The sequence below is a fragment of the Odocoileus virginianus genome, chromosome 32 (assembly GCF_023699985.2).
Source record: "Odocoileus virginianus isolate 20LAN1187 ecotype Illinois chromosome 32, Ovbor_1.2, whole genome shotgun sequence".
NCBI lineage: Eukaryota > Metazoa > Chordata > Mammalia > Artiodactyla > Cervidae > Odocoileus > Odocoileus virginianus.
The window spans coordinates 33,222,595-33,799,310 of NC_069705.1; the positions used below are offsets into that span (position 1 = coordinate 33,222,595).

General features: G+C 36.2%; 2 long non-coding RNA genes, 1 other non-coding gene and 2 pseudogenes across 3 annotated transcripts; 3 read left to right on the top strand and 2 right to left on the bottom strand.

Moving 5' to 3' along the window:
- Positions 1–80,507: 80,507 nt before the first annotated feature.
- LOC139032544 (uncharacterized) lies at positions 80,508–456,696 on the top strand. Its single transcript, XR_011485072.1, has 3 exons — positions 80,508–80,912; positions 195,388–195,419; positions 456,366–456,696. It is a non-coding gene; the product is annotated as an uncharacterized lncRNA (long non-coding RNA).
- Positions 99,671–105,709, bottom strand: LOC110139719 (Y-box-binding protein 2 pseudogene; annotated as a pseudogene).
- On the top strand, positions 401,006–401,112 carry LOC139032672 (U6 spliceosomal RNA). The gene has a single exon (XR_011485251.1). It is a non-coding gene; the product is annotated as a U6 spliceosomal RNA (small nuclear RNA).
- LOC139032661 (U4 spliceosomal RNA) lies at positions 442,763–442,841 on the bottom strand (annotated as a pseudogene).
- Positions 456,697–488,581: 31,885 nt separating the features above from the next.
- Positions 488,582–507,980, top strand: LOC139032545 (uncharacterized). Its single transcript, XR_011485073.1, has 2 exons — positions 488,582–488,725; positions 507,801–507,980. It is a non-coding gene; the product is annotated as an uncharacterized lncRNA (long non-coding RNA).
- Positions 507,981–576,716: the final 68,736 nt, after the last annotated feature.

Below are 576,716 nucleotides of genomic sequence, written 5' to 3' on the forward strand. Positions count from 1 at the left end.
TCTCAGCCACCTTATATATGTGGCAAATGCTGGTAGTGGATAGAGTCAAAAGAACACAACCTTTGCAATGACCTTCTAAAAGAAAGTAGAAAATCATAATAATATCTGCCTGGTTTCTTAAGAAAAATATGCAAATAGGAGCAGTTTCTATTAAATAATAGCAGAGAGCTAACAGAAAAGGGTGACATAGAGGCAATTATTAAATTAGATATGAAAGGAAATATAAACTAAACTAGAAAAATTGCATTTATTTAGAGGTCATACAGAACTAATATTGGATGGAGAAAAATAAATTTTTCTGTATCTTTTTTAATAAAGAACCAGTATTGGTTATTCAGAATACGAAGGAAACACATAGATAAATCAGAGGTAAATAGAGATAATGGGGATGTAATAAAGGACAGAAAAGAGAGATAGAAGAAATAGAAAATAAAAATGCAGTTAACCAAAATTGTTCACCAAACTTTATACAGAATTAGTGAAAAATATCATAATTATTTATACCAGAATGTATGTAATTCCAAGGTTCAAAAAAACAGAAGACTATAGCCTACAATCATTCTGTCATTACTACTAAAATAATTTGCATTCCTATTATGCTTTGGGGGTGGAAAATAATTGAAAGTATAGCTACTTCTTTGGTCTTTTTCTGTGGGGGGTTTTGCAAATGAGACAGGTTTTATCAACAGAACAAACATTAGTCTTTAAAAAATTAATCAAAAGACTTTCCCATTGGTCCAATGGTTAAGACCCTGCCTTCCAATGTAGGCGATGTGGGTTTGATCTCTGGTGGGGGGAACTAAGATACCACATGCCAGGTGGTATGGCCAAAAGAAAAAAAATAAATACCCGGAACTCAAGAAGGAATTTCATAGTAATAAAGGTGTAAAGTATAATACTTCATATAATTATGACTTAAAATAAAATATGGAAGGAAAACTATCATTTTGTTAAACTTAGTAATATTAAACTTTCTTAATATTAAATTAATTCCATAAAACTGGATGATATTTATAAGAATATGATGGGGAAAGCAAAGATTATTGATGAACAACTTTTCTTGCTTCAAATAAAGAATAAAAATAATTAAAACTTGCTTAGTCCTTGGCACTGTTAGACTTTTAAGAATATTATTGAACTAAAACTAGAATGAATAGCATACTAGAACAAAAAACATCTATGATAGAGAAAAATACATATAGCATTAAAGAAACAGACAATAAAAAATGATAACCATGAAGTAAAAAATTGGTTATAAAAGTTGACTTTAAATGGGCTAACTTCTAGCATTAGAAGAGATGGATTCTAAAACTGCATAGTTGTCAGTGAGAAACAGAACAACAAACAGTAAATAAAATTAGATTTGAAGCAGTAAAATAGCCAATAAATAAAATAATAAAAGAGGAAAGCAGATACAGATATGTTTTTAAATTAAATAGAATTCAGCCTGAAAGCATTTAATAGAGGAAAAGATTATATTCATAGAGGCAAACATTTGACAAAAATAATAAATTTTCTTTATATAAGTACATGTTCTCAGTTGCTCAGTCATGTCCGACTCTTTGCCACCCCATGGACTATGGCCCTCCAGAGTCCTTTGTCCACGGAATTTTCCAGGCAATAATACTGGTGTGAGCTGTCATTTCCTCCTCTAGGGGATCTTCCTGATGCAGAGATCAAAACTATATCTCCTGAGTCTCCTGAATTGGCAGGCAGATTCTTTACCACTGCCCTGTGAAGTGACCTGGGAAGCCCTATAAACACATAGGCATGTATAATTTACAATATCTCTTAGATATTCAAAGAAAGTTTTAAGAAATAAATTCCACTAAGAAACTTTTGTATGTAATGTTATATTTTATAGCCTATAATTATCCATGTATATATATATATTATAAAAAGCTTAAAGTTGATGAATCAAAATCAAACTGCTGTGAAAATTTGTAAGATATTAAAATCCTCAGTCATCTTCCAAAATTCACAGGACAGTAAAGAATAATACAAAATAAAAGCTTTATTTCCTTTCAGTTCAGTTCAGTTCAGTCGCTCACGCATGTCTGACTCTTTGAGACTCCATGAACTGCAGCACACCAGGCCTCCCTGTCCATCACAAACTCCCAGAGTTTACTCAAACTCATGTCCATTGAGTCAGTGATGTCATCCAACCATCTCATCCTCTGTCATCCCCTTCTCTTCCTGCCTTCAATCTTTCCCAACATCCCAGTTTTTTCAAAGGAGTCGGTTCTTCCCAACAGGTAGCCAAAGTATTGGAGTTTCAGTTTTAGCCTCATCCTTCCAATGAATATTCAGGACTGATTTCCTTTAGGATGGACGGCTTGGATCTCCTTGCAGTCCGAGGGACTCTCAAGAGTCTTCTCCAACACCACAGTTCAAAAGCATCAATTTGTTGGTGCTCAGCCCTCTTCATAGTCCAATCTCACATCCATATATGACTACTGGAAAAACCATAGTTTTGACTAGATGAACTTTTGTTGGCAAAGTAATGTCTCTGCTTTTTAATATACTATCTAGGTTAGTCATACTTTCCTTCCAAGTAGCAAACGTCTTTTAATTTCATGACTGCAGTCACCATCTGCAGTGATTTTGGAGCCCAAGAAAATAAAGTCTGTCACTGTTTCCATTGTTTCCCCATCTATTTGCCATGAAGTGATGGGACCAATTTCCATGATCTTAGTTTTCTGAATATTGAGTTTTAAGCCAACTTTTTCACTCTCCTCTCTCACTTTCTTCAAGAGACTCTTCACTTTTTATTTCCTTTACCATCCCTTAAACCAAATATAAACACTACATATAAGTATATGCAACTCATTATATTGATACTAACATTTTATCATTATTTATATATGTGTGAATTTCTTTACTTTAAACTTTTAAAAGATAGATTTCATACAACAGAGTATTGCCTTAAACTGTTGTTCTTCCAGTCTATTAATTTTTTATGATTCTTTTAAATAGAATCAATTTAGATGATTAAGTATCAACTGATATCAATGTTTATTAATTACCAATAAAAATCAACTAGATGATGATTTTTAAAATTTGGTTAGATGCTCCAAATCATCCATACTTCCCAGAAGAATCATTCTCAATCCTCTCTCTTTAGTTATATTTATTCTCATTAAGTAGCATAACTTCCTTCCACCAGTTCATGAAGGGGCTTATAAATCTCCTCTTGGATACAAGGTTCATACTCTGCAGTAACGATCGCTGTGTATCCTTGATTTCAGAGGAGACCTGGCTGTTTTGTATTCATTTGTTTTACACTAATTATGTTTTTTTTCTTCCAATCTCATCATTTCCAGAGGGAAGGAAAAGTTCAGTTCGGGAAATCTTATGGCATGTGTCATTATGTCTGTCTAAAGATTATTCTGCAAACAAGCAAACGAACTAACAAGAAGACTTAGCACTCAACAGGGCATTGAAATTCTCCTTTACAGCATAGCAGCCAGTGATACAAATTGAGTTTCACCCCATGGAACAAAAAAGTAGCTACTCTAAAAAAGCTGAATTTCAGCTTAAAAGATAGAGGTTGTCATGATAGTTACCATAGGGGACCCTCTTAGCACTTTGCTCTTCTATCAGGAGGCTTTAAGTGTCTTCATTCATCTGGATTCTGTTTCAAACACTTTAAGAAGTCACATAATTATATGCAGCTAAAGATACATCTGAGATTTATTGAGAGTACAAGAGGAGATGATAGTTCTCGAGGAAACATTAGGTTCTCCAAAGAAATCTTTGTAATTAGAGATGGATCCAATAATATGATGATTTTTTAATTTCACTGACAGGGTATATTACTCTAGCTTCTATGCTCTGTCACAGACTTGGTTGGTTTATTTCTCTAGTGCTGAATATGAAAACCTATCCTGGCTATTCTCTCTGAAAGAATAGCCCTTAATTCAAATCAACATCTGGATAAATGTATGATAGGAAAAATACAAGATAAAGAAGGAAAAAATGTTAAAGGGGAAGATTATCCTAAGAATAGTGGGAGCTATTGGGGGAGGGATTTTAATGAGTACCTTGCAGAGGTAAAATGTTGAGATAGATTTCTGATCTCTTAGCCTTTTATGACAGAAAATAATATAGAGAACAAATTAATTTCTTTTTACTTTTTCCCTAATAACACAGGCCTGCTTGGGAAATAGAACATGATGATTCGGAAAGCAAGTTAAAATTCTTGTTACCTTTAAATAAGTTCTCAGAATATACATGCCAGATGCTGGATTAGTAATCTAAAAGCAAATAAGCCTGATAGTTTCCATTATAGGTAAATTCCAATAAAACAAAAACAGGACATGTCTGAAACAGAGGTACTCATATTTTCTGGGTCGATGGTACCCTATTAATGTTTTAGTAATTTTTTCAAAACATCTCTAAGCCTAAATAAATGCTTACTAATTCTCATCACTAAGTAGTTTAGTACAATCATTTAGTAGTAGTAGTTTGTGGGTATCCAAAGATGTCATTGTTTCCCCCACAAATTAAAAATTTCCCATAGGTTTTCCTTAAATATTGTGCAGCACACCGGGGTGCTGGTATGGCAATCATTAAAGTAATTTTGTTGATGAATATTTAAAATTTTGCTTGAAATTAAATTGGGTTTTAAATTTTGTGATATTAACTTTATAATGATATAAAGTTATGATATTAATGTTATAATTATATTAGTAAAGTAATTCTTAAAAGTTAGTTTTTCTTCTTCACTCTCAGCAGCAGGACAAAAAGATGGAGGTAATTTTTACTTCACTTCTTTCAGGTATTCAGTGCAGTTCAGTTCAGTTCAGTCGCTCAGTTGTGTCCGACTCTTTGCTACCCCATGAATCGTAGCATGCCAGGCCTCCCTGTCTGCCACCAACTCCCAGAGTTTACTCAATTACCATTCATTTAATGTATGTTACCTAGTAATTCATACATCTCCAAATAATCATATCCCTATCCCATAGAGCATGACTTACATAAACATTTTTCCTGAATGCATAGAGTTCAAATGGACTTTCCTCAATTTGAATTTCATCAAAGAAAGGCCTCATTGAAAGATCTGTAGAATTAAACAAAAGTTTTACTTTTAGTGCAGAGGACCACTTAAGTGTTTATGACACAGGCAATGGGAAATTAACTGCATATAGCAGCTGGAATTGCTAAGCACTGTAAGTGCCAAGTGTAAGTACAACAAACACCTTACCTTTAACACAATCTCACCACCAATATTTTATTCATTCTAAAAATTTAGAATTGGCTGAGATCTATGCCAATATCAATGTCATAAACTGCAGCCTGTGGAGATTGATTATACAATATCTAAAGTCATCAGTGCCAAAATAGTACTAATGTTTGTGTCTTTACCTGTAAATACCTGCCTGTATTTACCACTGTATTGAAATGTGAAAATGCTAGAGAGGATTTTGGATAAATACATATATGTTCACATACTGCCAAGAATATTATTGACAGTTTTTGAGCTTTCATGGTTTAAAAAAAGAAATGAGTAAATGTTGGTAGAGATATGGAGATAAATTAGGCAACTAGACAAATATATGCATAGATAAATAGATTGTGGTAAACCATATTATATATTTTCATAGCAAAATATATGAAGAAATGTATAGGTAATGATATATTAGAATGATTTGTCAAATCCTAATCCTGCCTGTTACTAGCTGTGTGATTTTGAACAACTTATTCAACCTACCTGCCTCAATATATTTCTGTGTAAAGTGAGGCCACAATATACTTAATTCTTAAGATTATTTTGGAGATTAAATAAGTAAATACACATAAGTAATGTAAATTAGTACCTGAAAACAAGTAATACAAAAACATTAGTAGTTAACATGATTATTTTCATCATTTGTTAAAATGATTATAAAATATAAATTATCATATACAAATACCAAAAATGTATAAGACAATAAGTGTACTTAACCCTAATTCTAGAAAATAAAATAAATAATAGATTTATTCATTTATATTTAGTGTTTATAAAATTTTAAAGATGTCTTTTATTTTGTATTTTGATAGGTGAGTAAGATTTGGGTACCACTGAATGATGCTTGACCACAAGTGACGTTTTTGCCCTAGTGATACACATGTTCAGTGGCAGATCTTAGCACTTAATTCATTCAAATTTGACTGTAAATCTAATTCATTTGAAATCTATTATAAATTAGTTTTAAATTTCATTCCCCAAAACATGTACCTACTTTTCAAAATAATAAGTATAAAAATATGGATAATTGTTTTTACTAATTTTGCTAATTAGCACATTTTCATAAGCCAAATAATCAAAAATAAAATTAACAAATAAAATTTGTCAATATTACTTTGTGCTAGAAACTCTTTTAAGTTATGTTTATCGACTTAAATACATAAGTACAGTTACTAGGCCAATTACGGATAAGGAAGCAAATATTTTGATTTAGTGGTATGTCTCAGATTTGTAACAAGACTGTTTAGAGGTTTTCTCTTTATTATAATACTATAATATAATATTGATAATATATTATTATAATGTTACAATTATTATTATAATACTATAATACTACCTTAATTATAATGCTACAATATAAACAGCAAGAAGTCACTCTCTTTCCTGCAGCATGTATGATATATTGAACCTGAATCTGTCTTAGTAGTGGCTGAAGATTTTGCAATGAAAAGTTTGGTTTCTTTTACATTTTTAAAAATGAATGTAGAAAAATCATAGTTATCCTTTTCTGTGTTCTAACAAACTATAATTGAATGTGTGGATTTTAAAATATTCTTCAATTTGTTCTGTTTTTGACAGGTATTACAATAAATTTGGAGGTGTACAGAAAGTTTTAAAAACAGCTTATTTAGAAACAACTGGATTACAATAAGTTGTATATATTTAAGACCACAAATTTGATGCTTTGGCAAACATATAGGCCCACGAATTGCTCACAGTGATCAAGATAGTGAACATATCCGTCACTTTCACCCCAGCTCTTCTGTTCTTAGGCAATTATCAATATGCTTTCTTAACTAACAATTAGATGCCATTTTCTAGACTTTAATGGCTGAGATTTTGGTCTACCTTAGCGTATGTTCCACGTGAGTTTGAGAAGAATGTGTATTCTGGTTCTGTTGGATGACATTTGTAGACATTGACTGTATCCAGTTGATTGATGATGTTTTGAGTTCAGTTATGTCCTTACTAATTTTCTGCCTGCTGGATCTATTGATTTCTGATAGGGGGTTGTTGGAGTGTCCAACATTGATAGTGAATTTGTCTATTTCACCTTGCAGTTGTTTTAATTTTGATGCTCTTTTGTTAAGCACATACATGTTAAGGATTGCTCTCTCTTCTTAGACAACTGAATCCTTTATCATAATGCAATTTCTTTCTTTATCCTTGATAACTTTCCTTGCTTTGAAGTCTGTGCTGCCTAAAATTAACACGGATGCTCTTACTTTCTTTTGATTGGTCTTCAGATATATTCTTCTCCTTCCATTTACTGTTAATCTATATGGGTCTTTATATATAAGAAAAAAAAATGTTTCTTGTAGATGTCATACAACTGGGTCACATTTTTTTAGTCCATTCTGACAATCTTTATCTTTTAATTGGAGCACTTAGACCATTGATGTTCAAAGAGTTTATTGATGTAGTTGGTCTAATATCTACCACATACACTACTGTTCCTATATACTGCCCTGTTCTTTTTTCTGAGTTTTGTCTTCTCTTTCTGCCATTCACGCTTTCAGCTGAGCATTTTATGGATTCAATTTTCTGTCATTTCTTAGCATATTAGTTACACTTCTTTTTTTAGACTTACTTTAGGGTTTCACTAGAGTTTGCAGTATCCAGTTGGTCCTTGAACAACACAGATTTGAACTGAATGGATTTGGTTCAGTGGATTATTTTTTTCACTTGTATGTGGATTATTTTGTTCAGTCAGTACTCACTGCATTACTGCGTAATCCATGGTTGCTTGATATGCAAGTGAGAAAGCCTGCATACAGTGGGCCAGTCATAGAGATTTTATGTGGGGATGTTTGAGTGCATAAAGGGTTGGTGCCCCAACTCCAAGTTGTTAAAAGAGCAACTATATATTTGAAACTAATCCAAGTCCATTTTCAGATAACACTATACCACTTCTCAGTTTGTTATCTTTTAATAATACAATAATCCTAACTCCTCCCTCCTAATCAATAAATACATACACATACATTGTTAGCATTATTACTTTGCACAAATTTCCATCTGTTAGATCATTTAAAAATAAGAAAAATAAAAGTTCTTACTATGTTTTTGCTTATCCCATCTTTGGTATTCTTCATTTCTTTATGTACACCTGAATGCTGACTTGTATCATTTTCCTTATGTCTTAAGAACTCTTTGAAACTTCTTGCAAAGAAGTTTAACTGGCAAAAGATTCCCTCAATTTTTGTATGTATGATGATCTAGAAGAGTATAGAGTTCTAGGAAGCTTTTTTTTTTTTTTCTGTCTCAATACTTTAATTATTTCACTCCACTCTATTCTTGCTTATGTGATTTGTGAGGAAAAGTAAGGCTTAACTGTTATCCTGGTTCCGCTATAGATATTATACGTTCTATTATAGGTGGTTAGTACCATAACTTTTTTTAGTACTGCTTTTGCTGCATCCCACAGATTTTGACATTTTGCTTTACATTTTCATTAAATTCTGTCTTTCAAATTTCCCTTTTTACTTCTTTTCCCATTTGTATCTATTTAGTTCCCATGTATTTGAAAGTTTTCTTGACGTTCTCTTATTTATTTTCAATTTAATTCCAAGTTATATATATATATATAAATTTACATTGTCACCCACAGTACGGTTTCTCTTGGTAATAGCTTTATGTGCACTTGTAGAGAACCTGTAATCTACTATTGTTAATTTAAGTGTCCTACAAGTGTTGATAAGATCAAATTCAATAGATACTTTGATGACCTTCTATTTGCTCTATCAGTTCTTTAGAAAGTTATCTTAAAATCTCCAACTATAATTGTGAATTTGTCTTTTCCCTCTTGCAATTTTAGCAGATTTTGCTTCCTGTATTTTGATGCTTTGTTATTAGCTGCATACACATTTGGCATAGCCATGTCCTCTCGATGAATTCACTAGTTTATTTTCCTTGTCTTAAAATCCATGTGTCTGTATAGGGCATAATGCTTTTACTAATAGTCTTAAAGCAAAATAGCCTCATTGTTTGTTTGGGGAGACTCTTATTTTTGTGTTTTAAAAATGGCATAGCATTATATTACTTTATTAATCATTTTTATATTACAATTCAGTAATGTTAAATATATTCACATGGCTGTCAACAAACAGATTTATTGAACTTCAATATGACTCTTTAATAAATAAATAATTATACTCTTCTTATTTTAAAGCAAAAATTTCCTGGCAGATAACACATATAGTCCCCATAGAACACATAAATATCTTTCAAAATCAAGTTGTAGAACTTAGCTCATGTGTCTAATTTTTCTCTTTGGCTAGGTGTGGGGTTTCATTCTAACTATTTCAGGCAGATAGAGAAAATGTAGTCAGGGCAGTCACTAAACCTACATGTGCTGAAGTTGTGAAAGTCAAAGCCAAGGACACAGAAGAGCAGGTCTGCTTTAACAACATTATAGGTAAAAGGATTGGCTAGGAACTCTAGAAATGTAGCAAATAGAAACTGGTAGTCAAGTTAACTCAGTTATTTCTATCTATGAAGGAGGCATTCTTAGGGCGTACCATCTGTCTCCTAGTTGGTGCTGCAAAGGCAAAAGTAATTTAGAGTCACGTGACCTGCTAATGAATAACTTTACCACTATCCCTGTGATCCTCAATAATTTACTAAACCATAATTTCCTACAGTTTCTTTAACAGGAAAGAAAAACACATTTAGTTCCTCTTAAGATATTTGTGGCAGAAAGTGAAGAGGAACTAAAAAGCCTCTTGATGAAAGTGAAAGAGGAGAGTGAAAAAGTTGTCTGAAAGCTTAACATTCAGAAAACTAAGATCATGGCATCTGGTCCCATCACTTCATGGGAAATAAACGGGGAAACAGTGGAAACAGTGTCAGACTTTATTTTTTTGAGCTCCAAAATCACTGCAGATGGTGATTGCAGCCATGAAATTAAAAGACACTTACTCCTTGGAAGGAAAGTTATGACCAACCTAGATAGCATATTAACAAGCAGAGACATTACTTTGCCAACAAAGGTCCATCTGTTCAAGGCTATTGTTTTTCCAGTGGTCATGTATGGATGTGAGAGTTGGACTGTGAAGAAAGCTGAGCACCGAAAAACTGATGCTTTTGAAGTGTGGTGTTGGAGAAGACTCTTGAGAGTCCCTTGGACTGCAAGGAGATCCAACTAGTCCATCCTAAAGGAGACCAGTCCTGGGTGTTCATTGGAAGGACTGATGCTGAAGCTGAAACTCCAATACTGTGGCCACCTCATGTGAAGAGCTGACTCATTGGAAAAGATCCTGATGCTGGGAGGGATTGGGGGCAGGAGGAGAAGGGGACGACAGAGGATGAGATGGCTGGATGGCATCACTGACTCGATGGACATGAGTTTGAGTAAACTCCGGGAGTTTGTGATGGACAGGGAGGCCTGGCGTGCTGCGATTCATGGGGTCACAAAGAGTCAGACACGACTGAACGGCTGAACTGAACTGAACTGAAGAGATTTGTAGCTATAACACATAAGCACACTATGCTATTATACACCTTGTTTCCTCTTTATTTCTGTCTTCTTACCTGAGTCTGGCTATTACATATGACTATACACTTAGATTCAGTTGAATCTTACTGGGAATATGTGCTTACTCTGGATATAGTGTGGTGAAGTCAAGAGGAAGAAGAAAACCCCAAATCTCATGGGAGATGATGCATCCCTCCTTAGCATTTGTGTCATCCTCTATGACACCGTCCATCTTTGTGTTGGGCTAAAAATTCACAACACTGGGATACTGACATTTTTATATTATTTAAAATGCCTAGAGACATTCAGAAAGTTTCAATTCTGAAAATTTATTCCTGTACAGGTCCTTTCATAAAACACTAAATCTTTTGCCAAGTTCATGACATTTCAACCAAGAAAAAATTCTCTGCATAAGTCTTTTCTTTTGAAATTGATTTTGAAATTCATAACAAGTGAACTTAGTTCAGTTTTGAAATAATATTTTATAGTTATAAATGACACAACTCTTTCCCCCTAGGACTTCAAAATCTGTTTTTAAGAGTAGCCTATGGATCTTTGAAAAATTTTCGTCTGATAAGAAGCAAATATCATTATCTTTATTTTCTCCCTGTGTAGAAGCAAAGGTTAAAGAGGATTGTCTGAGAGTATTTCATAGATGATATAAATTGGGAATAAAATTCCTGACTTCTGGTGTATTGTTGTAATGCACTATGCTTGCTATCTTTTCAAATGACCCATAAGCTTAATACTACTGAAAAATATTTCAAGATTTTATGAAGCTTTAGTTTCATTATGTTGTTAATTGTCCTTTATGCCAATTTCCCTGCTGCTTATAGAAATCATTTTTTAAATATTTCAGAAATATAAATAAACAGTATATCTTCTTTTATAGATTCTTGAATAATGAATTTGCACTAAGGACACCAACTTGATTTCTTTATGTTAGCTTAATGACTTTCTATTTTTGTTGCAGTTTTCAACTTCATATATATATATTTTTGCACTCATTTGAAACAGATGAAAAAAGATTAACTATATTAATTATTTATATAATTAACATATAATTTATATTAATTAATTTATATAATTTATATTAATTAATATGACTATATTAATTAACAGATTAACTATACTTTTCACCTCTTAGCAATGAAATATAATCATGTTTATAATGTGCTAAATTTTAAAAATATATATGGAATATTTTCTCAACAATCTACAGAACTTTGTTGTTTATTACTGCTTTATTTTGAATTAACCTTTTAAAATTAATTGTATTTTAAAAATTTCTTTAAAATTTATTTATTTTAATTAGAGGATAGTTACTTTATAACATTGTGATAGTTTTTGTCATACATCAACATGAATCAGCCATAGGTGTATACATGTGTCCCTGCCTATCCTGAACTGCCCCCCACCTCCAGCACCACCCTATCCCTCTGTGTTGTCCAGAGCACTGAATTTTGGGGTCCTGCTTCACGCATCGAACTTGCACTAGTTATGTTTTACATACGGTAATGTATATGTTTCAATGCTATTGTCTCAAATCATCTCACCCTCGCCTTCTCCCAATGAGTCCAAAGTTTTAAAGAAATGATTATTAGATTCCTATAGATAAAATTGTTTTATATTCATTTTCAGTTATATATCTACAATATATTTGTATGTTTGTTTCATTGCCTACTACCATATAAATCATCTCTTTCAAATAACTTGTTATGCTACTAGTGTATTTTGTTCAATGAACAAATGATTTAGCTTGAAATAAATTGTAGCCGGATATCATAGATTTGCAGTGAGACAGTCAGTAATATATTAGATCTCAATGACCATTTAAAATATTTTATTTAATGGTTATAAAAGTTAAATGTATTAAAACATTTAGTCATTTTCATTTTAAGCACATCATATTTATATTATTCACTTCTGGGCTACTTCTGTGCACCAAGTAAGAAGATACTACAGATCTTTTCATTTCAGAGTTCAAAGGGCATCAAAATGCAGTTGGTTGCAGCTTTGAATTAATTATTGCTATTTTTGTAATGCATAAAAAAACCTGTATCAAATTCTGTAACCTTGATCTTACAACAGTGCCATATCGTCTTGCATTAAAGTACCAGATGTTGTCAATTTGCAGTTTGCACATTTAAATAATATACTAATCTAAAATATACCATCATTAGAATTATGAAGAAAATGTGATTTCTTAGCTTACCATTATTGAATGATAAAAAGGGACAGACAAGTTATCACAAATGTTATTAGAACATTTTAAATTGTTTATTAACATATTCCTAGATATCACGGCTAAAATATTTGAGGGTGGACATTTACATTTTTACTAATTTTCCTATAAGACAGCTCCCCAAATAGGAAATGACAAAAAAAGAAATATGTTTAAGAAAAATAAAATACTTCCCAAGTGGTCAAACTAAAAGCAGAGGGACAACACCTTGCCTACTTGGTAACATCATATCAGCATTTTGATGTCTAGCCAAATGCTTTCCTTTCTATGATGGATCTTTTTGTGGTCACTAAGGCCAAAATGAAGAGCAAACTGGTAAGCAAGCTACAATTACAATCAAGAAGTAGAAGGAAGTAAGGTAACTTGAAGAAAGAATGGGTTTATTGAACTAACAAAATGTCATTCTAAGGTTGTGTCTCTTTCAAATTCCAATGTGGATTTGAACTATTAATATTGGTTTCTTTATTTTCATGTTAATTTCAGACTGAGCAATTTTTGAAAATAAAATATAGGAAGGGCACCAGTGTTTCCATGCCAGTTTTCCCCAACTGTGCATGCATAATTATGGTTCTCTGTAACCCCAATATACAGACAGAGTCGTGTGTATATAACTCTTGCTTTACTTATATTCTTGGCTGTATCTGTATCATCTATATCTGTATGTATATCTAAATTTCTATGCCAACATGCAGATTATTATTTGACTATTCAAATCTCAAAAGTAGTGGAGCCTACTTGACACATTTTCTTGGCATCCTGTCTTTTCCCATATCGAGGCAACTCGAGGCTCAACGGTGTGAAGCCAAGTGGTTTGCAGCAGAAAGTTGGTATTTTTTAATTCACAGGAATTATATTGTACAGAATTCTGTCATTGAACTGGATTTATGAGGACTGGGGCCAATATGGTTTTCATAAATTCTTGGGCTGTATCATCTGACCAGAAGGAGACCTCCTTTGAGAACAGCTTCTCTCTTAGTTGACTGCCCAGCAGAACTGTGCCAATATGCCCACCATTCGTCTGCAGATTGCCCAAGCATCTTAGAGTGTCCTGAATGGTATTTATTGTCCATCCTTTGAAAGCATAATGAGTGAGAAATCTTGAGTAGCTTCATGTCAATGCTAACAAAGAGTCAAGTTTCCATTGATAGAAGAATTTCAGTGACCTTCTTAGCATCGTTTTCGAATTTTTGTCAAGACACTCTACAGTGTGTGGACTAAAAAATATGGTCACAATATGAACGTATAGAGTGTTATATTGAATGGGAATGTTAGGACTTCAAGCCTGGGAGGGAGCATCTCAGGTAGCCCCGAGAAGTGCTCCGAGGGGGTGAGGGAAGATGTCAGGATATATAGAAGTTTGTAACAAAGGAGGGCAGGCAGTCTGAACATCAAAGATTACTGTTAATTAAGGAAAACTAGATATCTCAAGGAATTTTGCACTCTTCTAGAGATTAAATTGCAAACACTCGTTGGGTCACAGAGAAAGCAAGGGAATTCCAGAAAAATATCTACTTCTGCTTCATTGACTATACTAAAGTTGTTGACTGTGTGGATCACAACAAACTGAGGGAAATTCTTAAAGAGGTAGGAATAACAGACCACCTTACCTGTCTCCTGATAAACCTGTATATGGGTCAAGAAATGACAGTTAGAACTGGACATGGAACAACACACTGGTCAAAATTGTGAAGGGAGTACAAAGCTGTATATTGTCACCCTGCTTTTTTAGCTTCTATGCAGAGTACTCATGTGAAATGCTCGGCTAGATAATCACAAACTGGAATCAAGATTGCCAGGAGAAATATCAACAACCTCAGATATGCAGATAATACCACTCTAATAGCAGAAACTGAAGAGGAACTAAAGAGCTTCTTGATGAATCTTAAAGAGGTGAGTGAAGAAAGCTGGTTTAAAATTCAACATTCAGAAACTAAGTCAAGGCATCTGTTCCCATCACTTCATGGCAAATAGAAGGGGAAGAAAGTGGGAGCAGTGACAGATTATACTTTCTTGGGATCTAAAATCACTGCAGGTGGTGAATGCAGCCATGAAATTAAAAGATGCTTGCTCCTTGGAAGGAAAGCTATGATAAATCTAGACGGTGTGTTAAAAATCAAAGACATTGCAAACAAAGGTTCATATAGTCAAAGCTATGGTCTTTCCAGTAGTCATGTATGGATGTGAGAACTGGACCATAAAGAAGGCTGAGTGCCAAAGAAATGATGTCTTTGAATTGTGGTGCTGGAGAAGACTGTTGAGAGTCCCTTGGACTGCAAGGAGATCAAACTAGTCAATCCTAAAGGAAATCAACCCTGAATATTCATTAGAACTGATGCTGAAACTAAAGCTCCAATCCTTTGGCCACCTGATGTGAAGAACAGCATCGAAACATGTATATTATCAAGGGTGAAACGGAGCTGACTCATTGGAAAAGACCCTGATGCTGGGAAAGATTGAAGGCAAAAGAGTAAGAGAGCAACAGAGGAGGAGATGGTATCACCAACTCAAAGGGCATGAATGTGAGCAAACTCCTGGAGATGGTTAAGGATAGGGAAGCCTAGTGTGCTGCAGTCCATGGGGTTGCAAAGAGTCAGATAGGACTTGTAGATTGAACCATAATAGCAAAGTATGGGGAAATGCAAGGTTGGGATTATTTGTCGTTCTTTTCATATTCATCTCAGCTATCTGGGGCCAGCATCCTGGGTTTTTGTTTGTTTGTTTGTTTTTGACTTCTCACATCCCCCTCTCTCCCAGCTTTTCAGCCATCACTATGAGGGGGGAGTGGCATCTGCTGGATCACAGGCTTTGCTTTCCCTTTTAAGAGTCCTCATTCACATTTGGAGGCCTGAAATTGCTGATGGCTGGTGTATGGCTGTTAGATACACCACATATGGTGGCGGGGGGGGGGGGGGGGAGAGATTCCATTTCACAAGGATGGAAAGGTCTGATTGCTCCATTTCCCCAAGAATTTAGGACCATGACATTCAAGTAAGTGACAGACCTATTCAGTTTTAGCAAATAGCAATTTCACAAAATGTACTCCCTGCTTTTCTTTTTAGTAGACCCAGGATTCAAGCCTTACTCTTTTTTATATTCATTCTAAAATGGTCCTAGGTGTGAGATTCTAAAATGCCATCCCCATTTTAGAGACTAGATAGGCTAATTTGTTGAAGGAAGTACCTAATGTGCTGCTAAGTTGTCTTCAGGTTTTCTTACTAAATATTTGGAACACTAAATGATTGCTTTGGGGAGATTCAGAAATGTCAGGGTTATTACCATCTAGAGAAGGAAAGAAACACTGACTGGCTGTTATACTGAAGAACTGGATTGTTGCAAAGCTGGCATAACTTTACCTGTAACAACTGGAAAAAAAGTCTATTTGTCTGAGAAAAACAGTTGTGCAGTTTAGGAAATAACAGATATCTTTTCAAACTTTATGAAATTTGGAATTCAAATTAAGAATTATTTTTAATGTATCACAATTTCAAACCTTTTCTTCCGTAGCACATTAAAAATAGTCTGACTTTACTATCGTATTTCTCTTTGTTTTTGGCTATTTATATAGAAATATGGCTTGCTTATTTGTAAAAAAAAAAATCTATTGCTCTGACTTAGATGGAAATCTGTTCATTCAGATAATATAGAATAATATGAACACAGCTATTGAAAAATACATTTAAGAGTGTTGCTGTACATAAAGAATCATTTTTCCTGAAGTAAGAAAAATGAGACTAAATCCAGAGTAAAAACAATCAAGATCTGTTGAGGGTTTTCTGTTAATATGATCCTAAAATAACACCCTTTATATGAGTGCAGAAAAATATACACAAATCTGTTTCAAGTCTCAAACTAAGCTTACTAACTAAATCTGATGTGACCTCATAAAAATATTATCAAAAGTTTGCATCAAGACTAAAGAAAATGGGAAGGATAAAGTAAAAATGAAAAACTACAGAGCTGGCCAAAAGGTGAAGCTAAAATTCACAGTAATTTTCTCTCTTTATTTGGTTATTACTGTTCTATCTCTATTCAAGCTGCCCTCCCTCTCATTTTTAGGATGAAGATTCATTTCTAATGAATCTACATTTAGATTCAAATCCAACTGGTAAGGCTTAGTGCTTCTGAGACTTCATTTTTTTATGAGTGACTAATTAATTCACATATCAGTGCTAACAGCTTTACAATACAGTCATTTTATTGCTTGTTTGAATGACAGAAAGAAAGAGAGATGTTTCAGAACATATAGGCCTTTGTATCCTTCCCCTGTAGACTACTACTAAAATATGTTCATATCCTGTTGACCTGGTATTTAAAATTCTATTCTCTTCCTTTTTAATTAACTATCAAAGTTTATCAAGTATATAATATGTGTGAGTACTTTTTCCACAACACAGATTAGCACATTTTGCGGGAAATAAATTTCTTCTTCCATTAGCAGAGCTAGAACTGACAATGCTATTTTTGGAGAGAAGGCAGAAAAATTATGCTTGAGCAAACACTTATTTTTCATATATTAATGCTGGTGTCCTGTATGACTGACACATACCATGATTTTTTATAATCATGTAAAAATAAAAAGTGATCAATTGTATTGGTCAAAAAGATATGAATTTTTTACCCAAAGAACATTGCATACTTGACTTGAGGCTTAAGTAACATCTCTTCATGCACCAAAACACACACAAGACAGAGACTTGTGACAAAAAATGGTGAGTAATGGTTACCTTTGCCTTGAACTCATCTATAAATCATGATTTACAGACTTCATTAAACTCTTTTAGCACTTTAGGAAAGTACATATACTTCCATCATGTGCATTATGGTGATAGAAGAAATTTTCATAGGTAAAACAAGCAAGCAAGAAAACAAACAAATCTAAAGTATTTTTACAACCCAAGTGCAATTCCCTCCCTTCACTGCTTTATTTTGCTTCAATGACTCTATGACCAGCTGACATACTATATAGTTTATTTTTGTTTGTTTGTTTATTGTCTCTCTTTTCAAAGTAGAGTGTGAGCTCCAAGAAGGCAGGCAATTCTGTCTTGTTCACTACTGTATTTCTGGTGCCAGTAATGGTTTCTAGCACAGAATAGAGGTTTAATACAAATTTATTGAGTGTATGATTAAGCAACTGCTTCTTATGCAGTATATTTAGATGCTGTAGATAATGCCATGAGTTTCTGTTAATTAATAATATATGGTATTTAATGCCATCAGAATTTGTGTAAAACCATCAGCTGTTGTTTGTGATATAAAGATATGCAAATATGCAAACAGTCCCTTTCACAAGCAACTATAACAGTTTGTCAAGATATAACAGAATTATGTGACAGGAAATTGCTTTGGTAAAGAGTAGGTTGTAAAGAACAAATAACAAAATAGAGTTCAGAAGGAATGCGCGGATTTGTAAGACTCAGAAAACCAATTCTAATTCCTACTTTTTTTTTTCTTTTTTGAGATTTTATTTTTATTATTTTTTTGTCTTCAAATGAATATTGCTTGTTTGTTTTATAGGACTTCACATTACCTATGGGGGATATTCAACATAGAAGCAAATCCCATGAGTTTCCTCTATTGACTCATTCTTGAAAGAAATGATCTTGAAAGAACATCTTGAAAGAACGTCATTTCTAGGTTAGTCAACACCCTTTCATGCTCGTCCTTGTTTTGTGAACCATAGCTTCATGTCCCAATCCCCTGCTACTTTCTCACCAAGTAACAGTGGATTTGTATATACTTCCTATATTGTTTCTTTGAAGTAGTCTGCTTGTACACATTGCTAAAAAATCTCCATTTCCTTTTGGGGAATTTGCTTTTCAGTTAGAATCCTTTCATTATACTTAGCTTCTGAGGATGAAGCAATACAACTAAGAGGAGATCACGGCATTATTAGGATATAATTTGAAAAAGGGACACATAGGACTCCAGTTTGGGGGTCTGATGGTGAGTCATCATAGTGTGTTGGGAGCACTAAAAATGGGATAACCTAATAGAATTGGAGTTACACTGGGCACCAGATCGCAGTAAGCTGATACACAATTCCATGTTGTCAGCATTGTTCTTTGTTTCTGCTTCCATTTTTAATGTCTTCCAAGGCTTAGGAATATGGGTTCTATTATGCATTTTCTTTGTTCTTAGAAATGTTTAAGATGTACATAATGTGGAAATATTCTGAGTTTCAAGTTTCAGTTTAAATACAACCCATTTTTTCCCCCTCTTTGCTAAGTCAACTCATTGGAAAAATTTCAAGCAACTACAGCAGGCTGGGACCTTATTAGGTACTGAATTCTATCCAGATGGGAGGAGATAGAGAAGATAAAATGTAGTTTATGTGCTCATATGAACATGAAACAAAGTGATGCTAGCTGGAATCGCTGAGCTACTACTCTAAATGTAGGGACCCTGTAGGAAAAAACCCTTTGTTCTTTCTGGGTGTGACTTAGTTTCTGTAACATTTTAATTCTGTCTTTAAAACTTTGCTTCTCATTTTATACATTGTCCTGAATGAACGTTTTTCACTGTGCTCCTAATATGTCAGTTGGTTTCTGAAAATTCTCCTACAATTTTCTATGTTCTGTTAGCAATCTAAGTTTCTGTTTACTATTTTGAAAACAAACAAACATGTTAAATAAATCTGAAAACTTTCAGGAAACTTCAGATCAATAAGGTGAAAGAACAGTTGTCTAGTCGCTAAGTTGTGTCCAACTCTTTTCGACTCCATGGACTGCAGTCCACCATTCTCCTCCGTCCATAGAATTTTCCAGGCAAGAATACTGGAGTAAGTTGCCATTTCCTCCTCCAGAGGAGCTTACTGACCCAGAGAACAAGCTACATCTCCTGTGTTTCCTGCATTGGGAGGAGGGCTCTTTACCACTAAGCCACCAGGGAAGCCCCAAGAAAACAATAGGAGTAGATAAAAAAGATGGGGGAAATTGCAGTAATGAGATCGACTGGATAATATTTGAAGTCTGCCATATTGATCCAGATAGCTCACTTGAACTCAACACTGAATTTTAGATGGAAATAAAATGAAATGATCCCTATAGAAATTACTAGCATGACAACTGGCATAGAGTAATGTATAAAAACCTTGATATTTATTGGGGTTTCAGTGTTCAGACATCACACCTTGAGTGTGATGTGTATACATATTGTAATGTGAATTTCAATTAATAAATTATATATAAGAATATAACAAAGCATTTATGCTTAACCATTTCCACATTGTTTACTTTAATCTAGAACATGTTGTTATAAGAACCACAATTCCTATTTAAAGTATTTTGGGTTTTTTTTTTGAGATATGGATATCATTCTGTATAAATTTATATTTGAACTACATATTAAGCCTTTCTGTTTTTGTTTATATGTTACTCTAGGTGTAAATTTACATATAAATTGAAACAAAAGCAAAACTTCTCTGAAAGAGAAATCCCCAGCTATAATTCAATGTTTATCTTCCTGTATAGTATTTAAGACTGGATAAATTAAAACAGACAATTCTTTCTTAATAGTTTCTTATAAAATATCTCAAAAGTATTCATGCCAATGACTTAGCTAGTCTAAATTCATTTGTATTTGACCAAATGAAACACACTTGGAGTATATGTCTGCTCTGTTCTTTTTAAATTATGAGATTTAACCTTGTAGAACAGCATGTGTATTTTGGGATATAAATTTTATTTTGTGATATACATGTGGTGATTTTAGTTATCCTTTAAACACAGAACCTAGAAAAAATGGATAATTTCAAATAGGTATCTTTAATTTGTATAATTACTCTCTATAAGGGAACACATTTTCACTATAAGATCTATATATATTTCAAACTAAAAGTCAAACAATCTCAGACCTCTCTTTTGCTCTTGAAAAATGCATTTGTGTGACTCTTTTGATATAGCAATTTAACAGAAGCTGGGAAAAGAAAGGAAAATTGGTAGAGAGGTGAAAATAAGGATCCTTGAGAGATTCCAGCTTGATTTTATACTGACTTTCCTTCTGCATGGATAAATAATAACCAAAATTCCACTTTCGTTAAGTCATATCAATCTGCTTATGTTAGATGTGTTCCAGCCCCAGTTAACCATGCTTCAATTTCTACCTGCAGGTATAGTTGAAAGAAAAATATTTGGTTGCCAGAAATGAACTGAGTTTGGTTCCTGTCTTTTGAAATTTGACTTGTGTGATTTGGCCTAAATCATGAATTCCTTTTCACCTAAATTTACTTATCAATAAATTTATAGATGATAAGATTGACACATAGATGAGAAACTGTAGGATTGTCTGGCATTTACCCATCTTTCACTGTCTGGCAATAGAAGTTACTTTCTTCTTCTTTCTCTTAGTTACTCCCAAGAATATTTTCTACCCTTGGACCCCAACACTGGGATAATAGTGCACTTGCAAATGAATGCTTTCCTTCTCGTGACTGATCATATTCTCATATTCCCAATTTTGAAATGTAACCCCACCGCCCAGCCAACCTAACTAAAGATTAAGAGTCTATCTTAATGCCATTTGACCCCATCCTCAACTATCCCATTTTTCATGAGGTCACTACATCCTATAAAGTCTACATTTTGAACATCTTTTTAATCTCTCTCACCATCTAGACTACCCCCAGAAAAGTTTAGAATCTCAATATGTATTTTGTCTTTTTTCAACATATTAGCCTTCATGCATGCTATTTGACCATCACATTTTGAACTGCTCCATCAGCAAAGTTATTTTATATAGTGTTGACTATCAAATTAAAATGATCAGTTTCCCTCATCATATTTGTAAAAATCAAAGCTATTTATCATGATATGAAAAGTCCTCTTTTTGAGTTAAACATGACTTTTCAAAACCATATTATCTCATACTTTTTATTCATTTAAACTAGTTAGAAGGAATTTCCCAATGTTGTGATAATCTCTCCCATTTCTGTACCTTTAGGGACATGATGCTCTTTTTTATCTGAGATGCAACTGCTTGGCATCCTACAACACTGCCAACTGCTCCTTCTGACTTAATTTCTTTTGTCTCACAAAATTCAGTTCAGGTAACGGTCATCCTAGGACTTGACTGTATCCCAGTCCTTCCCTTCACCCACCTACCTCAGGATGAGATGCCATTTGTATGGGTATATTATTGCAGTCATAGACTTTGCTGTACTTGTTTGTAAACCAGCTGATTTTCAAATCAACATACTTTTTGATAATATATATGTTGGATTCATCTTCATACAATATTATTAGAGACTGTAAGATTGTCAAACTGGTACTTCTCAATAGGTCTCAAATTCTTAGTTTGGGATGCATTGTGACATGTTGTTATTGATGTTGGCAGTTTCATACACATGGGACCATTTACACTAAAACTCTGAATAGTGTTTGGTTGCATACAGGAAATTAAAGGTGCATGTTCTTATAGACATAACACTGCTGTTGTTACCCTACTTTGTGCAATAATAGAATTGGCCATTCTCATCTAATTTGCAAATAGTTTTTGTGCTATATCACTCCTGAGACTGTTCTCAAAAATGGTTGGGACATCATTTATAAGATATGATAGTTAAGCTAGGCATGAAAAAAACCTCCTGTTAGTATGATATATCAAACATAGGAGTTGACTGTAAGGTGAAATCACATTTTGTGAGTTAAAGGAGATCTTAATACATAGGTAGAAATTGCAAAAGTAACATTTGTGCCATAAGAATAATAATCTGGTCTTTCTGTTGAAAAAGACTAGCAGAAGATGAAAGAAAGAAAAAGACGGGGAGAGAGAGGGATCAGAAAAATAAATTAAGGTGAAAGGCCTTTACTTTTAGGCAATTTGTGTTGCAAATTATTGGAATTACTAAAATAGTAGTAAAGAGGTGATTGAACGTTGGTACATGGAGATAGAACCACTAGTTGGGTGTTGGAAATGTAGAGTTAAGAGCCACATAGCCATAGGTAGGAGAGAAATAGAGAAATTATGAGGAGGAAAATAATCACAGCAGTTTAATATCTAGAGGGAGAAAACAGGAATAAAATGGTAACATTGTAGTAGAAAGAATGGATTAAGAAGTGCCACCAGACACAAGAGCAGAGCGACTGAGGACTGGAAGGGTCCCTACAGCAGCAGTGTGAGAGTCCCAAGAGTAAGACTTCATCAGTCTTCACATCTTGTTAAAGGCTGCACCTATTCAAAAAGTTTCCAACTTGTTTTCTACAGCAAAATGTACCTAAATATGTTGTTTTGGTCTTGGTAAATTATTTACAATTTCAAAAGCTTTAAGACAATTATAAGCAAATGTGAGATCACTAGGACGGTTTTCAAGCATTATAAAGTTGCCAATACTAGGAATAAAATCAAACTGGTTTATATTGTATATCCTAAAACCCAAATCAACTTATTAGATCATATCACACTTAAATCAAAGGGTGAATATGCCCTCAGGTCAATAAGCTTTCTGTATGTTCACAAAACTTCCTTGCAATAATTCTGGCAGAAAATCCTCACTTTTAACATTCATATATGAAACCTACTGTAACAGCTACCATAAACATTATAGCTCAAAATACGACATTTATTGTTTCTTGTAATTTTGTAGCTCATACATTTTGGCAAGGATTCCCTGGGAAAACCTATTTCAACTGATTAACAGAGGTTATTTGGTAGTAGACTGAACACCTAATCTGGATAAACCATGATGACTTCTGCTTTCTTTATGAGGATGGGTAGAAAGCTTGGCTCAGGTGGAATACTCTCAGCTGGGGTGGTTACAAGTGGACAATCTCTGTATTTTTGGATTTCCTTAGAGAATGGTGACCTCTGAATAGTTAAATTTATCGTATTTTCACTTACAGCTCCTGGAGGGAATTAAATAAGCTGTTAGTCATCTTAAAACCTAGACCTGAAGCTGGCCAAGTGTCACCTCTGACATTTTTTATTGGCCATGCAAGGGATTAAGGGTAGACTTGAATAGAACAAAAATTGAATACTATGTGTCACTGTGGGAGTAGCAAAGTGTTTGAAACTTTTTTACTCTACTTAGAAAAAGTCCTCATTGATTCTGTCCCTGCTTCTGTTATAGATTCACATACAAAGAAACAAGAAGTTTACCAACAGATCTAAAACAAGGGGAAAGGAAAAAAGTGCCAGGAAGAAAAAAATAATAGTTAACAAGCATCCTCCATAAATAGACAGCCTCAGATACTTATCTAACAATCAATCCTTTCCCTAAAGAATCTGAAGAATCTAGTAACTATATTGTAAGTTATTTGTTTATGGTCTTTCTGAAAATATTAAATAGTAACTGCTTTTGCTTTTCTACTTCTACATACAATTATAATAATTTAAAGTTGAACAAAAAGGTGAAATAAAGTTTTCCCCATCTATTTTAACTGAAAAGGTCAATGTGATTAATTTTAGGTATGCATTTCTCTGTTTTTTCAGAAAGAAAATTTTCACTGACTTTTTGCAATAATGCTTTTAAATTAAAGGTAACAGTGACATATTTGATTAGAAGTTCATGGATTTACATGAGTGACCAACCAATGAAAACTATTTCATAAGGACTAAGAATTAATGAGAAAGAAATGGAAATACAATAGTTATGAAGAAAGTGGCACTGTAGATTTGACATTTATAATGGATTAGCTGTTAATTTTTCCTCTTCTATATGTTGCTCTAATAAGATTTGTCAGACTACTGTACAATTTATCTTTCTGCACATTTCTCTTACAAATGATGGATCACTGCATATTATAAGCCAAATTTTCAAGTAAAATGAAGAAGAGACTGCTCCCAGCAATAGATGAATATGAAATAATGGCATTTGTATGATCATAACCATGACACCTGAGCCCTAATTTTCCTTTTTTCAGAAATATTTATATAATCATGGATAGACTACCAGTTAAATTATGTTAGATTTTTTTTCTGGTAGTTCATGTGTAAAGCAGATACTTTTTCTATTTCTTTCTCTAATTTTCTGAACTTTCCTCTCTCTCTGTTTTTGTTTTCTTTTTTTTGCATCATTATCACTCACTAACATTCCTCTCTCTATGTATCTCTCTTCTCCCTCCGTCCCTTTGTTCTTTCTTACTGTCTCACCTATGTCTTTGTGTCCTTTTCCTTTTTTATTCCTGTATCATCCTCTCTGTCTCTATTTCTGTGTGTTTCTCCCACTTACATTGATAAAAGAGATCATAACACATCTTATAAATAGAAGATACTCAATAGATTCAGTAGATTTTTATTGTCAATGTCCATGAAGGATGCAGTCCAAGAAAGACAAGCTTCATTGAGTCTGCAGTTTATGAAAGTAAAGTCAAGTGGACCAGAGGTACTGTGGGCTTTGAGTTCCAATACTTAAAGGCCAAAATATCTTTGGGAATAGGTATTAATCCTCTATTCTCTCATTCTTTCTCTACCTCCCCAAATAAACATGCAACCTGACTGTGTATTAGGAAACATCACAATTTTTCTACTCATGAAATAACCCTTCTCTACTATTTTGTAACAAACATATATGGGCAAAAAGGTCAATTTTTTCAACTAATGTAAACATAGGAACTCTAAATATCTATAAAAAATGACTTGGACTTTAAATATTAACTCAAACTTGAATTTTAGACCTGGACTTGGAACCCCCAAAGAGCTATTTGTGCTTTGCTGTGGAAATTCACTAGGAAAACTCCTAAATTATAAAAACAAATATAAAAAATTTAATGTTATCAGTTATATATCTAAGATGTTAGCATAGTACACTTTAAATAATACATATGTACATAAAATATTTCACACTTTCTTATAACATATATAATGTTTAAGGACATATACATGAATAATATAAGATGCATTTGCATGGGTTCATATAAATTGAAATGAAAGATAAATTTTATGTCAACTTACAAATTTAGTCCTACTATAACCTGAAAATAAAAGACAGAGGAACAAGAGATCAAACTGCCAACATGTGTTGCATCACAGAGAAAGCAAGGGAATTCCAGAAAAATATTTATTTCTACTTATTGACCACACTAAAGCCTTTGACTGTGTGGGTCACAAGAAACTGTGGAAAATTCTTGGAGATGGGAATACCAGAACATCTTACCTATCTCCTGAGAAACCTGTACATGTGTTAAGAAGCAACAGTTAGAACCTTACATGGAACAATGGACTGGTTCAAAATTGGGAAAGGAGTATGACAGGCTGTATATTGTCACCCTGTATTTTTAACTTGTATGTAGAGTACATCTAAGGCAGGGTCCATAGGCATTAAATGTACTCTACATATAGTTAGATATACAGGGTGGCTATATACAGCCTTTTGTATTCCTTTCCCAATTTTGAACCAGTCCATTGTTCCTTGTAAACTTGTAACTGTGCTTCTTGACCCACATACAGGTTTCTCAGGAGACAGGTAAGATGTTCTGGTATTCCCATCACTTCAAGAATTTTCCACAGTTTCTTGTGATCCTCACAGTCAAATTGTAGTGTGTAGTCAATAAAGCAGAAATAGCTGGAATTCCCTTGCTTTCTCTGTGATGCAACAAATGTTGGCAGCTTGATCTCTGGTTCCTCCGTCATTTCAGCTTATAGTAGAACTAAATTTATAAGTTGACATTATCTTTCATTGTAGTTTATATGAACCCAATCAAATGCATCTTATATTATTCATGTGTCATACTAAATGCTGGGCTGGATGAGTTACAAGCTGGAATCAAGATTTGTGGGAGAAATATCAATAATCTCAGCTATGCAGATGATACCATTCTAACGTCAGAAAGCAAAGAGGAACTAAAGAGTTTCTTGATGAAGATAAAGAGGAGAGTGAAAAGCTAGCTTAAAACTTAACATTCAAAACACTAAGATCATGACATCTGGTCCCATCACTTCATGGCAAATAGAAGGGGGGAAAAGTGGAAGCAGTGACAGATCTTCTCTTCTGGGCTCCAAAACCCACTGCAGATGGTGACTGTAGCCATGAAATAAGAAGAAACTTGCTTCTTGGAAGGAAAGCTATGACAAACCTATATAGCATATTAAAAAGCAAAGACATTGCTTTACCGGCAAAAATGCATGTAGTCACAGCTATGGTCTTTCTGGTAGTTATGTGCGAATGGATGTGAGAGTTGGATCACTAAGAAGGCTGAGTGCCAAAGAATTGATGCTTTCAGATTGTAGTGCTGAAGAAGGTTCTTGAAAGTCCCTTGGACAGCAAGAATATCAAGCCAGTCAATCCTAAAGGAAGTCAACACTGAATATCCATTGGAAGGACTGATTTTGAAGCTGAAGGTCCAATACTTGGGCCACCTGAGGTGAATAGCTGACTCATTGGAAAAGACTCTGAAGCTGGGAAAGATTGAAGGCAAAATGAGAAGAAGGCAGCAGAGGATGAAGAGGTTGGATAGCATCACCAGCTCAATAGATATGAAATCGGGCAAAATTTGGGAGATAGTGCGAGACGGGCAGGCTTGGCATGCTGTAATCCATGGGGTTGCCTAGTCGGACATGACTTACGACAACAATAAGATGAAACTATGGTTTTGTTTCACAAAACCAAAATCAATTACTTTATAAGACGTACTTATCACTGATAAATATTGTTACCCATTAAATGACTCAGGAGAATTATTTCTTTAAAAACAAAAAATTTCACCAGATATACAACATTTAAAGATTTAAAGATGTGATGTTAAAAATCATATAAGGAATAGAAAAGTTTTGAAGTCCATTACCATGAGATAAAAGAGCTTCCCAAATGGCACTAGTGGTAAAGAACTCACCTGCCAATGCAGGAGACATGAAGACATGGGTTTGATCCCTGGGTCAGAAAGATCCCCTGGAGAAGGTTATGGCAACCCACTTCAGTATTTTTGCCTGGAAAATCCTATGGACAGAGGAGCCTGGTGGGCTACAATCCATGGGGTCCCACAGAGTCAGACATGACTGAGGTGAGTTGGCACAATTGTACCATGAGATAAAATAAAATGGACAATGCATAGATGATGATGTCAAGAAGGGCAAATGAGTATAGGACTAAGCATGGCCTTTCCAATGTATCTATTGCTATTTGTGTATTTTGACAAAGGAAAAAATATTCTTCGTAAAAGTTCATGTGGAAAACAAACCTAACATTTAAAAGAAAATTATCTATTCGTGGTGGTAAAGCCAAAAATTGCACTGAGGAATTTTCAAAAGTCACTATTAATTTTTAAAAGAGATGAAGTTCACACTGCTACTTGTTGTTCAGTCACTAAGTCATGTTTGACTCTTTTCAAACCCATGGACTGCAGCACCCCAGGATCCTCTGTCCTCCCCTACATCCTGGAGTTTGCTCAAATTCATGTCCTTTTAGTAGGTGATGCAATCTAAATATCTCATCCTCTGTTGCCCACTTCTCTTTTTGCCTTCAATCTTTCCCAGCATCAGGGTCTTTTCCAATGAATTGGCTGTTTACATCAGGTGGCAAAAGTATTGGAGCTTCAGCTTCAAAATCAGTCCTTCCAATAAATATTTGGGGTTGATTTCCTTTAGGATGGACTGGTTTGATTTGCTTGCAGTCCAAGGGACTCTCAAGAGTCTTCTCTAGCAGTACAATTCCAAAGCATCAATTCATCAGCACTCAGCCTTTTTTATAGTCCAGCGCCAACATCCATACGTGATTACTGGAAAAGACATAGCGTTGACTATAGGGACTTTGTCGACAAAGTGATGTCTCTGCTTTTGAATACACTGTCTAGGTTTCTCACAGCTTTCCTTCCAAGGAGCAGACATCTTTTAATTTCATGGCTGCAGTCACCATCCACAGGGATTTTGGAGCCCAAGAAAAGAAAATCTGTCACTGCTTTGACTTTTTCCTCTTCTATTTTCTACGAAGTGATGGGACTAAATGCCATGATCTTAATTTTTTGAATGTTGAGTTTTAAGCTACCTTTTTCACTCTCCTCTTTCACCCTCATCAAGAGGCCTTTTAGTTCCTCTTAACTTTCTGACATTAAAATAGTATCATTTGCATACATGAGGTTGTTAGTATTTCTCCCAACCAGGTTGCTTCCAGCTTGTGATTCATTCAGTCCAGCATTTTGCATGATGTACTCTGCATATAAGTTAAATAAGCAGGGTAACAATATATATCCTTGATGTACTTCTTTCCCAATTTTGAACCAGTGCGTTGTTCTATGTTCATTTCTAACTGTTGCTTTTGACCTGCTTATAGGTTTCTCAGTAGGCAAGTAAGGTAATCTGGTATGCCTATCTCTTTAAGAATTTTCCGCAGTTTGCTGTGATCCACACAATCAAAGGCTTTAGTATAATCAATGAAGCAGAAGTTTTTTCCTGGAATTCCCTTATCTCTGTGATACAACAGATGTTGGTCAGTTGATCTCTGGTTCCTCTTGTCTTTTCTCAATCTAGCTTTTACATCTGGAAGTTCTCGGTTCACCTATTGTTGAAGCCTAGATTGGAGGATTTTGAGCATTACCTTGCTAGCATGTGAAATGAGCACAGTTGTGTGGTAGTTTGAACATTCTTTGGCATTTCATTGCTATGGGATTGGAATGAAAGCGAACTTTTTCCAGTCCTGTGGCCACTGCTGAGTTTTCCAAATTTGCTGACATATTGAGTGCAGCATTTTAACAGCATCATCTCTTAGGATTTGAAATAACTCATCTGGAATTCCTTCACCTCCACTAGTTTTGTTTGTAGTAGTGCTTCCTAAAGCCCACTATATTACATTGATATCTGATATAGTCATCAATAAAATCACCATTTAGAAGACAAAATTACAAAGCACATCGAGTTCTTATGTTTACAATGTGTTCCCTTTGTCTAGTTCTAGGTGTAGAGATAATGAATTTAGGATATTTTCTGTATATTTTGAGAGAAAAACATGTTATCTTTCTCTTAGGATAGTACACAAAATGTCCATCTCAAGAGATTTTGCAAACATATTTAGGATGTTACAGTTCTCCTGAAGCACAGGTTGAACACTCATGGCTAAGAGCAGTGGGTACCTTATGAATTTATAAAAATCAACTGGGAGCATTTTTTTTAATACAAATTCATCATCTGTCATCCAAGAAATAAAAATTCAGAATTCAGGAAACTAGTGGTAAAGAGGCAGACTGATAATTTCCGTTTTTAGAAAGTGCCCAGTGAGAATGGTCAGTGAGAATCTGGAATTAATAGAGAAGAAAAGTATGACATTCTCTAGGTCACCTTCCATCTATAAAATAAACTAGATCTAGACCAAGGGATTAACAACTACAAAACAAAACATTAACAACTAGAAAATAAAAGGTAACAACTAGAAAATAAAATGAAACATTAATAAAGAAAACTGTGGGTCACTTGTTATTTATTTCTCAATATGTGTTACATAATATGTTATTTTTTAATATAGATTATATCATTAATTTCTCACCTAAGCATATCCAATAAGTACTGTAATTGCCATCACTCCAACCTTTACATATGAAAAGACATAAGTTTATAGGGGTTAACACACTTACTTAAGATCTCAGGGAAAGTCAGACACAGAGTGTGATTCAACCTTAGGGACCCTGACTGTGATGCCTCCACACTTAATCACTGAGACAGACAATGATATTCATAAAGGATTTCAGTAAGAAATGGAATGAAATGGAGATGGAAGTGAATTACATTTTTGTGGTAGACTACACTGGTTTGCAAGAAATAAAACCAGTTAATTCTAAAGGAAATCAACCCTGAATATTCATTGGAAGGGTGATACTAAAGCTGAAGCTCCAATATTTTGGCCACCTGATGCAAAGAGCCAACCCATTGGAAAAGACCCTGATTGAAGGTCAAAGAGGCTGGGAGAGGATGAGATGGTTGTATAGCATCACCAACTCAAAAGACATGAATTTCAGCAAACTCTGGGAGATAGTGAAGGACAGGGAAGCCTAGCATGCTGCAGTCCATGAAGTCGAAAATATCTGGACGTGACTAGTGACTGAACACCAACAAAAATACTTCTTTGGAATGAAGAGCCTTATTGGATTAAGTGTACCCTTGCTATACTAAGATGTACCTGCATCTAGGTGGTGGCAAGATTACTGATAAAGCCAGTTACCTCTAAAGGTAAGTCTGAACGTATTTAGGGGGGAGGCAGATAGGCATCTGTGTGTTTTTAGAGCTACATATGCATTTATTAGTTTGACTTCTGGAATCTTTCCAAGCAAAGCCTATGATATGCCCAGTTCTTTGCAAAAACTCAAGTAGCGTGTATGACTTCTTTTAGTAGAAAATGAGATCTGTGGTTATATTTCATCAACAGTCAACTATGCTGTCAGGTTTTCTTTTACTATCTTAATTCTCTATTGAATAAAGAAATTTACATCTACATTCATAGTGCTCAGAAGGTCACTAGACAGACAAAGAGCAACAGAAAATGAAGTGACAAAGATATTTTTATGAGTTTTTCAAAGGTCACTTGAAACAGAAATTTGTCAATTAATTTTCTTCAGGTACTCCATTTCTATTTCTTCCTGAAAAAATAATTAATACTGCATTTACATCCCCAATCATAGTAGGTATTATTGTCACATAGCAGCTTTTTGGAACCAGCGAACTACTCTGATTGTCAGGGTAATGGAGAAGGTCTATACATGAATTATTCAAAGGCTTGTATAATCAGTACAGCATTCAAATTAAACCCCAGAATGTGGAAATTAGGCAATTATTCATAAAAAATTATTAACATTTTAATTTTTCAGAGCTCAATGTGACATTTTGCATAGCTTTGCTTAAATATAGCACAGAACACTGTAATTAGAGGCATAGTTCCAGTTCTATACTTAAATGTTGTATGTTTGGATGAGTCCTTTTAAGTCTGTAAGTAATATTATGGAAATAAAACATAGTAATAGTATTATTGGTGATTCTGCAAATGTGAACATGCATCTCATTAGTTGAACTTATCATTTATAATCAAAGAGATATCCTGTACCTGATCTTAATCAGTTGTGAGGTTGTCCACTACTGATTCAATTCTTTTTTCCTCTTGAAGAATAGAGTCCAAAACAGGATGTTATCCCACCTGCTATACACACTATAGATATGTATCTTTACAATATATACAGTCAATTATGAAATTTTTTTTTCAGTTTAAAGCATCAGTATAAACTATTTTTCAATGATTTAGCAGAGAAATAATGAGGATCTGAATTAGGTCAGTAATGGTGAAAATGGCGAAGTGAAATTGTATTTGGGTGCTAGAAAAGATTGATTGATACTGATTTTTCTGGGAGAAGGATATATTAAACATAGTAGGAGATTGAACTTAGGGAATTCAAGAAATGAGTGATTTGAGTTGTAAAAGTGTGATACTTGTATGAGATCAATGAACTTGATTTTGGACAAAGTAAGTTCAAGGTTATCTATGGGAGCCTCCTTTAGACATGGTTCCCTGCAGGCTGTTGGCATTGCTTTGGGGATGCTATTTCATTATTAGGCACAGGCAGTAATTTTAGCAGAGTAACTTGTGTGGCAGTGGATGGAATGGTGCCTATAGAAAATAGCACAGTAAGAAAACAATAATTATAGAAATCCTCACAGAGACCCAGTAAATAAAGATAAACACTGAAGTGCCTGGTACAGAAGTGGTACAGAAGAGAGACGATTTTTGAAGCAGAGTGAGAACCAGGAGCACCTTATTATAAGGGACGAATGATTGTATTAGCTTTCTATTTTTTTCCATAACAAATTACCATAAACTTGGTGGTGTTAGGAAACACAAATCTATTACCTTACAATTCTGTAGGTTAGAATTCCAAAATAGGTCTCAAGGGCTAAAATCAAAGTGTCAGCAGAGCTGTGTTCCTTCCCAAAAGCTCTGGGCAAGATCTGTGCCTTTGCCTTTTCCAGATTCTAGAGGACACCTGCGTTCCTAGGCTTGCGGCTCCCCTCCTCCACCCTCCAATCCAGCAATGATACATCTCTCTAAGCATTCTCCTGTAGTGCCCCCTCCCTCTGCCCACAATTGGGAAAGAGTCCTGACTTTTTAGGACCAATGTGATTAGACTGGGTCAACCCAGATAATCCAGAATGATCTTAATGTTTCTAACTTGATTGCTTCTACAAAGAACATTTTTGCCACACAAGCATGTTTGCAGGTTCTGGGTAGTAGGATATCTTTGGGAGAATATCATGCTGCCTACTACAAGCTTCAAGAAATGGATTCAAATGTTCAAGTTTAAGAGAGGGGGATATTGTTGGAAATACTAACAAATGTTGCAGAGAAAGCAAATACTTGAATGTTTCTGCTATTTCCCCATGTTTCACAGATGCCGTGTTAATCCATTCTCCATCTCTTCCAAGTTTGAAGGTGATTGATTTAGTGAAGCACACAGTCCAAAATATGTGAGTCAAGACAAGGGGTCATAAGCATAGAAAGAAATTAAAAACTAGAAGATTCTCCAAAAACAGACCCTGCCAAGGTGTTTAAGGATAACTTTAAATAACAATCATAACAAACAAAACAAATGATGTTTACAATGTACGATAATTGAACAATGTTTTAGATGCTCTCTGAAGCTCTAGAATCTGACCAACTATTGCCACGGTGCCCTTGTGTGTCTGTGGGGATTTAGCCCAGTTGCTGTGTCAGTAATAGAGCTCTGGGTAGGGAAAGAGACAACCTTCATTGATAAAATGGACCTGATATTCTGGAGGATTGGTGCCACAAAACCCCAAAAGAATCACTATGGACAGGGACTGCAACCATGAAATTAAAAGACACTTGTTCCTTAGCAGAAAAGCAATGACAAAGCTAGAAAGTATATTAAAAAGCAGAGATGTTACTTTGCCTACAAAAGTCCATATGGTCAAAGCTATGTTTTTTTTCCAGTAGTCATGTACAGAGGTTAGAGCTGGAGCATAAAGAAAGCTGAGTGCCGAAGAATTGATGCCTTCAAACTGTGGTGCTGGAGAAGACTCTCTAGAGTCTCTTGGACAGCAAGGAGATCAAACCAGTCAATTCTCAAGGTACTCGACCCTGAATATTCATTGGAAAGACTGATGCTGATGCTGAAGCTCCAATACTTAGGCCATCTGATGTGAACAGCCAATTCACTGGAAAAGACCCTGATCCTGGGAAAGATTGAAAGCAGGAGGAGAAGAGGATGACAGAGGATGAGATGGTTGGGTGGAATCACCGACTAGATGGACATGAGTTTGAGCAAGCTCCAGGAGATGGTGAAGGACAGGGAAGCCTGGCGTGCTGTATGTAGTCCATGGGGCCACAAAGAGTCAGACATGACTGAATAACAACACACTTATAATGCAGGCTCTAAGACTGAACACCGTTTGATGGAAAGAGAATAATTATTCTTTCAAGAATTGACATGATGAACAGGTAAAATTAAATGCTGAGTAACCAAACCCTCAAGGTAATCTTGTTCAATTATGCTTTGAAAATTGTACATTATATTAATCATTCATTGTTTCACAGTTTATTCTTCTTTCTTTTAGTAAACATATGAGGAGAAAAAAGCACACAAGATTTTTTAAGCTTAATGTAAGTACATTTCTTTCTTAAATCCAACTCTGACTAAAGAGACCATGAAAATACAGTAAAAAGTAGAAAAATGCCACAATTGGGGAAATAAATGTCAACTTTGACAATTTCCTAATTTTTCCTGGAGTCATAATATAGAAGAAAGTGGTTAACTTTTGAGACAAACAAGCCCATAAATGAATCTCAGATCAGACATTATTGAGCTGTTTGATCTTAGCCAAGATATTTTACTGGTTCATGGGTGGTTCAGTGGTAGAATTCTCGCCTGCCACAAGGGAGGCCTGGGTTCATTTTCCAGCCCATGCACCCACAGTGTCCCCTTGGGGCTTTCCTTGTAGTTCAGTTGGTAAAAGATCTGCCTGCAATGCAGGAGACCTGGGTTCAATTTCTGGGTCGGGAAGATTTCCCGGAGAAGGAAATGGCTACCCATTCCAGTTTTCTTGCCTGGAGAATCCCATGGATAGAGGAGCCTACAGGCCACAGTCCATGGGATCACAGGAGTTGGACGTGACTTAGTGACTAAACAAGGTATTTTACTACATTTTTGTCTCTACTGTTGCTATTACTGTTTTGCCACTAAGTTGTCCCGTTCTCTTCCTGCCCTCAATCTTCCCAGCATCAGGGCCTTTTCCATTGAGTTAGCTCTTTGTATTAGGTGGACAAAGTACCAAAGCTTCAGCTTCAGCGTCAGTCCTTCAGTGATTCTTTCAGGGTTTATTTACTTTAAGATTGACTGGTTTGATCTCCTTGCAATCCAAAGGACTCTCAAGAGTCTTCTCCAGCACCACAATTCCAATAGTTTCTATTGCTTATAAATAAATGGATATGATAATACTGCTTTTGAAATAATGATAAGAAATTAGAGAAAAATGCATGAAACTACACATGACAGTAAGTAGTAGTAGCAAGCCTTTAATACCTCCCCAAGTCTCCAATGTACCCTTTGAGTTGCTCAGTGGCTAAGTCGTGTCCCACTCTTTGTGACTCCATGGACTATAGCCTGCCAGACTTCTCTGTCCATGGGATTTCCCAGGCAAGAATACTGGAGTGGGTTGCCGTTTCCTTCTCCAGGGGATCTTCCCAATCCAGGGATCAAACCTGAGTCTCCTACTTGGCAGGCAGATTCTTTACCACTGAGCCACCAGGGAAGCTGTACCCTTTGGCTTATGCTTAATTATTGGCTGACAAAATATGTCCATTATCACTTACTCACCTAAACATTGAAACTTAATGAAAAGACAAGTTATGAAATGGAAGAAAACTATTGGATTGGCCAAAAAGTTCATTCATAAGCTGTTTTCCATAACATCTTATAAAAGAACTCAAATGAACTTTTTGGTCAACCCAATATTTGCAAAGCACATCTCTGATAAAAAGTTAATACCTTAAATATACAAGGAACTCGCACAATTCAATAGCAAAAACAAACAAAACTGAAACAAACAGAAAACCAAATGATCCAATTTTAAAATGGACAAAAGTCATGAATAGACATTTTTCTATCAAAGACACGCAAATGGGCAACAAGTAAATGAAAAGGTGCTTAACATCATTCATCATTAGGGGCTCTTAGGCATTCAGTATCAAATCAAACTGGTAATAATATATAATCTCACACCTGTAGAATGACTATTATAGAAAAGATGCAATAAGTTTGGTGAGCGTGGGAGAAAAAAGGTGGGATTCTCAACTGGTACTGCTATTATGGAAAATAGTATGGATATTACTCAAAAAGTTAAAAATAGAACTACCATATGATTCATCAATTCTACTACTGGATATGTAACTGAAGGAAATGAACTACTGTCTCAAAAAGATAACTGCACTTCTATGTTAATTGCTGCATTATTTACAATAGCCAAGATACAGAAACAAAAGTGTCTACCATTGTATGAGTGGATAAAGAAAATGAGGTATAAATATACAATGGAATAATAGTCTTTTTTGTAAAGGAAGGAAATTCTGTCATTTGTGACAACATGGATAGATCTTGAGGGCATTATGCTAAGTGAGCTAAGTTAGACAGAGAAAGACAAATACTGCATTTTCTCACTTATATGTGAAAAGGAAAAAGCTGAATTAATAGAAACAGAGACTAGAATGGTGACTGCCAGGGATGAGGCAGTGAGGATGGGGAAAATGGGTGAAGGTGGTCAATGAAGCTCATGAAGCAAGTTTGATGAAATAACTGAATATTTCATATTAAGCACATTACCTTGTGCCAGAAAATGATGCATACTTCCAGCAGTAAGATGAATAAGTTGTGGGGATTTAATGTATAGCATGATGAATTTGTTAAAAAAAATGCATTTTATATTCAGAAGTTGCCAAAAGAGGATATATGAAAAACTCTCACCATACACCAAGGAAACCAGATCTGAAAGAGCCACATGCACCCCAATGTTCATCGCAGCACTGTTTATAATAGCCAGGACATGGAAGCAACCCAGATGCCCATCAGCAGACGAATGGATGAGGAAGCTGTGGTACATATACACCATGGAATATTACTCAGCCATTAAAAAGAATTCATTTGAATCACTTCTAATGAGATGGATGAAACTGGAACCCATTATACAGAGCGAAGTAAGCCAGAAAGATAAAGACCATTACAGTATACTAACACATATATATGGAATTTAGAAAGATGGTAACGATAACCCTATATGCAAAACAGAAAAAGAGACTCAGATGTATGGAACAGACTTGTGGACTCTGGGAGAAGGCGAGGGTGGGATGTTTCAGGAGAACAGCATTGAAACATGTGTATTATCTAGGGTGAAACGGATAACCAGCTCAGGTTGGGTACATGAGACAAGTGCTCGGGCCTGGTGCACTGGGAAGACCCAGAGGGATCGGGTGGAAAAACACACACACAAAAAAAAAGAAATTGAATTTACTCTAAATGAGGTGGGAAACTTGAATCAAAGTAGGGGTGAAATAAAACCTGTTTAATTTAAGAATCTCATATATTAATTTACATTTTTTCCTGAGATGTCATATGCAAGCATACAGCATATGTTTTAGTTGTAATTGTATACTCCCAAGCAAATGTTTAAAACAAACTTTTATCTCAAATTAAGACAATGAATAGGTTAACTTATTAAAAGGATTCACAGCTTAAGTGTTGATGATATCATTAATTTTCACATAACATAAAAAGATAATTATATTTCATTTACTTCTGAAGATCGATCTTGGTGGTGGCAAAGATCTGCATGCTGAAATAAGAGATTAAAATAATTAAAGCAGCCCATAAAACTTAAGGATTTCTAAAAGGTCTACTTTTTAAAGTATATGATTTAATCTATAATTTTCTTTTAGAAGTCATTGCTATCAATCAAATGTGAATTGTCTGTCAACATCTAACAGTGGACAGGCTATGTTTCAGAAAAGTCAGAAATGGAGATAACACAAAAGTACATTCCAAATGCAACTAAAATGTGCAGTATCCATAAATGACTACACATTTTTAAGTTTGTTGATGTATAAATAAATATGTCCTCTACTGCAATTCTCTCCTACCCAAAAGGTTCCTATTGCAATCTGGAAACAGTTTAGCACTTATAAGATGTAATGCCAAAGAAATATTGAATGTTTTATAATTGAAAAGACAGATTTAAATATAACCTTTGAGCAGTGTTGTGTAGAAGTGGCTGGGCTTGAAATGAAAATCAATGAAGGCAGTCATCAGCAGATCCTCATCTGTGAGATCTAGACAGAGGTAGTTTGTCTAAATTTCCTCATTAGTAAAATTGACACCACAAAAACACCTGACATTTTTGTGAACTAATTTTGTGAAAGTATTTTTTAGATATTGTCATTGTATAAATGCAAGATACTATATTAAATTAAAAAACACTTGTTCCTTGGGGAAAAAGCTATGACCAACGTAGGCACCATATTAAAAAGCAGAGAATTACTTTGCCAACAAAGGTTCATGTAGCCAAGCTATGGTTTTTCCAGTAGTCATGTATGTATGTGAGAGTTGACTCCAATGAAAGCTGAGTGCAGAAGTGATGTTTTTTATCTGTGGTGTTGGAGAAGACTCTTGAGAGTCTTTTGGACTGCAAGGAGATCCAGCCAGCCAATCCTAAAGGAAATCAGTCATGAATATTCATTGGAAGGACTGATGCTGAGGCTGAAACTCCAATACTTTGGCCACCTGATGTGAAGAACTGACTCATTTAAAAAGACCCTGATGTCGGGAAAGATTGAAGGCAGGAGGAGAAGGAGATGACAGAAGATGAGATGGTTGTATGGCATCACTGACTCAATGGATATGGGTTTGAGTAAACTCTAGGAGTTGGTTATAGACAGTGAAGCCCGGTGTGCTGCAGTCCATGGGATCACAAAGAGTCAGACATGACTGAGTGAATGAACTGAAGATACCATTTAATTTCTGATTCTTCCTTTATTGTGTTTAAGGGAGAAGAAAAGAAACTTGCATGAAATTGTTTTAGTGCAATGCAACCAGACAGTCCTGATGCTAATCTACGAAGTGCCACATACTACATAAGAGACCTTGATTAAGTCTTGAAAATGCTTAGAATGTTACTTATCTGTTATAGGATGAGTGAAATCCTATGTGTTTCAAAAGGTGTTGTGAGCAGTTAATGAAACACTTTTACCTGAGTCAGGATATATAACTCATAACGGATGTGCAATGCTGGGACAATGGCTGCATGGTGCTGGAGTGAATTTGAGGAGATACCCCACATCCAAGGGCAAACGGGAAGCCCCAGAAAGATGACAGGAGGGACAAAATCACATTTAGAAGCAAACCCCATGCCCACCAGATATGCTCAGGGGGCTCAAACATACCTTGTGTGCACCAGGTCCCAGAGACCCCCACAGAGACTGAGAAAGAACTGTGTTTGAGTGTCTCCTGCAGACACTGGACTGCTGGAGGGGCAGGGCTTTGGGTGCTATAGACCTGGGTATGGCATAAGCTTTCTTGGAGGAGGTCACCATTAACCCCACCATAGAGCTGCCAGAATATACACAGGACTGGGGAAACAGACTCTTGGAGGGCACAAACAAAACTTTGTGCATACCAGGACCCAGGAGAAAGGAGCAGTGACCCCACAAGAGACTGACCCAGACTTGCCTGTGAGTGTCCAGGAGTCTTTGGCAGAGGTGTGGGTCAGCAGTGGCCTGCTGCAGTGTTGGGGGCACTGAATGTAGTGGTACATGCATGGGAGTTTTGAAAGAGGTTGCCATTATCTTCATTACCTCCACCAGAGTTTGGCCTCAGGTCAAATAATAAGGAGGGAACATTACCACCCATCAACAGAAAATTGGATTAAAGATTTACTGAGCATGGCCCTGCTCATCAGAACAAGACCCAGTTTCCCCCTCAGTCATTGTATCCCATCAAGGAACTTCCATAAGCCTCTTATTCTTCTCCATCAGAGGGCAGATAGACTGAAAACCACAGTCATAGAAAGCTAACCAATATGATCACATGGACCACAACCTTGTCTAACTCAGTAAAACTGAGCCATGCTATGTAGTGCCACCCAAGATGGATGGGTCATGGTGGAGAGTTCTGATGAAACATGATCCACTGGAGTAGGGAATGGCAAGCCACTTCAGTATTCTTGCCTTGAGAACCCCCTGAACAGTATGAAAAGGCCAAAAGATAGGACAATGAAAGATGAACTTCCCAGGTCAGAAGGTGCCCAATATGCTACTTGAGATTAGTGGAAAAATAACTCCAGAAAGAATGAAGAGATGAAGCCAAAGCAATAACAACAACAGGTTGTGGATGTGGCTGGTGATGGAAGTAAAGTCTGATGCTATAAAGAGCAATATTGCATAGGATCTTGGAATGTTAGGTCCATGAATCAAAGCAAATTGGAAGTGGTCAAACTGGAGATGGCAAGATTGAACATTGACATTTTAGGAATCAGCAAAGTAAAATGGACTTAGTACTCCAAGGCCAAATTTGCCTGTTACTCCAGGTATTTCTTGACCTCCTACTTTTGTATTCCAGTCCCCAGCAATCTTTTTGGGGTGTTAGTTCTAGAAGGTCTTGTAAGTCTTCATAGAACCATTCAACTTCAGCTTCTTCAGCATTGCTGGTCAGGGCATAGACTTGGATTAATGTGATATTGAATAGTTTGCCTTGGAAATGAACAGAGATCATTCTGTCATTTTTGAGATTGCATCCAAGTACTGCATTTTGGACTCTTTTATTTCAAATCCTAAAAGATGATGCTGTGAAAGTGCTGCACTCAATATGCCAGCAAATTTGTAAAACTCAGCAGTGGCCACAGGACTGGAAAAGGTCAGTTTTCATTCCAATCCCAAAGAAAAGCAATGCCAAACAGTGCTCAAACTACTGTACAATTGCATTCATCTCACAGGCTAGCAAATAATGCACAAAATTCTCCAAGCCAGCTTCAAGAGTACCTGAACCGTGAACTACCAGATGTTCAAGCTGCATTTACAAAAGGTAGAGGAACAAGAGATCAAATTGTCAACATCTGCTGGATCATCGAAAAAGTGAGAGTGTTCGAGAAAAACATCTACTTCTGCTTCATTGACTATGCCAAAGCCTTCGACTGTGTGGATCACAATAAACTGTGGAAAATTCTTAAAGAGGTGGGAATACCAGACCACCTGACCTGCCTCCTGAGAAATCTGTATGCAGTTAAAGAAGAAACAGTTAGAAATGGACATGGAACATACTGGTTCCAAATTGGGAAAGGAGTATGTCAAGGCTGTATATTGTCACCCTGCTAATTTAACTTATATGCAGAGTACACCATGCAAAACGCTGGACTGGATGAAGCACAAGCTAGAATAAAGATTGCCTGGAGAAATATCAATAACCTCAGATATGCAGATGACACCACCCTCATGGCAGAAAGGGAAGAAGAACTAAAGAGCCTCTTGATAAAAGTGAAAGAGGAGAGTGAAAAAGTTGGCTTAAAGTTCAACATTCAGAAAATCAAGATCATGGCATCTGGTCTCATCACTTCATGGCAAATAGATGGGAAAACAGTGTCAGATTTTATATTTTTGGGCTCCAACATCACTACAGTTGGTGACTGCAATCATGAAATTAAAAGATGCTTGCTCCTTGGAAGAAAAGTTATGACCAACCTAGATAGCATATTAAAAAGCAGAGACATTACTTTGCCAACAAAGGTCCATCTAGTGAAGGCTATGGTCTTTCCAGTAGTCATGTATGGATGTAAAAGTTGGACTATAAAGAAAGCTGAGCACCAGAGAATTGATGCTTTTGAACTCTGGTGTTGGAGAAGACTCTTGAGAGTCCCTTGGACTGCAAGGAGATACAACCAGTCCATCCTAAAGGAAATCAGTCCTGAATATTCATTGGAAGGACTGATGCTGAAATTGAAACTCCAATACTTTGGCAACCTGATGCGAAGAACTGGTTCATTATAAAAGACCCTGATGCTGGGAAAGATTGAAGGCAGGAGGAGAAGGGGACAACAGAGGATGAAATGGTTGGATGGCATCACGAACTCAATGGACATGAGCTTGAGCAAGCTCTGGGAATTGGAAATGGACAGGGAGGCCTGGCGTGCTGCAGTCCATGGGTTTGCAAAGAGTCGAACATGACTGAGTGACTGAGCTGACTGAGGAAATACAAAGCCTTACACAGTATGGGCACCTCATAAATTTTATTTTTCAGTCTCTTGCCATATCCAGTTTATGGGAAGCAATGTATTCTCTTTTCTGCATATTAACACTTTTTGTTATCAAAATTCAAACAAATTTAAAACCAATAAGGGGATACATTGTGAGGGAGAGACAGAGCAAAGTAAATGAATGTTTTCTCTTTAGTTGTACTTTTCAAATTGCTTCCAGTTTTTTTTTTAATTCCTTGATTTCTTCTTTCATAAGAGAAAATGACTAGAATCTGGCAATAAAAATTGGCCATTTTATTTGAGGACTTCAGAATCAGAAGATGGGGATGGTGCCAGGGAAATCATTATTTTCTTCTGTATTTTTTCTCAGAAGTAAACTAATGTGAAGTACAGGGAGAAAAGAGAAGTTATGTTGCTAATGAAGTTATACTAGTAATTGCAGTTTAAAGTATGTTAATTATTTGAGTTATGAGCTGTTCACATACAGAAAACCCCTTACAGTGCCAGATCCAAGTCAAACACAGATTTACACACTGCTTATATATGTGTGATATATATGTATATATATACATATATAGATATGCACTATATATCTATGTGCAACAATAAATATAAACCTCATAATAACCACAGTAACATAATGTCTTCTAAATAATTAACTTTGCTAAATTCTCTCTGACCAGCATAAGAATCTCTTTGTTAAAAAGGAGTCTACCAAATTCTCCTTATTTTAATACAATGTGCGTCGCTAATGGCAGTGTACCTCTGAGCACCCAGCCAGATCAAGAAACGCTCTCCTGTCAATAAACATGTTAAAAGGCTGAATATAGGATGGTAAATAAAACTCTTAAAGCTTACTTTAAAAAATCTGTATTCATAGTGAAACATGTCCCAGATATCAGTGTATAAAAAAAGAACTCCTAACAGACCATTTATGATATCTCATGAAGCAAGTTTGATGAAATAACTCAATATTTCATATTAATCACAAGTTAACTTGTGACAGAAAAGCCTCTGCAAAGCCTGCTCAATCAGTGCACCTGGGTGCCCTAAGAATAGCTTGCCTTCTCTGAAGGTGTGATAAAGTAGGTCAGCAGGGAGGGGTACTGCCAGCGACACTCGAGGACACCACTGAGCTAGGCTCGCTGTCAGGCAGTGACATCTGTGGCTCTTTCTGAAAGCATCAAGAGAGGCAGTACAATTTTCTTCCAAAACAGTAAGATGAGAAGTCAGTGCAACTCCAGGACCCTGTCTTATTTCATAAAGATGAAAGTTCCAACTTCCCTAATGTTTTAATTACATCTGAAGTTTAAGTCATTCATATTTGCCTAGAGTAAGTGATCAAAACGTTGTACACTTGAAGCTAATATAACATTGTAAACTATATAGAAATTTTTCGACTAGTTGGGTACAATTATTTACTTATTCTTATTTTTTTTTTTAATATCAGAGCATAGTTGATGAGTGGGCTTCCCTGATGGTCCAGAATCTAGGAAGGACTCTGCCTGTAATGCAGGAGACACTGGAGACCTGGGTTTGATCGCTGGGTTGAGAAGATCCCTGGAGGAGGGCATGGCAACCACTCCAGTGTTCTTGCCTGGAGAATCCCATGGACAGAGGAGCCTGGTGGGCTGCAGTCCATGAGGTCGCAAAGAGTCAGGCACGACTGAGCCACTGAGCATGCAGCATGCACACAATTGATTAGCAATGTGTTAGTTCCAGGTGTACAACAAAGCGATTCAGTTATACATACACATGTATCTGTTCTTTGCTCAAGTTCTTTTCCCATTTAGGTTATTACTGAATATTGAGCAGTGTTTCCTGTTGGTTTCCTATTTTTAAGTAGACCAATAAAGGTCCTTGTTTAGATGAGCAGAGGTCCTTGTCGGTTATCTATTTTAAATATATTAGTGTATACATGTCAACCCCCAAATAAATAAAATAATGCTCAAATTTAAAACTAAAATAAAAAGGAAAGAAATAATTCTGGATACTTTTCAACGATCTAGATAGGCCTAAAATTTCTTGGATATTAATAATGAAAGAGCCATGGATGATTTTCTTGGGGGAAGTCTTTACTAGGGTGGTAAATGTTGAAAAGACTTTGCAGAGAGTTACAGAGTGAGTCTAAACTGCATAAGTATAGACGATAAAAACAAACATCTTAAATAATGTGACTGTGAGGTGTGTGACAGAAATGAGGCTCCCCAGGAAGTCCGCATTGAAGAGGAGCCTGTGAGGAATTAGGCATTTTATTAAGGTGTGTCCTTGGTATTAGCACCAGTGGTAAGAGTGAAAGAAGCAGAGTTAGAAGTGGAGCTAGAGTGAGGTATTGGGTACATGCCTGCACACAGGCTAAGTCACTTCATTCGTGTCTGACTCTTTGCAACCCTATGGACTGTGGCCCAGCAGGCTCCTCTGTCCATGGGGTTCTCCAGGCAAGAATACTGGAGTGGGTTTCCATGCCCGCCTTCAGGGAATCTTCCTGACCCAAGGAATAAACCTGAGTCTATTAGGTCTCATGCATTGGCAGGTGGGTTCTTTAACACTAACACCACCTGGGAAGCTAGATCCAGGATGTTCTGGAGCTAAAATGGCCCATCATTGGGCTAAATTTAGGCTGGATTTTTATACCTTTCATTTGATGAGTCATTCGTTGTAGGCTGTTTCAGGAAGAGGGTACATTTTTGAGCAGGTTGTCTAGGGAACACATGACCATAGGCCCCTGACCTACGCTTAGAGATTTACTGAAAAGTCCTTATTTAAAATTTTGAATCTTTTCTCTGCCCTGTCTCTACCAGAACCCAATACAATTCCAGGAGATGTTTTCAAAAGGTGTATAATCGCCCCTTTCAGATGACATAAACTTGTTTCAGATCACTAGGGGTCTGTATTCTCTCTTGGAGTTTGCCATAAATTCCACACTAGACCTCTGCTGTTTTTTTTTTTTTTTTAGACATCTGCTGTTTTTAATTGCAAAGTGTTTTCTGGGTAAAGGACTTCCAAGGTGGCTCAGTGGTAAAGAATCCTCTTGCCAGTGTGGGAGACACAGATTCAGTCCCTGGGTTGGGAAGATCCCCTGGAGATGGTAATGGCACCCCGCTCCAGTATTCTTGCCTGGTAAGTCCCATGGACAGAGGAGCCTAGTGGAATACAGTCCATAGGGTCGCAGAGTTGGACACAATTTAGCGACTGAAAAACACCACCACACTGCTGGGTCAAAAGGGACAAGCATTAGTTCATCGTGCACTTCAGCCTGGATCCACAGAATCTTGTGCTGGACCCCATGATAATAGTTGGTAGCCTTTTGTTTCTGGTACAGGGGTCAAAAGAGTGTTGCTAGGCATGGGATATAGGGATACCATAACCTGATGAAACATACCAGGCACTACACTTCTTTCTTTACGTTAAGAAATGCAAGGTGCAGTGCAGCCTTTGACCTCTACTTTGAATGGCATATTCATTCTCCTGACCACTGGAATCCTGAAATACTGATATGTAGGTCTTTGAAATTTCTTGAGGCCCATCTTCCACTCTGTAGAGTGCATGTTCCTAGCAATTCATCAAATGTGATAGATACTTCTTGATCATCTGATCCAATTAACATGATGTCTTTGCTACACTACATTATTGTGATTTTATGCAGAATGTCCAGATAGTCTATAGCTCTTTTCAACTGTATTAGGACAGAGAACAGGAGAATTAACATAGCCCCAGGCAATGTATATGATTATTCATGTATATGATTATTCTTGGTGAATGTGAATCGTTTCTGATTCTTTTTCCTTGTCAGAATATAAAAGAACACATTTGCGAAAGCTATAGTCATTTACCATGTACCTGAGTCAGACGTAATCAGTTCTAGCAGACAGTCACATCTGGCAGGACAACTGCAGTGGTCTATTGTCATTCTCAGGGATCTATGTCATTTGTACTGCTGACATTCAACGAATTAAATATAGATATGATGGGACACAGTCTGAGCAACCTTCTAGAGCTTAACTGTTCCCTATCCAAGAATGGAATATTTTTATTGATTTAGCATCTTGTCTGGTGGAGGAATATAGCTTCAGAGGCGTCCACTTGGTCATCCTCGTGATGATACACTTCACTCTGAAGGCTGACAACCCCATTTGGGGGTTGAACCAAATATCCATTATGGTTATTCCAATTATCATCCAAGGCCCAGCAGGCTTTAGAAATAAATGGAAAGACTTGAGAAACTAAAGAGAGAAGATAGTTTAGACAAAGAAGACAGTTGAAACGAAGGATAAGAAGAATATTGAGAGGAGAAGGTGATACGAAAGCAGTAGAAGATCCTTGTGTAGTAACCATACTTTTGTAAATCTAGAGAGCTCTAAAGGAGATCTGGGTTCAATCCCTGGGTCGGAAAAATCCTCTGGAGAAGGAAATGGCAACCCACTCCAGTACTCTTGCCTGGGAAATTCCATGGATGGAGGAATCTCGTAGGCTACAGTCCATGATGTTGTAAAGAGTCGGACACAACTGAGTGATTTCGCTTTCACTTTTCACTTTTCAAATTGATGGCTAATTTGCTCTAAGAAGAGGAGACAGGATTGCTAATAAAGAAGGAGGATTCAGAGTTTAGAAGAGAATGGAGGATATTTTGGAACAGATTCTGGAAAACTTGGAAAATAAAAGTAGAAGAAACAGCATCAAGGCCTCAGTTGATACTGGTAAACATTAACACGGAGGTACCAATTACCTGGCTATGCCATTATTCCCAACAGTGCTTACATTTGAGAATAAGCATTGGGAATTCTGGTGAAATTGAGAGTACCTGGAGTAAGACAGCTGTAGAAGAGAATAATTAATTATTTAAGAGTGAATAGGTATACATAATAGTTATTTGAATTATTGGAATTTAAAATGGCTAGATTTGCTTTATACTTTTAAAGAAAAGTCTCAGATGTTCTGATGTATGAAAACATGCATTATTTTAGAACTAATTTTGGTTTATGTGTGTGCATATATGTGTGCTAAGTCACTTCAGTCATGTCTGATTCTTTACAACCCTATGGACTGTAGCCTGACAAGTTCCTCTGTCCTTGGGATTCTCCAGGCAAGAATACTGGAGTGGGTTGCCATTTCCTCCTCCAGGGAAATTGTCCCAACCTAAGCTTATGTAGTTCAAGGTAAATAGGCATAGTAATGGTACTGAAGTGAGGCAGATGTCCTGTCACCGTCCACATATACTGCCAATAACCTGATCACTGTCTGTCTGGGAGTGCAACAATGCAAATGTTGAAAGGAAAATCAATGAACACTTACTGAGTGTCTTTAACATGTGGGGTGTGTATTATTTTTATATATTGGACAAAGTTAAATTCTTCTCATCTTTATCTTTTATGTATATTGATTATATAAATAAAAACTACCTAGTCCATCCCATTTGAGAGCTAAATAGCAAATCACTAGATCATTTGTTGTCTTTCTAACTACTTTCAGATTTACTCACAGGGATAAAACAAATCAATTCTAAACTTCTTCATTAGTTCTTAAAACTTGAAAAGTCTGCCTATTCAAAGTAAATTTCACTCACTTTTAGATAACAAAAATCACATATACATTGGCAAAAGAAACACATTTTAGGATAGATTTTTGCCTTAGTGGAGAAAAAACAAAATTTATATTGAAAAAGTGAATATAGTAAGTGGCTGACATCACTAAGTAGAGACAAATCTGTTGATATTTTTCTGTATTTATAAATCATAACATAATCACTAGAAGTAAGTTTGGAATTTAAAGTATGTGTCTTACATATAATTGAAATTAAAATAAAAACATTGTTACAAATATATTTATTAATTTCAAATAATTCTGTGCAATAAAAATTAAATTTGAAATGACAGTAAGCCAGAAAATATAAATCCTTTGGCCATGTGCTTATGCAATGGGTTGCAAAAAGGGCATTAGAAGGTATATAATTGTTGGAAGAGTTGAATTATTACAAGTATTTTAAATGCATGTTAAAATGTAGACCCGATTTTTCATTCTTCAGTTTTGATTTATATTGTTTTTTGCTTGTTTGTTTTCTACTTCTTTTATTTTCTACATGTATGAGATGTTGGATTGATGGATGCTCCTGTCTGCTCATTTTTAACTTTGTGTTTTCATATTTTGAATACCTATCCTGTAACTTCTAGTTCCATTGCCTCTAACAGAAGAAATATATTAGTCATCAACTAAAAATGATACAACACAAACACCTCCCCTATTTTGCAAAGCAATCATTACCTGGTTGAAAAATATGCAGTTGGCATCAGCTGATGCCATCTTTTGAGTAGTAAAATAATTCTACATGGAAAAAATAGGTTTAAACAATATCAATTATACTGTTGAATAAAGGAAAGAAGCTGTTTTGAAATTACTAAATTGTGTTCCAAGAGCTACTTCTGTGTTTTGGATGACACTCGCATTTATTGAAACTTTAACCTCTTTCCCTGACTGGATTATAAATTCTATGAAAGCAGGATGAATATCTGGTTATGGTCCTTAATGTATCATCCATGTCTGATATTACACATGACACATAGTTGGTGCCTAATAGTTTTCGAATGAAATAATGAATGGACAGAAAGTTACACTATTGGGAGTAATAAAAATGAAGCAAGACTAGCAGGAGAAAGGTTTGCTTGGAAGTAAGATGCTTGAGATGTATATTGAGATGATAAAAGACTATCTTGACAAGAAGCTAATGGATTCTATTAAAGGAAAAATGGACGATTAACTTCATTCATTCATTTAGCCTTGGAAGACATTGAGGTTTAAAGAAATTAAACATTTTGCCCAAGGTCGAGCAATGACTAAGTGGCAAAATAAGGACTGTCAGAGCTGTCAGACAAAAAATTCTGGGCTCTTAACTAAATGGGCCTGTAGAGATCACCAATATGTTAATCAGGAAATGCGGCTGCTTTGCCTAATAACACTAATTATCTATGGCCTCAGGCAAGGTGGTCATGACCTCTTGCTTCTACTTCCTCATCTCTCACAGGAAGTTAAAAGAGTACTACCTATAGCTTTCTCAGGAGTAAATGATACTCAAGAATCACAAAAAGCTTAGAAGGACTATCTTACACATGTTGTTATCATGATTAGCACTACTGGTCTTAGTAAGGAAACTACTCCGTAAGTATATAGATAACTGGATCTTAAGTGAAAGTGTTAGTCACTCAGTCATGTCTAACTCTTTGTGACCCCATGGACTGAAAGCCCGCCAATCTTCTCTGTCCTTGGAATTCTCCAGGCAAGAATACTAGAATGGATAGACATTCCCTTCTCCAGAGCATCTTCCTGACCCAGGGATCCTACATATTTCTCCCACACTGAGGCAGATTCTTTACTATCTGAACCACCAGGGAAGCCCTGACTTCCTGACAAATATGACTCCTGAAGACATACTTAATTCCTCCTGGAGAACAAATAAATGCACATACATTTTAATATTTAAATTAAATATGATAAAAAATTAACTCACCAGAGTTGTAGGCCACCTGCCCTACTCCCTAGTCAAGGTCCTACCCTTTAATTTGACCACAGATGGGCAGATTGTGAGCCTGGATCTTCAGTCATGTCTTCCTCCATCTTTACTTTAAATTCTATTTTGGAGCAAATAGCATATCTTCTTATAAGTTGGGCTATTTTAATCCATCTAGAAGACTATAATGCAGTTAAATTTTCAAATGAAAGGGTCAGAGTGTAGCATCTTTTCTTCCCAAAAGACCCCTTGTCCCATATGTATGTTTATCCATTCATTCCCTGGGAAAAAACTGTCATTCCAAGCAATGAACCACATTCACTCTTAAGGGATAACCTCTCCTGGGTACCATTTAACATCAATGATTGTCTACTAGTTAATTAAGGTAAATTGTTGTTAGTTACCTATAACACATAGAAGGGAATTCAAAAACAATTTTGTTTTGCCTACTCAAAAAAAAAAAAAGCTGACTTGTTTAAATTTATATATGAGTTTTAAATACATATTTGAATGTGAGATTTTCTCACTTATGAGCCATCCCAACACATTTAGGGATTATAATAATGGAAATATTTCATTTCTGGTTAGAATCACTTCCTTTCCCAGTATCCAATGCTCTTTTATTCCTGGTTCTGACACCCTAATTTTCCTATGAGGAGACATATTTTTGTATCATTTAGGGTTCCATGCAAGAACATGAACCCATTAATGAGAAGCATGGTTTATACAGGAAAATAAGTGCTTAAAAAATTGCTAGAAGAGCTAGAACTGAAGTCAAGAGAACTCTACTGTGTCCAAGCTACATAGTATTGTTGTGATCCAGGGATCAGGATGTCATGTCAATCCCAATTCCTGTCAACTTAAAACAAGCTGCTAAACAATGAGTGTCTAATGAAACCACCAGAGTTGACTTTTTGCCTTTGAGGTTAAGGATTTCATGTCTTCTCTTTCAGAAAACAAAACAAAGCAGAAAGATGTCAGTCACCTCAAGTTCATCCTCCAAAACTCACTCTAATGCTTTGCATGTAAGAGGCAGAATCCTATTTGCCCCTTGAAATCTAGCTACAAGGGAGTCTAATAATGTAGTTTTTCATTTTTCTGACACTTTGGAATACAAAAGTTCAATTAAGAGCATGGAGTGAATGCAAACTCCCTATTAAATGTATCTAGTCTATTCTCTAGTGGCTCTCCTTTTGGTAAGTCAACAACAACACACATTCCCATTTACCTACATTTTCCAAAATTTTAATTTTTAATTAAAGGATAATTACTTCACAATATTGTGATAGTTTCTGCCATACATCCACATGAATCAACCATTGGTATACCTATGTCCCCTGCCTCCTGAATCCCCCTCCCACACCCCTCTCCATCCACCCCTTTAGGTTGTCCCAGAGCACCAGCTTTGGGTTCCCCGCATCATAGAGCAAATTCCCCTTGGCTATCTATTTCACATGTGGTAGTGCATATATCCCTACACTATTCACTCAAATCGCCCACCTTCTCCTTCCCCCACTGTGTCCGAGCATCTGTCCTTTAGGTCTGCATCTCCTTTGCTGCCCTGCATATAGGAGCCTCAGTACTATCTTTCTCAGTTCCATATATATGCATTAATATATGATATTTGCCTTTCTCTTTCTGAGCTTCACTCTGTATAATATTGCCTTTTACATAATAAAAAATAAAATGAGAATAACAACAGAATATACTTCTACCTACACAATTTTGTGCCTGAAAAAGGAACCTCAAAACTATCCATTATGGCATATGTCTTTGTGTAGTATTTCTCCGTTTTCTGTAATAGTCTAAATCTCAGGTCAATGTGTTGAAAACAAAAGAATAAATTACAAGGACAACCATCATTAACATTCCTTATATAGAATATAAGGAAGAAAGACAATTAAAATATACATATATACAGGCTTCACAATGCTAGAAAGAAAATCTGGATACCAGCCCTTTTTTGGTTTGCATGTTTGAACTAGACACTAGACCAATGTTAGTGAATATAGATTTATTTTTCCACTTCCTATTCCATTTTTCCTTTTGATATTAGCCAGTACCTGAATTGTTTGGGAATCTGTAACTGATGGGGTAACCCAAACGTTCATTCCTGCTGACTCTAAACTCTTATTAAGCTTTCCCAAACAGGACTTCATGTTGGTCTGTTTTACTCTTCTACAGGATTTTAACATGTATCCATGTTGTAGAAGTAACCCAGTTTCCCTTGATGATCGATGTCCATGACTACAAAAGTACCTATAGTTTGGAGTGTTACTTCAGGTGCATGAGAAATACAAAGTAATCAAGTGGTATTTTTAGCTTCCAGTTCAACTGAACAATTATTAGACATTTTATTTCACATGGAGAACTCCCCATGAGGTTACTGGTTTGGCTTTAAGGAGTTTCAAGAAGCAAGTGAGTGTATTATGAAAGTGCATTGGCAGTGTAAGCCATGTGCCTGTGGGCTGCTCACTGATGCCTTTAGGGGCATCTCAAACTCAGTCTCATATATCCCACATCTGCTTCGTCATGCAGTGCTTCAGTGCACGGCGATTTTATGGTTTTCTGTGTCCACTGTCACCTGTTCACTAATGGGCACAATTGTATGGTTTCCCACTTGGCTAACATTCAGTTTCTGATAGAAAGGGGAAAAAAACTGTTTCTCATGAAGGAAGTAGTTATTTGTCAGAGATAGCATGACTTTGCACTAAATCTCAGGGGATCCGTGTTCTGATCATCTTATAAGACCTTAATGCATTTGCAGCATGATTTCTATCTCTACTGCATCTGCCAACAAATAAGTAACATAGGTGTGAACTGAAAATGCCAAGTAACCTCTTCTTGCTTTGAGCTCCACTAAAATTCTGGAAGACAGGCCTGTTGCACTTAGTAATGGGACTGAGGAGAATAATCACATGCAGAATATTTTACCTCTAAAATCAGAAGAGTTTTCAGTTCTGGAGTTAGGCTTTGTACTTGTCTTACTGAAGTGTGCTGGAATCTTATCCCTTTCCTAGTAGTTGAATATAGATAGTGCATCACTTAGATTTTCATTTTGTGAGGAAATCACACACACAACTTGGCCCCTAAAATTTCAGCAATATTGCATGACCTTATAATATTGATATATCTCCTACCTTCTAGAACATACTTCTTGCCCACATCTTAGATCCATTTTGTCTTCTTGCTTGTAACAACTAATTCTTTCAAAATATATCAGCATGCTGAAATCTATGAAATAGCCCACTAACAGGTCTGGATAGCAGCAGAAATTAGTTCAAGAGCTAGAGAGTTCACACAGTCCAGAAATAAAAGACTCTGAATGTGTCCTGCTTTCCCTTCCAAGAAAAGGGCAAGAATCTATGTCAAGTTGCTCCAGCATTATTGCATTTCAAGTCATAGCTTTTAAAAATATTTATCAAGTTTGGCATGATTCACCATCTTCTACTAAATGATCTTTGCATAGACCAATCTGTTCTGAACAAAGGAATGAGATAAAAGAAGCATCCCTGCATCTTTTTATTGTTTAGCATTTTCTGTATAATTCTTTCAGGGATCTAGTGTTGCTTTATGTCTATTGTTTTGGTAAAAGTTTCAATTCACAGAGGTTTTATACTTGGATTTTTGATACTATAATAAATAAGAAAAATCAATAAATGTATGTACTACATAAGTCACCAAGAACACTTAATGTGTGTATATATAAATATATACATATTTTTTTTTCCTCAAGAACTGAGGAAATGACCACAAAGCATATTCTTATCACAACTTCCAGGAGTCAAAATTAGTTCATAACACAGTTTATCACCTATGATTTAATTTTATTGACATTGAACCATAGTCATGTTTTGGACCCCATGGTTAATATTAATTTATAGATTAATTATGTGTCTGTTAATCCCTGAATTTTCTGCTTATCTGGAATAAACTTTCTGTGACAAACTGCTACAGATTCATTTATTGAAAATCAAGAGGAAAAGTTATAGTAATTTCATTTGTGGGAACATCTAAGAGCATTCCCCATGTGTTTACAGACTCTTCCTTTATTGAAATGTCCTAGGTGTGTAAATTTGCAGAGTTGAGACCTGAGTGAAAAAGTAATTCTCCATCTCTATATCACAGTGACTAAAGTCATATTTCTTTTCTTCATTTCTGAACCCTTTTAAAAAAAGTTCTTTATTTCCATTTTGCACATCAAATAATCACTGCCTAAGACCTCTCTAATTCCAAGGTCTTCATGGTATGAACTCTAATCCAAATAATCTTGTGTAGGTAGGTAGGTACCAATGTTTGACTGTTACAACTTTGAGATCACATAATGATGAAAATATATGTAATGTGAAATATATATACATAGTATAAAATTTATTATGGATATATATTATTAATATTTCTATTTTTAATTCATTTAAAATATCTGTTTAACATAATAATGTTTACAATTTATTTGATGTTTATAGCATATGGATAAATGAAATAATTGACTGCTACATCAAAAGGGATTAGAGTAGAAACTGGGATTGCTCTGTTAAAAGTCACATGCACTGTCCATCCTATACTGCAAATTATAAGATAACCATTTAAAAATTTAAAGATGATAATTAATGTGCTGACAGGAGTTAGAATGAAATCGTGTAAAATGTTCAGTTAGAAGTCAGTGGAAAGGAAAAAAATCAAACAAATCCAATTAATTAAAACATGGTTAGAAACACTGTAAATTAATAATCCCATTCTATAAATAATTATTTTAAATGTGAATGCCACAAGTTTAACACCTCAATTTTTATTAAAAACTTAATTTTGTTGGAACTTGTGGTCACATGCAGACACATGCTACATGCATTAGCATAGCAATGCCTGGTACATGTAGCAGCTAAGTCACAGGACAGGCAGACTTTCTTCCTTCTACAATCTTAAAAGACTAGTGTAGACCCAGTGGTACTAATCCTGATTGTGGAGTACATTTCCTTTGACAGACAATTATTCTCATGTGTGATAATAATATATAAAATAGAAATATTTGGGATATTTGGAAACCACTATATAACTTCAGTATCTAATTATTTCCTATTGATTAACCATAATTTTCAGGATCATTCAATATGCAATCAATTGAGGAATTGGAATATTATGTTTTATTCTTTCATTATAAAAATTTGACCACATTATTAGGGCTTCAACAGATTGTGTGAAACAATAAGCTGAAGTGTTTGTATTTAACAATAATGAAAGAGACTGAAATATAGAGAAATATAATCTAACTTTATTTTGGACTACAATTAAGTTCTAGAATCAAGTAGAATACAGAGACAATTTACAAATGAAAACAATGTCATATTTCAAATGTGAGCTAATACTTTATGCTCAGAAATAAGTAAGTATGAAAATACATTGGGAAAAATGTGGAAGGATAGGATTTTTTCCAGGTATTTGATGACCATCCAGATGTTCCAAATGTTCAAGCTGGATTTAGAAAAGGCAGAGGAACCAGAGATCAAATTGTCAACATCAGTTGGATTATGGAAAAAGCAAGAGAGTTCCAGAAAAACATCAACTTCTGTTTTATTGACTATACCAAAGCCTTTGACTGTGTGGATCACAACAAACTGTGGAAAATTCTTAAAGCGATGTGAATATCAGATCACCTTGCCTGTCTCCTGAGAAATCTGTATGCAGGTCAAGAATAAACAGTTAGAACTGGACGTGGAACAATAGACTGGTTCCAAATCGGGAAAGGAGTACATCAAGGCTGTATATTGTCACTCTGCTTATTTAACTTATATGCATAATACTTCATGCAAAATGATGGTCTGGATGAAGCACAAGTTGGACTCAAGATTGCTGGGAGAAATATCACTAATCTCAGGTACGCAGATGACACCACTCTTATGGCAGAAAGTGAAGAAAAACTAAAGAGCCTCCTGCTGAAAGTAAAAGAGTAGGGTGAAAAAGTTGGCTTAAAACTCAGCATTCAGAAAACTAAAATCATGGCATCTGGTCCCATCACTTCATGGCAAATAGATGGGGAAACACTGGAAAAAGTGAGAGATTTTATTTTGGAGGGCTCCAAAATCACTGCAGATGGTGCCTGCAGCCATGAAATTAAAATACACTTACTCCTTGGAAGAAAAGCTAGGACCAATCTAGATAGCATATTAAAAAGCAGAGACGTTACTTTGCCAACAAAGGTTCATCTAGTCAAAGCTATGATTTTTCCGGTAGTCATCTATGAATGTGAAAGTTGGACTATAAAGATAGCTGAGCACCGAACAACTGATGCTTTTGAACTGTGGTGTTGGAAAAGACTCTTGAGAGTCCCTTGGACTGCTAGGAAATCCAACCAGTCCATAAAGGAAATCAATCCTGAGTATTCATTGGAAGGACTGATATTTGAAGCTGAAACTCTAATATTTTGGCCATTTGATGCCAAAAACTGACTCATTTGAAAAAACCCTGATGCTGGGAAAGACTGAAGTGGGAGGAGAAGCGGACTTCAGAGGATGAGATGATTGGATGGCATCACCAACTCTATGGACGTGAGTTTGAGTATGCCCCAGGAATTGGTGATGGGCAGGGAGGCCTGGTGTGCTGCAGTCCATGGGGTCAAAAAGAGTCAGACACGACTAAGTGACTGAACTGAACCGATTTGATGACTGCTGAAAGAATTAGCCATGGATCAATGATAAAAGTAAATATTATTATTTAATGATCTAGTTGGGATAAAAAAATCAAATTTTAACTCATTTTGATGGAATGTAGCTATTATAAAATAATTGGTAGAGAAAAGTAGAAAAAATGTACAAATGACACTTTAATCAAAACAATTCTTAAAATTATCAGATTTCTCACTCTATTTAAACATCTGTAGATTCATAATAAAACTATTCCACTAAGTGTTATTAAACACTTATTCCAAAAGATATAGATATCAAGTTATATATACATATATATGAGAAAATGTAAATAGTGTTCAATTAATAATATATCATGTTTTCTTTTTGTTCACAAAATCATTACATTCAGTTCTTAAATTTCAGGCTACCCTCCTTTGTAACTTTTGCTCCAAAGCCAAATCCATCATTTAGGAACAAGCCAATAATAATTCTACCTCCTGTTATACAGAGAGAAGGGGATTTCTGTCACTGCAGTGTAACGCCTGAAGTGCTGAGCATGAAGCGAGAGTCCACAGATGAAGAAATAGATGAACTCCCTGAAGTTACCTCTGCAATTAGGAAATCTGCTGAGATCAATTAAGGCCTGACTATAAATGGAAAAAGATACTCTCTTCTACCTGCTCAGAATTGACCTTTGGAAAGATTACTTTAGGTAGGAAACAATGACCTGTAAAAATGTATTTGAGGCTAAAGCTACCTTGACTGGTCATGAGAGCCTTTTGAGCAGTAAGCTGTCTTTGATTTGGCACCTCCATCCCACCACTGAGAATCATATTGGCTTGCATATCTGAGACGCTGATTGCTAGGAAAATGGTACAATAAAAGTTAAACTAATAACTTCACTTAGAAAAGAAGGAACGGGAAGAGGGAGGAACGGGAAAAGAACAGGGAGAAAGGAAGGAAGAAATAAAGAACCTAAGGCACATATGGGAAAAGGTTTGACATAATAGTGTTTTAACTTTACTAAGGTACAAGAAATGAGTTGGATAATTCTTTATGGATGAAATGATTTCTCATAGCTCCAGAATAACATTTCTCCCTATCCCCTTTTTTCATTTTATTTAACAAAGGAAGATGTATTAAGAATAATCTACCTGCTAACATTTTAAAATCACTGTTTACTGTATATTCAGATAAGAACATAGCTCTGTAATTGCTGAAGAATGAATGCTGTAACATGTGAATTACTTATATATGGGAAATATCTGAAGTCCTGGGAGAATTTAATTCATGATTTTGGAAACTTTTCCTTAACAAAACCTGTTACATCATTCTATTTTCCTTTCCAGTTTACTCAAAATTTCTTTTCCCTTTCAGGTTATTCCAGTTTTACATCATTTCAGTATATTTTTTCTTGCCTGACAAGTTCAACAGGATCTTGTATATCTTCCCTAAAAAAAGGTATGTTCTGGTACTTGTATTTTTCAGAATTATAACATTCCTTCAGAGAGAGATATATATATATATATGAAGATATATATATATACTATATGTATATTCTAGAATAGTATATTCTAGAATTATATATGTATTCTAGAATAGTATAAAATATTATCTAGAATTATCTAGAATAGTGTATTCTATAATATATATAATATATTCTATAATATAGATATATATCTATACCTATATATCCATATATAATATAATGTACTATATTTTGTATATAATAAATATATATTAATATAAATAAATATAAATATATTTAATATAGTATATTATTTGTATCATTTAATATTTAATATAATATAAATAAAATATTATATATAATATTATATAGAATAGTATAAAATATGATTAGTTTATAATTTTACTGTGCAAGATATATGTGTGATTTTTTTCTATTCATAACAACTGACAGATATTTATATGATTTCAGAAATAGTTGGGTAGTAAATGTCTTGCTCCACAACTAAAAATGAAGACACTTTTCATGAATTGTGCTTTGTAAACTCACTTTGTTCTAAGTATATATATATAGAAAGAGGCAGATTCCTCTATCTCTGAAGCACAGTGGTGAAAATTCAGTGAGTAGATTATTTTAACGTAGAACATCCGAATATGCAATTTTCTGTTGGATCATCCATGCAATATTTGAATCATCCATTCACTTTAAAACTTTGCCTTTTTTGACTGACATTCTATTCTGCTATATAGATAAGTAACTTTCACTGTTACACATAATACTTTATTTGTATTATGTGTAACAGTGAAAGTTATAATACTTAAAAAAAAGCCATAATTTTTTCTATAGCAACTATGTATCCTTAGGGTTTCAGCTTGCCATTTAAAGAAAATGATCTGACTAGCAAGAGAGGTAAATAGATACAGTGCCGCACACTACATCAACTAAATGTGAGCAACTGACCCTCTGGGTACAAACTAAAATAGACTCTGGTCAATTCTTGGATTTAATAAACCTCTTTTCAGTCGTGATGGCTCACATAGTTGATAAATACACTGGAATATTTTAAAATACGTGTGACCATATCTTAAATACCATCATGTATCTATTCAGTCTGGTCTCTCCTTCCTCCATTAACAGTATTTACTTACAGTGCAAATACCATTAGATGCTGCAAATACCATCATTTTTTGACACAATAAATTTAAAAATAAATCTCAGTTTATAACTCTATGCATTCTTAGCTCTGATATTTATATATAATCACTATACACATATTTGAAGGAAGAAAACAGAACAAAATTATTAGATATATTTATTTTATGCTTATTTATTTTCTCAAAAGCTTTCTTAAATGAACTGTATTTGTTTTCCTTGATTTTGCAGTAATTTTCCTTGGCCTATGCAGACAGATAAAACTCTTTAATATATAATATTTTCCATGATCTATTGCTTTAATCATGATGAATATTTTAAAAGAAATGTTGTGCTAAAGCACAATTCATATATTAAATAATTTTGCTAATTAAGTTCCTTGCTTTGAGTCTTAGGTTTTGTCTGTAGCGTGTCTAACAATCTATGCTACACACACACAGAGTCTTAAATCCTCTGAACTTCTCTAAAATTCTAATTGATTTGATCTGGCTTTTAAATACATGATGTGAGAATAAATAAAGGTATGATATTAAAGTGATTTAGCATATACACACAGACATAATATTAATTCCATACTAAGAATAAAATGAAACTAGTCTTTATAATTTATGTTGGTTAGATAAAAGATATACTGATTTTAAAGCAAAGTTTAAACCAAATTAAAGATAAATTGAATATTCATTACCTCAAACTAGAGTTCAAACTATTGTCCTGTCATCAAATTAGTTATTTTGACCCAAATCAACAGTGATAGTTTTACTTGGTATTTAGTTTGGATTTATGATTGAAGTGAAGAATTATGCTCTACAAATATTGAATGAGACTAAAATGAAGTTTTCTTGTTTGTCTTATTGAACATCATTTTTCATGATAATTTTAAGCATCACAGTATAACTTTGTAAAATTTGGGACATAATACATTAAAATTTTTCTCCTATGTGTTACCCACCTGTTTTTTTTTTTAAACAATTATGGAGAATATGAGCCAAAGACAATAGAAAAACGTCTCCTCTATATCATGACAGTAGCACATTATCATAAATCACAGATTATGGTTTTGTTCATGTTGAATCTACAATATAAGAAAGAAATATTTTATATCTTTTTCACTATTGATCTATTTTGTTAATTGAAATATCTGCATAAGAAAGTGACATGGCATGTATGCACTCAAGTGCTTAGAATGACAAAGCTTGAGGGACCAGTACTTTAAAACAGATTTTTTTAAGAGAATATCATTCAACACAGTAAGCTTTAAAAAAATAATGAAAAATGTGCCAGTTAGAGTGTTTCTATTAAGAACTCGTGGATAATTCAGATCAATGATATTTAAGATCAAATGATATTTAAATTAATTCTTAAGAAAACAAAATTCTCCACTTAGTACGCTTTATAGGGCCAATGATCATCAGACACATTCGAACGAGTGAAAAAGCTGTCAGATTCACAAGTGTTTGGTGAAGTGTTAATTAACAAAGTATGAAAATGGATGACAATACGTAACAGAATGAATGATATTCATTTAGGAAGTTTGCAGAGGTAGCATGGTTCTTAGGTAGAATGGTTTCAGCAAAGTTAAAAATTTGAAATGTGTGTTATGCAAGGGTATTGATAGCACATGGTAATGTGTTTTCAAAGAATAACTGATTCTTTTTAATATTTTTGATGTGGCTCATTTTTAAAGGCTTTATGGAATTTGTTAAGGTATTATTCCTTTTCTATTTTGTTTCTTTTGGTTTTTTGGCCATGAGTTATGTGGGATCTTATCTCCCCATCCAGGGGTTGAACCTGCTCCTCCTGCACTGGAAGGCAAAGTTTTAACCACTGGATCACCAGGCAAGTCCTAAGGATATCTGGTTCTTAAAGGCTTAAATGTGAAGAGTGGTAACTTGACAATGAAAAATAAATTAAGAATTTAACCTAAATGACTTCCTGCTGTGTTACCTTAGCTAGTTAAAATGTAAAAATTATCTTCAATGATGACCTTCTCAACATGTGCTTTATATAATGTAACTGAAATCACATTTAGAATATTATCCAGCATAGCTAGCAAGCACTAATATCTATGTTATACATAATTTCTTCACTTTTTTCAGAAAACGAATTTATATTTGTTTACATATAATTTTTGGAGCTAGTTCTGTTCTCCAGTATTCATCAACACTCCCTGATAGAGCTCATCAATAGCATTTGCAGGTTCCCTTATTATGTTGTGATGTTCTAATTTAAAGAGGAAATTTGAACTCATTAGGAGCATCTGGTGTTCTTCCATAACCTCTGCTTTTCTTAGGCTTCAGTTATCTCCTGTACAGGTTTATTCTAGTCTTTCTCTTTCACCAATCAATCTTGTTAAATATGGAAAGCAAAGTATATATTGGTTGCTCATTTCTCTGTATATTATGTATTATATCTCAAGCTCATTTCTAATGTATTTTTTCTAAATGCTTTTGTTGAAATTTTGAAAATCTCTGACCTCTTTGGGTCTCTCACAGTATTATTATGTATGTTCTAATATGTTCATCCTTTATTACACTTTGATACTTTTACCTCCTCTATAGTTTTCTAGAGCCTTAAAATTTGGGGTTTGTTAAGATTTCTTTTTTTTTTTAAATTAAGGTTTCTTATACTACATTTCCTCCTAATTTTTTATAGCTTATTTTCTCATCAGGATAATTTATAAACACAGCATAGGAACAAGCTATTGAAAAAGATTCAAACAATAGAATTATGCCTCTTTGTATCTCTCTTTCCTAAAATTTGAAATCCCTCTTCCTAAAAGATCATTTGATAATGTTGTTTTATACTTGTAAGTATTTTATGTGGTATTTAAGAGAGTGCAGGTGTTGAAGTCAGACAGGTCTGAAATTTAACTCTGGAGTTTTGTTTTACTGTATGTGAACTTAGTAATTCTTACTAAGTTCCAGAAACTTTTCTTACTATAGATAACAGTATATGTCACATTGAGTTGCTAGGACAGATGTAGGAGAATGATACAGAACAGTTGTGTGCCTGGCACCTTGCAAGTGTTTAATGAACATTGTTATTGCCATTATTAAATATGTTTTTCTCATTTAAAATATTCTTGTACAGTATTTTCTTACTCTAATTACAATTTATTTGAGTTTAGGAATTTGTATTTTTAAAATATATTATAGCAACACATATGGAATTTTGGAAAATTGTTTACTTTTTAAAACCAACATATTAGAATTTGTTTGGACTTGTTTTTTCTCTTCTCCTGTTCCTTAGTTTATTCTCTGTTGTTTTTATTTATTATTTACTTTATCTCTCCAATGATGCTTAATGTTTTTAGTTTTCTTATCATTTTGCCTTTTCTTCATTAACTCTAGGGTTGGCTTTTTTTTTCACTTTCTCACATAGTTCCACATAAAATTTCATATATTTTTAAATTTTATTATCATTATTATTTGTTTTTTTAATTTTCATGACCATTTTATTGGTTTTGAGGTTTCATGGCATGTAGGAAAAAAAAATCTCCTACATTATGCCTGGAGGGCAAATTTCAATTGTATCACATTAATAATGTTTAAATTGAATTATACATAGCAAAGGTCAGGAACACACAGGCTATTCAGAGGACTTTCCAGAGGCCCTCAGAGATCACTTTGTAACAAATGAATTTATAGGTACTATAGAGAAATGTAATTTGCAGACCAAACTATATTTGTGCTATTTTTTCCAAGCATTTAAAAAAGTTATGCTATTTTACTTCATTTATGTTAATAATTAGTACTAATAATTAGTATTCTACAAAAATAAGTAACATTTTAATTTAAATAAGCAAAATGTAACCCTTGTTAAAACTTCTGAGTGAGAAATATGTAGTGGGTAGCCATTTTTTCCTCCAGGGGACCTTCTAACCCAGGGATCTAACCTGGATATCCTGCAGATTCATTAGCATTTGAGCCACCAGAAAAATTCACAAATCATCCTAGCCTGTGCTATTCTACAACAAACATTTCCAGAAATCTAGCAGACTGATTACAGAAGTTCACTGGAGGTCTCCAAAATCTTTCTCTAATTTGGTATCAAGATCTCTATTTTACAGACAAGGAAACTTAGGTTCAGAGAACCAAAGTCATTTGATCATATTCTAGCCAATGGCAGAATGTAAAACTAGGATATCATCTGAATGATTAAGTAAAAGACTCTAGAGTTAAGGTATGAAAGAAAGTATGTAACCAATATCATAAAAATAATAAATTTCAATCAAAATTTATAAAATTATCATTTTACTAGAAATGTTTGCTTTTTCTACATAGTCAGAAAATTAACATAGTGCCATACATGTATTTACTTAATCTCATACATATCTAGGTACATAGGTCTACATTCTTCTTCATTATTATAAAACTTCATTCATATTTGTACCTGTTTGTTTTCTCTCCTTTTTGGTGATTTAAGATTAATGGTTGGTGATTTTACTTAGAAATATTTTAAAGAAAGATATTTAACAATTGATTTACTTAGTATACTTTTTGTTTTATACATTACTGGTTTTCAGTTTTCCCTACCATAGACAGATAGACAGTTCAGTCCCTCAGTCCTGTCCAACTCTTTGCAACCCCAGGACTACAGCACACCAGGCCTCCCTGTCTATCACCAACTCCCGGGATTTACTCAAGCACAGGTCCACTGAGTCTGTGATGCCAAACAAACATCTCATCTTCTGGAGTCTCCTTCTCCCGACTTTAATCTTTCCCAGCATCAAGGTCTTTACTAATGAGTCAGTTCTTCATATCAGGTGGCCAAAGTATTGGAGTTTCAGCTTCAGCACCAGTCCTTCCAATGAAGACCCAGGACTGATCATTTTTAGGATGGACTGATTGGATGTCCTTGCAGTCCAAGGGACTCTCAAGAGTCTTCCCCAATAACACAATTCAAAAGCATCAGTTCTTTGGTGCTCAGCTTTCTTTATAGTCTAACTCACATCCATACATGACCACTGGAAAAACCATAGCCTTGACTAGACGGATCTTTGTTGGCAAAGACTCTGCTTTTTAATATGCTGTCTAGGTTAGTCATAACTTTTCTTTCAAGGAGTAAGCGTCTTTTAATTTCAAGGCTGCAGTCACCATCTGCAGTGATTTTGGAGCCCAAAAAAATAAAGTCTGTCACTGTTTCCACTGTTTCCCCATGTATTTGTCATGAAGCAATGGGACCAGATGGCATGATCTTAGTTTTCTGAATGTTGAGCTTTAAGCCAACTTTTTCATTTTCCTCTTTCACTTTCATCAAGAGGATCTTTAGTTCTTCTTGTTTTCTGCCATAAGTGTGGTGTCATCTGCATATCTGAGGTTATTAATGTTTCTCCAGGCAATCTTGATTCCAGCTTGTGCTTCCTCCAGTCCAGCATTTATCATGATGTTCTATGCATATAAGTTAAATTAGCAGGGTGACAATATACAGCCTTGATGTACTCCTTTCCCTATTTGGCACCAGTCTGTTGTTCCAAGTCCAGTTTTAACTGTTTCTTCTTGACCTGCATATAGATTTCTCAGGTGGCAGGTCAGGTGGTCTGGTACTCCCATCTCTTTCAGAATTCTCCACAGTTTATTGTGATCCACACAGTCAATGGCTTTGGCATAATCAACAAAGCATAAAATATCTCAAATAGATTTTTTCCCTACACTTCAGAGAAAGATTACACAACTCATTTTCTTTCTTTCTGGTTAAATGCCCTTTAGAAAAATTTATAAGTCAATGAATGTATAGTATTCTTTTTGTCATTATTTTTCATTTAGAGGCAAAGTCACTTTCTACCTGACACATGTTAGCAAACATATTTATTAGTTTTTCAGTCATGTCTGAATTTTTGTGACCCCATAGTCTGTCCATGGAATTCTCTAGGCAAGAATATTGGAGTGGGTTGCCATTCCTTTCACCAAGGGATCTTCCTGACACAGGGATTTAACCCAGGTCTCCTGAATTGCAGGCAGATTCTTTGCTGTTTGAGCTACAAGGGAAGCCCACCAACAAACATGGTTGGTAATTATGCTTGGTTACAGTGGAGGTGATGGAATTCCAGATGAGCTATTTCAAATCCTAAAAGATGTTGCTGTGAAAGTGCTGCACTCAATATGTCAGCACATTTGGAAAACTCAGCAGTGGCCACAAGACTGGAAAAGGTCAGTTTTCATTCCATTCCCAAAGAAAGGCAATGCCAAAGAATGCTCAAGCTACCCCACAATTGCACTCATCTCACATGCTAGTAAAGTAATACTCAAAATTCTCCAAGCCAGCCTTCAGCAATAAATGAATCATGAACCAGATGTTCAAGCTGGTTTTTTTAATTAATTAATTAATTAATTTATTTATTTTCAAGCTGGTTTTAGAAAAGGCAGAGGAACCAGAGATCAAATTGCCAACATCTACTGTATCATTGAAAGAGCAAGAGAGTTCCAGAAAAACATCTATTTCTGCTTTATTGACTATGCCAAAGCCTTTGACTGTGTGGATCACAATAAACAGTGGAAAATTCTGAAAGAGATGAGCATACCAGACCACCTGACCTGCCTCTTGAGAAACCTGTATGAAGGTCAGGAAGCAACAGTTAGAACTGGACATGGAACAACAGACTGGTTCCAAATAGGAAAAGGAGTACGTCAAGGCTGCATATTGTCACCCTGCTAATTTAACTTATATGCAGAGTACATCATGAGAAATGCTGGGCTGGATGAAGCACAGGCTGGAATCAAGATTCCTGGGAGAAATATCCATAACCTTGGATATGCAGATGATGCCACTCTTATGGCAGAAAGTGAAGAAGAGCTAAAGAGCCTCTCGATGAAAGTGAAAGAGGAGAATGAAAACGTTGGGTTAAAGCTCAACATTCAGAAAACTAAGATCATGGCATCTGGTCTCATCACTTCATGGCAAATAGATGGGGAATCAGGGGGAAAAATGGCTGACTTTATTTTTGGAGGTTCCAAAATCACTGCAGATGGTGATTGCAGCCATGAAATTAGAAGACACTTACTCCTTGGAAGGAAAGTTATGACCAACCTAGACAGCATATTAAAAAGCAGACATTACTTTGCCAACAAAGGTCCATCTAGTCAAGGCTATGGTTGTTCCAGTGGTCATGTATGGATGAGAGAGTTGGACTTTAAAGAAAGCTGAGCACCGAATAATTGATGCTTTTGAACTGTGGTGTTGGAGAAGACTCATGCGAGTCCCTTGGACTGCAAGGAGATTCAACCAGTCCAACCTAAAAAAGATCAGTCCTGGTTCTTCATTGGAAGGACTGATGTTGAAGATGAAACTCCAATACTTTGACCACTTGATGCAAAGAGCTGACTCATTTGAAAAGATGCTGATGCTGGGAAAGATTGAGGGAAGGAGGAGAAGGGGAAGCCCCAGGGTAAGATGATTGGATGGCATCACTGACTCAATGGACATGAGTTTGGGTAAACTCCGGGAGTTGGTGATAGACAAGGAGGCCTGGCGTGTTGCGGTTCATGGGGTCGCAAACAGTCAGACATGACTGAGCAATTGAATTGAACTGATATGCTTTGTCAGATTGTTTAGCTCAGGACTTTTCCGACCTGTGCTAAACAAGGCAATTTGTTTCAGCTTCCATTTGCTATTAAGATTATACAAATTATATTTCTTCTGCAGAAAGATTGCATTTTTTTCTCTTCAAATGCTAAATTCTCTATTTTTCCTATGAGTAAAATCCATACCTTCTTATATGGAATAATACTAAAGATCATCTGTCTCCATTTACATTGAAAGCATTTCACGTATCCCACAATGTCGAATAAAGTTGAGTCCCATTTCCTCATTACTTATTTCCAAAAACTTATATTACCACATTAAAAAAAAAACTACAGAGAAAGATATACTTATGCAGTGCTGGAGACTGTTGTTGCAGTGTCTTCAAAGATATTTGGCAGAATGCAATGAGAACTATATGAAAAATTAAAGGCCAGTTGAATTAATAAACTTAAATTTAGAAATATATTTCAAAGAAATCATTAAAGATATTCAGAAAGCTATAAAACTACTCATGTACATGTAGTATTATTTATACAGTAAGATATTAGTTTGAAATCATGCATTTAAAACAGAGACATTGTAAAATAATTATGGGATAAGACAAAAAAATTTTGAGTTTATAATTAGTTTCTGAAAATCTTGTTATAAATAAGGTTCTTTTACATCAAAAATACTCAAAAGTTAATGTTAAATGAAATAGGTTCAAAGATTAAAGCACATTATAGAAAAATAGGTAAAAAACAAATAGCACTTTGAGATGGTGATATTTTTGTCTTTCTATTTTCAAGGTTTCCCATGATTTCTAATGCAGACAAAGAGACAGTTTATAACATGTCATAGTGATGGTTTTTCATGTGTCCTTTTATTATAAAATAAAACAGCTAAAGAGGAATATTCATTTTAAAAAATATTCATCATTTGCTGTAAAGTTATATTATATATGTCATATTCATTTCTAGTTTCTATATTCTTACAGTACAAAATAGCACATCTGCTATTTAAATCTTTTCAATGAAGTGATGCAGAACTTGAAATTATTTTTACTCCTGGACACTAAAATATCACCCGCTTCTGGTTAGTTAATTGAACTAGTGATTATCCTTTTAACATGTGGGTTGGTTGTTTTCTGCCTGAAATAATTACCCAATGAAGCTTACACTAGGGCTATCAGCAGGAAGCAAACAATCGGGGTGTTGGTGAGAAGAATGTATATAACACGTCTGTGTCTGCTGCCAGATGGAGAAGCAGATGGGTGTGTAAGACATGCAAAACTAGCTACATGACCTAAAATCTTCTCAGTATCCATTATCAACAAGGTCAAGTTTTTTGAAAATTAAGTTTTCCAGCCAATGGATTTCTAAAAATGAGAGGATAACAGGTTTCTGTTTGTAAGACTATATTGTTACTGGCAAATAATTTTTGAATCAAGCAGTACATTTGTTGCTCGCTGCTAAAATGTGTGGTAATACTGATTTTCATTAATTTACAATACTAAATAATCAAGTAGTTACTGGAAAAGACACTGCTTCTTAGTGTTCCACCTTTTTATTTTTCTCAGGCTAAAGATTCAGATCATTAATTTTAGTATAATTATTCCCCTAAACTGAGGTGAAAAGGGGTTTTTAACCTGAAGACCATATGTTCCATGTGTGTGTCAATTTAACCTATCTATTTAAATATATGACCTATTACAAGTATTGTCCTGTGCTTACATAGACTTTGCTGAGTGCACAATTGCACTCAGCTCACAGGCTAGTAAAGTAATGCTTAAAATTCTCTAAGTCAGGCTTCAACAGTATGTGAACCATGAACTTCCAAATGTTCAAGATGGTTTTAGAAATGGCAGAAGAACCAGAGATCAGATTGCCAACATCCACTGGATTATCGAAAAAAGAATTCCAGAAAAACCTCTATTTCTGCTTTATTGACTATGCCAAAGCCTTTGACTGTGTGGATCACAATAAACTGTGGAAAATTCTGAAAGAGATGGGAATACCAGACCACCTGACCTGCCTCTTGAGAAATCTGTATGAAGGTCAGGAAGCAACAGTTAGAACTGGAAGAATAGTTAGACTGGTTCCAAACAGGAAAAGGAGTATGTCAAGGCTGTATATTGTCACCCTGCTTATTTAACTTATATGCAGAATACATCATGAGAAACACTGGGCTGGATGGAGCACAGGCTGGAATCAAGATTGCCAGGAGAAATATCAATAACCTCAGATATACAGATGACACCACCCTCATGGCAGAATGCGAAGAAGAACTAAAGATCCTCTTGATGAAAGTGAAAGAGGAGAGTGAAAAAGTTGGCTTAATGCTCAACATTCAGAAAACTAAGATCATGGCATCTGGTCTCATCACTTCATGGCAAATAGGTGGGGAAACAGGAAACAGTGGCTGACTTTATTTTTGGGGGCTGCAAAATCACTGTAGATGGTGACTGCAGCCATGAAATTAAAAGACACTTACTCATTGGAAGGAAAGTTAGGACCAATCTAGACAGCATATTAAGAAGCAGAGACATTACTTTGCCAACAAAGGTCCATATATTCAAGGCTATGGTTTTTTCGGGAGTCATGTATGGATGTGAGCGTTGGAGTATAAAGAAAGCTGAGTGCTGAAGAATTGATGCTTTTGAATTGTGGTGTTGGAGAAGACTCTTGGAAGTCCCTTGGACTGCAAGGAGATCCAACCAGTCCATCCTAAAGGAAATCAGCCCTGAATATTCATTGGAAGAACTGATGTTGAAGCTGAAACTCCAATACTTTGGCCACCTGATGCAAAGAATTGACTCATTTGAAAAGACCCTGATGCTGGGAAAGATTGAAGGCGAAAGGAGAAGGGGGTGCCAGAGGATGAGATTGTTGGATGGCATCACCGCCTCAATGGACATGAGTTTGAGTAAGCTCCGGGAGTTGGTGATGGACAGGGAGGCCTGGTGTGCTGCAGTCCATGTGGTCACAGAGTCGGACATGACTGAGCAACTGAACTGAACATCAAATTCTTGAGATTAGTGCCATAAATTCATATAATGAACATATATAAATTGTAGTTGTATTTATATTTGCTAGAAACTTAATAGGTAAAATCCATTTTATGCAATTGCACATAAATATTTCAAATGGGCCAATACAATATTCAAAAATTGAGGTTTTTTTTCATCCTAGTCCCTAAGAGAAATCAATGCTATGAAGAGGTTTTATAAACACCCACGGTTATTGACAGTGAAGTCGCTCAGTCATGACCAACTCTTTGTGACCCCATGGACTATACAGTCCATGGAATTCTCTAGGCCAGAACACTGGAGTGGGTGGTCTTTCCTTTCTCCAGGGGGATCTTCCCAACCCAGGGATCGAACCCTGGTCTCCAGGTCTCCAGCATTGCAGGCAGATTCTTTACCAGCTGAGCCACAAGGGGAGCCCAATGGTTAATGACCTGCACAGTCTAAAAATGGAAAGTCTGCTGTCAGAATGTGTCAGTCAAATCACACTACTGCATAATTACACTAGATCTAAAACAATGTTATTCCCTGACTACAGAAAAATATATTTTCTTTTGCACGTGCTCAAAAACTGACAGAAAATAATCAGCTTCTGATGCATATTGTGTATAGACAAATGATAAAAAGAGTAAAAACAGCTTTTTACTCTCTTTACCACCAAAAATCCAAATCTCAGGATGCACGTGTTCAGTCGCTTCAGTCATGTCCGACTCTTTGTGATTCCATGGACTGTAGCCCACCAGGTTCCTCTGCCCGTGGGATTCTCTAGGCAAGAATACTGGAGTGGGTTGCCATTTCCTCCTTCAGGGAATCTTCCTGAATCAGGGATCGAACCCGAGTCTCTTATGTCTCCTGCATTGACAGGCAGGTTCTTTGCCACTAGTGCCACCTGGGAAGCCCATCAACATTTGGTTTCAATTCTGATGTGTGAAGATCTTGGAAGTCATCACATCCATCTTTGCAATAAGAAAAATCAGGACAACCTGAAAAGTCAATGACTTTTCTTATACCCCTTGGTGAACTGAACTTACAGGGAAAAGCATAACCTTGAGATCTGAAAAGAGTCAGGAAAAATCCAGAGAATTACAACCAAGATCTGCTTACTTGTAATAGTAGTTGCTAGAGCTATAGGCTGCTGAGAACACTCAAATAGTAATTTGGTCAAGCGCTGAAGGCTGAGTGTGGTCTAACAAGACTGAGTCTTCTCTGGGAAATGCAGTCCTGAAGGTCCCCACACTTACAAGGGTTTTACCTCCAGGAGTCCCACCAGTTTCTCACAGTGAAGATCTGAGATAGCCTCATGCCTCTGGAAAATTAAAGGAGAAGGGAATCATTGCAGCTATTCCCAGAGCCTCTCCATTAGCAAAGACCTGCTTCTGGGGGAAAGGACACTGCTCGAGTTTTGTACGAACTGGGTGAAGGGTTATTTCTCCATCAGCCCCTTTAGTCTTTTTGTGTCCTCTTAGGCAGAGATGATTTTTTTTTAATAAGAAATGTGTATTCAATAATTTCCCCATTTTAATTGAGTTATGGTTATTCATCTTTTTATTGAGTAGTATATGTTCTTTGTATGTTTCCAGATAATAAGCACTTAGATAAACAAACATGTTCTCCTATTTTGTGAGCTTTCTTCTCACATTTACTTTTTCTTGTATTAATTACTTAAAATACATTTGATGTATTTGCATGTCAATTTATGTTTTCCTCATTCTTTATAGCAAAGGCATGTATTCAGTATTTTACATTGTTTTGCCAAATTCATAGATAAAAATACTCCTCATTGTATAACGTTGCATTGTTTGAGAAGCAATTTCTAAATTGTTTTTGGTGTTGCATTTCTTTCCATCTTATTAACCTATTTATCCTTCCACATGGAATTTATCATCCCCTGGCATATTATATTTTTATTGTTAATTGATTTTGTATTTCTTTTTTTTTTTTTTTTTTTTGCAATTTACTACAGTGTAAGCTCTTGAGGATAGGCTGTTTTGCTCACTTGTTCTAGCAGTGATTTTCTTGAGTGACTTCATAATATTTTCCCACTTGTTTATTTATCTTAGAATATTTGATTGTAGCATTGAAGATTCTTGATATAGATGATTGTAACATTCCTTTGTTTTTCAAGCATGTCCTGAGGAAGGTCCAAGTTTTACTGTTTTAATTTTCTAGAAGGAAAAAAAAAAGAAGTTAAAATTGGAAATTTTTACTAATAGCCTTTTCCATAGTCTAGATCTTCTATGTCACTGTTAGATAGTATGTATTCAGAGCAACCATCAGAGGTAATTCCATGAACAGAGGAGCCTAGCAGTCTACAGCTCATAGGGTCGCAGAGTCAGACAGGCCTGAAGTGACCTAGCTACACAAACACATCAGAGGTAACAGAACAATTCTTATGGCAAATGAGACAGGAATGATTTAACATAAACTGTGACTCCTTCCTCTAAATGTCCTTAAAATTTTCACTATAAATGGAAGAAGAAAAAGAAGTGTTAAGAGGTGAGACCAGACATGTCTTTCTGAATTAGAGAAGCCGAGGAGATATTTAGCAGTTCTTCTTTCTATATTCAGGCCAAATGTTATTGATGCCTTAACAGAGCATGGTTGATATAAACTTAATTACTGTTTAACTTAATTTATGATAGTGACTTTCTGTAACATTCTCTAGTTTGCAACATTTACTAAAGAATGGGAGCTTAATAATTTATAAAATATCATATCTAACTTTTGAGTAGCATTATTTCTGAATAACATACAATTAATAATTTAATGACTTAATAGGCTATATGTGTGTTTATTTCCCAAGGTTTTAAGCTAGATTTTATATTCTTGAAAAAAGCTAACTTTTTCATTGTGAAAACTCATGAAAATGATCTGGGAAATATCTCCAATTAATAGATGTTAAAAAATACAATATTCTATCAATCTATCAACTGCACACTTTCACATAACTAACATTTGTGAATTAAGTTGTCTTAAAAAGGTTAGTATGTCAAAATCTAATCGGAAAGATTTTTCCTTTTTGATGTAAAATGATACATACAAAACTTTGCTTATTAGATTTTGTTTTATATTTGTATATTAAAATCTAACCATTTTCCCAAATCAGTTAAAGGGAAATATAAAAGCAAATAGTATTCAAATATAGAAATTAGTACAGTATAAGATATTCTATTTTGACATCCTTAAAGAGATCTCTCTTTTTATGATATTTATATTTTTCTTTAAAAACATGATATTCCCAGGGAAGAAACCTAGAAATGATGCGTGGAAGGGGATGGTAGTTGTATCAAAGCATACATACTGAATAACCTAAAAATATATTTAAAATAGTTATGGAAATATTTGAATATATTATATTATTGAAACTGCTGGCATAAGGCACGTAACACATCATTATTGCTGCTTCTACTCCCAAATGAATGCATAACCATAAAATCCAATATTACCTAGATTCTGCTGTCATCAGTCATACAAGTGAGTCAGATCTAAGAGAGAGGCATATGCAACCAAGAATGCACAGAAAAGCTAAGTAACACTTTTTTAGATTGTGATTCCAGCAGAGATTTTAAGAAGCAGTCAAATGGCATGGGCTACATTTCTTAACTAGTAAGAATTGAAAAGTTTTAAATGAATACAGTCTCCAGGCTTCTGTTCTCTGTGAAATCCCTAGGATTTTGAAATGTGAGTCTAATGTATCATACTGCAAGAGGAGCCCTACCCAATACATTCATGCCACCACCAGGAAATCGTGACAGCAAGACACATTTGGTCCAAATATAAGGAAGAAGGTAGATACATATGTGATATATTTCCAGAATATGCAAAGTAAGTGTATTAATTAGTAATTAATTTATAAAATATGTTTATATTAGATGTTCATCTTTTTCTATATTCTTCCCTTGAATATATTGCCCAAACAAATAAACATTAGACCTTTGTTCTCAGTGGAGGGGTAGTGGGCAAAGAGATGATTTTGCCCTTCACTATTTCCTACATATATCTACATAAGGAAAACAGTTATGCTTCTATTTTCCTTAAAAACAACTGCTTATAAAATGTAGGACATTTTGGACTTCTCTGTTGGTCCAGTGGCTAACACTCTATGTTCCCAGTGGAGGGGATTCAGGTTTGATTCCTGGTCAGGGAACTAAATCCCACATTCCACAACTAAGAGCTCACATGTCACAACTTAAAAAATAAAATTAGGAAATTTAGAACATAGATAAAATTCAAAATAAAAGATTATATTGATAAGGCAGAGGATGAGAAAAATAACCAGGATGTCATATGATTTAAATATTGAAGTTTTCACTGAAGCAGAGACACAGCAGGTAAAAAAGTCCAGACCGAGATGCAAATTTTCAAGACATTTCTGAAAATCAATTTAACATCTTTAAAAAATTTCTCATTTACACTGAGAATGAAAAAGGCCCTCATTATGGCCCATGCAATCAAATGTTCCCAGCGCAGAGAACACAAAGGCAGTGTAATAATTGCTCTGTTTAACGCTTCTCTTTTCATTTTTTTCAAGAGAAAAAAAAGATGAAAAAACATGCTACTAAGAATGGGGAGGTAAAAGAGGAGCACCCCAAAACAGCAGAGACACACATTACCTACCTTCCATCACTGAAAGTTCTTGCCTGAAGTAAACTCCATCGGCAGAAAGAAAGTCACAGTTTTTAAGGAACTTGGATATTGGAAGTTTAAATTTTAAACAATATCGTATCTATTGACTTTCAAAGCACTGAATTAAAGTTGTTTTGCAACTTACAGAAACATTAAAATTTGTTTTATCTATATAATATTAACAGTTAGCATTATTGTCAGGATGTTCCTTATTTTCCATTGCTTTAAATATCACATAATTATAAAAGTAAACTCTGCTCGATTTGGCTTCCCAGGTGGCACTAGTGATAAAGAACCCACCTGTTAATGCAGGAGACTTTAGAATGTGGGTTTGATCCCTGGATTGGGAAGACCCTGAAGGAGGGCATGGCAACCCACTCCAGTGTTCTTGCCTGGAGAATCCCATGCTCAATATATTTAAATATATGTTCTAAGTTATTAAATAGTTTCTTAAAATTTTTTGTTTTTGTTTTTAGCAAATATGCCCTAGATATTGTATTTATTCTGAGATTAATGCAGAAATAAATAGCATCACTCTGCTTTCTCCCCAGGGATCAGAAGTGTTCTTTCTAATGTTGAGTTTAGTTTCAAACATAAGGATAGCCCTATTTTTCTAGAGAGTCCCTAAGTGGATTTATATAATATGTTGACAGGTTTTTCTCAGATTATTTGTGTAAATACTGTGTTTTTCTCAATGCTTCAGCAGCCTGTTCCTGCGGAAAGCGGTACTCTTGGTTCCTTGTCCTGTATGACCATTTATTTCTGGACTGCATGTGCTCTATGAAGGAGCCAGCATGATCACATGCTTTCTAGACACTAGGCACTGCTTTGAGCACTTTAAAATATTGTTTATTTAACCCTCTTGACAACTGTAAATGGGAAGTATTGCAATTACACCCCTTTTGAATCTGAGTAGACCCAGAGAGGTTAAGGAACTTGTCCGAGGCCACGCAGTCACCAAGAAGCAGAACTGGCCTGGCCTTTGGCTACCCTGTTTTCTACTGAAATAATGGAAGACGAGTCCTTTCCAAAAACCAGAAGCAAGGAGTGGGCTTTGATCATCTTAAAAAGCTCAGCAGGCAGCTGGTGGAGCTGTAAGTAGGAGGGTTTGTTGCCAAAGAAAAGAGCTGATGTCTGGGCAGGTGTCCAGGCGGGAAGAAATGGAGAGTTGAGTAAAGACAGTGGTAATGCCAGTGAGAGTGATGGGGACGGAAGGAAGAGCGGCAGAACTTAGACAGGCCTGAGCAGGAGGGTGGGTCTAGACTGCCTTCAGTTTTCTGACTTTGGAAAAGAAATGTGCCCTTGTCTCTGTTTTACATCTAGTTGATTCTTTCCACTCTATAGAGAGAATATTTTTAGGAATTTTATAAATTCTCTGAACTATGTTACTGTATCAGTTTGGAATGAATGAAAGTGAGAGTTAGTCACTTAGTCATGTCTGACTCTTTGTGACCCCATGGACTATAGCCCACCAAGTTCCTCTGTCCATGGAATTCTCCAGGCTAGGATATTGGAGTGGGTTGCCATTTCCCCCCTCCAGGGGATCTTCCTAACCCAGGGATCGAACCCAAGTCTCCAGCATTGCAGGCAGATTCTTTACCATCTGAGCCACTGGGGAAGCCCAAACTATGGTATATGAAAAAATAAGTATAGTACTTATACTAAGGGTCTAAGAATGTAGGTTATAGGATTTATCTGGTCACAAATCCCTCCAAGTCTCAAATGCAAGTTGTGGTTCTGCCCAGAGAAGTGCACATATGCAAAGGCAAGCCTAGTTTGCCTGCAACTTCAAGAAGTCCTATTCATTCCAATAGGTAAATAAAACTCCAAATCTGAAATTCAGAAAAAATATGCGAGGAAACTTTTATGTGTAATAAAGCCTGTACCAAAACAGGTACTTTGCTCCTAAGGACACCCAGGTATAAGCTTCAATCAGTGAACCTGGTCTGTGGATGGGCTCCAACGGAGTGAGCCTCTTGAAGTCGCAGGCAAACTAGGCTTGTCTTTGCATCTGTGCATTTCTCTGGGCAGAAGAACCACAGCTTACATTTGAGACTTGGAGAGTTTTGTGACCAGATAAACCCTAGAAACTTCATTCCTAGATCTTCAGTATAAGTACTATACCCACTTTTTCTTATATCATACTGTGGGATCCCCTGGTGGCTCAGATGGAAAAGAATATGCCTGCAATGCTGAAGACCTGGATTTGATCCCTGGGTAGGGAAGATCCCCTGGAGAAGGGAATGGCAGTGCACTCCAATATTCTTGCCTGGAGAATTCTATGGACAGAGGAGCCTGGCAGGGTACAGTCCATGTGGTTGCCACGAGCTGGACACGACTGAATGACTAGCACTCACTTTATACCACAGTGTGGTACTTAGGGTTACAGTATAGAGAATGAGTACCTCCATTTAAAGCATATCTCTGACACTTGCTTTTTTAACAACCTTGAGCAAGTTTCTTACTATTCCAGTGCCTCAGTTTCCTCATTTGAGAAATAGGGAGTTGATCACAGTAGTTTTGAAGGTGAATTTAGTTAATACAGATAAACTCATTAGGCAGTGCCTGACATCCAAAATAAGATTTGATAGCTGTTAGTATTGCTTTTTCTTGAACCAAGTGAACAAGCAATATTTTTTCTCCATAGAATTTTATTGCAAGATTAAATTATGGTCATATTATGTAAAGTCATTGATGTAGTAATTACCATTCAAATCTAAGAAGCACCCTCTGGATAAGGAAGGACCAAAGCTCGTCATCAAATCTCAAAGAAGAATAGAATGCACAAGAATCAAGGAGTGAACATTTGATGGATCCTAACCTAGAAAATTACTCATTCTGTAGCTCTGTGTTGAGGACAAGATTTTGCATCTTTAATAAAGGGTCTTAGGTAGGAATGGGCTTCCCAGATGGCACTAGAGGTAAAGAACCTGCCTGCCAGTGCAGGAGGCATAGAAGATGTGGGTTCGATATCTGGGTCAGGAAGATCCCCTGGAGGAAAACTGGAAACCCACTCTACTATTCTTGCCTGGAGAATCCCACAGACAGAGGAGCCTGGCAAGCTACAGTCTATAGGGTTGCAAAGAGTCGGGCATGACTGAAGTGACTTAACAGGCAAGCATGGATAGGAATGATTCAGGTGATCCTCAGACCACCATGAAGAACATTGCATTCAATTACTCTAATTCTTTCCTTTTTTGTACCAGCACCCTCCTAGTTAACTTGTCAGGTTTGTTGGGATCTTTAAAACCAATGGACCATACACAAATTACCTACATGCAGACAGAGGCAGAATGAATCAACTAATGTCCTTTCATACAAGAAAATTAGCTTCTTTTCTGTCCCCTGAAAAAAGTTAGATATCATTTTCTACTTCCAAGCTAGTCCAGGTTATTTAATTTTTTTGTTATTAAAACCACTTTTGTTATAATTAAGAGATTCTCAACTTTTCACCTAGTTATGACTTCATCCCCTGTCTCAGCAATGTCTTCACCACAAAACATCCAGGAGACAACCAAGTCGATAAGAATCATGCATAACAGCATTTTTTGTTTGCATGTCTGAGAAGCAACAATGAAAAAACAAACAAACAAACAAACAAACAACACACACTCACACAGCCCTTATAGTATATAATCTGATTTTACTACAATTATAATAAAAACTTGCAAGCATCCTGTACCACATTGATATTCTGATTTCTCAATATAATGTAGATTCGTTAAAAATTAATTTCTCATCTTCTGTGTAGCTAAATATTTTGAAACTATGCAATTTTTCCATCACAAAAAATGGAATTTAGAAACATATTTCTTGACATATCATTTCAATGGGAATTTCATGCAAAAGTAATATTTTAACAGCAGGCTGGAAGGAAGACTCATTGCCTTGTCAAGTGCCAGTTACAAAATTATACACAGTCTTAAAGGGAATAAATGGGGGATTAAAATGTTTTTGAAGCTACTCATTTATCTAAACTTTATTAAAATTTCCATGAAAGGGTAATGATATTGATCAATATATTGTCATATATACAGAACAAAAACAACTTGAACAGAAGAATGATAAACTATTTCCTCTTAAAAATTAACATTACTGATGGCAAATGCTATCTGAGCAGTATTTAGATGAATTGAGCAGATGTTACACTTCTATTTCTAAAGAAAGAAATTTAATTCAAACTAAAACACAGGAAGGCAAATCTCAGAAAAATAGATGTTTAAGATAATCATGGCTCCCCTGATAGCTCAGTTGGTAAAGAATCCATCTGCAATGCAGGAGACCCTGGTTTGATTCCGGGGTTGGGAAGATCCACTGGAGAAGTGATAGGCTACCTACTCCAGTACTTTTGGGCTTTCCTTGCGACTCAGCTGGTAAAGAATCTGCCTACAATGTGGGAGACCTGTGTTCAATCCCTGGGTTGGGAAGATTCCCTGGAGAAAGGAAAGGATGCCCACTCCAGGATTCTGGCCTGGAGAATTCCACGGACTGTATAGTCCATGGGGTCACAAAGGGTCAGGCACGACTGAGAGACTTTCACTTTCAAAATAATCATAGGTCTCCCAGTTTGAGATATTAGCAAACTACTATTTTACCTAAAATATAATTTATATTATTGTCATGTATCCTTACATGTTCAGTCATGTCCGAGTCTGTGACCCCATAGATTGGGCTCCTCTGTCCATGAAATTCTTCAAAGAAGAATACTGGAGTGGGTTGCCAGTTTCTTTTCCAGGGAATCTTCCTGACTCAGCAATTTAACCTTTGTCACTTGTGTCGCCTGCATTGGCAGGGATATTCTTTGCTACCACCTCATCTGGGCAGTTCCATTACTGCCCACTTGCTATCAATATAGAATGTTTACATGAATTTACATCAGTGACTAATTTAGGTTATAAATCATGAATTATTATATCATTTTGCTTCTTTTAATGTCTGTGCCCTTTCTGGTTTCAAAGTGATCCGTTCTGGGTTCTCCTATAATCCTGAGCTATATTCAGTATCTATAGATAGCCAGGCTGATGGAGTACCCTTCATGTGGGCTAGGTCTTGTCTGACTCTTTGCGACCCCTGTAGCCTGCCCAGCTCCTCTGTCCATGGTATTTTCCAGGCAAGAATCCAGAGTGGATGGCCATTTCCTTCTCCAAGGGATCTTCCTGACCAAAGGATTGAACCCAGATCTTTTGCATGGCAGGCAGATCCTTTACCATCTGTACCACCAGGGAAGCCCCATAGACAGACAGGCTGATGGAGCTATGTTTAATGTGGGCTAGGACTTGGACCCTTCATTGTCATACCTGCACTTGGACAAAGGTCTCCTCAAGCAGCAGAATACAAAGAAACTACGGGGCTAAAAATAACTGCACGCATGTGCAGCTGGGAAAAATTATGAACAATTAAGTACAAAAGGCCAAAACCCAACTGCAGCTTCTAGGTGCCAAGAGCAAAAGCAGGGTAATGGGCATGAACCCCACATACAGCACCCTGGAAGGGGTGGGCAGACCACAGTAAGCCACTCACCCCTCCTGACCCACCAGTCCACCCCTACCCTCACCCTATTTAAGGTACCAGCCTGCTTTCCTCACAGAGTGAGCATGAGCACCTGTTTCTTGTTCTGCCTCTCTTCTGCTAAAGTGTGAGTCTCAATAAAGTCCCGCTTGAATTCGTTGTCTGTCCTACTAATTTCTACTGATTAAGGAATCTAAGGACCCAGGTCTGAAAGATCTTTACTCTTGATGGATTCCATTTTGCAAACAAATTGACACCTACTTTTCATTTCTCTTTACAAATCACGTTTTCTCCTCTGATTTTTTTTTTCCACCTGTGTGTAAATATATCATTATTCCCAAGAGTAGACGCCTGGATGATGCCAACAACCAGGCCAGCTGGAGCAGCATTTAGTTGCAAACCTCATGGATAAAAGAATAGTGGGTGGATGTGCAGATTCCTAGGTGGCCTTGCATTTGGGGAATATTTCGTTTTCTTTTTAAAGCTTTATAGTTTAAAAACCAGTTGAGGTTAAGAGACAAGAACATGAAACCTCCTAACAGAGAGTCAGACAGACAGGATGGAAGACTGGGCAGAGGCTTAAACGTCAGCGCTTCTCCAAGTTGGAAAAGATGTCATTACGGATTCTGCTCAGTCCCTGTTTCCTTCAGTCCCCTGCAGAGGATCACTGGAGGGCCAGAGGCATCCACACCGGCCTTCTATTTCTCAGACCACCTGCAGAGGTCAGAGAAAGAGTTTTCCCTTGAGTCCAGTCCTGCAGTAGTGGGTCTTTCTCTTTCTGAACTTTCAGATATTGACTTTTGTCAAGCTCCTTCTCTTTTTGAGCCTCCTCTATCGCCTGGTTGACTATCCGCTCAAAGCCGCCTGTGACTTTCCTCACGTCCGGGTGCTCCACGTGGAGCTCATCACACCTGCTCTTCATGCAGAACATGGACGGCCGTCTCCCATCGGCCCCTGCTCACCTGCATACCCCGACCTCTCGCGAGGCGGCGCCTGCGCACTGCGCGCCGGGCAGGTCTCCGGGCCGCGCGCACCTGTTTCCGAGGGTCGCTCTTCCACAGTGAGTCCAACCTGAGGTACCCGGACCATTCCCTCAGGGCGATGGCTCCTTAAACGGGAAGCCCCACAGGGCCCCGGATCCCCTTGGGACAGTTCTAGAAACTCAACTGAACCGGCGAAGCTTTCCTCATCCGCCTCCTCATTCTGAGGCAGGCGAGGCCGGCTCACTGCGGGGGCGGGGGGCACCGTGCCCCCGAGACTTTGTGTGCAGGAGCGTCACCTCCACCCAGGACTGTCATCTCCACAAAGGAGCGTCTCCTCCGCCCAGGACTGTCATCTCCAAACAGGAGTGTGACCTCCGTCCAGGAGTGTCACCTCTAAACAAGAGTGTCGCCTCCTCCACCCGGAAGCGTCGCCTCTCAGGTGAGTCCTGCGCGGTCCGACCCCCTGGCTGTCCTGGGGTGGGTTAAGGGGCGTCCCTGAGGGCCAGCCTCGTCACCTCTGAACAGGTGGACGTTTGGTTCACAGCTCGGCCAGTCCAGGTGGCAGGACCCCGGGCACGGGGAGTGAGCCCCTGGCCTTGGGTCTCTCGGCTCCTCAGGGAGCCTTGAAGCCGGGTGTCCTGCGCCTTGGTCCTGGCGGTGTAGCCCAGCCCTCGAAAGTGATTCCCAGGCTTCAGGGCAGAGTCGCCCAACCAGCCGCTGACGCTCAGCCTCCCCCCGCTGAGCACCTGGGCTGTGGGCGGCTGGGCGGTGGTGTCAGGACCCCGACGTCCTCTGGCGGATTCCTGGGAGTCCCGGAGGCGGGAGTGGGCAGGACGGGGAGTGGACTTGAGCTGTGCTTCTGTGTTCTGTCTTGGGACATGAGAGCAGGAGGGTCTTCTAGTCCTTTCCCTGGTTGTACCATGCGTGGGGCCATCGCCACGTGGCCAGCAGAGCCAGCCCGGGCCTCGGGGATGACATGACTCTGAGCTCGGGCCTGGTTTCCAGCATAGCAGTTGTACCTGTGCGGCTCGGGCAGGGAACTGGTTGCATGGTTTGGAACCTCACCTTTCCTCGTTGGGGTCGCAACACCTCGCCCCTGATGTGACCAGTACTTGGTTGGGATTAAATTGTTTTTTATTAATCTTGGCCTTGGTCATCTTTCAAGGAGCTTTGTGAGAGACCAAGCTCTTTTTTGAGGGACCAACCTACAAGGATCAGTCTTTGACTATAATAAACCCTTCCCTGATTAAAAAAATATATATATTTTCATTAGAATATGAGCAATAGGTTTACTGTAAAGCAAAGACTGTACTACCATTTCTAAGTTTGTAATGTTTTCAAAATTGTAACTTGATTATAATTTAATATGAACAATTATAAAATTAAATGAAAATTTGTCACATATAAATATTTGTTATGCATATGAAAGGTAGAACAGGAAGCTCAGAAATTGTTAAAAATATGACTGGTAATACAGTATAATTATAAAAATCAGTGTGTCAAGAAATAAACTTTCACAGCTTCCACAATACAAAAATATAGCAGTTTAACTCCTATTTTGTTTTGAAAGAAGTAATATGTTCACGTGATAAAAGAGAAAACTTTAGCTGTACAAAAATAAATTATGTAGCTTGTGACATACTTCCTTCATAACTGCCAAGTGGCAGCCTATTTTCTAGAACTCACCACTCCTTAAAATATCTGGTTTTATTTAATTTGATTATTACTAGCCTAATTCTAATGAATGCAATTAAAATGCAGTACAGCAATTTGAGATTTCATATCCTGCCGTCTGTTCTTACAGGCAGTAAACAGGGATACAGCCTCTGCAGACAGTCTAGGGTCTTCAGAAAAATTCATGAATTTCTTTGCCTACATTCTGTAATTTTAAAATAGAACAATAATGGTATATCTCTTATAAGTATGAGAATTCATTAAATTAATATGCATAAGTTCAAAATTGTGCACAATAGTCACATCATGTTATTATTAGTCATAAGAGGAAACTGAAAGATATGAATCACATACCCAATTAACTGACTTCTTTTATCTTCAGCTTCCTTTCCCAAATTTTTATTCATTTATGCAATTCATGGTTATTCTCTGTTAACTGTTATTATTTAAAATAGGATGTAACTGGTTTTTTTGATCCATTCAATTTAGATATATTTATTGACCATATACCGTTCAGTCACTCAGTCATGTCCAACTCTTTTCGACCCCATGAACCACAGCATGCCAGGCCTCCCTGTCCATCACCAACTCCCAGAGTCCACCGAAACCCATGTCCATTGAGTCAGTGATGACATCCAACCATCTTATCCTCTGTCGTCCCCTTCTCCTCCTGCCATCAATCTTTCCCAGCATCAGGGTTTTTTTCAAATGAGTCAGCTCTTCGCATCAGGTGGCCAAAGTATTGGAATTTCAGCTTCAACATCAGTCCTTCCATTGAACACCCAGGACTGATCTCCTTTAGGATGGACTTGGATCTCCTTGCAGTCCAAGGGACTCTCAAGAGTTTTCTCCAACACCACAGTTCAAAAGCATTAGTTCTTCAGCGCTCAGCTTTCTTTATAGTCCAACTCTCACATCCATACATGACCACTGGAAAAATCATAGCCTTGACTAGATGGACCTTTGTTGGCAAAGTAATGTCTCTGCTTTTTTAATATGCTGTCTAGGTTGGTCATAACTTTCCTTCTAAGGAGTATGTGTCTTTTAATTTCATGGCTGCAGTCACCATCTGCAGTGATTTTGGAGCCCAGAAAAATAAAGTCAGCCACTGTTTCACCATCTATTTGCCATGAAGTGATGGGACCAGATGCCATGATCTTAGTTTTCTGAGTGTTGAGCTTTAAGCCAACTTTTTCACTCTCCTCTTTCACTTTCATCAAGAGGCTCTTTAGATCTTCTTCACTTTCTGCCATAAGGTTGGTGTCATCTGCATATTGACCATGTTCATCCGTTCCTTATTCTCAAATGTAAGGAAAGTAGCATTGCTGTACTTCTTTTACTTTCTGATTTATTTTTGCTCTAACATCATTAAAGCCTCTAACATTGGTACTATAACAGTCTATTAATACATTGCTTTATCTAAAGATCAATTCTATATATTGAATAGTATTGAACACTACTTAGAGCTGACAATTATGGCTTATTTTGTGTTAGGCACTGTGCTAAGTACTAAGTATAGGAGATAAATGATCTCAATTTGTGATCAAACCAACCCTGGGAGAACAGTCCTAATTTTAGAACCCTACTTTATAAATGGGGTTCTATTCTTAAAACTCCATTTTATAAATGAGAAACCTGATGTATAGAAGAGATTTTAAAAAACTCCCTAAAACTCAACACCTTATAAATGAAGGAAATTCATATGTAGCATTCATATATAGCTACCAGCATGCTTAAAAGATTGGTTATGATACCACTCAAATATATTTACAAATCAGTATCATGGTTATTGTAAATATTATAAATGACATAATTATGAGTGCATGCTCATACTTCAATCATGTCTGACTCTTTGTGACTCTCTGGATTGTAGCCTCAGACTCCTTTGTTCATGGGATTCTTCACGCAAGAATACTGGAGTGGGTTGCCATACCCTCGTCCAGGGGACTTCCTGATTCAGGGACAGAACCTGGGTCTCCTACACTGCGAGTGGATTCTTTACTGCTGAGCTGCTAGGGAAGCCCAGTTAAGCATGGTGATAGACTTTCAATTAAGTAAATACAGGTCTTTTTCTTTAAACTACTTGATGGAGAATGTTCAGACCATCAAGTTCAATGCTTTCTCTTTCTTTCACTCTACTAATTTCTCAAAGCTATGTCATATGTTAAGTTGCTTTATAATCGTACCATAACTGTTTCTACAGTGTTATGGTTTTCCTGGACTCTCTAGTTAATATTTCTTTGTATATAGACAAGTCATTGCATTTCCTATAATGTACATTTCATTAACTGGGAAATACCATTTTGTTGACCAAAAGACATCTTTATCTTCTAACTTTTAATAATTTAAAGGTAACAGTTATTTTGCTGATAAGTCATTCTTCATGGAGCCTCCTTTGACGTCCTTATTTTCTTTGATTCTTATTTTTATTTTCCTGGAGTCCATTCTTTTGTTAGTTTGAATATTGAAGTTGACTGAATCAGAATGACTCCAAATAGTAGTGACTTAAAGATAGTTTACTTCTGAGAGAGTGCACAGAAAAGGGAACTCTCTTACATTGTTGGTGGGAATGCGAACTAGTTCAGCCACTATGGAGAACTGTGTAAAGATTCCTTAAAAAAATGGAAATAGAACTGCCATATGACCCAGCAATCCCACTGCTGGGCATACACACTGAAGTAACCAGAATTGAAAGAGACACCTGTACCCCAATGTTCATCGCAGCACTGTTTACAATAGCTCAGACATGGAAGCAACCTAGATGTCCATCAAAGGGATAAGAAAGCTGTGGTACAGATACACAATGGAATATTACTCAGCTACTAAAAAGAATGTATTTGAATCAATTCTAATGATGTGGATGAAACTGGAGCCTATTATACAGAGTGAAATAAGTCAGAAAGAAAAACACCAATACAGTATATTAACACATATATATGGAATTTAGAAATATGGTAACAATGACCCTATATGTGAGACAGCAAAAGAGACACAGATGTAAAGAACAGACTTTTGGACTCTATGGGAGAAGGTGAGGGTGAGATGATTTGAGAGAATAGCATTGAAACATGTATATTACCATATGTGAAATAGACCACCAGTCCAGGTTCAATGCATAAGGCAGGGTGCTCAGGGCTGGTGCACTGGGATGACCCTGAGGGATGGGGAGGGAGGTGGGAGGGAGGGTCAGGATGGGAAACACATGTACACCCATGGCCGATTCATGTCAATGTATGGCAAAAACCACCACAATATTGTAAAGTAATTAGCCTCCAATTAAAATAAATAAATTAATTAATAAAATGAAAAAAAAAGTTTACTTCTTGCATAAGTGGTGATCTTTGACTTGTTAAAAAAACTCCGTAATTTTCAGATTGTTGTGTGATTTCTCTGTCATCTTCAACAGTTGACTTCATTCTCATGGTCCAATGTTTCCATCTCAATTTTCTCTATTACATCACTATGTGCAAGGAAGGAAGAAATGGGAAAGGCAGTGAGGTAGGGGAAGATTCTCTTTCTGTTAAGGGAAAATCCCAGAGGACTCCTTTTTAAAATTTTATTTATTTAATTGGATTATAATTACTTTACAATATTGTGATGGTTTTTGCCATACATAAACATGAAATGACCATAGGCATACTTGTGTCCACTTCCTCCTAAACCACACACTGCCCCCCTACCCCAAGTCCCTCCCTACCCTATCCTTTGAAGTCATCACTTTGGGTTCCCTGTGTCATACATCAAACTCCCACTGGATATCTATTTTACATATATTAATGTGTATGTTTCAGTGCCATTCTCTCAAATCATCCCACTCTCTCCTTTTCCCTCTGAGTCCAAAAGTCTGTTGTTTACGTCTGTGTTTCCTTTGCTACTCTGCACATAGGGTAATCAGTATCATCTTTCTAGAGTCAATATATATGCATTAGTATACAATATTTGTGTTTCTCTTCCTGACTTGCTTCACTCTCTATAATAGGCTTTAGGTTCATCCATCATTAGAACTGGTTCAAATGTGTTTGTTTTTATGTATGAGTAATATTCCATTGTGTATAGGTAGCACAACTTCCCTATCTATTTATCTGCTGATGGTCATCTAGGTTGCTTCCATGTCCTAGCTATTGTAATAGTACTTCAGTGAACACTGTGTACATGTGTCTTTTTCAGCTCTATTTTCCTCAGAGTATATGCCCAGTAGTGGGGTTTCTGGGTCATATAGTAGTTTTATTCCTAGTTTTTTAAGAAATCGCCATAATGATTGTATCAGTTTGCATTCCCATCAACAGTGTAAGAGGGTTCCCTTTTCTCCACATACTCTCCAGCATTTATTGTTTGTAGACTTTTTGATGATGGCTGTTCTGACCAGTATGAGATGATATCTCATTGTGATTTTAATTTGCTTTTCTCTAAGTATGAGTGATGTTGAGCATCTTTTCATGTACTTATTAATCATCTGTATGTCTTCTTTGGAGAAATGTCTGTTTAGGTCTTCTGCCCACTTTTTGTCAATTGTTTTGTTTGCTATCGTTTTCTCCCATCCTGAGGGTTGTCTTTCACCTTGCTTGTAGTTTCCTTCATTGTGCAACAACTTTTAAGTTTAACTAGGTCCTATTTATTTATTTTTGTTTTTATTTCCATTAATCTAGGAGGTGGGTCATATAAGATCTTGCTGTGATTTATGTCAGAGAGTGTTCTGCCTATGTTTTCCTCTAAGAGTTTAATAGTTTCTGGTCTTACATTTAGGTCTTTAACCCATTTTGACTTTATTTTTGTGTATGGTGTTAGAAAGTGTTCTAATTTCATTCTTTTACATACAATTGACCAGTTTTTCCAACACCACTTGTTGGAGAGACTGTCTTTTCCCCCATTGTATCTTTAACATTTACATTGCAATAGTCAGAACCTAGGCACAGTGCCACTCCTTTCTGCAGAAAAGTTGGAAAAACTCTTTAGTTGTGTGATCATTGCCCACCTAAACACACTTACATTGTAAAAAGAGATTAGAGGGCTGCTACAGTCTCTGCCATGGTTCAAAAAATACCTGCACATTTTTTTTTTTTAATTCACACAGAGAATCCACAAAGTTCTTTTTCCTTGTGTCATCTACTCCAGGATTTCTGGCTGATGCGTGGTCTTCTCTTTCAGGGTCCATTGTAGTTCCATGGAGTCTGATCACAGATAATTTTAAATGTAAACTAAAAAAAAAAAAAAAAAAAAGAACCAAGGCAGGTTACTGCACACTCTGCCCCCATACACACTAAATATAAAATGGTTTGTCAGAAATAGGTAGTTACAATACAGAATATAATTTGAAGAAAGGGAAAAGATACTGAAACAACTCTCTTATAGGTATAATCGTATTTTGCTTGGCCAGAATTATGAAGACTTTTGGCTGAGGTGAGGAGACAGTTTCCCCCGGTTAGCCCATTTGTCATCCCTGTACTGTTTTCTAGGAGAAGTTACTTAATTCTCTACTGTCTATTGACCTTGGTTGTACTGAGTGGTCTTTCCTTTCCTGTGAGATCTACAGAATATTTGCAACTCAATTTTTGTTGGTGCATTTTGGGATAGAGATGTCACAGGCTTCTGCAGGCTAAGGCATAGTCTCTTTAACAATACATTTTCAGAAATGAAAAAGAAATGTAGGCTTTCAGTCTTGTTGCTTTTTGTCAATTTCCTGCACAAATTACCCCAAACAGAGCATCCATCTGGACATAAAGATTAACCTGAGCACTTTCACCTTCTTTGTACTGGTTTTTTTGGTTTGTCCTTCAAGATCTCTCTCAGACCACAGGAAGCTAAAATTGGGCCAGTTGTTGAATATTTATTTACCAGTCAACACTGATTTTAGCAAGCTATATTGTCAATGACAAGTTTGATATTTTTTAGATTTTTATTACTCAGTAGATAACCTGTATTTTTATCATATAGATTATTTTTCAAATTATGTATTTTTCATTGAAATTTTCAACACGTCTCTGTGTCTAGGTCAGGGAACTCAATGTGCCTTTCAATTAAAAGACTGAATGGTATATATGATAGTCATTTTATTAATTACCATAGACATTTTCTGTCTTCCTAATCTCTGTTCAATACCTGTATTCCAATAACCAGTGCTATTAGAAGTGTGCTATTTTTTACATAATAATTGTAATTTTGATGGGATTTGGGGGAGAAATTAAATTTAAAATGTGTTCTCAATCCACCCCCATTAAAAACCTCAAAAAATGTACACAGATGTTAATAAAGACTAGAGCTTTAAAAATGAGAATACTTACCAGGATGATTCCCAACTCACAAGCTATTTAGGAAGACACAGATATTTTAATAAGTTATACTTTCTTTTCATCTCTAATAAGATTAAAAATAATAAAGTTATTGATTCATTATTTTTTCTTTTATTTTTGCCATTTTTCAAATGTTTAATATTAAAATAGTCAGTGTATTTTCTGTTCCAAAGTTAGAAAATGTTAGATTCTCTGAATAATTTGAGAAAAAGAGCAAAGTTAAAATGACTGATTATATCACACTCTTTCCCATGATTATAACAATGTGAAAAGCACAGTGTTCTTTATATGTAAATAAATGTGATTTGGACCTATGTTTTTCATTCTCAAATAATACTAGGACCTGATTGATGGCTTTACGTTAATAAATCTCTAGACACTGAAAGACTGCTTAGGTCATTGGAAACCGCAAAGCAACTGAGCAGTGTAGCAGCTGAGAGGAGTATGTGTACACTGTAGATATGGTTTTGTGTTTATATATAAAATATTATTTGTTGCATATTTTAAATACATTGACCTCATGTGATAATTTATTGATCACTATTTAGAACTATTTTTTATGTCTCTGTATGCACACATACATATGCACCTGCCTACTTGGGTATAATTTAATTAATTGAGGAATTCATGTTACTACTTAGCTTGTTTTCATAATGTGCCCACAATATTTTCTCCAAAGGGCCTAAGAAACAATGTACAATAAATAAGTAAATACCCAAATGTCATTATTCTTTGTTTCAATGTATGACATAAATCAAGTAATTTGCTTCCCAATCGTCCTAACCTTATATGATGAATGAGACAGATTATTTCGATGTCAAAACTTCTTCCTCATGTGTACTCCTCCTTCAGACTTTCAACCTACTTATTAGGTAATTACCAGCTCATAAATTTTTTTCAAAGAAGATGTTGTGAAATGCTCCTTGACTAACTTTGTATTTATATTTTAGTGGATCTGTGAGAATGAGCCAATATTTGAGTGAATTTAATAGAAATGAGAAAACATTTTGCAGGGGAGAGAAAATAACATGTGTGGTGGCTGTTTGGGAGAAATGGTGTTAAGCAAGTTTGTGGTGTTTTTCATTTCATATTGTTTTGTTTCTTTGTACGTGAAAAGCAATATATTTTTATGCTCCTGAGAAGAAAGCAACACAAAATGTAAAATCACTGAGAACAGAAAACTGTTAGAGCCGTATACATAAGTGGCAAGATGATTGTGCCTAGAAAATAAAGGGAGGGTTGACTTGGCATGATAACATTGGCAGTTTATGAAGATAACAGTTGGAGAGGCAGGACAGGGGATGCAGATCCTGAAAGGTGGGTGCATGTAATTGTGGGAGTCTGTAGAACATCTTTCCTAATGTTGCAGTTACACCAGCAAAGGGTAAATCAGGACATTCCCTGACATTAGGGAGAAGAGAAGAGAGCTAGAAATTTAAGGAGAGAAAAGATATAAAGACGCATCTAGAAGAATATAAGATGGAAGACCTGGAGAAGTATGACTGTTGAGTAGCCTAAGGGTGTGTGCCTTCATCACAGGGAGGCTGGTCAGATGCATCCATGTAGAAACAGAGGTTGACAGTTGGGTTTAGAGTTTCCCAGGTGGCTCAGTGGTAAAGAACCTGCCAGTGTAGGAAACAAAGATTCCATTCCTGGGTCAGGAAGATCCCCTGAAGAAGGAAATGGCAACTCACTCCAGTGTTCTTGCCTGGGAAATCCCAGGAATAAAGGAGTCTGGTGGACTACAGTCCATGGAGTCACAAGAGTTGGGTACAACTTAGTGACTAAACATCAACAGCTGGGTTTAAGCCAAAAATTATGGTTTTGCAAAGTGAGTTTAAACAGTGAGAAAAAGGAGAGTCAGGAAATTTTGTGAAAGAAACATTATTTTGACTGACCATAGTATTTTAAGCTGACTAAAGGACGAGAGAACTCTAAATGGGTGAGAGACAGTGAAATGCAACACAATTTGCAGTTCCTATGGGTCGAGGGGTTGTTGGAGTCTGAATTTTGCAGGATGTGATTTCCAATACCAGTCAGCAGTGGTTATAATGGGATACATAAAATTGAAATCATGAAAGGTATGCAGATATTTGAAATGACAAAATCTGGTTAATTTCTTATGTAAAGAATAAGAGCAGTGGGGGAGAACACTCAAGGATGTGAGTAGTTAGGGTGTTGGAACCATTATCTGCAAACACAGTGACATTGTAAGTTAAGACAGGTGGCTTATAAGGACAATGACAGTGAATTAGAAACTGAAACAGTCAATAAATAAGGGTGAATTGGGGCTTCCCAGGTGGCTCAGTGGTAAAGAATCGGCCTGCCAATGCAGGAGATGCAAGAGACATTGGTTTGATCTCTGGGTTGGGAAGATCCCCTGGAGGAGGAAATGGGAACCCACTCCAGTATTTGGAAATCCCATGGACAGAGTAGCCTGGTAAGCTCCAGTCTACTGGGTTGCAAAGAGTTGGACATGACTGAGCACACATGCATGTGCAAGGGTGAAGTAGCCAGGTACTGGGAAGTGACATCAATGAGTTTCATAATTGGTAATGCAAAGTAACGATTAAAGTTTTAAAGTTTTAGGGAAGTCTGGAAGGAAATGGCTTCTGTGAGCTGATGAAGAGCAGGAAAGATACCTATCCTATATCTACAGTCAGTGGTTCAAGATCTTTTCAGATGTATGGAGAAGAGTCATCACTTGAGAAGACTGTACAGAAACGTTGACCTCTCCTGCAGAGTCTAGTTTAGTCAACATTGTAAGTTTTCTCTGTATAGTTAAAAAAAATATGAGTTAACACTTTCCTCCTTTTCAATGTTCTTGTCTCTGTCTTCTGTTTTATATCTACTATACCTTTATATTCCTTTTCTTCTATACCTAATAGCTCCTCTTTCAAAGTTTCTCTCTCTATAAACATTGCCTTTTCCTGTGGGAAAATTATCCCGTTTCTGCTCAGTGAATGCCTCTTATTATTCTTGCCCCTGCAGTTCAGCTCATTACTGAGATTTTTATTTTTCCTCACAACAAAAGTTTTCATTTTGAAAATCTAGTCTGTTATCTTATGGAGGCCTGACTCTCTCATTTCCTGTTGGCCTGTTTCATGAGCACTATGTAAGCTTTCTGTACCTGCCTAAATGATGATGTGTCATTGGTGACATACTTTGCCAGAGGCTGACTGTGATCATGGACATGGAAACTTTTCCTTCATCTCAGGATTTATTCCTGCTTTCTGTCCAAAAGGCCCACATTCTCTGCTCTTCCACTAGCCAGATGTTTCTCTTGCCTTTTGTTCAGTAAAAGTAAGTGAGGGGTCAAGAGTCTAATTAACCTGCTTGCCCCTCCAAACAAGCATCTCAGAGCTTTTCTCTTTTCCCAAAATTTGCCGCATTTTAGTTCAGAGCAATTCTCAAAGCAAACAATGGTGCTACAAAAATAAGAGCATCTCCAGAGTTTAGGCCAGGCATTCTGCTAAGCACCTTGTATGTGCTATGTCACTTCGGATGTGTCTGATTCTTTGCAACACTACAGACTGTAGCCTGCCAGGTTCCTCTGTCTGTGAGATTTCCAGGCAGATTCTTCATTACTAGTGCCACCTGGGAAACTGAAGCACCTTGTACAGAATTAACCATTTCAACCTTGTATCAGTTCTTTGAAATAAATCCTATTATTATTCCCAATTTGTAGAAGAGGATAATGTGTGCACGCTCAGTCATTCAGTCTTGTCTAGTTCTTTGTGACCACATGAACTGTAGCCTGCCAGGCTTCTCTGCCCATGGGATTTCCCAACAGGACACTAGAGTGAGTTGCCATTCCCTACTCCAGGGAAATCTTCCCAACCCAGGGATTGAACCTGCATTTCCTGCATTGTCAGGCAGATTCTTTACCACCAAGCCACCTGTGAAGTCCAAAGATGATAGTCAGTTCAGTTTCAGTTCAGTCGCTCAGTCATGTCCAACTATTTGCAACCCCATGAACCACAGCACGCCAGGCCTCCCTGTCCATCACCAACTTCCAGAGTCCACTCAAACCCATGTCGATCGAGTCAGTGATGCCATCCAACCATCTCATCCTCTATCATCCCCTTCTCCTCCTGCCCTCAATCTTTCTCAGCATTAGGGTCTTTTCAAATAAGTCATCTCTTCCCATCAGGTGGCCAAAGTATTGGAATTTCAGTTTCAACATCAGTCCTTCCAATGAACACCCAGGGCTGATCTCCTTTAGGATGGACTGGTTGGATCTCCTTGAAGTCCAAGGGACTCTCAAGAGTCTTCTCCAACACCATAGTTCAAAAGCATCAATTCTTGGGCGCTCAGCTTTCTTTATAGTCCATCTCTCACATCCATACATGACCACTGGAAAAACTATACCCTTGACTAGATGAACCTTTGTTGGCAAAGTAGTGTCTCTGCTTTTTAATATGCTGTCTAGGTTGGTCATACCTTTCCTTCCAAGGAGTAAGTGTCTTTTAATTTCATGACTGCAGTCACCATCTGCAGTGATTTTGGAACCTCCAAAAATAAAGTCAGCCACTGTTTCACCATCTATTTGCCATGAAGTGATGGGACTGGATGCCATGATCTTAGTTTTCTGAATGTTGAGCCTTAAGCCAACTTTTTCACTCCCCTCTTTCACTTTCTTCAAGAGGCTCTTTAATTCTTCTTCACTTTCTGACATAAGGGTGCTGTCATCTGCGTATCTGAGGTTATTGACGTTTCTCCTAGTAATCTTGATTCCAGCTTGTCCTTCCTCCGGCCCAGCGTTTCTCATGATGTACTCTGCATATAAGTTAAATAAGCAGGGTGACAATATACAGCCTTAACATACTCCTTTTCTTATTTGGAACCAGTCTCTTGTTCCATGTCCAGTTCTAACTGTTGCTTCCTGACCTTCATACAGGTTTCTCAAGAGACAGGTCAGGTGGTCTGGTATGCTCATCTCTTTCAGAATTTTCCACAGTTTAGTGTGATCCTTGCAGTCACAGGATTTGGCATAGTCAATAAAGCAGAAATAGGTGTTTTTCTGGAACTCTCTTGCTTTTTCGATGATCCAGTGGATGTTGGCAATTTGATCTCTGGTTCCTCTGCCTTTTCTAAATCCTGCTTGAATATCTGGAAGTTCACAGTTCATGTATTGCTGAAGCCTGGCTTGGAAAATTTTAAGCATTACTTTACAAGCGTGTGAGATGATGAGTTCAATTGTGCATTAGTTTAAACATTCTTTGGCATTGCCTTTCTTTGGTACTGGAATGAAAACTGACCTTTTCCAGTCCTGTGGCCACTACTGAGTTTTCCAAATTTGCTGACATATTGAGTGCAACACTTTCACAGCATCATCTTTCAGGATTTTATCTCCACTAGCTTTGTTCATAGTGATGCTTCCTAAGGCCCACTTGACTTCAAATTCCAGGATGTCTGGCTCTAGGGTGGCGATCACACCATCGTGATTATCCAGGTTGTGAAGATCTTTTTCGTACAGTTCTTCTGTGTATTCTTGCCACCTCTTCTTAATATCTTCTGCTTCTGTTAGGTCCATTACCATTTCTGTCCTTTATTGAGCCCATCTTTGCATGATATATTCCCTTGGTATCTCTAATTTTCTTGAAGAGATCTCTAGTCTTTCCCATTCTATTGTTTTCCTCTATTTCTTTGCACTGATCACTGAGGAAGGCTTTCTTATCTCTCCTTGCTATTCTTGGAACTCTGCATTCAAATGGGTGTATCTTTCCTTTTCTCCAAAGATGAAAGTATCAGAATCCAAATAATTTTACCAAGTTCACAAGGCAAAATAATTGACTCAGCCCCAGACAGTTTGACTATATGGTCCATACCTGATACTCCATGATTTACTATCAAGAGTGAATGAGAGACAATTATATATTTCTCCTTTTCTATAATCTGAATTAGATCTTTGTCTACTTTGGGGCTGTCACTTCAGAAAGAATTTCTCTTTTCTCCACCTGTATTTCCTGGGTGATTTTCTAGTGTCTCTGGCCTTTTCTGTGGGATGATCTTCTTCTGTATTTTTAGAAAGGGGATAAGGAGTGAAGTATTTATTTTAGCAATTATCTACGTTCATCAGTGCTACAACATTGATGTTAACATTTTCAGTAGTGCTAATTGTAAGTGCACTACCGTAAACAGTAGTGCAGTTTTCATTGTTTTAATTTTTGCCCTTGGTGGGTGAATGTGAAAGGAATTCAGGGTAAATCTGAATTCTCTTAAATTTTGAATAACTTTGTGTTTATGTATACATTGTTTTTTTTTTCCTGTAGTAAAGTTCTGAAGATTTCATTATATCTTAAACTTGTAAACCGCAAAAGACATAATATAGGAAAAACATGTCCTTACATACACATATAATACCACACTTCATTTTGTAAACAAAATGGGAAACTAAAAATTGTATATAGAACTAGCTATGTGAAATTAAATATATTTTCCTTTTGATTTACCATTGAGAATGAGAGTAAAGAGAGATCAGTAAAAGCACTAAAATGCTAAATCCTAAATTCTACAAATATATAGGAGCACAACAAATGAACATTTCTCATGTCTTCATAAATATAATGTTATTTACAAACCACATAAAGCGCATAAAATAGTTCTAATGGTAGTAAATATGTATTATCATTCTAAATCAAGCCATAACTAATGACACTCAGTGAAAGGTTTAGTTTATACTGAGGCTGGGTGTCTTTCAAATGAAAAGCTATTTAAGTGCTAAAATCAATTGACTATATAATACCATGTTTTCTGATGGGAATAGTGCACAAAAGATGCCTGGAAGTAGTTTGTTACAATGGCTAAATGAGATTCTACCTCTGGTTATTATCAACCCATGCATTCATCATTATAAACCACTTCATTTTTATTTTATTATATTGATTTACCTTAGCACCCAAGACAGTTTGTACTTCTACAAAATTCAGAAAACATTGATTTACTTAAATTATTCAATACTTTACTGTATGGCTTTTATGTCATTTAACATTTTAGACAAAACAATTTTTTTTAATTGCCTGTCACATACCTAAGATATCACAAATGTGTTTTGCTGGAATCATTAATTTGCACTATGTTGATGACAGTTTTATAAATCAACTACTTTAAAACAATAAAGTAGCATCTGTGGGGGGGAAAGTATTAGGGTATGAAATGACTAAACTAGTTGGAATATATAACACTGAAGAATCCTTTGTTAAGGTTATAATAATTACATTTCTTGAATATCTAAAAGGTATACATACTGCTATCTTCTGTGGACATTGCATATGAATTTTTTCTTTAAATACTACATAAGTATAATGGATGAGATGGTAGATAAACTCAATGCACTGTTTTCTATTTTAAGAAATGTGCTGTAGTGAATTTAACCTTCATGGTAGAGGAATAATTGTAATTGTGAAGAAAGATATACTTCAAATGACAGTTTGCTATTTTTGTATATTATAAGAGACCAAAGAAGCTGATATTTTAAATGGTGAACATATGCAGCAAGATGATTATCTAAATGTGTTATGTGAACTTGTTGTTCTTTATCTGATAATTTTGGAAAGAATTACTCTGAGTGTTGGGCTCTTTCTTCTACCTAGAAAATAAGGCATTTATGGGCAAAGATTTATACCTGTTTTACTTATTTGCTACATATGTAATACTTTTGACATTCCTGACATATAATAGGTAATCAGTAAATATTTGTTGAATAAGCAATGAATTAAAAAGCATAATTTTTTTGTTTTATTTAATTGGGGTTCTTACACAAACCACTTGAGGAACCTACACTTGTATCTTACTAATATCTTAAATAATTATTAAATAAAATATATGCAACATAAAGATAAATGTCAAGTTTAAGTGGACACTGTGACTATATTGCATTGAACTTAGAGTACGTGCATACTAAGCTGCTCTATTGTGTCTGACTCTTTGCAACTGTATGGGCTGTAGCCCGCCAGGCTCCTCTATACATGGGATTCTCCAGGCAAGAACACTGGAGTGGGTTGCCATGACCTCCTCCAGGGATCTTCCCAACTCTGGGATTGAAACCACATCTCTTACGTTTCAGAAGAATATTGGCAGAGGGGTCTTTAACCACTTGTGCCACCTGGGAAGCCCTGAGCTTAGAGTAATTATTGCTAAATTATCACCTGTATATTATAGAATAACAGGAAATATATATGTATACAGCAGAGCACTAGGAACAAAATAAGTCACTGAAAGTCATAGTAGCCGGAAGTTAACATGATAAACACCATTGGTGTTTTGGAGAATCATTTTATGTATATATATGAGTTACTGTGATCCAGTGACTTTCCTGTCAGTTCTAATATTATCAAGTAGTAGAATATGTTTATTATGACTTAGTTTAAGAACAAGAATATTGTGTTGTCAAAGGGTTATACTATATGAGTGATCGTGCTGTTATAAATACCACAGTTATTTACTTACTGATTTTTATGCTATGTATAAGGCTTCTACTATGATCCAGAAACAGTTGTATATAATTTCCTGAAGAACTTTACATCTGGAAAGGAAAATACAAATGAACTTTAAAACAAAAGTGTTTTGAAAGTCATAAACTACAGGAAGAAAGTAGAGTAGGAATATAAATTATCTCAATGCTCCTAAAACCATATACAGTAAAGGACTATTTCCCCCAATGTGTCATAAGCAAATACTTTTGAAAAATCCAAAAAAAAAAAAAAAGAAATTCTAAACAATGAACATAAAATATATAAAACATGTCATGTTACAATTATTAGATTTAGCAGAGATAAAAGTATATTTCAATAGATACAAATAAGTGTGGCATAAAAAATAGTTACCAAAAAAAGTACCTGTTGATCACTGAAAGTGAGCACATTGAAGGTATGTTAAAATCAACTTATGAATGGCCTTGTCAATCATTTCAATTACATTCAGTAAGAAAATCTTCAGAGGAAAGTGACCTAATTTGGACAGAACAACCATCATCACACTGCTTAAATGCATTATGATCAGTAGATATACCCTGAAGCTTCTCCATTCTCTGATATATTTCTAGATTACATATAAAATGGTGGCATTCTGCTAATCATGTTTTGCAAGAAATACTAGTTTAATAATAAATTTTAATAAAATATATTTTAAAATTTTATCATTTAACATTATTAAAGAGGAAATTGAAATGTGTATTTTAGCCCCAGTTTGGAGATGGTGACACAAGCTTCTCTAAAATTTTTTTCCTGAAAAGATATAATTATTCTGTGCAATATTATTAAACTAAATAGTAATATTGTTAAACCAAAATGGTAATATTGGAAAGAACTCTGAAAATATCTGTTCTGGCTTCATTAGTATAGAGGTCAGTTTTCTTGCTAAAACTTGCTAGAGCATTAAAATCTAATGTGTTATTTGCAGAGATTTACTGGCTAGTGACCTGGGTTCAATCTCTGGGTCGGGAAGATCTCCTGGAGAAGGAAATGGCAACCCACTCCAGTATTCTTGCCTGGGAAATCCCATGGACAGAGGAACCTGGTAGGCTACATTCCATGGGGTTGCAAAGAGTTGGACAGGACTGAGCAACTTCACTTTCTTTCTTTCTTTCTTCCGGCTGGTGAAGCAATGAAAGCATCCAAACTTAATCAGCATTTACACCTAAAATATTAAACAAAATAAATTAACAATAAGAGGATTATTGAAAGACTTGAATAAAAAAGTTGACAGAAGCAGTTGTATAATACTTTAAATACAAACGTTAGAGTTTTGCAGTGCTTTGTTCTTGTAAAGTAGCACTTTGATTTTCGCAGACCAACATATTAACATGTAAACGTATATATACCTTTGCCCTGACATTTGTGAAAAACAATACTGAGCATGATGATTAGAAGTGTCAGGTGAATCTGCTGTAAGAAGGAAGTTCATGAGATACTTTGCAATGACACTATACCTGGGCATAGTCAGGAGATGGACAAAAATATGAAAGAACAATTTTGAGCAAGTAAAACCAGTAAAATGTCTGTTAAATTGTAACTTAAATGTCCGCATGTTGTGAGTATAGGTATTTGTCTTCATTACTTTGGGCTTCCCTGGTGATTCAGCAGTAAATAATCCACCTGCAATGCAGGAGACTCAGGTTTGATCTCTGGGTGGGGAAGATCCCCTGGAGTAGTAAATGGCTACCTACTCCAGTGTTCTTGCCTGGAAAACCCCATGAAGAGAGGAGCCTGGTAGGCTATAGTCCACGAGGTCAAAAAAGGGTTAGACAGGCCGTAGCCACTGAACAACAACAAAAAATTCATTATTTTACCATAATGGTGATATGAAGTAAGAAGTCTTTTTTAATTTTTTAAAAAATCCATTGCCAGCAAACACAGCTATCAGTGAGCTGTATAACTAAGAGGGGTGAGATGTGAACTGACTTTCAGCCATGTGTAAGGACATGTTTTAATGGCAGTAGCTTGTACCAAATTAAGACTGTCAATACCAACATGTAAATCAAACACTACTTTCTTATTAATAAGAAAGATGTGGCATGAAAAAAATGAGTCACATAAACTAAATATGTTGTCACAGTATTAAAATCAATTTTTCTCCTATTAGGTAACAATATAAAACTGATTTTAAACAAATGTTAATTCAAATTAAAGTATGATGTTTTTCAAGGGAAAAAGTCCAGTTGTGAGTTTTCAAGTACAGAACAAACTTGGGTATTTCTGAAAAATCCAGTTTGATCCCAACTCTTTAAAGATGTAAATTTGACATTCAGACTTGCTAATCTGCCTCATATCTTTGGTATTTTTTAATGATTTTAATCCTTCCATACACAGAAAGAAGGTACAGCCTTTTTTCCATGGCAGATGAGATCCAAGGGTACAAACGAAAATTAGAAGTTTGGAAGAAAAACATTCCTAGGAATTGTTAGGACATATTTCATAATTTAATGACACTTAGCAGTGAAATAGGTTATAATCTTAGTTGAAAGGCATCATTAATTAGATTCACCAATAAGACAAGTTATGTGGAAACATGTCAGAGAATGGAGAAATTTCAGGATATATCCGCTCATCATAATGCATTCGAATTTTGTGCTAGAAGTGTCATTCTATAGAGAAAGCAAAGCTGTATTTGGTAATGATAGCTACTCAAAATATTGTCTTCCTGATTTCTAAATCATTCTGGCTATACAGATATCCTATAGGCATAGTCTTTAATATTTTATACATTGTTTAATTTAATTTATTGGGTATATACTAGAAATGTTGTTGTTTTTATCATATTATGTCTTTACAGTTTTTGCCTTACTATAATACAGTTCTTTCCCATTGCATGTCATGTATTGTTACACTTGTTCCCACTGCACACCATTTGTTCATTCCTCTACCCAGAGTTCTCCACAACTCTTTGCTGTTGTGGAAAAGAAAAAAAAGCAAAAGGCTGTTGCTTTGGCCCTCCTGAGTCTCAAGGAATGGGGGGAAAAGCCGGTGTTTTGATGTCATGAATTATGGGAAAGAGGGGAGGGAGGTGCTGGGTAGGATACAGCTCAGTTGGAAAAACTGGCAGATACCAGATGGTGGCTCTGGGTGTCCTTTGAGTTGTAATCACTCCAGTATGGTGGTTGGGGGGTCCCCACTGCTGATGGGGGCTGAGGTCTCTGGAGCTGTGGACTGCCTGGGTCCTGGGTGCTGCTGCTGTCTCCACTGGAAGTAGGGACGGGTTCGTGGGTGCCGGGGCTCAGGTTGGGAGCCGTCAGTGGGGCCTTAGCTGGGCTTGGTCTTGCCATCCCCACCTTCTGTGGTGGGCTGCTGGGGTAGCCTGGGGTGGAAAGGCCTTCGGTACCTGGGCTGGAATCTGGATGGGGGTATCCGCTCATCCCCCTGCTGCTGGTCTCCCTCCAATGGGGCTGTCTTTTTGGGTTCTACCCCGTCTGTGCCCTCTTATGGGCTGCTGCTGGTTGGGGGGCCGAGGGCCTCGCATGAAGCGCCGTCGGTAGAAGAAGGGTGGTGGGCGCCGTCGTCTGGGCCGCTGCCTGGAATCTTTGGCACACTCCCCTTCGCTGCCTGGCTCTGTTCTGCCCGATGGAGCCTCTGCCACCATGGGTGGCGGGGCAGCTGGGCGGGGCCGGGGGATGAATTGGCAGAACCTGCGTCGGTTGGGGGCATAGCGGCTGCCCTTCACTGGCGCCCCCCCCAGGCCCAGTTACGTTAGCAGCTTCTGCGCCCTTCTCTCCTTCCACGACGGTCTCCCCATCCCCAACGCTGTGCAGAAACTTCCTGGGGTTGTTTCTCTTAATAGTGGTCTGGTGAACAAAAACATCCTCCTTGGTGTCATTCCTGTTGATGAATCCGTAACCATTGCGCACGTTGAACCATTTGACAGTGCCCAGGACTTGGATTGCTTTTCCACCGGAGATCAGTTTCAAGATCACTGTTTATATTTTACATATTAGGTCAAGTGTTTCCTTATTGAGGCATAATTAAAATTAAGTGAATTCTCTTTTCATCCCCCAAACATCCTAACGTGTATCTCTTTGTAGCACTTATTCCAATTTCAAATTATATATCTATAATGTATTATTTATAGTCATCAATAAATTTAGGGATCATGTCTTATTCATCATTATTTATCCAGTTTTTGACATGCTGGTGAAACACAGGCAGTCTTTAATGATTACATGTTTAATGAGTATTTGAATATTATTACCAGTAATTACATATATCAAATATATAACTAAATGCTTTTTAGACTTTCCATGGAGCACACCTTTCTCAGTCTCTCAACTAGATGATTTAAATAGTTTTGTTACTGTGTTTCTGTTTGCATTTGATCCTCTGGAATCAATTTTGCTTGCAACAAAGTTCTCTTTTAAAAAAGAAAGCCAAATTAATTTACTTTCCTCTGAAAAATTTCATATTAGAGGTAATTGAAAGGATTGATAAGGCCATTGAGAAGTTGATCACAGTCTAATTCTCAGAAATAATTTATTGAAACCTTTCTTCAGGCTCACTATTTCATGAATACTTGTTTTCTAGCATTTTCTTATACACACCAAAGTTTATTCCTTTGTAGAAGAAGTAACGGATAGTTCAGGCCAAACTGATGGAAAAAATAACATTCCATGATTCACATCAAACAGAAATTAATTTCTCTCTCATGTAACAGATTCAGTTCAGCTCAGATCAGTCTCTCTGTCCTGCCCGACTCTTTGTGACCCCATGGTCTGCAGCACGCTAGGCCTCCCTGTCCATGGCCAACTCCCGGAGTTTACTCTGAGTCCATTGAGTCGGTGATGCCATCCAACCATCTCATCTTCTGTCATCACTTCTCCTCCTGCCTTAAATCTTTCCCAGCATCAGGGTCTTTTCAAATGTGTCAGCTCTTCCCTTCAGGTGCCCAAAGTACTGGAGTTTCAGCTTCGGCATCAGTCCTTCCAGTGAACACCCAGGACTGATCTCCTTATGTTGGACTGCTTTGATCTCCTTGAAGTCCAAGGGATTCTCAAAAGTCTTCTCCAATACCACAGTTCAAAAGCATCAGTTCTTCAGCACTCAACTTTCTTTATAGTCCAAATCTCACATCCATACATGACTACTGGAAAAACCATAGCTTTGATTAGACGGACCTTTGTTGGCAAAGTAATGCCTCTGCTTTTTATTATGCTAAGTTGGTTATACTGTTCTTCCAAGGAGCAAGTGTCTTTTAATTTCATGGCTGCAGTCACCATCTGCAGTGATTTTGGAGCCCCCCAAAATAAAGTCTATCACTGTTTCTACTGTTTCCCCATCTATTTCCAATGAAATGATGGGACCAGATGCCATGATCTTAGTTTTCTGAATGTTGAGTTTTAAGCCAACTTTTTCACTCTCCTCTTTCACTTTAATTAAGAGGCTCTTTAGTTCTTCTTCGCTTTCTGCCATAAGGGTGATGTCATCCACATATCTGAGGTTATTGATATTTCTCCTAACCTTGATTCCAGCTTGTTCTTCATCAAGCCCAGTGTTTCTCATGATGTACTGTGCATATAAGTTAAATAAGCAAGGTGACAGTATAAAGCTTTGAAATACTCCTTTCCCTGTTTGGAACCAGTCTGTTGTTCCATGTAACACATTAGGGTAGGCAAAGGATCCCTCCAGCTTGCTAATCTCATAGCTTCTTAGAGATTTGTCTTTGTTTGCATTGATTAAACTAGCTATCAGCATCACTTACAAGTTTCAACCCACAGGAATAAGAAATCAGAGACCATATCCTTACAGATCGTGACCTATGAATTAAGCCTATATCCATTCATAGTCCATAGATGCTCATTTCACAGGGTCTCCTGTAATGGTGTGGGAAATGTGGATATGTGTCCTGCTTAAACTTAGAGGAAGAAGGTTTTGTTTTTTTTTTTTTTTTTTTTTAATTAAATGAAGGAGAAAAAGAATTCTAGGGAAAAGTATCTGGCTTGGTTACAAGGTCATAGCATTTGTTATTTCCTTTGACTGAAATGGTTTGACTCCAGATTTTAAAATACTTAGTTCAAAGTTACCCATTCAGGTTTCAACTAATATGAATCTCTTTGGATAAATTTAGCAACAAAGTGTACATGATCTCCATCGTTACTCATAGTTTTTTCATAGCACTCATCACTACCTGAAAATACCTTGTCCAATTCTTAGTTTGCTTTTCTATTTCTGTGTTTAAGTGTCCTGTTCTATTTGTTTTTCCATCACAGTAAATATAAGTGAGTTCCTTGAGAACAGGAATTTTGGCTGTGTAATGCTCTATGTCTATGTTTGCTGCATTTAGAAGAAACTTGTTGCATAATTCTCAAAAAATGATGGAATGAGTTAGTAAAATAACAATTTTATGACATATGAACAAATATTCATTTTTCTCTTTCATGTTTGCATTAGACAGAGATGTATATAATAGTAGTTAAATAAGTAATATGGTATGCTGATGTAACACATAGAATCAGAAGCAATTCAGTCTGTGTTTTTTTTTTTTTTTTTTTTTGGCTTGATATGAAAACTTTATTTTTTAAAGCAACTCTAAGCATGGCCACATTGTAGTAAAATGGTATAATGGAACAGGACAGGTTCAAGATACTATTCAGTCTACATCTTCTTGTTGTTCAGTCGCTCATTCATATCCATGGACCTCAGCACGCCAGGCTTCCTTGTCCTTCACCATCTCCTGGAGCTTGCTCAAACTCAGGTCCATTGAGTCGGTGATGCCATCCAACCATCCTGTGCATTTGACTCTCTCCATTTTCTCACTTTTAATTCAATTTCTCTGTTCTTCTTAGTTTACTGCTAATACTCTTGTCAGTATTCTGTATTCTACATTGTTGAGGAGACCCCTCCAGGAGCGAAGGAGCGCGTCCGGGGCGCGCACGGAGCGGCGGTGGCTCTCCCGCCCCTGGAGAGCTGTCCTCGGGCGACCGAACCCGAGGGCCGGCGGCCGCCGGGTCTCAGTCTGTGTTTTAAATATATTTTCATTTTCATGTACACATTAATCATAAGCAGTTCTTTAATAAAGAAACATAATTCATAGCAATATATTCTCTTAACATTATACCTCAACTTATTTCTATGTGGTATGAAAAATTATCTAAGAACTTCTAGCTAAATATTTCTCCCACACAGTCACATGATTACTGTATAACATGCATTTCCATTATCAATAGCACAGCTATTGTATAAACAAACATATCAACATCTATTAAAGTGCATTTAAATAAAGGTAGTGATGGCTATCATAGAACAACTGAAATTTAGGCTAAGGATGCTGCATATATGGTGTGACTTTTTAGTAGTTTTTGAAGGAGAAACACATTGTATATAGAAGAAAAGCACTTTAGAAAATAGAATAGTACTTGTAATTTCTGGAAGTACAAATGAACTGCCTAATGTGGCTTTGGATGATCAAGAAGAATCAGTTGTTGATGGGCTTGAAAACATTTTTCTTTGAAATATCTTTTTCAAAAGCACAGCTACTTTTGTTCTATCAACTTCGCAATTTACAAAGTCTAGACTTTGATCCTAAAATATGATATTTCATCACTAGTATCACCCTGTGTTTCTGGTTAACTCTTTTAATTTTTTTGTTTGTCAAGGGCAAACTGAACATTAATTAATTTGATTTGTGTTAACATTATCTCTAAATAATTGGATTTGTTATGATCCCATTACCAGATTCCCTTACATAAGACAATCTCATTAACAGAGGCCTGAGATGTCACTTTAGATCCATTTGGTAACAGAGATACAGACATAAACTCATTATATGATGCACTCTCCATTCTTAAACTGATGAGGTTTGCTCTTGTTGTTTGAAAGCAATATGCCTGTAATCCAGTATTTCTGGAGAGGATAAAGAAAATTATTCTCTAAGAGAAATGGTCTAAAAAGAGAAGGAAAGAGAAGAGGAAGGAAGCAAGCAAGCAAAGAGAAAAAAGCAAAGGTATACATTATTCCTAATCACATTGCACAAAAAGACAACAGTTATTAAAGTTGTAGAAACATTTCTGCATGCTTTTATTAACCTCAGAGAGATTTTTATTATCATTCAATGTGATTAAATTTGTTAAAGATATAAAAATATACTTTTAAATTTATTATAATTTCTGTTGAGACTAGTCTTATCCCTCCAAAAATTAATATGAAATATACATTTCTTATTTGGATTTCAGATAAGAAATTACCAGCACACTTAGTCTGCTGAATACATTTCGTTAGTAAATCTAAGATTCTGCCTCACTTCAGTACCCTCTTCTTACTGAAATAGGTGATTGGGGGGAAATGGAGGTGGCAAGAACTCAGGCAATCAGAAAACAATACTTGTTTCTTTGCTCTATATTACACTAGCAATGATCCAAACTGAAGTGCTGTAGGCAAATTACAACTGATATTACATTCAGTTTTCCTGGCTTACTCTTTCTTCTATTTCCAAGCAAGTAAAGAATCTGCATTTCTTTGCCTTGGAAACTTTTACAGGGCAGAAGGCAAGAAGTATATAAAGATTATGGTTTTTTTTTTAATCCATTTTTAAATACATAAGTTTTGTTTATAAAAATAGTACTGTAATTGAGAACAGCAGTTTCTGCCTCACCCCTTCATATCTATGATTTTTACTCCCTAGAGACACACCTATGCAACTCATTCATCTGTTTGTTCTTGCATGTTTCATTGTATTTCTGATTACTGTTATAGCCTATTGCCATTTCTGGGTATTTCTATTCATAAAACAGTTGACTGCGTACCATGAAAGATGAGAATGTAACCTTCTTATTCAATGTCCTCTTACCCATTCCGCTCACCTTATACTCTTCCCAATCCTCTTGTGTCTCAATTTCTGGTGCAGTATTTACTGATTACATTTTTATGGGTATAAGTGTTAATTAAAGTGATTCCCATCATTTACTATGATTACATTTCCCTTTTAGGACAACATTTTGGTTTTCTTGGTGCTAATAATGACCTCATCTGGGTGTGGGTGCATTGTCTTTCTACCTGTTGCTGATTGATTAACCCAGACTTTCTAAGATAACTATGAAACTCCTCAAAATGTTCAAATACGTAGTTAGGTAAACTACCAGTTCCATTCTTTTTTCCTTGAACTCACTGTTCTGAAACACTCTTGTCTTCTACTTGCAGTTTAAATGGGTTGTTTTTAGACCCGCAAAACAGCTGTTCTCATGGAATATATTTTTACCATGTTCATGGGAAGTCTTCATGCCTTCTTCTTGCCATGGCTTCTTCATATCTTGAATACTTGTTTCCTGGTTTCCACATGATTTTCATTTCATGTTTAGCTTTCATAAGTTTTGTGAAACATATCTTCAGTAGCTTCTTGAGAAAAAAAAATAAAATGAATAAAGGTAAACATTTTGAGACCTTGCTCTCCTTAAATGGTATTTATATCCTTTGATATTTTGGTTAATGCTGATTATAGATATTTTGGTTAAAATATTGAATCAACTGATATTTTTGTCAAAAATGCAGGTATTTGCTATTAGCTTTATGACAGTCACTTGGATTTGCTCCCAATATTCATTTTAATAGTTTGCCACCTCCTGTTTTTTTCTTTGTGTTATCAGTGTGCTTACCGAAAAAATCAACTATGTACTAATTATGAGATTTGGTTGCTATAGAAAGACTCTGAATAATAGCGCCTTAAATCAAACAGAAATATTTCTCTCTTTAGATACCTGTCTAAACATTGTCATTTGAGGGTTGGCATTATTGGTCTAGAGATTTAGTGTTAGCCACTCTAATTTCCCTATCATTTTCCTCACATGGCTTCTGTTTTATTGTTTATCATGGTTGGGCCAGCCCCTTGAGCACATGCCAACTAGCAAGAAGAGGTGAAGAGGAAGTGGAAGATTCCTTTCTTTTAACAGCAGTGATAAGAAGTCACATGTTACAATAACTTCATACCTCATGGGCCAGATGATATGCCCCTTTTGCATAGCATTGTGATATTTTTTCAAGAATGCATTTTCCTTTTTAATATCTTAAGATCTACTTGAAATTTCCACCTAAAAGTTCTGCCTGTTTCTTCTGAGTTATTTTTGCTCTTGGTATGGGCACATATATGGTGATCCTTGGATGTGTGTTGTGTGCTCAGTCATGTCCGACTCTTTACAACCAAGTGGCCCACCAGGCTCTTCTGTCCTTGGGATTTTCCGGGCAAGAATACTGGAGCGAGTAGCCATTTCCTTCTCCTGGATAACCATAATTAAAAATGAGACACTCAAGAGGAAATTGGAGGCATTTTCTGGATAGGTCACATAGAATAAAGAATTTTATAGGATAATTAGTAAGAGAAGCTGTTACTCCATTGGGAAGTCCTGAAGTGTCATTCTTTTCACATTTGGTCTGTCTACTATCAAGAACTAGTCCTGATAAATATGTGGAGGAAGAGAGCAGAGGGGAGTCACCTTGCACTGTGTAGACATGCATTTATCTTTAGTTTCACCCCTCTGCTGTGTCATGCTTTGATTCCAGAGTTTTACTGATCCAACCTTCTATACTCAGTCAGGAAGAAACAGAGAATCTGAACATAGCAGTAATCACTATGGGGATTGAATTAGTAATGAAAAAGTTCCCAACAATTAAAAGCCCAGGACTGGATATTTTACTGGTGAGTTCTATCAAACATTAAAAGAAGAATAAATACCAATTCATCTTAAACTCTTCCAAAAATTTAGAGAAGAGAGAACTCTCCCAAACTCATTTTATAGGGCCAGCATTACTCTGCTACAGGATAAGAACCCTATAAGAAAAGAGAAATATGTAAAGGCAATATAGATGAATATAGATACAGAAATTCTCACAAAAATTAAACTGAAATCAACAGGAAATTTAAAGTTCATAGACTGTGATCAAGTGAGATTTATCCCTGTCATAAAAGGATAGTTCATCACACTTAAGTCAATTAATATACCACATTGATAGAATGAAAGGTAAACATCATATGATCATTTCAGTAGATGCAGAAAAAGCATTTAATAAAATTCAACATCCATTTATACTAAAAACTCTCAACAAATTGAGTATAGAAAGGACATGCTTCAATATAATGAAGACCACAGATGACAAGCCCACAGCTAACACTGTGCTCAATGGTGGCAGGATGAAAGCTCAGATCAAAAACAAGACAAGAATGCCCACTGTCATCACTCTTAGTCATCATAGTACCAGACAACCTGGACTGAGCAAGTAAGCAAGAAAAAGAAATAAAAGACACATAAGTCAAGAAGAAGTAAAATTTCTTCACTTTTTAGATGATATTGTCTTATCATTGCTGTTCGAGTCATTCATGTCCGACTCTGCGATCCCATGGACTGCAGCACTCCAGGTTCCCCTGTCCTTTACCATATCCCAGACCTTGCTCATGCTCATGTCCATTGAGTCACTAAGCCATCCAACCATCTCATTCTCTGTCGTCCCCTTCTCCTTCTGCTTCAGTCTTTTCCAGCAGCAAGGTCTCTTTCATCCTCATCAAGAGGCTGTTTAGTTCCTCTTTACTTTCTGCCATTAGAATGGTATCATCTGCATATCTGAGTTTATTGATATTTCTCCCAGCAGTTTATGATTCCAGCTTGTGAGTCATCCAGCCCAGCATTTCACTGCTGGGCTGATGTACACTGCAAAGAAGTTAAATAAGCAGGGTGACACTATATAGCCTTGATATACCCTTGCCCCAATTTGGAACCAGTCTGTTGTTCCATGTTGAGTTCTAACTGTTGCTTCTTGGCCTGCATACAGGTTTCTCAGGAGGCAGGTCAGGTGGTCTTGTATTCCCATCTCTTTAAGAATTTTCCACAGTTTGTTGTGATTCACACAGTCAAAGGCTCGGACATAGTCAATAAAGCAGACATAGATGTTTTTCTGGAGCTTCCTGACTTTTTCTGTGTTCCAGTGGATGTTGGCAATTTGACCTCTGGTTCCTCTGCCTTTTCTAAATCCAGTGTGTACACCTGAAAGTTCTTGGTTCACATACTGCTGAAGCCTAGCTTGGAAGATTTGAGTATTACCTTACTAGCTTGTGAAATGAGTGCAATTGTGTGTTAGTTTGAATATTCTTTGGCATTGCTCTTCTTTGAGATTTGAATGAAAACTGACCTTTTCCAGTCCTGTGGCCGCTGCTGAGTATCTAGCCAAGAAAAGCCACAACAGGATGATAGGAGGGGTGCAGTCATGTTTAAAATCAGACCTCATACCTGTCAGAAGGTCACTCAGAGGGTGCAAACAAAGCCTTGTGCACACCAAAACTCAGAGAAAGGAGCAGTGACCTCCACAATTAATTGAGCTGGACCTGCCTTTGAGTGTCTTTTGTGGAGGCATAGGTCAGCAGTACCCTGCCGTGGGGCAGGTGCTCAGGCCACAGTGGTCCTGGGAGAGGCAGCGTGTGGCATAAGTCCTCTTGGAGGAGGTCGCTATTAGTCCCACTGTAGAGCCACCAAGCAGGTGACCCAAAAATTGGAGAACAGAGAAGTTTTTACACTGTTAACAGCACACCTTCTAGGGCCCACAACAGATTTCCCAACCTGGGGATCTGGCAGAGGGACTGAGAACCCCCAGGGAATTTGACTTTGAAAGCCAGCAGGATTTGATATCATCTTATATATTTGGAAAATCCTAAAGATTCCATTAAAAATATGTTCAAACTAATCAACATTCATGAAAGTTGTTGTCGTTTAGTCGCTCAGTCATTTCCAACACTTTTGTGACCCCCATGGACTGTAGGCTGGCAGATTCCTCTCACCATGGGATTTTCCAGGCAAGAATATTGAAATGGGTTGCTATTTCCTTCTCTAGGGCATCTTCCTGACCAAGGGATTGAACTTCCATCTCTTGTATTAGCAGGTGGATTCTTTACCATGGACCCCATAGAGAAGCCTTTATTAAAGTTATAAGATATAAAATCAACAAACAAAAATCAATTCACTAGCAACAAAATATTTGAAAAAGAAGCAGAGGAAATCTCATTTACCATAGCACCAAAAATGATGAAATACTTAGGAACAAATTTAATCAAGGAAGTGAAATATCTGTACACTGAAAACTATAAGACTGTTAAAAGAAGTGAAGACACAAATAAATGTGAAGATATCTCATATTCATGCATCAGAGGAATTAATGTTACAATGTCCATACTACCTAAAGTAATCTATAGATTAAATTGCCATATCTTTTAAAATTCCAATAACATCTTTCATAGAAAAAATTTCTAAAATTCATATAGAACAACCAAAGATCATGAATAGCCAAAGCAATTCTTAGAAAGAAGAACAAAGCTGAAAGCATCATATATTCTTTATTATTTTAATGCATTTTAAATAAAGATACAGTGGTCAAGTAGCCATAGTACTGGCATAAAAGCAGACACTTGGCCAGATGGAAAAGAATTGAGAGCCTAGTAATAAGACTTGACAATGGTGCTGGGGATACTCAGTGGGGAAAGGCAATTCTCTTCAATAAATGGCGCTGGGAGAATTAGATAATCATGTAAAGAAGAATTAAACTACTATCTTATACCACCCACAAAAATTAACTAGAAATGGATATAAAAATAAATTTAAATATAAAACTCCTCATAAAGAACATAGGGGAAATCTTGACATTGGTCTTGGCAGTGATTTTTTTCATGACATCAAAAACATAAATAAGAAAAGCAAAGATCAATAAATAGGGGTGTATCAAACTAAGAAACTTTTGCACAACAAAAGCAAAAATCAATAAAATGAAAAGATAGCCTATGAGTGGGAGAAAAATATTTGTAAATCATCTTATTGAATAAGGGTTAATATTCAAAATATAAATTATCTCACATACAACTTAATAGCAAAAAAAATATTATTTTAAAAATGGACAGAATGTCTGAATAGATTTTTTTTCCAAAGGTGACATTAAGTGGTCATCAGATACATGAAAAGATGGTCAGTATTACTAATATTACTATTCATCAGGGAAATTCAAATCAAAGCCACAATGAGATATCACCTTACATCTATTACAATGGCTACCATCAATGAATAGAGTCAGTCTCCATATACTCTTTGTAAGAGTCAAGCACTTTGCTAAGCTGCTTGATTTATTCCTTGGGAACATTTACATGCTGTCAAAAAAAAAAAAAGTCTTTACTGGGAAATTACAATATATGTATTGCTTTAGAAGCTTATTAAATTATCCTACCTATACATAATATTAACAGTCATCTATTCTCTCATGCATGTATTGAATGCATGTGTATTTATTGATATATTTTCTTTAATTTATATGAATTAAGTAATAATTCATCATGATTTAAATAAAAGATCTGGGGGAGGGGAGGAGAGGGTGAGATGTATGGAAAGAGTAACATGGAAACTTACATTATCTATGTAATACAGATAGCCAACCAGAATTTGCTGTATGGCTCAGGAAACTCAGACAGGGGCTCTGTATCAATCTAGAGGGGTGGGATGGGGAGGAAGATGGGAGGGAGGTTGAAAAGGGAGGGGATATATGTATACCTGTGGCTGATTCATGTTGAGGTTTGACAGAAAACAGCAAAATTCTATAAAGCTCTTGTCCTTCAATAAAAAATAAATTAACTAAAAAAAAGATCTGGTAAAATTGGATCAATTTAGGAAAATAGTTTATCATTTATCATAGACAGAATATCTTAGTACCACGCAATAGCTGAATCAGTTATATTTAAAGTTAAGTATTTTTCTAATTATTTAGAAGAGCATATTAGCTTCATCTTACATTTAAAACTATGTGAAATGCAGTCAATTACTTATGAAATTTTTGTTGTTCATTTGCTAAGTTGTGTCTGACCCTTTCGACATCATGGACTGCAGCAAGCCAGTTTTCCTTGTCCTTTGCTCTCTCCTGAAATTTGACATTTTGAATATCACTGAGGTCAAAAGTGATATAAAGACTCAAGTATGCCCATCACCTATATGGTTAACAGCAAACACACTTTTAAAATTACAAAACTACATTGTAAAAAATTAAAGATAAATTTTGACACTGGCAGAAATGTGATTCACTTAAAGTAAATACAGAAACACTCAAGTATATGTTTAAATTACCTCAGTTCTCTTCACTTGCTGAGGTATTTAGGGATTAAAAAAAAAAGTAGTGGTCTCATAGGCACATACTGTTTATAAGCTCAGGATTTTGTGTACTCAGACTTTTTTTTCTAAATGGCATAATCTTACTCAAAACATCACCCAGAAACCCATTTTCTCTCACAAGAGACTTTTTAATTAACAGTCACATCTGTGCTATTACACTGTATTTTTGCAAAGCTAGCAACAACTTAAGCCACATTATTAAATTATGAAAAAAAATGCATAAATCTCAATGGACTTGTTTGAAGTTTTGAGAACCAGAAGTGGTGATCCCTATGCTTGTAGAATCTGGCCTTGAATTACTTAAATTTTTGTAATGATATTACTAAATATTTAATAATATAGTATTTTGAGTAGCTTCAAATATACATGACATTAAAAATTAGCCTGTTTAAGCTATTTGAGTACCTGAATAAATTTGATTAAAAATCTGTTTTAAATCTATTTAAAGTAGCAAGGATATTAGAAGATGCAATTTTCTAAGAAACCAATAAATCAATAAATCAGCAATTTAATATGTAAATGAAATATGTAGTAGATTAAATAATTAAAGTATAAAATCACTTTGTAGGGTTGGGGGTGCTTAAAAAACATTGAGATAAATTATTATTTCTACATAATCCTCATTTAACTTGTATACAAAATCTTTGGGGCTTCCCTGATGGATCAGCAGGTCAAGAATTTGCCTGCAGTACAGGAGACGCAAATTCTGTCCCTGGGTCGGGAAGACCCCCTGGAGGAAAAAATGGCAACCCACTCCAGTATTCTTGCCTGAAAAATCCCATGGAGAGAGGAACCCAGCAGGCGACTGTCAGAAGGGTCGCAAAGAATCAGAGAGGACTGAGAAACTAAACACAAACACACACATATACAAAATCTTTACTTAAAAATAATCACTAGCTAATTGTAGCTTCCCTGGTGGCTCAGATGGTAAAAAATCTGCCTACAATGCAGGAGAGCCAGGTTCAATCCCTGGGTCTGGAAGATCCCCTGGAGAAGGGAATGGCAACCCACTCCAGTATTCTTGCCTGGAGAATTCCATGGACAGGGGTGCCTGGCAAGATACAGCCCATGGGATTGCAAAGAGTCTAACAGGACTGAGCGACTAACACTTTCACTTTCACTTTAATTAGTACTGAAAGATGATATCTCTGCTTTATCTTTCCTTATTCCTCAGTTTTCCTATTCATTCTTTGCATCTTATTATATTACTTTCTAATCATTTACTGGGAATTTTGACAGGAAATTTTTCAAGGGATTTTTTTTTTGTCTTTAAATTAGAATTAAAATTCCAGCTCATGAATTCATGTCTAGTGTTTGATAATAAAATATTATTGAAATAAGAGAAACAAAAATCTGTACTCAGTATTGTCTTTTAAAACCTTTGCTAAGTTAATAGCTATGTTCTGCCCTTAAAAAGCATAGTTTTTATATTGTAATGAACTACACACTGAACATATTAATATTAACTCTCATTAAGAAAAATATAATTGTACACAGTGGAAAAGCATTTAATATTATGTCAAATATTTCAAATCATTTTATGGAAAGTTGTTGACATTTTACTTAACTTGTGATTTAAATCACATGTGAATCTAAGAATTAATTACAATTGATTTTATGGAACATTAAAGCAGGACTTTTATAATTCTGTTGTTTTTCAAAAAGTTTTGAGGAATACAATTTATTTTCCTTGTTATCACTGGAGGCCAGAGAAAGCTGATGTAATTTGATAATGGTAAGACTTGCCTTCTTTTAAAAGGAATATTTAAAACATGCCACCTAATTCTAATGATTTACGGGAAAACTACAGTGCAGCATATTATATTAATACTATTGTTCCTTTCCAAATAAAGGAAAAAGGATCTTGGACTGTGGTTCTATTGTTAGAAAAGATGAATATATGAACGTTTGAAGCTTTTAATGAAAGGCAAGATATTTATCATTGATAATTATTTAATGCAATATGTATATAGAAATTTGCATTTATAACAAAAATATAAGCAGATGAATTTAGATTGTGATCATTTTTTTAAATACTTATATTACCCTTTCTATGTGTGCATTTATTAAATAAACCTACACAATGTTTTATTATGTCTAGACACATAAACTTTCATTGAGATGAATTATGCAAAATCATGTCTGTCTTCCAGCAGAATTGCAAATGTTTATATACACCATATAATTGAGATTGAGGGTATTAAATACATCTCATCTTTAAAATGAAACTGATATCAGAATGACCCAAGCCAGAGGGAAAAAAAAAAAGATGGAATTAGCCTTAGATTTGAAACCAACAAACAAAGCAAAACAAAAAAGAAACCAAAACCAAAATCTTGCCCTGAGGTAGCAGAGAAATAAGGCATTTTGTTTCAGATGCAGTTAATGTTACAGGTACACAGCCCCACCCATCAGCAGAATATTGGATTAAAGATTTACTGAGCATGGCCTTGTCCACCAGAGCAAGATCCAGTTTTACCCACAGCCAGTCCCTCCCACCAGGAAGCTTCCACAAGCCTTTTATCCTCATCCATCAGAGGACAGACAGAATGAAAACCAAAATCACAGAACATAAACCAAATTGATCACATGGATCACAACCATGTCTAACCCAGTGAAACTGTTAGCCCTGCAGTGTAGTGCCACCTAAGATGGACAGATCATGGTGGAGAATTCTGACAAAATGTGTTCCACTGGAGAAAGGAATGGAAACACACTTCAGCATTCTTGCCTTGACAACCTCATGAACAGTAAGAAAAACCAAAAAGATATGACACTGGAAGATGAACTCCCCAGGTCAGTAGGTGCCCAGTGTGCTACTGGAGAGGAACAGAGAAATAACTCCAGGAGTGGAGAGTGAGCCAGAGCAGAAACAACACCCAGCTGTGGATGTGTCTGGTGGTGAAAGTAAAGTACGATGCTGAAAAAAACATAGGAACCTGGAATGTTAGGTCCATGAATCTATGTAAATTGGAAGTGGTCAAACAGATGGCAAGAGTGAACATTGACCTTTTAGGAATCAGTGAACTAAAATGGACAGGAATGGCTGAATTTAATTCAGATGACCATTACATCTACTACTGTGGGCAATAATCCCTTACAAGAAAAAGAGTAGCCCTCATAGTCTAACTAAAGAGTCCAAAATGCAGTACTTAGACACAATCTCAAAAACAACAGAATGATCTCTCTTCATTTCCAAGGAAAACCATTCAATATCAGAGTAATCCAACTCTATGCCCCAACCACTAATGCTGAAGAAACTGAAGCTGAACGGTTCTGTGAAGACCTACAAAACTTTCTAGAACTAACACCAAAAAAAAAAAAAAAAAAAGATGTCCATTTCATTAGAGGGGGCTGGAATGCAAAAGTAGGAAGTCAAGAGATACTTGAAATAATAGGCAAGTTTGGTCTTGGAGTACAAAATAAAGCAGGTCAAAGGCTAACAGAGTTTTGTCAAGAGAACACACTGGTCATAGAGAACACCTGCTTCTTGCAACATAAGAGAAGACTGTACACAAGGACATCACCAGATGGTCAATACCAAAATCAGATTGATTATATTCTTTGCAGCCAAAGGTGAAGAAGCTCCATACAGTCAGCAAGAACAAGACCAGGAGCTGACTGTGACTCAGTTCATGAACATCTTATTGCCAAATTCAGATGGAAATTGAAGAAAGTAGGGAAAATCGCTAGGCCACTCAGGTTTGACCTAAATCAAATCCCTTATGATTATACAGTAGAAGTGACAGATTTAAGGGTTTAGATCTGATAGACAGAGTGCCTGAAGAAACTGTGGACAAAAGATTGTGTCATTGTACAGGAAGCGGTGATCAAAACCATTGTCAAGAAAAAGAATTGCAAAAGGGCAAAATGGTTTTCTGAGGAGGGCTTACAAAGAGCTGAGAAAAGAAGAGAGGCTAAAGGCAAAAGAGAAAAGGAAATATAGCCATATGAATGCAGAATGCCAAAGAATAGCAAGGAGAGATAAGAAAAAGCCTTCCTCAGTGATCAATGCAAAGAAATAGAGGAAAACAACAGAATGGGAAAGACTAGAGATCTCTTCAAGAAAACTAGAGATACCAAGGGAATATTTTATGCAAAGATGGGCACAATAAAGGGCAGAAATGGTAGGGACCTAACAGAAGCAGACAATATTAAGAAGAGGTGGCAAGAATACAAAAAAGAACTAAACAAATAGATCTTCATGACCCAGATAAACCCCGATAGTGGGATCATTCGTCTAGCCCAGACATCCTGGAGAACCTCTTGATGAAAGGTGAAAGAGGAGAGAAACTGGTTAAAACCCAACATTCAAAATGAAGATCATGTCATCCAGTCCCATCACTTCATGGCAAATAGATGGGGAAACAATGGAAACAGGGAGAAACTTTATTTTCTTGGGCTCCAAAATCACTGCAGATATTCTAGAAACTATTCTGCCCTCCTCCTGAAATATCTATCACAAAAGAGTAACCTTAAAGAGTTTCTCCATTTGCATCAGTAATTTCACATCTAGCAGTGGAGTTTTTTTTTTTTTTTTTTTCTTGTAGCTTGCTCAAGGATTCCTTTTTTTTCCTATTATATTTTTCATTATAATGATTTTTGGTTCTCAGCATGGAGTCAGACTAGAAATAATTATTGACAGATTTCTTCACCATTAAGTTTAAAAGTCTTTTGCTTGTTACTCACTCATGTGGTTGTAGATTATATTAATCAGAGGATCTATTTCACTCACTTTTTCTGGTATTTGTTTTAACGTCTCTGTTTTCCTGAAAAACTTAGGACTTATTTATGGAAAAATGTTCAACCAGATAGGTAGCATCCCTTCTGTAAAATTAAATAGGATGGGAAATTCATGATTAAATTATAGCAGTCCTTTGCTCTGTTCTTCTCTTTATCACTCTTATATAGAAGTTTTAGTGTTAAACTGCATTCTTAGTTTTGATCTGAAATGGAGATTTTCAGGGCAGCATGAGGTTCTCTTAACTAGTTCAGCTCACTGAGATTCCATTCAAGTTAGTGGTTTAGTGTGTGAGAACTAAAGAATAAGAAATAGTGCACATTTTTGATGGCACTTTGATAGTCATCACATTTATCATCCTGGGTATACTCAGTGTTGTAATCAAGTGACTCTTAAGTGTACTGAACAGTACCCTGTGAGTGTGAAAATTGTATCTTCTGAAGGTGCCAGGTTGGTGACCAGATAGTGAGTAAGACCCTGTGAAAATAAGATCTTTATATTGCCTCCTGCTTTGCCAATTTTTCTCTTATTGATCTTCTATTGTGTAACTACATTCAGTATTAAATAGAGTATATAACTACATACTGACTTTTTAATGCTGTTAGCTGAGTACTAATAGATATTCCTGTGGTAATTTCTTTGGCTCAGTTCAGTTCAGTTTAGTCCCTCAGTCATGTCCGACTGTTTGTGACCCCATGGACTACAACACACCAGGCCTCTCTGTCCATCACCAACTCCCAGAGTTTACCCAAACTCATGTCCATTGAGTCGGTGATGCCATCCAACCAGCTCATCCTCTGTCGTCCCCTTCTCCTCCCACTTTCAATCTTTCCCATCATCAGGGACTTTTCAAATGAGCCAGCTCTTCGCATCAGGTGGCCGAAGTATTGGAGTTTCAGCTTCAACATCAGTCCTTCCAATGAACACTGAGGACTGATCTTTAGGATGGACTGGTTGGATCTCCTTGCAGTCCAAGGGACTCTCAAGAGTCTTCTCCAACACAGTTGAGAGCATCAGTTCTTTGGCACTCAGCTTTATTTATAGTCCAACTCTCACATTCGTGCGTGACTACTGGAAAAACCATAGCCTTGACTAGACAGACCTTTGTTGGCAAAGGTCTCTGCTTTTTAATATGCTGTCTAGGTTGGTCCTAACTTTCCTTCCAAGAACTAAGTGTCTTTGGCTCAACAAGAAGCCAATTAGCACTGTAGGACTTAGAAACATAGCATTGCAACCAAGCACTTTGTGTATTTAAGTATTAGTTTTCTTTTAATTCGATGAAAGTACTGCAAATGATTAGATCTAATGAGTGAACATGCATTCTCAAGCATTTTCTTTTATCTCTAATTCATTTTATTTTTTATCACATAGCATTGAAAGGGACTCATTAGGGAAAACATGAAGATATTAATGTAAATATTTGAATGATGTAAGGAGAGCATTGTCCAAGGCACAGGTGCATGTCAAATAATTTTAATTACAAAATGGAACTAGGGAGGCATTTTAGAAGATGGTAATCTCTAAACCTGATGAACTAGAAGAACCATCTATATGTAGCCAAGTATTATCTGTTCTCAGCATACCTACAATGAAGAAAATGAAATATATTTGAGTTACTATTATATTAAGAAATATTTTATGTTTAGCCAATTTTTTTTAACATTGAGGCTATTCATGATTTTTAATAGTTCTTTCTAATGACACAAAACATTCATTTTAGTGTTATTCACTAAGGCATTGCATTCACTAAGGAATATGTACTAATTCTGATTTATAGAAAAAATGATTTTCCATATTCAGATAGATGAGCCAACAGTTATGAAAGCAGTTTTATAATTTAAGTTCAGTTATTCGTGGGGCCATTTGGTGTGGTTGTTTTGTTGGACTATCTAGATACCTAAGCTAAATGAAGCATTGCTACAGATTCCCTGGAAAAGGTACTTTTACAGGAATTGCTGAAGCACTGACACCTTGCTCAGTAAAATAGTGTAGTGAAATCTGTGAGCTAAATTATGTGAATGCAAGATGAAGGAACATTTGACACAATAAAAAGAACTAAGAAATAAATGTAAAAATATGACTCAAAAGTTTATATGAGGAATTTAAAATGGTGCTGCCAGCACTTTATCAACAGCTTAGTAACCATATAATACAGTTCTTATAAGTCAATTTGATTTTCAAGCATTATATCTTACAGTGAAACCCTTTGATCTGGTCATGAAGAGTTTAGTGGCTCTGAACCAGGCCTGGCATATCTGAGGGATGCATTCTGGCTCTTGTCTGCCACTCTTCTTTTGGACCAAGGGACAAGTGTCCAACCTAATGAACACTGCTTCCCCATTGTAGACACCCTGGAGGTACTCTCTGCCCAGAATGAGCCTCAATCTGGATCCCGGGACTATGCCAGTATCTTTGCCAGTGTTGTAATTTTTGTTAAATTAGCATTTGTTAGGTAGATCCCTGGGTATTGAATGGTGAACCATGATTCAACAAAGACCATTTTCTGTTGTCATGATTTGGTTGCTAAGTCATGTCCAGACTGTTTTGTGACCCCATGAACTGTGCCTGCCAGGCTTCTCAGTCCATGTGATTCTCCAGGCAAGAATATTGGAGTGGGTTTCCATTTCCTAGAGGAAGTACCTGGCATGCCTCCTGTGGCTGCATAGGGAGGTAAGCAGGGTTTAGACAGAGAACAAGCCCAGTTCCTGACACATTCCTTTGTTGGTCTCAAGAGCTGTGGTCAGATTGGTCAATTGAAAAACACAGTAGCATTGCCAATTCTCCCCAAATTGAAGAGGATTAACATGATTTCTATCCAAATTCCAATGAGGCATTTGTGTAGATACAGACAAGATAAATTTAAAACGTATGTGGAAAGCCAAAGGAAATAGAATAGCTAGAACTCTTTTGAAAGGGAAAAAGAAAGGAGGATGATTCTATCCATTTTCAGGGCTTATTGTAACCAAGACTGTATAATATTGGCATAGGGAAAGGCACATAGATCAGTGGAACAGAATAGAGAATTCAGAAATAGACCCATACAACTATGTCCCAATCGCTTTAATGCACAGGGTAAAGTGCAATTTAGCGGAAAAAAGGTAGCCTTTGCAATAAATGGTGCTGGATCAATTGGATATCCATAAGCAAAAGTGTTTATTCAGGATCTAGGACTAGACAAAGAATTTTTTATTTGATATGAAAGCATAACCCATAAAAAGACAAGTTGATCAAATGATCTCATCAAGATTAAAAATCTGCTGTGTAAGGCCATGTAAAGAGGATAAAAATTCAAAGTACAAGCTAGGAGAAATTAATTGCAATTCACATATACAAGAGAAAACTGGAATTTAAAGTATACTAAGGACTCATAAAACTCAACATTGAAAAAGCAATCCAGTTTTTAAAAAAATAGGCAAAAGAAGTGAACCGATATTTTATTGAAGATAAAATATAAAATAAAATTTTATAGAGATAGTAAATAATTATGTTAAAGATGTTCAATATAGTTAGATATTAGAGAACTCATTATTAAAATTATGAGATATTACATATTTATTAAGACTACTAAAATGATAATTTAAAAAGTAATTGATACCAGGAAATACTGTCAAGGATGTGGAGTAACTGTATAACTTGGTCATAGGAATGCAAAATGATACAGTCATTCTGTAATATGTTTTGACAGTTTCTTAAAAAAAATTAAACAGGTGACTATTTCGGGAATCAGTGTTTGGACTCTTGATTAGTTATATTACAGAAATGTATATATGTTGGCCCCAGAACCTAAACATGACTGTTTTTCCATATCATGGAGCGCAACTCAGCAATAGAAGAATGAGAAGGGAAAAAAAAAAAAGCCAATTCCCAAGGGTAGCATAGCATATGATTTCACTTATATAATATACTGGAAAAGATAAAATAATAGAAGTTGAAGACAAATTAGTACTTACCAGAGATTAATGAAGGTGTGTGTTTGGGAGAAAGTGGGTGTATTGATTTAACAGCAAAATGAAGGGTCCTTATATCAATGGAAATGTTAGGTATCTTGATGATATCAATGTCATATTGATTGTAGTAGTGTGCAAAGCATTGTCATTGGGAGTACCTTGATAATGGATCTTGAGATTTCTCTGTATTATTTTTGCAACTGCATGTTACTCTTTGGTTATCACAAAACAAAATGTTCAACTGAAGAAAAACATATTACTTCATGTGCCTGTCACAAGTGTGATTGTAATATCCTTAATATCTGGAAAACTAGAAATGCTATTAACAATTTATATGCATAGCCAAAAATCAAGCTAGGATGACAGAGTTTAAATCTTGGTAGATGCCTTGATGTTTTAGACTAATTGGGATTTATTTATAAATTAAAAACTAGGGTGAGGAGTAACTTGAAACTGTATGACATGCTAAGTTGAAAATTATCTTCAATCTGTATAGATATATTCTCTTTTGTCATTAAGGAGAACTAGAAGTAATGCTAGAAGTATCAGAGAAACAGCCTTCATTTTTGAATGAGGGGATGCTATTTATAATATCTAGCACTTATTAATTGACTTTTACCTGGTGATATTGTAAGCACTTAACATATATAATTCATTTATTCTTGAACACAGTATAATGTGGTCACTGCTAATACAATCGAGAATTTACAGGTAAGAAATATAAAGGTTAAATATCACCTGGCTAAAAATTCCCATGTGAGAGGGACAGTCTTTAAAGCCTAACAGTTTGACTCCAAAGCTTTTGCTGATAACCATTATGTAGGAGTAAAGGAAAGATATACCCATTTGAATGCAAAGTTCCAAAGAATAGCAAAGAAATAGAGGAAAACAACAGAATGGGAAAGACTAGAGATCTCTTCAAGAAAATTAGAGATACCAAGGGAACATTTCATGCAAAGATGGACAAAAAAGGGACGGAAATGGTATGGACCTAACAGAAGCAGAAGATATTAAGAAGAGGTGGCAAGAATACACAGAACTGTACAAAAAACATCTTCACGAACCAGATAATAACAATGGTGTGATCACCAACCTAGAGCCAGACATCCTGGAATGTGAATTCAAGTGGGTCTTAGGAAGCATTACTACAAACAAAGCTAGTGGAAGTGATGGAATTCCAGGTGAGCTATTTCAAATCCTAAATGCTGATGCTGTGAAAGTGCTGCACTCAATTTGCCAGCAAATTTGGAAAACTCAGCGGTGCCCCCAGGACTGGAAAAGGTCAGTTTTCATTCCAGTCCCAAAGAAAGGCAATGCAAAACAATGCTCAAACTACTGCAGAAATGCACTCATCTCACACGCTAGTAAAATAATGCTCAAAATTCCCCAAGCCAGGCTTCAGCAGTATGTGAACTGTGAACTTCCAGATGTTCAAGCTGGATTTAGAAAAGGCAGAGGAACCAGAGATCAAATTTCCAACATCCGTTGGATCATCAAAAAAGCAAGAGAGTTCCAGAAAAACATCTACTTCTGCTTTATTGACTATGCCAAAGCCTTTGACTGTGTGAACTGCAGCAAACTGGAGAATTCTTTTTTTTTTTTAAGAATTCTTAAAAAGATGAGAATACCAGACCACCTGACCTGCCTTTTGAAAAATCTGTATGCAGAAGCAACAGTTAGAAGTGGACATGGAAAAACAGACTGTTTCCAAGTCAGAAAAGGAGTATGTCAAGACTGTATATTGTCACCCTGCTTATTTAACTTATATGCAGAGTACATCATGAGAAATGCTGGGCTGTATGAAGCATAAGCTGGACTCAAGATTGCTGGGAGAAATATCAATAACCTCAGATATGCAGGTGATACCACCTTTATGGAAGAAAACAAAGATGAACTAAAGGGCCTCTTGATGAAATTGAAAGAGGAGAATGAAAAAGTTAGCTTATAACTCAACATTCAGAATGTTGATGGCATCTGATCCCATCTGGTCCCATTACTTCATGGCATATAGATGGGGAAACAGTGGAAACAGTGACAGACTTTATTTTTCTGGGCTCCAAAATCACTGCAGATGGTGACTGCAGCCATGAAATTAAAAGATGCTTGCTCCTTGGAAGGAAAGTTATGACCAACCTAGACAGCACATTAAAAAGCAGAGGCATTACTTTGCCAACAAAGGTCCATCTAGTCAAGGCTATAGTTTTTCCAGTAGTCATGTATGGATGTGAGAGTTGGACTATGAAGAAAGCTGAGTGCTGAAGAATTGATACTTTTGAGCTGTGGTGTTGGAGAAGATTCTTGAGAGTCCCTTGGACTGCAAGAAGATCCAACCAGTCCATCCTAAAGCAAATCAGTCCTTAATATTCACTGGAAGGACTGATGCTGAAGCTGAAACTCTAATACTTTGGCCACTGATGTGAAGAACTGACCTTTTTGAAAAGACCCTGATGCTGAGAAAGATTGATGGTAGGAGGAGAAGGGGACAACAGAGGATGAGATGGTTGGATGGCATCACTGACTCAAAAGGACATGATTATGAGTAAACTCTGGGAGTTGGTGATGACAGGTAGGCCTTGTGTGCTGCAGTCCGTGTAGTTGCAGAGTCAGATACAACTGATTGACTGGACTGAACTGATTGTGCTGGAGTATGTTCTAGTATACAGGTTAGTATATTTCAGCCACAGTGTGGTGAAACTAGAATATATAACTGAAAGGAGTTTGGGTATTCATAAATCCCTGAGAATTAGGCAATAGCCCTTAGTTTCCTGTGGCCCAAGGAAGAAATCAGAAGTTAAACTGGAAAATTATAAATGAAAATATAAAAGAAATATACCAAAAATTCTGGAGAGGATGCTAGTGTACACAGAGGGAAATTTGTAGCTGTATATGCCTATATTACAAAGAAGGAATATGACATTTCAATAACCTAACTTTCCATAGTAAGAACATAAAATAAAGATGAAACTAAAATCAAGCAGGTGGAAGGAAATTTTAAAGTTTATAGTAAAGAAAAATGAAATGGAGGGTAGATAGCTAGTGAAAACATTCAGTGAACTGAAGAGCTGTCTCTTTGAAAAGATCAACAGTTTGATAAACTTCTTACTAGACCAAAAGTTAGATTTAGGAAAGCCATTTCCAACTTTTCCAAAATGACATTCTAAGGAAATAAAATGAACAGTTGTGTGTCAAAAATCAGACAATCTAAAATAAATGGATTCCTGGAAAGACAAAATAATCCAAACTTTCTTAAGAGATAGAAAATCTGAAAAGTGAAAGTCGGTCAGGTGACTCTTTGTGACCCCGTGAACTATACAGCCCATGGAATTCTTCAGGCCAGAACACTGGAGTGGGTAGTTGTTCCCTTCTCCAGGGGATCTTCCCAATCCAGAGATCAAACCCAGGTCTCCCACATTGCAGACAGATTCTTTACCAGCTGAGCTACCAGGGAAGTCCAAAAAATCTGAATAGCTCTCCAATTATAAAGGATTGTTGTCATTGTTTAGTAGCCCAGGCATGTCCAACTCTTTCATGACCCCATGGATTGGAGTTTTCCAGGCAAGAGTACTTAAGTAGGTTGCCGTTTCATTTCTATAGGGCATCTTCCCTACCCAGGTATTGAACCCAAGTCTCTTGCCCACATTTCCCGCATTGCAAACAGATGAACTGCTGAGTGAGTGGGTGGTTATTGATTTAAGAATCAAACATACTCCTATAATGCAGAGCCAAACCCAGGCTTCACTGCTAAATTTAACCAAACATTTAAAGAGGAAATAACATGAATCCTTCACAAGCTACAAAACACAATGAAGAGGAGGAATCATTTTCCAACCTATTATGTGAGGTCAAAATCATCCTGATAACAACAACGAAAAAAGAAAGACAGTGCGATGAGCACAGACTATTGACCAATATGTCATATGAATGTGAATGCAAAAGTCCTTTAAAATAGCAAGCAGAATCTAGCAACATGTAAAAATAAAGATATGCTATGACCAATTATTCCTTAATGAAAAGGTGGTTCTATGTACAAATATCAATCAATGTACTGCAAAAGAGTAATAGAATAAATAAGAAAACTACAGGGTCATCTCAGTAGATATATGGAATCCACTTGACAAAATCCAAAACCATTTTATCATTAGAAGAAATGGCAATAAAGTATGAACAGAAGAGACATTCCTTAATAAATGTTATTTATGGTCAAAACAAAAAACAAAAACACAGCTGACATCATACTTAATGGTGAAGTGACTAAAGCTTTACCCAGGGACAAAACAAGTATCTCTCCTCCTGGTACTTCTCTTCAGCATTGAACTGAAACTTGTAGCCAGGGCAAGTAAGCAAGAAAAATTTAAAAATCATTCATATTGGCAGCTAAGAATCAAAATAATTTCTGTTTACCAATGAGATGATATTATATAAAAGTCATAGATAATCCTCAAAATAAATTTTAGACCTAATAAGTTTAGCAAGCTGTATAGTAAAAATTGATATAAAAATCAGTTGTGTTTCCAAAGACTATCTATTATATTTCTATAAACTAACAGTGATCAAGAAAAAATTAAATTAGGAAAATTTCATTTACATTTGCATCAAAAAACAAAATGAATACATTGAACACAAATGTGCAACACTTTCATGAAAAGCAAACTGCAAACCATTGTTGAAAAAAAGTAGACCTAATAGAGAGATATTTCATGTTGATTAATTGGAAGACTTAATAGGCAATATTGTCTAAATGATGTACTACTCTATAGTAGGTCACTAGTAATTCAATGAAATCTTTATCAAAATCCCAACTATTTTTTGGGCAGAAATTGACAAGTGTTCCCAAAATTTATATGATAATGAAAGGGACTCTGAGAAGGTAACAAACTTGAAAAATGACAGCCATTTTGGAAGACTCATGCTTCCTGATTTTGAAACATACAACAAAGCTATAATAATCAAGATAGTATTATATTTGCATTAGATGGATGAAAAATCAACAAAATAGAATTGAGAGTCAGTAAATTCATTTATTTATGATCAGTTGGTTTTTTACCATTTTGACAGGAAAATTCAATGGGTAAAAAATATCCTTTCAGCAAATAGTTATAGGACCAATGGATACCCACATTCAAAAAAAAGAAAAAATGAAGTTGGAACCCTACTACACACCACATACAAAGGTTAGCTCAGAGTAGAGCAGGGACATAAAGTTAAAAGCATAACTATAAACACTTAGAAGAGAACATAGTCATGCATCTTTGTGACCTTCAGTTATGCAATGATTTATTGAATGTGGCACCAGAAGCACACTCAACAAAAGAAAAAAAAATATGAATTGATCCTCATCAAACTTCAAATAAAGCCACATTGTGTTTCAAAGGCATTATGAAGGAAGTGAAAAGACAACTTGCAGTTTCAAATTAAAAAAAAAAAAGTCTCACCTTACAAAACTGCAGTTTACCCAGGATAAAGAGAATCATTTTTATATTTCTAGAGGAAAAAGATAAACTACCTACCCAGGATTATCAATAAGCTAGACAATAGATGTTTCATTAGCAAAACTGTGTGCCAGCTGGAAATAAATTGATGTATCCAAAGTGCAGGAGGAAAACAACTCTCAACCTAAAATCCTATAGCCAACTAAAGTTTCTTTTTTCCCAAAGTGTGAGGATTAAATAAATATATTTGCAAAGAAGAAGAAATTTCACCACCTCCAGACCTCACTAGAATAGAATGGCATCAAACTGAAAAAATGAGAAAATGTGAGCAGATAGGGAATAGTGAGCTGGAGTGAAAGGAGTGAGCCAAGAATGCTGGTAAAATGTGTTACAGACAGATATTCCCACTGATATGAGAAAATGATAAAAATGATAAAATGCTAAAAACAAACATTATTTAAGAAGATGTAACAATCATAATTGTATGAATATAAAAATATATACAAAACATGGGCAGAGGAATGGAGAAATGGGTAATCCATGGTCATAATGGAATGTATTAATCAGCTCTTATAAGTATTCATAGATCCAGCAGACAAATACTTTGGAGAACAAAGTCAAATTTGATATAATAGTGCATGCTAAGTTGCTTCAGTTCTGTCTGACTCTTTGCGACCCTATAGACTGTAGTCCACCAGGTTTCTCTGTACATGTGATTTCCCAGTCAAGAATAGTGGAGTGGGTTGCCATGCCCTACTCCAGGAAATTTTCCCCCACCCAGGGATTGAACCCATGTCATTTACACCTACCAGCATTGGCAGGCAGATTCTTTACTACTAGCACCACCTGGGAAGTCTGCTATAGTAAATCCCTAAATTCAAAAAATAGATGATCCACATTTGTATAGAGCACATCTGGAACCTTTATAAAAATGGCCCAAGTACTAGTCAATGATGATTTTCCTTCAAATTCCAGAACTTTTCATCATACAGGTCATAATATTTTTGAAATCAACAATATATTAATAGTTGTAAGGGAGTTTATGATATGGCACCCTGTACACATCTCTTTCCCCACTGCTTACTTTAGTTCTTCAGTTGCTTTGAATAATAAAAAAAATTGGATTGCATGAGAGTTGAGTGCAAGTGAGGCCTCATACTCAGGTGAAAGCTTCCAGAGCACTGGTGTCAGCTGTCATGGCCCTTGTTAGGGGAATAGGAGACTACCCCAGGCTACTATTTCTGTGTTCAGTCACTAAGTCATGTCCAATTCTTTGCAACCCCATATACTGCAGCACACCAGGCTTCCCTGTCCTTCACTGTCTCCCAGAATTTCCTCAAATTCATTTCCTTTGAGTCAGTGATGCTACCTAGTCATTTCATCCTGTCACCTGCTTCTCCTGACCTCAATCTTTCCCAGCATCTGGGTCTTTTCCAGTGAGTTGGCTCTTCACACCAGGTGACCAAAGTATTGGAGCTTCAGCTTCAGCATCAGTCCTTTCAATGAATATTCAGGATTGATTTCCTTTAGGATTGACTGGTTGGATCTCCGTGCAGTCCAAGGGACTCTCAAGAGTCTTCTCCAACACCACAGTTCAAAAGCATCAGTTCTTTGGTGCTCAACTTTGTTTATGGTCCAACTCTCACATCCATACATGACTACTGGAAAAAGCGTAGCAGTCCAAGGGATTCCCAGGAGTCTTCTCCAGAACCACAGTTCAAAAGCATCAGTTCTTTATAGTCCAAATCTCACTCAGCTTTCTTTATAGTCCAAATCTCACATCCATACATGACTACAGGAAAAACAATACCTTTAACCATACAGGTCTTTGTTGGCAAAGTGATGTCTTTGTTTTTTAATATGCTGTCTAGATTTGGCATAGCTTTCCTTACAAGGAGCAAGCATTTTTAAATTTCATGGCTGCAGTCACCATCTGTAAGTTGTTTTGGAGCCCAAGAAAAGAAAATCTGTCACTGTCTCCACGTGTTCCACATCTATTTGCCATGAAGTGATGGGACTGGATGCCATATCTTAGTTTTTTGAATGTTGAGTTTTAAGCTAGCTTTTTCACTTTCCTCTTTCACCCTTGTCAAGGAGTTCTTTAATTCTTCTCTCTGTGTTATTAGATTGGTATCATCTGCATATCTGAGGTTGTTGATATTTCTCCCAGCAATGATTCCAGCTTGTGATTCATCCAGCCTGGCATTTTGCATAATGTCCTCTCGTAAAGTTGAATAAAAAAGGGTGACAATATAAAGCCTTGTACCCCTTTCCCAATTTTGAACCAGTCTGTTGTTCCATTTCCAGTTCTGACTTGCTTCTTGACCTGCATTTTCTCAGGTTTCTCAGAAGACAGGTAAGGTAATCTGATGCTCCCATGTCTAGTATTTTTCAGTTTGTTGTAATCCACAGTCAAAGGCTTTAGTGTAGTCAATTAAGCAGAAATACTTGTTTTTCTGGAATTCTCTTGATTTCTCCATGATCCAGTGGATGTTGACAATTTATCTGGTTCCCAAGCCTCTTTGAAAAACCAGGTTGTACATCTGGAATTTCTCAGTTTATGTACTGCTAAAGCCTAGCTTAAAGGATTTTGAGCATAACCTTGCTAGCATGTGAAATGAGTGCAATTGTACAGTATTTTGAACATTCTTTGTCATTGCCTTTCAACAAGTTAAAGTTTGAGATGCAAATGAAGGTGTGAATTACAGAGATTACAGAGTAGACAAGAGAAATAAAAGTAATTAGATCATAGATGTTCTACTTAAACGTTCTATGGAAAGAAAACCTATGGCTTAATTTGTAATTTTCATTGATTACTCTCCCAGTAATTGATGTGAAAGAGGTAAGATATACATTGACCAGAGAGATTGCTTAGAAAGCATTTGCATTAGTCTCTGGAGATTCAAGAAAAGGACCTGTGTAAAGTAAGAAATGAACTCTAGGGGTGGCTATTTGAAGTAAAATTTGAGATATATTCAAGATCCAACTTGATAGGATTCAGTTAAATTGTTGCCAAAGCTTATTAATAACAAAAGTGGAGACCTGGACCATTCCTTATATCTGAGTTTTCACGATTAGGAGGAAATTGTTGCCCTTTGGTAAAGTTAGCAAAAACATGGGTGAAGGTGTGAGCTAGGGAGTTAGGTTAGGTTAAGGATCAAAGAAGGGGAAATTAATCCACTTTTTTTCATGTTAAATTTTTCTTTTTATTAGCACATCCAAAAGATGTGTCACAAATATTTTGTTCAAAAGCTTAAAACTAAAGGATCTGAATGTGCTGGTTAGCTACATATCTGTCATCTCCACATGTTTCTAAGCTTGCTGAGGAAAATTAATATATCTTATTAATCTTTGAAACCCTAAATGGCTGAAATATCACATTATAAATAATAGGTTCTCATGACTTCTTTCTTAATCAAATAAAGTTACAGTGAACTCAGGTCTTCAGTATTCTTACATTTTTCACATTGTAGAATTGGGGAAAAATTAAGTTTTTAAGTTTGCATAGAATGTTTTTTATATATATATATATATATTAATATCTTTGACTGAAGTATTCACAATTCTCCAGTTATAATCATAAAGTAAACTCAAGAAAGAAAGATTAAAACACTCTTATTTTTAGTCCTTGGCAGCTGATTGACATGCTGCTATTCAGTTGGACATAATTTCCTTGTTTTTTCATAATTAAAACTAATATAATAACTTATATGGTAGAAACTAAACTTTCAAGATTTTGATTCTCACTGAACTGGAACAAGACATCAAGTCAATGTGTTAAAATTATTATAAGATACATCTTTTCTGAATGGGATACATTGTTTTAGAAAAGGTTAGTTTCTTTCTTCATTCATTTTAATTAGCTAACAATATTACCAGAAATGGAATGCCATGGCTAATGCATCACTATACTCAACTCAAACAGTCAATGTAATTCTTAATACAAACAGGTTATTCAGTTCAGTTCAGCCGCTCAGTCGTGTCCGACTCTTTGCAACCCCATGAATTGCAGCACGCCAGGCCTCCCTGTCCATCACCAACTCCCGGAGTTTACTCAAACTCATGCCCATCAAGTCAGTGATGCCATCCAACCATCTCATACCCTGTTGTCCCCTTCTCCTCCTGCCCTCAATCATTCCCAGCATCAGGGTCTTTTCAAATGAGTCAACTCTTCGCATGAGGTGGCCAAAGTACTGTAGTTTCAGCTTCAGCATCAGTCCTTCCAATGAACACCCAGGACTGATCTCCTTTAGGATGGACTGGTTGGATCTCCTTGCAGTCCAAGGGACTCTCAAGAGTTTTCTCCAACACCACAGTTCAAAAGCATCAATTCTTCAGTTCTCAGCTTTCTTTATAGTCCAACTCTCACATCCATACATGACCACAGGAAAAACCATAGCCTTGACTAGATGGACCTTTGTTGGCAAAGTAATGTCTCTGCTTTTTAATATGCTGTCTAAGTTGGTCATAACTTTCCTTCCAAGGAGTGTCTTTTAATTTCATGGCTGCAATCATTAATAGGTTATAATATCTAATAAAATCACATTTTTTGACATGAATTAAAATATCTACTGAAGGGGTCACAAAAACAGTAAAATAAAAGCCAACATTACATTGAGTTAGAAGGAGATTCATTTAACTGGTTAGGATTCTGACTGAAATAACTACATTCAATTTGTTAATAGGTCTGGTTTTTTTTTTAATAGGCTGCAGTTTTTCTAGCTGTCCCACTGACAGTTCAAAATTTGCAAATCTAGCTCTAGAACTACCATCAACTCACTGCATGAATTCCAAATTTATATTTGGCAAACAACAGGAAATTACTTTACCTACAGTGCTTATTCTGAAATAGAAGTTAGGATATGATATTTATTCTTCTGTTTCTTAATAGAATCTCCTGAGAAATAAATCACATTTGTTGGAAATCTAAACAGCTGAAATTTATTTCAAGCTCTATAATTTTATGAGAACCAAGAGATAATAAACAGTCTGATACCATGACTATTTCCAAAGAAGCAACTTAGACACTATGGTTAGCTCAAATCTTATATTAGAAATTCTACAATCTGCAGCAAGATATTGGATATGTATGGAACAAAGCTATATATATTAAAGATGATGATTATTGGTTGAACTTTCCAAAGAAGAAGATAGCTTATTTTTTGAGGATTCAGACTCTGGAATCCAACTGCCTGGATTGCATCATTATTATTCAGTATAATTGTAGCAGTAGATGCAGGTTGTGTTACTCAAGGTATGAAACATTGGGACCTATGCATATATATGTTTTTTTCCCAGTTTATTAGAAATATTTTTTCATTTTTATAATAAAACTTATAAAAAGGTGATAATAATGTCTATCTTACAGGTGAGGAAACTGGCAAAAACATGGCTGAGAAACATGCCCAGGTTTACCAGCCAGTATGTGTAGAAGGGATGTTAGCAGACTAGCCAAGCCACCATAGATGCCTAGGATATTTATTCTATTATGAATGCTATTCTAAATCTATTGCTATAGAGTAGAAAGAGAGTCATCTAGAGATCTTACAGGACTCACTAAAAGAAGTGTACAAGATACTTTCAAGATAATATGATTCCAGTTGAAAATTATAAATATCATTGCTTTATTCAAAATATAACAGCAAAATAAAAATGAGGTTTTTAGTTGATTATAAATTGGATGCAGACTTATTTTAAATGTTATGTACTAGGAAACATCATATAATCCTAGATTATTATTGTCATTATTTTTTTGGGGGGTATCCCTAACTCTGCTGTTTCAAAACAAAAAAGGTAATTTTACATTTTTAACATTTTTATTAGAGTTAATAAGTCCAGTTAATAAATAATAAAAATAAATAATGAATAAATAAAATAATAAAAAGTAATTATTCAATAACTTAAATAAAGTTATAGAGTCACTGCATTTATGTAGTCCCCTCCCGTTAGCATTTGTCAAAACTCTTATGTACATTTTATTATTTCCACACATAAATGTAGATTTCAGTGGCCAGAAAGCCCTTGAATACACTTTCTTGACACTTGTTCAGAAAGTCTTAATATCATTTGTTTGTTGTACAGATGTTTTGAATAGTGTAGTTGATCAGGATTCATTCTCATATTGGGAATGGAACTTTATAGTAAAATATATTGTTTCATTCTCATAGCAGTACTTGTTGTTCAGTCGCTAAGTCATGTCTGACTCTGAGACTCCATGGACTGCAGCATACCAGTCTTCACTGCCCTTCACTGTCTACTGGAGTTTGCTCAAACTCATGTCCATTGAGTTAGTGATGCCATCCAACCATCTCATCCTCTGTTGCCCCCTTCTTTTCTGCCCTCAATCTTTTCCAGGATCAGCCTTCTTTATGGTCCAACTCTCACATCTGTACATGACTACTGGAAAAACCATAGCTTTGACTAAACAGACATTTGTAAGCAAAGTGGTATCTCTGCTTTTTTTATATGCTGTCTAGGTTTGTCATAGTATCTTCCAAAGAGCAAGTGTCTTTAATTCTTTTAATTTCCTGACTGCAGTCATGATCCACAGTGATTTTGGAGCCCAAGAAAAGAAAATCTGTCACTGCTTCCACTTTTTTGCCCTTTTATTTGTCATGAAGTGATGGGACTCGATGCCATGATCTTAGTTTTTTGAATGTTGAGTTTTAAGCCGGTGTTTTCTGTCTCCTCTTTCACACTCATCAAGGGGCTCTTTAGTTCCTCTTCACTTTCTGCTATTAGATTGGTATCATCTGCATATCTGAGGTTGTTGGTATTTCTCCCAGCAATCTTGATTCCAGTTTGTAAGTTATCCAGCCCGGCATTTTGCATGAGGTGCTCTGCATGTAAGTTAAATAAGCAAGGTAACAATATACAGTCTTGCCATACTCCTTTTCCAATTTTGAGCCAATCTATTGTTCCATCTCTGGTTCTAACTGTTGCATCGAGACTTTCAAAAATTCATTTTGTGAACTTTTATTTTTGCTAAAGCTCTTTTCTGTATTCTTTCTTTGATACCTATTATCTATCATGGCAATAGGTGAATTCTTTACATAAAAAACTGGTATTTATATATATGCATATAGAAAATAAGGAGACAGAGGAAAGCACAGGATACTTCTCAGTATGTTTAAAATCTTGAAGTTTCAGATTTAGGGCCAAGCAAAGTTTAACTAAAAACAGATGCGATAAAATATGCTCTGCTGGAGGGGATCTTAAAATGGAGCAAGTACATTAGGTGAAAACTAAGGAATTCTGAAAGAAGCATGTATTTTAATTAACATGATATATCATATTGGGTCATTAGTTTTAGCAAATAGATTACACTAATACATGACGCCAACATCTCTGTGCATAGTAAATGGAAATTCTTTGTGTGCTAAGTCGCTTCAGTTTTATCTGACTCTTTGGGACCACACCAGACTCCCCTGTCTATGCTATGCTCCAGGCAAGAATACTGGAGTAGATTGCCACTCCCTCCTTCAGGTGATCTTCCTGTTCCGGGGATCTAACCCAAGTCTCTTATGTCTACCTGCTTTGGCAGGTGGGTTCTATACTACTAGACTTCCCTTGTGGCTCAGATAGTAAGGAATCTTCCTGCAATGCAGGAGACTTGGGTTCTTTCCCTGAAGATTCCCTGCAGAAGGAAATGGCAACCCACTCTGGTATCCTTGCCTGGAGAATTCAATGGACAGAAAAGCCTGGTGTACTACAGTCCATAGGGTCACAAAAGAGTTAGACTCTACTGAGAAGACTGACTTTCTTTACCATTAGCACTGCCTGGGTAGCCCATTCTCTGTAGTTTCTTCACAATTTTTTCTCCATCTTCAATTGTTCTAAAGCAAAAAATGTTTATTCAATCACATAGATGTAGAATGTATATTATTTTGCTTTATTTCTATTCTGTCTCCCAATCTGAAACTTTTAAAAATATTAAAAATTTATTCTAATAAATATATTGATCTGTATCAGGTAAAGTAAAAAGTGAAGTTTTTGTATATAACCATGCTTAAAAGAATACAATAAAATTTTCCAAAACTTCTGTGTGAAAGATCACTAAGTACTCAAAGGGCTTCCCTGAGAGCTCAGCAGGTAAGAATCCACGTGCAGTGCAGGAGGAGACCCTGGTTTGATTTATGGGTCGGGAAGATCCACTGGAGAAGGAATAGACTACCTACTCCAATATTCTTGGGCTTCCCTTCTAGCTCAGCTGATAAGCATTTGCCTGCATGCGGAAGACCTAGGTTCGATCCCTGAGTTGAGAAGAGCCCCTGGAGGAGGGAAAGGTTACCCACTCCAGTATTCTGGCCTGGAGAATTCCATGATAGTCCATGGGGTTACAAAGAGTCGGACTTGACTGAGCGATTTTCACTTCAAGTACTCATTTATAGACTATTTATAGACCCTTGAGAAAGAGATGATAAGGAACATAGATTGGTAAACTGCCTCACTGCACTGATACTTCATGATTGACTTATTGTGACTAATAGCAAAAAAAAAAAGTTTAAGAGTTTTTAAGACTACAATAACTAGTTTTTGTTCCCTAAACATTGGTAGGGAACAAAAACCAAAAAATTTTTTTTTTTTTTTGGAGAAAGATCCATCACTCTACCTTGATCAACATAAGAGATTAATTTTCAGTACAGAGGATCTCTACAAATATATTTCTCTTCAAATGTTGCCACAGTCAATGGGATGTTGACTTGTCTGGTGCATTTGTACTAGAAACAAAGCTTAAGCCTTCCTAAAGCAAGCATAACTTACAATCTATCAAGTTTGCTCTTTGAAGTTCAAGTTGAGTATTTCTATTTCTTTTTTAGCCTTTCCATACTGTACTGCTTTTTTTTTCTCCTTGCCATATTTTTTGGCTTATTTTAATGTACATAAAACTTCAGATTATATTAAGATTTTTTAGTGAACAATAAAAAGCAAAATTGATTGGATTAAGACAGTGGCTATATGTGCACACCAAGAGTCTAAGCATAAGTTCAGGTTCATGTTTACTTTAATTAGAGTTACACTATAATGAAGAAATTAGTTTTCTGTGTGTATGTGTGGAAAATGGGTAATTTGGAGGCCTTTGTAGAACATGTGATTTATGTGATTTATGTTTGTATTTTTAAATGGATAGCTCCAAGCAATGTAAAAAGTAGAAAATGAAATATGATAATGTGCACAGCTGAAAGATAAAAATATTGAACTTATATATTTTATATTATTTGGCTTCAAACTAAATTTGTAAGCACTAGACATTTGTCTTCACATATTCAATCCATTTGAAGTTATCTTTAAGTGATTTATGATTTGTCTCAATGAAGGGCTCCCGAGAAGCTGTTGCTTACACCAAATTTCCTGAGTTTTATACACCCAGTTAAGTAAAAACAGAACTGCCATTTAACTTGTAAGAGTCTCATTGTAGATTTTAAGAGTAAAATAAGATTGAGGCCATCTGTGCTGCTATATGAATAAACATATATCATATATTCTGGTATATGAATAAACATATTTATTTTCACTATTACTTTTATTTTAAAAATTCTCCTCTTCAGTACCAATCTTCAAGACTTCTTTTCTTTCTTAATGTAAAAATCAAATATTTCACAATGTTCTTCCTGAGATGATGTTTTTAGGAATCAGAGAACTAAAATGGACTGTAATGGGTGAATTTATCTCTGATAACCATTATATCTACTACTGTGGGAAAGAATTAGAAGAAATGGAGGTACCATCATGGTCTACAAAAGAGTCCAAAATGCAGTACTTGGATGCAGTCTCAAAAATGACAGAATGACCTCTGTTCATTTCCCAGGCAAACCGTTCAATATCACTGTAATCCAAGTCTATGCCCCAACCAGTGATGCTAAAGACACTGAAGTTGAATGGTTCTGTGAAGACCTACAAGACTTCCTAGAAATAACTCCCAAAGAAGATGTCCTTTTCATTATAGGGAACTGGAATACAAGAGTGGGAGGTCAAGAAATACCTGGAGTAACTGGCAAATTTGGCCTGGGAGTTCAGAATTAAGAAGGGGAAAGGCCAATAGAGTTTTGCCAAGAGAACACACTGGTCAGAGCAAACCTCCTCTTCCAACAACACAAGAGAAGACTCTACACATGGACATCACCAGATGGTCGATACCAAAGTCAGATTGATGATACTGTTTGCAGCCAAAGATGGAGAAGCTCTATGCAGTCATCAAAAACAAGACTGGGAGCTGACTGTGGCTCAGATCATGAATTCCTTATTGCCAAATTCAGACTGAAATTGAAGAAAGTAGGGAAAACCTGTGATTAGCCTTCATAACATTTTAAAGACCCATAAATCAAACCAGAGTCTCCTCCTGCACTGCATGCAGATTCTTACCTACTGAGCTCTCAGGGAAGCCCTTTGAGTACTTAGTGATCTTTCACACTGCAGTTTTGGAAAATTTTATTGTATTCTTTTAAGCATGGTTATATAAAAAAACTTCACTTTTACTTTACCTGAGATAGATCAATATATTTATTAGAAGAAATTTTTAATATTTTTAAAAGTTTCAGATTGGGAGACTTAGAATAGAAATAAAGCAAAATAATATACATTCTACATCTATGTGATTGAATAAACATTTTTTGCTTTAGAACAATTGAAGATGGAGAAAAATGTTGATGTTCACTCTTACCATCTCCTGTTTGACCACTTCCAATTTGCCTTTATTCATGGACTTAACATTCCAGGTTCCTATGCAATATTGCTCTTTACAGCATCGGACTTTACTTCTATCATAGTCACATCCACAACTGGGTGGTGATGTTGCTTTGGTTCTGTCTTTTCATTCTTTCTGGAGTCATTTCTCCATTGATTTCCAATAGCATATTGGGCATCTACTGATCTGAGGAGTTCATCTTTCAGTGTCCTATCTGTTTGCCTTTTCATATTGTTCCAAGGTCCATCTAGTCAAGGCTAGCTATGGTTTTTCCAGTAGTCATGTATGAATGTAAGAGTTGGACTATAAAAAAAGCTGAGCACTGAAGAATTGATGCTTTTGAACTGTGGTGCTGGAGAAGACTCTTGAGAGCCTCTTGGACTGCAAGGAGATCCAACCGGTCCATCTTAAAGGAAATCAGTCCTGAATATTCATTGGAAGAACTGATCCTGAAGCTGAAATTCCAATACTTTGGTCATCTGATGTGAAGAACTGACTCATTTAAAAAGACCCTGATGCTGGGAAGGATTTTAGGTGGGAGGAGAAGAGGTCAACAGAAGATGAGATGGTTGGATGGCATCACCAACTCAATGGACATGAGTTTGAGTAAACTCTGGGAGTTAGTGATGGACAGGAAGGTCTGGTGTGCTGCAGTCCATGGGATCACAAAGAATCAGATACTACTGAGTGACTGAACTGAATTGATGGGGTTCTCAAGGCAAAAATACTGAAGTGGTTTGCCATTCCCTTCTCCACTCTTTTACCTTGATAGAAGAATCCTTCAGTTATTTTGTGAAGCCCTCCTTCCTTACATGATGTGGTCTACAAGTCAGGCCAAGAAAACCAGCAGTAGAATTCTAAGGCTGGTCAGTGTATACCATTCCTTTGTGCATGCTTTTTAGTTGATAAAAGGGTATTTATTTTACCAACACTGAAGTGTGTGTGTGTTCCTCACTCAGTTGTGTCTGATCCTTTGCTACCCCATGGACTGTAGCCTGCCAGGCTCCTCTGTCCATGGAATTCTCCAGGCAAGAATACTGGAGTGGGTAGCCATTCCCTTCTCTAGGGGATTTTCCTGACCCAGGGATTGAGTCATTGTCTCAATTGACATTGAGTCAATGTCTTCTACATTGCAGGCGGATTCTTTTACTGTCTGAGCCACCATGGAAAACACTTACTAAAACTGAGACAGATTTATTTCAATGAATTGAAAGGGATTCAGAAAAAGGTGACATCATCTGTTAAAGATTATTGGCAGTAGATATCTTTCAGCCTGGATCTTCTATGTTTATTGTGCCATTATAGAGACAGCTCTCAAGAGAATGGTCATATAGCCAAAAGACAGACAAAAATATTCTTTAAGGACACTTATTTATTCAGGAAAATTTTTAATGTCTCTATCAAGCCTTGCTTAAAGCTATTTGTAGTATGCTCTTCCCAGTTAGACTTTTGTGTAACTTTGAGTTGGATTCCTGTCCTGGGTGTGTGCATGCTCTGTCACTCAGTTGTGTCCGACTCTTTTGTGACCTTATGTACTGTAGTCTGCCAGGCTCCTCTGTCCATGGGATTTTCCAGGAATTAGAGAGGATTGCCATTTTCTTTTCCAGGGGATCTTCCCAACTCAGGGACTGAACCCACGTCTTCTCTGTCTCCGGCTTGGCAGGCAGATTCTTTACCACTGAGCCACCAAGGAATCAGACTCTTGTCACTTTCTTTGAACTAACTGACTCATACCTGAAAGCATGCATACATGCATTTCTTTGACATGTAGTCATTTTAGTTTTTGAGCAACATGCATATAATAGCTAATGACAATAAGCCTACATAAATTAAGAAAAAGGGCCTACAATGTTTTTGAGTAAAATTACAATATATAAAACATCTCACTGAATAGGCAACCACCTTAGTTTTTAGAAAGTCACAACTATTTGAGTAGTCACTTATAGGATATGGGCTTCCCTGTTTAGTAAGATGATGTCACTTTGTGTTAATAACAATGAAACTTTGAAAATGCAGAATAGTTTCAAAAAAAAATTGACCCTCAAAAGTACATAAATGGTCTCCTTTGAATGCTTTTGTATTAACAAACATAAAGAACCCACTAATTGGCCTTTGTGAGACTACAGTTAAGAAAATTAAAGTATAAATATGGCAATCAGTCAAATTTAAATAGGTTGAAGAAATTTACCTTTATTATGCATTTAGTCCTCTTTGTCATTCAGTTGAATTATGAACCAGTTGCTTTGATGTCAAGTTTTAAGGTTGTATTTTTTATGACAGGGACTGTATTTCCTCTCACCTGGTATTTCACTTCTGAATTTCACTATTAAACAAGAGTATTTAGTAAGTTATTATCACATTTACTTAATATGTATGAATGTCTTCCCTCTTATTAATGGAAGAAAATATTGCAATTACTTTTAGCACATAGTGTGGCAATCTAAAACAGAAATCAGACTCATAGTTTTTAAATTTTGGCAGATTTTCTTTTGTGGAATATTCCAGTGACTCAAATAATTTCTTATGGTATATAGGCTTAATGGTGTTGGAAACTGTAATGCCCTGTCTTGTTTTAAATCAGAATTAAAGATGTGCCAACCTGTTGCAACTCCTGTGTACCAAGTACAGTATAGTTCTTCACACTCCTTTGAATTCATATCAATCATTTGAAAATAACATTTTTCCCTCAGAATGAGATGTCACTATCAATTTAAATAGTGGCTGTTGAACTGGATTTCATCCAAATTTTCAGCAAGCCATGTGGTTCATTATGCCACTAACCAAATGACTTGCAAAACCATATTTTCTCACACTGTGTTAAAAATGCAATATTATCTCTTCAAAGATTGCAATAATGATTTGATACTTTTATTCAAATATCTGTTTAGATTTCTATTTTTTCCTGCTCTATTGCCATTACTGATTCACGTCTCAATAATCAGCCAATGATCTTTTTATTTTTAATATCAATTGTGTTTTGATTTAGCAATGTTATAGCTTTGGTTGCGTGTAATCATCAGAGGACAAACAGATCTTTATGATGTCCATGTCTGTTCCTGTTATGAAAGTGTAAATCTCTAGATGCTATAGATATATAGCATATATAGATGCTAAATCTCTAGATGCTAGATGATAAAGATGGTGTTCAAAGTAAAATAATATTTGTGAGCACATTGGAATAAAAAAGTTTTTTTTTTTTTTCTCATTTTAGCCCATCTACCATACCTGACATATAAACTTCCTATGACTTAGGATTGTTTTTGTAGTATTATCTGTCACCAAGTGACACAATCTGTTGCACTGGTTTGAAAATATAAAATCATCTGTGGTTTTCCTAGAGGAAAACATCTGTTGCCCCCTTCTTCTTGGGTTTTTGTTTCCATTTTATTTCAGAATTAATACAAACTTTTTTTTTCAGTAGGAGAATAGTTTATTTTACCAACTGCAGAGATTTCAGTTTGTATAACCTATCAATTTCAATTGAGTTTTTATAATAAAATTTAATTCAAATAAACTCTGGTAACTCCTGTGTAAGGCATATTTGTAGAAGATTATCCAAAATGAAGTCAGAGAAACATGACAGAAAATACATTTCACAGTTTGTGGCAAAGATTAATAGTGAACACAAGGAAGGCATTGTTGACTTGAAATATAGTCCTGATTGGGATATTCAGTTCTAAGTCCTGGATCTCAATCTGACCACAGGTTGTTATCTCTTTAGACATCAACTACTTTACCCAGAAAATGGAACTAAAACGCTGAATTGCCCTTACTACTGGGATGTCCTGAAGGTGAAACAGTAGTAGATGCACAATAATTTGAGGTATTGGAAATGTCACAATTCAGAAAGAACAGATGAATCACTTGTTATAGTCATACTGGAAAATCAAACTTAATTTTACCTACATTTTCTGATTTCTGAAATCATCTCAAGGTACACATCTGTCCTTCTATAATTTGATATATATATCAGATTATCTGAAATTTAAGTAATTTATGTTTTCCTGTTCTTGCCTGGAGAACCCCAGGGATGGGGGTGCCTGGTGGGCTTCCGTCTATGGGGTCGCACAAAGTCGGACATGACTGAAGCAACTTAGCAGCAGCAGCAGCCAATCAAATCATTTTTTGTAGTGTCTCTTCTACGTCTGTTTTGGCCCGAGGAAATCTGAATTGTTACTGAATTGTTAAATAAACAAAACTTTCAATCTTGACTATTTAGTTACTTAATACTTTCCCTGTTCTTACCTGGTGATAAATTCCCTTTCAATACAGGATTGTATACATCTCACTCCCTTAACTAATTATAGCAATGGTATTATGGGTCATCATATTATTTCTACCTCACTTTTATTTGAAAATTATTGATCTACCACCACTATTAAAATTGCTAATTCAGAAGTTCTTGCCACCTACTGTAGCATGACTCTCTATTCTTATTGTCATTTTTTATTTATGCCCAGGAGGTCTTCAGCAGTGTGGGAGCTTGCTCAGTTTCTTTGTATGTAAATATGTTTTGCCATGGGCTTCCCAGGTGATGCAGTGGTAAAGAACCAACCTGTCAGTGCAGGAGACCTGGAAGACTGGGATTCATCCCTTGGGTCAGGAAGATCCCCTGGAGAAAGAAATGGCAACCTCCCTGGCTGGCTGTGGGGTCCATGGGGTGGCAAAGAGCATGCACATATGCATGCATGTTTTGCCATATATCTTAACAGCTTCTGATTTCTTATTGATGACTTTTTCTCTTCTAAATTTTGCTAAATATATGTTTTAAATCTTCAAACTTGAGTAAATTTCATCTTAGTTAGGTTTCAGTCACCTGCAGGAACAATTAAGACTTTGATCACATCACCCTGATATATGCTTTGATTATAAGCCTTTAAACTCTAACATTCACTGTCATATCACATAGCCTGGTTATTGCAAGCTGTATATCCATAATTTGTTTAAAATGATTCCTCTTCTCCACTCTTAGCTTAAGTATGTAGACTGCCATCCTATTTTATCAAGTCTTAGGTAGCATAATAGTTGCTTTATCCCTCTTTGATTCTCTGGTAGACTATTTTAAAGTACATTGTCTTCTAGCTTTCAAATGTTTTATTCATTATTTTTAGTTTTATCTTTTTACTTTAGCTTCGTTAAGGTACAATTGATGCATACAATTATAAGATATTTAACATATACATCGTGATGATTTGATATACATATACATTGTGAAAGAATTTTCCCATATGATTAGCACATCTGTCACCTCACATATTATGAGCTTTTTGTATTTCTTTGATTAATTAATTCTATCTACTTTACATTAATTCTATCTACTCTTATAAATTTAAACTACACAATATAGTGTTATAAACTATAGTCATTGGGTTTTACATTAGATACTAAAACACTTACCTGATAGCTGAAAGTTTGAACCCTGTTACCAACCTGTCTTTATTTCTTCCACATTTCAGCCCTGGGCAACCACTTTTCCATTTTCATTTCTATAACTTTGAGCTCTGTTTTCCTTTTGTTTTTAGATTTCCCATATAAGTGAGATAACACAATATTTGTCTTTTTCTCTCTTACTTATTTCACTTAGCATAATGTTGTCAGGTATCATCTGTGTTGTTGCAAATGTCAGGATTTCCTTATTTTTATCACTGAATAATATTCCACTATATATTATAATATGGATATCATATATAATAATTATTTTTGCTTTTGTCATCTTAGCTTTTGGTGTGAAATCCCAAAAAAATCATGGTGAAGAGTGATGCCAAGGAGCTTATGTAACCCTGTGTTTTCTTCTATGAGTTTTATGACTTTGGATCTTAAATTTTAGTTTTTGATCCATTTGGAGCTGAACAATACCATGAAACTTTTAAAAGCAAACATGTTTGACACAAATAGTAGCAACATTTTATTGAATCATTTTCCCAAGGCAAAATAATTAAAAGCAAAAATAAACAAATGGAACAAAAGCTTTTACACAGCAAAGAAATCCATCAACAAAACAACATGACAACCTACAGAATGGGAGAAGATATTTGCAAATGATGGTGTAACAAGAAATTAATATCCAAAACTTAAAAACAGCTCATACAACTCAGTATCAAAAACCCCCAAACAACTCAATCGAAACAGGCAGAAGTTTGAGTAGACGTTTTTCCAAAGAAGATCAGAAGTAGGTGCTGTGCCTCCTCACTGCACCTGTGCATGTCTGAATGGATATCATCAGAAAGTCTATAAATAACAACTGTTGGAGATGATGCGGGTAAAAGGGAATCTTTGTACATGGTTGGTGGGAATGTAAATTGATGCAGTGACTGTGAAGTTTCCTTAAAAAACTAAAACTAGAGCTACCATGTGATCTAGTAATTACACTCCTGGGTATATATCTGGAAAAAAAAAAACACCACGAATTTGGAAAGATACATGCACCCCAGTGCTCATAACAGCACTATTTACAACAGCTAAGACATGGAAGAATCCCAAGTGTTCATAAGCAAATGCTTGGTTTAAGTAGATGTGGCATACACATACACATACACACACACACATACCCAGTATCTTATAATAACCCATAATGAAACATAATCTGCAAAAATATTGAAGCACTATGCTATATACTTGAAAGTATCACAATATTGTGAATCAGTTATACTGCAATTAAAAAAAACAAACTCAAAAGCTCTGCTTTATACATTGCCACATAATAGGTGCACAGTAAATATTTGTTAAATGGCTATCACTGTGTAGACCTCCATTAAGCAGAAACCATAAGGCCCAGTAGATGAAATACATGCTCTGATGCAAACTATACTTACTTTTTTTCAAAATATGAGTTTAAACTGGAATGAACAGATTCCACTCAAATAATTTGGAAATCTACAGTAATAACTATCAATTAAATGAGGGAAGCCAAAGGTATTCATTAATGTGTTCAATCCACAAATATTTGCTGTTGCCAAACATTGTGCTTTTCCTGCTGCTTTATGATTTCCTAAAAAAAAAACAAACAAAAAAACAAAAAAGCCCCATTTAATGAGAGATTTAGTGGGATTTAAAACCCTTATATAACAAGAAATAGGCATTCTGCAATTTGAGTTTCTTGAAAGAACGTTGTATTAATCCATAAAACTAATCCATTATTTCAAGAGTATTTTATTTGGAATGTTAATAAGACATCCAAGCTTCCCTGATGGCTCAGGGGTAAAGAATCTCCCTGCCAATGTAGAAGATGCAAATTCAGTCCTTGGGGTGGGAAGATCCCTTGCAGGAGGAAATGGCAACCCATTCTAGTATTCTTTCCCAGGAAATCCCATGGACAAAGGAGCCTGGTGCACTACAGTCCATGGGGTCACAAAGAATCAGAGACGGCTTAGTGACAAAACAACAACAAGACACATCCTAGGTGAAGAATATCAGTTATTGGCTGGTAAACTGTGAGGAATTAAAGTGATCATACAAATGTAACCAAAGGTCATGGCAAATGTTATTTTAGCACTTAACTTAGAATTTAGGTGACTCAACTCAAATTATCCTGGTCAGAATTGTTCAGAATCCATAGATGATCTCTAGCCAATTCTTAGAGAATGCAGAATGTCAGACCTAAGATAAAATAAACATTTCCTGAAGATGAGCTTACAAGTAAATCAGCAGAGGCCATTTAACTTACTGTTACTAGGTACTGTCTATGCCCCGACCAATAATGCTGAAGAAGCTGAAGTTGAGTGGTTTGATGAACACCTATAAGACCTTCTAGAACTAACACCCAAAGAAGAGGTCCTTTTTATCATGGGGGACTGGAATGCAAAAGTAAGAAGTCAAGAAATACCTGGAGTAATGGGCAAATTTGACCTTGGAGTACAGAATGAAGCAGAGCAAAGGCTAACAGAATTATGCCAAGAGAACAAACTGATCATAGCAAACACCCTCTTCCAACAACACAAGAGAAGACTCTACACATAGACATTACCAGATGGTCAATACAGAAACCAAATTGATTATATTGTTTGCAAAATCAGATTGATTATATTGTTTGTAGCCAAAGATGGAGAAGCTCTATACAGTTAGCAAAAACAAAACCGAGAGCTGAGTCTCAGATCATGAACTCCTGATTGAAAAATTCAGACTTATATTGCATAAAATATGGAAAACCACTGGGCCATTCAGGTATGACATAAATCAAATCCCTTATGATTATACAGTGAAATTGACAAAATAAATTCAAGGGATTAGATCTGATAGAGTGCCTAAAGAACTATGGATAGAGGATCTTGATATTGTACAGGAAGCTGTGATCAAAAGGAAGCTGTGATCAAGACCATTCCCAAAAAAAGAAATGCGAAAAGGCAAAATGGTTATTTGAGGAGGGCTTACAAAGAGCTATGAAAAAAAGAGAAACGAAAGGCAAAGGCGAAAAGGAAAGATATACCCATTTGAATGCTGAGTTCCAAAGAAGAGCAAGAAGAGATAAGAAAGCCTTCCTCAGTGATAAATGCAAAGAAATAGAGGAAAACAAAAGAATGGGAAAGACTAGAGATCTCTTCAAGAAAATTAGAGATACTGAGGGAACATTTCATGCAAAAATGGCCATGTTAAAGGATAGAAATATTATGGACCTAACAGAAGCAGAAGATATTAAGAAGGTGTGACAAGAATGCACAGAGAACTATACAAAAAAGATGTTCATGACGCAGATAACCACAATGGTGTGATCACTCACCTAGAGCCAGACATCCTGGAATGTGAAGTCAAGTGGTCCTTAGGAAGCATCACTGCGAACAAAGTTAGTGGAGGTGATAGAATTCCAGTAGAGCTATTTCAAATCCTCAAAAATGATTCTGTGAAAGTGCTGCACTCAATATGCCAGCAAATTTGGAAAACTCAGCAGTGGCCACAAGACTAAAAAAGGCCAGTTTTCATTCTAATCCCAAAGAATTTTCCAAACTACTGCATGATTGCACTCATCTCACACACTAGCAAAGCAATGCTCACAATTCTCCAATCCAGGCTTCAATAGTATGTAGATTTTCAAGCTAAACTTAGAAGAGGCAGAGGAACCAGAGGTAAAATTTCCAACATCCATTGCATCATCGAAAAAGCAAGAGAATTCCAGAAAAATATCTACTCCTGCTTTATTGATTATGCCAAAGCCTTTGACTAGATCACAACAAACTGTGGTAAATTCTTCAGGGGATGGGAATTCCAGACCACTTGCCTCCTGAGAAATCTGTATGTAGGTCAAGAAGCAACAAAACCAGACAAGGAACAGTATAATGGTTTCAAATTGGGAAAGAAGTCTGTCAAGGCTGTATATTGTCATCCTGCTTATATAGCTTATATGCAGAATACATTATGTGAAATGCTGAGCTGCATTCAAGATTTCTGGGAGAAATATCAATAACCTCAGATATGCAGAAGACACCACCCTATGATAGAAAGTGAAGAGGAACTGAAGAGCCTCTTGATGAAAGCAAAAGAGGAGAATGAAAAATCTGGCTTAAAACTAAACATTCAAAAAACTAAGATCAATGGCATCTGGTCCCATCACTTCATGGCAAATAGATGGGGAAACATGGAAACAGTGACAGACTTTATTTTCTTGGGCTCCAAAATCACTGCAGATGGCTCCAAAATCATTGCAGCCATGGAATTAAAACATAGTTGCTCCTTGGAAGAAAAATTATGACCAACCTAGACAGCATATTAAAAATCAGAGACATTACTTTGCTGACAAAGTTCTGTCTAGTCAAAGCTATGGTTTTTCCAGTAGTTATGTGTGTATGTGAGAGTTTGACTATAAAGAAAGCTGAGTGCCAAAGAATTGATGCTTTTGAACTGTGGTGTTGGAGAAGACTCTTGAGAGTCCCTTGGACTGCAAGGAGATCCAACCAGTCAATCCTAAATGATATCAGTCCTGAATATTCACTGTAAGGACTGATGCTGAAGCTGAAACTCCAATACTTTGGTCACCTGCTGTGAAAAACTGATTCATTGGAAAAGACCCTCTTGATGGGTAAGATTGAAGGTGGGAGGAGAAAAGAATGACAGAGGATGAGATGGTTGGATGGCATTACCGATGCAATGGACATGAGTTTGAGTAGGCTCTGGGAGTTCCTGATGGACAGGGAAGCCTGGTGTGCTGCAGTCCATGAGGTCACAAAAATTCAGACATGATTGAGCGACTGAACTGAACTGAACTGATACACTAAACTGAGAAATAGCTACATGACCACAACCCTGTCATTTAATAGTCTTTTATTTTCCCCACCTCACATCCAAACAAAATATGAACATTACTTGGAGAAATAAGACCCAATTAAAAATTCACATTTTATTAAATGTTTGTTATCATGCTATGGGCTAGTATTATCATGAGGTTTACTGTATTTTTAAATTGTTTTCTAACACTCATAAACAAAATTCTGATTTACTATCACTGGGAAAATTTTTTTCTTTAACTTTTATTTATTTCTTTACCATCAAGCATTTGGTTTTAACCTTTGATGACTTTTGAATTATAGTAATGAATTTGTATATTGTCTATTTAATTTTATTAGAAAATTTAAAATTATATCAGTAATCATAGGCCCTGTATAGATTTCAAATCTCCGCTTTGTATTTCATCCTGATAATTTATTTGTTATCGTATCCCAAAGAGGATAGGATAAAGGCAATGTGTTCAGTGGTTCTCACAGGTTTTATTTTCTGAGGGGAAGAGTTACATAAACCTCAAAAGGTCATTCTTGAACAGTGGAATCCTATGAATTTTGCAGAAGTTTCAAGGATAGGACCTGAAAAATATTTTCCAATGTATTGTGCATTTTCATTTAATATTTTAAATTATCTACTCCATATAAAATATATACTTCTTTATGTTTCTGTTCTCCATAAACTGCATTTATTTATTGTTTTCAGAATGACTCTTTTGGCTTCTCACTTATAGCAATACTGCCAAGTATGTATTACTTAATAGGGGAAGAAAATGAAAATAAGAATTTAAACTGCCCTATGTTTTCAAAAGACTACATTTTTATGGCCATTTAGAGCTCTTTAACTACTTGTTTTTTGCTGCCTTTGCCAAATTTTTTCCCCAGCCACAGATGTCAGTTGCTACTCATCTGCTGCTATGTTTCTTACTGATACCCTGCAGATTACATGGGTTGTATTCCAGCTCAAATTAAATCATTTGAGTAAGAAAGGAATTTTAAAATCTGTTGCCTATTTCTTTAACTTCGCTTTACATCCTTTCCACACATTTTTATTCTTTAGTAAATAGTCATTTTTTATTTAAACTTTTAATGTTAGACAATTTAAATATGTGTAAGTGTTGGTTTGGTTTTTGAAAATCCTTGAAATATAAGCAAGTTTCTTTCCAATGATAATTTGAAATAGGAACTTGTATACATCAAATACCTTAAAATGCCAGTCAATTATGTAGATATTTAAAGACATAGACATGATTTTATAAAAACAGCAAAATTAATTTATTAAAGTGTATTTGAACAGTATTTGGCTTATATTCCTTGAATTAATATAAATTTTTAATTATTTTAATATAGTTCAAGATAAACACTGTGTTTTTTGGTAAGGAAAACCTGAAAAATATATTATCAACATTTTAGAGTACTTTAAACAGTGAAATGGCTGGATGGCATCACTAACTCGATGGGCATGAGTTTGAGTAAACTCCAGGAGTTGGTGATGGACAGGGAGGCCTGGCGTGCTGTGATTCACGGGGTCGCATATAGTCAGACAGGACTGAGCAACTGAACTGAACTGAAATAGTGATGAGCTTTTAAATATTTTATGAATATTTAATTTTGACTATAAATTAATGATTTCGAAATCATCCTTATTCATTAGGTGACATCTCTTGGTGCCATTTTAAAGTATGCAAGAATCTATTACCATTTTCCCGTGTCTTCTGAATATGCAGTCTTCCATCTTCAGTAACATCATAGCTCAATAAGTTGAGGAATTCAATATCTTCATGCTCACCCCGAATCTTAGTTTTAGAATGATGCATACAATTAATTACCATTAGAGCCAAATTTTGAAATTATATACCACCTAAGAGCTTATTAAATATCCACTTTCAGTCTCCAACAGCACAAACAAGATAGGTGTCCACTGTGTTCAGTTACTAAGTCTTGTCTGACTCTTTGTGACTCCATGGACTGTAGCCTACCAGGCTCCTCTGTCCATGGGATGTCCCAGACAAGAATACTGGAGTGGGTTACTATTTCCTTCTCCTGGGGATCTTCCTTACCTAAGGATCAAACCTGTGTCTCCTGCATTGGCAGGAGGATTCTTTACCACTGAAGCCCAAGATATATGTCTAGAAATATTTAAATAATTAGCATGCATGAAGATTCTTATTCTAAGAATCCTTTGACCACATTTTAGGAAATTTATATGGAAGATGTGATTTATTACAGCATAAAGCATTTCCCCACATAAATGTTTTCATTTTTCTATAAGTAAAGAGAATTGGTCATTTATTAATTGATTGAGAATAAAAATGAGGAGGAAAGGGACTATTTTTTTCTGAGAAATCATTAATATAATTACATTACATTAATACTTTTAGATTGTTGGTGTATACTATGCCAGTATTCTCTGAAAAAAAAAATTAAGATAAAAATTGTAACTTGGCTTATTGGTCTAGGAAAAAATATTATTCAGAAGCAAGTTTGCAAAATAATGTAATCCTTTTAGGCATAGGTTTGGAGTCAGACAACCTAGGGCCAGGTCTCAGCTCTTCAGTACCCTCAGTGACTTAAACTGTCCGTGCTTTGCTTAACAAACATTTAAATTTTTTGTAATGAATAGTGCTTCATAATGTTATTATGAGTATGAAATGGTTTAAACATCTAAAACTTTCAGGAGAGTGCATCATATATCGTGTTTCCTTATTAGATGATTTATTACCTTTAGTTTGATGATTAAGTCAGTTATTATTTAGTTTATTTTCTTCATTTTCACCAAGATGGCAGTGAAATATGTTGATATTGTGTGCTATTTAACACAATAAAGGTTTATAGAAAGATTTCCTTCCTTTTATACATTTTAACAGAGGTGTTCTTTTATGTTTGTAAGAAAACCCATCTGTATTGCTTTTGCAAATCCCGGGGTATATATATATAGAAATAGAACATCAGTATATTATTGGAATATAAAAGTCTGAAAGTTCCCAACCCACACTAAGACTCACACAAAACTTCTAAGAAATTAATCATGTAATAGATGTACACAGAATTAGATATCCCATTAAATTCCTGCTATGCTTTAATGGCTTCAAAAGTTTAAAGATGTTGTATGTAATTAGGGATTTATAATGCATTATGGCTTAATTCCATGCAATTATTTATTTTATATTTAAAGTTTTTCAAATTGTATTATTTTCATTGTATATTTAACTAAAATGATGACTTCTTAACTTGATTCATATAAAGTTTATAAATATGTACATGTATGTGTATATATATTTACACACACACACCACCCATATGTGTATGTATAGTTTTAGCATCTGTCTTTAGCAATATAATGTAAATCTTGATATTTTATATTCTATGGTTACAAACGACTGAAAAGCTGAATTTTCCACATGGACCATTTCAGTTTCTTGATCATTCCTCTTTCATATACCATCCCTGGGGCACCAATGCCTCCTTTACTTTGTTTCTGGCAGCCTTGTGTAAATTGGAGTGTTCCTATTCTCATCTGCTCGTTCCTTTACTGTCATAACAATTCCATTTTGTATTGGAAATTGGTCTTCTCTGAAGCTTAAATATTGTTTTATGTTCTTTATGGTTTCTATATTCTAAATGAAAACTAAGATTTATGATGCCCTGGAGAGACCACTTGATTTCAGTCCTTTAAAGAAAAATGCTACATTAAAGTTGGTGTTGGTAACCCTGCAGTGCATCAGAACACTTTATGAAATATTAACTATGCCAGAAAGAGAGATAACAGCATGCTTAGTTATAGAGCTGAAAAGTATTACATGTACTAATGTGATATTATGCATATTCACAACATTTCTTAAATTACTTGCTTTTTTCTAAGGCCCTGTTATAGGACCTTCCCTAGAACTCCCTCCCTCCCTCCCTCACATACGTTCTTGAAGTATTCTTTGTGTATCACTACATGGAAATGCTGAATAACCTCGAGGGAATTCATCTGTTGTCTTGTAGAAGAAAGATCTGTCTTTTAGGATAAATGTGAAACATTAGCAAATTCCACAGGATGCTGTATAAATTGCACTTCCATTTAAAGCGAAAACAGCCATTATTTCTAAGGTTTCTTGTTAATGGACTGTTTTTATGTTATTTGCCTGACCTTCAACTAGAATAGTTCATGAAAAGTCCATAGTAAGTCAACCTATTTAAGGTCAAAATGTGAATGTTGTCGTTCTAATCACTATATGTAATTCATGCTCCATTTCCTTTTTTTTTTCTTCTTCTTCTTTTAAGACTTGAAACAAATGATATTAGGGTCAGAGGATCAGCCTTGGACAGTATCATTTTATATCACTTTTGGCATTTATAAACTTTCTTTCCAAGCCTGCGTGATCTCACTACTCAGCATGTATCATTTTTGCAAAACCTGTTAATGACCTTCATGTTGATAATGCAGTGTTTTCATTTCTCACTTTATATCAGAAACATTGTATGTAGTTAATTCAATTCTCCTTCTTAACTTCTGTAACACCACTTCCCTACTGTTGGTTGCCTATCAAAAGCAGTATCTTTTTGGCTAACAAAGCTTCAGATTTATAGAGATGATTACCCTTCCCATTATGTTTACTTAGGGAAAGTATTTACCACCCAAGGTGAACATAAAGAATGTTGGATCCTCTAACACACCGGTGTGGTATCATTCTCCTTGCTAATGGGATGTACATGTGTGCCAGGTATACCCTCTGGAACCTGAGTGAAGTTGTGCTTGTTGGCTTCTGAGAAGGGTTTTCCTTACCAATACAAAAACTTGCTTAGAGTCAGGTACTCCTTTTCTTTGCAGGATCCCATCCTGTAATGCTGAGAATTACTGAAGCCATCCCATGAACATGAGGGAAGGTAATAGCAGTAACTGGAGATGTCAGAATAGAAAACTCTCTGTTCCGTTGTGAATTTGCTGAGTAACTTGATCAAAGACTTTGAAATGTTCCTATTTGCTTTTTATCTCATTATTTGACCCACATATAATTCTGGTATTTTTAGTGGAAAGCATTCTAAATTATACATCTGCGTTTGGGTTTCATCTTTTTATATAGGCAAGCAGAAAATGAGTTCCTTGGGGACATTAGATGTCTGGGCAGTACTGAAGCCCCATTTGAGGTGTGACACTCTCCACTGCCTGTCAACCACTTGATAGCAGTCACAGAGAACACCAACAGTTGGGTTCATCTAAATTTTTATATATTTTTCCCGATATATGTTCTAGACTATTTTAGAAATGATTTGCAGTGTAATTTCAAAGCAGTGGGGATTCAAAACATAGTCAACAGATTGCAAGTAACACTGCTGTCAAGTGTGAGGCAGTAGAAATAAGGAAAAAAGATGATTGTATTCAGAGTATTTAATGGCATTTAGTGGTATTTAATGACATTTTTGTGGTATTAATGTCCAAAGCATGATGATGATGTTGTATGACTGAAGAGAATGGGAAAGAAAATTACTGAATAGTAGTTTGAGAAGCAGAGAGACAAAGTTGCTATATTGGTATTCTATAGTAATTTTTAAACTATTGAAGTGTATTGCATGACATGTTGTATAAGAAAGTTAGAAAGCCAAGTGCCAAAAAAAAAGTTAGAAAGCCAAATGCCAATTTCTAAAGAAAGTGCTGTTCTCGGTACCTACACTAAACAAACAAACAAATAAACAAAAACCCATTCATGTTTTTGATATTCTAATAAGAGGACACGGAGATGAATTGAAAAATTATACAGTACAGAGGTAAAGAAACAGATTTTGGTGAAAGTTTGAAATAAAAGAATATAAGATGATTGTTATGACCAACCTAGACCGCATATTAAAAAGCAGAGACATTACTTTGCCAACAGAGGTCTGTCTAGTCAAGGCTGTGGTTTTTCCAGTGGTCATGTATGGATGTGAGAGTTGGACTATAAAGAAAGCTGAGCACCAAAGAATTGATGCTTTTGAGCTGTGATGTTGGAGAAGACTCTTGAGAGTCCCTTGGACTGCAAGGAGATCCAGCCAGTCCATCCTAAAGGAGATCAGTCCTGGGTGTTCATTGGAAGGACTGATGTTGAAGTTGAAATTTCAATACTTTGGCCACCTGATGTGAAGAGCTGACCCATTGGAAAAGACCCTGATGCTGGGAAAGATTGAGGGCAGGAGGAGAAGGGGATGACAGAGGATGAGATGATTGGATGGCATCACTGACTCGATGGACATGGGTCTGGGACTCCAGAAGTTGGTGATGGACAGGGAGACCTGGAGTGCTGCGGTTCATTGGGTTGCAAAGAGTCGGACATGACTGAGCAACTGAACTGAATTGAATTGAAAGGGTCAGGGAGATGTCTCTAAGTAAGAAATATTTGAACTGAGAACCAAAGGATGAAGAATTAAATAAAAGATTAAAAAAAGGCAAGAGCTGGAGTTTAGTAGGAGAGTCCTCAGAAGAAACAAAATCATTAGGAAAAATTACGTGCAAGACTGTATGTAACATGACAGAATTCACGAGGAAAGATAATGCTGTTATATTTGAAACGTGTAGAAGTGAAGGGAGAGTGCAGAAGAATCTACTAAACCTACAGAGTTGAAAAGCCAGGTGGTGGTTGCTTGTAAAGATGACGAAAATCATATAAAGGATTTGATATCAATAATATTGTTGTCTAAAGATGCAAGTCATTGATATGCTTAAAAAATGAAGTAGCATAATAATGTTTAAAACATTAAATAATTATTACAATAATAAGCATTGTTGAAGTTTTGTATAAATAATATGAATTTCATTGTGGAAAAGGGATTTACGATATAATTAACATTGGGAAGTATATTAATTATTAGCATGTTCAGCTGGCAGTCATATGAAGAACAAAATAAATATAGCTTGGAATGATAGAAGGTTATTTCTCTCTTATATAAACAGCAAGTTCAGGACCCCAATTTCCAGGATTTAAGTGAATTTTACACTACTGTCTAGACTTTTCATTAAATGAATTATTCTCCAAATGGCTGCAGCAATGCAAGTTCCAGCCAGCAGTGTAACCAGTTGGAAAGAGAGAAGGCAAGTAGAGGAATATGCCATTCTCTTTAACACTTTCCTAAAAGGTACACGTACCACTTTATTTTGTGTCTCATTGGCCATAATTTAGTCACACAGCTAATATTAGACTCAAGGGAGCCTTAATAAATATGTGTATGTTCACAGCCAGTCATGTTGGGCTCTTTGTGACCCCATGTACTGTAGCCCTCCAGTCTCCTCTCCGTGGGATTTTCCAGGCAAGAATACTGGAGTGGGTTGCCATTTCCTATCCAGGGATTGAACCTGCATCTCTTGAGTCTCCTTCATTGGCAGGCAGATTCTTTACTACTAGTACCACCTGGGAAGACTTTATCTTTTCCCCAATAAACCCTGAAAAATGGGAAGAATGAATGTTGTGTTCAACTACCTGCTTTGACTTAGGATATGAGATTAATGGACTGTGGGAGAATAAGTAGTCTTAACATATTTACAGTCTAATATGAAAGCTTTCCTGATGTTCAATATATACTATACTAACCAAAATAATAGTTGCATCATACCATTTTATAAGTGTAAATTGGTTTTGATATAAAGAAGAAAATGAATATTATTTTTATGTATCTGAAAAGATAATGTCTTGTCCTTAGTTTAGAGATTGATTTAGTCAAAGATCTGCAGGAATAATGCAACTTTATATAAACAGTTATCTCTGTAAGATTTCCTTTGAAAAATAAGGGATATTTTCAAGAATAATCCATTGGTTCAGGAAATAGTGAACTAGCCTTTGTGAATTAGACACTCATTTTTTGAGGTTATTGAATTATAGTTGTCTATATTAGCAAGCTTGATTTAGAAATGTGGTTTGGAACTCTCAAATTTTTATTTTAAAAACTACAAAGATATACATTCAAGCACAGTATAATTAAATACATAGGGAAGCAACAAATGCTCAAATAACCCACAGGAAGACAAGTAAAAAGAAACGGGAGCAACAATCAGAGGAGACCAAAAAATATAAAGTGAAGAATTCTGGCATCTCAATAATTAATATATGGTCTAAATATACCAGTCAAAAAATAAAGACTGGTAGAGTATATTAAAAACCATAACCCAACTATATGCTGTTTATAAGAAACTTACATCAAATTCAAATTAAATGACATAGGTATGTTGAAAGTAAGAAAAAAACCCTGCTAGACAGAAAATCAGCAAATATTTGGAAGATTTGGACAAAACAATCACCCAACAGAATCTAAGTGACTTATATATAGATCATTTCTCCAAATAAAAGGTAAACATTTTTAAAGCACCATAGAATATCTGTCAGTTTAGACTATTGCCTGGGCCATAAACTAAACTACAAATTTCAAAGAATTTAAATCATATAGAGGATATTCTTTGAGCTTAATGGAATCAAACTTGAAATGAGTAACAGAAAGACTACAGGAATATTTCTAAATATGAGGAAATTAAAGCAATATACTTCTGAACTATCAGTGGATGTAAGAGGAGGCCTAAAGGTCTACATGCCATATATGTATGTATATACATATATATATATGTATGTGTGTGTATATATATATATATATGTATATATATGTGTATTTATATATACAGACTTGCATGTATGTATTTTGAAAGCATATATTGTATATATGCATGCAATTTGAATGTCTATATTGTGTTTGTGTAATGTGTATATATATATATACATATTTCAGCATATCCAGAAGTAATTAAAGCAGTATTTAGAGGAAAATTTATAGTAGTAAATGCTTACATAAGAAATGAAAGAGCTCAAATCAATAATTTAAACTTTCAATTGTTTTGGGAAAGAAGAGGACAATAAGCCCAAACCAAACACAAAGAAGAAATAATGACAATCACAGCAGGAGTCAATTAATCAAAGTAGAAAATGAAAGAGAAAATGAAGCAAAAACCTAGTTCTTCAAAAAAGTTGATAAAATTGATGCACCTCTAAGAAGACAGGCAGAAATTAGAGAAGACACTAATTACTAATATCAGAAATTAAAAAGGCAATGTCTTATATCCTACAGCTATAAAACAACGATAAAGAAGTGTTATTGCTATTTGAGTTATTGCACTTTGAATAAGTTTTGCTTGAAGGCACAATTTTAATACACCCACCAAAAGGAAATAGAATCACACATTTTATTACTTGCAGATCCCAGAACTGGGGGCGAGGATGCATAAACCAGAGGAAGTGCAGTCCTCTGTCCCTGGTCATGAATGAGCAGGAGATGGAAGGCAGGGTATCAAGCAGCTATTAGTTATAAATTGATTGGGACAGAGGTCACTAACTTGGGCTTAGGTCTAAGTGATTATTTTAAATGGAGCCCTCTGCCCTCAGGGCTTCCCTGGTGGCTCAGAGGTTAAAGCATCTGCCTGCAGTGCGGGAGACTTGGGTTTGATCCCTGGGTCGGGAAGATCCCCTGGAGAAAAAAATGGCAACCCACTCCAGTATTCTTGCCTGGAGAATCCCATGGACGGAGGAGCCTGGTAGGTCCACGGGGCCGCAAAGAGTCAGACACGACTCAGCGACTTTACTCACTCATTCACTCACTGCCCTTGGGAATTTATGGTGGGATCAAGTCCTTGTTAAATGTCCAAACCCTGGGTGTAAACCAGGATTATCATACTGTAAGATACCTCTAGATAGAAATTAAGAAAAATGAAATTATTGGATTAATCCCAAAGGGAAAAAAAATCATAAAATTTTGGATATGGAGAACACATTAGTGATTTCTATGGGTATGTGGTTATAAAAGGTCAAAATGAGGAAACCCTGTGGTGATGTAACAGAAAACCTGTGGTGATGTAACAGTTCTGTATCTTGACCAGTGAAATTCAGTGATTGGGAACTCTATCTGAAGCTTAGAAATTTAGTGGCATCATTAAAAAATCAACATTCTTCCTAGAGCCTATTATACAGAGTGAAGTAAGTAAGAAAGAGAAAAACAAACATCATATGTATGGAATCTTGATGAACCTATTTGCAAGGCAGCAAAAGAGAAGCAGATATAGTGAACAGACCCGTGGACACAGCAGGGGAAGGCGAGGGTGGCATGAATGGATAGAGGAGCATGGAAACATATGATTCCATATGTATAATAGAGAGCTAATGGGGATTTGCAGTATGACTCAGGAGACTCAAACTGGGGCTCTGTGATAACCTATAGAGGGGGGATGGGGTGGGAGGTGGGGGGGAGGTCCAAGAGGGATGGGACAAGTGTATACTTATGGTTGATGCATGTTGATGTATGGTAGAAACCAGTATTGTAAAGCAATTATCCTTCAATTAAAAATAAATAAAAATCTAACTTCTTTTCTCTCCATTTACCACATTTTCTATATGGGAATTTATGTCAGCCTAATATCCCTCATGATAACAAGAGGTATGTGGCCTTACAGTACACATTTAGAAGCAAAAATGTCCAGAGGAAACAGATCATTCTTTGAGCATGTTTTTTCCTAGCAACGTACCTATGCCTACCTCTCACCCACCACATATGAGCTGACTTCCTTTACTTCATTATCATTTTCTTAAGTGTTCAAGTCTCAGACAATTACTGGTAGTGGAAATTAATTCATTGGAATTGCAGAGATAAATTTAGACTAATCCCAAAGTCCTTTCTCTCCACAGGCTGCGTCCTGTATTTCAAGGCTAATGGGTACAACGTGTCATCACTGTAATGGATATGTATGCTATCCATGGGCGAGATACACTTTTATATAAAATTCCATGTGTGGATATATTTACTTGGACTATTTTATATATGCATGTACAAAGACTTGATCCATCACCAGAGTTACAAATAGTATGTTTTCTTTTGTTTTTTTCCTAAAGTATGGTATCTTGGTTGGGTGGCTCTGGACACTTTGTAGGTGTTTTCTCTTACTGAGGATGTGAGAAAGAGACCTTTCCACTCTCCCTGGAGGTAAATGAACCATTTAAGCAATATTTAGACCACAGCAAAACCCTGTCATCAAGTAACTTGCTGAAACTTGAAAATGTAAGTGACCAAATAAGCAAGTAAGTTAAGTTTGCTGTGGTCCAGTGGTTAGGACTCCATGCTACCACTGCAGGAGTCATGGGTTCCATCCCTGGTCTGGGAACTAAGATCTCACATGCTGCATAATGTGGCCAAAAAGTAAAAATAAATATTAGAAGAGGTTTTCTGTTTTAAAAAGCTGATGAACATTAAATATTTTGTTATTTTGACCCCTGCAGTGGTAACATGGAGTCCTAACCACTGGTGCACCAGAGAAGTCTCATTTTGAAATTTCAAAAGCAAAAATCTCTATTTTTTTTCTTTATCCAGACAATCCAAATTAGGGTTTTCACTTTCATTTTAGGAAAACAAACAAACAAAAAAAACTTCTAAAAGTTGGAATCCTTTTGTCCAGATATTTAAAAGATCATGGACTGATGATTTCTAGTCTACATGACATTCTTGTTATTCTCCTGCATTCTACTCCTGTGAGGGAGAGTCTAAGGATTGCTTCATTCCTTTGCCTTCTTCTGTTAATAGAGACTGAAGATTCTATTGTCATCTCTCAACCTCTTCTCCAGTCAGGGCTGGTCATGTGACCAGGCTCTGTTGCTAAGATGTAGGCAGAAGGCCCTGGTGAAGTTTTCAGTCAAGCTGATGACAGGTACAGATTTGGTTGGTTCATGAGATTTTTGTTTTTCTATCTCTGTACCTTTTTGCTTTTCTCTCTGTGGTCTAGATTTGATACTAGGAGGAATTATAATTGTATTGCTATCTTGAGAAAAAGGCTTTAGACAAAGAATAGTAGAACAAGAAGATAGTCACCTGGAGTATTGACACTGCCTTGGATTTCTTAGAAATTATTTTAAATGATTTAAATAAATCTTTACAATTGTTAAACCATTATGCTTGAATTTTCTGTTGCTTATAGCTACATACATAGCTCACTGAAATAACCTGTAAATTAGAGAGTTTGGGTAGAGTTTTTCATTATGTCAACTGTATAGTTTTGATAATTGGTAGTTTGGTAATTTAATTTTTCCTCATTGTCTTATTAAAAGCTATATGCCAGATATTTGAGACTTTCCTTAGAGTGATGAAGATGATTATGACTATGATAATCATAACAACAAAGAAGGTGGTGGTAGCCACAGTATATAGAAAGTTAAGTACTTGATTTATATCATGCTTTTGTTCAAAGCACTTAATAGATATTGACTTTAATTTTTCAAACAATTACTTGATTTAAAACAATTCTATCTGGATTTAACAGAAGATAAAACTGACTTTTAATTAAATTATTTTCTCAAATATGGCCAGCAAAGGAGTGGTAGAATCTGACTTTAGGGTCTGTCTGATTCTAGTGAAAAGCAAAAGTCACTCAGTCGTTTCTGACCCTTTGTGACCCCATAGACTGTAACCCACCAGGTTCCTCTGTCCATGGAATTTTTCAGGCCAGAATACTGGAGTGGGTAGCTGTTCCCTTCTCCAGGGGATCTTCCCAATCCAGGGATCAAACCCAGGTCTCCATCGTTGCAGGCGAATTCTTTACCATCTAAACCACCAGGGAAGCCCATCGGACTCCAGAGCTGTATGCTATTCTCACTAATTCTTATTACTCTATGACTACTTGAAAGTGCTGAAAGATCTGGCATTTATTTGTCAGTATTGCTCAATATTACTACTTTGAACATTTTTGTTTCATTTTTGCAGTTTTCTATGTACATAGACATTTTCCTTTAAGCATCACACTGTGCCTGAACCATTTAGGACTTCTCTGAATTGGCAAGAGTTATAGAACTGTCCTCACATGGGTTCAATTCTGTAGGAAATATGGAAACATCATTCAATTTATTAATATTAATATATGTATATATACATGTATATGATATTAATATATGTATATGTAAACATACATATATATACACACACACACATATATATGTAAGTTACCTTTACACAGATACATATGTTTAACAGAGCTTCCCTGGTAGCTCAGTTGGTAAAGAATCTGCCTGCAAAGCAGGAGACCCATCTTTGATCCCTGGGTAGGGAAGATCCCCTGGAGAAGGAAATGGGAACACAATCCAGTATTCTTGCCTGGAAAATCCCATGGACAGAGGAGCCTGGCAGGCTATAGTCCATGGGGTCAGAAAGAGTTGGGCACAACTTAGTGACTAAATCACACCATATGTGTATATATTTGTATGTATGTATATATATATATATATATATATATATACATACACACACACACACACACACACACATATATATATATGAAAGAGAGAAAGAATATAGACATATTTGAAAGTATAAATGTTATTTCATTTGCAATAGCTGTAATAATCACTAGACCATTTTTTAATTGTTTTTCTTTTTTTCTTGAATAAATCATTTTGCTGGTGAAATAACCACAAAACTATGGAACTTCAAGTGGCTAAATTTTAGGATGTTTTCGGGTTTTTTATTTTAATTAAAGTTATTTATTTATTTTTCACTGTACTGCATCTTTGCTACTGTGTGGAGTTTTCTCTAGTTTTGGCGAGCAAGGGCTGCTCTTGGTTGCGGTGCATGGGCTTTCCACTTGTGATGGCCTCTCCTGCTGCAGAGCACAGGTTCCAGAGCATGTGTGGGCTTCGGTAGTTGCAGCACAGGGACTCAGTAGCTGTAGTTCCTAGGACCTAGAGCGCAGGTGAGTAGTTGGGGTTCAGGGGCCTAGTTGTTCTGTGCTACGTGGGATCTGCCCAGACCAGGAATCAAACCTGTGTCTTCTGCATTGGCAGGCAGCTTGTTTACCACTGAGCCACCAAGGAAGCCTGGATGGTTTCCTTTTAAAGGTTCTATTTAAGTGGGAGACTTTAATACCCCACTCACACCTATAGATAGATCAACTAAACAGAAAATTAACAAGGAAACACAAACACTGAATGACACAATGGACCAGCTAGAACTAATTGATATCTATAGGACATTTCACCCCAAACAATCAATTTCACCTTTTTCTCAAGTGCACACGGAACCTTCTCCAGAATAGATCACATCCTGGGCCATAAATCTAGTCTTGGTAAATTCAAAAAAATTGAAATCATTCCAGTCATCTTTTCTGACTACAATGAAGTAAGATATCAAAGATTGCTTTGGCTATTTGAGGTTTTTTTGTATTTTCATACAAATTGTGAAATTATTTGTTCTAGTTCTGTGAAGAATACCGTTGGTGGCTTGATAGGGATTGCATTGAATCTATAGATTGCTTTGGGTAGTATAGCCATTTTGACAATATTGATTCTTCCAATCAATGTTTCTCCATCTGTTTGTGTGCTGTTTGATTGCTTTCATCAGTGTTTTATAGTTTTCTATGTATAGCTCTTTTGTTTCTTTAGGTAGATATACTCCTAAGTATTTTATTATTTTCGTTGCAATGGTGAATGGTATTGTTTCCTTAATTTCTCTTTCTGTTTTCGCATTGTTAGTGTATAGGAATGCAAAGGATTTCTGTGTGTTAATTGTATATCCTGCAACTTTACTATATTCATTGATTAGCTCTAATAATTTTCTGGTGGAGTCTTTAGGGTTTTCTATATAGAGGATCATGTCATCTGCATACAGTGAGAGTTTCACTTCTTTTCCTATCTGGATTCCTTTTATTTCTTTTTCTGCCCTGATTGCTGTGGCCAAAACTTCCAAAACTATGTTGAATAGCAGTGGTGAGAGTGGGCACCCTTGTCTTGTTCTTGATTTTAGGGGAAATGCTTTCAATTTTTCACCATTGAGGGTAATGTTTTCTGTGAGTTTGTCATGTATAGCTTTTATTATGTTGAGGTATGTTCCTTCTATGTCTGCTTTCTGGAGAGTTTTTTTTATCATAAACGGGTGTTGAATTTTGTCAAAGGCTTTTTCTGCATCTATTGAAATAATCATATGGTTTTTATCTTTCAATTTGTTAATGTGGTGTATTACATTGATTGATTTGTGGATATTAAAGAATCCTTGCATTCCTGGGATAAAGCCCACTTGGCCATGAGGTATTATCTTTTTAATATGTTGTTGGATTCTCTTTGCCAGAATTTTGTTAAGGATTTTTGCATCTATGTTCATCAGTGATATTGGCCTGTAGTTTTCTTTTTTTGTGGCATCTTTGTCTGGTTTTGGAATTAGGGTGATGGTGGCCTCATAGAATGAGTTTGGAAGTTTACCTTCTTCTGCAATTTTCTGGAAGAGTTTGAGTAAGATAGGTGCTAGCTCTTCTCTAAATTTTTGGTAGAATTCAGCTGTGAAGCCATCTGGTCCTGGGCTTTTGTTTGCTGGAAGATTTCTGATTACAGTTTCGATTTCCTTGCTTGTGATGGGTCTGTTAAGATCTTCTATTTCTTCCTGGTTCAGTTTTGGAAAGTTATACTTCTCTAAGAACTTGTCCGTTTCTTCCAAGTTGTCCATTTTATTGGCATAGAGCTGATGGTAGTAATCTCTTATGATCCTTTGTATTTCAGTGTTGTCTGTTGTGATCTCTCCATTTTCATTTCTAATTTTGTTGATTTGGTTCTTCTCCCTTTGTTTCTTGATGAGTCTTGCTAACAGTTGTCAATTTTATTTATCTTTACAAAAAACCAGCTTTTAGGTTTGTTGATTTTTGCTATGGTCTCTTTAGTTCCTTTTGCATTTACTTCTGCCCTAATTTTTAAGATTTCTTTCCTTCTACTAACCCTGGGGTTCTTCATTTCTTCCTTCTCTAGCTGCTTTAGGTGTAGAGCTAGGTTATTTATTTGACTTTTTTCTTGTTTCTTGAGGTAAGCCTGTAATGCTATGAACCTTCTCCTTAGCACTGCTTTTACAGTGTCCCATAGGTTTTGGATTGTTGTGTTTTCATTTTCATTTGTTTCTATGCATATTTTGATTTCTTTTTTGATTTCTTCTATGATTTGTTGGTTATTAAGAAGTGTGTTATTGGGCCTACATATGTTTGAATTTTTAATAGTTTTTGATAATAATAAAACAAAAACTATAATAATAAAAGACAACAATATAATAAGTGTAATATGTCATTTGATATAATTATATTAAACTTAAATTGAAAATTTACTCCAAATTTAACTTTTTATAGACTTGTTTATATTTATTATATTTTGCCTATGTCTCATGTCACTCTGTTGATGCTTCTTTTAGTGTATGAAAAACATGACCAGAACAAAATTAAGAGAAATTAGAAAAGAAGTGGAAATATTAAAGCTTTCATATTATTTCACAAATATTTGTTCTTTAATTCTGAATCATCAAATTAAAGTGTTGTCTGGATTTCTGGTTTTGTGAAAGTTCACAAATCTAAGGTCATGATCTTTTACATATTAATTTATCTTAGTTCCCAGACTAGCAGAAGATGAGAGCAAAGCAGGCATAAGTTAAATTTAGACCATTAACATGTGTTTACCAAATGTAAGTTAGACATTTAGTTGCTAAGAATGACTATATTTTAGGGGTTCTATATGATAGAAGGGTAAGATACAATAGAATAACACATATGTGAAGATTAATGTTAGGGATGAGATAAACAGGAAAACATAAGCAAGAGAGAAAATGTTTTGTAAAAGATAAAGTTTAAGTAGTGATAGAACCTGATATAGTCTTTCTTAGTAAAAGTCTGAATTTAATGCTGAGTGATTCTGAACTGTTGAATTAAACTGAGATGGACTCTCTTAAGCCCATATCACCCATCTTTATATAGTGAAGTGAATTAGTACCACCTTGTATATTACACTTTGCTTATCTCAGCAAGCAGTAAAATTCTTCACCAAAAATGCTTCTATATACCTCTTACAATATCACCTCTACTCTTATTTTCCTTTCCTCTTCTTTTATCTTTGACAGTGACACTTCTGATATACTTAATTTTTGTCCTGTACATCTTAGAATAACAATAGAGCTTCTTTTAATGTCAGTTTTTAAAAAGTATGTACAGAGTGTATATTTTTCTTGTATTCACCACACATTTTAAGTCTTTAAAAAAATCATGCTTATTCTAAGAGTGAGAAAATTGAATAGAAAAATGAGTAGTATTTTCCTTTCTGTTTATTTTAATTCTAAATAATTAATTGATTATTCCAGAAATAATTTATTTCTTTTTTTTTTTTACCATCTAATATACTTTTCCCTCCATCCATGTAGTCAGGACAAAGTTAGCACAGTCACTGTCCAAACTTTCCCAAGCAGAGTCAAGAGTAAACCTACTGTATCTTCTTGCCTCCCTTGTCCAACATAACATATCCATGAGTGCATGGGTTTATCACTGGACTTTTTATCCTGTACCATTAATCTGCATTTCTGTCTTGGGGCCGGTACCACACTTTCTTGGTTCCTGTTGTAGTATATATAGTTTAGTCTGAGGTCAGAAAAGTTGATTGCTCCAGCTCTGTTTTTCTTTCTCAAGATTGTTTTGGCTGTTCATGGTCTTTTTTGTTTCTATACAAACTGTTCTACTTCTGTGAAAAATGTCACTGCTAATTTGGCTCAGTGGTCTCTGCTGACCTAGAGGAATGGGATGAGGGGGATGTGTGGGAGGCTCAAGAGAGAAGGGATATATATATATATATATATGTATGTATGTATATGTGTATGTATAGGATATATATACACACACACATGCACACACTTATAGCTTATTCATGCTATTTTACAGCAGAAAACAATACAACATTGTAAAGCAATTGTCCTCTATTAATATTTTAAAAATTAAAAAAAAAAAAAGTAAACCCATTCTCAAAGTGAGACCACAACTCCTAGGATGTCTACTCACATCAAAGAAGGTCAGGAAACAACTCACAAAAGAGAGTTAGGCAATATTTTCCTTGATCTTTTTCTTTCCCTTCATGAAAGGGAGAAAAGTCTCAATATTAGAATAACATTGTGATTTCCTGGAGGTGCTTACTCTCATCAGCAGGCGTGAAGAAGGAACTTAAGAACTTGGTGCAAGTAAGCCTCTCTCTAACAGAATAGCAGAGTCAGTGCTCATCCTGGGTGGAAATACTTGCCTCTACTAGGCCATTTACCATCTTCATCATGGATCAAGGAATAATCAATGTCACTGAAATGAAAACCTACATCCACAGGCCTACTTGTTTCTACATATAGGGATTAGGAGAGATCCTGGTGCATAATGCTTACCAGTTACTGTTATTGTCAGAAAATTTTAAGATGGGTTGAACTCAAAATTTTAAGATGGGTTGCTTGTATCTGTATCCTGGTAGATATGTGGCAATATCAGGTGAAAAGGTAAAGGAATAATATTTGAGTTGCTATTGTGGTTAACAGAGACAGTATTGTTTGAAAAATTACTTATATAATTTTATTAGGCTTTATTTTTGAAAGTTAAAATTCTAAACTAACTAAATGCTATACAAATAAGAGCAGCAAATTCCACTTAGAAATTCCTTCATTAATATGCTATATATAGTGATTTATGGAACCTGCATTGGGGAAGGGTAGCTTCACTACCAAAAATGAAAACCAACAGATAAGGAAGAATATTTAAGTGCAAATGAATCTGTAACCACAGATAATTATGGAAAAATATTTATTGGCCAGCCAGGTGGAAATGGCTAGAACAAAGGGAAGTCTTTTATTTGCAATGCACTTATTTCTAAAAATAAATGCCTGCTAAAGGTTATCTGTCCTTTAATATATTTAGCCAGTATTATTAGCCAGAATAGACTAATCTTAAGCAAATATAAATAAATCTTGACAGCTTATCCTTATGACAAGAAAAACCGTATGTATATTTCTTAGTTTGATGTTTGCAAAAAATTGTATGTATATATATAGTTAGGTTACATATAGATAGATGGATGAGGGTGAAGGACTCACCTGTGTAACATGATGCTCCCTTAATTCAGACTGCTTGAATGTTCTAACTCGGCCACCTCTTAGATGTTTAAATAAGAGAATTTTGAAAATGACAATATTTATCTGTCAGTTCAGTTCAGTTCAGTCGTTCAGTTGTGTCCTACTCTTTGCTACCCCATGAAACGCAGCACACCAGGCTTCCCTGTCCATCACCAAGTCCCAGAGCCTACTCAAACTCATGTCCATTGAGTTGGTAATGCCATTCAACCATCTCATCCTCAGTTGTCCCCTTCTCCTCCCACCTTCAATCTTTCCCAGCATCAGGGTCTTTTCAAATGAGTCAGTTCATCAAATCAGGTGGCCAAAGTACTGGAGTTCCAGCTTCAGGATCAGTCCTTTCAATGAATATTCAGAATTGATTTCATTTAGGATGAACTGGTTGGATCTCCTTGCAGTCCACGAGACTCTCAAGAATCTTCTCCAACACCACAGCTCAAAAGCATCAATTCTTCGGTGCTCAGCTTTCTTTATAGTCCAACTCTCAAGTGCATGCATGACTACTGGAAAAACCATAGCTTTGAGTAGAAGGACCTTTGTTGGCAAAGTAATGTCTCTGCTTTTTAATATGCTATCTAGGTTGGTCATAACTTCTCTTCCAAGGAGCAAGCATCTTTTAATTTCATGGCTGCATTCACCATCTGTAGTGATTTTGGAGCCCCCAAAAATAAAGTCTGCCACTGTTTCCATTGTTTCCCCATCTATTTGCCATGAAGTGATGTGACCAGATGCAGTGATCCTAGTTTTCTGAATGCTGAGTTTTAAGTGAAGTCTTTCACTTTCATCAGGAGGCTTTTTAGTTCTTCACTTTCTGCCATAAGGGTGATATCGTCTGCATATCTGAGGTTATTGATATTTCTCCTGGCAATCTTGATTCTAGTTTGTGCTTCATCCAGTCCAGCGTTTCTCATGATATACTCTGCATATAAGTTAAATAAGCAGGATGACAATATACAGCCTTGACGTACTCCTTTCCCTATTTGGAACCAGTCTGTTGTTTCATGTCCAGTTCTTACTGTTACTTCCTGACCGGCATACAGATTTCTCAAGAAATAAGAATGTATCTGTCAAAAAAAAAAAAATTTTATCTTTCAGGGAAGCCCTTATTTATGTCAGTAAACGATATATTTGGGCTTCCCAAGTGGGCTAGCAGTGAAGAAGCTGAATCTGCCTGCCAGTGCTGGAGACACGTGAGATGTGGATCCCATCCCTCAGTTGGGAAGATCCCCTGGAGAAGGGCAAGGCAACCCACTTCAGTGTTCTGGCCTGAAAAATTCTATGGACAGAGGAGCCTGCTGTCTATAGTCTAGGCGGCCACAAACTGTTAGACACGACTGAAGCAACTTAGCATGCACACCCCCAAGCCATATATTTACTTTGATTCAAAAGTCGCAGACATGTTGGTAGATGTCCACTGGTAAGCATTAGTTATATGATCGTGCCTAAAGTGAGAATAGAGAAATGCATATAGGTTTTTAGTAAGACTAACACTCTTCTGTCAGAATTATTTTTTCTATAAGTCTTGTAATAGTACTGAGGAAAGAATCTAGTTTGATTACATGGTGATTATGAAATCAGTAAATCATTTCATCACTAGTTTGAACACTGAAAAATACTTCCTCTTACCATATTGTAGTAATACATTTTATTGATCAGACTTTCACACTTATAAAAATTTCACTACAAGGTATATGAGAAATTATAAAGGTGAGAGTTGTTAAGTGGATAAAGCTGATACCTGACATGCAAAAATGGAAAACGTGGCATATTGAAATTCTATAATTACAAATTAGAAAAATTTCATTATTTCCTAGAGTATCCTTCAGGTTTCAAATACACACAGTATAGTTTCATACTGCATAATACAACATAAAGAAAGTTTCAAACTTGTTTGAGGTTGATTGTGACTACATTCTATTTATTTACATTATTGAATTTAAACATGTGAGCATTTTTTGAGCACCTACTGTATTCAAAGCACTGTACTAATCACTCAGAATTAAAAACATCAATCTGATATATTCTCCAAAAATACAAATTTATGTTCTTCTAGGGAAAACAGAGACATATGTCCAGTGCAAAACAAAGCAAATGAACGACTGTTATAGTAAATGGCATTTTTCAAGTGAGAAAATAGGAGATAAAAACTATTTCTGATTCAAGGAATTGAGAGTGTTTTCCTAGAAAGAGGTTCTCATTGAATAATATCAGAATATGATTAAGCAGACAAGTAAAAGATGATATTATCTAGTAACAATATCCAGGGTAAAATATACCAGGAGATGATTTTTCACGAGCTATTCTGGGGAAAACTATATGCTTTATTTGGCTTCAGAAGATAGTAGGATAGAATAATAATGATAATGACAATATTACTGACAGTAGATGTTCTATGTAAAGCTTGCTGTATGCCAAACATTATGAACATTTCATATATATTAATGCTTAAACAATGGTATAAAATAGGTTTTCTCATTCTTCTCATTTTATGGAAGAAATAATTGAGAGGTCTAATAACTTTAACAAGTTTATACTTCTAGTGAGTTATAGATCTGAGACTCAAACCACATGGAAAGGAGAGCAACAATGGAGCAAGATAAACAGCACCATAAAGCCCTGAGTGTATTCACTCATTTGGGTCAAAAAAAAAAAATCTCAATTTGATGTCTTTGGTTTGAGAGGTACAGAAATCAAAGTCGAGGCTAAGGCCACTCAGGTTGAAAAGCCTATTAGAACACATTCCTGAAGGCTGCACCCTAAGGGTGAAGATTGTGATCCATGATCCCACAGTCTGAGAAGGTTCTGGAAGACTTTAGGAGTTATAATTTCAGTCATGGACTGAAATACCAGACTGTGCAGTAGGTTATGCACAGTCCAATAAGGGAACTGAGATGGGTGAGTCTAGGGTAAACATGCAAAATAGAAAGCAAGTTAAAATATAAAGTGTGCAGACCTAAAAGAAGTAAAATACATTACTTTTATACAATGGTTAAATGCTCTTTAAAGTGTATTTATTAGAGGTTAGTTTCATTTTTGTCCTTCTTAGTTAAGTGAAACCTAAAGGTGCAACTTATGGATGTGGTTTTGCATTATCTGTTAAAGTGAAATATTTAACTTACCTTAACCCTTTAAAAGACAACAGGTTTGAAAGCAAAATGACTTTAAATAAGATTTGGATTTGGGAACAAGATGTTTCAAAGGATGAGATCTGTGACACAGATTTGTGGCATGTTAGGCAGAGCTTTAAAAATCCTGCCTTTACCTATTTTAAAATAAGAAATTTCACCCTTATTAGTTTTTTCACTATTTCCACCCTATGATTAGATATATAACAATCCATTTGGTGTGAATAATATCCATAATTAAAGCATTTTCCACAAATTTAAGAAACTATTGTAACAAGTGATTTGGTGACAAAAAAATAATTGTTGAAGGCAAGTATGTTGTTAATATTATCTTAGCTACATAAATTTAAATGTGCTCATATTACAGAGGAAAGAAAAAGAATAGATTTATTACCATATTTTTATACTTTCCTTAACCTTTTTTTCGAAACATAAACAATTTCATCACTCTTACATATAAAAATAATATTACCTTTGTGATAACATCTTAAATATGAAGGACAATTATGCCTTTTACATAAGAAGCTTGTCTTGTTTGTAACATTTTAAAATGCAGAATGGAAACCATTATGCAAAGATGAAATACTTTCCCAAATAGCCCGATAAATGGAATCCAAAAGTTACTAAGAATGACATTGGTAAATAGTGTTTTGTGGATTTTACTTTGCAATTTTAATTTTAAAAGAGTGGTCAAATTTTGTCTGGTTTCATATATAAGAAAGTTCAGCCATGAAAATAAGTGCTGACATTGTATGCAGAAACTAATTAGGGTGTGGGTAAAGGAAATAAGTCAGCAGTCTTGAATTATTAAGATAAAAATTTCAGTGTGCTTTGCTTTATTCTTTCTTCTATTTTCGGATTAGGTTTCATGAAAACAACTGTAAGTCAGAAAAGCAGAACATATTTCACATGGGCATGTGTTACTATTAGTCCTTCACAACTGCTACTCGTGTCACATTAAGATACTATATCGTGAATTGTAATTGTTTCAGACTGAATAACTTTCCTCATTACACTTCTGCTCTGACCTTCAATCTAGTTCAAACCTAGTTCAATACAGTATTCTGTATCTGTCTTTTCTCTTTCTTCTATTTACTGTTTCCTTACTTGTATTTTTCACTTTTCTTTGCCTGAATCCATGCCTTTACTCAAAAGCCAGTTGTAATGTTTTATTTGCATGCTTATTTTCTGTAGCATACACAGAGGCAGCCTGGTTTACTGACCAGTTCCTTCTGTGTAGCTGACTGCCTAGCCTGGGCATAACATAACAAGGGGAAAACAAGAGAAGAGAGATATATGTCGGAAAAAAAATAAAGGAACTGTACTTTGAATATTTAGAGGGGAAGATGAACTGTGGGCATCTGGACACAGAAAATAGGAGCAATTTAAAGTGAAAAAGAAGGGTCTTCAAGAAAAAAAGGTGGAACAAAAGAGATATTTCAAAGGGGCCAAGAAAAAAAGAGAGGGAAGTGAGAAAACTAAAGAGTAGGAGGATATGTGTGAAAAACCTTAATGAAAATCAGCAAGATCACTCCTCCATCTGTGAAATAAGCAATAAAGACTAAACCAAGCTCAGAGCTAGCTCTCTGGCTATGGCTGATTGCCAAATGGTAGAGTCAGGGTTCAGTGCTGAAGAAGGGAGACAATTACAGAGGGATTAGCATCTCAAAAAGAAGCCCAGAGGAAAAGTAAAAGCAAAGTCTGAAAAAGCAAAAAAGCTTAGAGAAGGATAATGCAAGGGGAAAAAAACAGTGAGAATGGAGGAAAATATAATATAAATGGTACTCAGTTAGTTGGACATTGATTGGGAATAAAAATGTGTAATAAATAAAAATGACATTTTATGATTAATGAATATGAAACAAATTTAGGTAAGAAATGTTGGGCAAAAATCAGCCTCTATTAATATAAATGAGATTAAAAAGCAGTTATTGGATTATATTATTAGGTTTAGAGACACAGCCTATGTGAAAGTAGAGAATTCTGAGAGCTACAGAAGTTTCTGTAGACATCAGTTCTCTGGGGCAAGGAGAAGGGACCAAGTAGGTTACTGGTTGAGGTCATTTTCTGTTTGCTAGTAAGAGAAGTAACTATTATTTGAATGATACCATATATATACATAACAGGAAAAGGTTAATTAAGACAGCTGACATTATAGTGTTCAGCCAAAAATTTTTGGGAAGGACACTTGTTTGTTCATGTCTTAAAACTAATGCCAATTCATAGTAAAAGGTGAAGGAAAGGAAGTGAAGAGACCCTGAGTCCTTTATATTAAGAAACCAAATAAAAAACATTTTAGAAACTTTCTTTTATTGAAGTTCATTCAAAAGATAGAGAAATGTGATAGGCAAGGATATTAATTGAAGCTATATGTGCAAAGCATGTGTTCATGTGTATGTGTGTGTATATTTTAATCAAAATGTGCTCACTCAGTTGTGTCCAACTCTTTTGTGACCCCATGTACTGTAGCCTGCCAGGCTCCTCTGTCCTTGGAATTTTTCAGGCAAGAATACTGGAGTGGGTTGTCATTTCCTTCTCCAGGGGGGTCTTCTGACCCAAGGATCAAACCCACATCTCTTGTGTCTCCTGCATTGATAGGTGGATTCTTTACTACTGTGCCATCTGATAAAATCAGACAAAAATAATCTATCAGAATACAGAAAGTGTAACAGCACTTAAAATGCTCCAGAAACCTGTGTGTTCATTAATTAAATGATGAGTGCATGCGTGCTCAGTTGCTTTAAGTGTGTGGGATTCTCCAGGCAAAAATACTGCAGTGGGTTGCCATACCCCCTCTTCCAGAGGATCTTCGCAACCCAGAGATAGAACCCACGTCTCCTGTGTGTCCTGCATTGCAGCCAGATTCTTTACCTTCTGAGCTTTCCAGGAAGTAGATAACTACAGTGAAAGAGCTGTATACATGAGCATACGTACTGTCATAATACACAGAGAAAGGAGAAATGACAAAGCTCTTGATATATGAGAACACTAGTTTTTACTTAACATAAGAAGGGGCAAATCAGAAATATGCCAATTTCTAAAGATATTGACTTTATGCTATTTAAATGATTGTTTTATTGCAAAACTTAATTTAAAAAAAAAAACTTGTTTGGTGCATATAACTATGTCAGCCATCCATCCAAACCTCTTAGTTCATTGTCAGTCTGGCAAAGAAAACATTTTGTTAAGGTTGTTAATGTAATTCTGGTCCCTCTAGGAAGAGAGTTTTTGATGTAAAGACTCAGTCTTTACATTAATATTATGTCTTTACGTTATTTAATCTTTATGTATAGACTCAGTCCAAAATCAATCTGTAGTAATTAACCTTAAGATGCCATAGCAAAATATATTTATTCTGTAAGTATACAATAAGAATCTGCTATGTGTTAGAGTCTACCATTGAAAATAGAGAACAAATTGAGGAAGTGAAGAAAAAGAAAATCCATGTTCACATATCCACACTAGATAAAATGTGATATGAGTTACCTTGAGCATAGTTTTTATACAAAGCACTATAAATGATTTTCAGTAAAGTTCTGAAGTTAATTTTGTCCACATTATGATTCTAGGGAGCCTCTTAGTCCATTGCTCAAATAATTCTATTATGTGCATCTAGTTGTCCTTTGGTGGTTAAACTTGAGTTAACTTCAAATGTTTTTGATTTACCTACAGCAAAACTCATTCTGTGTGGTATATAGTTCAGTGGGTTGTGACAAATAAATAGAGTCCTATATCTGCCATCACAATGTTGACATAAACTGGTCTCAACAATCAAAATATTTCTACTATGTAGCCCACACTCAGTGCTTGGAATCCACTGGTCTGTTTTTTTGTTTTTGTCTTTCTGTCTTTATATTAATGTCCTTTTTATAATGTTATATAAATGAACTCAGACCTTATGTAGCCTTTCAGATTTGCTGTCTCTCACTCAAAAAATTGATTTTGATATATGTGTCTGTGTTGCTGAGAGTATCAGTAGTTGTTATTTTTTATTGCTGAGTAGTATTCCCTAGTATGGAGATAAAAGAGCTTGTTGATCTGTTAACTAGCTGAAGGAGAGTTGATAGTTTCCAACCTGGGTCTACTATGGATTGTTGTTGCTGTTTTGTTACTAAGTCACGTCAAGACTCTTTTGAGACCCTATGGGCTGTAGCCTGCCAGGCACCTCTGTCCATGCTACTTTCCAGACAAGTGGCCATTTTCTTCTCGAGGGGATCTTCCCAATCGAAGGATGGAACCTGCATCTCCTGATTACAGGCAAACTCTTTACAGCTGAGCCATCAGAGAAGCCCCCTATTGTGGATAAAGGACTACAATTTTTCATGTGCAAGTTTTACAATGAACATAATTACTTGATTCCTAATGAGAAACATATTTTAAATATAAACATATACTTGCATTAAAAATAAAAGAATTAAACAGTTTGTACCATGAAAACATGAAAGAAAAATCTGGGATATCCATAATGATTTTATTTACTTATTTATTTATTTGTTTTTAGTTTTTTAAATGTTGAGGTTTTTTTTTTCATTTATTTTTATTAGTTGGAGGCTAATTACTTTACAATATTGTAGTGGGTTTTGTCATACAGTGACATGAATCAGCCATGGAGTTACATGTATTCCCCATCCCGTTCCCCCCTCCCACCTCCCTCTCTACCTGATCCCTCTGGGTCTTCCCAATGCACCAGGTTCGAGCACTTGTCTCATGCATCCAACCTGGGCTGGTGATCTGTTTCACCATAGATAATATACATGTTTCGATGCTGTTCTCTCAGTACATCCCACCCTCGCCTTCTCCCACAGAGTCCAAAAGTCTGTTCTGTACATCTGTGTCTCTTTTTCTGTTTTGCATATAGGGTTATAATTACCATCTTTCTAAATTCCATATATATGTGTTAGTATGCTGTATTGGTCTTTATCTTTCTGGTTTACTTCACTCTGTATAATGGTCTCCAGTTGCATCCATCTCATTAAAACTGATTCAAATGAATTCTTTTTAATGGCTGAGTAATATTCCATGGTGTATATGTACAACAGCTTCCTTATCCATTCGTCTGCTCATGGGCATCTAGGCTGCTTCCATGTCCTGTCTATTATAAACAGTGCTGCGATGAACATTGGGGTACATGTGGCTCTCAGATCTGGTTTCCTTGGTGTGTATGCCCAGGAGTGGGAATGTTGGGTCATATTGCCGTTCTATTTCCAGTTTTTTAAGAAATCTCCACACTGTTCTCCATGGCGGCTATACTAGTTTGCATTCCCACCAACACTGTAAGAGGGTTCCCTTTTCTCCACACCCTCTCCAGCATTTATTGCTTGTAGACTTTTGGATAGCAACCATTCTGACTGGCGTGTAATGGTACCTCATTGAGGTTTTGATTTGCATTTCTCTGATAATGAGTGATGTTGAGCATCTTTTCATGTGTTTGCTAGCCATCTAGATATCTTCTTTGGAGAAATGTCTGTTTAGATCTTTGGCCCATTTTGTGATTGGGTCATTTATTTTTTTGGAATTGAGCTGCAGGAGTTGCTTGTATATTTTTGAGATTAATCCTTTGTCTGTTTCTTCATTTGCTATTATTTTCTCCCATTCGGAAGGCTGTCTTTTCACCTTGCTTATAGTTTCCTTTGTTGTGCAAAAGCGCTTAAGCTTCATTAGGTCCCATTTGTTTATTTTTGCTTTTATTTCCAATATTCTGGGAGGTGGGTCATAGAGGATCCTGCTGTGATTTATGTTGGAGAGTGTTTTGCCTATGTTCTCCTCTAGGAGTTTAATAGTTTCTGGTCTTACATTTAGATCTTTAATCCATTTTGAATTTATTTTTGTGTATGGTGTTAGAAAGTGTTCTAGTTTCATTCTTTTACAAGTGGTTGACCAGTTTTCCCAGCACCACTTGTTAAAGAGGTTGTCTTTTTCCATTGTATATTCTTGCCTAGTTGTCAAAGATAAGGTGTCCATAGGTTCATGGATTTATCTCTGGGCTTTCTATTTTGCTCCATTGATCTATATTTCTGTCTTTGTGCCAGTACCAAACTGTCTTGATGACTGTGGCTTTGTAGTATAGTCTGAAGTCAGGCAGGTTGATTCTTCCAGTTCCATTCTTCTTTCTCAAGATTGCGTTGGCTATTTGAGGTTTTTTGTATTTCCATACAAATTGTGAAATTATTTGTTCTAGTTCTGTGAAGAATACCGTTGGTGGCTTGATAGGGATTGCATTGAATCTATAGATTGCTTTGGGTAGTATAGCCATTTTGACAATATTGATTCTTCCAATCCATGAACACGGTATGTTTCTCCATCTGTTTGTGTGCTCTTTGATTGCTTTCATCAGTGTTTTATAGTTTTCTATGTATAGGTCTTTTGTTTCTTTAGGTAGATATACTCCTAAGTATTTTATTCTTTTTGTTGCAATGGTGAATGGTATTGTTCCCTTAATTTCTCTTTCTGTTTTCTCATTGTTAGTGTATAGGAATGCAAGGGATTTCTGTGTGTTAATTGTATATCCTGCAACTTTACTATATTCATTGATTAGCTCTAATAATTTTCTGGTGGAGTCTTTAGGGTTTTCTATGTAGAGGATCATGTCATCTGCATACAGCGAGAGTTTCACTTCTTCTTTTCCTATCTGGATTCCTTTTACTTCTTCTTCTGCTCTGATTGCTGTGGCCAAAACTTCCAAAACTATGTTGAATAGTAGTGGTGAGAGTGGGCACCCTTGTCTTGTTCCTGATTTTAGGGGAAATGCTTTCAATTTTTCACCATTGAGGATAATGCTTGCGGTGAGTTTGTCATGTATAGCTTTTATTATGTTGAGGTATGTTCCTTCTATGCCTGCTTTCAGGAGAGTTTTAATCATAAATGGGTGTTGAATTTTGTCAAAGGCTTTCTCTGCATCTATTGAGATAATCATATGGTTTTTATCTTTCAATTTGTTAGTGTGGTATATTACATTGATTGATTTGTGGATATTAAAGAATCCTTGCATTCCTGGGATAAAGCCCACTTCATCATGTTGTATGATTTTTTTAATATGTTGTTGGATTCTGTTTGCTAGAATTTTGTTAAGAATTTTTGCACCTATGTTCATCAGTGATATTGGCCTGTAGTTTTCTTTTGTTGTGGCATCTTTGTCTGGTTTTGGAATTAGGGTGATGGTGGCCTCATAGAATGAGTTTGGAAGTTTAACTTCCTCTGCAATTTTCTGGAAGAGTTTGAGTAAGATAGGTGTTAGCTCTTCTCTAAATTTTTGGTAGAATTCAGCTGTGAAGCCATCTGGTCCTGGCCTTTTGTTTGCTGGAAGATTTCTGATTACAGTTTCGATTTCCTTGCTTGTGATGGGTCTGTTAAGATCTATTTCTTCCTGGTTCAGTTTTGGAAAGTTATACTTTTCTAAGAATTTGTCCATTTCTTCCAAGTTGTCCATTTTATTGGCATAGAGCTGCTGGTAGTAATCTCTTATGATCCATTGTATTTCAGTGTTGTCTGTTGTGATCTCTCCATTTTCATTTCTAATTTTGTTAATTTGGTTCTTCTCCCTTTGTTTCTTAATGAGTCTAGCTAATGGTTTGTCAATTTTGTTTATTTTTTCAAAAAACCAGCTTTTAGCTTTGTTGATTTTTGGTATGGTCTCTTTTGTTTCCTTTGCATTTATTTCTGCCCTAATTTTTAAGATTTCTTTCCTTCTTTCTGAGGTTCTTCATTTCTTCCTTCTCTAGTTGCTTTAGGTGTAGAGCTAGGTTATTTATTTGACTTTTTTCTTGTTTCTTGAGGTAAGCCTGTAATGCTATGAACCTTCCCCTTAACACTGCTTTTACAGTGTCCCATAGGTTTTGGGTTGTTGGGTTTTCATTTTCATTCATTTCTATGCATATTTTGATTTCTTTTTAAATTTCTTCTATGGTTTGTTGGTTATTCAGAAGTGTGTTATTTAGCCTCCACATATTTGAATTTTTAATAATTTTTTCCTGTAATTGAGATCTAATCTTACTGCACTATGGTCAGAAAAGATGACTGGAATGATTTCAGTTCTTTCGAATTTACCAAGACTAGATTTATGGCCCAGGATGTGATCTATTCTGGAGAAGGTTCCATGTGCACTTGAGAAAAAGGTGAAGTTGACTGTTTTGGGGTGAAATGTCCTATAGATATCAATTAGGTCTAGCTGTTCCATTGTGTCAATTAGTGTTTGTGTTTCCTTGTTAATTTTCTGTTTAGTTGATCTATCCATAGTTGTGAGTTGGGTATTAAAGTCTCCCACTATTACTGTGTTACTATTAATTTCCTTTCATACTCATTAGCGTTTGCCTTACATATTGCGGTGTTCCTATGTTAAGTGCATATATATTTACAATTGTTATATCTTCTTCTTGGATTGATCCTTTGATCATTGTATAGTGACCTTCTTTGTCTCTTTTCACAGCCTTTATTTTAAAGTCTATTTTATCTTATATGAGTATTGCGACTCCTGCTTTCTTTTGTTCTGTTTGTGTGAAATATTTTTTTCCAGACCTTCACTTATAGTCTGTATGTGTCTCTTATTTTGAGGTGGGTGTCTTGTAGACAGCATATATAGGGGTCTTGCTTTTGTATCCATTCAGCCAGTCTTTGTCTTTTGGTTGGGGCATTCAACCCATTTACATTTAAGGTAATTATTGATAGGTATGGTCCCATTGCCATTTACTTTGTTGTTTTGGGTTCACGTTTATACAACCTTTCTGTGTTTCCTGTCTAGAGAAGATCCTTTAGCATTTGTTGAAGAGCTGGTTTGGTGGTGCTGAATTCTCTCAGCTTTTGCTTTTCTGTAAAGTTTTTGAATTCTCCTTCATATCTGAATATGATCCTTGCTGGGTACAGTAATCTGGGTTGTAGGTTATTCTCTTTCATTACTTGAAGTATGTCCTGCCATTCCCTTCTGGCCTGAAGAGTTTCTATTGATAGATCAGCTGTTATCCTTATGGGAGTTCCTTTGTGTGTTATTTGTTGTTTCTCCCTTGCTGCTTTTAATATTTGTTCTTTGTGTTTGATCTTTGTTAATTTGATTAATATGTGTCTTAAAGGTTTTGCCTTGGCTTTATCCTGTTTGGGACTCTCTGGATTTCTTGGACTTGGCTGGCTATTTCCTTCCCCATTTTAGGGAAGTTTTCAGCTATTATCTCCTGGAGTATTTTCTCATGGCCTTTCTTTTTGTCTTCTTCTTCTGGACTCCTATGATTCGAATGTTGGGACGTTTCACATGGTCCCAGAGGTCCCTGAGGTTGTCCTCATTTCTTTTGATTCTTTTTTCTTTTTTCCTCTCTGCTTCATTTATTTACACCATTTTATCTTCTACCTCACTTATCCTATCTTCTCTCTCCATTATTTTACTCTTGGTTCCCTTCAGAGTGTTTTTGATCTCATTTATTGCATTATTCACTTTTAATTGACTCTTTTTTATTTCTTCTAGGTCCTTATTAAACCTTTCTTGCATCTTCTCAATCTTTGTCTCCAGGCTATTTATCTGTAACTCCATTTTGTTTTCAAGATTTTGGATCATTTTTATTATCATTATTCTAAATTGTTTTTCAGGTAGATTCCCTATCTCCTCCTCTTTTGTTTGATTTGGTGGGCATTTTTCATGTTCCTTTACCTGTTGGGTATTTCTCTGCCTTTTCATCTTGTTTAGATTGTTGTGTCTGGAGTGGGCTTTCTGTATTCTGGAGGTCTGTGGTTCCTTTTTATTGTGGAGGTTTCACCCAGTGGGTGGGGTTGGACGATTGGCTTGTCAATGTTTCCTGGTTAGGGAAGCTTGCGTCAATGTTTTGGTGTGTGGAACTGGATTTCTTCTCTCTGGAGTGCAATGGAGTGCCCAGTAATGAGTTTTGAGATGGGTCTATGTGTTAGGTGTGACTTTGGACAGCCTGTATGTTGATCTCAGTGCTATGTTCCCGTGTTGCTAGAAAATTTGCATGTTATGTCTTGCTCTGAAACTTTCTGGCTCTTGGGTGGTGGTTTGTTTCAGTGTAGTTATGGAGGCTTTTGGATGGTCTCTTATTACTTAATGTTCTGTGTAGTCAGGAGTTTTCTGGTGTTCTCACGTTTTGGGCTTAAGTCTCCTGCCTCTGGATTTCAGTTTTATTCTTCCAGAAGCCTCAAGACTTCTCCAACTATACAGCACTAATAATAAAACTTCTAGGTTAATGGTGAAAAGATTCTCCCCCGTGAGGGACACCCAGAGAGGTTCACAGAGTTACATGAAAAAGAGGAGAGGGAGGAGGGAGATAGAGATGAGCAGGAGGAGAGAAAGGGGGACTCCTCAAGAGGAGAGAGACCGATCTATGCAGTACTCTGTTCCCTAAGTGTTCTCTGTAGCCCATAACACCCACAGAGATTCACAGAATTGGATTGGGAAGAGAAGGGGGAGGAAGGAAATAGAGGTGTTCTGAGGTAGAAAACGGAGAGTCAAAAGCGGGAGAGAGTAATCAACACACTCCTGAATAAAAATGGGAACTGAATATTGGATTCTTAAATGTCCAAAATTTAAATCACATACTGAAAAACAAAGATTAAAAATGTAGAGGTTAGACTCTTAAAAATACAATATTAAAAACAAAAACACAAAAAATTTTAGAAATATATATGAAGTTCAGTTTAAAAATAGGGCTTCTCTTATTTTTTTTGCAAGGTTATAGTGAAATGAAAGTGAAAATTAAGGAGTAGTAGAGGAGTAATAGAGGACTTTAAAAGAAAATAATAGAAAAAGAAGACAAGAAAAGAAAAGAAAAAAAAATTTTTTTCATAATTGAAAAAATCGTAAAAATCTATGAAAATGAAAGTTAAGGTGTAATGGGGGAGTAATAGGGAATTTTAAAAGAAAATAAGAAAAGAAAAGAAAAGAAAATTTTAATTAAAAAAAGTAAAAATATATCTAGGAATTTCTCTGAAGCTTTGTGGTCAATGTGGGTTCGGTTCAGTTTCAGATACCTCCTCATTCCAGCTTACACTTCTCAATATCTATAGGCCCCTTCTGGTGTAGTCGGTGTTATCTATAGGGATTTTAATCTGGTGCACCCGTCCCTTCTGATGCGGTTACCTTTGTTTATTTGGCTTCTGTTTGCCGGTCTCTTCAGTGCCTAATTTCCGCCCTGACACAGTTGGGTGGAGGTGGTCTCTTGTTCAGGTTCGCTAGTTCCGTTGCGCTGCAGGGAGGAAGGGGTGCTGCTTTCCCCGCCTATGCTGCTCAGGCTCCCTGCTACTCTATATGGAGCGTGCCCTGCGTTGCCTGCGGTTCTAGTTTTCGCGTATTCCACAAAGGCGCGGACTCCGTTGCGCCTGCGTTTTGCGCCTTCCCTGGCCTGAGCAGCTCAGGCAGCCAGGAGCTTGATGGGCGCACTCTCCTCGGGTGTGGTGTGCCTTCTCCCCTCCGCAGCCCAGCCTCAGTTACTGCCTGCGCAGGTTGGGTGCGTGCGCCTCGTGTTTAGCCGCGACCCTCCCAGCGGATGTCGACCATCCAGAATCTCAAGTGGTCTCTGGTTAGAAACTGGAGGCCTGTTTGCAGTGTGGTAGGGGATGCCGTCTTTGGGGCTGAGTTTGCCCCTTTCCCCTCCCCCCTGCCTCCTGCCTCTGGCGGGGCTGGTCCAATCCGCAGCCAGCTAGCTCTTCTCTGGACTTGCTCAGACCCTTTGTTCTGTGAACGGCAGGCAGTGTGTTCGGGCCAGTTAATTTTCTCTTTCTCTTTTGCTATCCCACAGTTAAAGTTGCTATCTCACAAAAGCTCCCTCCGATTGCCCTCAGGGCACTCAGGCCCAGTCCTTACCCTAAGCAATGCTGCCCACTACTCTCCGTTCCACCCCCACTTGCTGGTGGAGGATGCGGGCGTCTGGGGTGCTTTTCTGCTGGGAGTTGCTTTTAGGCACATAATCGGTGGGTTTTATTTATTTTTCCTCCCAGTTAGGTTGCCCTCCGAGATTCGAAAACTTCCCCCAGACCCACCAGTGTGAGGGTTTCCTGGTGTTTGGAAACTTCCTCTATTAAGACTCCCTTCACGGGACGGATCTCCGTCCCTAGCTCTTTTGTCTCTCTTTTTATCTTTTATATTTTGTCCTACCTCCTTTCGAAGACAATGGGCTGCTTTTCTGGGTGCCTGATGTCCTCAGCTAGTGATCAGAAGTTGTTTTGTGAAGTTTGCTCTGCGTTCAATTGTTCTTTTTATGAATTTGTAGGGGAGAAAGTGGTCTCCCCGTCCTATTCCTCCGCCATCTTGGCTCCTCCCCCCATAATGATTTTAGACAAAACGAATTCCAGAGCAAGGGTTATTTTCAGGGATAAGGGACATAAACAATAAAAAAAGAGGTCAACTCTCCAAGCATGCATATCAAATATAAATGTGTATGAATCTAAAAATAGGACTTTAGAAGTGCTTGGCGGCCTTCTCTCCTTTGGAGCTGTAAGCAGCAAAAGATTCTTCCTTCAGTCTACCAGAGGGTCATTGTGTCTTGTTTTGTCATCAAAAGAATCTTTATATCTTATAAAACACTTAATTCTAGTGAACAGAATTTGGAAAGGAACTTTAAATTGTATAAAACTGAGAGATGCTCAGGGATTGAGTTTCACATCTTGGTGATGTTAATAAACCATGTCATTATCATGTCCTTCCTGATATAATGCAATGAGATGGATTCTTCCTCTTATGATTATTTCCCCCAAATTCTAACTCTAGTCCAGTAATGAGGAAATATCAGCTAAGTTCAAAGTAAGGGGCCTTCTAAAAAATACTTGACCAAAGCTATTCAAAGCTCTTAAATTCCTGAAAACTAAGGAAAGGCTAGAAATCTGTCATAGATTGGAAGAGACAGCAGAGTCATAACTAAATGCAACATGGTGTCTTGGCTTAGATCTTGCAACATGAAAAGAAAGTGGAAAAGCTGGTGAATTTAAAAATATTCTATCAATATATTTTTTTGTTTTTATTAAGTTATCTCATAAGATGTTAATTTTAGGTGAACCTGGAGGATGGGTATATAAGGACTTTTCTGTCCTATCTTTGCAACACTTCTATAAATATAAAATTATTTCAAAATAAAATATGAAATAAATATATAAAACACCAACTGACACATCTTTACAGGTCTATTTCATGACTGTTTTGTTCCATTGATTTTATATATATATATATATATATATATATTTATAATTTTTATGGTTGTGATGACTGTAGCTTTATAATAAATAAATATTGAAAGCAGGTTGTTTGGATTTTCTACCTTTGGTTCTTCTTTCCAGAATAGCTTTGCTATTTTAGTCCTTTATTCCATATTTCTCTCTGCCTTCTTTTGGGTTAATTGAGAGCTTTTTATAGTTCTGTTTTATTTCCTCTATTGATTTATTGATTATATTTCTTCTTACTTTTTAAAGTGGTTTTCCTCGATCTTGTGTCATTCACCATTAGTTAGAGTCTACTCTTAAGGACTATTACATTACTTTCACATGTAGTTTAAGGGCCTTACAGCATGATAGTTCCAAATACACTCTAATTTTTTTATCTTATTCTTATACATTTCACTTTTACAAATGCTACTAAAACAATTTAACATATGGAAATTATTTTTAGACAGATAATTATCTTTTATGGCATATACAATAAAATATTAATTTTATTTTGTCTTCCTTTATTTCTTTCCTGGGTTTCTTTATTTCTTTTTATAGATTCGTGTTCCTGCTTGGGCAATATTTCTTTGGTTAGTGAAGTTTTAGCATTACTTGAAGCACAGGGCCTGATGGTAATTAATTATATCATTAATTTTGTCTGAAAAAGCCTTATATCTTCTTCATGTTTTAAAATTAATAAACCTTTTTTTAGAGCAGATTTAGATTCATAGCAAAACTAAGCAGAAAGTACAGAGAGTATTCCCGTATTCCCTGCTTCTGTCCCCACAACACTCAGCCTCCTCTGCTATCAACCCTCACTGGAGTGGTACCTTTGTTATGATTTATGAGCCTATATTGGCACATCATTGTCAGCCCAAATCCAAAGTCTACATTAGGGTTCACTCTTTGTATTCACTCTTTGGCCACCTGATGCAGAGAGTTATGTGCATTCTAAGTAGCTTTAGTTGTGTCTGTCTGACTCTTTGTGATCCTGTGGACTGTAGCCCACCAGGCTCCTCTCTCCAAGGCATTCTCCAGGCAAGAATAAGTGGAGTGGGTTGCCATGCCCTCCCCCAGGGGATTTTGCCAGCCCAGAGGTTGAACCTGTGCCTCTTACTTCTCCTGCATTGGAGGCAGATTCTTCCCACTATTGTCACCTGGTGAGGAGCTGACTCATTGGAAAAGACCCTGATGCTGGGAACGATTGAAGGCAAAAGGAGAAGAGGAGACAGAGGATGAGATGGTTATATAGCATCACCGACTTAATGGACATGAATTTGAGCAAGCTCTAGGAGGTAGTGGAGGACAGAGGAGACTTGCGTGCTTCCATCAATGAAGTCACAAAGAGTTGGACACGACTTAGTGACTAAAAAACAACTCTGTATTTTACATTCCTCTGGTTTTGACAAATGTATAATGACAGGTTTCATACAGTGACATAATAGTGTCATACAGAATAATATCTCTGCCCTAAAAATTCTCTTTGTTTCATTCCTCCTTCCCCTAACCCCTAGCCATGACTAATACATACATATATATATATATACACATATATATATATATATTTTTTTCTGTTTCCATAGTTTCCCTTTTCCAGAATGTTGTGTAGTTGGAACCATATAGTATGTAACCTTTTCAGATTCACTTCTTTCACTTAATAATATGCATGTAAGTTTCCCCCATGTTTCTATTGAAAGAAAATGCCTTCTAGGACTCTAATAGCTAGAAAAGAAAAGTCAGGGCTTGACTTCAAAGCTTCAAAGGATAGGCTGACTCTTTTGTTAGGGGCTGATGTTGCTGTTGACTTTTAGTTGGAGCCATTGCTTATTTGCATGTCTGAAAATACTAAGACCCTTAAGAATTATGCTAAATCGACTCTGCTTGTGCTGTCTAAATGAAACAACGGAATCTGGATGATAGCACTTCTGTTTGTTACATGGATAATGAATATTTTTGGTCCACTGTTGAGATCTGCTGCTTAGAAAAGAAAAAGGTTCTTTTCAAAATACACTCTGTGCTCAGTCTCACAATTTGTATGGAAATACAAGAAACCTCGAATAGCCAAAGTAACCTTGAGAAAGAAGAATGGAACTGGAGGAATCAATCTGCCTGACTTCAGACTATACTACAAAGCCACAGTCATCAAGACAGTATGGTACTGGCACAAAGACAGAAGTATAGATCAATGGAACAGAATAGAAAGCCCAGAGATAAATCCATGAACCTATGGTCACCTTATCTTCGACAAAGGAGGCAAGGATATACAATGGAAAAAAGACAACCTCTTTAACAAGTGGTGCTGGGAAAACTGGTCAACCACCTGTAAAAGAATGAAACTAGAACACTTTCTAACACCATGCACAAAAATAAATTCAAAATGGATTAAAGATCTAAATGTAAGACCAGAAACTATAAAACTCCTAGAGGAGAACATAGGCAAAACACTCTCCGACATAAATCACAGCAGGATCCTCTATGACCCACATCCCAGAATTTTAGAAACAAAAGCAAAAATAAACAAATGGGACCTAATGAAACTTAAAAGCTTTTGTACAACAAAGGAAACTATAAGCAAGGTGAAAAGACAGCCCTCAGATTGGGAGAAAATAATAGCAAATGAAGCAACAGACAAAGGATTAATTTCAAAAATATACAAGCAACTCCTCCGGCTCAACTCCAGAAAAATAAATGACCCAATCAAAAAATGGGCCAAAGAACTAAACAGACATTTCTCCAAGGAAGACATACGGATGGCTAAAAAACACATGAAAAGATGCTCAACATCACTCATTATCAGAGAAATGCAAATCAAAACCACAATGAGGTACCATTACACGCCAGTCAGGATGGCTGCTATCCAAAAGTCTACAAGCAATAAATGCTGGAGAGGGTGTGGAGAAAAGGGAACCCTCTTACACTGTTGGTGGGAATGCAAACTAGTATAGCCGCTATGGAAAAGAGTGTGGAGATTTCTTAAAAAACTGGAAATAGAACTGCCATATGACCCAGCAATACCACTTCTAGGCATATACACCAAGGAAACCAGATCTGAAAGAGACACGTGCACCCCAGTGTTCATCGCAGCACTGTTTATAATTGCCAGGACATGGAAGCAACCTAGATGCCCATCAGCAGATGAATGGATGAGGAAGCTGTGGTACATATACACCATGGAATATTACTCAGCTGTTAAAAAGAATTCATTTGAATCAGTTCTAATGAGATGGGTGAAACTGGAGCCCATTATACAGAGCGAAGTAAGCCAGAAAGATAAAGACCATTACAGTATACTAACACATATATATGGAATTTAGAAAGATGGTAACGATAACCCTATATGCAAAAAAAGAAAAAGAGACTCATGTATAGAACAGACTTGTGGACTCTATGGGAGAACCCGGGGGTGGGATGTTTCAAGAGAACAGCATCGAAACATGTATATCTAGGGTGAAACAGATCACCAGCCCAGGTTGGATGCATGAGACAAGTGCTCAGGCCTGGTGCACTGGGAGGACTCAGAGGGTTGGGGTGGAGAGGGAGGTGGGAGGGGGGACCGGGATGGTGAATACATGTAAATCCATGGCTAATTCAATGTATGACAAAAACCACTGCAATGCTGTAAAGTAATTAGCCTCCAACTAATAAAAATAAATGGGAAAAAAAAATTTTTTTAAATAAATAAATAAATAAATAAAACCTTTGTCTCTGAAAAAAAAATAAATAAATAAAATGTTTATACTATTTGAAAAAAAAAAAAAAGAAAAACAAGAAGACAGCAGCACACTGTTTAAGGCTATATTAATAAATATTTAGGCAAAGAGAGAAGAGGTTGAAAAAATTTTTTTAAAAAGAAACTAAACAGAAAGACGTAGTATGAAAACATTTTTTTTTTATTGCAAACAGTTCTGAGATCAGATGTGTTTATATATAAAATATTGATTAAAAATTGTTAAGTCCTATAATGTGGAAAAATTGATTTTTAAAGGTAACAAAATTCGTTGCTTCAAAACTAATTTAGAAAGGATATACAAACCTTTTCTATAAGAATGTTGTGAGAATAAATGAAGTGTCACTCTAGCAACTTTCTAATAAAAAATCTGTGAGAATAAATGAGATAATATACTAAAAATACTATGAGCATCTTACACAAAAATGACTATATAAATTCATGTATTCTTGTTATTGTAGTGTTTCCCTTAGCCAGATCTAGCTATTGACTCTTAAGTGTGAACAATACTGAAAGAGAAGAAACTATTATAGATAATGAATGCAATTTTTTGTAGAATCATTTTTAAAGTTATATGTATATATTTAATATGAATTGCTTTATTTACAGATTTTATTTACATAACATTACATTTTAACATTCTAATTGTATGTCAGAAGTAAAACATGCCTTATTGGCTTACTGCTGAGGAATTTTACAAAACGCATGCTACAAATTCACAATGGCAGACCTACACACTATTGTTAGGAGTTTCCCAGGTGATGATAGTCGTAAAGAACCTGCCTGCCAATTCAGGAGGCACAGGAGATGTGGGTTTGATCCCTAGGTCTGGAAGATTTCCTGGAGGAAGATAATGGCACACCACTCCAGTATTCTTGCCTGGAGTATCCCATGGACAGCGAGCTACTGTCCATAGGGTATCAAAGAGCTGGGCGCAACTGAAGCAACTCAGCATACAAAGCACAAGCTATTATTAAATATTCATATATATCCAATGTGGAAGTGTATTACCACAGAGATAAATAAAGATCAAGATAGAATAGGTGGAGATAACATTTGATTAGATCATTTTCTGCTTTTATGAATATAGATATGAAATTTCTTTGTCAATTGCTATTTAGAGACAAAAATATTATCCCCGTTTAACAACAACACAAATAAGAAAGCACTAAGAAGCAAGTCTGTTCAAGTTGCTATTATTTACTATATTTAATCAAAGTCACTTAATTTGACTTATCTCATTTTTAAAATGTAGAATTATAGATACCATGACATTTTTCATCAGTAATGAAGGTTATCTTCATTCTTGTAACTGTGACACATTTCTGGCAGTAAAGTCCCTAAACTGCAATTTAGTTGCTGATTTGTGAACAGTCTTTGCCATTACTAATGAAATGATTTACGAAAGAATAGAAAAAGCATTACCAGGTTTTCAAATATAGTTTCAGCTTCCTCTTTTTTGGAAGTAAATTAGATCCTCTTTGAACTGGAGCACTATTATAATTGACAAATAGCACCTTTTTGACCTAACAGTCTTAAGTAAAGCTTTTAGCATTGCATTAAACCTAAATTCAGGTAGTATTTTATTCTGAAGTCCAGTGGCCACTAACAACTATCTTGTGGTAAATGCTAGGGTGTAGCAGTGGCTTCTGTAAGAAAAAATCTCAGCATTCATTTTTCCTCTTTTCCCAAGGAAATGTCTAATATTCCAGATATGTTTACTTGTCTGAGATGTGACAATAAAGATCCTCTTATGACCTGTGTTCTTGAGAAGCAGTGCATCAAAACAGGGTTGAGTATGGGCTTCAGAACATGAACCCAAGTCATATGGCCCTGGTGGCTAAGTGGTAAGAATCCACCTGCAATTCAGGAGACACAGAAAGAAATGCCAACCCACCCCAGTACTCTTGCCTGGAGAATCCCATAAGAGAGGAGCCTGGTGGGGTACAGTCCTTGAAGTTGCAAAGAGTCAGACATGACTGAGCACCTGAATAAGCCTGCACATGGCCCTAGGCAAGTTGTGTAAGGTCTCCCTGCTTTAATTTCCTGATTCTGTAGGTGGATGATTCTAGGGTTGTTGTGAGCAGCTGTAGGTAGGTTCTGGACTCCAAGATCTTCTGTCTTACAAGATCGAAGTTTATTTTGCTCTCTGGGAGTGAATGTGTGCTCAGTTACTTGAGTTGTGTCCGACTCTTTGCAACCCTGTGGACTGTAACCTGCCACTGACTTCTCTGTCCATGGGAGTCGCCAATCAAGAATATACTGGAGTGGGTTGCCATTCCCTTCTCCAGGGGATCTTCCTGACTCAGGGATTGAACCCCCATCTCTTACATCTCCTGAATTGACAGGTGCTTTACCACTGGCATGACTTGGGAAGCCATACTAGCAGCCACTGAGCAGTGCCCCCTCACTGGAAGTCTGATTATTCTAACCTGCCAGAGGTCCTGCTTACCAAGGACCCAGAGACAAAAGACCGATGTGACTGGGACCTGCTGGGTAGTGGCGAGGTCAGAGAAGTTGGCCCCTTCAACTCAACTCAGAACAGCTTTCAAGGTCTTCCTTGTTCCTATCTGTCCCTCTCATATTGTCATTGCTTTGTGAATGACTATTTTCCTTATCCCCCACAAATCCATGTTCATAATTAGGTTAGAGATTTGCCTCCTTAAGAAATCTATTTAGATGAGTTTATTACTTGTATATATAATTATAATGTGGTTTCCTATTATATGCTAGCTGGTTCTCATTTAAATAAAGAAGGTGGCTTCTGTAATAAGATTGTAAATTCTCTTAAGACAGATCTGTGCTTTTTCTCTCCCTTTGTTTCCAAGACCAGGGTGTGTATTGTAAAGAATGTGAAGAAAAAGTCAAGGGTTTATTAAATGAGGCTGTGTAAATTTTGCTATTTACCACTAAAAAGGCAATATTCTATTTTTATTCAATTTCCCTCATTCCTTGCTTGTTTTCTTCCCAGGACCTTGCATTAACGTATAGTTGACTTAAGGGAGTTTTTATCTATGCATTCTGAAGACAGTGAATATCTGATTCCCTTCAGCTTGCTTCTATTTCCTCAGGAAAATATAATTTATACTGATACTGTATTAGCTTGTTTCTACCATGGGAAAGAACTATTCTGAAGAGCTGAACTTCAGTCTACAGTATTTTACTGACATCGACATGTGTTTATGAAAGAAACACTTTTAAAAATTAAGTATTATTCATCACATTATATATCCAGGGGATTTTATAGAAGCATTTTCATAGTAAGATCTGGCAATAGATGGACTTCACTGATGCTTAATATAGATTATTTGAAATCTTTTCTCCATATACTCAGTTGTCAATGCATGCAGCTTTGTTTAAATGAAAATTTGTGCTTCAAGGAAGGTTTAATGCCATCCAGAATTTTGTCCTACAGCTGTTACAAGCCCTCAGCTGTTTGTACTTTCCAGTTACTTTCTATCCAGAGAAAGAGAATGAGACATTCTGGGGTCTGAAAGAGCATCTCTATTTTACATTTCATTATGCGGGCTATTTTTTAGCAGAGGAATTGAATGCTGGCTGCCTGACTTTGCTGCACTGGACTGACCAAGATAATTATTGGCATTCTGCAGCTGTTCGAAGAACATTTTTGTAGCCAGAGTATTAAGAGCTGTAGATTTTTGTTATTTTGTCAACAATCCATGATCAAATAAGATCATGTGCATAAGAATTTAAAACGCATGAAATGGAACCACAGAATTTTGTTTCCCAGTGGTATTGAAATATCAAGAATAAGAGGCTAGAAACAAAGTTACTTATTCATTGAGCATACTATAAAATTTTGGGCTGTTTTCCTGTAAATCTGAGATTATAAAGGAGACATATCCTTATCTTTCCTTTATCTGGTAAATTGATTTTTCCAATTTCTTTAAAATATGACACAAAATTCTGAAGATCACATGTTCTCTTTAAAATAAGTATATTTTTAAAAACACAAACTACTGAAACAAAGACTATTCTTTAAAAAATAAGAATGATTTTTTAAATTTTAAAAGGTTACTTAACTTTTATTGTTGTTCAGTTGCTAAGTCATGTCTTACTGTTTGTGACCTGTGGATTGCAGCATGCCAGGATCCTTTGTCCTCCACTGTCTCCTAGAATTTGCTCAAATTCATGTTTGTTGAGTCAATGATGCCATTCAACCATCTCATCCTCTGTTGCCCCCTTCTCCTTTTGTCTTTTCTTTCCCAGAATTAAGATCCTTTCCAGTCAGTCAGCTCTTCACATCAGGTGGCCCAAGTATTGGAGCTTCAGCTTCAGCCTCAGTCCTTCCAATGAATATTCAGGGTTGATTTCCTTTAAAACTGACTGGTTTGATCTCCTTGCAGTCCAAGGGACTCTCAAGAGCCTCCTGCAACACCACAATTTGAAAGCATCGATTTTTCGCTCAGCCTTCTTTATGGTCCAACTCTCACATCCATACAAGACTACTGCAAAAACCATAGCTTTGACTGTAAGGATATTTATAAGCAAAGAGATGTCTCTCCTTTTTAATATGCTCTCTAGGTTTGTCACAGCTTTTCTTCTAAGGGGCAACTGTTTTTTCATTTCATGGCTGCGGTTATCACCTTCGGTGATTTTAAAGCCCAAGAAGATAAAATGTATAAAAACACAATCTATTTCAGTAGGAAGATATAGGTTTAAAGTAGTTCATTTCAGTTCAGTTCAGTGGCTCAGTCATGTCCAACTCTTTGTGACCCCATGGACCACAGAAGGCCAGGCTTCCCTGTCCATCAAACTCCCAGAGTCTACTCAATCTCATGTCCATTGAGTCAGTGATGCCATCCAACCATCTCATTCTCTGTCATTCCCTTCTCCTCCCACCTTCAATCTTTCCCAGCATCAGGGTCTTTTCAAATGAGTCAGTTCTTTGCATTAGGTGGCCAAAGTATTAGAGTTTCAGCTTCAGCATCAGTCCTTCCAATGAATATTCAGGATTGATTTCCTTTAGGATGGACTGGTTGGATCTCCTTGCAGGCCAAGGGATTCTCAAGTCTTCTCCAAAACCACAGTTCAAAAGCATCAATTTTTCAGTGCTCAGCTTTCTTTATAGTCCAACTCTCAAGTGCATACATGACTACTGGAAAAACCATAGCTTTGACTAGATGGACCTTTCTTGGCAAGTAACGTCTCTACTTTTTAATTGTCTAGATTGATCATAACTTTTCTTCCAAGGAGCTAGCGTCTTTTAATTTCATGGCTGCAGTCACCATCTGCAGTGATTTTGGAGCCCAAGAAAATAAAGTCTGTCACTCTTTCCATTGTTCCCCATCTATTTGCCATGAACTGATGGGACCAGATGCCATGATTTTAGTTTTCTGAATGTTGAGTTTTAAACCAACTTTTTTCATTCTCCTCTTTCACTTTCATCAAGAGGCTCTTTAGTTCTTTGCTTTCTGCCATAAGGGTGGTGTCATCTGCATATCTGAGGTAATTGGTATTTCTCCCAGCAATTTTGATTCCAGGTTATGCTTCATCCAGCTCGGCACTTCGCATAGAGTTTCAGTTCAGTTCAGTAGATCAGTTGTGTCTGACACTTTGTGACCCCGTGGACTGCAACATTCCAGACTTCCATGCCCATCATCAGCTCCCAGAGCTTGCTCAAACCCATGTCCATCGAGTCAGTGATGCCATCCAACCATCTCATCCTCTGTCATTCCCTTGTCCTCCCACCTTCAATCCTTCCCAGCATCAGGGTCTTTTCAAATGAGTCAGTTCTTCACATCAGGTGGCCAAAGTATTGGAGTTTCAGCTTCAACATCACTCCTTCCAGTGAACACTCAGAACTGATCTCCTTTAGGATGGACTGGTTGGATCTCCTTGCTATCCAAGGGACTCTCAAGAGTCTTCTCCATCAATACAGTTCAAAAGCATCAATTCTTCGGTGCTCACCTTTCTTTATAGTCCAACTCTTACATCCATACATGACTACTGGAAAAATCAATAGTCTTGACAAGACGGATCTTTGTTGGCAAAGTAATGTCTCTGATTTTTAATATGTGGTCTAGTTTGGTCATAACTTCCTTTCACGGAGTATGCATCTTTTAATTTCATGACTGCAGTGTACTCTTCATATAAGTTAAATAAGCAGGGTGACAATATACAGCCTTGACATACTCCTTTCCCCATTTGGAACCATTCTGTTGTTCCATATCCAGTTCTAGCTGTTGATTCTTGACCACATACAGATTTCTCAGGAGGCAGGTCAGGTGGTCTGGTATTCCAATCTCTCTAAGAATTTACCACAGTTTGTTGTGATCCACACAGTCATAGTCTTTGGCATAGTCTGTAAAGCAGAAGTAGATATTTTTCTGGGACTCTCTTGCTTTTTCAATGATCCAGCAGATGTTGGCAATTTGATCTGTTTCCTCTGCCTTTTCTAAATTCAGCTTGAACATCTGGAATTTCACAGTTCACATACTGTTGAAGCCTGGCTTGGAGAATTTTGAGCAATATTTTTCTAATGTGTGAGGCGAATGCAATTGTGCAGTAGTTTGAGCATTCTTTTCCATTGCCTTTCTTTGGGATTGGAATTAAAGGTGACTTTTTCCAGTCCTATGGCCATTGCTGAATTTTCCAAATGTGCTGGCATACTAAGTGCAACACTTTCACAGCATCATCTTTTAGGATTTGAAATAGCTCAACTGGAATTCCGTCATTCCACTATCTTTGTTCATAGTGATACTTCCTAAGGCCCAGTTGACTTCACATTTCAGGATGTCTGGCTCTAGGTGAGTGATCACAGTATTGTGGTTATCTCAGTCATGAAAATCTTTTTTGCATTGTTCTTCTATATATTCTTGCCACCCCTTCTTAATATCTTCTGCTTCTGTTAGGTCCATAGCATTTCTGTCTTTTATTGTGTCCATATTTGCATGAAATATTACCTTAACATCTCTAATTTTCTTGAAGAGATCTCTAGTCTTTCCTATTCTACTGTTTCCCTCTATTTCTTTGCATTGATCACTGAGGAAGTCTTTCTTATCTCTCCTTGCTATCCTTTGGAACTCTGCATTCAAATGGGTATAATTTCCCCTTTCTCCTTTTTCTTTTCTTTCTCTTCTTTTCTCAGCTATTTGTAAGACCTCCTCAGACAATGATTTTTCCTTTTTGCATTTCTTTCTCTTGGGGATGGTCTTGATCAGTGACTCCTGTACAATATCACGAACCTCTGTTCATAGTTCTTCAGGTACTCTATCAGATCTAATTCCTTGAATCTATTTGTCACTTCCACTGTATAATTGTAAGGAATTTGATTTAAGTCTTACCTGAATGGTCTGGTGGTTTTCCCTGCTTTCTTCAATTTAAGTCTGAATTTGCCAATAACTGAGTCACTTTTACTTCACTTCCTTTTATTCTTTCAATGAAAGTCCAGTGTATTGTCTTTAAATTTCCTAGGTTAAAAATAATGTGAGGCCAAATTTTGAGAGTCCCCAAATGCAAGCTACTATATTTCAATTTTATAGTCTGTGATCTCCAGGGGTGCTTGGAAGAGTCTATTACAGAATAATAGCCTGGGGGATGAAAGGCAAAATATGAGGAAAAATTTAATCCTGAAAATGTGCAAGAGAATTAGAACTGAAGAATGCTCAAGACTAATACATATTAGGAAATAAATGCAACAATCTTTAAGTCAAAATATTTCCTTTTGGGAATAACTCTCCTGTCTTGGCTTTTATGACAGATTTTCTGATTCCAAATCTGCACTGTCTATGTTTCTGCCCTAAGTGACTTATTTCTCCTCTCCTTATGGAGGTTCTGCACTGGTTATTTGCTCTTCTCCCCTCTTCTTCCCTCCTTCCCTGCATGTCTTCTCCCCTGTCTCTTCTCTCTTCACCTCCATTCCTCTCTCCTCCCCTTAACCTTCTCTTGCTTTTCCTTCCATGGAAGTTATTGCTTTCTTGCTCCTTTCCTTTTATCTATTCCCTCCTTTCATCCCTCCCTCTCCCTCCCTTTTAGTATGTGCTATGCTGTGCAAGTCACTTCAGTCATGTCCTACTCTTTGCGACCCTGTGGACTATAATCCTCCAGGCTCTTCTGTCCATACGATTCTCCAGGCAAAAATACTAGAGCGGGTTGCCATCCCCTCTTCCAGGGGATCTTCCTGGCCCGGGGATGTAGCCCCTAAAAAATGCAACTTTTTAATCTCTCAAATTATTTATTGCAGTTCCCCCAGGCAAAGCATAGAACAGCAATGATAAATGAGTTCATGTGAAAAGGCAGAAACTCCCAATGATACTTGTCTAACTTTCTGTATAATCTTAAAGTTTATAGACCTCTATGAATCTTGGATCTCTCACCTATAAAATGAATAGAATAATAAAGCCCATTTCTGAGTGTCTGTTATAGTAATTGAATTAGATTACTAATATAAAGTACATAATCTTGTCTTGCATAAAGTAAATTTTCAGTAAAACATTTATTCTTTCATAATTTATGGTTTTCAGGTAAAATAGAGAACAATTTATAGTTTCTTTGTTATCTATTCTCTGTCTCAAGGTTTATGGCTGGTACTCAGTGATGGATTTAAACACAAATTGTGGTGACACTGCTTCTTTCTAATTATAAATACTGTAGAATAAGAATGCAAAATAATACTGGGTAAGGCATTTAGGTGATGTGAGGCTGTTATTTTTCCTCTAAAATGAGGAAGATAATTACTAACTTCACTAAGCCTTCTTTTCAGTGTCAAGGAAATGGTATACTTGAAAACATATACACTTAATTTCAAAAAATTACAATGTATTACTTAAACTAATTGATAGATGCTGGAATTGATATAGACTACATTGTGGCTTAAATAAATTTTCCCTGATCAAAATATTCTGGTCTTTAAAGTTTATTCCAATATACCAACTTCGAAAGGGACATAGAACAACCTTTTTTTTTTTTTCTGTTTTTCAGAGTTGAGGGACTAGTATTTTAAATGCTCTTATTCATTTATTGACTAATTGTTAACTAAATAATAAAACTGTCTATTAACTAAAGTGTCAATTTATTTATACTCTGACATTTAAATAATAATATGAAAATTATTTAATGGTATCATCTCATTATGTAGTGCAAATATTAAAACACTTTCATAGTCACTCATTTAATACAATAATTTTGTTATCCAGAAAGTACTATAAAGTATCCTGCCTTAAAGTTCTTACTATTTTAAATAGTAGGTAGCTTAAATGTAAATCAATTTGTATATTATATTTACATATATAGCAGTAAAATATGGGAACTCTGAAATATGGGATGTTGACATTTTAAGAGATAATTAATAAAACTATCTTAAGAATTTAATTGTATTGCTTAGATAAAAGCTTTTATTTCCCTCAACATACAAAATATTTCATTTGAATGAATGCTAAAATGAAGTATTTAAGAAAATCTCATCAAAATATTACATAATTTTTTTGTTTTTTTCTTTTTTAGGTGCTAAGTGAAATAACAGACATTAATGAGAGGTATGCCTACTACCTTACTCTTTTAAAGTAATCACTGTGATAGTTTTATTTGTTATATTTTTCATCAAAATACACCTCCTTTGTTTGAAATTATCAAGGAGTAAGGTGTTATGCAGTGAAATGTAGTTCCTTCACATTTAAACATTAAATTATATTTGCTTGTGAAATTTAGGCTTGAATTAGTTTCGTCATTTTTATCACAATGTTCAAAACATTTTATACACATGTGTATAATCTTAGAATTATCATTCAGAGCATCAAACATTATAGTACTATATTTGGGTGTTCATATAGTGATATTACAGTGCAGAGTGTTGTTCATCCCAAGGTTGTGTTATTTATTTTTATTTTAATCTAGGTTTGTAAGTTTGACCCAGTGTTACTTTAGACAACCAAAAGTTTGCCTTAATCTCATCTCTTCTTCATATTGCTGCTCCTAATGTTAAAAATTTTGAGAAATAAGCAATTTATGAGGTTGAAAGTAAATGAAGAATTAATAAGTTATAAACTCTCAGTAATGGCTTTAGACACTGAACACTTTCCAAAGATTTAATGTATTAATTTGATTTTATGAATTTCTGGTTTCTTCTTAATTCTAAAAAGTGCTTTGTTTAGAGTTAAGATGGGTACTGTCAGTTTTCTAATTAAAAGCAATACACCTCCTCCCTTTGTATGTGCAATAGCTCTGGCCTTGTTTGGTTATTTGCCATCTGCAGATCCATGTATTCAGGAAAACCTCAACCCAACAGTTTGATCATTGATAGTTAGGATCACACGCACATGTGACCCAAACGTATTCAATGGGAATCAGAAAAACTCTGCAGGAAGGCATGTGGGAAAGTATTTGTCATTGATGAATAGGTATTCATAGAAGAAAATGTAGTAGTCTTTGCTGGACATTATAGTGTCTGTTTGTGACATCTAGAATTGCATTAGCCATCTGACAACTGGGGAAAAAAAAAAAAAAAAAAAAAAACCGACCTGACCAACATGCTGAGAATGGCAGGGCAGAGAACTGCAAATAAGATCAATTTATACTATGGTGTCTGGATTTGAGCTGAAGTTTATTTATAGTTACTTGTAATAGTAAACAGTCACTTCAATACAAAGGCAAGGTTGTAGCTGAGACAGATGAAATTACTACACAAGTGGATTCTTGGCAAACTATGTCCTGCTGGGTTTGGTATTAGTATTCAAGGATATAGAGAAGATTCGTCCTCTTTTTCTCTTCAATCTCCTGGCTACATTTCTAAGAATTGAGTAATGAGAAACAATATATACAACATGCAACAGACTCATGGACTGCAGTGCTGGTGTGGAATGTTCTTATCCTTTAATTTTGTGACTCCTTTAGGAATGCTGTGTCATTAGTATTTAAATCACTTCATAAATATTTCACTTTGAATACCATTGTAATGTCTTGTGTATGCCTTAATTTGTGTCTAACATGATGGTTTTGTATAGTGAGACAATTTCATCAGGGCACTTACACGATTAAAAAGAGATTTAATGGAACACTTTATCTTTGAGTTGACCGTGGAATAGAAAGCAAAAAACTATTTAATTCTCACAGAAAGAGCTTCTTTTATTTCAATGCTTTGTTTTTTTTAAAGAAAAATCAACATATGCATGCCTAATAATACAAATTCAGGAAAACTGTAGACACTACACTTTTGGTGGAAGAGGAAAGCAGAGAAAAGCAAGAAATAAAAGTCCTGATATAACCTTGTATAGTGGGTACAAGTGAAGGTTAAAATGTGGAAAATTTCTTAAGCTTATGAAAGCTGTATTCTCCTTAACCTCCTTTCCATTGTTCTTCCACTAGAGCCTCATCCTAGTGTAGTCAAGAATTTGAGGGCCATATGGACACATTCTACAGGGAAAAAATTCTCAAAGATATTATCTGCAGCATTTCCTTATGCACATGATGGAAAAATTGAGTTTTATTTTCCTCCTGTGCTGAAGGTGTATCTGGTGAAGACTAATAATGCACATTTCTTTTCCTGAGCATTCCATTCTTCATATAGTTAGTTCTTATTTCAGTTGGAAGGTCCCTTGAACTTACTAAAGAGAGGACTATATCTTGTGCTTATAATACCCAACAGCTAAGCAATAATTGTCCATTCATCAAAAATGTACTTTTGAAGATTTGTCTCATAATCATAACAGTGTAATGTCATCTGTTCTTGTTTGCCCTCAATCATTACATTCTTAATTGTGAAATAATGATTTTGAGATATTTTAAAATTCCACTCAAATTTGGGAAAAGAAAATTTAGAGGGAATGTGATACCAAATTACACACAAGAGCAAAACTGAAATTTGACTTGCAAAAATGCTTCAATAAAATTAAGCCATTAGTGCTGTTTGCTAGTATCTATATAGTGACTCTTTTAACTGTGTAGTATATGATTTTGACTCTGAAAACAAACAAAGGGACATTATAACAGAGAGGCTGAGTCATTGTTTTCAGGGTAAATCATGCTCATATCTTGTGAGGAAAGTTATAAAGTACAGCAACATTGAGAATCATGGCTCACTCTAAATTTTAAGGGAAATTGGTGCCAGTAATTATATATTTAAATACAACTGACTTCTTCAGAGAGCAGACATAGATCCTCCTTGAATGTTATCTGTTTTTTCTACAAGTTAACTTACCTAGGTTAGAGCCTATGGGAGATAATAACATCAAACTTGTCTTTTTATAAACTTTGATTAATAGGAAAATTCAAAGGATATGAAATATAAAAGAAAACTTTGGAGACAGGAAGACTAACTTAGAATGTCCAAAGACCGATTAGAAAGAGACCCAGAAAGATAGACTTAAGAGAATTATGGAAGACAATATTCAAAGAAAATAATGACTGAAATTTTTCCAGGGTTGATGAAACAGGTAATCCTCATACTGTTGAAGCTTAAGGAGTCCTGAGGAGTATTTTTATTTTTAATCCATACTCCAGCAAAATGCAGAGAAGAAAGCAAAAGAGAAACCTAAAAAAAATTGGGAGTGATCTGAAAATGATCAGGTTTAGTAGATTGTCAGTAGATTGAAAAAGTAGATTTTTCAAACACAACAGTTGATGTCAGAAAATAAGAGAACACAATTGGGTTATATCTCACTTGTGTAAAGTTCAGCAAATTCAAAACAACTTTGTTCACCTGCAGGTATAGACAGGTCACGGCTTATTAAGAGCATACTCTAGTCTTCAAATGCTTTGCATTGTGAATGGAGTTGAATCTCCATGGTACTTTCAATGCCAGAATAAAATCATCAAATTGGTCACTTCTTTTAGTGAGTAGCCATTTGCACTTTGAATGAACAGTATGTGAATTTTGACTACATTGTAGTCCAGGATATATGCCTTCTCTGCCTCTGTGCTGTTGTCACTAAACTCTTTCTCAGTTGATTTGTGATCAGTTAGAGCAAGCATCCTTCTCCAAGAGCAAGCAGATAGAGGACCAACTTTATACTGTTCTCTGATGTTAAGGAAGGCATGGCAAATAGCAGAATAGTAACTGTGTCACTATTTGAGACAACTGAATACGATCAAATTGGAAATATCAGATAGCTGTGAAGTAAGCTTCGTTCAAATTGGGACATGCTCAAAAACACACGAAGAGTGAAATGGAAGGATGCAACACACAGTATTGAGTATGCTTGTATTAAATTTAACATCTTCACATTTCTGAGAGTAGGAAAATAGTATGATTATGTGCAGTGAGTGATAAATTTAAAAGAAAGGATGATATTAAAAGTCACTCTGGAAAAAGATAGGGGAGTTTGCTTCTAATGGAACAAACTAGAAACTGGTAATAAAGGATTTGAAAAGGAAAGGCCTATTCCTAAAAGAAGAGTTTGAGAAGAAATGTTGATGACCAAGTAAGTTAATACTGTGTGGCAGAAATAACAGTAATGACTAATTGGACAAATGAGGTGGAATTTAATGCTGAAAAATGCAGCGTGTGCCACAGGGGCTGGTTATCAGAATTACAGGAGTATCATGGTAAAGTTAACTTTGTAAAGTTTAAAATTAAGTATTCAAAGGTAGTCAGTGAGGAACAGAAATATAACATCAAATACCTAAATCAAGAGTAGAAAGGTACAGAGGGGACTGAAAATTAATCAGTTCTGGGGAAGGTCAGAAAGAGGGCAAATTAATGAGAGGATAAGCAGGGTTAAAGGAAAGAATGAAATTGGATAATAACAACAAATCCAAAATATCAGTAATGATGGCAAATCACTAGTTAAAAAGGAGATTGTAGGCTTTCCCCCCCTTAAATCCTGATATATACCACTTATAAGAACACGGATTGAGATTTAAAAATTAGAGGTTGAAGTTAGTGTTGGTGTACTGACACAAAAGGAAATCAATCAAATATCATGAATAGGACTTATGACTAATGACAGTCACTGCAAAACGATAATGAAAAATTCTCCAGGAAGCTTCTACATTTGCAAATTGGAGTACACTTTACAATAAACATAATTTGGCAGAATTACAAGTAGAATTTGTAAAATTCATATCAGAAAACATTACAGATGTACTATTTTCTTCATAATATAGGAAAGTGTAATGGGGTAAAATTTTTACATTGAACTTGAAGCAATGTAGGGCTAGATAAAAGCTTTATCCTCAAGTTTGGAACGATCCACTTGACATTTCTCAGCTTCAGGTGTCTCAACTGTAAAACCATTTACTTTCATTATATTTTTTATGAGTTCAAACATTCTCATACAAATAATGCTATTTATGATAGTACCTTTAAAACCATGTGCATAACTTCTGCTTCCAGGAAGATAGACTACACATAAAGTTTCCCTGTTCCTTCAGTTGAGTATAACTAACCCCCTGAGCATTATATATAACCTGTTATACTTAAGAAGACTCTAAAAGGTACAGAGCAGGGGCAGATTCACCAGGGACTTCAGGAGACAAGGGGTCAATATGATGGTGAATGTTCTGGTTTTTGTCAGAGAAATGTGAACCCAGAAATGCCAATGGGTGCAGACAGTATACTAAGTCACTTCAGTCATGTCCGACTCTGTGCAACCCCATAGATGGCAGCCCATCAGGCTCCCCCGTCCCTGGGATTCTCCAGGCCAGAACACTGGAGTGGGTTGCCATTTCCTTCTCCAATGCGTGAAAGTGAGAAGTGAAAGTGAAGTTGCTCAGTTGTGTCCGACTCGTAGCGACCCCATGGACTGCAGCCTACCAGGCTCCTCCATCCATGGGATTTTCTAGGCGAGAGTAGACCCCAACAAAAGGCTGCTATTTCTAACTAGATGACCTGGAAAGAGGATCCCAACAAAAGGCTGCTCTTTCCAGCTAGGTGACTGGGAAGGAGGATGATAACCATACAGAAAACGTTTATCCAATACTGCGTTATTCCAGTCACAGACCCCAGGAAAAAATGTAGCCCCATCTGTACCCACAATTGCAGATGTCCAGAAGGGAACCTGGACTTCCATACTTTCCGGATTGTAATGAGGTAACAGAAATATTCCCATGCCCCACTAGGATGGTATCAGAGAAGGCTTTGTAGGGAATTGGGATTTTCATCTGTGCAATAACTAATTAGGAACCTCTTTCAACACTGTAAGTGGAGAACACCTAGAAGGTGTGATGAGAAATAAGCCATTCTGAGTTGGGCTTCCCAGGTCACACTTGGGGAAAGAACCCTCCTGCCAGTGCAGGAGTGTAGGAGACACGAGTTCAGTCCCTGGGTCAGGGTGATCCCCTGGAGGAGGGCATGGCAACCCACACCGGTATTCTTGCTGGGATAATCCCATGGACAGAGGAGCCTGATGGGTTTCTGTCCATGGGGTCACAAACAGACAAGACTGGAGCAACTTAGCACACATGCCTAGGCATTTTACACTGTAACAACCCTGTTCACACATGGAATCTGGACTCTTAGTTAAGGAATTAAAGATTTCCTCCTGCCCTTCCCAAGATAAAATTTCCACTCTGGAATATTTTACTTCCCTATCAGTATTGATACTAAAAACAAAGGATTCAGTGATATTATGGAGTGTCAGAAGTGAGATGAGATTTAGATAGAAGTGATGTATGGAACTCTAGGAGCCTTTGAAATGTTAGACCAAGTTGTTTTCATTTTGTATTAGGTTATTGTGTGATCCTGGGCTTCCCTGGTGGCTCAGATGGTAATGAATCTACCTGCAGTGCAGGAGACCCAGGTTTGATTCCTGGGCCAGAAAAATTCCCTGGAGAAGGGAATGGCAACCCACTCCATATTCTTGCCTGGAGAATTCCATGGACATAGGAGCCTTGTGGGCTACAGTCCATGGGGTCACAAAGAGAAGGAGTGAGTACTCAGTCATGTCCCACTCTTTGCGACCCCACCAAGCTCCTCTGTCCATGGAATTTTCCAGTAAGAATACTGGAGTGAGTTTCCATTTCCTTTTCCAGGGTTTCTTTTAAATTCAGGGATTGAACCCATGTCTTCTGTGTCTCCTGCATTAGCAGGCAGATTCTTTTACCACTATACCACCTAGATGATGGTTAATAAATCAAAATTATTTTAGAGTCTTTAATAAACAATTACATTATAAAAATAATTTCTCCAAGACATGTTAAATAATATAGTAATACACTTTTCTCAAAGCATATAAAGATCTACTTAACAACATACAGAAAAGTAGAGCATCTCCCACATGGTATTTAAGGGTAAATACACTGACTTGATTTACATTTGTCCTGGTTAATCTCTCAGAAGGAAGTATATCAAGTATAAAACATCCTTTTTGGAGTTCATGACAGATGCTGAAAGTCCATTAAATTTAACAATAGTACTTTTCAGGAACTTCAAAGAGGAAGTAGTCAGTAGGTACAAGGCCTGTCATTGTAATTGTCTCTTATTTTCTTCAGAAACATTTTGGCATTCTTATCATGTGTCCCAAATGTCAAAAGAAAACCTATAATTATTCGAAAATCATTTGCCCTTATAGGCTTAGTATTAGAGCTTTGCCCACACAGGACATGCACTGAAGTAATAACAGTGTTAAACATTAATTATTTTATAGTATATCAAAAGAGTTCAGGCTTATTGTAATTACTGTTTAAAGCCATATGTAGAAAAAAAGGAAGGACAAAAAAAAAAAAAAGGAAAGACTTTATATTTCATTCTAAAGATTCTTGTCCTGTTCTATTAGTGTTGGTTTTTACCACCATTTTATGTACATAGCAGCATGGGGTTTGTTAGCTTGACTTACATTTTTAAAGTAGAAATCTTTTGTGTTTAAGCTCAATGCCAGTTGTGTGCTGACTGCCTGCTGCTTCCCAAGTACGTATCTAGAATTTTGTAGTTTAATTGCCACTTGCACAGTGGTATTGTACATAAACACAGCAGCTGCTACTGTATGTTGGAAGAGGCTCAGAAAAATCTATGGACACCGTTCAGCTTTGACTAAAAAGCCAAAAATTTTAGACCCAGCTGCATTACTCCAACAGCTTGGCAATATAACACCTTAACAAAAAGAATTCAACTCATTGGAAGTCTATTTACAATATGTTTGAGGCCACAGTAGAGAAAATTGCATGGAACCATGTGGTCTTAGTGGTAAAACTTTCCAAAAACGAAGATCATCTTTCCCTTTTTTTCTAGGCACAGAGGTCCTTATCTTTTGTTCGTTAGTATTCTGTATTGCAAGAGATAGCCACTAGAGATAAGAAAGCTAATATGAAACTTGGATATCTTCCTATTACCACTGTTACCAGGTAGAGATCATGTTCTTTTTGGTCGAACCAATTAAAAATGTGAAACCAAAGGGGAAATGCACAGAAACCTTGACAGAAGATCTCTGTTGCAGCAACTTGCTGACTTTAATGAACACTCTTTTATGTGTAAGAGGTTGACTGATGTCACATTTAAATGTAGTCCTGAAAAAACACTTCTCAGTTTGTACTTAAGTGTCTCAACACACACACACACACACACACACACACACACGTATATTCAAGGTATAAAAATTAGAAAGCCCTTTTTTTCCACAAAGAAAATGCAAGGCAGTGACATTAAAAAAAAAATCAGAACAACTTCATTTGTTTCCCTGCCTTGATGTTTATCATACATACCCCCATGCAGAGTTTTCCATATTTCAATATTTAGGTATTCAAGTAGCATTCTTCCATTCTTCACAGAACAAAGGCACCCTGTGAAATTGGATGCTAACACATTATAGGTTCACTATGGTACATTACTGTTACCTTGATGTTATTTTTTGTCTTTATGATGAATTTTAGAATGTCCAAGTTTATCTAGAAAAATCTTAAACTCAATTCAGTATAAAATATTATTGCTTTTAAATCATTATGTGAATCGACGTTATCCAAGTGCAGCTTCATATGCCAATTATTGGTTCTGTTGATTTTGGTGTTTCAAACATGTAAAAGAGAAAATATTAGGATGTGTGGATTAAGGGATTCTTTTAGAGTACAGTATATCTAAACCCAGTATCTGGAGCCTAGTACTTGAAAAAGAGAACTATTTATTTTCTTTCTCAATATTATAAATATTAAGAGACAGCTATGTCTACTTTGAGCTAGGTCCACTTTAGTTCATAGTCTGAAGTGGGTTAGGGTTAGGTTTAAAAAATTTTAGAACCCAGCTGCATTACTCCAACAGCTTGGCAATATAACACCTTAACAAAAAGAAATTTTTTTGAAGTGAATATTCTTTAATGACAACCTAGATATAAAGAGTTTTCAAAGCTTTTATTAAATCATCAGAAATATCTCTTAAGTTTTAAACTAGTTAAACCAAAATACTCCAGTTCAAAATTATAAGAAATGGCTAAATAAGTTGTCAACTTAGAAATTTGAATACAGTAGAACTATATTTAATTTCATTAGGAAATCATTACATATTTTTAACTGTATCATGTTGAATATTATCCCAGGTTTTTGGAGGCAGAATTTATCTCAATATTTCAATAGTGGTTAACAGCAGATCATGGAATTATAAGCACTTTTAATTTTTTGTGTTTGCTTTATCTTTTTTCTCATTTTCTACAGTTATTCAGTCAATAAAATTTAAATTTTATAAATTATTTTCCATAAAAACTTTGACTATCCCAAGATAGCAGTATAGTACCCTATAAACTCGAGTTTTTAATGATTTAATTTATGTAGTAAGAAAATTCAGACCTTAATGTCTAAGGTAAGGGATAAATGGAAAAAAATGAACACAGTATAGAAAGTAAATCTGAAAATTTATCACAGTGTAGATAATTGCTGCAACAACAAAGTACATTAGTTAAACTAGTGCAAAAGCAAGGATACAGAACTATAAGTCTGTAAAATCTGTAGGCAAATGACTGACTGTAGGAGAGAGGCATGTTGAATAATAAAATCCAATGATACTTGCTTCTAGAACTAGCCCTTATTATCATCTTTGTGATCTTGTATTTAAAAAGCACTTTACATTATTATAAACTGTAACTTATGTGGTCTTTTGATAAACCGATAGTCAATCTGCTTTTATGCTAGTATAAAAAAAAAACAGTGCATACCACAATAAGCATTTATTTCTTGTTCATATTACATAAAGAGTACAGTTCAGTCATGCCTTTGCTTTTTCCAGCTGGTTTCTCTGATTCAGCTAAATATGGCATTCTACAATGAAGGATGAAGGAATGGCTACTTCATGTACATTTTTTTCTCATGATGGAGAGAAACGAAAAGGGCCCCAAAGCAACCACATGAGTTTATTTAAAGCTTCTGCTTAGACATTACATGTCAAGGCTATGCAAAACCCACTGAACAAAACAAGTCACATGGCAAAGGAGAGGTCAGTGGGGTGGATAAGTATATCTTGTATGTCAAGAAGCTCTGATAAAAAAAATAATGATTAACATATAATAAGATGTACCACAGTTCTCAGCCAACTTGATTTGTGTGGCAGGAGTATTTAACCCACTGTTTAATAGTAACCTGTGTTTGTAACTTAATGTAACCTAGGTTTATATTCAGTTTGTTAGACTTTTTTCTCCTATTTTCAATCTAAGAAGCTATATAGTTGTATGAGTGAAATAGGGGACTTAATGACATCATGATGCTTAGAGAAAGATTGCTCTGAATTTACAAAGATTCTTATGCAGTTGGCAAGTTTGCTTTCAAAATTGGATTCTGTATGTTGTTATTCACTGACTTATAGCTGGTGAACTTGTGAGTTGTCTTTTTTGTTCAGATAAAAATGGACCTCCTTCAGGGACTTAACCTTTTGTTTTTTTCAGTGATATTGTGGTTCTCTTTGATTTCCTGCTGCATTTTGTAGTTGGGCTCTGACTAGACTGTGCTTCCTTCAGTGACAAGAGTGGTATCACTTCTTCCTTCATGGGAGGGTTCCATACATATTTTCTGATTCTTCTTACAATTAAATTAAGCCATCATCATTGAGCATGTGATACTTCTAGGAATTTTTCACTCTACAGAGGAGCTGGGCAGATGCAGGTCTGTGAACCCTCTAATCCTAACAAGTGACTGTTTCAATCTGTTGAACTATTTTCTTGAAACCCCTAATATGTTATGAAATTCTTTTTTTTTTCCTCCCTTGAATCAGTAGAAAATTGTTTTTCACTTGATGCTATTACATTCTTCACTATTTCAACAAAGGTGAATTTTTCTTCTTGCACTAATCCAGGAATTTAGAACAAACAAGTAGAATATCCTTTGATCACTGTTGTTATTAGTGGTTGTTGGTGTCCAGTCTTTAATGGTATCCTCCATGTTGGGGAAAATTGATATCTATTTCCTCTATATTCTGCCCTTCCTTTTGTTTTTGTTTTTTTTTTAATTTAAGGATTACTGCTTTACAGAATTTTGTTGTTTTCTGTCAAACCTCAATATGAATCAGCTGTAGGTATTCATAGATCCCCTCCCTTTTGAACCTCCCTCCCACCTCCCTCCCCATCTCACCCCTCTAGGTTGATACAGAGCCCCTGTTTGTTTCCTGAGCTACACGGCAATTTCCCGTTGGCTCTCTATTTTACACATGGCAATGTAAGTTTCCATGTTGCTCTTTCCATACATCTCGCCCCCTCCTCCCCTCTCCCCATGTCCATGAGTCTGTTCTCTATGTGTGTTTCTCCACTTCTGCTCTGTAAATATATTCTTTAGTACCATTTTTCTAGATTCCGTATGTATGTGTTGCTGCTGCTGCTGCTAAGTCGCTTCAAGTCATGTCCAACTCTGTGAGACACCATAGACGGCAGCCCACCAGGCTCCTCTGTTCCTGGGATTCTCCAGGCAAGAATACTGGAGTGGGTTGCCATTTCCTTCTCTAATGCATGCATGCATGCATGCTAAGTCGCTTCAATCGTGTCTGACTCTGTGCAACCCTATGGACAGCAGCCCTCCAGGCTCCTCTGTCCACAGGATTCTCCAGTCAAGAATACTGGAGTGGGTTGTCATTTCCTTCTCCCATATATGTGTTAGAATATGATATTTATCTTTCTCTTTCTGACTTACTTCACTCTGTATAATAGGTTCTAGGTTTGCCCACTTTATTAGAACTGACTCAAATGTGTTCCTTTTTATGAAGAGTGATATTCCATTGTGTATATTTAACATAACTTCTTTATCCATTCATCTGTCTATGGACATCTAGGTTGCTTTCATGTTCTAGCTATTGTAAATAGTGCAGCAGTGAAGAATGGGATACATGTATCTTTTTCAATTTTGGTTTCCTCAGGGTATATGCCTAGGAGTGGGACTCCTAGGTCATATGGTGTTTTCATTCCTAGTTTTTTCAGAAATCTCCATACCATCTTCCATAGCTACTTCCATCATAGTGGCATCTTCCATCAATTTACATTCCTACCAACAGTGCAAGAGTGTTCCCTTTTCTCCACACCCTCTCCAGCATTTATTGTTTGTAGACTTGTTGAAGATGGCCATTCTGAAAGGTGTGAGGTGATATCTCATTGTAATTTTGATTTGCATTTCTCTAATAATGAGCAATGTTGCGATTTTTTCATGTGTTTGTTAGCCATCTATATGTCTTCTTTGGAGAAATGTCTGTTTAGGTCTTTTTCCCACTTTTTGATTTTTTTTTTTCTTTTCTTGTATTGAGTTATATAAGCTGCTTGAATTTTTTGAAAATTAATCCTTTGTGTTGCTTCATTTGCTATTATTTTCTCCCAGTCTGAGGACTGTCTTTTCACCATGCTTATAGTTTCCTTTGCTGTGCAAAAGCTTTTAAGTTTAATCAGGTCCCACTTGTTTACTTTTTGTTTTTATTTCCATTACTCTGGGAGGTGGGTCATAGAGGATCTTGCTTTGATTTATATCATTGAGTGTACCTATCTTTTCTTCTAAGGGTTTTATAGTTTCTGGTCTTAAATTTAGGTCTTTAATCCATCTTGAGTTTATCTTTGTGTATGGTGTTATGAAGTGTTCTAATTTCATTCGTTTGCATGTAGCTGTCTAGTGTTCCCAGGACATTGAAGAGGCTGTCTTTACCACATTGTATATTCTTGTCAAAAATAAGATACGCATAGGTACATCGGTTTATTTCTGGGCTTTCTATCTTGTTCCTCTTGGTCTATATTTCTGTTTTTGTGCCAGTCCCATACTGTCTTGATGACCATAGCTTTGTAGTATAATCTGAAGTCAGGAAGGTTGATTCCTCCAGCTCCATTCTTCTTTCTTAAGACTGCTTTGGCTATTCAGGGTCTTTTGTGTTTCCATATGAATTGTGAAGCTTTTTGTTCTAGTTCTATTTAAAAAATGCCATTGGTAATTTGATAGGGATTGCATTGAATCTGTAGATTGCATTTGGTAGTATAGTTATTTTCACAGTATTGATTCTTCCTACCCAGAAACATGGAATATCTCTCCATCTGTTTATGTTGTCTTTGATTTTCTTCATTAGTGTCTTATAATTTTCTGTGTACAGTTCTTTTGTCTCCTTAGGTAAGTTTATTTCTAGACATTTAATTCTTTTTTGTTGCAAAGGTGAATGGGATTGATTCCTTAATTTCTCTTTCTGATTTTTCATTGTTAGTATATAGAAATGCAGGTGATTTCTGTGTATTGATTTTGTATCCTGCACCTTTGCTAAATTCACTGATTAGCTCTAATAATTTTCTGATACTATCTTTAGGGTTTTCTGTGTACAGTATCATGTCATCTGCAAACAGTGAGAGCTTTACTTCTTCTTTTCCAACCTGGATTCCTTTTATTTCTTTTTCTTCTCTGATTGTTTAGCTAGGACTTACAGAACTATGTTGAATAATAGTGGTGAAAGTGGAGGCCCTTGCCCTGTACCTGATCTTAGGGGTAATGCTTTCAGTTATTCACCACTGAGAATAATGTTTGCTGTGGGCTTATCATATGTGGCCTTTACTATTTTGAGGTAGGTTCCTTCTCTGCCCATTTTGAAAGTGTTTTAATCATAAATGGATGCTGAATTTTGTCAAAGACTTTTTTTGCATCTATTGAGATTATCATATGGTTTTTATATTTCAATTTGTTAATATGGTATATCACACTGATTGATTTGCATATATTGAAGAATCCTTGCATCCCTGGGATAAACCCAACTTGATAATGGTGTATGAGCTTTTTGATGTGTTGCTGAATTCTGTTTGCTAAAATTTTGTTGAGGAGTTTTTCATCTATGTTCATCAGTGTTATTGGCCTTTAGTTTTCTTTTCATGTGTGCTATCTTTGATTTTGGTATCAGGGTGATGGTGGCCTTATAGAATGAGTTTGAAGTATTCCTTCCTCTGTAGTTTTTTGAAAGAATTTTAGAAGGATAGACATTAGCTCTTCTGTAAATGTTTTGTAGAATTCTTCTTTGAAGCCTTCTGGTTCTGGGCTTTTCTTTTTTTGCGGGGGGTAGAGTTTGATCACAGCTTCAATTTCAATGCTGTTATTGGGTTATTCATAATTTCTATTTGTTCCTGCTTCAGTATTGGGAGATTGAAATTTTCTAAGAATCTGTCCATTTCATCCAGGTTATCCATTTTATTACCATATAGTTGTTCATAATAGTCTCTTATAATCCTTTGTATTTCTGCACTGTCTGTTGTAACCTCTCCTTTTTCATTTCCAATTTTGTTGATTTTATTCTCTTTTTTCCTTGCTGAGTCTGGCTAAAGATCTGTCAATTTTGTTTATCTTCTCAAAAGACAAGCTTTTAGTTTTATTAATCTTTATTATTGTTTCTTTCTTTTCTTTTTCATTTATTTTCACTCTGATCTTTATGATTTCTTTCCTTCTGCTAATTTTTTTTTGTTGTTGTTCTTCTTTTGGCAGCTGTTTTAGGTGTAGTTAGGTTGTATATTTGGTGTTTTTCTTGTTTCTTGAGTTAGGATTGTATTGCAATAAACTTCCCTCTTAGAACTGCTTTTGCTGCATCCCATAGGTTTTGAGTTGTATTTTCATTGTCATTTGTTTGTGGAAATTTTTTTATTTCCTTTTAATTTCTTTAGTAACCTGTTGATTATTTAGGAACATATTGTGTAATCTCCATGTGTTTGTGTTTTTGCAGTTTTTTTTTCTTGTAATTGATATCTAGTCTCATAGCATTGTGGTTGGAGAAGATGCTTGGTACAATTTCAATTTACTTAAATGTACTGAAGTTTGATTTGTGACCCAAGATGTGGTCTATCCTGGAGAATGTTCCATGTACACTTGAGAAGAAGGTGTATTCTTATGCATTTGGATGGGATGTCCTGAAGATATCAATGAGATCCATCTCATCTAATGTATCATCTAAGACTTGTGCTTCCTTATTAATTTTCTGTTTTGATGATCTGACCATTGGTATGACTGGGATGATAAAGTCTCCTACTTTTATTGTGTTACTGTCAATTTCTCCTTTTATGTCTGTTACTGTTTGTCTTATGTATTGAGCTGCTCTTATGTTGGGTGCATAGATATTTACAATTGTTATGTCTTCCTCTTGGATTGATCCCTTGACCATTATGTAGTGTCCTTCCTTATCTATTGTAATCTTCTATATTTAAAGTCTGTGTTATCTGTTATGAGGATTGCTACTCCAGCTTTCTTTTGCTTCCCATTTGCATGGAATATATTTTTCCATCCTCTTACTTTCAGTCTATATGTGTCTTGAGGTCTGAAGTGGAGTTCTTGTAGATAGCATATATATGGGTCTTGTCTTTGTATCCATTCAGCCAGTCTGTGTCTTTTGGCTGGAGTATTTAATCCATTTACATTTAAAGTAATATAGATATATATGTTCCTATTGCCATTTCCTTAATTGTTTGGGGTTGGTTTTGTAGATCTTTTCTTCTCTTGTATTTCTTCACTAGATAAGTCCCTTTAACAATTGTTGTAAAGCTGGTTTGGTGGTATTGAATTCCCTTAACTTTTGCTTGTCTGAAAAGTTTTTATTTTTCCATCAATTTTGAATGAGATCCTTGCCAGGTACAGTAATCTTGGTTGTATATATTTCCCTTTCAGTACATTAAATATATCCTGCCATTTCCTTCTGGCCTGCAGAAAGATCAGCTCTTGAATGTATGGATCTTCCTTTGTATGTTACTTGTTGCTTTTCCTTTGCTGCTTTTAACAGCCTTTCTTTGTGTTTAGTCTTTGTTAGTTTGTTTAGTATGGGTCTTGGTGTGTTTCTCCTTGGGTTTATCCTATATGGGACTCTTTGCCTCTCTTGAACTTGATTGACTGATTCCTTTTCCTTGCTGAGAAAATTTTCAACTATAATCTCCTCAAAATGTTCTCATGCTCTTTCTTTTTCTTTTCTTCTTCTGGGACCCCTATAATTCAAATGTTGATATTGTCCCAGAGGTCTCTGAGACTATCCTTAATTCTTTTCATTCTTTTTACTTTATTCTGCTCTTCAGCAGTTATTTCCACCATTTTATCATCCAGCTCACTGATGCGTTCTTCTGCTATAGATATTCTGCTATTGATTCCTTGTAGAGTATTTTTAATTTCAGTAATTTGTGTTTTTGGCTCTGTATGTTTATTGTTTAATTCTTCTAGATCCTTGTTAATTGATTCTTGCATTTTCTCCATTCTCTTTTCAAGGTTTTTGATCTTTACTCTCATTATTCTGAATTCATTTTCAGGTAGTTTGCCTATTTCCTTTTCATTTATTTGGACTTCTGATTTTCTAGTTTATTCCTTCATTTGTGTATGGAATGTGAAGTCAAGTGGGCCTTAGAAAGCATCACTATGAACAAAGCTAGTGGAGGTGATGGAATTCTAGTTGAGCTATTTCAAATCCTGAAAGATGATGCTGTGAAAGTGCTGCACCCAATATGCCAGCAAATTTGGAAAACTCAGCAGTGGCCACAGGACTGGAAAAGGTCTGTTTTCGTTCTAATCCCTAAGAAAGCCAATCCCAAAAATGCTCAAACTACCATACATTGCGCTCATCTCACACGCTAGTAAAGTAATGCTCAAAATTCTCCAAGCCAGACTTCAGCAATGCGTGAACCGAGAACTTCCAGATGTTCAAGCTGGTTTTAGAAAAGGCAGAGGAACCAGAGATCAAATTGCCAATATCCACTGGATCATCGAAAAAGCAAGAGAGTTCCAGAAAAACAGCTATTTCTGCTTTATTGACTATGCCAAAGCCTTCGACTGTGTGGATCACAATAAACTGTGGAAATTTCTGAAAGAGATGGGAATACCAGACCACCTGACCTGCCTCTTGGGAAACCTGTATGCAGGTCAGGAAGCAACAGTTAGAACTGGACATGGAACAACAGACTGGTTCCAAATAGGAAAAGGAGTACGTCAAGGCTGTATATTGTCACCCTGCTTATTGAACTTATAAGCAGAGTACATCATGAGAAATGCTGGGTGGGAAGAAGCACAAGCTGGAATCAAGATTGCTGGGAGAAATATCAATAACCTCAGATATGCAGATGACACCACCCTTATGGCAGAAAGTGAAGAGGAACTAAAAAGCCTCTTGATGAAAGTGAAAGAGGAGAGTGAAAAAGTTGGCTTAAAGCTTAACATTCAGAAAACTAAGATCATGGCATCTGGTCCCATAACTTTATGGGAAATAGATGGGGAGACAGTGGAAACAGTGTCAGGCTTTATTTTTTGGTGCTCAAAAATCACTGCAGATGGTGATTGCAGTCATGAAATTAAAAGACGCTTACTCCTTGGAAAGAAAGTTATGACCAACCTAGATAGCATATTAAAAAGCAGAGACATTACTTTGCCAACAAAGATCTGTGTGGTGAAGGCTGTGGTTTTTCCAGTGGTCATGCATGGATGTGAGAGTTGGACTGTGAAGAAAGCTGAGTGCCGAAAAATTGATGCTTTTGAACTGTGCTGTTGGAAAAGACTCTTGAGAGTCCCTTGGACTGCAAGGAGATCCAACCAGTCCATCCTAAAGGAGCTCAGTCCTGGGTGTTCATTGGAAGGACTGATGCTGAAGCTGAAACTCCAATTCTTTGGCCACCTGATGCAAAGAGTTGACTCATTGGAAAAGACCCTGATGCTGGCAGGGATTGGGGGCAGGAGGAGAAGGGGACGGCAGAGGATGAGATGGCTGGATGGCATTACCGACTCAATGGACATGAGTTTGAGTAAACTCCGGAAGTTGTGATGGACAGGGAGCCTTGGTGTGCTGCGATTCATGGGGTCACAAAGAGTCGGACATGACTGAGTGACTGAACTGAACTGATCTACATTTTCATTACTTTTTTTTTTTTTAAACTTATTGTGTTTGATGTCTCATTTTCCCTGGCTTCAAGCTTGAAATCTTTTTTCCTTTTGGTTTTTGCCCTCCTAAGTTCAGACCACTGATTTGTGTAAACGTCTTTGTATAGGGTGAGATTGTGCTGAGTGTTTTGCTTGTTTCTCTGTTTTTCCTCTGATGGGCAAGGCTGAGTGAGGTAGCAATCCTGCCTGCTAATGATTGGGTTTTTGTTTCTGTTTTGTTTGTTGTTTAGGTGAGGCATCCTGCACAGGGTTCTGCTGGTGGCTGGGTGATGCTGGGTCTTGTACTCAAGTGGTTCCCTCTGTGTGAGTTCTCACTGTCTGATTCTCCCAGGGTTAGTTCTCTGGCAGTCTAGGGTCTTGGAGTCGGTGCTCCCACTCCAAAGGCTCAGGGCTTGATCTCTGGCCAGAAACGAAGATTCCACAAGTGCTTTGTTATGGCATTGAGAGAGATTCAACAAATACCCCAAAACAGGAAACCAAAGATGAACCCCAGACAAATGGCAGTTATAAAATCAGGCAAATAATAATTAAAATAATAGAATATACACATACACATATACACCCACAAGCAAAATCAAAACAGTCCAACAAAAATAAAGTACAGTAGGTTGACCTGGCGAAGAAAGGAAATAAAAAATCGTATCTACCTGGTAAGAGCAAAACTAAAGCACAAACTGGAGAACATAACTAAAGCAGGGTGCCAAGTGGGGAATAAAGCACTGAAAGCAAAACTGACAAATATGTTGACAGGAAAGAAAAGAAAGAAAGAATAAGTATGCAAAATTAAATAAAGATATATAAAGAAGATTTATATATGTCAAAGATTAACTGAAGGGGGAAGAGAACAGTCGGAAAAGCAAACAAAGGAGTACATGTAGCAAAAGTATTATAGGTTTAAAAATTAAAATTATAAAAAGAGAAAAAAAAAGAAGAAATTTAAAAAAAAAAAGGAAAATTACACAGAATTGCAAAGAGGCAATAGCCACATAGAGGCAGAGGTTTATACCAACAATAAAAAATGAGACTGAATATATGCATATACATATACATCCATCAGCAAAATCAAAACAGCCCAACAAAAATGAAGTATAGTAGATTGACCCAGCAAACACAGGAGAACAAAAATTATATTTACCAGTTAAGAACAAAACTGCCTAAAGCACAACTGGAAAGCAAAACTAAACAAGATACCAAGTGGGGAATAAAGCAATGAAAACAAAACTAACAAATATGTTGAAAGGAAAGGAAAGAAAGAAAGAAAGAATAGATATGCAAAGTTAAATAGAAGTTGGTAAAGAAGATTTATATACATTACAGATTAACTGCAAAGGGAAAAGAACAATTGGAAAGGCAAACAAAGGAATAAATGTAGAAAAAGTAACAATAGTTTTTAAAAATTAAAACAATAGAGGAAGAAAAGGAAGAAAAAAGAAAAAAAGAAAATGGAAAATCCAGAGAACTGCAAAAGCCCAACGTAGAGGCAGAGGTTTATGCCAACAATTAAAAAAAAGTGACTAAAAAAATAAAAAGCTCAAAGGCTCAATTAGATTTCCTAGTGCCAATTAAATTGACAACTACAACAGTGGGGGAAAAGAAAGGAAAAAAATATCCAAAAGAATCTACAGAACCAGTCAAAACATAAGAATAATAAATGTTGTTCTCGAGTCATTTCTGTCATTGCAGTCATTGCAATCAATCCTTTCCCTCACTGGGAGTCACTGTCCACCTCACCTCCCTCGGATGCCCTCCAACACTGTGTTGGTCTCTGGACCTGCTGTGGGGGCAGCACAGATTCTAATCGGGTCCTAATTTTGTCTGTTCTTGCCTCCAATGTCCACAGCTACCAAAACTAGTGTGTATTCTTTTGTGGGAGCTCTCAATGCCCTTTTTTATATTCCATAGATACAGTCTGCTTAGTTGACCATGTGGATTTAATCTACACTTTGTACAGCTGGTAGGAAGGTTTGGGGTCTTCTTCCTTAGCCACACTGCCCCTGTATTTCAATTGTGGTTTTATTTTCACCTCTGCATGTGGGTTGTCCCCTGGGGTTTGCTCGTGAGGCTGCCCTGAAGGACTTGGGTTGGCCCCAGTGAGGGCCAGGTGTGGAGGTGGTGCAGTTGCTTGGATTGCAGGGGTTCTGGCAGCACCAGACACTCAGGGGAGTTTTCGGCTAGGGCAGCAGTGACTATAGAACTCTAGTAGGGTATGGCAACCAGTATTGGCCAATACACCTGTAGAACCCTCTGACAGAGAATCCTGGCAGGCCACAGAATTGCAAAGAGTTGGACACTACTGAAGCAACCCTGCATGCATAGAAGCAAGACTTTCTTTGCCTCTGGCAGCTCTGCCCAATGAGGGTTGAGCGTGAAGGTGGCACAGTTGCTTGGCTTGTGGGAACCCTGGCCGTGCCAACTGTGCAGGCACACGGACTGCCTCCCCTGTAGGAGTTATGGCCCTCTCAGAATCTTTCTTCAAGCCTCTTGTAGCTGGAGATCAGAAGGCCTCTTTGGCCAGTCTTTCTCTGTAGCTCTGTCCATCCAGGCACTTAGAGGGCTCCCTGACATGAGGGTCCTTCTCTGTTGTTCAGGGCATCAGGCACATAGAGGGGCCCCCAGCTGGGTTCCTACTCTATAGATCGGCACATCAGGCACTTAAAGGATCGCCCTGGGTGGAGTCCTACTCTGTAGCCCATTGCATCAGGCATTTGATGGGCCAGCCTCTCTATTGTTCTATTGTTCAGCTGCCGATACTGGCGTGTGGGGAGTGAGAGGCTATAGTGATGGCTCCACCCCCTACACATAACTCAGCAGTATCACCTTGCTTCCATGGCTGCCTGGCTTTCCTCCACAGGCATTTCCTACCACAGTCTCCTCCCTCACATCCCCTTGATCCATCTTTCCTCAGTCAACAGCAGCCCTTGCACTGGGATTGCTCCACAATCCCTAAACTCCAGCTACAGCCCCTGTGCTTTCTAGGGAACCTGCGTCCCTGTCCAGGGTATGTATGGCTGTGGCAAGGGCTATCTGATTCTCATTCCATTTAGGCTGCCACAGATCAGCTGTTTCACTCTCAGCCTTAAATGTTTCCCCTCTGACTCAGACAGTTGCCCAAATGTAGGGATCAGACCCCTGCTTCAGTTCCCTTACCTGCTGAGGGAAGGTCCAGTCCTTCTAACACTCCTGTTTTTACCCCTAGTTCCTTCATTCTACCGAGTTTTGCGTGGTTCTATATATTGTTTTCCACTGGTCAGGTCCTCCTGTCTGCTATCTGCTGGTGTTCTGCCTGCACTTCTGTGTCTGAAGGTATATTACTGATGTATCTGTGGAGATAGATGTACTCCACACCCACCTACTCCTCTGCCATCTTGTTCTCTCTGCCCTTCCTGTTTTCAAAGATTGTTTAATTCATCAAGTTTATCTGTTCCATTTCCATCCCAGTTTTGTTATTTAGAAATTCAACCCCATTTTGCAGTTCTCTACTAAGAGTAAAAACACTTGAAATTCAACATTAAAGAAAATTAAGAACATGGCATGTGATCCATCACTTCATGGCAAATAGAAGGAGAAAAAGTGGAAGATTTGGCTTCCCTGGTAGCTCAGCTGGTAAAGAACCTGCCTGGAATGCAGGAGACCCCAGTTTGATTCCTGGGTTTGGAAGATCCACTGGAGAAGGGATAGGCTACTCACTCCAGTATTCTTGGGTTTCCCTAATGGCAAAGCTGGTAAAGAATCCACCTACAATGTGGAAGACCTGGATTTGATCCCTGGGTTGGGAAGATCCCCTGGAGAAGGGAATAGCTACCAACTCCAGTATTCTGGCCTGGAATTCTCCATGGATTGTATAGTCCATGGGGCTACAAAGAGTTGGACACAACTGTATGACTTTCATTTTCACTTCTTCAGTGACAGATTTTCTTTTCTTGGGCTCCAAAATCACTGTGGACTGTCTGCAGCCATGATATTAAAATATGCTTTCTCCTTGGATGGAAAAATATGGCAAACCTAGACAGCATATTAAAAAGCAGAGACATCAGTTTGTCTGCAAAAGTCCATAAACCCAAAGCTATGTAGTCATGTATGGATATGAGAGTTGGACCATAAAGAAGGCTGAACACTGAAGAAATGATATCTTTGAATTGTGGTGCTGGAGAAGACTCTTGAGAGACCCTTGAACTGAAAGGAGATCAAACTAGTTAATCGTATAGAAAATCAACCTTTAATGTCCATTGGGTGGAATGATGCTGAAGTTGAAGATGCAAACTTTGGGCACCTAATGCAAAGAACTGACTCTTTGGAAAAGACCCAGATACTGAGAAAGAATGAAGACAGAATGAGAAGGGGATGACAGAGGATGAGATGGTTGGATGGTGTCACCGACTTGATGGACACCAGTTTGAGAAAGCTCTGGGAGTTGGTGGTGGGCAGAGAACCCTAGCGTGCTGCAGTTCATGGGGTCACAAAGAATCGGACATCTCTGAGCGACTGAACTGAATTGAGGATGAGATGGTTGGATAGCATAGCATCATCAATTCAATGGACATGTATTTGAGCAAACTCCTGGAGATAGTGGAGGAGAGAGGTACTTGGCATGCTGCAGTCCATGGGGTTGCAAAGAGTTGAATGTAACTTACTGACTGAACAACAACTGTTTAATATTGCTCCACATTAAATATTTCAAAATTAGCAATTCTGTCTCTGACAACTATTTTTCAGTTTCTCTTATTTTCTCTATTTTTTTCTGCTCATTTTCATTATGAATTCGAGTTCTATTAAACACGTTAAATGTCTCACACATTACTATTGTTAAATTTTGCTTGATTTCCTCATACATTTTAATCTCCTGATCAGAAACTACAATAGTATATTCATACTATGATTCCTTTAGTTCCCTGTTACTGTTCTCTTGCCAGCTTCAGTCAAACTCCACATTTCTTTGATTAGTTTTTTTTTTTCTCTCTTCCAGGTTAAGTACTTTATATAAAGTCATGAAAAATGCTGAGTGATTCTGTTTTAAATCTCTGCTACTGATAGCTATCTAATTTTTTTTTTAATTTTTGCTGATTTGGTTTCCATTTTTTTCTCTTGTCTCTATTATATTTTTCTAAAGTAGCTCTCTTAAAACGTTTTCCATGGTCTTCAAAAATATCCACACCTCCACAAGCCTCATTGTCTGTAGACCATATGAATTCTGACTATTCTCAGAAAATGGATTTAAGATATGTATGTAAATTTAAGTTTTTACCTCCTTGAACATAGCCTGTCTCCCCACTACCAGTCAACCCTACTAACTTCTGCAATATGGCTGATATTACCTAAGGGATTATGTTCTTGAGTGTCTAGAATATAAGAGAAAGAGTTTTTCTAAACTAACTATATGATCTGGCAAGATGAGGTGTACTCAAATGGAAATAGATGAATATATTATAATTCAAAGTTGTCCCAGAAAAGCCAGTACTAATCCTATCCCTGAACCATTGGTCATTCATAGTCTTCTCCAGGAAACATAATCCAGTCTCTTTAATGCTGTGCATGTGCACAATCTTGGTAACTGTGTCTAGACAGCTTCTCCTGCCTGCTGAGCACAGCTGGAATATCACTTTGCACAATAACATCATCATTTTCCAGTGCAGAAAATCTTGCCACATAGAAGGTTATCTTGAAAAATATTTTTATAATGCATTTCAAAAAGTTATACAGACTCATAAAGAAATTATGTAAAAGGTAAAGGGAAATTTTTAATTTTTAAAAATTATTTTTACAAGAAAAGTTTAGCCATAAAAATGTTCAAGGCATTCAATAAAAGTATTTCTATGAAACCTTGAGGGAAGTATCTGAGGGAGTACCATGCCAACTGCATAGAAGATGGGACATAAGCACCATTTATGCTTCACTAGCAATAAATTGAGTTATTTCAGAAACCTTAAATTCCAAATTTTCAAGTTCGAGACCTTATACCTGGCATCTTGGATACCTCTGTTGCTGAATGTATAATTTTCTCAGTTCTGATTAGATACATTTGCAAATAACAGATTTTTAAGGATGAGACAAAAATAATGTATGCTTTTAAATTTAATAAATATAATGCAAACAGAGTAGTGAAGAGAAGAGAAAACTGATTATTATTTCCTTTAAATCTGTTGCAAGAAATCACCCTGAGTGATAAAATATGTTGCACTGTAAATGCTAATAATTCCTCTAAATTTTATGTATTATAATGTTGAATCCATGTAAGGGAATAATTGCCTATAACATAATAACTATTATAACAATCTAATCTCTATATATTCAAAAAATTCTATCTTCATTTAAAAATAATGGATACTCATTTTAAAATTGATCATGGCAACAAACCGATTATGTTTACTGGTCTAATTTGAAAATGTGCATTAAAAAGTGGAGATTAAAGAGTCAGAAAGATCAAAAAAAAAGAGGGAAGAATGTGGGATAAATGGGAAAACAATGGAAAATAGTGTTTGAAAACACGAGATTATCTAAGATCTCATCAGAAATGGGTAGGCTAGTCTCTGTCTTAGATAAAAAACAAGGTTAGAGCAGAAATAATAAGAGAGTGTCCCGGGTCCTGTGTAGAAGTCTAACTCGAGACATGAACAGAGGCAGTAGATGGTTCAGGATGTCTGGGGAAAGAGACGCACAGGACATTGCAACAGAATTCTGGGCACCTAACGTTTCAGAGGTGTGTAGCTAGGTTGTGCCTCAACATTTCAACTTCTTAATCCTAACTAGAAAATTCCCCAGTCATCTTCCTAGAGAAGAAAATTGGCTAGGCCTATCAGATTTCTGCTAGTTGCTAGTCACTTTCACGGAGAAGGCAATGGCACCCTACTCCAGTGCTCTTGACTGGAAAATCCCATGGACGGAGGAGCCTGGTAGGCTACAGTCCATAGGGTCGCTAAGAGTCAGACACGACTGAGCGACTTCACTTTCACTTTTCACTTTCATGCATTGGAGAAGGAAATGGCAACCCACGCCAGTGTTTTTGCCTGGAGATTCCCAGGGACAGGGGAGCCTGGTGGGCTGCTGTCTATGGGGTTGCACAGAGTTGGACATGACTGATGCGACTTAGCAGCAGCAGCAGTCACTTTCACTTTTCACTTTCATACATTGGAGAAGGAAATGGCAACCCACTCTAGTATTCTTGCCTGGAGAATCCCAGGGACGGGGGAGCCTGGTGGGCTGCCATCTATGTGGTCGCATAGAGTCAGACACGACTGATGTGACTTAGCAGCAGCAGCAACTTTTCCTGAAAGCCCTGATATAACTAAAAGATGCATCTTGCCTTTTAGGCACTGAAAGTTACTAGGTGTTTGCTTTGATTGTGGCCAGACCTAGTAAGTTAGTTATTGCTCAGCTCAGTTCAGTCAAGTCGCTCAGTTGTGTCCAACTCTTTGCAACTCCATGGACTGCAGCATGCCAGGCTTCCCTGTCCATCACCAACTCCCAGAGTTTACCCAAACCCATGTTCATTGAGTCTGTGATGCCATGCAACCATCTCATCCTCTGTTGTCCCCTTCTTCTCCTGCCTTCAATCTTTCCCAGCATCAGGGTCTTTTCAAATGAGTCAGTTCTTCACATCAGATGGCCCAAGTATTGGGAGTTTCAGCTTCAACATCAGTCCTTCCAATGAATATTCAGTACTCATTTCCTTTTGGATGGACTGGTTTGACCTCCTTGTGGTCCAAGGGACTCTCAAGAGTCTTCTCCAATACCACAGTTCAAAAGCATCAATTCTTCGGTGCTCAGCTTTCTTTATAGTCCAACTCTCTCATCCATACGTGACTACTGGAAAAACCATAGCCTTGACTAGATGGACCTTTGTTGGCAAAGTAATGTCTCTAGTTTTTAATATGTTGTCTAGGTTGATCATAGCTTTCCTTCCAAGGAGTAAACATCTTTTAATTTCATGGCTGCAGTCACCATCTGCAGTGATTTTGGAACCCACAAAAATAAAGTCTGCCACTATTTCCATTGTTTCCCCATCTATCTGCCATGAAGTGATGGGACCAGATGCTATGATCTTAGTTTTCTGAATGTTGAGTTTTAAGCCAACTTTGTCACTCTCCTCTTTCACTTTCATCAAGATCCTCTTTACTTCTTCTTCACCTTCTGCCATAAGGGTGGTGTCATTTGCATATCTGAGGTTATTGATACTTCTCCTGGCATTCTCGATTCCAGCTTGTGCTTCATCCAGTCCAGCATTTCTCATGATGTTCTCTGCATATAAGTTCAATAAACAGGGTGACAATATACAGCCTTGACATACTCCTTTTCCTATTTGGAACCAGTCTGTTGTTCCATGTCTAGTTCTAACTGTTGCTTCCTGACCTGCATACAGATTTCTCAGGAGGCTGGTCAGGTGGTCTGGTATTCCCATCTCTTTCAGAATTTACCACAGTTTGTTGTGATTCACACAGTGGAAGGCTTTGGCATAGTCAATAAAGCAGAAATAGACGTTTTTCTGGAACTCTCTTGCTTTGTCAATGATCCAGTGGATGTTGGCAATTTGATCTCTGGTTCCTCTGCCTTTTCTAAAACCAGCTTGAACATCGGAAGTTCACAGTTCATGTATTGCTGAAGCCTGGCTTGGAGAATTTTGAACATTACTTTACTCATTACTTTACTAGTTACCGATACCAATTGTTAAAATATTTTTCCTGTATTTTTTTTCTTTTCTACTTATGTCTTCTACTATAACCTTACTCAATACCCATTATCTCAGTTAAGATCCTCATCAATTTTTAAGAAATAAATTCATAATTCAAAAATGATTTAATAATAAATGAAAAAATAATTTATGTACAAAATTTAAAATGAAATATAAAGCAGATAGAAGCAGTACTCAACATGAAACACATACAATTCTCATCCCCTTCTGTTTCTCTCTTCCTCCCAGTGTTATATTTAGAAATTGGTGTTCAGTATTTTCTGGATTTTCACTGTAGTTTTACTATATCTATTGTATCTTCATAAGTTAAGATATATATTATATTTTCAATATCTAAATATGGTTATTTTGCTATTGGATTTTAATTTAATTTCATTGGGTCAGAGACAATTCCTCTATGATACAAGTTTTTGAAAGAATTTCTGTTACTTCTACTACAGTGATATATGGGTTTCCCAGGTGGCACTAGTGGTGAAGAATCCACCTACCAATGCAGGAGACACAAGAGGCGTGGATTCCATCCCTGGGTGGAGATGATCCCCTGGAGGAGGGCATGGTGACCCACTCCAGTATTCTTGCCTGGAGATCCCATTCTGTGGGTCAGAGAAGGACAGAGGAGCCTGGAGGGCTATGGTCTGTTGGGTTCAAAGAGTCTGCACACACACATCCCCACATAGTGACATATAGTTGAGTTCATTGTATTCCTCAATTTATGCAGCATTATAATTGTTGGTTTGTGCAGTTCTTTTCTTAAGTACTTTTTTTTAAATAAAATATTCTTTGGTGATACAAGCGTTTTAATAAATTTTAATACAATGTATACTTGCCATTGCTTTCTCATCAAGTACTCTTTGTTTTAAAATCCATTCAGATGATTATTTACACATTAATTCATTGCTTTTAATTGCTCTTCTAATAATTCCTATAAAAATTCACTGCCAATTGTGTGTCCTCTAGGAACGAACATGCAATTTGTACCCAGACCACTGACACCATGAAGAATGCTACATAATCACTGTAGTATGTGTCATTTTACTGTTTGCTTGAAAACTTGGGGGTGTACCCAGGAATAAATGATTAGATCATAGTGTATATATGACAACTTATATTATTGTTCTTAATGATTCACTCCCCGTATCTCACCACCCACTGTAATAGGACTCACAGTGCCTTCTAACGGGAGGCATATCCATCTGAACTGCACTGATTAATAAAAAGATGAGGGAAAATGACATTTCTATTCAAAGTGGAAGCTCTGAGAGCCTCTGTGTGCTCCTATCCAGTCCCTTCCTTTATTGCCTTCTGTCAGGAAAATACCTATCCCAAATCTGGCCCCCACTTCACCCAGAGCCCAGAATGAAGACATGTATAAGACATATGAAGACAAGTGAAACTGAGCTGAGCAGAGTCAAAACCAATCAGCAACTGACATGTAACATGAGCAAGAAATAAACTTTATTATTGTGAGTCACTGAAATTTGGGAGCCTTTGGTTACCATAGCAAAACGTAGTGAAAATTATTGTGATTTATGTATGATTAATGTTTATAACTGAAAATATGAGATAATGCTTTCCAGAATAACAAATGCACACACTAAAAGCATTGCTGAAATTTTCCTTTCCCTACAGTGGGGCCAATACTTGACATTAGCCAATTTTCTAAATTTTGCTAATCTAATAGAAGATGGGTGATACTTAATTATGGTTGAACTTTTAATGTTTATGATTATTAATAATGTTGATAATGTTTCTTCGTGTGCTGAATTTTAAAATTTCATCTCTGTAAATCATTTTAAGTGGGAAAGCAGTATTATTATTATTATCTTTTAATATGGTTTGCCAGCTTTTCTATCTTCTCCTAAACAAGTCATCCTGTTCCCCCTAATTCTTGATAACTAATTAAATAAATATTGACTCTATCTCTGAACTTTCTATTCTACCACATGGGTCACTTTGTTCTTGTGAAAATGCCATATTATCTTTGTTAACATAACATGTTGTTAGCTATTAGAGACAGACTTTCTTCTTTCTTCTTTTTTCAAAAAAAAGGTGATTCATATTAAGATCTTTAGTAATATGTATAAATGTTATGGAGCTGGAAATGGCAACCCACTCCAGTATTCTTGCCTGGAGAATCCCATGGACAGAGGAGCCTGGCAGGGTGCAGTCCATGGGGTCGCAAGAGTTGGACACAACTTAGCGACTAAGAGAGAGAGATAAATGTTATATTTAGCAAATCTCCAAGAAATTTTCTGGGTTTTTATTGATATTACATATATTTCATAGATTAATTAGTGGAATATTGACTTTTCATAATATTATATTGATATCATAAAGCATAAATGAGAAAAATAATCTGCTCGTGTTTTCTCCAGTCTTTCCAGTTATTCAGTTCCTTTTTAATTTGTTGTTATTGCTGATAATATCTTAATATTACCATTGATCATTTATTTTAAAACTTTGGAAATTTCTACTCTTTTAATTTATTGTTTTATTATCCCCCCCAAGGCTGATCAGAGTACCAACATCAGATATTTATGCTTCCAATATATGATAATGTTATAATTCCTCCCTTCAGATCTAGTCACTTCTACTGAAAGGAAGGTTGGGGAATAAAATTCTTCCACACATGGCTAAGTTTCATGCTAAATCCCAGGTTTTCTTTCCTTTAAAAAGGGAGAATAGGCATTTGATGAGGACAATAATCTTTGCTGCAGCAGCTTTCTCCATTTAATATAATGCTGTTTTTTATTTTTGAAACTTATTTTATCACTTAGCAAAAGATAATACACAAATTTCATAAATTTGTTTTGAAATGTTGAAATATTAAATAAAGAATGAATTCCACAGTTTCACACTACACTGAAGGAAGAATCTGGGCTTAATTTGTTTTTTAAGAGTGTAAGTTTTGGTGTTTTGTTGGGTAATGATAGAATTGCTGAAAATTAGTACTTTCTTTTTATGCTGATTGTATATTGCCCAATCTCTTCTATTTATTTATTTTTAAATTTGATTTTTTAGTTAAAGTTTAGCTAATTTGCAGTATTGTGTTAGTGATACATATAACTGAATCACTCTGCTGTCCATGCTGTATATGTGCTCTTCAGATTCTTTTCCTTTGTAGGTTATTATAAAATATCAAGTATAGTTTCTGTGCAATAATGTAGGTCCTTACTGGTTATCTGTTTTATATATAGTACTGTGTATATGCTAATTCTAAAGTGCTAATTTATCTCTCCCCTAATTTTCCCCTTTGGTAACTGTAAGTTACCAAAGTTATATAAGTTCCTTTGTATAATCTTTTTTTTTTCCTTTGAGATTCCATATATAAGTGATATCGTCAGTATGATAATCTCTAGGTTCATTTATATTGCTGAAAATGGTGTTATTTCATTCTTTTTTACTGCTGAGTGTTATTACATTTTGTGTGTGTGTGCTTATATATATTCACATCTTCTTTATCCATTCATCTGTTGATGAATGCTTAGGTTGCTTCTTGTGTCTTGGCTATTATTAACAGATTTGCAGTGAACTTTGGGATGTCTGTATCATTTCAAATAATGGTTTTCTTCAGATGCATGCCCAGGAATGGAATTGCAGGATCATATGGTAGCTCTATTTTTAGTTTTCTTAAGCAACCTCCATACTCTTCTCCACAGTGACTATACCAATTTACATTCCCACTAACAGTGTAGGAGGGATCATTTTCCTCCACACACTTTTCAATATTTATTATTTGTGGAGTTTTGATGATGGCATTCTGACTGGTGAGGTGATGTCTCATTGTGGTTTTGTTTGCCCTTCTCTGACAATCTGTGATGTTGAACATCTTTTCATGTGATTCTTAACCATCTGTATGTCTTCTTTGGAGATATGTCTATTTAGATCTTCTGCCGGTTTTACAGTTGGATTGTTTGTTGTTTAGATATTGAATTATATGAATTATTGGTATATTTTGGAGAATGATCACTTGTGAGTCACATATTGCAAATATTTTCTCCCATTCTGTAAACTGTCTTTTTCAAATCTTAATTTATACCAGGTGGTCTTTTAAGCACATAATGCTATTTAACATGGAAAATAATAATACTCTACTAAAACAAATTCTCCAGAGGGTTTCCATGAATCCTCATTTATGGATTTGGCATTGGAGACTAAGACAATAATTTTGAAATGCATTTCACTGTGATAATAAAGAAATAAAATGAAGCAAATATGTAACTGCAAAGCAACTTTGGCCACCATGTGTTTTTTAGTAATGATAGCTAATAATAATGGTATGTTTTATATAGTATTTATGTATGCTTGCAGGCAATATTAAGACAGTTCTTCGATTAGCTTAACAGATGTATTCTAGGAAAAACAATGTGTTTCTATTTTATTTTTTTTTAATTAAGCAGGTAGAAAAGTCACAGCAGAATGGAGAAAAAAATGATGGCTGGCTATAGATGTTATTTCAAGGACAGTATTGGAGGGGTTATTTCAAAGAGTATCATACTGTTAAGAGCTGAACTCTTGAGTTCTTCTACTTTTCTAAGATCACTTTGAAATGGAAATGATAAGAAACTTTAATGTCTTGCCCAAACAGAAAGGCGCTTAGAAATCAGAGCTGTGCTTGGCAAGAGATAAGAGGCATTGCAAATAAAGTTGGGATGAACAAGCATAGCATACATAGTCCCAGTAGAATAATGAGAAGACAGAATGGCCAGGGATTTCAAATGGAGATATCAAGGTGGTTAGAGATACTTTTCTTTATGTGTTATCTTCTAGTATTGGCTATGTAAATGTTTATTCTACCTGGATCAAAATTGATATGTATATTCCTGTTTTGCTCTAGAAATGTCCCCCCAAATTTTCTACTTGATATTGTTTCCTCTGTTAATTGTTGTTGTTCATTCACTCAGTTGTGTCTGACTGTTTGCAACCCCATAGACTGCAGCCCACTAGGTTTTCCTGTCCTTCACCATCTCCTGGAGCTTGAACAAACTCTTGTACATTCAGTCAGTGATGCCATCTGACCATCTCATTCTCTGTCTTCCCCTTGTCCTCCTGCCTTCAGTCTTTCCCAGCATCAGAGTATTTTCCAATGAGTCATCTCTTTGCATCAGGTGGCTGAAGTATTGGACCTTCAGCTTTAGCAGAAGGATATTCCAATGGATATTCATGGTTGATTTCCTTTAGGATTGACTGGTTTGATTTCCTTGCAGTTAAAGGTACTCTCAAGACTCTTCTCCAGCACCACAGTTTGAAAGCATCAATTCTTCAGTGCTCAGCCATTTTTGTTGTCCAGATCTCACATCTCCATATGACTGCTGGAAAAAACAACATAGCTTTGCTTATATGGACCATTGTAGGCAAAGTAATGTCTCTGCTTTTTAATATGCTATCTAAGTTTGTTATAGCTTTTCTTCCAAGGAGCAAATGTCCTTTAATTTTATGGCTGCAGTCACAATCTGCAGTGATTTTGGAGCCCAGGAAAATAGTCTGTCACAGTTTCTATTGTTTCCCCATCTATTTGCTATGAAGTAATGGGACTGGATGCCATGATCTTAGTTTTTTGAACGTTTAGTTTTAAACCAGCTTTTTCACTCTCCTTTTATACTTTCATCAAGAGGATCTTTAGTTCCCCTTTGCTTTCTGCCATAAGGGTGGTGTCATTTACATATCTGAGGTTATTGTTATTTCTCTCAGCAATCTTGAGTCCAGCTTGTGCTACTTCCAGCATTTTGCATGATGTACTCTACATATAAGTTGAATAAGCAGATTGACAATATACATCCTTGTCATACTGCTTTCCCAGTTTTGAACCAGTCCATTGTTCCATGTCTGGTTCTAACTGTTGCTTCTTGACTTGCATACAGGTTTTGCAGGATGCAGGTAAGGTGGTCTGGTATTCCCATATCTTTAAGAATTTTCCAGTTTGTTGTGATCCATACAGTCAAAGCCTCTAGCATAGTCAATGAAGCAGACGTAGATGTTTTTCTGGAATTCTCTTCCTTATGATCCAGCAGATGTTGGAGATCTGCTCTCTGGTTCCTCTGGCTTTTCTAAACCCAGCTTGTACAGCTGGAATTTCTTAGTTCACATACTTTTGAAACCTAACTTGAAGGATTTTGAGTATTACTTTGCTAGCATGTGAAATGAGTTCAATTGTGTGGTAGTTTGAGCATTCTTTGGCATTGCCCTTCTTTGGGATTGGAATGAAAACTGACCTTTTCCAGTCCTGTGGCCACTGCTGAGTTTTCAAACTTTGCTGACATATTGAGTGCAGCACTTTAATGACATCATCTTTTAAGATTTGAAATAGTTTAGCTGTTAATTCCATCACATCAACTAGTTTTGTTTGTTGTGATGCATACTAAGACACCCTTGGCTTCACACTCCAGGATCTGACTCTAGGTGAGTGATCACACCATCTGCTTATCTCGGTTATTAAGATCATTTTATATAGTTCTTCTGTGTATTATTTTTTTTTCTTCTGTGTATTCTTGCCACTTAATTATTTTAATATTAGCAACACTGGTTATATATTACCACAATTCTTGTATGATAAAAATAAAATGAGACTTTTAAAGGCTACACTCATCCTTTATGTTAACTGTAATGTGCTAGAAAAAGTTTAAAAAAAAGGAATAAAACATTTTGTTTAATGGTGTGCTCAGGAAAATTGAACAGATAGAGCAAATCGACGTATGGTATTGAATGTATCATCCTGAACAACACTGTACAAACATTGAACTCCTGAAAAGTTTGATCATTTTTTAAAAATTTTAATTTCTGTTTACCAAAGAGCTTGTACAGGGGACTTCCTGAAGTATTGATACTTGTTGTCTTTCTTTCATTGTCATCCAGAGAGAGCAATTTTTAAAAGAGTAAATGAAATAGCTACTGTGTATCAACCAGGAAACTGGTAGTTCAGTATCTGACAGCTGAGATTGGCCAAAGACTTTTGGTGAATACAGAGTCGTCGATTTTCCCTCTTTTTCAGATGTACTCTACTCCATTTATTTTGTCAAAATTCTGTTTCCAAGCCATGGAGACACATGGTGTGTAGAGAAAAATCACACAGCTGGTATACGCATGTCTGTGATTGTTCCTGATTTAAGATTAGAGTTTCAGAAGACAGATAATCTAGTCTTCACTTGTGTGTGTTAGTTACTCAGTTATGTCTGACTCTGTGCAACCCAATGGACGGTAACCCGCCAGGCTCCTCCATCCATAGAATTTCCCAGGCAAGAATACTGGAATGGGTTGCCATTTCCTTCTCCAGGGGATGTTCCCAACCCAGGAATTGAATCCAGGTCTCTTATGTTGTGGGCAGGCTCTACTGTCCACCCTGAGCCACCAGGGAAGCCAAAAATAAGTAAACAAACCAAAAAGCATATGGAAAAATTAGTTCCCATAAATTTATGAAAATAAGTTATTTAATTTATATCACCTTTTCTCTACGTGTAAGCTTTTCCTCTCCAGCATATCACGTATTTATTAACTGGCATTTTCTTGCAAAATGTATTATCTGTTTAAAAAATTCCATATGAGAGAAAGCAGATTTTTTAATAACTGCCATTTAACTGTTTTCAAATAATTAATTTGTAACTCTGTTTTAACTTATTGAAAGCAGTTCATTGAAAGTAAGTTGAGTTCTCAAGCTTAAGTTTATTTGGTCATTTTTCAGGATTCTATTAGACTTTAAAAAACCCTGCAATATCCAGTTTCAACAGAATAAACTTGAACATGAATAAGTAAATGCTCAAAAGAAACTTATTTGACTTCAGTTTTTTAAAAATTATGTCTATTACATGACTCTAATTCTATATTTTATTGTTTTAAATTATGTGGCAATTCGAATTGGATTTTAAGGCACACGATAAAAGTACATATTTTATTTATTTATTTTTTCAAAGTACATATTTTAAAACTTCAGCTATAGGTATTTATTTTATGTGTAAAATATCCTCATAATTTTAAAATAATAAAATTATTAAATTTTATTAAATAATAAAATTCTACAATATTTTGATAAGATATTTTGACAAAATTATTTTGATAAAATATTTTTATAATTAAATTTTAAAATATTTTTAATTTTACAATTAAAATTTCAGAAAATATGTAAATTTTCTGAATCTTACCAATGATCAGATAGAAGTCTTAAGACTATAAAATTAAGAATGTTGGATTGATTGATAATGTAGGTACTTATTTACTGTAGATGGAATTTAATGTGAGGAAACGTGAAGCAAACTGTTGTAAAACAGATGAAGATACCAGGTAATTCATTGTTAATGCTGCTAGTTTTTTTCTTTTTAATAATGCAGTCAACAGTTTTCCCTAACGGTACCAATTATTGTGACAAATTTAATATTTTTTGCCATGATCTTGCCAAATTCAACCTTGATTTATAAATAAAACTATTTCTATCTTTACATGGCAAAGCTTAGTTAGTCTGAAATTTCATTATATGTGACAACTTCTGGGTACATTTATTTTAAAAGGAAGCAGTGATCTAGAGTTAAGAAATCGTAAAAATTTTTAGGAAGGCAAGATAAAATTATCAATTGGTTATCATATTGGCATATCAGGAACTCTCACAGGGTTACAATTATAAATAAGGTAGATATTATACAAATGGGTAGATGTAGACATTTGAAATCATGTAAACCTGAAGAATCCTCATGGACAAAGGAGCCTGGCCGGCTACAGTCCATGGGTCAGAAGAGTAAGACAGGACCGAGCAACTGAGCACACAAGCGTATGATAACCATGTTTATATTTACGTGCTATCTATTTCGTGTGGTTAGCATTTAAAAACCAAAACTCACTATTCTTCAGATCAGCAAAACGTGTAATTCAGTAGTCTACCCAGTAGGTAGCAATATATATTAAAGAATTATTTGCAATTTTGTAGTAGCATAGTTTGTTAATTATTTTTGGTATATGCCTAGTACATCATGAGAAATGCTGGACTGGATGAACACAAACTGGAATCAAAATTGCTGAGAGAAATCACAATAACCTCAGATATGCAGATGACACCACACTTATGACAGAAAGTGAAGAACTAAAGAGCTTCTTGATGAAAGTGAAAAAGGAGAGTGGAAAAAGTTGGTTTAAAACTCAACATTTAGAAAACTAAGATCATGGCATCTGATTCCATCACTTCATGGCAGATAGATGGGGAAACAGTGGAAACATTGGGACTTTATGTTTTGGACTCCAAAATCACTGTAGATGGTGACTGCAGCCATGAAATTAAAAGACACTTGCTCCTTGGAAGAAAAGTTATGACCAACCTAGACAGCATATTAAAAAGCAGTGACATTACTTTGCCAACAAAGGTCAGTCTAGTCAAGGCTATGGTTTTCCCAGTGGTCTTGTATGGATGTGAGAGTTGGACTATAAAGAAAGCTGAGTGCTGAAGAATTGATGCTTTTGTACTGTGGTGTTGGAGAAGACTCTTGCAAGTCCCTTGGACTGCAAGGAGATCCAACCAGTCCATCCTAAATGAAATCAGACCTGAATATCCATTGGAAGGACTGATGCTGAAGCTGAAACTTCAATACTTTGGCTACCTGATGCAAAGAACTAACTCATTTGAAAAGACCCTGATGCTGGGAAAGATTGAAGGCAGGAGGAGAAGGGGACGACAGAGGATGAGATGGTTGGATGGCATCACCGACTCAATGGACATGAGTTTGAGTAAACTCCAGGAGTTGGTGACAGTTGACAGTGAGGCCTGGCGTGCTGCGGTCCCTGGGGTCACAAATAGCTGGACATGACTGAGGGACTGGACTGAACTGAACTGTGAGGAAATCAGGTTTTCCTGACTATCATTTTTCTCTTCTTAAGAGGAAGGGGATTTGGTTAACATGCATGTGGCTGGACGGCTACAGGAACAACTGGAGCCGCACCCGCCTGAGAGAGTTTTGCAAATTATTCTGTACTATGAGGTCAACAGGATCGTAGTTTCTGGGGATATAATCATGACTGAATTAAAGCAGCTGCTCATTTTTATTAAAAATTTGAGAAACTGTGGCTATGCTTGGAATATATCACTCAAATACTTCATTCACTTTCCTTCAGTGTAACTCAGGTGTTCTTCTGCATCTTCTGTGACAGTTCCTCTCAAACTTTAATGTGTAAACAGATCACCTAGGGATCTTATTAAAATGCAAATTTAATATCCTGGGGTTGGTTTGGAACCCAAGACTGCATTTTAGCAAACCCCCAGGATAACTTTCACTCACTGATCTTCACACACACATACGTGCACACACACATACACAAGTATGCACATAGAGTGCATATATATTCCATAAATATATGGAATAATACCAGAAAGTATGGTGAGTTTGTGTGTGTGCCCATGTGTAAAATGTGGGTAAGAACAAGAAAGTACAGAGATAAAGAGACAAATGGAGAGAAGAAGGCAAAAAGAAGATAATCTTTAGAATAATTCTGAGTTATTCACTTAAGTAGCTAATGTCAGGAATTAGTATTTGCCTATCTTGTCCTCCAAGACCACGAGCCATTGAGCCTGTGCCGCTTACATTTTCTAATTGGATAGAGTCACCTAATTTGCACTTCCTCTGCCCTAAATGACATGAAGCATCTATGTAATAGTGGACTTTAATTTTTTCCCTGAAAGTCAGGGAGGACCAAGGGGATAGTCTTGGTGTTGTCCTCATTAGTTTTGTTAGATTTCATTCAAGTCAAATTTTTAGTGTTCTTAATAGTTTTTTTGCGTGTGTGTTTCTATTTTAAGAGTTTCATCTGCATTCCTATTCAGGTAAAATAAAATCTTTTACAATGATTATATATATTATTGCTATGATTCTCTTAATATTTTCATATCAAATCCCCACAAAGCAAGAAATACTATGATGTGTTTTATTAATCTTGAGAAAATATGCATTATATGATTTGTGCCCGAAGGTTATTATTTCATCTGTTAAAAAATCAACAGTAGAAAATAATCCTTTAGACTAGCTTGATTTACAGTGACATGGGGTGATTTGTTGAAAGATGTTTGGACTGGTTGCACCTACAAGATGATCTAAACCTGAGGCAATATTTTTTGGGTTGGTTCCCAGACCATCTCTATGTGGCAAACAAAATTTTATCTAGGTGCTGTCAATATATTTTCCAATCATGCCACTTATGTAAAGTCTTTGTAATTTTGCGATCTTTCCCTATGACTGATCCTTTTATCTAATTGTATTACTCTTAAGATTCTGTTTTGTATTAAAAACTCTCTTGTTCTAGACCAGTAAGAATGAAGATGGAAAGCCTTAGCACTAGTCCTCATAACACCATGCTCTCCTGGTTTTCCTGCTGCTCTCATTAGCAAACACATTCACAGTGTTCTCCTTGCCCCAGGAAAGTTCCCTCTTTCTTATCAGTGCTTTCTAATGCTAAAAAAAAAAAAATAGCGAAATACTTTCAAGAGACCATGACTAATCTCACCATGCCTTTTGGCATATTTATATCAATAACCACAAAAAAGCCCCAAACACTAAACTTTTTCTCAAATCCCAGGTTTTCATGTCCTTAGAGATGCCTTCCTCATATAACACTAACAAAACCCACATTCCCAGTATGGAAACCTTAGGACTTCCCTTGATGGCTCAGACTGTAAAGAAACTGCCTGCAATGCAGGAGACCCAGGTTCAATCCCTGAGTTGGGATGATCCCCTAGAGACAGGAATGGCAATTGGCTCCAGGATTCTTGCCTGGACAGTTTCATGACAGAGGATTCTGGCAGGCTATGGTTCATGGAGTCACAAACAGTTGGACATGACCAAGTGACTAATGCTTTCACTTTCATGAATACCTTTCCAGTTTCTGGAATGCACCATTAGTAAATCTCTTTTATTATTATTATTCCTTCCTGTTCTTGCCCTAACTGAAACCTGACTCTTCTCTAAGATTGTTGCTGCTGAACCTGTAGTTATCCCAAGTTGTGGTACTCTGTTTTCAGTTCTCTCAGTATTCCTCATTATAAATTACACACCACTTTCTCTCTCTCTCACTTAAGAGTTTTCATACTTCAAGCTCACGCTACCAACAGGTAATAACCACTTGAACTCTTCAGGTCAAGAGTCCATAGGTTCTGGTGCCATGTCTTAATATTCCTTGATTATATTTGCTTTGGGTTATGGTCACTTTCTTTTAGCTACTCCTGTCTTGAAAGTTCTGGTTTTCTGATGGTTCAAAAATTATCACTGAAGAAAGAAAGAAAATGGCTTCTTTGTAAGTAGGAAACTGAAATATCTCCTTCATGTCGATATGAAAAAGACTAATTGAAATGGAAAAAATCTAAGTGCTCGGGGGGGGGGGGGAATATATATATATATATTAATATATACACACACACACACACACACACACACACACATACACTGGTTCTCACTTCAGGTAATCAAAGGATTGCAAAAAGTCATAAAGACTACATACCCAAGATGGACACACATTTTTGTCAAAAAGATGAACAAATCTAGTATGTGGTAGTACCAAGTGATGGCAAGAATGTAGAGCAAAGGGACCTTTAATATCCTGCTGATAGCACTGTATTTCAAAAACACTGGTATTTTGTATTTTCTAACAAATGTGGACATCATGTAGCCCATTACTCATGGATTTTATTTCTTAGTACTTAACCTGCAGAAATGAAAACAATTTAGCTGATAATTGCAATAACCAGAAAGTAAATGAAAGCTCATCACCTTGTAATTGTGGCATATTTAGGGAGTGGAATCTCATTTCAATGAAAATTTATTGTTTTCTATGGGCAGGAACATAAGTATATTATAACAATTTTAAGTGCAGTAAGTCGGATACCAAATATGTATTCTGATGCCTTCATTCATATAGCTCAAACAGAGCAATCTAAACTATATTTTAAAGTATATATTTTTAGATCAAACAGCTGTAAAGGTAGATATTGAAGGAAGCATTGTAAATGCCAAAGTAGTGGTTGCATCTAAGAGAGACTAAAGGCATTTTCATTGGCAGAGAATATACAGGAAGCTTTAAGGGAATTTTCCATGTCTTTGCAACATGTGCTTTCAAATTACACAGACAGTTGCTTTAAAATATTTTCTGTTGAAGTGGCATGTATGTTACTATATATGCAGTTTATTTCAAAATATAATAATTTTATATAAAAGTTCTTTGAACTGCCTTGGTTTTCCATTTCAGTTAAAATAAATTGCCACAAATATAGTGTTTTAATACAAAATAAATTTATTATCTACCCATTATTTGTAGTTCTGAACCTCAGAGGCCTGAAATCAATTTCACTGAGCTCTGTTTGTGGTGTCAGTGGGCTGTATTGCTTCTGGAAGTTCTAGCAGAACCCATTTTCTTGACTTTTCCAGCTTACAGACTTCCTGCATTCATTTTTGTATTTTTCTGTTTTGACTATCCCATGAGACAGGATGCAGGATCTTAGTTCCCTGACCAGGGACTGAACCTGTTCCCCCTGCATTTAGAAATGGAGAGTTCCAGAGAATAGCAAGGAGTCATAAGGATTTCTTAAATAAACAGTGAAAAAAACAGAGGAAAACAATAAAATGGAAAAGAATAGACATCTCTTCAAGAAAATTGAAGATATCAGGGGAACATTTCAGGATGAGCATGATAAAGGGCAGAAGTGGTAAGGATCTAACAGAAGCAGAAGAAATTAAGAAGAGGTGGCAAGAATACACAGAAGAACTATATATAAAAAAAAGATCTTAATGATTTAGGTAACCACAGTGGTGTGGTCACTTACCTAGAGCCACCATCCTGGAGTGTGAGGTCAGCTGGGCCTTAGGAAGCAATACTATGAACAAAGCTAGTGGAGGTGATGGAATTCCACCTGAGCTATTTAAAACCCTAAAAGATGATGCTGTTAAAGTGCTGCACTCAGTATGTCAGCAAAGTTGGAAAACTCAGCAGTGGCCACATGACTGGAAAAGGTCAGTTTTCTTTCCAGTCCCAAAGGAAGGCAATGCCAAAAAATGTTCAAAAAGTTCTGTTCATTTCACACGCTAGTAAGGTCATACTCAAAATCCTTCAAACTAGACTTCAGTAGTACATGAATCAAGAACTTCCTGATATATAAGCTGAGTTCCAAAGAGCCAGAGGAACTGGAGATCAAATTGCCAACCTTCATTTGATCATGGAGAAAGGAAGGGAATTCCAGAAAAACTTCTGCTTTATTGACTCCTGTAAAGTCTTTGACTGTTTGGATCACAAAAAACTGTGGAAAATTCTTGAAAAGATGGGAATACCAGACCAGCTTACCTGTCTCCTGAGGAACCTGTATGGCAGGTCAAGAACCAACTGTTAGAACCTTACATGAAACAGTGAATTGGTTCCACATTGAGACTGGAGTACGTCAAGCCTATATACTGTCAACCTGACTGTGTAGCTTTTATGCAGAGTACATCATACAACACACTGGGCTGGATGAACCACAAGCTGCAGTCAAGATTACCAGGAGAAACACCAGCAACCTCAGACATGCAGATGATACAATTCTAATGGCAGAAAGTGAAGAAGAACTAATGAGCCTCTTGATGAAGGTGAAAGAGAAGAGTGAAAAAACTGACTTAAAATTGAACATTAAAAAAACCAACATCATGGTATCCAGTTCCATCACTTCATGGCAAATCAAAGGGGAAAAAGTGGAGAGAGTGACAGATTTTATTTTCTTGGGCTCCAAAATTACTGTGGACAGTGACTACAGCCATAAAATTAAAAGATGCTTGCTCTTTGGAAGAAAAGCTATGACAATCCTAAGTAGTATATTAAAAACCAGAGACATTGCTTTGCAGACAGAGGTCCCTATAGTCAAAGCTATGTTTTTTCCAGTTGTCAAGTATATGGATATGAGACTTGGACCATAAAGAAGGCTGAACACCAAAGAAATGATGGTTTTGAATTGTGGTGCTGGAGAGGACTCTTGAGAGTCCCCTAGACAACAAGGGGATCAAACCAGTCAATCCTAAAGGAAATCAACCCTGAATGTTCATTGGAAAGGTTGATTTTTAAGCTGAAGGTCCAATGCTTTGGCTACCTGATGAAAAGAGTGGATTCATTAGAAATGACCCTGATGCTGGGAAAAATTGAAGGCAAAAGGAGGAGGAGGCGGCAGAGGATGAGGGTTAGATAGCATTACTGAGTCAGTAGACATAAATTTGAGCAAACTCCAGGAGATAGTGGAGGACAGAGGAGGCTGGTGTGCTGTAGTCAATGGAACACAAAAAGTTCGACACCACTTAGGGACTGTTGAAGGCAGGAGGAGAAGGGGACGACAGAGGATGAAATGGTGGGATGGCATCACTGACTCAATGGACATGAGTCTGAGAAAGCTCCGGGAGCTGGTGATGGACAAGGAAGCTTGGCATGCTGTTGTCCATGGGGTTGCAAAGAGTCGACATGACTGAGCAACTGAACTGAACTTGGGACTGAACAACAACAACCCCTGTATTGACGGGATGTGGAGTTTTAACCATTGGACTGCTACTGCCAGGGAAGCCCCTGCATTCCTTTTCCTCCTCTGGCCTTGTGTGAGAACCCTGTGATTGCAGTAGGTTCCTCCTGGATAATCCAGTGTAATCTCTCCATCTCAGTTTCATTATTTTAGTCATATCTCAGAGTCCCTTTTTCTATAAAATGACATAATCCTAAATTTGGGGGATTAACATGTGCCTATCTTTTAGGGGCTTTTTTTTTTTGGTCCTTCAAAATCTCAAAATTTCCTTTTAGCTACTGACCCATTTCTATTCTCACTTGTACTTCAAAACCTGTCAAAATATATTACAGTCAAGATCTCCAAATCCCCTTTCCCATTTATTGCACTTCATTTGTGCTTTCCTTTCTAATATTCCACAAATATGCCCCACTAAAACCCTCTTGTTAATCATTTTGATACCCAGTCCTTTAGTTAGTTCTCTTCTTTATTATCAAGAGCTGGACATGTTCAGCCTCTATATTTCTTGAGATACTGCTTTTGTTTGCTTATTTCTAGTACAGGACGGTCCTGGTTATCTTCTGACAAATGGCTGCTGCTTTTCAGTCTCTTCTGGTTATTCCTTTTCTCTGTGTTACAGTGGTCTAGAGTCAAGTCATCAGATGACTTCTCTTTTCCATTTATATTTTATTTCTTCCAGTGTCATTCCTAGGCTGATGATTCCAAAATGGTTACTTCCTTCCCAAATTTCTCCTCTAAACCTAGCTGATTCATATTCAACTGCTGACTGGGTCTCTTTATGGAAAACAATGAGGTATTTGAAATGAAGCTAATATATCAAAATTTAATTCTCATTTTCCCCATCCTCCTCACACTTGTTCTGAGTCAGTTCTTAAAGACAACTCTACAATATTTCAACCCAGAAACCTTGTAATTACCTCTGACTCCTCCCCCTCACTTAAAAAAAAAAAAACAAATATTATTTTTCCTTGCATCACACAAACTCTAGAAGTAAATGTAGCTTGCATCAGTTCACTGGTCAAAGATGCCAGTCTTTGTCTCTCCCTGTATTTTCCCCCATACAAAGCGTGGCTTTTTTCCCCATGCTTGTTACTCTTTGTTCAAAGGATGACTGCTTCTACTCACAAAACAATCAAACAAACCCTTCCCTCTTTATGGGATGAAAAAAGGAAAGAAAGAAGCACCTCATTAATAGCCTCCTTTAAGAAGTACATATGTCTCAAGGGTCAGAGTGTCTCACATGGCCCCTGGACTCCTAAACACTGAAGCAGGAAGTGCCCAGTCATCTCAGTAGAGATCAGTGTTCAGCAAAAGTGTTGATTTCACTAACTTTTCTTTAATTTCTATTTCAGTGAAAAATACAATGAAGCATAAAACAAACAAAAAAGATCTCTAGTTCAAAGAAATTACTTTTTGACATATCAAGCAATTTTCACTAATATGCAGATGTCACTGGTGGTTGACCTTGAGTGACAGAAAGAAAGATACATTTTTAGTCCTAATATTTGCTCAACATTTTCTTGTAAGGAATATATAGGTAATATGATATTGCTGGAAAAATGGTGGATGTTAGTCCACAGGGACAATTTTTTTTACTTTTTATTTTGTATTGAGGTATAGCTGATTAACAGTGTTATAATTATTTCATGGCAAATAGATTGAAAAACAGTGGAAACAGTGACAGACTTTATTTTTGGGGCTCCAAAATCACTGCAGATGGTGACTGCAGCCATGAAATTAAAAGACACTTGCTCCTTGGAAGAAAAGTTATGACCAACCTAGATAGCATATTAAGAAGCAGAGACATTACTTTGCCAACAAAGGTCCATCTAGTCAAGGCTATGGTTTTTTCAGTAGTCATGTATGGATGTGAGAGTTGGACTATAAAGAAAGCTGAGCACCAAAGAATTGATGCTTTTGAATTGTGGTCTTGGAGAAGACTCTTAAGAGTCCCTTGAACAACAAGGAGATCCAACCAGTCCATCCTAAAGGAAATCAGTCCTGAATATTCATTGGAAGGACTGATGCTGAAGCTGAAACTCCAATACTTTGGCCACCTGATGTGAAGAACTGACTCATTTGAAAAGGCCCTGATGATGGGAAAGATTGAAGGAGGAGGAGAAGGGGATGACAGAGGTTGAGATTGTTGGATGGCACCACTGAGTCAGTGGACATGAGTTTGAGTAAACTCCAGGAGTTGCTGATGGACAGGGAGGCCTGGAGTTGGCTGCAGTCCATGGGGTTGCAAAGAATTGGACACGATTGAGCAATTGAAGTGTTGCTCAATTCAGCAAACTGAATTGTTTCAGGTGAACAGTGAAGGGACTCAGCCATACATATACATGCATCTATTTTCCCCCAAACTCCCCTCCCAACCAGGCTGCCACACAATATTGAGTAGAGTTCCCTGTGCCCTACAGTAGGTCCTTGTTGGATATCCATTTTCAGTATAGCAATGTGTACATGTCCATTCCAAACTTCCTAATTATCCCTTCTCCCAACAACTATAAATTTTTTCTCTATGTGTCTCTATTTTCTAAGTTCACTTGTATCATTTCTTTTCAGATATGAGGCATATCATAAAATATTTCTCCTTCTATCTGACTATATCACTCAGCATGATGGTCTCTAGGTTCATCCATGTTGCTACAAATGGTGTTATTTCATTCTTTATAATGGTTGAGTACTATTACATTGTATATATGTATCACACCTTCTTTATCCAGTCCCATGAGGACAATCTTAATGAAAGACAAGAGGTGTTCAAATAAAACTGTGACCTCTTTAGCAAAGGGAAAAAAATGAGCATCTATTTTGGCATATTATTAGGTTCGAGTTGGAAATGGCGTCATGGAACACCAAGTCCCCATAAGACAGAGAACCTATCAGTATATTAAGTTTAGGATGTGACTAAGTTCAACAAAACTGAGTGACCAATAATGCTTTAGCCTATCTTTTTAGAGAGAGAGTAAGCATGTTTTCTTTTATAATAGCAAAAATTTAAATTACACTATGCAGTATGGTATTGTTGCTGTATTTTTTGAAGATTGAATTACAAGATACCTTGAATGTTGTACATTTAAATTGGCTGTTGTGAATTTGATGGGTATGTACTCATCTCCTTTCCAGCTTGTTTCTAGTGAACTTCTTGTCACATAGAAGATGAAAATCTAAAAACTACATATATTCGATTTTTTGCAACTGGACTCCTTGATACAGATTGGGTTTTATCACTAAGATGCAGCAATTAAACTCTGGGGAGACAGAAACATCAATTTCCTATTGGTTTTTTTCCCATACTGCTGGATAGTGGCTGTATTCACTATTTCGCATTCTTGTTGAGTACCTGCACTGGTGTTGGTGACAGTGTCATACAACGGCTTAGTAATCTTTGGAGACCAACTGCACAAAGGCATGAACTACTTTCACAAGAGTCCCAGTGACAGACTGGAGAATATTCCTTCAGTGTTTTCTGTAGTTTTATAAGCACTTGTATTAAATGTCTTTTGCTCCTTAATATGCTTTGCGTGGTTTTGGTTTCAGGCACTGAACCCTGACTGATCTAGTTAAATATGCATGTTAACATTACAAACCTAATGACTGCAGAATATAAACAGAATGTATATGTTTCAAGGCAAGTGATGTAAAAATGAAACAAGTAAAACAGCTCAGATGAAAAGAAAACAAGAAAACAGGAAGATGTGGGAAACATAAGACGAACAGGAAGTTCAAAATTTAGATGTAGAAAAAAATCCTAAATATAATACTATTGAAGATAATGGTAAATGTATAGAATTTAAATTTACTAAATTTACATTGACAGAATGGATTAAGGACAACCCAGCTACATGCTGTTTATAAAAATATAGCTAAACATAAATGAAAACTATGTGCCTTAAAAGTATGAACAAAATATATCACATAAGTACTAACCAAATGAAAATTTGTATAACTGATCATTTATGCACCTAATAACACATATTCAGTATATACAGAGACTTCACAGGTGGTGAGTGGTTAAGAATCCACCTCTCAAGGCAGGGGATGTGGGTTTGATTCCTGGTTGGGGAACTAAGATCTCAGAGGGCAACTAGAGAGCCCACGTGCCACAACTACTAAGCCTGCACACTCTAGAGGACATACTCTGCAAAAAGAGAAAGCCCGTGCACTGCAATGGCCAATAATACATGTATTTGTATTCAGTTCGGTTCAGTCACTCAGTCGAGTCCAACTCTTTGTGACACTATGGGATGCAGCATACCAGGCCGCCCCATCCATCACCAGCTCCCGGAGCCCACCCAGAATCGCGTCCACTGAGTCGGTGATGCCATCCAGCCATCTCATCCTATGTCATCCCCTTCTCCTCCTGCCTTCAATCTTTCCCAACATCAGGGTCTTTTCCAATGAGTCAGTTCTTCCCATCAGGTGGCCAAAATATTGGAGTTTCAGCTTCAGCATCAGTTCTTCCAATGAATATTCAGGACTGATTTCCTTTAGGATTGACTGGTTTGATCTCTTTGCAGTCCAAGGGACTCAAGCATCTTCTCTAATACCATAGTTTAAAAGCATCAATTCTTCAGCACTCGGCTTTCTTTATAGTTCAACTCTCATATCCATACATGACCACTGGAAAAACTGTAGCCTTGACTAGATGGACCTTTGTTGACATAGTAATGTCTCTGCTTTTTAATATGCTGTCTAGGTTGGTCATAGCTTTCCTTCCAAGGAGTAAGTGTCTTTTAATTTCATGGCTGCAGTCACCATCTGCAGTGATTTTGGAGCCCCAAAAAATAAAGTCTGTCATTCTCTCCACTTTTTCCCCTTTGATTTGCCATGAAGTGATGGGACTGGATGCCATGATCTTTGTTTTCTGAATGTTGAGCTTTAATTCAACTTTTTCACTCTCCTCTTTCACTTTCATCACTTTCTTCTTCGCCTTCTGCGATAATGGTGGTGTCATCCACATGTCTGAGGTTATTCATATTTCTCCCAGCACTCTTGATACCAGCTTTTGCTTCATCCAGCCCAGTGTTCCTCATGAGGTACTCTACATGTAAGTTAAATAAGCAGGGTGACAAAGCCTTGATATACTCCTTTTCCTATTTGGGACCAGTCTGTTGTTCCCTGTCCAGTTCTAACTGTTGCTTTCTGACCTTCATACAGATTTCTCAAGAGGCAGGTCAGGTGGTCTGGTATTCCCATCTCTTTCAGAATTTTCCAGAGTTTCTTGTGATCCAAAGAGTCAAAGGCTTTGGCACAGTCAATAAAGCAGAAATAGATGTTTTTCTGGAACTCTCTTGCTTTTTTGATGATCTAGCAGATGTCGACAATTTGATCTCTGGTTCCTCTGCCTTTTCTAATTTTGCCTTTTCCAGTTTGAACATCTGGAAGTTCACAGTTCACGTACTGCTGAAGCCTGGCATGGAGAATTTTGAGCATTAGTTTACTAGCGTGTGAAATGAGTGTAATTGTGTGGTAGTTTGAGCAATCTTTTGCTTTGCCTTTCGTTGAGATTGGAATGAAAACTGATCTTTTTCAGTCCTATTGCTACTACTGAATATTCCAAATTTGTTGGCATATTGAGTGCAGCACTTTCACAGCATCATCTTTTAGGATTTGAAATAGCTCAACTGAAATTCTATCACCTTCACTATCTTTATTTCTATTGATGCTTCCTAAGGCCCACTTGATTTCACATTCCAGGATGTCTGGCTCTAGGTGAGTGATTACACCATTGTGATTATCTGGCTCATGAAGATCTTTTTTGTACAGTTCTTCTGTGTATTCTTGCCACCTCTTCTTAATATCTCCTGTTTGTGTTAGGTCCACACCATTACTGTTCTTTATTGAGGCAATCTTTGCATGTATTTTTATTATAGAGTTTATATTTTATTTTATTATTTATTAATAAATAATAAATAATTTATTATGTGGATTAATATTTATATTAAATATTTTATATTTATATTATATATATGTATCTATGTGTATATTGGAAATTATATTGGAAATTGATGGTCATATATTAAGATATTAAGAAACACATAAATATAGCTTGAGGGATTTGAAAATAATTTTCACACATAATTAACCTTTTGGGTAAACCTCTTAGCATGTGCACAAAAATAGCCACAAACGCCATATACAATCAGCATAAGGGAGATGATGATTTAATGAGAAGATATGGAATCCTAAGCTCAGCAATAGCAGAAAATACATTTTTAAAACACTTTTGATAAATTTTAAAAAGTTTGAGTAAGTCATAAAAATAGTCATAAAATTCCCACCACCACCACCACCTCAAATACCCAAATCCATAAATATAAGGCAGAGTTCAGTGTGTTTAAGTTGCAGGTGTGAATTTGACGTTATTCTTTAACTTTGGGTAGCCAGTTATCCCACCATTATTTGTTAAAGAGTCTGTTCTTTCACCTTGGGATGATCTTACCACAACTGTCAAATGTCAGTTGCCAGTAGATGTTTAAGTTTATTTCTGTATTACTAATTCTACTCCATTGATCTGTATGCCTGTCCTTGTGCCAGTACCAAGCTGTCTTTGACCATTGTTTCATAGTTAAGTTTGAAATCAGGAAGTATGTGTCCTTCTGCTTTATTTTTCTTTTTCAAGATTGTCTTGGCTATTCTGGCTTCATAAGAATTTTAAAATCAGCTTGCTAATTTCTGTAAAAATGTTACCTGGAATTTGGACCTGGGCTGTGTTGCATCTGTAGATCAGGTTAAGGAATGTTAACAATTTAATTAAGTCTTCTGATCCGTAAACATGGAATGTTTTCCCAGTTTCTTAGTTTTTCTGTAATTTATCTCAACAAGGCTTTATAGTTTCCGGAGAATGTTTTATACTCCTTTTGTTAAATGTATTTCTAAGTGTTTTTTTTTTCATGCTATTGCAAGTGGATTTGCAATTATATAAAAATCAATTGATTTTATGTATGGATCTTATATCCTGCAAATTTGATGAACTTTATTCATTATATTAGCTTCTTTTAGTGGAGTTCTTAAAATGTTCTATATACAAGATAAATAATATGTAAATAGAGAGTATTACTACTGTCTTTCCAAGATGACAGTCTTGGATTTCTGTCTCTTGTCTAATTGCTCCGAGTAGAACATCCAGTACAATGTTGAAAAGAAACGATGACAGTCAGCATTGTTCTTGTGTTTCCTAACTTAGGCGGAAAGTGTCCAAGCTTTCACCACTAAGTTTGATGGTAGGTGTGTGTTTCCACATCAAAGGGTTTAAAGCCTTTTATCAGGTTGAGGAAATTCCTTTAGATTCCTAATTTGTTGAGAGGTTTTATTATGAAACAACATTGAATTTTCTCAAATGCCTTTACTGAAATTATCAGAATAATCATGAATTTTTTTGCATATTGATAGCAATATGTGACATTAATTAATGTTGAGGTGTTAAGCTAACTTTGCATTCCTGGGATAACTCACTTGGTCCTGGCATATACATTTTTCTGTATATTGCTAAATTTATAAAGGTCTTAATTTTCAATATGTAACTGTAGTGTTCTATAAGAAGGATTTAATTTTTCTTCTTAAAAGTAAAAATGCTGATTCACAGTATTACTGATTTTATATTTCACTCTTCTATTTCACTGGAAGAGCCTTAGATATATTCATTGCATAACTATAATCATTAATGTTCATATAACATTAATTCCTCAAACATGCACATATATTGTAACTGCTGCCTCAGGATAAAGCAGTATAATGATAGCAAGTGTAGGAAAAAGATATAAAAAACAGCATTTTATGAATATGCCTTATATGCTGCTCCAAATACATCACTAATTTTCTCAATTTACCAATCACTTACATGAAAACTGTTCATACATACCTTAGTTCTGAACAGCAGACATTACAAAATACAACAATGCTATCAGCATTCTTCACTGTCAAGGTTGAATAAGAAACAACAAGGGAGCATTGGATATCTGTCTCTGTGTGAAATGAAAATGTTTTTGCCATTGAAAACAAAATAATGTTTTAGCAATGTAGTTAGTCACTCTATAACCTTATCTACACTAGTTATATATTATTTGCAAGACACTAAATCAATGTTTTCATGTAGCTAGGAAATAAATAGAGCATTTCTACTTTAATAATATTGAGAAATACTACATATATACAAGGTAAATGCCATGACATGTGTTAACACTTTGAAAATATTTGGGAAAAATGTTGTTTCCTTAATTATCCATTGACTGCAGACCGCTTTTTTCTTTTGTTCAATAAAATAAAGTTGGGTACATGAGACAAGTGCTCGGGCCTGGTGCACTGGGAAGACCCATAGGGATCGGGTGGAGAGGGAGGTGGGAGGGGGGACTGGGATGGGGAATACATGTAAATCCATGGCTAATTCATATCAATGTATAACAAAAACTACTGTAATGATGTAAAGTAATTAGCCTCCAACTAAAAAAAAATAAATAAATAAATAAATAAATAAATAAAAAAAAATAAAATAAAATAAAATTTCAACAAGATTTCTTAAAGGAAGCATCATAATTTGTCATATAAATTGGCCAAAAACATAATTTTAAAATGAAAAAAGTGCACATTGTTAAATTAACTTTCATACTTTGGGGAAGATTCTACCATAGCATACTCACCTTCTCTCACCCAAATTCCCATGGTTTTGATTCATCTCTTTAAAACATTAGCTGAGTAAATACATGAGTTTGCCGAAAGTCTTTAGGAAATTTTTATATCGGCCATAGAAATATTTCTTATAAGTGGGATTTCTGAAGGTTTCCTTGATACATTCAGTTGTGAGTATAAGGGACTCAATTTTATTTTCAGTACATGTAGTATAATAACATTGAATCTTAGAATAAGGAAGAATGAAGATTTCAGTAAATGACTAAAACAAGATGGATGAAAGAAAATGGCTTCTTGGTTTGCAACAAAAGGAAAAAATAGTTTGCGCTGAGCTCTGCTAAATCTTGTCTGATATCTAGGATTATCCTTCAAAAATCATAAAGAGAGAGGAACATCCTCAAATAAAATTGGTAAATAAATTATATAAAATTATTGGAAATTTAGGTATGCATTGAGATGCATATCATACTTTAAATTTCAAAAAATTCTCAGGAGATGTCTCAAGACATATTAAAGTCCTTTTAAAATCACTTTTTCTTGAATTATACTCCATTTGGAATTATCTTAAGATTTATTTGCATTGCATAAAAATTATGTACATTTATAAATCTAATCCTGGTTATCTCAATTCCTTTACTAAATGATATTTAATAAGAATGCAAAGCTCTATATATTCTGGACTCAAGTCCTTTGTCAGAGACATGATTTAAAAATATTTTCTCCCATTGGTAAGCTTGTCTCTTCATCTCTTAACAGTGTCTTTCAGAAGAGTCAACCTTTTCTTATTTTTGTTATTATTTTGATGAAATCAGTTTATGTTTTGCTTAAAATAGATTGCTCTTTTTATATTAAGTCTAAGAACTCTTCAACCTAATCTTAGTTTCTACAGTGTTTTTCTCTGACTTTTTTCCTCTGTTTGATAATTTTATTAAAAAAAAAAATTGCAGCCATGCCATGCAGCATGAGGGATCTTAGTTCCTCTACCAGGGACCAAACCCACACTCCCCAACACTGGAGGCATGGATTCTTAAACACTGAACTGCTAGGGAAGTCCCTTGATAATTTTACTTACACCATTTAGATCTTTAATTTATTCTGAGTTAATATATTGATAAGATATGGTGCTTATGTTGATTTCCTTCTATCTGTGTGATTGTGTGTGCCTGGTCAGTTATTGCAATACCATTTGTAAAAAGCATTATCCTTTGAGCATTAAATTCCCTTGGTATTTTTACTAACCAAATGCCGTATTTGTGAGGACCATTTTATGGACTCTCTTATTTTCCCCAGTGCCACATTATTTTGATGTTGTTACTTTAAGTCTTTATATCCAACTTCATTTTCTTTTTTATGCCAAAATTGTTCTCCCTGTCCTACTACTTGTACCTCCATATGCTTTACAATAAACATATTTATCTAAAAAAAAATAAAAATAAAAAATTTTGGCATGAATCCAAATTTTATATTGTGTTAAAATTTTTGATCCATTTGGAAAGAATTAACATCTCTACAATGATGAGTATACCAATCTAAGAGCACAGTATGTCTCTCAACTTATTTAGATCCTTTGCTTATTTTATTAGCATTTTGTAGTTTTCAGCATACAGTTGTAATTATATGCTAGATTTATACTTAATTATTTAATTTTTGCTGGGTCTAAAATAGTATTTTTTTAAGTTTGTATTTCTAGTTGTACATTGCTATCAAAGGGCTTCCTAGGTGGTGCTGCTGCTGCTACTGCTGCTAAGTCGCTTCAGTCGTGTCCGACTCTGTGCGACCCCATAGACAGAAGCCCACCAGGCTCCCCCATCCCTGGGTTTCTCCGGGCAAGAACACTGGAGCGGGTTGCCATTTCCTTCTCCAATGCATGGAAGTGAAAAGTGAAAGGGAAGTCGCTCAGTCGTGTCCGACTCTTCACAACCCCATGGACTGCAGCCTACCAGGCTCCTCTGTCCCTGGGATTCTCCAGGCAAGAACACTGGAGTGGGTTGCCGTTTCCTTGTCCATCTAGGTGGTGCTAGTGGTAAAGAAATCCAGTGGCACTAGTGGTAAAGAACTCGCCTGCCAATGCAGAGACGCAAGTTCGATTGCTGGGTTGGAAAGATTCCCTGGAGGAGGGCACGGCAACCTACTCCAGTATCCTTGCCTGGAGAATCCCATGGACTGGGAAGCCTGGTAGGCTACAGTCCCATAGGGTCAAAAAGAGTTGGAAACAATTGAATCAATTTAGCACTCGTGCATTATATAGAAATAAATTTGATTTTCATGTGTTGACTGTGTATCTTGGAACCTTGCTAAACTCATTTATTAGTTCTGAGAGCTTTTATGTGGATTATTTTGGATTTTCTACATAGATAATCATATTGTCTAGAATCAGTTTGTTTTATTTGTTTATGACCTGAGTCCTTTTTATTTATCTTTATTGCTTTGTTGCATATGCTAGGATTTTCATCATTATGTTGAACAGGAGTGGCAAGAGATGATAGATATCCTTGTTGTTGTTTTGTTCTTAATGGAAAATTATTCTCTCCTCTGTTAAGTTTGATGTTAGATGTACATATGACCATGCATTTTTTCTTCTTTAAATTATTATTATGGTGGGTTACACTGATTAATTTTCAAATACTGAGCAAGCACTGAATTCTCAAAATGTTCCCCACTTGGTTATGATGTGCTGGTCCTTTTACATATTTTGAATTTAATTTTTCAAAATCTTTTTTAGGGTTTTTGTGTGTGCATCTAAATTCATAAGGGGTACTGTTATGTAGATTTTTTCTTTATTCCACATTTTTCTGAGTTTAGTATTAAATGAGTCAGCAGGCATTCTTTGTCTTCTGCTTTCTAGAAGAGATTGTGTAGAATTGGAATTATTTCTTCTTAAAATAAGTAATGAGTTTACAGTATATATAGTATCCAGATATGTTTCTGCATATTTTTAACCTAGAAATTTGGTTTACCTGATAGTTATATTCAGAATGTTTGTTTCATCTGGGGTGAGTTTTGATCATGTATATTATTTACAGCAGTATTTTTGCATTAGTATCAAATAGCTTCAGGATCTCTAAATATATATGCTTTTCATTTCCAATTATTGTAACTTGTGTCATTTTCTTCATTTTTGCTTAATCAGTCTTGCTAAAAAGTCTGTAAACTTTTTGATCTTTTCAAATAAACACATTTAGAGCTTATTAACTTTTTATTGTTTCATTTTAACTGATTTTTCCTTCATCTTTTTCTTTTACTTGAAGTGTGATTGATTTACAATATGATATTAGTTTCAAGTATACAACATTGTGGCTAAACATTTTTATAGCTTATACTGCATTTAAAATCAGCACAAAATAATGGCTATATTCCCCTGTGCTAGACAGTGCATCCTTGTAGCCTATTCATATAGCGTATTCATTCACAGTAGTTTGTACCTTTCAGTCCCCTAACCCCATCCTACTTCTCCCCACCTCCCTCTCCCACTGGTTACCACCAGTCTGTTCTCTGTACCTGATAAGTCAGTTTCTCTTTTGCTATATTCATTCATTTTTTAAATTCCACATATAAGTGATAGCATACAGTATTTGTCTAATGTTTCAGTCTGGCTCTTGGTGAGTGATCACACCATCGTGATTATCTGGGTCGTGAATGTTTTTTTTTTACAGTTCTTCTGTGTATTCTTGCTACGTCATCTTCTTTTTCTTTATGTTTATCTTTTTTTTTCATTTATTTTTATTCATTGGAGGCTAATTACTTTACAATATTGTAGTGGTATTTGCCATACATTGACATGAATCGGCCATGGATTTACATGTGTTTGCCATCCTGATCCCTCCTCTCACCTCCCTCTCCATCCCATCCCTCTGGGTCTTCCCAGTGCACCAGCCCTGAGCACCTATCTCATGCATCCAACCTGGGCTGGTGATCTGTTTCACCCTTGATAGTATACTTGTGTCAATGCTGTTCTCTCTGAACATCCCACCCTTGCCTTCATCCACAGAGTCTAAAAGTCTGTTCTGTACATCTGTGTCTCTTTTTCTGTTTTGCATATAGGGCTATCATTGCCATCTTTTAAAATTCCATATATATGTATTAGTATACTGTATTGGTCTTTATCTTTCTGGCTTATTTCGCTCTGTATAATGGGCTCCAGTTTCATCCATCTCATTATAACTGATTCAAATGAATTCTTTTTAATGGCTGAGTAATATTCCATGGTGTATATCTACTACAGCTTCCTTATCCATTCATCTGCTTATGGGCATCTAGGTTGCTTCCATGTCCTGGCTATCATAAACAGTGTTGCAATGAACATTGGGGTACACATGTCTCTTTCAGATCTGGTTTCCTTGGTGTGTAGGCCCAGGAGTGGGATTGCTGGGTCATATGGCAGTTCTATTTCCAGCTTTTTAAGAAATCTCCACACTGTTCTCCATGGCGGCTGTACTAGTTTGCATTCCCACCAACAGTGTAAGAGGGTTCCCTTTTCTGCACAACCTCTCCAGCATTTATTGCTTGTAGACTTTTGGATAGCAACCATTCTGACTGGCGTGTAATGGTACCTCATTGTGGTTTTGATTTGCATTTCTCTGATAATGAGTGATGTTGAGCATCTTTTCATGTGTTTGCTAGCCATCTAGATATCTTCTTTGGAGAAATGTCTGTTTAGATCTTTGGCCCATTTTTTGATTGGGTCATTTATTTTTCTGGAATTGAGATGCAGGAGTTGCTTGTATATTTTTGAGATTAATCCTTTGTTGCTTCATTTGCTATTATTTTCTCCCAATCTGAGGGCTGTCTTTTCACCTTGCTTATAGTTTCCTTTGTTGTGCAAAACCTTTTAAGTTTCATTAGGTCCCATTTGTTTATTTTTTCTTTTACTTCCAATATTCTGGGAGGTGGGTCATAGAGGATCCTGCTGTGATTTATGTTGGAGAGTGTTTTGCCTATGTTCTCCTCTAAGAGTTTTATAGTTTCTGGTCTTACATTTAGATCTTTAATCCATTTTGAGTTTATTTTTGTGTATGGTATTAGAAAGTATTCTAGTTTCATTCTTTTGCAAGTGGTTGACCTGTTTTCCCATCACCACTTGTTAAAGAGGTTGTCTTTTTTCCATAGTATATCCTTGCCTCCTTTGTCAAAGATAAGGTGTCCATAGGTTCATGGATTTATCTCTGGGCTTTCTATTCTGTTCCATTGATCTATATTTCTGTCTTTGTGCCAGTACCAAACTGTCTTGATGACTGTGGCTTTGTAGTAGAGCCTGAAGTCAGGCAGGTTGATTCTTCCAGTTCCATTCTTCTTTCTCAAGATTTCTTTGGCTATTTGAGGTTTTTTATTTCCATACAAATTGTGAAATTATTTGTTCTAGTTCTGTGAAGAATACCATTGGTGGCTTGATAGGGATTGCATTGAACCTATAGATTGCTTTGGGTAGTATAGCCATTTTGACAATATTGATTCTTCCAATCCATGAATATGGTATATTCATTAAACTATTTGTGTCCTCTTTGATTGCTTTCATCAGTGTTTTATAGTTTTCTATGTATAGATCTTTTGTTTCTTTAGGTAGATATACTCCTATGTATTTTATTCTTTTTGCTGCAATGGTGAATGGTATTGTTTCCTTAATTTCTCTTTCTGTTTTCTCATTGTTAGTGTACAGGAACGCAAGGGATTTCTGTGTGTTAATTGTATATCCTGCAACTTTACTGTATTCATTGATTAGCTCTAGTAATTTTCTGGTGGAGTCTTTAGGGTTTTCTATGTAGAGGATCATGTCATCTGCATACAGTGAGAGTTTCACTTCTTTTCCTATCTGGATTCCTTTTATTTCTTTTTTGGCTCTGATTGCTGTGGCCAAATCTTCCAAAACTGTGTTGAATAGTAGTGGTGAGAGTGGGCACCCTTGTCTTGTTCCTAATTTTATGGGAAATGCTTTCAATTTTTCACCATTGAGGATAATGTTTGCTGTGGGTTTGTCATATATAGCTTTTATTATGTTGAGGTATGTTCCTTCTATGCCTGCTTTCTGGAGAGTTTTTATCATAAATTGATGTTGAATTTTGTCAAAGGCTTTTTCTGCATCTATTGAAATAATCATATGGTTTTTATCTTTCAATTTGTTAATGTGGTGTTTTACATTGATTATTTTGCGAATATTAAAGAATCCATTCATTCCTGGGATAAAGCCCACTTGGTTATGATGTATGATCTTTTTAATATGTTGTTGTATTCTGTTTGCCAGAATTTTGTTAAGGATTTTTGCATCTATGTTCATCAGTGATATTGGCCTGTAGTTTTCTTTTTTGTGGCATCATTTTCTGGTTTTGGTATTAGGGTGATGGTGGTCTCATAGAATGAGTTTGGAAGTTTGCATTCTTCTGCAATTTTCTGGAAGAGTTTGAGTAAGATAGGTGTTAGCTCTTCTCTAAATTTTTGGTAGAATTCAGCTGTGAAGCCACCTGGTCCTGGGCTTTTGTTTGCTGGAAGATTTCTGATTACAGTTTCGATTTCCGTGCTTGTGATGGGTCTGTTAAGATCTTCTATTTCTTCCTGGTTCAGTTTTGGAAAGTTATACTTTTCTAGGAATTTGTTAATTTCTTCCAAGTTGTCCATTTTATTGGCATAGAGCTGCTGGTAGTAATCTCTTATGATCCATTGTATGTCAGTGTTGTCTGTTGTGATCTCTCCATTTTCATTTCTAGTTTTGCTGATTTGGTTCCTTTCCCTTTGTTTCTTGATGAGTCTGGCTAACAGTCTGTCAATTTTATCTTTTCAAAAAACCAGCTTTTAGCTTTGTTGAATTTTGCTATGGTCTCTTTTGTTTCTTTTGCATTTATTTCTGCCCTAACTTTTAAGATTTCTTTCCTTCTACTAACCCTGGGGTTCTTCATTTCTTCCTTCTCTAGTTGCTTTAGGTGTAGAGCTAGATTATTTATTTGACTTTTTTCTTGTTTCTTGAGGTAAGCCTGTAATGCTGTGAACCTTCTTAGCACTGCTTTTACAGTGTCCCATAGGTTTTGGATTGTTATGTTTTCATTTATTTCTATGCATATTTTGATTTCTTTTCTGATTTCTTCTATGATTTGTTGGTTATTCAGAAATGTGTTATTTAGCCTCCATATGTTTGAATTTTTTTTTATATGTTTGAATTTTTAATAGTTTTTTTCTGTGCAATTGAGATCTAGTCTTACTGTTTTGTGGTCAGAAAAGATGACTGGAATGATTTCAATTGTTTTCAATTTACCAAGGCTAGATTTATGGCCCAGGATGTGATCTATTCTGGAGAAGATTCTGTGTGCACTTGAAAAAACGGTGAAATTGATTATTTTGGGCTGAAATGTCCTATAGATATCAATTAGGTCTAGCTGGTCCATTGTGTCATTTAGTGTTTGTGCTTCCTTGTTAATTTTCTGTTTAGTTGATCTATACATAGGTGTGAGTGGGGTATTAAAGTCTCCCACTATTATTGTATTATTGCTAATTTCCCCTTTCATACATATTAGCATTTGCCTTACATATTGTGGTGCTCTTATGTAGGGTGCAGATATATTTATAATTGTTATATCTTCTTCTTGGATTGATCCTTTGATCATTATGTAGTGTCCTTCTTTGTCTCTTTTCACAGCCTTTATTTTAAAGTCTATTTTATCTGATATAAGTATTGTGACTCCTGCTTTCTTTTGATCTCTGTTTGCATGAAATATTTTTTTCCAGCCCTTCACTTTCAGTCTGTATGTGTCCCTTGTTTTGAGGTGGGTCTCTTGTAGACAGCATATATAGGGGTCTTGCTTTTGTATGCATTTAGCCAGTCTTTGTCTTTTGGTTGGGGCATTCAACCCATTTACATTTAAGGTAATTATTGATAGGTATGGTCCCATTGCCATTTACTTTGTTGTTTTGGGTTCACGTTTATATAGCCTTTCTGTGTTTCCTGTCTAGAGAAGATCCTTTAGCATTTGTTGAAGAGCTGGTTTGGTGGTGCTGAATTCTCTCAGCTTTTGCTTGTCTGTAAAACTTTTGAATTCTCCTTCATATCTGAATGAGATCCTTCCTGGGTACAGTAATCTGGGTTGTAGCTTATTCTCTTTCATTACTTGAAGTATGTTCTGCCATTCCCTTCTGGCCTGAAGAGTTTCTATTGATAGATCAGCTGTTATCCTTATGGGAATCCCTTTGTGTGTTATTTGTTGTTTCTCCCTTGGTGCTTTTAATATTTGTTCTTTGTGTTTGATCTTTGTTAATTTGATTAATATGTGTCTTAGGGTGTTTTGCCTTGGGTTTATCCTGTTTGGGACTCTCTGGGTAGACCTGTGTAACTATTTCCTTCCCCATTTTAGGAAAGTTTTCAGCTATTATCTCCTTGAGTATTTTCTCATGGCCTTTCTTTTTGTCTTCTTCTTCTGGGACTCCTATGATTCGAATGTTGGGGCGTTTCACATTGTCCCAGAGGTCCCTGAGGTTGTCCTCATTTCTTTTGATTCTTTTTTCTTTTTTCCTCTCTGCTTAATTTATTTCCAACATTTTATCTTCTACCTCACTTATCCTATCTTCTGTCTCTGTTATTCTACTCATGGTTCCCTCCAGAGTGTTTTTTGATCTCATTTATTGCATTATTCCTTTTTAATTGACTCTTTTTTATTTCTTCTAGGTCCTTGTTAAACATTTCTTGCATCTTCTCAATCCTTGTTTCCAGGCTATTTATCTGTAACTCCATTTTGTTTTCAAGATTTTGGATCATTTTTATTATTATTATTCTAAATTCTTTTTCAGGTAGATTCCCTAGCTCCTCCTCTTTTGTTTGGCTTGGTGGGCATTTTCCATGTTCCTTTACCTGTTGGGTATTTCTCTGCCTTTTCATCTTGTTTAGATTGCTGTGTCTGGAGTGGGCTTTCTGTATTCTGGAGGTCTGTGGTTCCTTTTTATTGTGGAGGTTTCTCCCAGTGGGTGGGGTTGGACGATTGGCTTGTCAAGGTTTCTTGGTTAGGGAAGATTGCGTTGGTGTTCTGGTGTGTGGAACTGGATTTCTTCTCTCTGGAGTGCAATGGAGTGTCCAATAGTGAGTTTTGAAATGGGTCTATGGGTTTGGTGTGACTTTGGACTGCCTGTATGTTGACACTAATGGCTATGTTCTTGCGTTGCTGAAGAATTTGTGTGGTATGACTTGCTCTGGAACTTAACGGCTCTTGGGTGGTGTTTGGTTTCAGTGTAGGTATGGAAGCTTTTGGATGATCTCTTACTACTTAATGTTCCCAGTAATCAGGAGTTCTCTGGTGTTCTCACGTTTTGGGCTTAAGTCTCCTGCCTCTGGCTTTCAGTTTTATCCTTCCAGTAGCCTCAAGGCTTCTCCAACTATACAGCACTGATAATAAAACTTCTAGGTTAATGGTGAAAAGATTCTCCACCTTGAGGGACACCCAGAGAGGTTCACAGAGTTACTTGAAGAAGAGGAGAGAGAGGAAGTAGATAGAGATGAGCAGGAGGAGAAAAAGGGGGACTTAAGATGAGAGAGACAGATCTACACAGTACTCTGTTCCGTAAGTGTTCTCCGTAGCCCAGAACACCCACAGAGATTCACAGAATTGGATTGAAAAGAAAAGGGGGAGGGAGGAAATAGAAGTGATCTGGGGGAGAAAAAGGCAAGTCAAAGGGGGAAAGAGTAATCATCACACTCCTGAGTAAAAATGGGTACTGAATATTGGATTCTTAAATGTCCAAAATTGATATCAAATACTGAAAAACAAAGATTAAAAATCTAGAGTATAGGTTAGACTCTTAAAAATACAATATTAAAAACAAAAAACACAAAAAATTTAAGAACTATATATGAAGTTTGCTTTAAACCTTTTTGCAAGGTTACAGTGAAATGAAAATGAAAATTTAGTAATAGAGGAGTAATAGAGGACTTTAAAAGAAAAAAAATAATTAAAAAATAGTAAAAATATGTGAGAATGAAAATGAAAATTAAGGAGTAATAGAGGAGCAATAGAGGACTTTAAAAGAAAATAAAAGAAAAAAAATGGGAAAAAATTTTAATTAAAAATATAGTAAAAATGTATGAAAATGTAAATTAAGGAGTAATAGAGGAGTAAGGGAATTTTAAAAGAAAATAAAGGAGAAAATATTTTTAAAAAGAAAAGAAAAATTTTAATTAAAAAAAATAATAGTAAAATTATATCTAGAAATTTCTCTGGAGCTGTTGTGGGCAGTGTGGGTTCAGTTCAGTTCAGATAACTCCTTGTTCCAGCTTACACTTCTTGATATCTATAGGCCCCTTCTGGTGTAGTCAGTGTTAACTACAGGAATTTTAATCTGTTGCAGCGGTAACTTCTAAAGCAGTTCCCTTTGTTTATTTGACTTCTGTTTGCAGGTCTCTTCAGTGTCTAATTTCTGCCCTGACACAGGCGGGCAGAGGTGGTCTCTCCTTTAGGTTCACTTGTTCAGTCGCGTTGTGGGAAGGGAGGGGCGCTGCAGCAAATGTCACTGGCGTCTGTGGGGCGCACTCGCAGTGTTCCGGCCACACTGGGTTAGCCCACGCTCGCTGCATGTGCTTTCCCCGTCTACACTGCTCAGGCTCCCGGCTGCTCTATACGGAGCGGGCCCTGTGTTGCGTGCAGTTCCAGTTTTCGGGTATTCCACAAAAGCGCAGAGTCAGTTGGGCCTGCGTTTTGCGCCTTCTCCGGCCAAGCAGCTCAGGCAGCCAGGAGCTTGACGAGTGCACTCTCCCCGGGTGCAGTGCGCCTTCTCCCCTCCGCGGTCCCAGCCTCAGTTTCCGTGCGTGCTGGTTGGGTGTGCCTTGTGTCTGTTCTGCGAAGCTGGCCTCTAGCCACGACCCTTCCAGTGGATTTCAACCATCCAGAATCTCAGGAAGTCTAGTTAGAAACTGGGAGCCTATTTGCCATTTGGTAGGGGGTGCCATCTCTGGGGCCGAGTTTGCCCCTTTCCCCTCCCCCCTGCCTCCTGCCTCAGGTGGGGGATGGGCCAGTCCATCGCAGGCTAGCTCTTCTCTGGAATTGCTCAGTCTTTCTTTTGTTCTGCAAATGGCCGGCATTGTGTTCGGTTCGCGTGCTTTTTTGCCGGTTAATTTTCTCTCTCTCTCTCTCTTGCTATCCCACAGTTTAAGTTGCTATCTCACTTAGCTCCCTCCGATTGCCCTCAGGGCACTCAGGCCTGGTCCTTACCCTAAGCAATGCTGCCCACTCCTCTCCGTTCAGCCCCCACTTGCTGGTAGTGGATGCAAGCGTCTGGGGTACTTTTCTGCTGGGAGTTGCTTTTGGGCATGTAATTGGTGGGTTTTATTTATTTTTCCTCCCAGTTAGGTTGCCCTCTGAGATTCAAAAACCTCCCCCAGACCCGCCAGTGAGAGGGTTTCCTGGTGTTTGGAAACTTCCTCTATTACGACTCCCTTCCGGAACGGGTCTCTGTCCCTTGCTCTTTTGTTTCTCTTTTTATCTTTTATATTTTGTCCTACCTCCTTTCAAAGACAATGGGCTGCTTTTCTGGGTGCCTGATGTCCTCTGCTAGTGATCAGAAGTTGTTTTGTGCAGTTTGCTCAACGTTCAAATGTTTTTTCGATCAATTTGTAGGGGAGAAAGTGGTCTCCCCATCCTATTCCTCTGCCATCTTAGCTCCTCCTCCTTGCTACCTCTTCTTACTATCTTCTGCTTCTGTTAGGTCCATACCATTTCTGTCCTTTATAGAGCCCAACTTTGCATGAAATGTTCCCTTGGTATCTCTGATTTTCTTGAGGAGATCTCTAGTCTTTCCCATTCTGTTTTCCGCTAATACTTTGCATTGATCGCTGAGGAAAGCTTTCTTATTTCTCCTTGCTATTCTTTGGAACTCTGCATTCGAATGGGAATGTCTTTCCTTTTCTCCTTTGCTTTTCGCTTCTCTTCTTTTCACAGCTATTTGTAAGGCCTCCTCAGACAGCCATTTTGCTTTTTTGCATTTCTTTTCCATGGGGATGGTCTTAATCCTTATCTCCTGTACAATGTCATGAACCTCCATCCATAGTTCATTAGGCACTCTGTCTATCAGATCTAGTCCCTTAAATCTATTTCTCACTTCCACCGTATAATCATAAGGGATTTGATTTAGGTCATGCCTGAATGGTCTAGTGGTTTTCCCTACTTTCTTCAATTTAAGTCTGAATTTGGCAATAAAGAGTTCATGATCTGAGCCACAGTCAGCTCCTTCTTCTGTTTTTGCTGACTGTATAGAGTTTTTCCATCTTTGGCTGCAAAGAATATAATCAATCTGATTTCAGTGTTGGCCATCTGGTGATGTCCATGTGTAGAGTCTTTTCTTGTGTTGTTGGAAGAGGATGTTTGCTATTAACAGTGTGTTCTCTTGGCAAAACTCTCTTAGCCTTTGCCCTGCTTCATTCTGTACTCCAAGGCCAAATTTGCCTGTAACTCCAGGTGTTTCTTGACTTCCTACTTTTGCATTCTAGTCCCCTATAATGAAAAGGACATCTTTTTGGGGTGTTAGTTCTAAAAGGTCTTGTAGGTCTTCATAGAACTGTTCAACTTCAGCTTCTTCAGCATTACTGGTCAGAGCATAGACTTGGATTACCATGATATTGAATGATTTGCCTTGGAAATGAACAGAGATCATTCTGTTGTTTTTGAGATTGCATCCAAGTACTGCATTTCAGACTCTTGTTGACCATGATGGCTACTCCATTTCTTCTAAGGGATTCCTGCCCACAGTAGTAGATATAATGATCATCTGAGTTAAATTCACCCATTCCAGTCCATTTTAGTTCACTGATTCCTAGAATGTCGACGTTCATTCTTGCCATCTCCTGTTTGACCACTTCCAGTTTGCCTTGATTCATGGACCTAACATTCCAGGTTCCTATGCAATATTGCTCTTTACAGCATCAGACCTTGCTTCTATCACCAGTCCCATCCACAACTGTATATTGTTTTTGCTTTGGCTCCATCCCTTCATCCTTTCAGGAGTTATTTCTCCACTGATTTCCCATAGCATATTGGGTACCTACTGACCTGGGGAGTTCCTCTTTCAGTATCCTATCATATTGCCTTGTCATATTGTTCATGGGATTCTCAAGGCAAGAATACTGAAGTGGTTTGCCATTCCCTTCCCCAGTGAACCACATTCTGTCACACCTCTCCACCATGACCCGTCTGTCTGGGTGGCCACATATGGTGTGGCTTAATTTCATTGAATTAGACACGACTGGTCCTGTGATCAGATTGGCTAGTTTTCTGTGATTATGGTTTCAGTGTGTTTGCTCTCTGATGCCCTCTCTCAGCACCTACCATCTTACTTGGGTTTCTCTTAATTTGGAAGTGGTGTATCTCTTCACGGCTGCAGCAGCAAAGCGCAGCTGCTGTTCCTTACCTTGGACAAGGGGTATCTCCTCACAGCCGAGCTTCCTGACGTTGAACATAGAGTAGCTTCTCTCGGCCGCTGCTGCTGACCTCAGACATGCGGTAGCTCCTCTTCGCCGCTCCTGAGCCGTCGCAGCCTGGTGCTCTCGGTTGCAGCCCCTGATTTTGGGCGAGGGGTAGTTCCTCTCGGCCACGCTTCTGCACGTTCTGTCGCAGCCTTCGTGCTTAAGCTAGTGGAGGTGATGGAGTTCCAGTTGAGCTCTTTCAAATCCTGAAAGATGATACTGTGAAAGTGCTGCACTCAATATGCCAGCAAATTTGGAACACTCAGCAGTGGCCACAGGACTGGAAAAGGTCTGTTTTCATTCCAATCCCTAAGAAAGGCAATCCCAAAGATTGTTCAAACTACTGCTCAATTGCACTCTTCTTACACGCTAGTAAAGTAATGCTCAAAATTCTCCAAGCCAGACTTCAGCAATATGTGAACTGTGAACTTCCAGATAGTCAAGCTGATTTTAGAAAAGGTAGAAGAACCAGAGATCAAATTGCCAAGATCCCCTGGATCATTGAAAAAGCCAGAGAGTTCCAGAAAAAACATCTATTTCTGCTTTATTGACTATGCCAAAGCCTTTGACTGTGTGGATCACAATAAACTGTGGAAAATTCTGAAAGAGATGGGAATACCAGACCACCTGACCTGCCTCTTGAGAAACCTATATTCTGGTCAGGAAACAACAGTTAGAACTGGACATGGAACAACAGACTGGTTCCAAATAGGAAAAGGAGTACGTCAAGGCTGTATATTGTCACTCTGCTTATTTAACTCATATGTAGAGTACATTGTGAGAAATGCTGGGCTGGAAGAAGCACAAGCTGGAATCCAGATTGCCGGGAGAAATATCAATAACTTCAGATATGCAGATGATACCACCCTTATGGCAGAAAGTGAAGAGGAACTAAAAAGCCCCTTGATGAAAGTGAAAGAGGAGAGTGAAAAAGTTGGCTTAAAGCTCAACATTCAGAAAACTAACATCATGGCATCTGGTCCCATCACTTCATGGGAAATAGATGGAGAAACAGTGGAAACTATGTCAGGCTTTATTTTTTGGGAGGCTCCAATATCACTGCAGATGGTGATTGTGGCCATGAAATTAAAAGACACTCCTTGGAAGGAAAGTTATGACCAACCTAGATAGCATATTAAAAAGCAGAAACATTACTTTGCCAACAAAGTCCATCTAATCAAAGCTATGGTTTTTCCAGTGGTCATGTATGGATTTAAGAGTTGGGTGGTGAAGAAAGCTTAGCGCCAAAGAATTGATGCATTTGAACTGCGGTGTTGGAGAAGACTCTTGAGAGTCCCTTGGACTGCAAGGAGATCCAACCAGTCCATCCTAAAGAAGATCAGCCCTGGGTGTTCATTTGAAGGACTGATGCTGAAGCTGTAACTCCAATCCTTTGGCCACCTCATGCGAAGAGTTGACTCATTGGAAAAGACCCTGATGCTGGAAGGGATTGGGGGCACGAGGAGAAGGGGATGACAGAGGATGAGATGGCTGGATGGCATCACCAACTTGATGGACATGAGTCTGAGTAAACTCCAGGAGTTGGTGATGGACAGGGAGGCCTGGTGTGCTGCAATTCATGGGGTCACAAAGAGTCAGACACGAGTGAGCGACTGAACTGAAATGAATTTTTCAGTGAGTATAATACCCTCCAAGTCCACTCATGTTATTGCAAATGGCAGATTTCATTTCCTGTGACTAATTTCTCATTTATAAAATGAATCTTTGTTTCTCTGTTGATGGACACTTAGAGATCATTTCCATATCTTGACTATTGTAAATAATACTGCTATAAATGTTAGGGTGCATATACACTTTCAAATTAATTTTTTCATTTTCTTCAGATATGTTTAGACATGAAATTGTTGGATCATATGGTATTTTTAAGTTTTTTTTTAAGGACCCGCCAACACTGTTTTCCACAGTAACTTTTTATTTCTATTGTTTCTCCTTTCTTCCTATAGTTCAGCCTTCCTTCTTGAGTCATGTAAATGCTTCCTTTTTTTTTTAATTTATTTATTCTTTTACTTTACAATATTGTATTGGTTTTGCCATACATTGACTTGTATCCTCCATGGGTGTGCATGTGTCTCCATCCTGAACCCCCTCCCACCCCCTCCCCATACCATCCCTCTGGATCATCCCACTGCACCAGCCCTGAGAACCCTGTCTCATGCATCGAACCTGGACTGGCGATTCTGTTTCACATATGATAATATACATGTTTCAATGCCATTCTCCCACATCATCCCACCCTTGCCCTCTCCCACAGAGTCCAAAAGACTGTTCAATAAGTCTGTGTCTCTTTTGCTGTCTCACATAGAGGGTTATCGTTATATCTTTCTAAATTCCATATATATGCGTTAGTATACTGTATTGGTGTTTTTCTTTCTGGCTTACTTCACTCTGTATAATAGGCTCCAGTTTCATCCTCTTCATTAGAACTGATTCAAATGCTGAGTCATGTAATGTCTATCTGAAGAACTTCCCTTGGCTATTATTTAGATCTATTCACTAAGGATTCTCTGAATTTCCTTTCAACAGAGAATGTTTATTCCTGAAGTGTATATTTGCTGGATATATAATGATAGATGGATAGTATTTTTTTTTCCCTTCAGGACTTTAAAATGTTATACCAATTCCTTCTGGCTTGCATGTTAAAGTATAAATATAGCAATTGATCATTGATCTCTCCTAGGTAATAGATCATTTCTTTTGACTGTCTTTAAAAGTTTTTTTTTCTTAACTTTTGCCCAACTAGATTATGATGTGTCAGTTTGCATAGTTTAGGAGTTTATCCTATTTTGCATTTATTCATCTTCTGAATAAAAGAGATTACAGTAATCAGTAAAACAAATGACACCTTTTACTGTACTTGGGAATATTTCATCCTGTTTAAATTTATTTAAAGTCATATTTTTCCTCCTCCCCTACTGAGACTCATGATTCAAAATTTATAACATTTGTTATTGTTCCATAGCTTATTTTTAACTGCAATATATTTTTCTGTGATATTAATCTGTATAATTTTATTGATTTATCTTTTAAACTGGTTATTTTCTCAGTTATCTTCTTTCTGTTATGACCTCAACCAGTATCTTTCTATTTTAGCTATTGTATTTTTTCTTTTTCTTTTTGGTTCTAAATTTTCACTTATTTCATCTCTAAATAGTTTATTTTTTACCTGATGTTTTCTATTTTAATGTTTGTTTTCACTTTTCCTTAAGTGAATATTTTTATAAAACTACTTTATTCATACTTAGTCAAAGAATTGGAATCAAAATATCATAACTTTTTTAGCTAGGCAAAACTGAATGCTAGATTTCTAATGTATATTCACTCAAAACTTTGATATGGTTCCATTTGTTCTGGCATTTAGTATTACTGCTAAAAGTGTGGAGAGCTTATTATCTTAGTGATTAAAAAAATTTTTTTGAATACAGCTTGAAAGTTCTGATTTAATTCTGAGAATATAAAGAAATACTATGTTGTTAAAAAATAGGAAATCAATGTGTGATTTATTAACAAGGTACAGATTTTATTAAAATTTCACAAAATTTTATGCTAGTGTCCATTATTTATTTTCATACCTTATTCAAGATTCCATATTGTGTTTAGTTGGACTGAGCAACTGAATTCAACTGTATGCAACAAATTCTGATAAATCCTCTTTTCATTTTTATTCTGTCACAAATAATTTCTAATTTTCCTTTGTATGGCTTCTTAGATATACACATCATTTAGAAGTGAACATTTAATTTCCAAATACATGGGCTTTTCAAAGTATCTTTGAGTTAATTTCTCTTTTTGATATTAATTTCTCATTTAAATTCTTCCTTCTGCTGTCACCCTTTATGTTTATTGTCTTTGAAGTTTATTGAGACTTTCAATGGCTAAGCCAAAAATCTCTCTTGGTAAATGTCACACTGCAGTTGAAAATATGTAGGCTATTTTCAAATATTTTTTGATATTTATTTCTAACATAATTCCACAATGACAAGAGAACAGGCTCTGTTTGATTTCAATACTTTTAGACCATGAAATTTTTGCACCTTGTTTTTTGTTTCTGAATGTGTTTCCTGGTTGATAATCTATGGGAACTTGAATAAAATTTGTATCCTGATACTGTGTGAAAGCTGTATAAATCTTAATTATGTTGAATTGCTTCATGGTGCTTTTCACATCTACTATATCCTTCAACTTCTCTGTCTATTCATTCTATTAATTTTTGAAAGTTTTATATTGAAACTCCAACTAAAAATCTTCATTTAGTTACTTAAAAATAATTGTAATTTTTAGTGCAACTATAAGTAACTTTGTTCTTTTCCAAGTGTTTTGTCAATATACTATCATAATTTCGTTATTTAAAAAATAAAAAAGGAAGAAAAAGCTACTGTAAAATATTTGTTAGGTAATGCCAACATCTGTCTAATTCTTAACATCTGTTAACTATCTTTTCACATGCAAGTTGCAATTTTCATGGTCCTTTATATGTCTAAAATTTTTGGTTCTAGCATTTTGATTACTTCATAAGGATCTTAAAAAGCTGTAAAGAATTTTGATATGTTTATCAGGCACTTGACCTTGTTTGTTTCAGGCCCTCAAGGTCCAACTGACATTCTATAGGCAGTAGTTTCAATATGAGTTCAGTTTGAAAACAGTGTTGTTGTTTCTGCTCCTTCAAGTGTCCAGGCTTACCCCGTGTGGAGGTCTAACTATTTCCTCAGTTTTCAAAGTCTTACATCCTAATTAGAGAATCCACACATGTGCAGGTTGTATGAAGCATGCAGATTCATAAATAGGCTTGATTTCCCTAAGCTCCTCTGTCTTTGCTATTTCTGTATTACTTGATTTGTTTGGTCTGTCCTTTTAGGCTCTATAAGCTGAAGCTCTCACTTCTACAATTGAAATTCACAGTCTGGAAAACAAAGGAAAAAAGCAATGCATTTGATCCAGCTTTCTTGGAACCGTTAATTAATCCAACAGAGAAAAAAGTTTGTCTTTTAGAGTTTTTGTCCCTGCAGTTACCAACTTATAGTTGCCACTGTCACACTTAGCATAGAAATGCTTGACGTATAGGATACAAGTAAATGTAGAAAAAAGTGAAGAAAAAATAGAGAGTTTTAAATATTCTCTTTGAGTTTAAGAGTTTCCATTTCTACTCTTTAACCTAGAACTAGACAGTTTCTTGGGATCTCTCTCTGCATTTCTCAGTTTCACACTGGTGAATACCTATGGGAAAAAAAATGTGAAATCCACTACCATTCCTTTAGTACTTTGAATTTTATGTTTTTCCTCAAATAGATGTAACACATTTTTTATTTAGGTTTTATAAGTGTATTTAGTGTGAGAAGAATGATGTTGTATGCTTGTTTTCAGATCAGGGATGTCTGGTTTGAAATTTCTTTAAAAAAAAAATTATATATATATATATATATACACACACACACATATAAAATGAAATATGTATGCTTAAATATCATCATTAGATATCATTTTTATTTTTATTTTTAGATATTTTTAAGCTGCAATATTAAAAAAATTCCTGACTGTATATAATAAATAAATCTTGGAGGTTTCCGTGGTGCTCAGTTGTAAAGAATTCATCTGATAGTTCAGGAGACACAGATTCCATCCCTGATCCTGGAGGATGCCCATTGTTATTGTTGTTCAGTTGCTAGAAATGTTTGACTCTGTGACTCCATGGACTGTAGCATGCCAGACTCCCCTATCCTTCACTGTCTCTGTATGTTTGCTAAAATTCAGCTCCATGAAGTTGATGATGCTATCTAGTTATCTCATCCTCTGTCACCCCTTCTTCTCCTGTCCTCTGTCTTTCCTGGCATCAAGATCTTTTCCAGTGAATTGGCTCTTGGCATCAGGTGGCCAAAGTATTGGTGCTTCAGCATCAGTCCTTCCAATGAATATCCAGAGTGGAGTTCCTTTAGAATTGACTGTATTGATCTCCTTGCAGTCCAAGGGACTCTCAAGAGTCTTCTCCAGCCCCACAATTTGAAAGCATGAATTCTTCTGCACTCAGTCTTTGTTATGGTCCAATTCTCACATCTGGACATCACTACTGGAAAAACAACAGCTTTGAGTATAGGGACCTTTGTTGGCAAAGTGATGTCTCTTTTATTTTTTTTAATTAATTAATTTATTTAATTTCCATTTATTTTTATTAGTTGGAGGCTAATTAATTTACAGCATTGCAGTGGTTTTTGTCATACATTGAATTAGCCATGGATTTACATGTATTCCCCATCCCAGTCCCCTCTCCCACCTCCCTCTCCACCCCATCCCTCTGGGTCTTCCCAGTGCACCAGGCCTGAGCACTTGTCTCATGCATCCAACCTGGGCTGGTGATCTGTTTCACCCTAGATATACATGTTTCGATGCTGTTCTCTTGAAACATCCCACCCCCGCGTTCTCCCATAGAGTCCACAAGTCTGTTCTATACATCTGAGTCTCTTTTTCTTTTTTTGCATATAGGGTTATAGACTCTACCAGAAAATTACTAGAGCTAATCAATGAATACAGTAAAGTTGCAGGATATAAAATTAACACACAGAAATCTCTTGCATTCCTATACACTAATAATGAGAAAACAGAAAGAGAAATTAAGGAAACGATACCATTCACCATTGCAACAAAAAGAATAAAATACTTAGGAGTATATCTACCTAAAGAAACAAAAGACCTATACATAGAAAACTATAAAACACTGATGAAAGAAATCAAAGAGGACACAAACAGATGGAGAAATATACCGTGTTCATGGATTGGAAGAATCAATATTGTCAAAATGGCTATACTACCCAAAGCAATCTATAGATTCAATGCAATCCCTATCAAACTACCAACGGTATTTTTCACAGAACTAGAACAAATAATTTCACAGTTTGTATGGAAATACAAGAAACCTCGAATAGCCAAAGTAACCATGAGAAAGAAGAATGGAACTGGAGGAATCAACCTGCCTGACTTCAGACTATACTACAAAGCCACAGTCATCAAGACAGTATGGTACTGGTACAAAGACAGAAATATAGATCAATGGAACAGAATAGAAAGCCCAGAGATAAATCCACGAACCTATGGTCACCTTATCTTCGACAAAGGAGGCAAGGATATACAATGGAAAAAAGACAACCTGTTTAACAAGTGGTGCTGGGAAAACTGGTCAACCACCTGTAAAAGAATGAAACTAGAACACTTTCTAACACCATACACAAAAGTAAACTCAAAATGGATTAAAGATCTAAATGTAAGACCAGAAACTATAAAACTCCTAGAGGAGAACATAGGCAAAACACTCTCCGACATAAATCACAGCAGGATCCTCTATGACCCACATCCCAGAATTTTAGAAACAAAAGCAAAAATAAACAAATGGGACCTAATGATGTCTCTTTTAATACACTGTCTAGATTTGTCATAGCTTTCATTCCAAGGAGTAAGTGTCTTTTAATTTCAAGGCTGCAATCACCGTCCACAGTGATTTTGGAGGCCAAGAAAATAAAAACTGTCACCACTTGCACTTTTTCCTCTTCTTATTATCATGAAGTGATAGAACCAAATGCCATGGTCTTAGTTTTTTGAATGCTGAGTTTTAAGCCAGGTTTTTCACTCTCTCCTTTCCCCTTCATCAAGAGGTTCTTTAGCTCCTCTTCACTTACTGTCATTAGACTTGTATCATCTGTATATCTGAGACTGCTGATATTTCTTCAGGCAGTATTGATTCCAGTTGGTGATTCATCCAGGCCAGCATTTCCCATGATGTTCTCCGCATATAAGTTAAATAAGCAAAGCACAGCCTTATCATACTCCTTACCCAATTCTGAACCAGTAAGTTGTTCCATATGTGGCTCTAACTGTTGCTTCTTGACACACATACACATTTCTCAGGAGACAGGTAAGGTGGTCTAGTACTCCCATCTCTTTAAGAATTTTCCAGTATGTTTTGATCCACACATTTAAAGGCTTTAGCATAGTCTATGAAGCAGAAGTAGATGTTTTTCTAGAACTCACTCCCTTGCTTTCTCCAAGAACCAATTAATGTTGGCAATTTGATCTCTGGTTCCTCTCCCCTTCTGAAACACAGCGTGTACATCTGGAAGTTCTCGGTTCATGTTCTGATGAAGCCTAGCTTGAAAGATTTTTAGCAAAACCTAGCTAGTATATGAAATGAGTGCAGTCGTACTATAGTTTGAACATTCTTTGGCATTATCCTTCTTTGGAATTCGAAGGAAAACTGAACCTTTCCAGTCTTGGGGCTAATGCTGTTTCCCAAATTTGCTGACATAATGAGTGCAGCATTTTAACAGCATCAATTTTTTAGGGTTTAAATAGCTCAACTAGAATTCCATCACCCCCACTAGCTTTGTTTGTTGTAATGCTTCCTGAGGCCTACTTGACTTTACACTCCAGGATATCTGGCTCTAGATGAGTAAGCACACATTGTGGTTATCCACGTCATTAATACCTTCTTTGATTAGGTTTTTTTTTTTTTTTTTTTTTTTTTTTGGTATTCTTGCTACCTCTTCTTAATCTCTACTGCTTCTGTTAGGTCCTTATATTTCTGTCCGTTATTGTGCCCATCGTTGCATGAAATGTTCTCTAGATATCTCCAGTTTTCTTAAAGAGATTGCTAGTATTTCTCATTCTTTATGTTCCTCTGTTTTTTGGAATTATTTATTTAAAAAGGCCTTCTTAACTGTCCTTGCTTCCTCTGGACCTCTGCATTCAGTTGTGTATATCTTTTCCTTTCTCATTTGCCTTTCACATTTCTTCTTTTCACAGCTATTTGCAAAGCCTCCTCATACAATGGAATTGCCTTCTTAATTCCTTTTTCTTTGGGATGCTTTTTGTCTCTTTTCCAATTTATGAACCTCTGTCCATAGTTCTTCAGGCACTCTAACAGACCTAATCTCTTGAATCTACCTGTCCTCCACTGTATAATCATAAGGGATCTGATTTAAGTCATACCTGAATGGCCCAGTTGTTTTCTCTACTTTCTTGAATTTAAGTCTGAATCTTGCAATAAAAAGCTGATGATCTGAGCCACAGTCATCTCCAGGTCTTGTTTTTGCTGACTATATATAGCTTCTCCATCTTTGGCTGTGAAGAACATAATCAGTGTGATTTCAGTATTGATCATCTGGTGATGTCCATGTGTAGAGGCATTTCTTTTGTTGTTGGAAATGAGTGTTTGCTTTGTCCAGTGTACTCTGTTGACAAAACTCTGTTACCCTTTGACCTGCTTCATGTTAGTTCTAGAAGATATTGTAGGTCTTTATAGGCCCAGTCAACTTCAGCTTCTTTGGCATCAGTGGTTGGGGCATAGACTTGAATTACTATAATGTTGACTGGTTTCCCTTGGAAATGAACCAAGATCATTCTATTGTTTTTGAGATTGTACCAAAGTATTGCATTTCAGACCTGTTTGTTGGCTATGAGGGCTACTCCATTCCTTCTAAGGGATTCTTCTCCACAGTAGTAGATATAATGGTCATCTGAATTAAATTTGCCTATTCCCATTGATTTTAGTTCACTGATTCCTAAGATGCTGATGTTCACTCTTGCCATTTCCTACCTGACCATGTCAAATTCACCTTGATTCATGGGCCTAACATTCCAGGTTCCTATGCAATTCTGTTCTTAATAGCATCGGACTTTACTTTCACCACCAGACACATCCACAGCTGAGCATCATTTCTGCTCTGACCCAGCTGCTTCATTCTTTCTGGAGCTATTAGTAATTGCCCTCTGCTCTTCTCTGATAGCTCAGTTGGTAAAGAATCTGCCTGCAGTGCATGAGACACTGATTCAATTCCTAGGTTGGGAAGATCCACTGGAGAAAGAATAGGCTACCCTCCCCAGTATTCTTGGGCTTCCCTTATGTATGGCTCAGCTGGCAAAGAATCCGCCCATAATGCAGGAGACCTGGGTTCGATCCCTGGATTGGGAAGATCCCCTGGAAAAGGGAAAGGCTACCCACTCCAGTATCCTGGCCTAGAGAGTTCCATGGGCAGTCCATGGGGTCGCAAAGTTGCAACATGACTGACAGACAACTTTCACTTTCATTTTTCTGCTCTTCCCCGGTAGACTATTGGACACCTTCTGACCAGTGCACTCATCCTCCAGTGTCATATTATTTTGCCTTTTCATATTGCCCATGGGGTTCTCCAGGCAAGAGTACTGGAATTGGTTGCCATTTCCTTCTCCAGTGGGCCACAATTGGTGAGAACTCTTCACAAGACCCCTCTTTTTGGGGGTAGTCCTGGATGGCATGACCCATAGCTTCATTGAGTTATTCAAGCCCCTCTGTCACAAGGTTGTGGTTCATGCACTGGGAATCCTACATGTGGCGGAGCAATGAAGCCTGTGTGCCACAGTCTGTCTTCTAGAGCCTCAAGCCACAACTATGGAGCCCATGTGCTACAATTTTAGAAGTACACACACACTAGAGCCCCTGATCTGCAGGAAGAGAAGCCAAATCAATGAAAAGCCTGTGCACTGCAATTGGAGAGTAGCCCTTTGTCTCTGCAACTAGAGAGAAGCTCTCACAGCAAAAAAGACTGTGTGGTCAAAAATATTAAGTAAATAAATAAATATTTTAAAAAGTTAATTTTGGCATTGCCATATTCTTATGAAATTATTTCAAATGGAAACCTCAAAAAAAAAAAAAAAAAAAAAGATGGGAATACCAGACCACTTTACCTGTCTCCTGAGAAACCTGTATACAGATCAAGAAGCAACAGTTAGAACTGGATGTGGAAAAATGACTGGTTGAAACTGGGAAAGGAATATGACAAGACTGTATATTGTCACCCTGCTTGTTTAACATATGCAGAGTACCTCAGGTGAAATGTCAGATTGGATGAATCACAAGCTGGAATTGAAAATGTCAGGGCATATATCAACAACCTCCAGATAATACCACTCTAATAGCAGAAAGTGATGATGATGATGAAAGAAGAGTGAAAAAGCTGGCTTGAAACTCAGCATTTAAAAAACTAAGATCAAGGCATCTGATCCCACCGCTTCATGGCAAGTAGAGAGGAGAAAAGTGGAAGCAGTGACAGATTTTATTTTCTTGGACTCCAAAATCACTGTGGACAGGGACTGAAGCCATGAAATTAAAAGAAGCTTACTCCTTTGTGGGAAAACTATGACAAACCTAGAGAGTGGATTAAAAAGCAGAGACATCACTTTTCCAACAAAGGTTTGTAGAGCCAAAGCTATGGTTTTTCCAGTAGTCATCTAGGGATGTGAGATTTGGACCACAAAGAAGGCTGAGTGGTGAAGAATTATGCTTTCAAATTGTGGTGCTGGAGTAGACTCTTGAAAGTCCCTTGGCCAGCAAAGAGTTCAATCCAGTCAATCCTAAAGAATATGTGCCATTATTCACTAGAAGGACTGGTGCTGGAGCTGATGTTCCAGCAGTTTGACCACATGATGTGAAGAGCTGCCTCAACGGGAAAGACCCTGATATTGGAAAATATTGAAGGCAAAAGGAGAAGGGAGTGACAGAGGATGAGATGGTTAAATAGAAATCACTGAATCAATGGACTTGAAATTGAGCAAACTCTGAGAGATAATGAAGGACAAGCAAGCCTGGAGTGCTCAATTCGATGGGGTCACAAAGAGTTGAACATGACTTGGCGACTGAACAACAGCAAAACAAAGTAAACAAGAGTCTTATTGTCAGTTGAATTTAGTCACTCAGTCGTGTCTTACTCTTTGCAACCCTATGGACTACAGCATGCCATGTTTCCCTGTCAATCACCAGCTCCTGGAATTTACTTAAACTCATGTCCATCGAGTTGGTGATGCCATCCAACCATCTCATCCTCGATCGTCCCCTTCTCCTCCCGCCTTCAGTCTTTCCTAGCATCAGGTCTTTTCCAGTGAGTCAGTTCTGCACATCAGGTGGCCAACATATTGGAGCTTCAGCTTCAGCATCAGTCCTTTCAATAGAGTATTCAGGGCTGATTTCTTTTAGGATTTACTGGTTGGATTGCCTTGCAGTCCAAGGGATTCTCAAGAGTCTTCTCCACCACCACAGCTCAAAAGCATCAATTCTTCAGTGTACAGCCTTCATTATGGTCCACCTCTCACATTCATACTTGGCCAGTGGAAAAAAACAAAAAAACATAGCTTTGACTAGATGGACATTTATTGGCAAAGTAATGTCTGTGCTTTTTAATATGCTGTCTTGGTTGGTCATAGCTTTTCTTTCAAAGAGCAAGAGTCTTTTAATTTCATGTCTGCATTCACCATCTGCAGTGATTTTGGAGCTCAAGAATATAGTCTGTCAGTGTTTTCATTGTTTCCCCATCTATTTGCCATGAAGTGGTGGGACCAGATGTCATGATCTTATTTATTTATATTTTCGAATGTTTAGTTTTAAGCCAGCTTTTTTACTCTCCTCTTTTACTTTCATCAAGAGGCTCTTCAGTTCCTCTTCACTTTCTGCCATAAGAGTGGTGTCATCTGCATATCTGAGATTAATATTTCTCCTGGCAATCTTGATTCCAGCTTGTGTTTAATCCAGCCTGACATTTCATCTGATGTACTCTGCATATAGGTTAAATAAGCAGCATGACAATATAAAGCCTTGACGTACTCCTTTCTCATTTTGAAACCAGTCTGTTGTTCCTTCTCTGGTTCTAGCTATTGCTTCTTTTTTTTTTTTTTTTTTTGTTTTCACATTTTCAGCTACTTTTTATTTCATTTTATTTTTTTTTCCATTTGTTTTTATTAGTTGGAGGCTAATTACTTTACATCATTACAGTAGTTTTTGTTATACATTGAAATGAATTAGCCATGGATTTACATGTATTCCCCATCCCAGTCCCCCCTCCCACCTCCCTCTCCACCTGATCCCTCTGGGTCTTCCCAGTGCACCAGGCCCGAGCACTTGTCTCATGTACCCAACCTGGGCTGGTTATCTGTTTCACCCTAGATAATATACATGTTTCAATGCTGTTCTCTTGAAACGTCCCACCCTCGCCTTCTCCCAGAGTCCACAAGTCTGTTCTATACATCTGAGTCTCTTTTTCTGTTTTGCATATAGGGTTATCGTTACCATCTTTCTAAATTCCATATATATGTGTTAGTATACTGTAATGGTCTTTATCTTTCTGGCTTACTTTGCTCTGTATAATGGGCTCCAGTTTCATCCATCTCATTAGAACTGATTCAAATGAATTCTTTTTAATGGCTGAGTAATATTCCATGGTGTATATGTACCACAGCTTCCTCATCCATTCATCTGCTGATGGGCATCTAGGTTGCTTCCATGTCCTGGCTATTATAAACAGTGCTGCGATGAACATTGGGGTGCACGTGTCTCTTTCAGATCTGGTTTCCTCGGTGTGTATGCCCAGAAGTGGGATTGCTGGGTCATATGGCAGTTCTATTTCCAGCTTTTTAAGAAATCTCCACACTGTTTTCCATAGTGGCTGTACTAATTTGCATTCCCACCAACAGTGTAAGAGGGTTCCCTTTTCTCCACACCCTCTCCAGCATTTATTGCTGGTAGACTTTTGGATAGCAGCCATCCTGACTGGCGTGTAATGGTACCTCACTGTGGTTTTGATTTGCATTTCTCTGATAATGAGTGATGTTGAGCATCTTTTCATGTGTTTGTTAGCCATCTGTATGTCTTCCTTGGAGAAATGTCTGTTGAGTTCTTTGGCCCATTTTTTGATTGGGTCATTTATTTTTCTGGAGTTGAGCTGGAGGAGTTGCTTGTATATTTTTGAGATTAATCCTTTGTTGCTTCGTTTGCTATTATTTTCTCCCAATCTGAGGGCTGTCTTTTCACCTTGCTTATAGTTTCCTTTGTTGTGCAAAAGCTTTTAAGTTTCATTAGGTCCCATTTGTTTATTTCTGCTTTTATTTCTGAAATTCTGGGATGTGGGACAAAGGAGGCAAGGATATACAATGGAAAAAAGATAACCTCTTTAACAAGTGGTGCTGGGAAAACTGGTCAACCACCTGTAAAAGAATGAAACTAGAACACTTTCTAACACCATAGCTATTGCTTCTTGACTTGCATACAGATTTCTCAGGAGGCAGGTAAGGTGGTCTGGTAGTCCTGTCTCTTGAAGTATTTTCCAGAGTTTGTTGTAATGCACACAGTCAAAGGCTTTGGCGTAATCAATAAAGCAGAAGTAGATGTTTTTCTGGAACTTTCTTGCTTTTTTTGATGACCCAACTGATGTTGGCAATTTGATCTCTGGTTCCTCTGCCTTTTCTAAATCCAGCTTGAACATCTGGAAGTTCTTGTACTGTTGAAGCCTCTCTTGGAGAATTTTGAGCTTTACTTTGCTAGTGTGTGTTAAATGAATGCAATTGTGCAGTAGTTTGAACATTCTTTGGCATTGCTTTTCTTCGGAATACAATGAATACTGATCTTTTCCAGTCCTATGGCCATTGCTGAGTTTTCCAAATTTACTGGCATACAGAGTGCAACACTTTAACAGCATCTTCTTTTAGGACTATAGTCTTGCTTTAGTCACATACCTTAAATTCCTCTGACACTTTACAATTCTCAACTGTAATTCAGCATTGTTGTTTCTTATTTGCAGTAATGAACTAATTCAATAAGAGACACAATTTGACTGACTCTAAATTCTTACTGTTTTATCTTTCTCTTGAGGTACCTTTATATTCTTCCACAAGCTTATCCCTTCTAATTAATATTTCTTACTGTTCATCTCCCTTATCTTTTGATACCTTCCTTAATGCCTACTGTTCGATTTTGAGGTTTTTTTTTCCATACCGCTGCATCATATTTTCCTCATTACTCATATACAAGTCCCATTATACTCATATATTTATCTAGATCCAGATTAAGATATAGATATAGACACAGATATAGACATAACTTCCCTAACCTTTGTATTTATACTCTTTCAGTTAGATTATACTCTAGGCAGAAAATCGCAGCTGCTACCTGCCTGCTAGGAACTTTTCTAATCTTTATCTTCAGCCTCCAATTTCTATGTAGCTAATATCAAGTTTAATTGTAACCTATCTTCAGTTAAATATTTCTGAGTTTTATTCTTGCTCTTTCCTTGTTTTTCTTTCATTTTATGTTTTCTTTTACTTCTTGAATAGATCCTTCTCAAATCACATGTTTTATGGAACTAATCTCACAAATTAATTTTCAAAAAGAGAAAGACTCTTATCTACTGATATTAAATTTAATATCATATCTGTTTTATGTTACTTCTCATGTAACTCCTCTGAATAAATTTTTCTTAAAATATCAATCCTGTTTTGATCTTTTATGAGTTTATCCATGTCTTAAAAGTTTCTATATGAACACAATTATGTAGAGACCTGTGATAAAATACTTTTTCTAACTATAAACATAATAGCCATTGTCTTCTCACATGAGTGTGAATTTTAAAGGAGATAATTTCTTCCTTTTTCTTATTTCAAAAGAAATGTACAGTTTATAGCACACCTAAGCACTTCTCGTATTAATGATAATGAAACCTAGCCCAGCTAAATTTTTTTTGTTATATAGATGTGATTTCCTTTAATATTCTTAAAACATGTTCAATATATTACCAATTTAGATTGTAATTTGTTATTGTATTTTTTGTAACCCGTTGTATTATTAGATTTTTATCTCATCCAAGCAATTTAATGAGTATTAAGTAGTTAAATTGTAATATGTATTGTTCAAAATTATATGCTCCTATACTTAAGTTCCCATGAGGTGATGAGACCGGATGCCATGATCTTAGTTTTCTGAATGTTGAGATTTAAGCCAACTTTTTCACTCTCCTCTTTCACTTTCATCAAGAGGCTTTTTAGTTCCTCTTCATTTTCTGCCAAAAAAAGGTGGTGTCATCTGCATATCTGAGGTTATTGATATTTCTCATGGCAATCTTGATTCCAGCTTGTGCTTCTTCCAGCCCAGCGTTTCTCATGATGTACTCTGCATATAAGTTAAATAAGCAGGGTGACAATATACAGCCTGGACATACTCCTTTTCCTATTTGGAACCAGTCAGTTGTTCCATGTCCAGTTCTGTTGTTTCCAAACCTGCATATACGTTTCTCAAGAGGTAGGCCAGGTGGTCTGGTATTCCCATCTCTTTCAGAATTTTCCACAGTTTATTGTGATCCACACAGTCGAAGGCTTTGGGGTAGTCAATAAAGCAGAAATAGCTGTTTTTCTGGAACTCTCTTGCTTTTTCAATGATCCAGGGGATGTTGGCAATTTGATCTCTGGTTCCTCTGCCTTTTCTAAAACCAGCTTGAATACCTGAAACGTATGGAATAGATGGGGAAATGGTGGAAACAGTGTCAGACTTTATTTTGCGGGCCTCCAAGATCACTGCAGATGGTGATTAAAGCCATGAAATTAAAAGACACTTACTCCTTGGAAGGAAAGTTATGACCAACCTAGAAAGCATATTAAAAAGCAGAGACATTACTTTGCCAACAAAGGTCCGTCTGGTCAAGGCTATGGTTTTTCCAGTGGTCATGTATGGATGTGAGAGTTGGACTGTGAAGAAAGCTGAGTGCCAAATAATTGATGCTTTTGAAATGTGGTGTTGGAAAAGACTGTTGAGATCCCTTGGACTGCAAGGAGATCCAACCAGTCCACCCTAAAGGAGATCAGTCCTGGGTGTTCATTGGAAGGACTGATGCTGAAACTGAAACTCCAGTCCTTTGGCCACCTCATGCAAAGAGCTGACTCATTTGAAAAGACCCTTATGCTGGGAGAGATTGGGGGCAGGAGGAGAAGGGGACGACAGAGGATGAGATGGTTGGATGGCATCACCGACTTGATGGACATGAGTTTGAGTAAACTCCTGGAGTTGGTGATGGACAGGGAGGCCTGGCGTGCTGCGATTCATGGGGTTGCAAAGAGTCGGACACGACTGAGTGACTGAACTGAACTGATACTTAAGTTCAGTAGTATTTGTAAATAATGTGAACAGTAATGGTCCTGTAAGTATATAAATGCAAATATATATATATATTATCTTATGTCATATAATTTGGAAAATGTATATCTTCTTGAAGGAAATCCAAAGTCTCTGACAAATGGTTTCTGTATACTTTGTTGTAACAAATATTTTAGTATCAAGAATTATTTAAGCTTACTAATACTTTTAGAAGAGAAAAATATTGCTGTTTTCTTGAAATTTATCTCTTTAAACTGAGATAGAACTGCAATATTTGCATTTTTGCAAATCTGGTTAGAATCAGCACATTATTTTTGCTAGTTTTGCTGGCTGTGCATAATTTTTGCACTACTATTAATTTTTGTATGTATACAAAATGAGATTGTTCTTTTCCTCAGGTATAAAAACTATGTTTATTTGATAAATATTTTTAAAATATGTGTGGTGAAAATAATATACTTAAAGAAAAACAAATGTAAGCTAAAATTGAAATATTAGTGACTTACGTATGAAGAGTTTAGGTTAATATTGAGGTTATTAATAGTATTATAATACCAAACAATAAAGGTATGCACCAAATAATTAAATAGTAAAAATTTCTTAATAAAGATATAAAGTAGAAAGGCTCATTTTGTTTGCTGCATTGCAGGAGGATTCTTTACCAGCTAAGTGACAAGGGAAACCCAAGAATATTGGAATGGGTAGCCTAACCCTTCTCCAGGCGATCTTCCTGACCCAGGAAACAAACTGGGGTCTCCTGCATTGCAGGTGGATTGTTTACCAACCGAGCTATCAGGAAGCCTTTGCTTCTGTTAGCTCTGTACATTAAACAATATCCAGCACCTTATAAGTATTCAATAAGTATTTGTGTAATGAAAGAAAAAATAAGTGAATGTTGTTAATGAAAATAATATATTTCTTAAATGTAACTACAAAAATAAAATTAAAGGCCTAAAAGGCATCAGAATATTCATACACATTTAGAAGATTAACCCAGTGAATATTATTTAATCATGAAATAACTAAGAGTAAAATGATTTGAGTTTAAAATATCATTCATAATTTAAAATAAAGCTATTTTTCTTTTTCAGTTCTAGAAATGATTTTATTTTATCTTTCATAATTTAGTCTTAGGTGTTAAACACAGTAAATTAAATAACTACACTCACAGCCTTTATTAGAGACAAGTGCCTAGAAGAATTAAATTTTTTATGTTTGCAAAGATGCATTGCATTCAATAGACAAGAGCAGAAAATATGGAATCTTTATATAGTAGACTTAAATGGAGAGTGAAATCAGTTCTTCAAGCTATATTGAAATCAATATTTTTAGGAATGTGTTTAGGAGAAAGCATGAAGTATTTTAAAGCTGTATACCATATAAACTATTTCTATATAACCTACAAACATAATTAATATTAAAAAGTAGTGAGGCTTTGAAGACTCCGAAGAGAATTTAAGAATTGAAACAAGAAAAGTAATTCATATCCCAAAAGAGCAAGTGATTGGGAGAACACATCAATTTCTTAATAAAGTTGAATTTATTGTTAGAGAAAGATGAGAGATTTGATTGACAAGACAGGAATGAAAGCCTTATATTAAGTCCTAGAATTCATAGTGATAGTTATCCATGTTGACTTGCCAGAATCAACACTGGCAAAGGTAAGAGTATTTCTTAGCTTTTTTCTACTACTGGTCCTTATAGAAATCACCGAAATATTGCAAGTTAACAGCATGCTGGTAAGTTTTTATACTTGGTACCTTATAAATAAAATAACAAACTTCTTAGTATTTTGGATACATGGTTTACAGTCTTACTTGAAAATTACTTTTCTTCTTTAACAGAATATTTTTAAACAAACACTTTTTTTTTTCCTTCAGAGACTTATGAGAAGAATTTTAATTTCTTTAGTGATTGCTTATTGCCTGATGAATTTTTGAAAGTAAATCTGCATTGTCTTACATGACTTATAGTCATGTATATTATAAATGATGTTTATTTAGATATCTTACCATCCTGATATATATGATCAATGGTTCTGTCTCAGAACATAGAAAACAAACAAAATAGAATTTTATATGCACCCCAAAATAAATTTATTTAATTACTCAATACACATTAGAGTATAAATTGTGGCAATCTTTGAAGGGATACCTGAGCTAAATGGAATACCTTAACTCACATATTCTACATTATGTTTAATGAAAAATGTAATAATAAATCTTAAAAGTAATCTGTCTTCCAAATGCTATGCTCTTTAAAATATTCTTTAAAAAAAAAAAGCTTCTCGTCAATGTTTTAACTGATCACATTTTTAGTCTAAACATAATTTTAGGTGTCTCACTCCAGATTAAAAATATCATCAAGGAGTCATTTCCCTGCATAGTAAATCAATCTTATCCATTATATGTTTTCTTACTCTGATTAGTTAATATGTTAAATAGAATTTTGGTGTCTCTACTTTCCATTGCTTTAAATGATCATTTAGTTAATAGATCAATTTACTAAACTTCATTTATCACCGAGTTAGGAAAGAGGTCCAGTTATGCTTAAATGACTCTAACTGTTGCTTCAATGTCTGAGATTTTATATATATATATATATATATATATATACATATATATATATGATAGAATCATTCTAATTGAAATTCTATATGGACAAATAGCTAATTTCTTATCAGTAAATATTATTTACCAAAATAGTAGGTCACATGCTATCTATTATCTATAAAGAATGATAGTGGATTAGTGTTCCCATATTGTTACTTTTAATTTTGCCCCAGAGGCTTATGCATAGTCCTAAGTCTTTGCACAAAGTAGGAAAATCTATTTCTAACATTCACTTAACAATAGAGTAGACCATCTATTTTTCACTCAACCAGTGTTTCATCTCATTGCACTATATTATCTCTCTTTAAAATGTATTTAGTTCAGAAAGAGAAAAACAAATATCATATACTATCCCATTTACATGGAGTCTAGAAAGATGGTGCTGGTGGGGGGAGGAAGGAGAGAGTGGGATGTAGGGAGAGAGTAGCGTAGAAACATTGCCATGAATACAGTAGATACTCAGTGGGAATTTGCTGTATGAAGCTGGGAACTCAGACTGGAGATCTGTAACAGCATAGAAGGGAGGGATGGGGAGGGAGGTGGAAGGGATGTTCAAGTGGGAAGGGCCCTAGGTAAACCTATGGCTTATTCATGTTGATGTTTGGTAGAAACCAATACAATATTGTAAAGCAATTTTCTTCAATTAAAAATAAATAAATTTTAAAAGTGTGTCTAGTTCAGCTAACTATATAATATCATTATAATATATATCCTTAGCAAAACTATATCTCAATATATGTGTCCATATCCACCCTCTTATATATTTTTTTCACGCTCTTATATTTTATTTGTGAACAATATCACTATTATCCTCTCTGATCAGACTGCATGGTATAATTGTTAGTTGAAGCATTGATAGGTTACATCATCATGATTTTCAGATTCCTGGAATGGTAATAAAAAATTCTCTGGATGATTTTAAATATTATTTGATATAATGAGGACAAATCATCCAATTTGGCCCTTAGGATATAATAGTCAGTCAAGAAATGTTAATTTCTTTCCTTTACTTTTCAATATAGTTGATGAGTGATCAACCCCTTTTGAATTAAGGAGTGTAGAATAAATTCAGAAGATATTAGCTGCCAGTATAATGAAAACAAAAATAAAGACTGACAGTACGAAGAAAAGAATAAATGAAAAATATTATATGCATTTAATTATTTACACACAATTCATTATCAATTTTTATGTCTGCAGGGTTGTCATAAGCAACCTTGTTGCTTAGCTTATAACTTCAGGGAGTTGTAAGCAAAATAATTAAATTACTGAGCTCTGTGTAAATAAAATGATAAACAATTGAAAGGTTCTGTGTACATGATGCATAGAATACCTATATTCAAAGAATAAAAATTAATAACATATGTTAAAATTGCTCTGATTATATTTCTTCTGTGTTTATAAGTAAACATTTGGCTGATATGAAAGAAAGTGTTTGTTCTTCAGTCATGTCTGACTCTTTGCAAGCTCTTGGACTGTAGACCACCAGGCTTTTCTGTCCATGGACTTCTCCATGCAAGAGTACTGGAGTGGGTAACCATATAATACATCCTTATGATTGGTAGAACGTTAAGTTCTAACTGAAACTATCATAATGCAGAAGTACTGGTAGATAATAATATTTTAATAGTATTTCAAGTAATCATTATTATCATTCAATGAAAATAAGATTGAAAATTAGAGTGTATATTAACATAAATCTTTATCAAATATAAAATTACATATCAAATATAAAAATTATAAATTAAAAAATTAACTATTATGTCAGTGTATGTTATAATGTACATAAATACATTATTTTTTATTATTTTTTTATTTTTATTTTTTTCATTTATTTTATTAGTTGGAGGCTAATTACTTCACAACATTGCAGTGGGTTTTGTCATACATTGACATGAATCAGCCGTGGAGTTACATGTATTCCCCATCCCAATCCTCCCTCCCAGCTCCCTCTCCACTCGATTCCTCTGGGTCTTCCCAATGTACCATGCCCGAGCACTTGTCTCATGCATCCCACCTGGGCTGGTGAACTGTTTCACTATAGATAATATACATGCTGTTCTCTCAAAACATCCCACCCTTGCCTTCACCCACAGAGTCCAAAAGTCTGTTCTGTACATCTGTGTCTCTTTTTCTGTTTGCATATAGGGTTATCATTACCATCTTTCTAAATTCCATATATATGTGTTAGTAAAGAATTCATTTGAATCAGTTCTAATGAGATGGATGAAACTGGAGCCCATTATACACAGTGAAGTAAGCCAGAAAGATAAAGAACAATACATTATTTTTTAAAACAACATTTTTATGACCTGATTTCATCAGCTATAGTTATCATAGATAATATTTTGTTTTAATTGTAACTTATTTTTTTTTCATTTATTTTTATTAGTTGGAGGCTAATTACTTTACAATATTGTAGTGAGTTTTGTCATACATTGACATGAATCAGCCATGGATTTACATGTATTCCCCATTCCGATTCCCCCTCCCACCTCCCTCTCTACCCGATCCCTCTGGGTCTTCCCAGTGCACTAGGCCCGAGCACTTGTCTCATGCATCCAACCTGGGCTGGTGATCTGTTTCACCCTAGATAATATACATGTTTTGATGCTGTTGTCTCGAAATACCCCACCCTTGCCTTCTCCCACAGAGTCCAAAAGTCTGTTCTGTACATCTGTGTCTCTTGTTCTGTTTTGCATATAGGGTTATAATTACCATCTTTCTAAATTCCATATATTTGTATTAGTATGCTGTAATGGTCTTTATCTTTCTGGCTTACTTCGCTCTATATAATGGGCTCCAGTTTCATCCATCTCATTAGAACTGATTCAAATGAATTATTTTTAATGGCTGAGCAATATTCCATGGTGTATATGTACCGCAGCTTCCTTATCCATTCATCTGCTGATGGGCATCTAGGTTGCTTCCATGTCCTGGCTATTATAAACAGTGCTGCGATGAACATTGGGGTGCACGTGTCTCTTTCAGATCTGGTTTCCGGTGTGTATGCCCAGAAGTGGGATTGCTGGGTCATATGGCAGTTCTATTTCCAGTTTTTTAAGAAATCTCCACACTGTTCTCCATAGTGGCTGTACTAGTTTGCATTCCTACCAGCAGTATAAGAGGGTTCTCTTTTCTCCACACTCTCTCCAGCATTTATTGCTTGTAGACTTTTGGATAGCAGCCATCCTGACTGGCGTGTAATGGTACCTCATTGTGGTTTTGATTTGCATTACTTTTAATTGTTATAACCTGCTTCAGTATTCTTGCCTGGAAAATTCAATGGACAGAGGAGCCTGGCAAGCTACAGACCATGGGTTCACAGAGTCGGACATGACTGACACACATACACACATAATGAAATATATCCAGTAGTCAGAAAATGAATATGTTCCCGTGTATTACACATAAGGAATTGGTGCTTAGTGGGGAGAAAATATTTTCATTAGGATTTTACATTTATGGTAACATTCATTTGTAACTAGTATAATGGGAAATAAATAGAAACAAAACTTTGCATTTTATTCTCTGTGTTTTCACTGCCAAGGGCCTACATTCAGTCTTTGGTTGGAGAACTAACATCCCACAAGTCATACAGTGTAGCAAAAATAATAAAATTAAATTAATAAAATAAAAAAATATTTTTGTTAGTAGAACAAAAGCTGAAGTTTAATAAAAATAAGCTGTTTTTGAAAATATGAGAACATCTGTTGTCTGGAAAAATAATGATTTGGAATATTAATGATTATTAATGTGATTAATGATTAATGATTAATGTGTATTAATGTATTAAGGTGTATTAATGATTATTTCACTTAAAAATGAAATCCTATAACTACAGGACTATAAATCCAGAGTATCTGATGGAAGATATAGGTGTCTTGATAGCTGTGAAACTTAATAAAACATGTTTCAAAAAGAAACAAGAACCTGGATGTTTATGGAAGACAACAAAATAGGAAGATCCTGAGCTTACCTCTTCTCAGAGGAGCACTGAAATTATAACTATTTACAGGATCACTACTGATGAGAAAGCCCAGCATATGCTAGAAAAGTTATTCAGCTAAAGATATAAGGAAAGTACCATAGTCTTGCAACCACCCACCCATCCCAGTCATGGCTCTGTCCACCAGTGAACCAGACCAGCAACAGGGCCCCCAGAGTTCTGCAGTCAGTGGCTTCATGACACCGCCATTGCAGTCAGTGACCTCCATAAAGGGAGGATGTGGTAACCGGCTGGGTGAGGGGCCAGCCACACCTACCAGAGAATCCACAGCAGTCAGCCCCCAGCAGCCAAAACAAACTGGAGAAAAAAAAAATGGAGCGGGAAGTATCACATTCCTAGACTTCAGACTATACTAAAAATGTACAGTAATCAGAAGAGTATGACAATGATACAAAAATAGACTCATTGATCAATGGCATAGAATAGAAAACCCGGAAATAAATCCATTCAATTATGGTTAGTTAATCTACAATGAATTAGGCATTAATAAGCAATTGAGAAAAGATAATATTTTCCATAAGTGATGTGGGGAAAACTAGACAGCTACATGTAAAAGAATGAGATTAGAGTGTTTTCTGATACCAGATAAAAAGTAAACTCTGAATGGATAAAAATCCTAAATATAAGACTGGAAAATATAAATTCCTAGGAGAAAATATAAATAGAACAGTCTTTGAAATAAATAGTAACAATATTTTTTTGATCTAAGCAAAAATAAAAAGAACCTAATTAAACTTTAAAACTTTTATACAGCAATGAAAGCCAATGACTAAATGAAAAGAAAACCTACTAAATGAAAGAATATATTTGAAATGATTTGATGTATAAGGTGTTAATATACAAAATATATAAAATCTTGTACTACTAGATATTAAAACAACAACAAAAAAACTAAATTGAAAACTGAGCAGCAGACCTGGAGAGACATTTTTTCAGAGAAGATATACAGATGGCCAACAAGGACATGAAAAGATAGTTAACATTATTAATCATCAGGGAATTGCAAATCAAAACCACAGTGAATGGCTATCATATAAAAGACCACAAATAACTGATGGTGAGGATGCAGAGAAAAGGAAGACTTTTAGACTGTTGGTGGGAATGTAAATAGTGTAGCCACTGGGGAAAACAGAAAGGAGGTTCCTGAATAAAACTAAAACTAGAAATGCTAAATTGTTCAGTAATTCCACTCCTGGGTATATATTTGAAGATGAAAACACTATATTTGAAAATATATATGCACCCCAATGTTCATAGCAACATTGTTTATGGTAGCCAATATATGGAAATAATCTAAGTGTCCATCAACATACGATAGGGTAAAGAAGATGTGGTATAGATGTACAATGGGATTCTATCCAACCACAAAGAATGATGAAATTTTACCATTTGCAATAACATAGATGAACTTGGTGGGCCGTGTGCTTAGTGAAATAAGTCAGACAAACTGCACGTTATCACTTACATGTGGAGTCTAAAAAAAGGGATGAATATAAGTAAACAAAAACAGACTCATGGATGTATAGAATAGACTAGTGATTCCTAGTGGGAGGCAGACCAGAGGAGAGGCAAGATAGGGGGAGGTGATTAAGAGGTACAAACCACCAGGTACAAAATAAATAAGCTACAGGAATATATTGTACAGAACAGAATATAGTTCATATTTTATAATAACTTTGTTGAAATATATACAAAGTCTATCACTTTGTCGTACACCTGAAACTAATATGATATGGTAAATCACTATACCTCTCTTACCAATTTCATACAAACACACACATACACAGATACACATACACATCAAGGTCTCTCATATGAGCGTGTCTGCATAATGTGCATCAGCTTGAACCCTGTCTGGAAAAACATAAAAATTCAAATTCCTTGTGTGTAGACTATACTCAGAAAACTAATTAGTGTTGAGGTATCTAAGAATTATTACTTTTAGACTTTACACCTGCCAATTTATGCTTTTGCCTTAAATTTTAATTTATAAAATTTTTCTTGAAAATACATTTTAAAGAATAGAAGTATATCTACTGTGTATATCTTAAATTTTTCATAATTTTGTATTATTAAGAATGAGACCTTTTTTGTAGTATCATATGTTTATTTATATGCTCATGTATATATGCACTGTTCTGTATATTATACATATATATATAAAGGTATTATATATAAAAAGTCTAAAATATATGTAAAGTCTGTCATTAATTATGATTGAAAAACATACATTTGACATATTTGTGTGCATTTTTATAATTTTGTTTATAGAATGTGTGTAACTAAGTGGAGGAACAATGTCTCAGATCTTACCTTAAGTCTAATGGTTAATATTATATAACCATAAAAATTCCCTGTATACTTTTTCAATATATTTTTAGATTTATTTTTCAAGCACAGCTCATATAGCTTAAAAGTATGGCTATGATTAATCCATGTACAGTTTAGCACTCTTCAGATGTTTCATAATTTAATACAGTAATTCTTTAATGTTAATCTAGAATATGTTTCTTTATTGTAGGAGTAACGTTAATTTATTTATAATTCAGACAAGTGGAAAATTGTTTTCCATATTATCTTTTGTAAATATGTTTTCAGCTTTCTTCATGTAGATCGCTAAGCTGACAGTGAAACATGGTTTCTTTTTGATAAATATATTGATTTTGATATTGATATAATACAGTTAAAGTATAGTTCTTAAAATGATTGTGTTTTTATATTATTAATTAAGGTAAATGATAATTTTTCAGACTGCTTTATTTCCCAAGGGATGTAAAAGTTTTGTTATTGTAGTTTCAATAAAATGTGTTAAATTAATAAACTAATTTATTCTTATAAATTCAAGAATAGATCAAAGACTCAAATTATCAGGAATGTAACATAAAGTGATTGCTCTTACCTATTCTTTGTTGTTGTTCAGTCATTAAATCATGTCCAACTCTTTGTGACCCCTGGACTTCAGCACACCAGGCTTTCCTGTCCTTCACCATTTCCTGGAGTTTGCTCAAACTCATGTCCGTTGAGTAAGTGATGCCATGCAACCATCTCATCCTCTACTTATATTCTTGCCTAACATGAAAGTCACAGCACAGAATAATGAGGATCATTTTTACTGTTTATGTTTGCTGACACCTTATGTTTGCTAATACCTTACCTAAACAGCATTCATACCAAATTATAAACAATAATTAAAATTTCCAAGTCAAATATTCTTCTTATATTGATTAAAATACCAATAAAATTCAGCTCATACAGCTAAATTTACAGACTTTAGTTTTTAAAAGAAAGCAGCGTTAAGTCTAAAATTGGATAAACATAATCCAAAGAGTATATATAGGTGTATATATATATAGTATATATAGATATATATACATAGGTATATTTGGGCAATCCTAAATAAGTCGAGCTTCACTGAAATGAGGATCTGGAAAGGGTCAGTTCTTCTGAGAATAGCCTCACATACAGAGAAAATCAACTTGCTATCCTTGATAGCTCAGCTGGTAAAGAATCCGCCTGCAATACAGGAGACTCTGGTTCCATTCCTAGGTCAGGAATATCCACTGGAGATGGGATAGGCTACCCCTCCAGTATTCTTGGGCTTCCATTTGTGGCTCAGCTAGTAAAGAATCCGCCTGCAATGTGGGAGACCTGGGTTCAATCCGTGGGCTGGGAAGATGCCCTGAAGAATGGAAAGGCTACCCACTCCAGTACTCTGGTCTGGAGAATTCCATAGACTGTATAGTCCATGGGGTCGCAAAGAATTGGACATAACTTAGTGACTTTCACTTCACTTCTTTCTAGTACTTCATTCAAAGTCCATGGTATTACCTTTAAAGTTCCTGGAAAATTGATGGAGTCAAACATTTTAGCAATTTCATTGATACTGTTGTTCTTAAGCAATCCCCCCAAATTTACTATTTGGTAAAGATATGTGGAAAAGTTGTATCAGTTGCTATAGCCCAAAATCAATTTTTATCATAGCTCTTCAATTTTTCAAATATCAATTTTAAACAATAATCCTTTCTTTATATTTCTTAAAACTTGAATGTCTATTTTTAATTTTAATTTGTTTATTGGAACTTTTGCTGTTTAAATAAAAAAGCATCTGAAGAGGATTAAGTCAGTATCGTTTATGTGATTGAATAGAAGAAAAATTGTTTAAGATTAAAATTGAGCCTAGTTAGAAGAGCTGAAGTTCTTAGTTACAATTATCAAATGACATAGGTGTGCATACGCATAAAACTTTATAAAAAATAAACTTAGTAGCTTATATTTTTATGGCATGATAAAAGTTCAGGCCCTAGATGGTGATAATGGTTTCACATAATGTGAATATACTTAATGTTTATAAATGTCTAAAATAGTAATTTTGTTATATATATATATTTCAACTGTTAAAAAATAAAGTTTAATATTTGAAAAGTAAGCTTTTATTAAGTAGTGCCATTCACATGGCATATTGAAGATGTCTGTCTGTAGTAAACTTGTCTTTGCTTTACCATCAAGCATGAAACACACCTTGTCATCTTTATCACCTTATGTATGCCATTCCACAAAAGTTGTTAGGTGGTGAAATTATTTCAAATTTTGTAAGCAAATTACTTAAGAATGTATTTGTAATATTTAAATACATTTTCATTTAATCTTCAAAGATAACATCTTCTCTCATCATCATTTAGAATTCCAGTTGCATCAGTTTTCTTTTCCTCTGCTTTTCTTATTTTCTTTATTCACCTCAGGTACTAATTTCTCTGTTTCCTATTCTCTCTATTCTACAAAGGTACTCAAGCTCTTCTCTCTGCCCCTAGGCTTCTCTCTTCCCTTCTTTGCCTTCTGTTCTGCCAGTTTATCTCCCAGGACACCATTTCCCTCTGGCAGTTAAGCACTTCAGCTCTCAGAGCTTGGGTTTTCTTCATCCTAGTCTGCTTTAACACTATCCATCCCATTCCTGCCAAAATATGGTACTCCTCTTCGTCACTGTTTTCACTGTATGAAGAAAATTCTCTTCTTTGTTAATCTTTCTTTTTTCAATTGATATCAAAACCAGCCCAGAGTATATTTTTTAATTTTAAAGAAAGATGACAGACAGCAAACTTCTTTTTGGACTCCGTGATCTGCTTCTCTTTGATTTTATTGGATCATTGATTTTTTTTGACAAAGAAAGTGAAAGTGAAAGTCTCTCAGTCATGTCTGACTTTTTGCAACCCCATGGACTATACAGTCCATGGAATTTTCCAGGCCAGAATCCTGAATTGGGTAACCTTTCCCTTCTCCGGGGGATCTTCCCAACCCAGGGATCAAACCCAGATCTAGCTGAGGCACGAGGGAAGCCCAGGAATACTGGAGTGGATGGTCTATCCCTTCTCCAGGGTATCTTCCTGAACCCAGGAATCGAATGGGGGTCTCCTGCATTGCAAGCAGTATTTGACTATACTGGAATGTACCCTTTGGAACACATACTTTTCCCCTCTTTTCCTCTTCTTTTAATATTTAATAAAGTCTTGTTTATACCCCTTTGGCAGAAAAACTGTGCTAAATAAGATAGTTAGGGAGGTACCATGCATGTTGGTTAAGGAAGAGGCAACAGACTCAGTCAAATTCTGAGTCTAATAGTTGTTGTTCAGTTGCTAATTATGTTCAACTCTGTGTGACCCCATGAACTGCAGCACACCAGGCTCCCCTGTCCTTCACTGTGTTTCATAGTTTGCTCAAACTCATGTCCATTGAATCAGTGATGCCATCCAACCATTTCATCCTCTGTTGCCCTCTTCTTCTGCCCTCAATCTTTCCCAGCATTATGGTCTTTTCCAATGAGTTGACTCTTTTTTTTTTTTTTGGAAGTAAAATTATCTTTATTTGCCAATGACAAATGTAAAAAATTTTAAGTACAGAAAATCCCAAAGATGCAACAACAAAAACCTACTAGGGCTTATAAATAAGTTCAACAAAGTCACATAGTCCAAGATTTATACACAAAAATGAGTTGTTTCTAAATTCAGCAATGAACAATCCAAAAAGGGAAGTAAAAAAAAAATTTCATTACAATACTGTACAAATGAATAAGGGTTTTCCAGGTGGCGTAGTGGTAAAGAAATGCTTAATAATCTAAGGAAGAGAGTGGCTTGTACACTGGAAAAGTATAACATGTTCCTCAAAATTTTAAGAAGACCTAAATAAATGGAAAGTCACCCTAGATTCATGGGTTGGAAGACTTAATATTTTAAGAGAGCAATACCATTCAAAGCAATCTGGATATCCAATGTAATATGTACAAAAATTCTAATGGCTTTTTCCCCCCAGAAATAGAAAAGCCAATTCTTAAATTCATATGGAATTGTGAGAGACCTTGAATAGCCCAAAGAGTCTTGAAAGAGAAGAACAGATTTGAAGACTCACACTTTCCTATTTCTTTTTTTTTTAATTTTATTTATTTATTTATTATTATTTTTTCCATTTATTTTTATTAGTTGGAGGCTAATTACTTTACATCATTGCAGTGGTTTTTGTCATACATTGAAATGAATTAGCCATGGATTTACATGTATTCCCCACCCCGGTTCCCCCTCCCACCTCCCTCTCTTCACATCAGGTGGCCAAAGTACTGGAGCTTTGGCAGAGTGCTTCCAGTGAATATTCAGGGTTGATTTCCTTTAGGGTTGACTGATTTGATCTCCTTGCAGTCCAAAAGACTCTCAAGAGTCTTCTCCAACACCACATTTTGAAAGCATCAATTTTTTGACTCTCAGCCTTCTTTATGGTCCAAATTCCTTTTACAGAACTTTCATCTGCTATTTGAACTTGCCTCTTCTGCTATTCCATCTCCTACAGTCTAACTATATCAAGTTAATTTTCTTACATAGGACCCATATTTAATTTGAAATTTCCATGTTCTGAACTCTCTGTCAGATTAAGTATCATGACCCTTTATGAACCATTTCATTAAAATGTTTCATTGTCTGCTACTTGAAGTGTCTGTGATAACATTTTGTAAGTGGCAAAATGGAATGTAAGGAAACAACCAAGATTTGAAGCTGGGTGTCCTGAATGCAAGTCTATTTTTCACCAGTTACTAACTAGGTGATTTTAGGTTTCTCAAGTCATTACTTTGAGGTTGTGAAGTGATGATTTTAATACTTATCTCATGGGCCATTATGAAACTAAACTGATTTACTGACACTGAAAAAGATAAGTGAAGATTTAGTGGATGGGTCATATATGCATTTGTATTTTCTGATATGTTGCCAACAAATTAGATTTAACATAGGATTTTAATATATACATATATGTTAAATATTTTTAAAAATATATAGCACATTAAATATAAAATATTATGTGTCTGTTAAAATGCTTTGGTTAAATCTACTGTAATATCTATTCATGCAAACTGCCACTATAGAAGAATTGGCTCTTACTATTTTTTTTTTTTTGGTCATGCTGGATTCCCACTGTTGCATGGGTTTTTCTCTAGTTTCTGTGAGGAGATGCTCCTCTCTAGTTCGGGCTTCTCACTGTGGTGCCTTCTTTTGTCACGCAGCGGGGTCTCTAAGGCGTCTGGGCTTCATTAGCTGTGGTGCCTGTGCTCTAGAGCAGAAGCCTCAGTAGTTGTGGTACAAGCGCTTATTTGCTCCATGGCATGTGGGATCATCCCGGACCAGGGATCAAACCTGTAGATTTGATCTTTACCACTGAACCACCTGGGCAGCCTGGCTTTTACGGTTTTAAATTGTATATTATGATTAGGGCTTCCCTGTTGACTCAGATGGTAAAGAATCCTCCTGCAATGCAGGAGACCTGGGTTCCTTGATCCCCTGGAGAAGGGAATGGCTACCCACTCCAGTATTTTTGCCTGGAGACTTCCATGGACAAAGGAACCTGGTAGGCTACAGTCCATGTTGTCACAAAGAATCAGACACAACTTAGCAACTCACACTTCCACACTTTCACTTTATAATTAGGAACAATCTGTCTCTGAAGTTATTACAGTGCTTTTATGATCAGGCAAAGTGTCACTGGGTCATGGTATTTGTATATATGGCTCTTGTTGTATTAAGACCACATAACTTTGAAATGATATTAAAATTGAGAACCATAGCGTCTCTATAATAGTTTTCCTCTCTTCATCTCTGTGATGCCAAAGCTGAAAACAAAACAGAACCAAAATTCTATATCTTCCTGTGTTAAGTAGTCTGGAGGACACAAGCTTAGTTTACTCTAGCTCTGTTTATTTTCCTGTCCCCCGTCCACAGACCTCGTGAATGGGAAGAAGAATGACAGCAAGTAATGGGTGCTTATGTGGGTGGCAAAGCTTTCTGGCTGTACTCTGTTGAGTTACTTATATCACCTAATAGAGTCACTATAGTTAAACATTTCGTTGCCCACGCTTTAGCAACAGTTTTCAAAATACAGCTAGGCTATTTGTAAGAGCCATTACTTGGCTTGACATAAAATTTATGTTTCATAACTCAGGATAGGTACATATCTATCAAAACAGCAATAATAATGGAGAGTTAACAGAATGAGAGCAGTCATCTGCTTTCTGTGTTTAAAGCTGCTGTCAGTGCATTTTATTAGGAAAGTGTCTTCCAGAAAGACCTAGTTACAGATTTGTTTGCTGCATGGCCACTCCCTTCTTTACTAAATTGATGTACATTTATAGCCTTTTATAAATATCTGGGACAGAAAAATAAATCACTTGGTGACAGAGGTACTGTGTGGGGTATATTCCCTTGACCTGTCTTTCACCAGTAGCTTATCTTTTATAAGATTATTAAAAGCATTATGACCATTGACCCCTTTAGTGTCCAAAGTGTGTTTTATATAAATCTTTCTTTAAAGTTTCTCCTTTATTGCTTCATATAGTGAAGAAAATGTTGAGGTTTAGGTCTGTAAATGCTTTTCTGTCTTTAGCTTACATCATAAGTATCAGATTAAACATTTGGCTTTTCACTTAGTGACACAAAACAATGTTCATTCTGAGTCTTGTAGCTTCCATTTGTGCTTTCACTACTTCATATTCTTTGTCACATATGAGAGATATTGAACTCTGTCTGCTGTGCTTCAGGTTTCTTGATAGATGGTTGGTACTTTAATGAGGCTGAATACCAAAGATGGCACTACTACATTCTAGTTAATTCAAGACCTATATTATACTTTCTTTAAAATATCTAGCATATCAAGTGTCAAATAAATGTTGGTCTAACTCTTGGGAGGATGTAGTTGCTGAATTATTTTTATTTAATGACAAATGTTTTTATTTTATTATGGTCACACTTTTGGAGGGAGATATTTCCTCACTCCAAGGAAGAATTTAAATATTTTCACCTTAATTAATGCAAGTGCTCCTTTCATGAACATAATAGGCTTATTAAAGAAAAGTTTGCAGACTGTTTTAAAAAAGTATTGTTAAACACCTTCAAAATAATATGAAATGAACAAAACTGCTATATTGTAAGAGATTGAGACTCCAGTGCTGTCATTTTTTATTGAAGCAAATAAAATTAAAATTTTTATTTATTAGTTAATTTATTTACTTACTCTTATACCCAGATAGCTGTTGTACCAATTGCCATATTTAATCCCTATGCATATAATAATGAAACACTTTATTGCTGTAATAGAAATGCAGCCAACAAAATATCCTGTTTCAAAGTAGAAAGCTCATTTTCTAGATATGCCTCAAAAGGGAAACAACAGTAAATGGAAATTTTAACTTGCCACATACTAGATGGAAGGACATATTTTGTCATGGGATTTCTGAAACTTTCAGTAGTGAAATGTTTATAACAAATCCACATTCATTTAGTTGGCTAAATTACTGGCAAAATATGGATAGTATAATTCCTCAGGCATATTAAAAAGTATCTTGGGGTTAGACTGATATTTACTGTTGATGGAAGATTTAGGGAATTAAAAAAAAAAAAGCCCAGTTTGAAATAGAAAGGTGTGTTGCACTCAGACTATCTATATCTGTATGTATCTATATATATATATCATGTATATTACTATGTATATATGTACTTTAAGAAAATAATTAGCAAGGAGAAAATTATTTGTAATATATTTATCTACAGTATTCATAATTCTAAATTTGAATTGCATCATTTTGATATAAAAATTGTATCTGTGTAAGTTTGTCACTTAATGTTTATACAGAGGGCTTCCCTAATGGCACAGTGGTGATGAATCTGCCTGCCAGTACAGGAGATGTGAGTTCGATCCTTGGGTCGGGACGATCCCCTGGAGAATAAATGCCAACCCACACCAGTATTCATGCCTGGGCAATCCCATGAACAGAGGAGCCTGGACGGCTAGAGTCACAAAAGAATCGGACACAACTTGGTGACTAAGCAGCAAAATCATGCTGAAGACACACTGCATAGGAAACAGACCAGGAGCATTTACTAGCAGAAAAGTCTTTAATTGTAGACACAACAGTTAAATTGATGGTTTTGAATTGTGGTGTTGGAGAAGACACTTGAGAGTCCTTTGTACAGCAAGGAGATCAGACCAGTCCCTCCTTCAGGAAATCAACAATGAATATTCATTGGAAGGATTGATGCTGAAGCTCCAATACTTTGCCCACCTGATGTGAAGAGCCAACTCATTTTAAAAGACCCTGATGCTGGGAAAGATTGAGGGCAGAAGGAGAAGTGGGCAGCAGAGGTTGAGATGGTTGGATGGTATCATCAACTTAATGAACATGTTTGAGCAAACTCCGGAGACAGTGAACGATAGGGAAGCCTGGTGTGCTGCAGTCCATGGGGTTGCAAAGAGTCAGACACAAACTAGTAACTGAACAATAATAAACAGTTTTCTATCAACTTATGATAAATTTTAAAATTATTAGAGAAAAAATCAATTGGCCCTGAAGTAATTTAAATGAGTCCCAACATAAAGTGCAAGAGAAATTGTAGGAATACAAAATCACCCATCAACCCAAAAGATGATAATCGCTCAAATTCAACAAAAAAAACTATCAGGCATGGCAAGAAGCAGAAAAAAAGTTGTCCCAAGATAAGGAGAAAACACAATAAATCAAAATAAAGCCAGTTAGTATTGAAACATTAGATTTAGAAGGAAAAGACATTAAAACAGTTATGTTTACTGATTGTACATTGCATCAAATATTATATACTCAAAAAGTTGAAACAAGAAAATTAAAACTACAAAATGTTAAGTGAAGGTATAGAATATGTAGGGAAGATAAAATTCTATAAAGGAAGACTACAAAATGTGAGGTGAAAACTTCATTGGATGCATTTAATTATCTTCTAAACTTTGCAGAAAATCATGGTGAAGATAACCTATATGGGAAAAAGAACCTGAAAAAAATGAATATATGTAGATATATTACTGATTCACTTTGCTGTACAGCTGAAACTAACCCAACTTTGTAAATCAACTATCAGTTCAGTTCAGTGGCTCAGTCGTGTCCGACTCTTTGTGACCCCATGAATTGCAGCACGTCAGGCCAAATCAACTATAATTTACTATTAAAAAAAAGCCAAAAATGCAACAAATTGAAAACAGAATAATGAAAAATATTCAGGATAATGGAAACTATTCAAAAGAGAAAATATAAAGATATGGAAAGAGTATATATGCATGCTACAAGACAGCCTCAAACAAAATGTGCATGTAAGTGTAGTCCCCAAAGGAGATGATCGTAGTTAGAAAAATATACATGTAATAAATGATGAGAGAGAGTTTGTTAATTTGGTGAATTCTATTGGGAAGAAAACTACTATGTGTAAAATTAATAAGGTACAAGGATAGACTGTTACAGCAAAGGAATATAGCCAATATTTTACAATAACTAGATGGAGTATAATCTATAAAAATTTGAATCATTGTGTAGTATATCTGAAACTGATAAAATACTATAAATCAACTATACCTAAATAAAAAAATACAAAAAAAAAAAAAAAAAGAAAATGCCCATAGACGTTCCTTTTCCATGTAGTTCTCTTGCTGTTCTAAGACTGTTTTCAAGGATGCCATCAATTAGGCCCCCGCTTCCAACTCTCAGGTTTCCCTTGTGGCTCAGCTGGTAAAGAATCTGCCCGCAATGAGGAGGCCTGTGTTCTGTCTCTGACTTGGGAAGGTCCTCTGGAGAAGGGGAAGGCCGCCCACTGCAGAATTCTGGCCTGGAGAATTGCATGGACTCTGTAGTCCCTGGGGTCTCAAAGAGTTGGTCACGACTGAGTGACTTATCCTTCTAACTCTCAGGTGTTTTAGGTCCAACAGAGACTTAGCCCCTTTTATCAGGTAAAATTAAACAATTCCAATTATGTCAATGGAAATATGTTTTCAGATAACACTGATGTTAATTAAATAATAACTAAATTTACCTTTAAATTGTCATATAATTGATAAGTTGACTTGGAGCTGTGATTTTTATCAAGGCACACATATACAAACATAACTATTTTAGTTTAGCCAATTTTTATTGAAAGAATGGTAAAAAATACTTTTAAGAAAGAAAATGTTCTTAAATAAGTTAAAGAATTTCTATGAAATTGATGAGTGGGTGGGCAGATTTCCTGTCTTTGATAATAATAATGCTTGTATAGTTGTGCTAGTTACTGATGTAGTACAAGATTATCTTCAGTCGTTCGCCACTTGCAGCATTTAATTTAACCCTTATATTAGGAGCGTGACAATGTGAAAATTTAATCCAGGCCTTTATGTATTTCTCTGTGCTTTAGTAGAAATATTGGTAAAATTTCAGTAACATTTTGACAGATAAAAGAGTTTACCATTGCTTTTAAATCTTCCTCTGCTTTTTTCTTGCAATGTGTTAACTGATATTCTATAAGAAAAATCACACTAATTCTTTGAATTCTAAAGAAATATAAACATTAATACATATTATGATTCATTACAAATAATTTTCAGAATATTTGTTAATGGGCTTCTTTAATAAGTCTCTGTGAAGGTTTATCAGATAGAAACCACTGAAATGTATGAAGTCATCTTCTAGTTGATAATAATATGAGTGTAGCTTCCTGTAATCATAAATGTAGCTTCTTATGATTTCCCTTTTCTTGGTTACTTTTTTTTTTATCAGCACAAAACATCATGTGATTCTACTTGTTTTCATTTTTTTGAACTTTGAATAATTGGTTTTTTTGAACATTATTAGTTATTTTATATTATTGCTTGTGAAAGTATTAGTTGCTCAGTTGTTTCTGACTCTTGCGACCCCATGAATGTAACCCACCAGGTCCCTCTGTCTATGGGATTTCACAGGCAAGACTATTGGAGTGAGTTCCATTTCCTTCTCAGGGGATCTTCCAAACCTAGGGAGAGAACCTGTGTCTCCTGCATCGGCAAGCAGACTCTTTACCACTGAGCCCACTGGGAAGCCCAGGTTCTCACTGGGTATCTGTTTCATACATCGTAGTGTGCATGTGGCAGTCCCAGCCTCCCAGTTCTTCCCACCCCCATCCTTACCCCTGTGGTATCCATGAGTTTGTTCTCTATATCTGTGTCTCTGTTTTGTTTTGCAGATAAGTTCATCTGTACTATTTTTCTAGAATCAACATGTAAGTGATACTATGCTTGATTTTCTCTTTCTGACTTACTTCACTCTATATGACAGTCTCTAGGTATATCCAGGTGTCTGAAAATGTCTCTGTTTCATTCCTTTTTACTACTAACTTTCCATTGTACAAGTATACTGCATCTCTATCCATTCCTTTGTTGAAGCACACTAAGATTGCTTCCAGGCTATTGTTAGCAGTTTTAAAGTGAACATTGGGATACAGATAGCTTTTTGAATTATGGTTTTCTCTGGGTATATATCCAGAAATGGGACTGCTCTTTTGGAAGTTCTCTTTTAACATTTTTTGAGAAGTACAGTGGCTATACCAATTTACATTTCCATCAGTAGTGGAGGAGGGTTTCCTTTTCTCCACATCCTCTCCAACATTTATTGTTTGTAGATTATTTTGATGATGGCCATTCTGACCTAGGTGAAGAGGGTGATAACTCATTGTATTTCATTGTAGTTTTGACTTGTTGAGCTTGCGCTGTGTTCTGTCACTTCAGTCATGTCTGACTCTTTGGCACCCCATGGACTGTAGCCCAACAGACTCTTCTGTCCACAGGATTCTCCAGGCAAGAATACTAGAGTGGGTTGCCATGCCCTTCTCCAGGGGATCTTCCCAACCCAGGGTTCGAACTCAGGTCTTCTGCATTGCAGGCAGATTCTTTACCCACTGAGCTACCTGGAAAACTTATTTCACTAATAATTAGTGATGTTTAGCATCTTTGCATGTGTTTGTTAGGCATCTGTATGTCTTCTTTGGAGAAATATCTATTTAGGTCTTCCACCCATTTTTTTTTCATTTTTTATATTATTATTTTATATTGAGCTGCATGAGCTATTTATATATTTTGGAGATTAATCCCTTGTCAATTGCTTCATTTGCAAATATTTTCTACCATTCTTAGTGTTGTCTTTTTCTTTTGTTTATAGTTTCCATTGCTGTGCAAAAGCTTTTAAGTTTTATTAGGTGCCATTTGTTTATTTTTGCTTTTATTTGCATTATTCTATGAGGTGGGTCAAAAAAGACCTTGGTATGATTTATGTCAAAGAAGGTTCTATGTTTTTCTCTAAGAGTTTTTATAGTGTCCAGTCTTACAGTGAAGTCTTTAATCCATTTTGAGTTTATTTTTTCTGTATGGTTTTAGGGAGTGCCTAATTTTATTCTTTTACATGCAGCTGTCCAGTTTTTCAAGCACCACTGATTGAAGAGTCTGTCTTTTCTCCATCGTATGTTCTTGCTTCCTTTGTCATAGGTTTGGTGACCATAGGTGCATGGGTTTATCTCTGGCTTTCTATACTTTGTATCTGCATGTTGAACATAAAATGCAAGGTCTGTGTGAGGTCTTAGAATTTATTTCTACTATGTTCTTTTTCAAAGCATTTTTACACTATTAGAATTTCTAGATAATTATAAACTAACATACTTGCCAGTGTTTGGAGGAAAGCAATTTTATGAAGTGACAGATTCAACGACTTTTTTGAATTGTTATAGCTATTTTTCTTTAATAACTCCAATTAAGATGACAAAATCAACTGTAAAAAAGAATAATGATGCTTCAGTGAGAAAGATGGTTGTTCATATTTAGTTCACTTATATTAGATAAATTCATAGAACTTAAAGCATTAATATCTACCAAGGTTATCAATTCTTAACTGCAGTATATTGGTTTGTCTGGATTAATGAGAAAAGTTTCAAGTAATCTGGTACTTATAGAGAAAATTACATTCGCTATAATTCTTGTAATAATTTAGTACTCATGAATATGGCAGTATGTTTTCATACTTGAGAGTACAAGGAGTGAGATTACAATTTACAAAATATAAAAAACTATTTAAGTTTGTTGTTCAGTGGTGATTAAAGTTCTGCTTATGTCTTTTTTTTTTTAAAGTTCTGCTTATGTCTTAAACATAATTATCTTTGTGTTTTTGAGTTACAGTCATTCTTATCTTTTGCAACTCCCAGTTGTGATTGTGCATCACTAAGTCAGAAAGCTATAGCAGAAGAAAAGACAGCAAAAATATACATGTATGGCAGATTAGCAGGAGACAGGTATATGTGTATGTTTTTAGTAACACTAAAAGGGTTACAAATGAATTAAATGAAGGCCACATTGCATGTGAAAATTCCCTAAACAGGATGTGTGTCACAATCTATAAGTCTTTTAGTAATATTTATTATAAAACTACACATTATTTGTTAATGTGGTTATTCTTTAATAATTAACATACTTCATTGAGCAACATAAATATTACCTTTGGAGTAGTTCTAGATAGCACAAATGCAATTTAATTTATGTGTTTTTGTTTTTCCTTGTAAAATGGCACTGTTAAGAATTTAAGGACTCTGTAATGACCTAGAGGGCTGGGATCAAAAGGTAGTGAGGAGACTAAAAGGGAAGCGAATGTGTATACAGTATATACACATACATATTTATGGCTGATTCGAGTTATTGTACAACAGAAACCAATACAACATTGTAAAACAATTATCCTCCAATTAATTTTTTTTAAATAAGGAGATTTACTAAAGCTACCATGAAATCTATAAATCTAACACTATCCATTGGTTAGGAGAAGTTACTTGTAATGATTTTAACCTTCTTTCTTCATATGTTTTGTTGGGGAATCTTGTCAAAATAGGTATGTCTATGGGAGTATCTTGTGATTGGAATTATACTTTAAAGCTATCGTTACCAGTAGAAGATATGAACCAGAGACTGTAAAGCAGAGGTATATGAGTGAAAACTGAAGTGGTTGAGCTATTAGCCATAGATAAGATTCAATCAATGATGCATATTTATACAATGACCTTGAAAAATCACAGTTCCCCTTTAATATATTTATATCAGTGTAAATACCTATTGGACTTCACAGGTGCTTTGGTGTAAAGAATCCACCTGCCAATGCTTGTGATGTGAGCTAGATCCTTGGATCAGGAAAATCCCTTGGAGAAGGAAATGGCAACCCACTCCAGTATTCTTACTGGTGAAATCTCATGTACAGAGGAGCCTGGCAGGCTGTAGTCCATGGGGTGCCTAAGAATTGGACATGACTGAGCAACTTTCGCTTTAGATAGTACTATGTCGCATTTTGACAAATATGCTGATACAGTTTTAGGGAGTGTTTGTGTGTGTGTGTGCTTAGTCACTCAGTTGTGTCCAACTCTTTGCAACTTCATGCCTATCGCCTGTCAGGTTCCTCTGTCCATGGGATTCTCCAGGCAAAAATCTGGAGTGGGTTGCCGTTCTCTTCTTCAGCGGATCTTCCTGACCCAGGGAATCGAATTCGCATCTCCTCGTTGAAGGTGGATTCTTTACTGTCACAGCTTCCCTGGTGACTCAGACGGTAGAGTCCGCCTGCAATGTGGGAGACCTGGGTTCGATCCCTGGGTTGGGAAGACCCCCTGGAGAAGGAAATGGCAACCCACTCCAGTATTCATGCCTGGAAAATCCCATGGATGGAGGAGCCTGGTAGGCTACAGTCCCTGTGGTTGTAAAGAGCTGGACACGACTGAGTGACTTCACTTTCTTTCTTTTCTTCACTGTCTGAGCCACCAGGGAAGCCCTGTATGGAGTGTGTGGGACCATTCTGATCACTGTGGGAGATACCAGTGTATCCTACAAAATTTGCAGTCTAGAAGGGAAGGCAACATGAAGCACGTGAATCTTATGCAGAGGAGAAAGGAATACATGGTGTATTGGAGATAAAAATCAAACTATTGTAGGGAGCAGAGAAGAGAGGTGTTAATTTTTATATGGCTTGCAGGAAGTACAAATTATATTTTCAGAATGGATTTTGAAATGATTTGTTCTACTCTTTAGAAGAAACATCTTGAAAGAACAATTAATAAGGATCTCCACTAGTTCTCTTACAAGTCTAGATAATCCCAAGTGTCTAGACAATCCTAGACAATTCCTGTAATCCCTGCACTTAATTTCAGGAATGTATTTTGTCTCTCTTTCAGCATAAAAGGAAAATACCCATTACTCCTACCTGACTAATCAGTGAGCTTTCATGTTTCACAGTGACTCTGATCGTAGCTTCTCCAAGTTTCATACACTGAACATCTCAATTTCTGGCTGCTGAATTCCCTTTTTTTCAGGAAGTGAATTTTCTATCTACTCAATTACTTTTTCCCTCTGGTATAAATCTAGAACTTTATCTTGTCATTAAAAAAAAAAAAACTTTTAATCTCTCCTTACTGTCTATCTGAGAGTTTCATATTCTGCCCCTGATATTTGCAACATCCTGCTTTTGAAGACTTCAGACTAGATTCTTCTTGAATCTCAATGTTTCACTGAAATTCCTTAGAAATTTCCAATTTTGAAATGTGTGATGTTTTACTCTTCTCTTAGGCTCCTGCTTTCATCTGATATATTTTTTTTTCATCTTTTGACTAGTCCTTTTAGGCTTCTACCAACATGTCTGTCTCTTAATTTTTCACTTCAGAAGCCAAGTAACATATTCTGCTAAATCTCATTTGAAAATTCCCATTAAGATTCAAACCTGAAGACACATATTCAGTTCTCAGTTGCAATAGCTGTGTGATCTTTGACAAACCAGTTCACTTCTCTGAATGTCAAGCATTATTTGAATGCCTTATAACATGTTTCCAGGTCTAGAATATGATGACTTTATAAACATAACTCAATTATTTGAAATAATGTATAGACTTAATGTGAAGCTTCATAGTGCATTGCTCTTATATTTTGCTGCCATATAATTTTGCCATGATATATACAGTTTTTAAGATGCTACCTTTAGAAATGATTTTAATACATGGAATATCCTTTGCTTACATAGTAAACCAAGATTAGGAAGAAGGCCAGACAGTATGTTTCAATGCTATGTTTTTGTGAAATAGTATGCTGAAATATTTGAAATATTTCATAATTTCTGGTATTTAAAATGGCTATTTTATATGACTCAGCCTAATAAAATTTGATTATAAAATCTCCCTTTTTGACATATAGAAAACTTTGAATTACAGCAATCCACATAATATACAGGAGATCGTCTTGCTCCATCCTCATACAAATATTAGGAGGTGTTCACCTTTTATATATTTTTAAGATCATGTAAAGTCCCACATTAACAGTTATAACAGATTTTACTTCATTTTGATAAGGTATATTTCAATAGCTGACATTTATCTTTTGTGTACTTTGAACTATTAATTTTCATTATAACTATAAATATTTAAAATTGTATTGCCATAGTATATATTAAATTCATATTTATATAGAGTAAGTTCTCAAGGGAAATATAAAATAATCATAGAAAATAATGATTTAGTATAATGTAAATTAAATGGCTTTTCCATGTAATGCAAATGAGACTATATCACTTACAAAACCTTTTATCATTTGAGATTTATTAATATTTAAGATCAGTGACATGAGAATGAATATACTTGACACATTACTTTAGATTGCAACCAAAATTGATACACAGAGCAAAGCTACTACTTGTACTTTCTCTAAATGTTTTTTATTTTGAGACTCAGACATGTGGAAGAAAAAGAAAAGTAAATCTTCTACCTATTGGAGAAAAGTACTTTCTATGGAATAAAAATAGAATAAAAACTAAGAAGAAAGAGAAAAAAACACAACCCAAGTAATAATTTCTAAGACAGATATTTTTCCTGTGGAGAAAAATTTACTGAGGGTGGAAGGAAAATTTAGTGAGCTAAGCTTAGTATTTATGACAAGTTTTACACTATCATTTTACTAATCCATGAATATAAGGTTTAATCACTTCTTCCAGTGGCACAATATGCTTCCGTCAAGTTAAGTCTTTTTTAAAAGAAAATCCACTAGGCTGAACATTTCAGATAACAAAAATCAACCTAAGTTTGTCAAACTTCTGAATGCTTACAAGTAAACATGTCTTATTAATACATGTTTAAAAATGATATAACCCTGATGAAAAAAATGAATTGCATTGTAACCCAAAATGGCATGTGGCCTATAATATTAATGACTAACTTTTGTAATTTTCTAATCTATATGAGCCCTTTAAATGAATGTCTTACCATGATGTGCAACTGGTACTCAAATTTAAATGTTGCTATAAATGACAACATAATTAAATACACTAGATTGATGATACAGAAAATATTCTATTTTTCAATACATGATTATAAGGTTATAAGATACCCACTATGAAAAATATTCTTTATATCAAAAGTTTGCCTACTCCCACCTGCAGGTCATGGAAAATAAATTTATTACTAGTAGTTAAGCAGAGATTGTTAATTCTTAAATCACATGTCCAATATTTATAGGTAAAAGAAGTCAAATAAAAGTAGCAAACTGCAATAAGATTTGCCCCATGATGATGAGAATTATATAATTTTGAGCACTGTGTCCTATAGGACTGACCTACTTCAACTTTACTTATTTCAATTTAAAGTTAAATAAATGCATATTAAATGTTTCTTATATGCAAACAATACACAAAATACAAAAAAATAAGGAGTCACTGTATTTTGCCAGTATAGTTAGGTTAGTTCAGTTCAACAGCTACTTTCTGGGAATGAACTAGGTGCTGGTCACTCATTGTCTCTGAGGGAACAAAATAAACTTTTGTGGTAACAGTCTTTCAAAAAAGTGATAATCCTATAAATTCCTAGACAGTCATGATCCATTGAAAAAATCCAGTGACAAAATCAGGCAATGATAATTGCATAATTATGGGAAAAAGCTAATATTGTGCAGGTACTTTTCTCTACTTGTACTTTTTTTTGCCATCAGCATATATGTAAAACTTCTGAATTGTGTTTCCATAAATATGAGTGGATTGAGTTAAATACTTACTTATTTATACTTATCTATATAAATCAGAGTCAAAACCTTGCATTTGCCTGGTCAAATACATTATATTTCACTCAGGAAAACTACCAGTGGAAAATCTTACTTTGAACCTGGATGGGTCACGTTAGACAAGTTAATTATTAATTATTTCTCAGAAGAACTAAAACTCAAAAGCATTTTTAACCTCTCGAAACTTGTGTTGCAAAAAACAAAAAATTTGTTCACTCATTTTCTACTTTGGACATTGATGTGTTTTCTTGAACCACAGGAATATAAAATGAAAGTAAGACCATTCTTCTCCACTGCACATTCTTATTTACCTAATTAAAAGTAGCATGACTAGGAAGAAAGAGAGAGAAAAAAAAAGAAAGTCATTTTTTGCTTTCCTTTAAAATAAATTTTAATAACACCATTTAATCAAAGTATGGTCTATCTACCAATTTTAGTTTAGATATAGTCACTTTGATGCAAAGAACCACAATAAGTGTAAATTTTTCCTTTGCAGTGACTATTTCTTGTTTCCATGTTCCTTATTGATATCCTTTACCTTGAAGTCTTAGAACCTATAAATCACATATTCAAAATTCTTAATCTATTACAGTGACATATTTAACATTCAGAGTTATCTCTTATATCATAATTTATTTTCCCTTTCAATTCAGTGTTCAATAGGTAATAATAATTAGTTGAAAATTTATTTTTAAATGCAATTAAATATTTGAAATTAGTTTGGCATGATGGAAAATATAATTTGAACTGAGTTAATTCATGAATTAAAAGTGTATGTGTTTGCTGTAATGTAAGTTTATCATTGCATGCATATGGTAAAGCTATATGAACCATATGTCTTCACTTTCAGAATAACATATGGAAAGTGTTTAAAATAAGTACACTGTAAAAATATGACAGGTTTGATAAAGGGTACATTTCTAGTAAATAAACAATCCTCACTGAGAGTAAAAACATGAATAACAGATAGTGTGATTCAACTGGAAATCTTAGCTAGTTCAAATTGATGATTCAAGTACTTAAAGGGGATTGCTAGACTAAAGTTATCACTGTGTTTGTTAATATAAACTTTTTTGTGTAAGTATGTGTCCGTGCATGACATGGTAAGAAAGTTATGGTGATTCTAGTCACATTGCAGTGAAGGGAGGTGAAAGTGTTAGTCACTTAGTCATATTCAGCTCTCTTGTGACCCCATGAACTGTGTAGCCCACCATTTCATGGACAGGCTTCTCTGTCCATGGAATTCTCTAGGCAAGAATACTGGAGTGGATAGCCATTCCTTCTCCAGGAGAATCTTCCCAGACCCAGGGATGGAATCTGGGTCTCCTGCATTGTAGATAGATTCTTTACCCTCTGAGTCACCAAGGAAGCCCAAAAGCAACTAACACCTCCAGAGGCACTGCTGGGATTTGAACCCAAGATTTCCTGTTTACTAGGCAGGCACTTTAACCAACTAAGCCAGCGCACCAAATGCATTACAGAATGGCAAAAACCCCTTCTAATAATGATTGAGTAGTGCTTATAATCTCTTCAATAGTTGAAATATTACAGTACTATCAACATGAAGTGAAGAAGAGAAGTCGCTCAGTCGTGTCCAACTCCTTGCGACCCCATGGACTGTAGCTTACCAGGCTACTCAGTCCATGGGATTTTCCAGGCATGAATACTGGAGTGGGTTGTCATTTCCTTCTCCAGGGGATCTTCCTGACTGAGGGATCAAACCCAGGTCTCCTGCATTGTAGGCAGATGCTTTACCGTCCAAGCTACCAGAGAAGAGACTATCAACATGGTATTCCAAAAATATATTTACATATCTAAATTGTAACATTTCAGTAAAGGTATAAGTATGTTTTTTACTTTTATTTAGAGATGCAAACAGCATAATGGTTGCATTCTTTTTTTAATTTAATTTTACTTCTTCATTTATTTATTTAATAAAAGATTTTTTAAAATATATAGTGTTTTACAATTTAAAAATTTCACACAGATTATTTCATGTAATCCTTTAATAACCGTTTCCCCCACCCCTATGACTTCTCTGGTGGTTCAGATGGTAAAGCGTCTGCTTAACAATGCTGGAGACCCAGGTTTGATCCCAGGTTCGGGAAGATCCCTAGGAGAAAGAAATGGCAACCCACTCCAGTACTCTTGCCTGAAAAATCCCATGGACGGAGGAGCCTGGTATGCTGCAGTCCATGGAGTCGCAAAGAGTTGGACACGACTGAGCAACTCCACTTTCTTTCCCACCTCTATTTTGTCCCCGCCCCTTCCCCACCAGTAACCACTAGTTTGTTCTCTGTATCTGTGAGTGTGCTTTTGTTTGTTTTCTTTCATACTAGTTTGTTGTGTTTTTTTAGATTCTGTGTATAAGTGATATCATACAGTATTTGTCTCTGACTTATTTCGCTTAGCGTAATGCCCTCCAAGTCCATCCACATTGCTGCGTATGGCAAATTTTCATTCTATTTCATGTATGAGTAGAATTTCATTGTGTATGTATGTGCAAAGACAACTGTCTTTGGACTGGAGAATTTGATCCATTTACATCAGAGTAATTATTGATAGATAAGACTTTAATCCCATCTGCTCAGTTCAGTCGCTCAGTTGTGTCCCACTCTTTGCAACCCCATGGACTGCAGCACATTAGGCCTCCGTGTCCATCACTCACTCCTGGAGTGTACCCAGACTCATGTCCATTGAGTCAGTGATGCCATCCAACCATCTCATCCTCTGTCGTCCCTTTCTCCTCCTGCCCTCAATCTTTCCCAGCATCAGGGTCTTTTCAAATGAATCAGCTCTTCACATCAGGTGGCCAAAGTATTGAAGTTTCAGCTTCAACATCAGTACTTCCAATGAGCACTCAGGACTGATTTCCTTTAGGATGAACTGGTTGGATCTCCTTGCAGTCCAAGGGACTCTCAAGAGTCTTCTCCAACATCATAGTTCAAAAGCATCAATTGTGCAGTGCTCATTCTAATCACATAATAGTTTGCTTTAATGCCATTGTCTTATCTTTTTTATATCTACTATAAAATTTTCCTGTGGTTACTGTGAATCTTATATACAATATATATATTATATAAAATATATAAAATATATATATATTATAAAATATCTTATGCAGATAACTTAATTTCTATCACATACAAAAACTACTCTTCTCTTCCTTTGCACATGTTATGTTTTCAGTGTCACATTTTTCTTATTTTAATATTTTGTAACTTTGACAAGTTGGCTAAATTATAGCCATTTTTAATACTTTAACTTTTATACTAGAGTTAATTGAGTATTACACCATAATATTACAGTACTGAAAGTGAAAGTGTTAAGTCACTCAGTCGTGTTGTGACTCTCTACAACCCCATGGACTATAGTCCACCAGGCTCCTCTGTCCATGGGATTCTCCATGCAAAAATACTGGAATGGGTTGCATTTCCTTTTCCAGGAGAGCTTCCTGAGCCAGGGCTCAAACCAGCTCTCCTGCATTGCAGGCAATTTCTTTACCTTCTGAGCCACCGGGGAAGCCATATTGTAGTATTACAGTATTGGTGTTTTCTGAATTTGACTACAAGCTTACATCTACCAGTGTGTTTTATATTTTCATGTTTTCATATGTTGGTAATTATCATGCTTTGCTTCGAGCTTGAAGAATTCTTTTCATTATTTTGTGTGAAAGAGGTCCAATTTGGTCAATTCTCTTATCCTTTGTTTGGCAAAATCTTTACATTTCCTTTGTTTCTTTTTTAGTTTCCCTTGTTTCTTAAGGATAATTTAGCCTTGCTCAGTGTTGTTGGTTGGCTTTCTCCCCCCCCTCCCCCCAGCACTATGAGTATAACATCCTCCTCTCTCCTGGCTTGCAAAGATTATTTTGGGTTAAAATGTAGGAGAGCTTTTGAACTTAATGAATTTGGATGTCCAAATCTCCCAACATCTGAGGAGTACTCACCATCATTTCTCTGAGTAAGTTTTCTTTCCCTTTCTCCCTTTCTTCTCCTTCTGGGTCTGTTTTACTGTATAGAGGTTTTGTTTTTTTTTTTTCCCCCTTAATATTTTCCTATAGTTCATGTAGGCATTCCTCACTCTCTCGTATTATTTTTTCTTTGCTTTCCTTGAAGTGGATAATTTGAATTGATTTGTCTTACTTCACAGATTTTTTCTTTTGTTTGATCTAGTCTGATGTTCATACTTTCTATCACAGTTTTCTTTTTATTAATATTCATTGTATTCTTTAGCTCCAGAATTTCTGTTTTGCTCTTTTTGATAACTTCCAACTCTCTGTTGAACTTCTGATTTTGCTCAAATAATGTTTCCTGATTTTTTTTTTTTTTGAATTATCTTTCTGTGCTTCCTTGTAGCTCTCTGCACTTCCTTGAAGCAACTGTTTCAAATTCTTTATTGCTGCTGCTGCTAATTGGGCACATCACAAATATTCATTTATTTGGAGTTGATTAATGGAAAATTATCATGTTCCTTTGGTGATGTCAGGTTGTCTTGGGTTTTCTTTGCATTGAAAAAGCAGTCTTTTCCTGTTTTTACTGCCTGGGTTTGGGAGAGTAATACCTTCCATGCTCAGAACTTGTCCAGATGGAAAAAGAATAAAGTGGATCTCTTTGGCAGCATTCCATACTGCTGGGAAAGCTGGATGCTTTCTCATGTGCTTTCACTTTCCTCTGTGGGAGAAAACACGAGCCAGGAAGCGCTCTTGTCACTGAGTTGTGCTTCTTTAGGGGAGGAGTAATGTTAGTCAAATGAAAGTATTCTTACCCTCTCAGTTCACCCAATCTTAGATTATTTTGCTCTAACATTTTGCAGGAACTTCTCTGCTGACAGCCTAGACTTCCATAAAATCACTTCCATGAATGATTGTTAAAATTAGATTTGATGGGAAGATAGTAGAAAACCTCTCTTTCACCTGTTTGATGATGCAACTCCTGTATAAACTTTTTAATGTAACCATTTTATTGCATATATGTTTATGTATATATACGGGGATAAAGAGAAATTATATACATCTTGGTAGACATTTTTTTTCAGACAGAAATAGCTGATTGGGTGAAGCAACTATTTTTTCAGTAAGTTTGGAGATGAACTTATGATTGTTGCCTTGACTCATAAATATGTATTTTATTAATCACTTGTACACTATTGAACTATTATTTACATATCATTCTTTGACAGAATTGTAGAATTTTATTCACTAAGGTTTAATTTAAAAACCTACATTCTTTTATAAGTGAGATGTCTGATTATATTTTAGTAGACATTTATGGAAATATATCATAGATATAGGAAAGGACACAAATTGAAATTGCAAGATGAATTATCACGTGATTAATATGCTTACACAGAGACCCCTCAGATTAAGACTTAGAATTTAGTGCAAGGCAAAAAGTACTCCATGAGACCCCTCTCCATCTGTGTCCCTCTCCAATAAAATGACATTTGACAACATAGATTACATTTGCCTGTTGCTAAAATTCATAAAAATGTAATCAAAAGTGATACTATTAAGTATTGCTATTTTAATGATATTTTATAATTAATATTACAACATAATTTTGGAGTTTAGGTCTTACAGTCTGACACAGTTTTCCATTTATAACCTTTTTTCAAATTAGAAGAGTTTATATTCATTAAATCAAAATAACTTTCTCATATTCTCTACTTAATTTAGTTCTACTTAATGTGGCAAAGGCTGACAAAAGACAGTTAACAATTCTTATTTCTGACATGTTTTCATTAACTCTTTTATTCCTCTCCCATGCATGCATTACAAATTAAAGGCTGTCGTATTTGGTTCATAAATATTTGCATTGCTTTCTCATTGTGGATTGTAAATGTCATCTTGTAAAAATTACCTTTGTTACCTCTTTAATGCCATTTGTGTAGTTTGGAAACAATATTGATATTTAATTTTCCTTGTGCTATTTTATTTTCAAAATGTTCTCTAGTTATTATATTTTACTTTTAAAATTCAAACACAGATTCTACAAACCAATAATTAAAGTCAAAATTTTATAATTAATCAGTCATTTTCTCTTATGTTAACCATTTACTGTTTTGGGTCTGGGAATAATTTCACTACATATGTACCCATATTGTAAATAATTAACTGAAGTAGTTGGATGAACCAGATAACTTGCCAGGTATTTTCTTTCTTCATAGATTTCTGAGAGATAATCCCATATTTAGAAGCTCCTCTGCTTTATCAACAGTGTATAAGGTACTAATAATTTTCTACTAGAACTACCAGTTACATTTTGATGATGTGTTTGTAGTAATAAGTAGCAAGTTTTTGGTAGATCCTATATGAAAATATGAAATGTAAAATAATTGTCTTAGCATGTTCAATTTGTCAACTTCAAAACTATATTTCATCAGCACACATAAAATTGTAAATTCTGAGATCCACAAACAAAATTACTTGTGTAAATGTTTTGCATACATTTAGACACTTTGAAAAATTAACATCAAAGTCAACTTTCCTATGCAACTTTTGTATTAGCTTAAAATTAGTATAAAATATTTTGGAATAGCTCTGAAATATTGTATGAATATTGCTTTATAAATATGAAATAGGTTTTTAATTTTTATCACACAAAAATCTATTCTCAACTTGTTCTAGTTTGCTTCCACTTTCATAAAGCTGCATAAAATAAATAAGTAGGAATGCATAACTCTTTTGGGAGAGTTTGATTATCTAAATACTGTTATGTATGTAAATACTGTTTGTTCAAATGATATACTTTAAAATACAAGAAAAATCATCAGAATGCTTTATAATTTATAGGGCATCTGCAAAATTTGTCATTGAAAATATTCTTCTCAATATGCAATAAGATATCATGAGATAAACATTAAATGAGCATTTTAAAAAGAAAGGTGAGGTCATAATTTTATGTATGCCATTTATAACTTAAGTAACTCAAGTGTAATTTCCTGTTCTGTGAAATAAGATTAATAACATTTGTCTAATACCCTTATGGATTTCTTGGAAAAATAAAATAATGTTGAAAAAATCATTTTAAATTATAAAGTTCCACTCAAATATTAGATGGCATTATGTGGACTCAGTGACAGAACTCCAGTTCAGTTAATTATTACAGACTGTATATTTCATTTATATTTTAAAAAATTATTTCATTTTTTATGAAATTATATATGTTAAAATTGACTATGCATTTCTATTCAGTCATATTTCTATGAGAGAGAAATTGTATTAAAACAAAATTTTATAGCTAATTTTTCTAGACTGTACTCCATTTAAATTGAACTCCTTTCTTACATTAATTTAAAACATTCTTATTATTTTATCTTATTCAATATATCAGAAAGTCTATTGAATATAATCACAATTAATGATCACATTTTATTATTAATATAAATCATGTCAATATTTATAATAAGTAATATAAAAATAAGACCCCAGGTTATATATTAATATTTAGATGATATTTGTATATGTCCATGTAGTTTTAGAATACTTAATCAAAAGAGTAAAGATGGATAGCATCAGGATTTCAATAAATATTTTCAATAAATAGTTTTCTTTAGTAGCAAACTTAATCCTAATTCCCAAAGCACTTATTGGGTACATATTGATAGAAATTAGCTTGACATTTGGACATTTCCCATTAGCTTTAGTAGAATCTGATGAAATCATTATGTCTGTGTACTGTTGTAGGCAAGTTGGGAATGAATCTTTACTCATCCTGCATGTATATTTTCAATTGTAAAGTCTATTTACATTTTAGTTAGTGATAATCACAGGCCCATGGCTGTAGTTGCAATAGGAAATCTGGAAGAATTTTAATAGATTAGAAAAAAGTAGAAGATTGCTGAATTTTCCTCTAGAAATTTGTGACATCTACAAACAGAAAAGACTAGTTCTTTTATACCATATGGAAGAAATTGTTCTGTTATGCACATTAGTCAACTGTTGTTTTGTATTCTGAGAAACTGAGATAATGACTTTTGGGGAGCTTTGCAAGAAAGAAAATTCTCATCATGAACACAAAGACAACAAACCATTTAACATTTGTCTATCTAAATGCATGTTATAATATATTAAGGCACATTTCTTTTTTAGTAAACATAACTTATTTTTAATTTTCAAAAAGGTAAGAAAATAGAATACACTAAGCTTTTGAAGCATTTGAGCAAGCATTGATTTTAACTGTACAATGCCAAACCAAAATTGGTTGGGAGCACTTCATCAATAAGTGCTGGGAAAGGTTTTTATAAAAGAAGATGTGGAAGCAAAATAAAAACAAACAAACAAATAAATAATTTACTGTAGCTTAAGTAGTTATTTTTTTGCTATTAGCTCTTCCAAAGTTCTGTATACTTGAATTTGGATTCATTGGCTCTCATTTAGGTTTTCATTTGCTTATATAAGCTATCAACACATTGGAGCCACTTCAGGTTAATGGCCATCTTGTTTACTTTAATAAATCCCCTCTTTTGGTCATCCTCTCCTACATGACATCGTGAGCAAAATTTGATACTAGTATCATTCTCAGTAACTATCGAGATTCAGTCGTTGTTGTCTACTGGTGAAACTTATAGGTATAATAGAAAGTCTGTGGAAGAGTTGGTTTTGCTGGTCGCCTCATTGTTTGTTTTGTTTCTGTTGCTGCAAATCAGTGAGACCATTTCTTGTACTGCTGATGGCTGCTAGCATATATTTAAGACCCTGAAGAGAAGACAGTACACCAGGGAGTCCATAGTGCTGATTTCAGGAGGGTAATGCCAAGAGACTGGAGTATGCTCCTTAGTGAGGATCCCCATGACCTTAACCAGTTGGTATCAAATAAACCAAAGACTGTATCTGAATAGGCATCAAATAGCTTGTCCATTTCTTGTCTCTGAGTTTCTATAACACCAGAAGTGTTGATCCAGGTACAGTAGGAGGCATTTGCTTTGCTAGAGCTATATGCTAATTCGCTTCAGTGGTGTCCTACTCTTTGTGACCTCCATGGATTATATAGCCTGCCAAGCTCCTCTGTCCATGGGATTCTCCATGCATGAATACTGGAGTGGGTTGCCAAGCCTTCCTCCAGGAAATCTTCCCAACCCAGGGATGGAAGCTGAGTCTCTTGTGTCTCCTGCATTGGCAGGTGGATTTTTTACCACTAGTGCCACCTAAGAAGCTTTGGTAGAGATCCCTCCCTTTTCAGCCAACAAGTAATCTAAAGCAATCCTATTATATAAAACCACTTTATCAACTCAAAATGATTCTGTTCAAAGGAGACATATTTGGGGGTGGCCACTCTTCGTTCCCTGACTTTGAAACTTCCCTGAGAAATTCCAAAGTTTAGAAATCCCATTGATATATTGAAATTCCATCTGGTTTAAGCAGTCTCTTAGTCCTTAGAATAGGTCAATTCAGTTTAACAGTTCTCTAATTTCAATAGATAATATTGTAGATGGATTTCCAAAGTTAGGTCTGCAAGCAGTCAGATGTTTAATAAGAGGCATTTCTCTGGAAACAAAGGAAAAACAAAAGTTAATTGTTGAAACAGATTATAAACCAATTTCTGACTTCAGAGGACAACCAGTTGATATTTCCAGGTGGCAGGCCCCCAGATACTGAACTCAAAGCATCTTTTGTAATCTGAATGTCTTTGGTGATGTCATCAGATGCTCTAGTGAACTTTTTTGAGTGATCCACACAGCAACAGACACAAAGATTGTCCAGACATGAGCTGCTGTCGTGACTTCTGAAATTCATATCAAGTCATCTAGCTTCATTTTAAAAGGCTTCAAGAAGAGGGGTGTTTTTGTTATAATGTCAAGTCAGAAAGATGGAAGAAAACTGGAAAAGATAGTTTGAAGATTTGTATCCAGATATTGAAGGAAACTAGAAAAAAAAATAGGATCCAGTCCAAGAATAGTGATTTTTGTATATTCTAAAATATTACAATATTCCAGGTACAGCTCTGATGATACCTAATGGCCTTTAAGTTCTGAAACCAGAACATTTAAAAGATAAACTGAGGTACATTAAGAGTTTATTTGAGCAAACATTGATTCCAATCAGACAGCTGTTAAACTGAAAATGGTTAAGAACACTCCATTGGCAAGAGCCGAGGAAAGGCTTTTACAGAAAATGTGGGAAGCTAAGCAAACAAATTAGCTTTGACTGGCTGTTACTTAATGGATCACCTTGTGTGAGGGAGTCTGGTTAACTGTTTGTGATTAGGTGTTCTTCAATTTAATTTTCTCAGATTTGAGGGCATTAATTCTGGATTAGGTTTCAGTTTGCTTACATAGGCCACTGAGGCATCACAGTTTCCTCAGTATGAGGCCCTGTTTAATTACTTTAACAAATGTATCATTTTCAAGTACAGTGAATTTTCTGTAGTCTGTAGTTCTTTTTGTCTTGGCCTTTAAAATGACTAATTCCACCATTCTTTCTTATGAGAAATATGTAATCATCTGAATGGCATTTTCCCTTTTATGTATAAAAAAGTATATAAAACTTATTCTCCTCTTGCTGTTCCTGTTGTTCAGTCGCTAAGTCATGTATGACTCTTTGGACCCCATGGATTGTATGTAGCGCGCCAGGCTTCCCTGTCCTCCACTCTCTACCTGCAGTTTGCTCAACTCATGTCCACTGATGCTGTGTGACGCTGTCTGACCATTTCATCCTGTGCTGCCCCTTTATCTTCCTACCCTCAGTATTTCCCATATCAGAGTCTTTTCTAATAGGTTTATTTTTTGCATCAGGTGGCCAAAGTATTTTTTTCTCTATTTGTATTTATTGTGTCTATACATGGTTTTCTTTGAGTTTAGCCTTTATAGGGATTGCTGTGTGTTTTCAATTTGTATATTTCCATCTTTTACCAAATTTAGGAAGTTTTTGGCCATAATTTCTTCTGCCAAACCATTATTCTTTTTTCTCACAAGAATGTTATACCTTTAATATGGGTACTCACTAAAAAAATAAACAAACGAACAAAAACCTCTTGTTTTTTGTTCTTCATATTGTATAATTTCTATTGTTCTATTTTCAATTTATGTCCTCTTTCCTACTTATCACCATCCTGTTATGGAGCCAGTGAATTCTCTAATTTCAAATATTTTATTTTTAAACTCTGCAGTTTTCATTTGGTTTTATTTTGTATTTCATTTTTCTCTGACAATAATTTCTCTTTTTTCTCTTATTTAAATATTCATTTCCCTCTTGGTACTTGATTGTTACAGTGGCTTTAAGACTCTGTCTAATACATATACCACTTGGGAATCTTATATTGGTATTGATTTGTCTTTTCCTTTGATAACTGGTAAGATTTAACGGTTCTCAGTAAATCAAGAAATTTTCCATTATACCCTAGATATTTTGAATATTATGTTATGAATATTTTAGGTGCCATGAAAATATCTTCAGGAATCTAGATTTCTTTGTTTTAGCAGGCAATCAGTCTGATTTGGTCCAGCCCGTCTCATTTCCTATGGGTGGTTCCAATGCATCATCAGTTTTCTAAGCCTTTCCTGTACTGTGCACACCTGCTTTTGGAATGCATACCATGTGTGATTTTAACTTTAGCTTGTAAGTAAGTTCTCAACATTATTGTTTATAATGTTCCATGTGTGTTCCAGGCATGCACAGCTTGAGCGTAAACCCAAGACTTGGTTAGTTTATATGAAAGTTCCTCTTCTCTGACTCTCCCAGCTACAGGTCTTCTGTTATACCATCTGGCTCTGTGTCTCATTTTCAAATCTGCTCTGTTCAGAGGGATGGGATTGTTATAGATTTTCGCTCCTTGTGCTATTGATCAGGAAAACATGATAGGGACCAACCTTGGAGTTAAGCTTTAAGTGAAAAGAGAGGTAAGTAACAGAGATTATTCTCACTCTTTCTCAATTCTCTTGAACATAAAAATCTGCCTTTCTCTCAAGATCTTCTGTGCCTGTGCCACCTTCAGAATTTCTGTCACTTCTGAAGCCATGTAACTTTAAGGCTGGCCTGGAGACAGGGCCAAGAGAAAAAAAGAGAAAATGGGGACTCCCAATACCTCTTACAAAACAATTCACTTTTCTTGACTTTTCTATATATGGAAAAAATTTTTCTCTCAGAGCCTTAAGTGCCTACTACATCCATAGCTTGTCTTCCTGCAACCATGCAGCCAAGACTTCAGGACAGGATTGAGAGAGAAAGATGAAAGTGGAAAGAAAGGAAAATTTCCCTTCATAGGCTCTATAGCATAGTGGAAACAAAACAAATAATTCATTGTTGCCATATTATTCATTCTTCTAAGTGTTGACTTACCTACTTTATGAATGTACTAGTGTTTACTTTTCAGTCTTTCAAGTAGGCTGTTGCTGGATTTCATTGTCTTTTGTTAACAGTATTTAGTTCTAATCAGTGGAAAAGATAAAATTACTTAAGATTGGAGAGCAGACCCCAAAGGTCCCATTATTTAATTTTGAAGCAAGTAATGGAAAAGGATAGAGACGATATATATATAAAAGAATGATCAGAGCATATTGACCCATACATGAGGTCTGATTTTTAAAATTTTAGGCAAGATATCAGTTCAGTCCAGTTCAGGCATGTTCAACTATTTGTAACGCCATGAATCTCAGTTTCCCAGGCCTCCCTGTCCACCACCAACTCCTGGAGTCTACTCAAACTCATGTTCATCGAGTCGGTGATGCCATCCAGCCATCTCATTCTCTATTGTCCCCTTCTCCTGCCCCCAATCCCTCCCAGTATCAGGGTCTTTCCCAGTGAGTCAACTCTTCACATGAGGTGGCCAAAATATTGGAGTTTTAGCTTCAGCATCAGTCCTTCCAATGAACACCCAGGACTGAGCTACTTTAGGATGGACTGGTTGGATCTCCTTACAGTCCAAGGGACTCTCAAGAGTCTTCTCCAACACCACAGTTCAAAAGCATCAATTTTTCAGCACTCAGTTTTCTTCACAGTCCAACTCTCGCATCCATACATGACCACTGGAAAAACCATAGCCTTGATTAGACGGACTTTTGTTGGCAAAGTAACGTCTCTGTTTTTTAACATGCTATTTAGGTTGGTCATAAATTTCCTTCCAAGGAGTAAGAATCTTTTAATTTCATGGCTGCAGTCACCATGTGCAGTGATTTTGGAGCCCAGAAAAATAAAGTCTGACACTGTTTCCACTGTCTCCCCATCTATATCCCATGAAGTGATGTGACCAGACGCCATGATCTTAGCTTTCTGAATGTTGAGCTTTAAGCCAACTTTTCCACTCTCCGTTTTCACTTTCCTCAAGAGGCTTCTTAGTTCCTCTTCACTTTCTGCCATAAGGGTGGTGTCATCTGCATATCTGAGGTTATTGATAGGTAAGATATCAGTTCAGTTCAGTTCAGTCGCTCAGTCGTGTCCAACTCTTTGCGACCCCATGAATCGTAGCATGTCAGGCCTCCCTGTCCATCACCAACTCCGGGACTCTATCCAAACCCATGTCCACCGAGTCGGTGATGCCATCTGGCCATCTCATTCTCTGTCGTCCCCTTCTCCTCCTGCCCCCGATCCCTCCCAGCATCAGGGTCTTTTCCAGTGAGTCAACTCTTTGCATCAGGTGGCCAAAGAACTGGATTTTCAGCTTCAGCATCAGTCCTTCCAATGAACAACCAGGACTGATCTCCTTTAGGATGGACTGGTTGGATCTCCTTGCAGTTCAAGGGACTCTCAAGAGTCTTCTCCAACACCACAGTTCAAAAGCATCATTCTGGGCATACACACTGAGGAAACCAGATCTGAAAGAGACACGTGCACCCCCAATGTTCATTGCAGCACTGTTTATCATAGCCAGGACATGGAAGCAACCTAGATGCCCATCAGCAGATGAATGGATAAGGAAGCTGTGGTACATATACACCATGGAATATTACTCAGCCATTAAAAAGAATTCATTTGAATCAGTTCTAATGAGATGGATGAAACTGGAGCCCATTATACAGAGTGAAGTAAGCCAGAAAGATAAAGACCATTACAGTATACTAAGGCATATATATGGAATTTAGAAAGATGGTAGTGATAACCCCATATACAAAACAGAAAAAGAGACACAGATGTATAGAACAGACTTTTGGACTCTGTGGGAGAAGGCGAGGGTGGGATGTTTCAAGAGAACAGCATGTATATTATCTATAGTGAAACAGATCACCAGCCCAGGTGGGATGCATGAGACAAGTGCTCGGGCCTGGTGCACTGGGAAGACCCAGAGGGATCGGGTGGAGAGGGAGGTGGGAGGGGGGATCTGGATGGGGAATACATGTGTATCCATGGCTGATTCATGTCAATGTATGACAAAGGCCACTACAATATTGTGAAGTAATTAGCCTCCAACTAATAAAAAAAAATAAAATAAAATAAAAATAAAAAGAACAACAACAACAACAAAAAAAGCATCAATTTTTCAGCGCTCAGCTTTCTTCACCATCCAACTCTCACATCCATTCATGACCACTAGAAAAACCATAGCCTTGACCAGACAGACATTTGTTGGCAAAGTAACGTCTCTGTTTTTTAATATATGCTGTCTAGGTTGGTCCTAACTTTCCTTCCAAGGAGTAAGAGTCTTTTAATCTCATGGCTGCAGTCACTGTTTGCAGTGATTTTGGAGCCCCCCAACAAATAAAGTCTTACACTGTTTCCACTGTCTCCCCATCTGTTTCCCATGAAGTGATGGGACCAGATGCCATGATCTTAGTTTTCTGAATGTTAAGCTTTAAGCCAACTTTTTCACTCTCCTCTTTGACTTTCATCAAGTGGCTTTTTAGTTCCTCTTCACTTTCTACCATAAGGGTGGGGTCATCTGCATATCTGAGGTTATTGATATTTCTCCCGGCAATCTTGATTCCAGCTTGTGCTTCTTCCAGCCCAGCGTTTCTCATGATGTACTCTGCATATAAGTTAAATAAGCAGGGTGACAATATACAGCCTTGATGTACTCCTTTTCCTATTTGGAATCAGTCTGTTGTTCCATGTCCAATTCTAACTGTTGTTTCCTGACCTGCATATAGGTTTCTCAAGAGACAGGTCAGGTGGTCTGGTATTCCCATCTCTTTCAGAATTTTCCACAGTTTATTGTGATCCACATAGTCAAAGGCTTTGGCATAGTCTAAAGGAGAAATAGATGTTTTTCTGGAACCCTCTTGCTTTTCTGATGACCCAGCGGATGTTGGCAAGATATAGGTGGTGATAAATAGGTTTGACCTGACTTTCCCCTCATTTTCCTTCACATAAGATAATTATGAATGAAACAGTGACACTGCCTCAAATTTTCTTCAGTCGGGAATTACTGAGTCTCTTAAGAATTTCTTCAGTTATGTATAACTACTAATGGAGGTATTTTATGCTTGAGGAACACACTCAGAGTAACTGAAGTTTAACAGAACTCTAAAACCCCTGATAACAGAATATCCGTCTTTTGGGGTGACTATAGGAGTCAATAAGTATGAGACAGAGATGCTGAAAAAGGAAAATATATATATATATATAATATTCAATGAAATTAAGAACTAAATTTTATTTTTAAATGGATCAGAGCATTTTGTGAAAATTAGTCCATTATTATAAAATATTAGTCTTTATCAGTATAACAGAGTTGTTGTTCCATCGCTAAGTCCTGTCTGACTTTTCATGTAATACAGTTGGGTCTAAGCAAATAAGTATAACTCAAGTATAAAGAATATTATAAACATCAAGGTAAACAGAGCTTTTTTTATGTGCACATAAAGCTAGGCTGGATCAACATGAGATATGTGTGAAACTAAGCAGTCTTTACCTGGAAAAACTGACATTTATATGTGAATGCAGCACAGGAAAATATCAAAATTTCAAAGATGCATATATTTATTCTCTATTAAAAATTAATTAGAAATTGCATGACTGCTAGAGGTTCCAGTCTAAAATGCCTGACAGCAACAGTTACAATTAAGCCATTAAAAAGAAACTTGAAATAATAATAATGATTGTAATTATGATTATGCAATGTTGGAGGTCATAATACAACTTATTATTTTTTACTCTTTTAACTGTGCACTCTGTAGGATTATCTTTCCCTGATCCTTAGAAGTTAGGCATGACCCTGTGAATTGTTTTGTTTGATGATTTATGAAAGGAGAGTTAAGATCATGCATCTCCATCTTCTCTTTCAATTCTTCCTACAAACTGAAGACACTGTGAGAGTGGTGAGTGGTGTGTTAAGATAGTGCAGCTGTCTTCAACTTTGATACCAAGTGACACAATAAGACAAATCAGCCATAACCATATGGTGTGAGGGAGAAATAAATCTTTGCTATTATTAGTAACTGAGATTAACGTTGCCTGTTATTTCAGAATAACTGACTGTATAGTCATTGGTAGATACAATATGATATGGATATCTGAGTCCCTTAGAGCTACTGTAACAAAATATGACAGAAATTTTATATTATAGGCAGTGGAATTACTTCTTACAGTTTTGAAGACTGAAAGTCTTAGATCAGGGTTCCAGAATGGTCAAGTGAGGGCCTTCTATCCTCACATGACAGAAGGCACTAGGGAGCTCTTTTCTGAGCGCATCAGTTTCATTTATGAGGGCTTCACCCTCAACACTTACTTCCCAAAGGGCCTTCCTCCTAACACCATCACACTGTTGTTGCTGTTCAGCTGCTCAGTCATATCCAACTCTTTGTGACCCTGAGGACTGTAGCACCCCAGGCTGCCCTGTCCTTCCCCCTCCCCTGGAGCTTGCTCAAACTCATGTCCATTGAGTCAGTGATTCCATCCAGCCATCTCATCCTCTGTCTTCTTGTCCTACCCCTGCCTTCAGCATCAGGGACATATCTAATGAGTCAGCTGTCTGCATCAGGTGGCCAAAGTACTGGAGTTTCAGCTTCAGCACCAATCCTTCCAATGAATATTCAGGATGGATTTCCTTTAGGATAGACTGGATTGATCTTGCAGTCCAAGGGACTCTCACGACTCTTCTCCAAACACCATAGTTCAAAAGCATAAATTCTTCAGTGTTCAGCTTTCTTTATGATCCAACCCTCACATCTACACATGACTACTGGAAAACACATAGCTTTGACTAGAAGGACGTTTGCTAGCAGACTAATGTCTCTGCTTTTTAATATGCTGCCTAGGTTTGTCATTACTTTTCTTCCAAAGAGCAAGCATCTTTTAATTTCAGTTACCATCTGCAGTCACCATCTGCAGTGATTTAGGTGCCCAAGAAAATAAAGTATGTCATGGTTTCCATTATTTCCTCATCTATTTGCCATGAAGTGATGAGACTGGATACCATGATCTTAGTTTTTTGAATGTCGAGTTTTAAGCCAGGTATTCACTCTCCTCCTTGACTTTCATCAAGAGGCTCTTCAATTCCTCTTAGCTTTCTACCATAAACATGGTATCATCTGCATATCTGAGGCTATTGATTTCTCCTGGCAATCTTAATTCCAGTTTTGGCTTTACCAGCCAAGCATTTTTCATGATGTACTCTGCATATAAGTTAATAACCAGGGAGACAATATACAGCCTTGATGTACTTTTTTCCCAATTTGGAACCAGTCTGTTGTTCCATGTCCAGTTCTAACGGTTGCTTCTTGATTTGCATACGAATTTCTCAGGAGGCATGTAAGGTAGTCTGGTATTCCCATCTCTTGAAGAATTTCCCACTCTTTTGTAATCCACACAGTCAAAGGCTTTGACATAGTCAATAAAGCAAAAGTAGATGTTTTTCAGGAACTCTGTTGCTTTTTCAATGATAGAAACAGATGTTGACAATTTGATCTCTGGTTCCCCTGCCTTTTCTAAATCCAGCTTGAACATCTAGAAGTTCATGGTTCACATACTGCTGAAGCCTGGCTTGGAGAATTTTGAGTATTAATTTGTTAGTGTATGAGATGGGTGCAATTGTGCAGTAGTTTGGACATTCTTTGGCATTGCCTTTCTTTGGGATTGGAATGAAAACTGACCTTTTCCAGTGCTGTGACCACTGCTGAGTTTTCCAAATTTGCTGGCATATTAAGTGGAGCACTTTCACAGCATTCTCTTTTAGGATTTGAAATAGCTCAAAAGGAATTGTATTCACCTCCACTAGGTTTGTTTGTAGTGATGCTTCCTAAGGCCCACTTGACTTCACAGTTCAGGATGTCTGGCTCTAGGTGAGTGATCACACCATTGTGGTTATATAGGTCATTAAAATCTTTTTTGTATAGTTCTTCTGTGTATTCTTGCACCTCTTCTTAGCATCTTCTGCTTCTGTTAGATCCCTACCATTTCTATCCACTATTGAGCCCATCTTTGCATGAAATGTTCCCCTGGTTTCTTCAATTTTCTTGAAGAGTTCTTTCATCTTTCCCATTCCATTGTTCTCTGTTTGCACTGATCACTTAGGAAGGTTTTCTTGTATCTCCTTGCTATTCTTTGGAATTCTGCATTCAGATGGGTATAGATTTCCTATTCTCTTTGCCTTTTGCTTCTCTTCTTTCCTCAGTTATTTGTAAGACCTCCTCAACAACCATTTTGCCTTTTTGCACTTCTTTTTCTTGGGGATCATTTAAATCACTGCCTCCTGTACAATGTTACAAAGTTCTGTCCATAGTTCTTCAGGTGCTCTGTCTATAAGATCTAATCCCTTGAAACTATTTGTCACTTCTACTGTATAATTGTAAGGGATTTGATTTAAGTCATACCTGAATGGCCTAGTGGTTTTTTCAACTTTCTTCAATTTAAGTCTGAATTTTTCAATAAGGAGTTCATGATCTGAGCCACAGTCAGCTCCTGATCTTGTTTTTGCTGACTGTACAGAGTTTCTCTATCTTCAGCTGCAACGAATATAATCAATTGTTTTCACTTTTGACCATCTGGTGATGTCCATGTGTAGAGTCTTCCCTTGTGTGGTTGGAAGAGGGTGTTTGCTATGACCAGTGTGTTCTCTTGACAAAGCTCTGTTAGCCTTTGCCCTGCTTTATTTTGTACTCCAAGGCCAAACTTGCCTGTTACTCCAGGTATCTCTTGAGTTTGTCTTTTGCATTCCAGTCCCCTGTGATGAAAAAAGCATCTTTTTTGTGTGTGCGTGGTTTTAGTTCCAAAAGGTCTTGTAGATCTTCATAGAACCATTCAACTCCAGCTTCTTCAACTTTAGTGGTTTGGACATAGACTTGGATTATTGTGATATCGAATGGTTTGCCTTCGAAATGAACAAAGATCAATTCTGTTTTTGAGATTGCACTGAACTAATGAATTTCAGACTCTTGTTGACTATGAGGGCTACTCCATTTCTTCTAGGGGATTCTTACCCACAGTAATATATATATATATATATATATATATATATATATATATATATAAAATGATCATCTAAATTGAATTCATCCATTCTGGTCTATTTTAGTTCACTGATTCCTAAAATCAGTGAATCACTCTTGCCATTTCCTGTTTGACAACTTTCAATTTAACCTGATTCATGAACCTAACATCCCAGGTTCCTATGCAATATTGTTCTTTATAGTATCAGATATTATTTTCATCACTAGACACATCCACACCTGGACATTGTTTCCAGTTTGGCTCAGCCTGTTCATTCTTTCTGGAGCAATTTCTGCACTCAAAGATGGCAGAGTACAAGGCCTGGAGCAATTTCTGCACTCAAAGATGGCAGAGTACAAGGCCGTGCCATCACATTAGGTATTAGAATTTAGCATATGAATTTGGGGGCAATGCACATATTTAGACCTTAGCAATAGATATTCAAATACTTGAAGTAAAAATATTAGCAGATAAAAATGTTACTGTAACAGGAATAATATATATTTTCCACATCCCAACAAAAAAAAAAAAAAATCAAGGAAAGAAAGACTTGTTAGGTGTTCTAATTGCTCATAGTCAAAAAAAGATGCGAAATGTGGTAACTGGATGCAATCTTAAAAATAACAGAATGATTGCTGTTTGTTTCCAAGGCAAACCATATAATATCGCAGTAATCCAAGTCTATGCCCCAACCAATGGTCAATGCTGAAGAAGCTGATTTGATCGGTTCTATGGAGACCAACTTCTACAACTAAAACCCAAAAAAGATGTCCTTTTCATAATAGGGGACTAGTATGCAAAATTAGCAAGTCAAGAGATACCTGGAGTAACAGGCACATTTGGCCTTGGAGTACAAAATGAAGCAGGGCAAAGGCTAACAGAGTTTTGTCAAGAGAATGGACAGGTCACAGCAAACACCCTCTTCCAATGACACAAGAGAAGACTCAACACATGGACATCAACAGATGGTCAATACTGAAATCAGATTGATTATATTCTTTGTAGCAAAGATGGAGTTCTATACAGTAAGCAGAAACAAGACCAGGAGCTGACTGGATCAGATCATGAACTCATTGCCAAATTCAGACTTAAACTGAAGAAAGTAGGGAAAACCACTAGACCATTCAGGTATGACCTAAATCAAATACCTTGCATTTACACAGTGGAAGTGACAAATAGATTCAAGGGATAAGATCTCATAGACAGAATGTCTGAAGAATTATGGATGGAGCTTCATAACATTGTACAGGAGGCAATGATCACGACCAGCCCAAGGGGAAAAAAAAATGCAGAAAGGCAAAGTGGTTGTCTGAGGAGGCTTAACAAAGAGCTGAAGAAAGAAGAGAAGCAAAAGGCAAAGGAGAAAAGGAAAAATATACCCATTTGAATGCAGAGTTCTGAAGAATACCAAGGAGAGATAAGAAAGCCTTCCTCAGTGAGCAATCCAAAGAAATAGAGGAAAATAATAAAATGGAAAAGACAAGAGATCTTTTTAAGGAAATTAGAGATACCGAGGGAACACTGCATGCAAAGATGGGCACGATAGACAGAAATAGCATAGACCAAAAGAAGCAAAATATATTAAGAAGAGGTGGCAAGAATACACAGAAGAACTGTACAAAAAATTTCTTCATGGCTCAGATAACCATGATGGTGTGATCACTCACCTAGAGCCAGACATCCTGGAATGCAAAGTCAGGTAGATCTTAGGAAGCATCACTACAACAAAGCTAGTGGAGGTAATAGAATTTCAGTTGACCTATCTCAAATCCTAAAAAATTATGCTATGAAAGTGCTCCACTCAATATGCCAGCAAGTTTGGAATACTCAGCAATAGCCAAAGGACTGGCAAAGGTCAGTTTTCATTCCAATCCCAAAGAATTTTCAAACTTCTGCACAATTAAGTTCATCTCACATGATAGCAAAGTAATGCTCAAAATTCTCCAAGCCAGGCTTCCATAGTACGTGAACCATAAAATTCCAGATGTTCGAGCTGGAGTTATAAGAGGTAGAACCAAAGATAAAATTTATCATTTTATCATCAAAATGATGATAAAACCCATTTATCATCAAAAAAGCAAGAGTTCCAGAAAACCATCTACTTCTGTTTTATTGACTAAGCCAAGCCTTTGACTGTGTTGATCACAACAAACTGTGGAAAATCTTCAAGAGATGGGAATATTAGACCACCTTACCTCCCTCCTGGTGGTCTAGTATTCCTATCTCTTGAATAATTTTCTTCATGCCATGACGAATTTAACTTGATGGCAAATAGATGTGAAACAGTGGAAACAGTGACTGACTATTTTCTTGGGCTCCAAAATCACTGCAGGTGGTGGCTGCAGGCATGAAGTTAAAAGGAAGAAAAGTTATGACCAACCTTGATACCATATTAAAAAGCAGAGATGTTCCTTTGCCAACAAAAGTCTGACTAGTAAAAGCTATGCTTTTTCCAGTAGTCATGTATGGATGTGAGAGTTGGCCCATAAAGAAAGTGAAGTCACTCAGTCGTGTCCAACTCTTTGCTACTCTATGGACTGTAGCCTACCAGGCTCCTCCATCCATGGGATTTTCTAGGCAAGAGTACTGGAGTGGGTTGCCATTTCTTTTACCAGGGGATCTTCTTGACCCAGGGATCAAACCTGTGTCTCCCATATTGTCAGCAGACACTTTACCATCTGAGCCACCAGGGAAGCCAAGAAGAAAGCTGGACCATAAAAAAAGCTGGGCACCAAAGGATTGATGCTTTTGAACTGTGGTTTTGGAGAAGACTCTTGAGAGTTCCTTGAACTGCAAAGAGATCCAACCAGTCCATCCTGAAGGAAATCAGTCCTGAATATTCATTGGAAGGACTGATGCTGAAGCTGAAACTCCAGTACTTTGGCCACCTGATGTGAAGAACTGACTCATTGGAAAAGACCCTGACTGGGAAAGATTAAAGGCAGGAGGAGAAGGGGATGACAGAGGATGAGATGGTTGGATGGCATCACCTACTCAATGGACATGAGTTTGAGTACACTCCAGGAGTTGGTGAGGGACAGGGAGGGCTTGTGTCCTGCAGTCCATGGGGTTACAAGAAGTCGGACATAACTGAGGAACTGAACTGAACTGAACCTGTCTCTTAAGAATCATGTATGCAGTTTAAGAAGCAACAGTTAGAACCAGATATAGAATAACAGACTGGTCCCAAATTTCAAAAGGAGTATATCAAAGCTGAATATTGTCACCCTGCTTATATAATATATATGCAGAGTACATCATGGAAAATGTTGGGCTGGAAAATCACACATTGGAATCAAGATTGCCTGGATAAATATCAATACCCTCAGATACACTGATGACACCACCCTTATAGCAGAAAGCAAAGAACTAAAGATCCTCTTGATGAAAATGAAAGAGGAGAGTGAAAAAGTTGGCTAAAACTCAACATTCAAAAAACTAAGGTCATGGTATCTGGTCCCATCACTTCATGACAAATAGATGGGGAAACAATGGAAACCATAACAGATTTATTTTCTTGGGCTTCAAAATCACTGTAGATGGTGACTGCAGCCGTGAAATTAAAAGACTTGCTCCTGGGAAGAAAAGCTATGACCAATCTAGACTACATATTGAAAATCAGAGACATTGCTTTGCCAACAAAGGTCTGTCTAGTCAAAGCTGTGCTTTTTCCGGTAGTCATGTATGGATGTGAGTGTTGGAACATAAAGCTGAGCATCGATGAATTGATCCTTTTGAACTCTGGTGTTGGAGAAGACTCTTGAAATCTATTGGACTGCAAGGAGATCAATCCAGTCAATCCTAAAGGAAATAAGTCCTGAATATTCATTGGAAGGACTGATTCTGAAGCTAAAGCTCCGATACTTTGACCACCTTATTTGCAGAACTGACTCATTGAAAAAGACCCTGATGCTTGGAAAGCCTGAATGTAGGAGGAGAAGGGGATGACAAAGGATGAGATCGTTGAATGACATCACCAACATCACCAACTTGATGGACATGAGTTTGAGCAAGCTTCAGTTGTTGGTAATGGACAGGGAAGCCTGGCCTGCTGCAGTCCATGGGGTCACAAATATTTGGACATGACTAAAGTATTTAGCAGATTGACTGAACTGCAGACATGATTCAATTTATTCAGTACAGAGTGTTTTATTTTTTGAAATTGATAAATTGGAAAGTAGTGGCTCTAATGAAAAATAAATTTTTATCAAATTTTTTAAATTCCAGGATTTTAATTGGGGAAAATAATTAAACCATTGTCTGTAGAGAAAAATATACAAATCAATAAATTCCAAACATATTTAATTTGAAATTTAAAGAAATTAGGAAACCAGATCAATGATAATTATTAGAACAAAAAGTTAGCTTAAAACTCATATTAAAATAACTAAGATCATGTCATCCAATCCTAGCACTTCCTGGCAAAAAGAAGGGGAAAAAGTAGAAACAGTGACAGATTTATTTTCCTCGGCTTCAAAATCACTCTAGATGGTGTCATTAGCAATAAAATTAAAAGTAAGTTGCTCCTTGGAAGGAAAACTATGACAAACCTAGACAGTGTTTTAAACAACAGAGATATCACTTTGCTGATAAAGGTGCATATAGTCAAAATTATGGATTTTCAGCATACATGTATGGATGTGAGATTTGGACTACAGAGAAAGCTGAGTGCAGAAGAATTGGTGCTTTCAAATTATGGAGCCTGGAGAGGTCTCTTGAGAGTCCCTTGGACTGCAAGGAGATCAAACCAGTCAATCCTAAAGGAAATCAACCCTGAATATTCATTGGAAGGACTGACTTTGAAGTTGAAGCTCCCAATACTTTGACCATCTGATACAAACAGCCAACTCACTGGAAAAGACCCTGATGCTAGGAAGGATAGGAAGCAGAAGGAGAAGTAGGTGGCAGAGGATGAGACAGTTAGATAGTATCACTGATTCTATGGACTTGAATCTGAGCAAACTCCAGGAGATAGTGAAGGACAAGATAAACTGAAGTGCTGCAGTCCATGGGGTCCCAAAGAGTTAGACATGACTTTGCAACTAAACAACAACAACAAAAACATCCACAAAGAGCAATGGTTGTAATCTAGATAAAGTGATCCAGAACCTTTCTCCATAAAGTTACTGCCTTTATACTCGTGCTCCAGGATGGACATGCCTGTTTATGGATCTGCTTGCTTTCCTCACATTACTAGCAGCATCTCAGGAGATTTATGGAAGAATTCTCAAAAGATTTTCAGGTACCTGAGAGTGTCAGTTTGCTTATTAGCTACTTGCATGCGCTAATAAGGCTCAGGCCATGGCCAATGAAATAACTCATCTTCTGGTTAGCTTCATGGGGTTGCAAAGAGTCTGACATGACTGAACGACTGAATTGAACTGAACTGGTTAGTTTGTTTTGTTCATAAAATGTGAGTATGACTTAGTCATCCTCCCTTTCCTGTTGGAATCAGTAGTGTGATTTTCCAAGGAGGTTTGATTTCAGTGCTGCTGAGGCTCCTGGGAAGCATGCTTCTGAATTTTGTTTCCATTCATACCTACTCTAGATAGGCCAGATCCATGCGTTTTGAGTCTAAATCATCCATGCCCAATATTAGTTCCAAAATCTCTAGTGTCTGAACAGTGACAGTGTATTATCAACTCAAGAGAGTTGTTTGTAAAGTTTACCAGTCCTGTTTCTACTTGCATTTGCACATGTTCTAAAGCAGTGCCTCTCAATGTTATTAAATGAAGAATCAAATTCATAGAATATGGGATAAGGCCCACAATTGTGCATTATGAGAAGAGGTTATATAGTTCTCATATATTTAATAACTGACTTTTTATTTGCTTTGAGAGTAAAACATCCTCAAAAGACAAATCTTAGGAATCAATCAGGAGCTTTCGCATCTTTGTATGCTGCAGTATGTTCATGTGTGCATCCAGATAACACACTTGCACATACCCAATCAACACACTTTTTACTGTAGCTCAACTCAGCCATGTCTCTGTACTGGCTGTATCTAGGTATTTGATATCTCCCACTCACAGAACATAATAAATTCCAAATGCATGTATGGAGAGAGACAGTGTGTGTGTGTGTATGTGTATGAGATCAAATACAAGAGTTTTACTGTCAATAAATTTACTCAGTTTCTGATAGATCATTATTTACAGTAACACATAATTCACTTTCCTGGTGTTAGAAAATTCAGTAGACAACAGTTCTAGTCTTGGAGCACACTGTTAAAACTGTCTCCTAGAACTGTAGGTCTATTGGTTATTGTATTTCTCCATCTCCAGTGAGATAGTGTATATACAAACACACACTATACATAAATATACATGGGAAATTTATACAAATATATATGTATTTAGAAAAATTTTCATATTCACATATCCTCATTTTACATGTTATGCACTATATTTATTACTCTATTTTACTTTTTAAAACAACTTTATTTAGCAATGCACCATGGCATGTGGGATCTTAATATCCTGACAAGGAATCAAACCCGCACCCTTCTGCACTGGAAGCACAGAGTCTTTTTTTTTTTTAATTGGAGTATAATTGCTTTATAATGTGTTAATTTCTGCTATAAAAAAGCATAGATCAGCTCTATGTCTACTTATATGGCCTCCCTTTGAGCCTTCCTCCCACCATTCCCCCATCCCTCTCCTCTAGTTCATCATAGAGCATTGAGCTGAGCTCCCTGTGCTGAGAATCACAGAGTCTTGCTGGACCACCAAGGAAGTCCTCTATTTTACTTCTTATTCATAGGAGTGGATGAATTTACTTCAGTTTACTTATATTTATCAATGAGAAAAACAAACATCCATCAAGCGTGATTTTCAGGCCTCAACAAAATGATTCATGACATTGTTAATATTAGGATTAAATTCATTAAACCATACGTTTTTGCAGTCCATTCCTTGCACAATGGTTCCCTTTGTTTTTGTACTAAGTGCTACACTAGCATTCTCCTATTAACAAGTTTTTATAATTTTCATATAGTGAATTTGGTAAAGTTTCTGTTATTATAAATGGACTGCTTATGTTACACCACTGGCTGTCATCTGAAACCACATTAGGTTTCTGATTTATTAACCTACTCTATTATTTCTTTATTCATTGACATTCTCTTTACTTTATTACATTCCCTCTGAGCTCTGACTCCATAGTGCTTCATTGCAATCAATTCTTACAATATCTTAAAAATTTTAACTGCATTTGGGATGGACATGTACACACTGCTATACTTAAAATGGATAACAACAAGGACCTACAGTGTAAGCACAGGGAGCTCCGCTCAGTGTCATGTGGCAGCCGGGCTGGGACCCAGTGTGGGGAGTTTCACCCGTCGTTCTTCATGGGAGAGCACTAGTAAGTCAATACAGGTAAGTCTTACAAGTAGGATTTTCTGAGGAACTTCCAGACAAGTCAGGTAACGAGAGTCATCTTGGGATGTGACTCTTTCTTTCCCTTCCTGTGATGAGGATGTTTCTTTTGTAGTTTCCCTTAGATTTGTGGGGATGGTATTGATAATTATGAGTTGCTGTTCAGTCACTAGGTTATATTCAACTCTTGGCAACCCCATGGACTGCCCCACCTCAGGCTTCCTGTCCTTTGCTATCCCCCGGAGTTTGCTCATATTCATATCCATTGAGTTGATGATGCTTTCTAACCATCTCAGTACAAGTTAAAATATGACAGAGTCACTATTCTTTCCAACAGTTAGTTATTTTCCCAGAATAAACACTCATAAAATAGTTGCAATTCATTGATTAATTTCCAGAGTTCTGAAAAAGTGTATTTTTGTCTTTATTTATTTATGGTCAGTATTCTCATTGTTTTCGTGAAGATTTTCAGAGGCCCTTTTACTGCTACTTGGGCTAATAACATCACTCCTTCTTTCCTATTTTTTTTGGGGTGCAAAACTAGTGGAAATTCTCTTATTTATTTCAGTTTTCTGTTTCTTCCTTCCTAAAAACCTCATCTATAATATTGTCTACTTTAAACAAATTTTGTTTCTCAGCCTGAAGAAATTGAATTATAAAAAGGTTCTATTTATATCTTTCTTAATATGTTATAACCCTCTATTATAAATTACCGTAGAATTCTATGATTTAAGTTATAATCATTGCATTTGAATTAAAAAAAGTATGTCATCTTTAATTGCAAGGTTGTCATGTTTGAGAGATTATGATTCACTTCTGTCTTATTCCATGGGTTGTTCCTAGGACTCATCTCAATTCTTTAAAAAAAAAATATTGAAGTACAAAAGTGTATTATTAGGTCTTCCCTGGTGACTCAGTCAGTAAAAAGTATGCCTGCAATGTGGTAGACTCAGGTTCAATCCCTGGCGCAGGAAGATCCCCTGGAGAAGGAAATGGCTACCCACTCCAATATTCTTGCCTGGAGAGTCCCATGGACAGAGGAGCCTGGTGGGCTACAGTCCATGGAGTCACAGAGTTTGATAGGACTGAGTGGCTAACACTCACTTTCATCAGAGTATAATTTATTTTCAAAGTTGTGTTAGTTTCACATGTACAGCAAAGTGAATCACTTATTCGTATACATATATCCACTCTTTTTTAAGATTTTTCACCATATAGACCTTTATAGACTATTCAGAAGATTTTCCTGTGCTATACCATACGTGCTTATTAGTTATCTATTTTATATATGGTAGCATGTATATTGGAGAAGGCAATGGCAACCCACTCCAGTACTCTTGCCTGGAAAATCCCATGGATGGCAGAGCCTGGTAGGCTGCAGTCCATGGGGTCACTAAGAGTCAGACATGACTGAGCGACTTCACTTTCACTTTTCACTTTCATGCATTGGAGAAGGAAATGGCAACCCACTCCAGTGTTCTTGCCTGGAGAATCCCAGGGACAAGGGAGCCTGGTGAGCTGCCATCTATGGGGTCACACAGAGTCGGAAACGACTGAAGTGATTTAGCAGCAGCAGCAGCAGGCAGATTTTGGGCACTCATTCAAAGATTCACAATCAGTTTCTTATTTGTGTTATATTATACATGTGGATCTTGGGATTTTAATTCCCAATAAATTGAAAGATATATTTGAAGATTACCAATGTTGTTTTCTTTATTTCTGTCTTTATTTTATAAATTGAGCAGATATTTATCATGATGCCTTGAAATCAAGAAGTTGATTTAAATGGTGTAAATCATTATATTCCTACTTATGGGAGATTATTCTTCTGTTTTTCATCATAGGACATGATTGAAAGCATTCATGCAAATTACTAAAATTTAAAAAGGAGGTATTATCTGTCTTTTTTCCACTTCCCAGTTGCCATGAGTGTTATCCAGAATAATTTATCAAGTCTTTTAAAAAATAATTAACAAATATGTACTGTGATTGCATAGCATATAAATCATATATGGGTTTAGAGATAGAAAATGTTAAACCAACCCAATGAAAAGTAAGTGAAAGTGTTACTCGCTAAGTTATGTCCAACTCTTTGTGACCCCATGGGCTGTAGCCCACCAGGCTCCTCTGTCCATGGAATTTTCAAGGCAAGAATACTGGAGTGGGTAGCCATTCTGTTTTTCAGGGCATTTTCATTTCAGGCAGAGTCGTTACCATCATAGCCACGAGGGAAACCCCAACCCAACCCAATAATTGAGTCCAAAAACTTTTCTCAAAACAAAAAAGAGAAAGAAAATCATAAAAATATGACCCAGAACATGAAACAATGTCTTGGAAGTCTAGAACAAGTAGATAATCTGTCAGAAAGAACCTGAGAATTTAGATAAGACAAACAAGAGAATGACAGACTGACTGTTAGCAGCCATTGTTAAGTAAGAGTATTTGTGATTAAAATATCTCTTAAATCTCTTTGAGACAATCAGATTAAGAGTAAGGCTTTTCTTGCTTATTCTTTGCTGTCACGTTTAGGGCTTCAGTACCTTCATCTGCATTTCAGTTAATTCACCAGCAGGTTTAGCAGTACCTTGAACTTCACAATTTTAGAAGTATAGAAGTGTTTAGGATATCAGAGGACATAAATTCCAGCTAATTTTGCTACAGTTGAAGAGAGGGTAAAAGGATTCATATAAAGTCTGAAACTATTAGTTTATGGTATCTCTTGTTGTTCAGTTGTGAAGTTCTGTCTGGATCTTTGTGACCCCATGGATTGCAGCATGGATTGCAGCAGCACCTGTCCTTCACTGCCTCCTGGAGTTTGCTCAGGTTCATGTCCATTAAGTTGATAATGCTAACCAACCATCTCATCATCTGTAACCCTCTTCTCCTGCTGTCAATCTTTCCTAGCACTGGAGTCTTTTCCAGTGAATTGGCTCTTTGCATCTGGTAGTCAAAGAATTGGAGCTTCAGCTTCAGCTTCAGTCCTTCCAAAGAATATTCAGAGTTGATTTCCTTTAGGATTGAATGGTTTGATCTGCTTGCAGTCCAAGGGAGTCTGAGTCTTCTCCAGCACTTCAGTTTGAAAACATCAGTTCTTTGGTGCTTAGCCTTCTTAATGGTCCAACTCTCACATCCATACATGATCACTGGAAAAAACATAGCTTTGACTATATGGACCTTTATCAGCAAAATTATGTCTCTGCTTTTTAATATGCTGTCTAGATTTGTCAGTTTTCCTTCCAAGGAGCAGGAGTCTTTTAATTTTGTGGCTGCAACCACCATCCACTGTGATTTTTGGGCCCAGGAGAATAAAATCTGTCACTATTTCCATTTTTCCCCCTTCTATTTGCCATGAAGTGATGGAACCAGATGCTATGATCTTCCTTTTTTTGAATGTTGAGATTTAAACCAGCTTTTTCACTTTCCTCTTTCACCCTCATCAACTAAAGCTCTTTAGTTTCTCCTGGCTTTCTGCTATTAGAGTAATATCATCTGGTATCATCTGATATCTCTTACCTTTAGCATAAAGAACTTCTTTTAGTATTTATCATAAAGCAGGTTTTTTAGCAAAAGATTTCCTCAGCATTCATTTGTCTTTGAAATGTTTTGTTTTACTTTAATTTTTGAGGTAATATTTTTTGGAGGGATAGTTGACTTGGGCCAGGGAATGGCGGCCCTGATGGCAATATTATATTAGTTATAGATATCCCCACTGGTAACTATAAGTTTGAGTATATTTCTATGTTTCTGTTTTGCTATATCCATTTGTTTTCTCCATTTCCTTTGGATTCTACATGAATACACATAGTATTTGTCTTTTTCTGTCTGACTTATAGCACTGTGCACCCTCCACATCTATTCATCTTGTTGTAACTAGCAAAATTGCTTTGTTATGACTAAGTATTTTTGAACATTATCAGTTTATATGCTAATAGACATTTAGGATGCATCCATATTTTGGCTATTATAAATAATGCTGCTATAAACTTTAGGGGGCATTTATCTTTTCAAATTAGCATTCTGTTTGCTTCAGGTATACACTCAGGAAAGGAATTTCTGGGTCGCATGGTAGTACAGTTTTAATTTTTGGATGAATCTATACTGTTTTCCATAGTGGCTGCACCAATGTACATTGCTGCTAATGGTGTACTATGGTTCCCTTTCCTCTACCTCCTTGCCAACAGTTTATTATTTGCTGTCTTTTTAACTAAATAGTTCTGGCAGGTGTGAGGTGATAGCTTATTGTGATTTTGATTCGCAGTTCCCTGAAAATTAGTGATATTGAGCATCTTTTCATGTGCATGTTGGCTATCTGCATTTCCTCTTTGAGAAAATGTTGTTAAAATGACCATCCTACTCAAGGCAGTCTACAGATTCAATGGAATTCCTATCAAAATATCAATCACATTTTTCAGAAAACTAGAACAAATAAATTTAAAAAGTGATTTATTTCTGCATCATTAGAGTATTTTTCCTGGAGTTTTGTCTTGTTCTTTTGTTTGAAGTACATTCCTGTTTTCTCATTTTGCTTTACTCTCTCTCTTTGTCTCTGTGGAAGGAGCTGAAGCATTTCTGTTCGAGTCTTGGATGCATGTTCTTGTGTGTGACAATACTCTGCCCGGTGGCTTTGATGTGAGAGGTGGGCCTGAGCTGAGCTGTCACAGACCATCTCTTCCCCCTGCTCCACAGCAGTCTGCTTGGTGGGGGGCTGGAGTAAGAGGAGCCAGTCCCAGAGCAAGGTGTCAGGCAGGCCTTCTCCATGGACAATTCAGTCTCTGTGTTGTTGGGACCCTACGGCTGTGCTGACGTCTTTATCTTCTGTGCTTGTGCACTGATTGGAGGCATAGTTGTGGCTCCAGGACTTGGAACTGCACTTGTGAGCTAGCTGGTTTTTTCCAGGTGCATGTGTGTGTGCTGTGGTGACAGCAGCCTGTGCCATGCCTGGAGGCAGAACTGGGGCCTGGCTGACTCTTCTCTTTCCCTGGTGTATTTGTGTGTGTTGGCGATGGCAGTCTCCATCTTAGCGAGGAGTAGTACTGGAGCAAGAGGGGTTCAGCAAGAGCCCACGTGGGCTGGGCTGATCCCGGCTGACCGGCCAGAGCTCCAGGCAGCTTCTAATCTGCTGCCTCTGCTCTGGGACTAGGATCCAGCAGATCTGGATGTGCACTCTGTAAGACTGGAGTTTCTATTTCTTAGAGTCCTCTGGGAAGGGCCGCTAGTTTTTAAACCAGCTAAGAGGGGCTTGTCTTTCTGGAGTTGGACCCCAGGCCTGGCATGACTGATATAGGACTTGAAACCCTTGCTCCTTAGGGAGGATCCCTGAGCCTATGATGTTTGCTTTCTCTTCTAGGCCACGCTCTAGGAGTGTGGGTCCCATCTATATCCCTTCACCTCCCTTCCTGCCGATTTCCAAGTGATTCTTGCTTTGCAGCCTTGGTTTCAGACGGGCTGCTCTGCTGCTTTTCAGGTCATTCCCAGCAAGAGTTGCTTTATATGTAGTTGTAGTTTTGGTGTGTTCACAGAGCAAGATGAGCTCAATGTCTTCCTGCTCCATCATCTTGAGCTCATCCCCTTAACCTTCTGTTTAAAAAAGCACTATTTATTGTCATTTATTATGCATATATGCCATAAACTCCAGTATACCTCCTTAGTCAGAACATCAACATACTTTCTTATACATGTATTCTGACAGTTTTGAAACTCTTCTGTTAGTTTCCTTAAGTGTGTTTCTACAAAAATATTGATTGGTAAGTAGATAGATAATCTTCAGATTAAACTGGTAGATTCTTCTGTGTGTCCTTCACTGAGACTGATACAGTTTTCTGCAGATGATCATTGAATTTGATCTTTTGTCATTATCTTTATCATCTGACACAAAAGAGCTTCTAATTTATAGTTCTTAATTAAAAACATGAAATATTGAATGGAAGTGTTATGTATTAATAGGGCATGTGCCTGATTTTACTGTAACTATAAATTTATTTTAAACTTAAACTTTAAGTGATAAGAAATTTAAAGAAATCAATGAATATTTATCTCATATGTAATTGTATACCTTTATATATAGTAACTGTTAGTATTGTAGATTGCATTTAGAAATGCCTTTCTCCCTTTTCAATTCTTAGGTCTATCTCTTCTTTTCTCTCATCCTCCCTTTTTGTTTCAAGTCTGCTTTTCATATTCAAAACCATTTCTCTATTATTTGCAACCTGTTTTGTGTAATATTTGTAGTTCAGAGTTAATTTTGATGAGTGTAATATTTGCATTGATGTTCTCCAACTATAACATTCTGTGAGATTTCCCTCTTGCTGTGGATTATTCTCTATTTATTCTAGATGGAGCTTCAACCCTAAAAATGGAGATGTAATTTGCTTTAATCAATGGATTTCTTTCCAGGCACAGATGTAAAGCTTCTTTTATTTCAAGTTCAAATGTTTGTTTTCTTCCAGCAATTGCTTATGCATTGCTGGTATTTATTCAGTGGCCCATAGCTTAGTTGTATTATTTATAGTAAGTAGCAGAAGAAAAATTTCTGTGATTTCAAGTTAACTTTGTTTTATTCTCAAATATTTATTTATTTTGTGAAATGTGAGCACATAAAGTTTCTTGTGTCACACAATTGCAAATTTTTAGCATAAGTAACTTTGACTATCACATTTAATAATTGGTTACATTCCTATTAATCAGAATAGGCATATTAACTTTCTAGTAGTCATTGCAATTATTTCCCTTCAACTTAATGTTAATAGCATCCTTTATCATTTTCTACTTCTGGAAAATCAAAGTTTAATGCAGTTGAATCGCCCTGGTTAGCCACTACTCTGGAGATCTGCATAACTTCCTGGGAGTTCTAGATTTGTGTGAATTAAGAGAGGCTATACTTTCCAATTTTTGGTCTTCCCAGGTGGTACAGTCGTAAAGAATCCACCTGCCAGTGCAGAAGACATAGGAAATACAGGTTCGATCCCTTGGTCTGGAAGATCCCCTGGAGTAGGACATGGCAACCCACTTCAGTAAGCTGCCTGGGAAATCCCATGGACAGAAGAGCCTGGTGGGCTACTGTCCATGGAGTCACAATGAATCAGACATGAGTGAGCAACTGAGCATACAAATATATACTTTGCCATTTAAATATTTTAAAAATTTTGCTGTTATTCCTCACAATAATATTGTTTGCTTATTTATACAACTTTTTTTATCAATGCAAAATTTAAAATTCATATTTTATTGTTACTTAACCTTGTTTGCAAAATAAAATCTACTGATATATCTGCCCTTAAAGAGTAAGTAATAGAAGTGATTACTGGCAATTCAACAATATACTTCTTGATATTTTCTCAAAAGTTTTGAAAACTAATACCCATACAAAAACCTGCACATGAATATTTATAACATCTTTATCTATAATTGCCAATACGTGGAAAGTCTCCAGTAGGTTCAACTCAAGAGGTTCTTAAGTAGGTAAATGGAATAATAAACTGTGGTACATCTAGACAATGGATATTATTCAGCATTAAAACTAAATGAGGTATTAATCCATGAAAAAAAATGGGGGAAAATTAATTGCATATAACAAAGTAAAAGAAGCTAATTTGAGAAGGCTACTTACCATACGATTCCTACTATATGATACTATGGAAAAGGAGAAGCTAGGGAGATAGTAAAAAGATTAATGGTTGCCAGGGGTAAGGAGGGAGGATGGGATGCACAGGTAGGGCAGGGGATTTTTCGAGATAGTGAAACTCTTGTGTGTGATACTACAAGGGCGAGCTATGGCACTCTACCTTTGTAAAACGCATGGAGTGTACAACAGCAAAAATGAGCCCTGATGTAAAACCGTGGACTTGGGATGATAAAATGTGTCAGTGTAGGCTCATCATTTGTAATAAATGTACGCTCTGGTGCAGGATATTGATATTTGAGGAGGTTGTAACTATGTGAGGACAAGATTTATGGAATAAATATCTGTACTTTCTGATCAGTTTTGCTTGAACTTAAAACTACCCTAAAATATGAAGCCCATTTTTTAAAAAGGTAATACTCGGTGGAAAAAATTAGAGATATATAAGGAATTTATCCTTAGGAATTCCCAGGCAGTGAAGTGATTAGGACTCTATGCTTTCACCTCTGAGGGCACAGGTTTGATCTCTCGTCAGGGAACGAAGAGGCCTTAAGCTGCTGAGTGCAGTCAAAAAAAAAAAAAAAAAGATAAACATTTAAAAAATAGAATTTATTCTTTATGAAACTTGTAATTTAATTCAAATTGTACAATTAACCATAGAATATTCACTCTAATCCTTCATTGACCAGTATTAGGAAGAGTTACAAGAAAAAATGCAAAGATGGGCACAATAAAGGACAGAAATGCTATGGACCTAACAGAAGCAGAAGATATTAAGAAGACCTGGCAAGAATACACAGAAGAACAATACATAAAAGATCTTAATGACCCAGACAACCATGATGGTGTGTCTCACTCACCTGGAACCAGACATCCTAGACTGTGAAGTCAAGTGGGCCTTAGGAAGCATCACTACGAACAAAGTTACTGGAGAGGAAGGAATTCCAGTTGAGCTGTTTCAAATCCTAAAATATGATGCTATGAAAGTGCTGCAGTCAATATGCCAGGATATTTGGAAAACTCAGCAGTGGCCACAGGACTGGCAAAGGTCAGTTTCTCATTCTAATCTCAAAAGAAGGCAATGCCAAAGAATGTTTATACTACCACACAATTGCACTCATCTCACATGCTAGCAAAGTAATGCTCAAAATTCTCCAAGCTAGCCTTCAACAGTACATGAACTGAGAACATCCAGATGTTCAAGCTGGATTTAGAAAAGGCAGAGAAACCAAAGATAAAATTGCCAACATCCATTGGATCATAGAAAAAGCAAGAGAATTCCAGAAAAACATATACTTCTGCTTCATTGCAGATGGCTTCAGCCCTAAAATTAAATCACGCTTGCTCCTTGGAAGAAAAGCTATGACCAACTTAGACAGCATATTAAAAAGCAGAAACATTGCTGGCAAAGGTCATCTACTCAAAGCTATGGTTTTTCCAGTAGTAATGTATGGATGTGTGAGTTGGACCAAAAAGAAAGCTGGGTGCCAAAGAATTGATGCTTTTGAATGGTGGTGTTGGAGAAGACACTTGAGAGTTCCTTGGACTCTCAAACCAGTCCATCCTAAAGGAAATCATCCCTGAATATTCATTGGAAGGACTGATGCTGTAGCTGAAGCTCCAATATTTTGACCACCTGATGTGAAGAACTGACTCACTGGGAAAGACCCTGATGCTGGGAAAGACTGAAAGCAGGAGGAGATGGGGATGACAGAGGGTGAAATGGTTGGATGGCATCACCAACTCAGTGGACGTGAGTTTGAGTAAGCTCCGGGAGTTGGTAACGAACAGGGAGGCCTGGTGTGCTGCAGTCCATGGGGTTGCAGAGTCGAACGTGACTGAGTGACTGAACTGAACTGAACAAGATAAAAAATGTTGGACCTCAAAGATACTCTGATGAGTGAAAAACATTTCCTGCCTCTCAGTTTTCTACCAATATTATTTAGGAAAATCAAGATGTAAGCTAGTAAAGTAATGCTTAAAATTCTCCAAGACAGGCTTCAGCAATACATGAACCGTGAACTTCCAGATAGATGTTCAAACTGGTTTTAGAAAAGGCAGAGGGACCAGAGATCAAATTGCCAACATCCATGGATAACCAACAAAGCAAGAGAATTCCAGAAAAACATCAATTTCTACTTTATTGACTATGCCAAAGCCTTTGACTGTGTGGATCACAATAAACCTTGGAAAATTCTGAAAGAGATGGGAATACCAGACCACCTTACCTGCCTCTTGAGAAACCTATATGCAGGTCAGGAAGCAACAGTTAGAACTGGACATGGAGCAACAGACTGGTTCCAAATAGGAAAAGGAGTATGTCAAGGCTGTATATTGTCACCCTGCCTATTTAACTTATATGCAGAGTACATCATGAGAAATGCTGGGCTGGAAGAAGCACAAACTGGAATCAAGATTACCAGGAGAAATATCAGTAACCTCAGATATGCAGATGACACCACCCTTATGGCAGAAAGTGAAGAACTAAAGAGCGTCTTGATGAAAGTCAAAGAGGAGAGTGAAGAAGTTGGCTTAAAGCTTAACATTCAGAAAACTAAGATCATGGCATCCAGTCCCATCACATCATGGGAAATAGATGGGGAAACAGTGGAAACAGTGTCAGACTTTATTTTTCTGGGCTCCAAAATCACTGCAGATGGTGATTGCAGCCATGAAATTAAAAGATGCTTGCTCCTTGGAAGAAAAGTTATGACCAACCTAGACAGCATATATTGAAAAGCAGAGACGTTACTTTGCCAACAAAGGTCCATCTAGTCAAGGCTATGGTTTTTCCACTGGTCATGTATGGATGGGAGAGTTGGACTATAAGCTGAGCACCAAAGAATTGATGCTTTTGAACTGTCGTGTTAGAGAAGACTCTTGAGAGTCCCTTGAACTGCAAGGAGATCCAACCAGTCCATCCTAAAGGAGATCAGTTCTGGGTGTTCATTGGAAGGACTGATGTTGAAGCTGAAACTCCAATACTTTGGCCACCTGATGCGAAGAGCTAACTCATTTGAAAAGACCCTGATGCTGGGAAAGATCGAGGGCAGGAGGAGAAGGGGACGACAGAGGATGAGATGGCTGGATGGCATCACCGACTCGATGGACATGGGTTTGGGTAGACTCCGGTAGTTGGTGATGGGCAGGGAGGCCTGGTGTGCTATGGTTCATGGGGTTGCAAAGAGTCGGATATGAGTTAGTGACTGAACTGAATTGAACTGAAGCTTTAAAAAGTGAAGCAAAAAATTTCTTCATGGAACCAAAAACAAAAAGAACAACCTTTGTTGTTGTACTTTGGGGAATTTGAAACTTTAGATATTTTAATTGATTGGAAACAATTGCACAGGTAGTTAATCTTTTGCAAGGACATAATTCATGTCTTTATTTTCATAGAAAGATCTCTCTTGTAGACTCTGGTATTTTCAGTTATGAGTGACTCTTGACTATGTATAGCAGGGAAGACAATCAAGGGTATATTAGGATATTTTCTTAAAAATTGGGTTGGGTTGATGGTAGAGGGAAAGAAAACAGTAACTAATCCTTTTATCCATGTTCAAGAATATTCACTTTCTTTTTTTTTCCGTTATTTTTATTAGTTGGAGGCTAATTACTTTACAATATTGTAGTGGTTTTTGCCATACATTGACATGAATCAGCCATGGAGTTACATGTCTTCCCCATCCCGATCCCCCCTCCCGCCTCCCTCTCCATCCCATCCCTCTGGGTCTTCCCAGTGCACCAGCCCTGAGCACTTGTCTCATGCATCCAACCTGGGCTGATGATCTGTTTCACCCTTGATAGTATACTTGTTTCAATGCTGTTCTCTCTGAACATCCCACCCTCGCCTTCTCCCACAGAGTCTAAAAGTCTGTTCTGTACATCTGTGTCTCTTTTTCTGTTTTGCATATAGGGCTATCATTACCATCCTTTTACATTTTATTTTTTAAATACCTTTTCACATTTTGCCATTTATAGACATAGCTCCTTTCTATTAGTTCATATTTTCAAACTTTCCTAGAGCCATGAAAAAATACCTGTACTCATCTATAGCAGTAGCTCCTGATGCAATTTAGTCCTGAGTCTGGGGGCTTTAGGATACATATATATATATATATATATATATATATATGTTTTTTTTTCTTATTAAGATTGAGTCCAAAAAATTATGTCTATTTAAATGCAGATTCTCATAAAGTCTTTAGTTAAACTGAGTGGCAATAGGTTAACATTGATGATAAAATGCATCTAGTTATTTTCAAGTTTATTATAGCCATAAGTTCTAATTAAAATATATATATATATATATATATATATATATAGTGTTCAGTGTTAAACACTAATGCTAACCACTTATGTTATATTTTCATAAAAGTTATTGGACAGGTTTTTCCTTCAGTTAATCATGAATATGTATTCACTAAGATGGCAGTGTTCACCTTGCAGAACTATGCTGTACTTGCAGAAACTTTACCTAGATAGAAATTTTACTGTAGCTTGGCACAGAGAAAGCACAAAATAAGTGTAACCTATTTTGTTTGTTTTTGAAAAATACAATGCATAAAAATACATACATTAAAAGAAAAGTACACTAATTATACATATACAGACCTGAATGAATATTCACAGTGGAATACTGTCAGCATTTCAGAAGTTTATTCCTACCTATCACTAAGCACTGCATAAGAGTAACTAGTATCTCAGTGTCTTACAGTGTGAATGTTTGCCCATATTTGAATGTTAAAATAAAATCAGACAGTATTTACTATTTTTTCAGGCTTTCTTTGTGCAACACTGTGTTTTAGTTATACTTTAATATTATTAAGTGTAATTACAATTGTTTACTCTCATTGCTACATTGGACAAAATTATGTGCATATGTCACAGATATTTATCTGTTGGGTTGAAAATCATTTGTGCAGCTTCCACTTTGAGATAACAATAAATAGTTCTGCTATGAATATTTATTTTCCTGTCTTTGAGTGGAAATATATGCAAATTTATCTTGAATATCTGTCTAGGAGAGGAATTTTTGTATCATATGGTAGAAATATGTTTTACTTATTCCATGTGTGCTCAGTCGCTCAGTTGTATCTGACTCTCTGTGACCCCCATGGACTATATAGTCCCTCAAGCTCCTCTGTCCGTGGGATTATCCGGGCGAGAGTACTGGACTGGGTTGCCATACTCTCCTCCAGGAGCCTACAGAAATCAAACCCCTGACTCCTTCATTGGCAGGTATATATTCCTTAGTACTGTGTCCTCTTGGAAGCCCATTTTACTATTAGAATCTTCTAAGTTCTTTTGCAAAATGATTGTACTAATGTACACACCCACCAGCAGTTTACAGAAGACCCACTGCTCCACAGTCTATCCAGAACTCAGTACTATCTGTCATTTTCATACTGGTTGCTATGAAATTGTGTCGTGCTGCAGTTTTATTTAGTATTTTCCTGATGGCAAATAAGATTTGGCACATTTTCTGATGTTTATTGGACTTTCAGATGTTTATTTATGTCAAGGGCCTTTGACAAGACTCTTTTGCAACACTTTTTCTTTTAAAAAATATTTTTAATCGAGGATAATTGCTTTACAATATTATGTTGGTTTCTACCATACATCAACATGAATTGATCATAGGTATGCATTTGTCTGCTCCCTCTTGAACTTCCCTCCGACCTCCCACCCCACCCCACCCCATCCCACCCCTCTAAGCTGTCACAGAGCACCAGTCTGAGCTCCCTGAGTCATATAGCAAATTACCACTGGCTATCTTTTTTACATATGGTAGTGTGTTTCCATGCTATTCTTTCTATGTGTCCCACCCTTGCCTTCCCCTGCTGTGCCCACCAGTCTGTTTGTGTCTCCATTGCTATCCACAAATAGGTTCACAGTATCATCTTTCTAGATTCTATATGTATATGTGTTAATATACAATACTTATTTTTCTTTCTGACTTACTTCACTTTGTATAATAGGCTCTAGGTTCATCCACCTCATTAGAACTGACCCAAATACATTGCTTTGTATAGCCAAGTAATATTCTAATGGGCATATGTACCACAACTTCCTTATCCGTTTGTCTGTCAATGAACGTGTATGTTGCTTTCATGTCCTAACTATTGTATATAGTGCTACAGTGAATGTTAGGGTACATGTGTCTTTTCCAGCTATGGTTTCCTCAGGGTATATGCCCAGTAATGTGATTGCTGAGTCATATGGTAGTTTTATTCCTAGTTTTTTAAGGAATCTTCAAACTGTTCTCCATAGTGTCTGTATCAATTTGTAGTCCCACCAAAAGTGCAAAGGGTTCCTTTTTTGCTACACCCTTTCCAGCATTTATTCTTTGTAGACTTTTTGAGGATGGCCATTATTAATAGTGCATTAGTTTTTAGAATTTTCAATCATCACCTTCTTGCCTAAATTTGCAGGCAGTTGATATTCTAAATTTTAGTTTAAAAAATATTTACAAGTTCAACATATCATAATAGAGAGAGGAGACATTTATACTAACTTACACCTTTCCTTAATCTCTTGGACACTTGTGTCATATATTTTTTCATTCATCAATCTTTTGGGGACTGTAGCAGTTGTTGCTTTTCTTCTTTCTCCTTACCACCCCACCATTTTCTTCCTACAGTACATACTGCGTATATAATGACAGATTTGTCGTTAGTAAACTCTATAAGTTTTTGTTAGTCTGAAAATGTGCTCACCGTAATTCATTCATTTTCAACAGAAAGTTTTGTTGAGAACACACTTCTTGGTTGACATGTATTTTCTTTCAGCATCAGTTCAGTAGAGTCAATCAGTTTTGTCTGACACTTTGTGACCCTGTGGACTGCAGTATGCCAGGCTTCTGTGCCCATCATCAACTCCAAGAGCTTGCTCAAACTTATATCCATTTAGTCAGTGATGCCATCCAGCCATCTCATCCTCTGTTGTCCCCTTCTCCTCCTGCCTTCAGTCTTTCCCAGCATCAGGGTCTTTTCCAGTAAGTCAGTTCTGCACATCAAGTAATCCATTGGTGCTTCAGCTTCAGCATCAGTCCTTCCAATGAATATTCAGGACTTATTCCTTTTAGGATTGACTGGTTTGATCTCCTTGCAGTCCAAGGGACTCTCAAGAGTCATCTCCAGCACCACAGTTCAAAAACATCAATTCTTTGGCACTCAATTTTCTCACATCCATACATGACTACTGGAAAAACCATAGCTTTGACTAGATGGACCTTTGTCGGAAAAGTAATGTCTCTGCTTTTTAATATGCTGTCTAGGTTGGTCATAGCTTTTCTTCCCAGCAGCAAATGTCTTTTAATTTCATGGCTGCAGTCAACATCTGCAGTGATTCTGGAGCCCAAGAAAATAAAATATGTCACTGTTTCCATTGTTTCCCCTATCTGTTTGCCATGAAGTTATGGGACCAGATGCCATGATTTTAGTTTTTTGAATGTTGAGTTTTAAGCCAGCTTTTTCACTCTCCTCTTTCACCTTCATCAGGAGGCTCTTTAGTTCCTCTTTTCTTTCTGCCATAAGCATTGTGTCATCCGCATAAGTGAGGTTAGTGATATTTCTCCCAGCTATCTTGATTGCAGCTTGTGCTTTTCCAGCCTGGCATTTTGCATGATGTACTCTGCATGTAAGTTAAATAAGCAGGGTGACAATATTCAGCCTTGACATACTCTTTTCCCAATTTGGAACCAATCTGTTGTTCCATTTCAGGTTCTAACTGTTGCTTCTTCACTTGCCTACAGATTTCTCAGGATGCAGGTAAGGTGGTCTGGTATTCCCATCTCTTGAAGAATTTTCTATAGTTTGTTGTGATCCACACAGTCAAAGGCTTTAGTGTAGTCAATGAAGCAGAAGTAGATGTTTTTCTGGAATTTTCTTGTTTTTTCTATGATCCGATGTATATTGGCAATTTTATCTTTGGTTTCTCTGCCTTTTCTAAATCCAACTTGAACATCTGGAAGTTCTCAGTTCATGTACTGTTGAAGCCTAGCTTGGAGAATTTTGAACATTACTTTGCTAGCATGTGAGATGAGTGCAATTGTGTGGTAGTATAAACATTCTTTGGCATTGCCTTCTTTTGAGATTGGAATGAGAAACTGACCTTTCCCAGTCCTGTGGCCACTGCTGAGTTTTCCAAATATCCTGGTATATTGACTGCAGCACTTTCATAGCATCATATTTTAGGATTTGAAATAGCTCAACTGGAATTCCATCACCTCCACTAGCTTTGTTCATAGTGATGCTTCCTAAGGTCCACTTGACTTTGCACTCCAGTATGTCTGGCTGTAGGTGAATGATTACACCATCATGATTTTCTTGGTCGTGAAGATCATTTTTGTATAGTTCTTCTGTGTATTCTTGCCACATCTTATGCTTCTATTAGGTGTTCACCATCTCTGTTCTTTATTGTGCCTCTCTCTGTGTGAAATGTTCCCTTGGTATGTCTAATTTTCTTGAAGAGATTCTATTGTTTTTCTCTATTTCTTCTCATTGGTCACTAAAGAAGGCTTTCTTATCTTTCCTTGCTATTCTTTGAAACTCTGCATTCAGATGGGTATATCTTTGCTTTTCTTCTAAGTCTTTGCTTCTCTTATTTTCTCAGTTATTTAAAGCCTCCTCAGACAACTATTTTGTCTTTTTTGCATTTCTTCTTCTTGGGGTTGGGTTTGATCACTGCCTCTCATACATAGTTACAAACCTCCGTTCATTGTTCTTCAGGCACTCTATCAGATCTAATCTCTTGATTCTATTTGTCACTTCCACTGTATAATTGTAAGGGATTCTTTCAACGTAGGTGTTGAGATTATTGAAATTAAACATGCTTATTTTCCCCTTTTCCACTGGAGCTGTTAATATGTTAATCATAGTTATTTAAACTTCCCTGCTTGTTGACGTCAGCACTCATGTCACCTATGTATCTTGTTCTCAGTAGTTTCTTCTCTGGATTGAACATGTCTTTGGTATAAGCATGTCTTTGGCATGTCTAAATAATTTTACTTAACCTAATGTCTCAGGTATTTTCTCTTTTAATATAAAAGTGTCATAGTTTTCAGTCACATATTCAGGTGTATAGTCTATCTTTAGTTAAATTTTGTATATGTTTCTAAGTATGTGTGTTACTGCTGCTGCTAAGTCACTTCAGTTGTGTCCGACTCTGTGTGACTCCATGGACAGCAGCCCACCAGCCTCCTCTGTCAATGGGACTCTCCAGGCAAGAATACTGGAGTGGGTTGCCATTTCTATGTGTAAATTTCACTTTTTTGCTTATGAATATCCAATTTTTCTAGCATGATTTCTTAACATTACTGTTCTTTGTCCATTGGGTTGTTTTACCACCTTTGTCAAAATAAGTTGACTGTGGTTATGACTCTTTTTCTGATGTCTCTAACCTGTTTGAGTGATCTATACCTATCATTTAACAAATATATCTTACATTGGCATGAGCATCAGATGAAAGGTTTTTGTTGCTCCACATCCTCATCAGTGTTTGGAGTTAAGACATGCTAGTAGGTGTGTGTTAATTTCATGATACTGTTTTATCTTTAATTTCCTAGTGACACATGATGTTGAGACTCTTTACATATGCTTATTTGCCATTGGTATATCTTCTTTGGTGAGATATTTGGTTAAGAACTTTGGTTATTTCTTAATTGAGTTGTTTATTTTCTTGTTGAGCTTATTTCCTTATTATTTGTGTTTTTTTTGATACAAATTATTTTTCGGATATATCAGAAATATACAACCTCTGTTGAAACTTGAAGGATTGTGTTCATGAGTATTTATGGGCACTCTATTTTGTTGCATTATATTTGTTAGTCTACCTCTGGGTTCTCTATTCTATTATCAAGTCTTTTGGAAATACTACCTTGTCTTGATTAATGCAACTTTATAGTAAATCTCAAAGTCATGGGATTTCAGACCTCAATTTTATGTTCTCCTTTTCAATATTATTTTGGCTATTCTGGGTTTTTCATTGTTGTATAAACTTCAGTCAGTTTATTGATATCCACAAACCAACCTGCTGGAATTTTGACCGGCATCACATTGAATCTGTACTTCACCTTGGGTAGAATGACATCTTAACAATATGGGATCTTTCTTTCCTATATGGAATATCTCTCATTTTATTTAGATCTTTAAAGTAAACTATTTTATCAGAGTTTTGTCATTTGCCTTAGGCTGATTTTATATATACTTTGTTGAATTTATACCTAAGTATTTCTCTTTTTGATGCTAATGGAAATGGTAATGTGTTTTCAATTTCAGGTCCCAATTTTTATTGCTGGTGCAGAGGAAACAATGCTTTGTTTATATTAAGCTTAAATCCTGCAAATGTGCTAATATACTTATTAGTTCTATGAATTTTTTGTTGACTCTAGTATTTTCTACATAGGCAAATCATGTCATCTGCAACAAAGAGAGATTTATTTCTTCTTTTCCAATCTGTTGCTGTTTATTTTGTTTTCTTGCTTTATTGTATTAAGAAGGACTTTTAGTACTATGTTAAATAAGATTGGTAAGAGTCAACATCTTGCCTCATTCTGAATCTTAGCTGGAAAATACCTAGTTTCTTACCATCTAACTGTTAACTATACTTTTTTTTAGATATTATTTTTCAAAATGAAGAAGTATTGCTCTTTATTTGAATTTTTTATTTTGAATTGATATTGGGTTTTCTCAAATGCTTTACCTGTATCTATGGACATATTTATGATAATTTTCCCCTTTGGTCAGTTGATGTGATGGGTTAAATTGATTGATTTTTAAAAGTTGAACCAGACTTGCATGTGTGGAATAAATATCATTTAGTCATGGTATACAATTTACATGTTCTTGAATTTGATTTGCTAAGGACTTTTGCAATTATATTCATAGAAGAATATCAATGTATACGTCTCATCTCTTCTGATATATTTGATTTTATGGTAATGCCAGTCTCAGAATGAGTTAGGAAATATCCCTCTGCCTATCTGTTCTGGATGAGACTGTAGGGAGTTGATGGATTTACTTCCTTAAATACTAGGTAGAATTCACCAGTAAAAATATTCTTGGTGTAGTACTTTCTGTTGTGGAAAATTAAAAACTATTGATTCAGTTTCTTTAATAGAGACAGGTATATTCAGATTATAAGTTCTTCCCTATGTGAGTTTTGATAGATTATTTCTCTCAAGGAATTTTAAAATTTCTTCTAAGTTATCCAATATATAGGCACGAAGTTGTTTATGACATTTCTGTATTACCCATGTAATGTCCATGGAATAAGTAGTGATGAACCCTCTTTCATTTCTTATATTAATAATTGTGTCTTTCTTGGTTAGCTAGGCTACATATTTAGCAATTTTATTCATCCTTGCAAAGAACTAGCTTATGATTTCATTGATTTTCTTTATTGATGTCCTATTTCCAATTGCATTGATTTCTGTGATAGTTTTTATTATTTTTTCTTCTGTTTATTTACATTTAACTTTCTCTTCTTATTCTAGTTTCCTAAGTTGGAAATTTATAGTATTGATTTTAGATCTTTCTTCTTGTCTAATTAATGCATTCAGTGCTATAAGATTCCTTCTAAGTAATGATCAATGCATCTTGCAGATTTTCATATGCTGTATTTCATTTTCATTTTAAATAGATTTTTAAAATTTCAGATAGATTGAAAGTCAACCAGATATTTGATATCACATTAGTTATCAGAGGATTGAATAAATTCATACCTCCAAATGTATCAGATGTGTTCAAAATAGTATCAACAATTCAGCCTGGGCAATAAAGGAGATTGATATTCTCTAATTCCTAGGGCTAACACTTCTTAAATTTTTATCTTACAAGCAAATCAAAGCCAGTTTAAATTCATGTGTAATGGACTGCAATACTTGTTTCTGGGCTTTCTCAGGGATATTTGTTTACTTGCTTATATTCACAACATAGTGAGATGGAACTTAGATTTGATTCATATGATAAAAGAGTTACTTGTATTTATTATAGAAGATGTATATTGCAACCTGAATATTAAGCTAAAACTGAGTTTCAAATACTAGTTAAATATACAACCACAAGGGAGTGGCTGTTGAGCTAAGATTCAGAATCCAAAATAAATGGTAAAATTATGAGGAATAAAAAAAAAAATTATGAGGAATAACATAGGCCAGAGCCATCAGAGATATCCATCAAACAATCAAAAATAGGTTATTTTGTCAGCCAGTTCTGAAATAAAAACAAGAAGCATAAGATTTGAGTGGTTTGTTTGATTTGTGGAGATGTTACCTGTCACATCTGAAAACCTTAGTAGCCCCTGTTCACAAATTATGATGAAAAAATGACAGACCCTATATGATACCTAAACAACTGCATACTCTCTTAGCATGTCAAAGAGCTATTGCCCAGTAAGCCCTTTGGGTTCACACTACTCCAATGTTCAAATGACATTGGAAGTAATCTGTTTACATACAGGCAGGAATCTCTGGCAAAAGCCTGTGACTGCCAACCAGTGGTGACTGAGGACTTTGGATTAGACAATTACCTGAGTGGGCCCCAAGATGTATTTCCTCTGAGAGGCAATTGCTTGCCTCTTACTGAACTTCAATTGATATTGTTTCTGTTACAGAAGGAGTTAAAAATATTTTAAGACTTGAAAAACTGATCACATCTGCCTTGCAATATAAGAGCAACATTCTAAAATGGAGGGAGATGCACTCTCTAAATAGAAAGGGTATATTCTTATTACAGAAATAGTAAGAATATGTATAAGCATCACTAGAGATACCCTCATAATTGAATAGGAAGCTCTCATGTCTTCAAGCCCTACAGTAGACCACCCTGATAACTTAATTGGCTCATAGCTAAATAAACACTTTTCTGTTTTTACCAGAAGATAGTCAGCAAGTGATGTGGTTTACAGTTGGTAGCTCAAGGGAAGAGGGCTAAAATTCAGACTGGAGCACAACTGTATTGCAATGTATTATAAGGCAGCTGTGCATTAATTGAAGAAGGAAAAGAAGATCTTCTCATTGAGTAGGATAAAAATTGGTAATCCTCACAGCATCTTAGAAAATGGGCAGTAGCAATCATGACATTAGGAGATGTCAATGGGACAAAGCCTGCAGAAATCACCCTCCATTGTTTGTAGCTGAAGGTTCGGAAAGAGTCAGGGCAAATTTAAGGAGTGTGCAATTTAGAGTAATCTATGTCTGTGATGTATCTTGATGCAGCTGCATGAACATTTGCAGTAATTCTAAGGTTTTAACTCTGTCTTTTGGTTTCCGTTTGACTTAATGGATAAATCTTAAAAAGATTTATCTATTATGGAGGGCACATTCTTAGGTAATAATGAGAACCATTGCCTCCTAAATACACGCAGAGGAGTTTATTTAACAACAGAGGTATGGAAATGTGTAACTTTTAAGCTTTTAAGAAAGATATTCAAATATAATAGCTATAAGTATCTCCTGCTTTTGCAACTTGTTAGAGTAACATGTGACCTAATGTTTGTAGGTTATGGATTATGGATGGAGGGCAACCATCAAGGCAAAGCATATGTGGTTAAACTGAAACTAGTGTCATTTGGGGAAGATTTGGAGCCTATGAGTCCTTTCAGCCATGCAGCACTATGTGATTGCTGCAAATATCATATCTCTAGCAGTTCCCAGGGCTTCCCAAGTGGTGCAGTAGCATTTCCAAGTGCCAGTGAAGGAGATGCAGGTTCGATCCCTGGTTGGGAAGATCTCCTGAAGTAGGAAATGGCACCCATTCCAGTATTCTTGCCTGGGAAATTCCATGGGCAGAGGAGCCTGTCAAGCTACAGTCTGTGGTGTCAAAGAGAATCAGACACAACTGAGCAACTGAGCACGCATACACACACACACACACACACACACACACACACACACAGAGCAGTCCACAGCTTCTGACTACATCAAGCCTATTTCTGAAGTATGTGAACTCATATTAATAAGTATTTTTACAGCTGAAGGCACTCTTTAGGTTTTTTTTTTTAGCTTTTTGAATTGAGATGAAATTGATATAACACAAAATTTACCATTTTAAAGTGAACTATTCATCACCATTTTATGCATTTACCATGGTATACAAGCACTGTACCACCGTTTAGTTCCAAAGTGCTTTCATCAGCCCACAGGGAAAACCCATACCATTAGGCAGATTACTCTCTATCGCCTCCCCTATCCCCACCCTAGCTCCTGGCAATCACCAACCTGGTTTCTGCCTCTACTTACTCTACCCGATGTTTCAGGTAAATGTTAACATGCAGTATGCTTACCTTTTCTGTCTAGCTTCTTTTACTTACTATAATGTTTTTGAGGTTCATCTACTGGCTTGATCCAAACTGTATTTAATGCTTGGGAAAAACACTAACAGAGAAGGTAAGAATTCATGTTCTCAAGGGTTTGAAATTTAATAGCGGGAGAAAATTAAGAACAATATCCACAGCTTATAAAAGTTTATATTAAATTTATAATATGATAAAAGATTATGATTGATATGTATAAAAAAAAAAGAAAATGTAAAACCAGGCAAGAAGTATTTTGAGAGATGGAGCCATTGGTTGCAGCAGGAATGATTGCAGTAATAAGAAACTGGCCAAGTCAGGACTTTAAGAATATAGAATTGCACTCAAAAAGAGAAAGAGGTGAGGCCATTGTTTAAGTGAAGGTAGGGGCCTGGGACATTTCCTGCAGAAAAATTAGGTCTAGGAAATGCTCTACTGTGGAAGTGTGAAGCGTGTGGTCAAGAAATAGCAAGTAGGTCAGTGTGGCTGGACCACGGAATGTAGGTGAGAATAGTAAAGTGTTAGAAGCCTCACGGTGGGAAAATAGCACAGATCATGTACACTAGCACCGTGTTTTTTATTGTAAGGCCCTTGATTTCTACATTGGGTGAAATGGGAATTCATGGGAGGATTTTGATTTGATCATACTTATGCTTTACTTATGTAATTGCTTTATTAAAAACAAGTAAGAGGGATGTGGTAGATTTGATAATCCAGAGAAGAGATTATGATATTTAAACTGAGGCAGCATGGTGATAGTGAGGATTGTATGTGTTTTCAAGTACAGCTAACCCAGTTGTCTGATAAATTGGAGATAGTAGGACAAAAATGAAAAATCAGTTGGTATTTTTGGCCTGAGCAACTGAGAAATGAAATTTGTGAGGAATATTTGCATACCCAATCACTGGCATTAAGCTTTAGGATGAGAGTTTCAATCTTCTGGAAGACTTGTGGCAGGAAAGCTTAGATTTTGTTCTAAACTATGAAAAATCAAAAGTCTGAAAGCAGAAAACTTAGCCAGGGGATCTAATACTCAGATATAAGGTCATAATATATCAATACATTAGCCTGGCTTTGCATTGACTGTGTCAGAATCCAAGATACTAGCACAGCACACGAAGGAGATGTAAAATTGGGTAGATTTGAAATTTAATTCTCTTCTTGGTGAAGATTTGTCTCTCAGAGTCCCAACAGAGAAGAGACTTTGGAGAGCATGGGAACAGAAAGCCAGGCAGGCATAGGAAGGGCCTTCTACTCCTTGTTGCAGAGCAAGACTTGACAAATTATGCTCAGTGGGCAAAAAATCAGTGTTTCTTATGTTTGTAATAGAGCTTTATTGTAACCTAGTCACACATATTTGTTTATATTTTTCTGTGGTTTCTTTATTGCTAAAAAGGTAGAGTTGAATAGCTGCAAGAGAGCCTATATGGTATACAAAATATTCATTTACTGACCTGTATTATTTATCATCTGGCCTTTTATAGAAAACGTTTGATGAGCACAGACCTCAACTATACCTGAGGGATATAAAAAAAAAATCAGTTCATCCTTCCAACTACATGCTATAATATATAAGTATTTCCATTTTCATGTTATTCTACTTTATTTTTAGACTTATGAGCATGTAACTAAACAAACGCAAGATAAAATTGCAGATTATGTCAGAAACTAGTACCAATAATACTTGTAGAAGTAGTGGTTGTAATCAAGCTTATAGATTCTGAGGCTCCATTAATTACTGATCATTGTTATTGAAATAAGCAATCTATGCCAAGATATTCCAGGCTCATGGTTTAATTTGATAAAACCCCACAAAACAAAATATTTTGTAAATGAATATTTTATTAGTGAATGTGTCTACAAGCTTCTCAGGTGGCACTAGCAGTAAAGAATCAGCCTGCCAATGCAGGAGACATAAAAGATGAAGGTTCATTCCCTGAGTCAGGAAGATCCCCTGGAGAAGGGCATGGCAACCCACTTCAGTATTCTTACCTGGAGAATCCCATGGACAAAGGAGACTGGTGGGCTGCAGTTGACGGGGCCGCTAAGGGTTGGACCTAACCGAAATGTCTCAGCATGCATATGTATATACTAGTATACATATGAAGTCATACTTTCTGGTAATTTATTTCACATCCCTTTATTTTTCCTACATGAAAAGGCAATTTAAATATGAGCTTCTACTTGGATGGCTCATATCTCCAACAGCAATTTTCAAACAAACAAGAGGGTGATATTTTAGAGTCAAATACAATAATCCCTTTATTACTCTTAGATACTGAGACAATATCTCATATTAAAAAATGTAAGCTTCCTAAAAAAGCATTATTCCGGAACTCTAGAAGCATGTAGGTATCCTTAAAAACATATTAAAGTCTCAAATAAATTATAAAAAATGTTAGTCAAGGCAAAGAAGTCTTTTAATTACTATATTCCAGAATTTCAAATGTCTTTACACAGAAGACATTGGCCAGCTGTTCTTCATATCCAAAGAGAGAAGAGCAACAGAAGCAGCAGTCAAGTTAGCAATAAGGAGAGTCTACTAAAACCAAGGGAGAGAGCATTACAGGGCTGTTAAGAAGTCTTCTCTGGGAAATCATAGACATGAGTGGATTCTCATTGTCTGGAACAGTGAGCCTGTGGCCCAGGCAAAAGTTAGAGGGGGAATTAAATGTACTTTCCCATCCTGAAAGCTCTGTAGGTAACTTTAAAATTTAGGATACATTTCTCAACACTTGGAACATATGGGAGCTAGTTTATGTAAGACATTTCATAAATCACAGGTTTTTATGTAGGGTCAAAGGGTACTTCCTGCTCTTGAATAATTACTGGAGATTTTAAAATATTTTAAAGAAACCATTTACAAGATAGCTTTAAAAATTAATCTTACATGTTTTCTATCAAAGAATTAAAAAATAGCATCAAATAGATATTGCAGCTAGCTTTAATGTTCATAACCATTTAAGAAAATTGGGTCAAATGTTTTGGGGCCTATTTCCAATTAAAAAAAAATGACATCTGAAAGAAAATTAGTGTGTAAGTAATTTCCTAGGTATCACATGTATGTAGTATATATTTTGGGGAAAATATGCAAGTATTTGATTATCTGTGGAATAAGAGCTTATCTAGATAGGCTACTGGGGGTGTATTTAAGTAAGTAAGTGCCGTGTGCATGCTCAGGTTTGTCTGATTCTTTGCGACCGCATGGCCTGAAGCTCACCAGGCTCCTCTCCATGGGATTACCCCAGCAAGACTACTGGAGTACATTACTGTTTTCTACTTGAAGGGACCCTTCCTACCTAGGGACGGAACCCACGTCTCTTCTGTCTCCTGCACTGCAGGCAGATTGTTTATGACTGTGCTACCCCGGGAAGCAATGGGTATTTAAATGGGGACTCAAACATGAAAAAAATTAAATATGCAAAGTAAAAATAAAATATTAAAGGAAACACTTTAAAATAAGTTGCAAAATGTTAAAATTAAAAATAAGAAAGTTTAAAAAATGAGAAAGTTTAAAAAAGCAAATATAATTTTATTCAAATTATTAACCTTATTTTTAAAGTTTTTCTTTAAGGAAGGCATTGAATTTGCAGTGGATAAATTAGTGTGCTCTGAAATGACATATGGGATTTCAAGTTTTGGTTCTAACACGCAGAATATCTGTGGTTTGGGGAAGAGCCTCTTCTGTTTCATGCTATAATTATAAGAATTAAAATAGTTAATAAACATAAAACATAATAGTGTCATATGGAGAGCACTCGCTACATGTAGACTGTTCAGAGTATAAGTGGAAGCAATAGTAATAATACACATGATAGCAGACCAATAGTATTAGTGTTAATACAACTATAATATTAATATTGGTTTTATGTGATTCAGTAAGGTGAGTCATTTTTAAGCTAAATAATATAATGAAATAATACATCAAATATTAAAGACTACACATATGTAACACTAGAATGACATTCAATCATGAATTAAAATATGAATTAGGCATAGATATATTATGGACCATGTTAATAGCAGGACTTTTAGGATTTGATCTGTTATGACTAGTGCAGTCATTAGAAATGTCTTTCTAATGTTTTTTCAAATGATCCACAGAAGTTAAAATAAAATAAAGCAAGATTCACTTAAAGAAATATAAAAAATTAGTTTTCATAACACATATTGAAAGAAAGCAAAAGGAAGAAAATTAATACCAGTTATACAAGAAACTTTCACATAATTGAATCAATCTAGCTAGTGATAGGCACCTAGTTAGTAAACAGTGGAGCCAGAATTTGAAACAAAACTGTATAACTTAATAATATATTTATTAATAGCTAAACTACAATATGTAGTCTCCTATTTACAAGTCCATGAGAGAGAAAATGCATAAATAATTTCTAAATTATTATGTTACCCACCCCAGGATAGAACACTATATTTTAAAAAGATGAAACCAATAATTGAATTTATATAAACTATAATTTATTTGTCTTTTAAACACTTTTTACTTCATGTTAGTATTTAATTTAATTATTTTATTTTCATCAAGAAAAGAACATTCTTAGCATAGTAAAGCTTCATTTATTCCTCACACAACTGACACTAAAACAAATTCATGTAGATTACTTATCAGAGGAATATGACTCTGGAACACCCTCTGTCACTATGACAAGGTCATCAGAGTTTTGTTTAAAAAATAATTTCATGTAAATTTGCCATAGGAATCACTAAATTTGAAGTAGTGATAGATACAGAGACTTTTGAAGAGATACTGTTTATGGTTTCTTTTCCTCAGTCTTAGATTAAAAAATTGTGTCTCTTAATTCATTTTTTAACCTCTGAGAACTGAGAACTATTCAGTAAAATCTCCAAGTTAATGTTATACTTGCAGCAGCAGTATATTGCATGGTAGGAAAGCAAATTCAACAAACGCTGTAACTTGATTCTGGATTAATTTATTTAGATTCTTTTCTCCTCTACTTTTCCCCTTGAAGGTCTCTCTAAGTTTCACCTTCTGCTTATGATTTAGATTTTCAATTATGATTCCGATTTTATTGCAGAAGTCTATGCCATTTTTTCCCTGATCTAAGATTGTTCTTTTTTCCCCCAGATTATATCTCTGCCAAATGATGAACCAAGGAAATTTTTCTAATATATGTGTGTTCTCAATCACTCAGTGGTGTCTGATGTTTTGCGACTGTATGGACTGTAGTCTGCTGAGTTCCTCTGTCCATAGGATTTTTCAAGCAAGAATGTTGGAGTGGGTTGCCATTTCCTACTCTAGGCTTAAAAACATTAAAAAAAATAAAAAAAGCTAAGATCATGGCATCCAGTCCCATCACTTCATGGCAAATAGATGGGGAAACAATGGAAACAGTGACATACTTTAATTTCTTGGGCTCCAAAATCACTGCAGATGTGACTGCAGCCATGAAATTGGAAGATGCTTGCTCCCTGGAAGAAAAGCCATGACCAACCTAGAGACAGAGACATTATTTTGCTGAACAGCGTTCATCTAGTCACAGCTATGGTTTTTCCAATAGTCAGGTGTGGATATGAGAGTTGGGTCATAAAGAAGGCTGAGCACTGAAAAACCGATGCCTTTGAAGTGTGGTGCTGGGGAAGAATCTTGAGAGTCTCTGGATGGTAAGGAGATCAAACCAGTCCATCCTAAAGGAAATCACACCTGAATATTCATTGGAAGGATTGATGCTGAAGCTGAAGCTCCAATACTTTGGTCACTTTATGCAAAGACCTGAATTATTAGACAAGATCCTTATGCTGGGTAAGATTAAAGGCAGGGGGAGAAGGGGACAACCAAGGACAAGATAGTTGGATCGTATCACTGACTCAATGGACATGAGTTTGAAGAAACACTGGGAGATGGTGAAGGATAAGGAAGCCTGGCATGCTGCAATCCATGGGGTCTCAAAGAGTTGGACACAACTGAGTGAACAACAACTCCAAGGGGTCTTCCCCTCCCAGAGATAGAACCTATGTCTCTTGCATTGGCAGGCAGATTCTTTACCATTGCCACCTCATTGACAAAAGCATTAAAATACTATTTTGAATGCACAATTTAATATTTTTTACAGAAATCTTCAGGTGAATAGCAGAAAGATACACTGTCTTGCCTGGCTACTCCAATTGCCCAGTATCATGCAACAGTCCTTTTCAGTCTACTACTGTGACAAGAGTTTTCTTTCTTTCTTTCTTTTTTTAAATAATAACCTGAAAATAATTTTCTCATTTGCATTGTCATATGAAATAGTTAATTTTCTTTTTGAAAAGATTTTAGTGTCTTACTATGTCAGTCTCATCCTGGCCCAGTCTGCAACCCACCTTTTAGAAAGGTGGGCTGTCTTGGAAAAGACTTTCGTCCAAAACAGTGCTTGATTTTTGTACATTTTTAAAAAGCACAGAGATATAAGCACCAATATTTAAGCTATTCTTGCATCGGGGAAACACTGAGTTCTGCAATTGCCATTGCTTGAGTCTACTCATTACAATGTAAGAATTGAAATAAATAATTTTGTTCCACATATTACCATATAGTATTGGGTTTAAAGATATGGCTATATGGGATTATGTATCCCATGATATATAAAAGTATTTTATCATTCTCTGAATTACTCCTAGACAGTTGCAAGCAACCACATTGGGGTAAGGGCCTTGTATAACATAGAGAGGTTTCTGGAAGGTCCTTAGTCTTCAGAACTGTAAAGGCATAGAGCGATGGATTGAAACCTCAGCTTGCCAAGCCTGCAGCAACTCCTCTGGCCCTTTTAGACCTGGCACTGATGGGTTTCTGAGGGAGTGACATTCATATGCCCTTGGGCAAAAACACATCATCCAGTCTGAGGAATGTAAAAGCTGAATGCTTTAAAGGTGAAATCTAAGATCTTTTTTAAAAAGTAGCAATTTTAAAGTTTTCTTCTTCCCCAAACTATTAATATGAAAATTCAGACAACTTTCCTTTAATCTGTACTTCATGTATCAACATGAAAGGCATTTTTAATCTTGACTTTATTAATTCTCTAGATATAAGCATCTAATGTAAAAGTGAACTTTCTAAAGGCTTAATGCAGAATACATTACTCAATACTTTTTTTTCCCCTCACGCTGACACCCACTTATAGTAGCCATTAAAAAAATTGTCAGTGAAAGTACTATATCGCCTGCTTTCCAAACTCAATATTCTCTCCTCAGACATGGTCTTGGGAACCTGTGATGCAATATGAATTTATATAGGAGTTTTCTTTAACCTCTTTGACACTTGTTGAATATATTGGTTTAATCTTCACTACTTCCAGGAAATTTTGCTTATGAAAAATAGCCATTCTCTTTCAGAAAAGAGGAAACACAGGCAGTTAAATATAGCTCAGCCTCATGATATATAATTGATACTACTTAAGATCTTCATTTATTCAAATCAAGTCAATTCTAATACTGCATTTCCTGCTTTTAAAAAATTACTGAACATTTATATTTTGAATGCATTGCATTTGAAGCGAAGGAATGGTCAAAGTACTATATGGCATTTTCTAAGATATCTAGAAGTTTAAAATCTAGATAGGGTAACAGCACATTTTAAAAAGGACATTGTACATAAATGTGAAAAATCTAGTTAGCAGTTGGATATAAATGCCTGGTGCTAAGTTGATAGACACAGCTATAAAAAACATTAGCATTAAGATAAAATATGGATCCATGTGAGTGGAAAAGCATCTTTGAGAGAAAGGAACATACACCAAAGATCAGAAGATAGATCACTGGGGCACAGCAATGCTTGATAAATTAAGTAGTTGATAAGAAACCTATTAAATGGTTGATAACATGTACTAAACACAGGAAAAGAAAAATTAAGTTCCTATGAAAGGTCATGTAAAATGAGTTACTCAGAATAGGTTATTCAGAGATCATTCCTAAGGTTCTTAGCTATTGAATTAGTATGCTATTATTTTGAGTAACTTTGGCATAAAAGGCAAAAAACAAGAGTGGACAAGCAACAGAAGAACTTGAAATTAAAGCAGTAACTTTTACAAATTTTCTAATATACATAGGAAAACTTAAATCATCAGGAAATGGCATGATTTTAAAATATGGAAGCAAAGGGATCATTAAATCTACCTAGTAAGGATATGTGTGTGTGTGTGTGTGTGTGTGTGTGTGTGTGCACGCGCGCACTCAGTGGTGTCTGACTCTGCAGCCCCATGGACTGTAGCCCATGAATCTCCTCTGTCCCTGGAATTTTCCAGGCAAGAATACTAAAGTGGGTTTCCATTTCCTACTCCAGCTTACCCAGGGAGTGAACTCACATCTCTGGTATCTCCTTATTGGCACGCAGGTTCTTTACCACTGCACCACCTAGGAAGCACTCAGTAAGGATCTAAGAAATAGCAAAACATATCCATATCTGGAGAAGTGCACTTTTAGCTCACTACAGATGACAAATTTATCTAGCAGATACTGTTCTTTCATCCAGCAGCAATTTCTTTTTTTTTTTTTTTCCAGCAGAGATTTCTTATTGTGAAGATTTTTAACCTAATTTTGTCTTTAAAACCTTGATTTCTGGAACTTAGCTCTTGGTCCAGTGGTTAAGACTCCAGGGTGCATGGGTTTGATCCCTGGTTGGGTAACTAAGATCCTTCTTGCCACATGTCATGGGAAATAAAGTATTGATTGCTGCAAATATTCTGGAAGACAGAATATAAAGGATATGCCCATGAAGAGCTGGTGCCACAATGAGCTGAAATAAATTAAAATGGTAAATTAAAATTATTGGCAACAATAAGGTAGATTTCTGTCCTGAACTTGGCACAGGATGAAGGAGAATATGTTTATCCTAAGAATGTGAAACCATAAGTTAGTCCTCGTGAAATTTTTGGTGCAAATTTATATGAACAGTATGGCCCATTAAACCTCAATAAGGGTTTAATGTCATATTTTTCCCAGTTGGGAATATTCCTGTGGATAAAAGCAATTTTACTCTTTCCTCAAAGATTAAAATTATGGAAAGAAGGCACCATGACTATGAAAAAGCAAAGCCAGAAAATAATATCTGCATCAAATATTTTGTAAATGTTAAAAGTTATAAAAGTATAAATAAAGCTAACTATATTTGAAAGAAAACCCCTGAAACATATGTTCTAGAAATGACTATTTTTCCATTGACATTAAAAATACAATGACACTTTAAACTGCTAATTAGATAGTATAAAAATAAAATTTGTGTACTAGAAAATGAATCCCACCAAATTACAGGAATACTGGGTTATATTGCACTTTGCTTTATTGTACTTCAAAGATGTTGCATTTTTCCTAATTGAGGGTTCATGGGAACCCTGTGTCAAGGAAAACTCTTATTGCCATTCTCTCCAACACCATTTGCTCACATCCTGTCTCAACATCACTCTTTGATAATTCTTGCAATATTTCAAATGTTTTCATTATTATGGCATTATTATGGTGATCTCCTTCCAAGGAGTAAGCATCTTAATTTCATGGCTGCAATCACCATCTGCAGTGATTTTGGAGCCCAAAAAAATAACGTCTGACACTGTTTCCCCATCTATTTCCCATGAAGTGATGGGACCAGATGCCATGATCTTAGTTTTATGAATGTTGAGCTTTAAGCCAACTTTTTCACGCTTTTCCTTCACTTTCATCAAGATGCTTTTTAGTTCTTCACTTTCTGCCATAAGGGTGGTGTCATCTGCATATCTGAGGCTATTGATATTTCTCCCAGCAATCTTGATTACAGCTTCTGCTTCTTCCAGCTCAGTGTTTCTCATGATGTACTCTGCATATAAGTTAAATAAGCAGGGTGACAGTATACAGCCTTGATGTACTCCTTTCCTGATTTGGAACCAATCTGTTCTTCCATGTCCAGTTCTAACTGTTGCTTTCTGACCTGCATATAGGTTTCTCAAGAGGCAGGTAAGGTGGTCTGGTATTCCGATTTCTTTCAGAATTTTCCACAGTTTGTTGTGATCCACACAGTCAAAGGCTTTGGCATAGTCAATAAAGCAGAAATAGATGTTTTTCTGGAACTCTCTTGCTTTTTTGATGATCCATCGGATGTTGGCAATTTGATCTCTGGTTCCTCTGCCTTTTCTAAAACCAGCTTGAACATCTATCTGGAAGTTCACAGTTCACGTATTGCTGAAGCCTGTCTTGGAGAATTTTGAGCATTACTTTGCTAGCGTGTGAGATGAGTGCAATTGTGTGGTAGTTTGAGCATTCTTTGGCGTTGCCTTTCTTTGGGATTGGAATGAAAACTGACCTTTTCCAGTCCTGTGGCCACTGCTTAGTTTTCCAAATTTGCTGGCATATTGAGTGCAGCACTCTCACAGCATCATCTTTCAGGATTTGAAATAGCTCAACTGGAATTCCATCACCTCCACTAGCTTTGTTCGTAGTGATGCTTTCTAAGGCCCACTTGACTTCACATTCCAGTATGTCTGGCTCTAGGTGAGTGATTACACCATTGTGATAATCTGGGTCATGAAGATCTTTTTTGTACAGTTCTGTGTATTCATGCCATTTCTTCTTAATATCTTCTGCTTCTGTTACGTCCATACCATTTCTGTCCCTTATTGCACCCATCTTTGCATGAAATGTTCCTTTGGTATCTCTAATTTTTTTGAAGAGATCTCTAGTTTTTCCCATTCTATTGTTTTCCTCTATTTCTTTGCATTGATTGCTGAGGAAGGCTTTCTTATCTCTCCTGCCTATTCTTTGGAACTCTGCATTCAAATGGGAATATCTTTCCTTTTCTCCTTTCCTTTCTGCTTCTCTTCTTTTCACAGCTATTTGCAAGACCTCCTCAGATAGCCATTTTGCTTTTTTGCATTTCTTTTCCATGGGGATGGTCTTGATCCCTGTCTCCTGTACAACGTCATGAACCTCCATCCATAGTTCATCAGGCACTCTGTCTCTCAGATCTAATCCCTTAAATCTATTTCTCACTTCCACTGTATAGTCATAAGGGATTTGATTTAGGTTATACCTGAATGGTCTAGTGATTTTCCCTACTTTCTTCAATTTAAGTCTGCATTTGGCAATAAGGAGTTAATGATCTGAGCTTCAGTCAGCTCCCAGCCTTGTTTTTGCTGACTGTATAGAGCTTCTTCATCTTTGGCTGCAAAGAATATAATCAATCTGATTTCAGTGTTGACCATCTGGTGATGTCCATGTGTAGAGTATTCTCTTGTGTTGTTGGAAGAGGGTGTTTGCTATGACCAGTGCGTTCTCTTGGCAAAACTTGATTAGCCTTTGCCCTGCTTCATTCTGTACTCCCAGGCCAAATTTGCCTGTTACTCCAGGTGTTTCTTGACTTCCTACTTTTTCATTCCAGTCCCCTATAATGAAAAGATCATCTTTTCTGGGTGTTAGTTCTAAAAGGTCTTGTAGGTCTTCATAGAACTGTTCAACTTCAACTTCTTCAGCATTACTGGTTGGGGCTAGGCTTGGATTACTATGACATTGAATGGTTTGCCTTGGAAACAAACAGAGATCATTCTGTCGCTTTTGAGATTGCATCCAAGTACTGCATTTTGGATTCTTTTGTTGACCATGATGGCTACTCCATTTCTTGTAAGAGATTCCTGCCTATAGTGTTAGATATTAAAAAGCAGAGACATTACTTTGCCAATAAAGGTCCATCTAGTCAAGGCTATGGTTTTTCCAGTGGTCACTTATGAATGTGAGAGTTGGACTGTGAAGAAGGGTGAGTGCCGAAGAATTGATGCTTTTGAACTGTGGTGTTGGAGAAGACTCTTGAGAGTCCCTTGAACTGCAAGGAGATCCAACCAGTCCATCCTAAAGGAGATCAGTCCTGGGTGTTTATTTGAAGGACTGATGCTGAAGCTGAAACTCCAATCCTTTGGCCACCTCATGCGAAGAGTTGACTCATTGGAAAAGACCCTGATGCTGGGAGGAATTGGGGGCAGGAGGAGAAGGGGACAAGAGAGGATGAGATGGCTGGATGGCATCACCGACTCGATGGACATGAGTTTGAGTAAACTCCAGGAGTTGATCATGGACAGGGAGGCCTGGCGTGCTGTGATTCATGGAGTCACAAAGTGTCAGACATGACTGAGCAACTGAACTGAATTGATGGTGAACTCTGATCAGGGAACTTGTTTTTAGGTGACATGAACTATGCCTATATACAATGACAAACTTCATCAGTAGATGTGTATGCACAATGGAATATTACTCAGCCATTAAAAAGAACACATTTGAGTCAATTATAATGAGATGGATGAAATTGGAGCCCATTATACAGAATGAAATAAGCCAGAAAGATAAACACCAATACAGTATACTCACGCATATATATGGAATTTAGAAAGAAGGTAATGATAACCCTGTATGCTAGACAGCAAAAGAGACACAGATGTATCGAACAGTCCTTTGGACTCTGTGGGAGAGGGCGAGGGTGGGATGATATGGGAGAATGGCATTGAAACATGTAAAATATCATATGTGAAATGAATCACCAGTCCAGGTTTGATGCATGATACAAGGTGCTCGGGGCTGATGCAATGGGATGACCCAGAGGGATGGGATGGGGAGGCAGGTGGGAGGAGTGTTCAGGATGGGGAACACATGTTCACTCATGGTGGATTCAAGTCAATGTATGGCAAAACCAATGCAGTATTGTAAAGTAAAATAATTAATTAAAAAAAAAAGATTAGTTCCAAATGTCCAGACTGGTGATGTCACACACACACTGAGAGGACATAAAGAGTGTTGTCACTCATACAGTGAGACAGTTTGGGGTGAGTAAGGCAGGCTTTCCAAAAGCTGGTCCAAAAATGACTTAAGGGAGCAGAAGATACTCACTTGGGATCTGAAGTGTTTAGGAGACGGAGTCAGGGTAAGGGTTTGAAGTTTCCATTCACACCAAAGTAAAAGCCTCTCAGGATATTTCCATTCAAAAATAAGTTACCTTACTATGTGCTTCTACCAGCAGTGTGATTACAGTAGGCCCTCCATATTTGCAGGGTCTGGGTCTGCAAGTTCAACCAAGGGCAGATCAAAAATATTCAAATCAGTTTTCTAAAGAGTTCCAAAAAGCAGATCATGAATATTCTGTTCATATTCACTGGCAATTATTTACATAGCACTTGCATTATTACACTTACAACATTTTATATAGTGCTTACATTGTATTAGGTATTAGAAGTACAAATGATTTAAAGTATAGGGGATAATATGTGTAGGTTATATGCAAATACTATGCCATTTTATATAGGAAACCTGAGCATCCAGGAATTTTTGTATCCACAGAGGTGCTAGAACCAATCCCTTGCAAGTAGTAGGGGAGGACCATATATCTCTTTCAGCATTTACGTGGTGTCTTACATTATTGAATGTGTATTATTCCCCCTCGAATAAAATCCTTGAGAAAAGGGACCACATTTTACTCATTTTTATAACCTCATTATACCTACTGTGCCTTGTAAATTTTTAATACATTCCAGCATAAATTTTTACTGATGGAATACCACAAACTCCTTATCTAATATATATAATCATAGATGCTAAAAAATGCATTGTTCTGTGTGGCATAGGACATTTGTCATCTTGGCCTTCTAATTTTATGATTTGGATTTTACATAAAAGAAAACAAAATGTGCTACTTCATTCAATGTAGCACAGTATTTACAAAGAAGAACACTGATTTGTTTCTGTCCTTGATCCTCAGTGTTTTTGATGACTGCATGCCAACAGATTAGGCTGTAATTGACTAAATAGAAGACATGGTCTCTTAAATTATCTTGTCTATTTTGAACCTAATAACATAAACAGTGTTCATAATATTTCCATTTGCATTATTAAAGGATAAAAACACGTCACACATTTTCATAGTTCAGTCATCCCTCTGCTAATAAAAAGAGACACAAAACTTGAGTAAGTTTATTGGCTGGTTCAGTTAGTGGAGTTTATAGCAAGAAACTGGAAGACTGAAGGTAGAATAGGTCAGGCCTGTCTTTCCTGTTCCCTCCCTTCTTCATGACCTTGGATTTGGTGGTAGCGTCCCACCAAGTTTAAGTTCCCACAGAACTTAAACTTTTCTTTGTATGTGCTCAGTTGCTCAGTCAAGTCCAGCTCTTGTGGCTTCCTGGACCGTGTAGCCCACCAGGCTCCTCCATCCATGGGATTTTCCATGCAAGGATACTGGAGTATGTTGCTGTTTCCTTCTCCAGGGGATCTTCCTGACCCAGGGATCCAACCTGCATCTCTTGCATCTCCTGCATTGGCCAGAGGATTTTTTACCACTGTGCCAACTGGGAATATAACCACATTGTTTTCTTATTTATTACCTTAGCCCTAGAAGTGATAACAGATTCTTGTTACTGGATTCTGTATGCCATAACCTCCCTTACCTCCTTAATCCTGCTCACACCTATGGATTTTAGTGTCCATATATCATTTTTACACATTTTTAGTATTATCATCTGTATAGGATCGATTAACACACAGGGCCCCATGTCATCTGAGACTCGGTTGATTTCAAATTATGTGTCTGAAGGCTCAGAGATATTCTCATGAAACCAGAATTGCAAGTTGCTGTATTAATGCTGCATGGTGTCTTTAAGTTTGTGTAAAATCAAAAGGATGACATCGAGAAACTCTACATCTGGCTATTTATTATCTTGGTGGACATTGATATTAAGAGGTTCCTATTGAAAGATGCTATTTTTAAAATGACAACATTTTGTTTTTTAAGTATATTCTACAGTTATGATAAAATGGGAGTGGGGGATGTGAACATGGCATTCATTCTTCATGAAAGAACAGAAACCCTCAGGATGAGTATCAGTGCTCTGTTTTCTAACCTCCCAGAACCATATTATTTTCTCTTTGCTTTCATCTCTGTAGTTTGTTTATATTTTGTTAGCAAAGTTATGGGCTTACAAAGGGGTTTGGAGGGGCTACATTTTACCTATCATTTAATAATTTGATTAGGAAAGTATTTGAATGTATGTTAGCTGCCATGCTTCTGAAAATAAAAAGTGTGACTTTTAGAGGGGCTTTTCTGGTCACTCAGACAGTAAAGAATCTGCCTGCAATGCAGGAGACCCAGATTTGATCCTTTGGCTGGGACGATCCCCTGGAGAAGAGAATGGTAACCCATTCCAGTATTCATGCCTGGAGAAGTCCATGGACAGAGCAGCCTGGTGGGTCCATGGGGTCGCAGAGTCGGATACGTCTAAGCAGCTAACATACATACACACACACACATTTGACAATTAGATTTTTACCTATGTATTTTCCAGGAAAAGCACATAATGAATGCTCAAAAGATAGGTTATACTGTAATATTAATAGCTGTATAGAATGTGCATGTAGCTAGTCTCATAACCCATAGTAATTCCTAAGTTCTTTGATGAATATCTACCTCTTTGCCTATTTGTAATATTTCAGACACTATAGGATAAAATACTCCTGATATTTCTGAACCTTTGTCCATTCTCTCTTGTAAATTCTGTAATCCCAATAGGAACTGAATAACTTAAAAAACTCTAAACAACTTTTGTAGCTATGATATTAAGATGAGAAAAAATGAAATTTGGGATTTCTCAAGCCAATACTTCTGGTTTGGACCTTCTCATTATGGAAGAAAATAAGTAGGGTTTCTAGGCTTAGACATGTGTTGAAGAGATCCAGGGCATAATTACTTCCACAACAGCTCACTCTGAAGCCCGGTTTCTAGGCCTGGCTTCTCACAGCAAGCTACTAAACTGTGGCTTGCTTGCTTGCTCAATCACTTCAGTCATGTCCTACTCTTTGCGACTCCATGGATTGTAGTCCAGCAGGCTCCTCTGTCCATGGGATTTTCCAAGCATGAATACTGGAGTGGGTTGCCATGCCCTCCTCACAGAAGTACAAAAACAATGAGTTAAGTCAAAGGGTGATATTTTTACCTCACCTTAAGTAAATAAGTGTGCCTGAATAGCTTTGTAAGATTTCTAATGCAATGTCACAGCATGTCTTTCTCTATGTTTTGAATAATATTTTTTCCAAGTTGACTGTCAATAACATCTCTGATATAAATATTCTGCTAATTATTGAAAAAATTATTATCCACATTGATTATTTTGTGTTTTAATTTTCAATTTGGTTAATAAAATAAATTTATTCAGAATATTTAGTAAAAGAAGCAGTGATAATTTTGCCACCCATGATAACTTTTAAAAAGTTAAATAAAACTAAGTTTTTGGCCTGAGGCTCAGTAATGGCAAATTTCCAGATAAAAGGCAAAATGTTTTCATTCTGCGAACATGGAAATAGAGATATAAAAGAAGATTCTTTTGTAGCTGTAACTACACCTGTCACTGCACATGACAGATATAATGAGTGTGGTTCCCTTGGGTTCCAGCGAAAATGAAATAGGGACCTCAGGAGATCTTATCATTTACAAGAAACTTAAAAAACTGACAGGTATTTTTATTGGATGTGTGTAATTTTTGTATTGCTCCACTATGATTTTTCCATTCAGCATTGTTATCATTGCCATTTAGTATAAATGCTTCAGAGCCATGTGTCCACTAGAAACATAATGTGAACTACACATAGAGCTAATATGGGTCATTTAAAATTTTTTAGTAAATTCCACATTAAAATTATAAGGAAATGGAGAAAATTAATTTTACTTAGGTAAAATTTAATTTTACACTTTATATTAGTTATTTGTCTGATATCAGCACAAATTGTTTCTTTCCATCTTTTGGGAGGGAAATTGTTAAGAACATAGATTCCTGAATATTAACAACAGGTGAGGAATAGATCTACTTTAAAAAGATAAAAAATAACCCTTATTGAGTTACACTCATAGTTGTTTCAGTGCCTATGGAAATATTAATATATATATTCTATAAATAAATGAGCAAGCACCTAGAATAATATCTTGTGAAGATACCCATTTAATTATCTTCAATACTTTATTTCCATATAAAATGATGTTATCTATTCAATAGTCAACTCAGTTGGCCTCAAAGAGGTTATTAACCCATAGAGTCCATGTTCTCAAGAAATACATTGTGTTTCAAGCATTTTTGAGTACAGCAATTTGAAGAAGCCTAGGGATTATATTGATTCCATTTGTGTAACTTTCCCACTTTACTGGACATTATTTTCTTCACTATAATTTCAATTTTACTATAATTAAGGGATTTAAGAACTCTGGGCCTCCCATGTTGATTTTATGAGGAACATAAAATAGTGCTGTATTTGTTTAAATATGGATTCTGGTGTGTAAAACTGAAACAAACCCTCAATTTACTGCCCTTTGTCTAAATAATCTTGTAAAAAGGGAATGAATCACATCTTAATGAACATAAATAAACTTTACCAAAATTTTTATGCAGTCAACTTTGTGTCCATCTTTTACAAAGTTAGACATGGAAAGAGACTCATCATAAAATCTTAACCATTATCGATCATAAACTTGCCTTGAAATTAAGTCTTCTGAGAGTGTGTCAAAACAAACCATTCAGAGAGTAAAAGGAACTTTACCAATTTAAACAAAAAGTCTATGCCATCAGTTAACCATTTAAATTTTTAAAATGAACTGCAAAGTTCCAGTGTTTTGATAAACAGAGTGGAGACTGATTATTCTTGCCTTCTTTAAAAGTATTCCAAATCAAGACAAGATGTGCCTTGGGAAACTGTTCATTATTTGAGCCTTTATTTATTTTCACCTTTGAGAAGCTTCAGGGTGTTCAGTAAAGCAGAGAAAGAAAAATGGAGACTTTCAGGGATTAACATAAAGGTATGGTTTTGATTGAGTATATATTAAAATACTTAGAAAATACAATGCATTTATAATTTTAGAAGTGATTTTAAAAATTAACATATTTGAACAAATGCATCTTAGAACAATTAATATAGGGAGAATGCTTTTTAAAATGTCAAATAAACTAGTGAAAGTCCAAAAATCTGATGATATGTTTAAAACAAATGTCTCCAATGAAGTTTTTTAAAAGTGTTGTTGAAAAATGTACTTATCAAACTTGGAAGCTATAGTTAGGTAAAGTAAAAATGGAGTTCATTTTTAGGCCACAAACAAACATTTTCTTGAATTTAAAATATAATATTCCCAGCACATTCAATTTTCTTTCAAGAACTTGTAAAAAATCAGTCTTGAGCTTTCCAATAAGTGTAATTTATATTGACTGAATAAATAGTGTTTGGAAAAACTATCTGCTTAAATAACATTTGCCTATATGAATTGATTTGATTCAGTATATCAGTGCTTACTTCTGCCTTTCATAATTTATAGTGAGAATTATATAATCATCATTGTAAACACTTTGAGGGCTTCCCAGATAGCATGGTATAAAGAATATGCCTGCCAATGCAGGAGATGCAGGAGAGTATGTTTGATCCCTGATTGTGAAATTCAACTGGAGTTGAAAATAGCAACCTGCTCTAGTACTCTTTCCTGGAGAAGTCCATGGAAAGAGGGGCCTGGCTGGCTACAATTCATGGGGTCGCAAAGAGTCAGACAAGACTGAGCAACTGAGCACACACCCTGTTTAATTTTTATGAATTATGTTATGAAGTATTAAAGAACTTTAAAATGTATTTATTCCTTTTATATATTTCAGATAAAGAATTATTATTTAGTATTTTTAGCTTATATGTTGAGATGACACATTATAAGATATAGATTGTGTAATTAGACTTATATAAATAAGTTTACGTGATGATAATTACTCTGTTTGAATAGCACTGATTATTTTTGCTTGTTTTTAAAAGTTTTGCTGCTCCAAATGTCTCTTACTGTGTTCTGGAATGTCACTTTCCTTCCCTCCGTATCTTATGTCTGCCTTTACTTTGCTTTCACACAGTTCCTTCTACTAACTGAACCAAGTAATCAAGATTGTTGCAATAATGAAGAATATAGAACTTATTACATTGGTTACCACTCCATTTGATAATAATTTGCTAAAGCCTAGTTATTCCACGTAGGAGCATGGAATTAATGTCAGGGATTTGGGGTCCCCTGGTATTCACAGGGGAGTTCTTTGATAGAAAGTAAGGCTTCTGCTCTTTTATCCTGTAATATAAATGCAAACTCCATACCTAAGAAAATTTATTTCTCTTCTGTGTCCTGTGATAGGACAGGTACTGACCGGATAGCTCCTCTTCCCTTCCTACCTTATATTTTAGGTTGTAAAATGGCCTTTCTGCTGGTTTCCAGTTTGTTTCCAGTGGGAATTGCTTCACATATAGATATATTTTTGCTGTGTTCATGGTGGGAGGCGAGCTCTGCTTCCTGCTACTCCATCATCCCCATCTCCCTCCCTGCACAGTGAGAATCTGGAAGTTAGGGGAACAGATCTTTAAGGAATTGAGGAAGAGTTACAGAAGTATCTTGGAGAATATCTTCCTCCAAAATATTGATTTTTTAAGATAATGCTATGATCTTTTTCATATGGGCTTCCCTGATAGCTCAGCTGGTAGAGAATCTGCCTGCAATGCAGGAGACCCCAGTTGGGCTCCTAGATGGGGAAATTCCCCTGGAGAAAGGAAAGCTACCCACTCCAGCATTCTTGGGCTTTCCTGGTGTCTCAGACAGTAAAGAATCTGACTGCAATGCGGGAGACCTGGGTTCGATCCCTCTAGTATTCTCATTTGGAGAATCCCCATGGACTGGGGAGCCTTAGACTTAGGATTATTAAGCCTCAGCCCAAATGCTTAGTCTTACTTAACTTTTAAAAAGTTATCATGGGTGGCAAAGTTATCACTGTTTCTTTTATCAAATGTTCTGAATAAATTAGTTTTATTAACCAAATTGAAAATTAATATGCCAAACATTAAATATGGATTTTTGCAATAATAAGCAGAATATTTATATCAGAGATGTGATTGACAATCAACTTGGAAATATCTTATTCAAAATATAGAGAAAAACATGGTGTGACTTTGCATTAGAAATCTTAAAAAGCTAATCAGGCACTCATATTTTTTTTAATGTATTTATTTTAATTGAAGGTTAATTACTTTACAATCTTGTAGTGATTTTTTCCATACATCGACATGAATCAGTCACACATGTACATGTGTGCCCCACCTGAAACCCCCCTCCCACCTCCCTCCACATCCCATCCCTCAGGATCGTCCCAGTGCACCAGCCCTGAGCACCCTGTCTCATGCATCCAACCTGGACTGGCAATCTGTTTCACATATGGTAATATACATATTTCAATGCTGTTCTCTCAAATCATCCCACCCTCAACTTCTCCCGCAGAGTCCAAAAGTCTGTTCTTTATCTCTGTGTCTCTTTGCTGTCTCACATATAGGATCATCATTACAATCTTTCTAAATTCCATATATATGCATTAATATACTGTATTGGTGTTTTGCTTTCTGACTTACTTCACTCTGTATAATAGGCTCCATTTTCATCCATCTCATTAGAACTGATTGAAATGCATTCTTTCTAATAGCTGAGTAATATTACATTGTGTTTATTTATTGCAGATTTCTTATCTATTAGTCTACAGTGGACATCTAGGTTTCTTCCATGACCTAGCTATTGTAAATGGTGCTATGATGAACACTGGGATCCATGTGTCTCTTTCAATTCTGATTTTCTTGGTGTGTATGCCCAGCAGTGGGATTGCTGGATCAGATGGCTGTTCTATTTCTTCAGGAATCTCCACACTTCTCCATAGTGGCTGTACTAGTTTGCATTCCCATCAATAGTGTAAGAGGGTTCCCATTTCTCTGCACCCTCTCCAGCATTTATTCCTTGTAGACTTTTGATAGCAGCCATTCTGAAAGGCATGACATAGTACCTCCTTGTGGTTTTGATTTTCATTTCTCTGATAATGAATGATGTTGAGCATCTTTTCATGTGTTTGTTAGCCATCTGTATGTCTTCTTTGGAGAAATGTCTGTTTAGTTCCTTGGCCCATTTTTTGATTGGGCCATTTATTTTTAAGATATTGAGCTACAGGAGCTGCTTGTATATTTTTGAGATTAATTCTTTGTCAGTTGCTTCATTTGCTATTATTTTTTCCCATTCTAAAGGCTGTCTTTTCACCTTGTTTATAGTTTCCTTCACTGTGCAAAAGCTTTTAAAGTTTAATTAGGTCCCATTTGTTTATTTTTGCTTTTATTTTCCATTACTCTGGGAGGTGGGTCTTAGAGGATCCTACTGTGATTTATGTTAGAGGCTGTTTTGCCTATGTTTTCCTCTAGGAGTTTTATAGTTTTCGGTCTTACATTTAGATCTTTAATCTATTTTGGGTTTATTTTTGTGTATGGTGTTAGAAAGTGTTCTAATTTCATTCTTTTACAAGTGGTTGACCAGTTTTCCCAGCACCACTGTTAAAGAGATTGTCTTTTCTCCATTGTATATTCTTGCCTCCTTTGTCAAAGATAAGGTGTCCATAGGTATGTGGATTAATTTCTTGGCTCTCTATTGTGTTCCATTGATCTGTATTTCTGTCTTTGTGCCAATACCATACTGTCTTGATGAATGTAGCTTTGTAGTGTAGTCTGAAGTCAGGCAGGTTGATTCCTCCAGTTCCATTCTTCTTTCTCAAGATTTCTTTAGCTATTTGATATTTTTTTTGTATTTCCATACAAATTTTGAAATTATTTGTTCTAGTTCTGTGAAAAATACTGTTGGTAGCTTGATAGGGATTGCATTGAATCTATAGGTTGCTTTAGATAGTATACTCATTTTCACTATATTTATTCTTTTGACCCATGAACATGGTGTATTTCTCCATCTGTTTGTGTCATCTTTGATTTCTTTAATCAGTGTTTTACAGTTTTCTATATATAGGTCTTTTGTTTCTTTAGGTAGATTTATTCCTAAGTATTTTATTCTTTTCATTGCAATGGTGAATGGAATTGTTTCCTTAATTTATCTGTTTTCTCATTGTTAGTGTATAGGAATGCAAGGGATTTCTGTGTTTGGATTTTATATCCTGCAACTTCACTATATTCATTGATTAGTTCTAGTAATTTTCTGGTGGATTCTTTAGGGTTTTCTGTGTAGAGGATCATGTCATCTGCAAACAGTGAGAGTTTTACTTTTTCTTTTCCAATCTGGATTCCTTTTATTTCTTTTTCTTCTCTGATTGCTGTTGCTAAAACTTCAAAAACTATGTTGAATAGTAGTGGTGAGAGTGGGCACCCCTGTCTTCTTCCTGACTTTAGGGGAAACACTTTCAGTTTTTCACCAGTGAGGATAATGTTTGCTGTGGGTTTATCATATATGAGTTTTATTATGTTGAGGTATGGTTCCTTCTATGCCTGCTTTCTGGAGGGTTTTTATCATAAATGGATGTTTGCTTAAGGTGAGATATAAAGAACACCCATATATGTGACTCATTGTTTTTGTACTTCTGTGAGGAGGGCATGGTGACCCACTCCAGTATTCATGACTGGAAAATCCCATGGACAGAGGAGCCTGGCAGGGTTTTTGTGATGATACACACTGACAGCTATTAGGAAGCTACTACAGAAGTCCAGAGAAGAAAAGATAAGTGTACTTAATGCAAACATTGGATTTCAGATGAATTAGCAAGGTAAAATGAAGGGTTTAGGCAATATCCTCATAATATATTTCACAATATTCTATAAAATGCATATTTTTTGTCGATTTCTTATTTAATACTCACCATATTAAGCAGGAAGAGGAAATGAGTAATCAGTTGGACTGCATAGGCTTTGCTATATTGGAACTCTTTTGAATATGAGAAAAATAGCTAATGTTGAAAACTAAAGCCACAGTTATCCAGGATAATATTTGCATCATTAGATAGTGTCTACTTTTGGAGTCTGGTGAACTGTCTTTCTCTATAACTTACATGTTCTAAATATCATCTTAAAATTACCATACTTTAAAAAATGAAAGTAATATATGTAATTTTTCTGTTGTCATTTTTGATTGATTATTCTTCTTTTACATTCTTTTGCAAAAAGAATAAGCATTAAGTGTTGCTGAGATGGGGACCTGAATGCTCTTCCTCAAGTTAGGGAGAACAGTGAGATCTTGTTTTTTCCTGAGAAATGGTGCCTGGGGTTTTGGTAGAATCATTATTATATTATTATAATTTATTTTCTTCAGCAAAGTTAAATAATTTGTTTCTCAGAAATATTTCTAAGTTTAAAAATCTGTTTCTTCTATGGATTCAGGTAAACACAGAAACTTAAGGTTATAAAGCAAATATCTGGCATCGTAAAAATATATCAAAATTGCATAGTCTTAGTAGTTATTTTCTTCTGGGGAACAGCTCAAGTTTCCTGGCCAGTAGACACTATAAACATTCGCACTTTAACCAAATTTGATAGGCAGTTAATCGACTCAGTTACACCTATGGTGTTGTTATCAGTTCAGACTAGTACTTGAAGTGCATGAAGACTCACAAATGAAGTTAAAGATTTTCACCCTTTCTTAAGTAAAAGAAACAAGAGTGGTTAAACTAATACAATTAAAAATAGAAATGAATATACTAACCAAATTTTAAGATTATAAAACTTACATACATATATAGTCATACTGCATAGCAGTTAATGTGTTTATGTTTAAGAATGGTGCATAATTATATTCAGTAAAAATATTATTTACCCACTATGAGACCTAGAAAAGGAGTTGAAAACACATAGGAATCAATTCAGTTCAATTCTTACCTAAGCAAGTCAAAAAGGAAGGCATATAAATATCTAATTGTAATTCTTTTTCATTATTGATTGTTGTATTTGTTTTGTAATCAACCATGTTCACATACACCAGGGTTTTTAAAAGGTATGAAATGGTTTTTATCTTCAGTGGCTTTGTAATCTAATCATAGAAACAGAACATAAACATGCAATTTATTAGCCAAGCTAAAGAATACTTTAATTAATTAGCAAAAAGTATTTGTAAGCAGTGAGGACAAAATTGAGGCTGAAATAGGTTAATGCCCAAGCTTTTCATGTGGACTGAAGGCATTATTAGCCTGGTTGCAGTGATGCACATAGGTGGTGTGTGAACATGCACAGTTTTGCCTGACTCTGTGCAACCCTATAGACTGTAGCCCGCCAGGCTCCTTTGTCCCTGGGATTCTCCAGGCAAGATTACTGGAGTAAGTTGTCATTTCCTCCTCCTGGAATCTTCCCAATCCAGGGATCAAACCCAGGTTTCTTGCAGTTTCTCACGTGGCAGGTGGATTCTTTACCATTAAGCCACCTGGGAAACCACACACAGATTGCAGCACTTATAAATATAGAGAATATGCCCACGTGCAGATGAGGGCAGCAGGATGAAGAATCCAGAACTATTGGATAATTGAATGAGAATTAAGACAAAAATTCACTTCTTAAAAGGAATTTGCAAACTTAAAACTGGGGAGGGGAGTATTTTCATCAAGACTGCACTGGAAATATATGGATGTCTTAAGGGTATCAGTTAGTGACTAATAAGCAGGGCCAGGTCTATACATCTGGCTGTCCTCTGAATTATTTCAGTGAGATCTGGCCAGTCCACCGTAGTTAGTCATCCCATGTAGATTGTCACTCTAGTCAGCTAATCACACTATCAGTAGGATATCATACTCCTTCAAACTGATGTTCCTAATTTATTGAAGAGAGATCATTAATACCTTAAGATTACAATTTATTATAATTTCTTACAGTTTAGCAGTTTGGAATTAGGCAGATGGTTCTCACTGGGGGTCCCTCTTGAGGTGACAGTGAGACAACTGGTGGGGATGGACTCTTCTGAAAGCTCTTTTTTTCATGTCTCTGACATGTGAGCTGGGGTGGCATCTCTCTTTCAGCATGGCTTTTCAACGTGGCTGACCCGGACTTCTCAGTGTTTTGGTCCCAGGGATTTGGACTTCTTTCATGGCAGCTGGCTTCACACAGAGCAGGCTCTCCAAGAGGCTCAGGTGGATGATGCTGCCTTGGAAATCTCAGAATGGCAATTTACCAGTAATGGGCATCAAACTAGCATTTTGAAGATCTGTTAATTTTATGAGAACCTCAATGAGATTATTGCCATCAATATTGTATATCTCTTATTGTAAACAGAAAAAGTTCCTTATTTCTCAATTCATTATTTTATTTCACAAGGAGAAATATTATAATTTATTCTGCTTTAAGTTAAGGCATAATTTTGGAGTTTCTAATTTCTCTTTCTGTTTTCATTTATTCAGCCAATAACTGGGTCAGTCATTTGCCTTAGTGGGTTTTTTCTCCATGTGCTCTCTTCAGGGTAGGATTAATAAATATAGAGTCAGAAGTGAAAATGGTTTTACAAGTGAGAACTAGAGATGAGACATTTGAGTAAGGTGTGAGTTGAAGGGAAGTCATGAGGAATAATCACTACTATGTGCCCAAAATTTTAACTGTTTTCCAATGAGTGGAAAAGGGAGGATGTAAATTTCATACTGCATTTTATATAAATGAAAATACCCCCACAATTTCCCAGACTCTCTTTCTTAACTCTTTTAAACTGAAGTTATTATGTCCACAGAATTATTTCTATGGTCCAAGGACAGGCTTGTATTTAGAAACTTTAATTTATACTTTTTTGTAACCTTAAATTTTTGAATCAGGATATGAAAGTGGAAAATTCTCAAAATGTAATTTAATGCCTTGTGCTATGTAAAGGAGGAGTAGTAGACTGGAAAAATGGCTACTCAACGATTGCTGGTACTGATTACTGGAACCTGTAAATGTTACCCTATTTGGAAAAAAGTCTGAAATGTGATTTAGTTATGGATCTTGACACCTGGAAATTATTTTGGATTATCCATTTTGCTCCTAAATCCATCACAAGTGTCCTTATTAGAGAAAAGAAAATGAGCTTTGACACATCAGCACAGAGAAGTGAAGGTTATATGAAGACAGGGCAGAGATAGGAATGATACAGGACTGTTGGCAGATACAAGAAACTAGAGGGGGCAAGGAACAGTGTCTTCCTCCAGATGTACACTGATTTCACACTTCTGCCATCTGGAACTGTGAAAGAACATATTGCTTTTGTTTTACCCCATCAAGTTGGTGACTATTTGGTATAGCAGCCACAGAATTATAAGATGAAAATAAGCTAATATGTGGAAATTAAAATAGAAAATAGAGGAAATATTTAAGATGCCTGGCTTTGGAAAAGTATTATGAGATGCCTCCTATTAATCCTTGCTAAAATTCTAAATCACAGTTTCTTATTTCTTTTGGTCTCTCTATTCACCTTCCTACAATGGCCATTTATTTATACAGCAAATATTTAACAAGAGTAGACGCAGGGCTAGATTATAAGGAATGCAAAATGGTCATGGAGTTTATATTCTCCAAGAGCACATAGACATTAAGCTAACAATTTATGACTTAGTTGTTGATTCAATGGAATTATTTTAGGTACTATGAAGAAATGGACTTCCCAGGTGGCTCAGTGGGTTCAAGAATCTGCCTGCAATGAAGGAGGTGCAGGCAGATGTGAGTTTGATTCCTGGATCGGGAAGATTCCCTGCAGGAGGGCATGGCAACCCACTCCAATATTCTTGCCTGGAGAATCCCATGGACAGAGGAGCCTGGTGGGCTACAGTCCATAGGGTCACAATGAGTCAGACACAACTTAATCGACTGAACATGCATGTAGTATGAAGAAGTTCAAGGTAGTATCAGTAGAAAAGCTGTGTTTCAGATGGACAATAAAAGGACTCAACCATACATATAAAGGTATCCATTCTCCTCCAAATCCCTATCCTATCCAGTCTGCCACATAGCGTTGAGCAGAGTTCCATGTGCTATCCAGTAGCCTCTTGTGGGTTATCCATTGTAAATATAGCAGAGCGTATGTATTGACCCTAAACTTCCTGTCTCTTGCCTCCAATCCTTCTGCTCTGGCAACTGTTAAGTTTGTTCTGTAAGCTTGTGTGTCTGTTTCTGTTTTGTAAACACACTTCTTTTTAGATCCTACATATAAGGCATGTCACACAATATTTGTCTTTCTTGGTCTGATTTACTTTACTCAGTGTGAAAATCTCTAGGAACCTGCATGTTGCTGCAAATGGCACTATTTCATTCTTTTTAATAGTATTATTCCATTGTACATATGTTCCACATCATCCTTATCCATTCCTCTGTCAATGAACATTTAGGTTGTTTCCGTGTCTTAGCTATTGTAAATAGTGCTGCAGTGAACACTGGGGTACATGTATCCTTTCAGACCATGTTTTTCTCTGGAAACATGCCCAGGAGTAGGGGTTACAGGGTCATATAGTGCCGGAGCCTGCCGGCAAACGAACCGGTCACGGGCGCAATCGCCGAAATACCTGAGAAATAAAAGAAAGGACTAGGAAAGAAAAGACTAGAAAAGAATGGGGTTGAGAGGGACAGAGTCTGCTTGCGTCTGACTCTGCCAACTTTATTGAAGAATACCACACCTATATATATGCTAACAGGAGTTGCTAATAGATCAAAGGTTTGCACATGTGCAGAGCTACAGGCACAGGTGTTTTAAATTCCTCCACTTAAGATCAGTAAAGCATCACCCTAGCACCCAACTGAAATCAATAGAACATTAACTGGATAGAAAACAGGCTTCAATCATGACGAGTTTATCAGCAACAGGTGAACAGGTGAAAGATCACTACAGCAATTTCCTTGATGGAGGTGAGAAAGGCCAACCTGTGCTTTAATAAATCAGGGGTGGCGGGACAGAGAGGGATCTCTTGATCTCTCTCAGAGCTAAGAAGGAGCCTGAGCAGTCAGGCTGGCTCCCCGCAATATAGTAGCTCTATTCTTAATTTTTTTAAGGAACTTACATTATTCCTCTCCATAGTGACTGTACCAATTTACATTCCCACCAACAATGTAGGTGGGTTCTCTTCTCTCCACACCCTGTTCAGCATTGTGGTTTGTGGAATTTTTGATGATGACCATTTTGACTGTTGTGTGGTGATACCTCATTGTAGTTTCAATTTTCATTTCTCTAATGATTAGTGATGTTGAGCATCTCTTCATGTGCTTTTTGGCCATCCAAATGTCTTCTTTGGAGAAATATCTATTTAGGTCTTCTGCCCATTTTTCATTGGGTTATTTGTTTTGATGATATTAAGCCTCATGAGCTATTTGTAAATGTTGGAGACTAATCTCTTGTTGGTCACATCATTTGCAAATATGTTCTACCAATCATTTTGGGATTGTCATTTTGTTTAGTTTATTGTTTCCTTTGCTGTTCAAAAGCCTTTGAGTTTAGTTAGGTTTCATTCATTTATTTTGGGTTTTATTTCCATTATTCTAGGAGATGTCAGAAAGTGCCCTGCCTATGTTTTCCTCTAGGAGTTTTATAGTGTCTGCTTTCACATTTAGATCTTTTAATCTATCTTGAGCTTACTTTTGTATATAATGTTAAAAATGATCTAATCTCCTTTTTTTACATGTAGCTGTCCAGTTTTCCCAGTATCATTTGTTGAAGAGACTCGAATTAACAATTTAAAGCAAGGCTTGATGTTGAAACAACAAAGGAAAATAAAAGTATGCATAAATACTATAAAGTACTTTTTTCCTAATAGGAACGGTTGGAGAAATTGAAGGAATGTTAGAAAATGAACATTGTCAAAATTCCTGGGTTTCTAAGTTGGTATGTGATAACTATATGAACTAACAACCATAACAACCAAAAGAATCAGAAATCTAATCAAATGCAATAGGAAGCAACACATGGAAGGACATTGAAGGTAGCTACAGTTTGTATGTTGCCTGGAAGTCTATCAAAATTTTCCCTCTGGAAAAAAAAATGCCCAAAGAAAGATAAGAAATTAGGAATAATAAGAAAATCAAAATACATGATGTAAACTTTTTAATAGAATACTATTCTGTATTTCCTGTTCTTGCTGATAACATTAAAAAAAATCCATGAGTCCTTATGTTCCAAATATCTACTAGAATGATTAAGAAATGTAAAAAAAAAAAGTCAGGGTCCAAAATTATGGAATCATTATATTTACATAACAAAGCCTAGTCAGTTCAGTTCAGTCACTCAGTTGTGTCCAACTCTTTGGAACCCATGGACTACTGCATGTCAGGCTTCCCTGTCCATCACCAACTCCTGTAGCTTGCTCAAACTCAAGTCCATGGAGTCAGGGATACCATCCAACCATCTCATCCTCTGTCATCCCCTTCTCCTCCGGCCTTCAGTCTTTACAGCATCAGAGTCTTTTCCAGTGAGTCAGTTCTTATCAGGTGGCCAAAGTATTGGAGCTTCAGCATCAGCATCAGTCATTCCAATGAAAACTCAGGACTGATTTCTTTGAGAATTGACTGGTTTTATCTCCTTGCAGTCCAAGGGACTCTCAAGAGTCTTCTCCAACACCACAGTTCAAAAGCATCAGTTCTTCAGCACTCAGCTTTCTTTATAGTCCAACTCTCACATCCATACATGACCACTGGAAAAACCATAGCTTTGACTAGATGGTCCTTTGTTTGTAAGTAATGTTTCTACTTTTTAATATGATGTCTAAGTTTGCCATAGCTTTTCTTCAAAGGAGCAAGCATCTTTTAAATTCATGGCTGCAGTCACCATCTGCAGTGATTTTGGAGCCAAGAAAATAGTATCTGTCACTGTTTCCTTTGTTTTGCCATCTATTTGCCATGAAGCTGATAAGACCAGACGCCATGATCTTCATTTTTTGAATATTGAGTTTTAAGCCAGTTTTTCCACTCTCCTATTTAACTTTTATCAAGGAGCACTTTAGTTCTTCTTCACTTTCTGCCATGAAGGTGGTATCATCTGCATATCTGAGGTTATTGATATTTTTCCCAGCAATCTTGATTCCAGCTTGTGTTTCATACAGTCCAGCATTTTGCATGATGTACTTTGCATATAAGTTAAGTAAACAAGGTGATATAAGCCTTGACATACTCATTTCCCAATTTGGAATGAGTCCATTGTTTCATGTATGATTCTAACTGTTGCTTTTCACCTGCCTACAGATTTCTCAGGATGCAGGTAAGGTGGTCTGGTATTCCCATCTCTTGAAGAGTTCTCCACAGTTTGTTGTGATCCACACAGTTAAAGGCTTTAGCATAGTCAATGAAGCAGAAGTAGATGTTTTTCTGGAATTCTCTTGCTTTTTCTATTATCCAGTGGATGTTGGCAATTTGATCTGCAGTTACTCTGCCTTTTCTAAATCCAGCTTGAACATCTGGAAGTTCACTGTTCACATACTATTGAAGCCTAGCTTGGAGAATTTTGAGCATTACTTTGCTAGAGTGTGAGATGAGTGCAACTGTGCAGTGGTTTGAACATTCTTTTTACATTACCTTTCTTTGGGACTGGAATGAAAACTGACCTTTTCCAGTCCTGTGGCCACTGCTGAGTTTTCCAAATTTGCTGGCATATTGAGTGCAGCACTTTCATAGCATCATCTTTTAGGATCTGAAATAGCTCAAGTATAATTCCATCACCTCCAGTAGCTTTGTTTGTAGTGATGCTTCCTAAGGCCCACTTGACTTTGCACTCCAGGATGTCTGTCTGTAGGTGAGTGATCACACCCTCATGGTTATATGGGTAATTAAGATCTTTTTATATAGTTCTTCTGTGTATTCTTGCCACCTCTTCTTAATATCTTCTACTTCTGTTAGGTCCATACCATTTCTGTCCTATGTTGTACCCATCTTTGCATGAAATGTTCCCTTGGTATCTCTAATTTTCTTGAAGAGATCTCTAGTCTTTCCCATTCTATTATTGTCCTCTATTTTTTTGCATTGATCACTTTGCATTGATCTCTCCTTGCTATTCTTTGGAACTGTGCGTTCAGATGGATATATCTTTCCTGCTTTCCTTTGCCTTTCCCTTCTCTTCTTTTCTCAGCTATTGGAGGCCCTGGAATTTTTACAACAGTGCAAGGACTTCTTTGGTATAATTCTTCTCCAGTTTTTTGGTTGTCTGCTAGGCTCTATGGTAGGGCTCACACACCGGGCCTCCCAGGGCTGCTGATACCAGTATCTCTGTACATGTGTCAGGCCACTGCTGACCCATGCCTCCATAGGAGACACCAAGACACTCAAGGCAGGTCTGGCTCAGTTTCTTGTGGATCCCTGGGTCCTGGTGTGCACAAAGTTTTTTTTTTAGTCCTCTGAGCAATTCTAAATTGCTCTTACCATCTTGTTGGGGCTGCTCCTTTGCCCTTGGACATGGGGTATCCTTTTTTGGTGGGGTCCAACATTCTCCTGTCTATGGTTGTTCAGTTGTTAGTTGCAATTTTGGAGTTCTCACAGGGATGCATGTCCTTCTACTTTGCCATCTTGTTAAGGAATCTCCTAATTCTAGTGTATATTATGTAAAGGTATAATGATAATAACTAGATAAATATATTTATCTCATCAGAAGATAAAGCAATTCTGGAAAGTAATTTGGAAAGATTTTGGCAAACCCATGAATCCAATTTAGTACAGAGTAGCCATAGTTTAAGTGAGCAAAATGCAAGGTTCAGTTATTTGGGTGTTGGCTCTAGGGGCAAATCTGGTGGTTAGCATTAATTTTGGTATACTTTTAGCGTATTAAAGTAGGCTTAAACAATAAGTGGATTATTGATTACTTCTGATTGCCTTCTGCCACACTTAGTAAGTAGTCTTACGTTAAACTATTCAGGAATCAGACTTGTTTTGAATTCTTTTGTTATTATTTTATCCTCAGCGAGTCAGAAGCATCAAATTCTTCTAATAATGTCTTGTGTTTGTCTATTTGTTCTTGGGTTTTCCTTGCTTAGCATATCAGAACAAGTATATTGTCATCTGTACTGGATTTGGTAATGAGGTGATGGGGGTGGGAGATAGGATATACCTGGTTGTTCTGAGTTTTTCAGAACATTAAGTCTCAATCATACATTCTGTGTTGTTCATAATAAATGTTCTATTGCTTCTTCTTCACTTGTAACACTCAGCCTATCCCCTTGCCTAGATAACATTTTTGATTTGTTGGTTTTTTTACTCTTTTCCCTGTGATACTGCTTTAATGTCAGTTGCAAAGTCATGTCCATCTCTGCGACCCCATGGACTACAACACACCAGGCTTCCCTGTCCTCCACTATATCTGGAGATTGCTCAGTCTCATGTCCATTGAGTCAGTGATGCCATCTAACCATTTCATCCTCTGCCACCCTCTTCTCTTTTTGCCTTCAATCTTTCCCAGCATCAGGGTCTTTGCCAGTGAGTCAGCTCTTTACATCAAATGGACATAGTATTGGAGATTCAGCTTCAGTATCAGTCCTTCCAATGAATATTCAGGGTTGATTTCCTTGAGGATTGACTGGTTTGACCTCCTGGCAGTCCAAGGGACTCGTGAGTCTTCTTGAGCACCACATTTCAAAAGCATCCGTTCTTTGGCATTTAGCTTTTTTTATGTTCCAAATCTCAGATCTGTACATGTCTACTGGAAAAACCATATGTTTGCCTGTATGGACCTTTGTCAGCGAAGTGGCATCTCTGCTTTTTAATACTCTGTCTAGATTTGTCTCTTCTTCTGAGAAGCAAACATCGTTTAATTTCACTGGTATAGTCATAGTCTGCAATGATTTGGGAGCCCAAGAAAATAAAATGGGTCACTGTTTCCACTTTTTCTTCATCATTTTGCAATGAAGTGAGGGGATCAGTTGCCATGTTCTTAGTTTTTTGAATGTTGAGTTTTAAGTCAGCTTTTTCACTCTCCTCTTTCACCCTCATCAAGAGGCTCTTTAGGTCTTCTTCTGCCATTACAGTGGTGTCATCTACATTTCTGAGGTTGTTGACTTTTCTCCTGGGAATGTTGATTCTGGCTTGTGAGTCATCCAGCCTGGCATTTCACATGATGTAACCTGCATATGAGTTAAATAAGCAGGGTGACAATATACAGCCTTGACGTACTCCTCTCTCAATTCTGAACCATCCATTGTTTCATGTAAGGATCTAACTGTTGCTTCTGGACCTGCATACTGGTTTCTCAGGAGACAGGTAAGGTGGTCTGTTATTCTCATCTCTTTAAGAACTTTCCATAGTTTGTTTTGATCCACACAGTCAAAGACTTATTGTAGTCAACAAAGCAGAAATAGATTTTTTTCCTGGAATTCCCTTGCTTTCTCTATGATCCAAGGCATGTTGTCAATTTGATCTCTGGTTCCACCTTTTAAGCCCTTTTGATGTCTTTACTTGTGTAGATTAAGGCTTTTTGTTTCCCAGAAGAGATAGGGAAAGTGGGTGTGTGGCATTTTTATTGTTTTTCAACATTTCCTACCTCTGGCTTCAGTGACTCTACCATTTTCCAGAGACTATAAATTTTGGTAACTTCCCTCTATAGATTAAATCTTCCCTTCCTTAGGAAAGATATGTTAGTCAGAGCTTTTGCAGTGGTAACAATTTATCTCTTCCAGCAATGCTAGAGGGGAAGCCTTCTCAGGATGCTCTCAGATATTCCCTGTGAGCAACTTGTGGGATCCCTGGAGGGAAAGTCTGTAAGAGGGTATAATCCTGCCAATGAACTTCAGGAGTCTTACACTTTTATGCTAGCTAAACCTCAGCCTTTGAATATTTGCTTAAAAATTCTGGTTGAATCTTTTATTGAAATACATAGTGTTTTGTAGTGTCTATCCCACAAAAGCACATGTTCCCTCCTATTTGTAGGAGAGACTGATATTCTGTCCAAACTGATATGTGCTTTTTAGGAGACAGAATTGTGTGTGCAAACACATCCTTTACTAAGCCTTTACTTGAATCCAATAAACTTAGACTGGCAGCTGTTGTTTTACTTATAATGCAAATTATTTCTTTGCTGTATAAACCATATGTAAAGATTATTTCCTGCAATATGTCTTTCATGCCTGACTCTTCAGGTCAATTTTCATTTCTCTTTCTCCTTGGAAACATGAAGGGCATGTAATGATCTCTTGTACAAAGAAAATATAGTTAGTCTTGTTAGGTAGTTAGGAATAGGAAAAAGGAGTCCAAAATAGTGGTAGCTAAAAGACAAAATACGGGGAAAGCCCACAAAAACAGAACAAAGTAAGGTCCAAGGACCAGAATGAAAACTTCAGGTGAAGCAAACAGCCCTCCAGGCTAGCCCAGTTTACACAGGACAGGCTTAGGAGGGAGGAGAAAAAACATATAAAGAGGAGCCAAAATTTAGCCTCTCCTCTTCTCTTCTTTGCTCTCCTCTCTTTTCTTCGTGTCTTTTGGGTTGGCTGCCCTCATACCTTGAGGATGTATATTTCTTTGCTTGCCAAATAAAACTGAGCTGTAACACTGGTCCATCCGTCTCTTCAAATTTTTGCTGCAGCAAGACAGAACCAAGGAAATTACATACTCCCCCAACAGTCTTACACCTCTCAATGTGCTAATTATGTAAGAAAGCTGTCCTTTTTAATATATTCTGATATCTACAGTCACAGATATTCTGTGACTGTATTAAAATATTCTGGCATATCTATTCACTGCTCTTTGAGAACCCCTAATTTATAGACAATTTGTGTTTCTGATTCTTCGTTGATTACTTTTGTTTCTTTTGTTCCTTTAAAGAAAAGGCAACTAAAACATATTAGAATATAAGTTTAATTATCTATTTAGTTTTTGGTGTGATTTTACATATTTTTTCTACAGTAAGTTTTGTTAAACATATTTCTCAAAGTAATGAATGAGATTTCATTTTGTAAATTGCTTCAGCAAAAACATATGTCAGTATATGATATTGTCTTTAGCAATTATTAGGGAACTGACAGTAATGCACTTAAGATTTATATTTCAGTGCAAAAAGATTAGTATCATTATTCATGATGCATATTTATTTTTCTGGAGGCTTACTCCTTCTGATTTTTTTGGGGGGGTAATTTTTATCTCTTATATCCTTTCATTATTTCTTACAAAGAAGTCATAGATTACCTGCTATGAAATGGTCACTTATAGGCTCTTACAAATAAAAATACATCCACCCACACTTGTTTCCAGTCTTTAACAAACTGAATAGCTAAGTATTTTAAAGCATCAACTCATATGAGTCTTATCATAGGCTTCCTTGCTTTCAGTTACCTAATCTGAAAGTAATTGCCTACATTACCTGTTCTAAGAGATTCAGTATTCTGCAACAGACATCAGAGAAATAGTGACCTTGAACACACCACAAAATATACCTTATCAGATATTATTTTTAATGTCTTTTATCTAAGTATAGTTGCTTTACAACAATGTTTTAATTTTTCTGTATAGCAAAGTGATTCATTTATACATATATATCCATTCTTTTTCATTATGATTTATCACAGGATATTGAATATACATATTATTCAATATCTAAATAGATTGAATAGTTCCTTGTGCTATACAGTAGGACTTTGTTGTCTATCCATTGTAGATATAATAGTTTTCATCTACTAATCTCAGATTCACAACACATCCCTCCCCTCCCGTCCTCCCCCTTGGCAACCATCAGTCTGTTCCATATGTCTCCTATCAGATATTCTTGACTACCGTGTAAGCAACTAAAGCACAAGGAATTTATCTTTGAATATATACTAACCAGTTAAAGAAGCTTCACCCATTATCAAAGTAGAAGATTATACTCATAATCTTAAAGATGATACCTCTTAAACTGTAGGTCTCCATAAGACTTCTAAAAGTAGTCTGTAGAAGCAAACTACCAGCCAAATCTTTGGAACATGCATGAGGTAACCTGTATTTGGTAAAGCCCAGAGCTGTGTTTGTAACACACTCTTTATACACATTTCCACTTTCTAGTATCAGCTCTGGTGTTCCTCTGCCACCTTTAAGGCTACATCTAAGGTGCCCCCTTTCTACAACTAATAACTTGCCTAGGTCTAGGTTTTACTAGGGACAAATTCTAACTCTGCTATCCCAAACTATTTCTAGTATATTCAGTTTAGGTAATTTTGCATATGGCAATGCCTCAAAATACAAATGAATTACTTCAGATTGTATCTGCTCTAACTGCTCAAGCATAAGAAAACAAAGAGGATAATATAAAGGTGTATCAGACCACCTTAGCTATAATGATACTCATTTGAACATAAAGGAAAATTATCCTTGTGATGAAATAGGTAAATAAATATTGTAGGGGTGTAGCAGTGATTTTTTTTTTTCAAGACAACTGCCAGAGATAGCATACTTAGAACTCCACTAAAATTGGTTACATCACTTGCATATTTTCTAATTCCTTTTCTTACGTGGGAATCTTTTTTATTTTTTTCTTAACTCCAATGTGGGAACAAGGTTTGTTTTTCTGTGGAATAAATATTTAGACAGTTAAAAGTGTGTCACTTCAACTTTCTCAGAGGACAGTCTTCCTAAAGAGATGGGAGGGATAAAATTCTTGTTTGGTAATCTAATACTTTTTAAGATTATTCTGCTCATTGGAATAAACAGTACAAGGTGGTAATCAGCATTCATTCCTCACTTTACATAATAAATAAGATAGCATATTCCTAGTGAGACACCCTGCCCATTTAGTTGCTTACCTTAAGTAATTACAGACGAAAGAATAGTATCTGATTATCTTTCAACCAGACAGCAGTAAGTGTGCACTATTGCTAAACTTCATATACCAAAATGAATACCACAATTAACATGGAAAATCTATATCTGTACTAATGAAGAGGTAGCCTGGCTAAGCTATCTAATTTAAAGTAAAGAATGTATGCCATTAAGAGAAAATATAGACTTAGGGAGTCATTGGCACTTGCTTTCTTGATCAAGCCTGAAAATTCTTATAAAAATTTGTTGTACTTGCATGTTTCATGATCCTTTGATATGTTATCTAGAGACTTGATGCATTTGTACAGCTGCTGGCTCTACATGATTCCATAAATCAAAGAAAAAGACCAGAATGCAATCATGCTGATCAGTGTTCAGACTGATAGTCAGACTTTCACAAACCTTTACCTTCCAGGGGCATCATCAACACTCGGAGGTTCTGGACACTTCCTCATAACATCTCCTGCTTTTGTGGCTTAGAAGGAAAAGTGGGGGAGTGAGGATAAAGGACTTCTGACTGAGGAGGGAAGGACTCTTTTTTCTTTGGATCTAATCACGTTGGACCACTAGAGCTGTGTGAAAGGGGTTCTAAAGGATCCATGACAAGTCGGCAGCAATAGGCAAGCTCTGAGAACTAGCCAGTTACAACTTGCTTCTGAAAGTCAGTCAATCCATAAAGCATCACTCCAGTTTACATACTTTTGAAATCTTTAAAGTTTTTATTTCCAAATACTTGTATACAGTCATCAGTCACTTTGTTCAAACATTGCCTTTTGTGTCTTACAGCTCTCCCTTCATTATTGGTTAATAAATTCAACTTTCCTTTTTCCCTTCCTCTGTTCCTTCATTCCTTCCTTTTTCTTTCTTAATAAGATAAAATAAATAAAACTTCTTTATTTATCATTCATATTCAATTATGCAACTTAGTTAATTTCACTTTGTAGCCCCAACATACAAAGGTGAAAGAATATAATACCTATTCCTTTATTTTATACCCTATATTTGTACTAATATATAAGTGATACAAAATTTAGCTGTTACACAGTATAAGCATGCATGATATTTTGTTTCACTTTCATAAATCAAAGACACACAAAAAAGAGCTGTAAGTCAATAATCTTATAAATGTCAAAGTCAGCAGTGCAGACAATACAAAAATAAGATTGTGTTTCATTTTGTCAACATTGGCTCCTAGAAATTTAGAGAAAATGTTGAGAAAGAAAGGACAAATTCATCATGGTTGTGATCTGTTTTAATATATGATTGATATCTCATTAATATCTATTTTTTCCATTCCCAGATTTTCTCAAATAATTTATCTTTTCTCCTTAAATGATAGTATTCATCACAAATAATGTATGTAAGCATCAGAGCAATGCTTTAGGGGGCGTATGGGGTTTGGGAGAAGAAAGAGTATCTGGCAAGGCATTGTTCATGTAATGTGTTTGCTAGCTGAAGTATATCAAAGAAAATGGAATTTCATGATCTTACTCTAGAGAGATGCCAGCTACTAGAGAAGAAAACACTTAAGGGCTTTAGCAAAACTCACAGTATAGGTCAGTTCAGTGCAAATCATAAAACACAAAGGTTGATTTTAATCCACTTTGCTTACTTGGAAGGAAGCTTTAAATCTTTCAAAATTCAGAGAGGCTCATATATTTAGAGCTAGTTAAAATCCTATTAAACCAAAGAGGGATTATGTAGATTAATACAAGGGGGTTATTTTGTTGTTTGTTTTAATATAATATTCTCTGAACCATTCTTGATTGTTGGAGTCTTCCCACTGAGTCTTTTTGAAACTAATATTCATACAATCCTAATAAATGAAGGAGATTGCTAGTTAATACTTTTTAGTGGCAAATTTTACTAGGAATGAGGTTATTAAAAATATTTTGCTTGTAGCAGTATGTGATAGAAGAACATATTAAGATTAAAAATTCAGCATGCAAAAATGTCTGCATAGACCAGGGCCATGAGAGCACTGCATTTTCATGGGATAGGAAATTTTGCCAGATTTATTCAAACTTCTCGATTTTGTTGCTGTAGTTCCCCGCTTCCCCACCCCATCTTATCAAGATGGATAGATAGATAAATAGAGAGATAGATAGACTGACAGACAGACATAGATGTTTGAATGCAGACATTTATCTCTGTCCATCTATATACTTTATCTCTTACTTCTTTGGATAAACTTCAAAACTTCCATTAATGACAATTGACAGCTCTCAAAGAGACTTTTAGTTCTTCAAAAATTTATATGACTTAATCTTTAGAACAAGATAAGGGCTAATAAATGCAGCCCTTATGTATATAGTTGACCCTTGAACAATATAATTGACCCTTGAACAGGTGAGGGTTAGGAGCACAGACCTCTGTGCTGTTGAAAATCCACTTAAAATTTTCCTGTTTGATTTCAATATCCACGTTTCTACATCCCCACATTCAACCAGCAGTTGATTGTATAATATATAATATTTACTACTGAAAAATATCTGCATTTAAGCTGACTTTGGCAGTTCAAACCTGGTTGTTCAAGGGCCACCTGTATAAAGATTTTTCACCTAATATTTCTTTAAGTTACTTAAAATAGAAAATTAGTATTTTTATTCTTTTTCACATATTTAACTAGATCGTTGCTGTTTAGTCACTGAGTTATGTCTGACTCTTTGTGACCCCATGGACTGCAGAACGCCAGGCTCCTCTGTCCTCAACTATTTCCTAGAGTTTGCTCAAATTCATGTCCCTTGTGTCAGTAATACTACATATGAGATGCTACATATATGAGAGGATGCTCATCCTCTGCCACCCTTTTCTCCTTTTACCTTCAGATTTTCCCAGAATCAGGGTCTTTTCCAGTGAGCTGGCTCTTTTAATCAGATGGCCAAAGTACTGGAGCTTCAGCTTCAATATAGTTAGATTTCATCTATTTATTTAAGTACTGCTTATGATTTCATGACATGTTTCAGGGATGGTGCTATATACTAGAATGGAAAGGACTCTCCCCTAGGGCCGTCCACTGAAGGAAATTGGTCCTTAGTTTCTTTATGTATGTCCAGCCCCTTATTTATGTAATAAATAAAGATGCAGAAGTCCAATCAGGTAGAAGTGTCCATACTTACATAGACACAGTGTAGAAAATAATCAGAGAAGCATCAATGTATAGATAAAAGCCTAAATTGTAGATACCATTAAATATTTAAATTAAGTATTTAAAAGTGAGCAAGGCTCTTTGCTTAATTCCATTCCTGATTTGAATTATTCCTGAAGAGGAACATGATTAAAGGCTTATTTTAAACTATCTCCAAAAAAGACATGGTTATTTAAAAAAATCAGTGGGTAGGCCAAATGGGGAAAAATGGTACAAAGAAATACCTTGGAGGACAGTTTTGTTGTACAACATTTGGCTTTAAATAAATGCATGGACCTGCTACTGAAAATGTATTACAGATGTCAAATGAACAGTAATTAAACTGCTCCCTCTAAGCTTTTTTGATAGGCCATTTTCAGAATGAATGGCTGAGGCTGAGAAAGGGCACTTGGCATTTAAGATCCCTACCTTCAGGATATTATTCTCCCTGATTTTCCTATTCAATGTGATTTCTTTTTTCACTCTCGTGACAACTTAGAAAAAGTTTTCTGCTACTTAGCAAAAGATGACTTTAGAGCCACATAGAAATTGTAAAATGTTCTTATGGTGTATGTAATTTGGTCATTAAAAATGATTAATGATGAGGATATGTATAAATACTAAAGAAGAATGACAGATTGAGCAGGTTGTCATGGTAAAAATGGCAAGTTTTAAAGATTGGCTAATGGAAATTAATATATATCACAATGGTTGTTACAAAATAGTTTAAAATTATTACCTGTTTATAGTTGTTTTGCATATGTACCATATAGATATGTATATATACATACCCATACACACACATAAACACACACAATATAAATATAGTTTCTGATCATGACCTCCAATTTCTTTTTAGGGATAAGGAATTGATGAGCTAAATCCTTGCTAATGGTTAAAAGAAAATGATAAAAGTTGAACTATTTTTACTTAGAAGTAATTATTAATCACTTTCAAAATCTTGTTTATAAAAATAAATTTAATTGATATTTTATACATACTCTTATAAGTTTTTCTTCACTGTCTCAGCACACATCACAGAGTATATACCGTACACACTGACTTACTGCCCAAAAAGTAACATTTTTGTAACATTTGTGCTAATACTTCTTTCTTCAGCCAAATCTACCAGCAATAACTGGAGAAGGAAAGGAAGCCGTCTCATTCAGAATTGAGTACTAAACCTCATCATTTCAACTATATATACCCCATCTCATTCATTTTCCCATCCTTTTAAGAATTTTCTACAATTTATTGTGATCCACATAGTAAAAGGCTTTAGCGTAGTCAGTGAAGCAGAAGAGGACATTTTTCGGGAACTCCTATGCTTTCCCCATGATCCCATGAATATAGACAATTTGATGGCTGATTCCTCTGCTGTTTCCAAACCCAGCGTCTGCATCTGGAAGTTCTTGGTTCACACACTGTTGAAGCCTAGCTTGAAGGGTTTTTGAGCATTACCTTGCTAGCATGTGAAATGATCACAATTGTACACTAGTTGAAACATTCTTTGACATTGCTTTTCTTTGAGATTGGAATGAAACCTTACTTTTTTTCAGTACTGTGGCCCCTGATGAGTTTTCCAAATTTGCTGACATATTGAGTGCAGCATCATCTTTCAGCATTTGAGATAGGTCACCTGGAATTATGCCACCTCCACTAGCTTTGTTTATAGTAACGCTTTCTAAGGCTCGCTGACTTCACATCCCAGAATGTCTGGCTCTAGGTGAGTGACCATACAGTTGTGGTTATCTGGTTCATTAAGACCTTTTTGGTATAGTACTCTGTATTTTCTTGCCACCTCTTCTTTATTTCTTCTGCTTCTGTTAGGTCCTCATTATTTCTGTCCTTTACCGTGCTCATCCTTACTTGAAATATTCCCTTGATAGCTCCAATTTTCTTGAAGAAATCCCTTATCTTACCCATTGTATTGTTTTCTTCTGTTTCTTTTCATTGTTCATTTAAGAAAGCCTTATCTTTCCTTGCTGTTCTCTGGAACTCTGCATTCATTTGGGTATATCTGTCCCTTTCTGCCTTGCTTTTCCTTCTCTTCTTTCCTCAGCCATGTGTAAAGCCTCCTGAGTTAGCTACTTTGCCTTCTTGCATTTCTTTTTCTTTGGGTTATTTTTAGCTACTACCTCCTGTACAATGTTAGTAGTGTTCATCTGTAGTTTTCAGGCACTCTGTCTATGACTTCTAACCCCTTGAATGTATTCATCACCTCCACTGTATATAGGGAATTTGATTTTGGTCATACCTGAGTGGTCTGGTGGTTTTCTCTATTTTCTTCAATTTAAGCCTGAATTTTGCAATAAGAAGCTCATGATCTGAGCCATAGTCAGCTCTAGACTTTGTTTTTGCAGCAGTATATAGCTTCTCCATCTTTGGCTGCAAAGGACATAATCAGTCTGATTTCAGTATTGCCTATCTGGTGATGTACATGTGTAGAGTTGTCTCTTGTGTTTTTGGAAAATGTTGTTTGCTCTGACTAGTGCGCTCTCTTGTCAAAATTCTGTTAGCCTTTGCCTTGATTCATTTTGTACTCTAAGTCAAAATTTGCCTGCTATTCCTAGTATCTCTTGACTTCCTACTTTTGCATTCCAATTCTCTATGTTAGAAAGGACATCTTTTATTGGTGTTAGTTTTGCAAGGTGTTCATAGAACCAGTCAGCCCTAGCTTCTTTAGCATCAGCAGTTGGGGCATAGACTTGGATTACTGTAATGTTGAATGGTTTGCCTTGGAAACAAACTGAGATCATTCTGTCACTTTTAGATTGCAACCAAGTACTGCATTTGAGACTATTTTGTTGACTATACTCCATTTCTTCTAAGGAATTTTTACCCACAGTAGTAGACATAATGGTGATCTGAATTAAATTCGCTCATTCCCATCCATTTTAGTTCAGTGATTCCTAAGTTGTCGATGTTCAATCTTGCCATCTCCTGCTTGACCATATCCAATTTACCTTGATTCATGAACCTAGCATTCCAGGTTCCTATGCAGTATTGTTCTTTTCAGCATCAGACTTTAGTTTCACCACCAGACACATCCACAGCTGAGCTTTGTTCACATATATTCATTTATTCATTTTTAAGTTATACAAATATTTTGTAACCTATTATGTGCTAATCACTTTTCTTCTCATTAGGGAATCAAAAATAATTAATGACCTTTGTCTTCGATGCAGTAAAAAAAAAAATGAGAAATAGAGAAGCATGGGTAGATAGTAGTAAACAAGGTAAAAATTCAATGATGGCAATAATAAAGCAATAGAAACAAAACTAATAAATCAGCAGTGAAGAGAGGGTGTGAATTTCTGGAAAAGACTTAAGGAAGCTTACAATTGGACTGAAGCTTAATAGATACTTGGTGAGTATAAATATATAAAGAAAAGGATAATAACCATCAGTTCTCAGAAAAGAAGGAGTAAAAGAAAGGAGCCCCCTCCCAAAATATATGTACCACTCCATGAATATTTTAGGGGATGATGAATTGATAGTGAGAAATAAACCTCCTGGTAATTGTCAAATATCTTTATGTGTGCTGTTTCTTGAAATTCCATTTAAAACCAATACAGTTGACTTAATTTTGACAATTCTCAGTTTCTAAGTTTAAATGTCTTCATGCAACAAATTCTCCTGCCATACTATATCATAAAATACATGATAGTCTAAAAGATATACTAGCTAAAGTTATAGATGGAATTAACTGTACTTTTCTAAAACTATCACCCTGATTTGTAATGTGGAAAAACTTGATCTAACAAACATTAATAAAATCATTATTTTAACATAAGATTTTTCAAAAGAAATATCTATTATGGATAAACACATGGAAGGGCCATTTGGCTGTTGTAGAGTCTTTAGATGACTATTTATAGATGACTATATATTTTAAGAACCAAGTTATTAGGTTATGAACTAGTAGAGTCAAGACTGAAAAAGACAGCCTGGTTCCAAAACCCATGTTATCTTTTGTTACTCAAATTGCATTACTTTAAGCCTAGAAGAGTTTTGTTTTTTTTTTTTTCAATTAATATGTTTGTGAGTTAATGGGGTTGGTAGGAAGAGGAGCTTCCTACAATGAAATAATATGCAGTGTCACAATATATAAAGCAGACAAAACTAGTGTTTGTTCCTTGAAACAAAATTGCTTTCACTGAATCATGACATAATCTTTATTGAATATGACAAAGACTCTGAAATTCACAATCAGGTATTGTCATCATTGTTTTAAAACTTTTAGAAGATATTACCACAGAAAATGTAACATTTTAATTACTGTTTTTTAATAATTGTGTCTCAGTGGTAAAGAACCTGCCTGCCAGTGCAGGAGACATGAGTTCAATCCCTGGGTCAGAAAGCTCCCCTGGATAAGGAAATGGAAACACATTCCAGTATAATTACCTGGGAAATCCCATGAACAAAGGAGCCCAGCAGGCTACATTCCATGGTGCTTCAAAAGTCACACATGACTCTGATTAAACAGCAACCTAGCAAATAAAATAATATACATGCAACATTAATTTAGAAAGTACTTTGTTAAACAATAATGACTTAAATTTTATGTTTCAGTAATTATCAGCTACAACTGATTTAATGAAAAAGTGTTACAATTATTAATATTTCACATTTTAAACTATCAAAATGTTTATAGTATGCATCCTATTTCTTTGCTTATGTAGGGCAATGATTCTGTTTCTTCCCTTATTTATCAAAAAAATATGTTATTTATCAAAACATATCATAATTTGGCTCATTATTTTGTGGGGAATATTTCCTAAAATTTTATGGTATTTAATTATCAATTGACTTTTAATGCAAGGACATTCCATTATTTAATCTTGGAATTGAATGCATAAACATGAGACAGTGTAGCTAAAACTCCCCCAATAAGCTGAAATACTTCAACAGTGGTTACTGATTTTAATATAAATATTTTAACATGTAGCCATAAAATTTTAATATGCAGTAATAACAAGTTACCCCAATAACTTTATGTAGCAAGCAGTTGTTGAAAGATGCTCTAAAAAGGAGAGAACTGAGGTTATAATTATTGACTTCTAGTGATTTCTAATTTAAGATATTGGAAAGAAAATTTATTTGGAAATCACTTATATATTAATCTATACTGTAGATTTTTATTTACGAGGATGCTTAAAGTGTTGTTCACTTTCTTAGTAAACAACAGAGCTGCTAACAGAAAAATAGTCTTGCCTTAAATATTTGTAATCTGAAGTGAATGTTATCAGTTAAGATTCATAATATAAGCGTAATTTTTCTAGTGTATGTAATTTCAAAGAAATAAGTCATTGAATCATTAAACATGCTTTTAATTGTATAAAATCTCATATTTAAGTAAAGACATTTAAATGACAGTTTTAAAACTAATGAACCCATACAGAGAGTATATTCGTATTTTACTGGACCTTGGTAAAGTATTACTTGTCCTGGCATCTTATTCTTTAATTACATTCTTTAATTACAATATCACTTTGTGATATATATCACATAGTAAATATTTAATTATAATAAAAAATCCAACTCATTTTCAAAGAAAAAAAGAAATTATTAACCTGTCACTGATATCTCATGATACTGGAAGACAGAAGCGTATCTATATCTTAAAAATCACTGGAACTAGGAACTAGGCTGTCAAGATGACATGGTATCTCAATCTCTTTCTCTTTTCTTCTCTTTTCCTTTTATTTTTGTTCTCTTATTTTTGTTTTCTTTCATATGTTAGTAAGGGTGGTTATATCTGCATAGTAATAATCAAAATAATAACCTATTACTTAATAGCATCTTAAAGTACAAAGCATTTTTGAACTTAATATAAATGTGAAATGTCAGATCAATATGGACATGTAGATTAATTAATACATATTTACAGATTGAACATCTGTTCAAAAGTACTGATGTATTTGTATCTAACATATTACATTCAAATACAACTAATTCATTGGTAATTTATTTTGATTGACAGTATGAAGCACAAAAATATTTTAACATTTTCCCAAAGCATTACCCAGTAAGTAATTGATTGAATAATGTTACTTTCTCTAAACATGCCAACTCGTGAATACAAAGTACAAACCTTTTCTACTTTTTTTTTCTTGTGTTAATAGGGCATTATTTTACAAAGTTAGGAAATTACTCAGAATTGGAGGAAAGTATTAAAATAACTATTTTAAATATATTATAACTGTTCATATGATACATTTTTAATATCTCAGCAATGTATTATTAAATTTCAAATGGACAAAATACTTTTTAATTATAAATTTGTGAATCTCAATAAGAGAGAACTATCATAACCAAATATGGTGCTTTTAAAATTAACAATTCATCTGTTAGAAGGTATGCAGTATATTGCACTATTAATTTATTTTGGCTTTACTCATTCATCTTATTTTCACAGAGGATGTTTGCCTTTAAGCAGTACCAATTTCCTTTTTCATGATGATCATTAAGTTATTCAAAGTTTCCACTCTTTGCTAGACAGGGGTTTCTTCAAAGCACAAATCCCTTTAACCCTATTCCTAATATAGTGTTGGGAGCATAGAAGACAATTTACACTAAGTAAACATTTTTAAAATAAATATATTTAGAATGATCTGAAACAACCTGTTGTTCCTACCTTTCCTAAAATGGTAGACTTCCTAAAAGCCAATGAACTACTGCAACTTCCAGAGTAAATAACCTATTGGCTCTTCTGGTACATATGAATTGCCCTACAGTCCTTTATGACATGATATTGTTGAATTTTTTTGATGAGAAAATGGTGTATACAATGTCTCAGATCTCTTACGTTCAATTTGCATCAGAGCTTTAATGAGTTGAAAGTCCTTTTGTCCTATGGCAAATACCAAACTTGGTCAATGTAGACTTGTTTTTGCTTCAAAACAGAAGATAATTAGAAAAAAGTATTTTTGTTTATATTAAGATTTACTTTTATCTCATTTTCAACTTTACCTTCTAGTCAGAGAATGATTCCAGAGTGTTTTTTTTTTAAATTAGGCTTAATTTATTGCCTATTTTGTAACACTAATAATGTTATTTGTTTTTATTTACTATTCCGTTACTGCCACACAAAAGATGTTTATCTCAGCAGTTAATACTACATATTTAATTGGACAATAGTAGGTTGATTCTTATTTATATTATAAAATAACTATATTTGTTTCTTTTTTCTTATTTGATCCACAAATATCAAGAATACCAGTTTAACGTTTCAATCTAAGTAAATGTTCTTGCCAACTTACCCTTATATCTCTCTAACGGGTTCTATTCTGAAGCTAAATTACTTAGTGGTTAGAGGTTCAAAACCACTGAAGATTCCTTTGGCTTCATTTTATCTTGCAATTTCACCAACATTCTTTCACTGTTTGCCTTTTGTACTATCTTCTAAATCCTAACAATTCATTAGGATCAATTAGGAATTTGAAATAAGAAAAACTTGGAAGCCTAGGTTTTATCCCAGACTAACCCTGGTGGCTCAGATGGTAAAGAATCTGCCTTCAGTGCAGGTCAGGCTTCAGTTCCTGGGTGAGGAAGATCACCTGGAGAAGGGCGTGGCAGCCCACTTCTGTAATCTTGCCTGGGCGACCCCGTAAACAGAGGAGCCTGGCGGGTTACAGCCCATGGGGTCCCAAAGGGTTGGACACCATCTAACACACACAAGGCCAATTAGTGTTTCTGGGAAAAGGGTCAGAGATCACCTTGCTTTCAAAGGTTCAGAGATAAATCTAATATTTAGTATGGTGAGATTCACTGTCCTAGGCATGTTTTTCTCTTCTTGTAGCACATTTTGTTTAATTGTGTCTCTTACAAAGAGATTTTAGATCCTGTCATATTTTCTATTCTATTATGGAGGCAAATTTGTTAAGTTTGGAAGTACTAATTGCATCTGAGTTAAAAAAAATTGTTTTGGATTTCTTTTTTTTTTTCTTCCACTTTTAATTTATCCTTTCATACTTTTAAGAGTGAAATGCAATTCTAAACACAAGTAGGCACAATAATGATTTGATGATACTGTTAAGTTCCTTTACTGGACCACAGTGCCTGAGAATTTGCTCTAGTAGGTCTCAGACCTGTAACTTGTCAAACAACTGATAAAGATGCCAATCAAATATGACCCATATTAGTGAAAGAGATATAATATCCCTCACCTTGTTTAATCATAACTCCAAACTTGTAGCCCTTAGTTCTGAAAGATGTCTCAAAGGGGAGTAACTGCTGCCCAGAAAGTTGCTCTGTCCATCTTTGCCATCCTTAATTCTGGCTCTCAGTTACCTTCACTCTGTGAACACTGCTCAATAGATCTCTGGATCCAATTGTTTCTCTTAGAGAAGTTTAGAACATTGGAGCAATCAGCATAATTTATTAAACATTTTAAAAAGAACACAAAGGATATGCACACAGGAGATATAAAACTGTAGAAGTGGTAACATGCTTTTCATCCCATGCTTTCACCTTTGCCCTCTCTGACCCAGCCCACACGGACTCTGAGGATTCCATCGTGTGTGTATTTAGGTCACAGCCATTCCCAGGCTCTTCTAAATATCTTCATTTTGGGAGGCAAGATTTCTAGCACAGTGGCCTTCATGGAAAATGTGCTGTGTAAGGAGTGGTCTACCCCAGTGTAAATCCTCTGTCAATGACACTTCATTCCCGTATCTTATTATTTTTAATATGTTTCTCTGTTTATATACTTCCAGAATTATGTGTTCAGCATTTTCTAGTTAAAATGGTATTGCATTTGTGCTTTATAAAACTAAAATGCTCCTATTTTAACTGAAATTCATATGTGGTCTTCAGTTACTCTGTTACAAAATAGGAAATATTTTCTCCAGTCCATTTCTCTAGTCCATTCACTTTTTCTCTAGTCCATTATATTAAACATTATCAGTGGATAGAGAGAGACTTATACCTTGGTTCTACCATTAAGAAGTTGGTTAGGTAGGTGCCAGGTATACAGTCATGAAAAATAAAGCAATTTTGCTTTTGATGTGTTTAAAATCTAAATAAACCAATTACTATTAAACTACAAATTATGTAAGCCTAAAGTACAGGATTTTAGAAAAGAAATAAACTTTATGTTTGGTTAAGGACAGTTACACAGACAGTTCAGATGCTAAGTTTTGTCCAACTCTTTGCGACCCCATGGACTGCAGCACGCCAGGCCTTCCTGTCCATCACCAACCCCCAGAGTTTACTCAAACTCATGTCCATTGAGTTGGTGATGCCAACCAACCATCTCATCCTCTGTTGTCCCCTTCTCCTCCTGCCATCAATCTTTCCCAGAATCAAGGTCTTTTCAAATGAGTCAGCTCTTTGCATCAGATGGCCAAACTATTGGAGTTTCAGCTTCAGCATCAGTCCTTCCAATGAATATTCAGGATTTATTTCCTCTAGGATGGGCTAGTTGGATCTTCTTGCAGTCCATGGGACTCTCAAGAGTCTTCTCCAGCACCACAGTTCAAAAGCATCAGGAATTGATGGTTAAGTACAGCATAGAAAAAACCTGGCTGAGGAAGTGCTATTTAAAATATATCAGAGGATGCTCACTTTGCCAGCACATATAATAAAATTGGAATGATACAGAAAGGGTTAGCATGGCTCCTGCATAAGAATAACACACAAATTTGTGAAGTATTTCACATTTTTGACATATGTACCCCAATGTTCATTGCAGCACTGTTTACAATAACCAGGACATGGAAACAATGTAGATATCCATGGAAAGAAGAATGGATAAAGAAGATGTGGGTGTGTGTGTATATATACACACACATATACATACAATGGACTATTACTCAGCCATAAAAAGAAACACATTTGATTCAGTTCTAATGAGAGGGATGAAACTTGAGCCTGTTACACAGAGTGAAATAAGTCAGAAATAGAAAAAAAATATAATCTATTAATGCATATATATTAGTGTTGTTGTTCAGTTGCTAAGTCATGTCCAACACTTTGTGACCCCATAGACTGTAGCACTCCAGACTTCCCTCTCCTTCACTATCTTCCTGAGTTTGCTAAAATTCATATCTATTGAGCTGATGATGCTAACCATCTCATCCTCTGCTGCCTGCTTCTCCTTTTGCCTTCAATCTTTCCCAAAACTATGAGTCTGTTATTTGCACCAGATGGCCAAAATATCAGAGCTTCAACTTCATTATTAGTCCTTATAATGAATATTCAAGATTGATTTCATTTAAGATTTACCTGTTGGATCTCTTTGCAGTCCAAGGACCTCTCAAGAGTCTTCTCCAGCACCACGATTAGAAAGCATGAATTCTCCAGTGCTCAGCCTACTTTATGGTCCAACTCTCACATTCGTACATAACTATTGGATAAATCTTAGGACAGCAAAGATGATGAGCCCTCTTGTCTCACCTGTCCAATCTAAGTGTCTACATTTGTATTCATATGCTTATAAGCATTGATAATCAAAGTTGTTATGATCCCTCACTCCCCTGTAGCACAAAAGGAGTGTATTATTTATCCCACACTTCTCAGTTGTACACGAAGGCAGCCCCTACTCCTCATTTAGTACTTAGAGCCAATCATTCCACATTCCAACAGCAACCCAATTTTTCTAGAAATCTACTCAAGGAAATTCCAGGCCGGCATTGCATGAGCTTTTGATACCTGCCCCTGATCTCCTCAGGTTGGTTGTAATCTGGGATTGATTACAGTTCAGGCAGCTCCCACTCTCTCCCTACTAGCTTCCTCAGTATTCTGTGAGATAAGGGTCTCTTTCTTCAGGGAAGTGGCCATAGAAGAATTTTCTCACTGCTTAATAGACTCAAGGGGAAGCTTAGACAGGGTTTAATGACCATTGTTATGGCCAGATCCCCATAAACACACTATAAATAAGAGCAGTATGCCTGCTCCTTAAACACAGTGTCAAGACCCTCCCCATCCTCCACATCCCTGTACCACCACCAGCCCCTTCTCCACTGTCCATGTCATCAGGTTCAATAATGACCTTCTTTGGGGATGTGGGGCCAGCAAGGATAAAGAAGGCACAGTATCCCTAAAAAGAGAAAAAAAGAACCTGACATTTTTTATTATTAATGAAAAATGCAGTCCTTTCTAATTTGAGGTGCATTGATTTATAATTTGAGATACTTGTGTTAGTACTACATAACCAAAATGTGGTAATTTTTTTTCTTATTAAAATTTCTTGTAAAATAATAATGACAAAATGACTTTGGAAATTAGAGAAAGTGTTTGCACTGCTGTTAATTTTCAAGAGAGAATCTTATTAAATAGAGTCCTTGATGAAAGTGCATGCCAGAGGGATATTGATTTTTTCTGTTAATTATGTCCACTACAAGCAGAGTGTCCGTGACTATTTCTCTTCATTCTTTGAAATATGTGTGCACATGTATATATATATTAATAAGTGTGTATATATATATTAATAAGTGTGTGTACATACTCTGCTATCTCAAAGAATGGAGACATTATTTGTCACAACTGATATTGAAATTCATCTTTGTTGCAATTCTTAATTTGTAAGAATTGTGGCGGTCAGTGCTGGTATTATGCCTTAACAGGTTTCTCTTTTACCTTTCTTTCAAGAAATAGAAAAAAACTGTAGTAGTCACAATTTGTTATGAAAATTATTGAAAAAACTGATTAAAATAAATTTCCTATAAAACTAGAAAACCCAATAAATGAATACCTTCATTTTTCCTGCCAAGTTACACACAGTAAAAAATCTGCCTGCAGTGCCGGAGACCTAGCTTCAATCCCTGGGTTAGGAAGGTCCCCTGGAGAAGGGAATGACTATTCACGTCAGAATTCTTGTCTGGAGAATTCCATGGACTGAGGAAGTGGTGGGCTATAGTCCATGGGGTTGCAAAGAGTTGGATACAACTGAACAACTGAAACCTTTACTAAAATATAATAATTTTTACATGAAAAAAGAATTTGTAATCAGGTATATTAAATACAGAGAGCCTCAGTGTATTCTATTGGGTGGTCATCATCCATGTTCTATGAAATATGTTCACTACTGAGTTGACCTAATGATAAAATGATCAAATGATTCAAGAAAGATGAGATAATTCTAACAATATCATATTTGACAGGAAAAGGGTCAAATTATCCATCTTACATCCAAAGAAAACCAAATGATCTTAGCAAAGTCAGAAGAGAGGCTACAAAATATGTGATTTCAACTATATGACATTCTGGAGAAGGTGAAATTATGGAGATGATGAAAGATCAGTGGTTTCCTGGGGTGAGAGGAGAAAAGAGAGAATGAATAGGTAGAGTGCCAAAGTTTCTTTAGGGCAGTGAAATTCCTCTGTATAATATCATAATAATGGACATACGTCATTACAAGTTTGTGTAAATCCATAGACTAAACAACACCAAGAATGAATCCTAAGTTAAACTGTTCACATTAAATAATCATGATGTGTCAATGTAGGTTCATCCTTGGTTAAATATAATACATATATATATTATGTATATATATATATGTCATTCGGATGAGTGATGTTGATAATGGGAAGATGCTATACATATGTGGGGAACAGTGTTTATGGGAAATCTTTGTTCTTTCCTCTCAATTTATTGTAAAACTAAAATTGCTATTAAAATGCAGTCTTTATAAAAAGTCCTATAGGAAAATGTTATGCATAATTGTGAGCCCAATATTATGTGACACTTTTACTCTTAAGGTATTTACCAATTTCTAAGCTCTGTTTCACAAGAGGCTAGCCAACTAGGGAGTGGTCTTAAGTGAGGGGACTGGGAAGCTAAGAAGTCTCAAAGGAGTAAGGAGAAAGGTAGAGCTCAGTACCTGCCATAAATGAGGCTTTCTTAGAAAAGACTTTTGTTTGAGATCCTGCAGTATCTTCACATCCTCACAAAGGACAAATAAAAATAATTAGATCTTAGAATGATTGAACCAAGCATTAAAATTAATCCCATGAATGATTAAAGTGGCAGTTTTCTCCTGTAACTGACTGCCTGGAGATACATATCTCGATCAAGATAATTTTATCCAGTCTCAACTATTTTCATACTTGATGCCCAGTATTAAAATTACTGGGACTTCCTTGTGGTCCAGTGGCTAAGTCTCCATGCTTCCACTGCAGGTGGTGGGGGTTCTATCCCTGGTCTTGGGCATCTGAGATACAGTATAGTATGCAGAAGCCAAAAAAAAGATTGATATACCACTTTACACTTGTAATGGATGGCAATAATAAAAAAAAAAAATTAAAACAAAAAAAAATCTAAATTGCTAGTTGTAATTGAAGATTAGACCAAATAATAGAAAATCAATGGAAAAGATAAAAAAGAATGCTAGAAATAGACATGAGGATGCATATATGTTAAAATCAGGCATAGATGTTAAAATCACTAATATGTTTAAACTTGTAGGTGCAAGATGGAATAATTCCATGTAGAAGTGAAATCTCCATACTTAATATAACCAAATAAATTTTTACAAATCAGAAACTGTGTGATATGTCAGATGAATCTAATGAAAACACAATAAAGGCAGACATTTTATTTTTAAGAATCTATAATTTGTGAGCAGCTAAAAACTTTGAATAATAGACTTTTTAAAGTAACACACAAATTAAGCATTAAGAGATTACACATAAACTATATAATATGCAAGCAAAAAGATAAAAGTTATAGTGAGATAAATGTAAACATGAATACAAAAGAAGTAAAGAAGAAAGTTGAAATGCAAAACTAAAGAATGGACAGTAGTGCCAGATACTATCCAATAACATATTGTTAGATTTAAGTCTAACAATAGGTTTAACAATAGATTAACAACTTAAGTCTAACAATTAGATTTAAGTCTAATATAACAGTAATCATGTTAAAAGTCAGTGGACTGAATTGTCTAGTTATGTTGTAAAAAATCTCAAGGAAGATCCTTTTTGCAGTAAGTAATGTTCAATTTTTAGAAAATCCTTGTGCAATGTTAGGCATATCAGACAATATAAATTGGATGGCAAAAATCATAACATGGGATAAAGCTTTAACTATAAATTTCAAGATATTTTGCTTATGAAAATGATATCTAGTTCTAAACTTGTACAAACCAAAAAATTAGGAATATGCTTAGACTGCCACAAGAAGGCAAACTAGCCTCCAGTCTACACTTCTAAGGACCCTTCTCTGGCCTTTCTCGAGCAATGCCCTTTTCTCAAATGAGTAAAGACTCCACTTGGCCCAAGTGAAGGTTTTTCTTTATTGAACCTCATCAAACTGAATGATACTATTGGCATTAAAGCTTCCCTGATGACTCAGATGGTACAGAATCTGCTGTAATGCACAAGATGCTGGTTCAATCTCTGGGTCAGGAAGATCCCCTGGAGAAGGAAATGGCCATCCGCTCTGGTATTCTTGCCTGAGAAATCCCATGAACAGAGGAGTCTGGCAGGCTATAGTCCGTGGGGTCACAAAGAGTCTGACATGACTGAGCGACTCAGCACACACGCAAACTGGTATTAAAAACATGCAGTGCAGCATATGAGCTTTTAAAAAAGTTATGTAATTATGATAAAGCTATCAAGCAAAATAAAACAATGAATCAGAAAATCCCAGAATCACTCTCAGGTGGACAGAAGGGATCATGATCCAGGCACACAGTGGACTTCAAACTTCACTTAGTATTCTGTTTCTCAGGCTTGTCAGTATGTACACAAGTATTCATTTTATAATTGTTCTTTAAGGGATATATGTAGTTTATACCATCTTTTGTATGTATAATACATTTTACAATAAGACAGCATTAAAGGAGGGGAAGAAATTTGAAAATAGGTATGTAGATTACACAGAATACTAACAAAAATTATGAACATGATTGAGTTGAGGAAAAAAAAGTGTCCTGAGTTAAGTAAAATACACTGAAATTCCAAGTAAGTAAAATGTAAGGTGATTTTCAATTAGACAGCAAAATAAAGAATGTTGCATTGCTCTTTATGTTGTTAGGGCTTTTTAAATTTAGCAGCAAGATCAGGAGTCTTTTATGTACACTTCCTTTTAGGTTCTAAAGAATTACGTAGGTGTTTAATTTGTTTGATTTGCCCAAGGGTATTTCTTACAAGATAGTTTGCCAGAATTTTAATGATAGCAGTATCTGTGCCAGTACTGTTTTATACCAGCTGTACTTGACTAATTATCTGGTTTCCTCAAATGTCTACTTTTGAAATAGTTATGCTTTTGAACACATAATAGACACTATGCTTTGGTATACAATAATTTTTCCTGAACCACTTTAAAAACCAAGAAAATCATTTCCATATACTTATCTTACAAAAGTATTGGCACCCATACCCCAGCAATCTTGTCTTTGTCATTATATGAGCAAATTTTATCTTTAGCTATGCATACTACTAGGTTTATTTTAGGTATGAGCTACCTCAGTACAGAATATATTTTGCCCTGCAAGTAATTAGAGTATTATATAGTGACTTCCTTGATTTTGGGGGGGAAAAAACCCAAAAACATAATATTTCTAAGGGGAAATTTTGAGATGCCAACTCAGAATTGCACTATATGATGGATTAATGTACCCTATGACCATCAATTATCACAGTTTTTTTTGGTTTGTTATTTTTAGTGTGAAATACATTTAACAAGCTAAGTAGAATGGAATATTGATAGTATAGGTAGCTTGTATCTATAGTTGTCCACACACACACACACACACACACACACACACATCTCTACAGTATTCATAACACTAGGCAATTGGACACTTGTGAAAACATAATGGATTCATATCATTTAAAGTCCTAATATTTCATAACCTCAAGAATATTGCATATGAGAAAAATAACATGATATAAACAAGTTAAAAATGATTTATTTTTCTCTTTTATGGACAATTTAGTATGATGTATGTATAACTTCAGTACAGAATGCATTTTAAAATATTTGCATCACATGACCAGTCATACACGATATTTTGAAATTTTGCCACTCAAAAGCTGTTAAAAGTTTTCAAGCTTGATAGCAAATGAAATCATACAAATCATTTCAACTATGATTAGATGAAAAAACCACATTCAGTGCCTGAGGCATCATTCAGTTATTTCTTCCCTTTTGTAATTTTCCATATGACTGACAATCACATTTGTGTCTTTCTTAAAAAAAAAAAAAATCTAGTCTTATTTTCTCATTTTAATTTAAAACTATAGATAAAAGGTCAAGAAATTTGTTCTGCATTTTGACTTTCTATATTTAGTGATTCAATGAATTTACTTAACAGGATAATTTGCTTAAAATATATTAATATGTAAAATATGTCAGTGTTTGGTCCATCAAGCAGGCATTTCAATTACCGTTTACCTTTATATTTTAGGCTCTTTTGTTAGTATTTTGCTCCATACAAAATATAATGCATTTTTAAAAAGTAATAGTTTCTTTTAAATTTAAATTGCTACTTTAGTTGTTTTCTTTTTATTACATTTTCTAGTTCTTTAAATTTATATCAAATTAATATTTTTCTGATAATCTTTATAACACACTGTTTAGTGGTTGATCATTCTGCTTATTTAACTTCAATTTACAAAGACTTTCGGGATTTCATTCTATTTGTATATCAGTTTTTTTCCAGATTCTGGTGGAATTTTTCCCTCTACAGACCATTCTATGAGTACTACTCAGTATATATGGAAGTATTTAATGCTTACTTTTAAGTTTATAAGCTCAGCTATGGTACATTTATCAGTTACCAGTTAGTGGAAAGTTTTTGTGTGTAAATTGATAAAGTAGTGTTTTAAGTTGATTCAAATACTTAAAGAACTCATATAAAATTGTATAGAACTCTCTTTCCTGAAAAGAAAAAAGCTTTAAATATTCTAAAATATGCAATATCTACAAAATAGTCTTCTCTTAAGGCGTTTCCTTTTTAGTCTAACCATATATATTCTCCATCTTTGACAGTCTTTAATGTTTGAAGTTGAACAATCTTTGAGCTAAAGTAGGTATTTAGATTTGTGTTTTTATTTATTTGTTGGTATATGAGCAGGTTTTTCCTGAATTAAATATGGCCACATGCTTACCTGATATTTAATCAATTTATCTCTGCTTTAGTTTTTGTCATCCTTATACAAAAATGCATTATTTTAAAAATAGTTCATCATAGTCCTTTAATCCCCTTAAACTAAAATATATCTCCTCAGCATTTCATTTACCATCCTGTGAGTCGTTTGTCAGTTACACTTTTGTTATTAAGTAGTCTAACACTGCCCCTGAACCGTTTTAGCCAAGGGTGGTCTGCCGTTTCTGTTAAACGGCTGACTCTCTGCCTTAGGCCACGGCTCAGTCATGTCTGACTCTCTGTGACCCCGTGGACTGTAGCCCGCCAGCCTCCTCGTCCATAGGATTCTCCAGGCCAGAATACTGGAGTGGGCTGCCATCTTCTCCAACCTGAGACAGAGATATATATTATGGTTTTATTGGGCAGTGTAATCTCAGGACAATAACAGTGAGGGGAAAAGCAAAGTGAAATAGGAAAGGGAGAAAACAAATACATAGTGAGGCGACCTCTTCCTAAGCTGGTCACAGATTTTAAGGAAGTGCCAGTTTCCTTGGTTTTGCTTCATAACTTTCAGAAAGACCTTGAGGAACCAGCAGCCTCAGAATTGCTATCTGGGGGATGGGTGGGAGACAACTCAGGTGCTTTTTTCTATCTTAATGTCAAGGCTCCTTCCAGGAGATAGTAACTGCATCACACTTCATTTTGTGTTATTCTATTTCTTGGCTGCTCTCAGGGAAGCAAGATTCCACGGCCAGTGGTGTGGTTCTTCCTCTAAACTCAAAAGTAATAGAATAAATCATAGCTTCCATGAGTTAATCCACCTTGCCAAAACAGGAGATGCAGAACACATGGGTTCTATCCCTGAGTCAGGAATATCCTCTGGAGAAGGAAATGGCAACCCATTCCACTATTCATGCCCGGGAAATCCCATGGACAGAGGAGCCTGGCAGGCTACAGTACATGGGGTCACAAAGAGTTAGACATGACTGAGTGACTAAGTACATCCATGACTTAAGAAATATGAAAAAATATAAGAATATTCCATTTTGAGGGGAGAGACACTGAATTTAGAAGTTAGCTCAACTAATACTTTAAAAGGCTATTTACTGTGTCAGAAATTTTCTATTTCTTTAAACCTTACAGTCCCCTGTTACAGATTATAGATTAAAAAAATATATATCCAATAAAAAAGAAATGTGAACACCATAATCTTATATTCATAGGTACTATTATAATGTATGTTTATTTTGTGGTTTATACTCACAAAAATGTAACCTATAGGAAAATAATATAAGTGAAATTGAAGCTGATGAATATTTGACACTCAAATATCATTTTCTGCATGAGGTCTCTGGGTATACAGGATAGTCAAGGAACAAGGACAGTTAGTCTTGGACCCAGGCAGAGGGCTGAATGGATCTGATGAAAGGATGCTGTTGTAAGGTGGTGGGGTACCTTAAAAATCTGTGTGCTTACTCCAGTGTGGCATGTCTTCCTAATCTGGATACAGCAACTATTTAGTATATTGGCATCCCTGAACCTGAATTCAAGCAGTATTATCAGTGGAGTCTGGAGTAATTATACTCCTGGAGTAATTGACCATTTTCATTTTATTTTATGCCGTGTAGAAAGCAATATTGTAGACATATTTTGAATCATTTTGTGTGTTTGGTGATCTATATTATCTTCTTTAATATACTCAAAAGAAATAACAATAAGACACAATTTGTCAGCATGCAGTGGACATGGGTTTGGGTGGACTCCAGGAGTTGGTGATGGACAGGGAGGCCTGGCGTGCTGCGGTTCATGGGGTCGCAAGGAGTCTGACACAACTGAGCAACTGAACTGAACTGAGTAAAACCTAGGTAAAAAAAAAAAATAAACCAAGGAAATCCAGAAAATTTCTGTCATTTATATTTTTTATACTTAAATACCAGATATTAGATATTAGACAGTTTGTTACAAAAAAAGTTGTAGATGAAATCCTTAATCCAGTTCCAAAGAAAGTCTTTCTATTTCAGATGCCTGGAATACAGTCAATTTAAGGGAGACAACATGCACATTGCTTTTTGAGATATTAATAATATTAATAATTCAGTGTAATAAGTCTTAGTTCATTTGTCAATGTCCAATCCAATAAGTTAATGCAAATAAGATACCAATTATCAAAAACTTCCCCATTTTTATGAGAAGAGTGATGATGACAAATTTGGTAATTTTAATAGGAAAGCATTGAGGGACTTGATATATCAAGCTTGTTGAAAATGCAAAAATTTTGCCCAGGTAAGGGCCAATTTATTTTCTTCTTAACCAGAAAGAATACTTCATTAAATTTGTTTGTTTTTATCATATGGAAGCAAAAAATTATCCATTTTTAAAAATTTAAGCAATTAGAAAAATTTCTCGAGGCATATTTTCTTTGGTAGATATACAGAGACATAGATAGATGGAAAGCAACAAAACTGCTAGGCTATTGTATACCTCTATATTCTAGGCATTGATTCAGCACAGCAGACATTTAATTTTTTAAATGTGTTAATCATCATTAACATTTTATGAATGCTGCTGCTAAGTCACTTCAGTTGTGTCTGACTCTGTGCGAACCCATAGAGGGCAGCCCACCAGGCTCCCCCGTCCCTGGGGTTCTCAAGGCAAGAACACTGGAGTGGATTGCCATTTCCTTCTCCAATGTGTGAAAGTGAAAAGTGAAAGTGAAGTCGCTCAGTTGTGTCCGACTGGTAACGACCCAATGGACTGCAGCCTTCCAGGCTCCTCCGTCCATGGGATTTTCCAGACAAGATTACTGGAGTGGGGTGCCATTGCCTTCTCCACATTTTATGAATACCCTGTTATAATTTTTAAGTACTTGGAATCATTTTATTAATTTTTTTTTAAACTACAGACACATCCTTTAATGAGTCTGGCACTTAAAAATTTTTTTTTTGCCTGCCTGGGTCTTAGTTGTGCACAGATCTTCATTGCATCATGCAGGATCTTCGTTGCGGCATCTGGGCTCTCCAGGTAGGCCCTCTAGTTGTGGCACATGGGCTCAACTGACTCAGGGCATATGGGATGTTGGTTTCCTGACAAAGGATTGGTTTCCTGTTGGTTTCCTGACAATGTCCCCTGCATTGCAAGGAGGGTTCTTAACCGCTGGACCACCAGGGAAGTCCTGAGTCTCACTCTTTTATTACTGATTTTTTTCACTCTCCCTTCCAGCCAGTAATGTTAAGCTAATTTGTATGCTACCTACTCTTTATCTCTTCTTATCTATTCATATATATTTTCATATATACATAAGTGTGACTTCAATTATCACTTTATTTTTATACAAAATAATTATACTGCATATTTTCTCGACTTTCATTTTTTCTTATTAATAAGGCAATTAGGATATTCTTCAAAGGTTTACATATCATTCTTTGTATACATGTATAGTTATGAAAGTATGTGGAATATATATATTTGAAAGTTCAATATGTCTCTTATCTTTTTTACATACTTATTTTTACTACTTTTTTTTCCTACTTCTTTTAATTTTTTTTCCTCTGAGCATGCCATACTTTTCTTCAGCTTACCCTGCTCCTTTACCAGCAATGTCCTTTGACTTTTTCAAGAATCATTTCAAATATCATCTCTTATTTATAAATATGTCTTATATGCTCTTATAGAAAAACCAATAGCTTATAAGTTTTGCATGTTTCTATCAAATAATATTAAAACACATATTACCTTTGATAAGGAATACTTGATTGTATGCTTTTCTTGTAAGCTAGTTTTCTTTAATGATAAAAGTTATATTATGTTCTTATTTTATCTTGGTATATTGAATAGTTAAATTTTTAGTTCATGGTAGATAGTATCACTTACATGTTGTTTATTTGAAATTTGATGACATTAGATTTGACACCATGGTGTGGAAGAAGGAAAGTCAAGAATTAAATTGAGAATTTCACCAAACTGAAAGTCATGAGAGTGAATGTTATATATTAAAGGGATATTTTATAATAAATGAATTAGACATGCTATATGCAATAAATAAGTGATTGAACTAATTTAAGAATAGAAGACTTTCTATTGTTTATTTGTAAAATATTTAGTAATGATACCAGTGTTGTATAACCTTATTTGAGAAAATGGTTGTTTAGTTTAAGAGTATTTTATATATCTATATAAATAATTCCCTTATCCTCCCCCAAAAGATTTGAATATTACATTAAAATATATACCAGATTATATTCTTGCACATAAACCAATTTTATTCTCAGGCAAAACTTGATGGTAAAGTCCACAGCATAAAAATAAGGGTGTCTAGTGGAGAAAAAAAATGAAGAAGAGAAAAAGGCTGTTTAATCATGTTATGGATTTTCCTGTCTTTATCCAACCTAATTCAAATAATTGGCAAGAATCTGGTAATACTTATGACTCAGCTGGGACACAAATACCATTAATTTTGCCTGGCAATCCTGTCTTGGGTCCATTTCCCAGCACACATTTATCACAGAAGCAGTCCTACAGCATCTGCCATGAGCTTTTCAAATTAAAGGTCTTGGGTTTCGTATACTTTTACTACTTGCAAAGTCAGATAAGGAAATTGAGCTCTTCTGAGTATCCAGTTAACATATTTTTCTGCAATTCTTTCCATACACTCTACTTGGGGATCAGTAAAATTCATATGTGCTAATAGTTCTATCCCATTAATATAGAATGGCTTTTCATGTGTTTTGTTTTGTTTTGTTTTTTAATCAGGAACTATAGAAGAAAATAGGTGCTTCTCAAAAGAGGCTATTAAAGGAAAATAGCAAATTAAAAGTTGCTCAAAATATTTTACACAGAAGAAATGTTAATTGAAATTCAGGAGATATGTCTACCCCAGAGTGACTATAGTCCAAAGATCAGGTAATGCCACATGACAGAATGACTGATATTTTTATGTATTATCAGTGTGTTATTTAAATTTGTATGACCACTTTCAAAAACTATGTAGCATTACTTCCTTAACCTTGAATATATGAATATATAGACATATTCAGAAATGTATGGTTATAACACCAAAATATATTTTTAAAACTTTCATAATAGTTTATTCATAAAAACCCAATATGCATCTGTAATGTTTATTAATAGTGATAAAAAGGAATGAATTACTCCTATATGTGGAAATATGTACTGCTCCTAATGCCATAATGCTGAGTGAAAAAAAAAATATTCAGCTACGAAAAATTGTTTTCATTTACATGAAAATCAGGAACATACAAAACTCACAATGGATGGTGACAGAAATCAGGATAGTGATTGCTTGAAGAAGGAAATGGCAACCCACTCCAGAATTCTTGCCTGGAAAATTCCATGGACGGAGGAGTCTGGTGGGCTACAGTCCATGGGGTTGCAGAGTTGAACATGACTGAGCTGCTTAACTTTCTTTTTCTTTTCTGAGAGATATATTGACTGTAGTTTATGGTTCCTGTTGTCCCAGTGGACAGAATATAATTAATTAACAAGAAATGTCCAATAAGTTTGCTCTTTGGAGAAATCATGTAAAAAAACCTAATTGGTAGCTTTATCCCAGGTTTTTTTTTTTTTTAAAGTAATCTCCATACTGTGCTCCATAGTAGTTGAACCCATTTACATTTCCACCAACAGTGCAAAAGGGTTCCTTTTTCTCCACATGCTCTCCAGAATTTATTGTTTGTAGATTTTTTGATGACGGACGTTTTGACCTGTGTGAGGTGATACCTCATTGTATTTTCAATTTGCATTTCTCTAATAATGACCAATGTTGAGCATCTTTTCATGTAGTTATTGTCCATTTGTATGTCTTCTTTGGAGAAATGTCTATTTAGATCTTCTGCCTGTTTTTTGATTGAGTTGTTTGTTTTACTGATATTGAGCTGCATGAGCTGCTTGTATATTTTGGAGATTAAGCTTTTGTCAGTTTCTTTGTTTGCAATTATTTTATCGTATTCTGAGGACAGTCTTCATTTTGTTTATAGTTTCTTTGGGCTTTCCTGGTAAGTCAGTGGTAAAAATCCACCTGCCAATGCAGGAGATGGGGCTTTAATCTCTGTGTTGAGAAGATCCCCTGGAGTAGGAAATGGCAACCCTCTCCAGTGTTCTTGCCTGGGAATTCCATTGGAGAGAGGACTCTCGTGGGCTATAGTCCATGGCGTTGCAACAGAGTCGGATAGGACTTATCAACTAAACAATGACAAAAAAGCAGTAATTTCCTTTGCTGCACAAAAGCTTTTAAGTTTAATTAGGTCCTATTTATTTTTATTTCCATTTCTCTTGGAGGTGGGTCAATGAGGATCTTGCTGTGATTTATGTCAAGGGTGATATGACCCAGCAATCCCACTTCTGAGCATAACCCTGAGAAAACCATATTTGAAAAAGACACAGGTACCCCAATGTTTATTGCAGCACTATTTATAATAGCCAGGACATGGAAGCAACCTAGATGTCCATCAGCAGAAGAGTGGATAAAGAAGTTCTGGTGCATAAGTACGATGGAATATTAGCTATTAAAAGGAATGCATTTGAGTCAGTTGAACTGAGGCAGATCAACCTTGAGCCCGTTATACAGAGTGAATTAAGTCAGAAAGAGAAAAAATATAACTATATATTAATGCACATATATGGAATCAAGATAAAATGGTAATCACTAACCTATCTGCAGGGCACCATTGGAGACACAGACCTAGGGAACAGGCTTGTGGACACAGGAAGGGAAGAGGAGGGTAGGATGAATTGAGAGAGTAGCATTGAAACATGTAAAATAAATAGCCAGTGGGAAGTTGCTGTAGAACTCAGCAATCTCAATCGCATGCTCTGTGACAACCTAGAGGGGTGAGACGCAGGGGGGTATTGGGAAGAAGGTTTAAGAGGTAGGGGATGTATGTATACTTTTGGCTGATTCACACTGTTATATGGCTGAAACCAATGCAACATTGTAAAGCAATTATCATCCAATTAAAAAAAAATTTGAAGGAGAAAAAAAACTACTTGGTTATGTGAACAAAGAAATAGCAAATGGGCACAGGGATTGCAACTTTGTTAACAATTGGCAAGACTGATGAGGTAAGAAAGAGCATGAGGAAGATCATAGGTGCTGCCTAAGGAGCTTGTCCAGATTCATAGATAATTTGCATGTGTGTGTTTGTGGTGGTGTTGGTGGTGGTGTTGTCACTATTACTGTTGGAAGCAGAGCTATAAACCCTTGATCACCTTTAAATCAAGTGCTTACTCAGGTTTCCTAGTCTTTTTCAGTTGAAATAGACTAATTTCTTAAATTTGGTTTATATATTTTTTCCTTTGACACTTGGTTATCACATTATATATTTAATTTGTATTAATGTTCATCTTAAGACTACATGATAAGTTCAATACAGTGAGGTAAATTTGATTTTTTTAAATCAGTATTTTTTTTGTAGGTTTTTATTCTTTTTCTTAATCATATGGTCAATAATTTTATGTTTTAAATTCCTTGAAGTTTCTTTTTAGCTTTTCATTTCCACTTTTAATATTTCTCAATTTTCATGGCACTTATTTGTATTCCTTTATATGATTAAGTGGCATTATCATAGGCTTAAATTTTGCAAATGACATTTAATGTTTCAAAATTATTCCCACACTTTAAAGCAACCCTGACCATTCCAAGTTGGTTGAAATCATGTCTTTTTCTCAGCATGCTTTCTATAATTATGGAGCCCTTTGAATTATCTGATGAGAACTATATATATTTGCTAGTTCAGAAAATTAGTTCTTCTTGGCTCCTTTCTCTGTCCAGCTGTGTTACATAGGCTTGACACTCAATGCTTTACTGAATAAATCTCCACAAAAGCTGAGTGAACAATGGACTGTCTTCAAACCAGAGACTGTGGGTTCAATGATGCTGTCTCATCAGTCTCTTAAATCAACAAAATTTTGAAGACAGTCTGTTTTTAAAAAGTCTCCTAAGAAAATTATGTGTAGTATGATCACAAGCATTGTATTATCTGAGATACATTTTAAGAAGGTGATATAATATTTAAGGATTATAGCAGACAAGAAAAAAGTCTCAGATATTAAAAATTGAAGATATTGTATTAAAATTTTTCTACAAAAATTGGAATGACCTCTATTATCTAAAATAATAAAACTTTTTAAATTTTAGAATAACAGTTTGATAATCTGATCTATTTATTCTGAAATAGAATGACAACAATACAAACACAATAGGGCTATCTACATTTTTGTCGTATTTTTTCTTTGTAGTCTTTTTTTTTTTTTTCTTTTAACCTATTATATCTTACCTTACGTGATATGTATTCAGGAAACATTTCTTAAATGTGAAAAAGATACTATGCATTATGCAATAGCTAGGATGTGAAAGCAACCTAGATGTCCATCAACAGATGAATAGATATAGAAGTAGTGGTGCATACGTACAATGGAATATCACTCAGCTATGAAAAGGAACACATTTGAGTTGGTTCTAATGAGGTGGCTCAACTGAGAGTCTATTATAGAGTGAAGTAAGTCAGAGAGAGAGAAACAAATATCATATATTAATGTGTATATATATATATGTTATATGTAACATATATATAAAATCTAGAAAGATGGTCTTGATGAACCTATTTGCAGGACAGCAAAGGAGACCCAGAGATAAAGAACAGACTTGTGGACACTGTGGGGGAAGGAGAGGGTGTGATGAATTGGGAGAGTAACATTGAGACACATACATTACCACATATAAAATAGACAGCCAGTGGGAATTTGCTCTATGACATAGGGAGCTCAAACCCAGGGCTCTGTGAGAACCTAGAGTGGTGGGAGGTGGGAGGGAGGTTCAAGACGGAGACGACATATGTATACCTATGGCTGATTCATGTGGGTGTATGGCAGAAATGATACCATACTGTAATTATCCTCCAATTAAAAATAAGCAAATTAAAAATGCTTTTTAAAAGAAATTTTAAAAAATGTGAAAAAGAGAAGTGCAACACCTGAAGTCCAGGAGTTTCACCAGTGTTATCTTCTAAGACTTGGTTTTGCTGTGAGCTGGCATGGCATGACACTCACTCCTAGGTTGTGGTGCTCTTTTATTCAACATAAATTATTTCACACGACCCAAACCTCAGGTAAGGCCACTTTGTGACTGAAGAATCCACGGAAAGTCATTGTGTAGTCCTGTGTAAACCCAGACAAAACGTTAAAGTGGCCTCATCTGTGTGTGTGTATGTGTGTGTGTGTGTGCGCACGCTAAGTCACTTCAGTTGTGTCTGACTCTTTGCAACCCTGTGGGCTGTAGCCCACCAGGCTCCTCTGTCCGTGGGGTTCTCCAGGCAAGAATACTGGAGTGGGTTGCCATGCTCTCCTCCAAAGTATCTTCCGGATCCAGGGATTGTACCTGCGTCTCTTACATCTCCTACATTGGCAGGCAGTTTCTTCACAACTAGTGCCAATCTGCTCCCTGGATAATATGAATGATCTTTGCTTCTTTACCAGGTACCAGATGGTATTTGTTAGGTCTAGTCTTTCCATCTTTTAAGCAAGATTTATTGAGATACCAAATCAAACACTATTCCTGCTTCCTAACAGTATCCAATTCAAAGTAAAGTCCCATGCCCTCAGAAGATTCATAAAATCACCAAATACAAGCCCCAGTTTTAAAGCAAGTCCTCGTGACACACTTTTACTGAGATACCAAATGAATTCCTATGGTGTGTGGTCTCCCTGGCAACAGGAGCAGCAAACTTAACTGTTCAGCGACAGGTGTGTTCCAGGTGTTCTTTGGCTTACCTGGCTTATCTGGAGGACACTGACAAACGCCGAGTGTGATTTTAGATGCTAGACATTGGCGAGCATATATTCATGCCGACCACTCCTCTGCACGGTGTTCTCTCTCTAGTTCTCCCTTTTCCTTTCTCCTCCCCTGTTTTTCTCTCCGTCTCACTCAACCACACACTCACATAAAGAAACAAAACAACCAGAGCAAAATTTGCAGGAAACTAGAGCTGCAAAATGCAGACAATTCTACCCACTGTATTGTAGAGCTATTTTTTTTTCATTCATTTTTATTAGTTGGAGGCTAATTACTTTACAATATTGTAGTGGTTTTTGTCATACATTGACATATTGTAGAGCTACTTTTAAATATAACTACTTGCTCTAAGAGAAAGATCAATATTATTAGCTTCAGGTATCTTGAAAATAGTGATAAGAACTATTGACAACAGTGAATGTTTACAGTTTGATTGAATGTTGCCAACTGTAGCTCATTTGTAAAAACATAAATGGTAGCTTATGAATTGGGTTTCCTAGGTGGCTCAGTGGTAATGAAACCAGGTGCCAGTGCAGGAGACACAGAAGATAAGGGTTCAGTCCTTGGGTTGGGAAGATCCCTTGGAGAAGGAAATGGCAACCAACTCCAGTATTCTTGCCTGGAAAATTCCATGGACAGAGGAGCCTGGGGGGCTATGCTCCATGGGGTTACAAAAAGTCAGATACAGCTGAGCAACTAACACACAGCACTCACAATTTGTGGATTATCCGGTTCAAAGTTCAGTTGCAGAAAGAGTCATATACATTTACATAAATTTATTCAGTAAGAACAATTCACATTGTGAAAAAAGTCTAACATTCTTAGTTTAAAAACCATAAGCAACAGAAAAGAAAAACCATACCCTATGTCCTGAAGGAATGCATGAGAGCCCAATAAAAGTTGACACTTTCAATCAAGATCCCTCTCTTCTTCTTGTAGTGAAGAATCTTAGTGCTGATGAGTGGTGCTGTTCTCTGGGGATTATTGCTATTTGAAAGATAATTTTTAGAGTTGGCTCCTGTATGTCCTTCGCCTCTCTCCCCACACACTTCAGTGCCTGCCCCAGTCCTACTTTTAACTTGCTTCCTGTGTAACATTTTGTGATGTGTATACAGCAGAAGTTGACAGTAAGAGACAAGGAAGCATCTATAGAAGGAGTTTGATACTTTCAAGAAAACATTAGAAATGCTTCTGACCAAATCACTTCACAGTATAACGTAAATTAATGATGTAATTTTCACCCAAATATGTTTCATAAATAAGAGAGCTATTCTTAATTGCTCCCCCCTAAATTCTGTTAATTGGATAATGAATAAAATTTACAATTTTTGAACAGTAAAACCATTTTTACTGATATTAATTTGAAAGCGAAAAAGCAGCATTTGATGATAACTCATTCATTACTTTTAAAGGGTAATCTCTTATGTGGAATCCTTCTTGTTGGATAGTTTAAATTATTAGCATATTACTGTACATTTTTACCAGGTGGCTTACTCAAAGTTATTTATTTATTTATTTATTTATTGCACAGCTGAGAAAATAACTATGTAAAAACCCTTGATAAAATATCTGACAACAGAAAATAATCTGTTTTATGTATTTTTTTTTTAAAGCCCACGTCTGTCTGGAAATTCGTGCGGAGGAATGTGCTATTTCCTCCAGTGATTTCTATTTTTCATTGAGCTGTGGGACACCATTGGCAATTTAGAGAAGACTAATGCCCTGCAGGTTAGAGACCAACAGCAGGAGTTTCTCATATAAAGACAAATGTTCTAAAGATTTATCTGTTTACCTACATAATTTTTTCCTCTTTAAGATACCCAGGGATTTTTGTGCATCATTTGGCACTGATTTGTAGGGTACTGTTGTCATGAGAGGGGAAAAAAAAGAATGTTAAATTTCTCTCATTGAAAATACCTCATTTTCTAGACTTTTAAAGAGTAACAGAACCTATTAAAGAAAAAGTTTGTGAATTCCAAAATGATGCCACTAATTGTCTTCGAAAATTTAAGTACATTAATGGCTGTTTTGGACTTTCCATATGAGAAAACATCATGCTTAATATAATTTTAGTACTCATCCAAAAAATTTTTTTAAAAGGCTTACTCTTTATATTTATAAGATCTGTAACCCATGTTGAAGAGCATACTATATAAAATTAATTTTAAATATCCTATAACTACTAAAGAAATACACATTGCAAATAACTGGCACTAAATCATAAATGTGTAAAACAATTGTTTTCAAAGAAATTACATAATTGTTAAAAATGTAAATAGTTTCTGTCAGTTATAAGCAATAAGACACGTGGCAACAAACATTTGCATTTTAATAAAATTAAAGCTATGAATACTGGCATTGACATTAGTTGAATTTAACACTGAGATGACATTATGAGCCTGGGGATAGTGGTAATGGCTCATTTAATCCTCACAGTGTGCATGCGTGCTCAGTCGTGTACAACTCTTTGCGACCCCATGGACTGTAGCCCACCAGGCTCCTCTGTCCATGGGATTCTCCAGGCAACTGGAGTGGGTTGCCATTTCCTTCTCCAGGGGATTTTCCTGACCCAGGGACTGGAATCATTATCTCTTGTGTCTCCTGCATTGGCAGGATTCTTTACCACTCTGCCACCTGGGAAGCCCATCAAAGTGATGTGAATGGCATCTTTTCTTACCCTAGTGACGCCTGTAAGGAAATTAAGCACTGAAAATTTGTATTTATTGAAAGACAGTGTTATAAAAATCTACCACTCCATGGCATTCCCCTTCTGGAAATAAAAGAAAAACAAAAAATAGATTAGAGCTTTTACTGAATATAGAGCCATTCTCCTAGTTTCATATGCATATCTAATTTTGAGCCAACTAAGTAGAGTTCCTTAGTTAAAATATATATATATATATATATATATATATATATATATTTGTTCATTCTTAGATGGAAGATATAACTGAGAATAAGAAGTCCTCATATAGATACAGAAATGACTTTTCTCTCTGCTCCCTTTACACTCATCCTCTGAGGATTTTATTATGAAAAAGATGGGGTCTTCACAATGGAGTAGCGTCCTTACTTAGTGGAAAGTTGTTTACATGTCCACATTTCTAGCTTTGATAGCATGTGTGAGGCATTTTATGCTCCACAGAAGAAAGGCCTACAGTGCACTGAAGGAAGCATTGCAGTTATTACACCCAGGGCCCTTGTTTAAGAATCTTTCTTTAAAGAACAACTACAAGACCCATTTAAAATTCTTTCAGCTTCCAACAGGCTTGTAATTTAAGGTAAGAATACTCAAGTAATTAGTGTACCATTTGTAGGATGTAGTTCTGATTCAATATACACATATCATTATTGACACCTAAAAATAGTTCAAAGGTATGCAAAATTGGGTCCTTGAAGGTTAAATGAATCAAAAGAGACTATCATCAATAGAGGCCAACAGTGTGATTTGCTAAAGTCCTTGAAAATAAGGAAAGATATTGATCGAACTATTTGCCTGTAAACTGCAACTATAACTATTTTTAATAGAATGAAAATATTTCCTTTCAGTCTTCAATTATGGTTTCAAATTAGAACATGTCATTAGCAGGAAGTTTATGAATTATTCCCAAGTGGTAAAATTAATAAATATTTATCCATGGGGATTTCTTTTTTGATTTTACTTTTTGGAGGGTACGTTTGCTTTATCTTTCTGGAGAGGATCTACAGTTTTAATCAGATTCTCAAAGATCTGACATCTTTATATTCATGGATATAAATGGGAGAACTTTCTCATGACAATCACTGCTGTTTTACTAGAATAGTAGTTGGAAATTAAATCAGAAGTATCTAATCTAAAAATATTTTCCACTTCTCTAGATTACTAAAAAATTTACTACATTTCTCCAACACCAACTTACTTGTGTTAAAGCACAACTGTAAAGGGAAACACATATGAATATTTAACATTTTTTGTAAGTTTTCTTTCACAACTCAACTTGTGACCTGTGAATTTTTTTAAAAAATTTTTTGGCTACTTGAGACTCCTTATAGCTCTGCTTAGAACACTTTGTACAATTAATGTGTGTTACCTATCATATGCCAGGGATCAAGGACATAGTTATAAACTAGATATATGATCCCTGATAACATGGAGCATATATAGCCTAACAGGCAACATAAATATTAAATAAACACTTGCACAGAGTGTTAAATACAGCTGTAGCAAGTGATATGAAGAAATACAGAATTTTATATCAGAACATATTACCTCCTAAGTAGGAAAAAAGCGACATGATCTCAGAACATGAGAATAACTTTAGATGAGAAAGAATTTGGCTTAAGGGATACTATATTTAAGCAATGCCAGAGAATGATCAAACTACCATATAATTGAGTTCATTTCACATGCTAGCAAGATAATATCCAAAATCCTTATAGCAAGGCTTCAGCAGAATGTGAACTGAGAAGTTCCAGATGTATAAACTGGGTTTAGAAAAGGCCGAGGAACCAGAGATCAAATTGTCAACATTTGTTGGATCATGGAGAAAGCAATGGAATTCCAGAAAAATATCTACTTCTACTTCACTGCCTATGCTAAAGCCTTTGACTCTGTATATCACAACAAGAATTTGGAAAATTCTAAAAGAGATAGGAATATCGGATCACCTTACCTGTTTCCTGAGAAACCTGTTTGCAGGTCAAGAGGTAACAGAAGTTTAAATGGAACAATAGACTGGTTAAAAACTGAGAAAGGAGTACGTCAAGGTTTCATATTGTCATCCTGCTTATTTAACCTATATGTAGATTAAAATACCAGGCTGGATGAATCAAAAGCTGAAATCAAGATTGCCAGGAGAAATATCATCAACCTCAGTTATGCAGATATTACCATTCTATGGTAGAAAGTGACTAGGAACTAAAGAGCTTCTTGATGAGATTGAAAGAGGAGACTGAAAAATCTGGCTTAAAACTCAAGATTCAGGAAATTAAGATCATGATATCCATCATGATATCCATCATTTCATGGCAAATAGAAGGACAGAAAATGGAAGCAGTGACAGTTTTTCTTTCCTTGGGCTCCAAAATCACTGCAGATGGTGACTGCACCCATGAAACTAACAGATGTTTACTCCTTGGAAGAAAAGCTATGGAAAACCTAGACAGCATATTAAAAAGCAGAGACATCACTTTACTGACAAAGTCCACATAGTCAAACCTATGTTTTTTCCAGTAGTCATGTATAGATGTGAGAGTTGGACTGTAAAGAAGACTGAGAGCTGAAGAACTGATCCTTCCAAATTGTGGTTCTGTAGAAGATTCTTGAGAGTCCCTTGGACTGCCTGAAGATCAAACCAGTCAATCCTAAAGGAAATCAACCCTGAATATTCATTGGAAGGACTGATGCTGAAGCTGAAGTTCCAATACTTTGGCCACCTGATGCGAAGAACTGACTCACTGGAAAGAATCCTAATGGTGGGAAAGATTACAAGCAAAAGGGGAAAGCAGCAGCAGAGGATGAGATGTTTGGATAGCATCACTGACTCAATGCATGTGAATTTGAGCAAACTCGAGGATAGTGGAGGACAGAGGAGCCTGTGTGCTGCAGTCCTTGGGGTCACAAAGAGTCAGGCACGACTTAACAATTAAAAAACAACAATGGTAGTTAAACTAAAACAGCTTGAAAAATTTCTTACATTCTCACTTCCCAATGTAAAATGTATATTTATTTAATCATTGTTTGCAACTGTCATTCAATATCACATGATTTGGTGATTCCTTTCCATGATATCTTCTTTAAACATGTATTTGTTATTTTTAGAACATTTGGAACTTATGATTACTGGTCTTTAGTGACCTTCTACCTTTTCCAATATCAGTCTGTAAATATACTTGTCATTTTTGGTATTCCTTTTTAATATAATTTGCATTGTGTGTAATCATTGAGACTCTCATCAAGAGTATATCAGCAATACTTTTTAAGTGATTGAAGTCTCAAGCACTTTGACCTGCCACCTCCAAATGCAAAATTAAGCAATAATATCTAGAATTGTGGAGTCTTCCCTTCCATATTTTAAAATATTTAGATTTACTACTTCTGTTTCTGTTCATTGCTGAGAAGGCAATGGAGATTATATTGTCTTTATCAGTGGACTCTATTCCAACAAATTCCACAAAATGATATCATTTATCTACAAACAAAGCACCTTCATTCTTGTTGCATTTAAAGGAATGTATCAACACCAACAATTTCTCTGAAATCTAGATCATGTGATGCAATATACCCTGGTTTTGTGCATCTTTTATGACTTTGACATTTCTGAATGATGTAGATGGTAAATCAGTTTTTGTGTTTCTAAGATAACTAATTTAGGTTAGGCATTTACAAAAAATTCTGTCATGCAAAATAATTATGAATGTGACAAAACAAAATGCTGTAAGGTATACTATTTCAAAAGAAAACTTTAATAACAGAATGAAATCTTCTTAAAAATATAATTTTTCTATGGAAACAGTTAGAAGATGTTGGCATTTCTAAGGCTTTCATTATAACTTTTGATTAGATAGATGTATTTTCCATTCAAATTTTGACTCCGTAGTCACATGGACTATGTTTAAAAAAAAAAAAAACAGACATAGTTTTAATTTCAATCTGTCAGCCGAATGTATGCTTCTGAGTTCTTGTCTCATCACACCAAAGATTTGGAGTGACGAATCCAATGAAAGACCTCGAAGTGATAAAATCACTTTATTTTAATTACTTTGTTGTTTAGTCACTAAGTCATGTCCAACTCTTCTGAAACCCCATGGAAAGTAGCCAACCACGTTCCTCTGTCCATGGGATTTGCCAGGCAGAATACTGGAAAGTGAAGTGAGAGCAGCTCAGTTATGTCCAACTCTTTGTCACAATAGACTATATAGTTCATTTCAGTTGATCAGTCGTGTCCGACTCTTTGTGACTCCATGGACTGCAGCACATTAGGCTTCCCTGTCCATTACCAACTCCCAGAGCCTACTCAAGCTCATGTCCATTGCATTGGTGATTCCATTAAACCATCTCATCCTCTGTCATCCCATTATATTCTTGCCTTCAAGCTTTCCCAGCATCAGGGTCTTTTCAAATGAGTCAATTCTTCACATCAGGTTGCTAAAGTATTGGAGTTTCAGATTCAGCATCAGTCCTTCCAATGAATATTCAGGACTGATTTCCCTTAGGATGGACTGGTTGGATCTCCTTGCTGTCCAAGGGACTCTCAAGACTCTTCTCCAATACCACAGTTCAAAAGCATCAATTCTTCCACGTTCATCTTTCCTTATAGTCCAACTCTCACATCCATACATGACTACTGACAAAACCATAGCTTTGACTAGATAGACCTATGTTGGTAAAGTAATGTCTTTGCTTTATAATATGCTGCCTAGATTGGACATAGCTTTTCTTTCAAGGAGTAAGCGCCTTTTAATTTCATGCCTGCAGTCACCATCTGCTGTGATTTTGGAGCCCCCCAAAATGAAGTCTATCACTGTTCTCATTGTTTCCCCATATATTTGCCATGAAATGATGGGACCAGATGCCATGATCTTAGTTTTCTGAATGTTGAATTTTAAGCCAACTTTTTCACTCTATTTCACTTTCATCAAGAGTCTCTCTAGTTCCTCTTCACTTTCTGTCATAAGGGTGGTGTCATCTGCATATCTGAGGTTATTGATATTTCTCCCAGCAATCTTGATTCCATCTTGTGCTTCATCCAGTCTGGCATTTCACATAATGTACTCTGCATAAAAGTTAAATAAGCAGGGTGACAATATACAGCCTTGACATGCTTCTTTCACAATTTGGAACCAGTTCCATGTCCAGTTCTAACTGTTGCTTCTTGACCTGCATACAGATTTCTCAGGAGGCTGGTCAGGTGGTCTGGTATTCCCATATCTTGAAGAATTTTCCACCATTTGTTGTAATCCACACAGTCAAATGCTTTGGCATAGTCAGTAAGGCAAAAGAAGATGTTTTTCTGGAACTCTTTTGCTTTTTTGTTGATCCAGAGAATGTTGGCACCTTAATCTCTCGTTCCTCTGCCTTTTCTATAACCAGCTTGAGCATCTGGACTTTCACAGTTCATGTATTGTTGAAGCCTGGCTTGGATAATTTTGAGCATTACTTTGCTAGCATGCAAGATGTGTGCAATTGTGCGTAGTTTTAACATTCTTTTGCATTGCCTTTCTTTGGGATTGGAATGAAAACTGACCTTTTACCATCTTGTGGCCACTGCAGAGTTTTCCAGGTTTGCCCAGCATCCTGAGTTCAGCACTGTCACAGTGTCATCTTTTAGGATTAGAAATAGCTCTCCTGGAGTTCTGTAACCTTCACTAGCTTTGTTCAGAGTAATGCTTCCTACGGTCCACTTGACTTCACAGTCTAAGTTGTTTGGCTCTAGGTGAGTGATCACACCATCCTGATAGTCTGAGTCATGAAAATATTTTTGTATAATTCTTCTGTGTATTCTTTGCCACCTCTTCTTAATAGTTTGGCATCAGGTCAAGCAACAGGGAGGGAACACAGCCCCACCCATCAACAGAAAATTGGATTAAAGATTTACTGAACATGGCCCCACCCATCAGAACAAGACCCATTTCCCCCCTCTGTCAGTCTCTCCCATCAGGAAGCTTCCATAAGCCTCTTATCCTTATCCATTATAGGGCAGAGAGAATGAAAAGCACAATCACAGAAAGCTAACCAAACTGATCACATGAACCACAGCCTTGTATAGCTCAAGAAACTATTAGCCATGCCCTGTAGGGCCACCCAAGGCAGATGGTTATGGCAGAGAGTTCTGACAAAACATAGTCCAGTGGAGAAGGGAATGGAAAACCACTTCAGTATTCTTGCCTTGAGAACCCCATGAACAGTATGAAAAGACAAAAAGATAGGACACTGAAAGATGACCTCCCCAGGTTAGTAGGTGCCCAATATGCTATTGGTAGAAGAGTGGAGAAATAACTCCAGAAAGAATGACGAGACAGAGTCAAAGCAAAAACAACACCCAGTTGTGGATGTGACTGGTGATGGAAGCAAGGTCTGATGCTGTAAAGAGCAATATTGCACAGGAACCTGGAATGTTAGGTCCATGAATCAAGGCAAATTGGAAGTGGTCAAACAGGAGATGGCAAGAGTGAACATTGACATTTTAGGAATCAGCAAACTAAAATGGACTGGAATGGGCGAATTTAACTCAGATGACCATTATATCTACTACTATGGGCAAGAATCCCTTAGAAGAAATTGAGCAGCCATCATAGTCAACAAAAAAGAGTCTGAAATGCAGTAGTGGGATGCAATCTTAAAAACGACAGAATGATCTCTGTTCATTTCCAAGGCAAACCATTCAATATCACATTAATCCAAGTCTATGCTCTGAGCAGTAATGCTGAAGAAGCTGAAGCTGAATGATTCTATGAATACCTACAAGACCTTCTAGAACTAACACCGAAAAAAGATGTCATTTTCATTATGGGGACTGGAATGCAAAAGTAAGAATTCAAGAAACAGCTGGAGTAACAGGCAAATTTGACCTTGGAGTATAGAATGAAGCAGGTCAAAGGCTACCCAAGTTCTGTCAAGAGAACGCACTGGTCATAGCAAATACCTTCTTACAACAACACAAGAGAAGACTCTACACATGGACATCACCAGATGGTCAATATCAAAATCAGATTGCTTATCTTCTTTGCTGTCAAAGATGGAGAAGCTCTATATAGTTATCAAAAACAAGACCAGGAGCTGACTGTGGCTCAGATCATGAACTCCTTATTGCCAAATTCAAGCTTAAATTGAAGAAAGTAGGGAAAACCACTAGACCATTCAGGTGTGCCCTTTTGACTATACAGTAGAAGTGCAGATAGATTTAAGGAATTAGACCTTATAGAGTGCCTGAAGAACTATGGATGGAAGTTTGTGACATTGTACAGGAGGTGGTGATCAAGACCATCCCCAAGAAAAAGAAATGCGAAAAGGCAAAATGGTTGTCTGAAGAGGTCTTACAAATAGCTATGAAAAGAAGAGAAGCTAAAGGCAAAGGAGAAAAGGAAAGATATACTCATTTGAATACAGAGTTCCAAAGAATAGCCAGGAGAGATAAGAAAGCCTTCCTCAGTGATCACTGCAAAGAAATAGAGGAAAATAGTATAATAGGAAAGGCTAGTGATCTCTTCAGGAAAATTAGAGATACCAAGGGAACATTCTGTGTACTATACAGTCCATGGATTTCTCTGGGCCAGAATACTCGAGTGGGTAGCTGTTCCCTTCAGGGAATAATCTTCCCAACCCCGGGATGGAACCTAGGTCTTCAACATTGTAAGTGGATTCTTAATCAGGTGAACCATGAGGAAAAGCCAAGAATACTGTAGCGGGTAGCCTATCCCTTCTCCAGTGATTCTTCCCAACCCAGGAGTTGAACCAGGGTCTCCTCCATTACAGGTGGATACTTTAGCAACTGAGCTATCGGGGAAGAATACTGAAAGGGGTTGCCATTTCCTCCCCCAGATCTTCCCAACATAAGTATTGAACCCTAGTCTCATGTTTGGCAGGCAGATTCTTTACCACTGAGCCATCAGGGAAGCCAACTTTAATGCTTTATCAAATCCAAATTGTAATTTAAATGAAATACCATGAAATCTCTCAAGGGTCATGAACTTAAGAAAGTCGGAAATTTAAGAAAAGTATAAAAGTTTTTTATTCTCTCCCTCTTTGACTGGCTCTTCGGTGGGAGTGTGTTACTGTTTAGACATATATTGTGAAATAATTGAATCATTACAAGTTAGTGCTGGAGTTATGTATTCTGTGATCTTTATTCATAGAGGATGAGTCAGCATCTGTGGTTTAATATGTATTCTCATATTATTGAACAGCTTATTGGGAGATTACACTGGAGGCTGAATGATGGGATCAAAACAATTCATTATTAGTTATTTTCTTTAACTATGGCATCTCATAGCTACTCAGACTACAAGGATCTTTTTTATTCAAAATGGGGTGTAATTGTGCTTACTTCATAGAGCAGGCATCAGGGTTACATGAGACTAACACAACTGACATAAATTTAGTACATCAGCTGTTCTTTTACATATTATTTTTGGCCAAACTCACATTCTTTAACATTAGGCACCATTCTACTTTGAGGTTCATTTAACTTAGTTTACAAAAAATCAGCTAAAACTCATTTTAAACTATTATGTGTGTTAAAGGGAATTATGCATTTTAGATATGGCATGTAACTATCAAATATATTGTACAAAGTTGTAGCAAACATGTAGCAAATGTTTGCTTATAATCATAAGAAAATGTGATATATATAATCTTATATATCAAAAGAAAATGTTAAATATTAAAATCTTATAATCAAAAGAAAATGTAAAATATTAATTATGCATCTGGCCTGAAAACACACTAAGATTAATGTTAAGAAATCCCTGTAGTGAATATTACATACTTCCTTTATTTCAGCCAATGACTCACATAGAAACCTTTGTATTCCCTTCTCAGCCAGACTGTCAGAAAACATTGTCTCATGATATTTTTAGCTCTCACTCATCTGTAAATTTATAGACCTTTTTTTTAGATCAGATAATTATTTAGTTATACTTTAATGAGATTCTTCAAATGTATTCCTCATATATGTAATGTATTAATTCTGAATGATTTTTTACTGAAGTACAGTTACAGGTGCATATATATGTATGCACATAGATTAATATTATACATTGTCAGTCATGTAGAATAATAGATAAATTTTGCTTTGCAAAAATAATGCTAACCTGTGATAAACCACCTTACCTGTTGCAAAACATTAGACTGAATAAACAAAAACCTGCTGTGGTCATGTCAGGATAACCGGTACTTAGTCCAGAGCACAGAACACTGGGTACAGCAATTACTTGGAAAAATTAAATCAGTGAATCTTTACTCTTCACATTATTGCCTGCCTTCATCATAGCAAAAATCCTAATGTTCTCTTGCTTCTTACTCTCTGTCTTCTTGTATTGTTTTCTTCTGCCAGCATTGCATTTATGTTATGACTTAATACAATTCTAAAACTCTATTCTGTGTATAACAAACATTAATGCTGTGTATAACATTAGTTTAAAATCTTCAGGATTCAATAAAATTCCTCAGAATGGTGTGATAAATTAATTATGCAATGAAAGTGAGAGTGAAAGTCTTGTCCGACTCTGCGACCCCGTGGACTGTACAGCCCATGGAATTCTCCAGGCCAGAATACTGGAGTGAGTAGCCTTTTCCTTCTCCAGTGCGTCTTCCCAACCCAGGGATTGAACCCAGTTCTCCTGCATTGAAGGGGGATTCTTTACCAGTCGAGCCACAAGGGAAGCCCCAAAATACTGGAGTGAGTAGCCTATCCCTTCTCCAGTGGATCTTCCCCATCCAGGATTAAAATGGTGTCTCCTGCATTACAGGCGGATTCTTTACTAACTGAACTATCAGGGAAGCCCACTTATAAAGTAATTCTGTCTATAATTATATTCTACTTACTCTACCTCTTAAATCTCAACTTTCCAGTCTCTGAAAACTCTTTTGATTCTATTCTTTCCCAGGTATTCCCCATTAAAAGAGCAGAAAATCTGTTTTCTAGTTGTTCACATAAAATTTGGAATCAATGTTGATTTTTCTTCCCCTACACTTGGAAAATTGATCTGTCACACATGTGATATCATGTAGTACTTGTCTTTTTCTGACTTACTTAACTAAGCATATATTCTCTAGGTCTGTCCACATTGCTGCAGATGCTACAAAGTTCACTCTTTTTATGGCTGAGAAATATTTCTCTCATATGCCGAGTACATCATGAGAAACGCTGTGCTGGAAGAAGCACAAGCTGGAATCAAGATTACCTGGAGAAATATCAATAACCTCAGATATGCAGATGACACCACCCTTATGGCAGAAAGTGAAGAGGAACTAAAAAGCCTCTTGATGACAGTGAAAGAGGAGAGTGAAAAAGTTGGCTTAAAGCTCAACATTCAGAAAACTAAGATCATGGCATCTGGTCCCATCACTTCATGGGAAATAGATGGGGAAAAAGTGGAAACAGTGTCAGACTTTATTTTTTGGGGGGCTCCAAAATCACTGCAGATGGTGAAGGCAGCCATGAAATTAAAAGACGCTTACTCCTTGGAAGGAAAGTTATGACCAACCTAGATAGCATATTAGAAAGCAGAGACATTACTTTGCCAACAAAGGTCCATCTAGTCAAGGCTATGGTTTTTCCAGTGGTCATGTATGGATGTGAGAGTTGGACTGTGAAGAAAGCTGAGTTCCGAAAAATTGATGCTTTTGAACTGTGGTGTTGGAGAAGACTCTTGAGAGTCCCTTGGACTGCAAGGAGATCGAACCAGTCCATCCTAAAGGAGATCAGTCCTGGGTGTTCATTGGGAGGACTGATGCTGAAGCTGAAACTCCAGTACTTTGGCCACCTCATACGTAGAGTGACTCATTGGAAAAGACCCTGATGCTGGGAGGAATTGGGGGCAGGAAGAGAAGGGGACAACAGAGGATGAGATGGCTGGATGGCATCACCGACTCGATGGGCATGAGTTTGAGTAAACTCCAGGAGTTGGTGATGGACAGGGAGGCCTGGCGTGCTGCGATTCATGGGGTCACAAAGAGTCGGACACGACTGAGCAATTGAACTGAACTGAATATTCCTCAGTGTGTGTGTATCTCTTCCTGGAGCTATTTCATTAAAATGTGAATATTTTATTTTTATAATTATAGAAAGTGTTTTTCTATTAACAAATCAATAAAAACGATTATAGAAACTTTAGAAAACTCAGATGACCAATAAAATCACCTATAAAACTCCTAAAGGAGAACATAGGCAAAACACTCTCCAACATAAATCACAGCAGGATCCTCTATGACCCACCTCCCAGAATATTGGAAATAAGAGCAAAAATAAACAAATGGGACCTAATGAAACTTAAAAGCTCTTGCACAACAAAGGAAACTATAAGCAAGGTGAAAAGACAGCCTTCAGATTGGGAGAAAATAATAGCAAATGAAGCAACAGTCAAAGGATTAATCTCAGAAATATACAAGCAACTCCTACAGCTCAATTCCAGAAAAATAAATGACCCAATCAAAAAATGGGCCAAAGAACTAAACAGACATTTCTCCAAAGAAGACATACAGATGGCTAACAAACACATGAGAAGATGCTCAACATCACTCATTATCAGAGAAATGCAAATCAAAACCACAATGAGGTATCATTACACTCCAGTCAGGATGGCTGCTATCCAAAAGTCTACAAGCAGTAAATGCTGGAGAGGGTGTGGAGAAAAGGGAACCCTCTTACACTGTTGGTGGGAATGCAAACTAGTACAGCCACTGTGGAGAACAGTGTGGAGATTTCTTAAAAGTGGAAATAGAACTGCCATATGACCCAGCAATCCCACTCCTGGACATACACACCAAGGAAACCAGATCTGAAAGACACGTGTGCACCCCAATGTTCATTGCAGCACTGTTTATAATAGCCAGGACATGGAAGCAACCTAGATGCCCATCAGCAGACAAATGGATGAGGAAGCTGTGGTACATATACACCATGGAATATTACTCAGCCATTAAAAAGAATTCATTTGAATCAGTTCTAATGAGATGGATGAAACTGGAGCCCATTATACAGAGTGAAGTAAGCCAGAAAGATAAAGACCATTACAGCATACTAACACATATATATGGAATTTAGAAAGATGGTAACGATAACCCTATATGCAAAACAGAAAAAGAGACACAGATGTACAGAACAGACTTTAGGACTCTGTGGGAGAAGGCGAGGGTTGGGACGTTTCGAGAGAAAAGCATCGAAACATGTATATTATCTATGGTGAAACATATCACCAGCCCAGGTTGGATGCATGAGACAAGTGCTCGGGCCTGGTGTACTGGGAAGACCCAGAGGGATGGGATTCAGAAGGAGGTGGGAGGGGGGATCAGGAAGGGGAATACATGTAAATCCATGGCTGATTCATGTCGATGTATGACAAAAACCACTACAATATTGTAAAGTATTTAGCCTCCAACTAATAAAAATAAATGGAAAAAAAATTAGTTTAAAAGTCAAATGATAGACTCATTTATCAAGTGTGTATGTGTGTACATCTGTGTACTTGAGAGTATGTTTATGTGTAAAATGTATTACTTCCTATCTGTTTCTCTTAGTTAAGAATTAAGAGTATACATTTGAATTTTTTGGTATGGGTGCTTTTTATGTCATTATTTTTAGTTACTGCCTAATGTTCAATCAGATGGCTCTTTTAAAATATGGAACCAAATTCAACATTTTGATTTTTTTGTTATTTCATGAGCAAGTATTATAAATATAATCAGAATTCATTCATATCACCTTTCATTTGCATGTACTATAAATATATTTTACTAAATAGAATATTAGTTCCTGGGCCAACCATAATACTATCTATTTTCATTAGGTTTTATTATTTATGAGCAGTATGTTCATCATTTTTACAATATTAACTAACTGAATACTGAAGAACCACTTCAGTTAGGTACTATTATTATTGACAATTTTGACAAGGAAAAAACAAAAGCTAATAGTTATAAAATGCTTTATACAGTTATTAGCTTATGCTTTAGTAAGTTTTATAAAATTAATGTGAATTGATGTATGTAACTATTGTGATATAATCACTTAAAACCCTATTTTGCAAGGGTAGGGGATACCACTGTGACAGAAAAGGTTTAAAAATATACAATTTTTGAATTTCTCTGCCTAACTCATATATTTATAATTCAAATTTTTGCCTCTTGCCTGTCACAATAAGTGATATAAATAAAATTCAGGATTAAAGTTTTAAATTCTCTACTTCCTAGAATGTTAGATTTTGTCCCTACCCCTCCCCAAACAGAAACTGTTCTTTCTAAACAATGAGAATTGCATTGTAAACAACTCTTAAGTTGTTTAACCTAGAATTTTTTTCCCTTAAATACAACCATAAAGGATAAAACAGCCCCAAATTCTGTACTGTGGTGCCCTTCACATCCACCACAGAATGTCAGAAACATTTGTATACTGCTATACATATTGTCTAAACATCAATAGATGATGTCCACTTTTGGTTTCCAAACCACTGAGGTTTATAATATAAATTATTGATTTCCCCATAATGTTTGTAAATGGTAACATTTCTTAATCTGATTGAAGCCCACATACTTGGTTTTATAAACCGTTGATAATCTATATTTCTTTATCAGACTGAGCCCTATATTTTATTGTCTCCTTGGTAAAGTAGAGTGAACTGTGCAACCAGGTCACTTAACGCCTCTTTCTCGTTGGAGGAATGATAAATTTGGGGACTTGAACAATTGTTTAGGGTCCTTTTCCTTGTTTTAAAATATACCATTACATTGTATTGAGTATTTTGAAAGATTTCCAGGAGACAATTAGTGATATTACAAACACTGCTGATAATATAACATAATCTAAAAAAGAGAAAGAAAAGGTGACTTAAAGTCACAGAATAGTAAATAACATGGTCTTACCAGAAAAGCCATCCATCCATCCACTTTCTCATTTGTAAATTGCTCAATGCCACTGCATTGTGTTACTATAAAAAGATGCTGTATCAGACTTCTTAAAGTGCGTGGACCCAGGATTTTTACTTAGGGACTTCAGTAAAGAAAGAATGTTTTGCATTTGAGAGCAGGGACACCATTATAGCCAGCAGGCATATATTGAACGCTGACTAATTGCCAGAGACTATACAATGTGACTATACTCAAAGGTATTAGACAGAACTCAGTCACTGGGACTCACTGCCCAGTGACAGTAACAAATATGCAAATAAATTATATAAATGGCAATATAAGTAAGAGGCTTGATGACACATTTAGAGAGTTTCAAGACTAAGGTATAAAAGAAATAACCAGAACAAAGGATCTTATATCCAAGGTTTATTCAAAGAGGCAGGGTCTAGCTATTTCAGTTCTCTGATGTTCAGTGTGGTGATTGACAAATGAGATGCTTAATTTTAAAAATATGAAATGTAATTATGATGCATTTGACTGCATTCCTAACCCAGGATACCTGGATTTCTGTCAAAAGAACTTAAAAAAAAAATTCAACAGGGTCATCTCTAAGCACTTATTAAGTAGGCAATCTTTATATATGATATCTGCCTACTTCCCCTGTCAATCCCTTTTGCCTTTTCAATTCCAATTAAGAGAAACAGAAAAAGAAAGAATATAGTCACAGCAGAATTGAAAAAGAAGAAAATATGTAAATAATGGTGATATATGTATTTATCATCACAGCCTACTAATATTAACTTCAGTTTCCTATATCTAATTGCTTTAGACTGGTAATTCCAAAAAATATACATTTTTTTAAATCTCTTCCTGACATTTGTGATTTTGATGTTCCCTTTTATATCTTCATGTTTATCCTGACATAGTGTACTTTTGATATAGTTATGTCTCATTTATTTCTAACATTACTTATAGAGCTAGAAGAGTGATTATTTAGCCAATGTATTGTCCTGATACATAACTGAGAAAACCTGGGAATAGATGCAGAGGGAAAGCTTTTGTAGTTGTGTTCTCCGTCCCCTCCTCTTATTTACTTTTTTTTCCCCTCCTCTTATTTATAAAGCTGTTAGCGTTCTTAGGTGGGCTTCTCTTGTGTTTCAGTGGTAAAGAACCCACTTGCCAATGTAGGAGACATGTATTTGATCAACCACTTCGGTATTCTTGCTTGGGAAATCCCATGGACTGTGGAACTTGGTGAGCTACATGGGGAATACATGTAAATCCATGGCTAATTCATTTCAATGTATGACAAAAACTACTGTAATGATGTAAAGTAATTAGCCTCCAACTAATAAAAATAAATGGAAAAAAAAAACAGGGTCACAAAGAGTTGGGCATAATTTAGTGCCTCAACAATAACAAAAAGAACAAGTGTTCTTAGGCACTGTGTGGTTAGTAACTGATGTTTTTAAAATATCACTTTTTTTTCAGTTAGGTAGACATTAGACTATTAGGCTAATCAAATACTTTGGTTTAAATTTAAAATTCTACTAGTGGCTTTCCCTGCTATCTGCAATTTTAGAAGAAAGTATGATTTTAACCTACATTCTTTTTAAATTGCAGAAAGTAGGGAAAACCACTAGACAATTCAGGCATGACCTAAATCAAATCCCTTATGATTATACAGTGGAAGTGCAGATAGATTCAAGGGATTAGATCTGATAGACAGAGTGCTTGAAGAACTATGGATGGAGGTTTGTAACATTGTACAGGAAGCAGTAATCAAGCCCAAGAGAAAGAAATGCAAAAAGGAAAACTGGTTGTCTGTGGAAGACTTATCTGAGAAAAGAAGAGAAGCTAAAGTCAAAGGAGGAAAGGAGAGATATACCCATCTGAATGCAGATTTCCAAAGAATAGCAAGGAGACAAAAGAAAGCCTTCCTCCGTGATCAATGGAAAGAAATAAAGAGGAAAGAGGAAAACAACAGAATGAGAAAGACTAGAGATCTCTTCAAGAAATTGTTTCCAAGGGAATATTTCATGCAGAGATGGGGCACAATAAAGGACAGAAGTGGTATGGACCTAACAGAATCAGAAGATATTAAGAAGAGGTGGTAAGAATACACCAAAGAAATATACAGAAAAGATTTTCATGACCCAGATAACCATGATGGTGTGATCATTCACCTAGAGTCAGACATCTGGGTTGCAAAGTCAAGTGGGCCATAGGAAGCATCACTACAAACAGAGCTATGGAGGTGATGGAATTCTAGTTAAGCTATTTCAAATCCTAAAAGATGGTGCTGTTAATTACCACACTCAATATGCCAGCCAATTTGGAAAATGTAGCAATGGCCACAGAACTGGAAAAGGTCAGTTTTCATTCCAATCCTAGAGAAAGGCAATCCCAAAGAATGTTCAAACTACCACACAATTGCACTCATCTTACACGCTAGTAAGGTAATGCTCAAAATTCTCCAAGCCAGTCTTCAACAGTATGTGAACCATGACCTTCCAGATGTTCAAGCTGGATTTAGAAAAAGCAGAGGAAACATAGATCAAATTGCTAACATCCATTCGACCTTAGAAAAAGCAAGAGAGTTCCAGAAAAATATATGCTTCTGCTCTATTGACTATTCTAAACCTTTAACTGTGTGGATCACAATAAACTGTGGAAAATTCTTAAAGAGATGGGAATACCAGACCACCTGACCTGCCTCCTGAGAAATCTGTATGCAGGTCAAGGAGCAACGGTTAGAACCAGACATAGAACAATGAACTGGTTCCAAATTGTGAAAGGAATGCATCTGTGATGTATATTGTCACCTTGCTTATTTAATTTATATGCAGTGCACATCTTGTGAATTGCCAGGCTGGATGAAGCACAAGCTAGAATAAAGAGATTGCTGGAAAAAATATCAATAACCTCAGATATACAGATGACACCACCTTTATGGCAGAAAGTGAAGAGGAACTAAAAAGCTTCTTAATGGAAGTAAAAGAGGAGAGTGAAAAAGTTGGGTTCAGACTCAACATTCAGAAAACTGAGATCATGGCATCTGGTCCCATCACATCATGGCAAATAGATGGGGAAACAGTGGAAACAGTGACAGACTTTATTTTCTTGGGTTCCAAAATCACTGCACATGGTGACTACAGCCATGAAATTAAAAGGTGCTTGCTCCTTGGAAGAAAAGTTATGACGATCTAGATAGCATATTAAAAAGCAGAGACATTACTTTGCCAACAAAAGTCTGTCTAGTCAAAGCTATGCTTTTTCCAGTAGTCATGTATGGATGTGAGAATTGGACCATAAACAAAGTTGAGCACCAAAGAACTGATGCTTTTGAACTGTGGTGTTGGAGAAAACTCTTGAGAGTCCCTTGGACTGCAAGGAGATCAATTCAGTCAGTCATAAAGGAAATCAGTCCTGAATGTTCATTGGAAGGACTGATGCTGTAGCTTAAGCTCCAATACTTTGGCCACCTGATGTGAGGAGCTGATTTTTTGGAAAAAAAACACTGATGCTGGGAAAGATTGAAGGCAGGAGGAGAAGAGTACAAAAGAGGATGTGATGGTTGGATGGTATCACTGACTTGATGAACATGAGTTTGGTCAAGCTCGAGAGGTTGGTGATGGCCAGGAAATCTGGGTGTGCAACATTCCATGGGGTCACAAAGAGTCAGACATGACTGAGTAACTGAAGTGAACTGAACTGAAATTTAAAATTCAAGTTAAACTTTGCATTGAATAATTTAATCAGTAATCATAAGCTAACAGACTAGTGTTAGGTTTGGTAAAAGTATTCAATTTATATATGGTAGCTTATATTTTAATATCACTAATAAATAAACAGGATTTTAAGTTTATTTAGTTAGCACATACTGTTCCTTATTATACAAAGAGGCAATGAATGAAAAGGGTGATGAAAATGTGAACTTTCTAAGAATCAGTGTTCAGACCTCATACCTTTATTCCCAAAACTTAACTCTGCTATCTATATGGAGATGCTATAAAATCATATTAGTGCTTTTGTCTCTGCCCCCAATTAGTGTTAAATAAGGCTGACTAGTAGACATATTTGCTTTTTGCTGTGACATATTTTAGGGGACATACAAAGATTCAGAAAGTGAAAGTCACCCAGTTATGTCCAACTCTTTGAGACCCCATGGATTATCCTTTGGCCATGGAATTCTCAAGACAAGAATACTGAAGTGAGCAGTCATTCCTTTCTCCAGGGCATCTTCCTAATCCAGGGATCGAACCCAGGTCTCTTGTATTTCAGGCAGATTCTTTACCATCTGAGCTACCAGGGAAGCCCCATAAAAGATTCAAATAGGTTACAAATGAATTAAAAAAAAAAATCCCTCTGAAGTTTTGACAAAAGTGCCATATAACTCAGTACTTTTCTATTTTCTTTTATTTATTACTTTCTGAGTCCAGGGGCCCTTATGGAAGGAAGCACTTGAAGAAATTATTCCCTGAGATGTATATGAACAGAACACATACCCTTCATTATTTGTCTGTACAACATACATTTTCTTCTAATGCTTCCTGGTTCCCTTTAACTTAAAATCACTGCCTCTTTCTTTGAAGAAAAGCATCCATCCTTGTTTTTCAGAAGAAAGTTGTACACTAACACTCTGTTATCTTCAGGTGAAGTGAGGTGAATATGATTTTTCCTTTACTTCTTTCTAAGGCATGAAGGCACAGCACAATATTTTTTCTATCAATTCCTTGGAGGTTCTGTTTGACAAAATCAGACGAAGAATTTACCTCCTCCCTCAGGCTTACAGGTTGTTAGATTCTCAGAGATTTCCACTGTATAGCTTCCAACAAATTCTTGTTTTTGAGAGAAAAAAATCAAAAGTGAGCAATGTGAAATGTTAGCAACAACTCTGTCTCTATGAATGACATAATATGTCCCAACAAGTTACAATCTGTTATGTGCAAATATTGAACTGATTTTCATCTCTGAATATCACAATGGCTCAGAATATTTGATAAATTCCTGATAATGTTTATGTGCAGAACTATATAAAATACAATTTCTTGAACCTGCTGGATCCATATGTGACACATTCATGCTTGTAGGTATTTTCGATGTTTTCCTTACATCATGTTTAAATGGACCTGTTAAGTTTGGTTGTAAATTTCATAAAGATGCTTTTTTGTAGGGATATTAATTGTTTTCTAAAGAATTCTTCTTTAAAAATATACATTTTAAATGATATGTTTAACTCTATAATTAGTTATCACTTTAACATTCTTTGCAGATGACCATCTTCATATATAAATTTGTACTAATTCAAAACTATTCCTAAACACATGGACAACAGCTTTGTCTAACTCAATGAAACTATGAGTCATGCTGAGTAGGGCCACCCAAGATGATGGGCCATGGTGGAGATGTCTGGAAGAATCTGGTCCACTGGAGAAGGCAATGGTAAACCACTTCAGTATTTCTGCCTTGAGAACCACATGAACAGTATGAAAAGTAAAAAGATAGGACACTGAAAGATGAATTCCACAGGTTGGTAGATTCCCAATATGCTACTGGAGAAGAGTAGAGAAATAACTCCATAAAGAATGAAAAGATGGAGCCAAAGCGAAAACAATACCCACTTGTGGATGTGACTGGTGATAGAAGCAAGATCCGATGCTGTAAAGAGCAATATTGCATAGGAACCTGGAATGTTAGGTCCATGAATCAAGGCAAATTGGATGCGGTCAAACAGGAGATGAGATGAGTTCACACAAAGAGTGAACATTGACATTTTAGGAATCAGTGAGCTAAAATGGACTGGAATGGGAAAATTTAACTCAGATGACCATTATATCTGCTACTGTGGTCAAGAATGCTTTAGAAGAAATGGAGTAGCCATCATAGTCAACAAGAGAGTCAGAAATGTAGTAGTTGGATGCAATCTCAAAAACGACAGGATGATCTCTGTTCGTTTCCATGGCAAATTATTCAGTATCACAGTAATCTAAGTCTATGCTCTGACCAGCAGTGCTGAAGATGTTGAACGATTCTATAAAGACCTACAAGATCTTCTAGAACTAACACCTAAAAAAAGATGACCTTTTCATTATAGGGGACTGGAATGCAAAAGTAAGAAGCCAAGAAACACCTGGAGTAACAGGCAAATTTGGCCTGGAAGTACAGAATGAAGCAGGGCAAAGGCTAATAGAGTTTTGTCAAGAGAATGCACTGGTCATAGGGAGTACCCTCTTTGAACAACACAAGAGAAGACTCTATACATGGACATCACCAGATGGTCAACACTGAAATCAGATTGATTATATTCTTTGCAGCCAAAGATGGAGAAGTTCTATATAGTCAGCAGAAAAACAAGACTTGGAGCTGACTGTAGCTCAGTCATGAACACCATATTGCCAAACTCAGACTTAACTAAAGAAAGTAGGGAAAACCACTAGACCATTCAAGTATGACCTAAATCAAGTTCCTTATGATTATACAGTGGAAGTGAGAAATAGATTTAAGGGACTAGATGTGTTAGAGTGCTTGATTAACTATGGACAAAGGTCTGTGACATTGTACAGGAGACAGGGAGCAAGATCATCCCCAAGAAAAAGAAATGCAAAAAAGCAATGTGGCTGTCTGAGGAGGCCATACAAATAGCTGTGAATAAAGATAAACAAAAAGCAAAGGTAAAAAGGAAAGATATACCCATTTGAATGCAGAGTTCTGAAGAATAGTGAGGGGAAATAAAAAAGCATTCCTCAGTGATCATTGTAAAGAAATAGAGGAAAACAATAGAATGGGAAAGGATAAAGATCCATTCAAGAAAATTAGAGATACCAAGAGAACATTTCATGCAAAGATGGGCTCAATAAAGGACAGAAATGGTATGGACCTAACAGAAACAGAAGATATTAAGAAGAAGTGGCAAGAATACACAGAATAACTGTACAAAAAAGATGTTAATAACTCAGATAACCACAATGGTGTGATCACTCATCTAGAACCAGACATCCTGGGGTGTGAAGTCAAGTGGGCCTTAGGAAGCATCACTACGAACAAAGCTAGTGGAGGTGATGGATTTCCTGTTGAGCTATTTCAAATCCTTAAAGATGATGCTGTGAAAGTGCTGCATTCAATATCCCAGCAAATTTGGAAAACTCAGCAGTGGCCACAGGACTGGAAAAGGTCAGTTTTCATTCCAATCCCAAAGAAAGGCAATGCCAAAGAATGCTCAAACTACCGCATAATTGCACTCATCTCACATACTAGTAAAGTAATGCTCAAAATTCTCCAAGCCAGGCTTCAATGGTACAAGAACTGTGAATTTCAAGATGCTCAAGCTGGTTTTACAAAAGGCAGAGGGACCAGAGATCAAATTGCCAACATCTGCTGGGTCATCGAAAAGGCAAGAGAGTTCCAGAAAAACATGTATTGACTATGCCAAAGCCTTTGACTATGTGGATCACAGTAAACTCTGGAAAATTCTGAATGAGATGGTAATACCAGACCACCCGACCTGCCTCTTGAGAAATCTGTATGCAGGTCAGGAAGCAACAGTTAGAAATGGACATGGAACAACCGACTGGTTCCAAATAGGGAAAGAGTACATCAAGGCTGTATATTGTCACCCTGCTTATTTAACTTATATGCAGAATACATCATGAGAAAGGCTGGGCTGGATAAAGCACAAGCTGGAATCAAGATTGCTGGGAGAAATATCAATAACCTCAGCTATGCAGATGACACCACCCTTATGGCAGAAAGTGAGGAAGAACTAAGAGCCTCTTGATGAACGTGAAAGAGGCGAGTGAAAAGGTTTAAAGCTCAACATTCAGAAAACTAAGATCATGGCATTGGGTCGCATCACTTCATGGCAAATAGAAGGGGAGCAGTGGCTGACTTTATTTTTTGGGGCTCCAAAATCACTGCAGATGGTGATTGCAGCCATGAAATTAGTTTTCAATTAGCAATAATCGTGCCTTGGATAAACCTCATTGGCTACAATACTGCCGCTGTGCAAAGCTTGATTGCAGCAATGAAATTAAAAGATGCTTACTCCTTGGAAGGAAAGTTACGATCAACCTAGACAGCATACTAGAAAGCAGAGACATTATTTTGAAATAAAGTTCCATCTAGTCAAGGTTGCAGTGTTTCCAGTGGTCATGTATGGATGTGAGGTTTTGACTACAAAGAAAGCTGAGTACCAAAGAATGGATGCTTTTGAACTGTGGTGTTGGGGAAGACTCTTGTGAGTCCCTTGGTCTCCAAGGAGATCCAACCAATCCATCTTTAAAGGAAATTAGTCCTGAATATTCATTGGCAGAAATGATGTTGAAGCTGATACTCCAATATTCTGGCCACCTGATGTGAAGAGCTGACTCATTTGAAAAGACCCTGATGCTGGGAAATATTGAAGGCAGAAGGAGAAGGGGATGACAGAGGATGAGATGACTGGATGGCATCACCGACTCAATGGGCATGAGTGTGAATAAACTCTGGGAGTTGATGATGGACTGGGAGTCCTGCCATGCTGCAGTCCATGGGGTCACAAAGAATCGAACACAACTGAGAAACTGACCTGAACTGAAAAATATTACAGATTCTATGAGACCTATACATTAAACCATTCATTTAATCTGATGCTTTTTATTTTTTCTTTTTTTCTTCCCTCTTAGGTTTTCATTGAATAATATTTCATCATTCTATTGTATCTGACCTTGATTATGAATTACAGTATGCATGTATTTTAAATAATCTAAATCCAATGTCAGATACATTTAGGATCTTAAGGGTATCGTGAATACTTACAACACAGCATTCCTAATACTCACCTTCATCCTTTGTGAATTTATTATGATTCATGTCATTCAAACTATATGCTATAGTACAAAAATTATTGCTATTATTGCAATAAATTATGGTCTTTTAGAGAATTATGATAAAGAAGATAAACATTTGTTTTACATTTTTAAAAATTTTTCATTACTTTTTTTTAATATACATCCAAGTTTTGGTTGCATACCATTTTTTCTACCTGAATCTCTTCAATTCTGGTGGTAATGAATTCCATCATGTTATATTTGAAAACAAACTTCCTTTCTGTTCACCTTTAAAGAGTAATTTTGCTGAATATGCATATGTAATTCAGCACATTTTTTCCGTTTCAAAATGTAAAGATTTCAGCCAAGATTTTCTTGCTTGCCTGGTTTTTGATGAGAAGTTCACTGTATTTCTTATCCTCGCTCCTCTCTAGTTTTGTCTCTTCCATTTGCACATCTTCAATTTTTGTCTTTGTTTTTGGTTTTCTATAGCTTCATTATATGTCTAGGTGTGTTTGTGTGTGTGTGTGTGTGCACATGCATATGTGTGTGTATCTATATTGTATTAATAGTATATATTTTGAATAATTAATACACAGTAACATGTTTAAGCTTAACTTGATCAAATGAATAACTAATTGGTTATTTTGGTTAGAGATGGGAATGCCAGTCCACTTTACCTGCCTCCTAGAAAATGTGTATGCAGGTCAAGAGGTTAACAGTTAGAACCAGACATGGAGCAATGGACTGGTCCCAGATTGTGAAAGGAGTCCATCAAGGCTTTATATTGCCACCCTGCTTATTTAACTTATATGCTGAATACATGATGTGAAATGCTGTGCTGGATGAAGCACACGCTGGAATCAATTGCCAGGAGAAACATCAATAACCTCAGATATGCAGATGACACCACCCTTATGGCAGAAAGCAAAGAGGAACTAAAGAGCTTCTTGATGAAACTGAAAGAGGAGAGTGAAAAAGCTGGCTTAAAACTTCAACATTCAGAAAAATAAGATCATGGCATCCAGTCCCATCATTTCATGGCAAATAGGTGGGGAAGCAATGGAAACAGTGAGAGATTTTGTTTTCTTGGACTCCAAAATCACTGAAGATGGTGATTGCAGCCATGAAATTAAAAGACGCTTGCTCCTTGGAACAAAAGCTATGACAAACAAAGACAGCATATTAAAAAGCAGAGACATACTTTGCTGACAAAGGTCCATATAGTCAAAGCTTTGTTTTTTCTAGGAGTTATATATAGATGTGTGTTGGACCATAAAGAGAATTGAGCACTGAAGAATTGATTCTTTTGAACTGTGGTGTTGGAGAAGACTCTGGAGAGTCCCTTCGAAAGCAGAGATCAACCAGTCCATCCTAAAGGAAATCAGTCCTGAATATTCATTCAAAGAACTGACACTGTAGCTGATACTCCAATACTTAGGCCACTTGATGTGAAGAACTGAGTCACTGGAAAATACCCTGATGCTGGTAAAGATTGAAGGCAGGAGAATTGGATGACAGAGGATGAGATGGTTGGATGATATCATCGATTGGATGGACATGAGTTTGACTAGGCTCCAGGAGTTAGTAACGGACAGGGAAGCCTAATGTGTTTCAGTCCATGGGGTAGCAAAAGTTGGACACAACTGAGTGATTGAACTGAATTGAGCTATTTTTGGTCATGTTATCCACCACTATTTGTGTTTGAATAGGTGATTTTCAGGTGATACTCTGTCTACCATGTAGGATAGTATTATTTTCATTGTTTTAAAAAATGTGAAACAGCAAGATTGTGTCTGGATGTAAAGGGAGGGATTCAGAAATTGGAGGTCAAAGGTATACAAATAGAGGAAAAATATTTTTCCTTCTATCTATGATATTATAAAATGAATAGATCATTATAGTCTACAGCCATCTCATCTTTCACTGCTGGCTTTCATTATCTCATAATTAAGCATATTTTCATCTTTTGTATCCTGTTTTCAAAAAATTAGCATCCTCTGTTAAGAATATATAACTCATATTTATGATTGCTGACCTTTCTTGGTGGCAGTGGCCTAAAATTTAACTGGACTTTTGAATAATAACCCCTGGTAATACTTGTAAACCTCAGCTCCACTGGTTGAGGAATATGAGTTTGAGAATATAGGTATGAATGCAATGGCAAATTTTCTTATCTAGATTACTAAGTTTCTTTGATTTCCCCTGTGAACCCCTAACTTTTTTGTTTTTTATTAATGTAATCATCACAGAGTGTGTTGTGCTTGGGATTGAGTTTATGTATTCAGGAAGGAAGGGAAAGCATAGTGAAAATATACAGCTATCATTAGTCATTCTGATCTATTATGAGCTTTCATAGTCCTACAGACACAGAGTCTTGTCAGTATCACAGTTTACCTTTCTAGCACACAGCTGTCATTTCTATCTCATATAGCCCAAAATGCAATTATAATTTGTAATCACTAATCTACTCAACATCTTGGGTTCATGATTCCACCCTCTTAAACACCAGATTTTCCATATATTCATATCCTAACAATTTCCCATATGACTAAAATTGTGTTTTTTTCATTCTTTAAACTTACCTTTGAAAGCATCATGTTTAGCATACAGTGCTAAGTGCTGGGATAACATTTTTTTAAAAAAGCACATTCAGTTCACTTTATGTATTCAACAGGTTTATGTTTAAGAGAGAAAATATTTTGAAATACTTCCCTAGGTATCTTTTCCCTAATGGTCCACATACTTTTTTCTTCACATTTGCAACTGTACTGTGGCTAAAGCAAAGATTTATTACCCCTGCAAAGGGAAATGTGGAGAGTGCCAAGAGTGGAGATTTGCAATCCCAGACGCCCTTTAGAACCAACCACCTGGGAAGCTTTAAAAAATTACTGACACATATATATGGAATTTAGAAAGATGGTAATAATAACCCTATATGCAAAACAGAAAAAGAGACACAGATGTACAGAACAGACTTTTGGACTCTATGGGAGAAGGCGAGGGTGGGATGTTTTGAGAGAACAGCATCGAAACATGTATATTATCTAGGGTGAAACAGATCACCAGCCCAGGTTGGATGCATGAGACAAGTGCTCGGGCCTGGTGCACTGGGAAGACCCAGAGGAATCGGGTGGAGAGGGAGGTGGGAGGGAGGATCAGGATGGGGAATACATGTAAATCCATGGCTGATTCATGTCAATGTATGACAAAACCCACTACAATATTGTAAAGTAATTAGCCTCCGACGAATAAAAATAAATAAAAAATTTCTGGTGTCTGGGATCCAATCCAGACTAATTAAATCAGGATTTGGGGGGATGGGTCCTGGAATGATTATAAAAGTACTCAGAGCGTAATACTTTTCTGTTATACAGCCAAGTTTGAGAATGATAAGTCTAGTAAGAAATGGATGACTTGTTAACCTAATGAGAATTTCATTTCTTAAAATCCTGAATATCCTAACCCAAACTTGAAATTCAGGGGAAATTATTTACTTACTTATAGTTAGAAGAGATGGAAGTCAGTTTTCCTATTGATGATATGCTTTCATAATTTAATATATCAAATATTTATTGAGCATCTACTATATAGATGCAAGGAAAATGTGGTTAAAAGACACTCCTGGAAGCTGTGTTTGTTTGTTTGTTTACTTTGGGTCATAAGTGAGTCTAGGGTGGATATATGAGTCTGTTTCTCAGTGGGAAAGAGATGGTAGAGTGAAAGAAAATTCTGTTCAGTTCATTTCAGTCGCTCAGTCATGTCTGACTCTTTGCAACCCCAGGAACTGCAGCACGCCAGGCTTCTGTGCCCATCATCAACTCCCGGAGCTTGCTCAAACTCATGTCCACTGAGTCAGTGATGCCATTCAACCATCTCACCCTCTGTCATCCCCTTCTCCTCCTGCCTTCAGTCTTTCCCAGCATCAGGGTCTTTTCCAATGAGTCAGTTTTTCACATCAGGTGGCCAAATTATTGGAGCTTCAGCTTCAGCATCAGTCCTTCCAGTGAATATTTAGGATTGATTTCTTTTAGGATTGACTGGTTTGATCTCCTTGGACTTGGCAGTCCTAGGGACTGTTAAGAGTTTTCTCCAACACCACAGTTTGAAACCATCAATTCTCTGTCACTCACCTTTCTTTATGGTCCAACTCTCACATCCATACAAGACTACTGGAAAAACCATAGCTTTGACTAGATGGAACTTTGTCAGAAAAAAAAAAAAAAAAAGGTCTCTGATTTTGAATATGCTGTCGAGGTTTTTCATAGCTTTTCTTCCAAGGAGCAAGTGTCTTTTAATTTTATGCCTGCATTCACCATCTGCAGTGATTTTGGAGCACAGGAAAATAAAATCTGCCACTGTTTCCATTGTTTCTCCATATACCTGCCATGAAGTGATGGGACCAGATGCCATGATCTTAGTTTTATGAATGTTGAGTTTTAAGCTAACTTTTTCACTCTCCTCTTTCAGTTTCGTCATGGGACTCTTTGGTTCCTTTACTTTCTGCCATAAGGGTGGTGTCATCTGCATTTCTGAGGTTATTGATGTTTCTCCCGGCAATATTGATTCTAATTTGTGTTTCATCCAAGCTGTACTTGTGCTTCATCTAAGAAGTGTGCTTCATAGGTTTTAATAAAGGGGATGTTTATTGTGATGTGGGCAAATTCCAGGGAAATCAACAAGGAAAGGTGCAGGATCCTAGAGATGCCTGGTAACTGTGGTAGCTGTCAGCATTCCTAAGCCTGGAGGGGCCATGTTGGGAAAGCTCCCTAACAGAAGTAGTGAAGCTCTGGAGAGTGATGCAATCCCACATGGACCCTGGAGAATCCTTTGTTAATGCTCGTTGAGTTCCTTTCTCGTGTAGCCTAAATAAATCCAATGAAGATAAGCGACTTCTTGTGGCCTAACAGTGCTAAGTAAGAATTTGGCTTTGGCATTAATTCATCACACAGCATCCTAATGGTATTTTGGAAATTTCTGTTCTCAGTTTCCCAGGTGTAGAGATGTAATTTGGGCATTGTTGAGGGAAAGATACAAAAAAGTGCAATACTGGAATGCATATCTTGTCTGTGCTCTTATGATGATTGTAGCCTGCAGCCCTGGAGTACTAGGATGAAAATGTGTCCGCAAGGTAGATTTTGATTGACTTTCAAAAGGTCTCCGTGTCCCTCAGGGGGAAGGGTCTGAATGTGGTTTGACATAGTTTTGTGCACATGTCTCACTTAGATATCATTCTGTCTACTGCCTGTGTCCATTAAGCCATCCAGTTCAGAGGTATCTTGCATCATTCCCTGGGGCTTCAGTTATTTGATGTTATGATCTGTGATCTCTTAGAAGATAAAAATTCAAATAAGAAATAAATTAATGAGAAATATCAGCTATTATGAAAATCTCAAGGAAAGCCCATGGTTTTAATACTATGATGATGATACCATATGTGTCAGAGAAGATGTCTCATAACAAGATATTTTGTAAATTTATATTTTAAAATATGTATGAGATTTCTTATGGGCTTCCCTGGTGGCTCAGTAATAATGAATCCACCTGCCAATGCAGAAGACATATATTCAATCCCTGGGTCAGGGAGATCCCCTGGAAAAGGCAATGGCAACCCACTCCAGTATTCTTGCCTGGAGGATTCTATTGACAAAAGAGCCTGGCAGGCTATAGTTTGTGGAGTCACAAAAGAGTCCAACGTGACTTAGCAACTAAACAACACCGATAACTTGAGACTTCCTAGGTGGACTTTGGGTTTGAAGTGGAGCAGTAGAAACAAAGCAAACATGAAAATTCTTCTAATGCGGATCTTCTTAAGGTGTGGTCTGTGATCCCTGAAGAGACCCTGAGATCCTTCTAGTGCATCTTGAGATCAAAACAATGATGTTTCACTGTGTCAAGATTTGTGCCAATCATGCAAAAACAGTCATGTGACATACTAATGGACCTCAGCACAAATCAAGACAGGGCATCAAGATTTTAATTTTTTACCATCACTCATTTCCAGAATGTAAACATTCCTGTTTCACATAAGAATGCCTTTGGTAAAGAATTAAAAATTTGAAGTTTTATCATATAGTATAACATTATTATTATATTTTATATATTCTTCTCTACTTTTTGCTACTCTGTAGAACAGTTGAAATCACTGCACTTCCATTGAAAATTTATAGGCAAATCAGCTACTGTCTTTGGGAAAGTACATATGGTCTAATTTACATGCTAAACTTTTTGAAATGTGTTTATATTTTTTAAAGTCTGGTATAGAATTCATACAGGCTTCTCAGATGGCACTATAGTGGGGAACCTGTTTGCCAATGAGGAGATGTAAGAGACACAGGTCCGACCCCTGGGTAGAGAAGATCCCCTGGAGGAGGACATGACAATCCACTCCAGTATTTTTGCCTGGAGAATCCTATGGACAGAGGAATCTGGCAGGCTGCAGCCCATAGGATCTCACAGAGCAGGACACTACTGAAGTACCTTAGCACAACACGCACATGTTGACGAAGAACATTTACATGCTCTTTTCTGTTGAGAGTGGAACTGGCTACCTTTTTTAAAAAATGGGAAGTCATTTGTACTTACAAATAACAGTGTGGTGACTATGAGTCAGAATTGGTGAGTGAGGGACAGTTCACTGAGGTCCTTTTAAGCATTAAAGGTGGTGCTATTTCACATAGTAACAAACAGAGGCCTTTAAGGAAGTGAACATATGTGGAAATAATTACAAAAATTAATTGACCAAGTTCTCTTGAAATAAATTATTTCAAGTTTAAAATTAGGCCTCCATTATGCCCCCCCACCCAAACCACCCGAGTTTCTGTATCAAATTTACTTCCCTGCTCTATCAGCTAAACTTTACTATCTTATTTTATGATCTGTTTCTCATGTGATTCCCATGTGCCTGCCTCTGTTCAAAGTGTAAGGTGGTAATCTTGTTCCTCACTCAGTAAAAAGAAATTTACCAGATGACAACTCCTTCATCATATTAAGAATATATTATCCAGTCTTGTGAAACCACTTCTATAAACCTTTACAGATGAGGAAACTATAGGCTTAATTGCCTATATATTTTAGTTACAGATAGATTTAAAAGCTAGATCTACTCTCTGCTAGCCTGACAAGATTTATGCCTAAGTTGTTTTTAAAATATTATTTTTTCTGATAATATTTAAACCTATAAGTAACAGTAATATTTATAGTGAATCATTGGAAACTAGGAAGACATGTATTATCACTGTATTTTTACAATTAATCCTGAAGCTAAAGTGTTTTTCTCTCTTGGAACAATAGTACCTTTTATGCCATTTCAAGTCTAGAGCTTTTGGAACTTTTAGAGACAGATGATACATGACCAGGCCACTTACCCCCTCCAAAAAAAGGAAAAGAGAGAGACTCCCTTAATAGAGTCCTTCTCCACATCAAAATTATAGAAGGTCAGTTATAGTTTTTGGCAATGTAGGTCAACAACTAGAGGAAACAATCCTCTATGGCAAGTCAATGTAAAACACTTCATTTTTACCATCAATTATTATTTTTGACCATTATCCCTAACTTCTTGTTGAAATTTCTTGAAGGTTTCATTTTGCTCATCTAGTAATTTTCCTGGGCTTCCCAAGTAGCTCAGTGGTAAAGAATCCACCTGCCAACACAGGAACCTCAGGAGATTTAAGTTCAATCCCTAGGTCAGGAAGATCCCCTGAAGGAGGAAATGGCAACTTACTCCAATATTATTGCCTGGAAATTTCCAGGGACAAGGAGCCTGATGGGCTACATTCCATGAGATCACAAAGATTCAGACATGACTGAGCATGCACGCAAAAAGTTTCCTTAATAAAATGAATTGGCTGACCCTGAAAATATTCCTCTGACATGTTGCTTGTAGAAACTATGTATAGTCTTCAAATAAATGCCCATTTTTATCACTTATCTATTTCTAAATAAATGATAAAATCATAAATGGATGGATATAGCATTTATCAAAGAAAGGCCAAGAGGAACATTTATAAGGAGCTTAGAGTTAAACATCTCCATTGTCCTATACTTCCATTCACACAGGTAAACACAGAATGAAAAATAGCTCTTAAGCTTAAAACTTTCCACTTAAATGTAAATAATCACACTCTCTTATGTGTGACATGAATTTATAATGTTATACATCCTAATACCATATCTACAGTAATACATATATGTGTTATTACTTTTTAAACAGGCTTATTTGCTCCATATAAACTTTAAAAATACTTCCCCTTTGGGGTTGCCATTGTTTTCAATTCCTTATTTTCTAGTATATTCAAAGCCTCTATATATAGAAGTAACTCAGAATCTCTAAATCTCCCAGAATTTCATGTTGACACAAATAAGAAAATAATTTTCCTCCCATTTCTATCATTAAGAATCTGTCATGTCAATAACAAATAAATGTATTTGGGAAGGTTATAGCAGCATAATATCAGTAAGTAAATTTGGAGGTTGAACTATGGTTTTAATGTATTGTTATTGTTTTTCCATGATATTATGTTATTCATTCAAGAGTAATTGATAAAAACTATATATCTAGGTAAGATTCACTTTAGTAGCAAATTTCCACATTCAGAGAGAAAAGTTCAGGAAAAATAAAAGATTATATGCATTAAGCAGATTTTGAAAATGACAATATATGGTAGGAACTAAGGGAAAGCTCAGTTGAAAACATCAAACTTCAAGCTGAGTTGATAACATATTAAGTGAACAACCAGCCACCACGCCTACTGGCATTCTAAAGCAGCATTCCCAGTGAGGAATGTGATTGTGTGTGTGTGTGTGTATGTGTGCACGTGTGCATGTTACAGTGTTGAAGATTAGACCAGATTTAAAGTTATACCCACAACAGTTCAGTTTAGTTCAGTTCAGTCGGCTCAGTCATGTCCAACTCTTTGCGACCCCATGAATTGCAGCACGCCAGGCCTCCCTGTCCATCACCAACTCCCGGAGTTTACTCAAACTCACGCCCATCAAGTCAGTGATGCCATCCAGCCATCTCATCCTCTGTCGTCCACTTCTCCTCTTGCCTCCAATCCCTCTCAGCATCAGGGTCTTTTCTAATGAGTCAAATGAGGTGGCCAAAGGATAGGAGTTTCAGCTTCAGCATCAGTCCTTCCAATGAACACCCAGGACTGATATTTAGGATGGACTGCTTGGATTTCCTTGCAGTCCAAGAGACTCTAAAGAGTCTTCTCCAACACCACAGTTCAAAAGCATCAATTTTTCAGACATAGCTCCAAATAAATCTAAGTACAAACTCATTGTTTTCTTTTTAAAATTATTGTTATTTCATCATTACAGACTAATCTTTCCCCAGTTTTTTCTCCCATGTGTTCTGTTTGTCAGAACTATTCCTCTTTTTTTCCTAGTGTAGATAGAAAGTTCTGCTTCCATCAGTAGTAAGTTGCAAAAATGGACATCTGTTGTACTTTCTTCTTATGTACAGACTGTACCTCGTGACTTTACAATTACTCCCATTGAGACATGAAACCTAGTTCTTTCCCTCTGAATTTGTGATATTTTTTGTCTAATAGGATGTGTCAGAATGATGGTGCTGTAGTTCCAAACCTTGCTTACTTCCGCTCTGCATGTTTGGATTTATGGCTCCCGTGGGATGCATAGGCTAGTCTGCTATAGAATGAGAGATTATGTACACTAGAAACATGTCATCTCAAATGATGCTGCCCAAGCTCTATACATATAAGAAAAATTAGTCCAAATTAGTAAAGCTAACACACAGCTTACATGCATCTGACACCAGGTGAATGAAAGAATCCAGCTTCACCCTGAAAACCACACTAAGCTGAACCCAGCTGAAATAGTAATACTTAGAATCATAACCTAAATAAATCATTAGCCACCAAATTCAGAGGTGCTATGTTACGCAGTTAGTGACTAACTTGCACCAAAACCCATATTGAAGTGCATTCACTCGAATACTAGAATGCCATGCTGTAAAACAAGTTTTAATTAGTAAAACTGGTTATCTTTTCATTTCACTTCTAGTTAGGCAGATAAAATATATGCAATTATAAAATTAGAAAATACAAAAATGGTCTGATTTTTCTTCTATTATTATTATTATCTTTAGAATTATATTTTTAGATGATGTTTAAATTTACAAAGCAATTCTTATTATGTGGTTAAGTAGGGAATTATTCATTACTTTAGATATTTTATACGAATTAAGTGAACAGAATATTATTTCATGTAAATATTGAAGTTTATATTTTGCATATTTATCATAAAGCTGTTCCATTACATATTTTTCCTTTACTTAACTGTAATTGGAGTTATAAATAAATTATATAGATTTAATATCTATATATACATTTAAAGGGTTTCCCCAATGGCTCAAATGGTAAAGAATCTGCCTGATATGAAGGAAACCTGGGTTGGATCCCTGGGTCAGGAAGATTCCCCTGGAGAAGGGAAAGGCAAGCTACCGCAGTATTTTGTTTTTTTAAGTAATTTTTTTTATTGAAGGATAATTGCTTTATAGAATTTTGTTGTTTTCCATCAAACCTCAACATGAATCAGCCACAGGTGTGTATATATATATATGTATATATATATATATATATATATATATATACACACACACACACGTATATATGTGTAACACATATATATGTGTATATATATATATATATATATACACACATGTATATATATCTATGTATACATATATCTATGTATATATCTATATCTATATATATGTGTGTGTGTGTATATATATATATATATATATATATATCTCCCCTCCCTTTTGAACCTCCCTCTCATCTCCCGCCCCACCCCACCCCTCTAGGTTGATACGAGCCCCTGTTTGAGTTTCCTGAAGCATGCAACAAATTCCTGTTGGCTATATATTTTACATATGGTAATCCCATTGTTCATCACAGCACTATTTACAATAGCTGAAACATGAAAGCAACCTAGATGTCCATTGACAGATGAATATATAAAGAAGTTATGGTATATATACTCCAGTATTCTTGCCTGGAGAATTCCATGGATTGAGGAGCCTGGCAGGCTGCTGTCCTTGGGGGTCACAAAGCGTTGGACACAACTGAGTGAGTAACAGACAAATACATTGAAAACTTGGCTGTTATAAATTGACATAAACATTGTGCAGTTATTAAGTCATTAACTTCTATAATACTGTATAATCTGCCCTGAGTGAAATACGGTAAAACATAGTTAAATATAATTTTGTGTATTATGTATCAGTTTATTAGTATGTGTTACCTTGGAAAAACTCAAATCTGATAAAATAAACTTCCATAACTGAATGAAGTGTCTCTTGTTCTGAAAACTTGAATTTTCTCTCAGAGCTTATTACATTTCTATGGTCTTGTATAGAACTACTATTAGATTTTTCTATGTAACAAAAATATTACTTTCAAATATTTACTGAGAAATTCTTACTATAATGTATAGATACATAAGTATTGGCTAGTGTGCATACCTATGTAAATGTGTAAATGTGTAGACAGGTGGATTCTTTACCACTGAACCACCAGGGAAACCCATGAAGATTTTCTATGCAATTTTTTAAAAGAATGTGATATATGATGCTTACAGTATGTTCTTTTTAAAATTACGTAGAAATACTGAAGTTCATACAATTGTTATGAAAGCAATTTGATTTTGTATTATGATCATAAATTGTCTCTAGTCTTGAGTATATATATATATATATAAGAAATGTAATGGATTCAAATAACAGAGATATACATGTTTCAACTAATATTAAAATACTGGATTGTAGATCCTGTTAGATCTCATGGTATATATTCTTTGTATTTTTTACCTCCTTATGAAGTTTCTTGGTTTATAATGTTCATTTCAGTTTGTGAAATATTTAATGTTACACGATGCACTTGATTTAGCACATGATAGAGAATCTATAGCATAGACTTGTATTCCATGGATCCTTGCATTTCAGCCCATACTTTCAAAAAAATGTTGTGTCAGTGTTAAAAATAACCACTAATTCACTTTTCTATGAATTATGAATTATGAGACATGTAGTTTAAAATTTACCTAGTTTTATAAACAACATAGTAAAGTTTTAAATTTCTTTGTGTAAATTTTTGAAAACCATTTTTATTGTATTATACAAATGAATGAGGGTACAAAGATGAGTGCTAGGAAGATAACAATGGAGAAATATCATAAAGATTTATTTTAATCTGAATAAAACCATAACATTTCTATCAGTAAATATCATTGATAAGAGCTTTTAATTTATTGAAAGCAATGAATATTTGATTTCCCAATTTGAATATATGACATAAATCTGTGAATATGCTTCTTTTTGTCTTAATAATATTGAGATATATATATATATATATATATATATATATATTCTCTGGATTATGTATTACAACTTCTCTATCCATTCATATGTACAAGTGTTATATCCTCCTTTTGGACTGACCCTTTGATCATTATATAATTATGTACATATTGTATAATGAGTTTATTACAGTCTTAAGATGCTGACTTCTTGATTCCAATAATTAAATAAAATTAATGGGGTTTAATTAATACAAAATAATTAACAGGTTTCAGTTGAAAAGAACATTGTGTGATGTATCAAAATAATTTTCTAGCCCCAGAATTTATTACTACTAATTAATTTAATGTCAGCTATTCCAGGCGCATATTTGTTGACCCTCAGTCTTGGGAATTTTCCAGGTGAAATTCAAAACTGGCTCTATACACAGAGAGAAGGGAGAGACCAAGGGAAAATGCTAACCTCTACAGATTGGTAAGTGGCAGTTTTAGTAAACAGAGGAACTTGTGTATGAGGCTTGTCTTGGGCAAAAGGAGTAGCCTTATGCACCTGCCTGCCAGAATCTTAAAAGTTTATTCAGAGGACTAATACAGCACTCAGGCACTCATTCAGGCCAGACTGTCTCAATAGCACATTACTCTGTCAAAGCTGCATCCCTGAAGTGGCTCTTAATAGTAAGCAGAAGGTATATTCCAAGGACAAAGTAGAGGGTAACTAGCCTCCAATCATCTGATCCAACATCTGGGTCAACTGGTGGTGAAGCCTTTCTGATGATCTCCTCCAACAGTATTCAGTTCAGTTTGGTTTAGTCACTGAGTCCTGTCCGACACTTTGTGACCCCATAAACTGCAGCACGCCAGGCCTCCCTGTCCATCACCAACTCCTGGAGTTTACCCAAACTCAAGTCCATTGAGTCGGTGATGCAATCCAACCATCTCATCCTCCGTCATCACCTTCTCCTCCTGCCCTCAATCTTTCCCAGCATCAGGGTCATTTCAAATGAGTCATCTCTGCCCATCAGGTGGCCAAAATATTGGAGTTTCAGCTTCAGCATCAGTCCTCCAGTGAACACCCAGGACTGATCTCCTTTAGGATGGAAGGTTGGATCTCCTTGCAGTTCAAGGGACTCAAGAGTCTTCTCCAACACCACAGTTTAAAAGCATCAATTATTCCATGTTCAGCTTTCTTTATAGTCCAACTCTCACATCCATACATGACTACTGGCAAAACCATAGTCTTGACAAGATGGACCTTTTTTTTTTTTTTTTTTTTGATCCCCGAGTTGGGAAGATCCCCTGGAGAAGGGCATGGCAACCCACTCCAGTATTCTTTTATTTATTTATTTATTTATTTTTTCCATTTATTTTTATTAGTTGGAGGCTAATTACTTTACATCATTGCAGTAGTTTTTGTCATACATTGAAATGAATTAGCCATGGATTTACATGTATTCCCCATCCCGGTCCCCCCTCCCACCTCCCTCTCCACCTGATCCCTCTGGGTCTTCCCAGTGCACCAGGCCCGAGCACTTGTCTCATGCACCCAACCTGGGCTGGTGATCTGTTTCACCCTAGATAATATACATGTTTCAATGCTGTTCTCTTGAAACATTCCCACCCTAGCCTTCTCCCAGAGTCCACAAGTCTGTTCTACACATCTGAGTCTCTTTTTCTGTTTTGCATATAGGGTTATCGTTACCATCTTTCTAAATTCCATATATATGTGTTAGTATACTGTAATGGTCTTTATCTTTCTGGCTTACTTTGCTCTGTATAATGGGCTCCAGTTTCATCCATCTCATTAGAACTGATTCAAATGAATTCTTTTTAATGGCTGAGTAATATTCCATGGTGTATATGTACCACAGCTTCCTCATCCATTCGTCTGCTGATGGGCACAAGATGGACCTTTGTTGACAAAGTAGTCTCTCTGCTTTTTAATATGCTGTCTAGGTTGCTAATAGCTTTCCTTCTAAGGAGTAAGAACCTTTTAATTTCATGGCTGCAGTCAGCATCTTCAGTGATTTTAGAGCCCCCCAAAATAAAGCCAGCCACTGTTTCCCCATCTATTTCCCATGAAGTGATGGGACCAGATGCCATGATCTTAGTTTTCTGAATGTTGAGTTTTAAGTCAACTTTTTCACTCTCCTCTTTAACTTTCAAGAGGCTCTTTAGTTTTCTTCACTTACTGCTGTAAGGGTGGTGTCATCTGCATATATGAGGTTATTGATATTTCTCCTGGCAATCTTGATTCCAGGTTGTGCTTCTTCCACCCCAGCCTTTCTCATGATGTACTCTGCATATAAGTTAAATGAACAGGGTGACAATATACAGCCTGATGTACTCTTTTTCCTGTTTAGAACCAGTCTGTTTTTCCATTTCTAGTTCTAACTATTGCTCCTGAACTGCATACAGGTTTCTCAAGAGGCAGGTCACATCGATATTCTAGGAATCAGTGAACTAAGATGAACTGGAATGGGTCAGTTTAACTCAGATGACCATTATATCTACTACTATGAGCAGGAATCCCTTAGAAGAAATGGAGTAGCCATCATAATCAACAAAAGAGTCCAAATTACAGTAATTGGATGCAGTCTCAAAAATGACAGAATGATGTCTGTTCATTTCCAAGGCAAACTATTCAATATCACAGGAATCCAAGTCTATGCCCCGACCAGTAATGCCAAAGAAGCTGAAGCTGAACGATTCTTTGAAGACCTACAAGACCTTTTAGAACTAACACCCCCAAAAGATGCCCTTTTCATTATAGGGGACTGGAATGCAAGTAGGAAGTCAAGAAACACCTGGAATAACAGGAAAATTTGGCCTGGGAGTACAGGATGAATCAGGGCAAAGGCTAATAGAACTTTGCCAAGAGAATGCACTGGTCATAGCAAACACCCTCTTCCAACAACACAAGAGAAGACTCTACACGTGGACATCACAAGATGGTCAATACCGAGATCAGATTGATTATATTCTTTGCAGCCAAAGATGGAGAAGCTCTATACAGTCAGCAAATACAAGACCAGGAGCTGACTGTGGCTCAGATCATGAACTCCTTATGGCCAAATTAAGACTTAAATTGAAAGTGGGGAAAACCTCTAGACCATTCAGGTATGACCTAAATCAAATCCATTATGATAATACAGTGGAAGTGAGAAATAGATTTAAGGGACTAGACCTGATAGACAGAGTACCTGATGAACTATGGATGGAGGTTCATGACATTGTACAGGATACAGGGATCAAGACCATCCACGAGAAAAAGAAATGCAAAAAGCAAAATGGCCTTCTGAGGAGGCCTTACAAATAGCTGTGAAAAGAAGAGAAGCAAAAAAACAAAGGAGAAAAGGAAAGATTTGAATGTAGAGTTCCAAAGAATAGCAAGGAGAGATAAGAAAGCCTTCCTCAGTGACCAATGCAAAGAAATAGAGGAAAACAATAGAATGGGAGAGACTAGAGATCTCTTCAAGAAAATTAGAGATACCAAGGGAACATTTCATGCAAAGATGGACTCAATAAACGACAGAAATGGTATGGATCTAACTGAAGCAGAATATATTAAGAAAAGGTGGCAGGAATACACAGAAAAACTGTACAAAAAAGATCTTCATGACCTAGATAATAATGAAGACATGATAACTCACCTAGAGCCAGACATCCTGGAATGTGAAGTCCAGTGGGCCTCAGGAAGCATCACTCCAAACAAAGCTAGTGGAGGTGATGGAATTCCAGTTGAGCTATTTCAAATCCTGAAAGATGATGCTGTGAAAGTGCTGCACTCAATATGCCAGCAAATTTGGAAAACTCAGCAGTGGCCACAGGACTGGAAATGGTCAGTTTTCATTCCAATCCCAAGGAAAGGCAATGCCAAAGAATGCTCAAACTACCACACAATTTCACTCATCACACAGGCTAGTAAAGTAATGCTCAAAATTCTCCAAGCCAGACCTCAGCAATACGTGAACTTGTGAACTTCCAGATGTTCAAGCTGGTTTTAGAAAAGGCAGAAGAACCAGAGTTCAAATTTTCAACATCCACTGAATCATCAAAAAAGCAAGAGAGTTCCAGAAAAACATCTATTTCTGCTTTATTGACTATGCTAAAGTCTTTGACAGTGTGGATCACAATAAACTGTGGGAAATTCTGAAATTGATGGAATACCAGACAACTGACATGCCAACAGTAGTAGGGGGGGAAATAAATTTAAAGAGAAAGGAAGAGAGGGGCAAAGAGACTATCATCTATTTAACAATGTATGACAAAACCCACTACAATATTGTAAAATAATTAGCCTCCAACTAATAAAAATAAATTTTTAAAAATTTCAATTATACAGTTTAGTTGTAATGAAATAGTAGAACTTTAAATACATATGCCTTTTTTCCCTAAAACATTTTGCTAAGGATTTGATTTAAATTGACAGCCGAAAAACAGAAGGAGGAGGCAACAGAGGATGAAATGTTTGGTTGGCATCACTGACTCAATGGACATGAGTTTGAGCAAACTCCAAGAGATAGTGAAGGACAGGGAAGCCTGAAATTCTGCAATCCATGGGGCTGCAAAGCATCACACACGACTGAGCAACTGAACAAGGAAAGACACCCCAGTCATCATCTAGTTCAGCTGAGTTCAATTCAGTTGCCCAGTTGTGTCTAACTTTTTGCGATCCTATGGACTGCAGCACACCAGGCCTCGCTGTCCATCACCAACTCCCGGAGTTTTCTCAAACTCATGTCCATTGAATCAGTGATGCCATCCAACCATCTCATTCTCTGTCATCCCTTCTCCTCCCACCTTCAATCATTCCCAGTATCTGGGTCTTTTCAGTTGAGTCAGTTCTTCACATCAGGTGGCCAAAGTATTGGAGTTTCAGCTTCAGCATCAATCCTTCCAACAAATGTTCAGGACTGATTTCCTTTAGGATGGACTTGTATCCCCTTGTAGTCCAGGAGACTCTCAAGAGTCTTCTCCAACACCACAGTTCAAAAGCATCAATTCTTCAGTGCTCAGCTTTCTTTATAGTCCAACTCTCACATCCTTACATGACTACTGGAAAAATCATAGCTTTGACTAGACGGACCTTTGTTGGCAAAGTAATGTCTCTGCTTTTTAATATGCTGTCTAGGTTGGTAGTAACTTTTCTTCCAAGGAGCAAGTGTCTTTTCCTTTCATGGCTGCAACCACCATCTGCATCTGATTTTGGAGCCCTCCAAAAATAATGTCTGTCACTGTTTTCATTGTTTCCCCATCTATTTGCCATGAAGTGATGGGACCAGATGCCATGATCTTAGTTTTCTGAATGCTGAGTTTTAAGCCAACTTTTTCATTCTCTTTTATTTTCATCAAGAGGCTCTTTAATTCTTCTTCACTTTCTGCCATAAGGATGGTGTCCTCTGCATATCTGAGGTTATTGATATTTCTCCCATCAGTCTTGGTTCCAGCTTGTGCTTCATCCAGCCCAGCATTTCTCATGATGTACTCTGCGTATAATTTAAGTAAGCAGGGTGACAATATAGAGCCTTGACATACTCCTTTCCTGATTTGGAAATCATTTTGTTAAACTGTATAATTTCACAGAAATTAAGGTAATTTATAGGGATAATGAAATCATTATCTAAGATTCTATGTTGAGACTTAGAATATAGGTGCAAACATTAGTTGTAGGAATAATTTTGGTCATTGATTATTTTATTTATAGATTCCTAATTAACCACATGGACATTTTTACATTTAAGTTTTAATGTTATATTTAATCATGTGTGTTTTACTAGCTTTTTACCTTTAGATATAAGTATAATTAATGCATGTACAACCTAATGAAAAACATATATAACCTAATGAAAAACAAGTAAGTATGAAACAAGGCATGTGTTCTATGAAACCAAATTCACTCCTCTACATTTGTCATCTAAAAGGATCATGCAGGTAAGCATTTCAAAGGATTGCCAGCAAGTGAGAGGAACAATGTTACTAGATAAGGTAACAAAACAAAAGCAATGACAATGAATATGTTTTTCTATGCTGTTGATACCATGCTAAAAATAAATGTCATTAACACGGTTTTAAGTAAACAAGCTAACTTAAATAACTTTAGAAAACAGTGTCTTGACTAGGAATCCTAAGGCTAATGATTAAAAATTATAATAAAAACAAAAGCTGTATTAAGTTTTTCAGTCCATTTTTTAATCAGGTTGTACGTTTTTAACATTGAGTTGTATGAGGTTTTTTTTTATATTTGTTGGATATTAACAGCATATTGGTAATATCAATTGCAAATACTTTCCCCCATTAATAGGTTGTCTCTTCATTTCGTTGATGGATTGCTTTTCTGTGCAAGAGCTTTTAAGCTTAATTAGGTCCAATTTGTTTATTTTTGCTTTAATTTCCTTTGCTTTAGGAGACAGATTCAAAAAAGATTGCTGCAATTTTTGGCAAAGAGTGTTCTGTGTTTTCCTCAAGGAATTTTATATCCAGTCTTATGTTTAGGATTTTAATCCATTTTGAAATTATTTTTGTATACGGTCTAAGAGAATTTCTAGCTTTATTCTTTTACATGTAGCTTTCAGTTTTCCCAGCAGCACTTATTGAAGAGACTGTCTTTCCCATTGCATATGTTTGTCTCCTTTGTCAGACATTAATTGCCATAAGTGCATGGGTTTATTTTGGGGCTCTCTGATCTGTTTTATTGATCTATATGTCTTTTTGTTGTTGTTGTTGCTATTACCTAACTGTTTTGATCACTGTAGCATTTTATTTTATAATCTGAGGTCAGACAGCATGATTCCTACAGCTCTGTTCTTCGTTCTCATGATTATTTTGATTATTTGGGTTTTGTATGTGTGTGTGTGTTTATGTAGAAAATTTTAAACGTATTTGTTCTATGAAGAGGGCCATTAGTATTTTGATTAGGATTGCATTGAGTATGTAGACTGCCTTAAGTAAGATAGTCATTTTAACAATATTTTCCCAAAAAGAAAATACAGATGACAAGATTCTCAGCATCACTAATCATCAGGAAAATGCAAATCAAAACCACAATGAGGTATCACCTCATGCCTGTTAAAATGGCTAAAATGAAAAAAAAAAACAAAAAAAAAAACCACAAACAAAAAATGTTGGTGAGGATGTCAGGAAAAGGGATCTCTCATACATTGTTGATGGGAATGTAAATTGGTGCAGCCACTATGGAAAACAGTATGGAGTTTTCTCAAAAAAGTAAAATTAGAGTTACCATATGATTCAACAATTCCACTGTTGCAAATATATCTAAAAATAGCAAAAGCAGTAATTTGGAAAGATATATACACCCCAATGTTCATAGCAGCAGTATTTACACATGCCAATATATGGAAGAACCTAAGTACTGGGAGAAATATCAGTAACCTCAGATATGCATATGACACCACGCTTATGGCAGAAAGAGAAGAGGAATTAAAAACCCTCTAATGAAAGTGAAAGAGGAGAGTGAAAAAGTTGGCTTAAAGCTCAACATTCAGAAAACAAAGATCATGGCACCTGGTCCCATCACTTCATGGGAAATAGATGGGGAAACAGTGGAAACAGTGGCTGGCTTTATTTTTGGGGGCTCCAAAATCACTGCAGATGGTGACTGCAGCCATGAAATTAAAAGATGCTTACTCAATAAATGCTGGAGAGGGTGTGGAGAAAAGGGAACCCTCTTACACTGTTGGTGGGAATGCAAATTAGTACAGCCGCTATGGAAAACAGTGTGGAGATTTCTTAAAAAGCTGGAAATAGAACTGCCATATGACCCAGCAGTCCCACTTCTGGGCATACACACCAAGGAAACCAGATCTGAAAGAGACACGTGCACCCCAATGTTCATCGCAGCACTGTTTATAATAGCCAGGACATGGAAGCAACCTAGATGCCCATCAGCAGACGAATGGATGAGGAAGCTGTGGTACATATACACCATGGAATATTACTCAGCCATTAAAAAGAATTCATTTGAATCAGTTCTAATGAGATGGATGAAACTGGAGCCCATTATACAGAGCAAAGTAAGCCAGAAAGATAAAGACCATTACAGTATACTAACACATATATATGGAATTTAGAAAGATGGTAACGATAACCCTATATGCAAAACAGAAAAAGAGACTCAGATGTGTAGAACAGACTTGTGGACTCTGGGAGAAGGCGAGGGTGGGATGTTTCAAGAGAACAGCACTGAAACATGTATATTATCTAGGGTGAAACAGATTACCAGCCCAGGTTGGGTGCATGAGACAAGTGCTCCGGCCTGGTGCACTGGGAAGACCCAGAGGGATCGGGTGGAGAGGGAGGTGGGAGGGGGGACCGGGATGGGGAATATATGTAAATCCATGGCTAATTCATTTCAATATATGACAAAAACTACTGCAATGATGTAAAGTAATTAGCCTCCAACTAATAAAAATAAATGGAAAAAAAATAAAAAATAAATAAAAATAAATAAAAAAAATAAATAAAAGATGCTTACTCCTTGGAAGGAAAGTTATGACCAACCTAGACAGCATATTAAAAAGCAGAGACATTACTTTGCCAACAAAGGTCCGTCTGGTCAAGGCTATGGTTTTTCCAGTGGTCATGTATGGATGTGAGAGTTGGACTGTGAAGAAAGCTGAGCACCAAAAAATTGATGCTTTTGAACTGTGGTGCTGAAGAAGACTCTTGAGAGTCCCTTGGGCTGCAAGGAGATCCAACCAGTCCATCCTAAAGGAGATCAGTCCTGGGTGTTCATTGGAAGGACTGATGCTGAAGCTGAAACTCCAATACCTTGGCCACCTCATGCAAAGAGTTGACTCACTGGAAGAGACCCTGATGCTGGGAGGGATTGGGGGCAGGAGGAGAAGGGGACGACAGAGGATGAGATGGCTGGATGGCATCACCAACTCAATGCACATGAGTTTGAGTAAACTCTGGGAGTTGGTGATGGACAGGGAGGCCTGGCGTGTTTCAATTCATGGGGTCGCAAAGAGTTGGACACGACTGAGTGACTAAACTAACTAACTAACTAACTAAGTGTCTTATCTGTAGATGAATAGATAAGGAAGGTGTGGTATGTATGTCTGTGTACACATATAGACATACATACAATGGAATATTACTCAGTCATAAAAAATTGAGATTTTGCCATTTGCAGCAACGTGAATGGACTTGGAGGGCAATATAAGTCAGACAAAGGAAATACTATGTGGTAATACTTACATGTGACATATTACAAATATAACAAATTAGTATAACAGAAAAGAAGCAAAGTCACAAATAAAGAAAATAAGCTACTGGTTACCAGTGGGAACATAGGGAAGGTTATAGTTCAGGTTAGAAAGCTTCTTTGTAGAGTACTTCCAGATTATGTATGATCTTCCTTTTCTTGAAATGGAACTTATTCATCCCTCCCCAAAAGTGGGCTGGAATTAATGATTGCTTCCAAAAATAGAATATGGAAATGAGAAAATAGTAACATACGGTAGAGAATTCCAGCAGACAGTCCCCTAACCAACTTTAACCAAGTGATCAAGATTAACTTCACCAGCAATATGTCATTTTGATGTCAAACTTGTGATACCTGCCACAATGTGGAAACAAGCACTTCACTCCTATTAGTTTGCCCTCAAAATGCTAACCGCTAGTAACAGAGGGACAAAATACATAGCCTCACCCCGGCTGAGTGACTTTTTACAACTCTTCAAAACTGTCAAAGTCATGGAAAACAACGGAACGAAAAACAAGTCTGAAGAAATGTAACTGAAGAGCAGAGACAGGACGCTTGATAGATAAAGCAATGTGGCAATTTGTGACTGAATTCTGGAACAGAAGAAAAGACATTAATAGAATAGCTAGCGAAATCCTTACGAAAACCTCAAGTTTTATAAATTTTTTTAAATTGAATTTTATAAATTTTTATAAATTAATGCACCAACATTAATTTTTAGTTTTGACAGATGTGACATATTACACAAGATGTCAGCATTAGGGGAAAATGAATAAAGTATGTGTGAGGGAACACTGTACCATCTTTAAATTCTCTCTGTAAAGCTAAAATTACTCCCCAATAAAATTTATCTTATTTCTTTTTATTTTTATTTTTTAACTCCAAAAACATTTTGTATTGGGGTATAACTGATTAAAGTTTTATCTTGTTTATTAAAAAAAAAATGAGAGAGAAAACATTAGGGACAGAGCATCAAGGATTCAAAACTTGAGGAAATGAACGCTTTCAAGACTGCACAGAAGTAACTCCATCTCACCAATATACTGTCAGATATAGTGGGAGGGAAATCAATGTGATGCTATAAGAAAGAAGTAATGGTTAACATCTTAAGTCTCATGACAGTTTAAGAAGGATTACTCTAGCAGCTGTGTTTTATGTGAATTAAATGATCTTTTTATAATTCACCTCCCTACATATAATTTATTTGAAACTTGCCTTAATTTCAGGTAGGAATATAACTAAATTAAAATCATCCTTAATGACGCTGTGTCTGATACAAAATTTGTGGTTTCCCTGAGCTGGGATAAGAGTTTTTCAGTCAGACAGTTGTGTGGAAAAGTGGTTGCCATGCTAAATGGAGTTGTCCTTTCACATCTATTCTCTACCCTTTCCTACCTCAAGAGCTTGATAATGGATTGATTTGAACAGACTCTTATCACTTCTGTTTGATTTCAGTTAGAAAATAAAAGGGCTTGAGAAGGGTAGAAATGTAACTGATAATAGCTGTACCCTACACAAAAACTCCTGTTGGGGAGTTTTCTCCACAGGTTAAGCTTTCAGTAGCTTCTATCAATGGCTCCCTGGTTTGGGCTGAATCATATCTCCCCAGCATTCACATCAGGGCCCTAAAACTACTTGCTCAGAATCTGACTGTATTTGGAAATGTGCTCAGCTCCTCAGTTGTGTCCTACTCTGTGTGACACCATGGACAGTAGCCCACCAAGCTCCTCTTTCCTTATGGGATTTTTCTGTCTAGCATAGTGAAGGGGGTTGACATTCCCTCTCCAGGGGATCTTCCTGAACAGATATCAAACCTGCCTCTCCTGCAGCTCCTACATTGGCACTGGACTCTTTACCACTGAGCCACCAGGGGTGCCCTCGTATTTGGAAATAGGGTCTTTAAAATGGATTATTGAGACTAAACGAAGTCATTCACAAACAACGTGAGCAATCCTTTCTTCTAGATATTCTAAATAAAATACATTGGTTTTCTGGATATGAATCACAAACTGGATTTTATTTTAACTTTTTATTTTGTGTTGGGTTGTAGCTGATAAACAATGCTGTGATAGTTTCAGGGGAACAGTTAAGGGACTCAGCCATACATATACATGTGTCCACTCTCCCCCAACCCCATCCAGGCTGCCACAGAATATTGAGCAGAGTCCCATGTACTTTACAGTAGGTCCTTGTTGGTTATTCATTTTAAATATAACAGTGTGTCCATGTCCATCCCAAATTCCCTAGATGTCTCTTCCCTCCATCCTTCCCTCTGGCAACCATAAGATCATTCTCAAAGTCTGTTTCTGTTTAGCAAACTGGATTTTCAATAAATGTTCTCAATGAAGCATAGCTGGGATTTGGAGATTAGTATTCTGTTAATAATCATTATCATGTAGCTTAGTATCTTTGAGAAACTTGAGTTTATATTAATATAGTTGATTTAAAAGTATACCAAAATGTATATATTTAAGTAGCTGGCCTCTTTAAATCATGGAGCTCTTAAAAAAAGTAAATCTATACATCAATAAAGACTGAACAAAGCCAAAATAAATAAATATTAAAAAAATAAGTCAACATATCTTTGCCAAATGGGTCACCTTCACTTTGAAAATCAGCATTTCTTGTCACTCAAGATAATTAATCCTATTACATCTTGCTTTTGACAAAATTGGTATAATTCATGTGTATTACTCTTTTTATTTAAAAAAATAAACACTGTTTATGATAGCCAGAACATGGAAGCAACCTAGATGTCCATCAGCAGACAATAAAATATGGTACATAAACACAACGGAATATTACTCAGCCATTAAATAAATACATTTGAATCAGTTCTAATGAGGTGGATGAAACTGGAGCCTATTATACAAAGTGAAGTAAGGCAGAAAGAAAAACACCAATACAGTATACCAGTGTATATATATGGAATTTAGAAAGATGATAATGATAACCCTGTATGCGAGACAGCAAAAGAGACACAGATGTATGGAACAGCCTTTTGGACTCTGGGTGAGGGCGAGGGTGGGATGATTTGGGAGAATAGCATTGAAACATGTAAATTGTCACATGTGAAACAAATCACCAGTCTAGGTTTGATGCATGATACAGTGTGCTCAGGGCTGGTGCACTGGGATGACCCAGAGGGATGGGATGGGGAGGGAGGTGGGAGGGGCGTTCAGGATGGGGAACACATGTACACCCATGGCTGATTCATGTCAATGTATGGCAAAACCAATACAATATTGTAAATTAAAAATAAATAAATAAATAAATTTAAAAAATAAAAAAAAAAATCCCTACCCTTCTTCCAGTGATAATGATTAGTCATCACAGGATACTAAAATCTTCCAGGAATGTTTAAATGTAAATTTAAAGCAGGAGTGGGAAAACTGGTTATATTCATAAAAGTGACTTTGAATTAAGTGTATTGTACCGTTTGATGACAATTCCAAATACTACTTATTTAAATATATATGTTACAAGTTAGCTTCTGCTTGTTTTTGTTTGCTTGTGTTTAGTACTCTAAGGTAACATGGTTTGTTAAGTACTGACAAGTCTGAGCAAGAAAGAAAAAAAAAACAACTTCTTTTTATTAAATAAAAAAGAGAAAAATCATTCATTTTAAATGAATTCAAAATGTTGAGGCTCATAATATTGGCTTATTTAAACAATGTACTTCTTATTTAAATATATCATTTCTTATATTTAGGATATTAGAAAATTTCAAAGAAATCATGTTTTTTACTTGTCTCTTGCTAAACATTGTGGTTATATGGACAAGACTTTTTAAAATGGAATGAGGTAAGGTGATTTGTATAGAATATATATGTTTTCCCCATGACTCCAGATTTAGGTGAGACTATAAACCCTTTGAATCTTGCTAAATGTTCACTAGACACTGATGCTTAAAATTTTTTAGAAAGATAGAAGTTATTACCAGTATTTTTTTAAAGCATTGTTCAAAATGCTATCAGGTTGCATTTAGAACCATACAGAAGATTCATCAGAGGAATAATTCATGTCTGTCAGACTAGAATGGGTACATTAGCTTTCATAGAGAATCAAAATGAAACAATTGCCCAGCTGATTGTAGGACAAATCAGTGAAGCCTCTTGCAACATCTGCTGGAAGTTGTTATGTGTTCGCTAATATGAAGCCTGCCTCGTATTCCCTACCATCACTCAGAAAAGCCCTGATCAATTTAAAAATCAATGCTCATAGATGCACACAAATCACCAGAGACTAGTGTTATATTTTCAAAAAGCTAACCTTTTTTTTCTTGTACCTCTGAAAGTTTAGCAAATAATTTAATATTCATTTTTAGTTTCAGGAATTGATTAAATTATACTGAGGATCTTAAGATGATCAATCAAAATTTTCAGTCAACTTAATAAGTAAAGATAATAATGATATTTATGTTTTCTTAGCAATCAGTAGCTTTCTTGATTCCTCTCGTTATAATGTAAAACTGAAACAGGTCTGAAAAATAAGGAGAAAAAAGTCAGAGGTGGGGCATCACCTTTAACATGATGTACAAGATTTCTATGTGATTGGCTTTGGCAAAGTGGATAAGAATGTCCAGTAGAATTTCAGCTCTTCTAACTTCATTTTCTGTCCTATCTGGTCTTTAAATTTGGCTCTATTTCACTTTTGTAGTAGAGTTTATCCCATCATCTAGCAGCAGCAGACATTTTTAAGAAGGTTATAAAAGTCTTCTTTCAGATTTACATGTCCTAATAAACATATATTGACAATAACATAGAATGTAGGACTAAATTAGTTATCTATAAAAGTACTTAGTGTCAGAGACATATTAAGAAATACATAAATATTTTCTATCATCATCATTACCCTCGTTATTATTATGAGAAGAGTAATTTGATTCACAGGAGTGAATTATAGACATCCACTTTACTTCAGGAATTTAAAAAATACTTCAAAATATATCTGAAGTGATGCAATGGCTTATTATCCAGGGTTATAACCTACAATTTGATTCCTGAGTGTTCTGAGCCCTTGGAGTTTTACTATTTTTCTCAATAGGATTGTCAAAGGATACCCTGGAAAATTCTCTTTTCCTCTGGACCTAAGCTATCAATATCCCTGTTACCATTAATAATTAAGATTAAACTCCCTACTCAACAAGGTAATTCTTGCTATTGCCTGCTACTTCAGTAAAACCTTTATCTTTCTATTGAAGCAATCAAATGTGTATACCAATGAAATATTTCTCACTAGGAAGCAAAAATTCTAAGCCCGATAATCCCAGTAGGCCAGGTGGTGTGTGGGGTGGGGGTGGGGAGGGGAGGAGTAGCAGAGATTTTGTTTTTGTTTTTCAGTGAATCATCAGGTAAAATAGTGAAAGATATGATTGCTTTCTCCATCTCTTGTTTACTTACTTATTTATTTATTTTTTAACTTTGTTTTTCCTTTTTTAACATTCTACATTCTTACTTGGACTTCCCTGGTGGTTCAGATAGTAAAGAATCTGCCGGCAGTGCGGGAGACCCGGGTTCAATCCCTGTGTCGGAAATAGCCCCTGGAGAAGGAAATGGCAACCCACTCCAGTATTCTTGCCTGGAGAATTTCATGAACAGAGGGCTACAGTACTTGGCATTGCAAAAAGTCAGACACTACTGAGCGACTAACACACATAGGCTGGAAAACATACAGAACACTAGACCAATAGAAATTTTACTGAAATCTTGGGCACCTAATTTTTTATGGAATCAATCCCCTATTTTATGCCCCAATTAATTCTTAATAGTATATATTATACACAATATCCTGTGATCTCTAAGTACTATCAGTGAGGAGATGGTATGATTTTATGCCATGTTGGGACATTTTATTCTTACTTGTGTCTTAGAGCCAAAGTGTGATAAAACACAGTGTAATAAAATGAACATATACTGTTGCCTCTGCCTTCATTTTCTGGTATTCTCTAACTATTGGAGGTGAAAGGGGAAAAAAACAACATCTGACAGTTTAATTGGTTTTATCAAATCATAGGGCTCTATTGATTTGCTCAAATAAGGAGGACATGTCAGGTAAAATCTCTGCATTTGAAATTTCCAATTAATGAAATATGTTAAATCACTATTTTTCTCCCCAAATCATCTAACTTCTTTTGAGGACAACCAGGGAATAATATTTTGTGTCTCTGATGGTGACACTAAACTCTCATTCCCTACATGAAATAGGTTTGCTTTTGGCTTACTATTTTGGGTAAAAGATGTTTCAATCTGGTCCCCCATGCTCATATGAATCATATAAGGATTAGAGTGGGTATGAGAATTCTGCTGGTTTTAGAAAAGGCAGAGGAACCAGAGATCAAACTTCCAACATCTGATGGATCATCAAAAAAGCAAGAGAGTTCCAGAAAAACATCTATTTCTGCTTTATTGACTATACTAAAGCCTTTGACTGTGGGATCACAATAAACTGTGGAAAATTCTGAAAGAGATGGGAATACCAGACCGCCTGACTTGCCTCTTGAGAAGCCTGTATGCAAGTCAGGAAGCAATAGTTAGAACTGGACATGGAACAACAGACTGGTTCCAAATAGGAAAGGAGTATGTCAAGGCTGTATATTGTCACCCTACTTATTTAACTTTTATGCAGAATACATCATGAGAAATGCTGGGCTGGAGGAAGCACAAGCTGGAATCAAGATTACCAGGAGAAATGTCAATAACCTCAGACATGCAGATGAAACCACCCTTATGGCAGAAAGTGAAGAAGAACTAAAGAGCCTCTTGATGAAAGTGAAAGAGGAGAGTGAAAAAGTTGGCTTAAAGCTCAACATTCAGAAAACGAAGATCATGGCTTCTGGTCCCATCACCTCATGGGAAATAGATGGGGAAACAGTGGAAGCAATGGCTGACTTTATTTTTCTGGGCTCCAAAATCACTGCAGATGGTGATTGCAGCCATGAAATTAAAAGACGCTTACTCCTTGGAAGGAAAGTTATGACCAACCTAGACAGCATATTGAAAAGCAGAGACATTATTTTGCCAACAAAGGTCCGTCTAGTCAAGGCTATGGTTTTTCAAGTGGTTTTTCCAGTCCAGATGTGAGAGAGTTGGACTGTGAAGAAAGCTGAGCACCAAAAAATTGATGCTTTTGAGCTGTGGTGTTGGAGAAGACTCTTGAGAGTCCCTTGGGCTGCAAGGAGATCCAACCAGTCCATCTTAAAGATCAGTCCTTGGTGTTCATTCATGGGACTGATGTTGAAGCTGAAACTCCAATACTCTGGCCACCTGATTCAAAGAACTGCCTCATTTGAGAAGACCCTGATGCTGGGAAAGATTGAGGGCAGGAGGAGAAGGGCATGACAGAGGATGAGATGGTTGGATGGCGTCACTGACTCAGTGGACATGCGTTTTGATGAACTCTGGGAGTTGGTGATGAACAGGGAGGCCTGGCATGCTGCAGTTCATGGGGTCGCAAAGAGTTGGACATGTCTGAGCAACTGAACTGAACTGAGAATTCTGCTGAATGCTATTATAAATATATGTTTAAAAACAAAGAAAAATTGAGGTTTGGTAAAAAGCAACGAAATTCTGTAAAGCAATTATCCTTCAATTAAAAAATAAATTAATTAAAAAATAGTTGACCAAAAAAAAGGAAAATTATTTTAGGTGGGATTAAAAGGTTCACTAAGAAAAGTATTTATCACTTGAAAAGTAAACTCTACTGTCAGCGATGGACCCTAGAGTTGTTCAGTTTGCCCAGAATCCATGAAGAAATGAGCCAGTTTTGAATATTTTCTGATATGTTAATTTCATTTTTTTTTCTAGTTTCCTAGTACATATTTACTCTGTTAAAAAAAAAAAAAAGCAGGGATTGGATTTGAGGAATTCTAGGAACAAGATTTATGAAACATATCTGTGATGTTTTATGAAGTATTTTCTCAAACTTTGCTGTCCTGGGAATCCTGAGGTTCCAACTGAAATCAGAAAGCCCATTTAACTAAAGTATTAATATCTCACTACAGAGAACAATTAATCTACAACTACTTTTTAAAGGTCACTATAGACTCTATGGAGTGCATTTCATAATGATTTGGTGAATAAATTGACTTCTGGCTTCATTCAGAGGGCATTGTATGGGGGCAGTGGGTATCTCTCACCCGATAAATCTACTCAAATATTGTATTCTTCTATGCTCATAAACTCTGTTCACTACATTTTAATCAGGAATTTCTGGCATCTCAAATTTAGTTTTCATGGCTCACTACTGAATCCAAACATGTCATCTAATCAAGAAGAGAGATTATAAACACTCCCATCTGCTTGACCTAGCACATTGAGTGCCGAATATCTGGCAAATGCACTCATATTCATAAATTCAAGCCAAACTAAAATTATGTTCAACCTAAATTTTGTGCAGCCTACAGAAATCTCAAAGGTTGACTTCTCCTGATTTTATTCTAAATAATGACATTTATAATAACTTTAGAGTCACTAAGTCCTTACATGTAAGATTTCTGCTCCCAGTTTGTCTTGGAACTTGATCCACAGAGAATGATCTAATCTGGTGAAATCTGGAGAAAAGGGGGGGACTTGCATATATGTCCTTCTTGCCAGACTATTCTTTCAGGAGAGGTTGCTAATGGATCTCCAGAAGGAAGAAGAAAAATGATCCTACCAGACAAGGAAGGTTCTTCTATATAAGATAATGGGCATTACAGAGTGTTTCTTTTTTTCCCCCAGTATCTAGAGCAGGATGTAGCACATAATAAACTATCAAAAGAGATTTGTTGAATGAATGAATGAATGAATGAATTCAAACCTTCAGATTTGACCTCCTTCTCTTTTTCAGTCAATTCCCAAGTGTTACATAGAAAATCTAAAAGGTCATGAATTCAAGTGTTATTGAAACTGGAAGATAGAGGATTTGAAATTTGATTTTTCCATCTTTGTTTGCTGTGTGGCTGAAAAAGATGAAAACGTACTTTAGCATAATTATGGAATCCTGGAATTTAGCCCAAACAGAGAATTTAGAAATGTGAGGCTTCTATTCTTTTTATTTAAGCCAAGAATTTAAAAGGATCATCCTTTCTCTATAGTATTTGCAGTAATAAGGAATAAATACTTAATTTTTTACTGTGGCAACTTTTTCCCATGATCTTTGACTTATTTATCCATCCAATACAAAATGATTGGTGAGAAGCTGTTCTATTTTACTCTCTGTTCTAAGTTAATGGGACACAGCAGTGAACAAGGAGATAACATTTCTATCCTACAGAACTAACAGTTTAATAAAATTAGACACATGGCAAACAAAGTGAGTGCATACATGACATATCCAATGACGATGAATGCTATGGGAAGGAAAAAAGTAGTTTATAGCGGGTAAGAGAGTGGTGGCAAAGAACACAGGTTGCCACTTTAAATTTTCTGACCTTTCCTACATGACCTTAATTTTTCCATGTGAGAAAGGGGATAATTTGATGAACTGTTTTAACATTGCACTCCTTGAACTGCCATAAACGCATGCCTTATCTTTAAAAGCATCTTTACCACTCTTAATCCCACCAGTCCAGATGCCCTCTCCCAGATTCACCCAGATAGTCCACTTTTTGTATATTATCCATTATGCACCAGTTGCTCTTTCATTTAGGTTTTGTTGTTGAGTGTGAAGACGAAAACAAAACAAACTGCAACATTCAAGCAGAAAAATAAAATTATTAGAAAAGGGTGTTAAGATCAATGGAAGCCTAAGATTGTTAGAGAAATAAAAATTTGATTACATAGTCAGAGATAATACTCAAAATAGTAACACAGAAGTAGTCCAACATCACTCCTCTCATGGCAAAGATGCACTGCAGTTTCTACCAAAACTCCACAGTTGGGTACTAGATGCTGCTACTGAAACTATTACCTCAGCTTCCTTTATAAATTATTGCCCCTCCCACAACACTTGTCACAAAGTATATCATTAGATTCTGTTTAAATATGTAAATCTTTGTTTAATTTACTGAAATTATGATGTAATTATCACCTAGCCTCAAGTAAGCTAAAAAATTACTGACCTTCTTGATAGGTTTTGATCAGAGAATAGGACTAGTCTAGATATTTTGATCAGAACATTATAAATACAGAGAACTGGAGGCTTACCAAGATGTTTGAGTGGAGAATGAATGCCAAGAAAGCTGCCACTGGAAATGTAGGAATCATAGGAAACTGATGCTAATTTCAGCTCCCTGATGCAATGAAATGACTCATTCCCTAAAGAAGATCGATATGCTTTTGGAAAAATATATCATTGGTTATCTGCAAAGGTCATAGGTTTACTTCTTAACAGCTTTACTAACGTATAATTGATATATAAATAACTGTACCTATTTAATCTCTATCATTTGACAAATTTGAACATACACACATAGGTATGGTACCACAACCACAAACAAGGTAATAGAAATTTCCTACACATCCCAAAGTTTCCTTGTGTCTCTCTGTGAGTTTTTTTTTGTTTGTTTGTTGGTTGGTTGGTAATAATGTTTAACATGAAATTTGCCCTCTTAACAAATTTTGACGTGCACAATAACTGTTGTTAAGTGTAGGCACCATATTGCACAACAGATCTCTAGAACTGATTTTCTAGCAAAACTGAGACTTTAAGGTCAGTCTTGATTGTACTTGGATGGAAGACCACAAGATTTCCATCACTGACAAAGCAGTAACAGCTTCTGCCTCTATTTCAGTTTATAAATCTCAAGCAAGTTTCTTGTTGGTAAACTCTGAGTCAGAGACTTACTATGGATGAGTTTACAGGCTATTGTCCTGAAGTTTTTAAACATTTTGATGAAGAGAAATCATAGAAAGGGGCTGGGACTGGAACATAGCTGGTAAGAGTCAATCCAGTGCATGAATTTCACCAGCCTTCCTGAAGCTGATCACAGGAACAGATATTCTGTACATGTTTTATTTTTTTTTAAGTAATTATGTAATGACTTGTCACCGTCTTTGTAGACCGAGACCTGGGGACTGGAGTCGAGAAGAGGAACCCAAGTCTCGAGTGAAACAAGGGTGCTTTATTTGCAGAAACGCATGTTTATATATCTCATGAAGATACACAAGGCAGTTTTAGGCAGTTAAAAAAAAAATTGAGCAAAAACAAAGCCAAGCAAATAACAATCTTCAAAGCACCAGAAAGCATTCAGTATCCTGAGTAAGAGGGGCATAGCTGAAAAGGTCACTGAAGGGAGTCACTGAAAGGAATCCAAACAGGTACCCTTTCTCATGATATCAGTCCTGAGAACTGCATGCAGCTCTGCTCGTTCCTGTTTTCCAGGAACTGATAAGAAATGGAGTCCTTGAAAAACAGTACACAAGAAGAACATTAGATCCCTTAAAGTTGAAAGTCCCCTGACAATGACTGTTATGAGTAAGAGCATAAAGAGGAACTCTAAGAACTTAAAGAAATATTGTTAGAAAATGGGAAGTGAAAAATAAAATAGTAGATCTCAGAAAAGAAATGAAAGTAAAAAATCATTATATAATTTCTGTGAAGATGAAAGCAGTACAAAAGGACATAACACTGTTAATATGATAAATTAAGAAACATAAATGGCATGATCGAGAATAGTGAGAGGAAGGAAATGAAAATTAACAAAGTGTTAAATAAATTCTGAGTGAAATAATTGAAATGGAAGGCAGGGAAAGGAATCTAACTTCTGCCTAATTGGTACCTTTGAGGAAAGAATTAAAAGAATAGATTTAGAAAAGAGAGTTTATTGAATACAGCAAAATATTCCTGAAGTTAAAAATAATTTTTACACATACACATTAGAAGAAAACAGACACATGTTTTTCAAGGAGATAAAGGAGATTTGACATACGATATAAAACAGAGATACAGCTGGTTAAGCTATTCAAATTTTCTAATATAAACTAACAAGTTTTAAAGGGGAAGAGGTCAACAATTATAATAATCTCTAGTGGAAAATGTATATCCTACTTAACCCTTGCTACATCTGATGGCAGAAAATAATGGCACATTTAGCTGTTTCTGTAAGAAATTTTGTAGCAAAAAAAAAAAGCTGTTGTTCAAAAAAACAGTAACTGAACACTCATTTGATCATGTAAGAATTGTTCCCATAAACCTTTCTTGTTGTTCAATCACTCAGTCATTTCTGACCCTTTGCAACCCCCAGGACTGCAGCAAGCCAGGCTTTGCTGTCCTTCACCATCTCCCAGAGCTTGCTCAAACTCATGTCCATTGAGTTGGTGATACCATCCAACCATCTCGTCCTCTGTTTTTCCGTTCTCCCATCTTCAATCTTTCCCAGCATCAGGGTCTTTTCTAAAGAATCAGGTCTTTGAATCAGGTGGACAAGTATTGGCCAAGTTCAGCATCAGTCCTTCCAATTAATATTCCAATGAATTGACTGGTTTGATGTCCTTGAGGTCCAAGGGACTCTCAAGCATCTTTTCCGGCACCACAGTTGGAAGCACCAATTCTTCGGCATTCTGCCTTCTTTATGGTCCAACTCTCACATCCATATATGTGCTGTGCTCTGCTTAGTCACTCAGTCATGTCTGATTCTTTGTGACCCCATGGACTGTGACCGCCAGGCTCCTTTGTCCGTGGGAATTCTCCAGGCAGGAATACTGGAGTCAATTGCCATGCCCCCTCCACTTCCATGTATGACTATTGGAAAAACCATAGCTTTGACTATAAAGAAGCAAATTAAAAAAAAAAAAAGTGGGGGAGAAACAATTTCATTTTCAATAGCATTCAAAGTTCTATTTTTTTTTTTTTAATTTTCTGTCTAGGTTTGTCATGGTTTCTCTTCCAAGGAGCAAGTGTCTTTTAATTTTATGGCTGCAGTCACCATCTGCATTGATTTTGGAGCCCCTTTGAGACAGTACTAAATACTAATATCAAGCAAGGAAGAAATTAGTGAAGTGATTTTGCCAAATCCTGGAGGTGGCCAGTGTCCACTGACTCTATTACAACATAATAAAAGTAATACCAAATTAAATATGGTTACAAAAAAAGAGTATTAATGATATAGGACTTATATGTGTAGAAATGATACAAAAATATATGAATAAATAATATATATGCAGAAAACTATAAAACATTGATGAAAATGGAGGGATGATCTAAATAAAGACATGCCATGCATATGAATTGGGAGACTTGATGTCCTTAAGATGTTAATTCTTCCCAATTTTATCCATAGAATCAACATAATACATATCAATATCTTAGCAAGCTATCTTGTGAATATCAATACACTGATTCTAGATTTTATATGGAAAGTGTAGAAACCTAGAATATACAACAGAGTTCTGAAAAAGGAGAGGCATATTGGTGGACTTACATTATTTGATTTCAAGCCTTACCATAGGTCACATTAGTTAAGATAACATAACATGGCAAAAGAAAATATAAGTAGATCAGTAGAACAGAGTAGAAATAGATCTACAGTAATATATTCAACTTATACTTGTTGTTCAGTCACTAAGTCATGTCCTACTCTTTGTGACCCCATGGACTGCAGCACACCAAACTTCCCTGTCCTTCACTATCTCCCAGAGTTTGCTCAAACTCATGTTCATTGAGTTGGTGATGTCATCCAACTATCTTGTCCTCTGTCATCCCCTTCTCCTCCTGCTTTTAATCTTTCCCAGCATCAAGGTCTTTTCCAGTGAGTCAGCAATTCACATTAAGTTTCCATAGTATTGGAGCTTCAGCTTCAGCATCAGTTCTTCCAGTGAATATTCAGGGTTGATTTCATTTAGCATTGACTGGTTTGATCTCCTTGCTCTTTGATCTCAAGGGACTCTCAAGATTCTTCTCCAGCACCAGAGTTTGAAAGCGACAATTCTTGGGATCTCAGCCTTCTTTATGGTCCAGCTCTCTTATCTGTATGTGACTCCTGGAAAAACCATAGCTTTGACTACTTTTAAAGCAAATTTCAAAAAAAAAAAAAAAGGAAGCAACTTATTTTTCAATAGCATTCAAAATCCTAAATTAACCTACAGAGATAAGTGGCCTTTTACTTTAAAAGCCACAGATCAGATAGAAAATATTTCAAGAAAGTTCCACTTACAATGGCCAGAACTGTGTTAAAGTCTTTTCTTAAAGAACTGTGTTAAATACAAACATAACACAAAATGAGCTTGATCTATGTGAAGAAATATTTAAGATATTAATCCAAGATCCAAAGATGGCATAAATAAATATAATGTATATCACATTCTGCATAGTAATATTTAAAATAATAAGAATGCCTTTTCTCTGTATGTTCATCTATAAATACAATGAAGTAAAAATAAAAATGGTATTTTGTGGACAGGAGATGAAACAATGAGTCTGGCTTTAAAGGCCACATGAAAAACTAAATCAGCATGATCAGCTAAGAGCTTTCTTAAAAACAGTCTATAGTGGAAGGGCAGAGGTGGGATATCTCTGTCAGATATTAAAGGACAATATAAAGATGGATAGGCTTCTCCTGTAGTAAAGAATCTTCAGTAGTGAAGAATCTGCTTTAAATGCAGGATACTTGCAGGAGATGTGTGTTCAATCCCTGGGTAGGGAAGATTCTCTGGAGATGCAGATGGCGACCTGCTCCAGTATTCTGGCCTGGAAAATTCCATGGGCAGAGGAGCCTGGCGGACGACAGTCCATGGGGTCGCAAAAGAGTTGCACACAATTGGACAGGTCGACAACAATGACAAAAAAGATGCATAGATCAAAGTCAGAATTCTATAAATAGCCTTCACACAATTCTGGAATATAATATGTAAATAATGGTACATTTAAAATCAGTGAGGAGAAAAGATAGATGATTATATAAATTATGATGGGGAACTGAACTGTTAGGGGGTAGGGGGAGCCATACATTTTTTAATAGAGACAACATTTAGCTTCTTTGGAAAATCTGTATGGCTAAAACATGTATATGTTATATATGTTATAATTTATGTAAGCTCAAAGCATTTTAAAATTTATATATGTTTAAAATACCATATTATATTTGCCCTGAGAACTAGAACTGTTTTAAAGTTTGAACAGAAATGTAACACTATGTTTTAGCATCAGACATAGAACAAACTTCTTGTATGATTTGATGTTTGTTTTTTTCTTAACCTTTTAATTTGTATTGGGGTATAGCCAATTAACAAACAATGTTGTGACAGTTTCAAGTGAATAGTGAAGGGACTCAAACACACACACACACACACACACACACATATATATATATATATATATACATGTATCCATTCTCCCCCAAATTCCCCTCCCATCCACCCTGCCACATACATTGAGCAGAGTTCTATGCGCTATATAGTAGGTACATGTTGGTGAGCCATTTTAAACAGAGCAGTGGGTACATGTACATCTTAAACCCTCTACCTATCCTCTCCCCCGTTCTCCCCTACATCCCACCCCCCTGCAATCATAAGTTCCTTCTCCAAGTCTATGTGTCTCTTTCTGATCTGATGTTTGGATAGTTTTGTTGTTTTTTGTTTTGTTTTTTTTTTTTCATTTTCTACTCTATGAATTCATCAGTCAGGTTGTTTGTATGATTTCTGTTTTGGTTGTAAATAATGCAGTAGAAGAAGGGATATATGATTTCTTATTTGCAAGGTCTTCTTCAGAAATAGAATTTGATGATGTGGAGAACTTACTTGCAATAAATAGTCTTACTGAATATGTTAGTCACTGTATTTTCTCTCCCTTTTATTGATTTGCAAGGTTTTGAAACATTTAATGTGCTACATAAATATATTGACCCAGCAAATGAGACTTATATACCCCTGAATCTTAAAGCACTCTGTGGAAGAATTGTCGTAGTGGGTTTCCTCATTAAACTGTACTCAGTTTATTTTTATACATTATCTATATGGTAAATTTTGGACTTAATTATATAATATACTATAAATAATCAAAGCTAATTACAATAGTTTGATAATTAAATCTATGTGATAAAATTAAGAAAAATGTGTTTCCCACATCACATTAAATTCAGTAAGTGATTGTTTACAAAATGCATAGAAATCAGTGATCTTTTTATATAGAAACAAACATCAATAGCCTAAAAGAGCCAGATACAACAACTGACTGAATCATGAGCAAGTCTAGCTGATCCTAGCTAATCTTTACAAGGGATTACTCAGTACACACTCAGAAGGTTCTTAAATGGTTCAGTTTTAAAAGAAAATCTGCAACTTATCATACTGCTAAGGAAATAGAAATTGGAAATCTAGGTCATTTTTCCTTTAACAAAAGAACCCTTTCTACATCTTCTTGAAACCTTTAAAGAGTCACGACCTGAAGGTTAGTGAATACCTCTCTAAACAACTGCCATTGTTTTGGTCACCATTGTGTTTCTAGCACTTAGATAGAGCATTGAATAATTGTAGGAAGAATACATGAATGATTGAGGGAGGAAGTAAGGGAAAGTAGCTTTGCCAACATTACTTGACACACAATAAGCTCCAATTAATTGCAAATTACATGGCCTAATAAACATTAAGCTGTTCTAAGTAGAATTTTACTATCAGTTATATAATCTTAAATATTAACATGTTCCTAATGATTCTCTTTATAGGTTCTAAATTCTCAGTGTAGTAATGAAACAAATGATTCACTAAGATTTGAAGAAATTTGCTGAATGGCATAAGGCTTATGTGTGACAGTAGCAGAACTGGGACCCAAGCTTTCATAATGTATTTTAAACATTTTATAGCTTTTAAGGATAATTGCTAAACAAATGTTTTAAAAATAAATACATTTTATATAGACACAGCTTTTGCTATTTCATTAAGTTTCAGTTATCTACTTCTATTATTGTCCTCATTATCTGTTCTTTTCTGTATCATTTCATCAAGCTATATATCAAGACAATTAAAGTTAAAATGCAGACCAATATAGTAACACATTTCTCCCAAATATTGATTCATAATATTGATTATTTTTCAAGGTCTTCATACATTAAGGAATTAAAAAGTAGAAAAGGAGCTATTTTTTTCTCAGTATCCCCAGTTATCTTGTATGATGGATACAGTGTCATACTTTGTTGACTGATGAACAAGAATGTACATTATGCTTTGTTAATATGCATTTTAAATAAGCTGGAGTTATGTTATAGATCTTTATTTACTGAACATTGTTTATTTTAGAGTAAAATGTGCTTTCTTTATAACACAGAGACTAGTCCAAAGAGAAAGAAGTAGGATGTAGATATCTCTGTTAAAAAGCTAATTTTCGGAAGTAGCATGAGTTGATGCCTAAAATAGGATTCTATATTTGCAATCCTAATTGCAAGTAGGATTCTATGTTTTTCTACTGAGATTTTCTTAAGACATGTGGTAGGATTTTCATGATAACAAAAATGTCTGAAAAGAGTTTCCAGAACTTGAACATGAGAAAATGAGCCAGTTAATGACAAGTAACAGAAATAAAGCTTCCCTGGTGACTCAGCATTAAAGAATCTACCTGCCAATGAGGGAAGCACGAGTTTAGTCCCTGGGTCAAGAAGATTCCCTAGAGAAGGAAATGGCAACCTACTTCAGTATTCTTACCTGGAAAATCCCACGGACAGAGGAGCCCGGCAGGCTACACTCCAGAGGACTGAAGGAGTCAGACAGGACTGACCCTTTGCATACATGTAAAGAAAATAAAGGTTATTAAACAACTTCCAAATTGTTCATAGAATTCCTTTGTTTTTCTTTTTAATGATTAGAAAACTAGATATTGTACCTAATAGAATTACAAGTCCAAAATCAATGAAATTACATTCCCATGATTAAGACAACTAAAATAGTAATTTCAGCTGCACGCATTATTGATGGCCCTTAATTTTTCAAATACATATTGTTTTAAAATATTTTAAAGTGTACAATTCTATCAGTGTTAGAAAAGAGCTGCCCATATAAGATTAGACTGTGGCCCACAAGGAAAGCTATTATAATTGAAAGTTTCAAATGCACTAATTCTCTTTTAATCTTTGCTTTACATTCTTTTTTCAATACTGAAGAAGCTAATTCTGTTTATTTCACAAAAATAGCTCTAATTTGCAAATAGTAATATACTGTATTTTTTTCAAAATTCTGTCAACCACATACTATTTGGTGAATTCATTGTCCTTTAAGGAGGATTAGTTCAAAGCTTCAGATGCCATTCCATATGGAGTTCCACATCTATCCTCAAGATTTCTGCGGAGTATCAGGTATACTTATTTGTTTTCTTGCTTACCTTTGCCACTGAATTTCCTCTTGAATGAACAGTCTCTCTGTTTCATGTGTTATTAGTGTGATCCATAATTTATTAATTTAATTTTGTTACATGCTTGGGTCATACACATATTTATCCATTGAGTACACTATATTAAAAATGTGACTATTTTAACTTCTCACACATTTAAAATGTGAATAGGTAACCACAACATTTCAAATTAGTAAGGGATGCATATCTAAAATATGCAATAAAGTCTTCTAAGTAGCATGAAAAATATAATTATTCATAATCATATGAATGCAAGCTTTTTAAAATTAATATTTATTTTAATTGGAGGCTAATGACTTTACTATATTGTGGTGGTTTTTGCCATACATTGACGTGAATCAGCCATGGGTGTACATGTGTCCCCATCCTTAATACCCTTCCCACCTCCCTCCCCATCCCATCCCTCAGGGTCATTCCAGTGCACCTGCCCTGAGCACCTGTCTCATGCATCGAACCTGGACACAAGTTTTAAAATATGTTTTCATCAGCAGTGTATGTGTTATCTATTTTCTCTGCATCTTCACCAGCATTGCATAAATACTATTTATTTTTCAGCTCTTCTCATAGATGTATAATGATACTCATAGTAGCCTCAATTAGCATTTTCCCAATACTAATGATGTTTAACATCTTTTCATGTCTTTATTTGCTATCCAGCTAGCTCATTAGGTAAAATATCTTTTGCTCAGCAGTGTTTTGTTGTATCCAGCATATGAATCTTATATACATTTTGTGAAATTTATACCTAAGTATTTTTATTTTTAAGAAATTACAGATGAAATTGTATTTTTCATTTCAGTTTCCACATGGTCATTGTTATTATATAGAAATATACTTATATTTTATGTATTGATCTTATATCCTATGAACTTGCTGAATTTACTTATTAAGTCCAAGAGAGTTTCTTAGAGTTCCTAGGGTCTTTTTTTTTTTTTCTCTAGAGTCTTTTTATGCAGAAAATTCTGTTATATGAAAATAGAAACAGTTTGTTTCTTCCTCCCAACTGTACTTGTCTTTCATTTCCCTTTTTTCCTTTATTGCACTGACTCGAATTGGAGTATTATGTTGAGTAGCAGAGATGAGAGTAGTAAATTCTGTCTTGCTTCTGATTTCATGAGGAAAACATTCAGTCCTTCACCAAGTATAGTGGTTTTTGTAAATGTTCTTTATAAGTTGAGGAAATTCCCCTCTCCAAGTTTATGAAAGGTTTTCTTATGAATTGATATGGGATTTTGTTGATTTTGTTGAATATACATTTCTGCATAAAATAATATGATCACATATTTTTCTTCTTATGCTGTTATTATGGTGGATTGTGATGACTAATTTTTGAATATTGAATCAGTCTTGCATGCTCTTGATCATGATGTATAATTATTTTCTGATATTTTAAGTTCAATTTGCTAATATATTGCTTGAATATGTTTATCCTATAATAAAGGATATGGTCTGTAGTTTTCTGTCTCCCCTCCTTGCTTCCTTTGTCCATCCCTCCCTCTCTCTCAGTCTCTCTCTTTCTTTCTTTCCCTCTCTTTTTTCTCTCTATTCATTTATTTTCCTTTTCTGTACTTGTTTAGTCTAACTTTAGTAGTAGTACTGGCCTCAAAGAATGAGTTGGGTGGTGTCCCCTCCACTTTTCTTTTTTTTTTTTCCCCTTGAAGATAATCTATAGGTTTGATGCTAATTCTTCCTTAAACACTTGATAGAATTCTCCAATGAGAGCAAAAAGACAATTTCTTTTTCCAGGGATGTCAAAGTATGAGTTCCATTACTTTAGTAGTTATAGTGTTATTCAGATTATTTATTTTATGTTTAATGCTTATTGAAGTAGTTCTTACTTTTTCACTAAATCAAATTGTGAAATTTATGTGGGTAGCATTGATTGAAATATTACCTTGTTATCCTTATGATGTCTGCAGAGTCTGTTTCTGCAGACTGATATCTTGTTTCATTCCTGATATTAGTAGTATGTCTTCTTTTTTTTTCTCCTTACGTGTCTTGCTAGATCAGAGAGTTGTATGAAAAGCATGAATTTTGCAAGAATTAATATGTATTTTAATTTGCCTACTCTGTTGTTTTTTATCCCAAATTAAATAGCATCATGAACAAAATGAGTTTTAGGACAGTCTGTTATATCTATTATCCTGAATATGCTCCCTCTGCATCATTTTTCAATTGTAGAATTTGCTCATTGAAAATAAATAGCTGCACATTAAAAAAATAGAATTTTGAAAATATTATTAATATTTTAATCTTTTGTTCCATTTGTTTTTGTCATTTTTCTTTATAAGTTCCAGCACAGTCTCTGTTCTTTTGGCTGTCATTTTTTCTTTCTGATTCTCTTTGATTTTTGTTTTTCTTCTGGTAGGAATTTAATTGATTTTAGATCTCCCCACTTTGCTAATATAATCATATAGAGCCATACATTTCCAGTTCAATACTGCTTTAATGGTATTCCACATAGCTTGATACATTGAAATTTTCATTTTCATTCAGTTTAATTATTTTAAAATCTTCTCTCAATGCTTTCTCTTTAACCAAGTGATAATTTCGAAGTCTGTAATTTCATGTCCAATTATTTGAAAAGTTTCCTGTCTTCTTTCTGTTATTAATTTCTAGTTTAATTTATTATGGTCAGAGGACATAGCCTGTAGGATTTTAATTCTTTTAATTTTGTTGAGGTTTGGTTTATAGTCCAGGTTTTGTCCAATCTTGGTATAATTTCTGTGGTAGCTTGAAAAGAGTGCCTATTCTGTTGTTGTTGAATGGAGTGTTCTGCAAATCTTGATTGAGTGCTATTTGTTGATGGTGGGCTTGATACCTTTGCTGATTTTCTGTCTAGTTCTTTCAGTTGTTTGTTGAATGAGGACTGTTGAATTCTGCAACAAGTAGAAGTTTAGATTTTGTATGTATTCTTGCAGTTTGTGATTTTTTTTGTTTCACATAATTTGCAGCTATTTTGTTATTTTAGATGCATAACATTTAGAATCGCTGTGACTTCTTGATTGGTTGAATCTCTATGTCCCAAGTGATTTTCTTTACTCTGAAGTCCAATTTATAGGATATTAATATAACTACTCTTGCTTTCTTTTGACAACATTTCCATGCTAAGTGTATGTGTGTGTGTTCCATTCTTTTATTTTCCTATTACATATGTTACTATATTTAAAGTGAATTTCCTGTATATAGCTTCAGGTTGATTTCTTTTATTAATATGCTCCACTAATGTCCCTCTTTAGTTCTTTTACTTCACATGCAGTTATTCATATGTTAATATTTAAATTTGACCTTTTTTCCTGGTCCATTTTCTCTCTGTATTGTTTCAGCTATTTTTTTTCCTCTTGTTTCCTATGGATTACTTGAACATTTTTTAGAATTCCAATTTTTTTAAATCTATAGTGTTTTTGAGTGTCACTTTTAATAGACTTTTTAGTGGTTGTAATATATGTATGTATATAGAGAAATAATATTTTAATAAGGAACTTAATCTAAATGCTAGAATGTCAAGAGCAGTAAAATTTATGTGAAGCAAGAATAATTTCAAATCCATGGAATTATAGTAATTTCAAAAATAGTTAATTCCTAAATTTTAAGCATCCATGTTTAAAAACTCTAAATGCTAATCTGTTTACAGTACCTGTACTTCAGTTTCCCATGTCTGTGATGCTCGGGTTAAAGTGAACTTTGATCTACAGTGGCTTAGAAAGTCTTTGACTTGAGATTGTCTTTAAGATTGAAAGTGTTAAAGCAAAATAAGAAATATTTCATGAGTAATCTATAAATTTGTAAACTCTCCTGTGGCTATAGAATCTCATTTAAGTGACATCCTCCACTACCAAGTAATCTAAAATGAAGTGAGTTCATGCTCTTTGATCCCCTGTGGACTATGGTCCACCAGGCTCCTCTGTCGGTGGTATTTCCCAGGCAAGAATACTGGAGTGGGTTGACATTTCATCCTCCAGGGGATCTTCCTGACACAGGAATTGAGCCTGCATCTCCTGTGGCTCCTGCCTTGGCAGGTGAATTCTTTACGAGTGTGTCACCTGGGAAGTCCATAATCTAAAATACTAGGTTTTATTCCTGCTGCTGTTGCCACTTATCTGTTTTAAATCATGCATGCTGGATGCTTCCATCGTACCATCCAACTACATGCCCATGGCTGATATGGATATACCAGATTGAATATCCCACATTTGTTACGCCTTGGTTTTCCAGCCCTAGTCCCCTTCACTTGCTGTCATTTTGTGGCTGAAAATACTTTTATTAATTCAACTTTGGGGGCTTAACCCTGCCATGCCAAAGCCCATATTAATCATGTGCCATTTTGGTGATTCTTTTATTCCAGCTCTCCAACTACATGCTGAAAGTGCAATACTTTCAAACAATAGAAAATGAGGGGTTGATACATGTAAGTTAATATAACTGGTACAGCTTCTTTTGAGCCCTTATACTTCCAAGAAACATCTTTCTCCCAGCCTCTCCAGTTTTTTCCTTCCTCTGAGTTTGATGTGCACATTTAACAGCAGTCTTCCTTCTTTCTCTTAAAACTTTTCCTCCACTTGTATTCAATAAAGAATTCATATTACTTTATTCATCTACTTATTTACTCATTTAAAAAATAATTCCTTCAATGAAGGCATTGCATATCACTGAGGATAAGATAGGAGCACTGGTTTTTAAGATTTTTTTTATCGGTAATGAAAAAGAAGGAAATCCTAATTTGCACATTTTTAGGCACTGGATATATCAGGTAGCTTTTGCCTGGAATAATACACCTTAAACAGTACTTCTCAAATGTTAATGGCAGGGATGCTGTTAAATGCACATTCTTATTCATTAAGAATGACGTAGTGCTTGAGACTTTCCATTTCTAGAAAGCTAGTAGGAGTACTGCAATTTGAGTACCATGGTCTTAAGTAATGAGTTTCCTGTAGCTCGAACGGTAAAGAATCTGCCTTCAAGCTAGGAGAACAGGGTTTGATCCCTGGGTTGGGTTGACAAGTTCCTCTGGAGAAGGGAATGGCAGTCCACTCCAGTATTCTTACCTGGAGGTTTCCATGGACAGAGAAGCCTGGTGGGCTAGAGTTCGTGAAGTCACAAAGAGCTGAACACGACTGAGTGACTAACGCAGTCCACAATCCATAGTCTTAGGTAATTTCAGTTAAATATATCACCTATGGGCAATCTATGCTAGCGGCTTTTTTTTTTTACATTACTTTAATAACAACACCTGAAAACAATGTAAACCAAGCTAAAGACAAACCTGAAAGAAGAGTACGCGGTGTGTAAATCTTTATTTTGTTTTTAATTATATCACCACCATGATATCTTTTATTTCACTTTTTAATTAGTTCTACACAACTTGAATTGAGAATTCATGGCTCTGCCTACTCCAAATTCATATGACAGAAAATGACTAATGTGTCCCAATTTAAGTACTAGTCATTCTCTTGAAGTTTATCTCTAATGTATTTCACTTAAAGTTTCGAAATGATATAAATCTATTCTAATTTACCTTAAATATTTGAAGGATATTAACTCTTTTTAAAAGACTTCAAGTAATTTTGTGTAAAGATAAGTTGTTGACAGTCAAATTTTTAGGCCATTAAAATATCATTAATTTTGTAATGACCTATTGCTTTTTGGGTTTCCCACGTGGCTCAGTGGTAAAGAATCTGCCTGCCGATGCAGGAGACCAGGGTTTGATCCCTGGTTCAGGAGATCCCCTGGAGAAGAGAATGGCTACCAACTCCAGTATTCTTGCCTAGGAAACCCCATTGACAGAGGAGGCTGGTGGGCTACAGTCCATAGAGTCACAAAGAGTCAGACAAGACTGAGTGACTAACACTTTCATTTTCTATTATTGTTTAGATTACTTATCATTCTTTTAACAGTTTCTATAATTTTCTTCAATCCATTTAACTGCATTGCAAAACTATATAATGTTATCTTTTCAAAATTTTTTTAAGAAAACTGCAAAATTCCCAATGGCACTATAACTCTTAATTACACTTCAAAAATGACAAGGTCAATTAGAAAAACCAATAAAACATATTGAATATGCCTTTGTAATCTATTGATCCAACAAAAATTTTTCTTCGTATTAGATAGCCCTGAAGTTTGCTGAAAATAGAACTGGATATGGACTCATTTTTAAAAAACAAAATATTTAATGTTATTTTCAAGATTCAAAGAACTTAAGAATTTAGTTTCTAAAAATAAACTAAAGTTATCACTCATAACCCCACACTTCAGAATCTTGTATGATTTCTAAATTTCAGGTAGTTTATGCCCTTTATAAATTGAATTTTCATTGCTATTATTCTAAAAACTTTTAATATCAACCAGGCAGCAAAAGTTTAGTAATCTTTTACCACTAGTAATTCTGCTCTTAATACTCCCCTAAGTGGTGGATTTATGAAATGCAGTTGCAGAATCATAAAATTTTAAATACAGACACTTGCTCAAATAGTCCACTTTGGGAAGCTATCCACTGATCCCATAAAGCTTTGTAATCCACTGTCTTTTATCTCTCTCTCTCTTTTATTTTATTTATTTATTTATTTGCCACAAGAGTCCATGAAATAGCTTTGATGTAAACACAGTTTTCTTAGTTCATTCAGATCTTTAAGTATAGTTGTGTGCATGCGTGCATGCATGTGTGCTCAATTGTGTCCAACTCTTTGCGACCCCATGAACGGCAGCCCTCCAGTACAGTTATATTCCTACAAAGTTGTTTTATCATGATGTAAATAGTTAAGCATGGGCTTCTCTGGTGATTCAGTGGCAAAGAATTGCGCCCTACTAATGCAGGGGACTCGGGTTCCTTCCCTGAGTCAGGAAGACCTCCAGAGAAGGAAAGGGCAAACCCGCTCCAGGATTCTTCCTTCCTCCCTTCTCAAGGGCTTCCCTGGTGGCTCAGCCGGTAAAGAATCCACCTGCAGTGTGGGAGACCTGGTTTCGACCCCTGGGTTGGGAAGATCCCCTGGAGAAGGGAAAAGCTACCCACTCCATATTCTGGCCTGGAGAATTCAGTGGACTGTATAGACCATGGGGTTGCAAAAAGTCTGGTATGACTGAGCAATTTTCACTTTCCAGTATTCTTTCCTGGGAAATCTCAGGAACAGGCAAGCCTGGTGGGCTACAGTCCATGAGATTGCAAAGAGTTGGGTAGGATTTAGTGATTAAACAACAACAACAGAAACAAATAGTTAAGTAAAATAACCCCTCAGTTTTCTAGCTCTTGTTACATAATGATGTCTTGATGGGCTTTAGAATTTTCTTGTAGTTTCAAATACTGAAGAAACTAGCAGTTTCTTATTAAGGAAATTTCATTATGCACAGTATTTCTGGAACTTTTCTTTAGGAAATAGTCTCAAAACTATTGAGAAACAACATAATAAAGTCAGTCTCATAATTTATAGTTTCATCTTACCTTTAACCTCAGATATTTTGACTGAGCTTATTTGTCATATTAACACCCATGTTCTCAAAGAAATTGCAACATGAGTAACATATTTGATGTTGTTGTTGTTCAGTTGCTCAAACATGTCCAACTCTTTGCAACCCCATGGACTGCAGCATGCCAGGCTTTTCTGTCCTTCAGTATCTCCCAGAGTTTGTTCAAACTCATGTCCATTGAGTCAGTGATACCAACCAACCACCTCACCCTCTGTTGCCCCCTTCTCCTTCTGCCCTCAGTCTTTCCCAGCATCAGGGTCTTTTCCAGTTAGTCAGTTATTCACATCAGGTGGCCAAAGTATTGGAGCTTCAGCTTCAGCACAGTCCTTCCAATGAATATTCAGGACTGATTTCCTTTAGTATTGACTTGTTTGATCTCCTTCCTGTTTAAGAGTCTCTCAAGAGTCTTCCCTAGCACCACAGCTCAAAAGCATCAATTCTTCAGCACTCATCCTTTTTTATGTTCCAACTCTCACATCCATACATGACTAATGAGAAAACCATAGCTTTGACTATAGGGATTTTTGTTGGCCATATTCTCTAGACCTATATATAGACGTGAAACTAAAAACATCAAGTCATGAACCTAAGAGGTTAGATGAAGCCCAGAATCCAGAAGCATATCTCAAGAGTTCATGTAAGTCAGAATTTAGAAAGATTTAATGAGTAAAAAACAATCTAAACAGTGAGAATTTTCCAATGGAGATAATAAAGATGACCAGAATTTGTGAAATAAGGATTGATATACCTCTTCATGCACATGTTTTTTGCTACCTATGCTGTCCATCTGTTTGAACTGCTTTCCAATAGAATTGAGAAGACTGGTGATAAAGTTCTTACCAAGTGACAATAATGGGGTGCAGATTGGCTTAAATTGTTTATTTACTGACAAGGTTTACAATTGTTCCCCAAATTGAGACTTGAAACATAAGGGTTGGAACAGTTTTGATAGAGTTGATAAGTTTAGACTATGTTTTTTGCTTAAGTCCATTCAATTTATAGTATTAATAATAATAATATTTTGTTACATGAGAGAGATATGTAGGTATAAATTTTTGTCACCACAATTAAAAGAATATATCAAGAATATAAGTACTGTTTCTTAAAATACATATATAATCTTAATATAACATCAAACTTAGATTATTCTTGCTTAATTAATTTGTTTTAATTGAAGTATAGTTGATTTATAATGTTGTGTTAATCTTGACTATATAGCAAAGTGACTCAGTTATACACACAGAGACATTCTTTTGTTGTATATTCTTCACCATTATGATTTAAGACAGGATATTGAATACAATTCCCTATTTTATATAGTTAGATGGTTCTTATACTTGAAATAATGATTTAAAGCAATACTGTGCAACACTGGCTAAACAGTAAATTGCCTGTGGAATTTTCAACACCACATAACCATGCCAGTTTTTTGAAATAAGAATTTCTGGGGTTTGGTAATGGAGATAGATATATAAAAGCTTTGTTTTTTAATTTTAGTTTTTAAAAGTTTTTATTCTTAAATTCTCCAAATGATTCTTAAATTAGCCAGGTTTGAGAACCACCAATTTAAGTAATCCCAATGGTAAAGGGACTATGCATAAAGGAATTGCTTTGATTGTTAAAAATAGAAGCTATGATGGCTCATTATTAAATGCAGCCCATATTTTAAAACAATATTTTATTTATTAAGAATAATATTTCAGAATTATAGTAACTTTAAATGAGTATTGGCATACATTTGTTTTAAGCCTATTAATTCAAGAATTCAGATTTATTTAAATTATATAATTCCTTAATGACTAACAAGAAAAAATGGAACTTTGAGATCATCCATAACATTGTGGTATTGACAGTCAGGTCAAAAATTGGCAAAATTTAATAAGGATATTGATTATGGGAAAATGTTTAGTGTTTGAGAAAATGCATTGAGGAAAATGGTGAATGTTAATATATCGGTCTGCATTCCACCCTGTGATATATATGCAGATTTAATAGTCACTTTTATGCAAATTTTCAAAAATTATTTTACTGGCAAGTGACAGAAGCTAGCACAAATAGCTTCAGCAAAATTAAATTTTATGTTAAGTAAGTCCTGAGTATTCACATAATTCACAGAATCAAAGAAATAGCTCAGGTTTTATCTGTTGGGTGTTTTGCTTTATTTTGCCAACAAATTCTAAATGATTTGAAGTATAGTTTTATATCAGCAGAAAGAAACAAATTTTCCCAATGTTTGCATAGCAGTTTAGGATTTTTTTTTTAATTGCTACTATTAATACTTGACCGTTTGTCCATCCTTCAGGAAGATAGATCAGGGCTTGCTTGGTAGCTCAGCTGGTAAAGAATCTGCCTGGAGTGCAGAAGACCCACTTTGATTCCTGAGTCGGGAAGACCCCCTGGAGAAGGGACAGGCTACCCACTCCAGTATTCTTGGGCTTCCCTGGGGGCTCAGCTGGTAAAGAATCTGCCTACAGTGTGGGAGACCTGGGTTTGATCTCTGGGTTGGGAAGATCCCCTGGAAAAGGGAACAGATACACACTCTAGTATTTTGGCCTGGTGAATTTCATGAACTGTATAGTCCATGGGGTTGCAAAGAGTTGGACACAACCGGGTGACTTTGACTTCACAGGAAGATAGATTTGATACATAGATCAGCTAGAGCCAAATGTCCATTGCTGTAGGTTTTCTGTAGAATAAAGAAGTTGGGAAAATTTATATGCAGAGGAAAAATTAGCTACCACACTTCACCCTACAATGATTAAAAAAATGGTACAAGTATTGAGGTAACCGTCTTCATTTTATCAATAACCCATCTTGAAAAATCAATGCCCATTTCTTTCTTTTTGAATTATGTTACTATAAACAGTAAATCTCTATTTCCCCTAAAGGCTCACTGATGTTTAGTGCTACACAATGTCACATTTATTTTGTATTGTGAGGTACCAAATTGAAACTACTGATGAGATAGATAATAGTAATTTTTCTGTTACCTTAAATCAGTAGTTTTCAAATTTGCTTCTTATAAGTTCCCAGGTACTGATGAGGATGTGGCAGTGGAGGTCACATTTTAAGAACTACAAAGACTGAAATCTATGAATTACGTATGTAATAAGAAAATTTCTATTCAAAATGTTTATTTCAACCATATGAATATCATGGTTATATAAATAATTTATGATGAACACATATTGATGTTATCTTATAGAAGATCATATAGCATTTATGAAATACTGAAAGCTAGGGCAAGATGTGATAAGTAATATAAAATCCAACTCAAACTGGCCTTGGCAAAAACTGACTTTATTGATTCAAGTAATGAAAAATCCTAGCATAGTGCTGGCTTCAGTCAAGACTAAATCTCAAGACTCAGACAATGTCATCAAGGTCATAGTTATTTCTTTTTCTATACCTTAGCTCTGCAGACTTCATTCTCAGGTGATGAGAAGAGCCTTTTCTTTACTTAGCCAACACCAGCAGCTCCAGGCGTTCCTCTATTGGTCCAAAAGAGGAGTTTTTAACCATGGCATGGAAGAGAGTGGAGTATTTATTTTATTTTACCACCGACTATGGTAATATCTGCCTTTGCCTCACTGGCTGTGCTTGGTCTAGGCTAGCAGAGCTAAGAAGATGGAATATACAGAGTCCCTTTAGGACATCAAAGATCCATTCTGTAGAGAGATTTGGGATAATTATCCTTAAACATAATGAGTCCAGAGAAAGAATTGTTTCTTTCAGAAGAAGATTAACTTACTAGTTTACCAAAATAAGTGTGACTAGTTGTGACCAAAGATTGAAAAGAAAAGGAATCCCGGTCTGCCATTGCAGGTAGTCATTATTAGATGTGTAATCTTTATGATTATATTTTTGTAATTTTATACAGGAACCAATACATTCCAGCATGTTCTTACGCATAAAGAAGAGGAAAACAAAAGAAGTTGTCGTTCAGTCATTAAACCCTGTCCAAATCTTTGTGACCCCATGGACTGTAGCCTACCAGGCTCCTCTGTCTTCCACTAACTCCTGGAATTTGTTCAAATTTGCAATTGTCTTCAATTTTAATTTGTTATTATTAGAGGAGTTATTCTCAAATCCTACTGAATTTCATGCATAACCTCAGAATTTTATAAAAATGCAGACTGTTTCTACACACAAAGATTCTTATTTACAAAGAATATGGTGATTCTTCATTTCTTTACTTTTAATAAATCTCACAAGTGAATCTCCCATTCAGTTGATTGCCCTAAAATACTGTGATAGAAAGTTTTAAAATTCAATATTTATCTACATGTTCAGAATTTTAAGTGCAAAATGCAGGAAGAAAAAATCTGTAATATGTATTTTAGACTGTTTTATCGCAAGGGGAGAAACTCAAATCCATAGGAACAGGGAAAAGGACATTTCGGGCCTGAGGGGAGAGAGTTAGAAGAGTCTCTGTGGGGCCAGTACCTTCTCAGGCTCCCTGTGCTCTCCCTTCACTCTAGGCTCTCTGCTTACGGCCACAGTGTGGCCACCGCCTTGGACTTAATCTGCTTACGGCCACAGTGTGGCCACCGCCTTGGAGTTAATCTGCTTACGGCCACAATGTGGCCACCGCCTTGGAGTTAATCTCACCCCACCAAACAAAAGAGAGAGAGAAATACAGTTTAGCAGAAACTCCAGCAGAGGAGTCCAGCATTTCTTTATTAGGCCATGTGTTTATTTCTGACTTTAAAATGACTTCCCTGGTGGCTCTGATGGTAAAGTGTCTGCCCGCAATGTCGGAGACCTGGGTTCAATCCCTGGGTCGGGTAGATCCCTTGGAGAAGGAAATGGCAACCCACTCCAATACTTTTGCCTGGAAAATTCCATGGACAGAGGAGCCTGGTAGACTACAGTCCATGGGGTCACAAAGAGTTGGACACAACTGAGCGACTTCACTTCACTTCACTTTATTTCTGAATGAAAAATATTTGCTCAAAGAATGAAATATATTGAAAAGCCAATTGAGCTAAGGATACCATCAATTTACCCCAACCTCACAGGTTGGATGGGGGAGCTATGATCTTTCCAGTGAAAATCTGAAAGCTATTTTTGGAAGAAGGAGGAGATGGATATTGTGAACAAAGTCAGTTTGATAAAGGGTAACATAGTATATTTATTTTCTATTGCAGGCAGTACAAACCACCACAAACTTTGTGACTTAACATCAACACAATTTCATTATACCACATTTCTGTGGCTCAGAAGACTTTAATAGTTCTCGCTAAGCTAAAGCCAAGGTGTTGTTGGGCTGCCTTCCTTCCTGAAAGCCTTGGGAATGGGGAATTTTTCCCTTGCTCATTCAGTGGTTGGCAGAATTCAGTTTCTTGATGCTGTTAAGACTGTGGTCCCCATTTGCTTGCTGGCTCTCAGGGTCATTCCCAATTTCTAGAAGTTGCCATCATTTCTTGACTCAAGACCCGCTTTCTTCATCTTCTAAGCCAACAACAAACAGTTGAAATTTTCTCATGCTTTATGAATGTTCCTCATTTTGCTCTGTCTTCTCTCTCTCAGACTTTATCCAGCAAAGATTCTTTGCCTTTAAGGATTCATGAGACAAGCCAGGAAGTCTCTCCATCTCACCATCTCTATTTTAATCACACCTGCAAAGTCATTTTTTCCCTCTAATGTAGCATATTTACAGGTTTTGTAAATTAGAGAGTGAACTTTTCTGGGAGCAGGGAGTCATCTTTCAATCTCCACACATAGAATGTTGCTGTAAACTGGAATCTCTGTGCTTTGCTTTTAAATGTTGTTTTGTTTTCTCTACAAATGTAGATTAGAATCTTATTGTTAACTTATAAACTGAAGATATTACTACATGCAAGGTAACGAGTTATACTACAAGTATGTGTATGAGTTATACAAAAACACAAAATTCTTTAAGCAAAGAAACAGGTCTTTTATTATTCACAGGAGAAATAGCAACCAGAGCAACATCTTGTTCTTATGATGCTTGGACATTGTCTGTGCACAGGCTGAAGTGTGCCATAGTACCAGAACCCCCAGACTGTGAGATGCTGCACTTTTTTGGGCCTGCTAGCTTAGCATCTTTTTTTTCCTTCCAGGGAGTTATACTACACTGTATCCTTAGTGGTGGTAGTTTAGTCACTAAGTCATGTCCAACTCTTGTGACACCATGGAATGTAGCCCACCAGGCTCCTCAGTCCATGGGATTTCCCAGGCACAAATACAGGAGTGGGTTGCCATTTCCTTCTCCAGGGGATATTTCTGACCCAGGTCAAAGCCGGGTCTCCTCCATTGCAGGCAGATTCTTTACTGACTGAGCCGTGAGGGACTCTCCATGCAATACCCGTAAGTATTAGGAAATATTTTCTGCGGGAAAAAAGGGGAGGTATCTTAGAGTTATTACTAGGGAATATAAGTAAATGTCTCTAAAGAGTGGAAAGACAGGAATTGAGCTTTAACAACAGGGAATCAACCCTTAATATTCATTGGAAGGTCTGATGCTGAAGCTGAAGCTCTAAAACTTTGGCCACCTGATGCATAGAGCCAACCCATTGGGAAGGATCCTGATGCTGGGAAAGACTGAGGGCAGGAAGAGAAGGGGGCGACAGAGGATGAGATGGTTAAAAAGCATCACCAACTAAATAGACAGGAGTTTGAGCAAACTCTGGGAGACAGTCAAAGACAGAGAAGCCTGTATTCCATAAGGTCGCAAAGATTCAGACACAACTTAGTGAGTGAAAAACAAATGCCCCTGGGAAGCATCTCAGAGGCAGAGACCATAGAAAAACACCATAAATCTATGGAGGATTTGACTTCCAATATTGATATATTCAGTTTAATAACTCTATTTTTGAATCAAAATCAGAATATTCAAATATTTACATATAAGTAAAACAAAGTGGAGGAAGTGTTTTATCTTTGATAAAATACAGAGAAGCTTGTAGCTACTGAACAGACATATGTTATTTCTTTGAGGATCTTAATAATTGAGTGCATATACAAGGTATTATAAATCAAACTCTCTCTAGCTACATTCTTTATAACTTGATATCAAATGTTGCAGGCCTCATGGTGTGGCCGTGAGAAGAATGGTGTAGGTTTGTGATGATATGCACATGCTCAGTCATGTCTGACTTTTTGCAACTCCATGGACTGTGTAGCCCAAGAGGTTCCTCTGTCCATGGGTTTCTCCAGGCAACAGCACGCAAGTGAGTTGCCGTTTCCTACTCTAGAGGATCTTCTCGGTCCAGGGATAGAACCCGTGTATTTTAAATCTGTGTCTCTTGTGTTTCCTGCATTGGCAGAGGATTTATTTTTACCACTGTGCCACCTGGGAAGCCCTAAGTTAGTGGTAACTTCCACCAAAACTGTTGCATCTTCCAAACCTCAGTTATTACAACTTATTTACTGTGATTACATTTTGAAGCATTGAATAAAAAATGTATTTACTTGAAGTATGCTTTTAATCTATATATATCAAAATTTATTATCTAAAAAAATTATCTAGGAAGACACTCGTACCTATTTCTAGGTAGTGTCTCATATAAGAGTGAAATCAAGAGTAAGTAATTTCTCATCTAGGAAGCCTAAGAGTAAAAGAAATTTTCAACCCATTGTACAATGTCTTACCTCTTTTTTTATTTGCAATATAAAGATTTTAACATTGAATTTACCCTCAATAATATCTCAGTTGTTTTCCCTTTGTGATCATTAAACTGTTGCTTTATCTTAAGATTCTATCATTATCTACAAAAAATCCTACTTTCTTTATGAAGTCTAGCAGTATTGTTTCTTTTATTTTAATTGAGCATATTTAAATTATTATTATTATTGATGTATTATTTTCGCTTCTTTAAAAAAGCAGATGTAGTGGTTGCTACTGCAAAATCTTTCGTGCTGAATGAGCAATAAACAACAGTAAAATAACAGAAGGAACCAGCAGCTTTTCACATCTAAATATACTCTTTATTCCACACATTGAAATGGCATCTCATTTTTCAGTAAGTCCCAGAACAGCAGGCATATACAACTCCATCAAAGCACATGAATCAATAGACTAAACAAGTTACACTGTAGCAGTTTATACATCAAAACCACTTGTCTATCTCTTTGAGCACTATAGTCAAAATCAATATATCCCCCAATCTACAGCGATTCCCCAAACTCCTCTTTCATATTACATATTCAAACAGCTGTAAACAAATTAATAAATTGCATTGGACTTTTGTTTTCTCTCCTCCTGAATTTTAATTGATTCATATCACTGGAAAATCCATGCAGGCTTGTTATCTTGGCTTTTTTCCCTTTTCTGGCATGAAGACGAGTTCAGTGTTTAAGAGCTTCAGACTCACACTTCACTAACCACTTGTAGTTTTGATGTTAAACTCAAAGAGAGTTCTTCTGTTAAGCATTTAGTATGCAATTTCCTTCCATCATTGAAACACAAAGTGAAGAGTTTTCTCATCCAGACCACAGTGATGAGTCCTAGAATGCCAGTGAAGCACAAAATGTACAGCTGCCATTAGAAGGCATCTAATCTCTGCCACCTAATAAAGCAGTGATTAGATAACTGACATCTGCATAAGCTAGAACACACAGGAAGAGTTAATTATGAAACATCTTACTTGCATGTTATATTAAGGAAATTACTCTACTGAATTTCTTCTTTATTTTTTTATTTTCTGTATTTGTTGCATGTTTTGTGCTCTTATAGTAAAATCGTGTTATTTAAATTTGAAATATACCTAACAAACTTCAATCAACCCAGTAATTTAACTGTATTTAATCTTGTCGCTGTTAAAGTTGATTTCAGATGAGGCTTATACTTGATACAATCCTAGATACAAAATTAGAGATATTGACATAATATACTACTACGTATAAAATAGATACTAATAAAAACCTACTACATAGCAGAGGGTGTTCTGCTCAATGCTCTGTGGTGACCTAAATCTGAAGGAAATCCAAAACTGTGGAACTATATGTACACGTGTGGCTAAATCACTTTGCTGTACAATAGAAACGAACACAGCATTGTAGAGCAGCTACATTCCAATAAAATCAACTCTACAAATCATTAGCTAGACTTAGAAAAAAGAGAAAATATTCAAACAAAATCAGAACATAAAAAGAGATTACAGCTTATGTCACAGAAACAGAGGTTTGTAAGAAACTCCTGTTTATTTATATACCAATAATTGGATGTGTTAGAAGAAATGAATGCATTCCTACAGATAGACAACCTACCAGCATTAAATCCTGAAGAAATAAGAAATCTAAGCAGATCCATAACAAAGAAGAGTGTTGAATCAGTAGTCAAACAATTTCTCAAAAGAAAGCCTGGGACCAGATGCCTTCACTGGTGACTTGCACCACTCATTTAAAGAATTAACTCTACTCAAACTCTTCTTAAATGTAGAAGAAGAGGAAGCACTTCCAAACTCATTTTATGATGAGAGCATTAACCTCAAACAAAACATAACTGGGCATCAGAAGAAAATAGCATCACCAATTCAATGGACATGAGCTCGAGTGAACTCCAGGAGAGTGTAAAGGGCAGGGAGCCTGGCATGCTGTAGGCCATGGAGTCGCAAAGATTCAGACATGACTTAGCAACTGAAAAATAACAACAAAAGTCCCCAGTGAACATAGGTGCAAACATTTTAAACAAAATATTGGGTAACCAAATCAACTACATATTAAAAAGACCAAACAACATGATCAAATAGAATTTCTTCTAGGGACACAAATGGTTCAGTATCCACAAATAAATGAATGTAATTACACCATAAAAATAATATCTTCATCTCTGTAGATGTATAAAAAGCATGTGACAAAATTCAACACACTTTTGTCATAAAAACCCTCAACAAATTAGATATAGAAAGGATGTAGCTCAACATAATAAAGGACATGCGTGCCAAGTCAACAGTGAACATCTTGATAAATGGTGAAAACCTAAAAGCTTTACTTCAAAGATCAGAAAAAATGCATGGTTGCCCACTCTCACTGCTTTTATTCATTAGAATATGGAAAGTATTAGCCAATTATACAGTTATAATTAGCCAATTATAATTAGAAATTATACAGAAAAAAAAGATATATAAGTTAGAAATGAAGAAGTAAAATTGTCTCTGTTTGCAGATGGCATGATATTATATATAGAAAAACATAAATACTCTTATAAAAAAATATTAGAACTAATAAATTCAGTAAAATTGCAGGATCCAAAATTGCCACAAAGAACAGTAGTGTTCATATACATTAAGTAAACTATCTGAAAAAAGAAAGTATCAAAATAACCTATTTATATATGATCAAAATTCCTAAAACAAACAAACAAACAAAAAAAAAACCTTAGGCTTAAATTTAAACAAAGAGCTGAAAGATATATACACTGAAAACTATAAAAACATTAATGAAAATTTGAAGAAGACACAAATAGTGGAAAAATATTCTGTGTTCAAAGATAGAAAGAATTATTGTTAAAATGTCCATACTGCCCAAAGCAATCTACAGATTTAAAATAATCTCTATCAAAATTCTAATTGTGTTTTTACACAAATAGAAAAAAAATCTAAAATTCATATGTAACCACAAAAGATACCAAATACCAAAACAATCTTGAGCAAAAAGATTGCAACTGAGGACAGCATTCTACCTAATTTCAAAATATTCTACAAAACTTTAGTAATCAAATCAGCATAGGACTGACATAAAAGCAGACATATAGACCAATGGAACAAAACAGAGACCCCAGAAATAAATACATCCCCAGAAATAAATATATGCATTTACTACCAATTAATGTTTGACAGAGGTACCATGAACACACTGTGGAGAAAAGACAATTTCTTCAATAAATTGTATTGGGAAAACTGGATATTCACATGCAGAAAAATGAAACTAGACCCTTATCTCACACATATGCAAAAATCACCTCAAAGTGGATTAAAATGTTTAAATATAAGATCAAAAACTTTAAAACTACTAAAAGAAAATATAAAGGGAAAGCTTTTTGACATATGCAGTGATGTTTTTTATTTTTATTTTTTGGATATGATCCCAACAGCACAGGGAACAAAAGCAAACACTGACAAATGGGACTATATCAGTCTAAAAGCTTTGGAAAAGCAAAGGAAACAAAATAGTGAGGATACAACTTCCAGAATGGGAGAAAATATTTACAAACCATTCATCTGATAAGGGATATCCAAAAACTATAAGGAACTCAAACAATTCAATAGATATAAAGCAAAAATAAGATTAAAATTTGGCAAAAGGCTTGAATAGGCATTTTTTAAATGTAGGCCCACAAATGGCCAACAGGCATCCGAAAAGATGCTTAATATTATTAGTCATTAAGGAAAGCAAATCAAAGAAAACCACAAAGTGATATTGCCTCATACCTGTTAGGATTGTTTTTATGAGAAGGATACCCACCCCCCCCCCAAAAAAAAAAAATCACAACTATTGGTAAGGATATGGATTTTCTCTACTGTCAGTGGAAACATAAATCATGTAAATCAGTATATCAGGGAAAACAGTATGAGATCCCTTAAAAAGCTAAAAATAGCACTACCACATGATCCAACAAAATATACTTCTGGGTATATATACAAGAAAATGAAAGCATTATCTTGATGAAGTACCTGCACTTCCGTGTTCCTTACAGCACCTTTCACAATAGCCAAAATATAGAGTCAACGTAAGTGCCTATTTAAAGACTGAAACCACAATAACAGACAACTCCCCAATCTGACCACATGGACCAGAGCCTTGTCTAACTCAACGAAACTAAGCCATGCCATGAGTGGCCACCTACGACGGACGGGTCATGGTGGAGAGGTCTGTACTGAATGGGGTCTGCTGGGGAAGAGAATGGCAAATCACTTAAGTATTCTTGCCTTGAGAACCCCATGAACAGTGTGAAAAGGCAAAAAGATAGGACACTGAGAAATGAATCCCCCAGGTTGGTAGGTGTCCAATATGCTACTAGAGATCAGTGGAGAAATAAGTCCAGAAAGGATGAAGCGATGGAGCCAAAGCAAAAACAACACCCAGTTGTGGATGTGACTGGTGACGGAAGCAAGATCCAATGCTGTAAAGGGCAATATTGCATAGGAACCTGAAATGTTAGGTCCATGAATCAAGGCAAATTGGAAGTGGGCAAACAGGAGATGGCAAGGGTGAAAGTCGACATTCTAGGAATCAGCTAACTAAAATAAATTGGAATGGGTGAATTTAACTCAGGTGACCATTATTCTACTACTGTGGACAGGAATCCCCTAGAAGAAATGGAGTAGGCACCACAGTCAACAAAAGAGTCTGAAATGCAGTACTTGGATGCAATCTCAAAAGTGATAGAATGATCTCTGTTCATTTCCAAGGCAAACCATTCAATATCATGATAATCCAAGTCTATGCTCTGACCAATAACACTGAAGAACCTGAAGTTGAACGGTTCGTTGAAGACCTACAAGAATTTTTAGAACTAACACCCAAAAAAGGTGTCCTATTCATTATAGGGGACTGGAATGCAAAAGTAGGAAGTCAAGAAATACCCGGAGTAACAGGCAAATTAGGCCTTGGAGTAGAGAATGAAGCAGGGCAAAGGATTCTGCCAAGAGAATGTGCTATCATAGCAAACACCTTCTTCCAACAACACAAAAGAAGACTCTACACATGGACATCACCAGATGGTCAACACCGAAATCAGATTGATTATATTTTTTGCAGCCAAAGATGGAGAAGCTCTATACAGTCAGCAAAAACAAGACCGGGAGCTGATTTGGCTCAGATTATGAACTCCTTATTGCCAAATGCAGACTTGAATTGAAGAAAGTGAGGAAAACCTCTAGACCATTCAGGTATGACCTAAATCAAATCCATTATGATAATACAGTGGAAGTGAGAAATAGATTTAAGGGACTAGATCTGATAGACAGAGTGCCTGATGAACTGTGGATGGAGGTTCATGACATTGTACAGGAGAGAGGGATCAAGACCATCCCCAAGAAAAATAAATGCAAAAAAGCAAAATGCTGTCTTAGGAGGCCTTACAAATAGCTGTGAAAAGAAGGAAAGTGAAAAGCAAAGGAGAAAAGGAAAAATATACCAATTTGAATGCAGAGTTCCAAAGAATAGCAAGGAGAGATAAGAAAGCCTTCCTCAGTGATCAATGCAAAGAAATAGAGGAAAACAATAGAATGGGAAAGACTAGAGATCTCTTCAAGAAAATTGAAGATATCAAGGGAATATTTCATGCAAAGATGGACTCAACAAATGACAGAAATGGTAGAGACCTAACAGAAGCAGAAGATATTAAGAAGAGGTGGCAAGAATACACAGAAGAACTGTACAAAAAAGATCTTCATGACCCAGATAATCATGATGGTGTGATCACCCACCTAGAGCCAGACATCCTGGAATGTGAAGTCCAGTGGGCCTTAGGAAGCATCACTCCGAACAAAGCTAGTGGAGGTGATGGAATTCCAGTTGAGCTATTTAAAATCCTCAAAGATGATGCTGTAAAAGTGCTGTACTCAATATGTCAGCAAATTTTGAAAAGTCAGTAGTGGCCACAGGACTGGAAATGGTCAGTTTTCATTCCAATCCCAAAGAAAGGCAATGCCAAAGAATGTTCAAACTACCACACAATTGCACTCATCTCACATGCTAGTAAAGTAATGCTCAAAATTCTCCAAGCCAGGCTTCAGCAGTATGTGAACCGTGAACTTCCAGATGTTCAAGCTGGTTTTAGAAAAGGCAGAGGAACCAGAGATCAAATTGCCAACATCCACTGGATCACCGAAAAAGCAAGAGAGTTCTAGAGAAACATCTATTTCTGCTTTATTGACTATGCAAAACCATTGACTGTGTGGATCACAATAAACTGTGGAAAATTTCAAGACAGATGGAAATACCAGACCACCTGACTTGCCTCTTGAGAACCCTGTATGCAGGTCAGGAAGCAACAATTAGAACTTGACATGGAACAACAGACTAGTTCCAAATAGGAAAAGGAGACATCAAGGTTGTATATTGTCACCCTTCTTATGTAACTTATATGCAAAATGCATTATGAGAAACGCAGGGCTGGATAAAGGCCAAGCTAGAATCAAGATTGCCAGGAGAAATATCAATAACCTCAGGTATATAGGTGACACCACCCTTTTGACTGAAAGTGAAGAACTGAGGAGCCTCTTGAAGAAAGTGAAAGAGGTGAGTGAAAAAGTTGGCTTAAAGCTCAACATTCAGAAAAGTAAGATCATGGCATCTGGTCCCATCACCTCATGGGAAATAGTTGCACAAACAGTGGAAACAGTGTCAGACTTTATTTTTGGGGGCTCCAAAATCACTGCAGATGGTGACTAAAGCCATGAAATTAAAAGACACTTACTCCTTGGACGGAAAGTTATGACTAACCTAGACAGCATATTAAAAAGCAGAGATATTACTTTGTCAACAAAGGACCATCTAGTCAAGGGTATGGTTTTTCCAGTAGGCATGTATGGATGTGAGAATTGTACTATAAAGAAAGCTGAGTACTGAAGAATTGATGCTTTTGAACTGTGGTGTTGGAGAAGACTCTTGAAAGTCCCTTGGACTGCAAGAAGATCCAACCAGTCCATCCTAAAGGAGATCAATCCTGGGTGTTCACTGGAAGGACTGATGCTGAAGCTGAAACTCCAATACTTTGGCCACCTGATGCAAAGAACTGACTCATTGGAAAAGACCCTGATGTTGGGAAAGACTGAGGGCAGGGAGAGAAGGGGACGGCAGAGGATGAGATGGTTGGATGGCATCACCGACTCAATGGACATGGGTTTGTGTGGACTCCAGGAGTTGGTGATGGACAGGGAGGCCTGGAGTGCTGCTGTTCATGGGGTCGCAAAGAGTGACACAACAGAGCAACTGAACTGAATACACACACACACACACACACACACACACACACAATGGAATGTTATGCAGCCTTAAAAATGAAGGAATTTCTGCCATTTTTGACAACATGGATGACTCTGGAGGACATTATACCAAGTGACATACATTAGAACAAGGAAAAAGTAAATACTGCATGTTCTTACCTATATGTGGAATACAAAAATGTTGATTTCATAGAATCAGAGAATAGAATAATCATTGGCGTGGTCTCTGGGAGTAGGTGGGAGAAATGAAGAGATGTTGGAGTATATTAAGTTTCAGTTATATAAAGTTTCAATTTCAGTTATGTGGAATGAATGATTTCTGAAGGTCTAAGGTACAGAATGTTGACTGTAGTAAATAATGTGCATATGTGCTCAGTCATGTCCAACTCTTTGCGACCCCATGAACTGTAACTCATCAGGCTTCTCTGTCCATGGACTTCTGCAGGGCAGAATACTAGAGTGGGTTGCCATTCCTTCTCCAATAGTGGATAATACTGTGTTATAAACTTGAAATTTGCTTGGAGTATCCATCTTAAATTTTCCACCACACATATAAAAAATACTATGTGAAGTGGTTGAAAGTAAATGTCACTGTCTTGTCCAACTCTTTGTGACCCCATGGAATATACAGTCCATGGAATTCTCCAGGGCAGAAGACTGGACTGGGTAGCCATTCCCTTCTCTAGGGGATGTTCCCCACCCAGCGACTAAACCCGGGTCTCCCATATTGCAGGCATATTCTTTACTAGCTGAGCCACAAGGGAAACCCAAGAATACTGGAGTAGTTAGCCCATCCCTTTCCAGCAGATCTTCCCAACACAGAAATCAAACTGGGAGTCTCCTGCATTGCAGGCAGATTTAGTAGTTAAATTGATTATGGTAGTCATTTCATAACATATACATTTATCAAAAGATCTTGTATGCTATAAATAAAAATTTTTATTTGTAAATTATAGCTCAATAAATCTTGAAAAAAAAAAGAACAAAATGGATCTTTATACTCTGAAAATTTCTGTCCTCGTTTTCTGGACAAGCTTGCATCATATAAAACATTTTCATCAGACCAATACCATGTATCAAGTAAAGTATTTCCAGCAGCGATTTAAATATAGGGCAGTGGAATCTCATATAGTTTAAAGTGGAAACAGAAGGCAGTGGTGCCAACTACCTACCAATGTTTTTCTTTCACCCATAGTTTCTGAATAATAGATTTTATATACAAGGTATTCTTTCCTGGAGGATGGATTTGACTATGTGTGCTGTGAGGGTCAGTCCATTATGTCAGAGAGACAAATTCCTTTTCATTCCAAGAAGACATAAAGAAGCAGTGTTTAATCTCAATTTGGAAAGGTTGGATGCTCACCTAGACCATGGTGAGAGCTAAGACCTTTTACGGAAGCTCCCCTACCCAACCTTTGCAAGTACATCACTATCATAATAAGAACAGTTCTTTACATTTCAGCTTGGTACATCATTAGAGACTTTTCTCTAATTGACTGTTTCTTCCCCCTTAAACCCAGTCTTAGGCTTGAGAATTAAAATTACTTTTTGTTTAAGCATTTTATCTTACTTACAGAGACAGGTATAATAAATCAAACATTCTTCTCACTGTTATGATAATCAGTATAAAATTACCTGGGTTTCATAAAGTGCTTTATGCTGAAACTCACTCCCTATCTGAACTATAAACATGCCACATTCTTTCTGTTTTGCGTATGGAACTTAAAATGTTATATGTGTAAAATCATTTTCATAGGATACTTATACTTTCTTTAACTCTTCCCGTTTGCCTATTGAATCCATCGTGAACAAAATATCTTAAAACATACCTTAAGAAATCTGCATTGACATATTCAGCCTGGACACTAGAGAAAGGGGAAAGAATATCATTTGATGAATACTTACTTTGATCAGCATCTTCCCCATCTGAATCTCAAAGCAGTGTATGAAGTAGGTGTAATTATTTCTTTTTTGCAGACGAGAAAATTGGAAGACTGTATGAGTCATTGAGTCATCTGAGTCATTCTTTGAGACATTGCATCTGTCGAGCGACGGGACTAAATTTCCATCCAAGTCTTTTCAGCTCCAAAGCCACGGTGTAACTGTGGAATGATAAATGAAACAATACAGTACAGTGATAAAGAATTCTAATTCTGATCTCAGAATACTTTAATTTATACTGTGGCGTCACCACATAATAAGTATCCTTGGAAAGTTACTTAATAATCTTTTAAATCAGTTTCTATAACACGTGGATAATAACAATGCCTATCTGAAATGGCTGTGAAGATTAAATGAGATAATACAGGTAGAATGCTTGGCACACAGCCTGCCTCCATTTGATTTAGTTTGGTGGCTTAGTCGTTAAGTCGTGTCCGACTCTTGTGACCCCATGTCTTGTAGCCCACCAGGCTCCTCTGTCCATGGGATTCTTCAGGCAAGAATACTGGAGTGAGTTGCCATTTCCTTCACCATTATTAAGTTTAACATACATTAAATTTTCAAGTCCCATTTATTAAAAGCATGCAGATTCAATGTATGCATTTCTGCAACCAAAATTCCCTTTCTAGTGGATGACTAAAAGAAGAAATACCAACATTGTGATAACTTAGCATTTTTCTAAGGTTTGCAATGTACCTGGAAATTTGAAATCAATTTTTAGATTTCAGGACTCCCAGATGGTGCAGTGGTAAAGAATCCGCCTGCCAATGCGGGAGATGCAAGAGATGTGGACTCAATCTCTGGGTCAGGAAAACACTCTGGATTAGGAAATAGCAATCCACTCCAGTAATCTTGCTTGGAAAATTCCATGGACAGAGGAGCCTGGCAGGCTGCAGCCCATGGGAATGAAAAGACTTGGAGATAACCAAGCACACACACACACACACACACACACACACACACACACAGGCTTGAGATTTCACGCCATTTCAAGTGAATTCAGTTCAGTCAGTTTTTGACCCATTGCAACCCCATGGACTACAGCATGCCAGGCTTCCCTGTCCATCACCAACTCCCAGAGCTCGCTCAAATTTGTCCATCTAGTTTGTGATGCCATCCAACCATCTCATCCTCTGTCATCCCCTTCTCCTCCTGCCTTCAATATTTCCCAGCATCAGGGTCTTTTCAAATGAGTCAGTTCTTTGCATCAAGTGGCCAAAGTATTGGAGTTTCAGCTTCAGCATCAGTCCTTCCAATGAATATTCAGGACTGGTTTCCTTTAGGATGGACTGGTTGGGTCGCCTTGCAGTCCAAGGGACTCTCAAGAGTTTTCTCCAACACCACAGTTCGAAAGCATCAATTCTTCAGTGCTTAGCTTTCTTTATGGTCCAACTCGTACATCCAAACATGACTACTGGATAAACCATAGCCTTGACTAGACGGACCTTTGTTGGTAAAGTACTATCTCTACTTTTTAATATTCTGTCTAGGTTGGTCAGTTTTTCTTCCAAGGAGCAAGTGTCTTTTAGTTTCTTGGATGGAGTCACTGTCTGCAGTGATTTTGGAGCCCAAGAAAATTCAGTCTGTCACTGTTTCTATAATTTCCCTATCTATTTGACATGAAGTGTTGGGACCAGATGCCATGATCTTCATTTTCTTGAATATTGAGTTTTAAGCCAGCTTTTTCACTCTTCTCTTTCACTTTCATCAAGAGGCTCTTTAGTTTCTCTTCACTTTCTGCCATAAGGGTGGTGTCATCTGCATATCTGAGGTCATTGATATTTCTCCCTGCAATCTTGATTCCAGCTTGTGCTTTATGCAGCTCGATTTCATCAAGAAAATTATGTTTTCTTAAAAATATAATTAAGGAATTTTTAACTTGAAAAAGTTATACTAATCATCTCTATTCAACTCCGGCTTCCAAATGTTTTCCCTTCACTTCATCAAGAGATGTCAAAATTTCCTAGTTTTTGTCCTAGAAACCTGAGAACCAGTCTTGACTTTTCTTCATTTTGTTTTTTCTACAACCATCAATTTATTTCACTGACTCTGCCTTCAAAGTACATCTTAAAGCTCGTTTCTCTTCCCCACCTTATTAATATTCAAGGGGCTAATTTAGAAAACTTTTTAAACAATTCTTCTTAGTAAACACCTGCCTCTCTGCATTTCTGCCACATTAGCAATTGAAAATACAAATGTGATCATATGACAACACTTTAAACACTATTCAATATTTTATCATTGTTATTGTCATTCAGTTGCTAAGTAGGTTCCATTTCAGTGACCCCATAGACTGTAGCATGCCAGCTTCCCTGTCCACTGTCTCCCAGAGTTTGCTCAAATTCATGTCATTGTGTCAGTAATGCTATCCAACCATCTCACCCTCTGCCGTCCCCTTCTCCTCCTGCCCTCAATCTTTCCTAGCATCAGGGTCTCTTCCAAAGAGTTAGCTCTTTGTAAATGGTGGCCAAAGTACTGGAGCTTCAGTTTCAGCATCAGTCCTTCCAATGAATATTCGGTTTTGATTTCCTTTTGGACTGACTGATAGCAATACCATTATGTTGATCATAAATCCCAAATTTTTATCAAGGTGTATTATTAGATACAACCTTGTGTGCCTTCTAAGATCCTGTCAGTCGTGCTTCCCTCTCCTTCTCTCTCTGTTCCTCTCTCTTCTGTTGTTCATTTTCAGCAATTTTAACATCATCCCTTCACTTCTCTGTTTGAGGAAACTGTGAACTTTGGGGATTTCAGAGCATGATGACAAAACCTATAAGTGGAGGGATGTGAGTGAGATCTTTAGCTAATGGAAAATAAGAAATGGAAGAGATTTACACAGATTAATCCCCCACCCCAGCCCTTTTTTCTTTTCGCAGAACTATCGCAAGTTAGTTTCCTTTTAAAAATCTTCTGAAGGAAGTCTCAATTTTCCTGAGAGTCCAGCTGTGTTATCTTCTCAACTCTTTATGACAAATGGGCCAATAATGTAAATTATTGCATATCATACCTTGCAGTTTCTTTTTCTGTGCACTTCTGTTTATTCTTTAGCCTCCTACTGACAGTGCAACTCACAAATAAACTGTCAGCATTTTAATATTCCCTTCAGATTCTATGCTTATGGACGTGGGCTCAGGAATATATTCCATAAATGCCTGAAAGATAGATTTCCACCCTAACACTGCCACATTGTCCCCTGATCTGAACCTTGAAAGTAAGGTTCAGACACTCTATTTCTCATCCGTGTATAAAAATACAAGAAGTTTTTCCTTGTCTCAGCTCATAGCAAAAGTTAATCCTTCTCCTCCTTGATTCTTGTTGTTCTTCCTTTTTCAGAAAAGGCACACTATATAAATAAGATCTGGTACAGTAGTCATCTTTCTAAAAGCATTCTGTTATTTCTTTATGTATCTCTTCATATTTGAAATTATACGTTTATTTGCTTTGAAATTATTTTAAAGTTTCACCAAACTCTAAGATCCATCAGAGTAGGAACTCTTTCCTTTTATTTCTATGCAGAGTCTGGCCCTGAACTATGGTATTCATTAAGCTTAACTTTTGAAATTAAGTGGATAAATTCCTGTAACTACTGACTTGATCTCTAATCTAACATGTACACAGAAATAAAATACATCATTGCACGTACTGACACAAATTGCAAATAATAATGAGCAGGGGATTTATAAATTGACTACTTTCAAAGTATTTTAGAAGTTGCTGATGCCATAATGAGTGCTAACTTCTTGAGATGTGTCATGAATAAAAATATTGAATGTTTTGAGTCATATGCTCAATTGCACATGGTTAATAAAAGTATTTGGTGGTAAAAATTAAAAAAGAAACTTTTGTCAAATATTTATAATTATGACAATGTAATTTTATGGATATTCATAAACAGACTTGCCCTTATATCTAATTAAAACCACCTATCATTAATTACTTAAAATCATCAAACTTTTAGATAAATATACAAGCAAGATTTAGTGTGATTCTTTCTCTCTTAACTCACCCCATTTCCTCAATTATACTTTTCCTGTGTCTTACCATTTGTATAACTGATAAATTAAATTTGATCAATAAGGGGATGCAGTAATACATCCAGCAACTTATCTATAGGGTGACAGGTAAATTTGGAAAATTCTGAGTTTAAGAGATAAAGAATTGTTCCTGAAGACTTATTAATGTAAAAATGCACTATCTACAAGGTAGATAAGTGAGTCTGGCCTCAGATTTAACTGCAAAATGAAATTTGAGCAGATAATAAATTATTCTCTACTGAATACTGGAGACAATACTATAGTCAGTTGAACTAAGGTGGATGAGCCTAGAGCCAGAAGGAGAAAAACAAATATCATATAGTAATGCATATATATGAAATCTAGAAAATGATACTGGTGAACCTATTTGCAGGGCAAGAATCAAGACACAGATGTAGAGAACGGACTTGTGGTCATGACAGGGGAAGGAGAGAGTGGGATTATTTGAGCAGCATTGAAATATGTGCATCACCATGAGTAAATTAGATAGCTAGGAGGAAGCTGCTCTATAACACAGGGAAATCAGCCTGGTGCACTGTGATGACCTAGAGGGGTGAGCTGGGACTAGGGGGCGAGTGAAGGAGGCTCAGAAGGGAGGGGACATATGTGCACTTGTAGCTGATTCATATTGTTGTACGGCAGAAACTAACACCATTGTAAAGCAGTTATCCTCCAATTAAAGATACAGAAAAAAACCCCATCAGTTGTCATTCAGTTAGGACATTAACATGTATGTCCTGAAAACACAAGACTACGACACCATTCAAGAGGGGGGGGAAAAGTGGATGCATGCATATATAAACATATGTGTGTGTCTATATCATCTATGTTCTTCAAAAAATGAGAACTGAATAATGGGAAGTCATGGAATTAAATAGCTTATGTTTAGCACAAATTTACTTAACAGTATTTCCCTGTTACATTTTTCATGACTATCCTGATAAGTGACAAACATTCAAGTTAACTGGAACGAAACAAAACAAAAAATGGCAAGGGGACTGACAGATGTAACTGAGATTTTTAGAAAAGTCTTGAGGTATAAATGAAATTCATATATATCTGAATTTCAAATAAGTTTCAGGGATATTCCTTTCCTACTCTAAGCATACAATTTATGTCCATTTCAAGTATATATGAAACAGCAAAGTTGATCATGTTTTGGACCATAAAAAAACTTCAGTAAATCCCACCACTTGGTCTATACCCTGAGGAAACCATAATTGAAAAAGATACATGTACCCTAGTGCTCACTGTAGCACCATTTACAATAGCTAGGACGTGGAATCAACCTCAGTGTTCACTGACAGATGAATGGATAAAGAAGTAATGGTACATGTATACAATAGAATATTATTCAGCCGTAAAAAGAAATGCATTTGAGTCAGTTCTAATGAGGTGGATGAAGCTTGAGCCTATTATCAGAGTGAAGTGATTCAGAAAGAGAAAGACAAATACTGTATATTAATGCATATATATGGAATCTAGAAAGGTGGTGCTGATGAGCCTATCTATAGAGCAGCTGTGGAGAGGCCAACATAGAGAACAGACATGTAGACAGAGCAGGCAAAGGAGAGGTTGGAAAGAACTGAGAGAGTAACTTGAAACACATGCATTACCATGTGTAAAATTAGATAAGTGGTGGAAATTTGCTGTCTGATGCAGGGAGCTCAGACTGGATGCTCTGTGACAACCTAGAGGGGTGGAATGGAGTGGGAGGTAGGAAGGAGGTTCAAGAGAGAGGGGATATACACATACCTATGGGTGATTCATGATGATATATGACAGAAAGCAATATAATTTTGTGAAACAGTTATCCTCCAAGTAAAAATAAATAATTAAAATTTTTTTCACAGGTGAAATCATTAAGAATTTATTAACTCTACACAGTGGAATTAAACCAGAAATCAGTAGCAAAAGTTAAAATGTGATGTCACCTTGGAGGTGGGTTAAATAAGTCTTACTCAAGCTGTTCAAGAAAACATTACTGACTGGATAAATTGTGGATAGAATATGCAGTACAATGAAGCAAGATATTTTGCTAATGGAAGCTTGGGATATGAAGATAAAACACACTTTAAACAAAGATTTTAGGTCAATAATCTTCAGAACATTTAACAGACAAATATACATTGTTAATTTTCAAGTTTTAATAATATGCACATTTAATTATTTGGCCACCGAGATCTTCTTTCTAGGAATAATTGTTATCGTTCTACATATTGATGTCCAGTGAAACACAATCTGGACAATTTTGTTCCAAAACTACTGTTACCAAATATTTTCTTTGTGTTTTTGCAGTCTTGTCATAGACTCTGCAGATGATTGGAAGAGAGAGAATAATTGGGAGGGGACTTCTTTGGCGTCCCTAACCCCATGACTCTTCCATGTTTAAGACAGACAAAGTGGAAATATATTTTGTAAATCCTGATGATAAATTTATTGACCATATTGGCATGTATTAAAACATATAGTCTCAATATTTACAATATGCATGAAATCAAATAAATGAAAAATGAATATGGAATAAACATTTTCAAACTTATATCTTATCAATGTAAATAAAAGTATAATGTGGAATAATTGCTACAGTTCAAACACAGTTGCGAACTACATACTGCTTTCATTGCAACAAAATAACCCTATGATCTCATTCTGAAAATAACCATGTGGAACTGACAAGTCAGCTGACTTTTAACATATTTTGAAATTTCCTGGAAGCTTAGTTAATCAGAGGCATGATTTCCAAATTGCTTCTATAAGCTGACTGGTCAAACTTCATAAGGTTGAAAAGACATCTTGGCAACAGTTTACTTTTAGGTAAATGAAACTGTATTATTTACATCTTTGTACAGAATATTAAATGTTAAAATGAATTAAATGTTACCCAATTACTCAAATGTTCTAATTATTTAAATAACATTTTTGGTTGGTTTAGCTCTCAAAGTATGCCGCAGTACCTTTTAGTGGGAAAGTTCCGTAAGAATATTTTTTCCTCCACTGTTCAGCTCAAATGTCACCTCCTTTATCATTCTAATTTTGGAGGCATGGATATTCTTCCTACTGATATGTAGACTACAAAATAGCTTTCAAAATAAATCCCCTTTCTGTTTACATTAACCCTAAACACATCTTAGAGATAAAGAGGTGTGTGTGTGTTGGGGGGGTGGTATATGATGTGCCTTTTTGTGTATTCCTGGTAAAGATGTGCCCATTAGTTCTCATTCTATGAGTCTGATTTAACCAGAATATGCATCCATATTAAATGTTTCTTCCTTGTAATTCTATAACCAAAACCTCTTACTCCTGATGAACTGTATTTTAATATACTGTTGTGTTTTTTCTAATAATTTCTTTATCACATTTAAATTATTTTATGAGAGTTGACTATAGTACTTTATAAGTAAAGTATTTTAGAAAGTAAAATGAGACAATTGCATTTTTGCATTATACAAAGTTTACTTTGCAATTCTTTGACATTCAGACAATTCAGCTCATGATTATGATTATCAGTCTGTCAATAGGATTTAAAGTTTACACAAACTTGAACAAAAATTTCAAGATGTAATTTTTTCCTTTAAAAATGTTATTTATTTCTGTATTATGCATTTGTTATCTATTTTATGTAGGTTTTACTACTTTTATATAGTGTTGTTTTATGTAGTCCTCATATATTTTCTTTGGGTTTTAAGACAATTTACTAGGCCTAATCCATAAAGTGAAGAACAAAGCTACCTAAATCATATAAAGTACAATAACTTCTTTTTCTGATTAAAATAGCACACAAGCACACACATATTTGGAGGAATATCATGAAAAATTATTTCATAATTTTAGCATTATTTTTGCACAGTTTGAGATGTTCAGTGTTTATTGTAAAATTACTCTTTTCATTTTGAAATGTGAAAACAAGTAATAACAATGACAAGACAATGGCATCATTATTGTACGTGTTCATTAGGATTGCAGTCCTACACTTAGGTTAAGACATTGGAAGATACTAAAATTGAAACATATTAGATTAGAGGAATTGTGGAACTGATTCTTTGTCCAGAGGTTTAATTAGTTCTTATATATAAATGTGAACATATTGTTAAAAGACTGTTATGTGCTGAGCCAATTTTGAAGCAAAATGTTTTTAAAGAGAATAATTCAATATGATCAGCATGTCATTCATATCATTAAGGAATTGTTCACTTCCTTTGAGTGAGCAAGTTATTTCTCTATGAACATTTATTAAATATCACTTGTAAAGAGCTTGGGTAGATGAAAAATTGTTCAATATGCTCATTCAAACATATTGGACAGCAATTAATTCAATAGTTTGCAGCATTTTTGATATAAGTCCAAATATTACTATTTTAGGTTACAAATATTGATAACAGGCATGCAGAAAAATTTAAATGTGTGTTTAAAACATACTTTACCATTTCTATCAGAACAAAAAATATATTTAGAGAAAATTTTAATCAGTTATTTCTCACACACATATCATTTTACCAGTGATTTGTAGCTATATAATTCAACTCTCTATGCAAGAATGAACTGCAGATCTCCATGCTATTTATTCCAGTTGCTATCAACACATTGAATTTTAATTATTTAAATTCTGTCTTGAAGAAATGTCAGCATGATAACTTTCAAAGGGAATAAACATAACTGAGGATAACTTTTTTAGATGTAGAATATAGTCCCATATGAGAGGTTTTTAAGGTATTGATTATTATTCATGACAAGCATTAAAAAGAGAAAGTGAAGTCGCTCAGTTGTGTCCAACTCTTTGCAGCCCCATGGACTGTAGCACACCAGGCTCCTCTATCCATGTCCATGGGATTTTCCAGGCAAGAATATTGGCATGGGTTGCCATTTCCTTCTCCAGGAGATCTTCCCGACCCAGGGATTGAACCCATGTCTCCTGCATTGCAGGCAGACGGTTTTCTCTCTGAGCCACCAGGGAAGTCCATGACAAGCATTATGAATACTTAATCCACATTTGGAAATATGAATAGATCTTTAGATATAACTCTGAAAATGTATGTATTGTCAAAAATTTTTTTTTTCAGAAATTAGTGGCAAACACTTAACTTTTTCCTGTTTATGTATTCTCATTGTAGCAATGAACTCTCAATTAATGCTGATACAATGAAGTCCTAAATGAGACTCCATAATAAATAGTTTTCAAGTTCTTTTTTGCTTTGCCTCATACTCCCTTATTTTTTAAATCATTATGTCATCTATACATGGAAAGGAAGATGAATAGTAATGCTTTTCTTGCTACATCTTCTAATTTTAATTAAAATGGTCCTGAAAATTTCTGAGAAGCATAATTTGGTATTCAGTCTGCTCAGCATTCTGGAAGTATTTTATGGTATATAGCATAGTCTCTTTGTATTTTATGTAGAAACTCTACTAAGTTTGTCTCTTCTTTCATAGGCATTCTAAACTACCAGAGAGATTTTTTTTCCAACTTAAGAAAACCAAAGTGATAGAGATTCCGTAATTTCCTAACGGAAAATTATGGCGTTGAAGAAATCACATGATCCCAAATTTCATCTTTTAACCTTAAGTTCTCAATTATAGGTTTTTTCTCTTTGTGTATTGATGAAAATATCTAGGCTCTATGTTTCGCTAATCAGCACTTAGGCGAAGAAAAACCCAGTTTATTGAGAAGTGTAGCGTGAATAGAACCTTGAATGTGATGCTTCTTGGAAAGGTAGTATCAAGTAATACTGACCCAGTTGGCTGGTAAAGAAGCAACAAAGTCATTTTAAATTCAGACAGTTTATTACTTACGTGGACAGTGAAAGCAAGGACGGCACAGTGTCAACTCCCAAAGTCTGTTGTCCCCCAGGGCGATACTGGAACAGAAGAGCCTGTAAGACTGGGATGTTGGGCCGCCCTGTGCTGAGAGCTGACCTCACGCTGCATCTCAGGGGTTTGAAAACCTGCAGTTATCATGTACCTTAAGGGGGAAAGGCGAAAGTCTCCAAGCTCATCAGAACCCAGAGGCAATAAGAAACTTGTTTCCTGCTCAGCCTCCATGATAGAGAGGGAGGTGAATGAGAAGCAGCCTAGTAGCCCTCCTTATAAAACCTTCATGAGTCCAGGACAATCACAGGGCATTAAGTCCCAGCTTAGATCAGCTGTCATTAAGCTTCCTGTGTGGCCTGTTGTAAATATGGACAAGGTCATCAGGGCACTCTGGCAGAGCTGTTTCTCTCCAGTAAAACTATCATTAATGCTTTAGACAATATTATTAAGTTATCTCTGAGTTGTATGTATGCGGGCACACACAAACACACAGTGAGAACAACACTCAGTATCATATTGTGAGATAAATGTTGAAAGTAAATAGTAATTATCAATAATTAGGTTCTGTGGCTTCAACTCTTTCTGGAAAATGAAAGGAAATAAAAGGTTATTTAAATGTCCAATTAATATTGAAAACTAATAGTGCAAAATATCTACCTGTGTTTATTTTTGTTTGTGCTTTTTAAAAAATAGTTGGGTTCACTACAAACTTTGAAAGACCACAGAGAACTAGATTGAGACTTTTCAAAGCTTTTTACTCATACATGATCTAGTCCTAAGAAACTCAAACATTTATAACCTAGTATGTAAAAGGACAAAATTGTGTATCAGCTTACTCCAGATTGGAATATGAAGTTAACATAAAACCAGAGTCCACTTGACCAAATATCCTGGTTCAGAGAACATAAAGATTTCTATAATTCAGTGAAAGTTTACCCCAGGATTCAGGCACTACCAAATGTCATAAGTGATTGGTTTCTATGTTTTCTTATCAGTTAATTATTAGTTTGTTGTTTTTTATTCACTAAGTTATGTCTGACCCTTTGAGACCCCACAGACAGTAGCCTGCCAGGGTCCTCTGTCCATGGGATTTCCCAGGTATTAATTCTGGAATGGGTTGCCATTTCCTTCTCCAGGGGATCATCCAGACCCAGGGATCAAACCTGTGTCTCCTGCATTTTGGCAGGTGGATTCTTTACCACTGAGCCACCAGGGAATGCTGATTAGTAGATTCATATATATAATGTTGTTGGGAGATAGTCTCCATCTTTTGACACCTTTTTGTTGCCTTTCTTATTTACTTTAATGTTCTAGCATCTGAACTTTCTAATAAGGGCATGCTTTGCAACTTTTTGCTGATGTAACATTTTTATATTATTTTTAATATATTTTGTGTTATGGTTATATGTTTACTTTACCAAAGAACTATTATTTCCTCTCTGAAAAATGTATTAAAACCTCTAACTGTTAGAAAGTGTCACACCTGTGTGTGTACATGTGTATTTTCCTCATTTCTCCTCAGATCAGTCTCTTGTCCCTATTTTTCCCTGTATCTAATGTTTTGCCATTTGGCAGGCTATGATGGTCTGTTCTACTTCTCGTTTATGGCTGACTTCAATACAGTAAGCTGGTAGCTTTGAATCTTAGAAATTAAATGGAAAATTTTGTTTCCATCGTGTTTCAACTTATTGATAAGCATGTCATTCATTTTGCTGTAAACTGAAGTTGCAATGGAGAATAAACAGAACAATTTTCTAGTCAACAATAAAGTATGGAACAGTAAGGGTGTTGTTGATATTGAAGTGGTTTAATGATTGGTTGACGTAAAATTGACCACTAAAAGAAAATTTTTCCTTATGAAAGGCATTTGATTACAGTGCCAATATTTTTATTTGCTATCTGCTCACTTTCTCCTAATGGGAGCAAGGAAAAGCGATTCCCAATGAAAGCACATCAAAGAACAGGGTGAATATATTCTTTATCAGCTGTATCAATGACTGCCTGTGTTTAAATGTGCTTGCTGTTTGGCAATTTAGATCTTAGTAAGCTGAAATACTAAAAAGCATTGAAAGTTTTTGATATTTGGGAGGAATAAAGAAAAAAAATTTTCTTATAGTCAAGTATCATCTGTGAAACGCTGCCCATAATGATAATAATGATATTGAATTTATTTATGCAACTGTTTCCTCTAAAAACTTCATAATAATTATATGAGTCTTAAATAATTTATTTCATAATAAATGATACCAATTTTCTGTGTTATACTTTTATAACATCCTTAAAATCTTTTGTATCTTTAAAATATTATCCAATTAGTGAAATATAAGCCACAAATGTTTAGTATGAAACATTATTCACTTTCCTTTTCATTCCGTTACCTCATAAATATGCTTTCAAAGAATAAGGTTGAAATAAAACTCCAAAGTTATCTAAGGACATGGTCACCCAGCTTTTTTTCTTTTTACATCAAAAGTGGGAGAACGGAGATCAATGACTAAAATGAATGATTTTCATAAACAACTACTTTTTTATGATAGTTATGAATATGTTCCTATTCTTATGTTTCATTAATATTTTTTTCTTTTTAAGAAGTATTTTTTAAACTACAGAGTAAGAGATTTTTTACTCATAATGAGTTATGCAATATAATTGTATTTTGAATTAATAAATTATTCTTACATTAGTCAGTATTTTCTTGTGGTCAGAGCAATATCCTTAAGATTTGTAGAGTTCACTTCAGTTCAGTTCAGCCGCTCAGTCATGTCTGACTCTTTATGACCCCATGGACCGCAGCACTCCAGGCTTTCCTGTCCATCACCAACTCCCAGAGTTTACCCAAACTCATGTCCATTGAGTCAGTGATGCCATCCAACCATCTCATCCTCTGTCGTCCCCATCTCCTTTCACCTTCAATCTTTCCCAGCATCAGGGTCTTTTCCAATGAGTCAGTTCTTCCCATCAGGTGGCCAAAGTATTGGAGTTTCAGCTGCAACATCAGTCCTTCCAGTGAATATCCAGGACTGATTTCCTTTAGGATGGACTGGTTGGATCTGCTTTCAGTCCAAGGGACTCTCAAGAGTCTTCTCCAACACCACAGTTCAAAAGCATCATTCTTCAGTGCTCAGCTTTCTTTATAGTCCAACTCTCATGTCCATACCTGACTACTGGAAAAACCATAGTCTTGACTAGATGGACCTTTGTTGGCAAAGTAATGTCTCTGCTTTTTAATATGCTGTCTAGGTTGGTCATAACTTTCCTTCCAAGGAGTAGGCATCTTTTAATTTCATGGCTACAATCATCTACAATGATTTTCAAGACCCCCAAAAATAAAGTCTGTCACTGTTTCTACTGTTTCACCACGTATTTGCCATGAAGTGATGGGCCCAGATGCCGTGATCTCAGTTTTCTGAATGTTGAGCTTTAAGCCAACTTTTTCACTCTCCTCCTTCACTTTCATCAAGACTTTGTATAGTGACTGTCCTTAAATGCAGAATGTTTATACTGTGTGGAAAGCAGAAGGTATAATTACCAGATAACAGCACATCTGGGTGCTTGAAGGCACATGGCTGCATCTGGCACAGATAATCTCTTTAGGGGTGATACTAGGTCATGATAACTATTATACTTCCATAGCCTGTTGTTATTTAAGCTTGTTTATAATCCCTAAAGTCTACTACTGAAAAATTTGTGCTATTACAAGCTGTAATATCACTGATTTAATGACATGACATTTTTTTCTGGTTTAATTATATCAAAAGCTATCTAAAGTTGTTTTGGAGGAGAGTGTAAATAAGTTCATCACCTCAGAAGGCTGCATAACAGCTTCTTAGAAAATCCTAGCTATTAATATTTACCCAAGATATCGGGGCTGATTTCAGATCTAGGGTGTGAAATGTACACAATGAGAGAAACAGAGTCATGAGCCCCTGATGATGAACACATCACCTGTAAAAGCAGGCTTGTCAGAAAAAGAAATGCAAACCTGATTAGTCTCTGGATCTAATGACCAATTAACAGGAAATTACAAGAAAAGAGGAATGTGCTACCTCCACCATGGAGATGCAATTAGCAATGATTGTGGGAAACTCTAGGTTTTATTAACAAACGAATCTCAAGAAGAAAAAAGATGGGAAGAGAACCAAGGATTAAAAAAAATTAATGACACATTAAAATAAACAGAAAACAGGCAAAGTGAAAGGCTCCTGGGGGTGGAGATGGGAAGGAATAGTTAGGGTGGCGGCGCGTGGAGAGTTCTGGGGTGGGGGACAAAATTTTGCCTTCAGACGGATGTGGTGGTTATACAGGAGTTTGCCTAATTATGGTTCATAATCTGTACATTTGTTTTATGTGGTTTTTTTTTTGTATTCATGTTGTATTTTGCCATTAAAAAAATGTTTAAAAATTTAAAAAAATAAAGTTGTTTTGGGAGAGTTTGTTACTAATAAATAAACTCGAGAAAGGAGTGATTGAATGTCCAACTCTATAGTGGATTTTTCTATTTCTTCTTTTAGTTCTTGTAGTTTTCGTATATGGTGTATTGATGTTACGTGCTGGTATCTTATACATTTGGTACTGGTATAGCTTTCTATTGAATTGTCTCAATTGTTGTCTGAAATGTTCATTATTTATATAACTAATTTTGTCTAAAATTTACTTTAGCAGTGGTATAGCTTATACCATCCTTATGTTGGTTAGTATTGGTTTATGAACCCTTAATCAGTATTTTTATATTAAAATTTTCAATATTATTGCATTTGTCATGCCTTTTTGAAGCATTACTTATTTTTCCTCATGTGATAGTCTTAGAAATGAAATATTTAGTTTATTTGTTTGCAATTAAAAATAATCACTATCTTTCAATGTATATCTAGCACCTCACATTTTGTTTGGTAATCAAGCCACCTGTTTTATTTTCACTTAGTTTTAATATTAAATACATATTGACATTATTGTATTGCTATCAGTTAATATCTTAACAAGCACTTTAGTGTTGCATTGATTATTTCTTCATTAATTTTATAACTTTAGTACACATTAATTCAATTAATAGTGAAAAATAGACCATGGGTATGGTGAAACCTTTTTAAATATAACCCCTAAGCCACGATCCATGAAAAAAGAATTGATTAGATTTAAGTTAATGTATGGCAAAACCAATACAATATTGTAAAGTAAAATAAATTAATTAATTAATTAAAAAAATGACTATGTAAAAGACAATGTCAAGATTATAAAGCGAGCCATACACTGGAAGAAAATATCTACAAAAGACACGTGTGATAGCAGACTGTCATCTAAAAGCACATAGAACTCTTAAACTAACAATTAGAAACTTAAAAATCCAATTAAGAAATGAGCCAAATACCTTTAAAGACACCTAATCAAAGAAGATATATGAATGGGAAATAAGCTTTGAAAAGATGCTCCACATCATATGTCATCAGGGAAATGTAAATTAAAATAACTGTGAGATATCACTACATAACTATTAAAATGAAAAATCCAGAACACTGACCACACCAAATATTGGCACAGGTGTAGAGAACAGGAACTCTCATTCATTGCTGGCAGGAATGCAAAACGATACAGCCACCTTGAAAGATAGTTTTTTAGGTTCTTACAAAGTTAAATATACTCTTACAATAGGATCTAACAATCATGATTTTTCATATTTACCAAAACACAAAAATTTGTACACAGATGCCTCTTAGAGTTTTATTAATAATTACCAAACTTGAAAACATCACAGCGTTTGCCAGTAAAAATGACAAAAATACTGGTTTATCCAGAGAGTAGTTTATTAATTGGTGCCAAGAAAAAATTAGCTTTCATGCCATGAAAATACATGAGGGACACTTAAATGTATAACACTAAGTTAAATCAGTCATAAAAGTGTGCATATTGTATACTTCTAAGCATAGGATATTGTGGGGAAAAGTCATGGAGAAAATAATATCTGTGATTGCCAGGTGTCAGGAGACAGGGAGGGATGAGTAGGTGGAATACATAGGATTTTTAGAACAGTGAAACTAATCTGTATGATAGTCTACTGATGGGTACGTGTCATTGTATACCAGTCTAAAACCTTAGGATGTATAACACCAGGAGTGAACCCTCATGTAAACTATGAACCTTGAGTGAAAAAATGTTGTATCAATTTTCTTTTACATTTTTATTGAAATAAAGTTGAAGTGTTGTACTAGTTTCAAGTAAAGAGAAAAGTGATTCAGATTCTTTTCTATTATAGGTTATTACAAGATATTGAGTATAGTTCCCTGTACTATATAGAACATGCTAGTTATTTACCCATTATAAATATAGTATTGTTTATATGTTAATCCAAAAGTCTTAATTTCCCCTTCACCTCCCTTACCCACTAATTCCCTTGGTAACCATAAGTTTTTTTCTTTGTATAGGAGTCTTTCTCTAATTAAGTTCATTTGTATCATTTTTTAGATTCCACATATAGGTGATATTATATTATATTTATCTTTCTCACTCTGACCTACTTCACTTACTATGATAATCTGTAGGTCCATCCACATTGCGCACATGACATTATTTCATTCTTGTTTATGGCTGTGTAATATTGCATTGTATATATGTACCACATTGTTTTATCCATTCATCTGTGGATGGACATTTAGGTTGCTTCTATATTTTGGCTATTGTAATAAGTTCTTCTATGAATATTGGGATGCATGTGTCTTTTCAATTAGAGTTTTTTGTGTTTTTCTTTTTTTTTTTTCTGGATATATGCCCAGAAGTGGGGATGTTTGATCATATGGTAGCTCTGTTTTTGCTTTTTAAGGAGCCTCTATACTATTCTCTATAGTGGCTGCGCCAATTTGCACTCCCACAACAGTGTAGGAGGTTCTTTCTCCACACCTTCTCCAGCATTTGTTATTTGGAGACTTTTGAATGACAGATATTCTTAATGGTGTGAGGTGATACTTCATTGTAGTTTTGATTTGCATTTCTCTACTAACTAGCGATATTAAATATCTTTTTATTGGCCATCTGTATGTCTTCTTTGGAGAAATACCTGTTCAGGTCTTCTTCTCAGTTTTTCATTGGATTGTTTGTTGTGGTTTTTTTTTTTATGTTAAGCTATATAAACTGTTTATATTTTAGAAATTAATCCCTTGCCAATAGCATCATTTGCAAATGTTTTCTCCCAGTCCATAGATTGTCTTTTCATCTTGTTTATGGTTAAGTTTAATTAGATCCCATTTATTTATTTTTGTTTTTATTTACATTACTCTAGGAGACAGATTCAAAGAATATCGTTGCAATTTAAGTCAAAAGAGTGTTCTGTCTATGATTTCCTCTAAGAGTTTTAAGTACCCAGTCTTACATGCAGGTCTTTAATCCATTTTGAGTTTATTTTTGTATGTCATGTTATTAAATATTCTAATTTCATTTTTAAATGTAGCTGTCCAGTTTTCCCAATACATGAAAAAGACTGTCTTTTCTCCATTGTGTATCCTTGTCTCCTAGTTGAAGATTAATCAACCATAAGTGCATGGGTTTATTTCTGGACTTTCTCTCCTGTTCTGTTGATCTATCTATCTGATTTTTTCCATTAACATATTATTTTGAGTACTGCAGCTTTGTACTATAGTCTGAAGTCAGGAGTCTGATTCCTCCAGCTCTGTACTTTCTCAAGATTGATTTGGCTATTCAGGGTCTTGTGTTTCCATACAACTTTTTAAAAATATTGTCCTTGTTCTTTAAAAAATACCATTGGTAACTTCACAGGAATTGCATTGAATCTATAGATTACCTTAGGTAGTATAGTCATTTTAACAGTATTGATTCTTCTAGTATATCAGTTTAGCAAATGTATGTCTCTGGAGGGGGATGTTAATAATGAAGGAGTAAATGTTTGTGTGTGCATTTGTCAGCTTGTGGAAAATCTGTATACCTTTCACTCAATCTTAATGTGAATGTGAAAGTCTTTTAATAAAAAAAAAATTCCACATGATCATCCCAATAAATGCACAAAAAGCATTTTAAAAAATCAACAAGCGTTCTTGATAATTGCTCATAATAGACTAATTATGGAAGAAAATTACATCAATATAATAAAGACTATATATGAAAAGTCCACACCTAACATCATATTCCATAATGAAAACTTAATGTTTTCTTTAATATAAGGAACAATATATTAGCTTCAGTGCAAGACATTCCTGGTGAATGTTAGTTGCACTGACTCCACTGTGTGTGCTGTTAACCATAAATTATAGTACTGAAATTCTGCTTATAAGTTTTGTGATAATCTATTAATTATTTTTGGAAATAGTGATGTTAACTGGCATATATTTCCTCAAATACAATTTCCTTACTGCTGTAAATGTTGCTTTTAAAATTAATTTTGCCAAGGAAAAACTTTTAACAGCTCCTAATAATTTGCTTTTTTGGGGAAAAAAATTACTTATAGTTTATGAAAGGAAATAGACAAGGAAGATTAATATTTAAAATGTCATTTTTACCAAAGCATGTAGACAAAGTTTCTGAGAGATTACTATTGGCAAATGTACATAAATTCTGCATGCCTAGTAGTCCAATATGAATGTCCTTGTATCTTTCATATAATATCATGATAAGAACAATTCTATTAAAAGTCCTATTATATTCAAATTCATATCATGATATTGAGTATAATTCACCTATGTGCTTTAAGTTTAATAACACATGTTTTATTCATTAATAATAAAGATCAATTTTATATTGAGGGAGAAGGAACAAAAATACTTATTTTTCTAACCCATAAGACTTTTACAAAGATGATTTCATGCTCTAAAATGAATTAGATCATTCTAATGCATACTCCTATTAAATACCTTCTATTAAAAAAAAAAAAACTAATTTTCCTTCTTCATCCTCCTCAAACACCACTTTAAAATCCCAGTGATTTTTCTACCCAATTTGAAAAGTGTTACTGAATCTACCTTATCATCCAAACATTTAGCAAAGATTAATACTTTTAGTAGTTAATTTTACAGAATTTATTGGAGAAGGAAATGACAACCCACTCCAGTATTCTTGCCTGGAAAATCCCATGGACAGAAGAGCTTGGTGGGCTCCATTGGGCCGCAAAGAGCCAGACACGACTGAACAACTTCACTTTCACTTTACAGAATTTATCATTATTAGCTTTCAAAATGAAAATTTCATTGGAAATATTTTTGGAAATTCAAATACTTTATTGTTAGCATTAATTTTGAAATTACATAACCTTCCCAAAATAAAAATTATTTATATCTCTGATGAATAGAATTTAATGTTTTAAGATTACTTCAATGAGAATGTTAATATCTTTCAGTGTGTTTTCTCACTGTTCCCTTAATCATTTCACATATAACCAAGATGTTTAGAAAATGGCTAAAAAATATTTAGACTGACACGGATTCTTTGATATAAATTCAGTAGCAATTAAGGGTTAGGAAGAAATTGGAACCAATGTACTATGAGGACTGTAGTCTTATATGCACTTTTAGAAAGAGTTGAAAATTTTAAAGATGGAAAAATATAATAATATAAAATATTCTCAAACCAACTTAATGAACATATATCTATGTGTCTATCTATCTTCATGAACTTGATTTTGAGGAATATAAATTTGGTAAATGTTTGTTTGTGGATAAGATTATTTGCATATTAACTGTCACTCTGACTGAAAAGTTTTAGAATGTAATATGATAGTAAGGAGAACAAAACCTATAGACACACTGGCTAATTGAGAAATAGTAGCTAGTGAAATTCTCAAATATTTCAGGGATGAACATAAGAAACTGGCTGTGCAACAAAGGAGACCATTGAAAGTATGTAGGAAATAAAGAAGAAAATAATGGCCTTCAATGTGCTGTGAATAAAGGCCACTAGTGTAAAACATGTACAAGAAATATTAACATATTTTTCTTAAAAGCAAAATCTGAATATATGAATTGAAAGAGTTTCTACTTTCTTCAACTTTCTGATCCTTCTAGAGTCATTTGTAGCATGTGATTTGGTACATTAATGTTTTTATATTTATAAAAATAACACTAAAAACAGTCTTTTTAACCAATTTGTAGTATCTAGTGTATCATACACAAGGTATTATGTTCAATAAAGCTTGCTAGAAATTTATAGGTTTTTCCTTCTATATCTGTATGCCATTAATACCTCTGTACAACATTATTTTAGGACATATGCTTTTCTTTAAATTTTTATTGGAGTGTAGTTGATTTACAATTTTGCATGAGCCTCAGGCATATAGCAAAGTGAATCAGTTATATATATACATATATCCACTCTAATTTTAAAGGTTATTTTCCCACATAGAGTTATTACCTACTAGCAGCACCCTTCCTTTAGAACAGTCCATGGAGCTTTAGTGAAGAGACTGCCCAGTGAACACTCCTGGGGGACACATGTTGGTGGTGACCGCTCAGTGCTCCATTCTGGGGTTGTTCCCTCTCTGAGCCTTAAAGTCCCTATCTCAACCTGGTGGATTGTGTTCACCAAACTTGGAGTAGCCACACCATGTCTAATGCAGACTATTTCCTCTTGTCCGTGGTCTTAAGAAACCACAGCAGCAAAATATTATGACCAGCAGCCCATTTCCAGAGTTCCCTGCCCAAACATGAAATCCTATGTCTTAAGTTACTGCCCCAGGACCAAGGCATTTTCCCTTATTCCATCGTGTTTTTGTTCCCACTACCTATTACTGCTATCGTTCGGTCACTAAGTCATGCCTGACTGGATACAACCCCATGGACTGCAGCACTCCAGGCTCCTCTGTGCTCCGCTGTCTCCTGGAGTTTGCTCAAATTCATACCCATTGAGTCGGTGATGCTATCTAACCTCTGCTGCCCCTTTCTCCTTTTGCCTTCAATCTTTCCCAGTCCGAGCCTTTTCCAAGTTGTCGGCTCTTCACCTCACACGGCCAAAAGTATTGGAGCTTCAGCTTCAGCATCAGTCTTTCAAATATTCAGGGTTAATTTCCCTTAGGTTTAACTGGTTTGATCTCTTTGCAGTCCAAGGGACTTTCAAGAATCTGCTCTAACACCACAGTTCAAGAGCATCAATTCTTCAGTGCACAGGCTTCTTCAGGGTCCAACTCTCACATCCATATATGACTGCTGAAAAAACCATAGCTTTAACTATAGGGACCTTTGTGGGCAAAGTGATGTCTCACCTGTTTAATATGCTGTCTAGGTTTGTCATAGCTTTTCTGACAAGGAACAGGTGTCTTTTAATTTCATGGCTACAGTCACTGTCTGCGGTTATTTTAGAGCCCAAGAAAACAAAATATGCCACTGGTTCCACTTTTCCCTCTTCTATTTGCTATGAAGAAATGGGATCAGATGCCATGATCTTAGTTTTCTGAATGTTGAGATTCAAGCCACATTTTTCACTGTCATTTTTTACCCTCATTAAGAGGTTCTTTATGTCTTCTCCACTTTCTGCCATGAACACCAACACCTAACACTCTCCCAAATATTTCCCCACTAACCTTCAGTTATTTTGGTCTTTGAACCATTTCTTTCTGGAGGTGAGTTCTTACTTCCAGGTTCTGGCTGTGCTGAGAACTGACCCTGGTTTTTTGTTTTTTGTTTTTTTTTTTTTTTGCTGAAGGCAGAGACGGGTAGTGAGTGTGGATATTGAGGTGCAAAAGCATCACCTCCAGCAAATGCTCCATTTGTGACCATTACAGGGTCTTCAGATGAGAAGACTGTTCTGCTTGTATCAGTGGGATTGGGATCTTTCTGCAACCAGGGGGTTTCAGGGAATTTTGGTAGTTAAAGATTCACAAGCTGCTCCACCATAATACCAGCTGTCAGCTCCCACTCTTTCTACTGCAGTTCTTAATTTGACAAAGGGTTTTCCTTTCCAGTAGAATTGCTCTGCCACATTGAACCTTGATTTCAGCACAAATTACCTGTGGTTATGCAAAATGATAGTCTCCTTTGAAGTTGCCTTAAAGCCTTCTAACTTTTAGACCTTGTCTTATACTGGAAATGAAATGCCCAAACACAGCAGGCTTCCCTGGTGGCTCAGCTGGTAAAGAATCCACCTGCAATGTGGGAGACCTGAGTTCAATCCCTGGGTTGGAAAGATCCCCTGGAGAAGGGAAAGGCTACCCACTCCAGTATCCAGCCTGGATAATTCCATGGACTCTATAGTCCATGGGGTCACAAAGAGTCAGACACGACTGAGCAACTTTCACTAAATTCTTAGGGCTTCTCTGATAGCTCAGTTGGTAAAGAATCCACCTGCAATGCAGGAGGCCCTTTTCCTTTTTGCTTTTGCAAGACCTGCAAGGTCATAAAAAACAGTCACCCATATAAAATCTTTAGTGTCATAACCCTTAAATCAACAAGTGCAGGAGTTGCTTGATCTTCTAATGTCTTGATGTCTATCTATGCCCCATACCAGTTCAAAAAGTTGAAAGCTTTAATAATGGGTTATTTTTTGGTGGACCATAACTTCCCCACTTAAAACAAGGTGAAGGGGTCTTGTTCCCTCCAGACAGGTGAGATTTCCAATCCAAACGCCCATTATGAGTGTTGCATTTTCAGGACCATCCCTGGTGTCGTCTTACTGTTGAGTTCCCTAGAAAACAGAGCAGGAGAAAAATCCATCTTTGATGTCTGAATATAATCCCAGGTCAACAAAACAGGAGAGAGAAAAATTCTGTGTCAGGGAAAGTAAATTCAAGGAAGTGCCTTACTAAACTGCTCATAGACTATCAAAGTATTACTAGTTATTTGGATACATAGAGGGGTTTTATGGTTACCGCACCTTATAATCAATCAGCTGTTGGGGGAAGAAGTATATGAATTTAACTTTTCAGTTCTCCTTGTCTCCTTTCATTCACTAACAAAGTTCACCTCATCATGCATTACTTTTCTTCTCTTCTTTATTGAGTTATGTCCTTCTGCATAGATTCTGGGGAAAATTAGGGATTCTGTGTTCTGACAATGGCTGTCCTATTGAACCCAGGTGTTGGTACTGCCTGGGTTCTGACCAAAGTGGGCACAAAAGAGGCAAATCCAAAGCCAGCCATCATCCCATTAGGGAGACTAAACTAGCCAGCAGTAGTAGGTAGGGAACTGTGTAATCAACCTTGTAGGGACAGGCAATTCTGAAATGGAAAGGAGTTATTATTAACTACATTAAGTTTAATAATTACAGCAAGGACACAGGTGTAAACTGGGTTTGACACTGTGAATCACTTACTATTGCTATCCACTTCTATAGTTGAAGTTAAGTTACAGCATCTTATTGTATGGGGTGGAATTTGCTGGAAGCAGAATAAGTATCTCTTCTCTTTCCCATTTAAAAACTGATAGTAAAAGAGTAAGTAGATGAAGAATAAGACTATAACTAATATTCTTAAAGGAGATATTTGACAATTTGGCTTAGAATTGGGATACCTTTGTATTTTAAATACTTGGTATAAAAATAAGATCCAGCTGATTAAGTACAAGTCCAGTATAAGTAGAGCCTTTATGGCTAACCTGGTACCAGTTAGAGTAGTTAAAAGTGTTCTATTTTGTCTTTCTTAGTGGTGATCTTAAAGGAGAGAGGTAGATAAATAAGTTGACAAATTTTGCCAACTTCCTCATCCTGAAGCCACCAATTGGATGAAAGGGGAATACACGAGCAGACTGATAGACTTCCAGAGTTTTAGCCTGACGCTCCATGTGGAAGGACATGTTAGGAAAGACATATCCTTCAGGAAGAGATGTTCAAATTGTTAAACAAAATTTTCACACCACAGAAAAATTGCTGTAATAAGTTTCCAGATGTTAAATGTGTTTGCATGTAACAGAAGGTAACATAGTCCTATCAGTGAAATGGTTGGACCAAAGAACATGCATTCATAATGCCAACTGTGCTGTAGACAGGGTGTACCGATTTATACTCCTGTTCACACAAGGGAGATATTAAATATATTTTACAATCACTAGAAGACAAACGCTGACCAATTAGAACAGATGCTGGTAACAATTAGAACATATGGTCACACTGGTGCATGCTACTTGAATATCAGCCCTGAACAAACAGTACATGAAAATGACAAATTCCCTATTCACTTGTCAAGATGGGATAGTATCTAACTTTGATTTGTTGCCAATTCAATATCATCATTTTTTGATTTTTATGTCTTTAATTAGGAATAGGTATGAGAATACTTTAAAATTCACTCAGTACTTACTTTTAATTCTAACATATTTGCTTCAATTACCATTTTTTCCTTTTGCATTTTTCATATTTTTAAAATTAATTTATGAGTTTCTGGAAAACTAAAGAGCTTAGACTAATATCCTTCAAATATTTTATAAATTTTCTTAATCCAGATATATTTTGATGTTTTTGCTATATACTACATTTTAAATTTTTAAATTTCATTTAGTCATAACTTTAGTGCATTATTTATTGCTTATTGGTTTTCTTATTTTTTTGAAATGTCTTTTCAGCCTGATGATTAAAAAATAAACTCAAATTGTTTTCTTAGTACTTATATTTATGAGCTAATCCATACAGAATTCATCTTGTTGTAAAGATTAAACTAGTGATCCAACACATTCCCATTACCACTTATTGAATAATTCATCTTTTTATCATTAATTTAAACTAGGTCTTCATCATTTACTAAATACAAATAGCTCTAAGTGTGGACTCATACTTTATTTCTATGCTAACAAATTCCTACAGTCGCAATCATGGTCTCCAACAATGTCAATGCCTTTACTCATTTGATCTATACTACAAAAATGAAAGTGGTTTAATTTCTATACCAATACAGCTACTCACAACAAATATATTAAGTAAACTTAAAAATTCCTTTGTAGTTATTTTGTCCTAATAAGAAATATCCCATTGAAAGTAAACAGTCATAGTGCTGGGTTTTAAAGTTTACCAAATTAATTCTTTGTATGTGTGGTTATATTATGAATTTGATGTATGTTTTCTTTTTTTGCTGTTTTAAAGTTTCATTATACAGTTTTTAACCCTTATTCTAAATTTATCTTACATTTCAGAAAAATGTGTCTTTTGAAAATGGACATCATTAATTTGTTAGGACAAAATTATCTTCTATCCAATTTTACCCACCCTCTTAATAAGCATTTTTATTAGTTTTGGATTTATAAATGCTTTCTGTGTCTCTTGTAGTTTTTTTTTACAAAAGTAAACAAACGCCTTTAACTATATTTAACTGCTTTTACTATTCTACACCTTGCTGTTTTAAACTCCACCTCACCTGATTATGCTGATGTAAATCTTTCTTATTCTTTCTCCTGCTGCATGGAACATTGTGTGGATGTGAACCACATCTTCTATGCATGGGTCTCCAGGTGATTTCCAATATATTACCATTAAAAATTTTGCTACAATTTTTTTTTTTTAAATTTTAGTAATACCCTTGAACTTAAACCTAGTAGTGGGATATCTGGGTCCAAGGGTGAATGCATAAGGAGCTCCACAGGATGTACCAAATTGTCCTCTCTAGGGGGAGTCCGTGTTGCATTCCTGCAAGCAGTGCGTGGTCCAGCCTCATTCCCCAGCTCTTTGCTTCCTTAGTTTGCTGTGAATCCCTAAATATTTCTATAATCTGCTAGAACAATTTTGATCTTTGTGTACTACTTTTATTTCACATTTTTATTACTATGTGTGAAACTGTGTTAAAGGCCATTTGTGTGAAGTGACTGTTCATATTCTTCATCAACTTTCTGTATATTTTCTTTTTTCTAAAATATATATATATCATGCATACTATTTATATACATGTATACAAAAGCTTTTCTACTACACTTGGTAAAGACTTGAGAGTGAACATCAAGAAAAAAAAAAAGAAGAGATGGAGAAATTGGAAAACATAGACTAAATGAAATGGGAGCACTGAATATGGAATAAAGTGAAACTAGATAAATGTGAAATACTGCTTTTTTCCTTCAAAGCTCCAGATATGTTTCTAATGAGAAGCCTTGTTTAAAAACAACTAGACTATATGATGATCTTTTACTTCTGTATTTTTTTCTCCTTGATTCTGAAAAGAAATAGTTTGTTAGCATGTTTGGTTTGATTTGGATTTTGATTTCTTAGTGAATTCCCTGGTAGCTTAGTTGGTAAAGAATCTGCGTGCAGTGCAGGAGACACGGGTTGACCCTGGGGTCAGGAAGATCCTCTGGAGGAGGCAATGGCAACTCACTTTGGTATTCTTGCCTGGAAAATCCCATGGACAGAGGAGCCTAGCAGGCTGCAGTCCATGGGGTCACAAGTTGATTTCTTATGTCTGGTGCTGCTATTGAATATTCTGACATTGATTGGAATCAAGTAGTTATTTAGGTGATTGTTATTTTTATCTGGCAGCTTTATAAATGTGTTTATATTCTTAAATTTAATTGACATTTGTTTACTTGTATTATTTTCCTGACCTCTTCTTTGGCACTTTTTTTTTTTTTTTGAGCCTTTTAAATGGAAATTTGATCTTTCTTTAATTCTGGACAATTTATCACCATGTTTCTTCAAGCACCTCTTCATCTACATTTGTAATATTTTGCCTTCAAAAGTCCTACTATCCAGTTGCACTTATCCTGTGTTATCTTTATCTTCTGGAGCTGCCTACAAAAGTGTTCCTCTCTCACATCTTCCTGCTTACTAATTTCTTTTCTGCAGAATTTATTCCAGTGTGTTTCTCAACTATTTTGTCCTTTATTTCAACAATTAAATTTTCTTGTTAATATTTCTGCAAGCCTTTTTAAAAGTTTTCTAGTAGTATATTCATGTTGCTAATACCCCTCCTTATTTCCTAGGTATAATTATTCAGTCTACTTTAAATAATTGGTGTACATGTTTTACTAATTCTGCTTTCAGTGGTGTTCAGTTCAGTTCAGTTGAGTCACTCAGTCATGTCCGACTCTTTGTGACCGCATGAACTGTAGCACGCCAGGCTTCCCTGTCCATCACCAACTCCTGGAGTTTACTCAAACTCATGTACAGAGAATTGGTAATGCCAGCAAACCATCTCATCCTCTGTCATCCCCTTCTCCTCCTGTCTTCAATCTTTGCCAGTGTCAGGGTCTTTTCCAATGAGTCAGTTCTTTGCATCAAGTCAGGACTGATTTCCTTTGGGATGGACTGGTTGGAACTCCTTGCAGTCCAAAGGACTCTCAAGAGTCTTCTCCAACACCACAGTTCAAAAGCATCAATTCTTTGGCACTCAGCTTTCTTCACAGTCCAACTCTCACATCCATACATGACTACTGGAAAAACCATAGCTGACTAGACAGACCTTTGTCAGCAAAGTAATGTCTCTGCTTTTTAATATGCTTTCTAGGTTGGTCATAGCTTTTATTCTAAGGAGCAAGCACCTTTTAATTTCATGGCTGCAGTCACCATCTGCAGTGATTTAGGAGCCCCCCAAAATAAAGTCTCTCACTGTTTCCATTGTTTCTTCATTTATTTGCCATGAAGTGATGGGACCAGATGCCATGATCTTAGTTTTCTGAATGTTGAGCTTTAAGCCAACTTTTTCACTCTTCTCTTTCACTTTCATCAAAAGGCTCTTTAGTTCTTCACTTTCTACCATAAGGGTGGTGTCATCTGCATATCTGAGGTTACTGATATTTCTCCCTGCAATCTTGATTCCAGCTTGTGCTTCATCCAGCCCAGCATTTTTCATGATATACTCTGCATGTAAGTTAAATAGGCAGGGTGACAATATACAAGCCTTGATGTACTTCTTTCCTGACTTGGAATCAGTCTCTTGTTACATATGCCATTCTAATTGTTGCTTCTTGGCCTGCATACAGATTTCTCAGGAGGCAGGTCAAGTGGTACCTTGTTCCAATTTGTTTTCTACCTTTGAGGGGCTGTACTTTTCAGACAATAGTCTGGTTAGAGTCCATAAGCTCTTGCTCTCCAAGGTGCAGCAGCTCTCTTTTGTAAGGAAGCACCTGGGAAGACTTGAAGCCAGGGCTACCATTTGCTGTTGTTTTTCAGTCCTAAGTCATGTCCAACTCTTTGTGACCCCAAGGGCTGCAGCACCCCAGGTTGCCTGTCCTTCACCATCTCCCAGAGGTGGACTCACGTCCATTGAGTTGGTGATGCCATCCAACCATCTCACCCTCTGTTATCCCCTTCTCCTCCCGCCTTCAATCTTTCCCAGCATCAGGCTCTTTTCCAATGAGTCAACTCTTCACATCAGGTGGCCAAAGTATTGAAGTTTCAGCTTCAGCATCAATCCTTCCAAAGTACATTTAGGGTTGATTTCCTTTAGGATTGACTGGTTTGATCTCTTTGCTGTCCAAGAGACTCTCAGGAGTCTTCTCCAACACCACAATTTGAAAACATTCAAAAGTGGACAAAATGTGGTCCACTGGACAAGGGAATGGGAACCCACTTCAGTGTTCTTGCCTTGATAACCACATAAATAATATTAAAAGGGATAGCATTTAGGTTAAGCTTACAGATAAGGGTGTGCTGAAGAAAAAAGATGGGAAGGAGCCTACAAAACAACTTCCCAGGCCTCTGAGACCATTGCTAATCTCTCCCTTTTGCAGCCATCTGATTTGCTTCCTCTGGTCCAGGGTTCACCTTAGACTCTCAGGGAGAGCAGGTATCTCAGAAAAGGTGGAGGACAGATGCCTGTCTGAGGGCATCTCCTCAGTCCCTGCTGTTTCCCTACCTCCTGGACCTGACATGGGTTGTATTCACCCCGGTCTGTGTAACATTAGCACCGTGGCCTGAACTGAACTGTTGCCACTTATTTCTGTCACACTGAGAAGAGTCAAGAAGAGAAAACTTCCATTCAGTTCAGTTCAGTCTCTCAGTCATGTCCAACTCTTTGTGACCCCATGAATTGCAGCATGCCAGGTCTCCCTGTCCATCACCAACTCCCGGAGTTTACTCAAACTCATGCCCATTGAGTCGGTGATGCCATCCAGCCATCTCATCCTCTGTCGTCCCCTTCTCCTCCTGCCCCCAATCCCTCTCAGCGTCAGGAGCTACTGTTAATTAATTTAACTATTAAACCAAAGTTTACAAAGTCTGTGAGAGTGTCAGGTATCACTGTGGGCTCTACAAATGTGGTAGTGAACAGCAGAGGTACAAATTACAACTAGGATAAGCTTTAATTTTATATTTACATAAAGTTGATGTTTTAGTTTCGAGTATGTCATATTTCTGACCAAATTTTCTGGAAAATATTGACTGTATGCTATTTATACCTTAGCTTATAAATTTAGAATCACACTGTAGTGTGGAAATGGTTCCATTGTAATCTAATTATGATTATTCCAGCTTCAGTTGCTAATTGGCCTCACTCTTTCAATCTATTAAGGTTTCAAATAAATGTCAATGAGTTATCTTTAACAAATCAACTATTACTTTTCTCATTTTCCCAGGACTCCTCATTTATTTTAAAAACAAAATTCATACTGCTTATTGCTTGCAGCTTTGCTTACATTTCCAGCCTTATTCCTTGATAATTTCTCCTTTAGCAGTTCAAGCTCTTGCATCACTGAAGTGTCCTTAGCCCCTGACCTCAGGTGATCTTTCAGGATCTGCTATTTCCGCATGCCATCTCCTTGCCTCTTACACTCTACACTGAGAGTCTCCCTGATGAAGTACTACTTAGACTTTTACTCAAATGTGTTCTATTCCCTGCTGCCTATTTTTACTCCCTCCCTCTAGGAAGATGGAGAAACTCCTTCTCCTGTGTTCCTGGACACTTTTGTATACTCGTCCGTCATAATAGATAGTGTATACTGTAATTCTCTAAATGTATTTCATCACATTATTATCATCCAGAGTCCAAAGATTACATTAGCGTTCTCTCTTAGTGTTGTACATTCTATCAGTTTAGACAAATGCACAATTACATGTCCACCATTAATCACTGCTCTAAAAATCTTCTGCATCCCTGGTAGCTCAGCTAGTAAAGAATCTGCCTGCAATACAGAAGACCACAGTTTGATTCCTGGGTTGGGAAGATCCCCTGGAAAAGGGATAGGCTACCCACTCCAGTATTCTTAGGCTTCTCTAGTGGCTCAGATAGTAAACAATTTGGCTGCAATGCAGGAAGCCTGGGTTTGACCCCTGGATAGGGAAGATACCCTGGAGAAGGAAATGTCTACCCACTCCAGTGTTCTGGCCTGGAGATTCCATGGACAGAAGAACCATGGCAGGCTACAGTCCAAGGGGTCACAAAGAATTGAACATGACTAAGCAACTTTTACTTTCACTTTCAAAAATCTTCTGTGGCCTGTCTATTCAGCCTTCCTCCCTCAACCCCTAGCAACCACTGGTCTTTCCAGTCTATATAATTTTGTGTTAGTTTTCTTTTGCTGACAAATACCTATCTTTTATATCCTTGTGTTTTTATCATTAAGCTCAATTCCTGACATAGATATAGATAGAGATAGAGTAGGAATTCCCTGGTGACTCAGTGGTAAAGTATTTGCCTGACAGTGCAGGAGATGCATGTTTGATCCCTGGGTCGGGAAGATCCTGGAGAAGGAAATGGCAACCCACTCCAGTATGAGGCCTGGCAAGCTATAGTCCATGGGGTCACAAAAGAGCTGGACATGTTTTAGTGGCTAAACAACAACAGCAAATGGATATGGATAGATAAATACATGCAAACATGTTAACTCGCTTCAGTCATGTCTGGCTCTGTGCGACCCTATGTACTGTAGCCCACCAGACTACATGGGATTCTCCAGGCAAGAATACTGGAGTGGATTGCCATTTCCTCCTCCTCCATCTTCCTGACCCAGGGATCGCACCCACATCTTTTACATTTCCTGCATTGGCAGGTGAGTTCTTTACCACTTGTACTATATCACTATAAAGAGAAACACTTAAAGCCAATAAAAAGTTTCTGTTTTTCAATTTATAGTTTATTTTCATGTGATTCATTTTTATTTTGAAATACCAGATTGCCTGAAACAATTTTTTGAAAGATAGGAAGGTTGTTCTGAAATAATACTTTGATAAGCTCTTGCTACAGAAACTTAAATTTTCTAAGGTTCTAATGTCTGATGCTGGGAAAGATGGAAGGCGGGAGGAGAAGGGGACGACAGAGGATGAGATGGTTGGATGGCATCATTGACTCAATAGGCATGAGTTTGAGCAAGCTCCGGGTGTTGGTGATGGACAGGGAGGCCTGGCGTGCTGCAGTCCATGGGGCCGCAAAGAGTCAGACACGGCTGAGTGACTGAACTGAACTGAATGTTAACATATATATATAAGATTAAATGTGAAAAACACATGCTTATAATTGGATAACTTTACTGACTTGTAAGGAGCATTTAAGGAAATATATTTTGTATTATTTTCAGTCGTTTAGTAGCAACATGAGGTCAGTGCACTTATAGTGGGCAATTAGAGAGAATGTTCAAAAACATATTACCAAAATATCACATTTTCCTTTTTAATTAAATTATACTTGTGGACATGGCAGGATAGCTACCCAAATTAGGTTAAATTGTCCAATATATGCAATTTTGTAATTATCTTGGCTCTAATATTTCATGGCAAAAAAAACACAACTTTGTATGCAATAGTATATTTGCATTATATGTACATAAGTATATTTTCTTTCTCTCCTTCTTCTCCATCGCAAACAAAATATTCCAAACAAGAGGAAAGTAGAAGCTGCTAAAATGTATGGCATTATTTAAACTCAAAATCTCTCCTTAGACAGTGTGCTCCAGAGTACAACACTGGGGGCATTTGCATCAAAATCATCTGGGGAATTTGCTACAATTTCAGACCCTATCACAAGTTTGAATCATAATCTCTGGGTATAGAAATCAAGTGTTTACATTTTTAGCAAAATGCTAGGTAAAACTCGAAAACCAATGCTGTCGCATATTAAATTAATACTAAGTAATTTGTCTCCAGGACTTTCTATCCCACCTAGAGAAACTATAGTAGCTATAAAAGTATCCAAAGGGCCTGACAGGTAAATAGTATAAACTGATACTCTTTTGCTTAACATGGAGCAGGACATGGAAGACTGGGAGATTCTGGTTTTTATTTATACAAAACTCATGTTGAAATTGGATAAATAAGCAATGCTTCTGTGAGAAGGATGCTGTTAGGAGAACTCAGACCACTAGAAAGTGTGGGGTTTGTGAAACGAAATAGAATGTTAGTGAAGTAAGTGGCATACTTCACCACACTGAGACTGTTTCTCCATTTTTAAAAGGGCAAGAAGGGTGGCATCTCAGGGCTTCACAGAGTTGTTGAAAAGGGAGAGATGAGACTGGGAGTGTCAGATATATAGTATATAGTCTCTCTTTCTCCCTCTCTCTTGATTTCCTGAACACTCTGTCTCTCCTCTGTCCCCCAGTATGAGTGTATGTGTTCTATAGTATGTGTGCATGTATATTAACATTTTGTAAATTAATTTCAGTAAGTGTAAAACAGCAGTGCTCAAACACTTGGAGGGGGGAGTAAAATATAAATGTACATCAGTTAATTAAGAAAGGAAATCTATTTTTAATGAAATATAATATTTAACCCTGAGCATTTTTCTATTGTTTCCTTAGTTATGTATTTATAATTGTGTGTCTTAAATTTCAGAAAATAAATTACTAGCATGCACAGCAATATCTGAATCTGCTGTTAAACTTCTGAAACATTAAAACCTCTGATAAAATTTTATTTTGGTTTAAATCACTGATATTTAAGGTTTTTTTATATTGAATATATTTTGTCATAAGATCTTAGTATGATTTTTCTTCAAGCAAGATGTTTCATGATTAAAATGAGTCAAAGAACATCATTATGACAAAGAAATATTTTTCAGCCAACATAAATTGAATCCATTTTTTGCACCATTGTATCATTGTATCATTGTCCTGTCTTGTTTTCAGATATGCGAGAAATTATGTGTGAGAAGGAATCTACTGTTCTCACCTCCTCACTGAGATATTCTTTCATTATCCTTTCTCTGCTGGGACAAATGACATTGGAAGACAGATACATGCCAGAAGTCATCTCCTGCTTTTCCCCAATCTGTTTGATATGGTCATTGTTGTTGAGTTGCTAGTTCATGTCCAACTCTTTTGCAATCCCATGGACTGTAGCCCACCAGGCTTTTCTTTCCATGTGATTTTCCAGGCAAGAATACTGGAGTGGGATGCCATTCCTTTTTCCAGGGGATCCCCCTGACCCAGGGATTGAACCGTGGTCTCCTGCATTGCAGTAAGATACTTTACACTGAGCCACTGGATGCAGCCATTAGGATGCCAGGTTACACAGGTAATACCAGAGGGTGCAAAGCAGAGAGCACTTTCTTTGAATCTGGCATTTACAATGAGAAACAAAGTTTCAGATTACACAAGGAAGGGGAATGTTAAATGTTGGGATGAAAGGTTGAAATTTTTCCATTCCCCTTCCAACAGGTCTCTTCTGTTAAGTCTGAGACTTCCGTTGTTATCTCAGTCATGTCCAACTCCTTGCAACTATAAGGACTGCAGCACTCCAGGCTTCCCTGTCCTTCACCATCTCCCAGTGCTTGCTCAAACTCATGTCCATTGAGTCAGTGACGTCATCCAATCATGTTGTCCTCTGCCATCCCTTTCTCCTGCCCTCAATCTTTCCCATCATCAGGATCTTTTCTAGTTAATCTACTCTTCGCATGGGGTGGCCAAAGTATTGGAGCTTCAGCATCAGTCATTCCAATGAATATTCAAGGTTGATTTCCTTTAGGATTGACTGGACTCTAAAGAGTGTTCTTCAAGACCACAGTTTAAAAGCATCAATTCTTTGGTGCTCAGCATCCTTTATGTTCCAACTCTCACATCCACACATGACTACTGGAAAAATCATAACTTTGACCATACCAACCTTTGTCAACAAAGTAATGTCTCTGCTTTTTAATATGCTATCTAGGTTGGTCATAGCTTTTCTTCCAAGGAGCAAGTGTCTTTTTAATTTTGTGGTTGTAATCACCATCCAGAGTAATTTTGGAGCCCAAGAAAATAAAACCTGTCACTGTTTCCATTGTTTCCCCATCTGCTTGCCATGAAGTGATGGGACTGGAATCCATGACCTTAGTTTTTTGAATGTTGAGTTTTCGGCCAACTGTTTCACTTTGCTCTTTCACTTTTTTCAAGAGGCTCTTTCGTTCCTCTTTGCTTTCTGCCATAAGGGTGGTGTCATCTGCATATCTGAGGTTATTGCTGTTTCTCCTGGCAATCTTGATTCCAGCTTGTGCCTCATCCAGCCTGGCGGTTCTCATGATGTGCTCTGCATGTAAGTTAGATAAGCAGGTGACAACGTACAGCCGTGATGTACTCCTTCCCCTTCTAGTCTCTCTCTGTTATCTTCAGTTAAACCTGACAAATGTCAGACCTTCAAGTTTCATTACCTGTATGGAGTAGGAATGAAATAAATTGAATATATGTATTCTCACTTGCTTTTTATTGAATATTTAGTTGCTTGGTTGGAGAGAGAGAGGAGCGTTGTTTGACCTCATTAATGAAAACTTCAGAAGTCTTTCTGTGTTGCTAACTTTTCCCAAAGTCCCACCTCATCTTCAAGATTTTGTAACCAGTGAGTGACTGCTTCTTCCATCATTATTTCTCATCCTGCTCAAAAAAGACTGCTAAGAAAGAAAGGTCACTTCAGATCAGAGCCTTCCTTCTAGTAAAAGAGCAGTGTAAAACAAAAATATGGGGGGAAAGACTACTTGTTAGCCTCAAGAAAAGAACAGGGAAAGAGGATAAGCTCATCAGTTAATGTTTTTTCATTCTTTTAATATCATTGTTATAGAATAATATCTTGCTTTTTGTATCTCAGCTTGTTTGTTTGTTTGTTTCATTTTCACCTATTCTTATATCTGTGTCTCTGATTCTATGCCTTTATCTATCTATCCATCTATCCACCTATCTTGGAGGGAGTTCTTCAGGAACTTCTGCACTAAAGTGTTTTTCATCCACACACTCCAAAGAATATCCTAATTTATTTTATTTTAGCTTTATTTATTCCTAACTTACTGTTTTTGATGCCATTGTAAATTGGATTGTTTTCTTTTTTCAGATAGACTAGATTTTATTTAAGTTAAAAAATAGTAAACAGTTTATAAAGGCTACTTTCCATTTGCCATTATAACAAAATATTGACTATATTCCCTATGTTGTACAATAAATACATCCTAGAGCCCACCTTATATCCCAAAGTTTGTACCTCTCACTCCTGCACCCCTATAATCCCCTCCCTCATCTCCCCATTTATTGCCACTAATTGGCTCTCTTGTATCTATGGGCCTGCTTCTTTTTTGCTAGACTCACTAGTTGGTTGCATTTGTTAGACTTTGCATATAATTAATACCATATAGTATCAGTCCTTCTCTCTCTGATTTGTTTCACTTAGTATAATGCTATCCAAGCCCATCCATGTTGCTGCAAATATAAACAATGCTGCTATGAACATTGAAGTGCAAGTATCTTTTGGGATTAATATTTTGGAGTTTTTTCGGGGTATATACACAGGAGTACAATTGCAGGGTCATATGGTAGTTCTATATTTAGTTTTCTGAGAAATCTCCGTACTGTTTTTCAAGATGGCTGCAGCAATTTGCATTCCCCCCCAGTAGTGAATGAGGATTCCCTGTTTTTCCACATTTGCACCAATGTTTGTTATCTGTGTTCTTGGTGATGACAGACTTTCTGACAGGTGTGAGGTGATATATCATTGTGTTTCTGACTTGCATTTACCTGATAATTAACAGTGTTGAACATCTTTTCATCTGTTTTCTCTCTGGAAAAAATGTCTGTTCAGTTTTTCTGCTCATTTTTTAATTTTTTTTTTTTTTATGTTGAGTTGTATGAGCTGTTTTTATATGTTGGATGTTAATCCCTTGTGACTCATATTATTTGCAAATATTTTCCCCCATTCAGTAGGTTGTCTTTTCATTTGGCAATGGTTTCCTTTGCTGTGTAAAAGCTTTTAAGTTTAATTAGGTCCTAAAATCACCAACACAACTAGGATGTGCTGGACCAAGACCAGAAGATAAGAGGAAACCAGAGAATTTAGCCCATTATTTGGCCCAACAGCATTATTTTTCTCATTGAGAAAAGCAACCAACCCTGTATTGAGAGCCTAAAACACCAGCAAGAGCTGCCACCCCCTACTTGTCCCAAGTGCCTCACTTTTAAGATTGGTCACAGCTTTTTTCCGCCCTTCAGCCATCTCCTTCAGAACCCGTGAACCACCCTAAGCAAAAACCTGCCCCTAAACTAAGCTTGTATCCAAGGTCATCACTCTGTTTTAACTTAGCAATTTCTGTGTTTTAGTTCTTTCCATCTTCTAGCTCTTTCATGCAGATGGATTTTAAACTTGTCCGGATTTTCTGCTCGCTTTGAGCTGGAAGGTAGTTCTGGATCATTTCATTAACAATAAACCGAGGTTTCAAAAGTCTTTTTATCTCTCAGCTTCTTTGCTGAAGTAAAATTTTATTGTATTTATGATGCTTCTTTCTTACTCATACTAATTATGGGCAGTGCTGCTAAATGCCTCTAAATTTTCAAACCTATAAGAATTACCCCTGACTCCTTCTGTAGGTAAAGTTCACATTTTACTCCAATAGAAGCATAAAAAATTCTGTGTTTCCCCAAGGATCATCATGGTTAGGAACATTCTCCCTAAAATGCAAGAGAATATGTGTCTCCAAATTCATGTGCTTTTAATGTTTGCACTAAGGCTTTTACCAAAACACAAAGGCTAATGACTGATTAACAGCTTATAGTAAATGAATTTTTAAAAGAAAGAAGTGCACAAAATTATTTTAAAGGATAAGATATATTTTCCTAGGTGGAAATGTCCTAGTTTTATTTGAATGCAAAAAAAGCATTTTTTGATAGTAGATATATTTATGGTGTTGGACTAATCACTGAACAAAATTGAAATGCCACCATTTCTTGTGATAAGTTAAAGTGAAAGTGAAAGTCGTTCATTCATGTCCAGCTTTTTGGGACCCCATGGACTGTCCATGGACTTCTCCAGGCCAGAATACTGGAGTGGGTAGCCTTCCTCTTTTCCAGGGGATCTTCCCAACCCAGAGATAGAACTCAGGTCTCCCACATATGAGATTCAGTTCAGTTCAGTTCAGTTGCTCAGTCATGTCCAAATCTTTGCGACCCCATGAATCGCAGCACGCCAGGCCTCCCTGTCCATCACCAACTCCCAGAGTTTACTCAAACTCATGCCCATCAAGTCGGTGATGCCATCCAGCCATCTCATCCTCTGTCGTCCCTTTCTCCTCCTGCCCCCAATCCCTCCCAGCATCAGGGTCTTTTCCAATGAGTCAACTCTTTGCATGAGGTGGCCAAAGTACTGGAGTTTCAGCTTCAGCATCAGTCCTTCCAATGAACACCCAGGGCTGAGCTCCTTTAGGATGGACTGGTTGGATCTCCTTGCAGCCCAAGGGACTTTCAAGAGTCTTCTCCAACACCACAGTTCAAAAGCATCAATTTTTTAGCGCTCAGCTTTCTTCACAGTTCAACTCTCACATCCATGCATGACCACTGGAAAAACCATAGCCTTGGCCAGACAGACCTTTGTTGGCAAAGTAATGGCTCTGCTTTTTAATATGCTGTCTAGGTTGGTCATAACTTTCCTTCTAAGGAGTAAGCGTCTTAATTTCATGGCTGCAGTCACCATCTGCAGTGATTTTGGAGCCCCCAAAATAAAGTCTGACACTGTTTCCACTGTCTCTCCATCTATTTCCCATGAGGTGATGGGACCAGATGCCATGATCTTAGTTTTCTGAATGTTAAGCTTTAAGCCAACTTTTTCACTCTCCTCCTTCACTTTCATCAAGAGGCTCTTTAGTTCCTCTTCACTTTCTGCCATAAGGATGGTGTCATCTGCATATCTGAGGTTATTGATATTTCTCCCTGCAATCTTGATTCCAGCTTGTGCTTCTTCCAGCCCAGTGTTTCTCATGATGTACCCTGCATATAAGTTAAATAAGCAGGGTGACAATATATAGCGTTGACATACTCCTTTTCCTATTTGGAACCAGTCTGTTGTTTAGAGGGAACCAATAAATAATTATATTCTGTGCTCAGATGGAGGCTGGGTTGAGAGATGACCCAGGAGTCAGATGTAAATTCATACTTGTTTTATGGCTGGCTACAGTCTAGACTTCTACACTCACTCTATCATGGTACTTGTTTAAAAGGTTTATTTATTTATTTACATATTATTGTTTACTGTGCTAGAACTCCATCACTAAACACAAACTTCACCTAGCTGTGGCAGTGGGGGCTGCTCTTTCTTGCAGGGCGGAAGCTTCTCATTACAGTGGCTTCCTGGTTGTGCAGTATGAGCTCTAGGGTGTTCGGGCTCGTTAGTTGCAGCACATGGGCTCAAGAGTGCTGGCTCAGTAACTGTGGCACATGGGCCCAGCTGCCCTGTAGCGGATAGAATCTTGCCAGACCATGGATCAGTACAATGCCCCCTGCGTTGGCAAGTGGATTCTTAACCACTGGACCGGAGGGAAGCCCTCTCATGGTACTTTGAATTTGGCTTATACACCCTTCATGGTTGCAGCACAGTACAAAGACAGTGAATAGCTATAGCTCTCCTCTGTGGAGCCTTCCCCGGTGTACATATTGCAGAGAGGAGCATGTAGTCTTAGATAGAAGACCTTCTTAAAGCAAGAGGATAGGTCACAGTCAACTGTACCGGATGCTTCTGTCAAACTCACCAGCCATGCATGTCACTGCCTTTACCAGGAGAGGGATTAAGAGGCTGAGGCAAGATATAAAATGATTGCACTAGGGCACCTCCCTATAATTATTATTATAGTCTAACATAACTATTATGTGTAATAAATTGTCATAAGTACCTTAAATTATGATTGTACACAAGGCAACATTTAACTAGTTGAAAAGATGCTCCCTACAAAGAACATTCTTCTCTTTCTGCCAATCCTACTGCATTTAATCCCACATCCAACAGCTTTTGTCTAAAAAGTTCAACTGAATTTCTCTTTCAAATCTTATCAAGCAATGTCTTCTTCAAAAGCGTTGAAGGCAAAATATCCTTATAATTGGGCTTCTCTGGTGGTTCAGCAGTAAAGAATCGGCCTGAAATTGTTGGAGATGCAGGTTCGATCCCTAGGTCAGGAAGGTTTCCTGGAGATGGAAATGGCAATCCACTCCAGTATTCTTGCTTGGAAATCCTGTGGACAGAGGAGCCTGGCAGGCTACATAGTCCGTGGGGTCCCAAAGAATTTTGGGCACATCTTATTGACTGAACAACAGCAATAACCCTTGTGATTACTTCACATCCACTGGTATCCATTCCCTCTCAAACTCTATTTCATTCTCTTTCCTTGTTTGCATGCTGGTTTCTTTGGCTACATTTCATTATTATATTGAGTTGGCCAAAATTTTGTTCGGGTTTTACCATAAGATGGTATGGAAAACCTGAATGGACTTTTTGGCCAGCCAATACACTTCCTAAAACTATAGACTGAATCTTCTGTGTGTTCTGTTCTACCTACTTGTGCCAAGTACAACAGTATATATTCAGTGTTTATTAAGTTAATGTTAAATTAAGGAATACCTCCTAGGAAATATTCTGGAGCATATGGGTAATTTTAAGAGTAAGGGCCTACCTCTCCACTGCTATTCCTCAGAAATTATGTAATTGTTATCCTATAAAAATAGCCATGTAATACTTTTTTTTATTATTAGTGGTGACTCACGTGGCCTCTGGAGAGAGGTGCAGATCGATTTTCAGTTTATTTTAATCAATACCATGAACCTTATGAAAAAGCTTCTCATTGTCACCAAGAGCAAAGAAAGCCCAAAGGATGTTCAACAGTCTATCAGGGAGAAATGAAACTAAATCAAAGTCGCAAATTACGCAGAAGCATGTTCTTTATAAAGGAGTGTGGTTGTACATATGGGTGTCAGTGTCTGCATGTATATATTCAAACACATTTTGATAAACTTTGAAGTGTGTACTGAATTCTTCTTTAGCTCTAACGTAGCTCAGCAAAAATGTTTATCAAAATTTCAGAAATATTTATTTAAAATATCTTGTAAAGCAGTTATCCTGGGAGAAAATTATATACAAAACAAACCAAAACAATTTAATGTTTGGGACTTAAAAGGGTAATATTTCTGATAGGTGAAGAGAGAATTTATTATTTTTCCAGAGTTGAACTGTATTTTAAGAAATGTAATTACTCCATACATAAGAATTCAGAATACAGAATCAACAGAGGGGAAAAAGGAGAAAAATGTACTTATCCTATGCTGTAGCAAGCTTATTGAGGCTTTACATGAATACATATTTATAAAATTGCTTGTGACAATTCACACGATCTGATTATGTGGTAGGATGCTCTGACAAAGGATTTGATTGCATGGTGCATTGAGCTGTGGCTAGTAAATAATAACCTTCCCTGTTCATTTGTTATTGTTGGGAAAGAGGCAGAATATTGAGAATTCATTTATATCATAAACAAATCAATTACTGATGCAGGACCATGGATGGCATGACATTTATGTTATACCACTGAAATATGAATGGATGAGAAATTTTTCTAAAGAGGATGTTAATTTTGATTAGGTCAGCTGTGCTTAAGGTAACCAGCCGATGTCACAGACTTTTTTCCATCTGTGCTGAGCATATAGCCTTATAAATACATTTCTTAGGTAGAGGTGCAAAAATCATTAATTACATTTTCTGAGTCAAAAATTGCCTAAACTCTGTGTTCAAGTCCAGCATACAAGTTAAAATAAGGGATATAATTTAAATATTAAGGGGAGAGTTTGCATTTGAGGGAAAACAATTTTAGGAAAGGGTACAGATTAAGATATAAAAATCATAATTTTAATGTGATTATTAAAAAGCAAATTTTCTTTATATTGCATTTCCTGTGAGGTAAATGCACTTAGCACAAAAATAAATGCTATGGCAAGCCCCACTGAACTCAATTATAGGATTTTTATAATAAGTAAGTGCGTATATATGTGTGTATATTTACAAATGATATGAGGAAAAAAGATATATATGTGTGTATACATAGATATTCCACAGAATAAAAAAATATTTCTGTAGCAAACAGTTAATCTGAGAAATGCAAAGTATTCACAATGGGAAAGGTGGTATTAGTAAATGTGAATTATTATGAATGTAAATTTTGATTTTGCATATTATAAAACAGATTGAATAAAGTTTAAATTTGCTTGGCTTTATTCAGTTTATTTTGGGGCTAGAATTTTTGATGTGTAGATATTTTATTTCCATATAAAATACTGTCTTATACGGGAAAGATGTTCAATGAGTATTGCTTGATATTAACTATGACATTTATCGATAATTCCACATATTCTGACATAGACAAAAATGATTTATGTGACCTTTAATAATAAAGATCAGTATGATTAATCGTTATTATTAACAGTATCATTATTGATAGATATCAGTATAAGTATTTATTATTTATTGTTAAGGGTATTATTAACAGTATCATATACAATATCATTATTATATGATATTTACTGTTCTTACTGTATAAACAGATTGTGGTAGAAATGTTAGATGAACCAGCTGATGCAGTCTCATTCCAGTTTATTATCTCAACTGCAGGGAAGATATAAACATTTCCTAGACCACCTTGCAGCTAGGAGCCCCCATGTACTGGCTGAGTCATAGTTCTGGTGTGTCAATGTGGCTCTGAACACAAGTGGTCTAAAGTGCTCTTCCTGTTTCCCAAATTGAAGCCAGGTTATTATACTGCTGCTTCCCAGGTGGCGCCCGTGGTAAAAACCTGTTTGCCAATTCAGGAGATATAAGAGAGGTGGGTTCAGTCCCTGGGTTGGGAAGAATACCTGGAGGAGGGCATGGCAACCCACTCACAGTATTTTTGCCTGGAGAATCCCATGGACAGAGGAGCCTGGCAGGTTACAGTCCATAGAGTCGCAAAGAGTTGGCCATGACTGAAGCAACTTAGGAGGCACAATTTTTAAAAGCTACTTTTTACCCCCAGAGTGTGGATACAATGTAGTCTTGTATCCAGCTGCTGATACAATGGCTTTCTGAACATAGTAGCCCCTCTTTATCTGACGTTTCAGTTACCTGTGGGCAACTGCAGTCTGAAAATATTAAATGAAAAAAATCCAAGATAAAACAACTCATAAGTTTTAAATTATGCACCATCATGAGTAGCATGGTGAAATCTTGGGTCATCCCACTTAGTCCTGCCTGGAAAGTGAATCGGCCCTTTGCCTAGTGTATCCCACTCGTCAGTCACTTTACAACTGTCTCATTCTGAGGCAGACTATAGAAGCACTGCGGTGCTCCAGCGACCCTGACTTTACTACTATCCCCAGAACACAAGAGTAGTGATGCTGGCCACTCAGATATTCCGAAGAGAGGCCATAAAGTGCTGTTTTTAAGTAAAACAAAAGTTCTCCACTTAATAAGGAAAGGAAAAAAAAATTGTGTGCTGAATTTGCTAAGATCTATGGTAAGAACAAATCTTGTATTTGTGAAATTGTGAAGGAAAAAGAAACCCGTGCTAGTTTTGGTGTAACATTTCACTTCAACATGCAAAACCTGTGGCCAGTTTGTGAAAAGTGTGAGGTTAAGATTTATACAATAGGATAGAGAAAAACCACATTCACATAACTTTTACTATAATATATTGCTGTAATTGTTCTATTTTATTATTAGGTTTTTTGTTTTTTTTTTAATTGTTTGGTTATTCAGTCATGTCAGACTCTTCTCGACTGTTTGGACCACTGCCTGCCAGGCTCCTCCATCCATGGAATTCTCCAGGCAAGAATACTGGAGCAGGCTGCCCTTTTTCCCTCCAGGGATCTTCCTGACCCAGGGGTCAGACCTGTGTCTCCATTGTTCTTTTTTATTAGTTGTCGTTAAATGAAGCTTTTTGGGTAGGTATTTATGTGTAAGAAAAACAGTGTGTGTAGATCACGGTAGTCCCCATGGCTTCAGGCATCCTCGGGGGTCTTGAACTGTCGGTGGCATATAAATGGTGACCGCTGTGTGGTTGTAATAGCAGCTCTCTTGATGGGCAGGCTGAATGGGCTAACCAGGAAGGCATTTACCCAGCCAAAAGTAGTCTTGCATCCACAACCTCCTCAACAGTCTTGTAAGCACTGGAATTCCGAAATGTCATCAGTTAATGCTTGAAATACCTAAAATTATTTCCATTATCTACATGCAAGTTTTAATTGTTATACAGATTAAATTCCTGTAAAACTTTACCTGATTTCCTTAATCTTGTTATATATTATGTCACTTAAGCAGCCTTAGATTTTGAAAGAGTTTAAAAATTTAAATGTCAGGTACCTATTTTGGAAGTTTTGATGAAATAATGAAGAATATATCTGATCTTTCAATCAGTATATTTTTATTCAGGGTGGGTCACATGATACACATGGGGGTAGATGCTGGGGATTTAACCACAAATTAAACAGAGTTTCTACTCTAAAATACTAGTGTACATTAGGGGGAAAATAGATAAACACATAAACTAATATACAGTTCAGTAATGCAAGAGGAACTTCCCAAATGGTTCAGGGATTAAGACTCCTTCAAGTGCAGGGGAATTGGGTTCAATCCCTGGTTGGGGATCAAAGGTCCCATATGCCTTGGGGTGTGGCCAAAATTAAGAAACAAAAAAAAAATTTAAAAAGTTATACAACAGGGAAAATCATTGATGACATTTTTTAAGTGTTTTTTTTTTCCTATTATATCAGACAGACATATCTATAAAATAGAGACTTGGCAAGAGTTAGCCCATCAGATCCTCTGAGGGAAGGAAGGATGGCCCCAGCAGCACTGCTGGTTATATGAATCATTCAGCTGCTTTCCTGCAAAAATAAACCATGCTTGACCATAAGGTATCAAAACAAAGGGACGAGAGGCTGAGTAGAGACTTGCTAGTCAGGAGACCCCATCATGAATGACATTTTGCAGCTTTATAGCAATTGTGAACATGGCCAGGGAGCAAGGGCAAACGCTGACATGATTCGGCCCAGGAAAAAGCATGGCCTTATGTTAATCTGGATAATGTATTTTCAGCACTGGTGAGGAGGCTAGGTCATTGATGTGAAGTAACAGCTAAATAGAGTAAGCCAAAAAAGTGAGAAGTGTTTGAAGGTAATTTTGAACTCCACCTTGACTAGCACAGGAACTGAAAGGAAAGAATGTGTCTAAAATGGTTCTTAGACAACTTTTGGCCTGAGTGAATAGCTATACTCAGATTAAACCAAAGTGAAGAAAATATACGTAAAAAGTAGATTGTGATTGCATCTGATTGATGTTTCATTTTTTCATATGTTAGTGTATTCAGTTAGGTTTTTGCCTGTTAATCATCTTTTCTCTTTTATGTCATTTTTACACACCTTTCTGTGGGTGTTTTTTTGTTTTTGATCTTATACCTCTGAGGAGGAAACTGTAATTCCCATATGGTCTTCTAGAATGTGGAAATGTAGAGGTATTGATTCTTTCCTTGTTTGTAAACCTAAAGTTCTTTTCCATAAAGGCATAGCATAATATACATTTTCATTCTTTACACTGATGTTTACATTGCTGAAATGATTGTTTTAAAAAAGACAATGTAAAGCCCCTGGCATTATCAATAGTGTTTCTCATAAAATATGTTTATATTCATTTTCTTCCAAAAATGATCACATTTTGGAGATATTTGAGATTAAAAATTTTATAATAATATGCGTATGTGCCTCATAGGTATCTCAAACTTTTCAAACAGTTTCATTTTCCACCAAATACACATGTGTAAGCAAATCCATGTGCATGTATGTCCACACATACATTTTTAGGCTCTGTATACTTTCCACTTCAATGCAAATTTGACTAGATTGCTAAATGGAACTTTTAGAAATTCTAGGGAATAAGAACTGTGAAATCTTCTTTGTAATAGTAGAAAAAATACACTTTAAAATATTCATAATTATTGAGTCTTGAGTGCCACTTCACAAGATTTATTATATGGAAACTGTTACAACTGGAAAAACATTTCTGTGTTATGTGGTTTTTGTATCGCCATAATGTGAAAAGCAGAAGCTACATTTAGATTCATCAAAATAAAATGGTTAACACATTATTGATTGGGAGACTTTTGCAAGATCAGACACCTGTGGCCTTAATACATCTCTGGTGTTTAAAAAAGTAAACTTTCATATAGTAGAATACTCTAAAAATAATATTGTAGAATAGTTAATTACATACAGTAATTTATGATATGAGTAATATGACATAGTAAAAATAATTATTAAAGAAAATCAGCTTTATAATACCTTAACTTTTAAATTTCTTGTTAATGAAATTATAGTTATATGCAGTTGTACTTCCATATATTTTCTGAATAAAAATGAAATATTTTTATAAAAACAAAGTGGAATTGTAGTAATTGTTATTGAATTCAGTAACTTTTATAAGTCTCATCTTTTCCACTGTATTTTATTATAATTAAATACAAGCAAGCAAATAAATAATATGGCAAAATTCCCTTGGTCCACCTTTTACTTGATATTCCAAATCAACATATGAAATGAAAAAGCCTTTTGAAATGTAGCACATTATTATTAGTTAGCAGAATTAGAATCATTGGTGTCATTTATATATCACTGATATGGTGAACCATTTCATAGAAATAACATATAAATTCTTTATATACATGTTTCACGTAAAGAATCCTGAACTAGATGTAGACAAACCTGGTTTCAATACAATATCACTTTGTTCATAAGAATTGTAGCTTTGAGCCAAGAATTTTATAATGGAAAACATCAGTTTTCATATGTATAAACTGAAGATAAAAGAGATAGTGCTTATTAATAAATACATAATAAATAATAATAAATAAATATCAGTATTTCTTAGAGGGAATCTCAGAAAGTTGGATATTTGATCTTATATGCTTTGCCTTAGGAAATACTCATTTGTAGTGAAAGATGAAAGAATTCTATTAAATATCTAGTGTCAGCCAAAGAGGCCAATTATATTTTCTAAGTAATTTCATCAAATAAAGAACAAATAATAATTTTTTAAGATAACAGAAATATAGGTATATTTAGTAATATGTATTTTATCTACTGTGATATCAAGGTGGACAAGTGTGAAGTATCCACCTGCCCATGCAGGATGCAAGAGATGAGTTCAATCCCTGGGTGAGGAAGATGTCCTGGAGAAGGAAATGGCAGCCCAGTCCAGTATTCTTGCCTGGGCAATCCCATGGACAGAGGAGCCTGGCAGGCTACAGTCCATGGGGCTGCACAAGAATCAGACATGAATGAGCAACTGAGCATACACACATTTTATCTCCTAGTGTGTTTATGAATACCTCACTGTAATGATATAAAATAAAGTTAGAGTTATTCCAAATTGTTAATTAATCATAGAAAACAATTCCCTCTTTGGAATGGGTGAGCAAGGCTGCCATTCATGGCGCTTCAGAATGGGCAGTTCACAGCCAGCCCTGGTCTCTGCAGAGAAAATGGAGATGCAGAATAACAAGGGCAGTCAATGTATGGCAAAATCACTACAATACTGTAAAGTAATTAGCCTCTGATTAAAATAAATTAATTAAAAAACAAATTAAAAATAAATGCATAAATAAACTGCAAAAATTAAAATAAAAATCGCCTGGGTATTTTTGGCAATAAAATGAAACACATACTTTTTTGCTTAGTCATCCATATGTTTCAGAGATAAAATCTGAGACTATGCTACTTCTTGATTGTTTTAATAATCCATTTTACTTTTGACTGCTCTGTGTAATTTGTAAATGTAATTCTTAACTTTAAATATAGAACACAAATCATAATGATGTAGTTGGGGAGATTATCAGTCTTGTTTCTGGATGCACATGTGAAGTAATTCTCACAATCTACTGAATAGTAGTTCCTTTGCTATGCTAAATTTTCTCTCTCATCAAGATTTTATATTTAGATATATGTATATTTTAATACTATATATTTATATCTCATTGCATTTTCGTAAAGGTAGAAAGTCCTGTGTGTGTATACCATCTAAAATCATAACTATTAAGATAAAAAATGGGCATTTTAAATTAAGTATATTGGGTGTTACATTAAAAAAAGAATGTATGGAACACAAAAATAAGACCTAAGGCAGGTTAATTGGAAAAAGTTTAAGAATCAGTTAAAACAGTGTCCTTTTCTCAGGAGGGTTCTGCTAATGAGATTGCTCTAATATGATCTCATGTTCCCCTGCTGGGGTATGTTATCACTTAATAACCAGCTGAAGATAGTAGTACTAAGATAGTATAGATGAACTCAGATAAAGGAGGGTTTTTCCTCCTTGCTGTGTCAGTGTATTAATTTATTCTCACTTTAAAAATATAACAGAAATCATATTGACACCTATAAATAAATGTCTCAGAAGTCACACATATTACAATACAATTTAATATTATCTCAAGTAAAGCTTTGTGATTCCTTCTACTGGATATACATAAAATAAATCCTTCTTCATCACATTCCTAAATAAAAAGTTAACACATGTTCATAAACATTGCTTCTGGATATTATTGTTTATAATATTGGAAGATACAGTGTACTAGTCTCATTATCTTTTGAAATACATTATTATTATTAAGAAAGGAGAAATCCTATAAACTGGATACACAGAAAGACAGATAAAAATGTATTTATATGTTACACTACTATCATTCCCAACAAGAGGAATCTCTAACAGATATATAAAATTTTCAGCTTTAATCTCTGTTGTGTGAAAACTATTCAGAGGATATTTTATTAGGGAGGAAATAATGATTATGTTGAAGGAAATGTATCATGCAATTATTTTAAAATTACAGATGTAAAAATATCTGCAGATATAATTAATTTACATGTTTTCCAGCTTTAATTTGCAGAACTGAAGAGTCTATTCTAATATATTTATAAATAACAAAAATTAAGTAATATTTGAATGTTATAGGGATGAATTACTATTGAATGCAAAGAGTATTTTATATATTTTTTCTTTTTTAGTAAATTACATAATTATCTCCTTAAACAAAGTAAAGATTTATTTTGGGTAAGAGTTCCATATAGTTGGAAAAATCAAATTTGATTTGGCTTTTATCACAAAACAAGAATCAGGATGCATTCAATTGAAGACTACAAAAAAAGCAGTGAATTATTGATTTTCCCATGTTGAAATATATTCCAGGTTTCTGATGCATCTTCTGTGCAAAACAGGGTTCCTCCCAGTTGTATTGACCGAGTAACAAGGAACTAGCCATAAGAAACTTAGAGATAAGTGAAGGAATTGGAAGTTCAAAACCATTAAGTAGCATTAAAAATGTCATAACTGTTGTAACAGAATAATTCCTGAGTGTTATTGTAAGCCAGAGATCTGAGAAAATGAGCAACAACGTCAAAGGACTAAAACCATGTTGAGGGATTTAAAGAGTGTGTCTCAGGACGAAGTTTGCAGGAAGAGAAGAAGCAGGAGAACAGAGGCCGGGAGGAGTGTGGGAAGATGGCATTGCAGGAACCTGCGCCTGTTCTAGCGCATCACCGGTAACCGGGAGAGAGCAGTAATGAGAGAGAACGGGAAAGGAGGCACAGGGCAGACCTCCAAGATGTGAACTACGCCGAAGCGCTTTCTCTTGCTGAGAGAAACCGGGCTCCACAGAAGCATTTTAAGCAAGAGGATGGGTGTTTCAAAGTTTAGATAGAGGTTGGTCATGTTTTTTTAAAGGTTCAGATAGTTTAAAAAAAAATGTATTTGCTTGAAATACTATTTTTTTGAAACTGCTATGTTCTAACACTGTAGTTCAAATGGAGCTGTGGACAATATATGATATGTGAGGGCATGTAATTTACAAAACAGTGGTGTTGAATTTGACTTGTGGGCTGTGGTTTGCCAATCCCTGGTTTAGAAAGAGCAGTCTGGCCTTGATGAAGATAATGTCTGCTCCGGAGATACAAATCAAGTAGCTGTAGACTGAAGAATGAAGCCTTTGGGAAGGAAGAATTATGAAGTTATCAATGTTATAAAGGACAAAGAACATAGCACCAAATTAGATCCAAGTGTTATGGAAGAGAATAACTGTGGATGACTCCAACATTGCTGGCACAGAGGGAAAGATGTATGGTGGCAATGCTGTTTGATGGGAGGAGGAGTAGATTCAGGAATGTAAAGAGAGTTACATTTGTGTCTGTTCAGTTTGGATGCCAGGAGATATCTGGAGAGACTTTTCAAAGTAAGTAGTTAGATATGCTTCTATCGAGAGAGAAAGATTTAATCTGGGATTTTGCATATAACAACCACCTGATGACACAGAAAGCAAATAAAATTACTCATGAAAATGCACAGTGTGGGGGGGGAAAGGGCTTAGGGAAATATCTTAGAAATTCTCACATTAGCCAAGAAAACTGAATATGCAAAAGAGAAATAGCCAGAGAAATATGGCAGGTAAACAACTGCGTACTGGAAGTTAGAGAGACTCCAGCTTCCAACATGTAGAGAGCTCAAAGGAACATCTTTTCTACTCTGACAACAACAACAACAAAAAACACTCAATTTAGTTCAGTTCAGACACTCAGTCGTGCCCAACTCTTTCTGACCCCATGGACTGCAGCACTCCAGGCCTCCCTGTCCGTCATAAACTCTCAGAGATTTCCCAAACTCATCTCCAGTGAATCACTGATGCCATCCAACCATCTCAACCGCTGTCGTCTCCTTCTCCTCCTGCCCCCAGTCCCTCACAGCATCAGGGTCTTTTCAATGAGTCAGTTCTTCACATCAGGTGACCAAAGTATTGGAGTTTTAGCTTCAGCATCAGTCCTCCCAATGAACACCCAGGACTGATCTCATTTAGGATGGACTGGTTGGATCTCCTTGCAGTCCAAGGGACTCTCAAGAGTCTTCTGTAACACCACAGTTCAAAAGCATCAATTTTTTGGTGCTCAGCTTTTGTTAGAGTCCAACTCTCACATCCGTACATGACTACAGGAAAAACCATAGCCTTGACTAGATGGACCTTTGTTGGCAAAGTAATGTCTCTGCTTTTTAATATACTGTCTATGTTGGTCATAACTTTCCTGCCAAGGAGTAAATGTCTTTTAATTTCATGGCTGCAGTCACTATCTGCAGTGATTTTGGAGCTCTCCAAAATAAAGTCTGTCACTATTTCCATTCTTTCCCCATCGATTTGCCATGAAGTAATGGGATTGGATGCCTTGATCTTAGTTTTTTTGAATGTTGAGCTTTAAGCCAACTTGTTCACTCTCCTCTTTCACTTTCATCTAGAGGCTCTTTAGTTCTTCTTCACTTTCTGCCATAAAGGTGGTGTCATCTGCATATCTGAGGTTATTGATATTTCTTCTAGCAATGTTGATTCCAGCTTGTGCTTCCTCCAGCCCAGCGTGTCTCATGATGTACTCTGCATATAAGTTAAATAAGCAGGGTGACAATATGCAGCCTTGACATACTCCTTTTCCTATTTGGAACCAGTCTGTTGTTCCATCTCCAGTTCTAGCTGTTGCTTCCTGATGCGCATGAAGGTTTCTCAAGAGGCAGGTCAGGTGTTTTGGTATTCCCATCTCTTGAAGAATTCTCCACAGTTTATTGTGGTCAACACAGTTAATGTCTTTGACATAGGCAATAAAGCAGAAATGTATACTTTTCTGAAACTATCTTGCTTTTTTGATGATCCAGAAGATGTTGGCAATTTGATCTCTGATTCCTCTACCTTTTCTAAAACCAGCTTGAACATCTGGAAGTTCACAGTTCACGTACTGTTGAAGTCTGTCTTGGACAATTTTGAGCATTACTTTACTAGCATGTGAGATGAGTGCAATTGTGTGGTAGTTTGAGCGTTCTTTGGGGTTGCCTTTCTTTGGGACTGGAATGAAAACTGATGTTTTCCATACCCATGGCCACTGCTGAGTTTCCAAATTTGCTGGTATAATGAGTGCAGCACTTTCACAGCATCATCTTTGAGGATTTGAAATAGCTCAACTGGAATTCAATCCCCTCCACCATCTTTGTTCCTAGTGATGCTTCCTAAGGCCTACTTGACTTCACATTCCAGGATGTTTGGCCCTAGGTGAGTGTTCACACCATTGTGATTATCTGGGTCATGAAGATCTTTTTTGTACAGTTCTTCTGTGTATTCTTGCCACCTCTTCTTAATATCTTCTTCTCTTAGGTTCATACCATTTCTGTCCTTTATTGAGCCAATTTTTGCATGAAATGTTCCCTTGGTATCTCTAATTTTCTTGAAGAGATGTCTAGTCTTTCCCATTCTATTGATTTCCTTTATTTCTTTGCACTGATCACTGAGGAAGGCTTTCTTATCTCTCCTTGCTATTCTTGAAACTCTGCATTCAAATGGGTACATCTTTCCTTTTCTCCTTTGTTTTTCACTTCTCTTCTTTTCATAGTTATTTGTAAGGCCTCCTCAGACAGTCATTTTGCTTTTATGCATTTCTTTTTCTTGGGGATGGTCTTGATCCCTGTATCCTGTACAATGACATGATCCTCTGTTCATAGTTTATCATTCACTGTGTGTATCAGATATAATCCCTTAAATCTATTTCTCACTTCCACTGTATAATTGTAAGGGATTTGACGTAGGTCATAGCTGAATGGTTTAGTGGTTTCCCCTACTTCCTTCAATTTCAGCCTGAATTTGGCAATAAGGAGTTCATGATCTGAGCCACAGTCGGCTGACTGATTTTGCTGACTGTATAGAGCTTCTCCATCTTTGGCTGCAAAGAATATAATCAATCTGACTTCAGCGTTGACCATCTGGTGATGTCCATGTGTAGACTCTTCTCTTGTGTTGTTGGAAGAGACTGCTTGCTATGACCAGTGCATTCTCTTGGCAAAACTCTATTAGTCTTTACCCTGCTTCATTCTTTACTCTAAGGCCAAATTTGTCTGTTACTCCAGGTGTTTCTTGACTTCCTAGTTTTGCATTCCAGTCCCCTATAATGAAAAGGACATATTTTTTGGTTGTTGGTTCTAAAAGATCTTTTAGTTCTTCATAGAATCGTCCAACTTGAGCTTCTTCACCATTACCGCTCAGAGCATACCCTTGGATTACTGTGCTATTGAATGGTTTGCCTTGTAAACGAACATAGATCTTTCTGTCATTTTTCAGACTGCATCCAAGTACTGCATTTCAGACTGTTTTGTTGACTATGATGTCTACTCCATTTCTTCTAAGTGATTCTTGCCCACAGTTCAGTTCAATCACTCAGTAGTGTCCAACTGTTTGCGACCCCATGAGTCACAACATGCCAGGCCTCCCTCTCCATCACCAACTCCCAGAGTTTACTCAAACTCATGTCCATCGAGTCAGTGACGCCATCCAGCCATCTCATCCTCTGTCGTCCTTCTCCTCCTGCCCCCAATCCCTCCCAGCATCAGGGTCTTTTCCAATGAGTTAGTTCTTCCCATCAGGTGACCAAAGTATTGGAGTTTCAGCTTCAGCATCAGTCCTCCCAATGAACACCCAGGACTGATCTCATTTAGGATGAACTGGTTGGATCTCCTTGCAGTCCAAGGGACTCTCAAGAGTCTTCTCTAACACGACAGTTCAAAGGCATCAATTCTTCAGCGCTCAGCTTTCTTCACAGTTCAACTCTCACATCCATACATGACCACTGGAAAAACCATAGCCTTGACTAGACAGACCTTTGTTGGCAAAGTAATGTCTCTGCTTTTTAATATGCTGTCTAGGTTGGTCATAACTTTCCTTCCAAGGAGTAAGCATCTTTTAATTTCATGGCTGCATTCACCATCTGCAGTGATTTTGGAGCCCTCAAAATAAAGTCTGACACTGTTTCCACTGTTTCCCCATTTATTTCCCATGAAGTGATGGGACCAGATGCCATGACCTTAGTTTTCTGAATGTTGAGCTTTAAGCCAACTTGTTCACTCTCCTCTTTCACTTCCATCAAAAGGCTTTTTAGTTCCTCTTCACAGTCGTAGATATAATGGTCATCTGAGTTAAAGTTGCCCATTCCAGTCCATTTTAGTTTTTAGATTCCTAAAATGTCAACATCTACTCTTGCCATCTCCTGTTTGCCCACTTCCAATTTGCCTTGATGCATGGACCTAACATTCCAGGTTCCTATGCAATATTGCTCTTTACAGCTCAGACCTTGCTTCTATCAACAGTCACATCCACAGCTGGGTGTTGTTTTTGCTTTGGTTCTGACTCTTCACTGTTTCTGGAGTTATTTCTCCACTGATCTCCAGTAGCATATTGGGTGCCTGCTGACCTGGGGAGTTTATCTTTCAGTGTCTTATCTTTTTGCCTTTTCATACTGTTCATGGGGTTCTCAAGGCAAGAATACTGATGTGGTTTGCCATTCCCTTTTCCAATGGACCACGTTTTGTCAGAACTCTCCGCCATGACCTGTCCGTCTTGGGTGGCCCTACATGGCATCGCTTAGTTTCGTTGAGTTAGAGAAGCTGTGGTCCATGTGATTAGATTGGTTCATTTTCTGTTGTTGTGGTTTCAGTCTGTCTGCCCTTTGATGCCCTCTCTCAGCAGCTACCATCTTACTGGGGTCAGATAAACAATTGTGTACTGAAAGTTAGAGAGAGATTCTAGTTTCCAGGATGTAGAGAGCTCAAAGAACATCATTCCCACCCTGACATCAGCAACAACAACAACAACAAACAACTCAACAAACTTCTAATTCATGTATTTATCCAAATACAGAGAAATCTAATGGTTTAAATTCTAAAGCAACACAAGGCACATGGTGCTTTCAAGTAGAGAGGACAGGGGAACATGTAGGCATCCAAAATTAATGCAACTAGATACAGATTAAAAAGAATTCATCTTGAGATAATGACAAATAAGTAATATGGATGGCTCACCTGAGGGGCAATGTGAAAACCATGGGAACTGCAGGATTGAGGGAATCCCACTGGGCAATCCCAGAATATAATAGAAAAGGTACTAAGAGGTGCCCACTGTGGATGCTGCCATAAAGGAGAAGAGCAGATTCTGAGAAAGAAATGAGACTCTGCCCTGGTCCATCCCTCCTTTTTGTTAAATGGAGAAGAGCCTTTGATCTGTGAAAGAATGGGAATGCACACTGTTGTTTTTATTGCTATGGAGAGAAAGCAGGGAAGTAAAAAATTCTCTGATCCCACAGCTACATGGAGATGGGAAGGTGGCAGGAAACCCAAGAGGGCCAGACCCACAAGACCTGGGGATACCAACCTGTCGAGCCAAAGGTTGTTATTCAGAACAGAGACACAGACTCCCCACGATCCCTCATTAATAAGCTTTTGTCATTGTTCAGTTGCTCAGTTGTATCCGACTCTTTGTGACCCCAAAGACTGCATCTAACCAGGCTTTGCTGTTCATCACCATCTCCCAGAGCTTGCTCAAACTCATTTCCATTGAGTCAGTGATGCCATCCAACCACCTATCCTCTATTTTCCCCTTCTCCTCTTGCCTTAAATCTCTCCCAGTATCAGGGTCTTTTCCAGTGAGTCACTTCTTCGCATCAGGTGACCAAAGAATTGGAGCTTCAGCTTCAGCATCGAACCTTCCAATGAATATTCAGAGTTGATTTCCTTTAGGATTCACTAGTTTGATACTCTTGCAGTCCAGGGGACTCTCAAGAGTCTTCAACACCACAGTTCAAAAGCATCAATTCATTAGCACTCAACCTTCTTTATGGTTCAACTCTCACATCCCTGTATGACCACTGGAAAAACCATAGCTTTGATTAGATGGGCCTTTGTTGGCAAAGTAATGTCTCTGCCTTTTAATATGCTGTCTAGGTTGGTCATAGCTTTTCTTTCAAGGAGCAAGAGTCTTTTATTTTCATAGCTGCAGTCAGCATCTACAGTGATTTTGGAGCCAAGAAAGTAAACTTGTCACTGTTTCCTTTGTTTCCCCATCTGTTTGCTGTGACCAAATAACATGATCTTAGTTTTCTGAATGTTGAGTTTGAAGCCAGCTTTTTCACTCTCCTCTTTCACTTTCACCAAGAGGCTCATTAGTTCCTCTTCCCTTTCTGACATAAGGGTCTTATTATCTGCATATCTGAGGTTATTGATATTTCTCCCAGCAATCTTGATTCCAGCTTGGGCTTCATCCAGCCTGGCATTTTGCATAATGTACTCTGTATAGAATTTACATAAGCAGGGGGACATTAAATATACAGTCTTCACATGCTCCTTTCCCAATTTTGAACCAGTCATTGATCCATGTCTGGTTCTAACTATTGATTCTTGACTTGGAAACAGGTTTTGCAGGAGTCAGGTAAGGTGGTCTGATATGCCCATCCCTTTAACGATTTTCCACAGCTTGTTGAGATCCCCACAGTCAAATGCTTCAGTGTAGTCAATGAGGCAGATGTAGATTTTTTCTGGAATTGTCTTGCTTTTTCTATGAACCATTGGATGATGGCATTTTGATCTCTGTTTCCTCTGCCTTTTCTAAATCCATCTTGAACATCTGGAAATTCTTGGTTCACATACTGTTGAAGCCTAGTTTGAAGAATTTTGAGCATTACTTTGCTAGCGTGTGAGATGAGTGCAATTGTGTGATCATTTGAACATTCTTTGCATTGCTGTTCTTTGGGATTGGAATGAAAACTGACCTTTTCCAGTCCTGTGGCCACTGCTGAGTTTTCCAAATTTGCTGGCATATTGAGGGCAGCACTTTCACAGCATCATCTTTTAGGATTTGAAATAGCTCATCTGGAATTCCATCACCTCACTAGCTTTGTTCATAGTAATGCTTCCTAAGGCCCACTTGCCTTCATACCCCAGGATGTCTGGCTCTAGGTGAGTGATCACATCCTTATGGTTATCTTGGTCATTAAGATTTTTTTTTTTAATAGTTCTGTGTATTCTTGCCACCTCTTCATAATATCTTCTGCTTCTGTTAGGTCTATACCATTTCTGTGCTTTATTGTGCCCATTTCTGCATGAAATATTCCCTTGGTATCTCTAATTTCTTGAAGAGATCCCTTTATTTCTTTGCACTGATAACTGAGGAAGGCTTTCCTATCCCCCCTTGCTGTTCTTTGGATCTTTGCATTCAGATGGGTATATCTTTCTTTTTTTTCCTTTGCCTTTAGCTTCTCTTCTTTTCTCAGCTATTGGTAAGTCCTCTTCAGACAACCATTTTGCCTCCTTGCATTTCTTCCTCTTGGGAGTGGTTTTAATCACTGCCTCTTATACAGTGTTATGAACCTCCATCCACAGTTCTTCAGACATTCTATCAGATCTAATCACTTGAATCTATTTGTCACATCCACTGTGTAACTGTAAGAGGTTTGGTTTAAATCATACCTGAATAGCCTAGTAGTTTCCTCTATTTTTTCAATTTAAGTCTGAATTTTGCAATAAGAAGTTCATGATCTAAGCCACAGTGAGCTCCTGGTCTTGTTTATGCTGACTGTATAGAGCTTCTCCATCTTTGGCTGCAAAGAATATAATCAATTTGATTTCAATATTGACCATCTGGTGATGTTCATGTGTAGAGTTGTCTCTTGCATTGGTGGAAATGGGTTTTTGCTATAACCAGTGCATTCTCTTGGCAAAACTCTGTTAGTCTTTGCCCTGCTTCATTTTGTACTCAAAGGCCAAACTTGCCTTTTGTTCTAGGTATTTATTGATTTCCTACTTTTGCATTACAGTCCCTTATGATGAAAAAGACATCTTTTTTTTTTTTTTTTTTTGGTGTTAGTTCTAGAAGTTTTTGTGGGTCTTCATGAGTGAGTAAGTCTGTGTGTGAAATTTGCTCAATTGTGTCCAACTCTTTGCAACCTCATGCACTATACAGTCCATGGAATTCTCCAAGCCAGAATACTGGAGTGGGTAGGTCTTCATAGAACCATTCAACCTCAGCTTCATAGAACCATTCAACTTCACCATTAATAAGCTAAAGGATTAAATACTAAGCCCTGAGACAATTCCTTTGGAAGAGTAGGAAAGGAGAAAGAGGGCACAAAGATATCCTCTCTGACGCAGACCAAAAAAATCTCAGTCAAAAATGAGTAGAAGTGTCTGCTCTGTGAGATCAACTCTCACACAGATTTCTAGGTGTATCTATAATAATTTAAGTCTGAATTGCAAATGTGTAAAGACAGCGATCACATCTCAGTCCCCACCCAAATCTACAGAGGTTAGCTCCACCCTCAACACCTAAGGTCTATCAGAAAAAATAAAAAGGTGTGATCATTCCTGATATAAATACTATTCATCTCAGTCTCTAAAATTCTACATATGCCATTTTCATATGAAAATCTTGAGACATAACAGTAATAGAGGCATGAAATATAATACCTTTTTCATATGTAACAGCAGAGGCAAACCTGCCAAAGAAAGAATCAGCAGACTAAAAATAGGTCAGTGGAAATTATGTGTGTGTGCTAAGTCGCTTCAGTCATTTCCTATTCTTTGCCACCCTATGGACTGTGGCTTGCCAAGCTCCTCTCTCCATGGGATCCTTCAAGCACAATTACTGGAGTCGGTTGCCATGCCCTCCTCCAGGGGATCTTCCTGACCCAGGGATTGAACTCGCATCTCTTATATCTCCTGTATTGGCAGGTGGGTTCTATACCATCAACGCCACCTGGGAATTCCCAGTGGAAATTAGATCAGTGAAAACACAAAGAGAAAAATAACTTTAAAAATAAAAGTTTCAAGGTCTGTATGCCCTATATAAAACTTATAAAATATGTATAATTGCAATCTCTTAGAGAGAAGGACAAAGATATTTGAAGAAATAATAGCAGCATTTAAAAATAATAATATTGTCAGATATCAAAATACTTATTTGAAAATTATGCAGAATGCCAAAAAAAATTTTTTTTAACTATATATGACCTTTAAACTGGTTATAACAAAGCAGAAAGACATGGGTTAGTAGTTCTGAAATTACTTTATTTGCATATGAAGGTTGTGTATGGGTAAAGATCCAGTGAAAATGGAGAGATAACCAAGAGAACATGATTGTACTGCTTTTGAATTAAACACACAAATATAAACTCATGACAGATCAGAGATGGATAGACAGATATATAGGTAGACGTATATGTGCATTACTGCAGTACATACATATTTGTACCTATGTTCCTCTATCTGTAAACAGAGAGGAGCTAGAAGCAGTTGCAGTCTTATGGCAATGAATGGATCCAGCCCCTAGGTGCTGGGTTTCTAAATACAATTTTTCAATAAGAGGAAGCAGGATTTCTTCAGATCTAGTTGATTCTCAACCTGAGGAATGAAAAATCTAGGATGATCCTAGAGCACCTTCTGGTGCCAGAAAATACTGCCATACTCATACTTTTTTGTTTTATTACTTGTTAACAAAAATTTAAAAAGACAGTGTTACCGAATATGCAAGGGTCAACAGCAGCTCAGTGGACAAAACTGATATGAAACATAATGGTCCATGGATTTATTATAATCGTTTGGTATTTATTGGTCAGCACATTTTTATTGATCAAAATACTTGATTTAAATTATAAATAAGTGGCTCTGAATTTCAATACAATATTCAGATGTATGATATAGAAAGAAAGTCATTAAATTATCAGTTTTTCTAAATGTAATGGTATGAGGTATGTCAATATTGATATAAGGGTAAAAAACAAAAAAAGTCAGTGGAAAATAACCTTACATTTATGCTGAGAAGAACTGCAAGAGGATATACATTGAAAGTGGAGTGAATTGTTAGATGTCAGTCATGTCCAACTCTTTGCAACCCCATAGATTATAGCCCGCCAGGCTCCTTTGTCCATGGAATTCTCCAGGCAAGAATACTGGAGTGGATAGCCATTCCTTTCTCCAGGGGATCTTCCTGATGCAGGGATCAAACTCAGGCCTCCTGCATTGCAGTCAGATTCCTTACCATCTGAGCCAGCAGGGAAGTCCAAAAAATGTGTTAGTTGCTCAGTCATGTCCTACTCTTTGTGACCCCATGGACTGTAACCCGCCATGCTCCTCCATCCATTGAATTCTCCAGGCAAGAATACTGGAGTGGGTAGCCATTCCCTTCTCCAGGGGATCATCCTAATACAGGAATCAAACCCAGGTCTCCTGCATTGCAGACGGTTTCTTTTCTGTCTGAGCCACAAGGGTCCAAAATAGTATCTAATAGCATTTAATAGGCAGTCATTGGTACATAAAGAAAGAGAAATGAATTACTCCTTTCAGGTTATCTGTCTTTTCATGATTAGGTATAGTCACGCACATTACCCAGATTTTAGGGTGTTACCATTTTTTTTTTAATTAGTATGCTTTTCTTCTACCTTCTTCCAATAGACATGAAATTGAATATGTAAGACTCTGTCTATGCATGGATTTATCACTGGTGCTTTAGATTCTTTAGAGTAGAATATCTGTACAACAAACAATACTTTTGTTTAATCAACAAATGTTATTGACCTCCTACTAAATTGTATTATCTATTCTTCATGTCATAAATATAGAAATGAACTAATGAGGACAAGTTCCAGTGGGGGGAGGCAGAGAAATTTAATACTAAACTAATAAGTACACATAATAATTTTAGATGGTAAGAAAAGGATATGAAGAAAATATAGTAAGATAAGACTTCCCAGATGGTGCAGCAGTAAAGAATCCATCAGTCAATGCAGGAGACACGACTGATGAGGGTTCATCCCGGAGCTGGGAAGATCCCCTGGAGGAGGAAATGTCAGACCACTCCAGTACACCTCCCTAGGAAATCCCATGGACAGAGGAGCATGGTGGGCTGCAGTCCACAGGGGTGTCGAGAGGCGGACACCACTGAGCGCAGCGCACACAAGAGCAGCTCCAGGGGGCATGGGAAGGAAAGTCCGCTCTAAGCAGATGGTGTTGTAACTAAGACCGAAATGAAGAGGAAGAGAAAGCCGTTAGAGTTGGAGTAAGAGAATTACAGGCAGAGGGCATTGCTAATGCAAAACTGTGACAGAGCAACAGGCTTGATGAGTCCAAACACAAGCAAGAAGCATAATCCCAAATTAAGTTCATTCAATGAAAATTCTTCAGGAGTCTCATAGGAACCAAGGAAAACATGAAGAATTAGGATTTAAAGAAAGCAGAGACAATTCAGAGTCTTTTGTAGCATGAGCATTCTGAAATTGTGATTTGTTGATGTTTCATATTTTATAAATTATCCCAGTTTCAAGTGTATCTAAATCTATATATTGTAAGTTCATTAAATATCATTTAGTAAGTGCATATTAAATGCCAATGGATACTGTCCTCTTGATTAGCTTTTAATATGAACTTAACATAAGGCACATTTGGCAGCATGTTGCTTCATATCCTATGAAAGCATTGTTTGACAAGTCTGTGCTTAGTCACTCAGTTGTGCATTCATGCTTAGCTATCAGACTTTTTGCGACCCCATGGACTGTAGCCCACCAGGCTCCTCTTTCCATGGGGATTCTCCAGGCAAGAATACTGGAGTGGGTTGCCATGCCCTCCTCCAGGAAATGTTCCTAACCCAGGGATCAAACCCAGGTCTCCTGCGTTGAAGGTGGATTCTTTACCGTCTCAGCTACCAGGGAAGCCCTTAACAGATGTACCCAAAGATTATGTAAGGAAATGTTCTTCATTCTACTTCCTGTTTCCTACTGATAAGATCTTAGATTTAGTGGAGTTACAGAACAACTCCCTGTAGAAAAGTTAGGTCCAACGGTTATAGTTATTTGCCCCAAAGCATATTAACCAGTCTTATACTTAACAGAACACTTATCCTGAATTCTTTTATTAAGTTTTCATAACTACTCACCTCCTCAAATATTCTTTGATCAAGCTTTACCACGTCTCTGGTGTCCTTTTTAATCAGTGGGTCAAATGAACTTGTCAATACCTATGCATTTTATGGGCTTCCCGGGTGGCTCAGTGGTAAAGAATCCACGGGCAGTGCAGGAGCCACGTGTTCAACCCCTGGGTCAGGAAGATCCCCTAGAGAAGAAAATGGCAACCCACTCCAATATTCTTGCCTTAGAAATTCCACGGACAGAGGAGTCTGGCAGGCTACAGTCCATGAGGTTGCAAAGAGTCTAACAGAGCTAAGCATGAATGCATACATTTTATATTTATTTAAGAATCATGTTTTTAACTTTTAGATCATTATATTTCAACAAACATATAAATAATTTTTTGATCCACATATATATGTAACATAACAGATAAGATGCAAAATGTAAATATCTTAATGCTTGTTTTTGTTCAGAATTTTGGTTTTCTTCTCTCCTGAGAATTGCTGCATAAATATTTGTTTAGGCTTGCCTGTACCAAGCTGTATTATATTGTTTATAATAACGTAAGACTTCCTGCAAGACAGAGACTATGTTTGTGACATATTTGCATACAAATATATAGTTCTGAAAGAAAAAACCATTTGATTTTAAAAGCTTATTATAACAGTTGTATCCTATGTAAATATCCTTACTAATGTTGTCTTACAAGTAAAAATATTATTTTATCATGTGCATAAATAAATAAGAATATAATACTCTCTCTTCAATAATATATTCCTTTGTGAAAAATTCTAGCATATACAAGTTTACTTTGCATGCTTTTAGCAAACTTAGAATTTTAAGTGTATAAACTACAATAATCCAGTTATTTTTCACATGGGTTTATATTTTTCTCAAGATCTGTGTGCAGGGTAGAATGAGTGTGATCCATCATCGGCCACACCTCTGTACACGTTAATTTTACAGAATTTAAAAAATGCATAAATGTAATCTAAGACTCCTCACAGACACCACATGAGCATCTTTCAGAATTTGTTTCGGGGTAGATAGTGAAATGCAGGGAAGGGAAGCATAGGTAGAAAAAAGGCTCATAATTCATTTGCAAAAGGATTTGTGTACATGCTTGAAGATAAGGATGCAACACACACTTGAAATATATATATTTGCAATGACATTCAAATACAGATTTTGAAAACAGGGAATATCATTATAAACAATGTATAATATAACATATCTGAAAGCAGATTTGAGAGCGTCTGAATGTTTATTAAGAAAAACAAATGGGAAAACAGCATTGAGAGCTGTTGTGCTTTGCATTTCACACTATCAGAGATAAAATTATTATATAAAGTTGATTTGGAGAGGCTCATTTTCCTCACCCAGAGACAATTAGAAAAAGAATAAACTGGTCACTAATTATTTTTAAAAAGGAAAATAAACACATGCAATAATAAAATTAAAAGGTTTTTTGCAGTAAAACATTTGGAAATATAAAGGAGAAAATAAATAACATTCCACACACCCATGCATCTGCCTATTCAGATGACACCTCTGAGGAACTGAGTTGAAATATATGTAAAATAAAACATTCTGGTCATATGTCATCACAGGTAGACTAATTATGTAACTCTAGTATTTCGACTGGTTAAAGGAAAATGTTTTTTTTCACTAGCAAAATTACTCTGGAACTCTGGGACCATAGCTAGAAGCAGGATTCTGGGAGAGATCCTCAATGGCTTCCAGCCAGGTAATTAAAAAGAAAAAAAAGTAATAAGTACACTTTTCAGAGGAAAATTAAAGATATAAATGAATGCCTTTTGTATGCATTTTATCTGAAACAAATTTGAGTTTACCATTATCTCCTTGAGAATACATAGGAGTTAAAAAATGTTTTCAGTTAAATTCGGGAAAGTGATTGACAGATGTATTCAGACACAGTTTACACAATCTTAACCTGCATAAGTGGCCACTGTATGTAAGGTTCTTCTGAGCTGCTTTAATAACCTGTACTCACTACAGTTCTCCCTAGTCCATCTTCATGATTCAAGTGAACTGTGTATTCTTACATGCATGTGCATGTTCAGTTGCTCAGTCATGTCGGAATTTTTGTGACCTCAAGAACTGTAGCAGCCCACCAGGCTCCTCTGTCCATGGAATTTCCCAGGCCAGAAATACTGGAGCAGGTTCCCATTTCCTACTTCAAGGGATCGTCCCAAAGCACGGATTAAACCTGCATCTCCTGTGTCTCCTGCATTGGCAGGTGGATCCTTTACCACTGAGCCACCTGGGAAGCCCCAGGAAGTAAAAAGGGAAAGATAGCAGTTGACTAGCACATGAACCACACTAACGGATAAACATGGAATCAAGCTTACCCACCTCTATTTCATTGTTTATGCTCTAGGACAGAATAATTTGCCCTATACATCCATCTTTCTCATTAAGAAAGAGGTGGCTTTGGAGCTAAAAGAACATTTGTAGCTCTATGTTTAGTAGATAAAATTAGTAGCTCTGCTGAATCTTGATTCAGATATATGAGTCACCCCTTGCTTTTCCAATTCTCAAGAGCCCTAGCAGAGAAGATTGGGTCCTATGGTATTGTCCTAACAGAATGGAAATAACTCCAACTAATACAGCTTCATTCTGTGGTCAGTGATCACACACTTTAAAATGCTCTCCCCACCATGAGCACACATGTAAGCTCACACCTGCACATTTGAGAAAATTCCCTTTCAATTCAGTTTCTCATTCATCTCTGTGGGACCAAGATGGCATGTGAGAAAGGCAGTGGGAAGGGGAAGCCTGTTCCTGCATAGATTGCTCCTGAAAAATAAAAACAAAGCAGAATGAAGTCTAACTTTTACTGGATTAATAATTTATCTTATCTAGGGATACAATTTTAATATATCACATTATATAGTTAGGTCTTTTAACTCAACGAAATGGTTTCTTTCAGCCTGTGTTTTAATGTGTAGTCATTGTTTAAAATAAACATTATTTGTGGGATGGATGTTCTCTTTTTCAAAGGGCAAATAATTATCTGCAGGAAAGATTAGGCGAGGTGTCCTCCGGACCCCTCCCAGGGACAGGAATACTAGTGAGGTGGGGAGAATGACCTGCAAATGCAGCGCCAAGCCGGAAGACCTCTCCCAGAAGGCACTGCGCCGTCCCAAGGGATGCCAGGAAGGATGGCTCTGCTCCTTATTTAAAAAAAAAAAATATGTATATATATCCGCAGGAAAAAATTCTAGTAAACAGCCCAAATGGGCCTTCATCCAAAAGTCCAGGGTACCTAATCACCAAAATAACTTGGAGATTTTTCTCTCTAAAAGCATACTTGATGTTTACTTCAGTGTATATATAAATCATTGTAAATACTCTCAGGGATCTTTGTCAAATTTAATCTTCCTGCCTCCACCCACTCCCCAAAACATGTCTGCTGCTGCTGTTAAGTCGCTTCAGTCGTGTCCGACTCTTCGCGACCCCATGGACTGCAGCCTATCAGGCTCCTCTCTCCATGGAATTTTCCAGGCAAGAGTACTGGAATGCGGTGCTATTGCCTTCTCCGCCAAAACCTGTCTATACATGGGGAAAGCGAAATATAGAATATTGGAGTGGGTTGCTGTTCCCTTCTCCAGGGATCTTCTCAACTCGGGGATCACACCTGGGTCTCCTGCATTGCAGGCAGATTCTTTACCATCTGAGCCACCATCTGAGGCAAGTCCAATATAAAAGTATTTATTATGGAAAGATTTATTATCTAAAAGTTGTGTCATATAAGCATGCTTTGAAAATATAAGATGACAAGAAGTTCTGATTTATCCTCAACATAGTACAGTTATCGATGTAATTCTGGCAGAAAAATTATTTCTATACTAGTCCATCTAGAGTAGCAATATACAAGTAAATGAGGGATCTCCTCACAGCTAATTTCCTCTGGTGCCTCATTGCTTCTCATAGACTAGTATGTGACTTTCACAGTTAAGGAAAAACAGAGTCTGTCTCACTCTGTTTTCAAACACAGTTTATATGTTCAGATAACAGACGGGTGCCTTACCGATTGAAATGGAGCAGTCTTCTCTTAGTGGATCAACTTATCCACTCTGGGCTTCCCTGGTGGCTCAGCTGTAAAAGAACCTGCCAGCAATGCAGGAGACCCAGGACACGTGGGTTTGATCCCGGGTTGGTAAGATGCCATGGAGGAGGAAATGGCAAACCACTCCAGTATCTTGCCTGGAGATTCCTATGGACAGAGGAGCCTGCCAGGCTACAGTCCACTGGGCTGCAAAGAGTCAGACAGGGCTGAAGTGACTGAGCACGCACGCATTGATTCACTCTAACCCAATGCTAGGAGTCAATTGTTAGTTTAGTGCTAGCATAGGCCAACAACTTTATCCATGGTCATTTGTTAAAAACAGTAGCCATGGCTTCCTGGATTCAAGAGAGAGACTTCATGACTGAACAAAATAGGATATTTCATGGATCAAAATCATTCCAAATTCTCCATGCCAAGCTCAGTTTATATCCTGGCTCCAAGAAGGAGACCTTCATAAAGAATTTATAGGCTCCAGTATTCCAGTGTATGTGTGTGTGCGTGTGCGTGTGCGTGTGTGTGTTACAGTGTTTCCCACTTTCTCTGCAGCAACGACAGAGGCACCAGGAAAGGTTTCTGCTGCATTTTTATCCATGGGATTTCTCCTCATCTTTTCACATCCTAGGATTTAAACACTATCAGTATACTCAGCATTAATTAGCTGAATATCCTCACTGACATTTTATGTGTCAGTGAGGATTCTGAGTTCCCATAAGAGGCATTTGAAAATAAGGTTTTCTAAATCAGTGAATTGTGTTAAAACAAATACGCACAACCAACAACTGAAAAATTTTCAGGCAAAAAGCATTACCGTTCAAGGGTGTTCTGTTTTGAGGAGATGTCAGATTCCTAGCAGAGAACAAGGAAAGTAGAGGATTATAATTTTATTTGAATTACAAGCCCCTCTATGATTAATATCAATGACAATAGCCTCTGCAACTAAAACATGTAGATCCCCTCAAACACCTACTGCGTGACAGAGTTGTAAGCACTCTTCCTTCTCTGTCTGCTCTTCTTCCATCAGTACCTGTTCTGACATTGCCTCAGTGCCTTTCCATTTGAGATATTTCCTCTGATATTCTATTCAGTTGCCCTGCCCTTGCTGACCCAATAGACTCATGTTTTAGTTGTAATGCTCAGAATACCAGGCCCTGCTAAACTATCTCACTGTAGATATGCCCTCCTCCATTCTAGCTATACTAGATTCAATTCTGTGATTTCTATACTTCTAGTATTTATCTTCAGCCTTAAAGAAAGTTTTGTGTTTCATTTTCTCAGAAATTACTAACTGCAGATTTCTTTTTCACTAGTGAGTGGTTTTCACCCCAAGATAGTTTCTTTCAGGTTTTCTGAAAACTCTGAGGAAGCATGTGAAGGGAGAACCCCTAGAAAAAGAAGGAGGTTTTACGGAAGCGCCTAAATGTGACAGTTCTCTTTACCCAGGAAATAAAAGATAGCATGCATATACCTTTGATTACCTCATAAGGGAAACCTTTGGATAACTGAAAGTTTTCTAGGAAGTCAACAAAAAATGCAATTTATCCCACAAAAACTGAATTTTACTTACATATATTGGCATGTTGGTTCAAAAATGATATCTACTTGCTGCCTTTAACAAAAGTGAGAAAAGGACCACAGAAAGGCTTACACAAAACACAAACTGCAAATAACACATTCAAGCAAGATTATTTTAGAGGCTTGTTATTGTAGTCAGAATATATAACAGCACCTTGTATATTTTAATCCAAACGTAAGTCTATGATAACACAATTACTGTTAGAATCACCTTGCTCCTATAATTTCAAATATTCATTTGTATTAATTTTAGTGAGGAATACATATTCAATATTCATCAGATTTATGTTTTCATTATTCATTAAATAATAAAATGACAGCCTGCACACTCGCCTTCCTCCAGTGCATGCTGAGAGAGCAAAATGAAAATGAAAGAGCCCCAGAAATGGTACAGATGTTGCCTGGACTAGAATGCTAATACCTTAGTGCTTCCAAATGCCACTTTGTCAGAAAGAAGAGAATGGTACCGGAGATTCAAGAGGCTGATACATAATATACCATATACAACTGGCTGAAGGGAGAAAGAGAGTGAGGAATTATAATTAGGAGAGTTTAGACAGGAATACAAATTTCCTACTATGGGAGAGATATTCCAGTTCTTCTGGTATTTGATTTTAAGTTGGGGTACTTTGGAAATGAATACTAAAGATAGTTTTGGATAGTCTTCAGAATATTCCCACGATAACAAAATCATGTATCATTTATAATCGACTGCCAACATCTGTTAGCATCAGATAAAGATACACCCCTTTTTATATGTGACTGAAATATTAGAAGCAGGTTTCCCTGGTGTCTCAGACAGTAAAGAATCTGCCTGCAATGCAGGGGACATGGGTTTGATCACTGGGCCAGGTAGATCCCCTTGAGGAAGAAATGGTAACCCATTCCAGTAGTCTTGCCTAGAGAATCACTTGGACAGAGGAGCCTGGAAGGCAACTGAAGCTACTTAGCGCTAGCACTAAGAAGTCAGTTCAGTCACTCAGTGGTGTCTGACTCTTTGCAACCCATGGACTGCAGCACACCAGGCTTCCCTGTCCCTCATCAACTCCTGGAGCTGCTCAATCTCATGTCCATCAAGTCAGTGACGCCATCCAACCATCTTATCCTCTATCACCCCCTTTCCCCCCCACCTTCAATCTTTTCCAGCTCAGGATCTTTTCCAACGAGTCAGCTCTTCACATCAGGTGGCCAAGGTATTGGAGTTTCAGCTTCAGCATCAGTCCTTCCAATGAATATTCAGGACTGATTTCCTTTAGAATTGACTGGTTTGAACTCCCTGAAGTCCAGGGGACTCTCAAGAGTCTTCTCCATTACCACAGTTCAAAAGCATCAATTCTTCAGTGCTCAGCTTTCTTTATAGTCCAACTCTCACATCCATACATGACTACTGGAAGAAACATAGCTTTGACTAGACGGACCTTTGTTGGCAAAGTAATGTCTCTGGTTTTTAATATGCTGTCTACATTAGTCATAGCTTTTCTTCCAAGGAGCAAGCATCTTTTAATTTCACGGCTGCAGTCACCATCTACAGTGATTTTGCTGCTAAGTCACTTCAGTAATGTCCGACTCTGTGTGACCCCATAGACGGCAGCCCACCAGGCTCCCTCGCCCCTGGGATTCTCCAGGCAAGAACACTAGAGTGGGTTGCCATTTCCTTCTCCAATGAATGAAAGTGAAAAGTGAAAGTGAAAGTGAAGTCGCTCAGTCGTGTCCGACTCTTAGCAACCCCATGGACCACACCCTACCAGGCTCCTCCATCCATAGGATTTTCTAGGCAAGAGTACTGAGTGGGGTGCCATTGCCTTCTCCACTACAGTGATTTTAGAGCCCCCTAAAATAAAGTCTGTCACTGTTTCCACTGTTTCCCCATCTATTTGCCATGAAGTGATGGGACCACATGCCATGATCTTAGTTTTCTGAATGTTGAGTTTTAAGCCAACCTTTTCACTCTCCTCTTTCACTTTCATCAAGAGGCTCTTTAGCTCTTCTTTGCTTTCTGCCATAAGGGTGCTGTCATCTACATATCTCAGATTATTGATATTTCTCCTGGCAATCTTGATTCTAGCTTGTGCATCATCCATCCTGGCATTTTGCATGACATAATCAGCATATAAGTTAAGTAAGCAGGGTGACAAAATACAGCCTTGACATACTCCTTTCTCAGCTTAGAACCAGTCTGTTGTTACTTGTGCCATTCTAACTGTTGCTTTTTGACCTGCATACAAATTTCATAGGAGGCAGGTAAGGTGGTCTGATAGTCCCATCTCTTTAAGAATTTTCCAAAATTTGTTGTGATCCACACCATCAAAAGTTTTGACATAGTCAACAAAGCAGAAGTAGATATTTTTTTGGAACTCTCTCACTTTTTCTTTGATCCAGCAGATATTGGAGATTTGACCTCTGGTTCCTCTGCCTTTTCTAAATCCAGCTTGACCATCTGGGCATTCATGGTTAATGTACTTTTGAAGCCTGGCTTGGAGCATTGTTTTGCTAGCATGTGAGATGAGTGCAATTATACAGTAGTTTGAACACTCTTCCTCGGTGGCTCACCTGGTAAAGAATCCGCCTGCAATGCGGAGGGGAATGGCTATCCACTCCAGTATTCTGTCCTGGAGATTTCCATGGACTGGATAGTCCATGGGGTTGCAAATAGTTGGACACGACTGAGCCA